The sequence below is a fragment of the Ovis canadensis genome, chromosome 9 (genome assembly GCF_042477335.2).
Source record: "Ovis canadensis isolate MfBH-ARS-UI-01 breed Bighorn chromosome 9, ARS-UI_OviCan_v2, whole genome shotgun sequence".
Taxonomy (NCBI): Eukaryota; Metazoa; Chordata; class Mammalia; order Artiodactyla; family Bovidae; genus Ovis; species Ovis canadensis.
In genome coordinates, this window is record NC_091253.1 from 13,145,735 (window position 1) to 13,700,313 (window position 554,579).

Sequence of the window (554,579 nt, forward strand, 5' to 3'; positions counted from 1 at the left end):
GCTCCAAAACAAGCAAGCTGGCACCAGTGTAGAGGAACCGGATGCCCTTGGGAAGCAGCAAGTGCAGGAAGCTATACCCCTTGTGTGAGAGAGCTGGGGTGGACAGGGGTAGGCTGCTGTTGCCATTATGGTGCCTTTGTGGACACTAACACATCTTTAAAAACTGCTCCCCCGGAAACGGCTTCCCAGGTGGTGTTAGTGGTAAAGAATCCAATCCAATCCAAAAATGCAGGAATGCAAAAGACGTGGGTTCAGTCCCTGGGTCTGAAAGATGCCCTGGAGAAGGAAATGGCAACCCTCTGCAGTATTCTTTCTTAGAAAATTTCATGTACAGAGGAGCTTAGTGAGCTACAGTCCATGGGGCCACAAAGAGTCAGACATGACTGAGCGAATGAGCACACTCCAGGAAAAGTCGATTATTATATTTTGTGATCATTTGGGGTCTGAGGAGTTGGGGGAAAAAAGAATATGTCCATGAAAAGAAAATTTATATGTGTTTCATGTTGCTTCAGGACACAACTCAAAATGTGAAAAAAATGAAAAATCATGATATCATGAGGCATCATATGTACAGATGCATACTTTTTACTGACTTTATTCAATTATTGTTATCATTACTTTAAATGCTGATCTGTTAACATTATCTCCTAAGACACTGCTGAGCTGTAGAAATCCGAATAACATTTTGGATTTGTTTATATAATATCTCTATAATATTAGCAATATTGGGAATAATACCTACACATGAATGAAAGCTATGAACAGAAGTTGCAGAACAAGTTCTAAAAATCATTTGAAGAGTTATTTTGCTGGCTATCTATGCCTACATGTTGTTCATTAATCCTCAAGAAGTAATTAGTGCTCTTGGCAGGAAATTCAATAACCTATATGATGCTGATGATACACATGAAAATTCCTAGACATAGCCCCTCCCTCTTTGTACTGCCAACCTATCTCTGCAAGCACACAAGAGAATACAGAGCCATATACAGAGCATACACACACACAGAAATGGGGGCTTCAGGCAGGTTGGTTGGTTTTTTGGTTGATCAGTTGGTTGGTTGATTGGTTGGTTGGATGGATTTTAAATAGAATCTTTTTTGTCCTTCACAGAAACTTGTCAGTTAAGTATACTAATAGGAAATGTTAATCCTTACACGAAAAAAAAAGTCACCAACACTAGACATCCTCTCTGTGGCCTTAAACAGGCCACCTAACTTCTTAGAGCCTTAGGTGCTTTTGTTTAAAATGAGGACTTTATAACCTGTAAGCTTCCCTCCAGTTCTGTGGTTCTAATTCTAGATCTATTTCATCTTTAGCACAGTCCTAAAAGGTCTGAATCCTCTCCTAACTCAGATTTCTCATTTGACACTGAGCTGGGCTGCTGACCTGGGGACTAGGTAGCACCCGCTCGTGAGTGTCATAAGGAGCCATTTGAGTCCTGGAAGTTACAACTGAGCTCTGCTTTCTAGATGAGCACAGGGGCCGACAAAGGACTCCCTTTAATTATCTGAGGCTGTGATCATTTCCAAAACCTGCATTCATCAGTGCACATATTGGGAAGCAGGGCTTCGTACATTCCAGCTGGCACAGAGGGTGGTGGGGGATAATTCCAGAGAATAATGCAAGTTACACTCAAATGAGGCCCTTCCAAAGGAGGGGGCAAAGTAATATTTTCCCTCAATTATAGCTCTCTCTGCCAGTCCCCTTATTTTACACACCACAAGTATGCAAATGAGCCTTTTGGGAGCGATGTTGTCAAGCATATTGGAAGGAACGGATGAAAAAGCTGGGATGTGGATTAGCTATTTTAATAATACAGGGGGCCAATCACTTATTCTTTGGAGAGTGACTACAGCAAGTAATTAAATTTCTAAAGTGTCAATAAAATGAATGTTGATTACACCCAATGTAAGAATCTATAATAAAACAGAAACAACTTTTTTTCCTAGTATCTATTTTCAAGCTTGTGACATAGGTATTTTGGTTGTTGTTGTTCAGACACTAACTTGTGTCCAGCTCTTTCAACCCCATGCACTGCAGCATACCAGGCTCCTTCGTGCTCCACTACCTCCTGGAATTTGCTCAAATTTATATATGTTGAGTCAGTGATACTGTCTAACCATCTCATCCTCTGCCACACCCTTTTGTTTTTGCCTTCAAACTTTCCCACCTCAGAGTCTTTTCCAATGAGTTAGCTCTTCCTCTGAGGTGGTAAAATTATTGGAGTTTCAACTTCAGCATCAGTCCTTCCAATGAATATTCAGGGTTGATTTGCTTTAGGATTGACTGGTTTGATCTCCTTGCTGTCCAAGGGACTCTCGAGAGTCTTCTTCAGTGCCACAATTCAAAAGCATCAGTTCTTTGGCACTCAGCCTTCTTCATGGTCCAACTCTTACCTCCATACATGGCTACTGGAAAAACTAACTTTGACTATACAGACTTTGTTGGTAAAGTGATGTCTCTGCTTCTTAAGACACTGTCTAATTTGTCAGAGCTTTCTTTCCAAGGAACAAGCATCTTTTAATTTCATGACTGCAGTCACTATCCACAGTGATTTTGGAGCCCAAGAAAATGAAATCTGTCAGTGTTTTTCCCCTCTATTTGCCATGAAGTAATGGGACTGGAGGACATGATCCTAGTTTTTTGAATGTTGAGTTTTAAGCCAGCATTTTCACTCTTTCTTTCACACTCATCAAAAGACTTTTAAGTTCCTCTTCACTTCCTGCTATTAGAGTGGTTTCATCTGCATATCTGAGGTTACTGATATTTCTCCGGGCAGTCTTGATTCCAGCTTGTGATTCATCCAGTCCAGCATTTCACTTGATGTACACTGCATATAAGTTAAATAAGTAGGGTGACAACATACAGCCTTGACATACTCCTTTCCCAATTTTGAACCAGTTCTTGTTTCATGTCCAGTTCTAACTGTTGTTTCTTGACCTGTATATAAGTTTCTCAGGAGGCAGGTAAGGTGGTCTGGTATTTCCATCTCCAAGAATTTTCCAATTTGTTGTCATCCATACCTTCAAAGCTTTTAGCATAGTCAAAGAAGCAAAAGTAGATGTTTTTCTGGAATTCTCTTGCTTTCTCCATGAGCCAACAAATGCTGAAATTTGATCTCTGATTCCTCTGCCTCTTCAAAACCCAGCTTGTACATCTGGAAGTTCTCAGTTCATATACTGCTGAAGCCTAGCTTGAAGGATTTTGAGCATAACCTCTTTATCCTGTGAAATGACCACAATTGTATGGTAGTTTGAACATTCTTTGACATTGCCCTTCTTTGGAATTGGAATGAAAACTGACATTTTCCAGTACTGTGATCACTGCTGAGCTTTCCAAATTTGTTGGCATATTGAGTGCAACACTTTCACAGCATGATCTTTTAGGATTTTAAATGGTTCAGCTGGAATTCGATCACCTTCTCTAGCTTTGTTTGTAGTAATGATTCCTAAGGCCCAGTTGATTTCACACTCCAAAATATCTGGCTCTAGGTGAGTGACCACCTTTTTTGTATAGTTCTGTGTATTCTTGCCACCTCTTCTTAATCTCTTTTTTTTTTCTGTTAAGTCCTTACAATTTCTATCCTATGTCATGCCCATCCTTGCATGAAATGTTCCCTTGATATTTTCAATTTTCTTGAAGAGATCTCTAGTCTTTCCCACTCTTTGTTTTTCTCTATTTCTTTGCATTGTTCACTTAAGAAGGCCTTCTTATCTCTCCCTGCTCTTCTCTGGAACTCTGCATTCATTTGGATATATCTTTCCCTTTTTTTTTTTTTTTTTTTTTGCCTTTCACTTCTCGTCTTTACTCAGCTGTTTGTAAGGCCTCCTCAGACAACCACTTTGCCTTCTTGCATGTCTTTTTCTTGGGGGATGGTTTTGGTCAGCACTTCCTGTACAATGTTATGAACCTCCATCCCTGGTTCACACTCTATCAGATTTAATCCCTTGAATTTATTTGTCACCCACTGTATAACCATAAGGGCTTTGACTTAGGTCATACATGAATGGCCCAGTGGTTTTCCCTACTTTCTTCAATGTAAGCCTGAATTTTGCAATAAGGAACTCAAGATCTGAGCTACAGTGAGTTTCAGGTCTTGTTTTTGCTGACAGTATAGAGCTTCTCCATCTTCAGCTGCAAAGAATATAATCAATCTGATTTTAGTATTGACTGTCTGGTGATGTCTATTGTAGAATCATCTCTTGGATTGTAAAATGGTGTTTGTTAAGATCAGCATGTTCTCTTAACAAAACTGTTAGCCTTCATTCTGCTTCATTTTGTACTCCAAGGCCAAACTTGCCTGTTAATCCAGTTATCTCTTGACTTTCTACTTTCGCATTCCATACGCTGTGATGAAAAAGACATCTTTTTTGGTATTAGTTCTAAAAGGTGTTGTAGGTCATCATAGAAGCAGTCAACTTCAGCTTCTCTGGCGTCACAGTTAGGGCATAGATTTGGATTACTGTGATAATGAGTAGTTTGCCTTGGAAACAAACAGATCATTCTGTCATTCTTGAGACTGCACCCAATCTCAAAACCCAGATTCTTTTGTTGCCTATGAGAGCTACTCCATTTCTTCTAAGGAATTCTTGCCCACAGTACTAGATATAATGGTCTTCTGAATTAAATTCACCCATTCACATCCATTTTAGTTCATCGATTCCTAAGATGTCGATATTCAGTCTTTCCATCTCCTGCCTGACGGCATCCAATTTACCTTGATTCGTGGACCTAGATTCCAGGTTTCTATGCAATATTGTTCTTTACAGTGTCAGACTCTACTTTCACCACCAGATGCATCCACCACGAGGCATTGTTTCTTCTTGGCCCAGCAGCTTTGTTCTTACTGGAGCCATTAGTAACTGCCCTCTGCTCTTCTGCTGTGGCATATTGGATGCCACACCCAAGCTGTGGGTGTCCAAGCTGAGCATGCTCATCTTCCAGTTTCATATATTTCTTTCCTTTCATACTGTCCATGGGGTTCTCGTGGCAAGAATACTGGAGTGGTTTGCCATTCCCTAGGGGAACTCTTCACTATGACTCATCCATCTTGGGTGGCCCTGCATGGCAAGGCTCATGGCTTCACTGAGTTACACAAGCCCCTTTGCCACAACTAGGCTGTGATCCATGAGGGAGGCATAGGTATGGTACGTGCTTATTTCCTATTCTTAAATAATAAGACCTGCATTCCATTATTAGCAAGAAAAAATAAAATTCCGGTTTCAAGAGAATTATCTTAAAAAGATGGTAAATTTCCTTCCTCTGAAATGGTTGTAGTTTTGTTTTCTATCATCCAAATCTTAATCTTCTCAAAATATGGCCAGGACTTTTATTTTATCCAATGTTCCAAGTCATAATTTCCACACTTAGTAGCTAAAACAGGAGCATAGGAAATTTTACTTAGGTTGCAGAGATCTAAGCATGTTGCAAAGGTTCCCTGGCTCAAGAGTGTATTAAAATAAAATGCATCATATTTTAGGCTGCTGCTTCCAAAAATATATTTTTTGTATAATGTTCCAAATTAGACCTTGGAAATATGTAATTTGGAAAATGAAAACAAGATTTGTGAGACCAGATATTATAGATAAAGAACAATTATTAGGATCCTGAGAAATCCTAAGAAGCCAGAAACAATTTTCTACTAACTTATTAACCCGGATTGAAGAGAACATTTGCCTGCTAAATCTCCAAACTCAGTGCCCAAAATCTGGACACATGAAAGAGAAGCTTGAATGTGCCCTGAGTAGCACTGAATGTAGAGAATGTCCCACAAGGAGACTCAGTCACCTGGAAGTTTGGAATAAGGCAAGGAAAAGTTTTGGTTCAATCTGAGCATTTATTAATGTCAACACAGTATCTCTGAGTGCTGATTTCAGCATCTGGATATGATCTTTTAAGAATCTTTTGCTGAGCAATACAAAAATGTGATCATGCACAAATGACTTTACGGTATTAATAGTATCACTATTTGTCTTGTTACTCTTTAGGGTTGCAGGGAAGGGTGTTCAAAGACTTTTATACATATGTATGATCTTTTCAATTTTTAAAACTCTATGAGATGGATTAGAAGGATCCTCTCACTTTTGTTTTACAGGTAAGGATGCTGAGATGCACAAAGGTTAAGAAACCAGTAAGAGACAGCGTTGGTGATGAGTTGAACAAAAGACCCATCCAAGTCTCCTGTTCCCGTTCCCCAAATGCCTTCACCCCCTTTCTCCACGGCAGAGTTTCTCAAGAGGATCATTCTCATCTCCCTCCCTCAGCAAACAAAAAGCTCCCAGATCATCCATGTATCCAGTGGGCAAAGATCGGAGACTGGAACATTCAAGGTTCTGAGTCCCTTTCACACTCAGACCATTTGCCTGAGCAGTAACTTGGGCTGTCTCCTCAGTGACCTGATTCCACATAACATGAGGATGACAGTTCTGTTTCACTGCATCATGGTTTATAATTTTGCACTTGGAAAGCTTTTTCCACAGTCAGGTACAAGCCACAGTGGTTAAAAAAAGATTATGTATTTGTCAATGTCTTCTTTAAGGTGGACCGTTTCAATGCATTTCCCAGTAGCTCATTACCCAAGAGAAACTGGAGGGCTGGTGGCTCACATGACCTCATTTTCTGGATGCACTGCAGTCCGGCTCACCCATTAGCTATCTAAGCTCTTTGTGTGACTAACTTGGAGCCTGAGGTTTGGGGAAAACTGGCTATATTAGGAGCTGCATCCTACCCAGACCTGTGTGGGTCAGGAAGCCAAGAGATCAGTGCTGGGTCTCTCTGAGCAGATGGCGTCTTCAGCAGAGTCAATGGCAGAAATCTGTCAGAGGCCTGGTAATTTGTTCCAGTAGCATTTTCTGGGGTAAGTGGCTAAGGATTGAAATAGCCAAGGCTTTCATTTCTCTCTGCTGGTTCCAGCAAGAGCCAGCACTGTTGGAATCAAAGCTTGCTCTGTATCAAAAGGTGCTCTATCTTTTAGGAGCTCATTTTTATCACTTGACATTAGTTTTCAAAGAGTGATTCCTTTCAATGTCACCCTTCACATTCTTCCTTTGCTCTTGAAACCTGTTATGCTTGATACCTGAGGACAAAGCAGACATAAAACAGGGGGGAAGTAGCGGTGGGGGGAAGGCTCTATGAGTGAATTGTTGCTGCAGGAATTTGATGGAGATGATTCCCTTGATCATAATTATAACAACACAAATGTGGATGTGATGGCAGGCAAGCATGCACAAACACATTCTCCTACAAATGCCTGTGACCTCCAAGGAATGTCCTCTGAAGCCATGAAATCAGTGACCAGTAGATCACAGGTCACTTTTTCAAGGAGAAGAAAAGAGCCTTTTTTTAAAAAATAGAGCATTTTTCAAAGCTCTTTGGCACCTCTGAGGCAGATGTTGTCAAAAATACAAGGGTCAACCTGAAAGCCCCACTCTACATACACACACACTCCACAAGCCCTACTTGTTGTATGGTGTTTATTTTCTTGCATAATCAAGAAAGGTACGGTTGTCCTACTTTGGGGAATTTTCCTAGCTTCATTAATCCCTGCATGTCAGAGCTGGAGGGGAACAGGTCTGCCATCTTGTTTTTCAAGACCCCTGGCCAGGAAACCACAGCCTGGGTGCCATGACTTTGCCAAGACCCCATGAAGTTGGCCACTGGACTTTGCATCTCAGTCCACCCTCCTCTTTGGGCAACAAAGTCTGAAATATTTCATTCTTTCCACAGACACTTAGTAGTCAGTACTGTGTGGCCCTAGTGAAGGACATGGGCAAGATAAGAAAAGAATAGGATAAGAACTAGTCTTTGAGGGTTGATCAATTCTTCATGGTTTTGTTTTTAAGGAGAGACACTAAGTAATAAAGATTTTGTGGAAGATGAAAATGTTCCACAAAAACGTTATATTTTTTCCTGTTTGGTGATGTTAGAGAAAACTAATATTTAATATTCATATAGATACCACCAACAGTGTAGGCAGTCTTGAAACAAGATGAATGTCTGAAAGCTAGAAAAGAATAAGTTGACAGCATCTTAGAGAGTTTTTGGAAATTAGAAAAAAAATAACATTGTACATTTGCAGCAATATGGGTGGACCTAGAGATGATCATTGGAGAAGGCAATGGCACCCCACTCCAGTACTCTTGCCTGAAAAATCCCATGGGCAGAGGAGCCTGGTGGGCTGCAGTCCATGAGGTCACTAAAAGTCGGGCACGACTGAGCAACTTCACTTTCACTTTTCACGTTCATGCATTGGAGAAGGCAATGGCAACCCACTCCAGTGTTCTTGCCTGGAGAATCCCAGGGATGGGGGAGCCTGGTGGGCTGCCGTCTATGGGGTCACACAGAGCCGGACACGACTGAAGCGACTTAGCAGCAGCAGCAGCAGAGATGATCATACTGATGAAGTAGTCAGACAGAGAAAGACAAGGACCGTATGATGCCACTCAGATGTGGAATCTAAAATATGACACAAATGAACTTGTTTACAAAACAGAAACGCACCCACAGACATAGGAAGCAAACTTATCATTACCAAAGGGGAAAAGAGGGAGGGATAAACTAGAAATTTGCGATTAACGTATGCATACTGTGCTGTGCAGTGCTTAGCTGCTCAGTCACGTCCGACTCTTTGCGACCCGGTGGGCTGTAGCCCTCTAGGCTCCTCTGTTCATGAGATTCTCCAGGCAAGGATACTGGAGTGGGTTGCCATGCCTTCCTTCAGGGGATCTTCCCGACCCAGGGGTCAAACCCGGGTCTCCCACATGGCAGGCAAATTCTTTACCATCTGAGCTACCAGAAAAGCCCCGTATGCATACTCCTATATATAAAATAGATAAATAACAGAGACCCTTTGTATCACATAGGGAACTATACTCAATATGTTGTAATAGCCTAGAATGGAAAAGGATCTGAAAAGGTACATATATATATATATATATATATATATATATATATAGAGAGAGAGAGAGAGAGAGAGAGAGAGAGATAACTGAACCACATTACCATACATCTGAAAGTAACACAACATTGTCAGTCAACTATACTTCAATTAAAAAAATAAAAGTTGCCCACATTCTGTTTGTACACATTTTATATGCTAATGATTTCATGTTAAATTCATATATCATATATGCTTATGAATTTAGTGCTAGAATTAACACTAAATTCATAAACATTCAAGTATCTTCCATTTTATAACCAATTCTATGAGAAATACATGGCCATCAAATATTAATGTGTTTGACTTCACCCTGTTGTTCCCTGTCCCAGTGTTTGGAAAGCAGAGTATACTGGGCTTATTAAATTTGGGGGGAAAAATATTTCTAGGTACCAAGTCTTTGCTTCCTCTTCTCCTCTTGCATTTCTGAACTCCTGTATGAATAGAGAGACAGGCTCTCATTGTTAGGTGATGCCCAGAGCCACTGAAACAAAGCTCTTCCCCCTCCTCCACCAGGGGGGTCAGGTTGGAAAGCCACGTCTTGTGACTCGCATCCCTGTCCTTCCGTGCCCTGCATTTCTTCATCACTGGTAGTTTCAGCTTCACTTTTGAGTGGCCTGGGGTTTAGCCAGATAGACAGAACATTAAATTCAAAACAGGAACAGAATCTGAATAGACCTCGGGCAGCTGACACGTAACCCGGGGATGCAATCTATTTTCACTCGCTCTATCTCCAGGCTCTTTGAAGGTTTTCCCATGAATAAAATCTGGTTGCTGAGTACCTGTGAGAGCTGGTGACCCACAGCGAAGGCTGGCAGATAGATGCATTTTGCCCTGAATGTGCTTTGCTTTTTTTCGTCCTTTTTGCTGGCACAGTCCTTTAACAATCCCCACCACTTTCCCTTCTCAATTAGAACAATAATATTAGCGACCAGTACTAAATATTTACTATGTGCTGGTGCTGTGCTAAACACTGCATTGCTCTAAAACTACAAGTGTACAAGGTAAATATTTGTATCCCGACTTAGACCAGGGCTTTAGTAACTTAACCAGCGTCCCACAGATAAATAGCAGAATGGGGGAGTCCAGACTCCAACGTCCTTGAGCATGATCACTATGTTTATTCTATGCTGTGTGTTTAGTCGCCCAGTCGTGTCCGACAGTAGCGACCCCATGACAGTAGCCCTCTTTGCGACCCCGTGGCAGGCCCCTCTGTCCATAAGGATTCTCCAGGCAAGAATACTGGAGTGGGTGTTCATGCCCTCTTCCACGGGATCTTGCCAACCGAGAGATGGAACCCAGGTGTCCCGCACTACAGGCAGAGTCTTTACTATCTGAGCCGCCAGGGAAGACAGCTAAAGGTTTTCTAGGTTTTTCACACCAATTTTCAGTGGCCCATTGGCTTCTCACCGTTGATGAGCCCTGCTTTGAGGCTGCCCCATCCATCTAGTGGTCTCAGAGTACTGTTAAATGGACCTCAGGAAAGCCTAATTGAGTTCAGAGAATGCCTGGAGCACAGTTGCATTCCTTTTCTATTGCTGTGTAGTAAGTTACCACAAATTCAGCTGCTTGCAACAACACAGGCACATTATCTCGCCATTCCCAGGGGTCAGTAGTCTGGAACCATTTAGTTGGGTCCCCTGCTTAGGGTCTCCTAAGGCTGAAATCAAGATTTCAGCTAGGCATATAATCTAGAACCTACACTTGGAAAATTTTCTGCCACTTTCCCTCAGATTAGTGGCAGGACTGAAGTCCTAGTGGTTGTGGGACTGAGGTGCCCTTGTCTTGTTGACTGTCGAGCCAGGAGTGCCTTCAGCTCCAGGAGGATGCCCTCAGCTCCTTGCCATATGCCTCCTCCTTCCCCACAACAGAGCTTACCCCTTGCAGGAATTCCACTTGCCATGGAAATCACAGCTTATTTCTTTAAACACACACACACACATTTGCTTACTTATTTGGCTGCTCTGTGTCTTAGTTGAGGCACTCAAGATTTTTGAACTTAACTGAAGCATGAGGGATCTTTAGTTGCAGTATGCAGGTTGTAGTTCCCCAACCAGGGATCAAACCAGGGACCCTTGCATTAGCAGCATAGAGTCTTTGCCACTGGACTGCTTGGGAACTTCCAACACAGCTTGTTTCATAACCTAATCCACTGTTGTCTTCCTTTATTTGAAGAACAGATAAATATTAATGAATGAAATTCCATGATAATGGAACTTTTTATCCATAGATGAAAACAAGGGATGGATTTGAGCCTACGTGTGGGTGGGAAGACGCTCTTCTCCCATTCTGCAGTCACCACCTAACCATGTACAACATCCGACAGGATCTGACCTTCCTGAACCTATCTCCAGACCCTCTACAAGGAGCAGCCTCAGATGAACCTGAGGCTCCTCCTGTGAGAGGCAGCAAGGAAACACCTGTGCTGGGATCTCTGTCAGCCCCCATCACTCGTCACTGGTCCACGTTTTATATCAGTCCCAGAACACATCTGCTGACGGAGTCATTCTCACTCCCACTTGCTGATGAAAGTGTTCTGCGGATGACTGTCTTGCCAAAAGTGCATGGTTTCAGAATAAAATTACAAATTATTATGTCTGTATTTACTTGGGTTTTTTATTTCAAGCTGAATTTCAAAGAATGGGTTCCAAGGGGCTATCCTAATAATGTACTTTGTAAGTTCAAATATTGGTACCATTGTCCCCATCTAGTCAAGATGCCAGTGATGCCAAAATCTATACCAACACACCGTCTTTACTATTCTCCACAATCTTTGAATATCGCCGTTTGCTCTTTCTACATAGCATGAGATAAATTGGTAAGGTGTCCCTAAATAAATTCCCTTAAATAAGAAAGAATTGGAAAATCCTTTGAAGACCCAAAGTTCTAAATGCTTATAGTGTGTTTGATTGACATATATTCAATTAAAGAACACATTAGCAAAATTTAACTAAAAAATAGCAAGTGTATAGACTAGAAGGGGGGAATCTGGGTTTTAGTTTTAGTTCCTATTGCTTACTTCAACTGTAAACTAAAAGATTTAATTACCCAGGCTCCAGGGGGAAAGTAGAAATTATTGATTTGGGGTGATGAAGTGTTGCTACTGGACACCAAATGTCAGCTCCCAAAACTCTCTGCTCTTGTCTTCTCTGTCAATGGGAGTTATCCTTTGCTAATAAGATAGGACATTGTTAATGGGAGTTGGGGTCCTGACAAAGGCATGGAGACTATTAGACAGCTCCTAGCTTCTCTCAGTGGGCTTAAATCTTGAGTCTTGATGAACTATGTCCCAAACATGGAAAGACCCACAGAGGTCCCTGCCCCCCTGCTTGAGCTCAATCCCTGAAGATGGGCAAAAACTGTTCTTATTGTTGTCAAAACTAGAAATTCTATAAACCATAGACATGCATCTGATAAACTGCAACTAGATTCTCAGATTAATAATTCTCAAAAGGATGGTTTGGGAAGGTTGAGGAAAAGACGCCAGGATCCTGAGAACCAGTATAGATTCTCAGTAAGAACGAGTATTGATGGGCTAATCATATTCCTGTGCAGAGTGGGTCACTAGACGAAGGAGGAAAGAAGACAGGGGACAGATCTTGTGTGTGAGTAAGGAGTTCCCAGAGGGAGGGTGGATGAATCTAGATGGCAGGCAAGGGGGCAGGTAATGGGCAGAAAGACAAAAAAAGAAGAAACAGGCTTAGCAACCCAGGAATGTGCCCTTTACACATTTATGTCCAGTCCCCTGCCCCAGGAGCTCCCTTGAGCACAAACTGCTCTCTTTCCAACATCCCACATGCCTGTGCTCAGAACACAGGTGGCATTTTCTTTGCTCCAGCCTCTCCCCAATACCACGATTCTTCTCTCTTGAATACAGTTCTTCAGAGCTTCCTCTGAGGGGCCTGCCTTTCTGCTCTACCACCCAGAACTCTCTGCATTCTCCCACCCTGACCTGCTACCTCCCTTCACTGCTTCTTGATTCCCCTGAGGACTTTGGAGCCCGATACTGTCTTCCACCTTCTTCACACCCTGCCATTACCCTGAGTTACTGCAGGGAGCGTGAGCCCCCAGTTAGAACCTGGACTCACTTCCTCCACCTTCTCCCATGCATCTCAGAGCATCTTCCGCTAACAGGACAGCAGGGACTGCCACCACGAGGCTGCAGGGCTCCCTCTCTGAAATGTAGATGCTTCTTGACCACAACCATCTCTCTGCCCAGATTTCTCTCTCACCCCCTCACCCTGGGGCCCACTAAGACCTCCATCTTCTCCACTACAGCACGTCTCCTTGTCTGTACCATCCCCTCTCTCTCACCAGGCTTCATTCTCCCTACTTTAACCACTGTCTCACAGTATCAGATTCCTGTTGCCGCTGTAACAAAGTACCACAGGATGAACACTAAGGACAGAAACTTATTCTCTCATGGGTCTGGAAGCAACAGTCTGAGTCAAAGCACCCCAGGGCCACACCCTCCTGAGGGACCTGAGACAGAATGACCCAGGGCCCCTTGCTGATGGTCAGGATGCGCCAGGCCTCCTTGGCTTGTGGTCACATCACTCCAGTCTCAGCCTCCATCTCCACACTGCCTTCTCCCTCTGTGTGTTTCAGGTCTTCTCAACCCCTCTCTTAAAAGGATATGCATGAAGGCACTCAGGGCCCACCTGGATAAGCCAGGATAAGCATCTCCTTTCAAAACCATTCATGTAACCACACCTTTTAACATATACAGTAATATTCATGAGTTTCAGGGGTCGGGAAGTGAGTAGGCCTTTACAGAGCTGGTTTTTTTCAGACCACTACCTTTGCTTTGGGCTTCCTGAGTAGCTCAGCTGGTAAGGAATCCACCTGCAATGCAAGAGACCCTGGTTCAATTCCTAGGTCAGGAATTTCACCTGGAGAAGGGATAGGCTACCCGCTCCAGTATTCTTGGGCTTCCCTAGTGGCTTAGATGGTAAAGAATCCACCTGCAATGTGGGAGACCTGGGTTCAATCTCTGGGTTAGGAAGATCCCCTGGAGGAGAGTAAGGCAACCCACTCTAGTATTCCTGCCTGGAGAATCCCCATGGACAGAGGAGCCTGGTGGGCTACAGTCCATGAGCTGCAGAGTCAAACACGACTGATTGAGCACATACATTTGCCAATATTCTCTACTCCTTTGCTCCCCTGATCCTTCTCTGCCATCCAGAAACCCTCGACATTCTTCCCACCTACACCTGGGCCATTGCTTGCTGCTGGACAATAACACACTCTCCTGGAGAGACGCCACTGCCAATTCCCAGCCTCCAGCCCAGGAAATTCAGATGTCACCTCCCTTCTGCATGAAGCTACACTAGAGAGTCAAGTCAGACCTGTAAACAGGCAAGGATGAGGACTTGGATTCAGGTCGAAATTACTTACATCTCCTTTGATTTATTTCAACAAGCAAGGCAAACAGTACAGACGATGTCCCTTGAAAGTGGGTGGACACAGTCTCTACCACTTGCCTTTTATCTGGTGGAGGCAGACCAGAAGTATCGCATCTTAGCAGCTCTTGTAAGGAGAAAACCACAGGACTCCAGGATCACAGAGCTGTGGGCCATGTCCTTCATTTTTTTTATTGGAGTTTAGTTGCTTTACAATGTTAGTTAGTTTCTGTTGTACGGCAAAGTGAATCAGCTACACATGTACGTATACCCTTCTTTGTCACCAGGAGCACTGAGCAGAGTTCCCTGTGCTGTACAGTACGTTCTCACTGGTTATCTGTTTCATACCAAGCACTGTATATATATGTCAATCCCGACCTCCCAGTCCTTCCTGGGAGTCCACCTCCACTTCCCCCTTAGCATCCATATATTTGTTCTCTACATCTGTGTCTCTATTTCTGCCTTGCAAATAGGTTCATCTGTACCATTTTTCTAAACTCCACATATATGCATTCAGGTACAATATTTGTTTTTCTCTTTCTGGCTTCACTCTGTGTGACATTCTGTAGGTCCAGCCTAAGTGTCCATCAACAGATGAATGAATGAAGACAATATGGTACACATATACAATGGAATGTCGTTGTTGTTGTTGAGTAGCGAAAACATGTTCATCTCTTTGTGACCCCATGGACTGTAGCCCACCAGGCTCCTCTGTCCATGGGATTTCCCAGGCAAGAATACTGGAATGGGCTGCTATTTCCTTCCCTGAGGGGATCTTCCTGACCCCAGGGATCAATCCAGGTGTTGATCCAGCATCTCCTGCAGTGGCAGGTGGGTTCTTTACTGCTGAGCCATCAGGGAAGCCCTGGAATACAACTGTGACCAAAAAAAAGGAATGAAATTGTACCATTTGCAGACACCATGGATGGACCTAGAGACAGTCACACCCTTTCACGTGCCCGGAGGACTCAGTGCCCAAAGCAACCTGTATATATAGAGCTGTGTAGAGGTTTCCCAGGAGCCGCTCACTCGGGCCCAGGTCTGCCTTTGGCATCCTGTGGTCCCCACCATGCCAGTGCTGGGGTCTGACAGGTCTCCGTCCCCGCTCCCTGGGAGGTTCCCACACCTGCTCAGCAGAGTGCCCAGATCTTTCCCTTTGCGTTCAGAGTAAAACCCAAAGCCCCTGACAAGGATGGCATCAGAGTCCCCTCAGCCCCCTCCTTCCACCTCCATCACCAGACTCCCGATACCCGACACCCAGGTGCTTGGAGGTGTTCACTTTTCTCTCCTGCCTGCTAGTCCCCCGCCTCCCACCACCCACCAGCAGCCAGACTCGCTCTGTCCTCCCTGAAGCCGCCCCGCCGTCCTCCTCCAGCCCATCACCCCCATCACCACGGCCACCGCAGGGGGAGGCGCCGCTCCTCTGTCTGAATCCAGCCCTGGATTCCCTCTGCCACACGAGTGCTCGTGCCAGTTCCCAACGAGCCACGTTTAGTGTCATCTGCTCTCTCATGCCGCAGAATCCCGCCAGGCAGATGCGTGCGTGCCCAGCACTGCGCCTGACACACATGAAACCTCAATAAATGCTGAGAAAACCAGGGCCGTGTCCTCAGTCATCACCTGTAGGCTTTGCTTTTTAATTTTTATTGAAATACAGTTATTGTCTTATTTTTTATTTGAAAAAATATCTTTCAAAAGGTAATTTTAAATTACCCTTTTCACTTTTAAAGGGAAATTTTGCTCACTATGTAAATCTAGGTTAGCAAGATTTTTTTTTCTTTTAACATTTAAAGATCCCACTCCAAGTTTTTCTTGCTTCCTTGTTTTTGACAAGAATTCCATTGTAATTCTTTTTCTTAATTTCTTTCTTTATTGAAGTATAATTGATTTGCAATGCTGTGTTAACTTCTACTGTATAGAAAAGTGACTCCGTTATACACATATATACCTTCTTTTTATATTGTTTTCATTACAGTTTATCCCAGGATATTTAATATGGTTCCCTGTGCTGTACAGTAGGACCAAAATATAGTTGCTTTGCAATGATGTGTTAATTGCGGCTGTACAGCAAAGTGAGATAGACAAATATCTTCTTTTTCAGATTCATTTCTATTGCAGGTTATTATACGATAGCTTGAGACCCTGAAGTTGTTCATTATCCACACAAAATGAAATACCAGGAATGAGAAAGGTGCTAGTCCCACGGCACTCTGTACAAGTCAGGCTGACGACAATATTTCACACATGGCTGCCAGCCTTCCGGGGCGGGGGCGGGGGGGGGATTGAAACCGTGAAAGCTTACAAACAGCTGGAGAACCTAAGGACACTCACCTCAAAGAAGACGACCTTCAAATTCTTGAGACTCTGACACACGGTTGCAATGGGGCTCAACCACAAGCCAGAAGTTCCTACCGGTCAGACAGGGAAGGGAGAGAAGGACTCGGGGGCCTGAGGGTGGGGGTGTCCCTGGGAGAGGCAGGAGGGCTGTGGACACTCATCATGAGGACGCTCAGACTGGAGGTTTCCTACAGACTCTGCAACCCTGCCACCCCCAGAGCCAAGTTAATGAGCACAGCAGGCACTTGCTCTGCAGCAGCTCTGGCCCAGCCTGCCCTCTGTCAAGCTGCCGGGGTGCCCTCAGCGTTGAGTAAGCCTCCCCAGCCAGACCCATCTCTGCTACCCGAGTGGAGACAATTCCAGCCAAACCTTTCAGCATGACTGGATTTCTTCTCGTTTCCAACTGTCTGTCAGTGATTACAGAATTGCATATTTTGTTAGACTGTGACAAACTGCTTCAAAAGTAATGCAAAAAAAAAGCAAACAGCAACTACTTTATTAATATTTTCCTAAGAAACCTTAGAATGAGAACCTCGCCACTTCCTCATCTGATATTGCGCTTTCTCGTTTGCACAGAACACAATCATTATTTTCTAGCTGACATGTTTGATTTATGGTTCCTAATATCTTTCAAGTAATGTACTTGGTAATTGTAGTCACTCTATTGATTTTCATAAAACTTCTTTGTTCTCTGTGAAGCCACATCCGAAGCTGGTGATTTACATGCCCTCCATCCCCAGCTGTTGTTGAGGGCGTGGGTAAAGTAAATATTCGAACAGGACTTCCCCCCAGCTCTGGACATCATTTGCCCTGGGAATGAATCTTTCAAATCCCTTATGAATCTACCCATTCACAACTGTGTGTTCCTAACCAATTCACACAGCCTTTGTGTGTTCAAACAAAGAGGTGCACCAATAAAAATAATCAAGTGGAGGCAAGAAGGAATTAACTTACCTTCAGAGCACCACAGGTAGTTAATAACTGTTATTTTGGGAAAGGAAGGTCAAAACTGCTAAGGAAGAGAATGTTAGGAACAGACCCTGATGTTTCATCTCTCTCTGCTAGAAGCCCTAGTCCTTCTCGAGATGAGTTTTCTTGGTGGACTTCAAAGGTGTTCAGCTGCCAGGCTGGGTAACTTTTAATACATGCATGTGTTTCCCTGTGAGGCCCATCCCATAGACAAATTTAAAGATGCTCATTTCCTCAAGTCTAAATGGGCTTGGCAAACCTGCTGCTCTCACCTTACAATCCGCTCAGCTTGCCACCATCCATATTCAAAACATAGCTCTGGGGACTGGGCAGAGTGGTTATCCACTGGTACCACTACAGAAAGGAGACAGAAGCTGCACACTGATGGTGTGGAGCCAGTTCAGGTCCAGCAGGCTCTAGTCTCTGCAACTTTGCTGGGTGCTCCCTGGTCTGTTTTGGAACCAATGTCCCCAGAATAGCCCTGCTTCAGGAGCCAGAGGGAAAGGCCTCCGATTCCTGCTCCTCCATGGACTGGCTGGGTAATAGCAGTCAAGCTTCCCTCAGCCCCTGCCTCCTCTCTATAAACAAATGACTAATCGTTCTCTCCACTTCACCAGATCGATCTGAGAATCCAGTGATACAGATAAGCAAAAGCATTTGATAAGAAATAAGTCACGGACTGAACATACGGTCATGGCATTCGTCACCCAAGATGCTGTGGGGAGATATTCCCCGCTGTGCCTGGGAACAAAGGATGGTGCTGTGCAGGGCAAGTGTCACAAGTGAGCACATTTGGGCCTGTTTTAAGTCCACAGGATTTTGATGCAATTTAAACATTGGGTCAGTTGAACACGGGGGCTTACCTGGTGGCTCAGACAGTAAATAACCTGCCTGCAATGCAGGAGACCCAGGTTCAATCCCTGGGTCAGGAAGATCCCCTGGAGAAGGGAACAGCAATCCACTCCAGTATTCTTGCCTGGAGAATCCCATGGATAGAGGAGCCTGGTGGGCCACAGTCTATGGCGTTGCAAAGAGTCAGACACGACCAAGCAACCGACACAGAGATGTCCACAGTTGAACACGGAACTTTCCTAAGCACAAAATCAGATGTCTCCCCAGACTGTGCTGATGATAAATAAGGGGTTATGTACAAGCTGCATGCAAGCAAAACCACAGAAGGGGCAGGATGGGGGTGGCACACACTCTGCTCCAGATGAATGTGCCAGCCTGGTGATGCTGCAGCAGGGGATTGTCCCCCAAGGGCACTGACTGTGACTGTCTTACCCACCCCATCTTAAAGGAGTGGTAGCCAAATGTAATTCAGTTCAGATGGGGCCTGGAAGATGCTGATGGATCCCTCACTCTAAGAGGCTGACAAGCTCTCAGGCCCCTTCCTGACCTCAGACCTCCAGCTATGGGTCTAGGAATCCACATGTTGAAGGTCTTCTTGGTCATTCTTACAGAGCCTGAGATTTGAGGAGCTTGCTGGAAATTCTGTTTTAGAGACTTTTGTGGCCAATCTCCAGATATCTCCATGGCCAAGACTTGGGTCTGAGTATGGCTCCTGCATCTCTGCAGGGGTATAACAGCAGGTGAGTCATTTAGCTGAGGTCTCACTCGTGAAGTGGGAATGACAACCTATCCTCACAGGGTTGTTAAAGGGGCAAAGAGGAAAGCGCACATCAAAGTGCTGCATAAACTACGGGAGTCATGCCAGCGGCGGTGCAGCTGCATTTTTCATTGCTGGGGTGGCAGCTGCCTGAGCCCCCAGACACTGGCCAGCATAGAGAGGTGAGCCCTGACCACGGCCAGGGACATGATCTGCAGCTGCGGGGCCTGCCCCTGAAAGTCCTCTCACCCGCAGTCAGCTCTGAGGTCTCAGTACCAAGAATTGGACCCTTCTGGGGACTTCCCTGGTGGTCCAGTGGCTAAGAATCTGCCATACAATTCAGGGGATGTGGGTTGGATCTCTGGTCGGGAAGCTGGGATCCCACATGCCATGAGGCAACTAAGCCCACGTGCTTCAGCTACTGAACCCACGCAGCACAACTAGAGAGCCCGTGTGCCACAAGCAAGACCTGACCTGCCGGGGTCCAGCCCCAGGGGATCCAGGGTAATTCGAAGCAGGGACAGAGTCGGCGAGAAGAGACTTATTAGAAATTTAAAGGGAGATTAGAGAAGAATAATGTAGTGAAAAAATAGAAGAGAAAGAGGCTGATATTCCTTGGTTTACACGGAAAGCTAATAAAGTCTCAAGACAAGAATCTTGTACCATATACGTTAGGCCACAGGCACCCGCTTGAATAGCAGAAGGTGCCCGTCCTTGGGCTCCCTCTTGCATGGGTCTTAGAAGCCCAGGCAAATAAGTAGACATGGAGAGCCTCTGCATTTCAAGGGATCAGCCTGAAAAAGAGAGGGCGGGAGAGGGAGAAAAGAGAGAGAGAGTTGACACAGGGGAGCCAGATTTCTAAGAAACTAGTTCAATAAACTGGTCTGAGAAACTGGTCCGTCCTTTATTTTTCAGGAAAGCTTTTTATGCTTTTGGTTGTACATCGAGATCAAATGGATAATACAAAGTTATGCAGGGTCAGCAGCCCTGACCCTTATCAAGACCAGGCTTTCTTTTCTGCAAATCTTTCTGTATACAAAAGGTCTCAGGTGATTTACATTATCTTCTGGCCAAAAGGGCCTCTTAACATTTTATGGCTCTCTTCCTTAATGAATGTTAATCTCATTTTTCCTGAGGTGTTTTTCTTTAATCTGCATCACCTTCAAAGTACTAAATAAAGTTACATTAAAAGATATGAAAACTTGGCAGCAAGTATTGGCTCAACAATGAAACCCTTAGTCAGTTTTATTCTAGTGATTTTTCCTAGAATTTCTTAAGCTTTCAGTGCCTCTCGCGGTTGGGAGGCTGTAAACAATTCACATGCGCAGTTGTAAAACTACAGACCGTCAGGTAAGTTAGAAAGCTATCAGACAGGTTTAAGCCGAGACATTCTTTTTACTCCCAGGAGATTTATTGACTAGAGCTCTAAGTTAATTCCTTTTAGAAGAAGGTGGTGGGGGACAGTCCCTGTTAATGTCAGAAGCGTAAGCAAAAAGCATAATGCAGTAAGGCAGGCAGACTCTGGTTTTGGGGCAGATGCACGAGCAGATCCAGCGAGGCTCCCTTAAGGCCTGACTCGCCTTTGCCTGTCTAGCCCGTTAACCTCATGACCTTTGCCACGGGCGGGACTCCTCGTGCTGGCTCCCGGCACTGACCCTTCTCACTGGGGTTTCATTGAAAAGCTAACATCCTGCTCCGTAATAGATTAACACTGTGTATGCACTACATATTACTTGACAGACACTTTTTGTACATTACCTACTTTACTCCTAACACCTGATGAGGTAGTATTATTACCATCTTTATTCCCCTTTTTGCAGAAGAAGAAAGCAAGGTACAGAAGAGTTAAGAGTGTGTGCGTGCTCAGTCACTCAGTCGTGGTCCAACTCTTTGCAATCCCATGGACAGTAGCCCACCAGGCTCCTCCACCCATGGAATTTTCCAGGCAAGAATATTGGAGTGGGTTGCCATTTCTACTCCACAGAAGAATTAAGAACTTGCTCCCAAATCACACTTTTATTGCTGCCTGTGTCAGGGCTAGAAGCCAGGCATCCTGACCCCAGCGCCTAAGATCGCTGCATTGTGCCCTCTCCATGTGCAAGAGGCACCCTGGCTCCTGCCTGTCCTGTCTCCTCTGACACATGCAGACCACCAAGGCACGAAGAAACAGGGACTACAGTCCTATCAGCCTGGCAACATCCCTCCCACAGCACTGAGCTGACAGCACCCCTGTGCAACACTCCTTTTCTTTCTTTTTTTCACTTAGACTTTGGTTATATACAGAAAGAGTAAAACTATAATCTTGATTGTATTAGTCTCAGTTTAGGAAACCACTGCTATGCATTCACATAAGAAAATTACTGAAGAACCATTATGAGTCTTGCAGCCAGAATGTCATACCTGAGAGCAGGAAATGCCTGAAGAGCTTCTAGATGAAGTGAGCCTAGAACTGAACATCGATTTGCCGTTTCTCAAGGAGAAAGTGGCAAACTCTTCTGTTGTTAATATAAAAATACAGAGCTTTCAGATCCCATAGGACTAGTTCAAGATCTAATTAGATTTCTCAAGAGTGACTAAAAGTACCAATACATTTTCTTTTCTTTTAAAGGGCAAAGTCCGCCCATCATTAGTGATTAATACTCACAGGCATTCTTCAGAGCCTCATTCAGCAAGCAGTATCAGGTACCCAGGTGGCAAGGGGTTGAGCATATGTCTTTCCTGAACCACAACAATGGAGGCCAGCCTGGAAGGTGGGGTGGAGTGGGAGACAGGCCCAGGATGAGACCATCCAGTAGCAAAATAGCAAAATAAGAAGCCTATAAAACAGTTTTAAGCAGCCAAGTCAAGGTAGCAGTTCTTCTCTAAAATATCATGAAGAAGCAATGAGGATAAGAGACAGAAACACACATTCTTTTTTAAACTTTTTATTTTGTGTTGGAGTATAAGATTTGCCTCATAACTCAGTCAGTAAAAGTCTGCTTGCAGTGCAGAAGACCCGAGTTCAATTCCTAGGTCAGGAAGATCCCCGGAGAAGGAAATGGCAACCCACTCCAGTATTCCCACCTGGAGAATCCCATGAACAGTGGAGCCTGGCAGGCTACAGTCTATGGGTCGAAAGAGTCGGACACCACTGAGCGACTAAGCACACACACACACACTGGGGTATAGCCGGTTAACAATGCTGTGATAATTTCAGATGGATAGCAGAGGGACTCAGCCATACATGTACACGTACCTGTTCTCCCCCAAACTCCCCTCCCATCCAGGCTGCCACACAATATTGGCCAGAGTTCCCTATGTTGCATAATAAGACCTAGTTGGTTATCCATTTTAAATATAACATTTTAAATACACACAGATCTCAAACTCCTGAACTCTCCTTTCTCTCCACCCTTCCCCACCCCCGGCAATCATAAGTTTGTTCTCTAAGTCAGAAATGTAAATTCAATCTTCATGGAAACTCTAATATTGAAGAGCAGTCAGATGCATTAGAGTCAGGATGGGTTCTGGAGGATGCTGAGAGAGGAGAGCCATGGCCACAGAGATCAAAGCCAAGCAGAAAGCATGGTTCTGTCAAGTGGTACCATCTGATGGGCAGTGTCAGCAGGAAGGGTGTGTGTGTGAGTGGCGGGAGCTTCCCTGGACCTGATTCGGCACAAAGGAAAATTAGAGAAGGCAGGAATGAGTAAACGCTCATATAAATGGTCTGCAAATGTAAGACATTGCAAGTCAGTGAGACAGGACAGGGGTGTGACACCCCAGCAGAGGAGATTGCAGCTGCCAGTATCAATCAGGAAGAGAGAAATCCAAATCAAAATAATTCACACTTATAAAGCTGTAACATAAGGAGAACTCCCAAGACATGGCACCATGAAAATGTTGCCATGAGACAGATGAGGTTGTGAGCCAATATATCAACATGAATTCATAAACGTATTGAGAAGCAGCTGCCAGGATAAAAGTAAAGCTCAGAGTAGAGGCAGGACTCCAATGAAGCCTGGAAACACAGCACCAGGAGTAGCAGCATCTGGGAAAGAAGAGAAAAAAAAAATCATTACCAAAGTGAAGGCCACACTAAGAGCAGTCCCAAAGATAACAGACACCAGGAAAATCAGCAAAAGGGACACAGAAGACAGGACTGAGAAATACAACAAATAAAATGATAGTAAAGAGCCAAAAATAATCATAGCTAAAATAATAAACATGAAGTGACAGTTGCTCAGTCATGTCCGACTCTTTGCAACCCCATGGACTATACAGTCCATGGAATTCTCCAGGCCAGGATACTGGAGTGGGTAGCCTTTCCCTTCTCCAGCGAATCTTCCCAACCCAAGGACCGAACCCAGGTCCCCTGCATTGCAGGGGGATTCTTTACCAGCTGAGCCACCCAGGGAATCCCAAGAATACTGGAATGGGTAGCCTATCCCTTCTCTAGGGGATCTTCCCAACCCAGGAATCAAACCAGGGTCTCCTGCATTGCAGGTAGATTCTTTACCAGCTGAGCTACCAGGGAAGGCCATAATTTATTTAGTCACCTTATAAGGAAACTACTTGCTATTAGTATCACCATTTGATGAAAAGTAAAACCTGGGTCCCCCGCATTGCAGGTGTATTCTTTACTGTCTGAGCTACCAGGGATAAAGATTTTAAAAGGAGATCTAACATAGTTATCTCTTGCCCACCACCATCAAAACAAAAATTTAACTGAAATAATAGAACAGGGGGCTTAGGTGTTGCAAGTGGTAAACAACCCACCTGCCAATGCAGGAGAGGTAAAAGACGCATGTTCCATCCCTGGGTGGGGAAGATCCCCTGGAGAATCCCATGGACAGAGAAGCCTGGTGGGCTACAGTCCATGGGATTGAAAAGGGTCAGACACAAGTGAAGCAACTTAGCATGCCTACACACAATAGAACAGGAAAGATATAATTCAAGACATTTTTTCAAAAACAAAAGCTGGATTTGAACCTGCACCTGAAACTATGTGCCATATTCCTTGAATTAAAAAAATGAAACAAACCCATTAACACTGAGACATTTCCTGAAAATGTGATTGGACTTCAGAAATAATGAAAGAGTTATGTGGACCTCGAGGTAAAACATTCATCTACTAAAGGAAAAACAATCCTTTGACCTGGGACCCTAAAAAAATAGTACAATAGTCCCAAGTCCAAAAAGAAAGAATATATGGACCTAAGAAAGGGATGTATGACCTAAGGAAAGAATATATGCCTAAGAATTTATACCCAGCAAATTTTATTCAAGTATAAACTGAAAAATATCCCAGAGAATATTGCTGCCGTGAACATCTCTTGAAGAAATTTTTAGAGGATCTTTTAGCCAAGCAAAAGAGGACAGACGAGCAGTGAATCCTGACTCTAACTCTAGGAATCAAACGACAACAAACATAGGAATTATAGTTGAAGAACAGAATCTAAGTGCTATAGACGATATGACAATGATGTAATTGATAACATTTAGGAAGAAAAGAACTGAACAGTGAGAGATAAAGTGGTACATTGAACTCCTCATCTTTTACAGAATTGGATAAAAATAGCAATTGATGATATAAGTCCTATAGGAAAATGCATGTGTGTTTTATATAAAGGCAGACATATCATCACATAAAGGGTGGTGGAGCAAAAGAAAAAAAAAAGAATGGCGAAGATGGAAATACAGTTATTTCATTTTTCACAAGATAAAAGTGAAAGATGAAAAATAAACTCCTTTTCCAAACTAGGAATAGAAAGGAACTTCTCTCATTAAAAGTGTATATAGAGAAAGAAACATAGAAAGTATACTTTATCCTGAAATGCTGAAAATGTTATTTTGGGAATTAAGAACAAGAGATGCTGGGACTTCCATAGAGGTTCAGTGGTTAAGTCCCCATGGACTGCAGCATGCCAGGCCTCCCTGTCCATCACCTTCTGGAGGTTACTCAAACTCATGTCCATTGAGTCAGTGATGCCATCCAACCATCTCATCCTCTGTCATCCCCTTCTCCTCCTGTCTTCAATCTTTCCCAGCATCAGGGTCTTTTCAAATGAGTCAGCTCTTCACATCAGGTGGCCAAAGTAGTGGAGTTTCAGCTTCAACACAGTCCTTCCAATGAACACTCAGGACTGATCTGCTTTAGGATGGACTGGTTGAATCTCCTTGCAGTCCAAGAGACTCTGCCCCCTAAAACCCTAACTCCGGGACACTCTGAGAGTCGCTTTTTCAGCAAAGCATTTTCAAGGGTCAGGTGAGGGAGGAGTCTGGCTGGTTGTTGCAAACTTCTTGGCCCAGGAATCCTTTGTTCTTACAACTGGCCACATAGATTGGCTCAGGATGTTTCTGTAAACTTCCAAGACAAATGTTATTCTTTGTTCTGCAAATTTGTATCTCTATATGAATGAGAAAGTGTTATACTTTTAAGGGTCAGAGCCTTCAGAATAGGCCACCCTGAATATTTCAGACTGTAGGCAATATTCTTAACTTGTAGCTAAAGCAATAAAAGGCAAAAGTTAAAGAGAAAGAAACAGATTCAATATGGAGTCAGATTCGTTCTTTGTGATTAGACTTTCATATGTTTCCAGTGCCACAGTGCATGTCTCCACCTGTAGAGAGCCAGGGACCAGCTAGTGGAGAAAGGTAGAAATGGCCAGCTGGACAGGAAACTGGCCATTTTCCGAAAGCTGCAGAGACAGCTCATTCAGGCAGGGCCCAGTGCAAAATGAAAATGAGGGTCCCTTGTTCAAAAAGCATGGATAATGTGTCATGAAATGTACTAAAATGTAAAGCTTTTCCCTCTTGCATGTTCTCTTGATTTTTCATGGTGTTTTATATAAGCTGTGTAATGTCATTGTAAGTAAAGAAAATTAAGTTTTTTTAAATTACTGGCATATGTTTTGCTATTTATCTTTATATCATGTGATGCCCTTTCAAATGCAAATAGAAAAGCATTTAACTCAAATGCTGAATCACTAAAAGTACACAACTCATATTTTGTAGCTCATGCATGCATATGTATTTTGTTCTTACCAAAATGGTGGAAATGCCACACAAAATTTAACTTAACTGTGTTGTTTCACTTCTTAATATGCATATATTCTGCCAACACTCTCTACCTTTAGCTGGCTGTTGAGTAAGGACACCAAAAGGGAAGGAACTGCGGGTTGCCCAGTCTTTCCCTTTCCGTTATGTCCCTGATATCACCGTGAGTGGTTGGCTAACATAAGGAAGTGACATGAGGGAAAAAGGGTGTGCTTGGGTTTATTGGTCATCCGTGCACTTATGAGACGGGCCTGGGCCTTGGGATCTCCTGCTCAGTGCTTGCACCTGGACACACCTCTTCCTGAGAAACAAAATGCAAAAGAAATTGTATGGGACCAAAAGCAACTGCATGCGTGTGCAGTTAGGGCAAATTCTGGACAATAGCTACAAAGAAACCAAAAAAGCCACCTGCCACTTTCAAGGAGCCTGGAGCAAATGTAGGGTGTCAGGAACAAAAGCAGCATACTGAGCATGCCCCCTGGACACAACACCACCTACGGGATGGGCAAAACACGTAAGCCACCACTCCGGCTCAACCTCTGGACACCTCCATACCCTCACCCCATGCAAGGAACAAGCTTGCCCCACCTAAGGGAGCAAGGAAGCAATGGAACCTGTTGCTTGTTCTTGCTCCTCCCTGCTGTAGCAGAGGTCCCAAAAGAACCTTGCCTGAATTTCTTGTCTGGCCTCTAATCATTTTCTGTTGGTTGAGGAAGGCCAAGAACCCTGGACGGTAACATTTAGAATGCTAGCACCTCCTTTCTGGGCTTGAAGCAAGTTCTGGTTCACATGGAAATGCAGCCTCTCTATCTCCATATGGGCAGCGTCTCCATGTGCTCAGCCTTGTGCAATCCAGGTACTCCTCCAACTCCCAACGCCCCAGGTACTTGAATTCCATGCTCCCTGGAATCCCATGTTCCTGGGCATCATCACACTGCATGTGGGTGGGCCCAGACCCACCTGACAAAAAACAAGCTCAGGGATAAAAGTATTAAGAGTTTCCTGATGATGACAGCAGAACATTAAAGTTTGGGGACCATTGAAGTTTGAGGCCTGATGCGATCGCTGGCACTGTGAAGCCAGCCCTCCATTCTGGAGTCTGCTGTTAAATGAGAAACTGAAATACAAAGACAGGCTCTTCCTCACCAGCATCTTTCTTGTCTATTTAATATCATAATAAATGTTTAGGAGATACATCATTAGAGTCATCATATCAAAAATGTTTGAATGACATGATTTATGCTGCAAATTTTATTTTCCAAGGTCCTATTTTTCAGTTCATTATCGACCTGTCTCTATATGAGAGAACAGAATAATCTTCTGAGGGTTCTTATTGACACTGCTACTGAATTTCTATGATTGCTAATGCAGGATATGGAAATTTTCCCTCCAGAATAAGAATGAATTCTTAAGCCTGAAGTTACTCTTCAGGGAATAAATTCAAACTGATGGACTCTGAGATTAGCATGCAGCGAGTTTGGAGATATGCCTGCTCTTTATCCATCAATTGGCAGCTGGTGGGGAAAACCCTGGGTTACTCTGCATCCTGTATTTTGCAATGCAACGGGGGCCACACAAGCTGAAGAAGATTCTTCAATCATCATGATGCTTATTCCATTGAATATTCTATATTTTCAAAATATTTTGAGTTCCAATTGCCCCAGAACCAATGTTGGCTGTATTACAGAAAGTGACCAGATGCCCAGGAAGGGGAGGAAAGTCTCTTCCTTTTAATGAACTGTATTGGATGCAAATTATGTATGCTATGGTCTTTCCAGTAGTCAGGTACAGATGTGAGAGCTGGACCATAAGGAAGACTGAGTGCCAAAGAATTGATGCTTTTGAACTGTGGTGCTGGAGAAGACTCTTGAGAGTCCCTTGAACTGCAGGGAGATCCAACCAGTCCATCCTAAAGGAAATCAGTCCTGAATATTCATTGGAAGGACTCATGCGGAAGCTGAAGCTGAAGCTCCAATACTGTGGCTACCCAATGAGAAGAGCCAGCTCATTAGAAAAGACCCTGATGCTGGGAAAGATTGAAGGTAGAAGGAGAAGGGGATGACAGAGGATGAGATGGTCGGATGGCATCACCAATTCAATGAACAAGAACTTGGACAAACTCTGGGAGATGGTGAGGGACAGTGAGGCACGGCATACTCCAGTCCATGGTATCGCAAAGAGTTGAACACAACTTGGCAACTGAACAGACAAACAAATTGGATGCAAACATATCTGCAATGTTTAAGTGTAAGTGCATGCTCAGTCTCTCAGCCATGTCCACCCCTTTGTGAACCCGTGGACTGTAGCCCACCAGGTTCCTCTGTCCATGGGATTATCCCAGCACATGGAAAGCCCCATGTCTGTTGAAACGGTCCTTATAAGTGACCTGAGGCAAGTCACTAAATTTCTGTGTAAAGAGACTGATAACAACAGTATTTAGTTATGGGCTATGTGTGATTTAACTAAGATACAGAAGACTTAGCCCAGCCCCTGTGCATAGAAAGTGCTTGTGACTGCTAGCTCTCATTCCTGGCTGTAGTTGGTAGCCTCTTGTGTCATTCATGCAGAGGAAGAGACGGTGACAGAGACCCAAAGGCGCCTCTCCAGCTGCCCGCCGCTCCTACCCTGTTGAAATTCTCACAAGTGTTTATAGCAGAACCCTCCAGCAAGTCTACCACCCTCAGAGAACTGTTTCCTGGACTTCTCAGAAGGCGCAGATGACACAGAGGCTGAGCATCCTGCCCTCTGGCCCCTGGGTCCACAGCCGGACCCAGAAGCTCACTCTCCCCCTGGTGGTCCCAGGGGGCCCTGGAGACTCTGCTTTGCCTTTGACTCGGATCAGAACTTCTGACCCTTGAGGAAACGAAGGTAAAGACTTGGGCCCTCAACATATTAGAACATGTCTCACCACACAGTAAAAATAACACCAGAGACCAACAGTGTGCCAACAATATGGACCACAGAAATAGCTTCTCAGAGAAAGATGCGGGTGTCTTCAGCCCTAGAAACCAGAAACATTTACAGTCGAGGCTCCAAGAACATACTCTCTACCTCTAACTGGGAGGCTAGCCGCAGAAGTTTATGGTAAGGAAGATCACAGAGCAACATCCAGCCAACAACACTTCACTTGGATTGACTACTCAGTTTACTAATTATCCTCAAAGCAACAGCCTTCCCTCATCTTCTTTTATTTTTAGGGTTCAATAGAGTTCTTTTCGTACTTGATATTTGTGTATATTGCAAAATTATCACCATAATAAATCCAATTAACAGCTGTCACTATATGTAGTTACAAAATTCTTTTTCTTCTGATGAGCACTTTCAAGATTCACTCTCCTAGCCACTTTCACATATGAAATACAATATCATTAACTAGTCATCATGCTGTGAACTACATCCCAGGACTTGATCATTTCATAACTGGAAGGTTGCATTTTTTCACCACCTACATCCATTTCCCCCACTCATCCCTACTCATCTTATATAAGCAGAAGTAACTGCGAGTACAATAAGCAGGAAGACTGCCCAAAAAGGAAAGGTAGGAGCCCCCAAGAAACACAAGAATCAGAAAACAGTCTATTAAATGACCCACAGATCCAAGAAATCACAATAGATATTAGGAAATGTTTTGAACTGAACAAAAACTAAAACAAAACGTATGAAAATGTGTGAAATGCAGCTAAAACAGTTCTGAGAGGGAAATTTATAGCGTAATTTGCTTATACTTGAAACACAAAGTGCCTAAAAGTCAATGATTTCAACTTGCAACTTAAACACCTAGGAAAAGAAAGGCACCGTAAGCCCAAAGCAAATAAAAGGAAGGAAATTAGTAAAGATAAAATAGACATTACTACACCAATGAAGCAGACAAGTAATAGGGAAAATCAACAAAGGGGAACTTGGTTCTCTTTCTAATTTTTGTTGGAGTATATTTGCTTTGCACCGTTGTGTTGGTTTCTGCTCTACAGCAAGCTGAATGAGCTACATATACACATATATCCACCGGTTTTCAGATTCCCTTTCAACTTGTGTGTGCTCAGTCACTCAGTCATGTCCCGCTCTCCGTGACCACATGGACTGGAGTCCGCCAGGCTCCTCTGCCCACGGAATTTCCCAGGCAAGAATACTGCAGTGGGGGCTATCATTTCCTCCTCCAGAGGATCTTCCTGATCCAGGGAACAAATCTGCATCTCTTGCTTCTCCTGCATTGACAGGCAGACTCTACCACTAGCACTACTTGGGAAGCCCAGAGTTCCTTGTTTTGTTGTTTTTGTTTGTTTGTTTGTTTGATTGATTTTAAGATAGTGAGATTTGTAAATTCCTAGTGAGGTCAGTCAAGAAGAAGAAAACACAAAACACAAATTACCAATACTCAGAATGGAGCTTAACTGCTATTTAGAAAAAAAAAAATCGTAATACAAGCCTCAAATAGAGTCCCAGGTGGCACTGAAGTGAAGTGAAGTGAAATGAAGTCACTCAGTCATGTCCGACTTTTTGAGACCCCATGGACTGTAACCCACCAGGCTCCTTGGTCCATGGGATTTTCCAGGCATGAATACTGGAGTGGGTTGCCCCTGCTATTGCTAAGTCACTTCACTGGTGTCCGACTCTGTGTGACCCCATAGACGGCAGCCCACCAGGCTCCCCCCTCCCTGGGATCCTCCAGGCAAGAACACTGGAGTGGGTTACCATTTCCTTCTCCAATGCATGAAGGTGAAAAGAGAAAGTGAAGTCGCTCAGTAGTGTCCGACTTAGCGACCCCATGGACTGCAGTCTTCCAGGCTCCTCCATCCATGGGATTTTCCAGGAAAGAGTACTGGAGTGGGGTGCTGTATTAGTTTACGGTAAAGAGCTTGCCTGCCAATGCAGGTGACATGAGAGACACATATTCGATCCCTGGGTCGGGAAGATTCCCTGGAGAAAGAAATGGCAACCACTCCAATATTCTTGCCTGGAAAATTCCGTGGACAGAGGAACCTGACGGACTATTGTCCACGGGGTCATAGAGTGGGACTGAGCACATACAAACAGAGCTGGGAAACCAGCAGGGGGAGCTCTTGTTCCAAGTCGGGAAAGCATCGTCACCCTGCTTAACTTCTATGCAGAGTACATCATGAGAAACGCTGGGCTGGATGGAGCACAAGCTGGAATCAAGACTGCTGGGAGAAATAACAATAACCTCAGATAAGCAGATGACACTACCCTGATGACAGAAAGCAAAGAACTAAAGAGCCTCTTCATGAAAGTGAAAGAGGAGAGTGAAAAAGTTGGCTTAAAGCTCAACATTCAGAAAACAAAGATCATGGCATCCAGTCCCATCACTTCATGGCAAATAGATGGGGAAACAATGACAGACATTATTTTCAGGGGCTCCAAAATCACTGAGGATGGTGACTGCAGTCATGAAATTCAAAGATGTTTGTTCCTTGAGAGAAAAATTATGACCAACCTAGACAGCATATTAAAAAGCAGAGTCATTACTTTGTCAACAAAGGTCCGTCTAGTCAAGGCTATGGTTTTTCCAGTAGTCATGTATGGATGTGAGAGTTGAAAGAAAGCTGAGCGGAGCTGGTGATGGACAAGGAGGCCTGGCGTGCTGCAGTTCATGGGGTCGCAAAGAGTCGGACACAACTGATCGACTGAATTGAACTGAGCACCGCAGAATTGATGCTTTTGAATTGTGTGTTGGAGAAGACTCTTGAGAGACCCTTAGACTGCAAGGAGATCCAACCAGTCTATCCTAAAGGAGACGAGTCCTGGGTGTTCACTGGAAGGACTGATGCTGACGCTGAGACTGTAATACTTTGGCCACCTGATGCAAAGAACTGACTCATTTGAAAAGACCCTGATGCTGGGAAAGATTGAAGTTGGGAGGAGAAGGGGAAGACAGAGGATGAGATGGTTGGATGGCATCACCTACTCAATGGACATGAGTTTGAGTAAACTCCGGGAGTTGGCGATGGACAGGGAGGCTTGGCGTGCTGCAGTCCGTGGGGTCACAAAGAGTCGGACACGACTGAGCGACTGAACTGAACTGAACTGATGATGGTGCCAGAACCCAGCAGGAAGGAGAAAGACTCTTGTCTTTCCTGGCAAGAACTTGGCTGTGAAAAACCAGGGGACTTTTGGTTTTCAGCCCCCCCAGCTTCATTTCCCCTCTGTGAAGATCTCCTTCCCTTACTGGGAGTGGGGGTGGAGGGAGTGAGGGGCGACTTGCAGGCTGCTCACATGGTTGCAGACCCCAAATTGCAATTCTCTGCTGGATAAATGCACCTTCACTGGAGACCCATCTGGCAGTCTATTTCAGGTCAACACTACAAAAACTATGTTTTTCAAAAGGATGTTGAGAATTGTTATAAAAAGTTTTATGACAATAAATGTGACAACCCATATTAAGTGGAAAAATTATTAGAAAGACTCAAATTACCAAAACTGACCCAATAAGAACATTCTTAAAAAACATAAATAGCCCAATATCTGTTAGAGAAATTGAATTTAAAATCAAAAGCCTTCCTACAATGAAAACATCAGGTGCAGATAGCTTCACTAATGAAGTACAGCCAAAACAGCTTCAAAAAAGGTCACTGGAGAATTCATACAACCTGATTTCAAGACTTAACATAAAGTTACAAAAATCCAGGCAGGATGGTATTGGTCTAAAAATAGATAAATCAATAAAATGAAAAGAGAATTCAAAAAATAGACTCATATTTAAAAGATCAGTCAATTTTTAACATATACTAACAAGTTTACAGTGAAAGTGAAAGTCACTCAGTGGTGTCCAAGAACACTGGAGTGAGTAGCCTTTTCTTTCTCCAGGGGATCTTCCGGACCCAGGGATCTAACCCAGGTCTCCCACACTGCAGGCAGATTCTTTAGTAGCTGAGCCACACGGGAAGCCCAAGAATACTAGGGGCAGCCTATCCCTTCTCCAGGGGATCTTCCCAACCCAGGAATCAAGCTGCAGTCTCCTGCATTGCAGGCGGATTCTTTACCAGCTGAGCTACCAGCGAAACCCATAACTACTTGCTATTGGTATCGCCGTTTGATAACAGACAAAACAGAGAGGTTATATAACCAGCCCAGGGTCACACAGCTAATAAGCAGCAGAGCCAAACTTCAAAGCCAGGCAGTCTGCACCAAGATTTTATAATCATAACTCACTACACTGTTCTGTTACTATGACGTGTTTCACTATTGGGTCAGCCTTATAAGATCCTGGGAAATTTTGTAAGTAACTGTATAAATGGTGATATAAATCAGACCTATGGTATTAATACTCTGAGTGATGTTTAGGGGGAAAGTTACTGAATATCTGATATTTTAATTATTTATAATATTTAATGGCATAGTAATCAATACATAAGCCTAAGGAAATTATATTTATTTTCCATTGAAAAGCAAAAGAGAATTTGTCTAAGATTTTAAGTAGTTTGGGAACACTAGAGAGAAATTAAGATGAGGATAGATATACCAAGAGACACAGATAGTAGGTTTGGTCCAGCCCAGCACAGAGGGGTGTTCCATCACAATTACTGTGAGCATGTCGGTACACAGGGGTAATAAAAAGAAGACTAATAAACATTTTATTGGTTTTATTATTGTTTTTAATTCTGTATGGATAGTGCACCTCTTTGTTGTCTGTACCCAGAGCAGACTACACTTACCAGCCCCCAGAGCTACACTACTGCTTAACACTCTCCATATTTATAAGCTTAATGTTTTAGATTTATGAGATGTATTTAGGCGCTTGATATGGTTTGTTGCATAGATAAATGAATTCCTTAAAGAAAATGTGGAATCCTGGATTTAGAAATGCAATTGAGAGCATATACAGTAAATAAAGCTGTTGTGATGCTGAGGTTTATAATAAGAAGCATATATATTTGATCTGGCCCTCATTTCTAAGTTTGGAATTTCCTAAGTGAAGCATACTATAAACGCATCATCTTTCATGTTAATGAGGTGACTTTTGGAATGTCCATAGGTCTCCTAAGGTTGGGGTTGGTCAACAGAGGAGCCAACCGTGTGATCAGAGGGTTTAAATTTTTAATTCTACCTTTGACCTCCCATGCTGAAGGTCAGGAAGGGCGGCGGGCGGAGATACCCCTCATCCAAGGTAAGGAGCAGCGGCTGTGCTTTGCTGGAGCAGTCGTAAAGAGATACCCCACGCCCAAGGTAAGAGAAACCCAAGTAAAATGGTAGGTGTTTCAACCGGGCATCAAAGGGCAGACACACTGAAACCATACAGAAATCTAGTCAATCTAATCACACTAGGACCACAGCCTTGTCTAACTCAATGAAACTAAGCCATGCCCGCGGGACAACCCAAGACGGGTGGGTCATGGTGGAGAGGTCTGACACAATGTGGTCCACTGGAGAAGGGAATGGCAAACCACTTCAGTATTCTTGCTTGAGAACCCCATGAACAGTATGAAAAGGCAAAATGATAGGACACTGAAAGAGGTACTCCCCAGGTCAGTAGATACCCAATGTGCTACTGGAGGTCAGTGGAGAAATAAATCCAGAAAGAATGAAGGGATGGAGCCAAAGAAAAAACAATACTCAGCTGTGGATGTGACTGGTGATACAGCAAGGTCCGATGCTATAAACAGGAATATTGCATAGGAACCTGGAATGTCAGGTAAATCAAGGCAAATTGGAAGTGGTCAAACAGGAGATGGCAAGAGTGGACGTTGACATTCTAGGAATCAGTGAACTAAAATGGATTGGAATGGGTGAATTTAACTCAGATGACCATTATATCTACTACTGCGGGCAGGAATCCCTCAGAAGAAATGGAGTAGCCATCATGGTCAACAGAAGAGTCTGAAATGCAGTTCTTGGATGCAATCTCAAAAATGACAGAATGATCTCTGTTCGTTTCCAAGGCAAACCATTCAATATCACAGTAATCCAAGTGTATGCCCCAACCAGTAACACTGAAGAAGATGAAGTTGAACGGTTTTATGAAGACCTACAAAACCTTTTAGAACTAACTCTGAAAAAAAGATGTCCTTTTCATCCTAGGGGACTGGAATGCAAACGTAGGAAGTCAAGGAACACCTGGAGTAACAGGCAAATTTGGCCTTGGAAAACGGAATGAAGCAGGGCAAAGACTAATAGAGTTTTGTCAAGAAAATGCACTGGTCATAGCAAACACCCTCTTCCAACAACATAAGAGAAGACTCTACACATGGACATCACCAGATGGTCAACACCGAAATCAGATTGATTATATTCTCTGCAGCAAAAGATGGAGAAGCTCTATGCAGTCAACAAAAACAAGACCAGGAGCTGACTGTGGCTCAGATCATGAACTCCTTATTACCAAATTCAGACTTAAATTGAAGAAAATAGGGAAAACCACTAGACTATTCAGGTATGACCTAAATCAAATCCCTTATGATTATACCATGGAAGTGAGAAATAGATTTAAGGGCCTAGATCTGATAGATAGAGTGCCTGATGAACTATGGAATGAGGTTTGTGCCATTTTACAGGAGACAGGGATCAAGATTATCCCCATGGAAAAGAAAAGCAAACAAGCAAAATGGCTGTCTGGGGAGGCCTTACAAATAGCTGTGATAAGGAGAGAGGCAAAAAGCAAAGGAGAAAAGGAAAGATATAAGCATCTGAATGCAGAGTTCCAAAGAATAGCAAGAAGAGATAAGAAAGCCTTCTTCAGCAATCAATGCAAAGAAATAGAGGAAAACAACAGAATGGGAAACACTAGAGATCTCTTCAAGAAAATTAGAGATACCAAGGGAACATTTCATGCAAACATGGGCTCGATAAAGGACAGAAATGGTATGGACCTAACAGAAGCAGGAGATATTAAGAAGAGATGACAAGAATACACAGAAGAACTGTACAAAAAAGATCTTCACCACCTGGATAATCACGATGGTGTGATCACTCATCTAGAACCAGACATCCTGGAATGTGAAGTCAAGAGGGCCTTAGAAAGCATCACTATGAACAAAGCTAGTGGAGGTGATGGAATTCCAGTGGAGCTATTTCAAATCCTGAAAGATGATGCTGTGAAAGTGCTGCACCCAATGCCAGCAAATTTGGAAAACTCAGCAGTGGCCACAGGACTGGAAAAGGTCAGTTTTCATTCCAATCCCAAAGAAAGGCAATGTCAAAGAATGCTCAAACTACCGCACAACTGCACTCATCTCACATGCTAGTAAAGTAATGCTCAAAATTCTCCAAGCTAGGCTTCAGCAATACGTGAACTGTGAACTTCCTGATGTTCAAGCTGGTTTTAGAAAAGGCAGAGGAACCAGAGATCAAATTGCCAACATCCGCTGGATCATGGAAAAAGCAAGAGAGTCCCAGAAAACATCTATTTCTGCTTTATTGACTATGCCAAAACCTTTGACTGTGTGGATCACAATAAACTGTGGACAATTCTGAAAGAGATGGGAATACCAGACCACCTGACCTGCCTCTTGAGAAATCTGTATGCAGGCCAGGAAGCAACAGTTAGAACTGGACATGGAACAACAGACTGGTTCAAAATAGGAAAAGGAGTACGTCAAGGTTGTATATTGTCACCCTGCTTATTTAACTCCTATGCAGAGTACATCATGAGAAACGCTGGACTGAAAGAAACACAAGCTGGAATCAAGATTGGTGGAAGAAATATCAATAACCTCAGATATGCAGATGACACCACCCTTATGGCAGGAAGTGAAGAGGAACTAAAAAGCCTCTTGATGAAAGTGAAAGGGGAGAGTGAAAAAATTGGCTTAAAGCTCAACATTCAGAAAATGAAGATCATGGCATCTGGTCCCATCACTTCATGGGAAATAGATGGGGAAACAGTGGAAACAGTGTCAGACTTTATTTTGGGGAGCTCCAAAATCACTGCAGATGGTGACTGCAGCCATGAAATTAAAAGATGCTTAATCCTTGAAAGAAAAGTTATGACCAACCTAGATAGCATATTTAAAAGCAGAGACATTACTTTGCCGACTAAGGTCAGTCTAGTCAAGGCTATGGTTTTTCCAGTGGTCATGTATGGATGTGAGAGTTGGACTGTGAAGAAGGCTGAGCACCGAAGAATTGATGCTTTTGAACTGTGGTGTTGGAGAAGAGTCTTGAGAGTCCCTGGACTGCAGGGAGATCCAACCAGTCCATTCTGAAGGAGATCAACCCTGGGATATCTTTGGAGGGAATGATGCTAAAGCTGAAACTCCAATAATTTGGCCACCTCATGCAGAGTTGACTCATTGGAAAAGACTCTGATGCGGGGTGGGATTGGTGGCAGGAGGAGAAGGGGACGACAGAGGATGAGATGGCTGGATGGCATCACTGCCTCAGTGGTCGTGAGTCTGAGTGAACTCCGGGAGTTGGTGATGGACAGGAAGGCCTGGCGTGCTGCGATTCATGGGGTCGCAAAGAGTTGGACACGACTGAGCGACTGAACTAAACTGAACTGAATTGAACTTGACCTCCCAGGAAAGGGGCATACAAGCATCCTAAGTTGCTTCAATCGTGTCTGACTCTTTGTGACCCCATGGACTGTAGCCCTCCTCTAGCCACAGACTTCTCCAGGCAAGAATACTGGAATGGGTTGCCATGCCCTCCTCTGGATCTTCCCAACCCAGGGATTGAACCCGCACCTCTTACATCTCTTGCACTGGCAGTTAGGTTCTTTACCACTAGCGCCAGCTGGGAAGCCACAGGAAAGAGGTGCTTGAATTCAATTAGCACATGGCCTTCCTCCCCACCCCCACCCCAACCCACCCTCACCCCCGCCATCCCATGGCTCAGAGGGTAAATCATCCACCTGCAATGCGGGAGACCCAGGTTCAATCCCTGGTCAGCAAGATCCCCTGGAGAAGGAAATGGCAACCCACTCCAGTACTCTTGTCTGGAAAATTCCAAGGAGGAGCCTGGTGGGCTACAGTCCATGGGATCGCAAAGAGTCACACATGACTGAGCAATTTCCCTACTCATGAATGATTTGATGAATCCTGCCTGTTTAACATTGGCTTTCTAGGTAGCTCAGTGGTAAAGAATCCGCCTGACAATGCAGGAGATATGGGTTCAATCCCTGAGTTGGGAAGATCCCCTGGAGAAGGAAATGGCAACCCACTCCAGTATTCTTGCCTGGGAAAAACCCACGGTAAGAGGAGCCTGGCGGGCTACAGTCCACAGGGTCACAAAGAGTCAGACACGACTAGGCACCCATGCATTACTGTCACAAAGCCTCCATAAAACACAGGAGGATGAGGTTTGGAGAGCTACCAGGTTGGTAAGCATGTGAAGAGTGGCTCTCTTGGAGAGGGCATGGAAACCAGTGCCTCTTCTGTGCTTCTCCTCCATCCAGCTATTCTTGATTAGTCGCTCATTTGTGTCCGATTCTTTGCAACCCCATGGATTGTAGCCCTCCAGGCTCCTCTGTCCATGGGGATTCTCCAGGCAAGAATACCGGAGTGGGTTGCCATGCCCTCCTCCAGGAGATCTTCCTGATCCAGGGAATGAAGCAGAGTCTCCCACACTGCAGGCAGATTCTTTACCATCTGAGCTACCACGGAAGCCCCAGGCTGTTCTTGAGTTGTATCTTTTTACACTACACTGGTGATCTAGGAAGTAAAACATTTCTCTTACTTCTGTGAGCTCCTCTAGCAAATTAATCAAACCCAAGGAGGAGCTCATAGGAATCTCTGATCTATTAGTCAGAAGGTGATAACTCAGACTTCTGACTAGCATCTGAAGGGGCTGAGCAATCCTGTGAAACTGAACCCTTAACCTGTGAGATGTGATGGTACCTCCAGGGAGATAGTGTCAGAACTGAGTAAATCATTGGACACCTGCCGGTGTAGAAGCATGGCTCAGGGGTAAGGGAGAAACTCCTAATCCATGCACAACACCACATTTAGGTATTTGACAAATGCTTGTTAAAATTTCTGGGCTTATAAACAGAAAGCTAAGACTTATGAGTTGAACCCAAGGGCTTAAGGAACAGAGCTCGTACAAGCTTTCTCACGTCAGGAATTTTCTGGGTGCTTTTCACACATGAACTTACAACCACCCCATTAGTATTCCAGTTTAGAGGTGTGGAAACTGAGACCCAGCTGGGGTGATAATATCATCTACACAGGGTTGTGGTAGTAACCAAATAATGAGTTGCTATCTATGACGACAAGTCAGTAGTCCAAGGATGGAGCTACTAAGTGGTATAGCTCAGACTCAAAGCACAGCCTCTGCCTCCTGGGTCCAAGCTCCTAAACTTCTGAACTCACAACTCTAATTAACTTAAATATTAGTTTGTAATACCAAACGGTCCCTGAAAACTCTTACTTGTATATAGAAGCCATCCTCAAAGATGCCAGCAAACACGCGGACAATGGCAACCCTGAAGTAAGATGCTACTGCTACAGAAGAAACCTCAACTGAGGTTAAATAACTTATCCAAGGTCACACATGCGTGCTAAGTTGCTTCAGTCGTGACTTCACGCGACCTCATGGACTGTGGCCCACCAGATTCTCTGTCCATGGGATTCTGCAGGCAAGAATACTGGAATGGATTGCCATGCCCTTCTCTAGGGGATCTTCCCGACCTGGGAATCAAACTCGTGTCTGCCTGTGTCTCCTGCATTGCAGGCAGATTCTTTCCCACTGAGCTATCTGGGAAACCCTGGTGGGGCTGACCATCCAAGATCAACTGCCTAATAACTGACAGGCCCGATATTCCACCTCAAGCCTATCTCAGTCTAAAGCCAGTCATTTACCCCAGCCTGACAGTGCCGTAGCGCTTGCTGGCAGTGTGGTCTACAGACCAGCAGCACTGAAGCATCACGAGAGACGCAGGGTCCTGGCCCTAGGGAGAATCAGAATCTGCATTTTAACAAGATCCCCCGGTGATTCCTGTGCACTTTGAACGGAGAGGCTCTGCTCTCATCAACCTGACCTCCAGCTTCTAGCTGCTTAGAATGTTCTGGGCCTCTAAACACAGTTGAGTTACGTCCCAATGATATTTTCTGCTCAGACACACAAGCCAAAGGACAAGAACCAAGGAGGGTGTAAAATAGCTGACTGTTGAGTGTCAGCGAATAAAGGAGCAGGAGGAGGAGATTTTGCAGTTTCTATGAATATTTCAATTAGAAATCTCGCCTTTATCTAAATCACTCATTGGATATGTAGTTAAAGTCTAACTTTATTATCATTTCAAGAGCGGTCGCCTATTCCCCCCAATCATATTTTAAGCATATTGTAAGTAGTAAGTCTGTGAGTAGTAAGATGAGTCATTTTTTAAAGAAGCCCTGATTACATGAACTTCCGACCTCCACTAGCTCTGTTGAAATAAAAGGGAAAAGGAAAGCAGGACTCCATCTTCTTTGGTTTAATATTAGCTTCTTCTTTTTAATAAGTATAGTTGATTTACAAGGTGGTGTTGATTTCTGCCACACAACAAAGTGATTCAGTTATACATATATACATACATATATATATATATATATATATATATATATGCATTCTTTTTCAAACTCTTTTCCATCATGATTTCTCACAGGATAAATATAGTTTATCCTGTCCCCTGTGCTATACAGCACAGCTTTGTTGTTTATCCATCCTGTTTATAATACCTTGCATCTACTAATCCCAGACTCCCAATCCAGCTCTCATCCACTCCTCTCCCCCTCGGCAACCATAAGTCTGATCTCTATATCATGAGTCTGTTTTTGTTTTATAAGCATGTTCATTTGTGTAGCTTTAGATTCTACATGTAAGTGATGTCATTTGTCTTTCTCTTTCTGAGTTACTTCACTTAGTACGATAATCCCCCCAGGATAGGCTTGCCGGGTCATATGGTAGCTCTGCTTTTAGGTTTGTTTGTTTGTTTGTTTGTTTGTTTTTTAAGGAAGCTCCATATGGTTCTCCATTGTGGCTGCACCAACTTACACTCCCAGGAACAGTGTAGGAGTTACTATTTACTATTTGTAGAATCTTTGATGATGACCATTCTGACTGGTATGAGGTAACACCTCATTGTAGTTCTGTTTTACATTTCTCTAATAATCAGTAATGTTGAGCAACTTCTCATGTGCTTTTTGGCCATCTGCCTGTCTTCTTTGGAGAAATATCTATTTAGTAGGTCTTCTGCCCATTTTTTGATTGGGTTGTTTTTTGTCATTGACTTGTAGAAGCTATTTTTGTATTTTGGAAATTAAGCCCTTGTTGACTGCATGTTAGTAAATATTTTCTCCCAGTCTGTAGTTTGTCTTTTTGTTTTATTTATGGTTTCTTTTGCTGTGCAAAAGCTTGTAAGCCTGATTTTGCCCCATTTGTTCATTTTTGCTTATATTTCTATTGTCTTGGAAGACTGCTCTAAGAAAATATTGGTACAATTTATGGCAGAGAATGCTTTGCCTATGTTCTCTTTTAGGAATGTTATGGTGTCTTGTTTTATATTTAAGTCTTTAAGGCATTTTGACTTTATTTTTATACATTATGTGAGGGTGCATTCTAACTTTATTGATTTATATGCAGTTGTCCAGCTTTCCGAACACTACTTGCTGAGGAGACTATCTTTCTCCACTGCATATTCTTGCCTACTTTATCAAAGATTAATTGACAATGGGTTTGTGATTTATCTCTGGGCTCTCTATTCCATTCCATTGGCCCCTATGTCTGTTTTTGTGCCAATATCATGCTGTTTTCATTAGTGTAGCTTTGTAGTATAGTCTGAAGTTTGGGAGGGTTATGTCAATGGCTTAATATGTAAAGCATGCATATAAATATCAGTCTTGCCACCAAGCATTAGTTTCATTCAGTTGAACACAGGTGCTATGTTAGACTCATTCATTTTTCTTTTCTTTCTTTCTCTTCTATTGGCAGTGCTTTGAGTTTAATCTTTCCAAAATTGGACTAAAACCTTTTCCTTCAAATACTGCTCTTTATCTTACAGCATCTCCACTCACACCAAGCTTTTCCACACCTTGTCCCCAGTGGTGTCTTACAAACCATCCCCAGCTCCTCTTTCTCCACCTCTTAAATGCAGCACTGTTTCTAATCATGATGGGTTCTGTCCCACCCCACAGACCTTTCCCATTTGCTGCTAACTTTTCACCCCAATAGTCATGACCTCAGTGAAGGCCCTTACTGTCCATCTCCTGGACCACTGAAGCACCTTTCTAGTTGCTTCTCCTGCCTCTGGTCCCCTCTTCAAATGGTAGACAATTTCTTTTCTAAGAAACAAGTCTAACTGTGCCACTTTCCTGAAAACCCGATAATGGCTCCACTGCTCAGAGTCCCGGCTTTGTACCCAGCACCCGAGACCCTTCAGAACTGGCCAGCCTGCCTCCTGGGCCTCACTCCTAACCACTCGCCATGTTCCCAGTGCCCTAGAGACCCAGAACTGTTGACCACCCCTCACACCATCTCTGCCTTGGCTGCTCAGAACCGTCCCCATCAACCAAACTTCCCACACCGATCGCACATCCCAGCAGAGATGCCACAATCTGAAGAACTTCCTGCTTCTCCGCCTCTTAAATAGTGGTTTCCCCAGACAGGATTGCATCACCAGGAAATTTGTTGGAAATGCAAATTCTCAGAACCTACCACAGACCTTCTGAGGCAGGACCTCTGGCCACAGAGCAAAACAATCTGTAGTTTAACAAGCTGATTCAGATACATATCCAAGTTCACATTCAAAGCACCACAGTCATGCCACCAGCCTACCTCACATCTCGTTGTAACTACCTGTGGCTCCTCCTCCTCATTGCTTGACAAGGAGAGATTCACATGCAGGGAATCTCATCCTTATTTCCTCAGTGTCCAGAGCACAAAAGTCTATCAACCTCTTCTGCAAATTCAGCAAGAAGTAAGTCATATTCCTGACTTTTTATACATCTATTCATGACATTATTTTTTTTAAGACCACCATAACTTTCCTCCTGACACTGTTCATCCAGCCCTCCCTTAATTGCCAGATACTACATGGATGTCAACCCTGAGAAGGTTGGCTGGACAACTGCTTTTGTATCCAAAGAACAGACTGTGAAATCCTGCTCACCTAGCCAGGCAGCCTGAGGACCAACTTCTTTTCCTTGGCGATGGGCTTAGTGAGCAAGTGTTTAGGGAACTGGCCTTTGTCCAACAGCTTGAGGACTAGATAATCATTTATCTATAATTGGTCCCAGACTGGTTTCAGAGGATAATTGTCACAAGGAAACCTTCAGGCCCAAACATTTCATATTCTCAGTAAGGATAATCTCATGAAAGGTTGACACAGGGGGAAAACGAGACAGCAAAACTGAGCGTGCTTGGCTATTGTTTCTCTTTAGAGACACATATCTCACACCACAATGCTATTTTAATATAACTTTGAAACGTGTTTATACGAAATGAGAGAAACACTGGAAACAGTGGTGGCAGCCTGGTGTCCATATCACCAGACCCAGAGTATTAAATACTAGTCAATAAGAAAGGGCAGGGATGGTATCGTCTGTTCCCTACAGGAGTATCCGGCCCAGGGTAGGCACTCGATAAATGTCTGCTGATGACTGGTTTTCTTACCCTTCATCCGAGTAATTCCATTTTTTGCTAAGAGAACCCACATGCCATAAATATCCAGTTTTCACTTTCCTTTTTTATGTAAAGAGAATGAATAACCAGCCCCTTTTGAACTACAGAATGCAGATTCGTTCTGTGTTTTGTTTAGAATTCCTCAGCCTCCCCCAGTCATCACTCTGGAAACTCCCCCTTAATGATCTGCTGACCGAAGCCTGGGGCACAGAAGCTCTTGGGCAACTTCCCAGCACACTGGCTGTTAATAGGAACAGCGGATGCACTGCTTCCTGGCTGGGAAATCAATAGTTCTTTGTTGATTAATAACTGATTTCTCCACTGATCAAGCTCACAGATCAATGCACCGCCCCACCTCCCGGGCCTTCCAAGGAGCCAAGCTGCAGCTGGGGTTCCTGCCATCCTTCTCAGGTTTCATCCTACTCGGAGGATGGCCGAGAGATTCCAAAAGGAATAGGAAAACTGGGCCACACCCAGAACCCCGCTTTCACACTTTAGAACCTGGTGTCTGGGCGCCACCACCCCCCACTTCCTGTCCACTAGATGGCGCTGGAGACCCGTATTTGTAGCAGTTCTCTGGGCTTGAAGAGTGAAAAGTAACAGGCGGAACGATGTGGAATGCTGAAAATTTATGAAAGTCAATCCTTTCACCATCCTGGCCTTGCATGCGTCTTGGCCGGCCCTTGAACAAAAGGCCCATCCAAATGAATGGAAATATGCAACATGCCCATTTATTTATGACACTGCCAACCTGAGCACCCACGGCTTCCAAACAAGTACCTCCCGGCACTTCTGTGTATAAAATAAAGCAGCTGTTTACACGGTGCATAACAATAAATGTACCCCCTAAAGAGCATAATTTCTGACACTGAATATGGAAGACAGTCTGTGATGTTCCAAGACACTGCTCAGTAACATCAACCCATTGTCAGACCTCACATTCACTCTTAGCATCCTAACATCCAGCAGAAAAATTTAGTAGGAATTTAGTCAGAGGTGAGCCTCTGTGTTCCCAGTGATCACCTTCTCCTTAGGACTGAAGGGCAAATTCATGTCAAAATCCAAGTAATTCAGGGCTATCCTGGCATTTCTTAGACTGTGATGGCACTCCCCCTCTGACTATTGCTTCTCACATTTTGCTGGGGGGAGGTGGGGGAGATTGGCCAGTAAATGCGGCTTATTTGGAGAGCAATCTGCGTCTTCTGTAAAAAGGCGAGTCGTGTGGTTCCGTTGTGTGCTTTCCTTTGGGGGCCTGAGAGCCTATCTCTGCAGCAACATAAATACACTAGGCTTGGCTGGGGGGCAGCCACCACCTTCCTGTCCACAGGATGGACGGGGGGTTAACCTCATTTGAGACGGACCACTCCCTTCTCACCCGTTTTGAACTGTCTGGTTAACTCGCTTTGGAAAGGAGTATCAATAATTCAGCAGCCCGTTGGCATGTCACCCTGACAAACGGAAACAGCTACAGGGCCATTGATTGCGTAGCTGAAGAGAACTCCCCCTTGCACCCCAACTTCCTCTGCGGGATCAGTGAGAGGAGGAAATCCTGTTCAGACTGACACACCTGGGGGGAGGCCAGAGCACCTGAGGGCCGGCCGAAGGCCTTGGTGCAAAGATGCGCGAGGCGAGTGTCGGGTTCATGAGTATGGTTGAAGCAATCCGTTCCTTGCTCTGTGTTTCAGCCGTCTTTGGAGTCATATGAATCAACAACTCCGTAGAAAACTCTGATCACGCCACCTAATGTTTTTATTCCTCCTTCTCCAAAACAGTGCCTCTGAACGTGATTAGAAACAGATTTCTGTATTTCTATAAAGAAAAAAAAAAAAGCTGTCGTTTGACCAAAGTGTTGTCCATCCTGGGCACCTGAAGCCCCTACCTTTGCTCGGCTCCTCTGGGTATTTTTGCTGGGTCTCCCTGAATCCCCCCCGTCCTGGGGCCCGGGCTCCAGAAGCACCTCTGTTTCTGTTTCCACGAGTTCTGTCCGCCAGGATCAGTGGATGAGCAGCACCAATTGTGCAGGACTCTCGGGCCCCTGCACCCCCAGCCACTGCGCACGCACAGTCCCAGGCCACCCACCTCTCCCAGACTCACCCTGCTGAACTTGGTCCCCACCCTCCAGCGTGACTTCACTCCCTGACGCCCTTTGTCTCAGGGAAGGGTCTCTAGAGGCTTTACAGGTGGCACTGATGAAACTGCTGAAGATGTTTAAAAGAACAAGTGCGTCCATGTCTTAAGAGTGAGAACAAGAGGGTAATGAGTGTTAAACCGTGTCTTTTCCTCTCAGCTAGAAGCATCTCCTAGGCTCCCAAAGGACATGATCAATCTTATTAACGATTTGCTCTGACCTACTGAACAGTCTTTTGCCTAATACTAATAATGCACGTTTGTAGAAGGTTTTTAACTTTGCAAAAACTCCTTGGTTCCTGTTACTCATTTAATCATTGCAAACTCAGTTGATAACACATTACTTTTAAAAAATCACAAAAACTGGGATTCTGTGGAATTAGTGACTTAACTCACGATTGGGGCTGATCAGTGGCAGGGCCAGGTCTTTGGAGTCTAAAGCCTGTATTTTTTTTTTCCTGCCTCTGTTTTAAAAAAGAAATTCACTGGCTTACCAGTGCTGAGTTCATTACCTGACTGTGTTGGAATAATACTGGAAATAAATTTCAAAGTTGCTGCAAAAATATTTATAGCTCACAAATCTATGGCGATGCCACAAGAATAAAATGGGATCATAGCAGAGTGGAAATATTAATAACATGAGATTTAGGATCTGACAAACCTGTGCCAAGCCTTACTACTATGTGCAAAGTATTCAACAACCCGAGAATGCTTTCTCTGTTTTAAATAAATGTATTTATTTTGGTTGTGCTGGGTCTTCATTGTGGTGCATGGGCTTTTCTCTGGCTGCTGTGAGTGGGGGCTTCTCTACTTGCCGCATGTGGACAGCATGTGGGGTCTTAATTCCCTGACCAAGGATCGAACTCATGTCCCCTGAATTGCAAGGCAGATTCTCAACCACTGGACCACCAGGGAAATTCCCTGCTTTCTCCTATGTAAAATGGAGGTACTTTCTACTGGATACAAGTGGGAGGATTAGAAATCTAACAGATATAAAAGAATCCCTGTTAGATTTATTGGCACCTAATAAATACTACCTTTTATCAGCTATTTTATTTTTATTAACATGAACATCATTATCATTGAAAACTATGGAATTAATACAATCCTAGAATAATCTTTGAGCTCATGATGATGATTTTAGTAGGTGCAACTGTACAGAATACGAGAAATGCCTTTCATCCTGACGTGTGGTCCAGATTGGCTGATTGGCTCTTACTAACAGCTTAATGTTTTCCCAGCCTCTGGATACTGAAAACTATTTTATTGTCTGTAAAAGTAAGTTTGGCCAGAGAAACAGTTATTCCCAGAACTCTGGAAACTCTGGAAGACAGGGGCAATTTGTTTTGTTAACAATCTGCCAGTGATACACCAAACTCTGCCTCTGTTTTCCCCCCTTGTCCCTGTCATTGTCAATTACTTTGCACGATATCAGGGTCTGGAAAACAGTTAATCAGGTTGGATTGCTAGGCAGCCTTGAGTTGGCTTTGATTTAATCACAAAACATGCTGCTGCGTCCATCAATTTTCCGTTTATGTAAGCTTGTTCACTATTGTGACATTTTACCATTACCCATGGCAAATGTGTTTGCCGACTTCCATGTCACGGAAAAGAAAGGTGGTATAAACAGAAGAACCCACGGGGAAGGGCAGCCAAAACAAAGGTGTGGAGTGAATTTGAAGATGTAACTTAGTGAAAAGCCCAACTAGTCCAAATCCGTGAAGCCCATGTAAGGAAATGCGACCTGTCTCGAGACGGTATCAGCCACGCCTGCGTTCCACCGGAGCAGAAGTATGATGACGACACCAGGAAGCGCCTCAGAGCTGGGCTGGAGGCATTGATCAAAGAGCATTGCGGGCCCTGCACGGAGGAAAATGGACGCCGTGCGCTGCAGATGTGGTGCTCTTACTACAAAAAGGTAGGGAGACAAAAAAAATTTTGGAAGGTGATGGATACGTTTATTACTTGATTATCATCTGTGTGATGGTAATATGAGGTCTACATACATCCAGACTCACCAAATTATATTATGTGCAGCTTTTATATACCAATTATACCTCAGTAAATCTAAGGGAGGGCATTTATTGAGAACACAAAAACAAAGAATTGCACGGAGACCCTGAAGGTAAGAAGATCATGGCAATATTCTTTTTTAAGACTATGGTCTAATTTTTTTTTTATTAAGGGCTATTCTATTTGTTTATAGGGTCTTCCCAGGTGGCATTAGTGATAAAGAACCCACCTGCCAATGCAGGAGACACAAGAGACATGGGTTCAGTCCCTGGGTCAGGAGATCCCCTGGAGGAGGAAATGGCAACCCCCTCCAGTATTCTTACCTGGAGAATCCCATGGACAGAGGCGGCTGGTGGGCTAAAGTCCACAGGGTCGCAAAGAGCTGGACGCAAGTGAAGCAACTTAGCATACATACTATTTGTTTATAAGTAAATTTAGTGACAGCATCTTTGAGAACACCTGTGTATGAGCCAGGGAGACCCACCCTCGCCGACCCTCGCTGGACCATGGCCGCTCCAGCTGGAAAGAGCAAGTGTGAAGGCTGTGTTCCCGTCGTCAGCGTGCCAACTGCCCTGGGTCCCTGACCCTTTTCTGGGGCTCACTCTCTGTTTACAGCAGGGAGCTGAGCCTTCAGAAGCCCTCCTCAGTCCACTCCTCACCAGTCTACAGCGTCGGGGCACTTTCTATGAACTTACTGATTCTCTCTTGGGACTCGCATGTAAGCTTCTGGGGCAGGCCAGCAAGGTGCAAGTGTCCACGTGGCCCACAGAGGAGTCTGTTTCCAGAAGCCACTGCTGTGCTTCCCTGGGTTGCGCTGGTGAACCCTGGCCCTGGGGCCTGCTGACCCTGGGGAGACGGGAGGTGCTGTCGGGGCTCAAACAGTCATGGAAGAGCCTTCGGACAAAATGTGTGAAGACAGGGATCTGTCTCATTGCCGTCAATCGGTGCATACAAAGGAGTGTGGGCTCACATGTGCCCGTGTGTGAGTGTGTGTGAGAGAAAGAAAGTGTGTGTGTGGTGTCATCAAAACACATTGACCCAAGCTTGATCACTGTGTTCACAAGAAGTGACTCTGAGGATTCTGGAAGTATTGAAAACTCAAACCCATACTTTAAAGTATATACACCAATATAAAATAAAAAGTTAAAAAAAAAAAAAAGTAATGTGCGATATTCAAAGAAAACTGTTTTCAGTCGGTGCTGTGTGCTAAGTCACCCAGTCGTGTCCGACTCTTTGCGACCCCATGGACTCTATCCTACCAGGCTCCTCTATCCACTCTATCCTGTTTCAGGCAAGAATGCTGGAGTGCCCTCCGCCAGGGGATCTTCTCCACCCAAGGATTGAACGCTCATCTCATGTCTCCTGCACTGGCAGGCGGGTTCTTGACCACTAGCGCCACCACATGGTCAAGTGAGGTAAATGGGAGACGGTTAACAAGTTCTCTCCTGCTCTCGCTGTCACGCTTTGAGGCATCCCACTTCAGGCAGAAGAGGAGCAGAGAGCTAATGTTTGTGGCCATTGGAGCATAGTCACTGGATCCTTGGTGCCCAAGAATGAGCCTCATCACGGACGCCTGAGGACACTGAGGCCTGGAGGTGGCCTGGGGGCACGTGGGGAGCCAGAATAATGAGCTGCTTGTATGGGCTTAAAGTCACTCTTCTCTGGACCACACTGCCACAGTTCTGAGGGTGGGAAAGTCAACTTTGGAGGTGTAATTTTTTTACACATATATGTATATGCATGAATACATTTATTTTTATACATGTATTCAGAAAAAGAATATATATGAAGACCATTATATCTACTACTGAGGACAGGAATCCCTCTGAAGAAATGCAGTAACCATCATGGTCAACAAAAGAGTCCAAAATGCAGTACTTGGATGCAATCTCAAAAATGACAGAATGATCTCTGTTTGTCTCCAAGGCAAACCATTCAATATCACGGTAATCCAAGTCTATGCCTCAACCAGTAATGCTGAAGAAGCTGAAGTTGAATGGTTCTATGAAGACCTACAAGACCTTTTAGAACTAACACCTAAAAAAGATGTCCTTTTCATTATAGGGAACTGGAATGCAAACGTAGGAAGTCAAGAAACACCTGGAGTAACAGGCAAATTTGGCCTTGGAATGCGGAATGAAGCAGGGCAAAGACTAATAGAGTTTTGCCAAGAGAATGCACTGGTCATAGCAAACACCCGATTCCAACAACACAAGAGAAGACTCTACACATGGACGTCACCAGAAGGTCAACAGTGAAATCAGATTGATTATATTCTTTGCAGACAAAGATAGAGAAGCACTATGCAGTCAACAAAAACAAGACCAGGAGCTGACTGTGGCTCAGATCATGAACTCCTTATTACCAAATTCAGACTGAAATTGAAGAAAGTAGGGAAAACCACTAGACCATTCAGGTATGACCCAAATCAAATCCCTTATGATTATACAGTGGAAGTGAGAAATAGATTTAAAGGCCTAGATCTGATAGATAGAGTACCTGATGAACTATGGAATGAGGTTCGTGACATTGTACAGGAGACAGGGATCAAGACCATCCCCATGGAAAAGAAATTCAAAAAAGCAAAATGGTTGTCTGGGGAGGCCTTACAAATAGCTGTGAAAAGAAGAGAAGTGAAAAGCAAAGGAGAAAAGGAAAGATATAAGCATCTGAATGCAGAGTTCCAAAGAATAGCAAGAAGAGATAAGAAAACCTTCTTCAGCGATCAGTGCAAAGAAATAGAGGAAAACAACAGAATGGGAAACACTAGAGATCTCTTCAAGAAAATTAGAGATACCAAGGGAACATTTCATGCAAAGATGGGCTCGATAAAGGACAGAAATGGTATGGACCTAACAGAAGCAGAAGATATTAAGAAGAGGTGGCAAGAATACACAGAAGAACTGTACAAAAAAGATCTTCACGACTCAGATAATCACGATAGTGTGATCAGTCATCTAGAGCCAGACATCCTGGAATGTGAAGTCAAGTGGGCCTTAGACAGCATCACTACAAACAAAGCTAGTGGAGGTGATGGCATTCCAGTTGAGCTATTTCAAATCCTGAAAGATGATGCTGTGAAAGTGCTGCACTCAATATGCCAGCACATTTGGAAAACTCAGCAGTGGCCACAGGCCTGGAAAAGGTCAATTTTCATTCCAATTCCAAAGAAAGGCAATGCCAAAGAATGCTCAAACTACCGCACAATTGCATTCATCTCACATGCTAGTAAAGTAATGCTCAAAATTCTTCAAGACAGGCTTCAGCAATATGTGAACCGTGAACTTCCTGATGTTCAAGCTGGTTTTAGAAAAGGCAGAGGAACCAGAGATCAAATTGCCAACATCCGCTGGATCATAGAAAAAGCAAGAGAGTCCCAGAAAACATCTATTTCTGCTTTATTGACTATGCTAAAGCCTTTGACTGTGTGGACCACAATAAACTGTGGACAATTCTGAAAGAGATGGGAATACCAGACCACCTGACCTGCCTCTTGAGAAATCTGTATGCAGGTCAGGAAGCAGCAGTTAGAACTGGACATGGAACAGCAGACTGGTTCCAAATAGGAAAAGGAGTACGTCAAGGCTGTATATTGTCACCCTGCTTATTTAACTTCTATGCAGAGTACATCATGAGAAACGCTGGACTGGAAGAAACACAAGCTGGAATCAAGATTGCCAGGAGAAATATCAGTAATCTCAGATATGCAGATGACACCACCCTTATGGCAGAAAGTGAAGAGGAAGTAAAAAGTCTCTTGATGAAAGTGAAAGAGGAGAGTGAAAAAGTTGGCTTAAAGCTCAACATTCAGACAACGAAGATCATGGCATCTGGTCCCATCACTTCATGGGAAATAGATGGGGAAACAGTGGAAACAGTGTCAGACTTTATGTTTTTGGGCTCCAAAATCACTGCAGATGATGACTGCAGCCATGAAATTAAAAGACGCTTACTCCTTGGAAGGAAAGCTATGATCAACCTAGATAGCATATTCAAAAGCAGAGACATTACTTTGTCGACTAAAGTCTGTCTAGTCAAGGCTATGGTTTTTCCAGTGGTCATGTATGGATGTGAGAGTTGGACTGTGAAGAAGGCTGAGTGCCAAAGAATTGATGCTTTTGAACTGTGGTGTTGGAGACGAGTCTTGAGAGTCCCTTGGACTGCAAGGAGATCCAACTGGTCCATTCTGAATGATATCAGCCCTGGGATTTCTTTGGAAGGAATGATGCTAAAGCTGAAACTGCAGTACTTTGGCCACCTCATGTGAAGAGTTGACTCATTGGAAAAGACTCTGATGCTGGGAGGGATTGGGGACAGGAGGAGAAGGGGATGACCGAGGATGAGATGTCTGGATGGCATCACGGACTCGATGGACGTGAGTCTGAGTGAACTCCGGGAGTTGGTGATGGACAGGGAGGCCTGGCGCGCTGCAATTCATGGGGTCGCAAAGAGTCAGACACAACTGAGTGACTGAACTGAACTTATATAGGTTCTGAATACATACATATCTTTTCCCTTATAGGCTATTTTAAAACACTGAGTATAAATCCCTGTGGTGTATAGTATTGCTGGTTATCTGTTTTATATATAGTAATGTGTGTCTGTCTGTTAATTCCAGACTCCTAATTTATGCCTCTTTCCTTTCCTCTTTGGTAACCATATGTTTATTTTCTATGTTTGTGGGTCTATTTCTGTTTTGCATAGATTCAGTGTATCATTTTTTGAGATTCCACATATAAGCATATGCAATGATATCTGTCTTTCTCTATCTGGCTTATATCACTTAGTATTATAATCTCTACTTCATCCATGTTGCTACAAATGGCATTATTTCATTCTTTTTTTATGGCTAATATTGCATGAGTATATGTGTGTGTGTGTGTGTGTGTGTGTGTGTGTGTATCACACCTCCTTCATCCGTTCATCTGTCAATTATTATTTAGGTTATCTCCATGTCTCAACTATTGTGAATATCAGTGCAACGAACATTGGAATGCATGTATCATTTTGAATTATGGTTTTCTCTGGATATATACCTGGGAGTGGTATTGCTGGATCATATGTTGGCTCTATTTGTAGCTTTTTAAGGAACCTCCATACTTCATAGTGGCTTCACCAATCTACGTTCCCTCCAGCAGTGTAGGAGAGTGCCCTTTTCTCCATTCTTTCTCCAGAATTTGTTGTTTGTAGACTTTTTGATGATGAGCATTCTGACAAGTATGAGGTGATACCTCTGTGTAGTTCTGATTTGCATTTCTCTAATAATTAGTGATGTTGAGCATCTTTTCATGTGTCTTCTGGCCATCTGTCTGTCTTGTTTGGATAGAGGTCTAAGTGTTGATACTACACATTTTTTAAACAAATTGAATTCCTTTATAATCATAACATATCTCAGAGACCTCATTTTTTATGAGGACTTTGGTATGTATAGAGTTCAACGTCATTTCTTTTCACAATACTTTCTTTGTTTCCATTTCTTTTGTGTGGCTTACACAGTGTTATTTCTCTCCTTTCATCTGAATTAGCTAACAGGAAGACCCAAAGAGAGTCTTAGCGATCCAAGTGATGTTTGTCATAAAAAATGCAAGCTGTCAAAAACCATCTCCAAATCTGAGCAGAGTCAACTAACTCCACTGTTTCTCTATCTCCTAAGTTGCCATAGTACATTGATCCCATTAGGTTTTCCCAATGGGTGAAGAAAAAGGGAGAACCTGATCCTTTTTTTTGTTAATGTTTCATTACCTAAAACGAAAATGTCAAACAGATTGGATAGAGTAGTTGCTTTTACAAAAGGAAGTAGGGCACACAGCTTATCAGGCAGAAGAAAGAACTTTAACAAAGGCAGAGGATTTGGTGAACAAAGAATGCATTCTGATTAAACACACATTATTCACCAGCTCAGCGCAAGTCTGTCATTAACCCCCACAAAGGCCTTTCAAATGACACACCTGGAAATGAGTGAAAAGACACATTCTCTAAAGATGACATCCATTTTTTATATGGAGGTGAAGGTTTAAAATAAAATATTAGATTGTGCCAGGCATCAGTCAGTGCTTTTCTCAGTGCTCACTTACTCGCGTTACTGTCCAGGCAGGATGTGAACACTGCAGCACCTTTTGGAGGGAAGCTATGAAAAAAAATCTGGCCTAGTTCAATAATTTGCTGCAAACACAGACACAGAGGTAGTCAGGTATAAAATTTACAAAATGTTTAGGCATATTTTCATGCAGATTTTCTTCTTCCTTAAACATTAGAACAGTAATAAACCTTCTTTTCAGAGACCTTACCTCAGGTATAGCAAACCTAATTTTTCCATAAAGGCAGGAAACAATAATACCCTTACAACATATGTACCATTTATCTTGAAAACTATATAAATAATGTGTTTATTATCAGTAGGGATGTTATGTTTGGATAAATAACATTTTATGGAAATGAAGACTATAGCTGAGGTGATGAGACTTAAGGACACACACAGCACAGGCAGGCAAAGTCACCCTAGAAAGAGATCTGCACATCTATCCAGAGGAAGCTCTAAGCTGAAAAGACACACGCTCACCCACGTTTACTGCAGCACTGTTTACAGAAGCCATGATGTGGAAGCGACCTAAGTGTCCATCAACAGATGAATGGATAGAGAAAACGTGCTGCATATACACAGTGGAATATTACTCGGCCTAAAAAAGATGAAATAATTCCCTTTCCAATAACATGGATGGACCTACATCTCGTCATGCTAAGTGAAGTCAGACAGAGAAAGACAAATACCATATGATATCACTTATATGTGGAATCTAAAATATGATAGATTTGAACTTATGTACAAAACAGAAAGAGACTCACAGACATAGAAAACAAACTTATTGTTACCAAAGGGGAAAGTGAGGGAGGGGGTAAATTGGGAATTTGGAATTAAATTATACACACTACTATGTGTTGGAGAAGACTCTTGAGAGTCCCTTGGACTGCAAGGAGATCCAACCAGTCCATTCTGAAGGAGATCAGCCATGGGATTTCTTTGGAAGGAATGATGCTAAAGCTGAAACTGCAGTACTTTGGCCACCTCATGCGAAGAGTTGACTCACTGGAAAAGACTCTGATGCTGGGAGGGATTGGGGGCAGGAGAGGAAAGGGATGACAGAGGATGAGATGTCTGGATGGCATCACTGACTCGATGGATGTGAGTCTGAGTGAACTCCAGGAGTTGGTGATGGACAGGGAGGCCTGGCGTGCTGCGATTCACGGGGTCGCAAAGAGTCGGACACGACTGAGCGACTGAACTGAACTGAACTGAACTATATATAAAACATAATCATCAAGGACCTACTATATTTTGTTCAGTCACTCAGTCATGTCTGACTCTTTGAGACACCATGGACTACAACACAACAGGCTTCCCTGTCCTTCATTTCCCAGAGCTTGCTCAAACTCAAACCCATTGAGTTAATGAAGCCATCCAACCATCTCATCCTCTGTCATCCCCTTCTCCCACCTTCAATCTTTCCCAGCATCAGGGTCTTTTCCAAAGAGTCAGTTCTTCACATCAGGTGGCCAAAGTATTGGAGTTTCAGCATCAGTCCTTCCAATGAGTATTCAGGATTGATTTCCTTTTGGATTGATTGGTTTGACCTATTTGCAGTCCAAGGGACTCTCAAGAGTCTTCTCCAACACCACAGTCCAAAAGCATCAATTCTTTGGTGGTCAGCTTTCTTCACAGTCCAACTCTCACATCCATACATGACCACTGGAAAAACCATAGCCTTGACTAAACGGATCTTTGTGGGCAAAGTAATGTCTCTGCTTTTTAATATGCTGTCTAGGTTTGTCATAGCTTTTCTTCCAAGGAGCAAGTGTCTTTTAATTTCATGGCTACAATCACCATCTGCAGTGATTTTGGAAACCAAGAAAATAATATTTGGTAATAACTTGTAAAAGAAAAGACTCTAAATCACCTTACTATACAGCTGAAATTAACACAACATTGTAAATCAAATATAACCCAACAAAAATTTTTTAAAAGAAAGAAAGCAATTATTACTAAGCCATCAACCTCAACCAAGAGGAATTTTACTTTAAATGTGAATGATACAGTAAAAAGTTATGAAACATTCAAAAATGAATAAATAAGAATGATATCCACCCAACACATGTGCGGGTCTCTGCTTTGGGGAATCTATGCTTGATGTCCTTATAGACTTTGCTCTCCTTATATTGCTGTGTTTCCCAGCAGTGCCAGAGATCAAATCAACAACATCCACTGGATCATAGAAATAACAAGAGAGTTCCAGAAAAACATCTACTTCTGCTTTATTGAATACACCAAAGCCTTTGACTGTGTTGATACAACAAACTGTGGAAAATTCTTTAAGAGATGGGAATACCAGACCACCTTACCTACCTCCTGAAAAATGTGTATGCAGGTCAAGAAGCAACAGTTAGAACTGGACACGGAACGACAGACTGGTTCCAAATCAGGAAAGGAGTACATCAAGGCTGTATATTGTCAACCTGCTTATTTAACTTATATGCCGAGTACATCATGGGAAATGCTGGGTTGGATGAAGCACAGGCTGAAATCAAGATTGCCAGGAGAAATATCAATAACCTCAGATATGCAGATGATACCACCCTTACGGCAGAAAGAGGAGAACTAAAGAGCCTCTTGATGAAGGTGAAAGAGAAGAGTGAGAAAGCTGGCTTGAAACTCAACATTCAGAAAACTAAGGTCATGGCATCTGGTCCCATCACTTCATGGCAAATAGATGGGGAAACAATGGAAAAAGTGACAGAGTTTATTTTATCGGGCTCCAAAATCACTACAGATGGTGACTGCAGCCATGAAATTAAAAGATGCTTGCTCCTTGGAAGAAAAGCTATGACCAACCCAGACAGCATATTAAAAAACAGAGGCATTACTTTGCTGACAAAGGTCCATCTAGTCAAGGCTAGGGTTTTTCCAGTAGTCATGTATGGATGTGAGAGTTGAACCATAAAGAAAGCTGAGTGTGGAAGAATTGATGCTTTTGAACTGTAGTGTTGGAGAAGAGCTCTGAAGACTCTCTTGGACTGCAAGGAGATCCAGCCAATATATTCTAAAGGAAATCAGTCCTGAATATTCATTGGAAGGACTGATGCTGAAGCTGAAACTGCACCTGATGTGAAGAACTGACTCATTGAAAAAGACCCTGATGCTGGGGAAGATTGAAGGTGGGAGGAGAAGGGGATGACAGGATGAGATGGTTCGATGACATCACTGACTCAATGGACATGAGTTTGAGCAAGCTCTGTGAGTTGGTGATAGACAGGGAAGCCTGGCGTGCTACAGTCCATGGGGGCACAAAAAGTCAGACACAACTGAGCAACTGAACTGAACTCCCAGCAGTGACCTACCATGCTGTATAGCATTATTCTTAGCTTTCTGTGTATTAGGATGTCTTTGCATCTTAAAGAACCCCTGTGGCTGGGGAGAGTCTGCCCTCTCAGGGCGGCCAGCATTAAGAGACAGGAAAGGGTACAGCTGGGAGCAGGCCTTTGACAAGCAAAGTAAGCAATCCAAAGCTCATGTCCCTAGGAGCCCCAGGAGGCAATAGTGCTGTGTCTCCATCATCCCAGGGCAGGTACCAAGCAACTAGACACACCCCGATAGCCCAAAGCCACCAAAGTTTGAATAAACTAGCCATTCCTAACCTATTTTTTCTGCGTGCCTTGCCTTTCCTCAGGAAACCTTGGTAAAGGTCCCAGCGTAATGCTCCCCTGACCCCGGACATCCACCTCCTGACCACCCGGTGTCTCTGCCACCTGGCCCGACACGTGTGTGCCTCCTGCCTCAAGACCTCGGTTCTCCTGAGCTGTTCCCCTGCTCCTGTGGCCACACTGACCGACCACCTCACTTTAAAACTACGGACAAGTGCTGATAACAGACGTACGTACAATTCCCTAAGCGAGGGTATTTGTATAATTGGAGATCCCATTTTCCTGTCTGTCACTATGGTGCCCACTCCTCAGGATGCTCAACCCCAGGCGTCGTGCACTCACGAAATCTCACATTCACATGAAAGACGCATCATCTCTGTCTGTCTCTCTCTCCCTCACTCCATCTAATGGTCTGCTCTCTGAACCCTAGAAGCGCTGAAGAAAGGCTGAGATACCAAAACTGCCTCACCAAAAGGCTGAGGAACCAAACACTAAAACTTGCTAAAGCACATCTTAAGATAGTTCAGAGTGCATTCTGAGATGGGTTCCAATCCCCTTGTAGAATGTCCTCAGCTCTCAGAAGACCTTCCTACTTAAACTGCAACGTGTGGAGGAACAGAACATCATTCAAGTGTCAGGTACCCACCACCTGACAGAGATGACTTTTTATCTCCATCCAGGAATTGAGTTGAAATGTCCTTCCTTATTAGAGACCAACTGTCCTCACTGGGATCTAATTATCCTGTTCATTGGCCAACAAGAGTACTTTTACTAAAAAAAAAAAAAAAATTCTCTTTTGCACAAAAATACATGATTTGCTTAATTTAAAAATTCCCAAGCAATATTTTACCGAGTTACCACAGACAAATTGAGTATAAGAGAGCCGTTCCAAGTTTTCCATTCCACTTTAGGAAGGCGTGATCTCATCCCCGATGGTACCGCCAACAGCCCCAAACCAATGAATAATAGTCTCAATCAAAATAACCAATGAATCAAACAAAGTGACCTCAACAAGGATGTCTTTAATTAAGTATCTGTGTTTCCTTGCAACGGAGGGGTGAGGGGATTTGATTTGCTATCAATCACTATGAGGAAAAAGAAATGAGTGGCTAATAACCAAACTGAAAGAAGAAATTTAAGTTTTTTTAATCAACTTATGATGTGTCCTGGGGTCACTAGAAATTCAGCCTCATCTTTTAACATGTAGACAGCTCTGATTGTCAGTCAGTTCAATCGCTCAGTTGTATCCAACTCTTTGTGACCCCATGTACTGTGGCACACCAGGCTTCCCTGTCTATCACCAACCCCCAGAGCTTGCTCAAACTCATGTCCATCGAGCCAGTGATGCCATCCAATGATCTTATCCTCTATCATCCCCTTCTCCTCCACCTTCAATCTTCCCCAGCATCAGGGTCTTTTACAATGAGTCAGTTCTTCACATCAGGTGGCCAAAGTAGTGAAGTTTCAGCTTCAGTCCTTCCAGTGAACATTCAGGACTGATTTCCTTTAGGATGGACTGGTTGGATCTCCTTGCAGTCCAAGGGACTCTCAAGAGCCTTCTCCAACACCAAGGTCCAAAAGCATCAATTCTTTAGCACTCAGCTTTCTTTATGGTCCAACTTTCACATCCACACATGACTACTGGAAAAATCATAGCTTTAACTAGATGTAATGTCTCTGCTTTTTAATATGCTCTCTAGGTTGGTCATAACTTTTCTTCCAAGGAGCAAGCATCTTTTAATTTCAAGGCTACAGTCACCATCTGCAGTTGACTTCTATCATTGTTTCCATTGTTTCCCCATCTATTTACCATGAAGTGATAGGATCGGATGCCATGATACTAGTTCGTTGAATGTTCAGTTTTAAGCCAACTTTTTCACTCTCCTCTGTCACTTTCATCAAGAAGCTCTTTAGTTCTTCTTCACTTTCTACCATAAGGGCAATGTCATCTGCATATCTGAGGTTATAGATGTTTCTCCCACAGTCTTGATTCCAGCTTGTGCTTCATCCAGCCCAGCATTTCCCATGATGTACTCTGCATATAAGTTAAATAAGCAGGGTGACAATATGCAGCCTTGATATACTCCTTTGCTGATTTGGAACCAGTCTGCTGTTCTATGTCCAGTTCTAACTGTTGCTTCTTGACCTGTATACAGATTTCTCAGGAGGCAAGTCAGGTGCTCTGGTATTCCCATCTCTTTGAGAATTTTCCAGAGTTTGTTGTGATGTGATACACACAGTCAAAGGCTTTCCTGTAGTCAATAAAGCAGAAGTAGATGTTTTTCTGGAACTCTTGCTTTTTCTATGATACAACGGATTTTGGCAATTTGAACTCTGGTTTCTCTGCCTTTGCTAAATCCAGCTTGAACATTTGGAAATTCTCGGTTCACATACTATTGAAGCCTGGCTTGGAGAATTTTGAGTATTACTTTGGTAGCATGTGAGATGAGTGCAGTTGTGTGGTAGTTTGATCATTCTTTGGCATTGCCTTTCTTTGGGATTGGAATGCAAACCGACCTTTTCCAGTCCTGTGGGCACTGCTGAGTTTTCCAAATTTGCTGGTACATTGAGTGCAGCACTTTCACAGCATCATCTTTCAGGATCTGAAATAGCTCAACTGCAATTCCATCACCTCCACTAGCTTGTTCTTAGTAATGCTTCCTAAAGCCCACTTGACTTCACATTCCAAGATATCTGGCTCTAGGTGGGTGATTACACCATCATGGTTATCTGGGTCATGAAGATCTTCTTTGTATAGTTCTTCTGTGTATTCTTGCCACCTCTTCTTAATATCTTCTGCTTCTGTTAGGTCCATACCATTTTGGTCCTTTATTGTGCCCATCTCTGCATGAAATATTCCCTTGGTATCTCTAATTTTCTTGAGGAGATCTCTAGTCTTTCCCATTCTATTGTTTTCCTCTATTTCCTTGCATTGATTATTTAGGAAGGCTTTTTATCTCTCCTTGCTATTCTTTAGAACTCTGCATTCAAAATGGTATATCTTTCCTTTTCTCCTTTGCCTTTCACATATTTTCTTTTCTCAGCTATTTGTAAGGCCTTGTCAAACAACCATTTTGCCTTTCTGCATTTCCTTTTCTTGGGGATGGTCTTGATCACTGCCTCCTGTACAATGTCATGAACCTTTGTCCACAGTTCTTGAGGTGCTCTGTCTATCAGATCTAATCCCTTGAATCTATTTCTCACTTCCACTGTGTAATCTTAAGGGATTTGATTTAGGTCATACCTGAATGGTCTCCTTGGAGGAAAAGCTATGACCAACCTAGACAGCATATTGAAAAGCAGAGATGTTACTCTGCCAACAAAGGTCCATCTAGTCAAGGCTATGGTTTTTCCAATGGTCATGTATGGATGTGACAGTTGGACTGTGGAGAAGGCTGAGTGCCGAAGAATTGATGCTTTTGAACTATGATATTGGAGAAGACTCTTGAGAGTCCCTTGGACTGCAAGGAGATCCAACCAGCCCATTCTGAAGGAGATCAGCCCTGGGGTTTCTTTGGAGGGAATGATGCTGAAGCTGAAACTCCAGTACTTAGGTCACCTCATGCGAAGAGTTGACTCATTGGAAAAGACCCTGATGCTGGGAGGGATTGGGGGCAGGAGGAGAAAGGGAAGACAGAGGATGAGATGTCTGGATGGCATCACTGGCTCAATGGACGTGAGTCTGAATGAACTCCGGGAGTTGGTGATGGACAGGGAGGCCTGGCGTGCTACGATTCATGGGGTCACAAAGAGTCAGACATGACTGAGCAACTGAACTGAACTGAATGGTCTAGTGGTTTTCAGTACTTTCTTCAATTGAAGTCTGAATCATATAATAAAGAGTTCATGGTCTGAGCCACAGTCAGCTCCCAGTCTTGTTTGTGCTGACTGTATAGAGCTTCTCCATCTTCAGCTGCAAAGAATATAATCAATCTGATTTCGGTGTTGACCATCTGGTGATGTCCATGTGTACAGTCTTCTCTTGTGTTGTTGGAATCTCTTGGCAAAACTCTGTTAGCCTTTGCCCTGCTTCATTCTGTACTCCAAGCCCAAGTTTGCCTGTTACTCCAGGTATCTCTTGACTTTCTATTTTTGCACTCCAGTCCCCTATGATGAAAAGGACATCTTTTTTGGGTGCTAGTTTTAGAAGGTCTTGTAGGTTGTCATAGAACTATTCAACTTCAGCTTCTTCAGCATTACTGGTTGGGGCACAGACTTGGATTACCATGATATTGAATGGTCTGCCTTGGAAGCGAACAGAGATCATTCTGTCATTTTTGAGATTGCACCCAAGTACAACATTTCACACTCTTTTCTCGACTATGAGGGCTACTTCATTTCTTCTAAGAGATTCCTGTCCTCAGTAGTAGATATAATGGTCATCTGAATTAAATTCACCCATTCCAGTCCATTTTAGTTCACTGATCCCTAGAATGTCGATGTTCACTCTTGCCATCTCCTGTTTGACCACTTCCAATTTGCCTTGATTCATGGACCTAACATTCCAGGTTCCTATCCAGTATTGCTCTTTGCAGCCCCAGACTTTACTTCCATCATCAGTCACATCCAGAACTGGGTGTTGTTTTTGCTTTGGCTCCGTCTTTTCATTCTCTCTGGAGTTATTTCTCCATTGATCTCCAGTGGCATACTGGGCACCTACTGATCTGGGGAGTTCATCTTTCAATGTCATATCATTTTGCCTTTTCTTGCTGTTCATGGGGTTCTCGAGACAAGAATACTAAAGTGGTTTGTCGTTCTCCAGTGGACCATTTTGTCAGAACTCTCCACCATGATCTGTCTGTCTTGGGTGGCCCTGCATGGCATGGCTCATAGTTTCATTGTTAGACAAGGCTGTGGTCCATGTGATCAGTTTGATTAATTTTCTGTGATTGTGGTTTCCATTCTGTTTGCCCTCTGGGGGATAAGGATAAGAGGCTTATGGAAGCTTCCTGATGGGAGAGACTGATGGTGAGGGAACCTGGGTCTTGTTCTGATGGGTGCTCAGTAAATCTTTAATCCAGTTCTCTGTTGCTGGGTGGGGCTGTGTTCCCTCCTGTTTGACCTGAGACCAAACTGTGGAAGGGGTAATGAAGATAATGGCCGCAGTCTCCAATTGTGGCCCGGTTCAAATGGATATTCACAGTGACATCCACTGTGAGAGCCTTAGTCACCTAGGAAAAAATCAATTATGTTCAATACTTTCCACTGACTAGGGTCAAAGAGCAGCATGGTAACTTCAAGAAGTTTCTTAACAATGGTTGAATCACAAGGGTCTTCTGATTTCCTCTGACTTAGTCTTGGGGTACATTTGACCAGAATTACCTCTTTATCAAGTTCGAATCAATCAAGTCTTATCATCAGTTTATTCTCTCTTGAAAATATTTTCATGTGGTTCTTCAAATGTCAAACCTATTATATATGTGCTTTCTGAAATTTGTTTATGATAACCATCTTGTAGCAGAGAAGACTTGACTACTTATAAAATTCAAGTAATACAACCAAGTAAAATACATTCAGATAGGTTTTAAAAAACCAAGGCATAGATATAATAAAAGTAAAAAAAAGTTAAACTGGAGCCAGAAGTGAGGTAGGCACAAAAAGTTAGGCTATAAAACCGTCACATTTGGATGTATAAACTATAATTTTGTCTTCAACCCTTTAGAAACCAAGTATTTTCTCTAGAATTCTTCAGTTTCATAGAAAACCAAATAGAGCTCAACGTAGCAAGCACCCATAAAAACTAGCTAAAAACCAGCCTTTGAGATTCCAACAGGAAAATTAAACAGGACAAAACTTTCCTACAGTCTTTACAGATCAACATGCCCCAGAAGCATAGTGTGAGGGGTGGGGGGTGGGGTCTCACAGAGGGGATTTGTGTCTCCTGAATCCAGTCAGTTCCAACCCACAGAGACACCAGTCTTAGCAAATCAGACAGCCCAGAAAGAGGCACCTGCGCCTGACTGCCCACTGGGCAAACTTTCTCCTTCCTCTGTCACTGTGAAACGCTCTTATTGAGAAGATTCTATTTTGTTGGCTTTCATACAGTCTAAACTGAGCCTCAAAGATAAAAACCTAACAACCAGCAGAAACTCAACCAGTACAAAGTGAAAAATAATAAGACCCACGTATGGAAACTTCAGCAGTTTTTCAAAGAATATTATGAATATTGAGAAAGTAATATTATTAATTCCAAATAATGAATCCCATTCCTATTACTTTGTTGTTGTCGTTCAGCCACCCAGTCGTGTCCAACTCTTTGTGGCCCCATGAAATGCATCAAGCCAGGCTTCCCTGTCCCTCACCATCTCCCGGGGTTTGCCCAAGTTCATGTTCATTGCATCAGTGACGCCATCCAGCCATCTCATCCTCTGACACCCTCTTCTCCTTCTGCCCTCAATCTTTCCCAGCGTCAGGGGAAGGAAAGATTATAATATCCCATTACTTAGAATATCATAAATGTTGAGATTCCCTTCCTGCTAAAGAAGTGTTGAGCTCTGGAGAGTGACGGAGGGAATCCTGGCAGAGTCTGAAGTCCCTTTCAGACCCTAAATGGTGCAAGGCAGGGGAGGGGAGTACCCAGGTACAAGGAGGGGAGGTACAAGGAGGGGAGGGAGGACGCAGAGTCCTGGAAGGCAGGAGAGGACCCTTCACGCTGCAGTCTCTCCACTCAAGGCCACTGATATGGACAAAACAAGAGCAGTTAGAAGGAGCAAGCAAGTATGCGTGTTAAGAGGCTCCACATGCTACCTAATGGTGTCTGTGAGTGTGTCTGTGTGTGTGTGTGTCTCACACACACACGCATGCACGCACGCACATTCAGCCAGATCCAGTGGGCTCACAGACGATGTTACAGAACCAAACTCGGATCCAGTCGCCCGAGCGCAGTAATGCTAATCCAGCCATCATCTCGTGATGGTTTGCTGTTACACGTTTTCCTGTCAACCTGAACGTCGCACAAACCGCCATGGATAATCCAGCCAACAATTTTGACCGCCTTCTTCATGCAGAGCCTCGGCCTCAGTGCTGGGGGTGACGAACATACACAAACACGCCCCCGGTAACTCACGGAAGTTGGGGAGTTCGGCGGAGTTTGCAGGAAAATGGCAAACACATATAAAGTACTGAGCAGAACATGCCAATGTACGCTGTCTCCAAAGAGTGCCCAGGAGGAGAGATTGCCACGCAGGAAGCAGAGACGAGCCCTCGATTGTCCACGCAGGATCCAGCCGCGGAACCCGGGTTAGGACTCCAACAGGAGGGCACAAGGTGACAGAGGAGGGCTTCTCAAGGCGGCAGGGGCAGACTCGACAAGGCAGGAAAGTGAGTGGGAAGTCTGTGGTGAGAACAGTGACTGAATGTGTCCTCCTGGTTATTATAGTCACGTGACTGCTGTCGGGTTTTGCTTGTAAAAGACTTAATTGTCTTGCAACTTACCCCAAAAGGTCAGTAAAACCTTAAGTAGTTAAGTCTAATTCTTATGCTAAGGCCATGAAAGATTCAGTGCTTCACATATAAATTTTCATGGGCTGGTTCGAGGTCACCTTTCCCCCACTCTAGGGGAAGGTAGAGTGGTGTGTTGTTTACAAACCACCTGAGACTCTCATATTGGGCTTCCCTAGTGGCTCAGACAGTAAAGAATCTGCCTGCAATGTGGGAGACTTGGGTTCAGTCTCTGGGTTGGGAAGATCCCCTGGTGGAGGGCATGGCAACCCACTCCAGTATTCTTGCCCGGAAAATCCCACGGAGAGAGGAGCCTGGCGGGCTAGAGTCCACGGGGTCACAAAAAGTTGGACACGACTGAGTGACTAAGCACTGAGAACATTAACTTGCCCATTTTGCAGCATTCTGATGTGGCAAATTTCCAGATACCTTGAAGAATGTCCATGAGAAACAATCACGAAGCTGTTAAATTAATCCCTTTCACAGAAGAGTCTCATGTTAGCTTCCCAGTTTAGGTGTGTCCAAATTGGCAATTGCAGCATCTGTTATGGTACATTTTGCATTTAATAGTTACAGTGGCTACCTCTTTGTTGAAATAATCAATTTATATACAGAGGAGAAAATTGGTTTTGCAGCCCAGAAGTAGTGCAGTAAGCAAATGAAGCAGAATGAAACGTGATTATAACAAAACTGATATGGTAGATGACATATTTAATAAAATTCATGGGTCTTCATAGATAAGGAATTGCTAATATAGATGCATCAAATAAAATGTTAATTGTACCACAGGAGAATTATACAGTATCTCATCATTAGTGGAAAAGATAGGAAGACTACATAATTGCTTCATTGGAAAATTAAATAGTGTTATCTTCTTTGTAAAAAGTAACACCAGGAATCTTAATAAATTCTTAGCTTAACTTTTCAGGAAAAAAATGTTTTATTTTTAAGTGGTGCAATGCAAAGCATTTTAAGTAGATGATATAAGCATCACAGAACCATTTGAGATTCATATTTCCAAATGGCAGAACAATTAGGAAATGAATTCACCTATTTAACATAATTTCCCAGTGTGACAAATCAAAATCATTCCACTGTAGGGTTTAAGAAATTGAAAAAGTTGAATTACTCTCCTGGGCTTCCATCCTAAAACAATATAAGTTAAAGTCAAAGCTTAGATAACAGAGAATATTTGTTGGGATTTGATTCCTGAATTTCATGCTCTTATTTTCTAGTTAATGTGGTACTGAGAAAAAAATTTCCCCCCCTCTGGAGGTCCATTTTGGCTCATTTGTATCTTAGTCTTCCCCCTAAATTATTTGCAGTGATTCAGAAAGATGCATAAAATGTTGCAAGATAAAAGCTGAGGAGGAGGAAAGGAAAACAAGGAGAGGAAAGCAGTGTGAAATAAAAAATTATATTTTATGTCAACACAAGAAATATATAAACATAAAAAATTTTAAAAATTCTTCACTGCCCTGTGGCCTCCTCTCCCCCTAACCATGCATCATATATATGCATTATGCCTCAGTCAAACTTCCTTATCATCAGGAATACCTATGTGCTGTGCTTAGTCACTCAGTTGTGTCCGACTCTTTGCAACTCCATGGACTGTAGCCTACCAGGCTCCTCTGTCCATGGGAATCTCCAGACAAGAACACTGGAGTGGGTTACCATGCCCCGCTCCAGGGGATCTTCCCAACCCAGAGACCAAACCCAGGTCTCCCACATTGCAGGCATATTCTTCACTGTCTGAGCCACCAGGGAAACCCAAGAATACTGAAGTGGGTAGCCTATCCCTTCTCCTGGAGATCTTCCTGACCCAGGAATCAAACTGGTGTCTCCTACGTTGCAGGCAGATTCTTTACCAGCTGAGCTACCAGGGAAGCCCCCAGGAATACCTGATCAACCATGAAAAGCAATGTTCTCCTAACATCAACAAGACAACTCCTTTAACAAATAATGTCCTTTCTTGACCTTGTGAGGGGCCATGATGATGTTTAGCTCTGCATTGGGTAAACTGTCAGTAATATATCATTTAGTCTCACAAACTTGTCTAACCGTGTCTTGACTTCTAATGGGCGCAGCAGTTCTCAGAGCTTTTGACAGGCTCCCCACCCACCCCCCGACCCCAGTTATACTCCTCAATTTGGTGCAAATGAATTTTTCCATTTCTTTTTTAGATCCACTGATGAATTTTTCATGGACAGCAGTGAGGGGCTATGTATGAGGCAGACATGATGTCCTGTCCACAGATTTGCCTCTTTGGCTTCTGAGTAGTTTAATAAAGAGAGTGGACCACACGTCAGAGTCCTTGTGGCCCATCAAACTTTCCCAAAATGGTCACAGCAGCATTTCCTTGCCCCCAGTCAGGAAGCGGGCTCTCTTCCCCTCCCCTTGAGCCTGGGAATGACTCTCTAGCCAGCTCCCCCAGCACGTGTCAGACAGTAGAAGTGATGCTATGTGGTGTCTGTGGCTAGATCATTAAAGCTGATACATCCCCTCCAGCAATCTCTTTCTCTCCCTAGGGATTCTCTCACACTAAGGACCCAGCCACCACGTGTGCAGAATCCCAGGCCACAGGGAGAAGCCACATACAAGGGTTTCAGCTGACAGCACCAACCAAGGTCGCGGCCAAAGCCAGCATCAAAGGGATGAGCTCAGAGGATTCCAACACCCAGCTGAGACCCCAGACATGGTGAGTGGAGACAAGATACCCCGCTGTGCCCTGGCGGATTTCCTGGCCCGCAAACTTCCTGAGCATCATAAATGATCATTTTACACCACTGAGCTTGAGAGTAATGTCTTATGTGGGCATCGCCACTGCCACAGCCCTTTAGAGGAAAATGAATCCGGAGAAGCTCAACCATTCCCAGCTCTGAGACTAGAGACAAATTTCTCTCATGTGTCTTCACTGAGAGAGCACTGGGAGGCAAGGAACTAGGTTCTCAGTGATGTTCGGATGGTGAAAATGGGCAAGGTCTCACCTTATAATAATTCTCTGATTATTAGGCTGATTGCATCAGGGCAAAGGGCAGTGTGGCCAAAGCAAATACAAGAAGGAAGCATCAATGCAATTCACATCTCTAGCTCTCCGATGGCCCAGCCTGCTGTAAAGACAGGTTACAGTGGGGAAAGTATGCACTTAAATGACACTCAAGGATGCTAGTACCAGAGGGGGCCGGACTCAGCACAGAGGGAAGGACAGGCTGGTGGCCAGAGAGGTCATGTGAAAGTGGAACAAGGAGCCTTTGGGACTTCCCTGATGCTCTGGTGGTTAAGCCTTCCGCTTCCAGTGCAGGGCTTTCAGGTTCAATCCCTGCTCTGGGAGCTAAGATCCAACATGCCTTGGGGCCAAAACACAAACACAAATACTAAAAAGTAAACAATATTGTAGCAAATTCAGTGAAGACTTTTTTTTAACGGTCTGCATCAAAAAAAAAAAAAAAAACTGTTAACAAAGAAAATTTATTTCCTACTCTTCATTCTGTTTGAAAATTTGACCCCTAACCATGTCCTAACTTAAAAAAAAGAAAAGACTTAAGAGTTAATGAGGCTTTGCATCTTATATGAAAAATTTCTAGTCTTCTAAATATGTCTCTCTCTCTCTTTTTTTCTTTTGGTTATTTTAACAAGCCTTATATTAATAATATATTTTTTCCTTGTCAAGTTCTTTCCCAAATACAGATATTTGGGGACATATACAATCTTATTTTTGTGTGTTCGTCCTAACCAGAGGCACTTTTTAGTTTAAGTCACATTTTAGTTGACCCATGTTGCTTATCTAGCGCTACATCCATCACCACTGTCCTTTAGTGACTGAATTCTGAGAGCTTCCATCTGTGTGATGACCAAGGCATAATCAGGGCATTGTGGCTTCTGATTGGCCAGATTCCCTGGAGTTCCAATTAGTCAGGACCTCAATCTGTCGTGTATCTTCCCAAACAAGCACTTGCAGTGACACGACGTTGAGTTCATTTTCGATTTTAAATGGCACGTGCAGTGTTTGTTTGTTCTAAGAAGCTGGCAATGGCTAGTTGCACACATCTGAAAGATTAGGTCTCTTCCTACAAGACAGCAAGACTCTGTCCTCGTGTGTAGATTAGAATGTGCGCGCTCATGTGGCTGAGCCAGAAGCGTGCCTGAGTGAGATTCCCACCCAGGCAAAGCTTTGGAGGTGACCTGCTTGCTTCATGGGTTGTGTGAACTCTGCATGCATTTGCCCATCGCCATAAACATCCTTTCTCTCAGCAGAACTGTTGATTCATAGAAAGTCTGAGGTTATACCCCTTGAAAGGTGGTATCTCTATGCTGCCAGTTAAGTTCAGAGACTTAGTGGGGATGGATTTTACCAATACATCTTCTTCCAGAGGTTTGAATGGGATGGGATGGAGTGCCAACTATGGAACCTGCCCCTCCAAATGCTGCCACTCTGGGTGGCACACCACAACCAGACTGGTCTCAGAAGTTGTGTCAATAAAGGATTTATCCTTGTCCGTGGAGATGTTTTGGGCTTCCCCTCGTGGCTCAGAGGGTAAAGAATCGGCAGTGCAGGAGACCCGGATTCAGTCCCTGGGTCAGGAAGATCCCTTGGAGAAGGGAATGGCAACCTACTCCAGTACTCTTGCCTGGAGAATTCCAAGGAAGAGGAGCCTGGTGGGCTACAGTCCATGGAGTCACAAAGAGTCATCACGACTAATTGAATAAGTACACAAGGAGATGTTTGGCCTTTGCCCTTGGACCTTGGAGGTAATCTCTAAACCCTTGGAATGTCCTGCCTCATGAAACTGTGTTTACCAGGGAGCTCTGAGTCACCCCTGCAATGTGATTTAGAGGGCAGGGGCCTTTTGTCAGTGGTATCAGCTCAACCTTCCAGAGGTCTAGAGGTTGAGGTCAGCCTTGTGGGTGAACAGCCAGCTTTACACAACTGAGCCCCTGTAAGGACTCTGGACACAAAGACTTCAGTGAGCTTCCTAGTGGGAAGTTCGCTACGTCTGTGTCCCTCACTAACGCCAGGAAAGTGATGCTGTCCATGAGGAGACACAGTTGGACACTCTGAACTTGGATCTTTCCAAACTCTGCCCCAAGAGCTTCTTCTCTGGCTGATTTTTATCTGTATCCTTTAGATCTAATAAACCAGGACCATGAGTCTTTCAGTGAGTTCTGTGGGTCCTTCTTATGAAGTATCAGATCTAAGGATGGTCTTGGGCTCCCAAGTTTGCAACCGATGTGGGAAGTGGGGGCAGTTTTGTGGACTGAGATCCTTCTAATGTGGCAACCACAGGGAATCCTATAATCTTCTTGAACAGTAACAGCAGATGTTATCAAAGATTGCAGAGAAAATAAAATAGGAGGAGGTAGTGGACGCATGTGAACCGAGGAGCAGTTCCTCAGCCACAGTTGATGAGGTTTTCTGAGCCTGGGTGGGAGGTTTAACAACCAGGTCAAGCAGAATGCAGTCAGACACAGCCCACCATCGTGAGGGTCTTAGGAAAAGATCCACATACCCACCAGGAGAAAATGCCCAAGTTGGAGACTTGGTCCAACCTTCAGGGGCTGTACCCTTCAGCAGGCTGCCAAAAGGTTGGAAAAACCCAGACTCAGAAGCCTCCTGGAACCTGAATACCTTCCCTACCAGTGCCAGAGCCCTGGAATTAGAACTTCCTGTCCTTTTATTTATACCTGGGTCTTCTGAGGTTTGCAGAGGCCCAGAACTAAATCCTAGTTAGTTAAGAAAACCACCCAGCATAGGCAGAACAGAGCTAGTTATTCAGATTTAACATTTGCTTAAGCCAGTTTCCTATGAGGGAGCCATATACCAAGACTATCTATGATGGTTCTGCCATTGGAGAGAGTGGCCAACATAGAACCAGGCCACCGAGAGGCAGGAACACTATCGTAACTCCTGAGCTGACTCCCTGCCATATCTTCTGGGTCCAGAATCAACTGGTCATTGAGGTCAGACCACAGCCTGTGCATGGAAGTTTGACCTCTCCCCTGCCCATGTGACTTTGCATTCGGGCTCATGCCATCATGGGCCCAATTTGTCCAGATACCAAAGAGTTTAGGTACTAGAGATCAGGGGTTCTAAGACACACATCTGAGATGACTTTCAGGAGCCATCATCTAAGAATGAAACCCATGCATTAACACCTCACCCATGTACTGATTCATGTGACTGTAGGCAAAAACCACCACAATACTGTAAAGTAATTAGCCTCCAATTAAAATAAATAAATAAGAAAGAAAAATAAATAAAAATAAAGATTAACACCTGTGGGTCTTGTGAGACTTGCTGGAGGTATTTTAGAGAAATTTCTCTGAGCATGGGGCTTCCCTGATGGCTCAGCAGTAAAGAATCCACCTCCAATACAGAAGACACAAGATACACAGGTTCAACCCCTGACTTAGAAAGATTCGCTGGAGGAGGGCATGGCAACCCGCTCCAATATGCTTGCCTGGAGAATCCTATGGACAGAGAAGCCTGGTGGGCAAACAATCAGACACTACTGAAGCGACAGAGCATGCACTCTCTGAGCATGATGGGAACCCCATGGAGCAATGCTACCTGAACCATGGACCCTGGATCAGTGGCTGTATCACTTAGGAACTACTGAGAAACACAAATCCCCACAGCAGACCTGCTGGATCAGGAGCTCTGGACATGGAGGCTCTGGACACTGTGCTCCAGGGCTGTTTCTGAGGCATGCTAACATCTGGGCACCATCCCCGTGGAGGGAAGGAGAGGCCACTGCTGGAGACTGGGGGGGCGGGGGGGGGGGGTTGGGGTGCACAGCTTCACCTGTGTCACCTCTTCTGTGTTTATCCCACTGACCATTAAAAGCTGCTTCAAACAATCAAGAAAAGCAACAGTGTGGGAGGAAGGAAAAATGTTAAACAAGACAACAAAGAGAAGGTAAATTTAGCAGAGGGATAAACAAAGAATTGAAGACAAAAGGAAGGAAGGAAAACAGAAAAGGAGCAAACTTTTTAAGAAGAACATAAAATTAGACAATGCTTTGGCCACCTGATGCAAAGAACTGACTCACTGAAAAAACCCTGATGCTGGGAAAGATTGAAGGTGGGAGGAGAAGGGGACAACAGAGGATGAGATGGTTGGATGACATCACCGACCCTATGGACTTGAGTTTGAGTAAACTCCAGGAGTTGGTGACAGACAGGGAGGCCTGGCGTGCTGCAGTCCATGGGGTCACAAAGTGTCAGACACAATCTAGCGACTGAACTGAACTGGAAAGACAATGTGGATGCAGGAAGCGTGAACTGGAGAGACACAGGCAGCGCGGCAGGAGTTTCAAATCACGTGCAGGATTCAGGCAGGCTGTGCTCATGCGGCCGCTCCACCATCTGCAGTGACATGGCCTCTCAGGGCCTCAATTTCCCTATCTGTAAAGTGGGTGGGGTCTCTCTGAGAATTAGTGATGTGCACGTGAGTGCTCAGTCTCTCAGCTGTGCCCAGCTCTTTGCAATCCTCTGAACTATGTATGCATCCTCTGTCCATGGACATTTCCAGGTAAGAATACTGGGGTGGGTTGCCGTCTCCTACTCCAGGGGATCCTCCCAACCCAAGGGGTCAAACTACTGTCTCTTGCATCTCTTACAATGGTAGGCAGCTTCTTTAGCACTGCACCATCTGGGCAGCCCCTTCAATGACATAAGACACATTTAAAGTGCTTACCACAGTGACTGATACATAATAACTACTCAATCAAACTGGTTCTCTCTCTCTTTTTTTCTTCCTTTTTTTTTTTTTTTTGGTTGCTAAAGAATAGTTTATTTACAAGAAACCTAAAAATGTTGTCAAAAGATCAATTTTTAAACATTCACAAAGGACCAGAAATTTACGTTCCACTTCTAAAGAAAATATAAATACATCTACCTCTGAATGCCAGAGAAGGCAATGGCACCCCACTCCAGTACTCTTGCCTGGAAAATCCCATGTACGGAGGAGCCTGGTAGGCTGCAGTCCATGGGGCCGCTACGAGTCGGACACAACTGAGCGACTTCACTTTCACTTTTCGCTTTCATGCATTGGAGAAGGAAATGGTAACCCACTCCAGTGTTCTTGTCTGGAGGATCCCAGGGACAGGGGAGCCTCGTGGGCTGCTGTCTGTGCGGTCGCACAGTCGGACACGACTGAAGCGACTTACCCCGGTAGCAGTGGCAGCACCTCTGAATGCATACATAAAAATGTGATTTTCATAGCCCACATGCATACTTTTAAAGGAAAAATAGAATTTTGCAGCCCCATAGGTGCTTAAACTTTAGCTAATCTACTAGTTTATTTTTCAAAAAATAAAACTGAGGCTTAAAGACGTTTTATTTATTAACCTTGTTTTTTTTTAATTAGAAATAAAAATCTATCACTAAAACTATGGCATCACTGCTGCTGCTACTGCTGCTAAGTCGCTTCAGTCATGTCCGACTCTGTGCTACCCCATAGACGGCAGCCACCAAGCTCCCCCGTCCCTGGGATTCTCCAGGCAAGAACACTGGAGTGGGTTGCCATTTCCTCCTCCAATGCATGAAAGTGAAAAGTGAAAGTGAAGTCGCTCAGTCGTGTCTGACTCTTAGCGACCCCATGGACTGCAGCCCACCAGGCTCCTCTGCCCATGGCATCACTAAGCCACAGTAAATTCTAAGGTATAGAAAGGTGTATTTGTAAGGAAACAGGTAAAAAGCAGCAGGGAGAGGGGGAGAGGGAAAGACACACGGAAGAGTGAGGAAACAGTTAAACCCAGTGGAACCGAGTGATCGTGACCCTCATGGAGTCTTGGGAGGAACTGGCTTCTGGTGCCTGCCTCCTGGGGCTGGGCTGGATCCAGGCTCTTTTCCGAGCACCCTGGGGAGGCAACCAACATCCCTTCGGCTGTGTTTTGCCTCCTGACTTGTTCCAGAAGAGAAACTTCATCCACACTTGTGCCAGCCGACCCTGGCTGAGCAGCTCTGATTTGATCGGTCTGAGACCCAAGCCTTGCAGGGCTCCTGTAACCTCAGGGACTCCCTGAGGCACTGCACCCACCTCTCCTCATGCTCTTCCTGCCCCCAGAAAGGATCCAGGTGGCCAGGCAGCCAGGCAGGTCAGGTAAGCCATCAGCTTACCTCTCTGGGCACGCATATAGGATGGAAGTGACCGTGCTTTCTAGGAATACAGACAGCTGGTCTCCTTTCTCCCAGTGTGCACTTTGGCCATGCCTATCCTGAAGGTCCCCAGGTTTACACGGATGAGGCGAAGGCTCCTTTTCAAAACCCCCAACGCAGCTATGAATCAGAGCCCAGCTCTGGAGTACCAGTGGTTGTCCAGACAGCAGTAGACATGTGTTTTCATTCTGTTGCTTCTGTGTGTGGGGTTCCCTTGGTAATCACAGAGGTAGGCAGGGGTCAAGATTTTGGGGGTCCCTTGCCATAACATGGACAAAATTTCACCCATAAGCCTAACATCAGAGATTAGCCCCTTTTTAGGGGAAGACAGGAGGGATACCCGCTATGGAGGAAGCCCCACCACCTTCAGTAAACCTCTGTGAAACCTCGCAGGCCAGGAGTCAAAGCAGCAGGGGCTGGTCAACCGTGCTCCTGGGAACTTGGGTCATTCATGAGTGCTTGGACTTAAGGCTTTCATTGCTAATACTCACAGAATGCATTGATATAGTGGCTGAGTTCATTGTTTCAGGGTTTCCAAATATTCATTCAAGCATTCAACAGACATTTAAGGGCCACCTACAAAAATACATAGCAGGCATGCTAATTGCCATCACAGTGCTGGGTCATGGGGACAGGGGCTTTTTAAAAAAAATTCACTGAAATACAGTTGATTTACAGTGTTGCGCTAGTTCCAGGTGTACAGCCAAGCGAGTCAGCTATCCACGAAAGTGAAAGTCGCCCGGTCGTGTCCGACTCTTGGCAACCCCGTGGACTTTACAGTCCCTGGAATTCTCCAGGCCGGAATACTGGAGTGGATAGCCTCTCCCTTCTCCAGGGGATCTTCCCAACCCAGGGACTAAACCCAGGTCTCCCGCATTGCAGGCAGATTCTTTACCAGCTGAGCCACCAGGGAAGCCAAGAATACTGGAGTGGGTAGCCTATCCATTCTCCAGGGGATCTTCCTGACCCAGGAATCAAAACCCAGGCCTCCTTCATTGCAGGTGGACTCTTTACCAACTATCTGAGCTCTCTGCGAAGCCCCAGTTATACATATATCCACTTTTTCCATTTTTTTTTTAAAGATTCTTTTCCCATATAGGACATTACAGAGTATTGAGTCAAGTGCCCTGTGCTATTAGAGGGCCTTTTCAAAACTATTTTGAGTGGATATAGTATGATTCACAGAGTCCTTGGGCAAGGGGGTGGTTGGAGAGGGGGTGTTAATGAGAGACAAATGTAAGAATTTAATTTTAAATTTCAAGAATTATTCAGCAGTTCTGACTCATGTGCCAGAGCTGATGGCCTGATCTCACTTCATCCAGCTCCAGGCAGGTTGGCAGCAGTCCTCTTGGTGCCTGCACCAGGGGTGCAAGAAGGAAGCACTGTCCTAAGACCTGGGCGCCTGGCCCTGTGTGGATCCCGGGACGCGTGTGTGTCCAGGACTATGACTGTGACTCCGTCCCCTCCCCCGTGTCTGCTCATGCGCCCTTTCCGCATTCCCTTTCCTTTAGCCCAGTGCTGCCCCCACCAGCTCCATAGCAGCGTAATGTGAGCAGTGGATGTTTGTTTTTTATTGAAGTAGAGTTGATTTAGAATGTTGTGTTAGTTTTGGGTGTACAGCAGTGATTGTTATATATAAGTATATATGTATGTATATGTGTGTGTATATATATATACTTTTTCAGGCTCTTTTCTCATAAAGGTTATTACAAAATATTGAGTATCATTCCCTGTGCTATACAGTAGGTCCTTGTTGTTTCTTTTCTCTATATACAGTGTGTATCCAATAATCTCAAATTCCTAGTTTGTTCCTCCTCTCCTTTCCCCTGTGGTAAACATAAGTTTGTTTCCTATATCTGTTGGTCTACTTCTGTTTTGTAAATAAGTTCATTTGTTAAGATTCCACATACAGATGATATATGATATTTGTCTTTTACCGTCTGACTTACTTCACCGAGTATGATCATCTCTGGGATCCTGGATGTATTTCAAATTTCCTAAAAAATTAAAAAAGTAGAAAGGAACAAGTAAAACTGACTTTAAAAATGTATTTTATTTACTCCAGTCCATCCAAAATATGATCACTTCAACCCACCATCAAGATAATTAATGACGTATTTCACATTCTGATTTTGCTCTAAGACTGTGAATCTATGTGTCATTTCACACTGACAGTTTCTCCGACCAAACGAGGGCATTACAGGCGCTCAACAGCCATGTGTGCTGGCCAGTGGCTACCCTGCTGGACGCACAGCCTTGGCCACTCTTTCTCCAGTTTTCTCCTTTCTTCAACACCCAAACTGTCTCTCTACTGTGGCTGCTTCTCTTGTATAACTTATAAACATCCATCCATAGTGTTCAAAACTTCTACAAAGGCATTGTTCTCATTACTTGTGTCCAAAATGAAAAGTTGCTCATTGCCCATCACCGTGTGAGATGGGTCTCGCACATTCACAAGTGTCACCGTCACGAGAGTCCCTGGAACAGGCAGAGCTGGCTGGGACTATTTGCTTCTGTCTTGATCCATTTGAACTGCTTTAACAAAATACTGTAAAACGAGTGGCTTACCAACCACAGACACTTATTTCTCCCGGTCATGGAGATTCAATGTCTAAGATCAAGTGCAGCATGGTCAGGGTTGAGTTCTTTTCAGGTTGTGAACAGCTGGCTTCTCCTTGTATCCTCACACGTTGAAACAAACTCTTAGCTCTTCATCCCCTGGTAAGGGCACCATCCCATCATGAGGGCTCTTCCCCTAATGTGTCATCCAAATTGAATCACTTCCCCAAAGTCCCACCTCCAAATAGTATCATGCTGGAGATTAGCTTCAACATATGTCTTTGAAGGAGGACAAAAACAGTGTAAAGCATCCCTCCTGGTCAGTTTCTCTAAAAGTAGCATGAATAACACTAGCTGGCACACAGCTCTTATCAAGCACAAGCATTATTTAAGAACTCCACCATATCAACAAACAACATGCTAAACGAATTTTTAAATATGAATTACTAGAGGTTGTCCACTAATAGTTAAAGGCCCTTGTTAAAACTGGAAAAAAGGAATTAAATTTTTTAAACCCAAGCCTTGCATGCCACATTACATGAGTTACAGACAGTGTGTAAATACCCCCTTCTTCTGCTGGCAGCAACAAAGAGAAAGCAGTATCAATAAACCCTTAGGCCCCAAAGAGATTACTTTTTCTAAACATTGACCAGCATTGTTAAGTTGCTGTGCCAATTACAAATAGAATCTCACATGTAGTTGAAAATCCTCATGAAGACCCCCAGGTAGTTCTTGTTTTGAGTGACAAAATGCAAGAGGTCACAACTGGGACCCTGATCATCTGACCTCAGATTTATCATCTGACCTCAAACCCAGGTCTCTTTCTCTCTCCAATGTGTGCTTTCGTATAACAATGACCACTTGATTACTGATTTTTAAAAATATGTGTATTCAATTCTATCTAACTGTCCCTGACACTGCATATTCAGAAGCCAGGAGTGCACCTTACATGATTATTATCAGCAATATCATAGCTGCAGCCACACTTACAGAACAGTTACTATGTTATCGTTCTAAGGGCTTGACACCTATCAACTCAATCACAAAAACTTTAAATGTTAAAATAACTTACACTTACAGATTCATTATCCATTCAACACTTTTTATATCTGTGGAGAACAGCTATATAAGAAAGAGCGTTAGCTGTGGAATTAAAAAAAAAAAGGAACTGGATAAAAATTCAGTCTATACTTATTGGCTGTATGACTTTCAAAAAGTTTCTCACTCTCTGTTCTGACCTTGTAGGGTTGTTGTGTGGAGTCTGTTTAGTGCACTAAACAGAACCTGGCTTGTGATAATCCCTACATAGCATCTCTTAGTTTTAGGAGCAATAGAAAGAGGTGAGTGATGGTGTCAAATTCATCATATAGGTAACCAGTGAGTGGGTATCCAGGATGTCAACTCAAGTCTCCTTACTCTGAAGTGAAGTGAAATGAAGTGAAAGGTGCTCAGTTGTGTCTGACTCTTTGCGACTCCATCGACTATATAGTCCATGGAATTCTCCAGGCCAGAATACTCGAGTGGGTAGCCTTTCCCTTCTCCAGGGGATCTTCCCAACCCAGGGATCAAACCCAGGTCTCCTGCATTGCGGGTGGATCCTTTACCAGCTGAGCCACATGGGAAGCCCAGGAATACTGGAGTGGGTAGCCTATCCCTTCTCCAGGGGATCTTCCCGACCCAGGAATCGAACCAGGGTTTCCTGCATTGCAGGCGGATTCTTTCCAACTGAGCTATCAGGGAAGCCCTTGCTCTGAAGTGGTTCTTCATCCTGAGTGCCATGTGCCACCCACTTGGCAACGTTGACCTGGGTTTCAGGTAACTTCTAACCTCTGTAGCCAGCAGGGCTGGCAGACAGCAGCCCCACACTTAGGTTTCTGTGTTTAATTACTGCCACTTTCTGAATAATCAAGTGCTACAGAGTGACAGTACCTTGACTGCGACAGCCCTGACACCTAGGTGATTGAAGATTATATCAGGATGGGGATTTCATTTGGAATTTGAGGTATTTGTTTTTAGTTAGTTAAAGAGAGACTCTAAGCAACTATATGATAGTTTGGGAACAATAATTGCACAGGCTTAATTGGATTCTATTTAAACAGAATTCTAAGCACTTTCCTTGAAAACTAATGGACTCAGCTTTGCAGCCCTTAATTCTATTTCTGCTTCAGAATCAGGAGCTTTTAATGAGCTTCTTTTCTGACTAAATCTGTGTGGGTAAACTCCTAGATTGAGGCTATAAACTTCTGATGAGCAGAGGAATAAAAGCACAAACCCCCTGTTCATTGTGCTTAAGGGATTCATATTTCATTCAGAACCCTGAATGCACATCCAGGGCAAGTCATGTTAGTTTTGGCACGTCAAAAACTGAAACTGATGTGGACATTTCAAGTGTCCAACTGCGGGCTCATAAATTCATTCTTTTATGAAAATAGAGGCAACTAATTCAAGCTAATGGGCCACCATATTTAGAAGAAATTGTACTTGAAACATTGACAATGTTCCATTATTTTAAGTCTTGTATTTTGGAGGCAGCATGCTTATATACCATGTTTTTACCTACAGGAACAAAATTTACTTTTAAAACATACAGGAGTTATTTTCTTATTTAAGAAGATGCTACAAATCCTCTTTAACCTTGTGCAGTATACTAAATGTTTGTGTCCCTCTAAAATTTATATGATGAAATCCAGCCTCCCAATGTGATGGTATTCAGTAGTGAGATCTTTGAGGGGAAATCAGGTCATAAGAGTAGACATCTCAAAAACAGGATTAGTTTAAATCTTAGAAGATCTCCTCACATACACACAAAAAAATGTAACTTATATGGTGATGTTAACTAAACTTATTGTCATTATCATTGCACAATATAGGCATATATTGAATCATTATGTTGTATATCTGAAACATATAATGTATATGTCAATCATACCTCAACTAAAAAAAAAGTGTGGAATTAGTACCATCGTAAAAGGGACCCCAGAGGGCTCTCCCACTCTCTTTCTGCCCTACAAGGATACAATGAGAAGTCAGAAGTCAGCAACACAGAAAAGGGCTCTCACCAAACACCAAATCTACTGTCACCAGCCTTCAGAATCATGACAAATAAATTTTATTATTTAAATCACCCACTATTGGTTACTTTGGTGTAGTAGTCTAAAGGGTGGCAGAATATGCCACCTAAAAATATATCACTTTGACATAAGGATTATTTCAAGCTAAAGGCACTTGAAAGCCGGCAGGTAGAAAGGAGACCCTCTAATCCGCCCCCCTTCTTCCTGAAAGAAGGAGATAAATCTCCCTTGTGAAAGATGTATTCCCTATACTAGTAGAAAGGAGACATTCTTATTACCAGAGATGAGGAGCTGAGGTTGAGGAAATCTGTACAAACAGACCTTGAGAAAATAATGGGGATCTTCCATTATCATCCCCACATATAAGCCTCTCTGTTCAAGCTAGTATAAAACTTCATTTTGCCACTTCTTTGTTATCATCAAGGGCTGCCATGTCACATAAAACTTACGCATTAATTTTGTTTTTTCCCTCTTTTCCTGTTAACTTTGTTTCTTTCCAATCAGTTTTATGCCTATTTAATTCTCAGGGTCAGCCAGAGACCCTACATTTTGCCTTCCCCACAGTTTCTGGACAATGAGGGTGTTACCTTCAGAGCCTGGGATGCCCCTGTTTACTGTCTCAAGGGACTGTGGGGAGGGGTCCTGGGAGAACTGACAAAAAGCTGGCAGAACGTAAAAATTCTTAAAAAGTCAGCTCTCCCGAGTCTCTAGCACTGATCAAGAGGGAATAATTTTCTTCTCGTCCTTTCTGTTCCATGGCCAAATTGGCAGGAGAAAAACATTTGTAAAAATAATTAATTCTCTGTATTGCAACTCTTGTGAGTTTGTTTTGGGTGCCCAGAGATGCCTGATCCTTTCCCTCTCAGGGACGTTTTCCTCTATGTGTGTTTTATGTACTGAAAGCTCGATGGGCTTTGCACTTGCCAATGGTCAGAGTGGAGGCCCCAAGAATGGGCAGGGCAGAATGCGGCTGGACTCCACTGTCCCCTGGCATCCTACTGCAGCTGGGAGTTCTCTGGGAGCTTTGCCGAAGTCTTTGTTTTGGCTGCCAGTGGGAGTAGCTCTGAACCGTGAGAGGGCTGCATTTTTTGCATCATCTTTGGGGTTGGCTCATGGGACCATAGGGTAGCCATTGAAAGTCTTATTGGTTTTAAGCCATAAAAAGGGTTCTTGGCCTGGAGTCACATTGAAATAGATATATCTTGCAAGATTTGGTCTTTTATATCTCAAACAACTTTTTAGAGGTCTGATCCTAAACAAGGGGCTTCTCAGGTGGCGCTAGTGGTAAAGAACCTGAATGCCAATGAAGAAAACAAGAGACACCTGTTCAATCCCTGGGTCCAGAAGATCCCCTAGAGGAGGGCATGGGCAACCCACTCCACTATTCTTGCCTGAAGAATCCCATGGACAGAGGAGGCTGGTGGGCTACAGTCCACAGGGTGGCACAGCACACACATCCTAAACAAATGTCCTATTTTTACTTATGGGAAGATCAGACTGAAAGGGAGAAAAATAAGGCAAAGATGAGGATCAACTCTTATATAAATTAGTAAATGTGTTTCTCTGTTTATACCTAACTCATGAGTTCATGTTCAGCCACTCAGGCTTGTCCAACTCTTTGCAACCCCATAGACTATAGCTTGCCAGGCTTCTCTCTCCAGGGAATTATCCCAGCAAAACTACTGCAGCGGGTTCCCATTTCCTCCTCTGGGAGATCTTCCCAACCCAGGGATAGACCCCACATCTCCTGTAGCTCCTGCCCTGGCAGGTGGATTCTTTAGCACTGAGCCACCTGAGAAGTCCTAAGAAAAATAAGAGCTATAGAAATTAAATATTCATATAAATCTCAGAAACATAGAAATAGGTCCCAATGTTTTTCAGGTTCATGTGGTCTGGGATAATTTTCAATATATAAAGGCTAGTTTATGTTGGGATCAAGATGCCAAAGGAGTAGGAAGCAGAGCTCACCTTCCTCCACAGAAACATTGAAAATACATCTACAAATGGAATGGTTTACATGGAACAGCTACTGAATGCTGACAGAAGACCTCAGATGTATAAAAAGACAAGAAAACCTCTGCCGGGGTCCAGCCCCGGTGGATCCAGGGTAATTCGAAGCGGAGATGGAGTTGGCGTCCTAGGGAAAAGCTATTTAATTAAAAGTATAAGGAGAGACTAGAAAGGAATAGTGTAGTAGGAAAATTAGTGGAGAAAACGAGGCTAAATAACTAGGTTTACATGGGATACCAATAAAGCTTCGAGACAAGAAGCTTGTACCACCTACGTAGGCCATCAGCACCCACTTGAATAGCGGAGGGTGCCCCTCCTTGGGCTCCCTCTTGTGTGGATCTTAAAAGCCAGGGCAAAATTAGCAGGCTTGGCAAGCACCCACGCTCCTGATGGGAATTCAGCCAGAAAAATGGAGAACAAGAAAGAACGACATGGGGGAATCAGTCTTTCCAGAAACTGATCCGTTTTCTTTATTTTCAAGTTTGCTTATATACCTTTTGTTACACATAGAGACAAATGGAAATTTTAAAATCACGTGGGGGTCAGCAGTCCTGACCTTTATCAAAATCAGGTGCTTCATATAAATGTATACAAAAAGGTCTTAGGGATTTTACATCATCTTCTGGCTATGAGGCCTGCTGACATTTTATGATCCTTTCTTTTCAGTCAGCCAGAAACTTATTTTCCAGGGGTGATTTTTCTTAAACCAGGCACCACCCTCCAAAGGTACCAGATAAAGTTGCATTCCTATAGGGTGAGGTTGTACTGGGTTACAATTAAGAAAGGAATTTACTTAGCCTAAGGTTTAACATGACTAATCTTAAAGGTTAATACTTATTTCTCCTATATGCTAGTTATATATTCATTAACATATATAAGGGCAGGGGATTTAGAAGCAAACATTGGCCCAATAAATGAAAAACCCTTCACCAACACGATTTTTATCTTTAGAAAAACCCAGTGCTAACTAAGACTTTCAAAATACTCCAAACTCTCTTGTGCTGTTTATGGTTGAGAGGTTGTAAACAATCATGTATGTAGTAGCAAGAGTGTGGATAATCCTGTCACACAAGCTAGTCTGCCAGCAGAGAGGTTTGACCTGAGACAGCCTAGTCACGCCCAGGAATTTTTATTAACTGGAGCTGTAGGTAAACTCCTTCTCCGAGAGAGGTGGAGGACAGCCCCCCATAAAGTCAGAGGTGTAGGTGAAAGCACAAAGCAGTAAAGTAGGCAGACTCTGGTTTTGGGGGTAGATGCTTGGGAACAGGGGGTTTCCTGAGGCTTGATCCTACCTTTGCGTATGCCGAAGCCTCCTTCCTCATGACCTTTGCCATGAGTGGAGTTCCTCACGCTGGCTCCCGGCACACCTCTATGTAACTAAATAGGACAAAAGGGAAAAGAAAAGGAAGGAGTCAGGATAGGGCCTGTGCCCTGGGGAGGGAGCTATAAAAAAGGAATGATACCCACTCCCTGGGAAGGCCCCTTTCCAGTGTTGAAATTGGACTGGACAGAGGGGGAGCTCAGAGTCTAAGAGGGAGAGCAGCAACTGGTTTGTGAACAGCAAAAGATAGAAGGAATCAATAGCAAAGAAGGAACCAATATCAAAATAATTGAGGCAGAAGAATGGATAAATGACTTGGAAGATAGAATGGTGAAAACTTCTGCATGGAAAAGAATAAAGGAAAACTAATGAAAAGAAATGAGGACATTCTCAGAGACCTCTGGGACAACATGAGATGCACCAACATTTGAATTATAGGGATCCCAGAAGAAGAAGAAGAAAAAGAGAAAGGGCCCGAGAAAATACTTAAGTAGATCATAGTTAGAAACTTCTCAAATATGGGAAAAGAAATGGTCAACCAGGTCCAGGAAGTGTAGATATTTCCATACAGGATAAACCAAGGAAGAGAACGCTGAAACAAATATTAATCAAATTAACAAAAATTAACTACAAAGACAAAATATTAAAAGCAACAAGGTTCATAAAAATAATAAGTAAAATAAATAAATAAATGCAACAAGAGAAAAGCAATAAATAACATACAAGGGAATCTTTATAAGGCTATCGGCTGATTTTTCAACAGGAGTTCTGCAGGCCAGAAGGGGGTGGCAGGATATATTTAAAGTGATGAAAGGGAAAAATCTACAACCAAGAATACCCAGTGAGGCTTCTGCCCAGATTCCACAGAGAAATCAAAAGCTTCAGACAAGCAAAAGCTAAGAGAATTTAGCAACACCAACTCACCTTCACAACAATTGCTAAAGTAACTTCTCCAGGCAAGAAACAAAAGAGAACAAGAGAGGAAGGGAAGAAAACAGACTTCCCCAAACAATTAAGAAAATGGCAATAGGAACATGTATACCGATAATACCTTAAATGTAAATGGATTAAATGCTCCAACCAAAACACATAGGTTGGCCGAGTGGATACAAAAACAAGTCCCTTATAGGTGCTGTCTACAAGAGACCCACTTCAGAACTAGGAACACACACAGACTGAAAGTGAGGGGATGGAGAAAGATATTTCATGTAAATAGAAATCAAAAGGAAGTTGGAGTAGTAATACTCATATCAGACAAAATAGTCTTTAAAATACAGACTGTTACAAGAGACAAGGAAGGACACTACATAATGATTAAGGGATCAATCAATGAAGAAAATATAACAATTGAATTATTTATGCACCCAACATAGAAACACCTCAATACAAAAGATCGGAGAAGGCAATGGCACCCCACTCCGGTACTCTTGCCTGGAAAATCCCAGGGGCGAAGGAGCCTGGTAGGCTGCAGTCCATAGGGTCACCAAGAGTCAGACACAACTGAGCAACTTCATTTTTACTTTTCACCTTTATGAATTTGAGGAGGAAATGGCAACCCACTCCAGTATTCTTGCCTGAAGAATCCCAGGGATCGGGGAGCCTGGTGGGCTGCCATCTATGGAGTCACACAGAGTCGGAAATGACTGAAGTGACTTAGAAGCAGCAGCAACAATACAAAGATAAATGCTAACAGCCATAAAAGGGGAAATCAACAGTAACAAAATAATAGTGGAGCACTTTAACACTCCACTTACACAAATGGACAAATCATCCAAACAGAAACTTAATAAGAAAATACAATCTTTAAATGACACATTAGACCATATAGACTTTAATATTTATAGGACGATCTATCCAAAAGCAGGAGAATAAACTTTCTACTCAAGTGCAACATGGAACATGCTCCAGGATAAATCACGTCTTGGGTCATAGATCAAGTCTCAATAAATTTAAGAAAATTGATATCGTAATCCAGCATCTTTTCTGACCACAACACGATGAGATTAGTAATCAATTACAGGGGGAAAACTGAAAGTAACATAGACACATGGAAGCTAAACAATATACTACTAAGTACCAATGGGTCACAGGAGAAATCAAAGAGGAAATAAAAAAACATCTAAAGACAAATGAGAATGAAGATGCAACGACCCAAAACCTATCAGTTCAGTTCAGTTGCTCAGTCGTGTCCGACTCTTTGTGACCCCATGAATCGCAGAACGCCAGGCCTCCCTGTCCATCACCAACTCCTGGAATTCACCCAGACTCACATCCATCGAGTCAGTGATGCCATCCAGCATCTCATCCTCTGTCGTCCCCTTCTCCTTCTTCCCCCAATCCCTCCAAGCATCAGAGTCCTTTCCAATGAGTCAACTCTTCGCATCAGGTGGCCAAAGTACTGGAGTTTCAGTTTTAGCATCATTCCCTCCAAAGAAATCCCAGGGCTGATCTCCTTCAGAATGGACTGGTTGGATCTCCTTGCAGTCCAAGGGACTCTCAAGAGTCTTCTCCAACACCACAGTTCAAAAGCATCAATTCTTCGGTGCTCAGCTTTCTTCACAGTCCAACTCACATCCATACATGACCACTGGAAAAACCATAGCCTTGACTAAACGGACCTTTGTTGGCAAAGTAATGTCTCTGCTTTTCAATATGCTATCTAGGTTGGTCATAATTCAAAAAATAGTTCTATGAGGAAAGTTTATATCAATATAATCTTACCTCAAGAATTAAGAAAAGTCTCAAACAACCCAACCTTATGCCTAAAGCAACAAGAGAAAGAAGAATAGAGCTGAAATTTAGTAGAAGGAAAGAAATCATAAAGTCAGAGCAGAAATAAATGAAAAAGAAACAAAGAAATGATAACAAAGATCAATGAAACTAAAAGCTCATTCTCTGAGAAGATAAATTTGATAAGCCTTTCACCAGATTCGTTGCGGAAAAAAAGAGGACTCAAATAAATAAAATTAGAAATGAAAAAGGAGAAGTTAAAACTGACACCACAGAAGTGTAAAGGATCATAAGAGAATACTACAGGCAACTGTATCTTAATAAAATGGACAACATGGAAGCAACGGCCAAATTCTTAGAAAGATACAATCTTCTCTAAACTGAACCAGGAAGAAATAGAAAATATTAAAAGACCGATCACAAGTAATGAAATTGAAACTGTGACTGATAATCTTCCAACAAACAAAAGTCCAGGAAAAGATGGCTTCACAGGCAAATTCTATCAAACATTTAGATAAGGATTAACACTCATTCTTGGCAAATTCTTCCAAAAGATTTCAGAAGGAACACTCTCAAGCTTATTGTATGAACCCACCATCACCCTGATACAAAAACCAGACAAAAATATCCACACACACACAAAAAAATTACAGGCCATTATTACTGTTGAACTTAGATGCAAAAATTCTCAACAAAATCGTAGCAAACAGAATCCAGCAGTAAATCAAGAGGATTATACACCATCATCAAGTAGGGTTTATCCCAGGGATGCAAGGATTCTTAAATATATGCCAATAAATCAATGTGATACACAATATTATGAAACTGAGGGAAAAAAAAACATATGATCATCTCAACAGATACAGAAAAACCTTTGACAATATTCAACACACTTTTATGATAAAAGTTCTCCAGAAAGTGGGCATACAGGGAACATACTTCAACATGATAGAGGCCATATATGACAAACCCACAGCAAACATCATTTTCAATGGTGAAAAACTGAAAGCATTCCCTCTAAAATCAGTAATAAGACAAAGATGTACACTCTCACCACTATTATTCAATATAGTTTTGGAAGTCCTAGGCACAGAAATCAGAGAAAAAAATTAAAGTAATACAAACTGTAAAGGAGGAAGTAAAACTATCACTGTTTGCAGATGACATGATACTATACACAGAAAACCCTAAATATGCTACTGAAAACTACTAGAGCTTATCGATGAATTTGGTAAAAAATAGAATACAAAATTAATACACAGAAATCTCTTGCATTCCTATACACTAAAAACAAAAGATCAGAAAGAGAAATTAAAGGAACAATCCCATTTACCATCGCGACAAAAAGAATAGAATACCTAGGAATAAATCTACCTATGGAGGCAAAAGACCTGTACTCAGAAAGCTAAAAGATACTGATGAAAGGAATCAAAGACAACATAAACAGATGGAGAGATGTACCATGTTGATTCACCCTAGTCAAAAATAAACTCAAAATGGAATAAAGCCCTAAAGGTAAGAATGAACACTATGAAACTCTTTCAGGAAAACATAAGCAGAACACTCCTTGACAGAAATCACAGTGAGATCTTTTCTGAACCATATTCTAGAGTAATGAAGATAAAAACAAGAATAAACAAATAGGATCAAATAAAACTTAAAAGCTTTTGCAAGCAAAGGAAACTATAAACAAAATAAAAAGACAGTCCTCAGAATGGAAGAAAATATTTGCAAACAAAACTACTGACAAGATTAATCTCCAAAATATACAAACAACTCATGCAGCTCAACATCAAAAAACAAACAAACTTAAGAAAAAATGTCCAAATAGACATTTCTCCAATGAAGACATGCAGATGGCCAACAAACACATGAAACAATGCTCAACATCACTAATTATTAGAGAAATGCAAGTCAAAATTATAATGAGGTACCAACTCACACCAGTCAAAATGATCATCATCAAAAAATCCATAAACAATACATGCTGGAGAGCGTGTAGAGAAAAGGGTACCCTCCTACACTGTTGGTGGAAATGTAAACTGGTTCATCCACTATGGAGAATAGTGTGGAATTTCTTTCAAAAGCTAAAAATAGAACAATCATGTGACCTAGCAATCCCACTACTGGGCATACATCTTGAGAAAACCATAATTCAAAAAGATACATACACCCCAATGTTCATTGCAGCACTATTTACAATAGCCAAGACATGGAAGCAACCTCAATGTCCATCAAGAGAAGAAAGAATAAACAAGATGTGATACATATGTGTGTGTATGTTTACACAATGGGATATTACTCAGCCATAAAAAAGAACAAATAATGCCATTTGCATATTGAAGTCAGTCAGACAAGGAAAGATAAATATCATATGATATCTCATCTGTTGAATCTTAAAAGAAAAATGGTACAAATGAACTTATTTACAAGACAGAAGTAGAGTCACAGATGTAGAAAACAAACTTATGTTTACCAGGGAATAAGGGAGGTAGGGATAAATTGGGAGCATAGAGAACCTACTTTAAAGCACAGAGAACTCTACTCAATACTTCGTATTAGTCTATATGGGAAAAAATCTTTTTAAAAAAAGAGTAGTATATGTACATATAACTGATTCACTTTACTACACACCTGATACTAACAAAACATCGTAAATCAACTATACCCCAATAAAATTTTTTTAAAAGGCCAGCTTAAGTTTGTTGGCTTAATAAAAATAGGCATGACTTCAAAGCTGTCCTCATTAAACATACTGCAGTCATACAATTTTTTCTACCTAGGTTTACTAGTCAAACAAGCTTATGTTATCTCTATTAGATGTTGAAGATTGTAAAATTATAAAGTCAACGTAAGACTTAAACATAAAATAAAAATAAATTATGAAAGTATTTCAAGCAAGGCAATAAAAGAAGTTTAAAAAGAGCCATATGTTCCAACTTTTAGATTCTTTGCTTCTGTGTGTGGGTTTTTTCATACTTTTCTGATTTGTCTACAAGAAAAGTAACTCAAGATGATGGATAGCTTTCCTTAATGTCTCATGAAATTTTGATGAGCAATTCAAGCACAGTTTGCTAAAAGACAAATGAATTAAATGGGTGTCAATGGGATAAAAGTATATAAATGAACTTTCTCAATAACAATTGTTTTATAAAATATGTTAAAGATAATTTCAAAACCTTTTTTGGTATCTTAAAACCTTAAAGTTATACTAACTTAAGTTAAATGATGGATATTCATAAACTATCAAGGCCCTTTCCAAATATCAGAAAATACTGAAACTCTAATTTCTAAACCTAAGTTTATCTATTCTTGACTTCTTAAGTTTTACAGAGCCAAAGGATATTTGAATCTGCTGATATATATATTTCTTTTGTCACATGGAAAATTTGTATTATGAAAAATATGTACCTACAAATTATGAAATGATATATTCATAAAATGTATTCATTTGCTATAGAATGCTAGTATTATGATAGGCAATAAATAAATATAAAGGAAACTACTAGAAACTAGAAAAGTGAAAGGAAAGTAGCATGTATTTTTAATTAAAAAATGTGGGGTGGGGGAAGGCATGAGATATGAATGACTTGTTTCTGTTAAGAGGAAAAAAGACAAATTTTGTCCTAAAATAAAGTGACTCATTGTTCCAGGCCCAAGAAACAAGAAATAAAAATGATTAGCACAAAATCTAAATAGATATATTTAAGAATTTGTAGAAGATCTATAGGGGAGAAGTTTTTTATGTTGCAAGGTCAAAGATGACTCAGATAAAATGGATTTATTTATGAGTTTTCTAAATAAGCTCAATAATATACTGATAAAAAGCTAGTATCTCATTTGCTCTCAGTTAAAACGAAAAAGTTGCAGCTCTGCTTGGTGGCGGATCAAGACAATGGGGTAGGAAGACCCTGGTAGTTTTCCATGGTAACACCAAAACTGCATCTCCTTACAGAGCAACGGTCCATTCCCTGAACACTGGGAGAAAAGACGCAGAGGAGCCAGAAGACGGGTAGGAGGAATGCAGGTATTGTTTTTTGGTCAGCAACCCACAAGCGGAGGGAAACCACAACAGTCAACATCCTTATCGAGAGTGAGGAGCCTAGGGCTCCCAACATACAGAATGAGCCCCCAGAAAGTCCAGATTTGGGGTTGGGGGAGCAGAAGGACAGTAGGCAACAGGCTGTGCCCTTAAGGGACATGTGCAAAATCTCACATGTGCCAAGTCCCACCACAGACGCAATGGTTTGCCAGGAGCCTGGGTCACTCTCATTTACTGATCTTGGAGACAGTCCTGCAGAGGCCAGAAGCATGTGGGGTCCCCCTTGGAAATGAGATGCTGGCAGCAACCATTTTGGGGATCTCATTCAACCGTGATAGCACCAGCTATTATTTCGTTTTGTTTCTAATTTTGTTTTTTCCTTTTTAATTTTTTTGGCTGTCATGCACAGTATGCAGCTACCTTTGTTCCCCGACCAGAAATTGAACCTACATCCACTGCACCAGAAGCAGGGAGTCTGAACCATTGGACAACTAGAAAATTCCTCATTGTATTTTTAGCTGAAGTATAGTTGATTTATAATATTGTGTTATTTTCAGATATACAGCACAGAGATTTAGATATATATATATATGCAGATGGATAGATATGTTGAAACTAATGTTGAATCAGTTTCAAGTAGACATCACAGTAATTTTGTCATATATATAATATCAAATATTTATAATATAAAATATTTTATATAAAAGAATCTGAAAAGAACATATAGATAGATAGATAGATATAGATTATTTTTAGATTATTTTCCCTTTTACGTTATTCAAAATATTGACTATACTTGGGCTATACAGTAGGTTCTTGTTGTCAATCTATTTTTATAATTTATTTATTTTTTAATTGAAGGATAATTACTTTACAGAATTTTGTTGTCTTCTGTCGAACGCAACATGAATCAGCCATAGGTGTACATATATCCCCTCCCGTTTGAAACTCCCTCCCATCTCCCTCCCCATCCCACCCCTCTAGGTTGATACAGAGCCCCTGTTTGAGTTTCTAGAGACATACAGAAAATTCTCATTGGCGATCTATTTTACATATGGTAATGTAAATTTCCATGTTACTCCTTCCATACATCTCACCCTCTCTTTCCCTCGCCCCATTTCCATATGTCTATTCTCTATGTCTGTTTCTACATTCCATCCAGTTTGGTCACTCAGTCATGTCTGACTCTTTGCGACCCCATGTATTGCACCACGCCAAGCCTCCCCGTCCATCACCAACTCCCAGAGTTCACTCAAACTCATGTCCATCGAGTCAGTAATGCCATCCAACCATCTCATCCTCTGTTGTCCCCTTCTCCTCCTTCCCCCAATCCCTCCCAACATCAGGGTCTTTTCCAGTGAGTCAACTCTTCGCATGAAGTGGCCAAAGTATTAGAGTTCAGCTTCAGCATCAGTCCTCCCAAGGAACTTCCAGGACTGGTCTCCTTTAGGATGGACCAGTGGGATGTGCTTGCAGTCCAAGGGACTCTCAAGAGTCTTTTCCAACACCACAGTTCAAAAGCATCAGTTCTTCAGCGCTCAGATTTCTTCACATTCCAACTCTCACATCCATTCATGACCATTGGAAAACCCAAAGCTTTGACTAAACGGACCTTTGTTGGCAAAGTTATGTCTCTGCTTTTGAATATGCTATCTAGGTTAGTCATAACTTTCCTTCCAAGGAGTAAGCTTCTTTTAAGTTCTTCACTGCAATCATTATCTGCCATGATTTTGGAGCCCCCCACCAAAAAAGTCTGACACTGTTTCCACTGTTTCCCCATCTATTTCCCATGAAGTGATAGGACCAGATGCCATAATCTTTGTTTTCTGAATGTTGAGCTTTAAGCCAACTTTTTCACTCTCCTCTTTCACTTTCATCAAGAGGCTTTTTAGTTCCTCTTCACTTTCTGCCATAAGGGTGGTGTCATCTGAATATCTGAGGTTATTGATATTTCTTCCGGCAAACTTGATTCCAGCTTGTGCTTCTTCCAGCCCGGGGTTTCTCATGATGTACTCAGAATCTAAGTAAAATAAGCAGGGCGACAATATACAGCCTTGACATACTCCTTTTCCTATTTGGAACCAATCTGTTGTTCCATGTCCAGTTCTAACTGTTTCTTCCTGACCTGCATATAGATTTCTCAAGAGGCAGGTCAGGTGGTCTGGTATTCCCATCTCTCTCAGAATTTTTCAGTTTATTGTGATCCACGCAGTCAAAGGCTTTGGCATAATCAATAAAGCAGAAACAGTTGTTCTGGAACTCTCTTGCTTTGTCGATGATCCACCGAATGTTGGCAATTTGATCCCTGGTTCCTCTCCCTTTTCTAAAACCAGCTTGAACATTTGGAAGTTCACAGTTCACATATTGCTGAAGCCTGGCTTGGAGAATTTTGAGCATTACTTTACTAGCCTGTGAGATGAGTGCAATTGTGTGGTAGTTTGAGCATTCTTTGGCATTGCCTCTTGAGAAATCTATATGCAGGTCAGGAAGCAACAGTTAGAACTGGACATGGAACAACAGACTGGTTCCAAATAGGAAAAGGAGTATGTCAAGGCTGTATATTGTCACCCTGCGTATTTAACTTAGATACAGAGTACATCATGAGAAACGCTGGGCTGAAAGAAATACAAGCTGGAATCAAGATTGCCGGGAGAAATATCAATAACCTCAGATATGCAGATGACACTACCCTTATGGCAGAAAGTGAAGAGGAACTCAAAAGCCTCTTGATGAACATGCAAGAGGAGAATGAAAAAGTTGGCTTAAAGCTCAACATTCAGAAAACAAAGATCATGGCATACGGTCCCATCACTTCATGGGAAATAGATGGGGAAACAGTGAAAACAGTGTCAAACTTTATTTGGGGGGGGGGGCTCCAGAATCACTGCAGATAGTGATTGCAGCCACAAAATTAAAAGACGCTTACTCCTTGGAAGGAAAGTTATGGCCAATCTAGATAGCATATTCAAAAGCAGAGACATTACTTTGCCGCCTAAGGTCAGTCTAGTCAAGGCTATGGTTTTTCCTGTGGTCCTGTATGGATGTGAGAGTTGGACTGTGAAGAAGGCTGAGAGCTGAAGAATTGATGCTTTTGAACTGTGGTGTTGGAGAAGACTCTTGAGAGTCCCTTGGACTGCAAGGAGAGCCAACCAGTCCATTCTGAAGGAGATTGGCCCTGGGATTTCTTTGGAGGGAATGATGCTAAAGCTGAAGCTCCAGTACTTTGGCCACCTCATGCGAAGAGTTGACTCATTGGAAAAGACTCTGATGCTGGGAGGGATTGGGGGCAGGAGGAGAAGGGGATGACAGGGGATGAGATGGCTAGATGGCATCACTGACTCGATGGACGTGAGTCTGAGTGACCTCCGGGAGTTAGTGACGGACAGGGAGGCCTGGCGTGCTGCGATTCATGGGGTCGCAAATAGTCGGACACAACTGAGCAACTGAACTGAACTGAACTGATTTTGCCTTGATTCATGCACCTGACATTCCAGGTTCCTATGCTATATTGCTCTTTACAACATCGGACCTTGCTTCTATCACCAGTCACATCTGCAGCTGGGTATCGTTTTTGCTTTGGCTCCATCCCTTCATTGTTTCTGGAGTTATTTCTCCACTGATCTCCAGTAGCATATTGATCACTTACTAACCTGGGGAGTTCCTCTTTCAGTATCCTATCATTATGCCTTTTCATACTGTTCATGGGGTTGTCAAGGTCTATGTCTGACGCAGGATGCAGCATGCTTGGGGCTGGTGCATGGGGATGACCCAGAAAGACGTTATGGGGAGGGAGGTGGGAGGGGGGGTTCATGTTTGGGAATGCATGTAAGAATTAAAGATTTTAAAATTTAAAAAATAAAAAACTAAAAAAAAAAAAAAAGAATACTGAAGTGGTTTGCCATTCCCTTCTCCAGTGGACCACATCCTGTCAGACATCTCCACCATGACCGTCCATCCTGGGTGTCCTCACAAAGCATGGCTTAGTTTCATTGAATTAGACAAGGCTGTGGTCCATGTGATCAGATTGGCTAGTTTTCTGTGATTATGGTTTTAGTGTGTCTTCCGTCTGATGCCCTCTCACAACACCTACCATCTTACTTGAGTTTCTCTTACCTTGGACCTGGGGTATCTCTTCATGGCTGCTCCATTAATGCCCTGTAAATAAATTCTTTGGTACCATTTTTCTAGATTCTATTCATTAGAATACGATATTTATCTTTCTGTTTCTGACTTATTTCACTCTGTATAATAAATTCTAGGTTCATCCACCTCGTTAGAACTTATGCAAATGCTTCCTTTTTATGGCTGAGTAATATTCTGTTATGTATATGTACCATAACTTCTTTATCCATTCATCTGTCGATGCACATCCAGGTTGCTTCCATGTTCTAGCTATTGTAAATAGTGCTGCAATGAACGCTGGGATATGTGTGTATTTTTCAATTTGGTTTCCTCAGGGTATATGCCTAGGAGTGGGGTTGCTGAGTCATATGGAGGTTTTATTCCAAGTTTTTTTAAGGATCTCCATACAGCCTTCCACAATGGCTGGGTCAATTTACACTCCCACCAACAGTGTAAGAGGGTTTCCTTCTCTCCACACCCTCTCCAGCATTTATTGTTTGTAGACTTTTTGATGATGGCCATTCTGACTGGTTTGAGATGATATCTCATTGTAGTTTTGATTTGCATTTCTCTAATAATGAGGGATGTTGAGCATATTTTCATGTGCTTGCTAGGCATCTGTGTGTCTTCTTTGGAGAAATATCTGTTTATCTCTTTTTTCCACTTTTTGACTGGGTTGTTTGTTTTTCTGGTATTGAATTGTATGAGCTGCCTGTATATTTTGGAAACTAATCGTTTGTCAGTTGTTTCAATTGCTATTATTTTCTCCCATTCTGAGGGTTGTCTTTTCACCTTCCTATAGTTTCTTTTGCTGTGCAAAAGCTTTTAAGTTTAATCAGATCCCACTTGTTTACTTTTGTTTTTATTTCCATTACTCTAAGAGACGGGTCATAGAGGATCTGCTTTGATATATGTTATCGAATGTTCTTCCTGTTTTCCTATAACAGTGAGACAATTTCTGGTCTTACATTTAGGTTTTTAATCAATTTCAAGGTTATCTTTGTGTATGGTGTTATGAAGTGTTCTAATTTCAGTCTTTTACATGTGGCTATCCAGTTTTCCAAGCACCACTTACTGAAGAGGCTATCTTTTCCCCATTGTATATTCTTGCCTCCTTTGTCAAAAATAAGGTAACCATAGGTGCATGGGTCTCTTTCTGGGCTTTCTATCTTGTTCCATTGGTCTATATTTCTGTTTTGGTGCCAGTACCATACTGTCTTGATGACTGTAGTTTTGTAGTATAATCTGAAGTCAGGAAGATTGATTCCTACAGCTCCATTCTTCTTTCTCAAGGCTACTTTGGCTATTCAAGGTCTTTTGTGTTTCCATATGAACTGTGAGGCTTTTGGTTCTAGTTCTGTGAAAAATACCATTGGTAATTTGATAGGGATCATATTGAATCTGTAGACTGCGTTTGGTAGTATAGTTATTTTCACAATATTGATTCTTCCTACCCAGGAATATGGAATTTCTCTCCATATGTTTATGCTATCTTTGATTTGTTTCATCAGTGTCTTATAATTTTCTAAATATAGTTCTTTGTCTCCTTAGGTAGGTTTATTGCTAGATATGTAATTATTTTTGTTCCAATGGTGAATAGGATTGATTCCTTAATTTCTCTTTCTGATTTTTCATTGTTAGTATGTAGAAATGCAAGTGATTTCTGTGTAATTATTTTGTATCCTGCAACTTTCCTAAGTTCACTTATTAGCTCTAGTAATTTTCTGATACTATCTTTAGGATTTTATACATGTAGTATCAGTTCAGTTCAGTCACTCAGTCGTGTCCAAGTTTTTGTGACCCCATGAACCACAGCACACCAAGCCCTCCCTGTCCATCACCAACTCCTGGAGTTTACTCAAACTCATGTCCATTGAGTCAGTGATGCCATCCAACCATCTCATCCTCTGTGGTCCCCTTCTCCTCCTGCCTTCAATCCTTCCCAACATCAAGGTCTTTTCAAATGAGTCAACTCTTCACATGAGCTAGCCAAAGTATTGGAGTTTCAGTTTCAGCATCAGTCCTTCCAATGAACACCCAGGACTGGTCTCCTTTAGGTTGGACTGGTGGGATCTCCTTGCAGTCCAAGGGAATCTTAAGAGTCTTCTCAAACACCACGGTTCAAAAGCATCAATTCTTCAGCACTCAGCTTTCTTTATAGTCCAACTCTTACATCCATTCATGACTACTGGAAAAACCATAGGCCTGACTAGATGGACCTTTATTGACAAATGTCTCTGCTTTTTAATATGCTGCCTAGGTTCGCCATAATTTTCCTTCCAAGGAGTAAGCGTCTTTTAATTTCATGGCTGCAATCACCATCTGCAGTGATTTTGGAGCCCAGAAAACCAAAGTAAGCCACTGTTTCCACTGTTTCCCCATCTATTTGTCGTGACGGAATGGGACTGTATGCCATGATCTTAGTTTTCTGAATATTGAGCTTGAAGCCAACTTTTTCACTCTCCTCTTTCACTTTCATCAAGAGGCTTTTGAGTTCCTCTTCACTCTCTGCCATAAGGGTGGCGTCATCTGCATATCAGGTTATTGATATTTCTGCCGGCAATCTTGATTCCAGTTTGTGCTTCATACAGCCCAGCATTTTGCATGATGTTTTCTGCACAGAAGTTAAGTAAGTAGGATGGCAATATATAGCCTTTACATAGCTAATATTTCCCAGTGGTTATGTATGGATGTGAGAGTTGGACTGCGAAGAAAGCTGAGTGCTGAAGAATTGATGCTTTTGAACTGTGGTGTTGGAGAAGACTCTTGAGGGTCCCTTGGACTGCAAGGAGATCCAACCAGTCCATTCTAAAGGAGATCGGTCCTGGGTGTTCTTTGGAAGGAAAGATGCAAAAGCTGAAGCTCCAATACTTTGGCCATCTCATGAGAAGAGTTGACTCATTGGAAAAGACTCGGATGCTGGGAGGGATTGGGGGCAGGAGGAGAAAGGGACAACAGAGGATGAGATGGCTGGATGGCATCACCAACTCAATGGACGTGAGTTTAAGTGAACTCCAGGAGTTGGTCATGGACAGGGAGGCCTGGCATGCTGTAATTCATGGGGTTGCAAAGAGTTGGACATGACTGAGCGACTGAACTGAACTGAATGTACTCCTTTGCCAATTTGGAACCAGTCTGTTGTTCCATATCCAGTTCCAACTGTTGCTTCCTGACCTGCATACAGATTTCTCAAGAGGCAGGTTAGGTGGTCTGGTATTCCCATCTCTTTCAAATTTTTCCACAGTTTATTGTGATCCACACAGTCAAAGACTTCGACATAGTCAATAAAGCAGAAACAGATGTTTTACTGGAACTCTTGCTTTTTCGATGACCCACCAAATGTTGGCAACTTGATCTCTGGTTCCTCTACCTTTTCTAAAACCAGTTTGAACATTTGGAAGTTCACAGTTCAAGCCAGGAAGCCTGGCTTGGAGAATTTTAAGCATTACTTTACTAGCGTGTGAGATGAGTGCAATTGTGCAGTAGTTTTAGCATTCTTTGGCATTGCCTTTCTTTGGAATTGGAATGAAAACTGACCTTTTCCAGGCCTGTGGCCACTGCTGAGTTTTTCAAATTTGCTGACATATTAAATTCAGCATTTTCACAGCATCATCTTTTAGGATTTGAAATAGCTTAACTGACGTTCCATCACCTCCACGAGCATTGTTTGTAGTGATACTTCCTATGGCCTGCTTGACTTCACATTCCAGGATGTCTGGCTCTAGGTGAGTGATCACACCATCATGGTTATCTGGATCGTGAAGATCTTTTTTGTATAGTTCTTCTGTGTATTCTTGCCACCTCTTCTTAATTTCTTCTTCTCTTAGGTCCATGCCATTTCTCTCCTGTATTAAGCCCATCTTTGCATGAAATATTCCCTTGGTATCTCTGATTTTCTTGAAGAGATTTCTAGTCTTTCCTATTCTATTGTTTCCTCTATTCTTTGCATTGATCACGGAGGAAGGCTTTCTTATCTCTCCTTTCTATTCTTTGGAACTCTGCATTCAATTTGGTATATTTCCTTTTCTCCATTGCCTTTCACTTCTCTTCTTTTCACAACTATTTGGAAGGCCTCCACCAACAGCTATTTCATGTCATCTGCAAATAGTGAGACCTTTACTTCTTTTCCAATCTGCATTTCTTCTATTTCTTTTTCTTCTCTGATTGCTATAGCTAGGACTTCCAAAACTATGTTGAATAATAGTGGTGAAAGTGGACACCCTTGTCTTGTTCCTGATCTTATAGGGAATTTATTTTTTTCACCATTGAGAATGTTTGCTGTGGGCTTATCATATATGGCCTTTACTGTGTTGAGGTAGATTCCTTCTATGCCCATTTTTTGAATAATTTTAACCATAAACCAGTGCTTAATTTTGTCAAAGTTTTTCTCTCCATCTGAGATTATCATATGGTTTTATCCTTCAGTTTGTTAATATGGTGTATCATATTGATTGATTTGTCTATATTGAAGAATCCTTGCATCCCTGGAATAAACCCAACTTGATCATGCTGTATGGGCTTTTTGATGTGTTGCTGAATTTTGCTTGCTAAAATTTTGTTGAGGATTTTTGCGTCTATGTTCATCAGTGATATTGGCCTGTAGTTTTCTTTTTTGTGTGTTATCTTTGTCTGGTTTTGATATTAGGGTGATGGTGGCATCATAGAATGAGTTTGGAAATGTGCCTTTCTCTGTAATTTTTTTAAAGCATTTTAAAAGGATAGGCATTAGCTCTTCTCTAAATGTTTGGTAGAATTCACCTGTGAAGCCATCTGGTCCTGGGCTTTTGTTTTTCGGGAGATTTTTGATCACAGCTTCGATTTCAGTGCTTGTAATTGGGTTGTTCATAATTTCTATTTCTTCCTGGTTCAGTCTTGGAAGATTGAACTTTTCTAAGAATCTGTCCATTGCTTCCAGGTTATCCATTTTATTGTCACATAGTTGTTCATGATGGTCTCTTATAATCCTTTGTATTTCTGCATTGTCTGTTGTAACTTCTTTTTCATTTCTAATTTTGTTGATTTGATTCTTCTCTTTTTTACTTGATGAGTCTGGCTAAAGACTTGTTGATTTTGTTTATCTTTTCAAAGAACCGGATTTTAGTTTTATTAATCTTTACTATTGTTTCTTTCATTTCTTTTTCATTTATTTCTGCTCGGATCTTTATGATTTTTTTCCTTCTACTAATTTTGGGGGTTTTTTGTTCTTCTTTTTCCAGTTGTTTTAGGTGTAAAGTTAGGTTGTCTATTCGATGTTTTTCTTGTTTCTTGAGGTAGGATTGTATTGCTATAAACTTCCCTCTTAGAACTGCTTTTGCTGCATCCCATAGGTTTTGAGTTGTCGTGTTTTCATTGTCATTTGTTTCTAGGATTTTTTAAAATTTCCCTTTGGATTTCTTCAGTAACCTGTTCATTATTTAGAAATGTATTGTTTAATCTCCATGTGTTTGTGTTTTTTACAGTCTTTTTTTTCTTGTAATTGATATCTAATCTCATAGCCTTATGGTCAGAAAAGATTAATTTTCTCACTTTCAGTCTATATGTGTCTTTAGGTCTGAAGTGGGTTTCTTGTAGACAGCATATATATGGGTCTTATTTTTATGTCCATTCAGCCAGTCTCTGTCTTTTGGTTGGAGCATTTAATCCATTTACATTTAAAGTAATTGTTGATATATATGTTCCTATTGCCATTTTCTTAATTGTTTGGGGTTTGTTTATGTAGATCTTTATCTTCTCTTGTACTTCCTGACTATATAAGTCCCTTTAACATTTGTTGTAAAGCTGGTTTGGTGGAATTCACTTAACTTTTGCTTGTCTGAAAAGTTTTTTATTTCTCCATCAGTTTTGAATGTGATCCTTGCTGAGTAGAGTAATCTTGGTTGTAGATTTTTCCCTTTCAATACTTAAATATATCCTGCCATTCCCTTCTGGCCTTCAGAGTTTCTGCTGAAAGATCAGCTGTTAAACATAGGGTGTTTCCTTTGTATGTTACTTGTTTCTTTTCCCTTGCTGCTTTTAATATTCTTTTTTTCTGTTTAATCTTTTTTAGTTTTATTAGTAGGTGTCCTGGTGTGTTTCTCCTTGAGTTTATCCTCTATGGGACTCTTCATACCTCTTGGACTTTATTGACTATTTCCTTTTCCATATTAGGGAAAGTTTCAACTATAATCTCTTCAAAATTTTTTTCATAATTAAAAAATTTTATTTTTCTTTTCTTCTTCTAGGACCCCTATGATTCAAATTTTGGTGCATTTGATATTGTCCCAGAGGTCTCTGAAACTATCCTCAGTTTTTTCATTCTTTTTAATTTATTCTGCTCTTCAGCAGTGATATCTACCTTGTACCTTCCAGCTCACCGATCTGTTCTGATTCATATATTCTGCTATTGATTCCTTATAGAGTTTTTTTTTTCACTTTAAGTTAACCTTTAATATGTCTTTCCAAGAAAAAAAAAATCAAGACAAAACGTGGGCACTGAAGCACGGATGGAAACCACGAAATTATTTTACCCGATGACTTAAAACTGCAGGACACCATTTTAACCACAAGCAGCTTAGAGTATTTTTAATTTCACTAATTATGTTGTATTTCTCTGTATGTTTATTCTTTAATTCTTCTAGGTCTTTGTTGAGTCTTGCATTTTCTCCATTCTGTTTTCAAGGTTTTTTATCATCTCTACTATCATTATTCTAAATTCTTTTTCAGGTAGTTTGCCTATTTCCTCTTCATTTATTTACACTTGTGTGTTTCTAGCTTGTTCCTTCATTTGTGCAGTACTTCTCTGCCTTTTCATAGTTTTTTTCTAAACTTATTATGTTTGAGGTCTCCTTTTCCCAGGCTTCAAGGTTGATTCTTTCTTCCTTTTGGTTTCTGCCCTCATAATGTTGGTCCAGGGGTTTGTGTGAGTTTCATATAGGGTGAGATATGTACTGAGTTTTATTTTGCTTTGTTTTTTACCTCTGATGGGCAGGGCTGAGTGAGGTGATAATCCATTCTGCTGGTGATTGGGTTTGTATTTTTGCCTTGTTTGTTGTTCGGATGAGGCATCCTGCACAGGGTGCTACTGGTGATTGGGTGATGCCAGGTCTTGTATTCAAGTGGCTTCCTCTGTGGGAATTCTCAATATTTGATACTCCCTAGGGTTAGGAGTTCTCTGGTGGTCTAAGGTCTTGGAGTGAGTGCTCCCACTCCAAAGGCTCAGGGCTTGATCTCTGTCTGAAGCGAGGTCCTGAAGCAAGTGACACTTCATTGTGCGCAGTGTGTGCAGGAGCAGTCATCTATTTTTATATGTAGTATTCTTTATCTGCTAATCCCAAACTCCTAATTTATCCCTTCCCCCACATCCCTTTCCCCTTTGGTAAAAATAAGTTCTTTTTTCATATCTGTGAGTTTCTGTTCTGTAAATAAGTTCATTTGTATCATTTTTTCAGATTCTACATATGTGTTATCATATGAAATTCATTTTTCTCTATCTTACTTCACTTAGTATGATAATTTCTAGGTCTATGTTGCGGGAAATTGCATTATTTTATTCTTATATAAGGTTGAGAAATATTCCATTGTATGTATGTACCACATCTTTGTCCATTCCTCTATTGATGGACACTTGGGTTTCTCCCATGTATTGGCTATTGTGAACAGTGCTGCAGTGAACATTGGGGTGCATGTATTTTTTTAATTATGGTTTTCTGTGTATATATATGCCAAGGAGTGGGATTGCAAATTCATATGGTAGCTCTATTTTTAGTTTTTAAAGCAAATTCCATACTATTCTCCACAGTGTCTGTACAAATTTGCATTCCCACCATCAGAGTTAGAGGATTTCCTTTTCACCACATGCTGTCCAGCATTTATTATTTGCAGACTGTTTTGATGATGGCCATTCTGACTGGTGTAAGGTGACACTTTATTGTAGTTTTGGTTTGCATTTCTCTCATAATTATCAATGTTGAACATATTTTCATGTGTCTTTTGACCATCTGTATGTCTTCTTTTTGATTAGGTTCTTTGTTTGTTTGTTTGTTTTTTGACAATGAACTGTATGAACCGTTTTATATATTTTGGAGATTAATCCTTTGTCAGTTGCTTCATTTGCAAATATTTTCTCCCATTCTGAAGGTGGTCTTTTCATCCTGTACATGGTTTCCTTTTCAGTGCAAAGCTCTTAAGTTTAATTAGGTCTCAGTCACTTATTTTTGCTTTTATGTCCATTACTATAGGAGAAGGAGCCAAAAATCTATGTCAAAGACAGTCTTATGTTTTCCTGTATGAATTTTAAAGAATTTAGTCTTACATTTTGGTCTTTAATCCATTTTGTGTTTATTTTTATGTACATGTTAGGGAGTGTTCTAATTTCATTCTTTTATAACTAGTTGTCCGGTTTTCCCACCACCACTTATTGAAGAGGCTGTCTTTTCTCCATTGTATATTCTTGCATTCTTTGTCATAGATTAATTGACCCATAGATGCATGGGTTTATTTCTGGGCTTTCTATCCTCTTCCATTGATCTACATTTCTGTTTTTGTGCCAGTAGCATACTGTTATGATTATTCTAGCTCTATAGTGTAGTCTGACGTTAAAGAGCCTGATTCCTCTGGCTCCGTTTTTCTTTCTCAAGATTGCTTTGGCTATTCTGCATCTTTTGTGTTCCCATACAAACTGTAAAATTATCTTTTCTAGCTCTGTGAAAAATAAAATGGGTAAATTGATAGCGACTGCATTGTATCTGTATATTTCTTTGGGGAGTATAGTAACTTTGACAATATTAACTCTTCCCATCCAATGACATAGTACATCTTTACTGAAGACAACACTGACTCTTCCCATCCAATGACATAGCACATCTTTGCATCCATTTGTGTCATCTTCAGCTGCTTTCATCAGTGTCTTATTATTTTCAGAGTACAGGTCTTTTGCCTCCTCAGGTAGGTTTATTCCTAGGTATTTAATTCTTCTTGATGAGATACTAAGTGGGATTTTTTTCTATAATTTCTGTTCTCATTATCAGTGTATAGAAATACAACTGATTTCTATGTATTAATTTTGCAAATTTACTAAATTCATTAACGAGCTCTAATAGTTTTCTGGTTGCAACTTTGTTGTTGTTGTTGTTGTTCAATTGCTCAGTCATGTCTGACTCTTTGCAACCCCATGAGCTGCAGCACATTAGTCTTCCCTGTCCTGCATTATCTCCAGGAGCTTGCTCAAACTCATGTCCATTGAGTCAGTGATGCCATCCAACCATCTCATCCTCTGTCATCCCCTTCTCCTCCAACCCTAAATCTTTCCCAGCATCAGGGTCTTTTCCAATGAGTTGGCTTTTACATCAGGTGGCCAAAGTACTGGAGCTTCAGCATCAGCATCAGTCCTTCAAATGAATATTCAGAGCTGATTTCCTTTAGGATTGACTGGTTTGATCTCCTAGTAGTCCAAGGGACTCTCAAGATCTTCTCCAGCATCACAGTTCAAAAGCATCAATTCTGCAGCATTCAGCCTTCTTTACGGTCTGAGTCTCACATCTATAGATGACTAAACTGGAAAAACCATAGCTATACGGATCTTTGTCAGCAGTGATGTCTCTGCTTTTTAATACTCTCTCTAGGTTTATCATAGCTTTTCTTCCAAGTTTGCCTTTTTAGGATTTTCTATGTATAGTATCACATCATCTGCAAACAGTGATGATTTTACTTCTTTTCCTTCTTTTCCTATGTGACTTTCTTTTCTTTTTTCTTCTCTGATCACTGTGGCTAAGACTGCTGAAACTTCATTGAATAAAACTGGTGAAAGTGTACACTCCTGTCTTGCTCCTGATCTTAGAGCAAATGCTTTCAGCTTTTCACCATCAAGTATGATATTAGCTGCGGGCTTGTCATATATGGCCTTTACTGTGTTGAGGTAGGTTCCCTCTGGGTTTCCCTGTTAGCTCAGCTAACAGGAGACCTGGTTTGATTCCTGGTCAGGAAGATCCCCTAGAGAAGGGATAGACTACCCACTCAAGTATTCTTGGACTTCCTTGGTGGCCCAGTTGGTAAAGAATCTGCCTGCAATGCTGGAGACCTGGGTTTGATCCCTGGGTTGGGAAGATTCCCTGGAGAAGGGCATGGAACCCACTCCAGTATTCTTGCCTGGACAGAGCATCCTGGTGGTGTGCAGTCCATGGGGTCACAAAGAGTTGGACACAATGAGTGACTAGGAACAGCACAGCACAGCCTCCCTCTATGCCCTTTTTCTGGAGAGTTTTCATCATAAATGGATGTTGAGTTTTATCAAAAGCTTTCCTTATATCTATTGAGATGATCGTTGGTTTTTATTCTTCAATTTGTTAATGTGATGTATCACACTAGTTGATTCACAGATACTGAAAACTCCTTGCATCCCTGGGATAAATAACATTTGATCATTGTATATGATCTTTCTAATCTATTTGCTAGTATTTTGTTGAGGATATTTGTGTCTAACTTCAACAGTAATAATGGTGTGTGATTTTCTCTTTTTGACAGTTATTTTCTCTCTTGTTGTTATCAGGGTGATGGTGGCCCTACAGAATGAGTTCTAAAGTGTTCCTTCCTCTGCAATTGTTAGAATAGTTTCCAAAGATAGGTGTTAACTACTCTTATTTAAATGTTTGATAGAATTTGCCAGTGAGGCTATCTTGTTCCGGACTTCTGTTGTTGGGTTTTTTTAAATCACTGATTCACTTTCATTACTTGTGATTGGTCTGTTTGTGTTTTCTGTTTCTTATTGATCCAATCTTCAGAGATTGTACCTTTCTAAAAATTGGTTTATTTTTTCTAGGTTCTTCATTTTATTGAAATATAGTACCCACCCAGACACTATATGTCTTTTGGTTGATATATTTAACCCATTTACATTTAAGGTAATTATCAATATGTACTTTCTAATTGCCATTTTATTAATATTTTTGGACTTTCTTTGCAGGTCTTTCCCCTCCCTTTATTCTTCTTTTGTCCTCTCCCTTTTGTGATTTGATGATTGTCTTTAATGTTATGTTTGTATTCCTTTTACATTTTGTCTATATATCAGTTATAGATTTTTGGTTTGCATTACTATGAGATTTTTATATCACCATCCATCTATCTATCTATACTTGATATTTTAAGTTGCCAATCTGTTCATTTCAAATGCATTTTTTAAAAAAACCTATGTTGTACTCTCATCCCCTCAATATTACTGTTTTGATATCATATTTTACATATTAATTTTGTGGGTATCCCTTAACTGCTTATTGTAGATAAGTTGCTTTTACAACTTTTGTCGTTTAACCTCCCTACTAGTTTTGTATTTGGGGATTTCCTACCTTCTGTGTGTTTGCCTTTACTGTGAGCTTTTCCAGTTTTGTAGATCCTGGTTGTGGCTTTTTCTTTTTGTCTAGAGAAGCTCCTTTAACATGTGGTAGTGCAGGACTCTTAGCTTTTGCTTATCTGTAAACCTTTTGATTTCTCTGATGAATCTGAATGAGATCCTTGCTAGGTAATCTTGTTTGTATTTTTTTCCCCCTTTCACCTTAAACTTATCATGTCAATCCCTTCTGGTCCACAGTGTTTCTGCTAAAAAAACAGCTGATATCTTTGTGGGAGTTCTCTTGTATATTTGTTGTGTTTTCTTGCTGCATTTAATAGTCCTTCTTTATTTTTAATTTTTGTCATTTTGATTACAATGTGTCTTGGTGTGTTCCTCTGCAGGTTAATCTTGTTAATCTTCCTTTCTTAGATTAGTGAAGTTTTCAGCTACTATCTCTTCAATTACTTTTTCAGGCCCTTTCTCTCTCTCTCAACCTCCTCTTGGGATCTCTGTAATAAATATATTAAGTGTGCCTGATCTTGTCCCCAGGCTGGGGGTGGGGGTGGGAGTTGTCTCTTAAACTGTCCTCATTTCTTTTCATTCATTTTTCTGTTAAGCAGCAGTGATTTCCACTATTCTTCTGGGATAATAGAATATTATTAGAATATTCTAGAACACCTATCTAGAAGTAGATAGGAGTAGAAGGACATGAGCTCATCTTCTCCTGTGAGAAATCCAAAACTACAACTCACTGCTGAACAACCATTGACTGCATAATGTTGGATCCTACCAAAAAAGATACCCCACATCCAAGGGCAAAGAAGAAGCCCCAGCAAGATGGTAGGAGGGGTGAAATGGCATTTGGAATCAAACCTCTTACCTTCCAGAGATGCTCAGAGGGCCCAAACAAACCTTGTGCCAACCAGGACCCAGAGACCCCACAGAGACTGAGCCAGAACTGTGTTTGAGTGTCTCCTGTAAAGGTATGGGTCAGCAGTGGCCAGCCGCAGGGGCAGGGACTCTGGATGCAGCAGACCTGGGAATAGCATAAGCCTCTTTGAGGAAGTTGCCATTAACCCCACCATAGAGCTGACAGAACTTACACAGGACTGCAGAAACAGATTCTTGAAGGGCAAAGAGAGAAACTTGTGTGCACCAGGACCCAGAAGAAAGGAGCAGTGACCTAATAAGAGACTGACTCAGACTTGCCTGTGAGTGTCCAGGAGTCTCCAAAGGAGGCGGGGGTCGACGGTGGCCTGCTGCAGGGTCGGGGGCACTCAGTGCTGCAGTGCGTGAAATTTCAGTTTCAGTTCAGTCGCTCAGTCGTGTCCGACTCTTTGTGACCCCATGAATCGCAGCACACCAGGCCTCCCTGTCCATCACCATCGCCCGGTGTTCACTCAGACTCATGTCCATCGAGTCCGTGATGCCATCCAGCCATCTCATCCTCTGTCGTCCCCTTCTCCTCCTGCCCCCTATCCCTCCCAGCATCAGAGTCTTTTCCAATGAGTCAACTCTTCTGGCCAAAGTACTGGAGTTTCAGCTTTAGCATCATTCCTTCCAAAGAAATCCCAGGGTTGATCTCCTTCAGAATGGACTGGTTGGATCTCCTTGCAGTCCAAGGGACTCTCAAGAGTCTTCTCCAACACCACAGTTCAAAAGCATCAATTCTTCGGAGCTCAGCCTTCTTCACAGTCCAACTCTCACATCCATACATGACCACAGGAAAAACCATAGCCTTGACTAGACAGACCTTAGTCGGCAGAGTAATGTCTCTGCTTTTGAATATACTATCTAGGTTGCTCATAACTTTTCTTCCAAGGAGTAAGCATCTTTTAATTTCATGGCTGCAGTCACCATCTGCAGTGATTTTGGAGCCCAGAAAAATAGAGTCTGACACTGTTTCCACTGTTTCCCCATCTACTTCCTATGAAGCGATGGGACCGGATGTCATGATCTTCGTTTTCTGAATGTTGAGCTTTAAGCCAACATTTTCACTCTCCTCTTTCACTTTCATCAAGAGGCTTTTTAGCTCCTCTTCACTTTCTGCCATAAGGGTGGTGCAATCTGCATATCTGTGGTTATTGATATTTCTCCCAGCAATCTTGATTCCAGCTTGTGTTTCTTCCAGTCCAGCGTTAAGCAGGGTGACAATATACAACCTTGACGTACTCCTTTTCCTATTTGGAAACAGTCTGTTGTTCCATGTCCAGTTCTAACTGTTGCTTCCTGACCTGCATACAGATTTCTCAAGAGGCAGGTCAGGTGGTCTGGTATTCCCATCTCTTTCAGAATTTTCCACAGTTTATTGTGATCCACACAGTCAAAGATTTTGGCATAGTCAATAAAGCAGAAATAGATGTTTTTCTGGAACTCTCTTGCTTTTCCATGATCCAGCAGATGTTGGCAATTTGATCTCTGGTTCCTCTGCCTTTTCTAAAACCAGCTGGCACATCAGGGAGTTCACGGTTCACGTATTGCTAAAGCCTGGCTTGGAGAATTTTGAGCATTACTTTACTAGTGTGTGAGATGAGTGCAATTGTGCGGTACTTTGAGCATTCTTTGGCATTGCCTTTCTTTGGAATTGGAATGAAAACTGACTTTTTCCAGTCCTGTGGCCACTGCTGAGTTTTCCAAATTTGCTGGCATATTGAGTGCAGCACTTTCACAGCATCATTTTTCAGGATTTGAAACAGCTCAACTGGAATTCCGTCACCTCCACTAGCTTTGCTCGTGGTGATGCTTTCTAAGGCCCACTTGACTTCATTTTCCAAGATGTCTGGCTCTAGATTAGTGATCACATCCTCATGATAATCTGGGTTGTGAAGATCTTTTTTGTACAGTTCTTCTGTGTATTCTTGCCACCTCTTCTTAATATCTTCTGCTTCTGTTAGGTCCATACCATTTCTGTCCTTTATCGAGTGTGTGCATGGGACCTTTTGAAGGAGGCCCCCATTATCTTCACTACCTTCACCATAGTTTTGCCTCAGGTCAAACAACAGGGAGGGAACACAGCCCCACCCATCAATAGAAAATTGGATTAAAGATTTACTGAGCATGGCCCCGCCCATCAGAACAAGACCCAGTTTCCCCCTCAGGCAGTCTCTCCCATCAGGAAGCTTCCATACGCCTCTTATCTATCCATCAGAGGGCAGAGAGAATGAAAACCACAATCACAGAAAACTAACCAATCTGATCACATGGACCACAGCCTTGTCTAACTCAATGAAACTATGAGCCATTCCATATTGGGCCACCCAAGATGGACGGGTCATGGTGGAGAATTCTGACAAAATATGGTCCACTGGAGAAGGGAATGGCAAACCACTTCAGTATTCTTGCGTTAAGAACCCCATGAACAGTATGAAAGGGCAAAAAGATATGACACTGAAAGATGAACTCCCCAGGCCAGAAGGTGCCCAATATACTATGGGAGATCAGTGGAGAAATAACTCCTGAAAGAATGAAGAGATGGAGCAAAAGCAAAAACAACACCCAGTTGTGGATGTGGCTGGTGATGAAAGTAAAGTCCAATGCTGTAAAGAGTAATATTACATAGGAACCTGGAATGTTAGGTTCATGAATCAAGGTTAATTGGGAGTAGTCAAACAGGAGTTGGCAAGAGTGAACGTCAACATTTTAGGAATCAGTGAACTAAAATGGACTAGAATGGGTGAATTTCACTCAGATGACCATTATATCTACTACTGTGGAGACAGAATAGCCATCATAGTAAACAAGAGTCTGAAATGCAGTACTTGGATGCAACCTCAAAAATGACAAAATGATCTCTGTTCGTTTCCAAGGCAAATCATTCAATATCATAGTAATCCAAATCTATGCCCTGACCAGTAATGCTGAAGAAGATAAAGTTGAACAACTCTATGAAGACCTACAAGACCTTCTAGAACTAGTACCCCCCAAAAAATATCCTTTTCACAATAGGGGATTGGAATGCAAAAGTAGGAAGTTAAGAGATACCTGGAATAACAGGCAAATTTGGCCTTGGAGTACAAAATGAAGCAGGGCAAAGGCTAACAGGGCTTTTCCAAGAGAACACACTGGTCATAGCAAACACCCTCTTCCAACAACAAAAGAGAACACTTTACACGTGGACGTCACCAGATGGTCAATACCAAAATCAGATGGATTATATTCTTTGCAGCCGAAGATGGAGAAGCTCTATACAGGCAGCAAAAACAAGACCTGGAGTTGACTGTGGCTCAGATCATGAACTCCTTATTACAAAATTCAGACTTAAATTGAAGAAAGTAGGGAAAACCACTAGACCATTCGGGTCATACAGTGGAAGTGAGAAATAGATTTAAAGGATTAGATCTGATAGACAGAGTGCCTGATGAACTATGGGCAGAGGTTCGTCCATTGTACAGGAGACAGTGATCACGACCGTCCCCCAAAAAAAGAAATGTGAAAAGGCAAAATGGTTGTCTGAGGAGGCCTTACAAAAACCTGAGAAAAGCCGAGAAGCTTAAGGCAAAGGAGAAAAGGAAAGATATATCCATTTGAATACAGAGTTTCAAAGAATAGCAAGGAGAGATAATAAAGCCTTCTTCAGCAATCAATGCAAAGGAATAGAGGAAAACGATAGAATAGGAAAGACTAGAGATCTTTTCAGGAAAATTATAGATACCAAGAGAACATTTCACGCAAAGATGGGCTCAATAATGAACAGAAATGGTATGGATCTAACAGAAGCAGAAGATATTAAGGAAAGGTGGCAAGAATACACAGAAGAACTATACAAAAAAGATCTTCACAATCCAGATAATCATGATGGCGTGATCACTCACCTAGAGCCAGACATCCTGGAATGTGAAGTGAGACTTAGGAAGCATCACTATGAAAAAAGCTAGTGGAGTGATGGAATTCCAATTGAACTATTTCAAACCCTAAAAGATGATGCTATGCAAGTGCTATGCTCAATATGCCAGCAAATTTGAAAAACTCAGCAGTCCCACAGGCCTGGAAAAGGTCAGTTTTCATTCCAATCCCAAAGAAAGGCAATGCCAAAGAATATTCAAACTACCACACTCATTGAAGAATCTAAGCTACTCCATTTTGTTAACAGCAAATCTCCATTTTGTAAGGTTCTGGGAAAAGAGCCTTTGGAAATCCCCTGACCTTACCCCACCACCCACGAGCCAATCGGGCCCCAGACCAGAATCTCCTGACTTAACGATCAGGAACTTGTGGTCTACCTAGGTAACAGGGACCAATCAAAAATCAACACACAACCCTTCAAAAGAAAGTGACCAAAGTCAAATAAACAACCTAACTCTACAACTAAAGCAACTAGAAAAGGAAGAGTTGGAGAACCCCAGAGTGAGTAGAAGGAAAGAAATCTTAAAAATTAGGGCAGAAATAAATGCAAAAGAAACAAAAGAGACAATAGCAAAAATCAACAAAGCCAAAAGCTGGTTCTTTGAAAGGATAAATAAAATTGATAAACCATTAGCCAGACTCATCAAGAAGCAAAGAGAGAAAAATCAAATCAATAAAATTAGAAATGAAAATGGAGAGATCACAACAGACAACACAGAAATACAAAGGATCATAAGAGACTACTATCAGCAGTTGTATGCCAGTAAAATGGACAACGTGGAAGAAATGGACAAATTCTTAGAAAAGTACAATTTTCCAAAACTGAACCAGGAAGAAATAGAAAATCTTAACAGACCCATCACAAGCACGGAAATTGAAACTGTAATCAGAAATCTTCCAGCAAACAAAAGCCCAGGTCCAGACGGCTTCACAGCTGAATTCTACCAAAAATTTCGAGAAGAGCTAACACCTATCCTCCTCAAACTCTTCCAGAAAATTGCAGAGGAAGGTAAACTTCCAAACTCATTCTATGAGGCCACCATCACCCTAATACCAAAACCTGACAAAGATGTCACAAAAAAAGAAAACTACAGGCCAATATCACTGATGAACATAGATGCAAAAATCCTCAACAAAATTCTAGCAATCAGAATCCAACAACACATTAAAAAGATCATACACCATGACCAAGTGGGCTTTATCCCAGGGATGCAAGGATTCTTCAATATCCGCAAATCAATCAATGTAATTCACCACATTAACAAATTGAAAAATAAAAACCATATGATTATCTCAATAGATGCAGAGAAGGCCTTTGACAAAATTCAACATCCATTTATGATAAAAACTCTCCAGAAAGCAGGAATAGAAGGAACATACCTCAACATAATAAAAGCTATCTATGACAAACCCACAGCAAACATTATCCTCAATGGTGAAAAATTGAAAGCATTTCCCCTAAAGTCAGGAACAAGACAAGGGTGTGCACTTTCACTGCTACTATTCAACATAGTTCTGGAAGTTTTGGCCACAGCAATCAGAGCAGAAAAAGAAATAAAAGGAATCCAAATTGGAAAAGAAGAAGTAAAACTATCACTGTTTGCAGATGACATGATCCTCTACATGGAAAACCCTAAAGACTCCACCAGAAAATTACTAGAGATCATCAATGAATATAGTAAAGTTGCAGGATATAAAATCAACACACAGAAATCCCTTGCATTCCTATACACGAATAATGAGAAAGTAGAAAAAGAAATTAAGGAAACAATTCCATTTACCATTGCAACGAAAAGAATAAAATACTTAGGAATATATCTACCTAAAGAAACTAAAGACCTATATATAGAAAACTATAAAACACTGATGAAAGAAATCAAAGAGGACACTAATAGATGGAGAAATATACCATGTTCATGGATCGGAAGAATCAATATAGTGAAAATGAGTATACTACCCAAAGCAATTTACAAATTCAATGCAATCCCTGTCAAGCTACCAGCCACATTTTTCACAGAACTAGAACAAATAATTTCAAGCTTTGTATGGAAATACAAAAAACCTCGAATAGCCAAAGCAATCTTGAGAAAGAAGAATGGAACGGGAGGAATCAACTTGCCTGACTTCAGGCTCTACTACAAAGCCAGAGTCATCAAGACAGTATGGTACTGGCACAAAGACAGACATATAGATCAATGGAACAAAATAGAAAGCCCAGAAATAAATCCACACACATATGGACACCTTATCTTTGACAAAGGAGGCAAGAATATACAATGGAGTAAAGACAATCTCTTTAACAAGTGGTGCTGGGAAAACTGGTCAACCACTTGTAAAAGAATGAAACTAGATCACTTTCTAACACCGCACACAAAAATAAACTCAAAATGGATTAAAGATCTAAATGTAAGATCAGAAACTATAAAACTTCTAGAGGAGAATATAGGCAAAACACTCTCAGAAATAAATCACAGCAGGATCCTCTATGATCCACCTCCCAGAATTCTGGAAATAAAAGCAAAAATAAACAAATGGGATCTAATTAAAATTAAAAGCTTCTGCACAACAAAGGAAACTATAAGCAAGGTGAAAAGACAGCCTTCTGAATGGGAGAAAATCATAGCAAATGAAGCAACTGACAAACAACTAATCTCAAAAATATACAAGCAACTTATGCAGCTCAACTCCAGAAAAATAAATGACCCAATCAAAAAATGGGCCAAAGAACTAAATAGACATTTCTCCAAAGAAGACATACGGATGGCTAACAAACACATGAAAAGATGCTCAACATCACTCATTATTAGAGAAATGCAAATCAAAACCACAATGAGGTACCACTTCACACCAGTCAGAATGGCTGCAATCCAAAAATCTGCAAGCAATAAATGCTGGAGAGGGTGTGGAGAAAAGGGAACCCTCCTACACTGTTGGTGGGAATGCAAACTAGTACAGCCACTATGGAGAACAGTGTGGAGATTCCTTAAAAAAGTGCAAATAGAACTCCCTTATGACCCAGCAATCCCACTTCTGGGCATACACACCGAGGAAACCAGAATTGAAAGAGACACATGTACCCCAATGTTCATCGCAGCACTGTTTATAATAGCCAGGACATGGAAACAACCTAGATGTCCATCAGCAGATGAATGGATAAGAAAGCTGTGGTACATATACACAATGGAGTATTACTCAGCCGTTAAAAAGAATTCATTTGAATCAGTTCTGATGAGATGGATGAAAATGGAGCCAATTATACAGAGTGAAGTAAGCCAGAAAGAAAAACACCAATACAGTATACTAACACATATATATGGAATTTAGGAAGATGGCAATGACGACCCTGTATGCAGGACAGCAAAGGAGACACAGATGTGTATAACGGACTTTTGGACTCAGAGGGAGAGGGAGAGGGTGGGAAGATTTGGGAGAATGGGAATTCTAACATGTATACTATCATGTAAGAATTGAATCGCCAGTCCATGTCTGACGTAGGGCACAGCATGCTTGGGGCTGGTGCATGGGGATGACCCAGAGAGATGTTGTGGGGAGAGAGGTGGGAGGGGGGGTCATGTTTGGGAACGCATGTAAGAATTAAAGATTTAAAAAAAATAAAATAAAATAAAATAAAAAGAAAGGAAAGAAAAAAAAAAAAACAAAACAAAAGAAAGTGACCAATCAGACGTCCCCTTTTTCTTTTTTTCTTTCATGAACACTCCCTATATAAGCAATGTAATTCAAAACCCGGGGCTCTTCCCTATAGCCGCTGCGTTGGTAATGGTGGGAGCCCCAGCTCGAGCGTGGTAATAAAGACTCTCTTGCTTTTGCATCGGATGTCGGCTCCCTGGTGGTCATTGGGAGATTTCGCAACTTGGGCACAACATTTGAGGGCTCATCCGGGATCTCCCACCGGCTCCACAAGAAGACCGACCCGGAGAGCCAACTACAGCCGGTAAGCTTCTTTTCTTTCTTTCTTTTCGTTTCTGACAGGGCCTATTTTCTGAGACCGGTATATGACTCAGGCAGACGCGCTGACTAGTGTGGGTCGTTGGGAGACATTCCCGACCCCCTCGGAGGGGACACAGTGCCTCTGTTCTCTGTAGACGATAGCGGGTTGCTCCTGCTGAACGGCCGGAGGCTGTCGTCTTACTTTTCAGTTTTGCCTCCGGACTCCCGGAGGTCTATGTCTCCTGTTTCTCTGTCTGTCTGTGTGGCTGTCTGTATTGTCGTATTGTCTGTGTTAGTTTACCAACATCTGACTGATCCAGGAACGATGGGGCAACGTCAATCTAACCCTACTCCTCTATCTCTGATCACCGACCATTTTAAGGAGGTCAAGATGCATGCTCACGACCTCAATGTAGAAATTAAAAGGAATATATTAATCACTTTTTGCAGCACAGAATGGCTGACCTTCCATGTAGGCTGGCCCTCAGAAGGCCCCTTTGACTTGGGAACTGTACACCAAGTCCAGAATATCATCTTCCAACCACGGATCGGACACCCTGGCCAAGTTCCCTATATCGTAGTATGGGAAAATATCATATTGCACCCCCCTCCTTGGGTAAAACCTTTTTTGCCTCAACAGGGATTTTCTACCGCTCAGGTGTTGGTGACACATGTAGGAAAGAACCTGAAGAATCCCAAGGAGCCTGAACCAATGGCGCCGCTATACTCCATCTTGCAGGGGGAACAGAAGAACTCCTCTTCCCTCTCCTTTACCAAGCCCCTGAACCACCGCGGGCCCTCGCCATCCCTCCACCCAGGGCCAAAACACAGAAAGGGGGGCCCGCACAAAGTACTCACCATAGGCGAGCCATGTCACCAGAGGGGCCAGCAGACTCAACCGTTGCCCTCCCCTTACAAGTGGCCAGCCCCGCCCCTCCATGAGGAAGGAAACCAACCTCATTAATATTGGCCCTTCTCTACCAGTGACCTATATAACTGGAGATCCCAGAATGCTAAGTTCTCAGACAACCCTAGAGACCTAACTAAACTTCTAGAGACCACGCTTTTTACTCATCAGCCCACCTGAGACGACTGCCAACAGCTGCTCCAGATTCTCTTCACCACAGAAGAGAGAGAGAATACAGAATGAGGCCTGTAAAAGGGTCCCAGGGGCAAATGGAGAGCCCACCACTAATATAGATGAAATTAACACCTCTTTTCCTTTATCATGACCTGACAGGGATTACAATATGGCACAAGGTAAGGAGAGGCTCCGGGTCTACTGCCAGACTCTTTTGGGAGGGCTTAAGGCAGATGCACGGAAACCTACTAACCTAGCTAGAGTGGGAGATGTTCAGCAGGGCCCCACCAAGAGTCCAGCTGCCTTCCTGGAAAGGTTGATGGAGGCCTTTAGACAATACACCCCCATGGATCCAGAAGCAGAAGGCACTCAGACTGCTTTGATAATGCATTTTGTCAACCAAGTGGCCCCCAACATTAGGGAGAAGTTACAAAAACTAGAACGCCTGGGTGAAAAGAGTATCCAGGATTTAATAACGGTAGCAGAAAGAGTCTACGACACTCGAGAAACCCCCGAGGAAAAGCAAGCCAAAGCGGCAGATCGCCAGACCCGTAACATGGCATGCATCGTGCTGGCTGCAACAGTTCCTGACTCGGGAGAGAAGGAGCACCAGTTATGCCGCCTGGCTGCTGAAGGTAAGAGCCGTCCCCATACGCGACCAGCATTAGGGAAGAACCAATGTGCATATTGTAAAGAGGAAGGACATTGGGCCAAGGAAAGCCCTAAGAAAAAGAAGCGACCACGAAAGACCCCCATCCTGGCCGTCGAAGAACTGAGCGATTAGGGAGGACGGGGTTCAGCGCCCCTCCCCGAACCCAGGGTAACCCTAAGCGTGGAGGGGACCCCAACTGACTTCCTTGTCGATACGGGGGCTCAATATGCGGTTTTGCTAGAGCCCCAGGGAAAACTCGCCGGAAAGACCTCTTGGGTGCAGGGGGCTACTGGAATGAAACAATACCAATGGACTACCCAAAGACCAGTGGACTTGGGTGCGGGCCGGGTATCCCACTCTTTCATGGTCATTCCGGAATGCCCCTTCCCTTTGTTGGGAAGAGACCTGTTGACCAAAATGGGGGCCCAGATTCACTTCCTCCCGGGGGATACTAAAATACCTGACCAGTTGGGCAGACCAATTCAAGTACTGACAATTCAATTAGAAGATGAATATCGGCTGCACCAGAAACTGACGCTCCCCCAAGCGGACATTCAAAAATGGCTAAAAATTCCCTGATGCATGGGCCAAGACAGGGGGAACCGGTTTGGCTGGACACCACCCTCCTATATATATAGATCTCAAGCCAGGGGCCAACCCCGTCCAGGTCCGACAATACCCCATGACCCTGGGATCACCCCCCATATCCACAAGCTCCTAGCCCAGAAAATCTTGAGACCCTGCCAGTAGGCCTGGAACGCCCCCCTGCTCCCTGTCAAAAAACCAAATTCTCATGACTATCAGCCAGTACAGGATTTACGAGAAGTCAACCGCCGAGTTTTAGATATTCATCCTACTGTGCCAAACCCATACAACCTCCTGAGCTCACTCCCACCAGACCATCACCGGTATATGGTCCTAGATTTTAAAGATGCTTTCTTTAGCCTTCCCCTGGTGCCCAGAAGCCCGGAGCTTTTTGCCTTTGAATGGTCTGACCCTGAAGAAGGAATCAATGGCCAGCTGACCTGGACCCGGCTGCCACAGGGATTTAAGAATTCTCCCATCTTCAGTGAGGCCCTCCATGAGGACCTGGGTGAGTTCAGACAACAACACCCCCAACTAACCTTGTTACAATATGTAGATGACCTCTTAATTGCAGCAAAGGACCAACAGACTTGCCTTATGGGCACCCGAGAACTATTGCGGACCCTTGGAAAATTAGGGTACCGAGCCTCAGCCTAAAAGGCTCAGATATGCCAATCAGAGGTCACCTACTTAGGGTATGTATTAAAGGAAGGACAGAGATGGTTGTCAGAGGCACAAAAGGAGACGGTACTCAAAATTCCTACCCCAGATTCACCTCGAAGGGTGAGAGAATTTCTGGGGTCCACTGGTTTCTGCCTTCTTTGGATCCTAAATTATGCAGAACTGGCTAAAACCTTATACGAAGCCACAAAAAGTACCACCCCTTTCAGTTGGACAGAGCAGATGGAGACCCCTTTCAAGACTATTAAAACAGCCCTGCTGTCAGCCCCTGCCCTAGGGTTGCCTGGTGTTACAAAACCCTTTCTCCTGTATGTAGATGAAAAACAAGGAGTGGCCAAAGGGGTACTGATGCAGCATCTGGGACCCTGGAAGCGGCCGATGGATTACTTGTCTAAACGCCTAGACGCCGCGGCGTCAGGCTGGCCCCCATGCCTCCTCATGATTGCGGCAGTGGCCATAACGGGCAAGGATGCAGATAAACTGACACTGGGGCAAGAGTTGCAGATCACCGCCCCCCACACCATTGAGGGCGTCCTAAAACAACCCCCAGATAGGTGGATCAGCAACGCTCAGCTGACCCACTGCCAGGGACTACTGCTAAACCCCTCCAGAATCATCTTTCTGCAGCCTACTGCTCTCAATCCGGCTACACTGCTTCCTAACCCGGATTTGGAAGCCCCAATCCATGACTGCAGCGACATACTGGCCCAGGTACATGGGACGCGAGAGGACTTGCAAGATCGCCCTCTAGCGGATGCTGAAGTTACCTGGTATACGGGTGGAAGCAGTTTCATCAGAGAAGGGCTCAGGTATGCAGGGGCAGCCGTAACCACGGAAACCCAAATCGTGTGGGCAGAAGCACTACCTCCCGGCACTTCGGCTCAAAGGGCTGAACTAATTGCCCTAATGAAAGCCCTCCAGTTGAGGAAGGACAAAAAACTTAACATCGTTACCAATAGCCGATATGCCTTTGCTACTGCCCATATACACGGAGCCATCTACAGAGAGAGAGGCCTCCTCACAGCCAAGGGTAAAACAATCTAAAATAAAGAAGAAATAAAAGCCTCCTCTCGGCATTATGGCTTCCTAAAATACTAGCCATAATACACTGCCCGGGACACCAAAAGTCAGACACCCTGACCTCAAAGGGAGACAATTTGGCAGATAGGGCAGCCCGCGATGCAGCCCAGGGCACCGTGATAGAAGCCACCCTTCAATTGGCTGACCCCGGGAGCCCTGTTCTGCCAGCTGTACCCAACTGCTCACCAAGAGACTTAGACTGGATAAAAAGTTTACCTATGACCCAACAACTGGCCAGGTGGTGGAAGGCAGTGGACAGCTCCCTGATACTCCTGGAGGAACTAGGAAAGCAGGTATTACTGAGGATGCATCACGCCACTCACCTGGGAACCCGCAAGATGCAGGACCTGATTAGACATGCCAAGATTACCATGAGAGACGTCAGATCGACGATAGAAAATATCGTATCAACCTGCAAGGCCTGCCAGCTCACCAACGCTGCCCATCACCCAGCCAACCACAGGTCTAGAGAACACGGGAGTCGGCCAGGAGCATACTGGGAGGTGGTCTTCACTGAGGTAAAACCGGCTAAATATGGATACAAATATCTACTGGTATTCATAGATACCTTCTCAGGGTGGGTAGAAGCTTTCCCCACCAAGAGAGAAACAGCACAGGTGGTGGCCAAAAAGCTGATTGAAGACATCTTGCTATGGTTTGGGTTTCCTGCACAGGTGGGGTCGGAGAATGGGCCAGCCTTCGTATCTCAGGTAAGCCAGGGGATAGCCCCGGAAAAGAGCCTTTGGAAATCCCCTGACCTCACCCCACCACCCATGAGCCAATCGGACCCCAGACCAGAATCTTCTGACTTAACATTCAGGAACTTGTGGTCTACCTAGGTAATAGGGACCAATCAAAAACCAACACACAACCCTTTGAAAGGAAGTGACCAATCAGACGTCCCCCTACCTAGAAATTCTTTTTTTTTTCTCATGAACACTCCCTATATAAGCAATGTAATCCAAAACCCGGGGCTCCTCCCTATAGCCGCTGTGTTGGTAACGGTGGGAGCCCCAGCTCGAGCGTGGTAATAAAGACTCTCTTGCTTTTGCATCAGATGTCAGCTCCCTGGTGGTCACTGGGAGATTTCGCGACCTGGGCGTAACATCATCTCACATGTTAGTAAAGTAAGGCTCAAAATTCTCCAAGTCAGGCTTCAACAGCACATGAACAATGAATCCAGATGTGCAAGCTGGTTTTAGAAAAGGCAGACAAATTGGAGGTCAAATTGCCAATCTCTGTTGGATCGTCAATAAAGCAAGAGAGTTCCACAAAAACATCTACTTCTGCTTTATTGACTATGCCAAAGCCTTTGACTGTGTGGATCACAAGAAACTGTGGAAAATTCTTCAAGAAATGGGAATACCAGACCACCTGACCTGCCTCTTGAAAATCCATATGCAGGTCAAGAAGCAACAGTTAGAACCAGACATGGAACAACAGACTGGTTCCAAATTGGCAAAGGAGTATGTCAAGGCTGTATATTGTCACCCTGCTTATTTAACTTCCATGCAGAGTACATCATGCACAATGCTGGGCTGGGTGAAAGCACAAGCTGGAATCAAGATTGCTGTGAAAAATATCAATAACCTCCGATATGCAGATGACATCACCCTTATGGTAGAAGTGAAGAAGAACTAAAGAGCCTCTTGATTAAAATGAAAGAGGAGATTGAAAAAGTTGCTTAAAACTCAACATTCAGAAAACGAAGATCATGGCATCTGGTCCCATCCTGTCATGGCAAATAGCTGGGGAAACAATGGAAACAGTGACAGACTCTATTTTTTTGGACTCCAGAGTAACTGCAGATGGTGACTGCAGCCATGAAAGAGGCTTGCTCCTCAGAAGAAAAGCTATGACAAACCCAGACAGCATATTAAAAAGCAGAGACATCACTTTGCCAACAAATATCTGTATAGTCAAAGCTATGGTTTTTCCAGTAGTCATGTATAGATGTGAGAGTTGGACCACAAAGAAGACTGAGTGCTGAAGAACTGATGCATTTAACTGTGGTGCTGGCGAAGACTCTTGAGAGTCCCCTGGACAGCAAGGAGATCCAACCAGTCCATCCTACAGGAAATCAGTCCTGAATGTTCAGTGGAAGGACTGACCCTGAAACTGAAACTCTCAATACTTTGGCCACCTAATGCGAAGAACTGACTCATTGGAAAAGACCCTGATGCTGGGAAAGACTGAAGGCAGGAGGAGAAGGGGACGACAGAGGATGAGATGGTTGGATGGCATCACCGACTCAATGGACAGGAGTTTGAGAAGCTCTGGGAGATAGTGAAGGACAGGGAAGACTGACATGCTATAATTCATAGGATGGCAGAGTCAGACATGACTTAACAACTGAACAACAGATTTGGTGGATGCAACTGTTCTAGAAATTATGCAGGCTTCCTGGTAGCAGGGGCTGGTGCCTGCCCTCTGGTGTTTAGAGCTGAGTGCTAGCTCTCTGGTGGGCAGAGCCATGTCTCGGGGCTGTGAGCTCAAGAAGTCTTTAAGCAGCCTGTCTGCTAATCGGTGGAGCTGTGTCCCCGCCCAGAGAGTTGTTTCCCTGAAGCCTCCCAGCACTGGAGCTAACAGGCTTTTGATCAGGACTTGGCCTTGACGATAATGGGCCAAGATGGCAGCCACCAGCAGCAGTGTTCTTGCAATAGTATGCCTATTTCCAGTTTGTCTGCCACCAATGTCTTTGTCCCTAGGGTGAGCCACAGCTGCCCCACAACCACCACCCGACCTCTTCAGGATACTCTGCAGAACCGTCAGGTAGGTATGGCCCAGGCTCTCATTGAATAATTACTTCTTTTATCCTGGGTTCTGGTGTCAGTGAGATGCTGTGTGTGGCATTTAAGAGTGAAGTCTAATTCCTCCAGTCCTGTGGGTCTTCCAAAACTAAGCTCTACTGGTCTTCAAAGCCAAATGCTCTGTGGACCCCCCTTTCTGCTGAACCTCTGGTTGGAGAGCCCCACCTGGGGCTCAGAACTCTCATTCCTGAGGGAGAGCCTCTGCAATGTAATTATTCTCCAGTTTGTGGGTTACCCACCTGGGGGTGTGGGACTTGATTGTACTGAGAGTCTGCCCCTCCTGCCTATCTCACCGTACTTCCTTCTTTCTGTCTTTAGTTGTAGAACGTCTTTTCTGGGTCTCAGTGCTTTTCACTGACAGTTGTTCTGTAGACAGCTGTAATTCTGTTGAGCTCCTCAGAGGAGCTCAGGGTCTTTTTCTTCAGCCCTCTTGGCCACTTTTTTGAGATTCCTTTTTAAAAGTTACAGCAAAACAGACTTTAAAAGAGCCTATATGATAAATCACTATTCTTTTTGGCACGTGATGAAGCCAAGATTCACTAGAGTAGACTTGTTCATCTTCCTTCAATTATCTTTGGTAAAAAACGGGGGCAATTTCCTGGGGAAAATTATGTTTCAATAAAAGCTGTAACACACTTTCTTGGTTGAACAGTGCCATTTTCACTAACTGGGCCTTCTCTCCTCTTTGTTTCTGGCTCCTGTCATTTTGTGCATTTTGTCATCAATATTTCTAAGTTTTCTCCCACCTTCTCAACTTGACATCACTGTAAACTAAAATTGCCCTTTATCAGCCTGCAAGCTGAAGCTGAACGATTTGATATAAATTTCAAAGAAATCACCCAAACTGATCATGTATTGAATACAGCTTTCATGCCTGCTGTAGGCGACTCAGAAATTTCACCATGATATCACCTGATGCCATCACCAGAGATGCTGCTGCTGCTGCTAAGTCACTTCAGTCGTGTCCGACTCTGTGCGACCCCATAGACGGCAGCCTACCAGGCTCCCCAGTCCCTGGGATTCTCCAGGCAAGAACACTGGAGTGGGTTGCCATTTCCTTCTCCAATGCATGAAAGTGAAAAGTGAAAGTGAAGTCGCTCAGTCATGTCCTACCCTCAGCAATCTCATGGACTGCAGCCGTCCAGGCTCCCCCATCCATGGGATTTTCCAGGCAAGAGTACTGGAATGGGGTGCCATTGCCTTCTCTGTCACCAGAGATGGTCAACCTACAAAAAAAAATTTTTCAGATTGCCCTTCCCTATTCTCATTCTACCATCTAAAGATACTTCAGGGGCTTCCCTGGTGATCCAGTGGCTAAGAATCCGTCTTGCAATGCAAGGGAGGTCAGTTCAATCCCTGGTCCCACACGTCACAGAACAACTAAGCACATGCACCACAGCTCCTGAGCCCATGCGCTGGAGCCTGGAAGCCACCACGACTGAAGCCTGTGAGTCTGGAGCCTCTGCTCCCCAACAAGAGAAACCACCACAGTGAAGGCCCGCATGCTGCGACCAAGAGTAGCCCTGCTAGAGACAACTAGAGACAGCCCTACTCATCTGTGAAGACCCACCAGAGCCTAAATACATAAATACATCTCTTTTTTTAAGTAAAATAAAGGTGCTTCAAGCCCAACATCTCCAGAGTACTCAATTGACTGCCCTGAGTCCTTTGATATACTCAAACATTGAGTTTATTCTAATCATTAACCTTTGTTTGTTTCCATAGAAATGTCCATTATTAGATGACTGTTACCCACATTATGTAAAGGCCTAATTTAGATGTCCCCACCCCACAACTTCCACCCACACCATTGCCTCCTGAAATAGGACATAACTGTTTAACTGACTGACCAATCTCAGGACTAAGAGGCTGATTCATGTGATATAGAATAAACTACCCACCCAGCTTCTGGTCCAACAGTCCCATCTTGGTAAACAAATGGTAGTATACAGTCACTAATCCAGTTTAACCTTTAATTATGGAAAATCTGGAACATGTATAAGTAGGTCCAATAATATTAGTAGCTCCCATGTGTAATATACCAGTTTCACCATCAACTCATGGCCAATCTTGTTTCACATTTCTCTTCCATTTTACACCTAAAAATGACTTTACAGTGTTTAAAACACTTTTATCAACATTATTTCCTTTGATTCTCATGAAAACTATGAAATGTACATTACATAGTTTTACAGGAAAATCCTTTCTCTAACAAGTTAATATTTTAATGCAAATGCCAATGCTTAAGATAGTGAGGGGAAAAGATATAAAGGATGATAATATGCCTTTATGCATTTGTGTGTGTGTGTGCATCCTAATTCACTAATAAAGAAAGAAGAAGGAACACTGGCATGTTTTATCATCAGTTATTATTCAAACTAAATGAAATTACTTTCAATAAAATTGTTAGGCTCAATTGCCAATTTCTAATTTTCAAGAAAACTTTTACTGAATAACCTTGATCCCAAACCATCCTATAAAAATAGAGTTTTACTGTCAAACTCCTCTAATGTCACATTTTGTATATAATAGCTGCAAATATCTAAAATTTTGAGGAGGCATTAAAATTTAGAACAATTCTAGGACAAAACTGATGGTTGGAAAAGATCCAGATACATGAAAATAAAACAAATGAGCCATTTAATTTGTGGTTTGGATGTCATTTTTCTGACAGTTATCAATGAAATTGTCATGCATCCCTGGAATTTAGGACTATCTAAATTATTTATTTTGACATTGTTCTTCCACATAATTGTATCTGATATCATAACAGAAAATATTTATGTTCACATGAGGTGGGTATTGATTATCAATACATTCCCATTGCATTATTCCTCCCACATGAGTGAGTTGATTCCTTTTACAATCTGCTTTGCACACCTATATTATCATACAGATACTGACAAATATTTAATTGTGCATAGATTTTTTTTCTTGATCTCCTTCCCACTTATGAATATCAAGGATGTACCCAAATACTCTTCTGGAGGTTAATTTTTCACAGTAGCAGTACCGCAGGCTCAAAAGCCAAATGGGATCAGCTCCATACAGAGCTCTAATCGGGTTGCAGTCTTTCTGCTGCCAAAGTAACCGTTGCATATTACTCATCAAAGCAAAATGTAAACGTTTAGTGATTCTGCAATATGCTTTTTGTTAACTCCCCAGATGAGGTGTTTTTTTTTTCAACCTTTGTTTGTTTACTTGAGAACAACAGCTGAATATGCTGAAACACAGTAGCTGATGCCAACAATCCAAGGCTTCATTAGTACAGATGAAGCAATGCTCACTTTGTTACACAAATAATTAGAGAGATTAGATGAAAATAAACACCAAGAGGTTGTACAGAAGCTCTGGAGTTGGGTAATTATTTTCATTACTCTAGTGACTTTACCAGCCTTCATTAGCAGCCACAGATCACGTTTAAACTGTTTTATGTAAGAGTGTCATGAACATTATGGGAACGTACTATAGCTCTCAGTGATTATGCTTCAGAAAAATATTTTGTTCATGCTTCCATTTAAAGAAGCTGTTTCCATTCTGGTGCCCTGATAAACTCTCTCAATATTTTTAAAGCATAATACATTTTTGCACTTACTAGCACTTTATCCTGGTTTTTGGCTTCAAATGGACATTCTTAATTTTTATATCTTTGTATCTTTGCCACCATTTGATCGTGAAAGATATAGGTCCACATTTTAGAGTCACTGAATGGCATATTCAGTCACTTGAAATAAATGTCACTTGGAGTCATGTCATCCTTATTGTGTGACAGGTCCACCGTGTACTGGGAGTTGACTTCCTCTTTCTTCCTCTCTCTACCCCAACTGAAGAAGGCTCTACCACACACACTAATATATCCTTAGGAGGGGCCCAATTTTGAGGCATTATTAGGATGATCACGTAGATCCCCTGGTGTAAGACATTCCTTTGAGAAAGTGTTAACCTGTATTTAAACACCATTTACTTATATGTTGCCAGCTGCTCTGCAAAATACTTTACCTAACATATCCTATTTAATCCTTAGAAGATATTGATGGAGTGTGTTCTGTTAAGTCCATTTTTTCCAGATGAGGACACAGACTCTGGAAAGCTCATTGACTTTCTAAAGTTGCCCAACCAACCCAGCTGGGGACAAAACCCAGGTCTACCCCAAGAACCATCATGTTCCCAGCAGATGAGTGGGTGATGTACACCTGGGGGGAATGCTGACTAAGGATAACAGAAAAGAGCCACAGACCTCCTGTGTGCTGGTTAAAGGTTGTGTTGTACGACATCTGTGAATCCTGGACCCCAGTCAAAATCTCAAAATAAATTCCAAAAGTTGATGATTTTGCAAGTGTTTCCTCTCTGAGCAGTCCTGGTTGCTGCAAAAGAAGCAGTCAGGAAATAGGTTTCAAGGTTCAGAGGGTCCCTACGCATGAAGTTTGGTGATGCTTTTAAGTTCAATTCTGTGACCACTTCAGTTTTACTCAGGTAACACACGAGGCATTTCTCATCAACTACATGTAAAGATTCCAACAGGATGAAACAGACTTCAGTCATCTTTGTAGGGTGTGTGTGCTACTTTGAGAAACGCCTCCACCGAATTCCCTCCCCAACCGTCCTCCCTTGCCTCCCGCAAAATGCTGAGCCTAACTTCCCCAGGCGCACCCAGAGGCCTGACTTTTCTGAAGGCTGTGTTATTTTTAGAGGCCCGCTAAGCTATCAGAGACCATGAGAAGGAGTCTGATGGATTCATTGTTTCCTGTGCTTGGAGGCACTGATCTAAAGTGCAATTTAAACTATGAGCTAGTAGCTGATACTGGAAGGTGGAAGAGGCGATCCCTAGTGAGGGCGGCGCGTGGGGTTATTATTATACATTTCACTCTCGGGCTTCAGACTCTGGGCTGTAAATTAGGGAAATTCAGGACGCGCCAAGACCGGAAGACAGGGGGAAGCAGCCAGGACAGAGCTGAGAAACCAGGAGCCTCGGAGCCGCTGGACATGCGAGCCTCAGTCCCGGAGTATTCATTCCCCGTGCGCACACTCAGAGCGCGATCGCCAGGGTTTCTCTGTGAAGACGACTGAGGAAGACAGCGAGGGAAGATGGGCTCAGAAATTATTTATCACAGGCTGGGGAAAATCTTTGCTGCCGCTCTGCGAGCACCTCCCTTGCACGTGCCCAGGGAGCGCGATCCTGCTTTCATCTGTCCCATTGCAAGCAGCCAGAGGCTCAGCCAGCGGGTCCGCTAGATAGCAAACATCCAAACCAAGAGCCTCGTGTCTTCCAGGCACTATCATGGTTCCACATATCACCGAGCGCTCCGTTTGGTTCCGAATGCACCATGTTTACCGCCAGGACGGCCGCCCGCCCGGGGGGCTGTGCCGGGAGTGGCTTTTGCAGGCCGAAGCCACCGGCTAGACTCCGGGCACCTACGTCTCGTTTCCGCTGGGCCATCGCCACTGACCTCGGCGAGATCATTGCCAACTCTGAGTCCCAGCTTCCTCATCCAAAAAATGAAGGTGATTCTACTTCCCAGGCCTCATCGCAAGGATCGCTGAGAGGGTCAAACGAAATCATTCCGGTGGCAGCCGACTGTGAAGAACTGTGACCCAGAGTACAGATGGAAAATAAGTTAAACCTGCTAACTCAGCTGGAGTTTTAGGAATTTTCCCGCAATGATCTAACTGCAGCCACGCAGCAAAGGTTCGGATAGATCCTTTCTTCTGGGCCATCTCTCTAGTCAAACACCCATAGGGGCACCCCTCCGTTTCTCGGGGGTGTCCATGATCTCTGCCTTTCGGGGAAAGCGCTTCTTGTCTGCGCGGTGCGGTCCACCCCCAGCACACAAACCCCGCGCCGGGCTCCAGAGGAGGTATCCTACGCCCTCTCCCGCCGCCCCTCTCCTCTCACTCCCGACACGAAGTCTCCCGCGTTTTCGGCACGTGCCTGTGTTTTCCTGGCTGGTCTCCAAAGACCTTGCCGCATTTCAGAAAGCTAAGAGCGCGGAGGTCGGGGGAGCGAGCGAACGAGCGAGCAAGCATCCAGCCCCTCCCCGCGGCCGCGGCGCCCGACGGGGACCCTCCTCCCGCTCCCATTCGGCGGTGCCCGGCCGCCTTCCCGCCTCCCCGCGCAGCCCCACGCCGCCAGTAGCAGCGCTGCTGTCTCCCCGCAGGAGGACTGGGGGCTGGGGGGGCCGCTGGAGTCTGCAGCGCCCCCGCCCCCTCGTTTTTCTTTCTTTCCAGGCTTTGGGATCTTGCTGCCGGAGCCCGGAGAGGTTCTATCGCGAGCGGCGCTGAGCGAAGAGACCCGGGCACAGGCTTCCGCGGCGGCGCGTGAACCGAGCTGGGCGCAAGACATCCCAAGCTTCGCTTCCGGTCCTCTCCACCTCGGCTGGGATGTAACGAAGGAGAGCGCTCGTCACCTGTCTCCCACGCCTGTCTCCTCACCCCGAGAGCGCACCAAGGACCCACGGCTGGAGTCCCTTTGCTTGCGGAGCCGCGGGACGGCTCCCGGTTCCCAAGCTTCGGAAAGAGCGCGGTTGGATCACCGCCTTCCTGGCGCCCCGCACAACTCCGGCGCCGGCGGCGCGCGCGGCTGGACCAAGTCGCGCTTCCCGTAGACTACCCGGAGTAGGGACCTCCCGGCCAGCCCGCCTGCCTGCACGCCCTGTAAGCAGGAGCTCCCCGCCACCTGCGCGGACCCCGCACGCCCGGCTCCGCGCCCCCGCAGCGCCCCGCCGCCCCATGGAGTGCGCGCGGGCCGCGGCTTCCTGAGCGCGGACGCCCTCGCTGTCCAAACTGCGCGCTGGGGGGCCCCGGCTCAGCCCCGCTCGGGGCGTTGGTGAGGTCGGGGGAGAGCGCACCATGAAGTCTGTGCTGTTCAGCCGCTTCTTCATCCTCCTGCCCTGGATCCTGATCGTCATCATCATGCTCGACGTGGACACGCGCAGGCCCGCGCCCCCGCTCACCTCGCGCCCCTACTTCGCGCCCTATTCCGGGGGCCGCGGGGGCGCCCGGCTCCCGCTCCGCCGGGGCGGCCCGGGCCGCGGCCGCGAGCCGCGCAACGAGTCGTGGCCGCGGCCGCGGCCGCCGCCGCCCGAGCCGCCGCTGCCCACCATCTATGCCATCACGCCCACTTACAGCCGCCCGGTGCAGAAGGCCGAGCTGACCCGCCTGGCCAACACGTTCCGCCAGGTGGCGCAGCTGCACTGGATCCTGGTGGAGGACGCGGCTGCGCGCAGCGAGCTGGTGAGCCGCTTCCTGGCGCGCGCGGGGCTGCCCAGCACTCACCTGCACGTCCCCACGCCCCGGCGCTACAAGCGGCCCGGGCTGCCGCGCGCTACCGAGCAGCGCAACGCCGGCCTCGCCTGGCTGCGCCAGAGGCACGGGCACCAGCGCGCGCAGCCCGGCGTGCTCTTCTTCGCCGACGACGACAACACCTACAGTCTGGAGCTCTTTCAGGAGGTAGCGGCAAGCCAGGGCGGGCGGGAGGACACCCCATTGGGCTGGTCCCGCCACGGCTGCCCTTCCCCGCGCGCCCACTCGGGACTCCCGGCGCAGCGCCGCGGCTTGCGCTGATCCCCGGGGTTGGAGGAGGGTGGGAGGACCTCCGGGACTTCTGAAGAGAGTCTGGCGGGGGCTTTGCTTCCCCCCTTCCCCCCCACCCCAACACACACACACACACACACACACACACACACACACACACACACTCACCGACCCCGCGATTGGGCTGAAGCGGTGGTGCAGCTGTGAGGCTCCTGTAGGATTTCTAGAAACTGAGCTCTGGCCGGCCTGAGGATGGAGCCCCGAGAGGCTAGGCTGCAAGGAGAGGGGTTCTGCGCCCTGGGGGCAGGCTAGGTGGTCTCTGACGGCCTTTTCAGTGCACGCAGATGTGATTCTGAGTCTAGAGCCATATCAGGAGGACGCTGAAGATGGTGACTAAGAATCAGCCAGACACCCATTTCCCTGTGACAGTTTGCTGGGCTGGAAATGGTTACTAGTGAAAACACTGACTTGTAGGGAGTTCTTCCCCACCATCTCTCCCTGCACCCCACAAAGGCCCTTCTCGACTCTAAAGATGACCTCCTTTTCGAGGAATCCCTCTGGCAACTGAGTTTGGGACTGCCCTTCCTGCCCTGTGGTTCTGTTTTTTCACAGCCCGAGGTTATCAGCAGGACTGCCGGGTTCCTTCTCCTGACCCTTTTCAGGCCCCTCTTTGGCCACTTTTCCTCCGGCCATTGCTGCTTGGTCCTCGCCGTGAGGCCCCCGGCACAGCCTGGCCCGCTGGTGCTGGGATGGCAGTGTCCCTTGGAGCTCACAGTTGCACAAAGCCAGCAGGCACCGGGTTGGAACAGGTGTTTGTCCCTGAGGCTGGTGCTTTGCAGCCTGAGTGTGTGCGCATGCGTGTGCGTTCTGCGAATGAGGCTGGGTTGCCTGGTTTTGACAGTTTTCTTGTTAGTTAGTTAGTTCAGTCACTCAGTGGTGTCCGACTTTTTGCGACCCCATGAATCGCAGCACGCCAAGCCTCCCTGTCCATCACCATCTCCCGGAGTTCACTCAGACTCACGTCCATCGAGTCCGTGATGCCATCCAGCCATCTCATCCTAGGTCGTCCCCGTCTCCTCCTGCCCCCAATCCCTCCCAGCATCAGAGTCTTTTCCAATGAGTCAACTCTTCGCATGAGGTGGCCAAAGTACTGGAGCTTCAGCTTTAGCATCATTCCTTCCAAAGAAATCCCAGGGTTGATCTCCTTCAGAATGGACTGGTTGGATCTCCTTGCAGTCCAAGGGACTCTCAAGGGTCTTCTCCAACACCACAGTTCAAACGCATCAATTGATGCGTTTGAACTGTGGTGGTGTTTTCTTGTTCCTCGTCCACAAATATAGCGGGAAAAGACCTTGGACTTTTTGACATGCCTTGGGACTGTTGCCTTCCTCTTCCCCAAATCCCAGACATTCTGACTCTGAGACTCCATCATCCCTTCCCTTCCCCTAAGTAACCTGGGCGACCTGTATGCCTAGACATTCCCCCCTCCTCCGCCCCTGTGGTGCTAGTGATAAAAAGCCCGCCTGCCAATGATGGAGGCATAAGAGAGGCAGGTTTGATCTCTGGGTCAGGAATATCCCCTGGAGGAGGGCATGGCAACCCACTCCAGTATTTTTGCCTGGAGCATCACATGGACAGAGGAACCTGGAGGGTTACAGTCCACAGGATCACACAGAGTCGGAGAGGACTGAAGCAACTTAGCACCCTCTTCACAGAAATCACGAACGTCCCATGCTTTCATCCTAATATCTCCATTTGGCTTTCATAACCTCAGGATAGAGCTATTCTGTGTCTCTCCAGCTTCATTTTTCTGCCTGTGTAGCTTTAAAAATCCATTTCTTGGGGTCAATTGTTGCCTTCATTTCTGTTCATCCTCTCTTGCTTCTTGACTAAAAGGACCAGTAATTGCTCTCCTCTCCTCTCTTCCATGCTTTCATGATGGAGGGCTTTCTTCCTGTATTTCTTCTGAAGAAATCAATTAGCTTGTGATTGTATGGTATGGTCTTCATTATAACCAAGATTCAAAATATCAGCTGATTTTTTAAGTTGGGTTTTATTGTGATTCTGCCTGCATATTCTTGCCCCCAAAAGACATGGTTTGTATTCTGAAGCCAAGACCCTTATATTTCAGAACACCATCATTTCAACCCCCAAAGTCTTTTTTCTTCTTATACAACTTGGAAGTTGTTCTGCTTGTGAAAATGTGTAGTCTTGGGTAAGCAAAAAAGTGCACATTTTTATTAATTAACCTTTTAGGGGAATGGGCTGTGAAGGGCAGTGAGTCTCAGTTGCTCCCCCCTTCCAGCCCACTGGTGTGAGGCATTGGACTGAAGGGAGGAGTTGGCACAGAGCGCCAGAGAAACCGCCCAGAACACAGTCTTTCTTTGATGCTTCCCAAGCTGAAAGACGTCTTGTTCGTGGTGGATATGAAGCAGCAAGAGGTTTTTTCATTGCTCCGTAGAGGAAAAGAAAGAGAGAAGATAAAGAGAAGAGGATGGGGGCCAAAAAAAAAAAGTGTCAGCCGAGAGGAAACTATATGGGGGAAAAAAAGCTAAACTTTTAAGATACTAATGTTTTGTATGGTTGGAAGTAATGAAATATTCAAAATAAACTTACAAACATGTGTGTCTCTTATTTATGGAGAGGTGCCAAGTATGCCAAATACACAACAGAAGGGATTTTTTTTTTTTAAGCATAATATGCATGATACACTTAGAATTTAAGTCCTGTAGCTTCTCGGGGTTCCTCCCAGGCAGGGATTTTAGTACTAATCCCTTTCTTGCCCACCACCCCTCCCCCAACATAGTGTTTTGAACCAAAAAAGGCATCTCTCTGTTCCCCAGGCATGTATGTTGAGACATTAAGTTTTCTTTATTACAGCATATTCTTTTATTTGCATGGCAAGCAAGATTGACCTCTCTGAGAAGCCAGATTAGGGGAAATTATGCATCCTTAGTCTTGTATATTAATGGGATGTCCTACCCTCCACCACTAGATTAATGATTCCACATGGATTGCAGTCTAGACACTGCTCTCTTGGTGAAAAGGTATGACCAGCTAAGACATCTAAACACTATAGCTCCCTGGGGGAAGGGAAGATGCTGATCAGGGATGCTGGAGGGCCCGGCATATATCTCAGCCCTTTCTATGGTGCACACACAGATTAGTTTTTAAGTAATTCACAGTACCTCAGGAAAGAATGTCCCGAGGCAAGCTTCATCTTTTATTCATGGTGCTTCTCATTTCCATGGTTGATGTTAACGTAGATAAGATAAAAGGAGGAAAATGAACCAGGTACAAATTAGCTCTCTAAGCATTGGCTGCCAATGAAGGAAAGTAAAAGATGAAAGTTTTCCAAATTAAATTTAAGGCACAACAGGCACTCTGGTGCAATTAATCCTCCGTGGTAGCTTAGCTGGAATTGAGCTTTCTTCTCCCATCCAGCTAGCCAGCCAGCCAATTTTCAGGTTCCCCTTTCAACTGAGCTGTGTGGCCAGAAAATAAATATTTGCATCAAACAACCCTACATTTAACAGCCAAATCCATTTGCAAAGGAAGCTGTGTGAATTGTGGCGGAAGCTGAGCTGCCTATCAGAGATGGAGGTGCTTGGAGTTATCAGGTTCCCAGCGGCCTCTTCTTGTGGCCTTGATAGGAGTTTGCACTGTGGCTCTCAGGTAATCTTGGCTGCCTGCGGCCTGCACACTCCATCCATCTAGCTCTCCGGAAAAGCTTATTTGCAAAGGATTTGCCTGGCTTTCACAGAAGCAACAGCCACAGGCAAGTGGGTCTGTAGCTGGTCACATTTTTTCAATAACACTATTGATCAGATTTCTGTCCTCTGCTAGAAAACCTTCCAGGGTTTCTTGAGTTTAAAGAGGCCGCTTTTCAGGTGAACTTGCTTTCACCTTGGGGAAACCGGTAGAACCAAAAGGTTAAAAAATATCACTTTCCAAGCAAGGAAAGAACTTTTAAAAGTTTAACTGTAAAGTTAAACTTTTAAAAGTTTAACTCACCTCAGTTTAACGAGGTGAGGCTGGAAGACAAGCTGACTTCGAAAACGGTTACAGGCTCAGGAAAGGTCTCAGTTAATGAGATTGCATTTGGAAGATGTTTCTGGCAAGTAGTGAACTAGAGAGGCCCTTTGGATGTTGTGCTGGGTGCAGTCAAGCTGTTTGTGTGCTGGGCAGGGGCTGGGAGTGGGGGAGATGAGGGGCGAGTTCACCCTGCCCTTTTCTGATAATTTAGTTACATGTTCAACCCTTTACGTGCAGCTCATTGGAGCCATAAATTGAGATTTACAGTGTTTGGCACTTTCCCCCCTAAATAATAGATTATGAATGTATTTCCCCGAAGGAGACAGGAGAGCTCCCTTTCCATATCCCCTTGACACAGTTACTTAGTGTAGAGTGATTATCTTTTCGAAGTGAAGAAGCCTCAAAGATGCTTTTAGCGAGCACCATCCAAAGATGATTTTACCTGAAACACGCCCCTCACGTGTTATTTCTTCCCTCCTAAGAGCATGTTAGTCACGCTGTGAGTCTGATCAAATGTGAGAATTTTTCGAAATGGATGTCTAGAAGGATGGACAGCTTTCCTAGTCTATCAGTGTTAAATCTGTACATTTTTTTACTTTCCCTGGATGTATGGTACTTGAGCTGTGGCTCATTTTTGACAGCGTTTTCTCTGGACACCAGCAGTTTTCATCTGGATCTTGATATTTTAGTGGATCAGGAATAACTCCTCGGGTTTCAAAGGCCTTCTCCCTTCTGCCTCTTCCTGTTGTCTTTTTTTCCATCTTCCTTCTCCCTCCAGCCTGCTTTCCACTGATTATTCTTTCTCATGAATAGACATGAAGACAAGTCCGGGTTATTGTGTGTGGCGATGAATGTGTATCTTTTAAGCATTTAGACTGTTGTCTGCAGCTTCTTGGATCCTGGTGGGTGACTCCATTTTCTTCTGTCTACCCCACTTACCTCTAAATTGCAGGCTAGTAAATTTTCTCTTGTGTGAACAGTAATGGAATAGTAATTGCTTTGAAGGCATGCTGCAAAAGCAGAATAGGAGAACCAAAGTCAACAGCCTTATTTACTAACTATTCCAGGTGCTACTCTAATAGTGGGTTTTTTCAGGACAGAATTTAATAATATTCAGATATGTTTACTCAGACCTTCTGGACTCTGATGAACTATTTGCTTGGTCAGCGTAAATTGAGATAACATTATTTATATTTGATTTGTAGTGCTGTTGAAGCATGCAATTTAGGTTTTATGTCGTTCTCAAGTTTTCCCCCTGAAACACAAAATTGTCATACCAATCCATGGGTAAGTAGGTAGGATGGTAAGTAGGTAGGTTTACAATAGATTTCCAATTCACAGAAATACACTGAAATACTCCATTGTTCCTACCAGGTAATTTTTGTGTAACTTGGAAATAAACATGTAAAATACTCCTTATCATGGATACAAGCAAAATGAGTACTTACTGTGACCCAGGGGCCACATTTAGGGTGTTACGTGATTCTCTCATTTGATCAGCATGACTGATAGCTGCTGGGTAGATTCTAGTATGGCCCCCAGTTGCCCCCATTATAATGCTGATATTTAAGTGTGAACACAGTTCTTTGATGAATACAGGGATTTTAAAAAATGCAACCTGAATCTAATGTGGTCATAACCCTGATCAGTGTAATCAGTATCTCCGTTTTATAGGTGAGCTGCCATAGCAGGAAGTCACTTAAAGGGTCAGGCAGCTGTCTGAGACAAGATCTCCTGACCAGGTCTGGAGCGTGACCTCTGGGTCCCGTGCAGCCCATCTCACTAAACTGTACCATCCGATGGGCGCATGTCATCCACTGCTGTGAGTAAAGCATCTGACCGGCAGAAGTCTCTCATACTGTTCTAGCGGCTGCTGTGCTTGAGCTCGGGCAGATCTGTCCTCCTTTCATTAAATGGATTCTTTATTGAGGCACAGCTGGTTTGCAGTGTTATGCTCCTGGCAGGTGTGCAGGAGAGTGGCTCAGTTGTACATACAGGTCTGTCTTCCTGGCTGCATCAACTTGTGATCTTCTCTCTTGCCCTTTTCTTCCTGATGTAACTTGGATTTATGATAACGTCATCTCCTCACTATCTCACTAAGGGACCATTTGACTTTTAGACTCTTTTTTCAAGTCAGCTGAAAACTGCTAAATAAGCAGAATAACCTGAAGCCTTTTATGTTTTTGAACTGTCTATTCCTGGGAACAAGTAAGAATTAACTTCTGGGAAACTTCCCTCGTGGTCCAGTGAGTAAGACTCTGTGCTTCCAATGCAGGGGGCGTGGGTTTGATTCTTGGTCAGGGAACTAAGATCCCACAAGCTGTGGGGAACAACCAAGAATGAAATAATAATAAAATTTTTTTAATAATTAATTTCTGCAAGAAAATACAGCATTAACTTTTTTCCTCAATTGATGTACAAACGTCAGCAATGGTAATCTGCTGAGCATGTCAGAGTGGACAGAGTGAAGGGAAGAATACATTTCAGGATGGAATGGAAATGGGGGTGACACTGGATTGCTTCCGGTGGGCTGGGTGCCTTACCATCGGGGTGGAGGAGAGGGGCTGGGGACCTCAGCGAATCTGAGCTGATGCTGACATGGGCGGCAGGCAGAGGGGCGCTGGGGCAGCTGCCCCTGGAGCACAGGACGAGCAAGTCAGAGCCGTTGGTCTGCTTATGCTGGCCACTGCTGGCCACACCACCCGGCTCGCCTGCCTCCTCCCTTGTGGGTGGGAGGTTTGTTGATTGGCCTGTTTGGTTTTTTTGGGCCTAGAAATTTCTCTGGATTAAATGCAAAATTAGTAAATCTTGAGTTTCTGCATGCTAGGAAAATCTTGAGGATGGCTGAGCTAAGGGAAGGGTAAACATGCTCCTTACCCCAAGTCAGATTATATGGTCTTTTCCCCCAAATAACTGAAAACTCAGTAGTTTTTTTTTCTCCCTCTATCCATCTCCTCTGTCAGTGGACAGAGAATGTTAAACAGTACCTGGTGGCTCAGTGGTAAAGAATCTGCCTGCTAATGCAGGAGATGTGGGTTTGATCCCTGAGTTGGAAAGATCCCCTGGAGAAGGAAATGGCAACCCACTCCAGTATTCTTGCCTGGGGAATCCCATGGACAGAGGAGCCTGGTGGGCTACAGTCCATGGGGTTGCAAAAAAAATCGGACCCAGCTTGGTGACTAAACAACAAACAGCAACACGTTACATTCAGTATCTAAGACTGTCCTTTCTGCAATCTGCATGGAAGGTATTTGTCAATTGATCTTTATCTGACCAGTGAAAGCTGCGCATGCTAGACACTGAACATTCTCCACTGAGATCTCCCTGATCTAAATTATCCTCAGTAGTGTATCACTCCACCAGTTTCCTTGTGCCCAGCTGAGCTTAAACATGACCATATTTAGAAGATGTTTGAAAGGAACAAATCAGTATCCTTCTCCCCTACTTAACAAGTATTAGTTGCATACCTCCCATGTGCCAGACTCTGTGTTACTTACAGCAGGATAGAGCCCTTCTGTGAACACAGAGTATCTCTGCCCTCTTCTTTTAAGCCTCTGGACCTAAGCTGTATGCTAAGATCAGAGCCTGCTGAGAAAAACGCAGGTGCCTGGGCGTGTACAGCAGAAGCCCCTGATGCAGTCGTGAGTTGTAGTTGTGGTTGTGGAGGAAGCGACATTTGAGCTGACATCTAAAGGATGGAGGGGGTCTGGCGGGGGAGGGGGCAGAAGGAGCCGCGTTTGAACCAGTCTGTGAATTTGGAAAGTGTTACACAGCAGTGTGAAGGGCATGCCTTAACTTATTCACGTGTGCTTTTTAGATCCCCCTGCAGGCAAATCTTTAATCTCTAATTTTTTAAGAAGAACTTGGATAAGGTAGATACTAGATCAACAGAAAAATTGTAGATATATAATGCACATCCGGTTGTACCAAGGATTCATTCATGTAGACGGTCGTGATGCGTCTTAGCAGCTAACATCAGTATTGAAGTTTACTGCTCTCCTACTAGAATTTAAACTCCATCAAGGTAGGTAGTTTCTTCTGTTCACTGCTGTGTCTCTAGTGTCCAGCATATTCTAAGTGCTCATTCAATACCTACTGAATGAAGGAGTGGATTGTAGGAAACGTTGGAGCTAAGGGGGTCCATCCCCAAAGGAAGCTATTTCAGAGATTGTCGGACCGCCGCCTTGCAGTTTGTTCGTGTGACTAGGGTTATGCTGAGCCCTCTAAGTAGTAACTGGAAGAAAAATTGGCTCCTGCTCTGACTCTGAGAGCTTTCAGTGCTAAGGAGAGATGGGGAGAGAGACCACGAACCGTAGTCTGTAGCCAGGCATCCCTGTGGTTGCTTGAGAGCAAGGAGAGGGTGTGGGAGTGACTGCGAGCCCACAGGGTGTTTGACCCACTTCCCACATGTGAGAGGTGGAAGGCTGGTGGGGGGCTCAGGTGGGAGCCTGGGGCTTAAACAGCCCCAGGTTCAAGTCCAGTCTCATCACCTGGTGGTCATGGGACATCCGAGAGGGTTGCCTGCCTCCTCCAATGGCTCCAAGAAATACTGAACAGAGGACGGTTATAAATGTTCTTTTCCCTGCTTCTCTACTGGTGACTGCCCAGGTGATGGGTCCCCCAGGGAGCCACTCTGTCTCACTTGGGGAGATGCCTCTGAGTCCTCTGCTCCTGAAACCTAGACTGTGCTTCCGGAAGCCTGGAGAGGAGGATGGGCCAAGGTACAGGACTTTCCCAAATTAGTCCGTGCCAGGAGGAACTGGTAGATCAGCGATTTCAATTACGCCACTGGGTTAGGACAATGATGAGAAAGACATGCATTAAACAGGGCTTATCTATAAAGAGTCCTGGAGGAAGCAAGATGTGAGCGAGTAAAAACCATCTTAAGGAGGTTTTAGGCTAGAAGGAGGTACCACAGTGTTCTTCGTGGGTGTGGAGCTGGTTAGGGACTGGGTGAGAGCTTGCAGGTTGGGTGCACGGGTCTCAGAGGAGGACTTACATGCAACTTCCTGCCGCTCTTGGGTGTGCCTGTCAGTACCCTTCGCAGCTGTTGCCCCTGGCGTGGACCTGAGATGCATCGCATAATAGATTCTTTCTGGCATCAATAAATGAATCAAGGAGACAGTCTGTTACAAAGGAGAGGGCAGCTTAGTAGGAATGAAATGAATCTATTTTTAAAAAATGTTTTACCGGGATATAGCTGCTTTACCGTGTTGTGTAAATTTCTGCTGTACAGCAAAGGGAATCAGTTATACAAATACCGCACCCCCACCCTTTACTGATTTCCTCCCCATTTAGGTCACCACAGAGCACTGAGCAGGTCCTTGTTAGCTATCTGTTTTACAAATAGTAGTGTATATATACCTAGCCCAGTCTCCCAGTTCATCCCACCCCCTCCCCCCTTTATTGTCCGTATGTTGGTTCTGTATGTCTGTGTCTCAATTTCTGCTTTGCACGTGGGCTCTTCTGAACCATTTCCCTAGATTCCACATATACGAATTAATATATGATATATTTTTCTCTTTCTGGTCTACTTCACTCTGTATGACAGTCTCGAGGTCTGTCCACAGATCTTCAAATGGCACCATTTTGTCCCTTTTTGTGGCTGAGTAATACCCTACTGTGTATCTGGACCATAGCTTTGCTTTCCATTCCTCTGTCTATGGACATCCTGGTTGTTTCCATGTCTTGGCTGTTGTAAATAGTGCTGTTGTGAACACGGGTGTGTGTATCTTTTGGAATTATGGTTTTCTCTGTTAAAGCACATGATTAGAAGCAATCGCTTGATTTTTAAGGTCGCTTGTTGGATGGGAAGGTTCAGCGTATGGGTCTCTCCCACACCAGTTGACTGAGGTGGCAGGGAGGCTCCAGTCTGACAGACTCTCCCGTGCCTGGCTCTCCAGTCTAGACTGGATCACTGGGGCGTCTGCTGCCTGGCACCGACTGGGAGGTCCACCCTGAGCCGCCTTCTTGTTTTAAAAATACTGCTTGCTGCTGCTAAGTCACTTCAGTCATGTCCGATTCTTTGCGACCCCGTGGACTGCAGCTTACCAGGCTCCTCCATCCATGGGATTTTCCAGGCAAGAGTACTGGAGTGGGTTGCCATTGCATTTTCATAAATAAAAGGATTTTAAAGCCCATTTCCTGCCATCCTGAGGAAGATGTAGTAGCTGGGGAGAGAGAGCACGTGTGTGTGTGCCCTTCCATCCGCAGGCCCCCGGGCTGTGAGGATGCACAGAGTTCCTTCCTCTCTCTGTTCTTTTTCCGCAGACCCTGAACTGCCCCGCCAGTCTCTGGTCGGAAATGTGGCCACTCCTAGGGGCCCTTGGCATTTTCTGTTCATATAACACCCAAAAGAATTTGATAAAATTGCATAACTTCTAGGATATTTTCAAGTTGATGACATTTTAAAAATCATGTAAAATTGTTGCAAAGCATGTGATTTCCACATTGAATCAATTTTCATATTGAATCACTATGCACCTGAAACTAGTATAATATTGCAAATCAACTATACTTCAATTAAAAAACACTTTTATGATTGAATGAACAGTATGCTTCCCTGATGGTTCAGACGGTAAAGAATCTGCCTGTAATGTGGGAGACCCGGGTTTGATCCCTGGGTTGGGAAGAGCCCCTGGAGAAGTGACTGGCTACCCACTCCAGTATTCTTGCCTGGAGAATCCCATGGACAGAGGAGCCTGGCGGGCTACACTCCATGGGGTCACAAAGAGTTGGACATGACTGAGCAACTATCACTTTCACTTTCAACGGTATATTTAGTAGCAGTAATCAAGTTATCAAAATAATATAAATGTTGCAAAGTTGGATAATTAACTATTAAGTATCAAAGCTACATTTCTTGGAACTTGATTTCTTACAGACATAGATGAAGCATTTTGTTGCTAATGATGCATACTCTGTGTCATCGAGAGTATTACTTTTTGCTGGAAAGAGATGGGGTTTAGCATAAGTTTGTTTCCCTTTAGGTCACAATTGTTTCCATAATATAACTATGATGGAAAGCATTTTCTTCCCTCAGTGTTCTCCAGTTTTTTGAACCCACGAGCTCTAAGCCAAAGACACTATGTTGATCTCTTCAGTTCAGTTCAGTCGCTCAGTCGTGTCCAACTCTTTGCGACCCCATGAATCGCAGCACGCCAGGCCTCCCTGTCCATCACCATCTCCTGGATTTCACCCAGACTCACGTCCATCGAGTCCGTGATGCCATCCAGCCATCTCATCCTCTGTCGTCCCCTTCTCCTCCTGCCCCCAATCCCTCCCAGCATCAGAGTCTTTTCCAATGAGTCAACAACATGAGGTGTCCAAAGTACTGGAGTTTCAGCTTTAGCATCATTCCTTCCAAAGAACACCCAGGACTGATCTCCTTTAGGATGGACTGGTTGGATCTCCTTGCAGTCCAAGGGAGTCTCAAGAGTCTTCTCCAACACCACAGTCCAAAAGCATCAATTCTTCAGCTCTCAGCCTTCTTCACATTCCAACTCTCACATCCATACATGACCACAGTAAAAACCACAGCCTTGACTAGACGGACCTTAGTCGGCAAAGTAATGTCTCTGCTTTTGAATATACTATCTAGGTTGGTCATAACTTTTCTTCCAAGGAGTAAGCTTCTTTTAATTTCATGGCTGTAATCACCATCTGCAGTGATTTTGGAGCCCCCAAAAATAAAGTCTGACACTATTTCCACTGTTTCCCCATCTATTTCCCATGAAGTAATGGGACCAGATGCCATGATCTTCATTTTCTGAATGTTGAGCTTTAAGCCAACTTTTTCACTCTCCTCTTTCACTTTCATCAAGAGGCTTTTGAGTTCCTCTTCACTTTCTGCCATAAGGGTGGTGTCATCTGCATATCTGAGGTTATTGATGTTTCTCCCGGCAGTCTTTTTTTTTTTTTTCTTTTTTTTTTTTTTAATTTTAGTTTTTTATTTTTTAAATTTTAAAATCTTTAATTCTTACATGCATTTCCAAACATGAACCCCCCTCCCACCTCCCTCCCCATAACATCTTTCTGGGTCATCCCCATGCACCAGCCCCAAGCATGCTGCATCCCGCGTCAGACACAGACTGGCGATTCAATTCACATGATAGTATACATGTTAGAATGTCATTCTCCCAAATCATCCCACCCTCTCCCTCTCCCTCTGAGTCCAAAAGTCCGTTATACACATCTGTGTCTCTTTCCCTGTCTTGCATACAGGGTCGTCATTGCCATCTTCCTAAATTCCATATATATGTGTTAGTATACTGTATTGGTGTTTTTCTTTCTGGCTTACTTCACTCTGTATAATCGGCTCCAGTTTCATCCATCTCATCAGAACTGATTCAAATGAATTCTTTTTAACGGCTGAGTAATACTCCATTGTGTATATGTACCACAGCTTTCTTATCCATTCATCTGCTGATGGACATCTAGGTTGTTTCCATGTCCTGGCTATTATAAACAGTGCTGCGATGAACATTGGGGTACATGTGTCTCTTTCAATTCTGGTTTCCTCGGTGTGTATGCCCAGCAGTGGGATTGCTGGGTCATAAGGTAGTTCTATTTGCAATTTTTTAAGGAATCTCCACACTGTTCTCCATAGTGGCTGTACTAGTTTGCATTCCCACCAACAGTGTAGGAGGGTTCCCTTTTCTCCACACCCTCTCCAGCATTTATTGCTTGCAGATTTTTGGATCACAGCCATTCTGACTGGTGTGAAGTGGTACCTCATTGTGGTTTTGATTTGCATTTCTCTAATAATGAGTGATGTTGAGCATCTTTTCATGTGTTTGTTAGCCATCCGTATGTCTTCTTTTCTCCCGGCAGTCTTGATTCCAGCTTGTGTTTCTTCCAGTCCAGTGTTTCTCATGATGTACTCTGCATAGAAGTTAAATAAGCAGGGTGACAATATACAGCCTTGACATACTCCTTTTCCTATTTGGAACCAGTTTGTTGTTCCATGTCCAGTTCTAACTGTTGCTTCCTGACCTGCACACAGATTTCTCAAGAGGCAGGTCAGGTGGTATGGTATTCCCATTTCTTGAAGAATTTTCCACAGTTTCTTGTGATCCACACAGTCAAAGGCTTTGGCATAGTCAATAAAGCAGAAATAGATGTTTTTCTGGAACTCTCTTGCTTTTCCATGATCCAGAGGATGTTGGCAATTTGATCTCTGGTTCCTCTGCCTTTTCTAAAACCAGCTTGAACATCAGGGAGTTCACAGTTCATGTATTGCTGAAGCCTGGCTTGGAGAATTTTGAGCTTAGCAGAAATGATTTTAATAATCTATTGATAACATTAGTTCTTCAATTTTGTTGGAAAAGCTAATTAGAAATGTTCTGTCTTCTAAGAACATTTAGGATGTTCAACAAAAGGATGAGGTTACCCATTCATTAGAGAGAGGAACTTTCTTAATAAAGACAGCAGTATTTCTGATTGTCTGTGTTTGGTCTTGGAGGTTTGATCACAGTGAGACAATATATTTAATATGATCTGGGATGGATATGGAGTTTCCCAGGTGGCACTGGTGGTAAAGAACCCGCCTGCCAATGCAGATGTAAGAGAAGTGGGTTCAATCCCTAGGTCAGAAAGATCCCCTGGAGGAGGGCATGGAAACCCACTCCAGTATCTTGCCTGGAGAATCCCATGGACAGAGGAGCCTAGCGGGCTACAGTCTAAGGGGTCGCAAAGAGTCCTACACTACTGAAGCTACTGAAGCTGGAGCAGGGCAGTTGGGACAAAGGAAGATGAAAGGCAAGACTGACCACTGCATCCAAGAGGTCAGCTTCGGGGGAGCTTATAGAGAGCTGCCCAGCGGCTGGGATATGTCCCCTTAAAGCTGTCTGTGCTCACCTTGTCCATGAGAATCTTTATAGACATCCGGGGCCCAGGCACCCCCAGTCCGAAAACGGCTGTTTTGGTGAGAGGAGCATGAGGTTAGGAACTGGAAACTGTGGGCTCCAGACCCAGCCGAGCCCAAGCCCTCCAGCCATAACCTCGCAGGGGTCTTCATCCTTCGCTGTGTTCTAGGCGCCCCCTCTCGGTGTTGAGATGGTTCCTTCTCATCACGTGTCTGAAGTTAGGAACCACAACGCCCTTTTTACAAACGAGGGTCAGCTGTATGGTGGGCCTGGGGGTGATGTGTCCAAGTGTGAGGATTCGGTGAGGGAGATGCCTGTGGGTCAGAAGGGCAGCTTGCCTGCGCGGCTGGACACCTGCTCTCCCGGGCGTCTGGCCGCAGGAGCGGGGAGAGGGGGCAGAAGACAAGATCCACCGGGCCCCTGGCTGCCCCCGCTGCGTGGTCCCAGCGGTCAGCCTCCAGGGTCCACGTGTGGACAAGCGATAATCTGGATAAACTCGGCATTGCAAGACTAAAATGCCAGTGTCGTTTTTAAAGGTCGGGCGGCAGTTTGAGGATATTTTTGTAACACTGGAAAGTTCTTCCACGACATCTGTTCTCACTGGTGACCGTGCTCCGGGCGTCCTTGGGACGTCTCTCTTGCGGGGAGCTTCAGCCTTGCTTTGCTGGGATGCTCAGGCACCCCCCACCCCCACCCCCACGCCCGCCCCAGTCCTCAGAGCTGGGGCTGGGCCTCATCCCCTGACCCTTGGCTTCATGCCCGTGACCCCTGCTGTACATACTGAAAAGACAGGGTTTGTGATTTTTTAAAAACCTGTTCCCGCCTTGCCTTTCCGCCTCTGTTTGGGGGTTTAAAAAAAAAGATTTTAAAACAAAAACATAATGAGAACCTACTGTATAGCACAGGGAACTCTATTCAGTGCTCAGTAATGCCTATACGGGAATAGAATCTAAACAGTGGGTATACGTACAACTGTATAACTGATCCCCTTTGTTGTACAGCACTAACTAACGCAGCATGTAAATCAACTATACTCCAACAAAAACTAATTTTAAAAACATCCACAAAAAAGATAAAGTCAGATTGACAACGTTTGTGATTTCTGCAGGTGATGATTTGGGGTTTTATAGCAGTCCAGTTTTCCTCTGAAAACCTGTTGTCTTTGGGTTAAATTCCAGTGAGATTTAAAAATAAATGCCTCTTCTCTGCTTCTTGTTAGGTCTTTCTCCCCTCTTTGTGAAGGGCTTTGGGAGAGAAACAAAAATTGAGTATTCTTATTGTAATTTGTATTCTGGTAAAATATATATTCCATGAAATTTACCATTTTAACCATTTTTAAGTGTACAGTTCAGGGGCATTTAAGTGTATCACTCTGCTGTGCAACAATCTCCCTCTCCATCTCCAGAACTTTGTCTTCATCTGAGCTGAAACTCTGTACCCTTTAAACAGTGGCTTCCCGTGTTCCCTCCTCCAGTCCCTCATAACTATAATCTACTCTCTGTCCCTATGAGTTACACTATTTCAGGTGCCTAGTATAAGGCAGAATTATACACTATTTGTTCTTTCCTATCTCACTTCCTTCACTTAATATCTCCAAAGCTGATCTGCTGCTGCTGCTGCTAAGTCACTTCAGTCGTGTCCGACCCTGTGTGACCCCATAGACAGCAGCCCACCAGGCTCCCCCGTCCCTGGGATTCTCAGGCAAGAACACTGGAGTGGGTTGCCATTTCCCTCTCCAGTGCATGAAAGTGAAAAGTGAAAGGGAAGTCGCTCAGTTGTGTCTGACTCTTAGCGACGCCATGGACTGCAGCCTGCCAGGCTCCTACATTGTATCAAAATTCCATTCTTCTTTAAGATTGAAAACTCTTCCGTTGTATGCATAGACAGTATCTTGTTTGTCCATTCCGCCACCAGTGGATCCTGGGCTGTCTCCTCCTTTTGGCTGCTGTGAATCTGCTTTGAGTGTTGGTATGCAAAGGTATGCGTGAGTGTCTGCTTTCAGCTCTTTGATGCATACATATACAGAAGTGGAATTGCTGGATCACATGGTATTTCTGTGTTTAAAATTCTGAGAAGCTGCCAGACTGTTTTTCCAGCTATTGTTGTTTATTTTTTATAATAACCATCTAAGGGTTGTGAGGCGGTATCTCTTTGTGGTTTTGGTTTGCATTTCCAACTGGAAAAGGAAATGGCAACCCACTCCAGTATTCTTGCCTGGAGCATCCCAGGGATGGGGGAGCCTGGTGGGCTGCCATCCATGGGGTCACACAGAGTTGGACACGACTGAAGCGACTTAGCAGCAGCAGCAGCAGCAGTAATTAGTGATGCTGACCATTTTTTCTTATGCTTATACTATTTGTATACTTTTTTTGAAGAACTGTCTGTTCATGTCCTTTGCCCATTTTTCAGTTAGGTTGTTTGGTTCTGTTTTGTTTGTTTTCATTGAGTTTTAGAAGCTCTTTATATATTCTGGATAGTAGTCTGTATCAGATATGTGATTTGCAAATACGTTCTCCCATTTTGACAGGTGCTTTTTTATTTTTAATAAATTTATTTTAATTGGAGGCTAATTACTTTACAATATTGTAGTGGTTTTTGCCATACATTGACATGAATCAGCCATGGGTGTACATGTGTACCCCATCCTGAAGCCCCCTCCCACCTACCTCCCCATCCCATCCCTCAGGGTCATCCCAGTGCACCAGCCCTGAGCATGAAGAGTGCTTTTTAAAATTTCATTGATAGTGTCCTTTGATGCTCTAAAGTTTTAAATTTTGATTAAGTTCAGTTTATCTATTTTTTCTTTTGTTGCCTGTAATTTTGGTGTCATGTTCAAGAGATTGTTGCCAGATTCAATGTCATGAAGATTTTCTCCTATGTTTTCTCCTAACAGTAGCATAATTTTAGCTGATTTGTTTAGGTAATTAATGTTGATTTTGCTGTTGTTGTTCAGTTGCCCAGTCGTGTCCCAACTCTTTGCGACTCCATGGACTGCAGCATGCCTGGCCAATCTGTCCCTCACCACCTCCTGAAGTTTGCCCAAGTTCATGTCCATTGCCTTGTTGATGCCATCTAGCCATCTCATCCTCTCATGCCCTCTTTTCCTTCTGCCCTCGGTCTTTCCCAGCATCAAGGACTTTTCAGTGAGTCAGCTGTTTGCATCAGATGATCAAATACTGGAGTTTCAACCTCAGCATCAGTCCTTCCAATGAGTATTCAGGATTGATTTCCCTCAAGATTGACTCATTTGATCTCCTTGCTGTCCAAGGGACTCTCAGGAGTCTTCTCCAACACCACAGCTCAAAGGCATCAATTCTTCAGCACTCAGCTTTCTTTATAGTCCAGCTCTCACATCCATACATGACTACTGGGAAGACCATAGCGTTGACTATATGGACCTTTCTTAGCAGAGTGATGCCTCTGCTTTTCAACATGCTGTCTAGGCTTGTCATAGCTTTCCTGCCAAGAAACAAACATCCTTAATTTTTGTACACAGTATTATATACTATCTTTTGCATGTGGATATCTAGCTTTCCCCAGCACCATTGCTGAAAGGACTGTTGTTTCCTCGCTGATGGTCCTGACACCCTTGTTTAAGGTCATTTGACCATATATATGTAGCCATTTATTTCTAGGCTCTTTGTTCTACTCAGCTAGTCGGTATGTTTGTCTTTTGCCAGTTCTATTCTGTTTCAGTTATTGTTGATTTCTAGCAAGTTTTAAAATCAGGAAGTGTGGGTCCTTCAACTTTCTTTTTCAAGGTTTTTTTGGACTGTTTGAGTTCCCTTAAGATTCCATGTGAATTTTAGGATGGATCTTTCTATTTCTACAAAAACCATTGAAGTTTTGATAGGGATGTTGTTGAATTTGCATATTCTTTGGGTAGTATTGGTATCTTGACAATATTGTCTTTGAACCCATGAACACAGAATATCATTTCATTTTCTAATGTCTTCTCTAATTTCTTTCAGCATAGTTTTATGGTTTTCAGTGTATAAATATTTTGCTTCCTTGGTTAGGTTATTCTTAATAATTTTATTCTTTTTGATGTTACCTGTTAGGGGTTTTAATAAGTTAGTTTGGGTTTCTGTCCCATCTCTGAAAAATATTATCATATGCTACTAGCAGAACTAAAAAATCCAGGACTGAGAGACGCTTCAGGTGCGCAGAACAGCATAACTAGATCTTAAAAATATGGTACAGCATAGAGAAAATGATGGAAAAAATCTATTCCGTAACACCATTCACGTATGTTTAAAAACAGCACACAAAGTATTACACATTTCATGAGGATACACACAGATAAAATAATTCAGTGTCTTCTGAGTTGTGTTCCATGGAAGAGTGCTTTCTGGTGAGGCCTGTCTGGTATGTGGGTGCTGTCTCTAAGTGGTGTCTGACTCTCTATGACTCCATGGATTGTTGCCTGCCAGGCTCCTCTATCCATGGGATTTTCCAGGCAAGAATACTGGACGGGGATGCCAGTCCAGTATTGGACTGGTTGCTTCTCCAGGTCCGTCTAGGTGGGATTTTAAATGCCTTGATTCTTGTTCATGTTCAAGAACATGACCTCAAACATCTGACCTCAAACCTCATCAGAGATGAAACTTGTCCTGAAACACAGAAGGAAGGGCACCCCTTATTCCAGGCCTGGATTTGTGAAAATTACTTGGTACAGTTTTTCCTAGAAACTAAATATCTTTTGCTTCTTAAACATGTAAGCAAAGGATATCTTTGTTGACAGGTCCCAGTGTCCAGGCTAAGGCTGGCGACTCTGTCCCTGAGCAGCATGGTGATAGCTGACCCCCATACTGTGCTTACCTGTGCTCCAGAGTCAGAGCCCTATGAGATGCCACTAAAATGTTACCATATCCATTTACATGGGTGGAGAGAAGCATGAGAGCCTTACCTAGGGCCTGAGGCCACAGAGCTAACTCGTGCTGAATCTGAGATTTGATGAGAGGAGGTTTCACGGATTCACTTTTTCACTCTGCTTTTTCTCTTTTGCCTATCTCTCTAGTTCAGATTTTTGTTGGTTTTATTTCATTTTGCTCTCTTATTTCCTTCCTTCCTTTGGTTTTGATTTTATTTTTCTTCTTTTAAAAAATGTATTGAAATGAAAACGTAGATCTTTAATTTTTCTATCTTCTTTTCTAATGTCTGCATAAAGTTATACATGTCACTCTAAGCACTGCATCCCAGAAATTTTGATGCTATGCTTTCATATTGTTCATTTCAAATATTTTCTAGTTTCCACTGATTTATTTTTTCATATATCTTCTATAATTTTACAAATAATTCAAAGCATGTTACTTAATTTCTGAATACTTAGGTTTGTTATAATCTTTGGTTCTGATTTCTGGTTCAATTCTTTGTGGTCTGAAAGCGTAGTCTCGTTTTACTCAACTGAGATTTATTGAGATTTGCTTTGTTTTTGAGCATATAGCTGTTTTCAGTGCTTGTTCCATGTGTGCCTTAAAAGAATGTTTACTCTGATGTTGCTGGGCATAGAGTTTTAACACGTCAACTTGTCAAGCGCTGTTTAAATTCTCTGTATCCCTACTCATTGGAGAAGGCAATGGCACCCCACTCCAGTACTCTTGCCTGGCAAATCCCATGGATGGAGGAGCCTGGTGGGCTGCAATCCATAGGGTCACTAGGAATCGGACATGACTGAGCAACTTCACTTTCACTTTTCACTTTCATGCACTGGAGAAGGAAATGGCAACCCACTCCAGTGTTCTTGCCTGAGTTAATGTGCTTGTTAACATTTCTGATTTTCATAGTGAATTTTCCTTTCTCCTTTTAAATTTATTTTTCTTTCATCTATTTTGAAGCTATGTTATTTGATGCCCACAGCTTCAGATTTATTTTTTTCTTGATGAACTGACCCTTTCATCATTATGAAATGGTCCCTCATTATTGCTGGTAATCTCTTTGTCTTGAAAGCTATTTTATCTGATACTAGTATAGCCACAATAGCTATCATATGCAGACAGACTGTTTGCATGATATTCCTTTTTCCATCCTTCAATTTCATCCTGGCTCTCTTCTTATGTTTAAAGTGTTATCAGTAAATAGCATAATGTTGCTTCTTGTTTCTCTATCCATTTTGCTTTTCTGATACTCTTCTCTCAAGTTAAAGGCTTAACAGTCAGTAAACAAAGCCCTATTTAAATAACCCCTGCTGTGAATCTTGTGTGAGTTAACAGCCTCTGTATTTTGTTGTGTTTTAGACTTTCTGAATTAGGTTACCTTTCAAGACTCACCTATATTTTTACTTTCCACCAAAGTAAAGATTGGTCATGATAACTTTGTAAAATAACCTTTTACTGAGGCTACAAAGAGTCTACTTACTATTCTGCTAAGTCACTTCAGTCGTGTCTGACTCTGTGCAACCCCATAGACAGCAGCCCACCAGGCTCCCCCGTCCCTGGGATTCTCCAGGCAAGAACACTGGAGTGGGTTGCCATTTCCTTCTCCAATGCATGAAAGTGAAAAGTGAAAGTGAAGTCGCTCAGTCGTGTCCAACCCTCAGTGATCCCATGGACTGCAGCCTTCCAGACTCCTCCATCCATGAGATTTTCAAGGCAAGAGTATTGGAGTGGGGTGCCATTGCCTTCTCCGACTTACTATTCTAGGGAAGGTCTTATCATAATCTTCCTTTTTAATATTTTCTGGGGGCCTTCTCTGGTGGTCCAGTGGCTAAGACTCTGTGTTCCCAGTTCAGGGGGCTCAGGTTCAATCCCTGGTCCAGGAACTTACTCCTACATGCTGCAACTGAGTTCACGTGCTTCAGCTAGAAATCCCACATAGCCAAATAAATAAAGTAAATATTTTCTGGGAGTCCTTAATTGCTTCTGTAACCTTATAGACTTCCCTCCTTGTTTCTCTTTTATTTATTTGTCACATATTCTGAATATGCTTTCTACCAAGAGAATCAGTAGTTGTTTTTTTTTTTCTTTTCCTTAGATTCCAGGCACAGAGGTAGAGCTGATCTCACTTCTCAGCTCTAACCTGCTGTCAGCATCGTCCTACATGTCTCCCTGCTCTGTTGTGTATTTCCTTTTATTCTTATCTCCAGGCATCTATTCGAGGATACATACTGTGGATCATCTCCTCTGTATGTGTCTTTATATATAGTGCTTTGTGTGCAGCATTTTAAATGTATATAAATGGCATTATGGAATGTATTTTTTCTATTTTTCTGTGTTGTAACACAGAAAAAGATGTACTTTTAATTGCTATCAGTTCAGTTCAGTTGCTCAGTCATGTCCGACTCTTTGTGACCCCATGAATTGCAGCATGCCAGGCCTCCCTGTCCATCACTAACCCCCAGAGTTCGCTCAAACTCATGTCCATTGAGTCAGTGATGCCATCCAGCCATCTCATCCTCGGTCGTCCCCTTCTCCTCCTGCCCTCAATCCCTCCCAGCATCAGAGTCTTTTCCAATGAGTCAACTTTTCGCATGAGGTGGCCAAAGTACTAGAGTTTCAGCTTTAGCATCATTCCTTCCAAAGAACACCCAGGACTGATCTCCTTTAGGATGGACTGGTTGGATCTCCTTGCAGTCCAAGGGACTCTCAAGAGTCTTCTCCAACACCACAGTTCAAAAGCATCAATTCTTCGGCACTCAGCTTTCTTCACAGTCCAACTCTCACATCCATATATGACCACTGGAAAAACCATAGCTTTGACTAGATGGACCTTTGTTAGCAAAGTAATGTCTCTGCTTTTCAATATGCTATCAAGGTTGGTCATAACTTTTCTTCCAAGGAGTAAGCTTCTTTTAATTTCATGGCTGCAATCACCATCTGAAGTGATTTGGGAGCCCCCCAAAATAAAGTCTGACACTGTTTCCACTGTTTCCCCATCTATTTCCCACGAAATGATGGGACCAGATGCCATGATCTTCGTTTTCTGAATGTTGAGCTTTAAGCCAACTTTTTCACTCTCCAAGAGGCTTTTGAGTTCCTCTTCACTTTCTGCCATAAGGGTGGTGTCATCTGCATATCTGAGGTTATTGATATTTCTCCCGGCAGTCTTGATTCCAGATTGTGCTTCTTCCAGCTCAGCATTTCATGATGTATTCTGCATAAAAGTTAAATAAGCAGGGTGACAATATACAGCCTTGACATACTCTTTTTCCTATTTGGAACCAGCCTGTTGTTCCATGTCCAGTTCTAACTGTTGCTTCCTGACCTGCACACAGATTTCTCAAAAGGCAGATCAGGTGGTCTGGTATTCCCATCTCTTTCAGAATTTTCCACAGTTTCTTGTGATCCACACAGTTAAAGGCTTTGGCATAGTCAATAAAGCAGAAATAGATGTTTCTCTGGAACTCTCTTGCTTTTTCCATGATCCAGCGGATGTTGGCAATTTGATCTCTGGTTCCTCTGCCTTTTCTAAAACCAGCTTGAACATCTGGAAGTTCACAGTTCACATATTGCTGAAGCCTGGCTTGGAGATTTTTGAGCATTACTTTACTAGTGGGTGCTGCTGCTGCTGCTCAGTCGCTTCAGTCATGTCCGACTGTGTGCGACCCCATAGACAGCAGCCCACCAGGCTCCCCTGTCCCTGGGATTCTCCAGGCAAGAATACTGGAGTGGGTTGCCATTTCCTTATCCAATGCATGAAAGTGAAAAGCGAAAGTGAAGTCGCTCAGTTGTGTCCGACTGTTAGCAACCTCATGGACTGCAGTCTACCAGGCTCCTCCATCCATGGGATTTTCCAGGCAAGAGTACTAGCGGGTGAGATGAGTGCAATTGTGCAGTAGTTTGAACATTCTTTGGTATTGCCTTTCTTTGGGATTGGAATGAAAACTGACCTTTTCCAGTCCTGTGGCCACTGCTGAGTTTTCCTAATTTGCTGACATATTGAGTGCAACACTTTCACAGCATCATCTTTCAGGATTTGAAATAGCTCAACTGGAATTCCTATATGCATCTCTAATCCACTGCTTCTAACTGTGAAGTTTTTTTTTAATTGAAATTCTCATAAATACTCTATTTATTTGGGAAATTAGAATTTGTCATGTGGTGCTTTGCTATATTGATCATCGTAGCACTCTAGAGCCTTATTAATTGGTGAAAAAAATATAATCCCAAACCTGCTGCTCAGAAACCATTTTGTCAAAGACTTTGCCAAAAGCATGGTAAAGTTCCCACTTCCTGGTGAATTATGTCCCAGTGAATATGAATCTTGCACAGTGATGACCAGCACCTGCAGCTCCTGGGACTAACTCCCCAGGGAGGATGTCCCCGACACTGCGGCCCTCCCCCGCTCAAAGTCACGCATGGTGGATTTCCCCGGTTGTTTGTAACGACCAGAGAAGGAACTGATTTACACAGCCAATGTGTAAGTCCATATCAGGAAGTCCAGATGGAGGGCAGGGTTCGGGCTGACTTAGAAATTCAGTGGTGTCATCAAGGGCCCAGGGTCCATCTCTCTGCATGCTCAGAATGTCAGCTTTGTGTTCCAGCTTTTTTCCTACCAGTTATGAAATGGCTGCTACAGTTCCAGCCATCACATCCAGACATGGCTATGTGCTGAATTCCGTAGGAGTGGAAAAACCTTGCCCACAAGCCGCCCAGTGCCCAGTGCCCTTCCTCTGATGACTGGAACTGCCAACATTCAGAGTAATCACTGATAAGTTAGGATTTATTCTTGCTCTTGGAAGAGGGTCACCCTCTCCTCAGTCTTATTTGGCAAGTGGGTGGAGAAGACTAGTCACTGCTGAGCTAAACTGAAGCTCAGCCAGTAAGGAAGAAGAGAGAGCAGGCACTGAGCAGGCAGCCAGCAGTGTCTGCCGCAGCCTCTGGTGTCTTTCATATCATTTCTGACCCTTGGTAAAGGTTTTGATTTTCTTCATTTGGTTCCTGCTCTTTGCTCAGTGAGTTTATGCCTAGCATTAGTTACTTGATCTTACTACAGCAATGTTATTTTCCATGGTATTTGCTGGTATATAGGGAAGCTATTAGTTACCTCTGTTCAGTGTTCTGGTATCTGTGTATCTCTGCAAGTTTCCATGTTCCCTTTCTGGAATAACATTAGATGTTAATTAAATCCTGGGAAAGAAACCCAGAGGACTTTGAATGGAACAGGGGACAGGATTGAAGAGTAAGAAGACAGACAGTATTTTATTATATTCCATTTCTGTGAAAAGAGATTTTACATCTCATTGTCTAGGGGGAAAGGAGGATTGTGTGTCTTTCTTAGAACTCACTTTAAGACACTGCTGTGTATGACAGAGGAGTTTTTAATGTCCCAGAATATTAAACCTGATGCTGAAACTCCTGCTGCTGCTGCTAAGTCGCTTCAGTCGTGTCCGACTCTGTGTGGCCCCATAGACAGCAGCTCACCAGGCTCCTCCAATCCTGGGATTCTCCAGGCAAGAACACTGGAGTGGGTTGCCATTTCCTTCTCCAATGCATGCATGCGTGCTAAGTCACTTCATTCATGTCCGACTTTGTGCTACCCTATGGACAGCAGCCCTCCGGCTCCTCTGTCCACAGGATTCTCCAGGCAAGAATACTGGAGTGGGTTGCCATTAACACCTTTTAAGAATATCTGAGTGTTTGGGGGACCTCTTTTCCCCACTATTCTCTCTGAGAAGAATAGGAGATGGGTAGTTGGTTTTTATATAGAAAAATTAAGAAACAAATGAAAGAATTTTAACTTCCTCACATACTCATAGTACTGAGGAAACCAGAATAGAGGTCTTTAGGGTCAGTGCTCATTCAGGAAAATAGGTTCAGCACAGCCATAGGGAACTCTGCGACGCCCATGCAGTGACTGATGGAAGGGATTTAAAAATCCAGTATGTGGCCCCCAGAATCCCCACCCTACACACACACAGAACCATAAGATGTATTCTGAGTCTGTATTCATCTCTTTAATGCTTTCAGTTCAGCAGTATTAGTTAATAACTTTTTCCTGAGTGTGGGTTAGCTTCTTTGTATCAAAGTCTGTCTGTTACAGGCAAAGGCTGGTGGACTGCTGAGAGTAGCCACCAGGTGTGAGTTGGAGCTCCAGGTGCCCGAACTAAGTGAGCTGTGCAGCTGGACAAACACTATATAGACTGGACATACAGTGAAGAGGCAAGTGAGGTGCTGTCTGCATTAAAGACCTCAGGACTCTTGAAATGCAAACAGAAAGAGCAGATTTTAAAGGGAGAAACCACTTCGTACATTGACATATGTTAGCATGCTGATTTGTGAAAGTTTTCTGTAAACCTAATGATATATTTGAGTTTTTCATTTTTCAGTTACTATTGCCTTTAAAAAAAACTTGTATTACAATTTTTAAAGTGCATTTACAAAACTGTAAATGTACTCCATTTACAGGTATGACAAAACAGCTGTCTTCCCCATGCTGTACACGCGTGCTTGTAGCAGTCTTAGACCCTCCCACCCCCTCACCTCTATCCTGCCCCCCTCCTCCGCCCCACTGGGAGCCACTAGATTGTTCTCTGTATCTGTGGGTCTGCGTCTGTTTCTGTTAGTTTGTTGTATTTCTTAGATTCCACGTTTCAGTGATGTCATACAGTATTTGTCTTCCTCCATCTGGCTTCTTTCACTTAGTACAATATCCTCCAAGGCCATCCATGTTGCTGCAAATGGCGAGTTTTCCCTCTTTTTCTGGTTGAGTAGTATTCCGTTGTGTTTCTGTGCCACATCTTTATCCAGTCATCTGTTGGTGGGCACTTAGGTTGCTTCCACATCTTATACATTTGATTTTATATAAACTTTTCTTTTTTGATATCCAAATAAGGATTAGCAGGGTTATTGGCAATTAATTAACTATATTTATATTTTCAGTAAGCATCCAATTTTACTGAAGTATGTAGGTCTATACAAGGAGTACTGGAATAGATGAGGTTTATTTTGAGTTTTAGAAGGAACAAATCTTAGCCTTGCTGGCGGAAGAGGGGATGGCTCAGGTTGTGGGGGCATGCGCCTCCAGAGGAGAGCCCTGTGCTCTTGTCCACTGCTGTCACAGTAGCATTCTACCCTGTGGCTGGATTTCTCTTCTGCACCAGTGCCTCCGTTCCTAGAAGCCTGGCATGCATATGTGCTAAGTAGCTTCAGTTGAGACTGAGTCTTTGTGGCCCTGTGGACTGCAGCGCACCAGGCTCTTCTGTCCATGGGATTCTCCAGGCAAAAATACTGGAGTGGGTTGCCATTTCCTTCCCCAGGGGGTCTTCCACACCCAGGGATTTAACCCTTACATAAGAGACGTGAGGGTACTCTCTTACACCTACCTGCATTGACAGGCAGGTTCTTTACCTCTGGCACCACCTGTGAAGGTTTCCAGAAACCCGGAGGAAAACGGACATTTAAACAGTCGTAGATTTGGCTATGATAAGTCCACATGGACAAAAAAAACTTCCCTGTGACTGGTTGGTCCCCTGTGCTGGTTGGTCTCGCTGACACTCATGTTTCCTCATAAGTACATTCAGGCTAAACCTGTTTAGCAAGAGTACCACAGATACGGCATTCCCTCCTCTCCTGTGTCCAGTGATATGGCACCAGCGGTCAGGTCGTCTTATGGATGCTGGGGCCAAACTGGACCACTGGGTCAAGGGGGTGACCACCAAGTCTCTCCGTGGTAGAGGCACATTTTTCTTTTGTAATTTGTAAGTACCCCATAGATGGACACTCTGAAGTGGTGCGAGTATCTTCTTTCCAGAAAACTTTTACCCGAGAGTGTGAGCACCCAGTGATGATTCTTGCTTGAATTAGTTATTGCCACGCTTTGGGGGCACCCAGTAGAGCTTTTCTCTTTGTGTCCTTCTGTACTTGTTCACTGGTATCCTTCTTAAAGGACAGCTTGTCTCTAACCAGCCCCCCAACCTACAACCATTCCACCCCCCACCCAGTGTGTTTTAATCTGTCAGTGTCATTCATTCTGATGCTCAAATTGTTTACAGCTTGGCCAGCAGCCTGTCTTTATCATCTGTTGTTGAGCAGTTCCTTTGCCTCTTTGATGCAAAACATCCTAAAATCACGCTTTATCCCTGTGCTGGACCTGGAATCAGCCACTTCTCCAAGGAGCCCTAGTCCCCTTTAGTGTAGAATGGTATTTACAAACCAAGATCTTGGTGTTAGGTGTGTTTATTGCTACTGGGGTGTTAATAGTTATAGGACTTTTAATCATGAGTTTGTATTAAAACCTCCAAATGGATTTTGTTTTTAAAACCCCAGCTTCATTGACGTGCAGTTTACCGACAATAAAATGCACTCATTTTAAGAGTAAAGTTTGGTACATTTTAACCCCCCTCCACAGGCTGGTGCACACTACCAGACATACCTGTTTGCAGGCAGCTGTGTGTGGTGGTCTAATCTGCTTTCCGTCTCTACAGATCAGTCCGCCTATTTTAAAGCTTCATAGACAAGGAAGGATACAGTATGCAGCCTTCGTCTGCTTTCTTTCGCTCACCATTGTATTTTCGTGATTCATTCATGTTGTTATGAATATCACTAGCTCATTGCCTTTCATTGCTGAGTAGTAATCCATTGTATGGATACATCATGATCTGTTTTTCTGTTTAAAAGCTGTATTCGGGCCATTTCCAGCTTATGGCTGTTACGAGTAAAACTGCTGTGGATATTAATGTACAAGTTTTGTGTGGACAGGTGCTTTCATTTCCCTTGGGTAACTACATAGAAATAGAATAAGTAGATCAAGATATTTGTTAACTCGGTAAGAAAATGCCCAGGGGTCTCCCAAACCGTTTTTACATTCCTGTAATGATGCTAGAAGACTCTTGAGAGTCCCTTGGACTGCAAGGAGATCCAACCAATCCATTCTGAAGGAGATCAGCCCTGGGATTTCTTTGGAAGGAATGATGCTAAAGCAGAAACTCCAGTACTTTGGACACCTCATGCGAAGAGTTAACTCATTGGAAAAGACTCTGATGCTGGGAGGGATTGGGGGCAGGAGGAGAAGGGGACGACAGAGGATGAGATGGCTAGATGGCATCACTGACTCGATGGACGTCAGTGTGAGTGAACTCTGGGAGTTGGTGATGGACAGGGAGGCCTGGCGTGCTGGGACTCATGGGGTCGCAAAGAGTCGGACACGACTGAGCGACTGAACTGAACTGAACATACTATTGCACCTCACTAGCATGGCAAAAATTAAAAGATTGCCAAAACCAAGTATCAGTGCAAATATGGGGAATCATTCAGTCAGTTCAGTTCAGTTCAGTCGCTCAGTCGTGTCCGACTCTTTGCGACCCCGTGAATCTCAGCACGCCAGGCCTCCCTGTCCATCACCAACTCCCGGAGTTCACTCAGACTCACATCCATCGAGTCAGTGATGCCATCCAGCCATCTCATCCTCGGTCGTCCCCTTCTCCTCCTGCCACCTATCCCTCCCAGCATCAGAGTCTTTTCCAATGAGTCAACTCTTCGCATGAGGTGGCCAAAGTACTGGAGCTTCAGCTTTAGCATTTCCTTCCAAAGAAATCCCAGGGTTGATCTCCTTCAGAATGGACTGGTTGGAACTCCTTGCAGTCCAAGGGACTCTCAAGCGTCTTCTCCAACACCACAGTTCAAAAGCATCAATTCTTCAGCACTCAAACTTCTTCACAGTCCAACTCTCGCATCCATACATGACCACAGGAAAAACCATAGTCTTGACCTTAGTCGACAAAGTAATGTCTCTGCTTTTCAATGTGCTCTCTAGGTTGGTCATAACTTTCCTTCCAAGGAGTAAGTGTCTTTTAATTTCATGGCCACAGTCACCATCTGCAGTGATTTTGGAGCCCAGAAAAATAAAATTTGACACTGTTTCCACTGTTTCCCCATTTATTTCCCATGAAGTGATGGGACCAGATGCCATGATCTTCGTTTTCTGAATGTTGAGCTTTAAGCCAACTTTTTCACTCTCCACTTCCACTTTCATCAGCTTTTTAGTTCCTCTTCCCTTTCTGCCATAAGAGTGGTGTCATCAGCACATCTGAGGTTACTGATGATATTTCTCCCAACAATCCTGATTCCAGCCTGTCCTTCTTCCAGCCCAGTGTTTCTCATGATGTACTCTGCATAGAAGTTAAATAAGCACGGTGACAATATACAGCCTTCACATACTCCTTTTCCTATTTGGAACCAGTCTGTTGTTCCATGCCCAGCTCTAACTGTTGCTTCCTGACCTGCATACATATTTCTCAAAAGGCAGGTCAGGTGGTCTGGTATTGCCATCTCTTTCAGAATCGTCCACAGTTTATTGTGATCCACACAGTCAAAGGCTTTAGCATAGTCAATAAAGCAGAAATAGATGTTTTCTGGAACTCTCTTGCTTTTTCCATGATCCAGCAGATGTTGGCAATTTGATCTCTGGTTCCTCTGCCTTTTCTAAAACCAGCTTGAACATCAGGAAGTTCATGGTTCACATAATGCTGAAGCCTGGCTTGGAGAATTTTGAGCATCTCACTAGCATGTGAGATGAGTGCAATTGTGCAGTAGTTTGAGCTTTCTTTGGCATTGCCTTTCTTTGTAATTGGAATGAAAACTGACCTTTTCCAGTCCTGTGGCCACTGCTGAGTTTTCTAGATTTGCTGGCATATTGAGTGCAGCACTTTCACAGCATCATCTTTCAGGATTTGAAATAGCTCTACTGGAATTTCATCACCTCCACTAGCTTTGTTTGCAGTGATGCTTTCTAAGGCCCACTTGACTTCACATTCCAGGATGTCTGGCTCTAGATGAGTGATCAGACCATCGTGATTATCTGGGTCATGAAGATCTTTTTTGTATAGTTCTTCTGTGTATTCTTGCCACCTCTTAATATCTTCTGCTTCTGTTAGGTCCATACCATTTCTGTCCTTTGTCGAGCCCATCTTTGCATGAAATGTTCCCTTGGTACATTTTCTTGTACAAGAAAACATCAAGTTGTCTTGAAGAGATCTCTAATCTTTCCCATTCTGTTCTTTTCCTCTATTTCTTTGCATGGATCACTGAGGAAGGCTTTCTTATCTCTTGTTGCTATTCTTTGGAACTCTGCATTCAGATGCTTATATCTTTCCTTTTCTCTTTTGCTTTTCACCTCTCTTCTTTTCACAGCTATCTGTAAGGCCTCCCGAGACAGCCATTAGCTTGTTTGCATTTCTTTTCCATGGGGATGGTCTTGATCCTTGTCTCCTGTACAATGTCACGAACCTCACTCCACAGGTCATCAGGCACTTTATCTATCAGATCTAGGCCCTTAAATCTATTTCTCACTTCCACTGTATAATCATAAGGGATTTGATTTAGGTCATACCTAAATGGTCTAGCTGTTTTCCCTACTTTCTTCAATTTAAGTCTGAATTTGGTAATAAGTTGTTCATGATCTGAGCCGCAGTCAGCTCCTGGTCTTGTTTTTGTTGACTGTATAGAGCTTCTCCATCTTTGGCTGCAAAGAATATAATCAATCTGATTTCAGTGTTGACCATCTGGTGATGTCCATGTGTAGTCTTCTCTTGTGTTGTTGGAAGAGGGTGTTTGCTCTGACCAGTGCATTTTCTTGGCAAAACTCTATTAGTCTTTGCCCTCCTTCATTCCGCAATCCAAGGCCAAATTTGCCTGTTTCTCCAGGTGTTTCTTGACTTCCTACTTTTGCATTCCAGTCCCCTAGAATGAAAAGGACATCTTTTTTGGATGTTAGTTCTAAAAGGTCTTGTAGGTGTTCATAGAACCATTCAACTTCAGCTTCTTCAGCGTTACTGGTTGGGGCATAGACTTGGATTACCATGATATTGAATGGTTTGCCTTGAAAACGAACAGAGATCATTCTGTCGTTTTTGAGATTGCATCCAAGTACTGCATTTTGGACTCTTTTGTTGACCATGATGGCTACTCCATTTCTTCTAGGGATTACTGCCTGCAGTAGTAGGTATAACGGTCATCTGAGTTAAATTCACCCATTCCAGTCCATTTTAGTTCGCTGATTCCTAGAATGTTGATGTTCACTCTTGCCATCTCTTGTTTGACCACTTCCAATTTGCCTTGATTCATGGACCTGACATTCCAGGTTCCTATGCAATATTGCTTTTTATAGCATTGGACCTTGCTTCTATCACCAGTCACATCCACAGCTGGGTATTGTTTTTGCTTTGGCTCCATCCCTTCATTCTTTCTGGAGTTATTTCTCCACTGATCTCCAGTAGCATATTGGACACTTACTGTCCTGGGGAGTTCCTCTTTCAGTATCCTATCATTTTGCCTTTTCATACTGTTCATGGGGTTCTCAAGCAAGAATACTGAAGTGGTTTGCCATTCCCTTCTCCAGTGGACCACATCCTGTCTGACCTCTCCACCATGACCTGCCCGTCTTGGGTTGCCCTGCGGGCATGGCTTAGTTTCATTGAGTTAGACAGGGCTGTGGTCCTAGTGTGATTAGATTGACTAGTTTTCTGTGAGTATGGTTTCAGTGTGTCTGCCCTCTGATGCCCTCTTGCAACACCTACCATCTTACTTGGGTTTCTCTTACCTTGGGCATGGGGTATCTCTTCACAGCTGCTCCAGCAAAGCACCACCGCTGCTCCTTACCTTGGAGGAGGAGTATCTCCTCACCACCACCCTTCCTGACCTTCAACATTGGATGGCTCCTCTAGGCCCTCCTGTGCCCGGGCAGGAACCACACCTTGGACATGAGGTTGCTCCTCCTGGCTGTCGCCCCTGGCCTCGGGTGCAGGGTGGTTCCTCTCGGTCGCTGCCCCTGACCTCGGACCCGGGGTGGCTCCTTCCGGCCGCCGTCCCTGGCCTCCGATGCGGGGTAAGTCCTCTCAGTTGTTGCTGCGCCGTCACACCCTGGCACTCTCGGTCACTGCCCCTGACCTCTGACGTTGGGTAGCTCCTCTCGGCCATGCTCAGTGCGCCGGTCGCAGCCGCCCGCACTTAGTGACTGCAGCTTTTATTTCTGTAATGACTAGGGTGTATGCTAACTGATCATTCATGTTTTTTGGATGAAATGTCTGTTCAAATCTTTGGCCAGTTTTTAAACTGTCTGTAGTGGCTATACTTTAGGCTTTTTTATTGATCTGTGAGAATTTTGTGTGTTTTCAACACAAGTCTTCTGTCACACATATGTATTGGGATATTTTCTCCAAGTTGGTGACTTACTTTAAAATTTGGTTAACAATATCTTTTGGAGAGTTAAAATTTTTAATTTTGATTAAGTCCAATTTGTGAATTGTTTAGGGTTCATATTTGTAAGACCTTTCTGAGGAATCTTCGCCTATATATATAATAGTTTGCATCTGGCAATCCCAAATTCCCAATCCATCCTTCCCCCACCCCTCCACAAAGAGTTTCTTTTTTAAAAAAAATAGTATTATTGAAGTATAATTGATTTGCTATGTTATATTACTTTCTGCTGTTCAGCAAAGGGATTCCGTAATGCATATATATATATATATATATGTATATATACATACATGTTATTTTCCATTATGGCTTATCACAGGATATGGAATACAGTTCCCTGTGCTAGGCAGTAGGATCTTGTTGTATAAACATTAATTTGTATCTGCTAATCCCAAACTCCAAATCCATCCTTACTCCGCCCTTCCACAAAGGGTTTCTTTTCTATTTTCTCTACAAGTTCTATAGCTTAAGTTTTCGTGCTTATGTCCATGACTCCATTGAGTTAATCCTTATGAATATTGTGAGATACAGGGGTGGAGATGATTCCCTCCCTTCCCTCACCCGTGAAGGTCCTTTTGTTCCAGCACAGTGTGTTAAAGACTATCCTTTTCCCCACTGAGTTGTCTTGGCATCTTAGGGGAAAAAAGTCAGCCAGGCATATGTGGGAAGAGCTATTTCTGAATTCTGTCATCTCTTCCATTTATGTCCGTGTCTGTCTTTACACTGACTCCACAGTGTCTTCATATGTGATAAGCAGAGCTCAGCCAGCTCCTCCCAGGACTCACAGTTAAGTGCCCTCAAGCAAGTGACATAATTAAGTGTAGCTGGCTGTGCATAGAGCAGTATTCTTTTCTTTTTTTTTTATTAAAACTAAAGGACTAAAACTTCAGCCTGATTTATATTCATTTACTAATGCTTTTAATTACATCCCTTACCTATATATTTCTCATAGTTGTTATTGTTTCTAATGGGGATATATATATATATATGAAAGCCTTCCTGAGTGATCAATGCAAAGAAATAGAGGAAAACAATAGAATGGGAAACTATAGAGATCTCTTCAAGAAAATGAGAGATACCAAGGGAACATTTCATGCAAAGATGGGTACAATAAAGGACAGAAATGGTCTGGACCTAACAGAAGCCAGAAGATATTAAGAAGAAGTGGCAAGAATACACAGAAGAACTACACAAAAAAGATCTTCATGACCCAGATAACCACGATGGTGTGATCACTCACCTAGAGCCAGACATCTTGGAATGCGAAGTCAAGTGAGTCTTACAAAGCATCATTATGAAAAAAGCTAGTGGAGGTGATGGAATTGCATTTGAGCTATTTCAAATCCTAAAAGATGATGCTGTGAAAGTGCTACACTCAATATGTCAGCAAATTTGGAAAACTCAGCAGTAGCCACAGGACTGGCAAATGTCAGTTTTCATTCCAATCCCAAAGAAAGGCAATGCCAGAGAATGTTCAAACTACTGCACAATTGCACTAATCTCACATGCTAGCAAAGTATTGCTCAAAATTCTCCAAGTGAAGTTTCAACAGTACATGAACCACAAATTTCCAGATGTTAAAGCTGGATTTAGAAAAGGCAGAGGAACCAGAGATCAAATTGCCAACATCTGTTGGATCATAGAAAAAGCAAGGGAATTCCAGAAAAACATCTACTTCTGCTTTATTGACTTCACCAAAGCCTTTGTCTGTGTGGATCACAACAAACTCTGGAAAATTCTCAAAGAGATGAGAATACCAGAACACCTCATCTGCCTCCTGAGAAATCTGTATGCAAGTCAAGATGGAACAGTTAGAGCTGGACATGGAGCAATGGACTCGTTCCAAATCAGGAAAGGAGTACATCAAGGCTGTATATTGTTATTTAACTGCTTATTTAATTTCTATGCAGAGTACATCATGAGAAATGCTTGGTTGGATGAAGCACAAGCTGGAATCAAGATTGCTGGGAGAAATATCAATAATCTCAGATATGCAGATGACATCACCCTCATGGCAGAAAGTGAAGAAGAACTAAAGAGCCTCTTGATGAAAGTGACAGAGGAGAGTGAAAAAGTTGGCTTAAAGGTCAACATTCAAAAAATGAAAATCATGGCATCAGGTCCCATCATTTCATGGGAAGTAGATGGGGAAACAATGGAAACAATGACAGACTTTATTTTCTGGGCTCCAAAATCACTGCAGACAGTGCTTGCAGCCATGAACTTAAAAGACGCTTGCTCCTTGGAAGAAAAGTTATGACCAACCTATACAGCATGTTAAAAAGCAGAGACATTACTTGGCCAACAAAAGTCCATCTAGTCAAAGCTATGGTTTTTCCAGTAGTCACATGTGGATATGAGAGTTGGTCCATAAAGAAAGCTGAACGCTGAACAATTGATGCTTTTGAACTGTGATGTTGGAGAAGACCCTTGTGAATCCCTTGGACAGCAAGAAGATCCAACCAGTCCATCCTAAAGGAAATCAGTCCTGAATATTCATTAGAAGGACTGATGCGGCAGCTGAAACTCCAATACTTTGGCCACCTGATGCGAAGAACTAATTCTTTGGAAAAGACCCTGATGCTGGGAAGGATTGAAGGTGGGAGGAGAAGGGAATGACTACCGGGGTCCAGCCCCAGTTGGATCCAGGGATTCCCTCAAGAGGAACGGCATTGGCAACTGAGATTTATTTAGAGATATAGAGAGAGATAAGAAAGAATATTGCAGTTAAGAAAATAGAGGAGAGAAAGAGGCTGATATTTCTTGGTTTACACAGAAAGCCAATAAAGCCCCAAGACAAGGGACTTGAACCGTTCACGTAGGCCGCAGGCACCTTCCCAGTCTCCTGAGGGAGTGAAGATGCAGAACGCCTTCCAGTTCAGGTCTTAGAAGCCCAGGCAAATAAGTGAACACGGAGGACCCCTGTGCTCCAAGGGATCAGCCTGAAAAAGAGAGTAAGAGAGAGAAAGAAAGAATGACACGGGGGAACCAGGCTTTCATGGAACAGGTCCGTTACTTTATTTTTCAGGGAAGCTTTTATACTTTGGGTGGTACATAGAGATAAATGTAAAAAACAGAGTCATGCAGGGTCAGCAGCTCTGACCCTTATCAAGACCAGGCTTTCTCTCTGCATACCTATCTGTATACACAGGTCTTAGGTAATTTACATCATCTTCCAGCCAGGAAGCCTTGTTAACATTTTATGGCCCCATTTTTCTTGATACAGAAAACTTGTTTTCCCTTAAGATGTTTTTCTGAAATCTGCTTTTTCCTTGGAAAATGATAAAGTTACATTTCTACATAAAGAGAGAATTCATTAAGTCTAGTATTGCTAATATCAAAACTACTATATTCCTTTTTCTACATCCCAATTACATTTAATATCCTCCCAGGTGCCTAAAAGATAAAGGATATGGAGGCCTGGCGGCAATCATTAACTCAACAATGAAACCCTTCACCAATATAATTCTTAGCTCTTTAAAAGGCCCTATATCTTTAAGATGTTTTAAGCTTCCCATGCCTCCTGCGGTAGGGAGGCTGTGAACAATCACATGCATAGTTGTAAAAGTCCGGGTAAACCTGTCAGGCAAGTTAGAGAGCCATCAGAGGGGTTTGAGCTGAGACACTCCTTTTATATGCATTAACTGGAGCTCTAGGTTAATTTTCCAAAGAAAGGTGGTTGGGGATAGGCCCCCGTTAATGTCAGAAGAGTATAGTATAGCAAACAGTAAACAGACAGATTTTGGTTTTGGGGTAGATGCTCGAGCAGATCTAGGGGATCCCTTTGAGTCCTGATCCTGCCTTGCCTGCCAGGCTCTTCCTCATGACCTTGTCTTGGGTGGGATCTCCGGTGTTGGTTCCTGAAGACGACAGAGGATGAGATGGTTGGATGACATCACTGATTCAATGGACATGAGTTTGAGCAGGCTCTGGGAGTTGGTGATGGACAGAGAGGCCTGGTGTGCTGCAGTCCATGGGGTCTCAGAGTCAGACACAACTGAGCGACTGAACTAATGGACTGATAACACTGTTTTGCATATTAAATATACAGGAACAGCCCTCATTCTTGTCTGTGCAACAGTGTTGCCTCCCTGTGTACAGTAAATCCCCTACATACAAACCTTCCAGTTGTGAATTTCAGTTACGTGAAACTGCATTTGCATGTCCAATCACACAAGTAAGTTCATGTGTCTGGTGCACATTGTCATGTGTGTGCATCCTCTACAAGTGGATGTACTTGTAGAGTACTAATAGAAGTACTAATAGTACTAGCAGTACTCTAGTACTTCTAGAGTGCTACTGTAGCCTACGTAGTACTGTACAGTAAAGCACACAAAAGCAAACCACTTGTAGAAGATGCACACACATGACAAAGTAGATGTACTTGTAGAGTACTAGTAGAAGTACTACTAGTAGTACTTATACTGCTAGAAGTACTCTAGTACTTCTAGAGTACTACTGTACTCTAGATAGTACTGTACTCTAGATAGTACTGTACAGGAAAGCACACAAAAGCAAAACCACTTCTACAGGATGCACATACATGACAACGTACACCTGACACATGAACTTAGTTGTGTGATGTGACATGCAAATGCAGGTTCACATCACTGAAATTGTACAGTATCTTTATTTCAAGCTCAGGATGTCACCTATGAAGAGAAGAAAAGGAGCTACTACCCAGATGTAACTGGACCATTTTTTCAAGAGGGTAGATAGAATTGAATCCAGTAAGGAACTTGTGCTATCAGTGTCAGGCATGAGTGAAATCGCAGCTTGCCCTCCATCTCCTATCGCTGACGATGCTTCAGCTCTACTATCCCCCACCTCCTCTCTCTCCTCCAGTCAGTCACTCTTCTTACCTGTCCACTTGATGCCAGCACCTGTATGCCCTATACTTTTCAAGGCACTGTACTGTAAAGGTGTTTTATTTTTTGCATCTGTTTGTGTAAGAAGTATTATAGGTTTCCTAAAGTACAGTATTATATACACGATTATTAGTCGAATAACAGGGCTAACTTTGTTGGACTTAGGAACTCATCTCACACACTAGTAGTGTAATGCTCAAAATTCTCTGAGCCAGGCTTCAGCAATACATGAACCGTGAACTTCCAGGTGTTCAAGCTGGTTTTAGAAAAGGCAAAGGAACCAGAGATCAAATTGCCAACATCCGCTGGATCATGGAAAAAGCAAGAGAGTTCCAGAAAAACATCTATTTCTGCTTTATTGACTATGCCAAAGCCTTTGACTGTGTGGATCACAGGAAACTGTGGAAAATTCTTCAAGAGATGGGAATGCCAGACCATCTGACCTGCCTCTTGAGAAACCTATATGCTGGTCAGGAAGAAACAGTCAGAACTGGACATGGAACAACAGACTGGTTCCAAATAGGAAAAGAAGTACATTAGGCTGTATATTGCCACCCTGCCTATTTAACTTATATGCAGAGTACATCATGAGAAATGCTGGACTGGAAGAAACACAAGCTGGAATCAAGATTGCTGGAAGAAATATCAATAACCTCAGATATGCAGATGACACAGCCCTTATGGTAGAAAGTGAAGAGGAACTCAAAAGCCTCTTGATGAAAGTGAAAGAGGAGAGTGAAAAAGTTGGCTTAAATCTCAACATTCAGAAAATGAAGATCATGGCATCTGGTCCCATCATTTCATGGGAAATAAATGGGGAAACAGTGGAAACAGTGTCAGACTTTATTTTTGGGGGCTCCAAACTCACTGCAGATGGTGATTGCAGCCATGAAATTAAATGATGCTTACTCCTTGGAAGGAAAGTTATGACCAACCTAGATAGCACATTGAAAAACAGAGACATTACTTTGCCGACTAAGGTCCATCTAGCCAAGGCTATGGTTCTTCCTGTGGTCATGTATGGATGTGAGAGTTGGACCTGAAGAAAGCTGCTGCCACTGCTAAGTCACTTTAGTCGTGTCTGACTCTGTGCGACCCCATAGATGGCAGCCCATCAGCCTCCCCTATCCCTGGGATTCTCCAGGCAAGAACACTGGAGTGGGTTGCCGTTTCCTTCTCCAATGCATGAAAGTGAAAAGTGAAAGAGAAGTCGCTCAGTCGTGTCCGACTTCGTGACCCCATGGACTGCAGCCTACCAGGCTCCTCCACCCATGGGATTTTCCAGGAAAGATTACTGGAGTGGGTTGCCATTGAATTGATGCTTTTGAACTGTAGCATTGGAGAAGACTCTTGAGACTCCCTTGGACTGCAAGGAGATCCAACCAATCCATCCTAAAGATCAGTCCTGGGTGTTCATTGGAAGGACTGATGCTGAAGCTGAAACTCCGATACTTTGGCCACCTCATGTGAAGAATTGACTCATTGGAAAAGACCTTGATGTTGGGAGGGATTGGGAGCAAGAGGAGAGGGGGACTACAGAGGATGAGATGGCTGGATGGCATCACTGACTTGATGGACGTGAGTCGGAGTGAACTCCAGGAGTTGGTGAAGGACAGGGAGGCCTGGCGTGCTGTGGTTCATGGGGTCACAAAAAGTTGGACACGACTGAGCAACTGAACTGAACTGAACTGAGGAGCAAATTGGACTTATGAACATGCTCTCAGAATGGAACTCATTCTTATGTAGGGACTTACTGTACTTGTGGTTCATCTGGTCTGTTTTCCAGGTGCCAACTTTGCAGGGAGGACTGTCCCCCATGAGAGCACAGACTGGTAAAGAATCACACGTAGGCTCAGCTTTGGAGGCTGTGGTGGGGGGTGGAGGGGGACTGGGGGGAGCAGGGAGGGCTGGCCTGGTGCTGCTGCAATCCGGCTGCTGTCACCATAAAGGACTCCAGCCCAGTGCACCAGACCGGCAAGGAGGCCGGATAGCTTGGGGTTTTAAACACAAAACCACTCTACAGGCCAGTCCAGACTCCACTCTCAGGCCATGTATGGCCAAATGCTCTGCTGTGATCTCTGTCTACATGGTAACTGAAGGCAGAGAAAGTGACTGAGAACTTGACCCTAGGCTACAGAATAAGTCTGCATCATACCCTACCCATCAGGGCTGGACAGAGAAGGAGTAGTCACTCCAGGTGCTATGGAAATAAAAATTTTTTTAATTTAAATTTATTTTAATTGGAGGCTAATGCTTTACAATATTGTATTGGTTTTGCCATACATCAACATGAATCCACCATGTGTGTACACGTGTTCCCCCTCCTGAACCTCCCTCCCTCTTCCTTCCCCGTACCATCCCTCTGAGTCATACAAGTGCACCAGCCCCAAGCATCCTGTATCATGCATCGAACCTGGACTGGCAATTCATTTCATATATGATATTATACATGTTTCAATGCCATTCTCCCAAATCATCCCACCGTCTCCCTCTCCCACAGAGTCCAAAAGACTGTTCTATACATCTGTGTCTCTTTTGCAGTATGTTACGTGTGTTGTAATGAATGGATCAAATTCACTACAGTCTGTTCTTTATTCAGATATCCTTAGTATTTACCAGGTATCCTTTTTCTGTTCCAGGAGACTTTTCTGGGCACATTACATTGCAGCCTGCCCCAAAGGAGTTGGGAGTTGGGAGTCTCTGTAGGTTCCTCTTTGGCTGTGATAGTTTCTCTCATTTTCCTTGGTTTTGATGACCTTGGCAGTTTGGAGGAGTGTAACTGAAAGTGTTAGTCGCTCAGTCCTGTCCAACTTTGTCCAACCAGACCGAATGTAGCCCGCTAGGCTGCTCTGTCCCTGCAGTTCTCCAGGCAGGAATACTGGAGTGGGTAGCCATTCATTTCTCCAGGAGTTCGTCCCAACCCAAGGACTGAACCTGTGTCTGCACTGCACATTGAACCTACACCGCAGGCAGGTTCTTTACCACCTCAGCCACCAGGGAAGCCGTGTTTTTAATGAGTTTGACACTTTAGAGGAGTACTGGTCAGGTATATTGTAGCATGCCACTCCATTGAAGTTTTTCTGAGGTTTTCCTCATGATTAGAATATGCTTATGGATGAGGGAAGAAAAGTGCCCTTTTCATCATATCAGGTTAAGGGTACATACTATCTACACTTTTGTATAGCTCATTATTTTGCATTGTTTCTTCTCTAGTCACTGGGAGCTCTTTCAGCTGGCTATGTTCTTCAGAGAGACCCTCGCTGATGTGGGTCCGTGTGGGATCTTTGCCTTTTAAACCCATCCTTACTTTCTGGCACTGCAGGATGACTTAGGCTCATCTTGTGTATCTCCCATCTCTGTGCTGGAATTGGCCATTTCTCCAAGGAGCCCTGGTTTCTCTTATTAGAAAGATCCCCAGAGGTTAGAAAAGCCCATGGAGGGACAGTGTCATTTGCAGCATATCAAGGGCACATGACTGAAAACTGTGGACGGTATCCTTGGGGTTTCTCCATTGTGAACTTCCTTCCACACTGATCTCTCTAAAAGGAAGTTACTATGCAGCCTGCCCCAAAGGAGTTGGGAGTCAGCTCTACCTCCTTGGCTGGGAGGAGGGCCACCTACATACAGAATTTGCAATTCTTCTGAGTGGGAAGTGGTATATTCCTCATGCGCTGATTTATTCAAACATTTGTTTATATACTTCGGTTATATTTGTGTTTAGTGTTTGTTTTGTAGTTTGTAATCTTATTTTGTTGATCACATTGTTCCACCTTTGGCCATTTGGTAGACTCCTGTGGGCCTTTTTATATGCCCCCATCAATGTGTACTTTGTTTGTTTTTGTCTTTTTGAATGCTCCCTTGCTTCCTGGCTCTGAAGATGCCCAGGATCATCTTGTATATTTCTGCCCCAGCCCTGGAGTCAGCTGCTTCTCTGAGTAGCTCTGGTTCCCTTTATTAGAGCATGGTGTTAGGAACCGTGATCTGGAGCCAGGTGAGCTTGGTGCTGCTGAGGAGGTCACTGCTCCCAGGCCCCTCAGCTGACAGAGCAAGGAACTGTGTGTGTACTAACCAGCGTACACACGTGTCTATCTATTGCTGTTGTTTAGTCTCTAAACTGGATCTGACGCCTTTGCAATTCCATGGACAGTAGCCCCCCCAGGCTCCTCTGTCCGTAGGATTTCCCAGCCAAGAATACTGGAGTGGCTTGCCATTTCCTTCTCCAGATCTTCCAGAGCCATGGATCCTGCTTGGCAGGTGGACTCTTCACCACTGAGCCACCTGGGAAGCCCTGTCTATAGCCGTCTCTATAGTAAGCTCTAACCATCTATAATCCTCTCTATAGGAAGCTAAACGTGAGCACACACTGCCGTCTCCAGCTCTTATCCACAGCCACCCGGGTCATGCTGCTCTTCTCTTTCCCCATCTGTAAGTTCTCACTCCAGCAGTGAGAAACCCGGCTCCCAGCAGCCACTGTCCAAAATGAATCTATTTTATTAAGGAAGGCAGGGGAATGTTGCTGTCTGCGGCCTGAAGCACTTGAGTGGCCTTCTTCCTGGAAAGTCTTGGGTCTTCGTGTCCACGGTGGCCAGTCTTCTCGTGCTATGGGCTTAGCTCAAGCCTCAGCAGGTCCCAGACCAGATCAGAGTCTCAGAAATGTACCTCACAGCACCATCTGCTCCCCTTAGAGCCATTATCAGCATCAGATTTAAGTAGCTTGTTTTGCAGTTGATTGTGTTACTGATTCTTCTTTCCCGGAACATTGGCTTCATAGGCACGGACCTCATCCACCTTGCTCAGGGGCTGGCACTGGATGCATATTAGGTATGTGACTGACATTTAGTGGAAAGATACAGGAGATGTGAAGAGATGTGAGGTGTGGTCTTCTAGACCTTCTACCCAGTGACACAAGAGAAGGGTTGAGTATATAACATTAGAAGCATTTCTGCTTCTAGAATTCTTAGCTCCTTTAAGTAACTAGCTTCTGCCTCTCAGAAGTTCATGCTCTGTAAATGGTTGTGTATGGAAATCAAAATTATCTGGGAAAAAAGAGAAAAGATCCCGGGCAATATCCAGTTATGTGAAGGACACAGTGTGGAGTGAATAGCGCTGAGCCAAGGAACTGTTAGTTGAAGGAAATGGATGGTGAATCAGATGCAACAGAGAAAACAGACATGATGCTAATTTTTCAGACTTGTTCCAAAGAAAATTTATGGATGTGTTGGATCATATAAATGTAGCTTCTCTGTTGGAAAATACCGGGTGTTTATGCTCAATATTGGAAAGGACCCTGGGCTCCAGGTGCACACTCACTGCGTCTTCATCATATTTGCAGCTCTCTTTCCTGTCTGTCTTTAGTTCTAAACATGGATTCTGGCACACTGAAGGTGCTTTTTTTTATTGTGGATTTGGGGTGGCATTTTTGCCACTGAAATTATTAGTTTAAAAAGAAGGATATGGGATGTAAAATTCTTTATTGTAATTCTACTCTTTGAGGTTGCCTATAGCATTTCATGCTTCATAAGATCAAGGATTCTGCTCCTTTCCCTTTGGAAAAAATAAATACAACTTTCACTTGCCAGTAGGTCTTTAAGGAAGCTAAAGACACTTGTTTAACTTTCTGTTTCACTATAAGGGCATTCTGATGATGACGGACGTGTGATCTGAAGTGCTCCAGTCCTGCACTGGCCACTAGCTGTCTCCCAGACCGGGACCAAAGCCTTGTAGCTTAAAGCTGCAGGAACAAAGTTGGCTTAAAGAAACAGGGTCTGGTTGCTGGTAAGAGTCGCCAGACATGGAGTGCAGGGCAGTTCCTTGCCTCCCTGCTGGAGGAGGTGCAGACAAACCGGCACCCCCTGCCCTGGGGAGTTTGAAGGAGTTTAGACTGGAGGAGGGTGGAGATGTACCTAACACATCTTGTGGTCCTTCAGCCATTGGGTGTGCTCGTGATTTGGGCTGATTGCTTGGGAGTCCTGTCCATTTAACTGGGAGTCACAGCGGGAGGAGTCAGTGATAGAGTATGGCTCTGGTGTTGAATACAGAGGACGAAAATGCCTTTGGGGGCCAGACCTGGTCTTAAAGTTGTGAATCTTATTAATAGGCAAAGTGCTTCCTGACTGTCTTAACATCCAGCACTTCACTCCTCGATTTCAAACTGGAGCTCACACCAGGTACCTGGAATTGTGCCATGACATAGCTGCTGCTTTGTGCTAAGAAAGTGGGAAAGCTTTTAAATATTGGGAATTATTTTAGTTATAGGAAAATTTTACTTATAATACGAACAGTCATCATTACATCCCCCTCTCCTCAGAAAAGAATGTAGCTGCCAAGGACTCCTTAAGGAGCAGTGATGGAATGAAAAGGACGCTGAACAAGACGGGTCCCTGGGGTGACATGCAGATGCTCTGTAAATAGCTCTGCTATTTTCCTGTAAAATGCCTGGCATACTCTGTAATGCAAGGCTGTACTGTACTGCCAGGTCCTGTACTGCCAGGCTGTGTGGTGCAGGATTCCACACTGAATCTCAGAGGCATGCATACATGGCAAAAGCATCTGGATCTTTCTGAAGTTGTAGACTACAGGCATCCCTAGGTACCCATGGGAGATTGGCTCCAGGACCCACTGCAGGTACCAAAATCTGAGGATGCTCAAGTGCCAACCTGGACCTTCCGTATCCACAGGTTCAGCATCTGTGGGCTCAACCAACTGTGAATATGATGTGCTGCCTGTATTTAAATGACTGACATTTTAAAATTTAGCATGCTTGGAAATATAATCCTGCCACATCACCTGTGTTCAATAGTCATTGCTTCTCCTTTAGCATCTGATCCTCTGAAAAAATAAAACATGAACAGATGTTTGGTCTGAGCTACTCTCAGGAATTTGGAATTTGGAGCATGCAAACAAACCCTGCATGTTCTAGCATGAAACTGGCACAGAAGTGTGAAGAATCACTTCTGTTTCATCTCGTTACCCAGAACCCTAGGCCATTCTGGAATCTGTCGGCAAAATCCTTCACATTTTTCATGGCCCTGTTTAAAGTGAAAAGCCAGGCATTGAACCCATCTGGCCGTGTTTGCTAGCCCCTGTAGGAGTGTTCCCAGTTACGTGTGTTCTACTCTTTAAGGAAATTTCTCTTTTCCTGTTTCCTGTCTCCTTCCATTCTTTTCCTGTCTATCTGCCTCTTTGCCCGTGAGGTACCTCTTCACAGCACAGCTCATCCTGATCTCTTGCTACCCATGACTCACATATCAGGTATCACGTGGTGCTTACATCCTTATCAAGAATGTTTCGGCCTTTGCTGTATCCAGACACAGCCTATGCGTTGTCAGGAGGACACCCACCCAAGTATGAGATGGGGTCTGCCTACCAGCTTTCCACATTTCAACATTTAGTGCTCCAGGAAAAAGCAGTTTAGGAGCTGAAAAATCACAGGCATTTTAAGGAAATATCAAAAAAAGGACACAGCACTATTTTAGTGCCTTGTTAGCAACAAGGCCATATTGTCACTGTAAGAAAAATATGTATTAGATTTAATTTGGTTTTTCAGTATGCTTGGCATGTTTGAGATAGCAAACAAAAAAATGGAAATGTTTCCATTTTCTGCAGTGTGCAAGGAGACAGGTGTGAAGGTGGAGTGAACTGAGAAGAGGACTGTATTTTTGTGAACTTTGCGTCTTTCCCTTTAAGGAAATCTAGGAGATAACTTCTGGTTGAGGGCTGTCTTTGACCAGAGCTCCACCAAGCACAAGAGTGTGTACCTGGAGAGGACCAGAGATTCCAGTCACTGGCATGGGGCATTCCTCTCTAATTTGGCCAAACTGCCTTTGAAAGGCAGGCGAATTTAGGGTACATTTTTCTTTCTGTCAGTCCGGAGGGTGCCTGGTGTCCATTCTGGATCTGGATCCCATTATGCGTGTTCCCAGACAAGATGTCTCTGTGTCTGTCACAATCCAAAATCAGAGCCAGCCAAGCCGTGTGACTTCTCTGAGCAGAACTCCTGCTGTTAACTGGACGTGCGGTTCCCTGGGGGTCAGCCAGCCTCCTCACTTCTGGAGGTACCGAGTACTGTTGCAGATTCAGCTTTGAGACAAGTGGACAGTATCTGATGGCCACAACTTAGCTTCCAAGGAGGTGAGCAATGTTCAGACACTGACACACTTTATCTCTCAGCCCTGAGCCCCTGACTGAGTTCACGGCGGCGCAAGACAGTTGTCCCCAGCGGGGAATCGGGGAGCCGTCTACCAGCAGGAGGGCTCTGTTCAGAAACCCGCGCCTTTTGAACATCTCCACTCTCCCTTGCCCCTGTTTCTTCTGTGGCTCACATTCCTTTCCTCCTTTCAAGGTCTTTCCCCTAAGGAGCCCTCAACCACATCTCTTTCCGCTTTTGTAGATGCGAACGACACGCAAGGTCTCAGTCTGGCCGGTGGGCCTGGTCGGTGGGCGGCGCTATGAACGTCCGCTGGTGGAGAACGGCAAAGTCGTGGGCTGGTACACCGGCTGGAGAGCAGACAGGCCTTTCGCCATCGACATGGCAGGTGAGGCGCATGGATGGTGGGGTTTGCTCCTGCAGGACTGTTCCCGCCACCTCTCTATGGTGCAACTGCACTGGAGGAAGGATGCTTTGAACGACTGCTTCGGTTCTACTCTAGGCTGTATTACGTTCAGCAGATGAACTATTTAACTAAACCCTCAAAGCATGCTTTGGGGGTAATTCAAGGAGAAATCAATTTTTGGAGTGATTAGAAAATGCTCATTCCACTTTTTCATCTGTCCATACAGCCATCCCTTTTCCAGGGGGGTGGGTTGGCGGGAGGGAGCTGGTGGGGACCAGACATGGCCCAGGCTTCAGGGGCTCTGCAGCCCGTAGCTCTCTGTGCTTTGTCTACAAGTCCAGCTGGTTGTAACATATCACATGTGTTATAATATATCCCATGTATAATACATCCTGTGTACTGGTAAATGGAACAGGCATATGGTATAGGCAAGCTCATCATTTTAATGATTATTGATGCATTTAGGGCTTGTTGATACATTTAGTAACTAAAATATAAAGTTGGATGACTGATTGTTCAAACATGGATTAACATTAAATATAACTGTCTTCTGAAGTTTTTGAAATGAAACTGTTTTTGACGTTGGTTGAAAACCAACCAACTAAATTGAATAAAACCTACAGTAGCCCACAAATTCTAAAATGCTGCTTCATCACAAAGTGACTCATTTTCTAGGGGTTATATAAAATGATGCCTGTGATTACTCTAGAAGGATGTAGTTTGAAACATGAGGCTTGGAGGCCAAAAAATTCACTGACATCTATAACCTAGAAGATGAAGGCAGAGTTGCTTCAAAATTGATCTCATCCATCTTCAGGTCTGAAACAGAGCTCTGTCTGTCAGCCTGGGCTTGGTCAATATTGTGTGTGTTATTTCCCAGCTGTAGTCAGAATCACTACGTTCAGAATTCTGATGGGATGAAAGCTATGTTCTGACTGGCTTCATCACTTTAATTATGACAGTACTATAAATTTGAGGGAGTGAGGCCATGAAGAGGGCTAGGGATAAAACTGCTGGGGAAAGCCTTGTGGATGGCTGCTCCACTGCCCTGCATCATGGGAGAAGACAAGCTAGGACATCCTAACTCCACATTTCCTGAGTGCACACATTTGGGGGCCATGTGTCATGATCTGTGACCCTCCCCTGATCCTCCTCTCCCAAACCCTTTCCCTGCATCCTGACCTCTCCGTTGCTCTTCCAATCCAAGCCTTACTCCTCATCCCTCAGTTCTTACAGCCCCAGAGCTGAGCTGACGTCTCAACCAAAGCATCTTCCTGAAGGCAGACAGAGAGGCAGGTCAGCCATATTTGGAAGGTCTCAAGGATTCTCAAAAGAGTTATCTCCTCAATCCAGTCTGAGTTTGTGGCCCTGAAAGTATGACTGACTATAACCTATAACGTGTCTTTTGAGAATCAAGGTTATTGGTTTTTTTTTTTTTTCTGTTCAGAAGTGTCCCTTTGAGCAGAAGACTTGGGTTCTATTAGGAAAAATCTTGTGCTTCTCTGGGACTTGGCCTCCTCATGCAGAATGAGGGAGTGAGTGGCCAGTCAGGTCTTCCCTAATGAATTCCTCCTTTCCCTGGCTTCCTACCTTGGAAGTCCAAAGAAAAGTCTAGGTCCCTGGATTCTAAGTGAGGGTGTGACTGCTAACACAGCCAGCTGGCAGATAGCTGGTCCTAATTGTCCCCAGAGCCTTGCCTGAACTTCCCAGGAGCATCTCTGCCAATCACCCTGCAAGGTAACTTCAAGGTGAAAATAACATGGATACATCTTTCTGGATTTTGCTGTAAGAACTTTATGCAGATGATCGAGTATACAGTAAACAGTAAACCCATTGAGTGTTTTGCATTGCTTCCTCCAGAATTTGGATACAAATAGATATATCCAAAATTCAAGAAAGGCACATGGGTTTTGTGATTTAGGCTGGCTACTGATAAGATATTTGATGCTCTTTCACTGCCAAAATCTCTGGGAAACTTTTCTCCATGACATGACTTATAGTTGGATTTTTCTAAGCCCCTTATTATATTTTAAAGCATAAGAGCTATCAGAAAAAAATGAATGATTTGCTTATTTTTTATTAATTACCCTTATTTTAACATAGGAATAAAATTTCTGTCTCAAAGAAAACAACTTTTGAAACACTAAATTATTTTATTCACACGTGAATTTTCTTTGGAAATTAGTTTTCAGCAAATTATTGATATTTTTGGACATCTTTACATGACAGTGATTTGGTTGATAAGATAAAGATCTGACTTTGAGGCAGTTTGTTCTCATTCTAAAACTTGGAATTCCACAGCTTTGTTTAGATTGCATATAATCCATTTATTCTTAGTGGGGCAAGAGGAAGATCTTTTAGATGTTCTTGTACAAATGATACTTCCCACCTCATTGTCAAGGGACAGACACACACAGTCACTATCTCTAGAGAGAAGGAAGCAGAAAACCCACTTCCCTGCTATACCCAGGAAAGCCTGAGAAGCACTGCTTTGAAAAAGGTTGTGATCGTTGCCTTGGGGGGCTGCATTGGAGCCTGGGCCTCGCTTGGATTGCCACAAACTGATGAAAATGCAACTGACAGCTGCATGGGGTCCTGGCTCCTTGGACCAGCACCAGCCTGAAGGCCCACGTGGATTGTGGAGCCAGCCATGTGAGATTGGTACCCCACCCACCTTCAGCCCCACAGCCCCATGAGAGGAACATCCCTGTAGCCAGCCAGGCCAGGGTCCAGGCTCCCACCATCACACTCATAGTAGCCAGCCCAGCCACAGAAGAAGAAGGCACACAGCCCACAGAGGGGGCACCCCTAGAGCATATAGCTCTAGAGACCAGGGAAGAGTAGGTTGCAGGGCCCCATAGGACGTCTCCTAAATGAGGCTACTTCTCCAAGATCAAGAAACGTAACCAGCCCACCTAACACAGAGGAATAAACAAAATTGGGCAAAATAAGGAGATGGAAGAATATGTTCTAAATGAAAGAACAGGACAACCTCAGAAAGAGAACTAAACGAAGTGAAGAAAATGAATTTACCTGATAAAGAGTTCAAGGTGATAATTATAAACAAGCTCATCAAACTCAGAAGAATGAATGAACATGGTGAGAATTTCAACAAAGAGCTAGAAAATATAAAGAAGAATGAAGCACAATTTAGGAATACAATAAATGAAATAAAAAATACACTAGAAGGATTCGACAGTAGATCAGATAATATAGAGGAACAGGTCAGTGACCTGGAAGACAGAGTAGTGGAAATCAAGCTGAACAGGAAAAAAAATTTTTAATGATGGTAGTTTAAGAGACTCCTGGGACAATATCAAATAAACTAACATCCACATTAGAGGGGTCCCAGAAGGAGAAGAGAGAGAGAAAGAGGTAGATAACTTATTTGGAGAAAAAAGTAGCTGAAAACTTTCTTAACCTGGGAAAGGATACCGACATCCAGGTCCAAGAAGCACAGAGTGTCCCGAAAAAGATGAACTCAATGACGTCTACACCAAGACCTTATAATTAAAGTGGCAATTATTAAAGAGAGACTCTTAAAAGCACCAAAAGAAAAGCAACTAGTCACATATAAGGGAACTTCCATGTGACAATCAGCTTTCTTTTTGGCAGGAATTTTGCCAGCCAGAAGAGAGTAGCATGATATATTCAAAGTGATGAAAGGGAAAAAAAGAAAAGGAATACTCTACCTAGCAAGGTTAGCATTCAGATTTGAGGAGAAAGGATTTTAAAGGTAAGCAAAAGTTAAAGGAATTCAGTACCACTGGGCTTCCCTGGTGGCTCAGCTGGTACCTGCAATGCAAGAGACCTGGCTTTGATCCCTGGGTTGGGAAGGGGTCACAAAGAGTCAGACACGACTGAGCCACTTTCACTTTCTTTCACTTTCAACCAGCTTTGCAAAATATGTTAAAGAGGCTAGTTTAAAGAGAAAATACCACAACTAAAAATATGAAAATTAGAGAAGGAAAAAAATCTCACTGGTAAAAACAAATATATAGTAAAAGCAATAGATCAGCTGCTTTAAAAGCTAGTAGGAAGGTTAAAAGTATAAAATCATCTGTATCCACAATAAGAAGTAGTTAAGAAATACACAAACAAACAGATGCAAAATAATTACACTAAATAGACTAAATATTCCAATCAAAGGACATAGAGAAGCTGAATGAATAAAAAACAAAATCCATGTATATGCTACCTACAAGAAATTAACCTCATCTCTAAAGACACATGAAGACTGAATGTGATGTCATGAAAAAAGGTATTCCACATAAATGGAGTTGAAAAGCAGGGAATAGCAATACTTACATCAGATGAAAGACTTTAAAACAAAGAAGAAATAGACAAAGAAGAATATTATGTAATGATAAAAGGATTTATCAAGAAGATATAACAATTGTTAATGTATATGCACTCATTATGCTGCTAAGTCGCTTCAGTCATGTCCGACTCTGTGCAACCCCATAGACGGCAGCCCACCAGGCTCCCCTGTCCCTGGGATTCTCCAGGCAAGAACACTGGAGTGGGTTGCCATTTCCTTCTCCAATGCATGAAAGTGAAAAGTGAAAGTGAAGTCGCTCAGTTGTGTCCGACTGTTAGCAACCCCATGGACTGCAGCCTACCAGGCTCCTCCATCCATGGGATTTTCCAGGCAAGAGTACTGGAGTTGGGTGCCATCGCCTTCTCCGATGCACCCATTATAGGAGTACCTAAATGCATAAAGCAAATATTAACAAACACAAAGGGAGAAAATAATACAATACATTACAATATTAATAATAGGGGCTTTGGTGCCCTACTTATATCAGTGGACAGATCATCTAGATAGAAAATCAATAAGGAAAGTTGGCTTTAAATGACACATTAGAGCAGATGAAATTAATAGATTCAGAACCTTTCATTAAAAAACACCAAAATATATACTCTTTTCAAGTGCACATAGAACATTTTCCAGGATAGATCACACAAAAAAAGTTTCAACAAATGTAAGAAAGTTGAAATTATATCAAATGTATTTTCTGATCATAACAGTATGGAAACAGAAATCAAATACAGGAAAAATACTGCAAAAAACCCAAATATTTGGAGACTAAACAACATACTACTAAACAACCGATGAGTCTTGAAGAAGTCACAGAGGAAATTTTAAAAAATACCCAGAGACAAATGAAAATGGAAGCATAAAGTAACAAAATCTATGGGACACAGCAAAAGCAGTTCTTAGAGGGAAATTAGAGGCATAAAGGACCACCTCAGGAAACATGAGAAAAATCTACATAAACAATCTAACATTACACCTAAAAGAACTAGAAAAAGAAAAACAAAACCAGAAGGTAGTCAAAGGAATGAATCACAAGGATTAGGACACTAATAAATGAAACAGAAAGTAAGGAAAAACAAAAGACAAGATTAGTGAAACTAAGGATGGTACTTTGAAAAGATGTATTGATAAAGCTTTAGCCAGACTCAGCAAGAGGAAAAGAAGGGATCCAAATAAATAAAATCAGAACTGAAAGAGGAGACATTGCAACCAACACCACAGAAATACAAAGGATTATAAGACATTACTATAAAAGTTTCCAATAAAATGGACAATATATTATAGAAGAAATGAATAAATTCCTACAAATATATAATCTCTCAAGACTGAATCAGGAAGAAATAGAAAATACGAGCAGACCCCACTACCACTAATAAACTGGAATCAGTAAGTTAAAAACTCTTAACAACTAAAAGTCCAGGACCAAACAGCATCATAGGTGATTTTTATCAAAATGTAAACAGGAGTTAATGCCTATTCTTCTCAAACTATTCCAAAATTACAAAGAGAAAGGAATGCTTCCAAACTCATTTTATGAGGTCAGCATCATTTTGATACCAGACACATCACAGACACAACAGAAAAAAGAAAGGGAAAGAAAGCAAAAATAAATTTATAGGACATTATTACTAACGGACATAGATACAAAAGTCCTCAACAAAATATTAGCAAACTGAATTCAATAAAACATTAAAATACACCATGATCAGATGGGATTTATTCAAAGGATGCAAGGATGGCTCACTATCCACAAATCAAGCAATGTAATACACCACATTAACAAGCTGAAGAATAAAAATCATATCATCTCAATAGATGCAGAAAAAGCTTTTGACAAGTTCAACATTCATTTATGATAACTCATAAAAAGTTGGTATAGAGGGAACATACCTCAATATAATGAAGCCCATAAACAACAAAAATACAGCCAACAGTGAAAAGTTTAAAGAATTTTCTCTAAGATCAGGAGTAAGACAAGATAGCCACACTTATCAATGTAGGAGCCAACTCCTAGCCACAGCACTTACACAAGAAAAAAAAATCCAAATTGGAAAGGAAGATGTAGAACTATCACTATTTGATGATGACATGATACTATATTTTAAAAATCCTAAAGATGCCATCAAAAAACTATTAGAAATAATCGTTGAATTTAGTAAAGTTTCAGTATACAAAATTAACATCTGTTACCTTCCTACCTGTTTACAATAAACTACCAGAAAGAGAAATTAGGAAAATAATACCATTTACAAGTGCATCAAAAAGAATAAAATGCATAGGAATAAATCTAACTCGAGGTAAAAAGCTTGTACTCTGGAAACTATAAGACACTGATGATAGAAGTTGAAGACAACACAAACAAATAGAAAGGTATATTGTGTTCATGGATCAGAGGAATTAATGTTAAAATGACTAAACTACCCAAGACAATCTACAGATTTAGTGTAATCCCTATGAAAAAAACCAACAGCATTTTTCACAGGAGAATAATTCTAAACTTTATTTGGAACCATAAAAGATTCCAAATAGCCAAAGCAATCTTGAGAAAGAAGAACAAAGCTGGAGGTATCATGCTCCCTGATTTCTTACTAAACTACAAAGCCATAGACATCAAACTAGTATGGTACTAGCACAAAAACAGATGTGTAGATCGATAAAACATAATGGAAAGCCCAGAAATAAACCCATACTGATATAGTTAATTAATGCATAACAAAGGAGGCAAGAATGTACAATGGGGAGAAGACAACCTTTTCAATACAAGATATTGGGAAAACCAGACAGCTACATGGTGAAAGACGCTGGACTGCTTTCTCACACCATTTACAAAAATAAGCTCAAAGTGGATTAGATGTAAACGTAAGGCCTGAAACCATAAACTAGAAGAAAACAGAGGCAGTGTGCTCTTTGACATCAGCTTTAACAATATGTTTTTGGATCTTGTCATCTCTGGCAAGGGAAACAAAAGAAAAAATAAGCAAATGGGACTGCATCAAACTAAAGAGCTTTTGCACAGTGAAGAGAAACATCAAGAAAATGAAAAGGCAGCCTACTGAAAGGGTGAAGATATTTGCCAAAGATAAGGAGGTAATATCCAGAATATACAATGAACTCTTAAACTCAACATCACAAAACAAACACACTGACTGAAAATTAGGCAGAGGACCTAAATAGACATTTTCCCAAAGAAGACATACCAATGGCCATTAAGTATGTGAAAAAGTGCTCAACATCACTAACCATCAGGGAAATGAAAGCCAAACGGCAAAGAGATGTCCCGTTACACCCGTCAGGGTGGCTGACAGTGACAAGGCAAGTAACAACCACTGGTGATGATGTGGAAAAAAGGAGATCCTGTACACTCTTGGTGGGTATGCAAATTAGTATAGCCGCTATGGAAAACACTATGGAGATTTCACAGAAAATTAAAAATAGAGCTACCATGTAATCCAAAAATGTTACTTCTGGATATTTATCTGAAGGAAACACTAATTTGAAACAATACATGCCCTCAATGTTCATTGCAGCATTATTTACAATTGCCCAACTATGGAAGCAACCAAAGTGTCCATCAACAGATGAATGGATAAAGAAAATGTGGTGTGTGTGTGTGTGTGTGTGTGTGTGTGTGTATTTATATAAGTATATGTAGATATACATGTATATATATATATATATATATACACACACACATATAGGTGTATACACACACAAATATATTAAAACAATGGAATATTACTCATCCATAAAAACAAAAATGAAATCTTGCCTTTGTGACAACATGAATAAATATAGAGGGTCTCATGCTGAGTGAAATACTTAAGAGAAAGATAAACACCGTATGATCTCACTTTTATGTAGAATCTCACTTATGTGCAGAATCTAAACAAAACAAAACAGAACAAAATATAACAGCCTGATAGATACAGAGAACATAGAGGTAGTTACCAAAAGGGAGAGGGTAAGAGGTGGGCAAAATAGGTGAAGGGAATTAAGAGGTACTATTGTCTAGGTCTATGCCCCAACCAGTAACACTGAAGAAGCTGAAGTTGAACGGTTCTATGAAGACCTACAAGACCTTTTAGAACTAACACCCAAAAAAGATGTCCTTTTCATTAGAATGCAAAAGTAGGAAGTCAAGAAACACCTGGAGAAACAGGCAAATTTGGCCTTGGAATACGGAATCAAGCAGGGCAAAGTCTAATAGAGTTTTGCCAAGAGAATGCACTGGTCATAGCAAACACCCTCTTCCAACAACACAAGAGAAGACCCTACATGTGGACATCACCAGATGGTCAACACTGAAATCGGACTGATTATATTCTTTGCAGCCAAAAATGGAGAAGCCCTATACAGTCAGCAAAAACAAGACTGGGAGATGACTGTGGCTCAGATCATGACCTCCTTATTGCAAAATTCAGACTTAAATTGAAGAAAGCAGAGAAAACCACTAGACCATTCAGGTATGACCTAAATCAAATCCCTTATGCTTACTCCTTAGAAGAAAAGTTATGACCAACCTAGACAGCATATTGAAAAGCAGAGACATTAGTATGCCAACAAAGGTCCATCTAGTCAGGGCTATGGTTTTTCAAGTGGTCATGTATGGATGTGAGAGTTGGACTATGAAGAAAGCTGAGCACCAAAGAATTGATGCTTTTGAACTGTGGTGTTGGAGAAGACTCTTGAGAGTCCCTTAGACTGCAAGGAGATCCAACCAATCCATTCTGAAGGAGATCAGCCCTGGGATTTCTTTGGAAGGAATGATGCTAAAGCTAAAACTCCAGTACTTTGGCCACCTCATGCAAAGAGTTGACTCATTGGAAAAGACTCTGATGCTGGGAGGGATTGGGGGCAGGAGGAGAAGGGGACGACCGAGGATGAGATGTCTGGATGGCATCACTGACTCAATGGACGTGAATCTGAGTGAACTCCTGGAGTTGGTGATGGACAGGGAGGCCTGGCATGCTGCAATTCATGGGGTTGCAAAGAGTCAGACATGACTGAGCGACTGAACTGAACTGATGATTATACCGTGGAAGTGAGAAATAGATTTAAGGGGCTAGATCTGAGAGGGTGCCTGATGAACTATGGATGGAGGTTCATGACATTGTACAGGAGACAGAAATCAAGACCATCCCCATGGAAAAGAAATGCAAACAAGCAAAATGGCTGTCTGGGGAGGCCTTACGAATAGCTGTGAAAAGAAGAGAAGCAAAAAGCAAAGGAGAAAAGGAAAGATATAAGCATCTGAATTCAGAGTTCCAAAGAATAGCAAGAAGAGATAAGAAAGCCTTCTTCAGCGATCCATGCAAAGAAAAAGAGGAAAACAACAGAATGGGAAAGACTAGAGATCTCTGCCGGGGTCCTGCCCCAGTGGATCCAGGGTAATTCAAAGTGAGGATGGCATGGCGAGGAAAAACTTATTTATTTAGAAATATAAAGAGAGATTAGGAAGAAATAGTGTAGTAGGAAATTTAGTGGAGAAAAGAGGCTGAATAACTTGGTTTACATGGAAAACCAATAAAGTTCCAAGACAAGGAACTTGCACCATCTACATTAGGCCACTGGCATCCTCTTGAATAGCAGGGGGTGCCCCACCTTGGGCTCCCTCTCTCGTAGATCTTAGAAGCCAGGGCAAGTAAGTAGACCCGGCGAGCCTCCATGCCCCAGATGGGAATTCAGCCAGAAAATAGAGTAAGAAAAGACACGGGGGAAACCAGTCCAGTTTCTGGCCCAACAATAGATTGTTGTAAAGGCTTTTTATACCTTTTTTTGTACATAGAGATGAATGGATAATATAAAATTATGCAGCGTCCGAAGCACTGACTCTCATCGAGACCAGGCTTTCTCTCTGCATACTTAGTTGTATACACAAGTCTTAGGTGATTTACATCATCTTCTGGCCAGAAGGCTAATTAACATTTTACGGCCCTTTTCTGATAAGGGTTTGTCAACCAGAAGACTTTTTTGTCTTTAAAGTGTTATTCTTCCCAAAGTCTGGTGCCACTCTCAGAAAGCGCTAAATAAAGTTACATTCTTACATAGCAAAGACACAACAATTTATAACAATGAAAGAAGTACAGTGATTTATAACAAAGAGAAAAGTAGTTAACTCAAAAGTCTAGTGTTCCTAACATCAAAACTACTATGTTCCCTTTTCTATATCCCAATTACACTGATTAATATCTTTCAGGTGCCTAAAAGATAAAGAATATGGAGGCCTGGCAGCAGTCATTGACTCAACAGTGAAACCCATATATAATTTCACCAATATAATTTTTAACTCTTTAGAAAAGGCTCTGTATATTTAAGATGCTTTAAGCTTTGTGCCTCTCACAGTTGGGGGGCAGTAAGCAATTCACAAATTGTAAAAGTCTGGCAGAACCTGTCAGGCAAGTTAGAGAGCCATCAAAGGGGGTTGAGATGAAACATTCCTTTCATATTCAGGAGACTGAAGCCCTGAGTTAACTTTTTTCCAGAGAATGTCAGAAGAGTGGATAGCACAGTACAATAAAGCAGGCAGACTCTGGTTTTGGGGGGTAGATGTTTAAGAAAACCCAGGGGGAACCCCTGAAGCCAGATCACACCTTTGCATTTTGTTGGGCTTCCTTCCTCATGACCTTTGCTACAGGCGGGATTCCTCACACTGGCTCCTGACAGATCTCTTCAAGAAAATTAGAGATACCAAGGGAACATTCATGCAAAGATGGGCTCGATAAAGGACAGAAATGGTATGGACCTAACAGAAGCAGAAGGTATGAAGAAGAGGTAGCAAGAATACACAGAAGAACTGTACAAAAAAGATCTTCACGACCTGGATAATCACGATGGTATGATCACTCAACTAGAGCCAGATATCCTGGAATGTGAAGTCAAGTGGGCCTTAGAAAGCATCACTACGAACAAAGCTAGTGGAGGTGATGGAATTCCAGTGGAGCTATTTCAAATCCTGAAAGATGCCAGCAAATTTGGAAAACTCAGCAGTGGCCACAGGACTGGAAAAGGTCAGTTTTCATTCCAGTCCCAAAGAAAGGCAATGCCAAAGAATGCTCAAACTACTGCACAGTTGCACTCATCTCACATGCTAGTAAAGTAATGCTCAAAATTCTCCAAGCTAGGCTTCAGCAGTACATGAACCATGAACTTCCTGATGTTCAAGCTGGTTTTAGAAAAGGCAGAGGAACCAGAGATTAAATTGCCAACATCTGCCGGATCATCAAAAAAGCAAGAGAGTTCCAGAAAAACATCTATTTCTGCTTTATTGACTGTTCCAAAGCCTTTGACTGTGTGGATCACAATAAACTGTGGACAATTCTGAAAGAGAAGGGAATACCAGGCCACCTGACCTGCCTCTTGAGAAATCTGTATGCAGGTCAGGAAGCAACAGTTAGAACTGGACATGGAATAACAGATTGGTTCCCAATAGGAAAAGGAGTACGTCAAGGCTGTATATTGTCACCCTGCTTATTTAACTTCTATGCAGAGTACATCATGAGAAACGCTGGGCTGGAAGAAGCACAAGCTGGAATCAAGGTTGCCGGGAGAGATATCAATAACCTCAGATATGCAGATGACACCACCCTTATGGCAGAAAGTGAAGAGGAGCTAAAAAGCCTCTTGATAAAAGTGAAAGAGGAGAGTGAAAAAGTTGGCTTAAAGCTCCACATTCAGAAAATGAAGATCATGGCATCTGGTCCCATCACTTCATGGGAAATAGATGGGGAAACAGTGGAAACAGCGTCAGACTTTATCTTGGGGGGCTCCAAACTCACTGCAGATGGTGATTGCAGCCATGAAATTAAAAGACGCTTACTCCTTGGAAGGAAAGTTATGACCAACCTAGATAGCATATTCAAAAGCAGAGACATTACTTTGCCAACAAAGGTCCATCTAATCAAGGTGATGGTTGGGGGAGTGTGTAATTTTCTCAGTTCTGTCTTATTGCAGCAAAGATTTGAAACAGTGGACCAGTGATAGCTCAATCACAGCTCAGAGTTTTATTCAGCAGGCAAAGGAAAGTACACCTTCGAGGCATCAGCGGGCAGCCGCCAAAGGAGAGGCCTCAATCATCTTGGCTTCCTCCTTTTATTCATTTGTCTCCTCCCCGCTGAGTCTGCCCTATGCAAATTGGAACTAGCCAAGAAAGGGCGTGTGTTTGTTTCACCTGAAGTTCTCACTCCCATCCACAGGTTTTCTTTTGTTCCATTTTGTGGGCTTTTCCCTTTCTGTCTTTTAGCCAGCACCATTTTGGACTTCTTTTTCCTATTTTAACTACCTAACATTCCTCACTCAAGAGATGGGAGGCCCAATTCTTTGGGAATAGGGGTGTCGAGGTCTCTCTGGCTAGTTCCTGCTGAGCTGGGACAGTGAGGGCCATTAAGCCTCCCCCTCTTGCTAGTCTCAAGCCTCAGGGTCCTTATAGCGGAGTCCATCTAAGGGCGTGTGATATTTTCCATGGTCAGGTGTAGTTTTATACATCCTTGCTGAACTAGCACTGCATTTTGTAGCTTGTTGACCTGGGCAGAGACAAAATGGGTTAAACAATTGATAATACATGAAGCAATCATAAGCAGCATCAATATAGTGATAACAGGGATTAGTAGAGGCATTAGCCAACTCCAAATTCCCCCCTGCCAGGAGAAGGATCCCCCAAAGAGAGACGGTAGCCACCTCAAGAATTCTCCATCTCATTCTTTGAGATCCTGTAGGATCTGCATGTTTTTCTTGAGGACTGTGAGACTTTCTTTAACTTGGCTGGAGGTATTTACCCAGAAACAACACATCTCATTCAAGATGGCTCAAGTCCCTCCTTGTTCAGGGATCAGGAGATCTATCTCCTGTCTACTTTGGAGTACTACCTCTGCCAAGCTGTGCTGGCTCTTTAGAGCTGTCCTGAGAAATCTTATCCCCAGAAACTTAATTTTGGGGGTGTTCAGTGAAATGGCACATCTGTAGTCCTGAATAGATATCTGAGATCTCCCAGGGCTCACAGTGTATCGAGTGTCCTCTTCTGTTTTCTTCCATGGCTTGACTCAGGAATCCAGGAGGCCTGTCCCAGTACCTTGACTGCTGTGGGGGTAGAAAGTATTACAGGGTAGGGGCCCTTCCATGTGGGCTGGAGTTGAGCCTCTGGGGACCCATCTTTCCAGACTTCTGGCAATTAGTCTGTGGAACTAAGGTGGCCACCCCTATTAGTCATTGTTCTGTGATGCTGCTCTCTTAGCTGCCTGATCAGCTGCAAAGAAGCAAAATGATTGTCTGATGAGAGGTCTTACAAATAGTTGTGAAAAGAAGAGAAGTGAAAATCAAAGGAGAAAAGGCGCAATATAAGCATCTGAATGCAGAGTTCCAAAGAATAGCAAGAAGAGATAAGAAAGCCTTATTCAGTGATCCATGCAAAGAAATAGAGGAAAACAACAGAATGGGAAAGACTAGAGATCTCTTCAAGAAAATTCGAGATACCAAGGGAATATTCATGCAAAGATGGGCTCGATAAAGGACAGAAATGGTCTGGACCTAACAGAAGCAGAAGATATTAAGAAGAGGTGGCAAGAATACACAGAAGAACTGTACAAAAAAGATCTTCACGACCCAGATAGTCACGATGGTGCGATCACTCATCTAGAGCCAGACATCCTGGAATGTGAAGTCAAGTGGGCCTTAGAAAGCATCACTACGAACAAAGCTAGTGGAGGTAACGGAATTCCAGTGGAGCTATTTCAAATCCTAAAAGATGATGCTGTGAAAGTGCTACATTCAATATGCCAGCAAATTTGGAAAACTCAGCAGTGGCCACAGGACTGGAAAAGGTCAGTTTTCATTCCAGTCCCAAAGAAAGGCAATGCCAAAGAATGCTCAAACTACTGCACAATTGCATTCATCTCACATGCTAGTAAAGTAATGCTCAGCAATACATGCCAGGCTTCAGCAGTACATGAACCGTGAACTTCCAGATGTTCAAGCTGGTTTTAGAAAAGGCAGAGGAACCAGAGATCAAATTGCCAACATCCGCCGGATCATCAAAAAAGCAAGAGAGTTCCAGAAAAACATCTATTTCTGCTTTATTGACTGTTCCAAAGCGTTTGACTGTTGGATCACAATAAACTGTGGACAATTCTGAAAGAGAAGGGAATACCAGACCACCTGACCTGCCTCTTGAGAAATCTGTATGCAGGTCAGGAAGCAACAGTTAGAACTGGACATGGAACAACAGATTGGTTCCCAATAGGAAAAGGAGTACGTCAAGGCTGTATATTGTCACCCTGCTTACTTAACTTCTATGCAGAGTACATCATGAGAAACGCTGGACTGGAAGAAACACAAGCTGGAATCAAGATTGCCGGGAGAAATATCAATCACCTCAGATATGCAGATGACACCACCCTATGGCAGAAAGTGAAGAGGAGCTAAAAAGCCTCTTGATAAAAGTGAAAGAGGAGAGTGAAAAAGTTGGCTTAAAGCTCAACATTCAGAAAACAAAGATCATGGCATCTGGTCCCATCACTTCATGGGAAATAGATGGGGAAACAGTGGAAACAGCGTCAGACTTTATTTTTCTGGGCTCCAAAATCACTGCAGATGGTGACTGCAGCCATGAAATTAAAAGAAGCTTACTCCTTGGAAGAAAAGTTATGAGCAACCTAGATAGTATATTCAAAAGCAGAGACATTACTTTGCCGACTAAGGTCCGTCTAGTCAAGGCTATGGTTTTTCCTGTGGTCATGTATGGATGTGAGAGTTGGACTGTGAAGAAAGCTGAGTGCCGAAGAACTGATGCTTTTGAACTGTGGTGTTGGAGAAGACTCTTGAGAGTCCCTTGGACTGCAAGGAGATCCAACCAATCCATTCTGAAGGAGATCAGCCCTGGGATTTCTTTGGAAAGAATGATGCTAAAGCTGAAACTCCAATACTTTGGCCACCTCATGTGAAGAGTTGACTCATTGGAAAAGACTCTGATGCTGTGAGGGACTGGGGGCAGGAGGAGAAAGGGATGACAGAGAATGAGATGGCTGGATGGCATCACGGACTCGATGGAAGTGAGTCTGAGTGAACTCCGGGAGTTGGTGATGGACAGGGAGGCCTGGCGTGCTGCAATTCATGGGGTTGCAAAGAGTCAGACATGAATGTGTGACTGAACTGAACTTAACTGAAGATGAAAGACAAGTCTAATTCAACTAAACCTTGATCCTCAATCTGCAAGTTAAAAGACACACCCAGCGGCACCATGACAGTTCCAAGGCACTATCACAAGACCAAGGAGTGGGTGGTTCCCCAACTGTTAGAATGACCCTCCTACTCATTAGCATATGGAATCACCCAGCTCACAAAAACTAACCACACTTTTCATGGCTGCCACATTCACCCTCTATGATGGCACACACTCTGGACTGTGCTTCTCTCTGAGTCCTCACAGATCTACCTCTTACCTATTGCTGTGTCTCTCACTGAATTTTTTTGCAATGAGACATCAAGAACCTGAGCTTTATTAGGTCCTGAAACCAGGCATCGTGTGTTTTGGCCGGGCTCAAGTTCCAGTCGGACATGACAGAGTGACTAAGCATAACACAGAGTCCCTGCCATGTGGGTTTGAGTCCCAATCTTGGGTAAATTGTTTCAAACACAACTTTCAGAAATGGAAAGATGACAACCTGCCCAATCAAACAGTGGCACAGATGGAGAGAGGAGCTGAAGGATGGGAGGAAAAAGCAGTGGGAAGAATGTGCCAAGGAACCCCTTTCATAACTTGCCAGAAAAACTGCTAAAGGCCTGACCTGCGCCTACAGTTTTCATTGGCTCTTTAGCACAAAAGAGGTTAAAGACAGAAGAACTGTCTCCCACTTGGGCAACAGCTACTGGGGTGCAGCAGGTAGTGGAGCCTTTGGGACACTCTGGGGAGTGGCCCCTGCCAGAGTCCCTCAGTTGCACACACAGCTGTTTGCCTGTTCACAGGGGGTTCGAGGAAACAAGAAATAAGAGATCATAATGGAATTAAGATTTTGTTAGCCGTATGTCCTTCCAGCCAAAGTGGCGAGGACCTCCTACCTTAACCAGAGGTTTTCTGGAACCTGAGACTAGCTGTGTGAGCTTTCTGCTGAGTTTGTTTTTGCTGTCTTGGTTTCCCAGAGGGTTTCTGGAACCTGAGACTGAGCTGTGTGAGCTTTCTGCTGAGTTTGTTTTTGCTGTCTTGGTTTCCAGCACGATGGACTTCTTGTCACTTCCACTGCACTGGGTTTCCTTTGCACTCAGCTTCCACCACATGACAAGATCCTCCTGGTGGCTCAGACAGTAAAGCATCTGCCTGCAATGTGGGAGACCTGGGTTCTATTCCTGGGCCGGGAAGATCCCCTGGAGAAGGAAATGGCAATCCACTCTAGCACTCTTGCCTGGAAAATCCCATGGACGGAGGAGCCTGATAGGCTACAGTCCATGGGGTTCCAAAGACTGAGCGACTTCACTTTCACTTTCCACCACATGAGCTTTCACCAAGTTGGGCTTCTGCTGTGCTTGACCTCCGCCTCGCAGGGGGCCAAGCCAAGGTTGTTTTGGCCAGGTTGCATCTGAGTCATGGCCTCAGATATGTTGAGGGAGTGGTTCTGTCTTGCTGCAGCAAAGATGTGAAACGGTGGACCAGTGTTACAGCTTGGTTACAGCTCAGAGTTTTATTCAGCAAGCAAAGGAAAGTACACCTTCGAGGTGGGAGAGCAGGCCAACCCCAAAGGAGAAGCCTCAATCTTCTTGGCTTCCTTCTTTTATTCATTTGTCTCCTCCATGCTGAGCCTGCCCTATGCAAATTAGGCTAGCCAAGAAGAGAGAGTGTTTGTTTCCCCTGAAGTTCTCACTTCAGTCAGCAAGTTTTGTTTTGTTCCATTTTTGCGGGCTTTTCCTTTTCTTTGTCTTTAAGCCACCACCACTTTGGACTCCTTTTTCCTCTTCTAACTACCTAACAATTACTACTGACACAAGAACCAAGATACTCACCCATAGGATGGCATGGGAGGCTGGTAGTGGGCTTTAGCAGCTGGCCAGTGGCCACCCTGCTCTGCCAAGCCAGCAAGACCTGGGATTACTTCTACTGGTTTGTGCCTCAGGCTTTCATTCGCACCCCTCAGGCATTTGGCCACTGGCTAGTTCTTAGTACCTAAAAGCAGGGATATCCTCACAATGTTTTTAGCTCTGTTTTGAAGTCAAGGAGTTACTTTCAACTGAATGACTCACTTTGGCTACTTCCAGTGAGGTGTCGTAAGAACCACTGTTCCCCTCCAGAGTCTCTGCTCCATGGCCAGCTCAGCAGGCAGACTTTTTTTAAAAAGTGATTATAAATGATGACTGTTCACTTGACAATGAATGAGGAATGACAGGTGGACCCATCGAAGCTCTTTCAGGGGGCTCAGTGGAGGCAACTGTTGAACAGCGCCTTCTTTTCTTGACACCTGTTGACAAAGACTCTGGTCTGGGTTAATTTACTTGGCAGACCCTTTTTTAGTAGATAAGGCAGTAATATCAGGGCTTCCCAGGTGGTTCTGGTGGTAACCCGCCTGCCAGTGCAGGTAGATGTAAGAGACACAGGTTCAGTCCCAGGGTCAGGAAGATCCCTGGGAGGAGGGCATAGCAACCCAGTCCAGTATTCTTGCCTGGAGAATCCCACTGGCAAATGAGCCTAGGAGGCTGTGGTCCATAGGGTTGCAAAGAGTCAGACATGACTGAAGAATCTTAGCACACATACATGCAGTAGTATCAGCCCAGATCAGATGATCATCAAAGCCAAAGGAGCTGAGCCACAGTGGATGAAGGTTTTCTTTGCTCCGTGAATAAAAACTCTGCAAGAAAATGGGGAGAGTGACCTTCTTGTCACTTTGGAGCCATATGTAATATGTGTTTGGTTTTCAGTCTGAGTGATTTTTATGAGACAGATAAAGTTATTGAATGAATGTTCTCCATAGAATATCTTGATGTGTTCCATAGTACCTTTCAGTACAGGATCTGGGGACTGACGTGGGACTCTGCCCCGAGTCAGTGCAGCGTGGCTGACCCGGCAGTGGCCAGTCCTGACCTCAGGCAGAACCACAGGGATGGTGGCTGGAGATTTCCAGAATTAGGTGTATATTCCAGAAACCCTCAGACATTTGCTGACTCTGGGGGCTTGTTCAGCACTTTTCACATGCAGCCTGACAACTCTGGGTGAGGTGGGCAAGCAAGGTGAGGAGCAGCTGTGTGCCATAACCAGGGTCCCTTCCTGGGTGTAGCTGGGGATGGGATATCCACGTTGCGGCTGGGCAGTGGGGAGGGGTGGGCAAGAGGGAGGAGTGAGGTAGGGGGCTGCAGGAAAGAGGGCAGAGTGTTTTCAAGGCCCATCCCCCTTCAAATAGAGCAGTTCTGCATTTATAGATTATAGCTTCCCTCAAGAGTTCAGTTGATGATTTCAGATTTCAATTGAAGATTTCCCTCAAGCTTTCATTTAGGACTAAGACTTTTGAAAACCATGTTTTCTCTGATAACAGGGAAGTCCTCAGACTTAGTAATTAGTTTGCTGAGCATTTATGGGCAGCAGGTGTCCTCAGGAGCTCTGTGTGCTTTCTCATTGAATCTTTGCCCCACAAGGCTTGTATTATTATCCTCATTTAAATATTATGATGGAGAAGGAACTGGCAACCAACTCCAGTACTCTTGCCTGGGAAATCCTGTGGATGGAGAAGCCTGGTAGGCTACAGTCCATGGGTTCGCAAAGAGTAGGACACGACTGAGTGACTTCATTTTCACTTTTCACTTTCACTTTTCACTTTCATGCACTGGAGAAGGAAATAGTAATGCACTCCAGTGTTCTTGCCTGGAGAATCCCAGGGACGGGGGAGCCGAGTGGGCTGCCGTCTGTGGGGTCACATAGAGAAGAAATATTAGGAAGTGGAGGCCCAGACAGGCTGAGTAACTTGTCAAAAGCTGCAGTGATTAGATGGTGGAACCAGGGTTCAAACTCAGGTCCAGAGATGGTCCTGATGCTGGGCTTTGAATCCCTTCCCACTAACCTACAGCCAAGGGATCTGAGCCTGTCTTCCTCATCCACAAATCAGAGGCTGTGGGGTTCTTCCCAGAGTCAGACCTCACACACAGAGCATGGGATAGAGAACTTTAGACACCCACTTACTCAGATGACTGGTAACCAGGAAGAGGATGCACTCAACGGGTGGGTGTGGGACCATCCACGGTGGGGGTCACATCCCTGTGAGTAACCGTAGGGGTGAGGCGCTGACTCCAGCCCCTCCTTGAGCATAGCAGGCTGTGTTTCTTGGTTTCCTCACCTGTGGATTAGGGATCAGACCACCTGCCTTGGGAGCAATGCTGAGGCTGAAAGGAGAAGAGACACTTGCAGAGTGCCTGCTGTTCTGTGAACATTTGAGTCTGTACCCCTGTCTGCTTCAGGTCCATCCACCTGAAAGGTCAATACTGAAGTCCATGCAAAGCCCTTGCTGGGGGGTCTTGATGGACGTTTTTCCTCCCCCTGACTGGTGGACCTCCCTCCTCTTCATTAAGTGAATTGGCTCAGCGGGCAGGATGGCATGTGGAGATAAACATTGGCCCCAACTTTAGAGAAAATACCCGCCAGAGAGAATGGTCAATGGGAGAAAAACAAACCAAAAAAAGATCAGTTAAGAATTCAGGAGCAGATACACCCTCACTTTTGCGGTTTCCCCGCTGGAAAAACTAAACAAACAAAAATGCAGTTGCGCTTTCAAAAGCAAATGCAAGTTGTAACGATTTGCAGGGTGTTCTGTGTGGCTGCCCCTCCTCCCCCACCGCTGCAAAGAGGGAGCGTCTGTTTTCTGTACAAATACCATGGCTCCTGGGGAAGGTTAAGATATTCTAACCAGGCTACAGGAGGTGGGGCAGAAATGTCCATTTTACTACTTTGACTTTCCCTGGAGCACCCCAGGGAGACATCCGTAGAAGTAATTTTCGTATGGAATCTATTAAAGAGGAAAACAGTTCGTTGGGGGGAATGATGAGAATTAAGGGCTGGCGCTCTGCCCAGCTAACCCGGGGCTACTCGCTGAATCTGGCTTCAAGCGGTAAGGTCAGCTGGGTTTTCCCTCCACCCTAGACTGTCTGCACTAATCTCACATTGTGCAAATTCGCCCGGCATTGCCTAAGCTAGTAACACCATGCAGAGCAGAATACAGGATGTCACCGTCTTCTCATGTCTTCTCCCCACATTACTTTCTCCCAGAGAAGTTTGTCCATATTTTCCTTCCTTAGCAGGTGCACGTCCCACACGCTCCCCAGAACCCTGCCCTTCCATGCTTGTCCTCACGGTGGCGCTCCAGTGAGACTCCCGCTGTCCCGGCCCCTCTGCCTGGCGCTGGTCCCCACGGTGGCGCTCCAGTGGGACTCCCGTCGCCCTGCCCCCTTTGCCAGGGGAGAGGGCCCCAGGGACACAGGTTTGCCCCTGCCTCTCCAGGGGCTGTTGCTGACAGTCATAGCTGCAATGTCTGCTGAAGTCATGAATATTAACTTGTCTTTCTTTTCTAGTTTAAGGATTATCAAAATCATAAGTTTTATAGCTTCTTATTCCTTCTGAGACCATATCACCATTATCTCTTGTGAGATTTTTTTTAAAGAGGGGATACTGAGCTGCACCCACAGAGAGGTCCTTAAGGAAAGTCTTGCTTAGTGGTTCTCAGCCTGGCTACACATCAAAAATGACCTACAGAGCTTTGGAAAAATACCCAGAAATGGGTTCCATCATTGATCAATTAAACCCCTGGATAAGGGCCTGGTGTTTGGGTGTGTATATATTTATTTTAGGTCTTGAGGTGATTATAAACTACAGCCAGAGACCAGAACAGCTGGCGTCGGCGGTCAGAAGCTTCCAGTTCCCTCCTCTGGTTCGTTCTAGCCCAGTCTGTAGGCTGGGCCCCTCCGGTGCTGCCTGTTGAGTCACTCTAGGAGCTTCAGGCAAGACAACCCCATGCTTTGGTTATCTTCACTACCACTGCTTTCTTGTGCAGAAGGGGCTTGCATAACTCAATGAAGCTATGAGCCATGCTGTGTAGGGCCAACCCAGACGGATGAGTCATAGCGGAGAGTTCTGACAAAACGTGATCCGCTGGAGGAGGGAATGGCAAACCACCCCAGTGTACTTGCTGTGAGACCCTCATAAACTGGATAAAAGAACAAAAAGATATGACTCCCAAGTCTTAAGCTGTCCAACATGCTAGTGGGGAAGAGCAGAGAACTACTAATAGCCCCAGAAAATGAAGCATCTGTGCCAAAGATGGAAACAACGCTCAGTTGTGGATGTGCCCGGTGATGAAAGTAAAATCCAGTACTGCAAAAAACAATACTGCATAGGCACCTGGAATGTTAGCTCCATGAATCAAGGTAAATTGGACATGGTCAAGCAGGACACGGTAAGAGAAAACATCAAAATCTTAGTAATCAGTGAACTAAAATGGATGGGAATGGGTGAATTTAATTCAGATGAATATTATATGTATAATGTTCATCTGAATTTTATATATATATATATATATACACTACATTATATTATATATCTACTACTGTGGGCAAGAATCCCTTAGAAGTGGGTAGCCCTCATAGTCAACAAGAGTCCAAAATGAAGTACTTGAGTGCAGTCTCAAAAATGACAGCATGATCTTGGTTTGTTTCCAAGGCAAGCCATTCAACATCACAGTAATTCAAGTCTGTGCCCCTACCACCAATGCTGAAGAAGCTGACCAGTTCTATGAAGATCAAGAAGACCTCCTAGAACTAATATCAAAAAAAGATGTCCTTTTTAACTGCTGAGTAATACTCCATTGTGTATATGTACCACAGCTTTCTTATCCATTCATCTGCTGATGGACATCTAGGTTGTTTCCATGTCCTGGCTATTATAAACAGTGCTGTGATGAACATTGGGGTACATGTGTCTCTTTCAATTCTGGTTTCCTCGGTGTGTATGCCCAGAAGTGGGATTGCTGGGTCATAAGGGAGTTCTATTTGCAATTTTTTAAGGAATCTCCACACTGTTCTCCATAGTGGCTGTACTAGTTTGCATTCCCACCAACAGTGTAGGAGGGTTCCCTTTTCTCCACACCCTCTCCAGCATTTATTGCTTGCAGATTTTTGGATCGCAGCCATTCTGACTGGTGTGAAGTGGTACCTCATTGTGGTTTTGATTTTCATTTCTCTAATAATGAGTGATGTTGAGCATCTTTTCATGTGTTTGTTAGCCATCCGTATGTCTTCTTTGGAGAAATGTCTATTTAGTTCTTTGGCCCATTTTTTGATTGGGTCGATTATTTTTCTGGAATTGAGCTGCGTAAGTTGCTTGTATATTTTTGAGATTAGTTGTTTGTCAGTTGCTTCATTTGCTATTATTTTCTCCCATTCAGAAGGCTATCTTTTCACCTTGCTTATATTTTCCTTTGTTGTGCAGAAGCTTTTAATTTTAATTAGATCCCATTTGTTTATTTTTGCTTTTATTTCCAGAATTCTGGGAGGTGGATCATAGAGGATCCTGCTGTGATTTATGTCTGAGAGTGTTTTGCCTATGTTCTCCTCTAGGAGTTTTATAGTTTCTGATCTTACATTTAGATCTTTAATCCATTTTGAGTTTATTTTTGTGTGCGGTGTTAGAAAGTGATCTAGTTTCATTCTTTTACAAGTGGTTGACCAGTTTTCCCAGCACCACTTGTTAAAGAGATTGTCTTTACTCCATTGTATATTCTTGCCTCCTTTGTCAAAGATAAGGTGTCCATATGTGTGTGGATTTATCTCTGGGCTTTCTATTTTGTTCCATTGATCTATATGTCTGTCTTTGTGCCAGTACCATACTGTCTTGATGACTGTGGCTTTGTAGTAGAGCCTGAAGTCAGGCAAGTTGATTCCTCCAGTTCCATTCTTCTTTCTCAAGATTGCTTTGGCTATTCGAGGTTTTTTGTATTTCCATACAAATCTTGAAATTATTTGTTCTAGTTCTGTGAAAAATGTGGCTGGTAGCTTGATAGGGATTGCATTGAATTTGTAAATTGCTTTGGGTAGTATACTCATTTTCACTATATTGATTCTTCCAATCCATGAACATGGTATATTTCTCCATCTATTAGTGTCCTCTTTGATTTCTTTCATCAGTGTTTTATAGTTTTCTATATATAGGTCTTTAGTTTCTTTAGGTAGATATATTCCTAAGTATTTTATTCTTTTCGTTGCAATGGTGAATGGAATTGTTTCCTTAATTTCTTTTTCTACTTTCTCATTATTCATGTATAGGAATGCAAGGGATTTCTGTGTGTTGATTTTATATCCTGCAACTTTACTATATTCATTGATGATCTCTAGTAATTTTCTGGTGGAGTCTTTAGGGTTTTCCATGTAGAGGATCATGTCATCTGCAAACAGTGATAGTTTTACTTCTTCTTTTCCAATTTGGATTCCTTTTATTTCTTTTTCTGCTCTGATTGCTGTGGCCAAAACTTCCAGAACTATGTTGAATAGTAGCGGTGAAAGTGGACACCCTTGTCTTGTTCCTGACTTTAGGGGAAATGCTTTCAATTTTTCACCATTGAGGATAATGTTTGCTGTGGGTTTGTCATAGATAGCTTTTATTATGTTGAGGTATGTTCCTTCTATTCCTGCTTTCTGGAGAGTTTTTATCATAAATGGATGTTGAATTTTGTCAAAGGCCTTCTCTGCATCTATTGAGATAATCATATGGTTTTTATTTTTCAATTTGTTCTGATGAGATGGATGAAACTGGAGCCGATTATACAGAGTGAAGTAAGCCAGAAAGAAAAACACCAATACAGTATACTAACACATATATATGGAATTTAGGAAGATGGCAATGACGACCCTGTATGCAAGACAGGGAAAGAGACACAGATGTGTATAACGGACTTTTGGACTCAGAGGGAGAGGGAGAGGGTGGGATGATTTGGGAGAATGACATTCTAACATGTATACTATCATGTGAATTGAATCGCCAGTCTATGTCTGACGCAGGATGCAGCATGCTTGGGGCTGGTGCATGGGGATGACCCAGAAAGATGTTATGGGGAGGGAGGTGGGAGGGGGGTTCATGTTTGGGAATGCATGTAAGAATTAAAGATTTTAAAATTTAAAAAATAAAAAACTAAAATTAAAAAAAAAAAGATGTCCTATTCATCATAGGGGATTAGAATGCAAAAGTAGGAAGTCAAGAGATACCTGGAGTAACAGGCAAGTTTGGCCTTGGAGAACAAAATTCTCCAAGCAACAAAATGCCCTCCAAACAGGGCAAAGGCCAACTGAATTCTGCCAAGAGAATGCACTGGTCATAGCAAATACCCTTTTCAACAACACAAGAAACAACTTTACACATGGACATCACCAAATGGTCAATAACGAAATCAAATTGAATGCATTCTTTGTAGCCAAAGATGAAGAATCTCTATACAGTCAGCATAAACAAGACCTGGAGCTGATTGTGGCTCAGATCATGAGCACCTTATTGCAAAATTCAGACTTAAATTGAGGAAAGTGGGAAAACCACTAGACCATTCAGGTATGACCTAAATCAAATCACTTATGCTTATACAGTAGAAGTGACAAGTAGATTCAAGGGATTAGATCTAAGATCAAGGCATCCAGTCCAGTCAAGTGAGCCTTAGGAAGCATTACTACCAGTAAAGCTAGTGGAGATGATGCAATTCCAGCTGAGCTATTTCAGATCCTAAAAGATGATGCTTTTAAAGTGTTGCACTCAATATGTCAGCAAATCTGGAAGGCCCAGCAGTGACCACAGGACTGGAAAAGGTTAATCCTCATCCCAATTCCCAAGGGTAGTACTAAAGAATGTGCTAACCATCAGACAATTGCACCCATCTCCCATGCTAGTAAGCTCGTGCTTAAAATTTTGCATGCTAGGGTTCAGCATTACATGAACCAGGAACTTCCAGATGTCCAAGCTGCGTTTAGAAAAGGAAGAGAAACCAGAGATCAAATTGCCAACATTTGCTGGATCAAAGAAAAAGCAAGGGAATTCCAGAAAAACATCTACCTCTGTTTCAGCAACTACGTCAATGCCTCTGACTGTGTGGATCATCATAAACTGTGGAAAGCATTTAAAGAGATGGGAATACAAGACTGTCTTACCTGTCTCCTGAGAAACCTGTGTGAGGGTGAAGAAACAGCAGTTAGAACCCTGCAGGAACAACTGATTGAGTCAAGACTGAGAAAGGAATGTGACAGGACTGTCTGCTGTCACCCTATTTTATTTAACCTCTACACTGAGCACATCATGAGAAATACCAGGCTGGATGAGTTACAGGAGGAGCATGAAAGAGCTGGTTTAAAACTAAATATTAAACTAAGATCATGGCATTTGGCCCCATTACTTCATGGCAAATAGAAGGGGGAAAAGTGGAAGTAGCAACAGATTTCTTGTTGGGCTCTAAAATCACTGTGGATGTTGACTGCAGCCATGAAATCAGAAGACAATTACTTCACGGCGGGAAAGCTATGACAAGTCTAGACAGTGTGTTGAAAAGCAGAGACATTACTCTGCCCACAAGGGTCCATATAGTCAAGGCTATGGTCTTGCCGGTGGTCATGTACGTTTGTGAAAGCTGGATCATAAAGAAGGTGGAGTGCTGAAGAATTGATGTTTTAAAACTGTGATACTGGAGCAGACTCCTTAGAGTCCCTTGGACAGCAAGGAGATCCAACCAGTCAATATTGAGGGTAATCAACCCTGAATACTCATTGGAAGGACTGATGCCGACGTTGAAACTCCAGTATTTTGGGTTTCTGATGCGAAAGGCTGACTCATTGGAAAAGCTCCTGATGCTGGGAAAGAGGGCAGAAGAGGGCCTCAGAGGATGAGATGGCTGGAAGACATCACCAATGCAATGGACATGAACTTCGGCAAACTTCAGGAGATGGTGAGGGACAGGGAGGCCTGGTGTGCTGTAGTCCATGAGGTTGCAGAAAATCAGACACAACTGGGCAACTCAACAACAATCCCATGCTACAAAAGGTTTGTTGCTGCGTGCTCAGTTTGTCTGACTCTGCGACCCCATGGACTGTAGCCCACCAGGCTCCTCTGTCCATGGAATTTTCCAGGCAAGAATTCTGGAGTAGGTCCCAATTTTCTACTCCAGAGGATCTTCCCGACCCAGGTATTGAACCTGTATTTCTTGCACTTCCTGCATTGGCATGCGGATTCTTTATCACTGGGCTGACTTAAATGACCATACTAAGGTTTGAGAACACTTAATAAAATGGAAAACACTTCCAATGGCCAAGCAAGAAGAGACTTTGAGCACAGGAGCATCATTCTTAAAATTATGACAACTGAAAAGCATCACTAACAATATAAAGACTGCCTATATTCGCTGGAAATGCAAGTTTAAGCTGCTTTTCCAATTGTGGTATAATACATATATAATTTACCATTTTAACTATGTTTAAGTGTACAGAGGGGTCAAGTACATTCACACTGTTGTACAGTGTCCACCATTGTGCATCTCCAGAACTTCTTATTCTCACAAGCTGAAACTCTGGACCCATTTGATGACTAGAAAAAAAGAAACCCTAAAAGTTGAGAATTATGGTTTATTTGAAGATATTGCCAAGGATTTTGGCCCAGAGCCTCTCAGACAGCTCTGAGGGACTGTCCCAGAGAGGTTAGAGAGGAGCTAGGATACATTGGCGTTTTTGAAAATGCCTGAAACAAACAAAAAAACCCATAGTCAAACATCAAATATGCAGATAACCTCAGATATGCCGATGACACTACCCTTATGGCAAACAGCCTCTTGATGAAAGTAAAAAAGAAGAGTGAACAAGCTAGCTTAAAACTCAACATTCAAAAAACAAAGACCATGCATCTGGTGCCATCACTTCATGGCAAATAGATGGCGAAACAATGGAAATAGTGACAGACTTTATTTTCTTGGGCTCCAAAATCACTGTCGACGATGATTGCAGCCATAAAACTAAAAGATGTGTGCTCCTTGGAAGAATTGCAATGATGAAACTAGGCAGCATATTAAGAAGCAGAGACATTACTTTACCTGCAAAGGTCCATGTAGTCAAAACTGTGGTTTTTCCAGCACTCATGTATGGATGTGAGAGCAGAACAATAAAAAAGGCTGAGTGCCAAAGAATTGATGCCTTCAAGCTGTGGTGCTGGAGAAGCCTCTTGAGAGTCCTTTGGACTGCAAGGAGGTCAAACCAGCCAATCCTAAAGGAAATCAGTCCTGAATATTCATTGGAAGGACTGATGCTGAAGCTGAAGCTCTAATACTTTGGCCACCTGATGCGAGGTGGACTCACTGGAAAAGATTCTGATGCTGGGAAAGACTGAAGGCAGGAGGAGAAGGGTACAGCAGAGGATGAGATGGTTGGATGGCATCACCAACTCAATGGACATGGGTTTGAGCAAGCTCTGGGAGTTGGTGATGGACAGGGAAGCCTGGTGTGCTGCAGGCCATGGTATTGCAGAGTCAGACACGACTGAATGACTGAACAACAACAAGCATCAAAAGATGACTGCTAGGAATTTCCTGGTGGTCCAGTGGTTAGGACTCCATGCTTCTACTGTAGGAGACATGGGTTCAGTCCCTGGGTAAGGAACAAAGATCCCATATGCCATGCAGCACTACCAAAATAAATAAAAGACCTTAGTTTAAAAAAAAAAAAGATTACTGCTAGTCACAATACAACTTGATGAATTTAATGCTTTTCTATACAGGAAGGTGCAGAAGTCTGTCTCAATGAAATCATTCCTTTGATATGCACCTTAACTGTCTAGGGCCCCTGTTTGAGTCAGTATCCTATTTTTCTCCCTCAGGGTGCATGTCATCAGGGCAGCTGTAGTAGCTGATGGCTTGAAGGCTGAAGCAATTGTTGTTTACTGAAATGGCATGTGACGTTTTTTTGGTCCACACGTTAAATAACTCCTCCCACTCACTCCCCTCCCCAGTCCCTGATAATCACCCCTCTCCTTTCTTATCTCTAGGTTTCTCATATAAGTTGTCTTATACATTGCTTGTCCTTTGTTGAATGAATAGAACCACTTTCTCCTCTACACATATTTGATGTTCAGCTCAGTTCAGTCGCTCAGTCGTGTCCGACTCTTTGTGACACCATGAATCGCAGCACGCCAGGCCTCCCTGTCCATCACCAACTCCCGGAGTTCACTCAGACTCACGCCCATCGTGTCAGCGATGCCATCCAGCCATCTCATCCTCTGTCGTCCCCTTCTCCTCCTGCCCTCAATCCCTCCCAGCGTCAGAGTCTTTTCCAATGAGTCAACTCTTCACATGAGGTGGCCAAAGTACTGGAGTTTCAGCTTTAGCATCATTGCTTCCAAAGAAATCCCAGGGCTGATCTCCTTCAGAATGGACTGGTTGGATCTCCTTGCAGTCCAAGGGACTCTCAAGAGTCTTCTCCAACACCACAATTCAAAAGTATCAATTCTTCAGCGCTCAGCCTTCTTCACAGTCCAACTCTCTCATCCATACATGACTACTGGAAAAACCATAGCCTTGACTAGACAGCCCTTAGTTGGCAAAGTAATGTCTCTGCTTTTGAATATGCTATCTAGGTTGGTCATAAGTTTTCTTCCAAGGAGTAAGCTTCTTTTAATTTCATGGCTGCAGTCACCATCTGCAGTGAGTTTGGAGCCCCCCAAGATAAAGTCTGACGCTGTTTCCACTGTTTCCCCATCTATTTCCCATGAAGTGATGGGACCAGATGCCATGATCTTCATTTTCTGAATGTTGAGCTTTAAGCCAACTTTTTCACTCTCCTCTTTCACTTTCATCAAGAGGCTTTTTAGTTCCTCTTCACTGTCTGCCATAAGGGTGGTGTCATCTGCATGTCTGAGGTTATTGATATTTCTCACAGCAATCTTGATTCCAGCTTGTGCTTCTTCCAGCTCAGTGTTTCATGATGTACTCTGCATATAAGTTAAATAGGCAGGGTGACAATATACAACCTTGACCTACTCCTTTTCCTATTTGGAACCAGTCTGTTGTTCCATGTCCAGTTCTAACTGTTGCTTCCTGACCTGCACACAGATTTCTCAAAAGGCATGGTATTCCCATCTCTTTAAGAATTTTCCAGTTTATTGTGATCCACACAGTCAAAGGCTTTGGCATAGTCAATAAAGCAGAAATAGATGTTTTTCTGGAACTCTCTTGCTTTTTCCATGATCCAGTGGATGTTGGCAATTTGATCTCTGGTTCCTCTGCCTTTTCTAAAACCAGCTTGAACATCAGGAAGTTCATGGTTCACGTATTGCTGAAGCCTGGCTTGAAGAATTTTGAGCATTATTTTACTATTTGATGTTATTTGCCTTACTTTAATATTTGATATTAGTATGCCTTAATTCCTTGCCACCAACTTACTGGAAAATCATTCATGGATATTTTTAGCATTCAGTTCATTAAACCTCCTGAATTTATCTTTTACTCTGAGGATCAAGGTTTCCATCCTTATTCCATATCCTGATTGCCTCCTCAGAAGATTTAGTTTTCTATGACGGTTTACTGTTTTCAGAGTAGAGATTTAAATTAATTGTTTATAGATTAAATAAAGAATACTTCTTAGAAATATAGCATGTTTGATTTTTTTTTTTGCAAAGAACAATGGCTACTAAAAGGCTTTTGAGGAGTTTCTAAAAACTACACAGTAATAATAATAAAAAAAGATTTACCCTGAAGCAATCTTAAATTTCAGTCAGTATTCTGGAGCAGATTAACAGACCTATTTAACAGGCAGGCCATGCTTTTTCATTCCTGTTCTGTGCTAGAAGAAAATCATCCTAAAGTGTAATTGGAAGTAAATGTGGAAATCATAGTTCTGTCTGCCTGTTAAGAAGCAGGAATCTTTATATGGTCATTAAAGAGCACAGCCATGCATGCATTCAGTCTTAGAACCATGAAAATCTGTAGTTGAACATTTGCATGAAACAGTGGCAATTTAGAGATGATAGTAAATAGATAAAGGACACATTCCTGTTAGTCCTTTTTGCTTTCTGAATCTGATTTAAATCCAGTGAAAATGATTCTTGAAACACTATTGTTAACATATTTGCTTTTCAGTTGAATGTTTGAAGATGCCAAGACTAGAAGGAATAAGATTATGAAAGAAAGTACTTAAGTAAGAGTTTTCCATTTTTAATAGAGATGTGATTGACATATAACATTATATTACCATCAGGTGTACAACATAATGATTCAATATTTGTATATATTGCAAAATGACCACAAGAAAAAGTCTAGTTAACATCTATCACCACATATAGTTACAGGTTTTTTTTTTTCTTCTGTGATGAGGACTTTTAAGATTAAGCTGCTACTTTGTTAGCAGTTTTCAAATATATGATACAGTATTAACTATAGTCATCACACTGTACATTACATCCTCAAGACTTATTTTGTAACTGGAATTTTATACCTTTTGACCACCTTTACCCATCAAGCCCACCCTCCACCCTCCACCTCTGAACCAACAATCTGTTCCCATTTCTATGAGTTTGATTTTGGGTTTTATTTTTTATAATTCACAAATATGAGAATCACAGGATCATATGTTTTCTTTCCCAGACTTATTACATTAAGCATGATGTCCTTAAAGTCCATCCATGTTGTTGCAAAAAAAAAGGTTTCCTCCTTTTTAATGGTTGGATGATATTCCATTATATGTATGTACTTATACCACATCTTGTTTTTCCACTCATCTGTCAGCGAACACTTAGGTGTCTTCCATGTCTTCAATGCTGTAAATAGTGCTGCTATGAACATTGGGATGCATGAATCTTTTTGAATTAATGCTTATATTTTCTTGTGATAAATACCAAGAAGTGGAGCTGCTATTTTAAAAATTTTAAGGAACCTTCATAACATTTTCCATACTGGTTGCAGCAGCATTCACATTCCCAGCAGCAGTGCACAATAACTCCCTTTTCTCCACATCCTTATCAATCACTTGTTATTTCTTTTCTTTCTGATAATAGAAATTCTAACAGGTGTAAGATGGTATCTCATTGTGGTTTTGATCTTCATTTCCCTGATGGTGAGTGATCTGAGCGCCTTTTCATGTACCTGTTCTTTATTGTATATCTTCTTTGGAAAAAAAGTCTACTCAGATCCTCTGCATATTTTTAAAATGAGATTGTTTGTTTTTTGCTTTCAGTTATATGATTCTTTATATATTTTGCATATTAACCCTGTATAGGATATATGCTTTGCATTTTCATTTTGCTGATTATTTCTTTTGCTGTGTAGAAGGTTCTTGGTTTGATGTCATCCCACTTGTTTAATTTTTGTTTCTGTTGCCTTGGCTTTTGGTATCAGATGCAAACTATCACTGCCAAGACTGATGTCAGATAGCTTTCCACCTATGTGGAAAGTTTCATTGAGGGGTTTTATGGCTTCAGGCCTCATTTTAAAATCTTTAATCCATTTTGACTTAAGTTTTTGTGTATAAGAGAATGATCCAGTTTCATTCTTTTGCATGTGGCTGTCCATTTTTCCAGCAAAATTAATTTAAGAAACTGTCCTTTTCTCCTTGTATATTCTTGGCTCCTTGTCATAAATTAATTGAATTCATATATATATGAAATTTATATATATTATATATAATGTATACTATATTATATACATATACATATATATATCATATATACATATATACATATACATATATATCATATATATATATAATGTATACTATATTATATATAATATATATACTATATATGTATATGATTCATATATATATATGAATTTATTTGAGGGCTCTCTTTTCTATTTCAACAATTTGTATGTCTGTGCTTATGCCAATATCACACTGTTTTGATTACTATAGCTTTATAATATAGTTTGAAGTCAGGGATTGTAATGCCTCCTGCTTTGTTCTTCTTTCTCAAGATTGTCTTGGCTACTTGGGGTCTTGTGTGGTCTTGTACAAATTTTAGGGTTGTTTTCCTGTTTTTGAGGAAAATGCCTTTAGGATTTTGATAGGGATTGTATTGACTGTAGATTGCTTTGAGTAGAATGGAAATTTAACAGTGTTAGTGCTTCTGATTCACAAGCATGGAATATCTTTCCACTTGCGTTCTCATTTCTTTCATCAGTGTCTCATAGTTTTCAGTATACAGGTATTTAACCTTCTTGGCTAAGTTTCTTTTTTAATTTAAATACAGTGTTGTGTTACAATTTACAGCGTTGTGTTAGTTTCAGGTGTACAGCAGAGTGATTCAGTTATACTTGCATATACATCTATTTTTCAGATTCTTTTCTTTTATAGGTTATTATAAAATATTGAGTATTGCTCCTTATGCTGTACAATTGGTCTTTGTTGGTTATTTTACACATAGCAGTGTGTATGTTAACCCCAAACTCCTAATCTATTCCTCTCCCTCTACCTCCTTGGTTAAATTTCTCCCTAGATACTTTATTCTTTTTGATGCAATTGTAACTGGTATTGTCTTCTTAATTTCTATTTATGATAGTTTGTTGTTAACATATAGAAATGCAACAGATTTATGCGTATTGATTTTGTATCCATTGATTTATTGAATTTGTTTATTCTAACAATTTTTGGTGGTGTCTTTAGGGATTCAATGCATAATATCATATCATCTGCAAATAGTGACTGTTTTACTTCTTCCTTTGCCATTTGCACGACTTTTCTTTCTTTTCCTTGCCTGATTTATCTGACTAGGACTTCTAATACTGTACTGAATAAAAGTGGTATCCTTCTTATTCCTGATCTTAGAGGAAAACTTTCAGCTTTTTACCATTGAGTATGATATTAGCTGTGAGCCTGTCATCAGTTCAGTTCAGTTCAATCGCTCAGTCGTGTCTGACTCTGTGACCCCATGAACCACAGCACGCCAGGCCTCCCTGTCCATCACCAACTTCCAGAGTCCACCCAAACCCATGTCCATTGAGTCGGTGATGACCTCCAACTATCTCATCCTCTGTCGTCCCCTTCTCCTCCTGCCCTCAATCTTTCCCAGCATCAGGGTCTTTTCAAATGAGTCAGCTCTTCCCATCAGGCGGCCAAAGTATTGGAGTTTCAGCTTCAAAACCAGTCCTACCAATGAACACCCAGGACTGATCTCCTTTAGGATGGACTGGTTTGACCTCCTTGCAGTCCAAGGGACTCTCAAGAGTCTTCTCCAACACCACAGTTCAAAAGCATCAATTCTTGAGTGCTCAGCTTTCTTTATAGTCCAATTCTCACATCCATACATGACCACTGGAAAAACCATAGCCTTGACTAGACAGACCTTTGTTGGCAAAGTAATGTCTCTGCTTTTTAATATGCTGTCTGGGTTGGTCATATATACCCTTTATTATGCTGAGGTACATTCTCTCTATGTATACTTTGTTGAGAGTTTTTTTTTTTATCATGAATGGATGTTGAATTTTTGTTTAAAAAGCTTTCCCCTGCATTTATTGAGGTGATCATGATTTTTATCTTTCATTTTATGTTTATATTTTAAAAATATAGTCATTTGAAAGTTGTTTATTCTCTTTAGTTTTCCACTTAAGTATCAAATTAAAATTTTTTAATTATTTATTTTAATTGGAGGCTAATTGTTTTATAATATTGTAGTGATTTTTGCTATACATGGACATGAATCAGCCATGGGTGTACATGTGTTCCCCATCCTGAAACCATCCTCCCACCTCCCTTCCCATCCCGTCCCTCAGGGTCATCCCAGTACACCTGTTCTGAGCACCCTGTCTCATGCATCAACCTTGGACTGGTGATCTGTTTCACATATGGTAATATACATGTTTCAATGCTATTCTCTCAAATCATCCCACCCTCACCTTCTCCCACAGAGTCCAGAAGTCTCTTCTTTACATCTGTGTCTCTTTTGCCGTCTTGCATATAGGTTCATCATTACCATTTTTCTAAATATATGCATTAATATACTGTATTGGTGTTTTTCTTTCTGACTCACCTCATTTTGTATAATAGGCTCCAGTTTCATCCACCTCATTACAACTGATTTAAATGCATTTTTTAATAGCTGAGTAATATTCCTTTGTGTATATGTGCCACAGCTTTCTTATCCATTCATCTGCCGATGGACATCTAGGTTGCTTCCATGTTCTGGCTATTGTAAACAGTGCTGCGATGAACATTGGGGTACACGTGTCTCTTTCAATTCTGGTTTCCTCAGTGTGTACGCCCAGCAGTGGGATTGCTGGGTCATATGGAGAAGGCACTGGCAACCCACTCCAGTACTCTTGCCTGGAAAATATCATGGACAGAGGAACTTGGTAGGCTGCAGTCCGTGGGGTCGCTAAGAGTCGGACATGACTGAGCGACTTCACTTTCACTTTTCACTTTCATGCATTGGAGAAGGAAATGGCAACCCACTCCAGTGTTCTTGTCTGGAGAATCCCAGGGACGTGGGAGCCTGGTGGGCTGCTATCTATGGGGTCACACAGAGTCAGGCAGCAGCAGCAGGAGCAGATGGCAGTTCTATTTCCAGTTTTTTAAGGAATCTCCACACTGTTCTCCATAGCGGCTGTACTAGTTTGCATTCCCACTAACAGTGTAAGACAGTTCCCTTTTCTCTGCACCCTCTCCAGCATTTATTGTTTGTAGACTTTTTGATAGCAGCCATTCTGATCAGTATGAGATGGTACCTCATTGTGGTTTTGATTTGCATTTCTCTGATAATGAGTGATGTTGAGCATCTTTTCATGTGTTTGTTAGCCATCTCTATGTCCTCTTTGGAGAAATGTCTGTTAGTTCTTTGGCCCATTTTTTGATTGGGTCGTTTATTTTTCTGGAATTGAGCTGCAGGAGCTGCTTGTGTATTTTTGAGATTAATTCTTTGTCAGTTGCTTCATTTACTATTATTTTCTCCCATTCCAAAGGCTTTCTTTTCACCTTGCTTATAGTTTCCTTCGTTGTGCAACGGCTTTTAAGTTTAATTAGGTCCCGTTTGTTTATTTTTGCTTTTATTTCCATTACCCTGGTAAGGGGGTCATAGAGGATACTGCTGTGATTTATGTCAGAGAGTGTTTTGCCTATGTTTTCCTCTAGGAGTTTTATAGTTTCATTTCATTTTATTTCATTTTATTTTTGTGTATGGTGTTAGAAAGTGTTCTAGTTTCATTCTTTTACAAGTGGTTGACCAGTTTTCACAGTTCAGTTCATTCGTTCAGTCGTGTCTGTACCACTTGTTAAATAAATTGTCTCTTTTAAAGTTTGTGTTTCCTTGCTAATTTTCTGTTTGGTTGATCTATCCATAGGTGTGAGTGGGGTATTAAAGTATCCCATTATTATTGTTACTGTTAATTTCCCCTTTCATACTTGTTAGCATTTGCCTTACATATTGCAGTGCCCCTATGTTGGGTGCATATATATTTATAATTGTTATATCTTCTTCTTGGATTGATCCTTTGATCATTATGTAGTGGCCTTCTTTGTCTCTTTTCACAGCCTTTATTTCAAGGTCTATTTTATCTGATATGAGTACTGCTACTCCTGCTTTCTTTTGGCCTCCATTTGTATGAAATATCTTTTTCCAGCCCTTCACTTTGAGTCTGTATGTGTTCCTTGGTTTGAAGGGGGTCTCTTGTAGACAATATATATAGGGGTCTTGTTTTTGTACCCATTCAGCCAGTCTTTGTCTTTTGGTTGGGGCATTTAACCCATTTACATTTAAAGTAACTATTGATAAGTATGATCCCGTTGCCATTTACTTTGTTGTTTTGGGTTCAAGTTTATAAACCTTTTCTTTTCTGTGTTTCCTGTCTAGAGAAGATCTGTTAGCATTTGTTGAAGAGCTGGTTTGGTGGTGCTGAATTCTCTCAGCTTTTGCTTGTCTGTAATGTTTAGATTTCTCCTTCACATTTGAATGAGATCCTTGCTGGGTATAGTAATGTGGGTTGTGCATTTTTCTCTTTCATCACTTTAAGTATGTCCTGCCATTCCCTCCTGGCCTGAAGAGTTTCTATTGAAAGATCAGCTGTTACCCTTATGGGGATCCCCTTGTGTGTTATTTGCTTTTCCCTGGCTGCTTTTTATATTTGCTCTTTGTGTTTGATCTTCATTAATTTGATTAATATGTGTCTTGGGGTGTTTCACATTGGGTTTATCCTGTTTGGGACCCTCTGGGTTTCTTGGACTTGGATGGCTATTTCCTTCCCCGTTTTAAGGAGGTTTTCAACTATTATCTCCTCAAGTATTTTCTCATGCTCTTTTTGTCTTCTTCTTCTTCTGGGTCTCCTATGATTTGAAGATTGGGGCATTTGACATTGTCCCAGAGGTCTCTGAGGTTGTCCTCATTTCTTTTAATTCTTCTTTTTTCCCTCGCTGCTTCATTTATTTCCACCATTCTATCTTCCACCTCACTTATCCTATCTTCTGCCTCAGTTATTCTACCGTTGGTTTCCTCCAGAGTATTTTTGATCTCAGTTATTGCATTGTTCATTATTGATGGACTCTTTTATTTCTTCTAGGTCCTTGTTAACCATTTCTTGCATCTTCTCAATCCTTGTCTCTAGTCTATTTATCTGTAACTCCATTTTGTTTTCAAGATTTTGGACCATCTTTACTATCATTATTCTGAATTCCTTTTCAGGTAGATTCCCTATCTCCTCCTCTTTTGTTTGGTTTGGTGGGCATTTATCATATTCTTTTACCTGCTGAATATTTCTCTGCCTTTTCATTTTGTTTAGATTGCTGTGTTTGGGGTGCCCTTTCTGTAGGCTGGAAGTTTGTTGTTCTTCTTTATTGTGGAGCCTGCTCCCTGTGGGTGGGGTTGGACTAGTGGCTTGTCAAGGTTTCCTGGTTAGGGGAGCTTGTGTCTGTGTTCTGGTGGGTGGAGCTGGATCTCTTCTCTCTGGAGAGCAATGAAGTGTCCAGTAGTGAGTTTTGGGGTGTCTGTGGGTTTGGCATGGCTTTGGGCAGCCTATATTTTAATGCTCAGGGTTGTGTTTCTGCTTTGCTGAAGAATTAGCATGGTACGTCTTGCACTGGAACTTATTGGCTCTTTGGTGGAGCTTTGTTTCAGTGTAGGTATGGAGGCTTTTGGATGAGCTCTTTTCTATTAATGTTCCCTGGAGTCAGGAGTTTCTGGGGTTCTCAAGTTTTGGATTTAAGCCTCCTGCCTCTGGTTTTCAATCTCATTCTAACAATAGCCTCAAGACTTCTCCATACATATAGTACAGATGATAAAACATCTAGGTTAATGGTGAAAACATTCTTCACAGCGAGGGACACCCAGAGAGGTTCACAGAGCTACAGGGAGAAGAGAAGAGGGAGGAGGGAGACAGAGATGGCTAGGAGAAGAGGGGGAGTCCGAAGGGGAGAGACCAATTACGTCAGTAATCATACCCCTAAGTGAAAATTGGTATTGAAGATTAAATTATTAAAGGTACAAAATTGATAACAAATACCAAAAAACAAAGATTAAAATCTAGAGGTTAGACTCTCAAAAATACAATATTAAAAACGCAAAACAAAATCAATCACAAAAATTATAAACATACACATGAAATTTGCATTAAAAATAGGGTCTTTTTTTGCAAGGTAATTTAGCGTATTCAAAAGCAGAGACATTACTTTGCCAACAAAGATCAGTCTAGTCAAGGCTATGGTTTTTCCAGTAGTCATGTATGGATGTTAGAGTCAGACTGTGAAGAAAGCTGAGTGCTGAAGAATTGATGCTTTTGAACTGTGGTGTTGGAGAAGACTCTTGAGAGTCCCTTGGACTGCAAGGGGATCCAACCAGTCCATTCTAAAGGAGATCAGTCCTGGGTGTTCTTTGGAAAGACTGATGCTAAAGCTGAAACCCCAATACTTTGGCCACCTCATGTGAAGAGTTGACTCATTGAAAAAGACTGATGCTGGGCGGGATTGGGGGCAGGAGGAGAAGGGGACAACAGAGGATGAGATGGCTGGATGGCATCACTGACTCGATGGACGTGAGTTTGAGTGAACTCTGGGAGTTGGTGATGGACAGGGAGGCCTGGTGTGCTGCAATTCATAGGGTTGCAAAGAGTCGGACACGACTGAGCGACTGAACTGAACTGAACTTGCAAGGGAATAGTAGGTTATAAAAATGAAAATTAAAGGAGTAATAAAGAACTTAAAAAATTAAAAATGGTAATAGTAAGAATATATGTAGGAATTTCTCTCGAGCTGTTGAGGGCAGTATGGGGTTGGTTCAGTTTCCGATAGTTCCTTGTTCTGGCTTGTACTTGTTCCCAAGGTCTATAGGCCCCTCCAATGCTTAGTCAATGTTAACTGCAGGGTTTTAATCTGTTGCATCCATCACTTCCAGAGTGGTTTCCTCTTCTTTATTTATTTTGGCTTCCTCTGTTTGCAAGTCTCCTCAGTGTCTAATTTCTGCCCTGACACAAGGGGACGAAAGTGTTCACTTATTTAGTCTTACTTGTTCACTTGTGCTGTGGGGAGGGAGGAACACTGCAAACAAATGTGTGACATGTGTGGGGAGTGCTTGCAGTGTATGGACCACACTGGGTTTGCCCCAGCTCACAGCACGTGTGCTTTCCCAGCCTACACACTTAGGCTCCAGGTTGCTCTGTAGGGGTACTTTCCGAGGCGGGCCCTACCTTTCGTGCATTTCCCAGGACTAAGCCACTCAGGTTCAAGTTCTCAGGTACTCCACAAAGGCACAGACTCGGTTGGGTGTGCACTTTGTGCCCTTCCCAAGTCCGAGCAGCTCAGGCTACCAGGTGCTTGGCAAGCGCACTCTTCCAGGTGGGCCATGTATCTTAATCACCTCCCCAGTCTCAGCCACTGAGTTTCCCAGGTGTGCCATGAGAGCGCCGTCTCAGCCTGTGACACTCCTCACAGATGTCAACCGTCCAGGATCCCAGGAAGACATGGTTAGGAACTGGGAGCCTGCTCACAGTTTGGTGGAGGATGCTGTCTCTGGGGCTGAGATTGCCCCTTACCTTCTGGCTCTGGCTGTCACCCACCAGCCTCCCTGCCTCTGGTGTGGGGATGGGCTGGTCTGCCACCAGCTAGCTCTCCTTTGGTATTTGCTTAGTCCTTTGTTCTGTGAGCAGGCCAGGCTGCGCGTTAGTGCCTTTGCCAGGAAAGTGCTTTTATTTTCTTTCTCTCTGGCTATCCCACAACTTGGGTTACTATCTCATGTTAGCGCCCTCAGCTTGCCCTCAGGGCATTCAGGCCTGGTACCTGAATACCTGGTACCTTCTTACCCTAAGGACCAATGATGCAGCCCACGCTTCCCTGTCCAGTCCTTGCTCGCTGGTGGTGGATGCGAGTGTCTGGGCTACTTATCCGCTGGGAGTTGTGGTTAGGCGTGTATTCTGTGGGTTTTTTCCTTTTTCCTCCCAGTTATGTTGCCCTCTGAGACTCTAAAACTCCCCACAGACCCACCAGTGGGAAGGTTTCCTGGTGTCTGGAAACGTCTCTTCCTTCACGACTCCCTCCCCAGGATGGGTCTCCATCCCTAACTCTTTTGTCTCTCTTTTTGTCTTTTATATTTTGTCCTACCTCATTTTGAAGAGAATGGCCTGCCTTTCTGGGTCCCTGGTGTCCTCTGCCAGAGTTCCAAAGTTGTTTTGTGGAAGTTTCTCAGCATTCAAATGATCTTTTGATGAGCTTGTGGGGGGAAAAGTGGTCTCCCAGTCCTATTCCTCCACCATTTTGGGACCGCCCCTCTATCTTTCACTTTATTAATGCGGTGGATCCAGTTGATTTTCAGATGTTGAAACATCCTTGCATCCTTGGAATAAATCCCACTTGATATGGTGTATAAACTTTTTTAATGTATTGTTGAATTCAATTTGCTAATATTTTGTTGAGGATTTTTGCATCTACATTCATCAGGAATATTTATATATAATTTTCTTGCCTTGTGGTATCCTTGTCTGGTTATAGTATCAGGGTAATGTATGTGTGTGTGTGTGTGTGTGTGTGCATGCACACGTGCTCAATCATGTCTCTCTGTGAACCTATGGACTATAGCCCTCCAGGCTCCTCTGTCCATGGAATTTTCCAGGCACGAATACTGGAGCAGGTTGCCATATCTTACTCCAGGGATCTTCCCAACCCAGGGAACCCGAATCTCTTGTATTTCCTGTATTGGCAGGCAGATTCTTTACCACTGCGCCACCTGGGAAGCCCATCAGGGTAATCCTGGCCTCATACCCTCATAAAATAAGTTTGGAAGTGGTCCCTCTTCTATTTTTTGAAAGAGTTTGAGAAGGATTGGTATTAATCCTCAAAGATGTTTGCTCGAAGTCACCAGTGAAATTGGTCCTGGACTTTTGTTTGTTGGGAGGTTTGTTTACTATTCAGTCTTCTACTGGCAACTGGTCTGTTCAGGTTTTCTATTTATTCATAATTCAGTTGTAGTAGATTGTATGTTTTTAGGAATTTACCCATTTCTTCTAGGTTGTCCAATTTGTTGTTGTATATTTATTTGTGGTAGTCTCTTATGATCCTTTGTTTTTCTGTGGTATCACTTACAGTATCTCCTCTTTCATTTCTGATTTTATTTATTGAGTCCTTTCTCTTTTTTTTCCCTTAATGAGTCTAACTGTAAAGGTTTGTCAATTTTTTATCTTTTCAAAAAACCAGATCTTAGTTTGTCTCTTCTGGGGTTTCTTTAAAGTCTCTATTTCATTGATTTTGCTTTGATCTTTGTTATTTCCATTTATCTACTAACGTTTGGCATTATATGTTCTTTTTTAATTCTCTTGAGGTATGAAGTTAGATTGAGATCTTTTTATTTCTTGAGGTAGGCATTTATATCTGTGAACTTTCTTCTTAGAACTTTTTTGCTGCATCTCATAAGTTTTGGTATGTTGTATTTTCATTTGTCTAAGGTATTTATTTATTTCTCAGCAGTTGTTCATTTTTAGCCTTCATGTTCCATGTTACTGTAGCTTCTTCTTCCATGCTTATTCACATCAAAGGATTATAATGGGACTTGGGGTTTGAAAAAAGAAAGGCAGTGACATATTTGGTATTGGTAGAGTAAAGATCTTTGTATAGCCTGTCCTATATAGAAGCAATGAGAATACTGCAACAATTGTCAAGATAAACTTTTTTAGTAATATGGAAATTAACCAAAGGTGTGCATTAATCTGGAAAGTATTTATTCAAGAAAAGTGGCTATTATCTTTGTAAGAACACTGAGTATGGCATTGTTTCAATTTTCCCTGTTCCTACCCATTCTCCCCAGTGCCACGATAGCCTTGAAAAGTCAAGAGCTCCACAGTAAAGGCAAAAATCAATAGTGACTGATCCCACCATTCACTAGGAGGAATAAACAAGAACACATTCAAAGCTCTGCTCTAAGAGAACTGCCATTATTTGACATGCTGCTGCTGCTGCTGCTGCTAAGTCACTTCAGTCACGTCCAACTCTGTATGACCCCGTAGATGGCAGCTCACCAGGCTCCTCCATCCCTGGGATTCTCCAGGCAAGAACATTGGAGTGGGTTGCCATTTCCTTCTCCAATGCATGAAAGTGAAAAGTGAAAGTGAAGTCGCTCAGTAGTGTCCGACTCCTAGCGACCTCATGGACTGCAGCCCACTAGGCTCCTCTGTCCATGGGGTTTTCCAGGCAAGAGCACTGGAGTGGGGTGCCATCGCCTTCTCCTATTATAGTTCTCTAAAAAATTCCTCTCATAAAATTTGTCTTCCTCTGACCTCACTCAGAGCTCACCCACGGCAAATGGGCTTTTCTTCAGGGGCATTTTTTTCAAAATCAAAATAAATTTATATTAAAAAAAATAAAGTAAAATCAAAACAAAAAAAATCAAAAAACAAATGCAAAAATTCCCAATAACAAAACCAAAACCAAAGCAAAATAAACTCAAACAGAAATTAAAATATTGATTGTTAACAATCACAGCTCCCTGGGGCAAGCACTAACCTATGCAAAACATTTAAAATAATATGTTAGAGAATATTTTATTCCATAAGAGCCTTTAAAAATCTCTTCCATAGTACTGGAATTCTAGAAGGCCATGTGTATGCATAAATCTGTATGCATTTCCAGAGCTGTGCATCTGCTTAAGAAAAACATTTCAAGGCCTTGAGTTCTCCTCTCCAGCTGATCAGACCTCTGAGCAAGCAGGAAGCGGTGAAGGGTAAGGTAGAGTTGTAAACTGCTTGGCTAAGTGTTGAACACAGGCCCAATCTGCACACAGAGCCCCTTGGCAGACTAAGAGACTCTATGTCCAATATTTAACTGGCCTCTAAGTTGATTGAGCAGAGATTTCAGTGGCCACATACAGCAAAGAACACAAACTTTATGGAGTTAGTTGAAGAAAGTCACAAACAGTAACATCAACAAAGAGTAACAACAACATATTTTAGAGAGGTGAGGATATCTGATGTCCAGAGTTGTCACATTCTATTGTTTAAGATGTTCAATTTTCAACTAGCAATTACAAGACATGCAAAGAAACAAGCATAGCCAATATGCAAGTTAAAAAAAAACAAAAAACAAAACTATCCTTGACAAAGTCCAGACACTGAACTTACTAGACAGGGACTTTCTCACAGCTGTTTTAAATATATCCAAGGGAAATCATGTCTGAATAACCAAAGGAAAATATGAAAATGCTGCCTCATAAAACATGGGATATAAAGAGGTAAAATAAAGTTAATTAAATTTTAAAAAATGGAAAGGAACCAAGTAGAAATGCTAAGTTGAAAATTTCAAAAACAGCAATGAAAAATTCCTTAGGAAGGTCAAAGAAGATTTGAACAGACCAAAGAATCAGTGTACTCTAAAGATATGTCAATTGATATGATTGAGGAACAGAAAAGATGAACACAGATGAACAGAGGGCCTAGGAGACTTATGGATCAAAAGTAAAACTGTACACATACTGTGAGTCCCAGAAAAAGAGAAGGAAAGGACTACATGGAACATTTGAAGAAAAATGGTCTCCTCAAATTTGTATGAAAAGCATTAATATACATATCTGAGAAGCCTTAATGCACTCCTAGTAGGACAAACTCAAAGAGATCCACACCTAGATACAATAATCATAGTAGGACAAACTCAAAGAGATCCACACCTAGATACAATAATCGAGCAACTGAAAGACAGTGATGAAGAGAATCTTGAGAGTAACAGAAGAGAAGTAACCTATCACATGTAAGTGATCTTCAGTAAGACTAACAGTTGTTTTCTCACAGGAACCATGGAAGCTGGAAGGCAGTAGTTTGACATATTCAAAATATTGGTGTAAAAAAACTGTTAAACAAGAATCTATACCTGCCAAAATTACCCCTCAAAAATGAAAGGGAGATAAAAATATTCCCAACACACAAATACCAAAAAAGAGAAAAAATACTGCTAGCAAATATGTCCTGCAAGAAATACTAAAAAGAAGTCTTTAGGCCAAAATGAAAGGACACTCAGCTGAACTCTAATCCATGTGAACAAGTAAAAGCACCAGTATAAGTTACTCTAACTTTTAACTGTAACTCTTCTTTTCCTTCTCTGACTTAAAATACTGTATAAAATGATAATTAGAAATCTGAGTTGAGAGGCACACAATGTTCATGGATATAATTTGTGTGACAATAACAGTACAAAGAAGGAGGAAAAAGAATGCAGTTGGAGGAGGAAAAAGAATGGAAATATGTAGGAGTAAAATTTTTGTATACTAATGAAATTAAGTTTATATTAATCTGAACTAAATTGTTAGAGGTTAAGATGCTAATTGCAATCCCCAGGCCAATTCCTAAGTTAACATCTCCAAAAACTATTGTAAAAGAATGACAGCAAAATAATACACTGGAAAGTACCAGTTTAATGCAAAAGAAGATGGTAATGGAAAAATTGAGGTATAAAAATACATTAGACATATAGAAGACAAACTGCAAACTTGAAGATATAAATCTTAATTTATCAGTCATAATATTACATGTGAATGGATTAAACAATCCGATCAAAAAACAAGTGGGCAGAATAAATAGAAAAGTATGATATATTTATATCTAAAAATATGATAACTAAATGCTATATACAAGGCAAGCATTTTAGATTCAAAGGTACAAATAGGTTGAAAGCAAAGATATATCTAAATAGGAACCAAAAGAGAGAGAGAGAGAGAGAGAGAGAGAGAGCGCGCGCTGGAGTGGCTACCAGACAAGATAGACTTTAAGAAAGAAGTTGCTACCAGACACAAAAAGGTTGTTTTATAGTGATAAAAGTGTCAAGCTATCAAGAAGATAAAGTAGTTATAAATGTGTACACATCTTAAAATGGAGATCCAAAATACATAAAGCAAAAACAACAGAAATGAAGGGAGAAATAGACTTAAAGGTAATAGTTGTAAACATCAATATCCCACTTTCAGTAATAAAACAACTAGGTAGAAGGTCAATTGGACAGAATGCTTGACAAGCACTATAATCCAGTGAGACCTACGACATCTAGAGAACACTTCACCCAACTGTAGGATTCTTCTCAAATGTGCAATTGGACATTCTCTAGGATAGACCCTAAAATAAGTATTAGTTTAGGCCATAAAATAAGTCTTAATAAATTTAAAATAATTGAAAGTATACAAAGTATTTTCTTGGGCCACACTGGAATGAAATTAGAAATTGATACTAGGAAGGAGTCTATATAATTCACAAGTATGTAGAAATTAAACAGCACACTTGTAAATAACCAAGAAATCACAAGGGAATTTGGAAAGTACTGTGAGATGAATGAAAATGAAAACATACTGAAATCTATGGAGTACAGCCCAAGCAGTGCTTAGAAGAAACTTATAGATGCAAATGCCTCTATTAAAAAGATCTCACATCAACTGCTTAATCATTTACCATAGAAACTATAAACAGAAGTGCAAAGAAAAACCCAAATAAGCAACAGGAAGGAAATAGAATTAGAGAAAAAAATAACATATAGAGACTAGAAAAGCAATTGAGCATATCAACAAAATCAAAAGTTTGTTCTTTAAAAGCATCAACAGAATTGACAAATATTTAGTTAGACTACCCCAGAAAATAGGAGAGAAATGTTGTATTACAAGAATCAGGGATGAAAACAGGGACATGACTACCAACCTTACAGATTTTATTTTTATTATAAGAGAAAACTATGAAAAGTTGTATGTCAACAAATTAGATAACCTCAATGATATGAGCAAATTCACCAAAAGACTATTAAATCTAACTCGAAATAGAAAATCTGAATAAGCCTGTAAGACATAAATTAGCAATAAGAACTTCTCACAGAAAAAAAACCCTCAGTTCTAGATAGCTTTACTGGTAAATTCTACCAAACATTTAAAGAATAGTTAAGAAAAACCCTACACAAACACTTCAAAAAAAACAAAAAACAAAAAAAACAGTGTAGGAACACATTTGAAGTCATTCTATCAGGCCAGTGTTACCCTGATTCAAAAATCACGCAGCACAAAGGAAAAAACTTGTAGACTAATATCCTTTATGAATATGGATGCAAAATCCCTAAACAAAGTACTAGTAGAGTTAATTCAACAACATATAAAAAGAATTGTACACCATGACCAGGTGGAATTTATCCTTGGAGTGTAAGATTAGTTCATGTGCAAAAGCCAATAAATGTAATATACTATGTCAACAGAATAAGGCACAAAAGCCACATAAATCAATAAATGCAGGAAAATCATCTGACAAAGTTCAACATTTTCTCATTATCAAAACACTAGAAGAAGGTCAATAACTGAGGAATGGAAAGGAACTTTCTCAAGTTGATAAATAGTGTTTATTAAAAAAAATTCAACTCAAGAATTGAAAAATGAATGTTTTTCATCTCAGTTCAAGAACAGGACAGGGATGACCCCTCTTGATACCATTCAACTATAAATTACAGGAAAATTAGGTGAGAGAAATTAATAAAAGGCATCCAAGTTAAAAAGGAAGATCTTTTACATAATAAAACAATCTCTTACACAGTAAATCCTCAGAAATACATACATGTGCATGCATACACACATATGCACACACACAACCAATAGTCTAAAATGAATTTATCAGGTTTGCAGGATGTAAGATCAATATATGTGTATCAGTTGTATTTCTGTACAACTGTACAATCTGAAAATGAAATTTAAAGCCAACTTCATTCCCAAAAGTGTCAGAAGTAATAAAATACTTAGTAATAATTTAACAAATGAAGTATTAGATTTGTATACTGGAAACTGTAAAACATCAAGGAGAGAAATTAATGAAAAACTAAATGGAGAGACATGTTACATTCATGGATTTAGAAGACAATGTTATGGGGAAGATTTATTAATATTACCAAAACGGCATTATTCCCAAAGTTCATACAGTCAATGCAGTTCCTCTCAAAATATTGGCTGCCAGTTTTTTGCAGAAACTTACATGGTGATCTTAAAATTTATGTGTGAAAGCAAGGGACTCAAGAACCAAAGCAATCTTAAAAAAGAACAAAGTTGGAAGATTTATACTTCCTGATTTAAAAACACTATGAAAAGTCTTAACCAAAAAAAAAAGTGCCCAGAGTTATAAATATACCAAAGCCACTGAATTTGTATCCTTTAAAAAGGTCACTTTCAGTATATGAATGGTATCTCAATAAAGGGAGCGTAGGGAAGATTTTCTCACATACACAGACACAGACACACACAGACACACACACAGACACACACACACACACACAGAGCACTGTGGAAGGCAGTGTGAGATTTGCTGGGAAGATCTATGATAAGAGTGAGCCACCTCAGATAGAAGAGTTGACAGATGTATCTGTGTTTCTCGGGCAATTTTTCTGAGACTCTTGTGTGTGTTCAGTCTAAGTGAGAACTTAGAATCTTTTCTTCTTACCATTGTTTAAAGCAGGAGAGAGAGACATTTGAAAGTACCTGACACCTACTGGCAACAGCAGAAGGGTACCAAAAGCCCAGTGTTCTAGGACAACTGACCACTGCAACTGTTCAAGGAAAAAAAAAAATTTGTAGTATCTACCTTGTGACCAGACAATACAGAAATTGTTGTCAAAAACAATCTTTCGGGAACTGAAAACAGTTTTATTTTGTAGGAACCCTGCTGAAATTAGATTATGTTTAGTTAGAAAAGAGAGAATGTGCTGGTGAGACAAGTATATGCTGGGGAGACTAAGTCCATACACAATAGAAGGAGCTGATAAACACAACTGATGCTATTAACGATGGCTGAGTGGGGAAGAAGATGTTTGCTGGAATTTGCTTTTTCCTGTCCGGTTTGTCTGCCCTTTCCTTCCTCTCTTCTTTCCTACCTTCTTTGTTTCTTTCCTTTATTGCAAAGACTAGAACCTTCAGGATACTGTTGAATAAAGGCCAAGAACAGACATCTTGCTTCATTCAGCCTTCAGTGGTTTAATTAACACCCAATCTTTCACCACTGGGTATAATGTTGGTGGTAGGTTTTTTTTGTAGATGCCCTTTATCAAGTTGAGGAAGTTCATTTCTATTTTTATTTTGCTGAGAGACTTTTCTAAAATCATGATTAGAGGTTAGAGTTTGTCAAGTGCATTTTTTTCACCTATCGAGATAATCAGATGTCTTTTTTTTTCTTTTTTAGTCTCTTAATTTGATGAGTTATATTGATTGATTCTATGTAAGGTTAAACTAACATTGCAGTTTTGAAATAAGCCTCACTTGGTCATGATTTGCTGTTGTTCAATTGCTAAGTCATGTTGGATTCTGTGATTTCATGGACTGTAGCACTCCAGGCTCCACTGTCCTCCATTATCTCCTAGAAATTGTTCAAATTCATGTCCACTGATTTGGTGATACTATCTAACTATCTCATCCTCTGCCACTCCTTTCTCCTTTGATCTTTGATCTTTCTTTGCATCAGAGTCTTTTCCGGTAATTTGGCTCTTTGTATCAAGTGGTCAAAGTATTGGAGCTTCAGCTTCAGTGACAGTCCTTCTGATGAGTATCTAGGGCTGATTTCCTTTAAGATTAACTGGTTTGATCTCCTTGCAGTCCAGGGGTCTCTCAAGAGTCTTCTCCAGCACCATGATTAGAAAGCATAAAATTCTTTGGCACTCAGCCTTCTTTATGGTCCAACTCTCATATCCATACATGACTACCAGAAAAACCATAGCTTTGGCTACACAGTCCTTCATTGGCAAAGTGAGGTCTCTGCTTTTTAATATGCTGTCTAGGCTTTTCTTTCAAGAAGTGTCTTTTAATTTCATGCCTATAGTCACCATCCACAGTAATTTTGGGGCCCAAGAAAATATGTCACTACTTCTGCTTTGTCCTCTATTTGCCATGAAGTGACGGGACTGTATGCCATGATCTTAGTTTTTTTAATATTAGGCTTCAAGCAAGCTCTTTCACTCTCCTTTTTTACCCTCATCAAAAAGCTTTTTAGTTCCTCTTCACTTTCTGCCATTATAGTGGTATCACCTGCATATCTGAGCCTGTTGATATTTCTCCTGGCAATCTTGATTCCAGCTTGTGAGTCAACCAGTCCAGCATTTCACATGATGTACTCTGAATTTAAGTTAAATAAGCAGGATGACAATATACAGTCATACTCCTTGTCATACCGTCTTGCTCCTTTCCCAATTTTGAACTAGTCTGTTGTTTCATGTCCAGTTCTGTTAAATTTTGACCTGCATACAAGTTTCTCAGGAGACAGGTAAAAAATTTCCGATTTGTTGTGATCCACAAAGTCAAAGGCTTTTGCATAGTCAATGAAGCAGAAGTAGATGTTTTTCCAGAACTCCCCTGCTTTCTCCATGATCCAGCGAATATTGGCAACTTGATCTCTGGTTCCTCTGCCTTTTCTAAATCCAGCTTGTACATCTGGAAATTCTTGGTTCATGTACTGTTGAAGTCTAGCTTGAAAGATTTTGAGCATTTACTGGCATGTGAAATGAGCGCATTTGTATGATAGTTTGAACATTCTTTGGCATTGCCTTTCTTTGGGATTGGAATGTAAACTGACTGTTTATCTTTTAAATTTTTGGATTCAATTTGTTAGAACTTTTAAGAATTTTTCTGTCTGTGTTCATGAGGGTTGCTAGTCTGTAGTTTTCTTATAATGTTTCTGTTTGACTCTGGCATCAGGAATTTGCAAAGTATTGTCACCTTTCCATTCTCTGGGAAACTTATATTACTTCTTACTTAAACATCACCAATGAAGTTGTCTGGGCCTGGAAGGTCTTTTTTACTTTTTTTGTTTTGGCGAGAAGATTTTAACTATAAACTTAACTTCTTTCATTGATTCAGGACTATTCAGATTATTTTCCATGACTGAGCTTGATGGCTTGTGCCTTTCAAGGAATTTGTCCATTTTTATCTAAGCTGTGAAATTTACTTCCATAAAGTTGTTCATAATACCCTCAGTATCATTTTAATGTTTGTAGAATCTGTATTGATACTCCTCTCTCATTCTTGGCATTAATAATTTGTGTCTTATTTTTTCTTGATAAGTAAAAATAGATATTAATCAGTTTTACTGAGTTCCCCCCTCAAAGGACATGGTTCTGATTTCACTGATTTTCTTTGTTGTTTTATACTTGTATTTTAGTAATTTCAGATCATGTTTATTAGTACCTTTTTCCTATTCACTTTGGATTTTACTTCCTCTTCTCTTTCTAGTGCATAAAGACCAGTGGTCAGGTCACTGAGTTGAGACTTTCTTGTCTAATAAAAATCTTTAGTGCCTGGTGTCAGCATCATGGCAGTGTGAGACACTCCCTATCTCTCCCTCAGTCTACAACCAATAAAACATCCATAACTCAACAAGGTTTCCTCTGCCCAACATACCAGGATGCCAAAGAGTCCCATACACCTGTGTATCCAAAGGTAGGTGGATTGGAACACACAGCAGAGGCAGAGCCTACAATCCTGACCCTTTGGCCATTGCAGGTGAGCCTTCATCCCCAGAGAACCAGTAGCAGCAGGGACGTCAGAGCACACGAATCTGGAGTCCTGGTACTGCAGGGCCCTTGGCTGCAGGAAACCAGGCAGGAGTGGCAGCAGAGGCTGCGACCCCACCCCTCCACAGCATCTGCGACTCTAGTCTCCTGCCTGCAGCCGCACCTCCCTAACCACCCGTACATGGCAAAGGCATTCACAGCCCCAACTCCCCCGACCCGCTGCTGTAGAGCCTGCGGCCCAGGCAACCCGGATGCAGTGGGGGCAGCAGCATGTTGCTGGTTTATCAGTGCCCCAAGCTGTGATACAAGGGACAGCAGTGACGAAGGAAACAGCATGAAACCAGCAACCCCAGAGACACCACAGCAGTAAGGGTCTGGGGACAGCTCTGGCAGAGGCAACGGGGGTGCGAAGTGCTGACTCTCAAATACAGAGGAATCCAAGGTGAGAGAGGCCAGAAACTTGGGCTACAGTAGTGTCACCTACTGAAAACCAAAGAAAGGCCTCTCGTTTCTAACCTGTCAGATTGTTAGAATCAAGTTTTGAAAAGCTTTAACTAAATAAGAAAGGTGTTCACTAGTTTAAATGCGCCAACAAATGAACGACTTATCAGGTACCATTAAGAAGCATGGTAACAACCTCACAAAAAGAAAACAACAGATCTTCAGAAACCAAAATTAAAATCATGAAATACTGCAGTCTAATGGATTGAGAATTCGAGATAGTTTTCATGAAGAGATTCAGCAAGCTGCCAGAAACACTCAGAAAGGCAGTTTACTGAGCTAAGGAATAAAGTTAACACACAGAAGAACACTTCACCAGAGAGACTGAAACTAAAAAAAAAGAACTAAATGGAAATTCTGGAGTTGAAGAACTCAATAAAGGAGATGAAGAGCACATTAGAAGGAACTGGAAGTACAGCAGACTGCATGGAAGAGAGAATTAGTGAGCCCGGAGACACGAAAGCAGAAACGATGCAAGGAGAAGAGGAGAGAGAAACAAGATCTGAAAAGAAAAAACTGGAGAGATTCCCTGAGACCTGTCCTACACTTTTAGGAAGGGCAATGTTATGGTGATGGGTATCCCAGAGGGAGAACGGAGCAGAGAGATATTTAAGGGAAAAATAGCTGAGAATGTCCCAAACCTCAGAAGGAACGGGGTATACAAGTCTATGAAGCTAAGAGAACACTTAGTTACTTCAATGCAAAAAGACTGTCTCCGAGACACATTATATTAAAACTGTGCAAAGTCAGTGACAAAAAGAAATTTTAAAGGCAGCCAGGGGAAAAAGGATGGTCACCTACAAAGGAACCCTCAGTAGGCTACCAGCAGATTTCTCAGGAGAAGCCACAAGGCAGACAGAGTGGAACGGCATACTCAAAATATTGAAAGATAGTAAAACTGGCAGCCAATTCTATCCAGCAAAGGAGAAGTAAAGACATTCCTGGAGAAAGAAAAAGCTGAGAGACTTCATGCTAACTAGATATGCCTTATAAGAAATGCTGAAAAGGAGCTTTTTGACTATGGCAATAGACAGAATCAGAAAATTGCAACTTCTGTATCAGGATAGGTTGTTAAACAAATATAGCATAAAGATTAAAGAGGAGAAACTGTAAAATAACTGTAACTATCTCAGTGGAAAGGGACTCATGATATTAAGAGGGATAATTTGGGACATCCGTTCATGGATCACAGCCTTGTCCTGGCGAAGGGGCTTGCATAACTCAATGAAGCTATGAGCCATGCCATGGGGCCACCCAAGATGGACAGGTCATAGCAGAGAGTTCTGGAAAAACATGGTCCACTGGAGGAGGAAATGGAAAATCATTCCATTATTCTTGCCAGGAGAACCCCATGAACAGTATGAAAAGGCAAAAAGATATGACACTGGAAGACGTGTCCCCCAGGTTGACAGGTATCCAGTATGCTACTGGAGAAGAGTGGAGGGCAATTACTAATAGCCCCAGAAAGAATGAAGCTGGTGGACCAAAGCACAAATGATGCTCAGTTGTGGATGTGTCTGGTGGTGAAAGTAAAGTCTGATGCTGTAAAGAACATTATTGCATAAAAACCTGGAATGTTAGATCCATAAATCAAGATAAATTGGACGTGGTCAAGCAGGAGATGGCAAGAGTGAACATCAACATCTTAGGTATCAGTGAACTACAATGGATGAGAATGGGTAAATTAAATTCGGATAACTGCTATATATACTACTGTGGGCAAGAATCCCTTAAAAGAAGTGGAGTAGCCCACATAGTCAACAAGGGTTTGAAATGCAGTACTTGGGTGCTGTCTCAAAACGACAGAATGATCTCATTTCATTTCCAAGGCAAACCATTTAGCAACATAGTAATCCAAGTCTGTGCCCCAACCACTGATACCAAAGAATCTGAAGTTGAACGGTTCTATGAAGACATACAAGACCTTCGAGAACTAACACCAAAAAAAGACGTCCTTTACATCATAGGGTGTTGGGGTGCAAAAGTAGGAAGTCAGGAGATACCTGGAGTAACAGGCAAGTTTGGCCTTGGAGTACAAAATGAAGCAGGGCAAAGGCTAACAAAGTTTTGCCAAGAGAACACACTGGTCATAAGAAACAGCCCCCCTCCAACACCACAAGAGATGACTCCACACATGCACATCACCAAATGGTCAATACCAAATTCAGATTGATTATATTCTTTGCAGCTGAAAATGGAGAAGCTCTATACAGTAAGCAAAAACAAGACCTAGAACTGACTGTGGCTCAGAGCTTAAGCTCCTTATTGCAAAATTCAGACTTAAATTGAAGAGAGTAGGAAAAACCACTAGACCATTCAGGTATGGCCTAAATAAAATCTCTTATTATTATACAGCAGAAGTGAGAAACAGGCAAGTTTTGCCTTGGCATTCTTCATAGAACCGTTCAACTTCAGATTCTTTGGCCTTTGGGATTAGATCTGATAGACTGCCTGAAGAACTATGGATAGAGGTTCATAACATTGTATAGGAGACGGTGACCAAAACCATACCAAAGAAAAAGAAATGCAAGGCAAAGTGGTTTTATGAAGAGCCTTTACAAATAGATGAGGAAAGAACAAAAGAAAAAAGCAAGGGAGAAAGGGAAAGATACACCTAACTGAACGCAAAGTTCCAGAGAATAGCAAGAAGAATTGAAGACCTTCTTCAATGAACAATGCAAAGAACCAGAGCAAAACAATAGAATGGCAAAGACTAGAGATCTTTTTAAGAAAATTGGAGATACCAAGGGAACATTTCATGCAAAGAGGGGCGCAATGAAGGACAGAAACAGCAAGGACCTAACAGAGGCAGAAGAGATTAAGAAGAGGCAGCAAGAAAACACAGAACTGTACAAAAAAAGTCTTAATGACCCAGATAACGACAACGGTGTGGTCACTCACCTAGAGCCAGACATCCTAGAGTGTGAAGTCAAGGGGGCCTTAAGAAGCATTACTACCAGTAAAGCTAGGGTTGGTGATGGAATTCCAGCTCAGCTATTTCAAATCCTAAAAGATGATGCTTTTAAAGTGTTGGACTCAATATGTCAGCAAATTTGGAAAACTCAGCAGTGGCCGCAGGATTGGAAAAGGTCAGTTTCATCCTGATTCCAAAGAAGGGCAATGCCAATGAATGTTCAAACTACCGTACAATTGCACTCATTTTGCATGATTATAAGTTTATACTCAAATTCCTTCAAGCCAGGTTTCAGCAGTACTTAAGTCGAGAACTTCCAGATGTACCAGCTGGATTTAGAAAGGCAGAGGAGCCAGAGATCAAATTGCCAATAACAATTGGATCAGAGAAAGCAAGGGAATTCCAGAAAAACATCTACTTCTGCTTCATTGACTATGTTAAAGCCTTTCACTGTGTGGACCACAACAAACTGTTAAAATTCTTAAGGAGGTGGGAATACCACAGCTCATTAGCTGCTTCCTGAGAAACCTGTACACAAGTCAAGAAGCAACAGTTAGAACCTTATGTGGAACAACTGACTGGTTCTGAATAGGGAAAGGAATATGACAAGGCTGTATACTGTCACCCTGTTTATTTAACTTGTATGCAGAGTACATCATATGAAATGCCAGGATGAATCACAAGCTGGAATCAAGATTGCCAGGAATATCAAGAACCTTAGATATGCAGATGACTCCACTCTAATGGCATAAAGTGAAGAGTAACTAAAGAGCCTCTTGATGAAAGTGAAGAGGAGAGTGAAAGAGTTCCCTTGAAACTCAACATTCAAAAAACTAAGATCATGGCATTTGTTCCCACCACTTCATGGTAATTAAAGGGGAAAAGGTGGAAACAGTGACAGAGTTTCTTTTCGGGGGCTCCAAAATCACTGTGGAAGGTGACTGCAGCCTTGAAATTTAAAAAGATGCTCCTTGCAAGCAAAGTTATGACCAACCTAGACAGCATATTAAAAAGCAGAGACATCACTTTGCTGACAAAGGTCTCTATAGTCAAAGCTATGGTTTTCCTAGTAGTCATGTACGGATGTGACAGTTGAACCATCAAGAAGGCTGAGCACCAAATAATTGATACTTTCAAACTATGATGGACAAGACTCTTGAGAGTCCCTTGGAAAGCAAGGAGATCAAACCAGTCAATCCTAATGGAAATCAACCCTAAATATTCATTGGAAGGACTGCTGTTAATGCTGAAGTTCTAATACTTTGGCCACCTGATGTGAAGTGCCAACTCACTGGAAAAGATCCTGATATTGGGAAAGACTGAAGGCCAAAGAAGGGGGCAAGTAGAAGATGAGATGGTTAAATAACATCACGGATTCAATGGACATGAATTTGAGCAAACCCTGGGAGATAGGGAAGGACAGGGAAGTCTGGTATGCTGCAGTCCCTGGGGTTGCAAAGAGTCAGACATGACTTAGCAAGTGGACACACACACAGTTTAAGACAACAAAAACATATAAGAGGAAGAGAAAAAGGACAGAACGGTACAGGCGAATGAAGGCAGGACGCAAACAGAGAAAAAGCATGGAATGGTACAGGCAAATGAAGACAGGACACAGATAGAGGAAAAGGATGGAATGGTACAGGCAAATGAAGACAGGACGCAGATAGAGGAAAAGGATGGAACAGTACAGGCAAATGAAGACAGGACGCAGATAGAGAAAAAGGATGGAACGGCACAGGCAAATGAAGACAGGACGCAGATAGAGAAAAAGGATGGAATGGTATGGTAGAGGCAAATGAAGACAGGATGCAGATAGAGAAAAAGGATGGACTAGTATAGGCAAATGAAGACAGGACGCAGATAGACAAAAAGGATGGAATGGTACAGGCAAATGAAGACAGGACGCAGATAGAGAAAAAGGATGGAATGGTATGGTACAGGCAAATGAAGACAGGACGCAGATAGAGAAAAAGAATGGAATGGTACAGGCAAATGAAGATAGGACGCAGATAGAGGAAAAGGATGGAACAATACAGGCAAATGAAGACAGGACGCAGATAGACAAAAAGGATGGAACGGTATAGGCAAATGAAGACAGGACGCAGATAGACAAAAAGGATGGAACGGTACAGGCAAATGAAGACAGGACGCAGATAGAGAAAGAGAATGGAACGGTACAGGCAAATGAAGACAGGACACAAATAGAAGAAAAGGGACTACTTTACATTTGAGACATTTCATACAATTTTCATTGTAACCACAAAACATAAATGTAGAGCAGAAACAAACACAAAAAAGGAGGAACTCAGAAAAACATCCTAGATAACCACCGAACTAAAATGGCAGACAAATATAAAGAGAAAGCAACATGGAGATATAGAGCAATTAGAAACAAAAGATTAAAATGGCAGTACTAAGTCCTCATTTATTAATTACCCTATATGTAAATGAAGTGAATTCACCAGTCAAAAGACACAGTGGTTGGATGGATTAAAAATAAGACCCAAGTATATACTGCCTCCAAAAGACTCACCTCAGCTCTAAAGACAAACACAGGCTCAAAGTGAAGGAATGAAAGATAATACTCAAAGCAAAATCAGTCAAAAGAAACCAGGTGTAGCCATACTCCCATCAGCTAAACTAGTCTTCAAGCCAAAAGTGGCAAGAAGAGACAAAGATGGACAGTGTATAATGATAAAAGAAACAATTCATCAAGAAAACATAATGGGTGTGTGTGTGTATCCTAACATAAAAGCACCAGAAAATATAATTAACAAACCTAAAAATTTAACAGTAGGAGGCTTTAACTCTCCACTTACATCAGTGGGTAGATCATCCAGACAAAAAGTCAACAAGGAAAGAGCAGCCTTAAGTGAACTATTAGACCAGATGAACTTTATAAACTTATACACACTATTCCGTCCAAATGTAGCAGAATGCACATTCTTCTTGAGTGCACATGGAACATTCTCAAGGAGAGATCATATGTTGGGACATGAAACAAGTCTCAATTAAGAATACTGAAATCATAACAAGCATCTTTTCTGATCAGAAGGGTATGAAACTAGACGTCAACTATAAGCAGAAAGGTGGAAAAATGACAAATATGTGGAGATTTCAGAACATGCTACTGAATGACTCTTGGGTCAATGAGGAAAGCAAGGGAGAAATTTTAAAATACCTGAAGACAAATGAAGACGAAAGTACCAAAGTCTATGGGACGCAGTAAGATAGTACCAGGAGGGAATTTTATAGCAATATAAACCTGGCTCAAGAAACAAGAAAAATTCAAACAATTTACCTTATACCTAAGTGAACAAGAAAAAGAACAGATAAAGTCCAGAGTGAGCAGAAATAAGGAGACAGTGAAGATCATAGCGTAAATAAATGAAATACAGACTTTAAAGACAATAGACGAGATCAAGGAAACTAAGAGCTGATTCTTTGAAAATGTAAAAAAAAAAAAGCAAACCTTCAGCTAGACTCACTAAGAAAAAAGAGAAAAGGCTCAGATAAATAAACTCAAGAATGAAAGAGAAGAAACTGCAAAGACCACAACAGAAATATAAAGTATTATAAGCAAATACTATGAATAGCTGTATGTCAACACATTGGATAACCTAGGAGAGACGGATGAATTCTTGGAACCATATAACCTTCCAAGACTGGATCATGAAGAAGCAGAAACTATGAGTCGGCCAATCACTAGGAAGGAGACTGAACCAGTCATTAAGAAAACAGAACTCCAGAACCAAATGGCTTCACGGGAGAATTCTACCAAAAATTCAAAGAAGATTTAATACCTGTGCTTCTCAAATTTTTCCCAAGAAACTTGAAGAGGAAGGAATGCTGCATAGCTTAATATTAATAATAATGAAGTCAACATTATCCTGTTCCCAAAACCAAAAAGAGAAACAAACAAAAATGAAAATTATAGACCAGTATCTTATTAGCATAGATGCAAAAAATCTCAACAAAATATTAGCAAACTAACTATATCAAAAGGATCATAAATCATGATCAAGTGGGATTTATTCCAAGGATACAAGAATGGTTCAGAATCTGCAAATCAATCAGCATGATACACCACCTTAACAAAATGAAAGATATATATATATATATATATATATAATCAAAAGATGCAAAAAAAGCATTTGACAAAATTCAACACCCATAGAAAAACTCTCAATGAAATGGGTATAGAAGGAACATAAGTAACATAATATAGTATTAGAAGTCCTAGCCAGAGCTGTCAAGAAAAAGATATAGAAAAAGTAAAACGGTCACTACTTACAGATGATATGATAGCTATATATACAAAACCCTAAAGTCTCCATAAAAAAAAAAAACTATTAGAAGTAATAAATGAATAAAGTTTCAGGGTACAAAATTAGTATACAGAAATCGGTTGTGTTTCTATACACTAACAATGAATTATCAGAAGGAGAAATTAAGAAATGCCATTTATAATTTTAAAGAATACCTTGGAATAAATTTAACCAAGAAGGTAAAAGACCTGCATACTGAAAGCTATAAGACACTGATGAAAGAAACTGAAGAAGATGCAAAGAAGTGGAGTTAATGTATGCTTATGGGTTGGAAAAATTAACATTGTTAAAATCATCTGGAACAATCTACAGATTCAATGCAATCCCTATCAAAATCTCAATGACATTTTCCACAGAAAATGGATAGAACAAAAAATTCTAAAATTTATATGGATCCACAAGAGACCACCAAATAGCCAAAATAAATATATAAATAATGACAAAGAATGAAGCTGGAGGTATCATGCTCCCTGATTTCAAATTATACTATAAATCTACAGTAATCAAAATAACACAGTATTGGCAGAAAAATAGACACATAGATAAATGGAATGGAACTGAGGCCCCAGGAATAAATCCACATGTATATGGACAATCAACACATAACAAAGAAACAAGGAACAGAAAATGGAGAAAGGGCAGTTTCTTTAATAAATGATTTTGGGAAAACTAAACAGTGACATGCAAAAGAGTGAAACTTGACCATTATCTTACACCATATACAAAATTAACCTGGAATGGATTAAAGACATGAATGTAGGTCTGAAACTACAAGGCTCTTAGGTGAAACCTTAGCAGTACATTTTCTATATAGATCTTGGCAATATCTTACTGGATGTGTTTCCTCTGGTAAGGAAAACAAAGGCAAAAATAAACAACTGGGACTACATCCAACTAGAAAGCTTCTGCACAGCAAAAGAAGTCATCAACAAAATGAAAAGACAACCTACCAAATGGGAGATGAGATCTGTAAATCATATATCTGATAAGGCACTAATATCCAAAATATGTGAAGAACTCATACAGCTCAAGAACAACAACAACAAAATCCTGTTTAAAAATTGGGCAGAAGATCTGAATACTTTTCCAAAGTAGACACACAGGTGACCACAGGTACACAAAAAGACGTTAAACATCACTAATTATTAGGGAAATGCAAATCAAAAGCACAATGAGATACCATCTCACGCCCGTTAGAATGGCTATCACCAAAAGGGCAAGAAAAACAAGTGTTGGAAAGGATATGGAGAAAAGGGTGCACACCCACACTATTGGTGGGAATGTAAATTGGCACAGCTACCAAAGCAACTATGGTATGCAAAATAGAATGGAAATTTCTAAAAAAAAAATTAAGAATAATTAACTTCTACCTATTCTACTTCTGGATATTTATCCAAGGAACACAAAAACACCAAAGAAACATACACAACCCTGTGTTCACGGCAGTATTATTTACAATAGCCAAGATATAGAAATAGCCCAAGTGCCCCTCAGTGAATGAATGGATAAAGAAGACGTGGTAAACACACACAATAGACTCCGCTATTTAAAAACTTTTTAAAAAGGTGAAATCCTGCCATTTGTGACAACATGGGATGGACTTTGAGGGTTATTAAGTGAAATAAGTCAGGTAAAGACATTTAATATGGTATGATTTCACTCATGTGTGTGGAATCTAAAAATACACAAATGAACCAAATGAAAGAAACACACAGATATAGAGAACAGAGTAGTGGTTCCAGAGAGGAAGGTAGACAGAAGGCCAAATGGGTAAAGAGGGTCAGCTTTTTGTAATGGTTACACTGTAGTGTATACAGAAGTTGAAATATAATGTTGTACACATGAAACACGTTTTTAGTGATTCCATTATATACATATATATTTTCATTCTACATTCTCTTCCAGATGTTATTATAAAATATTGAGTACAGTTCCCTGCACCATACAGTAGATCCTTGTTAGTTATGTATTATATATATAGGAGTGAAGAAAGTGAAAGTGAAGTCGCTCAGTCGTGTCTGACTCTTCGAGACCCCATGGACTATATTCTACCAGGCTCCTCTGTCCATGGAATTTTCCAGGCAAGAGTACTGGAGTGGGTTGTCATTTCCTTCTCCAGAGGATCTTCCCGATGCAGGGATTGAACCTGGGTCTCCTGCACTGCAGGCAGACGCTTTACCCTCTGAGCCACCAGGGAAGAGTACATATACATTAATCCCAAACTCCTAATTTATCTTCCCTCTTTCCCCTTTGGTAACCATAAGTTGGTTTTCTATGCCCATGAGTCAGATTCTCATTTTGTAAATAAGTTCATTTATATCATATTTTGATTCCACATAGAGGTGATATCATGCTATTTGTCTGCTCTGTCTGGCTTGACTGACTTAGTCTGATAATCTCTAGGTCCATCCATGTGCAGAAAAAGTCATTATCTCCTCCTCTTTATGACTAATACGCCATTGTATATATGTACCACGTCTTCTTTATCCATTCCTCTGTTGATGGACATCGAGGTTGCTTCCATGCCTTGGCTATTATAAATAGTGCTGCTCTGAACACTGGGGTCACAGAATCGGATGCAACTGAGCAACTAAGCAAGAACAGCAACAATGGGGTCGGGGGGAGGCATATATATTCTCAAATTATAGTTTTCTCCAGGTATATGCTCACGAGTGGGATTGCTGGATCTTATGGTAATATAACATCATAAACCAATGTTACCTCAATACAAAGATTTTACAAATGTTTAGTGCTTTAAAAAAACTACTTATTTGGCTGTTCGAGTCGTGGCTGCAGCATGCAGAATCTTCATCTTGGCTTGTGAAACCTTTGTTGCATCATGCAGGGTCTTTTGTCGAGGTGCACGATTCTTTAGTTGTAGTGCACGGGCTTAGGTGCTTCTTAGCATGTGGGATCTTAGTTCCCCTACCAAGGACTGAACCTGCTGCATCCTCTACATCGCAAGGCAGATTCTTAGCCACTAGACCACTAGGGGAGTCTCTAGTGCTTTTAAAACAATTTTTTATCTACATACTGCTTTAGATGCATCTCACAAATTTTGATGTTTTTGTTTTCAGTTTACTTTTCATTCTTTTTTCTTTTGATTTGTACTTAGAATTATGTGGTTTAGTTTCCAGATATTTAGATTTTCCAGATATCTGTATATATTGATTTCTATTTGATTTCACTGTGGCTAGGGAAATATTTGGGGCAATTTGCATTCTTTTAAATTAAGACTTGACTTATGGCCCAGACTAAGTACGCCAAGGCTGTATATTGTCACCCTGCTTAACTTATATGCAGGGTACATCATGAGAAATGCTGGACTGGAAGAAACACAAGCTGAAACCAAGATTGCTGGGAGAAATATTAATAACCTCAGATATGCAGATGACACCACCCTTATGGCAGAAAGTGAAGAGGAACTCAAAAGCCTCTTGATGAAAGTGAAAGTGGAGAGTGAAAAAGTTGGCTTAAAGCTCAACATTCAGAAAACGAAGATAATGGCATCCGGTCCCATTACTTCATGGGAAATAGATGGGGAAACAGTGGAAACAGTGTCAGACTTTATTTTTGGGGCTCCAAAATCACTGCAGATGGTGACTGCAGCCATGAAATTAAAAGACACTTACTCCTTGCAAGAAAAGTTATGACCAACCTAAATGGCATATTCAAAAGCAGAGACATTACTTTGCTGACTAAGGTCCGTCTAGTCAAGGCTATGGTTTTTCCTGTGATCATGTATGAATGTGAGAGTTGGACTGTGATGAAGGCTGAGCGCCGAAGAATTGATGCTTTTCAACTGTGGTGTTGGAGAAGACTCTTGAGAGTCCCCTTGGACTGCAAGGAGATCCAACCAGTCCATTCTGGAGGAGATCAGCCCTGGGATTTCTTTGGAAGGAATGATGCTAAAGCTGAAACTCCAGTACTTTGGACACCTCATGCGAAGAGTTGACTCATTGGAAAAGACTTTGATGCTGGGAGGGATTGGGGGCAGGAGAAGGGGACGACAGAGGATGAGATGGCTGGGTGGTATCACTGACTCGATGGACGCTGAGTCTGGGTGAACCCCAGGAGTTGATGATGGACAGGGAGGCCTGGCGTGCTGCGATTCATGGGGTCGCAAAGAGTCGGACACGGCTGAGCGACTGAACTGAAGGCCTATTTTAATAATATCCCATGTGCACTTGAAAACAAAGTGTATTCTGCTATGTTGGGTGGGTGGCTCAGCTGGTAAAGAATCCGCCTGCAATGAAGGAGACCTTGGTTTGATTCCTGGGTGGGGAAGTCCCCCTGAAGAAGGGATAGGCTGCCCACTCCAGTATTCTTGAGCTTCCCTGGTGGCTCAGCTGGCAAAAAATCCACCTGAAACGCGGGAGACCTGGGTTTGATCCCTGGGTTGGGAAGATCCCCTGGGGTCACAAAGAGTCAGACACGACTAAGCAGAATTTACTAACTGACAAATTTAAGGTCAAGTTGGTTGACAGTGTTAAGTCTTAAATATTCTTTCCTTTTTCAAATTTAGAAACATTTCAGTTGCTATTTCTTCAAATCTCTTTTCTTCTATCCCCTGCTCCCACCTTTCATTCTGTTTCCATGACTTGTGTGTGTGTGTGTGTGTGTGCACGCGCATTGGTGTTTTTCCTTTTGTTTCCTTTGGGAGGTTTCTATTATTATTTATCTTTTATTCTGCAGTGTCTTATGTTAATCTCACCTAGTGTATTTTTCATCACAGACATTGTATTTCATCAGAGTGAGCTCACTTTGTTCTATTTGGCATGTTTAACCTTTCCCCTACCTTTTTGAACATCTTACCTGTCTTTATGTTTTAGTATCCTTGTTCTATACTTCTATCATCTGTGCCATTTCTGCTGACTGAGTATGGGATTATGATTTCCTGCTTCTTTGCTCATCTGGTCATTTTTGTATCTGAGGCATTTAAAAGTTGGTTGCTAGGTACTAGAAAAAAATATGTTATTTATAATAGATTGTATTTATATATACTTTTACATACATACACACACGTATGTAAAATAAATGTATATATAAATATTTTACAGACATCTATACACACACACGGGCTTCCCTGGTGGCTCAGGCAATAAAGCATCTGCCTGCAATGCCTGAGACTTGGGTTCAATCCCTGGGTCAGGAAGATCCCCTGGGTCAAGAAATGACACCTCACTCCAGTATTCTCACCTGGAAAATTCGATGGACGGAGAAGTCTGGTAGGATACAGTCCACATGATGGCAAAGAGTCAGACATGACCGAGCAACTTCACACACAAAAAAACAAAAGATACACCCATATGTAACTATACACACATGGATGTGTATATAATTATGTGTTTGTAGGTTATATAAGTAATTCACTATTAGCTTATTCTCTGGGATACAATTAAGTTACTTAGAAACTGTCTCTTTTCCAGGCTTACCTTGAGGTATGTACACAAAACCAGCCCAGGCTTCCTTTTAGCACTTGTTTGGCCTCACGGTGGACCAGCAGCTGTGCAAGCACTCTCCTGGGTGCCCCGCTGTCGCCCGCTGCACCCTGGCTGTGGGGCATGTGGCCAGGCCAGCCCCGGAGGCTTCCAGGGACTGACCCGCCTCTTTCCAGTGGTTGCTGTCCTGGCCTCAGGGCATCTCAGTAGCATCTGCTGAGCAGACCCAGTGGGATTGGCAGCAAGCACTCTGCAGACAGCCACACTCCTGCTCCCCAGGGTGATGCCCCATGACTTCCAAGTGTCTTGTCCTCCCCGAATTCTCAGCTCTATTCCTCACTTCAGAGGCAGCAGAGCTGTGTGCATTCCCCTCCCCGGCTTGTAGCCTTGAAACACGCTTCAAGCAGGAATCTGGGGCTCACAATTGTCTCTCTTCTTGGAGATCTGTCCTGTGCACCTCTTTTCCAATGTCTGGAAACTACTTTTTCAAACATTTTGTCTGGTTTTTATGGCAACAGAGAAAACCCAGCCCTCGTGGCTTTAGCTGTATGTCTGTAGGTGGTGAACACACGCTGGGCCAGCCAGTGCTTCTGACTGGGAGGGCTAGACCCCCTGCCCTATTCCATCTGTGGAAACCAGAAGATCCTGCTCTGTGAAAGGGTACAACCAGCCTTCATTTGCACTTCATTTTTTACCCAACTGACCAGAATAGAGAGTTCTACTCCCATGATTTTTGTAAGGCTCCCAGAGCCTCAGAAGCTTCTGAAAAACATTTTTAAAGCTAACTTATTTCAATTTCACTGACAAAAAGGAAGGGTACATACTTGAGGCATAAACACTTGGAAATGAAGAAAACTGTTGGAAGCAATGTTTAGGATGCTTGCTCTACTTTCAGAGGGTGGGTCCTCACTCTGACGTTCACAGCAGGTTGAGACAATGCCCAGGGCTTGGCCTGATCACCGAGTTGTTCCTGGTGCTGCTGTGATCACTTCCTTTGGAGAGCCCACCAAGCAAGGCCTGGCAAAGGGGGGAGGGGCCTGAACTGCCCCCCAACCCACATCCCACACTCCAGTGGGGTCAGGACAGGGCCTTGCAGCAAAGCAGTGTGTAGTTTTCCTCTGGCCGACCTCTGCCTGAGTGGTGGACTCTGCCTCATAACTGCTGTTAAGAGCCTGCAGGATATTCCCAAGCTAAGGAAATCGAGAAAACACTGAATCCTCCAGTGGTCACGATGATGAATGTGTTAGTAAGCGAAAATGAAGGGGAACAGATCAAAGTGGCATCATATAATGACTTCAGTACAATTGGGATCCTGTTTTTTTTTTTGTTTTTTTTTTTTAATGAGAATGAGGAAATAAAATCAGTACCTTGAAGCCATGTGAGAAATACACCAGGAGCTTCAGCCTGCTTGGGAAGAGCAGATGCTGAATTAGGAAAAGAGGATGAAGCTTATTGAAAAGACATTTAGAAAACCAGAAACCTTTTAACTCTTACTCTTGAGTTGACCGAGTAGAAATCACTCTATTGTGTTAATTTGAACCTTTGGCTTTTGGGGGACCCATGGCTGTTGGAGTTACATCTAAGGAAGGCTTCAGACTTGTTAGCAAAGTGGGGTGAAACGCAGGTGGCCTATGCCATCTCCTCTCATCATATTAATAATATTTAAAATGGAATTTACATTTACCTGCTCTAGGGTCCTTTGAACGGACTGTGAAGTTAGTGGGGTCTTTCTGTTCCCTAATTTCACATCAGACATGAGGGGAGAGGGTGTCACGCCTCTCGTGGATGAGGAAATGGGCGAGTTTCAGAATCAAGAAAGGCTGAGTGGCTGGGCCAGTTCTCAGCCACAAGGACCCACAGGAAATGGAGGCTGCTGACTGCATTCTCCCAGGACACGCTGTCCCTGCGGGACTGGTGGATACACTGGGCCGGTCCTGGGATGACTATAGTTTGCAATCAACTCCTTGTTCTGCCCCACTCAGGCCCTCTGTACCCGCCTGAGTCTGTAGGTGGCACAGTGGTGTCTCCCCAAAAGGCAGCGGGGCTAGAAGCACGGGTCGGGCCAGGCCGGCACCTGCAGAGGTTGAGAGGATGCTGCTGGGTGTTCTCACAGCTCCCCCACAGCTGACTGCAGTCATCCCATACTTGGCTAACTATCCTTTTGCAAAAGGCAGCATAAATGAATTCAGTTCGTGTAAGGAAGGGCAAAAACTTGCTAAGAAAACGTTCCTGGGGATTGGTCCTCCGAACTGTAGAAGGTGCCTGGCTTTACAGACAGCTTAGGAATGAGGAGCAGAGGTCGGGCGTCAGACATCTAACAATCATGATGTCTGTGACAGCTGCTTGCAGACATGCCTTGTGGCACACTTAATGGCTGAGCTTTTAATACTGAGTTTGTTAAACTACAGATTAGATAGTAATGACTTTTCATTAAAGCCAAACCACTTAAGGAAACTGACACCACTTTGTTTCCCTGAAAAATGAAATACAGAAACCACATTTATCAATGGCCTGATATCTCCTGAACTGACTTACAGCCCTGACCCCCTTCAGATGGAAATGACTAATATAGAGCATTTATTTCCCAGCTAACTGACTTGATTATGTTGCTCAGTCTTCTGACCGCAAGGGCCATCAGAGCAGTGCTGGCTTTGGTAGGGACATAGGGAGGTATCAGAGGTCACACAGGATAGGGACCCCCCCAGGGACAGGCAGTCTGTGTGGTTTTCAGCTGCGTTCAGGCCTCAGTCATTCCCACAGGGTAAAAGCGGAGGTATGCCAACCTCTATGAACTGTACCCTCTATCTTATCAACAGACCAGACTTCATACTTTATAGCTGGCCCTCCCCAACCCCGGCACAGACCCTGATAGGGGCAGGAGACTCTGGCGCAATGGCAGGCTGTCCTTCTGAGACTGTCACACAGGTAATGCTCTGGTTCAACTCTGTGAACCAAGACCTGGCTCAAAACAGGTACTGAAAACACAAGCTCTGACGTGACCAGAATCTTATATATATAATATATATATATTTTTTAAGTACACCAAGATCTTAAACTTTTTTTTTAACTTTTCTTACAAAGGATTTGCTGTAAGCCTTCAGGTCATCTTGTCCAACCCCAAAGCTGTATTCAAGCGCCGTGGGTCCCAGCCCGGGATGCAGGAATCTGACTTTTTGAGGCAGATCACGACCGTTGAAGAACTGGAACCAAAAGCAAATAACTGCACCAAGGTACTCCCTTCACCTGTGCACCATCCCCCGCCCCTGCCCTTGCTGCGTGCCCGCCTGAGTATGCCTACCCACCAGGTCTCCTCCCCAGGTCCTCGTGTGGCACACTCGAACAGAGAAGGTGAACCTCGCCAACGAGCCCAAGTACCACCTGGACACCGTGACGATCGAGGTGTGACGGGGCTGCCCTGCGCCTCGGGCGTGGGAGGTGGCGGGCGCAGACTCGGCTCCTGTCCCCCTTTGTTCTGCATGCTCCCCTATGTTCTGGACAGTCTCTGCACGGTACAGCTGAGGGCACGCAGGGTACCACTCTGAGAGTCTTACTTTTGTTCCCCCTGTTTGGCCTTATAATTCGTTAGAACTGAACAGGTTTTTGAAACAGATGACAAGTATTTTGTCAACAATGTTCCCGATTCGTGGCTTTGCAACGTGAAGTAATTTTTGTCAGGTTGGCGGCAGTGTACGTCACAGGAAATAAAACCCACAGAAAAAGGTCTATGGATTCATCTGTTTAATACAGGGATATGACATCTGTCAGTACTAGGCACCATAAAATGTAAACACAATTACTGTCATGAACCTGGATACGCCTTCGAGGACTGAGTGGCTTGTGTAGTTACCCTGTCTGCGTCTAGTGCGGAGAAATGTCTCTTGCTAGCACTATGTATACATAGGAAAAGATCCCAATTCCAAGGAAGGCAGGTAAAATCTGACTCTTCAAACATGTGTTAACCTAAGTTGTGTCATAAATCCAGGTTTATCTTCCTTTCACTAACCACGTTCCCTGGTAAGCACATCATAACAACAGCACAGTGAGGTGAATGGGACATAAAAGAGTCTGGATACACTAGAAAACAGTGCTTGGTGATACACTGACATTCTATTTATATGATTAAACATTTGATCATACAGTACCTTCCTACAGGATTACTGGCTAATCTGGGGGTGGGGCTCATACTGTTAGAGGTATTACTAACATGATAACTACTTCCCTTATATGCAAACATGAGAGCTATAATTTCATCGAGAGGGAAACTGATTATGCACGTTGACTGAGCAGCTTCCCAGAGACTGTGTCTGCGAAATCCTGGGAATTGTGAGCAAAGCTGCCCTCGACATGGAACGGTTTCTCAACCTGCTTTTCACCACAGCAAATTCAATCAGTAAAGACCAACACGGTCAATCAGGTAACTCTTAATATGAACAAATGGGGGAAAAGAAAAAAACATGTATGTACATGAATGGACAGGGGAACTGGGTGTGTCTGAGCAGGAATGCCAGCGGGGGGGGTCACTTCCACAGCTGCGTGCTGAGCGTCTGCCCCGACGAGCCCCCGGACCAGCCCGCGGCCCCCGCTGAGGTGCTGGGCGGCTGCCCGAAGCCCGCCGCTGAGGCTGCGCCACCCAGGCTCAGGCCAGCCATCTGCTGGTTCACCTGCAAACACAGAAAAGCGCCTTCACTTCAGTCCTCGTTTCTTCAGCCGCCGCTGCACACTGCTCACGGCCAGCCTGTTTCACCAGAGGCAGCCTTGACCTGAAGCTGACACAGTTAGAATCGGAAGTATAATAACCGTTCTCAGTACTTTTCATCCATGTGAAAAGCAAGCCGAGCCCTGGGGTGAAAGCAGACGGCCACACAATGCTTTCTCTTGGCCTCATTTCCTTCCACGTGTTAGCCCTGGCCATCAAGTAATCTCAAATCAGTTTATATTTATTCAGTTTCTGGACTCAATTTCTCATCCCCCAAAGTGAAAAAAGTGAAAAAACCACAAGCGAAAAAAGTACCAAGGCAATCTTTGAATTCATATCTGGATAAACAACTCCAACTTTCAACTATACTAGAATAGAGTGCTTTAACTACTAAAGACTAAGAGAAGGTTTAAAAGTAAAATACTCCAAAATTATGAATTGTATATGATGGCAACTGTTCTCCTGTTACTCAAGTCTTAAATACCTCAATATACTTTCCAAATATTAGGAAGTCATAAAACGTTTTTTTCTGCTTAGCCAACTACATAAATATCTAAAATTAATTTACACGACAAACGGTGTAGGACTACATGTACTTTTCTTCCAGACTGGAGCTGCATGTGTACATAATGAGCCTCCTGTGCTCAGTCGTGCCTGACTCTCTGCGGCCCCATGGACGGTAGCCCGCCAGACTCCTCTCTCCATAGGATTCTCCAGGCAAGAATACTGGAGTGGGTTGCCATGCCCTCCTCCTAAGGATCTTCCCATCCCAGGAACTGAACCTCCGTCTCCTGCACTGGCAGGTGGATTCTTTACCACTAGGACCACCAGGGCAGCTCAAGCCTCCTGAGCCTTCCCCTTCTCACTTCTAAGACTGAGGCGGAGTGAAAGAAAGGCAAGGAAATTTACCAGAAAGTGAGATGGCTGGATGGCATCACCGACTTTATGGACGTGAGTCTGAGTGAACTCCGGGAGTTGGTAATGGACAGGGAGGCCTGGAGTGCTGCAATTCATGGGGTCGCAAAGAGTCGGACACGACTGAGTGACTGAACTGAACTGAATTCAACTGAACTGGATTCAACTGAACTAGATTCAAAACCTGTGCTCAGGGTTGAAATGTATTAATAAATAAAGTTCATTTGTCTACAGTTCCTCAAAGACAGTAACATTAACCATGTCACCAACGAGGCATCGTGGAGGGGCAGGTCACTTCCTGGCAGGTGCTAAATGATGTGTTAACCCCCCGTCATGGCCCACAGACCCCATCAGGGAGCGCTGGAGCAGAGCATCCCCTTTGGCACACCCAGAAATAAGGCAGGTAAGCCTCCCACGCTCGCCGCCTGGGTACAGCGGCCACCCTAACCTGAACAAGGTCTGTGCCAACATTCTGGCCACACAAAGGCTCTTACTGACATTTGGTACTTACAGTTTTGAAATGCCCAGACAGCAGAGATCAATGTCATATAAACACTCCTTTAAACAGTGATAGTAAAAATTACTTGGAACATTCATGGGTATACAGTGATTCTGCTAATGTTAATTAAAAATCACTATATACAGTCCTATTCTCTGAATGCTGCCGAGAACAGAAATCAACGGCAGCCAAATACCAGAGGAATATCAAACAGGAAGCATACAAAGAAGGGTGGGAGATGAACCTACATCTGAGGTCTCTGTCTATGGAGCCAGAGAGAAGTCAGAATGGATTTGAAAGAGGAAACACTAAAATGCCACCTCCTGGCTCTGAACTAACAGGCAGAAATGGGATCTCGTAATGTGAGACGTAGGACACAGATAAGGACTTGCTCGTATCTTACAGGAATTCCTAAACTAGTAGGTATTCTTTTTAAACATAAACGTGATTATAATGTAAGAAATACAACTCTACAAATATATTTGAAGAAAAAGATTCCTTATACATCCATGTGCAGTAGCCACGGAGAACAGCCTAGATCTCTCAGAAATAGTGCTGTGAGAATGCAAGGCTGGGTTTTTGGGTTTTTTTTCCCCTCTAATTTGTGAGAGTTACTAAGAACCCTTGAAATTATTAGTGAAAATAGATTGGTCTAAGTTGTTGACATAAACCCCCTCTCAGGGAGCTGGGTTAAGGCTCGGCACACTAATTTCAAAAAATGCCCAAGATAACGTCTAGCTGTTACACAAATAAATAGGGACACTCAACAGTTACAGCTGCACTGGAATCGGAAATGAAAAACTACGCACCATTCTCCACAGAATGTTCTAAATACAGGAGCAATGGCAGCTCATTTGTCTATCTGATGAGATAGTTTTGACCTTTTATAACATTAGAAGTAAAGTAGCTCAGTCATGTCCGACTCTTTGCAACCCCATGGACTGTAGCCTACCAGGCTCCTCCCTCAATGGGATTCTCCAGGCAAGAATATTGGAGTGGGTTGCCATTTCCTTCTCCAGGGGATCTTTCCAACCCAGGGATCGAACCCAGGTCTCCCGCATTGCAGGCAGACACTTTAACCTCTGATCCACCAGGGAAGCCCAACATTATCCCTACTCAATTCTTTCTGCCAGATTGTTACGAGTTAAAAACAAACACACCCATTGAGCAGACAGACCTGGTCTGACACTGGAGAGGCTGAGGGGTAGGTGCCTACCTGGGGGAGGTTCCATGGGCTCTGCGGAGCTGGCTGCAGGCCAAATTTCCCCTGGGCTGCGCCCAAGTGAGCGACCATCCCTGGGGGGCCGACCACACCCTGCGCCAGCGGCATCACAGCAGTCTGTGCGCTGCCCATGAAGCCATTGGGCACTGGCATGCCCACCATCATGCCCGCGCTCGGCCCCAGCGAGCTGCCCACCAGGCCGGGAGCCGCGGGCACAGGCACGCCCATGGACGGGAAGCCTGGAAATGCAGCCGGTGCTTGTGAGGTAAATGGTAGATTCGTGGGTCCCATAAACACACCTGCAGCAGAAGAACCAAGCAAAGAAAATGCATGAGACAACAGAGATATTGCACACTGCTGCCCTCACTGAGCACAGACAAAGGATAACCACCTCTAAACTGCCCATGGCAAAAACTTTAATTCCAGTCTGGCTGCTCCTACAGCTCAGGCCAGCTCACACCTACACCCTCAGAACCGGTTACTTCCAGAAAGCAGACAAATCAGCTATGAGCCTGAGTAAATTAGAGTGGATGAATTTTGTGCAGCAGCCACATAACATGCCCACAGTGAAGACCAGACGACACAGCAGGGGCTGCTGCTGCTCTGCACGCTCATCTCTCATGACCACATAAACAGTTAAGAGCTGCAGCGTCTGGTTTTAATGGAAGCAGCTGGGACGTCATATAATTTCAGTTCACATGTGAAATGCAGCCCGTTATTCTAGAGGAAATGACAGATTAAAACGGCAAACAGTAAATCTTACCATGCTAGTATTTCTTTATAATTATATTAAAAACAAATCTCAGAGTTCTTTTGTGTTATCTCAGACTTACTGCTTAACTTACAGAAAAAATACCACACCGTACAGTTATAAGCTTCATGCAAATCAAGCTTAAACAATTCTTCAAAGATAATCCATTTCTGTAAGGCTTGTGAGACAATACTAAGTAATATGACACCAAGCTGTTAACCCCAAATGAATCAAGTTTGTGCATCCTGTATACGCTTTCTATTTCCTAATGCTTCTTTCGTGTCAGTTTTGTAGCTGTGCAAACCGCAACAACAGAAGCACTCATCACACAGGAAACCAGGGAAGAAATATCATTGACATTCTAAAACCGCAAGGGCTGCACTGAAGGCGGGTTTCTGATGAATTACCAGGAGCACCCTGCTGCTGGATGGCCCCGGTGCCATACAGAGACAAGATGGAGTCTTTGGAGAGCTGCTTCTTGGCCACCTCTTCTGACTTTGCAGCTTGCTCAGTGAACAGATCCAGGTCCCCAGACGTCACTGCAGACAGAGTGGCAGCTGCTGGTGCAGAGGACGGCCCCTGAGACAGATACCAAAACAGGCTGTCGAATTCCACATCACAAATCAGAGCTCACCCATTCCTTGGAATCCAAATGAAGCTGTGAAATTAGAAACTAAACCACCGTAGAAGGTAAAATGGTGACACTGAAGAGAATCACTTCCAAGCCCTCACCAGACCAACAAGCAGGGTAAAGGGATGACATTTCCAGTTTTGACTCGGTAAATGTAAATGAAGTAGACAGAACCTCTGATGCAGAACTTTGCCCACCACATCCTGACCACAGTGGCTTCAACAATAGGCACATGGTGTGGCCCGAGGACCAGGATTCCTGGGAGACGTTTGGGCATCTCCTGCAGCAATTACTGCTTCAAAGGAATGGCTATCGCTTAGAATAAAGAACATTTCTATAGCTATAGCAGACTGCATTTTTATGAACCTAATCTAACCCATTTTAACCACAACATTAGAGTGTTTTCAGACTACCCAGAAATGAGGAACAGCAAATGTGCAACCACCTACACTCTCCCTGACACTTTGCATTCTGCTATGGACAGAAGTGAAGTGAAGTCGCTCAGTTGTGTCCGACTCTTTGTGACCCCATGGACTGTAGCTCCTCTGTCCATGGCAAGAGTACTGGAGTGGGTTGCCACTTCCTTCTCCAGAAGATCTTCCCAACCCAGGGATCAAATCCAGGTCTCCCGCATTGTAGGCAGACGCTTTACCGTCTGAGCCGTCAGGGAAGTCTTGCTATGGACAGGGGTAAGTACAAATAAATACAAATAAACATGTGGACATTTAACACAAAACAAAAATTTTCACTTAATCTCCTATAGCTTGCGCACACACGGTATTACACAGCCACAACTGATACCTCATTTTAATGATCTATACGGTCATTAAATACTTAATCACATTTGTATATAAGGAACTGACTTAGACACGAAGAGTTTCAAAGAAATCTATGAAGGCTAGTAAAAACTGGATACGTCTTCTCAAATTATAAAATAATGTGAGCAGCAAATAGAAGTTAAATCATATCTATGATTTGGCTTGAATTTTTTAAAAAATCAAACATTTAATGTCTTCGATAAAAAACCTTCCAATAAACTACCATCCATGCTCACAAGCTAACTTAAGGAGAACAGTATTTTCAATATATTATTAACAAATTAAGCAAGAATTTTAAGATAGGAAAAAAAGCCATATATCTTTACAAAAGATCTGAAATGTGTAAGAAATCAGACATGATGGGATTCAAGTGTAACAGTGGGCTTGAATCAAATACATCTGCAGCACCAATGCAGCAGCAGAAGGCAGGGTTGAGAGGGGCCTCACGGCTCCCGCAGGCCCTAGACTATCACTCCACCTGCCCACGCTTTCCCTGGGGCCTGGGGAGGGGAACGGCCTCACAGCTGAATCTGGGGAGCACAAGGCGTGCTCTGCACCATGGTGGCGTCCACTGTTCACACTGCTAGACAACAGAGCAGCCACCTCCCTGAGTGATCTTCCATCCTCGTTTCTCTAAGTTTCTGTTTCTGCTTCAAAGGAAGGGGCGTCCCTTAGAGTAAAGAGCATTTCTGCAGCTGCAGCCGACTGCAGGACGGCCCCACAATGACCGGTTTTCTTGTCTTTGGGCCGGGGGGGAGTTTTGTTTTTCAAAAGCAACATCATGATATTTTTATGAATCTAATCCAAACCACTAGATCTTCCATCTTAGTTTCTGTTCAATCTGAGGACCTGCCCCAAACCCTGACGTCTATTCCCCAAGGAGGGTACACAGGTATGAGAACATCCAAAGTGCTGGGGAGGCCACAACTGCGTCTCACATTAGAGCAGCCGCCTGCTCCAGGCACAGATATTTCTTCTGATGAACGCCTGCTTCTGTGCAGACACAGGCTAAGCATAGCCGCACCAAGCAGCCTGGCTAGTAAGTGTTCCCACTGCTGTTTGCTTGAGGGGCTCCACGAGCTGGCATGACCACACCAAGGTAAAGGAGGACAAGGCTGACCATCAGCATGCACTTCTGGAGGCTGCAGGACCTGGAGGCTCTTTGGATCTGAGGCCAAGCCAAACCACGGTGCCTGGGTCTAGATGCTGTGGGGACGTGTATATTACAGACAGGACAGCTGACTGTCCTGAGGGGCAGCTTCCCCATGTCTCCTCTAGGGACACTGGAATGACTCCCCTCAACCTGCAATACACGTGGACTCTCGGGTCAGCTGAGGGCTCCCAGCTCCTCGGGGAAGACCCCACAGCCAGATGGAGAGCTGACGGGAATCCAGCCCAGTGCATACTCACAGAAGGGAAACTGACTAGAATTCGTACCACACTCGGAAAATCGGGACTGAAAAAAGATGGGGTTCAGAACCCGCCAAATTAGGAGTCTATGTATAGTGTATGCATAAAACATGTGCTTGACTCACCCTTCCCTCCCCAGATTTTTAAAGACATCATTTTAAAACCATGTCTGGATTAGTCTGCACATGTAGTTTGGACGGAAGATGATCCTGTGTATCAAATTATTTTAGATGGCTCAATAAAACGGACATAACTTTGGTCCAAAAACAGTATTCCAGAAAAAGAATTAGGTGTGACTTTAACAACCCACCCGTTTCCTCCAGCTACAGAGGCAAACAGCCTGAGCCTGAAGGCCAGGGCTCATGCCGCCCACCCTGGGCACAGAGGAGCCGCATCACAGCCGGGCTCACACGGCCCACCCCGGGCAGAGGGGAGCGGCGCCCGCAGCCGGGCTCACACCACCCACCCCGGGCAGAGGGGAGCGGCGCCTGCAGCTGGGCTCACACCACCCACCCCGGGCAGAGGGGAGCGGCGCCTGCAGCTGGGCTCACACCGCGGAGGGAGCCTGCTCCGGCCCGCACCTGCTCTGACTCTGGACAGGGCCTCGGCTGGGAAGGGCAAGGCAGCTCTCACCCGCCGAGCACGCTAGACCAAAAGAAACTACTTTTCACGCTTGCACTGTCACATATCCCAAGTATGTCTTTCCACAGCTACGGTATTAGCGTTAGACGATTTTTCACTGCCACACACATACCCCGGCCTGCACACATGCACAAGGTCATTAACGTTAACTGAAACAATACTAGCAACACTCAGTTCCTCTGCTAGAGGAGGGAGGGAGGAGACGGGACAAAGCCATAAAATAAAGCCATTGTTTCTGAAAATAAACAGTAATGCTGCACTTAAACTAATGATTCCTAAGAAATCTATTTGCTCAATTCTAGTCTTAATTATACAATGACTATCACAATGATAATATGTGTAACAAAAACATATGTCTTTAGTCTTAATAAGACATGAGTTCTTCCTTGGTAAAACTTTCCGTCTAATTCCCATTTGGTCAGGTTTTCTAGAGAAAGGGAAATATTTTACCTCAAAAATTCTGCTGTACAAAAACAAGCTAGTTGCTTATTTGTAACTTTTAAATCTCAAGTTGTACGCTTAAAAGTAACCCATGTTCCTGAAAGTTTACATATTTCACCTTAAAGACAACACTGCATGTTATCACTTATATGTGGAGTCTTTAAAATAAAAAAGAAAGGCAAACCCATAGGAACAGAGAAGAATGGTGGTTGCCGGGGGCGCGGGAGGAAAGGAAATACAAGGGAACAAATTAATAGTTGTAAGGTCAATGAGACCTGAGGATCTAATGCATAACATAGCTACAGCTGATTATGCTGTATTGAATAAATGAAATTTGATGAGAGTAGATTTTAGGGATTTTCAACAAAATTAAATTTGTAAGATGATGGATGAGTTAAGTTGGTGGTAGGAATCTTTTCAATTACATTTCAATAAAGATGAAAAAAACATTTAAAGTATTTAACAATTTATAATTCTAAAAAAAGATGTGACTGACGAATTAAATCTTCAAAATATACAAACATCTCAATATATTAAAAAAAAACCCAATTTAAAAAAATGGGTAGAAGATCTAAATAGGCGTTTCTACAAAGAAGACATACAGATGGCTAAAAAGCACATGAAAAAAATGCTCAACTAATTAAGAGAAATGCAAATCAAAACTACAATGAAGTATCACCTCACTCCAGTCAAAATGGTCATCATCAAAAAGCCTACAAACAATATGTGCTGGAGAGGGTGCAAAGAAAAGGGAGCCTCCTACACTGCTGGGGTTTCCCAGGTGGCTCAAGGGTAAAGAATCTGCCTGACGAGCAGGAGAGGCGGGTTCAGCCTCTAGGCTGGGAAGACCCCCTGCAGAAGGAAATGGCAACTCACTCCAGTTTCTAGCCTGAGAAATCCTATGGACAGAGGAGCCTGGCGAGCTACAGTCCACAGGGTCGCAAAGAGTTGGACACGACTTAGTGACTAAACCACCACCACCATCTGCACAGTTAATAGCAATGTAAACTGCAGCCACTATGGAGAACAGTATGGAGGCTTCTTTAAAAACTAAAAATAGAACTACCACATGATCCAGCAATCCTGCTCCTGGGCATATATCCAGAGAAAACCATAATTAGAAAACATCCATGCACCCCTATGTTCCATGCAGCACTATTTACAATAGCCAGGACATGGAAGCAACTTACATATCCATCAACAGATGAATGGATAAAGATGTGGTACGTATACACAATGGAGTATTTGTTGTTGTTTAGTTGCTAAGTGCTGTTCAGCTCTTCGGCAACCCCATGGGCTATGGCTTGCCAGGTTCCTCTGTCCATGGGATTTCTCAGGCAAGAATACTGGAGTGGGTTGCCATTTCCTTCTCCAGGGGAGCTTCCTGACCCAGGGATCAAACCCGTGTCTCATTCATTGGCAGGTGGATTCTTTACCATCAAGCCACCAGGGAGGCCCAGTGGAATATTACTCAGCCTTTAAAAAGAATGAAATAATGCCACTGGTGAAGCAAGTCAGACAGAGAAAGACAAGTACCATATGATACCACTTATATGTGGAATAAGTTCATTCCACATGAACTTATAAGAAAGAAGTTCATTTACAAAACAGAAACTTATTTACAAAACAGAAATATAGGCTCACAGACATAGAAAACAAAGTTACGGTCACCAAAAGGGAAAGAGAGGGTGAAGAATAAATTAGGAGTTTGGGATTAACATACACACACTGCTATGTATAAAACAGACAAACACCTAGGACCTACTGTATAGCATGGGGAACTATACTCAATATTTCATAATAACCTGTAAGGAAAAGGGATCTGAAAAAGAACATAAATGTGTAACTGAATCACTCTGCCATAAACCTGAAACGAACACGGCATTGTAAATCAACTATAATTTTTTTAAAAAAAGAATAAAGGCAAAAAAAAAAAAGAAGAAAACATGAAATTCCATGTAATGTTAAGAAGGTTAAGTCAAAATTTCTTAATCATTGATACTTCTAAAAAACGTTGATCACTAATATTGTCTTCTAAATAATTTTTTAAAAATCATCAAAATTAAAAAGTAAGGAATGCTTGCTAAAAAATCATGTATTTGTCTTCATTAAAAAAAGAATATGAGTATTGAGTTTGCTAGAATTTCTTGTTCTGGATTTTCGTGCACCAATGAACACAAATGAACTTATTTACAAAACAGAAGGAAACACTGTCCAGGGCTGGACCGACAGGAGCACAAGAAAAAAGCAACTGGCTTCTAGTACATGCTCACATGCCCACAGTTCGAAAACCTCTTATGGAAGTACGCTGTGGATCACAGGCAAGGCTGAAACAGTTCGACTTTCCCCACTTACTCATTCTAAACTCTGTCTGTCTAAAAAATAAGCGTCAACAAACTTCAGACAGTGACTACTTAGGCTTTGTGGGTCACAGAGTATCTACTACTACCTAGCTGCAAATTCTCAACTTGGCTTCTGCTGTGGAAAGCAGCCACAAACAACGCGTAGGTAAAAGCACTGGCTGTGCTCCAATCACACTTTGTCTGCAAAACAAGCTGCAGGCTTAGCTTGTCAACTCCTGGCCTAAAGATCAGGAGGCTTTCAAATCAGAGACAATTTAAAATGGAAACTTTCCAAAAAGGAAATACACAGTGATCCTGTAAAAGCACACTCTCACACAATACCTGAGCCGGGGGCATGACAGTTGCAGGTAATGGGTTAGAGATCATCGGTCCAAAGATGTCCAGGTCATCGTTCAGGGCTGGCCCCACAACTGCGCTCCCATTGGTCACCGGCACCTCGGCAGGCCCATCTGAAAAGAGCATAGAGTCTCGTCCTAAAGGTTCTAGAACCTCTTAAAAGTACCTGAAACACAGCATTATTCTAAAACTTGACATATGGTTAAAAGTTCAGAATGTTAACAACAAAATATATATGCCCTCCTTTAAAAAATAAACAACAACAAAAAAATATATATGCCCACCTCTTACCCTCTTTCCCAAAGAAACCACTTTTGGTTTTGTTTGTTCTCAAAGAAACAGTCTTTACCCACTGGTTTCTAGGTATGTATGCAAACCCCTTTTCACCAGTGGTACTATACTATTCACACTATTCTGTGTCCTGATGCTTCCTTACATGTAAGGTGCTGTTCTGAGTACTTTATATATATTAATTCATCTAATCCCCATAACCGTATGGGGACAGGATGAGACAGACCCACTTTTGAGGGAACCAGCTAAGCTGGGATTTGACACCATGTTCCTACAAACGCTGCCTCTTCATAAAGGCACACGTGTGTGTTTCCAATAGTACTTCATATCATGTTTACTTAACTTTGGAAGTAAATATTAATGACCTTAAATTCCTGAAATGTTAAAAGTTATATAAGGGATAGAAAGAAAACAAATGTACCCTACATACTAATTCTGTAGGAAGTATCACAAAACACTGAAATAAATCCTTTCTTTATTTGGACATGGCGACCTTCAGCAATGGCCCCAGATCAGCCCCCTGCTCACCCTCACAGCTCTCATATCCGCTCCTCATGGCGGCCCAGAACTCACATGGTATGAAGTGGGGGCTCGGGTGGGATGCAGGGCAAAGAGCTGTGAGACTGAGGTTTCAGGGAACAGGGCCCGGCCACAGCTCAGTCCTCTGTGGGCACAACCTCGAGGAACAGTGAGAACATCACAACTCCATCTCTGGGGACTTACACCGCAATAAGCTTCTACTTTAACAGCTTCCAGTCTCATTTTGGAAAAGAAGTCCTTTCCATCAGAGGGGATTGGAATGCAAAAGTAGAAAGTCAAGAGACACCTGGGAGTAACAGGCAAGTTTGGCCTTGGAGTACAAGATGAAGCAGGGCAAAAGCTAACAGAGTTTTGCCAAGAGAACGCAGTGGTCATAGCAAACACCCTCTTCCAACAACACAAGAGACGTATCTACACATGGACATCACCAGATGGTCAGCACCAAAATCAGGGTGATTATATTCTTTGAGGTCAAAGGTGGAAAAGCTCTATAGTCAGCAAAAACAAGACCGGGAGCTGACTGTGGCTCAGATCATGAGCTCCTTATTGCCAAATTCAGACTGAAATTGAAGAAATTAGGGGACAACACCAGGCCATTAACATATGACCTAAATGAAATCCCTTATGATCATACAGTGGTCAAGGGATTAGATCTGATAGAGTGCCTGAAAAATTATGGATGGAGTTTCATGATATATACAGGAGGTGGTGATCAAAACAATGGCCAGGAAAAAGAAATGAAAAAAGGCAAAATGGCTGGCTGAGAAGGCCTTACAAATAGCTAAGAAAAGAAGAGAAGTGAAAGGCAAAGGAGAAAAAGAAAGATATACCCATCTGAATGCAGAGATCCACTGAACAGCAAGGAGAGATAAGAAAGGCTTCTTAAGTGAACAATGCAGAGATAGAGGAACAACAGAATGGGAAAGACTAGAGATCTATTCAAGAAAATGAGAGATTATCAAGGGAACATTTCAAGCAAAGATGAGTACAATAAAGGATAGAAATGATATGGGCCTAACAGAAACAAAAGAAGAGGTGCCAAGAAATCATAGAACTATACAAAAAAGATCTTAATGACCCAGATAACCATGATGGTGTGATCACTAACCTAGAGCCAGACATCCTACAGTGCAAAGTCAAGTGGGCCTTTGGAAACATCACTACAAACAAAGCTAGTGGAGGTGATGGAACTCCACCTAAGCTATTTCAGATCCTAAGAGATGCTGCTGCTGAAGTGCTGCACTCAATATGCCAGCAAACGTGGAAAACTCAGTAATGGCCACAGGACTAGAAAAGGTCAGTTTTCATTTTAATCGCAAAGAAAGGCAATGCCAAAGAATGTTCAAACTACTGCGCAATTGCACTCATCTCACATGCAAGTAAAGTAATGCTCAAAATTCTCCAAGCCAGGCTTCAACAGTACATGAATCAAGAACTTCCAGATGTTCAAGCTCGATTTAGAAAAGGCAGAGAAACCAGAGATCAAATTGCCAACATCTACTGGATCATAGAAAAAGCAACAGAGTTCCAGAAAAACATCTACTTCTGCTTCACTGACTACGCTAAAGCCTTTGTGCAGATCACAACAAGCTGTGGAAAATTCTTAAAGAGATGGGAATACCAGACCACCTTACCTGCCTCCTGTGAAATCTGTATGCAGGTCAAGAAGCAGCAGTTAGAATTGGACATGGAACAGCGGACTGCTTCCAAATTGAGAAAGGAGTACATCAAGGCTGTATACTGCCTTGATGGTCAGTATGCCTGCTTATTTAACTTCTATGCAGGGTACATAATGAGAAAATGGTGGGCTGGATGAAGCACAAGCTGGAATCAAGACTGCCAGGAGAAATATCAATAACCTCAAATACAGAGATGACACCACCCTTATGGCAGAAAATAAAGAGGAGCTAAAGAGCCTCTTGATGAAGGTGAAAGAGGAGAGCGGAAAAATTGGCTTAAAACTCAACATTCAAAAAACTAAGATCATGGCATCTGGTCCCATCACTTCATGGCAATAGATGGGGAGATAACACAAACAGTGATGGACTTTATTTTCTTGGGCTTTAAAATCACTGCAGATGGTGACTGCAGCCACAAAATTAAAAGATGCTTGCTCCTTGGAAGGAAAGTTATGACCAACCTAGACAGGATATTAAAAAGCAGAGACATTAGTTTGCCAACAAAGGTAGGTCTAGTCAAAGCTATGGTTTTTCCAGTATTCATGTACAGATGTGAGAGTTGGACTCTAAAGAAAGCTGAGTGCAGCAGAATTGATGCTTTTGAACTGTGGTGCTGGAGAAGACTGTGGAGAGGCCCTTGGACAGCAAGGAGATACATCCAGTCAATCCTAATGGAAATCAGTCCTGAATATTCACTGGAAGGACTGATGCTGAAGCTGAAACTCCAATACTTTGGCCACCTGATGCAAAGAACTGACCCCTTGGAAAAGACCCTGATGCTGGGAAAGATTGAAGGCAGGAGGAGAAGGGGATGACGGAGGATGAGACAGTTGGATGGCATCACCGACTCGATGGACCTGAATTTGAGTAAGCTCCAGGAGATGGTGAAGGCCAGGGAAGCCTTGTGTACTTCAGTCAATGGGGCCACAATCAGTTGGACACAACTGAGCATCAGAACAGCAACAGCAACAATCTCATTTGATCTCTCTGATGAACCATACATGTCTGAAAGGCACACAGGTATCTTCTAAAACCTCTTCAAAATAAGGTGGATGGACATCTTGCATAGAGTAGGACTTTAAATATCTGGCAAATTTAATGGAAGATCTACCACATACCGGGTATTTCTATCACAACCCACAGGAACTCATAGATTTCTTCTCTTTCTTGAAGTGTAACTATGGAAATTAGTATCTTTTATTTCCCCGTTTAAGCTTCAGGGAAACAACTCATCATTAATTTCAAGGAATAAAGGGTCACAATAATCTTTACTACTTAATTTGTAAAACTGTGTGTGAAAACCATGAAAGGTGAGTTTGGAAGAGACCAACTGCAAATATTTTCTCAATCATTAACACAGTACCAGAACAATAAGAAAGAAATATTCAGCGCATACATTTTACACATGTTAGATCTCCATCAAGCACTATGGACGATTTAAAGGTCAAGCAATAAAACAATGCACAGACTACTACTAATTTATAACCTAGAGGACTTTAGGCTAACACACAACCATGACATGGAATTCAAACATGATTTACACATGAAAGTGTATTTCCCATTTCTAGCTCATTCAAAACAGCAACATTCACTTTGAAATTAGACCTCTTTAAAGAGCTACCGTATGTTTTTCAGTCCATTACCAGCGCAGCACATCAGACAGTACACATCAGACAGAGCAGTAAATGAACCAGAAGTAACGTATTTTAGAAGGACAGGGTTTCCTAGGTTAAAAACACAAACAAAAGAATATGTTCTCTGCGGTGGCATCCACAACTCAGTAACGGAACTCAGATGGCAACACCGGCACGTGTCAGTGGTGCTTGCACTCCTAAGCTGCAAAGCGGGGGACAGGGAAACCACCTCATCAGACTTGCTCCCTCTGTCACAAGAACAAGGGAGCACTGCCATAGCAGGAGACACGACCACATCCCACGCAACGGACCCTCACCAACAGAAGCACATGCCCTCCAAAACAAACCATGACCAAGAGGAAGAAAAGGAAAAGGAAAAAAAGAAAAACCCGACAAGCTGAGCCTAAGTAACTACTCTCAGTTTTTCAGTTAAAATTTGTTGCTGTTTTATGTTAACAGCAAACACTATCAGGACAAATTTATATTTCAATCTTAAGTGTAAGAAAATACTATTAACATTATTATTACTATTATTATTTTCAGTGAATCAGGAGAAATGCTGTCAACTGATTTTTTTTGCCACAGAACATGTCAGTTGACTTACATAGCACCAGTAAGCTCAGGATGCGATATGTGAAAACAAAGACATTCATCTACTACAGGCAAATAATCGATTTTCATTCTTTTATGAACTGTATATCCTTCAGAAATTTTAAATCTGTTTGAAGCAGTACATTATATGCCACTAAGGATACTAACTTATTTATACTTTGAAGTCTAAACCCTGATCAGTACTCAGTAATACATTACCTAATCTGTAAAATGACATGGGGCACTTTATTTGGTTTTCAAAGTCTTATTTCACCTTTTACAGCCTTAGGGTCACATAAGTGACTAATAAAAGAGCCAGCACTCGGTATAGTGTGCTTTGTGCCAAGCCTGAAAACATACAAATACACACACATACACTTGTTTGGTCTTTATTATAATACTGTGATGTGAAAGAAGGAAAGAAAGTGAAGTCGCTCAGTCGTGTCCGACTCTTTGCAACCCCATGGACTGTAGCTTACCAGGCTTCTCCGTCCATGGGATTCTCCAGGCAAAAATACTGGAGTGGGGTGCCATTGCCTTCACCCGGGGATCTTTCTGAACCAGGGATCAAACCCAGGTCTCCCGCATTGGAGGCAGACACTTTAACCTCTGAGCCACCAGGGAAACCCATAAAAGAGGTACTGCAACTACCCTCATTTACAGATGGCAAAAGAAGTTAAACTTGTCCAGTATCACAGAGATACAACAAAGTCTCAGATTGTAATCTTAAATTCAGTTTTTACTATAAAAGTGACACATTCCTGCCAAAGATGCAAACCACACAAAAATAAAAGTTCCCTGCCACATGTGATAGTGATGGCTACACAAAAATGTGAAAGAACTTAACGCCATGAAAACTTAAAACTGATTAAAGGGGTAAATTTTAATGTGCATTTTACTCAATAAAAAAATCCCTATCATTCATTTTGTGTGCTTATAAGCATGAGTAAGGAGAAGGCAATGGCACCCCACTCCAGTTCTCTTGCCTGGAAAATCCCATGGACAGAGGAGCCTGGCAGGCTGCAGTCCATGGGGGTCACTAAGAGTCGGACACGACTGAGCGACTTCACTCTGACTTTTCACTTTCATGCATTGGAGAAGGAAATGGCAACCCACTCCAGTGTTCTTGCTTGGAGAATCCCAGGGATGGGGGAGCCTGGTGGGCTGCCATATATGGGGTTGGGACACAACTGAAGCGACTTAGCAGCAGCAGCAAGCATGAGTAACAATATGCTTAAAATAATGTATATACGATGAGAGTTCTCTTAAATGAAATTGTGCTATGTATGCGTGGGTGGGGCAGACAGACTGCATCTGATGACACTGCATGGACCTACGGGGACTGGCAGCTTCAATCCTCCACCACTGGCATGGAGGTGGCTTCCAGACCAGAGCCCTTACAGACCCAGAGCAGCACCACACATGGGCCTGACCCTAATGCGGGCAGGGCCCGCTCCCTCTACAGTCATCAACAGGCCTGCTGCTCCCACCACTGCACTGGAGAACAGCTGTATCCTCTCCTTCCATTAAGTACGTGTGTGTGCTCAGTCCTCAGGCACGCCCGACTCTTTTGTGGCCCTCTGTCCAGAGGACTTCCCAGGCCAGAATACAGAATGGGCTGCCATTTCCTCCTCCGGGGATCTTCCCGACCCAGGAATGGAGCCTGTGTCTCCTGTACTGCACGCAGCTTCTTTACCACTGAGCCACCAGGGAAGCCTTTTACATACAAACTGGCCTTTGGAAATCTCAGAAAGGCACTCCAGACAAAAACCAAAGTGGGGCTTTCTTGGTAATCACCTCCGGCAGCGAGTGAAGCTGCCATGAAAGTCAACTTACACGAGCCCAAGGGACTCTGGGATCCTTTAGAATGAGGCGGTGGAAGCGTCTGCTTAGGGACCGTGGTCTCTATGCCAACACTGATATCTGCGTTAAGTGACTGGGGAAGATCTTCTCTGGGCTCCACAAGCCTAAGGTGAAGAACTCTCCCAGGCCCATGTCCCACCTCACAGACAGCATGGAACACACTTGTCCTCTCCTTTCTCCCCTGAAGTCTCCTCTCCACAGGATCCTCTAACATGATGGAGTAAAACCCCCCTCGATTCTCCTTGTCACTAAAAAGACAGGCATTCACAGAACTGTTGGAAAACAAAGCCTTTTAACTTAAATGAAAACTTTTCAACCTTGGAAAATCAGTAAAAAAAATCCCAGCATATCTCCCCACTGGATTTCAATGATGGTTAATTTGACTTACCATGTTTGGCTTGCTAAACACATTCTCTACAAAGAACTCTCAAATCACCTCAGAACTTTTATTTTTTACTATAGGATAAGATCTTGTTTTTTACCTGTTTTTTCTCCATATTTTTAGTTATGTGATTGAAGTACCTCTGTTAACAGTTTCCTGATATATAAAGCTGGTTAAAATTTCATCTGTTAATAGATCACTTAGATAATATAATGTATGGGTTTTCTGATGGTTTCTCAGCCACAGCAGATGGAGATTTTGTAACAAAAGGTTGTTATATGGCAAGAGGGTAATGATAAAATTGAAGTTTATCATTCCTTTTCATGTTAAGAATTTGAAGACTGGAGAAAATGTTCAAGATTAAAACTTCATGCTCAACCTTTTAAAAACACTTCTATTTTTTATTTTCAGGATTTAAATAGGAAAACTGAAGACTATATTACCATCATTATAAACATGACCTGTTCCCTAAACTTTTTAAAAGAATATTCACATGCTATCACTTCTGTCTGTATAAAGCATGGGAAGGGCTCCCCTTCATTACCTCCAGTTTCAGAAACGCAGGGCCCAGAGATTAATGACTTGGAGTCAATTCTCTACTAAAGTAGCAAAACTTGGACTAGACCAAGTCTTCAACCCTAAGACTAGTGAGGCTCTTTTCTTTAAGCTGAATTTCACAAAAGTCATGTAGTTACAACTGTATATAACTACAAATAAACCATTTAAAACTCTGAAAACTAGGAACCAGGTTTTAGTTGGTAATTATTTGCGCTGTTAAGAGAAGCAGAGAGGTGACCAGCTTGGAAACCGCTGCACATCACAGCCTCAGAGCCATCTCTCCCTGTGGCGTCCTCTGCCGAGCCCGGCGCCTCCCCGGCGCGCAGCGCAGGAACAGACAGCGTGGCCACAGCGGGCGCTGGGCTGTGGGCGGACACGGGCGGCTCCGCCATCGGCCCTGCTGCCCAGCGCAGCCTCTCTCCCAAGTGCCCACCAGCAGCACAGGCTCTGCTGGTTAAGGGAAAGCTCAGAGACCACAAAAGCCACAGAACATCAAGGTGTTAAAAAAGCTTTTCAGATAAATATTTTAAAATTTAGAAAGAACGAGTCTTATTCAAATTAAATGGTTTAAATAGTCTTTATCGGTATAATTTAAGAAAAATAATTAAATTCACATCGGTTACATCTGGTCTGTACAAATATGTGCACACACACCCGGATAAATGAAAAACTCCCCTTCCAGGGAGAAGGGGGCCAAACACAGTGTATGTGTGTATATAGAAGCCATGTGTGTGTAGAAGCCGTGTGTGTATGTGAGTAGAAGCCGTGTGTGTATGTGTGTAGAAGCCGTGTATGTGCGTAGAAGCCGTGTATGTGTGTAGAAGCCGTGTGTGTGTAGAAGCTGTGTGTGTATGTGTGTAGAAGCCGTCTGTGTGTGTGCACATGTGTATAGAAACCGTGTGTGTGTGCACGGGTGTGTGTAGAAGCTGTCTGTGCAAACAGCGTGTCAGGACTGGGGTCCCTGCTGGGGGAGGAGCAATGCTGCTCCATCAACAGGCAGAAACAGCAGCTGGTGGACAAGACGTGTAATGGGAGCGCGGAGTACAAGGAAAGCCCAAGGCAAATGGAAGAAACTTAGCTGGGACAACATCATAAAGAATGATAATGAAGCACGAAGGACCCCTTGAAGAGGCAATGAGCAAACAGAAGAAATCAGGACAACGTGCTAAAGAGAAGAAATTGCAGTCTCAATGGCACAGCATCAAGTCTACAACCCGCTGCTTGCGGGTAACTGTTCTTTCTCCTTTACCTTAAGATTTCAGACTAATGTTGGTAGATGACAGTTTATACTGCACACATTCCAGAAATTCAAAAGAAAGGTTAAATGTTTTGAGCTAAAGAAAGCAAGCTATTAAACATCAGTGCTGCAGCTCACATGAACAGAAGGTCTACCCAGCACGCAAATATGACAGCCTTGTGAAGGCCATTTCTACGGATGAGAAACCCTCAGGGCAGCTGTCTATTATTAGCCTTGGGTATATCAGAACTCATCTATCTGACACCGAAAATCCAAGTGAGTAACAGTAAACAAAGCACTTAAAACAGTCTTTAGTGCCTTCTTCTTGGTCTATTCCAAGTGCCTTTGAATGATATTGTGTATAACCTAAAAGGAAATAAGAATGTAACACTTTGGATTTTAATGACATTTTAAACACTAACATTTTTAAGTTCTATTGCCAGGTACTCTGATCACACTTTATATGAAGTGTCTGAGTTAGATCCTCACATCACCTCCAGTGAGTTTTACACAGTAAGACTGGGATTTCGACACACCTCTGCTGGTACAGCTGGAAAACTCCACTATTCTCACCCTTCCGAGCAGCTTCTGCTGGTGCCCCCAAACAGAAGCAGTGCCCCTCGCTTGTCCCAGATTAAACCAGCTCTCGGGGCAGCTGTCCCGCCTCCCAAGAAGAGGGCACCAAGGGTGAGGCTGGCCTCGCTGCCCAGCTGGGCACAGTCCCAGCTTCCTGCTGAGCCCACAAGATCAAGGCCCTCTCCCCACCCCACCCCCGCAGCCACTCCACCCCGGCTGGCGGGCCAGACAGACCCCGGACTCCTCCCCAGTGCAGGCACCTTCCTGACGCGGCGTTCAGTCTGTGCCGGCATCTGAACATGCTGAGCACGCTCTCCCGGCACCGTGCCCACCGTCGAGCACCCCCGTCCACCCTCTGCCCTCTCAGAGAGAAGGGGGCTGCCTCCTCAACAGATGCCCGGCACAAAGCAGATGCTCAACAAATGGCTGACGAAATGCTTTCCAAACACACGTCAGGAGAACGCTTCTTGGTGACAGTGGCGCCATGGGGTAAAACTCTTAGGGGAAGCACACAGACTGAAACCGCCCACCACGGCCAGGCACCATAGTAACCATTCGCATGAGCTGTTTTATGACAGGAAGTCCCGGCAAGGAACACGGAACTAATAAGCCTCCACCAACAGGAAGTTCGGGAAAGGTCAAAAGGAGACACCACCTGTCCGACCACCTCCCAGAATCCTCCTCTCTGGTGTCCATCTTGGCTGAACAAGACCTGCACCACCAGGAAGGACTGAGTCAGAATGATCAGCTAAAGACAACCCGGAGACTAATCCCCGCACCATAAAACCCAATACTGCAAGCCATGTGACAGAGCAGTTCTCCTGGGTTCCCTTACTCTCCTGCTCTCCACCTGGGTGCCCTTTTCCAATAAAATCTCTTGCTTTTTCAGCACATATCTCCTCAGACAATTCATTTCCGAGTGTTAGACAAGAGCCCAGTTTCGGGGCCCTGGACGGGGTCCCCCTTCCTGCAACAAAACGACAGGCAGGCAGGTGATCCTACTTCTGTTGGGAGAAAAAGGAAACAATGACTCGGAGTGCGAAAAGTCCCGGCAGTATGGTTACAAACCCCTCTCGGTCCCCATCCTACTCAACCATGCCATGTTTGACCCTGGCTCGTCCTTCCTCCCTGGAAACCTCCTCTGAGTCCACATCTTCCCGGAAGACCCTGCAGCCCCTGTGATGGAGACCCTTGCCGCAGCCCCACACCCTACGGGCTTCCACGCAGTGTCTGCACCCTGCTGAAATCCCTCCCTGGCTTCCTCTCTCCAAGCCCCGTGGCAGTGAGGTCGCAGTTGTCCCTCTAAATCAGAACTGCGTCCTCGAGTGACACTCTGCCCATGGCCCAGAGCACTGCTGCAGTCACAGTTCTGAGCACGCACGCACGCACACACACCCACACGCCTGCTCACATCTCAGGCAGCCTCCTCACCGACTCCACTCCCCTCTCCCACAGCTCTGCTCCGAGCACCTCCTTGAGGGGGCCTCTGAGAAGGATGCAGATGGGGTTTAAATCACAGGACACTTTATAAAGGGGAGGCCCAAGGACCCGGTTGTCTGGGAGTTGCTGGTCTTCCCCAGCTGCCACTCACTCTAAACACAACCCCAGAACACAGGAGCTTTTGCCTGACATCACTTTGCACAGCAAGAAAAACTCATCTGCCTCTGACCAGCAAAAGAAGTAAGGCCTGAATTGAGGCAAATAACATGGAAACTGCGCACTACAGCATTATGCCAGGTTGCACACTGCACTCTCACAGCCAGCCTCTTCCACAGCCCCACATTTCTCTAAGCAGCAGTTCCGTCTTCTCATGTCTAGACTGCACGCGTATGCACACACACCCCCACCGTGCACTACTAGACACACACAGAGCCACTTTCTCTGGGATTTACCAGAGTTCCATGAACTCGCCTGTGCTCAATAAATATTAACTGAATTCATCCTCTACCTGAATGTCAGTGGCATTAGCCGATCATAATCTATTTGTACAAATAATGAAAAAAAGCCACAGAGTTACATGCTGCTGCTGCTAAGTCGCTTCAGTCGGGTCCAACTCTGTGCGACCCCATAGACGGCAGCCCACCAGGCTCCTCTGTCCCTGGGATTCTCCAGGCAAGAATATTGGAGTGAGTTGTCATTTTCGTCTCCAACGCATGCATGCATGCTAAGTCGCTTCAGTCAGGTCCGACTCTGTGAGACCCCATAGACAGCAGCCCACCAGGCTCCTCTGTCCACAGGATTCTCCAGGCAAGAACACTGGAGTGAGTTGACATTTCCTTCTCCAATGCATGAAAGTGAATAGTGAAAGTGAAGTCGCTCAGTCGTGTCCGACTCTTAGTGACCCCATGGACTGCAGCCCACCAGGCTCCTCTGTCCATGGGATTTTCCAGGAAAGAGTACTGGAGTGGGGTGCCATTGCCTTCTCCAACAGAGTTATGTGAGATTTCTTACATTACTAATCTAGCATAGGCAGATAAAAACATGATAAGTAAGCGATGCTATGTTTTTCATTACTGTTCCTGACTGAGTGTGAACACTTAGCCTTGAGCACACCCTTGGACACCGAAAACTGCCAACTCTAATTCTTCACTGGTAACTACTGAGGTATCACCCTAGGGAGAAGTAAGTCTAAGTGGAAACGGATTAAAGAAGGCTGCTTCCACGAGGTATAGTGAAACACTCTCCTTAGTGACAAAACTCCTTAAAGCTTTATAAATCTCCATATTACTCAAAGAACCCTTTTTATTTTCTATGCAAGAAACCATTTAAAGCTTTTTCCTTTATAGAAAATGTTACTTGGAATTCCTCTGGATTTAAACACACTTGGCTTTAGAAAATGAAATAAACTCCCATGTGTGTTACTTTGTAAACTCAAGTCATAAATGTTCATTTGAAGCATATTAATTTTCAGGCTTCAAATTGTTCTCAAAAGCTTAAGGAAAGATGACTGAGAGTTAAGTGAAGCTGTTTATTTTTAATCTTCAGTTAACTTTTTACTGCTAAGTAGGGTTTCCCAGGTGGCACTGGGGGTAAGAACCCATCTGCCAATGCAGGAGACATAAAAGATGCAGGCTCAATCCCTGGATCGAGAAGATCCCCTGGAGGAGGGCACAGCAACCCACTCCAGTCTTCTTGCCTGGAGAATCCCATGGACAGAGGAGCCTGGCGGGCTGCAGTCCATGGGGTCGCTAAGAGTCAGACACGACTGAGCTGACAGCGTGCACACACTGCTAGCGAGGTGGCCTCTGGGCTAACCCACTCAACTGACTGAGAGGCCTCACAGCTGGTGGGAACCCTCCTGCTCTGTCTACCCCTCCCGTTCCGAGCTCCGCTTCCTGCAAATCAGGTCAGCTCGCCCTGCGGCCAGCGCGCTGCCCAGCATCCGCCTGGTGCGGTGGCATCCCCCGAGGCCCCAGACACGCTCGTCCTGCCCCAGGCACATCACTGTGGTGCGTGCCACACTGCCCACTCAGTCATGCTCTGGACGACGACCACGCAGTGGTGCTTGTGTTCCCTTTCCGGCTGTAGGCCCCAGAGCCTACACACAGTCCCGGCACCGCCTCTAACTCCAGGGGCCCCTGTGACACGTTGCATCTGTCTCCTGGACAAGTGGGTCTCACGTCTGCCTTGCATCACACGGTCCCCTGGCAGTCTCAGAATCTCACTTCCTATCAGAGCTCCACACACTGTAACTGTTAAGAACACCGGTCTGGCTTTGTAATCTACCAACTGCTTGCCTTTGAGCAACTTACTTAACCTCTGTGCCTCAGTTTCTTCACTGGTAAAGTTAAGCCAATAGTAGCTCACCAACCTCAGAGCTTCTGTGAAGATACAAGGATTCACCATCTGTAAATACTCAAAGCAGTGCCTGGCACACAGCAGGTACCATCTCCATGTTTCTTAAAGTAATGAGATGGCAATCTAACCACTGGAGTAAAAGCATCTAGCTTCAGTTCATCTATAAGCTGAGACCGGACTCTGAAGTCAGGGAGACCTGGGTTTGAACCTAGTTGTCATCCAGAAGCTGGGCCTTGGAAGCCAACTTCAGTCAGCTCTGGTGTCCTTGTATGTTTTAAAACAAAAAGAAAAGGGCAAGGTGTGTGTCTGTGTGTGACATACTCCCCACTCTGAAGGGCTGTCAGAGGTGTGTGTGTGTGCGTGCGTATGTGTGAGAAACGTCCCCCCTCTGAAGGGCTGCAGAGGCTGACACGCTAACGAACTGGCCTGCACTGTTGCCCAGCCTCACCTGCACCGAGAGAGGCCCCAGGACCCAACTTGCCCAGGGGACCCCGAGAACTCTGCCGGGGGCATTTTCTGGGAGCAGCTTTCACTCCTGAGAAGCCACCGTCTGGATGTGGCCTTGAGGCCAGGGGCTGGGGTCTTCACTGTCCACCTGCTGACCACCAGGCAGAGCCCAAGGGTGACAGCTCAGGAAGCAGGAGGGGGTGCCAACTCCTGACCTCAAACTGCTCGCTCACACGACACTCATCAAAAGTCTCCCTGCAGCCACGTTCAGGCCCTCGATGCCCAACAACTGGAAGGTGCCTTGCCTACAGGCAGCGTTCGCACCATCAACACCTGGACATCACCCCCGCCATCACGTGCCTCACAGTCCCTGGGGCCCGGGTCTGGAGGATGTGACACCCTCCCCCCGGGCTCTGCTGCTGGATCTCCCACGGGCCCACTCGCCACCCTCTGTGGCCTCCCCTCAGACTCAGGACCGCGGGTGGCAACTGCCCCCAGCTGGTCTCTCCCAGCAAACAGGCACACACCTGTCTGCTCCTCCTCCACAGGTGTAATCACACACAGTCAAGGCCCCCTTTTTGAAAGGCTGAAATAGTCTTTAATCATTCACTGAACATACTCTTCTGAGCAGAAACAACACAAGATTTTATTAATTTCTAACTATATCTGACAACCACTGTTGTTGTTGTTCAGCCGCTCAGTCGTGTCCAACTCTTTGCGATCCCATGGACTGCAGCACGCCAGGCCTCCCTGTCCCTCACCATCTCCTGGAGTTTACCCAAGTTCACGTGCACTGCGTCGGTGATGCCATCCAGCCATCTCATCCTCTTCTCCTTCTGCCCTCAATCTTTCCCAGCGTCAGGGACTTTTCCAATGAGTCGTCTGTGTGCATCATTTGACCAAAATAATGGAGCTTCAGCATCAGTTTCTCCAGTGAATATTTGGCGTTGATCTCCCTTAAGGCTGACTAGCTTGATCTCCTTGCTGTCTAAGGGACTTTCAGGAGTCTTCTCCAGCACCACGGTTCAAAGGCACCAATTCTCTGGTGTTCTGCCTTCTTTACAGTCCAGCTCTCACAACCAACCGTACGTGACCGTCAGGAAGACCACAGCCTTGACTATACAGACCTTTGTTGGCAGAGCGATGTCTCTGCTTTTCAACACAGTGCTTAGGTTTGTCATCGCTTTTCTGCCAAGAAGCAATCGTCGTCAGATTTCACGGCTGCAGTCACCACCTGCAGTGATTTTGGAGTCCAAGAAGAGGAAACCCATCACTGTGTCCAGCTTTTCCCTTCTGTTTGCCAGGCAGTTGGAGAAGGCAATGGCACCCCACTGCAGTACTCTTGCCTGGAAAATCCCATGGACGGAGAAGCCTGGTGGGCTGCCGTCTCTGGGGTCGCACAGCTCATGATGTGCTCAACGTATGGATTAAACAAACGGGGTGACAGCAGACAGCCCTGTCATACTCCTTCCTCGATCTTGAGCCAGTCAGTTGTGCCATACAGGGTTCTAACTGTTGCTTCCTGACCCACATAACAGGTTTCTCAGGAGATAGGTAAGATGGTCTGATATTCCCATCTCTCTAAGAGCTTTCCACAGAACTGTAACAGACTATAAAATTACTTCATGGCACGTGCACTAGACAGAGCCTCCTCTCTTCCTCCCTGCCCGGACAGCAGCAGTACGCACACAACTAATCCCCAACCCGCAATTCCTCAGGCCAGGGCTCAGCTGTGGCCCAGTCCGCCCAGTCACAAACTTGTGGTACTTTTCAGTGTATGGCCTTTGAAAAACAGAAACCTCTCTGTAGGAATTTACTGCTTTAAAGGTAATTAGAGTGCTTTCTGAAAGTATTTTATCCTTTAGTTTCTGTCCAGAAATCTTACAAACACAAAAAAATTTACAGAAAAAAAGGTAGTGTATTCACCTCCCTCATTATATAAAACTGGGACATACATTACTAGATAATTAAGCAGGTTATATATAATAGTAAAAACTATGTTTAACTAGCATTGTCAACCCATCTGATCTTGGCTATTGTGACAAGTAAATGCTTTTATTTCTTGAAACAGGCATGAAGGAGAAGACCTTAAAACTTGCCTAAAGCTGTATGTTCCTCTGAGCTTTTCAATTAAGAAAAAACTGAGGAACCCATTATCTAAATACATCTCTGTGCAGTTCAGTATTTAAAATAACTCAAAGCTGATGAAACGTTCAGGCAGAAATGTCCCTAGATGAATGTGAACAAGCAGAAGGGGACACACCCATGTAAGCAGTACAGACACGCTGAGCCACGCTCTCATCACGGAGCTGCAGCCCGCCTCTCTGTGAGCTCTCCCCAGGCGTCTGTCCCCGACAGTCCCACGCACCCACGTGCCCAACGGCCTGCGGTGAAGCCTCCGGCCCCGGAGCGGGGTCTGCGGGAAGGCCAAGCTGAAGCCAGCAGGCCACGCTTCACCCCCACAGCCACAGGTCTGCCACGCCTCATGGCTGGAGCAGGTACTCACCCTGAAGACTGCTCTCAGATTCTAGAAAAAGAAGTCTGAGGCCATACTAACCAGGTGCTAAGCAGTCTGTCCGCTTTTGTCTCACAGAGGCCAGGTCGTCACCAGCAGAGGCCGGCCATGAAGCCGTGCACCGCGCGGCTCCCATCCTGGGAGAGGCTCGCCTGCAGGGCACAGGCAAGTGGCACCCCGGTGGCGGCGGGAGCTGGGGTCAGCTCTGCTCTCAGACAGCAGGGGCGCGGTCTAGTCCAGCGGCCAGGCTGGCCCTCACCAAGAGGGGCCCGAAGACCTGGCAACAACCAAGTATGGACTGCACTTCTAATACCAGACAGTAAGGCAGAGTAAACTGTGCTTCCACAAGCTTCCAGTGCAAATTAACACCTGAACATGCAGTCGTTCTTGCGGCACAGCCAGGAGCATAAAGGCCCCTCCCAACTGTCTTTAACGCCCAGCAGAGCCCAGCCCCCCTCACCACCTATGCTTTTGCCAATGGCGACGTGCCCGCCACAGGGGCGAGCGCAGCAGCTGCCACGGAGGCTGTAAGGCCTGCAAAGCCAAAAACAGTTATTCCCTTTCAGAAAAGCATTGCTGACTCTTGCTAAAAGGCACACAGAGTATTTTATGACTTTGGGATGGGAGTAGATCAGGAAAGGAGAGCTGAGGAAAACAGGTTTATCTCAAGCCACTGGGCTGAAACAAAAAGGTTCGCTAAAGGGCCAGTTAAATGGGAAGTTCACATTTCCAAAAAATTGCCTTGACTATCATCCTGTGTGAGACTACTAAAATGTGACCCCGAATACACACAGAACCCAGGGATTCCTGGCCCTCTGGGGCTGGGTAACTGCACTAACCCTGTGGGGCCCTCTGTCTTTCCTGCAAACATGTACTGTGAAGTCCGTCTCTGCTCTCACCCACATGGGCCTGCCTTTCCACGCGGCCATAAAGCAGACGGCACACGCCTACTGCCGCTGCCCCAGCACACCACCACCTGCAGGGAACCAGAGCGCCACGCTTACCCACGAGAGGCTGCTAGTCTGTCTTCATTCAGGAGCACTGCTCTCTCAAAGCCAGACAGTCTCTTCTGGAACTTAGGTGACTGGTAACCGGCAGGAGCAGAGCTGTGCATGCTCTGGGTGAGGCGCCAGCCTTCCCACTGCTGACTTCATCGGCAAGACCCCTAAGCCCTCCTTCTGACCCTGTCACCTGCCCAGCCACTGCCAGAACTCTTCTAGCACACAGCTAGAATCGTCAGGCAGCAGCAAACCCCCCAGATATGTCCTTACCCTCTCCTTTGAGCACTCTCACACCCTCCTACCGACAGCAAAGCTTGGCTCTCCCCTCAGGACATAGTTTCCTGAAACTCTCCCAACACTGAAATAGGCTCACAGAGCCCCGATGAGACCCAGCCATGGCTGACATCACAGAGCCTGACACCAGAAGAGGGGAGCCGCAGTCTGAAAGCCCCACGACCCAGGGACTGTGAGACCAGGCGGTAGAGGCCAGGGACACACTGAGAGGAGACACGCTCTGCGACTGGGACCAGCTGGAAAGCAGGAAGCACAGCAAGTGATGCTCCACAGACAGCTCAGTGTTTCTGAGGTCAGAGGTCAAGTGCCAGGAGACAGGACCATGCAGCATCACCGTGGCAACAGCTGGGCACCTGGGGCCAGTCCCACCACCTGTCTCCCAGATCACCTCCGCACCACCATGCTTGGCCACTGGAGACCTCATGAGAGCAACTCTGCTTGTCCCAAGGGAGCAGGCTACCTGTTCTACAGTCATTCCCAAAGGGAAACATCCTACACTGCTCACTGGTCAGTGTACACTATTGGCTCCTCTTTAAAAGAGGTCCAGAGCCAGCTACTTCTTACAACTCCCCACACCACCGCCCCCCTCAGCCACCGCCCCCTAGCTGTGTTACTGGTCCCCCTGCCCCTATGCAGCCTCGCCTCACCACACCCGACTCTTAACACAGCAGCTATAAGAAGTCCTGAAAAACTCAAGTCAGAGGAGGTGCTTCTTTGCTCGAATCCCTGCAATGCATTTCCAGGACACTCCAAGCAGATGCCAAAGTCCTGTCGCAGTGGACCTCCCTGCCGCCCCACACCCTCCGGGTCTCATGCACCCTGGCCCCATTCATGTGGTGGCAAGGCTGCCACGGGGCCACCACACCCACCCGTCTCACCCCCACGGCCAGGGAGCCCCGACTTCCTGAGGTCCTCACTCCAGCGGGATCTCAGGGAGCCCCCAGCACCCCCAGCCCCATTTAAAATCACCACCACTCCTTTTTGTTTTAGCTACAGCACTTACCAAACACGACCCATACCATAGTTCACTTCACTATTTTATCACTGCTTCCTCAGAGAGAATGAAAGCTCCCAGAGGCCAGTCATTTTCATCTGCTCTCCTTCAAAGCTCTCTGCTTAGTGTCTAGGTGCCTGGATACCAGCAGACACTTTGTGAAGAGCTGTGGGTCACTGAGTCTGTAAGGGTAAGAGTCAGGCCTGGGTTTGATCTAACATTTCTAAGGTATGAACTGGTAAACAAGGCACTAGACTGGAGAGGAGATGCTGCCGTGAAGACAAAGATGCATGCAGTCTTAGTAGGATCTATTCTTACTTTGGTAATGAGTCTTTTTTTCCCCTCTCTCTCATTTAGAGGAAAGGAAGTAAAATACGTAAATTAAGAGAACTTGTATTCAACATAATTCTATTTAGCGTGCCTGGACTGAGCCCTATTTTCAGGGCTCATAAAATCATAGTTATTTTGTTATACTTCTAATATATACCTCCTAATTTCACCACTGCAGAAGATTTTTATCGATAGGGAGTATATTTGCCTGATACACCAACTTCGAAGAAATGACTAAAACATTCAATTGTAATTCTGAAAACAGAAAACAATCTTAATAAGAAGATCAATTTTTAGAAAATTTTATGAAATTCAACTCCATCCTTCAACTATCTTTTACTGTTTTCCTTTAGCCATTAATCTTTCTCTAAACTAGACAGATTTTTTTCTAAATTAATTACTGCAGAAGGCTCAGATAAAAATAACTACTTATCAAGCTACTTTAGAACAAAGAGGAGAAGCACTTAAGAAGAGCTGGCATTTGCAGATAAGGACAATACAAGCACTCTTTGAACGGAAGCTTGTTTACCTGCCAGGCAGACAACATCCATCTGTCAGCCCCGAGAACAAAAATGACGTTAAACTGAGCACTTCTTACTGTCATCACACACATAACGTGGACCTAGCTACTGGATCGAAGTATAGGGCGTGTTGCTTCAGTTAACCAAAATAAAAGCTTTCTTTAAGACAGCACCTTACAATAAGGCCATGCCAGAATTATTGTGCTAAGGGATCCCCTCCAACCCCGCAAAAAGCTAAATAAAGAGAAGAGGGGTGGGAGTAAACGCAATCTACCCCTCGCTTCAGTGCTGAGGCAGCATGGCCCCCCAAGCCTTGGAGATTGCTCTGGCAGCTCCCCTCTCTCTAGGAACTCAGCAGCCGCATTTCTGCGAAAGCACTGCTGACAGACGCCAGCTCCCTTATGAAGATTTCCTTTTTTGTGGCAACACAGCAAACTAACCACACTGTGTCCAAGTTCAGTTAACAGGTCCCTTTGGCAAACTGACGATAAAGCCATTCTAGTCAATGCAAGTCAGGGTTTCAACTGTTTTGTAGCTCTAAAGGTGACGTGTTTTTTTTTTTACTTACCAAGTCCTAAAAGATCAACAGTGGGCTCTGCAGCTTTTTTAGGGCTGGTACTTTTTTTAGGTTCCAATTGCTGATCTTCTTTCTTCTGCAGCTTTAAAGTAAATAATCAGATTTATTATTTTTTTTCAAATAAATTGAACAAGACTGTTAGGCCTCAATTAGGCATACTTTTGATAAAGTTGATACAATGTAGCATATGAAGCATAGTATGATAAACCTAGAGTGTTTATTATCATACACTGGCTAACACAATCACTCACCCTGAAACGATAAACTGGACATATTAGGACCCCAAGATGGTGGATACAGAACTTCAATCTTAACGTGCTTGTCCTTCAGCATCTAAGCCCTTCAGGCGAACGCTGCACACTTCGCAGCAGCGCCTGCTCCCTGTGCCGCCGGGCGGGCCCCAGAGCCTGAGCGCAAAGCACATCTCTCTTCCCCAGGCTGCCAGCACAGGCGGGCACCCCTGGTCCTACCAGAACCCAGCTGACGCGCGGGCAGCGCTCGCTCTACTGAGCCCCGCAGACATGCCGCTGCTCACAAACCGAAAGTCTACAGCAGCCAGCGTGGAGCACTTTTCCTGCATCTGTTCACTCTGTGTCTCTGGGTTGCAAACATTTCATCACTATTATATCTGTTATGGTGCTCCGTGATCAGCGACCTTTGATGCTACCCTGGAACTGTTTTGGGGTGCTGCGAACCACACCCACATAAGGCACCAATCAATAAACGTGTGTCCTGACTGCTCCACAAATCGACGGCTCCCCATTCCCTCCCTTGCCTCGGGCCGCCCTGTTCCCTGAAACACAGCAAGACTGAAACCAGGCCAATTAGTAACCCTATGGGGTATCCAAGTGCTCAAGGAAAGGAACAGTCCCATGTCCCTCACTTTAAATTAAAAGCTAGAAATGATTAAGCTCAGTGAGGAAGGAACATTAAAAGCCAAGACAGGTCAAGAGCAGGGCGTCTGTACCCAACAGCCAAGTCGTGAATGTAAAACAAAAAGTGTTACTCCAGTGAACACGTACATGCTAAGAAAACAGACACAGTCTTCGTGCTGACACAGAGAAAGCTTTAGTGGCCTGGGCAGAGGATCAAACCAGCTACACCATTCCTTTAACCCAAAGTCTAATCAGAGCAGAGCTTAACCTCCCTTCAACCTTAGAAAGCTGACAAAGGTAGGGAAGCCGCAGAAGAAACCTCTGAAGCCAGCAGAGGCTGGTCCGTGAGGTGTTGAGGACAGAGGTTGCCTCCATAATGTAGAAGTGTGAGGTGAAGCAGCAAGTGCTGACGTGGCAGCTACCGCAAGTTACCCAAGAGCTAGCAGAGACAACGCATGAAGGTGGCTACCCTGAACAACAGGCTTTAATGCAGATCAGACGATCTTCAATCAGAAGACGCATCTAGGACTTCATAGCTAGAGACGAGAAGTCACTGCCTGGCTGGAAAGCTTCAAACGACAGGCTGACGCTCCTGTTAGGAGCTAAGATAGCTGTTGGCTTAAAAGCTGAATGCCTGTGTACCATTCAAAACTCCTGGAGCCCTTAAATTATGCTCAATCTATGCTGCCTGAGCCCTGTAAGTGGAACAACTGAGCTGCATGACAGAATATCTCATAGATGGTGATCCCTCTGTTGAATCTGAAAGCCACTTGAAAAGGATTTGCCATTCTAGATGCCATTAAGAACATTCGTGATTCATAAGAAGAGGCCCAAATAGCAACATTAACCGGAGTCTGGAAGAAGCTGGTTCCAATCCCCATGGATGAGTCTGGAGGGCTCAAGACCTTGTAAAGGGAGGAACTGCAGATGCGACAGGACCTGCACGAGAACTGAAGCCAGAAGCGGTGCCTGAAGAGGGAACCGCATCGCTGCAACCCCGGGTGAGCCGTCACAGCGGAGGAGCTGCTTCTTACGGAGGAGCAAAGAAAGCCGTTCCTTGGGACGGGATTTGCTTCCGGTGAGGATGCTGTGAACATCAGTGAACGACAACAGAGGATGTAGAATGTGACATAAACCTAGTTGACAAACTGTGCTGACGAAACTTGAGCATGTCGTCATCTTACTGCAGGCGGAGGGTCTCGCCTCCACGCCGCTGACTGCTGACTGTCCCGAGTGGCGGCTGCTGAAAGCTGGAGTGGCTGTGGCAATTTCTTAAAATAAGACAGTGATGAAGTCTGCCACACCTACTGACTCTTCCTTTCACAAACAATTTCTCTGTGGCATATGATGGCTGTTTCATGGTATTTTACCCGCAGTAGAATTTTTAAAACTTGGAGTCATACTTCTAACTGCAAGCTGATACTTTGTAAGCCCCCTGCCCCAGCACACTTCATCCACTCTCACCCCCGTCCTTGCCTCTGGCAACCTCCAATCTGTCCTGTGTCCACGGGCTTCCTTGTTTAGTTTCCACACACAAGTGAGGCTATATGTACCTTCTCTGACTTAACGTTACTGAACATAATACCCTCACAGTCCGTCCATATCGTTATAAACGGCGAGACTTCCTTCCTTTTTATGGCTGAATAATATTCCATTGAATATAGCACCTACCTCTCTTAAGCCAAGAAAAGACAACATTCATTCTATCACTCATTCATTTCTCAAACCCCTCCTACAAGATCATTTCTTCAACTACCTAAAGAATTCACAGCTTAGTTGTTACATGAGTTCGTTTTTTGATAGCTATACAAATATATAACTTCCTAAGAACATATACCTCCCCTTATTTGTTTTTGGTCACTACCGTCTGTTTCAGAATACTTTTTTTTACTAACTAGCCTACCATAATAGATATTGATTCTTTAATAACCTTCTCAAACACATAATTATCAGCCTGTAACTGTATTTAATTCTCAGAAATTTAACATAATCCATTTCACATTCTCTTTTTCAACATTCAACACAGGTTTGACACATACCCTGCTTATTAGCAAAATAATTTCAAAGAAAGCACAGTCTACAATAACAAAATAAGCAATTCTTTTCAACTGAATACTTAAACTGCTACACCTTCCTTTTCTTTAACTGGACAACCTGTGTTCCCTTCAGTCCGTAAGGGAACTGGGGACTGAGCAGCCACAAGCACACAGACGTCTAGTCCTCCTGGGACAGGTCTTCCCTGGTTACAGCCCTGGCTGTGATGCTCTGGGTATTACACCTACAAGTATCACGTTTGCTCTTAGTGTTTAGTCACCAAGTCGTGTCTGTCTTTGCAACCCCATGGACGGAAGCCTGCCAGGCTCCTCTGCCCAACACTTTTCAGGGAAGAACACTGGAGTGGGTTGCCATTTCCTCCTCCAGGGGATCTGTCCCCCAGGGACTGAACCCATGTCTCCTTTGTTTCCTGCACTAGAGGCAGATTCTTTACCTGCTAAACCATCAGGGACATAAAACTGAGATATGTGAAATACAGCTACCATACAAAGTATAGTTTCTTCAAGCCAAATTTTCGAAGACCTAAGAGGGAAAATGCTATTGTCTTGTTAGAATTTGGGGCTGGCAAAGAACACAGTATGAGAATAGTAAGTCAAGAGCTTGACAAACACATGCTTCCTCGTGAACTTTCTCCCTGTTGATATTCCACACGCAGCTTAAACGTGTCAAGCAGTATGTACAGAAGCGCTCCACTTCGAATTCTCCTGCATATCACGTATGGAATTTGCCTTTTAATAAATGAAGAATGAAGCTGGCTGTCAAAGAATAAAATTAGGCCATCTATAATTCATTAAACAAACGTTCCTAATAAACAAGAACACAGGTTTACTTAGACAAAGCCATTTTATAAAATGTAATTTCCTTAGATTCATACTGAGCAAATGTCTCATTCAAATGATTAAAATCTGTATTAGCAGAGGAATCTGTATTCGCAAAGCCCTCACCAGGCTGATCTGTAGCTCATAAAGCCACCCCTCAGAAGGGAACTGAGCCAAAGCCATGTGGCCTCCAGCGCCTACATTCACCACCATTCCTACTTCAGGACCGACAGAAGCAAGAGCTCAGCCTCTGGAAGGCGACTCACTCTGCTTAGCTGACCAACTAACGTAAATAACAGTGTTAATACATAAGAATAGGGAAGCTATACGACTTTTAAACGTCTAGACGTAATTATTAGAATTTTTCTTTAAAAACTATTATCTCCAATCAGCCTTAGCTAGTCTGTCTATAATCAGTGTCCTTTCACATCCACAGATCACACAGGTAGATGAGACAACACACACTGTTTAACGCTCTCATTTTCAAGTGATACTCAGGCAGCGGTGTTTACCTTGCGGTCTGCAGGGAAGACAGGAAGGCGTATGACAAGCAGGAACTGAGAGGCACCCGAGGAAGAAAAGCAAGTGTGGGAAAGACAGCGGGCCTACCCGCCTAACCCAGAGGCCAAGTGTACGGAGGCGACAAAAGGCAAAACTGAAAAAGCGGGGCCACACTGTGCAAGGACCTGAACAGCCCACAAGAGCTAGGAACTAGATGAATTTTCAAGGTGAGTTGCAAAAGCAAAGCTACTCCTGGGGTGGTGCGCCAGGCACAGGAACGGCCCTGCTAAAGGAGAAGGCGACCACCACCACCTTGGCCAAGGGCTGTGTGGCTAAGACACAGACAGACCAATGCCCGGGAAGACAGCCCCGAACCTGCCACCTCCCCACAGCCCGAAACTGGAACACTCCCAAACAAGCTGCTCAACAACACACCGTTCCCAGAATACTCTCTCATCTTGGAGCCCTACAAAATCCCAACAGCAGGATTTAAGCTTTACTTCAATTTTTAGTAAAAACTTATGAACAATAAGCTACTCCAAGCTGTCGGATTGTATGACATCATATACTCCAAAGCAGAAACAGAATTCAGACTGGGTCATCCATGTTGTTCACACATTAAAGCGCCCCAGTGGCATGGTATCAGTAATTAATACAAGTCGCTCTTTGACATTCCCACTATACTCTGACAGATATAATAACCGTAAGTTTGTATGTGTGTGCTTTCACAAGCAAATTACATGCAACCTGAGAATTAATCTTGCACACGACTCCTGCTTATTATTATTACCCCAATCTTACTGTTTTATTATTTGGAATCTTATTAAAGTTTCTTTTTTCTTTATCATTCTTTACAGATTTTTTTCACATTAAGGCTGTCATTACTTAGTGTACTCCGCTTCTGAATTTTATATTCTTTCTTAAACCTTATTTTTAGATTCAATTTAGAACTGTAATCTATATTTGATTGTGTGTCCCCACTCATATGGACATCTTTTAGTAAATGGCTCTCATGGCCTAGGGACACTACAATACAATCTCAAAAAATATTTCCCTGGGCTGGATAAGTAGCAAAAATTTATATAAATTTCAAAACAAGACAGAGCTCTAGACAACATTTACTCCAGTCACTAGGTGACACAGGAAGCATCGCTGGGACATCTCACCTATGGGGCGGCTCTTGGTAAAAATCCCGGCACTGCGGATTCAGTGGACACAATGGTACAGCATATTTTACATGCAGAAAATCTAAACATTAGAAAGGTTCTCTTCAGACAGCCTGTCCCATCTACTCACTTATTCCTGTTCTCAACACTGCCACTCAGCAGAGGAACGAAGAGTGAACACCCCTCAGCAGCACCGGCAGACCACTTTTTCCCACCCAGCTCTCTGCCACCTAAAATCCTCTGAGGTTGTCTTTTGTGCCAATATATTCAGGGCACTTTCGGATCCAGCTCATTTACTTCAGAACTGTATTGTTCTCCAAGTCTGGGTCAGTCACCTGTGGGGTCACTGCTCCTTTCTCCTGGGTCCTAGGTGTGCACCAGGTTCTGTCTGTGCCCTCCAAGACTGTTTCCCAGTCCTGTAAGCTCTGGCGGCTCTACGGTAGGGTTAATGGCGACCTCCTCCAGGCGGGCTTATGCCATACCCAGGTCTGCTGCACCCAGAGCCCCTGCTGCAGGCCACTGCTGACCCGTACCTCCACAGGAGACACTCCCAACACTCAAAGGCAGGTCTGGCTCAGTCTCTGAGCGTTCTCCTGGTGCACACAAGGTTTTGCTTGAGCTCTCTGAGCATCTCTGGCCAGTACGGGGTTGGATTCTAAATGCGATTTTGCCCCTCCTACTGTCTTGCTGGGGCTTCTCCTTTGCCCCTGGATGTGGGGTATCTTTTTTTGGTGGGATCCAACATTCTCCCGTCGACGGCTGCTCAGCAACGAGCTGTAACTCTGGAGTTTTCGCCGGAGAGGAGCACATGTCCTTCTGCTCCGCCATCAAGCAAGAATACTGGCGTGGCTCACCACTGCCCGGTTCACCACTGCCCTCTCCGGAGGACAACGCTTTGTCAGAACTCACCAGCATGCCTGGTTGTGGACTTTCTCTCTGCCAACGTTCTTCTACCCAAGAAGTCCTGAAACGCTGCCGCTCCTTTAAACCCAAGACTACAGACAGTTCCACTTTTGTAAGGACTGGTATTGTGGACAGTGTATGGTTTTCAGTAACACAGCAACATTTGCTATGTGTATAATAACAGCATCTCAATTAGTTTCAATGATGCGGAAAAGTTCTGTCTGGAGAAATCAAACTAAACATAAAATTGCTGAAGCTCTGCTGGTGGTGTCATAGGCGCTGATACAGCATTAGTCAGCAATACTGACCGCAGTATACTCTTGATGGAAGTCAAAAAGAGTGGAAAAGCTGGCTTAAAACTCAACATTCAAAACACCAAGATCATGGCGTCTGGTTCCATCACTTCATGGGAAATAGATGGGGAAACAGTGACAGACTTTATTTTGGGGGGCTCCAAAATCACTGCAGATGGTGACTGCAGCCATGAAATTAAAAGATGCTTACTCCTTGAAAGAAAAGCTATGACCAACCTAGACAGAATATTAAAAAGCAGAGACATTATTTTGCCAACAAAGGTCCATCTAGTCAAAGCTATGGTTTTTCCAGTAGTCACATATGGATGTGAGAGTGACCATAAAGAAAGCTGAGTGCTAAAGAGCTGATGCTTTTGAACTGTGGTGTTGGAGAAGACTCTTGAGAGTCCCTTGGACTACAAGGAGATCCAACCAGTCCATCCTAAAGAAAATCAGTCCTGAATATTTACTGGAAGGACTGACGCTGAAGCTTAAACTCCAATACTTTGGCCACCTAATGCGAAGAACTGATTCACTGGAAAAGACCCTGATGCTGGGAAAGATTGAAGGTGGGAGCAGAAAGGGACAACAGAGGATGAGACGTTTGGATGGCATCACCAACTTGATGGGCATGGGTTTGAGCAAGGTCTGGGTGTTGGTGATGGACAGGGAACCCTGGCGTGCTGCAGTCCATGGGGTCGCAAAGAGATGGACACGACTGAGTGACTGAACTGAACTGATTATTACCTAATCTGCTGGTATTCTGTGTTTAAGATTTCCAGAGGAATTGATTCTGTCACATAATAGTTTAACTAACTAATCTTTGTTGCCCTGTCATTTGAAAATGTGAACAATAAGACAGTGATAAATGCAGTTAATAAAAACGGTGACTAGAATGAAGCTCAAGACTGAGATTGCAGAATCAAGCACGCTCCGTCGACACTGACTTCACTTCTCTCTCTGGACTCCTCTGGGCACAGCTGTCCCCCCAGCGCACAGTCCACCCAGGACCTGTGTACCAGGCCCCACTGCCTACATTTGGACCAGGAGACCTGAAAATTGCGACCACTAAGCTTAGGCTGACACAGACTGTTCTCAGGTAACCTGAGGTAGCTAGTGAGTGCACCTAACACTCTGAAGAAAGGATCAAATTAAAAAGAAAACTCCATCTACATTCTGCACAGAATTCACGCCAAGCTCAATGGTACACGCACTCATGACCCACTTACATTTTCCTTCTAAAGTTCTGGGCGTCTGCCTCTCTCTAAACTCCTGTCTCCTGTCTTGGGTCTCAGTTTGGATAGCATCTCAGAGAGCGGCCTACATGCTTCACACATCAGGCCCGCCAAGGCTCTCACTGCCCTGCACAAACACCCAGTACCTGCGCAAATAAGTTCCCTTAAAATACTGGGCAGAAGTATTTGTGAGGATTAAAATAACATATAGTCTTTTTCATAGAGCTGGTACATAATAGGTGCTTCAAAACTGGCAGCTGGTGGTGGCTGTGGGGCTACCTTTTAGAAATCCCTGCCAGAATCGTAAGTATTAGGGACACAAAAATGAGTAAAATGTGATTCCTACTATGGGATCACAGAGTCGGACACGACTGAAGCGACTTAGCAGCAGCAGCAGCAGCAACCTTAAAAAGAATTCATTCTAGTGGAGCAAACAGCTGCAGACCTAACTGTAGTTCGGTGTGGCCCAGCACGGTGATGGAGAAGAGCTTGGTGGGGGGCGCACAGCACAGGGCTCAGCCGTGAGTGAGCACCACCCTGCGACGGGCGGCCCCATGGCCCGGCTGCCTGGGAAACCCTCACTCAGTGCCTGGGAGTCCAAGGTCAGCTTCCACCCATAAAAGGACCCAGTTTGGAATACCCACACCAATTTCTTATCCCTGTATGCACAGCAGTTTGGAGGTTTGAAGGGACGGGAAAAGAGGGTAGGTTTTTTTTCGTAATTCACCACTTACTGATTACAGCAAAAGTAGTAAAGAAAGGACAATTAAATGGGGCCCCGCTGAAAGGGGTCAGCCCTCAGCCATCACGTCTGTGCACAGAATGCCTGGGGGGCCTGCTGCCAAAGCCTCCAGCTCCCTGCTTCTGGACTGGGTTACCCTCACCGTGACCTGCTGAATGTCAGCCCTCGACACCAGGGTTTGGAAGGAAAGGAGGGACGGAAAGGAAAGCATTAGCCAACACCCACATCTCAAACCCAGTCTGGACACTTTCCAGCTGTGTGGGAACAGTCAATGGGTCACTAACATCTCTGAGCAGCTACAGCCTGCACAGCCCCCCAAGAGCCCAAACGAGGCTTAACACTCAGATGCTGTGTCTGGAAATTCCCCATGTTCTCTTTGAATGTGATTCTGCAAACACAAGGGGACAAGAGAATGCAGCCGATCTCGAGAGAGGCCGTGTGAAGCCCCTCGGGTGGCTCCTCGCGGCCCTGTCTCACCTGGGCACAGAATGCCACCCCAGGCCCCCTCGTGGGATGAGTACAAGGCACACAGAGAGGCAGGCCTGACACCCCGGGGCCGTGATGTCTCCTCTCAAAGCACACGGTGGCAAGGGCGTGATTCTAGACACAAAAGAGGTCCAGAACTCCTTTCTCACCTCTGCCAAGGACCTCCCATGGTTCCCTCCCCTCTCAGTCTCCTCACAGAGTATGCGCGTATCAGAAGGGAAGCAAGAACCTCACAACCGCTTCTGTGCACTGTTCCCAACAGGCTGCGACTCGGGACCCTGTGCCACAGTTCCGGCCCCTGAACGTGGGTCTACTCCAACAACACATGGGACTACAAGAACTAAAAGCAAGTCACAGGGCAGACCACAGGGTCTCCCCAACCCTCACCCAAACTGGAGAGATAGGAGAATACAGAGAATAGTAACTCACGAGAGTTGAAACCAGCACCAGGGTAGAGCTGGGGCCCAGGACAGGCTACCCCAAAATATGCCTCAATGACATACTGATTATTCTAAATCAACGCTGCGTGAGAAATAGCAGTGGGGGGGTGAGGGGGGAAAGAATAAAAAATCCTGACCCCTCTGATCCTCCACTGTGCACCGGAAAGCAGGAAATGAGTCTCCCGTGTGCAGGTCTCCTCCCTAACTGAGGGAGAGAAAGCTGCATGAACACACTTTGATACCCGGGGATGGGAAACACCCCACTTCAGTGCCCTTGGCCATCCCGTCCCACCTACAACGGGGAACCCGAGGCACTTGCACAGCACACAGACCAGGGATGCAGCCTCGCCCAAAGACGAGACCTAACCGCAGTCTCCAGAACGCTGCCCCGCCCCACAGCCCCCCGCCCTGTTACCACAGGCCTGCTGACTGGGGTTCCTTGGCCAGTACATCACACTGCACTCACCCTCAGAAAAAATGAGGCCTATGAAGAGGCAAAAAACACAGTCTGAAAAGATACACTAAGCATCAGACCCAGACTCAGATACAGCAGGGATGCAGGAATTATCAGACTGAATTTAAAACAACTATATTTACTATGCTAAGGGCTCTAACGGAAAAAGTAGATGGCATGCCAAGAACAGACAGGTAATGTAAGCAGACAAATGGAAATTTTAAGAACTCAAAAATAGCACAGATTGAAAACATGTAACAGAAATAAAGAATGCCTTTAATGGGCTTAGCAGCAGCAGGCTGAACACGGCTGAAGAAAGGACCTCTGAGCTTAAGCGTACATCAACAGAAACTTCCAACGTGAAAAAGACTGGGGTGGGGAGGGGACTATATCTAAGTGGGACGACTATAAAAGATGCAGTCTGCACAAACTGGGGACCACCAGAAGGAAAAGAAAGAGGGAAACAGGAGCAGGAGAGGCACCTGAAGCCACACTGACAGAATTTCCCCAGATTAATGCTGGATTTCCAACTGCAGATCCAGGAAGGCCAGGGAACACCGAGCAAGATACACGCTAAAAACAACTACGCCGAGGCACGTCCTTTTCAAAACACATAAAATCAAACACAAAGAAATACTCCTCAAAGAAGCCAGAGGGGGGAAACAAAACCTAGTATAAAAGAACAAAGAGAAGAATTACATCTAACTGCTCCCTAGGAACCCTGCAAGCAAGAAAGACACCCAACTCAAATATCAAATATTTAAACTGTGGGAAGAAAAAACCCCATAAACTTATAACTCTTTATCCTGTGAAATTATCCTTGAAAAGTAAAGACTTTCTGAGACAAACAAGGATAGAGGGAATGTGTTGCCAGCAGACTTGCCATGCAAGAAATGATAGAAAAAATTCTCTAGAATGAATGAAAATGATGTAGATCAGAAACTCAGAACTACATAAAGAAAGAGAGAAGATCAGGATGAACAAGAGGGGATAAACTAGGATAATTATTACAGCACTGCCTTGTGAACTTTAAAATAAAAATACACTAGAAACATTTGAGATTTAAATGGTACAATCGTAACTTGATTCTTCTGACTCTTTCCTTGCTGGCTTATGCATCTTCATGTCACCAGGTACTAGGCAGGAACACAGGATCACCACACACACTCCAGTGGAACAAGACTAACATTAGCCTCTTTTATCAGATACCATGTATTATCTCAAGATTTCCTTCACAGGCAGATTGTGAGCTCTCTAGAAATTACAGCAACTTATTACTAACTCACAGGAAGCCTAGAGGTTTGCATCCTTTCACTCTTTGCATTAAGATGATACATTCAGTCTACAGCAGAAACAGAAATTCAGCCTCAGAAACCATTCACTCAGTTCTCACACACACATGTGGTGTTTCTCCATTGAAGGTTCTTGGTTTCAGTAAACTAAAACACCCCTTAATAAAATGAAATCACTGTTAGCAAAGAACAGAATGGATATTCTGTAAGATACTTTCGGAATGATACTTTATATATTATTAGCAAGATAATACTATCTGATAGTTAATATGTCAAATTTTTGTTAAAGTATTCTAGTAATCTGGTAAGAAATCCAACCAAAGACACAGTTTTACGTTACTACAGCCAACACAACCACAACTAACAACTGGTAATTATTAAGTTCACATGCAGTAAACACATGTTCTAATTTTTTTATTTTATTAGTTAGTGATAAGATCTTAGAGTCTCCTTTGCACCTAAGGGTTCAGAGACTTCTCTTTGGGACAAAACATAGTGAGCCTGGCTACTATCTTGCCACTATGTTACTAACGTCATTCTGCCCCCACTACACACTGCTACAATGACTAAGGTTATCCAGTCCTACTACAAACACTGCTACAATGACTAAGGTCATCCCTCACCCCTACACACTGCTACAATGACTAAGGTTATCCAGTCCTACTACAAACACTGCTACAATGACTAAGGTCATCCCTCACCCCTACACACTGCTACAATGACTAAGGGCATCCCGGCCCTACTAAAATATTGCTACAACACTGCTACAATGACCAACCTCATCCAGCCCTATTACCAACTGCTACAGTGATTAAGGTCATCCCGCCCTACTACAATACTGCTACAATTAATAACGTTATCCCTGTCGGCACTACACACTGCTACAATGACTAACACCATCCCACCCTACTACACACTGCTACAATGAGTATCCTCATCCAGCCCTACTACACACTGCCACGATGACTAACATCATCCCCCCTACTACACACTGCCACAATGACTAAGGTCATCCCGCCCTATTACCACACTGCCACAATGACTAACATCATCCCCCCTACTACACACTGCTACAATGAGTATCCTCATCCAGCCCTACTACACACTGCCACGATGACTAACATCATCCCCCTACTACACACTGCCACAATGACTAACATCATCCCCCCTACTACACACTGCCACAATGACTAAGGTCATCCCGCCCTATTACCACACTGCTACTAACTGGCAACTCACTCCAGTACTCTTGCCTAGAGAATCTCATGTAGGGAGGAGCCTGGTAGGCTACATTCCATGGGGTCGGACATGACTGAGCAACTTCACTTTCACTTTCACCTTACAAATAGCTGTGAAAAGAAGAGAGGTGAAAAGCAAAGGAGAAAAGGAAAGATATAAGCATCTGAATGCAGAGTTCCAGAGAAGAGCAAGAAGAGATAAGAAAGCCTTTTTCAGCAATCAATGCAAAGAAATAGAGGAAAAGAACAGAATGGGAAAGACTAAAGATCTCTTCAAGAAAATTAAGAGATACCAAGGGAACATTTCATGCAAAGATGGGCTTGATAAAGGACAGAAATGGTATGGCCCTAACAGAAGCAGAAGATATTAAGAAGAGGTGGCAAGAATACACAGAAGAACTGTACAAAAAAGATCTTCACGACCCACATAATCACAATGGTTTGATAACTCATCTAGAGCCAGACATCCTGGAATGTGAAGTCAAGTGGGCCTTAGAAAGCAACACTACAAACAAAGCTAGTGGAGGTGATGGCATTCCAGTTGAGCTGTTTCAAATCCTGAAAGATGAAGCTGTGAAAGTGCAGCATTCAATATGCCAGTAAATTTGGAAAACTCAGCAGTGGCCACAGGACAGGAAAAGGTCAGTTTTCATTCCAATTCCAAGGAAAGGCAATGCCAAAGAATGCTCAAACTACTGCACAATTGCACTCATCTCACATGCTAGTAAAGTAATGCTCAAAATTCTCCAAGACAGGCTTCAGCAATACGTGAACCGTGAACTTCCTATTGTTCAAGCTGGTTTTAGAAAAGGCAGAGGAACCAGAGATTAAATAGCCAACATCCACTGGATCATGGAAAAAGCAAGAGAGTTCCAGAAAAACATCTGTTTCTGCTTTATTGACTATGCCAAAGCCTTTGACTGTGTGGATCACAAGAAACTGTGGAAAATTCTGAAAGAGATGGGAATACCAGACCACCTGACCTGCCTCTTGAGAATCTGTATGCAGGTCAGGAAGCAGCAGTTAGAACTGGACATGGAACAACAGACTGGTTCCAAGTAGGAAAAGGAGTACGACAAGGCTGTATATTGTCACCCTGATTACTTAACTTATATGCAGAGTACATGATGAGAAACGCTGGACTGGAATAAGCACAAGCTGGGATCAAGATTGCTGGGAGAAATATCAGTAACCTCAGATATGCAGATGACACCACCCTTATGGCAGAAAGTGAAGAGAAACTCAAAAGCCTCTTGATGAAAGTGAAAGTGGAGAGAGAAAAAGTTGGCCTAAAGCTCAACATTCAGAAAACGAAGATCATGGTACCCGGTCCCATCACTTCATGGGAAATAGATGGGGAAACAGTGGAAACAGTGTCAGGCTTTATTTTTTGGGGTTCCAAAATCACTGCAGATGGTGACTGCAGCCATGCAATTAAAAGATGCTTACTCCTTGGAAGAAAAGTTATGACCAACCTAGATAGCATATTCAAAAGCAGAGACATTACTTTGCCGACTAAGGTCCATCTAGTCAAGGCTATGGTTTTCCCAGTGGTCATGTATGGATGTGAGAGTTGGACTGTGTTCAAGAAGGCTGAGCCCCAAAGAATTGATGCTTTTAAACTGTGGTGTTGGAGAAGACTCTTGAGAGTGGCTTGAACTGCAAGGAGATCCAACCAGTCCATTCTGAAGGAGATCAAACCTGGGATTTCTTTGGAAGGAATGATGCTGAAGCTGAAACTCCAGTACTTTGGCCACCTCGTGCGAAGAGTTGACTCATTGGAAAAGACTCTGATGCTGGGAGGGATTGGGGGCAGGAGGAGAAGGAGACAACAAAGGATGAGATGGCTGGATGGCATCACTGACTCGATGCGCCTGAGTCTGAGTGAACTCCAGGGGTTGGTGATGGACAGGGAGGCCTGGTGTGCTGCGACTCATGGGGTCGCAAAGAGTTGGACGCGACTGAACTGACAATGACTAAGGTCATCCTGCCCTACTACAACACTGCTACAATTAATAACTTTATCCCCGCCCCTACTACAGCACTGCTAAAATGACTAAGGTCATCCTGCCCTACTACAAACACTGCTGTAATTAGTTTTCCCCTCTGGTCCCCACACCCACCTGCCAACCCAAGCTGGCCTGTCTCCTTTTCTCCTGCTGCTGCTGCTGCTGCTAAGTCACTTCAGTCGTGTCTGACTCTGTGCAACCTTATAGACAGCAGCCCACCAGGCTCCCCCGTCCCTCGGATTCTCCAGGCAAGAACACTGAGATGACGGAAATCCTCTCTCTTTGGCACCTGGCTGTGGGTACTTCAGAATAACACAATGCTTGTCTTTGAACACTTCACTTCCAGCTTACTAAACCAGAGCAAAGATAGATAACCCCAATCTCCTATCTCATGGTTCTGCCAGAGAAATGTGGGCCCTCGGTTTAGTGCCACTACACCGGGAGGGATGCGAGGAAAAACTTTCAAAGCAACTAAACACACCATATAATTTATCAGGTATTTTACCAACAAATGATGAAAGATTATTAGGTACAAAAAATTACTGCTCCAGTTCCAAAGGGAGAGACCAAAACGAAAGCTGCAAAGGATCCCCAGCAGGCCTGGGTAACCGACAGAAACGACTGCCTACACCGCGGCACGTGCACGGCCCCCGTGCATTCCAGGCCCCCGTGACCAACAGCACCTCACCGCCGGCAGAACATCCGGCCAGGAGCCCTGGCATCGCTTCCCGACTGTCTCGTGACACTAGGTCCCCCAGTGCTTATGTCCTTACCAGCCTCAGGGAAATAAAATAGAACATGGCTCCTAAATTTCTCGTCTCTATAGAAGGCCTGGATGGGTGTATGTACAGCTGGGTGTCCCTAAGGCCTCGTGAAACATTTCCATACAGCTTACCCGTAGTGCACCAGCATCTCAGTGCAGAAAAACTTCTTTTAAAGTGACAAAGCCCCTGTACATATTCTACGATTATTAAAGACAAATTAGTTTAGCTATTAGCACCATATTAACTAACCCTCTTAGCACTGCAAATTTATTAACAATTCATTCACTAGCAACTCTTCAATATAATAGCTACAGATACTACTTTTTAAAAATATCTTCTATAGTCTGGCTAAATACTTTCCAGTATTACAAAGGTGGTTTTACCTTTTTCCCTTATTTTTAAAAAGACTGCCCCACGGTGGGTAATTAAAAGTATCAGTTCACTTCAGTCACTCAATCATGTGTGACTCTTTGCGACCCCAAGGAGTGCCCCATGGTGGGTAATTAAAAGTTATCAGTTGGAGGAAAAAGCATCCTGAACATGACAGTGTTTACATGCTCCCCACAGGCCCACTGGTCAGTTATGTGTTTAACCACCTCTGAGGCCTTGGTCCATCCAACACTCACTGGGCAGTCAAGTGATGTGACAAGGAGCTGTCTGCACCACAAGCAAGGTCGACAGTGGAGAGTACAACTCGGCTCTCGTCTGAAGGCCCAATGCCCTTCTTCTCTCAGCTCCCCCTACTCTCCTGAACCACCATGTCCACTTCCCACACAGCCTCCCTGCCAGCCCATCATTAAGAGGGCCATTTCTACATCATCATTTTCCACAACAAATGCTGGCTCTACCAACAGTCATCTACTCAATAATTAAGCCTCAACATAGGTGCTCAGCAACGTCTGAGGCAATGACATTCTACAGTCTGCATTGTGGGGATGTGTGGAACAGGTACAGAGGAGAGAAACAAATAAACACCCACAAATGAAGCAGCAGACAGTGTTCAGGGCCACTGCTGTTGCTCAGTCACTAAGCTGTGTCCGACTCTTTGTGACCCCAAGGACCACAGCACGCCAGACCTCCCAGTCCATCACCAACTCCCAGAGCTCGCTCAAACTCATGTTCATTGATTTGGTGATGCCATCCAACCATCTCATCCTCTGTCGTCCCCTTCTCCTCCCGCCTTCACTCCCTCCCAGCATCAGGGTCTTTTCCAATTAGTCAGCCCTTCCCATCAGGTGGCCAAAGTACTGGAGCTTCAGCTTCAGCATCAGTCCTTCCAATGAATATTCAGGACTGATTTCCTTTAGGATGGACTGGTTGGATCTCCTTGCAGTCCAAGGGACTCTCAAGCATCTTCTCCAACACCACAGTTCAAAGCATCAATTCTTTGGCACTCAGCTTTCTTTATAGTCCAACTCTCACATCAGTACATGACTACTGGAAAAATTATAGCTCTGACTAGATGGACCTTTGCTGGCAAAGGGATTTTTCTGCATTTTAACATGCTTTCTAGATTGGTCACAGTTTTTCTTCCAAGGAGCAAGAGTCTCTTAATTTCGAGGCTGCAGTCACCAGCCACAGTGATTTTGGAGCCCAGCAAATAAAATCTTCTATTTTTCTCACTTTTCCCCATCTATCTGCCATGAAGTGATGGGACCAGATACCACGATCCTCATTTTAGAATGTTGAGTTTTAAGCCAGCTTTTTCACTCTCCTTTTTCACTCTCATCAAGACACTCTTTAGTTCCTCTTTGCTTTCTGCCATTACAGTGGTATCATGTGCATGTCTGAGGTTGTTGACATTTCTCCCAGCAATCTTGATTCCAGCTTGTGCTTCATCCAGCCCAGCATTTCACATGATGTATTCTGCATAGAAGTTAAATAAGCAGGGTGACAATAAGCCTTGATGTACTCCTTTCACAATTTGCAACCAGTCTATTGTTCCACATCCAGTTCTAACTGTTGCTTCTTGACCTGCATACAAGTTCCTTAAGAAACAGGTAAGGTAGTCTGTTATTCCCATCTCTTTAAAAATTTTCCACAGTTTGTTGTGATCCACACAGTCAAAAGCTTCAGCGTAGTCAATGAAGCAGAAGTAGATGTTCCTATGGAATTCTCTTGCATAGGTGTCAGGGGGTAAGTTAAAATAGGGCATCACAGTCAAGAATGACTAGAGACCTCTGAATACTTTGAATTAGGTGCTCAGGGTAGGCCTGTGTCTAAGGTGCTGTTTAAAGCAAACTGAACAACCAGAAGGCAGCACCCAGGAGAAGATGTGGGAAAGCATCCCAGGCAGGGGAAGGTGGACACAGGCCATTCTGGGGACACAGCACAGGGGTGGCTGAGGCAGAGTGAGGACAGGAGGGGAGATCGGATGTGAGACATGCGTGGGGACCTCAGAGGACAAGGCCCAAGGAGCTGATTGCCCAACAGGAAGACAAGGGACATGATCCCACATATCTTCAAAAAGACAGCTCAGAGGAAAAGGGAGGGCACTCGGAGGGAAAGGGGGCACACTCTGAGGAAAAGGGGGCACATTTAGAGGCTACTTCAGAGCCCTGGGGACAGAAAGCGGCCGCCAACATGGGAGGGAAAAGCAAGGATGGACAGAGGCAGCCGCTGGGATTGACTGGTGGAAGGGAGAGTCAAAGGTGCAGGGACTCTGGGTCAACTCTGACTTTTGCCTTAAGCAACTCAGTGAGCCTACCAGTAAGGTGGCATCTTGACATGGGGGAAGCAGCAGGCAGGGAGGAGCCACACCTCTTGCACCCAGCCGTGACAAGGGGAACAGAGAACAGAGAGCCCTGGTCAAGCCCAGATACGGCCCGAGGAGCCTGTCTGTGCACACGGCACGGGGAAAGCTGCAGGGCTGGCAGAGAGAACAGAGGAGGGGAGCCAGGAGGTACCTGGGGACTCACTTCTCGGGATCTGGGAGATGAGCTGGGGCCAACAGAGGATACTGAGAAAGAACAGGAAAGAAGTGAGACTACAACCAGGAGAAAGGGGCTCGTGGACACCAAGACAAGAGCATGTGGTCAGGAAGAGCGAGTGGTCATCTGTACAGAAAACTGATGCAAACTCAGCAAGCAGAAAACTCCACAGGACCCAGCAACAAGGAGGTAACTGGCAACCTGGATCCGGGGAGACTGTCAGGACAGAGGTGCAGACGGAAATGTGAGTCGAGTGCAGTGAGGGGGAAACCTCAAAAGAGAAATTAGTAAAAAGGATCAGATGAACCTTTCAAAAAAAGTGGTAGCTGGAGGTGATCATAGTTGGAGATAATAAGATACAGTAGAGAGGGAAAAACCGGGGAAGCCAGGTGCGGGATGAGGCAGCAGGACCCCAAGAAGGAAAGCGTCCCTGCAGCAGCCACGGGTCCCGGTCCACGGAGTGGCCTTCCCCTCAGGAGAGGAGGGCGGGCCGGGCGTTCTGGGCCAAGGGGGAATGCGAAGACCACCCGCTCCTCAGTCCACGGGAAACAGAGACACCACTGAAGTGGGGCACGGAGTCCATTTACAGGGGAGAGAAAACGTGAAATAACTCTGGAAAACCAGAACACGAACAGGCCAGGAAGGGGGGAAGAGCAGCTGGACGGTAGGCGACATCAAGGCCCACTGAGACCGGCAGTCACGACCCGGACGCGAGAGCAGGCGGCAGGCAGAGGCTGCTCAGCGGAGGGTGCGGGTCAGGGCGGCCGGCCGGGGTCGGGCCCCGCGGGCCAGGCTGAGCGGGGCGCGGGGCACGCGGATAGTCCAGGACCGAGCAGCTGAGTTGGGGCATGCCATGCAGCTTTCCATCCTGGGGCCCATCTTCAGGAATGGTCTCCCCTTTGACTGTATCTGGCTTTCCCTGATCAAATCCTTGTACGACCGTGACCTGCATATGATATGAGCCGTTTTCCAACTACATTATCTGCATGGAATCCTTTCATATTATGGGTGCTCAACTGCAGTGACCAGAGAGTGAAGATTTTTCCCTAAGAACCTCCTATATACAATGGCTAGTATGCAAGGCAAAAAATAAAATAAAATAAAACCTACCGGAACAGCGAGATGACGGGGAAGCAGCTTGAAAAGATCAAGTGAATCTAAAGCAGATGAGCCAGACACATACACATACATCTTCCCCCTACCCTCCCTCTTAGGAAGACTTGAGGATCAGCATGGGTCAGGAAGAGGGAAGGACAGAAGTTAAGGACCTGCACAGGGAGCCTCACGCCCCTGCTTGTAGGGTCTGACTAGCTTCCAGGGAAGCAGAGAGCAGAGGGCAGGCTCGGGGAGACACCCCCAGCAGGGACCGAAGGTTCCCTCCTCTCTTCTCCCTCTGCTCCTCATCCTTCTCCAGACTACAAGCTCCCAGTGGGTACTTGCTTTTTTCTGATGTCATCTTTACACCCCCAGTGCTAGAACAGGGTTCATCACATACCAGATGCTCAATAAATATATAATGCGCTAGCACACCTGTGCAAAGACAGACATGGATTGACGGTTCTGGAGAAAGCCAGCACAAACGGAACCTAATGCCTTGTCCCTGGAAGCTGATGGAAACGACCTCTCTCGGGTAGACTGGCCCCTGACCTACGGGGCTGCCAGAACAAGAACAAGAAGACCGTATCAAGACGATCAGTTTCCCAAGAGCAAATCATGACTAAACACACCTGACTAGACTGTAAGCTCTAAAGGACAGGGATTTCTGTCTGAGTTGTTCACTGCCAACCCCAAGACCCTACACCCATGTCTGTTACAGAGCAGGCATTCCTTACGCATCTGCTGAATAATTTGAGTCTCTCCTCATGACTGGGCAGGTAAGTGGCCCATCCAAATACGCTTATAAACTTTTTTAGCTACTATTTTAAAATTAAATTTTAATCATAAACACTGAGGTCTTTCTGACACCAAAGACCATGTTCTTTTCAGGGTAGGTATCATGTTGCTATTACTTAGCAGAGATGGAATGCTGACTCATGCCAGAAACACTTGTATTAGAAACTGTGGACTTAAGACACAAACAACTTGCTATCTTCTGATGGGTATTAGCAGTTGTTTCAGTTAATTCATAGCACACGTTCAGTAGAAGGCAGTAACCCCCTATCAGTGACCTCCTTTTTAGAAAGACCTGCTTGACTACTGTGGGACTCTAGGTGAATTTCACTCTCTGAATCATTTGTTTCTCCTAGTGTAACGACCGTATGATGACAATGCAGGGTTTCTGTGACAATTATCCAGCACCCATAAAATGCTGCACTTAGCAGACACTCAGTGAATCCCCTGACCTTTCTCCCCCTTCTTCCTCCACTTTCCGCTGTAAAAGTAACACACTGAGAGGCCCCAGTTAAGAGCAAACACTCTGAAGCCAGGAAGTTCAGACTCAGAGATCAGCTTGACTACTCAACAGCTGTGTGACCAGGAATAAGTCACCAGAGGTGTGTCTCCAGGCTCTCAGCAGTATATGAGGACAAGCAGGGTGTTGAGCTCACAGAGCTGCTGTGAGGACTATGAGATAAAATAATGCATGCTGAAGGCTCAGAGCAATGCCCTGCAGAGTTAAGCACCAGAAACCATGGACCGTTTCTATTACCCGCAATTACCCATCAAATCTAACTGTCGATCCTTCCATTTGGCTGCAACGCTCTTAAGCACAGGCTTTAACCCAGGAAGACTACCTTTCATCAAAGCATTTATTGAGGAAATATTTCTCCTATTTCCTATTTAAGGAAATTTTAATTTACTGTGAGGGACTGTAACGCATACATGCTCTTACTGACCAGGGTTTTCCTTTCTTTCATTAACTAGGAAATGAAAGCTCTGCACACAAAGTAATTGGATTTCTTCCCTTTTTATTGCCTCACTTGTAATAAAGGTTTAAACGATTGCAAAAACATTTTAGAAATTTCATGAAGAAAAAAAAAGTTTCCAATTTACTGTAAGCCAATAACTGAACCTGAAATCTGGTTTTATGCCTCAACTTACACACTCTAGATCATCCCAGTTACTTTAACAATAAGTAAGAATTAAGAAGCCATTACAGCTTTGGCTGGTTCCTTTTTCTTCTAGGACTGAGGGTCTTTTAGCATATAGTTATTTAACTAACAAAATAAGGTTACTATCATCTTGCTATTGCTTTCTGTAAGACAATAATTCTTATTGCAGTTGCTCAATTCTTTCTTTTTTAAACTAGGTAAAACAGTAAGACAAGCACAAACCACCTTGGCTGAAAGAACTTTCATGCAGTACTCAAAACTGTTTCAAGCTGATTAAATTATTTACTCTTTTAATGGTAACCTCTCAACTGCCAGGACATTCTAGACAGTTAATTAGCACCAACCAACAAAAATACTAGTTTCCATACACATACCAGACTCTTCTTTTTAAGTGATACTACTAAGTTTTGGTGAAAAACATAGAGCAACCGTAACTATCATGCAATATGAAGAGATCATAAACTGGTACAATCACTTTGGAAAACTCTTTGGCACAAAGACTAAAGCTGAACATACACACAGCCTCGGACCCAGCATTTCCCCTTTGGTATTCACCCAATCAGCTGTGTCTGTGTTTATGAAAAGGAATGCACAAGAATGTTCACAACAGCTTCATTCATCCAAGTCCTAAATTAAACACTACTCATGTCACCCCCACCATCAGCAGAGTGGAAAACCTAAGTCTGGCACATGGACAACAGAATAATTCCTAGAAATGAGAACACTCAACAACACGGACCACTCTCACAGACACAACGACAAGCAATAAACTGTAGCAAAGCAGGACCTTATGAGGCCTTCCTGAGACAGACCCCTTCCCCTATGTCCCCTGCCTGCTCCTTGTGCATGGAAAAGCTGAGGTCTCCCAGGCCTTCCCTGAGTCACAAAAGCCCGGCTCAGGAACTGATAATTGACAGATATATTAACTTGATGACCATGAGCACGTAGCCCGCAGACTTACTAGAGTCTGAAGCGTGATGACGTTAACCCCTGTGACACCACCCTGTTACCTCACCATCAAGCAACCAGAGAACTGTGCATGAGCTGAACACAGATCACAGACCTGCAACCACCTCCCTCACCCGGCCTTTAGAAGTGCGTCCCTGAAACCCATCAGGAGTCCAGGGCTTGGGAGCAACAGTTGCCCCGGACTCCTTCCTTGGGGCTTGCAATAAATGCCGCACTTTCCTTCACCACACCCTGATTGGTCTGAACTGCGTGTGGGCAAGTGGACCCAAGTTTGCTTTGGCAACAAAACCAGATCTGGAAAGAGTATCTGATGTCATTCACATGAAATTCAAAAGCAAGCAAAACTTATCTGAAATGACAGAAATCTGTACAGTGATTACCTTCAGAAGGGGCTGGGTGAGAGGGCCGGGAGAGTGCAGAGATGCCACAGGGGTCTGTCTGCGATCTGCACAGTGGACAAACTTGCACTCACTCACTAAGCTATAAACTTAAGATCTCTAGGTGATACTTCAATAAAAGGATTCAGAAATTAAAGACCTAACTTTTAAAATGAAAACTTGAAGAAATTACAAAGTATTGCTTTCAGATAGATATATACTCAATATAACTTCAAAAGCTTTTTCTCAAATTCTGTTAAACTGTCCCTTTAAGAAACTGTACATCGTGAAAAAGATGGGGAGAGAGTGCCGACAGCCATTCTAGGGTTGCCTGGAGTGATGCTCTGTGACAGCAGGCTGTACTGAGGACAGGATGGACAAGTCGAACTGAGCTTCTCTGAGAATTCAATTCAGCATCTGGTAGTCACATCCTTACAACATGCATGCGTGCTCACTCATGTCCAACTCAGACCCCACGGACTAGAGCCTGCCAGTCTCCTCTGTCCATGGGATTCTCCAGGCAAGAACACTGCAGTGGGTTACCACTTCCTCCTCCAGGGATCTTCCTGACCTAGGGATCAACCCCATCTTCTGCTCTGACAGGTGGATTCTTTACAAGTACTACTTTAGCCACCTGATGCAAAGAGCTAACTCACTGAGAAAGATCCTGATGCTGGGCAGGAAGAAAAGGGGGCAACAGAGGATGAGATGGTTGGATGGCATCACTGACTCAGTGGACATGAATTTAAGGAAGTTCCAGGCATTGGTGATGGACAGGGAAGCCTGGAGTACTGCAGTCCATGGGGTCGCAAAGAGTCAGCCACAACTGAGGGACTGAACACCACCACCACCACCTGAGAACTGAACCACTCCCTTAAACTACAGTAACTGGCTGTATTGATTAGCTCACCTGTGTGTGACTGTTCAGCCCATTTAAAATGAAGAGGAATCTGGAGATTCCTTAAATACTATTTAAGGAATAGTATTTAATCCTTAAATACTATTTAAGGATTCTTCCATAGTGGTGAAGAGCAGGCTTCTAAATAATGCTTATTTATAAGAAAGTAAACTAACTCACTCTGTATAATTAAGTTGAAACACACACACACACACACACAAATATCTGCTAGATTGTCCTAGGTGGAAATTCTCTCACTGGCTCAAAATTATCTTAAAAAATATAAAACTTTTCCCAATTTTTCTCTGGTCTCTGGCCCAAGACATATCATACTTTTCACCATTAAATCCGCAGTTTTTCCTCCTTTCCTCCTCTTTACAAAGCCTCAGACCAACCATGACTATTTCTATACATTTTACTATATAGAAACATGATATGAAAATCTATAAATATGTCGATAAATCCAATAGATATTGCTTATTTTTGATAAATTACTATTTGGTGTGTATTTTAGCTCAAATTCCCTTAGTGACAGTAAGATATTCCTAAAATCAGTTTTTATGTTTCTACTCATATCATAACATTCAGTCCCCCATCACATCCTATCAGCTTCAAATATATGATAAAACATTAAATCTGAAAACCTAAAGATTAGTCAGGCCCAGTACTGAACTAAACTTCTTTGTGGAGAGAAGCCAAACAGAAAGGTAAAGCAGAGAGAGAAGGTGATGCCACTGCTCCGCAGAGCCCGGTGGGAGGAACACAGATCCATGAGGCTTCTGACTCCAGTCCACTGCCTGAACGGGGCCAAGCCTTCCCAAACCACCTCTCACAGAGGCATGCGACGGCCAGCTCAGCAGGGCACACCTTTCTGAGAATTTAGTCTTAAGGAACAGTGTACGCTGTTTGAAAGATCGAAGGCAGAAGGAGAAGAGGGTGACAGATGGCTGGATGGCATCACCGATGCAGTGGACCATGGACTTGGGAAACCCGGGAGATGGGGAGGGACAGGGAGGCCTGCCGTGCTGTGGTCCACAGGGCAGCAAAGAGTCACACACGACTTGGCAACTGAACAACAACAACAATGCATATGGTCCCCTGGTTCAAAACCTTGGAAATATTAATATTGTTCTGATGCAGCTTCAACACATTGTTACAATAAAAACTGCACCACAAACACTCCCATCAGCAGTCAATTTAACCCTCAGTTTATCAGGATACTAACACTTTCACTTAACACTTTATCAGGATAAACAGTTCTCACTACCACCTGGGTCTAAGCAACTCTTTTAAATTTTTTTATATTTTCACGTCATTTTATGCTCACAGTCAAGAAGAATAAAGGGAGAGTAAGAAACTACATTAAAATTTTCAAAATGCATTGAAATAAAAAACTCAAAATTATATTCCGTATGTTTCTGGTTTTGATAGTACACAGACCTGAACTAGACAACATTCTCTGAATGAAATATGTGTGAACAGAGAACATATTTAGTTTGTATATACGACTCCCGATTTAAAATACCTCCCTAGTTAATGGCTGCTTCTGGTTCTTCTTACTCTTGCATCATTAAAACATGAAACTTAAAAAAAATTCTGACAAACCATGATTTTGTTAATGACAGAATGACTATTTCCTTGCTCTATAACTGCAACAACAACAAAAACATACTGCAAGGAAAGAATAAGGTATATAATATGGGTGAATCTCAGAGCCCTTATGCTAAGTGAAAGCAGCCATCCACGAAACAGTGCACTGTAAGCTACCATCGATAATACGCGTCAAGAGCAGGCAAATTCATAGACAGAAAGACCAGAGGTTGCCATGGGGGACTCCTAATGCCTATGGGGTTTCTTTTGAGCGAGATGAAAATGTTCTAAAATGACACTGGTGATGATTGTACAACTCTAAACATACACTAAAAACCTCTGGACCGTACATGTTAATGGGTGAACTTTACAATATGTGAACTGTAACTCAATAAAGCTGTTATTTTAAAAATTTAACAACTGGAAAATATTGGCATGGTTTTCCCACAAACTAGAATAAAAAGACTACCATGATTATACATATTGGTAAACATTCCACTGCAGTCTGAGGATGCCAACACCTCCGGAACAGTTCTCTATGACTACAGATCCATGTCCTCCAGCCCACCTCCTCCTCCTCCTCTGAAAGGAGGTTAGGAAAACAGGAAAGAGGAAAGATGACTGAGGAAAGCAGGTCTGAGACTCCCCCTCAGAATACTACCCCCACTGCCAAGACCATGCCCTGGACACCAAGTCCTAGAAGGAACCCCTGTTATAACCTCCCCATTGCTTTGTTCACAAATCAAAAGTGATACTGAGAAAGCCACAGCAACAGACTTTCACTGTAAATGTGATCTGCGTGAACCCTCTCCATTTTTTATGTACTAGCATATGTAAAAATGGGCTTCCCAGGTGGCTCAGTGGTAACGAATCCACCTGCCAATGCAGGAGACACAGGTTCAATCCCTGTGTTGGGAAGAATCCTTGGCAAAGGAAATGGCAACCCACTCCAGTACTCTTACCTGGGAAATCCCAGGGACAGAGGAGCCTGGCAGGCTACAGTGCATGTGGTCGCAAGAGTCAGACATGACTTGGCAACTAAACAACAACAATACTTAAAAACAGGATTTAGCAAGGGGGGCGGGGCGGTGGTGAAAACCATGGGGAAATGGGATGTGGAGAATAGAGAAGCGCCTGCGGCACTGCTCTTGAGCAGCAGGGACACGGCCCAGCCAGATCACCACTGGCCATTCAGTTGAGGGAGGACAGAGATACATTTTTTCCAACTAAGAAAAACAGTAAACGGAAGAGTTCTAAATTCAAACCCACAATACATTCTTGATTTGCTATCACTAGCAACAACTTTTTCTATAAAATGACAGGTACAGAGAGTAGACAGTTCAAATCTGAGAAACTATATGTAACATATGGAATGACACCGAATACCCCTGTGACCTATAACTGTAGTAAAATACCCTTTTCCATTAAAAGGCACCAGGGCTCCCTAGTAAAATGGACACAGGTCTGGGGCAGGCAATGTATAAGAGGAGCTTAAAACAACTACCAGCCCAGGTCTCAAGAAAGTTACATACGACTAGAGCTGTATCACAGAAAAGATACAGGGACCAACTGGAAGAGTTTTTCCATCAAAAGCTAACAACTGCAATGACAGAAACATACTACTTAGCCTGGCTAAAAAGTTCATTCAGATTTGTCCATAAGATGTTACCAAAAAACCCAAATGGCCTTTCGCGGTAACCCAATAAAAATTCATGAATATACTGTGAGGACCACCTCCCTAACCCCCACAACCCTGACTGGACACAACCAGAGGATGCTAATGAGTCAACTCACTGTCCTGAAAATTGGTAAACTAAAGGGAAAAATTAAGTCACCTCTCCTTCATGAATTACCAGCTAATCAGAACTACCCACATATATAAGAAATGCCAAAGACAAAGGGCTGGCAGAGGATGGAGGCTGATCAGCAAACGCACCAAGGGGGAGAAAAGACCCCATTTCTCCCACATGTAAATCACAAGAAAAACAGAGGTGAAAGAGGACTTGCCAGACTAGGAACCTAGATACACCAATCTGATCTGCAGTGTGAGGCGGGGGAAACAATAGCGCATGATGTGTAACTGCAGAGATGAATCCTTTATAGGATATTTGATAAGAATAAGGGACCACTGGGTTTCAAGGAAGTGACACGATGATGGTTAATCCCAGCCTCCCTGTTCCGCCCCCTTTACAAACACCTCCGACTAAAAAGCCAAGCAGGAGAGGCCCTGAGGCTTGCCCCCCACTCCCCAGCTTGGCACCTGAACAAACCCCTACTCTGCTGTCAGTGGGGCTTTCTGCGCCTTGGGCCCCTGATATGACTCCAGAGATCAGAAGACCAGCAGAAACCACTCTGGGGAAAAAGTGGATTTTCCCCTAGATGCTTTCAAATCAGTTATGAAGAAAGAACAGCTTCCCCTTCTATCCATCAGCGAGAAAAAGTAGGGACCCTCGACTAGTCTCCACTCGGCAGAGTCACAGCAGTTTGTCTTCGGCAGAACGCCACACCCTGCTGCTGCAGTCCACCTCCGTCATGGTCTGCATGCTAACACACAGCACGTGGGGCCGCCCTGGGTCTCCTGGGTCTCAGCGACTACGGTGGAGGGCGTCTCACACACCACGCTAGAACCCCTGCTTCTGGGATTGTTACCAACACCCATCTATTCACTGGAGGCAGAGATGGAACTGGGAGGATCTGTTATAGCCAATGTAATCTCTGTAAAGGATCAGACAAATATCTGAATGCGATATTTGTTAAAATTCCTTGAAAAATAAACAGATGCATGTTCATCATTAAAATCAAATAACTAAGATGCTAAACTCTTTACCAGTGCAATAAGTTTAAAGTCTAATGGTCAGTTTAAATATCTTTTAGGAGACAAAACAGATTTGGCATCATAATGTCACTTTAAGCTTTCAGCTAACATAAACCTCAAACAGCACACCAAGACATTTTATTAGAAAAATTCTATATACGAAATAATTCTCACAGGAAGGCAGGAGTTTCTGTTTTACTACTGTATCCCTGGTACTGTGTATACAGTGATTGCCTAATAAATACTTGCTTAGTGAATAAATGAGTGAATCGTCTTGAGACAAGAGCCCCTTGGAGTCTGACAAGGCTAACTGTTAAAAAGCAAAGCAAAATGTATTAAAACTAAAACGTCTTTAAATAGTCTTTCCTCAAGAAGCAGGTAACAATACTCTCCAGCCAGCAGGCTACATCAGGGCTCCACTGTCCGGGGCTGGTCCACGGGTTACAGCCGCCCCTTCCCTCCTCCTCCTGCACCCGGGGCTCATCTTACTAAACCAGTGCTCACAACAGTGTACTTCCTGGACTGAAACTAGCTATCCAGGGCTTATCAGGAAACTTCAGGTTCTCTCCATACAGTTTCTGCTGTAGGAGCCCTTCCCTGTGTTACACTCCAGGTAAACTGCACTGGGCGCTACTGCCAAACCATGCCCCCCAGTGTCTTCCTGCATCCAGGGCTCCCTGACATCTTCAAAGCTCCTGCCAAAGGTAAGCACCTCCATGAATTCTCTCTTCATAACCCCCACGTGCTCTCCCACTTCCCTAAGTCTCCGTCCTCTGCACCTCTCCAGCTGTCTTGTATCAGCCTATGCTAACGTGATTTTTTTTCATATATCCCCTTTTTAATCCCCGTTTTGCTCTGTCTGAATTTTAAGATTCTGGAAGGTACGCTCTGTCTCCGTCATTTTTATGTTCCTTCCAATCCTTCAGGAGCATCCTAAAAGTTGCTACATTCAATCCAAATATTTCCTCCCAAAAATCTTTTGATGCATCTCTCCCTTAGATACGGAACAGCTGTAGCATTTAATCTACTCAAAGGCAACCAAACTATCAGGCCAAATTTCTCTTAAGGTCATTGTTACCGGCCTTACACTTAAATCACACAGAATATCACAGTAACTGACACAGCAACGCCCACTGGTTCTACAGCGCAATTTACGCAGTCGAGAGAGGAGGGCTGCGTGTTGCTGGGGGTTCAGAAGTCAGGTCATATACTCAGAGCTGCATTCAGGGGAGCTGAGGCCACAGATGTTAAGATACAGGGGGAAGACTGTAACAACATCCAAGCAAAGCTGTGCAGTCCCTGAAGCTCAGAGGAAAAGCGTCCAGAATGAAAGGCCTGGGGAGTCCTAGCATGGAGGCTGCACAGCGGTCTCACTGACGCTCTTCATTCTCGGCTTCGCGTGTCTGCAGCGCACAAAGGGATGTAATGCTTTAGTTAAAGACATTTTAGTTCAGCACATGAACTCCAGGGATGTCCACACCCACTGGTCAGTGACGAAACTTGCTGTCACGATCCACACACAAACTCTTCTGGACACTTCTGCAGCAATGCCTCAAGACTGCTTACACGGCTATCAGAAAAGACAGTGCCTGTGTATTTCTAAAATTCACAGCTAAGAGTGTGAAATGCAGCAGTAGCTAATAAGACAGCCAGGATGGCAGCAGGAAGCTGCAAGCCCAGGCAAGAGGCCTTGGAAACACAGCGGGCAGCCCGCTGCAGGAGGCGGCAAAGCAGAGAGAACCACGCAATTCACCGGGCCAGAGCCGCATCTGCAGCACATAGCCGGGAACTCAACAGAAACAGCACGGATGCCACCTCTTGACAGGCGGGAGGCCGCTGCCCAGCGGACAGACGGACTTCCCTGGATCCTCTGGGGGCTGAGTCAGCCTCCACACATGCACGTGAGTGAGGGGCACCCTGTCCTCGCAGCACTGTGCATTTTTAATTTTCTGCTCATGAAACTTTTCTTGGAGTTTCTGTGTATTCAGAAAAAAATTCTTAGAAAGCAAGTTATTACTAGGGAAAGCATGTGTTCACATACCCAGGGCACTATAAGTTTAGGACAAGAGTGAGTCCTTCCCCACCAGTTTATTCTGTGGGGGCGGGGGTGGCGGTGGAAGGTGGGTAGGAGACGTAATAGGAAAATTAAAGGTAAAAAATGATCTATCAAATTTTTATGTTTAGAAATTTGATGAAGGAAACATAACATGAAGCTTTAGTCCTTCTGAGCGATCTGTTACAGCATTACGAACAGTTGCTGGGGCGAAGCCACTGAGAGCACGAGAGTATTCATTTCAACAAAACAGGCTATACAGTACACCTGTGCAGCCTAAGCCTGGCTTACTTTCAGTCTACCATTACTCTAACTGGTACAGATGACGGGCCACGGGACGGAGACGTGCCCTTGTTCGTGTCTAGCGGCAGGCGGGTGGTCGCTGCTTGGTGGACCTGTCCCTGGATGCTCTGGGTGCCTTGCCACCCTCTGCACACACACAGGGAGGCGCAATGCCACACAGGGACAGCAGCTGAGCCTTGCTGTCACAGTGGAAAGACCACATTTGAAAACAATTTTTGGAACACCGTGATTACAAAGGGAAACGTTGTAACTCTACATATGTTGTTGCTCAGTCGCTCACTCATATCCAACTCTTTGTGACCCCATGGACTGCAGCACGCCAGGCCTCCCTGTCCATCACCACCTCCCAGAGCTTGCTCAAACTTATGTCCCTTGAGTCGGTGATGCCATCCAACCATCTCATCCTCTGTCATCCCCTTCTCCTCCTGCCTTCAATCTTTCTCAGCATCAGACTCTTTTCTAAAAAAGAGTCAGCTCTTTGTATAAGGAGGGCAAAGTATTGGAGTTTCAGCTTCAGCATCAGTCCTTCCAATGAATATTCAGAACTGATCTCCTTTAGGATGGACTGGTTGGATCTCCTTGCAGTCCAAGAGACTTTTAAGAGTCTTCTCCAACAACACAGTGCAAAAGCATCAGTTCTTCTGTGCTCAGCTTTCTTTATAGTCCAACTCTCACATCCATACATGACTACTGGGAAAACCATAGCTCTGACTACATGGACCTTTGTGGGCAAAGTAATGTCTCTGCTTTTTTAATATGCTGTCTAGGTTGGCCATAGCTTTTCTTCCAAAGAGCAAGCATCTTTTAATTTTATGGCAGCACTCACCATCTGCAGTGATTTTGGAGCCTAAGAAAATATAGTCTGTCACTCTTTCCATTGTTTCTCCATCTATTTGCCATAAGCGATGGGACCAGATCCCATGATCTTATTTTTTTGGATGTTGAGTTTTAAGCCAGCTTCTTCACTCTCCTCTTTCACTTTCACCAAGAGGCTTTTTGGTTCCTCTTCACTTTTGGAATAAGAGTGGTATCATCTGCATATCTGAGGTTATTGATATTTCTCCTGGCAATCTTGATTCCACCTTATGCTTCATCCAGCCCAGCATTTTGCATGATATACTCTGCATTAAGTTTAATAAGACAATATACAGCCTTGACATACTTCTTTTCCAATTTGGAACCAGTCCGTTGCTTCATGACCTGAATACAAGTTTCTCAGGAGGCAGGTCAGGTGGTCTGGCATTCCCATCTCTAAGTATTTCCCACAGTTTGTTGTGATCCACACAGTTAAAGACTTTAGCATAGGCAATGAAGCAGAAGTCGATGTTTTCTGGAATTCTCTATGATCCAACAGATTTTGGCAATTTGATCTCTAGTTCCTCTGAATTTTCTAAATCTAGCTTGAACATCTGGAAGTGCTCGGTTCACGTACTAGTTATCTAAAAGGTATATGAGTCTAAAAGGTAGCCAAAATAAACACCACAACTGATGAATCTGATTATGTATTCAAAAGAAAAATATGACAATATAAAATTCACTACAGAATCATTAAAATTGGGTTATAAAGGTAAAGCTGTATATATTCACAAAGTCCCTTTGGAGTTTCGCTTGTGAGCTCTTAAGCTGCGGTAATGACCCTTTCTAAGCACAGGGTTCAGTGGCATTAAGTGCATTCGTGCTGCTCTGTAACCGCCACAGCCATCCTCCTCCAGAGCTCTTTTCATGCTGCACAACTGACACTCTGCGCGCGAAACCACCACTGCCCTCACGCGCCCTCCGACCCCGGCAACCAGCACTCCACCTTCCGTCTCTGTGAGCGACTCGCGGGAGGCAGCTACGAGCAGCATGGCGCGGTATCCGTCCTTCCGTCCTCACTTACTTCGACTAATGTCCTCGAGGAGCACCCATGCCGCAGCCGGGATCAGAACTTTGTTCCTTTATAGGCTGAATGACATTCCATCGCACATACATATCGCATTTTGTTTATCCACTCATCCACTAATGGACATTTAAGTGGTTTCTACTTTTGGCTATTATGAATAACATTGCTATGAACATGGATGTATGAATTCTGTTTGAGTCCTTGTTTTCAATTCTTTGGGGTATATACCCAGAAGTAGAACTGCTGGATCAAATGGTAATTCCATGTTTCTTTGAAGAATTACCACACGGCTCTTCACGATGGCCACACTATTTTACATTCCCACCAACAGTGCACAGGTTTCCAATTTCTCCACAACCACTTGCTATTTTCTGGCAATTTTTTTGACAGCAGTTATCCTAATGAGTGTGAGATATAAAGTATTTAAAGGACCCTCTTAAAATCCTATAAAAATTTTCAAAAGAACTGAAAGTAAAAACTAAAATGTTAAAAGTGGTGAGACTCTGTAGAGTGAGACAACAGGTTTTCCTTTGTCTTATTTTTCCTTGTATTTTCCATGGTTTTTATAATAGGGGGGAAATGGCTATTTTAAAAATGAGGCTGATATTCTTATCACAATGATAAAAGACTTAAGAGGAGGCGTGGACCTGGTCACAGCACAGGTGCAGAAGAAGTCAGGGCTGAGAGGAGAACAAGCCCGGCATGCTCAGAGGCCAGCACCTGCCGGGCTCCCCTGGAACGTGTGTGTGGGTTGGGGAGGGGCTGCCTGAGATGGAACGTGGGCACAGACGGCAGCACACCTCGGTACCAGGCACACAGGTACCTGGGCTGAGGTACCTGTCCTGTGGTCTGCAAGCAGCAATGCCTGGTTCTCTCTCAACTTTTCCCAATGGTCAGGCCTCCACGAAACTCTGAAGAAGTTGGAATCTTTGTTCTTGGCACCCAGTCTTTCTGGCACAGCAATGCTCAGAAATAAATGCAGTAATCTAGACAAATAATTATAAATACCACAAAAGTGATACTCCAGAAGGGGAGTAACAACAAGGCTTATGGCTAAAGGACTAAATGCTGTCAGGGGCCCAAGACCATGTATCTAATCCAATTTTTATCCTAACAACCTGTTCTGTTTTTAACCTCCAAAATGAAGGTGATTCTTTTTTCAATTTAAAAAAATTTTTAAGGTTACTTTCCATTTACAATATTTATTACAAAATGTGTTGTAACTATACATGTTTCTTTATAACTTTGTTTGTAATATATTTTGTGTTGTACAATAAGCACCCTTGTGCCTGTCTTAACACCAACAATCTGCACCTCCCACTCCCCACCCCCATACTGCCCCTCATCCACTAATTTGTCCACTCTACCCAAAATGCAAATGATTCAAATCATATGCGAATTACATGGAAAGATGCGTGATTTTAAAAGATAAACTCGACTCTGGGAAACTTCGAGTTAAGAAAATGCTGATTTGGGTTTCAAATTATCTTATGTCTACCTCCCACTCAATGGCATTATTATAAACTTTTTCTTTCATATATATAACCGTATTACTTCCTTCCAGCATCTGAGTAAAACTGCTAAGAAAATGATTTGTGTCTATATCCAAAAGCCGCCTTGATCTCACTCACACTCTCCCTCCAAGTGTGCACCAGACTGCTTTCTTTCTTCCACTGAGACCAGTTTCATGGACCTGGAATCTGAATCAGTGATCCTCTAGTGATGAGCAGTCTTGTCCTCCAGGACATTCAGCAACACCGGAAGACATTTCTGATTGCCAGGACTGGCAGGATGCTGCCAGACATCCTGCAAGACACAGACGTGCCTCTACCACATGATTCCCAGCGTTTAAGGTGATGCTTGCCACACGGTAGGTAGAAAAAATGCCCACTAAACTAACAGATTTACATATGAGGGAACTGAGGTTCAGAGTGATCAGGTATTTAGTAAACAGCAGAGAATGGAAGTCAAGTCTTCTCAAGCCCAGTCTCTACCTTCTTTACCTTCTAGTAGTTTAATGTTTTTCGAAAGACTTTTTAAAAGTCTGTATCCTTTGACTTGGCAAATCCAGTTTTACAAACGCACCCTAATAAACTATCACACAGTTGTGCACCGATTATGTGCGCATATTTTCATTATTCAAGAGATACATTTTAAAACAAATTTTCTATAGTCAGAGTGCTCCATTTCCACTCACGGGAATATTACTAAAGATAGAAAAGCATACACATATTTATCAACAAGAAAGGGTACTCAAGACATATTGTTATAGGACAGAGGAGCAGGCAGTCCGATCCCACGTGGATACACACATTTCCGTGGGAAACAATATGGAAGGATGAACATCAAAATGCTAGTGATAATTTTTCTAAGTGGTTAAATCTGTGACAATATTACTTTTTCTTTTTGCTTATGCATATTTTCTAACTTCTTAAAAGCAGACATGGTTTGGCGACTATGTGGAGGTAGAAGGGAGATGCTACTAAAATCCATAAAGTTTCTATCTATCCTGTCTCTTGGTTAAAGAATGAAAAACGCTATAAATTTACTGGACAGGAATATGATTTCTTTTGACTTAGGAGTAGCAGTAGTGATCTTTTCTTTTTCAGAGAGAAAAAATTTACTAAAAAAAGAGAAACCTAATAGCTAAAGAAAGAAAGTTGTCAACAGCAACTAACAATATAGACTCGAGTAAAACCTGGACCACAGAAAAGCAGGACCAAAATGCTTTCTAAGCCCAATGCACAGTTATGCTGAATCTATTTTTTTAAATCTACAAACAAAAGATTGCTATCAAACTAATCTCCAATATCAGATTTTAGGCTGGCAATGAATGATTTGAGGAAAATACAAAGAACCTTCCAATTCCACTTAAAAAAATGCACTGTTAAGACATCTGCCATGCTTACTTATTACTACCTAGACCATATGTCTCCACTTCCACAAAAGCATTAACGATTGGAAATATCTGACTCTCAAATGCACACACACACATTATGTGCAATGTTTATCTAGCTTAAATGACACTGAGAACCTGGTGGCTGTGAAAGCGTCTCTGTCAGACTGTTAACCAGCAGAGCCTATTAACACAGCATCTGGCAATGAGCCACTGAATTTCACTTTAATGGTTTACTAAGAGCAATCTGACTGACATACAACTCATTGCTCACTTTCACATGGCTGTACTGAAATCTCAAGTGCAGGAGCTTTGCAATTTTACTTTCTACTTATATTGAAAGGTCAGAGCACTTACTGTATTTTTTAAGTTTTATTAACACAAAAGTTTCTTCATAAAGACAACACTGCTGGTTGTTTCTGTTTTTTCCCCAACTACATAAAAAAATCACTATTCACCCCACTTCCGAGGCCAGGGACAGCAGCTAGGAGGAGCCACCCCGCACTGGAAGCCAGAGGCGGCAGCTGGAAGGAGCCACCCCACGTCCAAGGAGCAGTGGCTACGCGGGCGCAGGAGGGCCTAGAGGAGCTATCCCACATTGAAGGTCAGGAAGGGTGGCGGTGAGGAGATACCTCTCATCCAAGGTAAGGAGCAGTGGCTGCGCTTTGCTGGAGCAGCCGTGAAGAGATATCCCATGCCCAAGGCAAGAGAAACCCAAGTAAGATGGCAGGTGTTACAAGAGGGCATCAGAGGGCAGACACACTGAAACCATACTGACAGAAAACTAGTCAATCTAATCACACTAGGACCACAGGCTTATCTAACTCAATGAAACTAAACCATGCCCACGGGGCAACCCAAGACAGGCGGGTCATGGTGGAGAGGTCTGACACAATGTGGTCCACTGGAGAAGGGAATGGCAAACCACTTCAGTATTCTTGCTTGAGAACCCCATGAACAGTATGAAAGGGCTAAATGATAGGATACCAAAAGAGGAACTCCTTAGGTCAGTAGGTGCCCAATATGCTACTGGAGATCAGTGGAGAAATAACTCCAGAAAGAATGAAGGGTTGGAGCCAAAGCAAAAACACTACCCAGGTGTGGATGTGATTGGTGATAGAAGTAAGGTCCAATGCTGTAAAGAGCAATATTGCATAGGAACCTGGAATGTCAGGTCCATGAATCAAGGCAAATTGGAAGTGGTCAAACAAGAGATGGCAAGGGTAAACGTCGACATTCTAGGAATCAAAGAACTAAAATGGACTGGAATGGGTGAATTTAACTCAGATGACCATTACATCTACTACTGCAGGCAGGAATCCCTCAGAAGAAATGGAGTAGCCATCATGGTCAACAAAAGCGTCCGAAATGCAGTACTTGGATGCAATCTCAAAAACGACAGAATGATCTCTGTTCATTTCCAAGGCAAACCATTCAATATCACGGTAATCCAAGTCTATCCTCCAACCAGTAATGCTGAAGAAGCTGAAGTTGAACGGTTTTATGAAGACCTACAAGACTTTTTAGAACTAACACCCCAAAAAGATGTCCTTTTCATTATAGGGGACTGGAATGCAAAAGTAGGAAGTCAAGAAACACCTGGAGTAACAGGCAGATTTGGCCTTGGAATGCAGAATGAAGCAGGGCAAAGACTAATAGAGTTTTGCCAAGAAAATGCACTGGTCATAGCAAATACCCTCTTCCAACAACACAAGAGAAGACTCTACACATGGACATCACCAGACGGTCAACACCAAAATCAGACTGATTATATTCTTGCAGCCAAAGATGGAGAAGCTCTATACAGTCAACAAAAACAAGATCGGGACCTGACTGTGGCTCAGATCATGAACTCTTTATTACCAAATTCAGACTGAAATTGAAGAAAGTAGGGAAAACCGCTAGACCATTCAGGTATGACTTAAATCAAATCCCTTATGATAATACAGTGAAAGTGAGAAATAGATTTAAGGGCCTAGATATGATAGATAGAGTGCCTGATGAACTATGGAATGAGGTTTGTGACACTGTACAGGAGACAGGGATCAAGACCATCACCATGGAAAGAAATGCAAAAAAGCAAAATGGCTATCTGGGGAGGCCTTACAAATGGCTGTGAAGAGAAGTGAAAAGCAAAGGAGAAAAGGAAAGATATAAGCATCTGAATACAGAGTTCCAAAGAATAGTAAGAAGAGATAAGAAAGCCTTCTTCAGTGATCAATGCAAAGAAATAGAGGAAAACAACAGAATGGGAAAGACTAGAGATCTCTTCAAGAAAATTAGAGATACCAAGGGAACATCTCATGCAAAGATGGGCTCAATAAAGGACAGAAATGGTCTGGACCTAACAGAAGCAGAAGATATTAAGAAGAGGTGGCAAGAATACACAGAAGAACTGTACAAAAAAGATCTTCACGACCCGGATAATCACGATGGTGTGATCACTCATCTAGAGCCAGACATCCTGGAATGTGAAGTCAAGTGGGCCTTAGGAAGCAGCACTATGAACAAAGCTAGTGGAAGTGATGGAATTCCAGTTGAGCTATATCAAATCCTGAAAGATGATGCTGTGAAAGTGTTGCACTCAATATGCCAGCAAATTTGGAAAACTCAGCAGTGGTCACAGGACTAGAAAAGGTCAGTTTTCATTCCAATCCCAAAGAAAGGCAATGCCACAGAATGCTCAAACTACCGGAAAATTGCACTTCATCTCAGAGGCTAGTAAAATAATGCTCAAAATTCTCCAAGACAGGCTTCAGCAATACATGAACTGTGAACTTCCTGATGTTCAAGCTGGTTTTAGAAAAGGCAAAGGAACCAGAGATCAAATTGCCAACATCCGCTGGATCATGGAAAAAGCAAGAGAGTTCCAGAAAAACATCTGTTTCTGCTTTATTGACTATGCCAAAGCCTTTGACTGTGTGGATCATTAGAAACTGGAAAATTCTGAGAGAGATGGGAATACCAGACCACCTGACCTGCCTCTTGAGAAATCTGTATGCAGGTCAGGAAGCAACAGTTAGAACTAGACATGGAACAACAGACTGGTTTCAAATAGGAAAAGGAGTACGTCAAGGCTGTATATTGTCACCTGCTTATTTAACTTATATGCAGAGTACATCATGAGAAACACTGGACTGGAAGAAACACAAGCTGGAATCAAGATTGCCAGGAGAAATATCAATCACCTCAGATATGCAGATGACACCACCTTTATGGCAGAAAGTGAAGAAGAAGTAAAAAGCCTCTTGATGAAAGTGAAAGACAAGAGTGAAAATGTTGGCTTAAAGCTCTACATTCAGACAATGAAGATCATGGCATCTGGTCCCATCACTTCATGGCAAATAGATGGGGAAACAGTGGAAACAGTGTCAGACTTTATTTTGGGGGGCTCCAAAATCACTGCAGATGGTGACTGTAGCCATGAAATTAAAAGACGCTTACTCCTTGGAAGAAAAGTTATGACCAACCTACACAGCATATTCAAAAGCAGAGATATTACTTTGCAGACTACGGTCTGTCTAGTCAAGGCTACTGTTTTTCCTGTGGTCATGTGTGGATGTGAGAGTTGGACTGTGAAGAAGGCTGAACGCCGAAGAACTGATGCTCTTGAACTGTGGTGTAGGAGAAGACTCTTGAAAGTCCCTTGGACTTCAAGGAGATCCAACCAGTGCATTCTGAAGGAGATCAGCCCTGGGATTTCTTTGGAGGGAATGATGCTGAAGCTGAAACTGCAGTACTTTGGCCACCTCATGCGAAGAGTTGACTCACTGGAAAAGACTCTGATGCTGGGAGGGATTGGGGGCAGGAGGAGAAGGGGACAACAGAGGATGAGATGGCTGGATGGCATCACTGACTTGATGGACGTGAGTCTGAGTGAACTCCAGGGGTTGGTGATGGAGAGGGAAGCCTGGCGTGCTGCGATCACGGGGTCGCAAAGAGTCGGACACAACTGAGCGACTGAACTGAACTGATTCATCTACATCATCTTCTTAAAAGATTCAAATACTAATTAACATTAATATATGTGGTAAGTTGATTTTCTCTCATCAACTTCAAGAAGTTAGTGGCAAAAATCTGCACACATGCAAAAAAAAAAAAACTTTTTAAATTTTTCATTAAAAATTACAACACATGCTTGGGGGACCACAGGCCAGTCACAGCAATCGCTTTAAAGTATTTCACCAAGACACATACAAGAGATTGGTAACAGTACACACACATTAGATTGACATATATACCCTATTATATATAATACAGACAACTAATGAGCATCTACTGTGCAGCACAGGGAATTCTACTCAATGTTCTGTGCTGACCTAAATGGGAAGAAGGAAATCCAAGGAAGAGGGCATATATGTATACACATAGCTGATTCACTTTGCTGTTCAGCAGAAACTAACACAACACTGTAAAGCAACTATACTCCAAAAAAATTAAATTTTAAAATGCTTAAGATGCACACAAGCAGAGAAAGCTATGCTACAAAAGGTTTAAGACACTTGTCACTATGTAGAGGGATTATGAGAAGTTATGTACCTTTTTAATGTTTTGCTTCTTTATATATTTTATTTTTTCTACACAGAATATATAATATTTAATACATAATTTTTGAATATTAAAATTTTTAATTCATAAAACATAAAAATATTCCAAGATAGGTGAATAATTATGTACTAAACTCACTGTATTTATCTCAGAAAGACCTTAAGTCTACAAAAATATAAAATTCTTTACTTTGATTTCATCATCTAAAGTTATCTGTTAAGATACTCATTGCATACAAAATCAATGATGCATTTACACTTGTAGAACAGGCATCTAAACAGAAATACCTAACACTTTAAAGTAAGGCATGTTTTCTGAAATATATTCAGACACACACAGATATACACACACATACATACACACACAAATACATGCTCTACACAAACACAGAAGTAGCGAGCATTAGGAAGAACTGAATACTTTTTTCCTAAATTAGACTTTGTCATTTAACAGGAAGAATAGCTCATTGAAACAGAATAGCAACTAATGTGGATGAGAAATCAGTTTGAAATAATAAAGAGAATTCACTGACTAAAAACCAACTCTGGAGCTGTGAAAGCCATCTTTAAGGATATAGTCAAGATGATTTTAGGAACCTGTCCCTATGTTCAACAGATTTAATAAGTAATTCTAAATTTAGAACTGTTAATTACCAAAGGGATCACTAGAGATCATCAAGGCAAAGTTTATTAATAAATGAGGAAAAAGCAGATCCAGGCAGTTAACTGACTCTGCCCAGTTAACTGACTGAACCCAGACCACGGGCTTGAACCTGGCTCTCCTCCTGACCCTGCTTCTCCTCCTGACCCTGCTTCTCCTGTGGCAATCAAGTCTCAACAAACATGGCCAACTGCTTCTATAAATAACATTTCCTGGAACACATTCACATATACTGCCTGTGTGCTACAAAGGAAGAGTTGAATATTTGTGAAAGATACCTTATGGCCTAAAAGATTTAGTACCTGATTCTCTACAGGAAAACATTTGCTGATCCCTAGAGTTTTCTTAACATACAATGTAAAAGCTTCAGAACTTAACACATAAATTCTATCAATAATAAACTACATTATAATAAACAGCAATGAAACCAGAACCACCTAACTACCTTAGGAGGATTTAATTCCCCCATCCCAAGAATTGACTGTCTGTCCATTTTCCATGTTTTGATATGTACATCTTTAAGAAAAACTATAAAACTTAGAACCTCCCAAAGGAGAAATCAAGATCTGCTTATTTAAGCTGAAAGAGAATTCATGTACATTCCTTTAATAGAGTACTTCTCATCTACATAAACATATTTATAGATCACCAGCTACTTGGGAGCCAGTCTAGCAGATAAATCTAAACAAACTGAATTAGAAATGTCAAACATAGGACAGAATATTTTAGAAAAAGTCAAATATATACACTATTTTCCAGCAGAATATCTAAAGCACAACAGACAGACATCTATTTAAATGTCAAAAACATCTGCCCTATTAATCACTTGATTTGGTAAATGTTTAGGTTTTACCTTCCTCTTCCCAGAAAAGAAAGTGAGCTGGCTCCAGCTAACCCATTAGTAATAGATGCTTATACAACACAGTAACATAAACCTCAGGGAGACCTAAGTACAAAATACGATTTAAACAAAAGTAGTAGGCTGCTCAGGGAAAACAAATGTATTTATGGAAGGAAGAAGTCCCTAAGGTAGGAAATCAATAAAAATTATGAATCCACTAGTTAAAGACAATATGGGATGGGGTTATATATAAACACGATTCTTTTTTAGAGAACCCTGGACTGTTCATTATAAAATGATGTAGAATGTACAACAGAACAAAAATTGCAGTGCCTGAGGGTGAGGGCATATATGTCAAATCCAAGTGTGCACACAAACACACACGACCTGGGACTTAAATCAAAAGAAAACCTGGGCTCAAACCCCTTAACTGCCAACAACTGTTAGCACTGAGCAAGTCACTTTTCAGTGACTCGATGTCCTTCTAGGTTTTAGTCTACTCCTTTATAAAATAAGAGATTTGGACTAGGTAGCAAAGTTCCTTCTAATCCCCCAATTAGCATACTTCCAAATAACTGTTTATTAACTCATGGCTGCATGTCAAGTCCAAGTTAATGGCTTTAATTATGTGTAGAAATAAGTGGACTTAGAAGAGGTATTCTGGAAAAATTAACCCTATCAAGCATCAATCTTTCAAATGCTTGAAGATGTACAAGATGGAGCTTAGTCTGCTCTGCCTTATAAAAGAAATGAAATCCTATTTTTCCAAGCTCCATAAATTATAACTAAACTAGATTACATTAGCCAATTCATATATTCTCTCTGATTCTTGATTTCTCTACCTCCAACAATAACTGGTCTTTGTAAGGAGTAAAGAGAACACACACAGGTGAAGAGCTGAAACCTTCCCTCTGAGGTTAGGAATAAGATAAGGATGCCTTCTATCACTGATTCACAAACCAGAAATAAAAAGAGCAATAAAACCACAGAAATAAGACATTCATGTAACTGGAAAAGGACCAGTTTCTTCGACATATGTGTGTGTGTGTGTGTGTGTGCGCGCGCGCGCGTGTGTGTTGACTGTTAAAACCACAATATTGTAATTAGCCTCCAATTAAAATAAATTAAAAAAGAGAAAAAATAGGCAATTAAAAAAAAATAAAGAGAAACTGTATTTAGAAAAAGAAAAAGTCAACGAGGGAAAAGTAAGCAATCCAATTTAAAAAGAGGTGAAAGATCTGAATCAGAGCTCCAAAGGGGGGCTCCAAATGGGCAATGAACATGTGAAAAGGCCCTGAGCTTTGTTCGTAATATACAAAATGAACATTTAAAATGCAATGAGATATCACTATACACTCATCAGACTTTAAACAATAATATTTCTGATAATACCACATGTTGAAAGAACACAGAGTCACCAGAATACACTTGGCATTTGGTATACACGATGTAGGGTTGTGTGACACAACTCATCAACTGAGTATGCACAACAGTGTTCATACTTTATGACCAAACAAGTCCACTCCTAAACACATCCTGAAGAAATACACACTTAGAGGCATGAACAAAAGCGCTCACAGCAGCACTACTTATTAAGGGCTAAAGCCTGGATAGAATCCCAGTGTTTACCAATTTAACGAATAGAGTAAGAAACAGAAACGTGATGACATACGCTACACAACAACTAAGGAAGCAGACAACTACATACCAAAAAAATGCTGGCCGGAAAACAAAAGGAAAACAAAAGAATATTCGTGGTATCATTTCATTTGTATGCTCAAAAAATACAGAAAAACAGTATTTTCTAAATATGATTTCTATTATTTACATACACACTCAGAGAAGATAAATCTAGTCCTAAAATGCAAGGAAATTATCCCTGGGGAGAAGAGAAGTGATTCAACTGGGAGGTGTTACGGCGGCAGCCTCTGGGGAGCTGGCCACGTTCTGTCTCCTGACCAGGCGCTGAATACAAGGCTGGTCACTTCACACTTGTAAGTGCACGTGCACAAGTGTACACGCAAACTGTACACGAGCCCTGCTGCCGCTGCTGCTAAGTCGCTTCAGTCGTGTCCGACTCTGTGCGACCCCAGAGACTGCAGCCCACCAGGCTCCCCCGTCCCTGGGATTCTCCAGGCAAGAACACTGGAGTGGGTTGCCATTGCCTTCTCCAATGCATGAAAGTGAAAAGTGAAAGTGAAGTCACTGAGCCGTGTCCAACTCTCAGCGACCCCATGGACTGCAGCCTACCAGGCTCCTCTGCCCATGGGATTTTCCAGGCAAGAGTGCTGGAGTGGGGTGCCATTAGTTCCTGGCAGATAACAGATAGATAGCCAATAAAGCCAATCCCTTCTTATTAATGAGGATGATATTCTGACTACTACTGATATAATTTTCACTGCTATTACTACTAATTTCTCCTCTGTATATTATACATGGGGGCTCCCACAGGGGCTCAGTGGTAAAGAATCCACCTGCCAATGCAGGAGACGTGGGTTCGATCCCTAGGTTGGGAAGGTCACCCAGAGAAGAAAATGGCAACCCACTCTAGTATTCTTGGCCTGGGAAATCCCATGGGCAGAGGAGCCTGGTGAGCTACAGTCCATGGCGTCGCAGAGTCGGACATGACTTAGTGACTGAACAACAAGATTATAAAGCTCCCTGATGATCTCCGCTCAGAGAGAAGGCACAGAGAAACAGCTAGTGTGAACGGAGGAGAGCTCACTGGCGCCACTGCTGTCTCCCCACTGTGCAGACTGTTAAATGCACTGGTCTCTCCCTTCTCATGCAGCTTGTACTATCCTGACCATGAAAGCTTGACAGGAGCTGAGGTTTCCCCCTGCGGGTGATTGATTATTCCATCAGCAAGGTTCCCACCAGCAGCAGCAGGAGTCCTGAACTCTGCAAGGTGAGCAAGAGGAACAGACAGGTGTGAACTGGGTTTAGTAAAACCAAACACTGAAGGGAAATGGTAACAGAAAAGTGCCCACTCCTCCCCGTGCCCACCCCTGAAGTGCTCTGCACACACGCACAATCCAGAGACTGCTCACAGGTCACTGGAGGCCCCTCAGAAGGCAACGGAAGGCAAGCACTTATACACAAGGCAGCGAAATACACGAGGTCATAACATCAAATGCTCACTGTATTCTCAGGGCAAAGTTTTTTTAAAGAGGAAAAAAATATATGTTTTAAAAGAGGTTAAATTTTAAATCTTGCCAAGTACAACAATAAGGCATTATATAAACTCTTTGATATTTCCAACTTTTGAAAACAAAAGATAAAACCTTCTAGTGATTTTTAAATTCCTTTATAATCAAAAAGAAAACTGTTAGAGATTTCACTTAAAGTTTCTTACTGATGCACGCTGAAGAGAAAAGTTTCCAGAGGAGAACTAAAGCAATTTAAGTAACTGGGGTTATAATCACTAACTTAATCACTCCTTATAAAAAGTTTTATAATATTTAACATCTGACTAAAACAAAACCTAGATGCATCCTGTGTTGGGCAAACAAACTGATCTAACAATATAATTAAAGAATCATATGAGGGAGGAAATAATACAATCAAATGTATGACAATGTCCCCGGAATTCTGAGGAAGGGAGAATGTGTATCTACTTGGGGCAGTTAGAGGGCCTTCATGGACAAGGAGGAGGCCTAGGTAAGTTGGGGGTGAGCAAAGGACAGCCTTGGCCAGGCAGTTCAGGGAAGAGAGATGGGAAGTGTGTTCAGGGGGCAACAGACAAGTCGGCCTGGTACTGGTGGGGCCAGGGGTTAAGAGGACACACACCAGGAGGGAGGTGAAGGTGCAGATGGTGGGCAGGTGTGGGCGCCACATAAAGTTCTGACCAGCCTTGGGACTCTTAGCAGCACGTCTTAAAGCTGAAGGCAAGCTTATAACTTTCTGAAAGTATAGGCTATTCTAATAAACGTGATGGAAACAGAGCCAGTGAATACTGACTTGTACACTTCAAACGGAAGCAGTCTATACTGTGTAATTTATGCCTTCATGAAGTCGATTATTCACACTGCAACAATTAGAATTAAGGACACGCTCTCTTTACTAATAATTCTCTTTCCGTGCTTCCATTATTGTGTGAGGAAATGCACTGAGAGCCGAGCCGCCATGACTATTTAACCAAGTCCTACAGACATCCATCGTTATCTTGCTACAGTAGGGTAGCAAGATAGTAGGCCTGATCACATCTCTCCTGCTCATCACTGCAAAAGAACCTTTCAAAAGAATCCACAGCTTTTCCTTCAAAAAGAATCAATGTGGACCTTAAAGTCCTCTACAATTTGAGCTCAATCTGCCATTCTGGTCTCTTTCCCACGACTTTCTATACACAGACACAGATCTTTCTTCACTCTACTGCTCACTCTTTTTCTAACTAAACCCTGTCTTTACTTTCGGTTCTGTCCTCAAGGTGTTCTCTGCACAGGACACACTCCTAGCTCACAACCTCCGTCCTACCTACATGTCAGTCCACTCAAGTGCTACACTCAGTGTGGAGTGTCTTCTGAAGGCCTCTGCAGGGCCCTCTGCACTCTCTCAACTTTGCTGATTGTGAAGCCAGACTGTGCAAGAAAGCCAAAACCACCACTCTTTACATCAGGAATAATACTTGCCCTCGAGGAACTCACAGGAATCTACACCCACACATATGTACCTGATTACAAGTCATACAGGACAAGACAGATATAGGACACACTCCGCAAATACTGGTTGAAGGAATGATTACTGCGTATCATGAATATCTCCAAATCATCCATATGTAACTATACAGATAAGGTCGTAACCTGCGCGGATTAAAACACAGGAAGAGATTTTTACCTTTTCAGTTGTAAGAGGTTTTGTAGGCTTTTCTGGTTCCTTTTCTTTCTTTTTCTCTTCCTTTTTTTTTTCCTTTTCTTTCTAAAACACAGCCGAAAGTTTTGATAAGTTCACTTTTTAAAAAATGTCAGCTCTTCATACATTTTTATTTTATTAGTTGGAGTCATCATTTGAAGAGAGCACAAATTTCAATGATGACAATATTCAGTGGTACTGATATATGAAAGAAAACACAGCAAATTCATACTGTCATCAAGTAGGTTAATAACACAATAAAGAATAACTTTCCTTAAAAAATTAAGACAGAAGTGAGACAATTTAGAACTTCTTTGATATTTCAAAATTTGTTTAAAACAAATGCAATTTCTATTCAATAAATTCTCATTGCATCTTTACATAAAGTTAGGTTTCCTAACAGCAACCATAAAGTTGAAATTTGAATACAAAGAAAACAAAAACTAACTCATAGAAGAGAATTCTTTATCAACCAGATGAAGGCAGATTACAACATGTAAACATGAGAAGAAAAGTATAAAATCACTTTAATTTTTTTTTCAATCACCATAGTGTTGTGATATTTTTAAAGGGCAAATACGATTATCTTCTCATGAAAATAACGTTGAAGATAGTGTTTGGGGACCAGAATGAGCTGACTGGTTTGCATATATGATACAACCCAGTCAAAGTAAGCTATTATGATACTATAAAGTTCACAATTTGAATTTTCAAGAAGGATGAAATAAGATATAATAATAAGTACTTACGGGCTATAAACAGGTGGGAAAAGGAAAATGAAGTAGATTAAACAACAAGCATTTGTAAGGCATATGGAGGGAAGAGATGCCTAGAAATTTACAATCTGGTGATAATGCAACTGAGTGCTGATATAGACCTTAGTTCCCTGGCAGCAAAGATGAGAGGATAAACTGCTAACCTCGAAAAGGCAGGATAATAAACACATGAAACTTGGTGAAAATGCCTAAATGTTGTATCTGCACCTATGCCTTTAAAAATAGTACTTGACACCACCTCTCAAGAGAAGAATCTTTACTATGTGTAAATTGGGAAAGTCAACACCAGCAATTCCTAAGCCAAAATGGTAGAGATAAAATTAAAGCTCCTACTGGCCAGGCACTGTGATAAGCACCTTACTGTCTAAGTCAATGTTTATAATGATGTCGGAAGAAAGTCATCATTGTCATTTTACAAATGCAGAAACAAACTCTCAGGAAAGACACACAAAGCCGATCGCAGCAGGGCTGAGGGCTGCAAAGCCTCCGTGCTCGCTGCTGTCCAGTGGGCTCTGCGTCCCACACTGTCCTCCCCACGGGGACAGTGGGCACCTCCCAAGCCCTTCTCAAGGGCTACACACCGTGTGACTCACTGAGACCCGCACAAGAGCCTTCTGAGATAAGGAATATCACTGCCACTGTGTAAGTGAAAAATAAACAGGATGTGCAAAAGTCCTTCAGGTGTCATGAAACGTTTTCCAGACCCCAGTCAAGTTTAGGGAAGAAAGCAACATAACTGGACATCCTCACTAATATGCTGGAGGTGGATGGTCCTGCAGCCTCTCAAAGCTCTTAGTTATTTCTCAAGGATGTCACTGTCATGAGATGGGGAAGAAGCCTGGCTTTCTAATCACTAATCACCAAAAATAAATTAAACCAGTTCAGTTCAGTCGCTCAGTCATGTTCGACTCTTTACGACCCCATGGACTATAGCACGCCAGGCCTCCCTGTTCATCACCAACTCCTGGAGCTTACTCAAACCCATGTCCATTGAGTCAGTGATGCCATCCAACCATCTCTTCCTCTGTCGTCCCCTTCTCCTCCTGCCTTCCAACTTTCCCAGCATCAGGGTCTTTTCAAATGAGTCAGTTCTTCACATCTGGTGGCCAAAGTATTGGAGTTTCAGCTTCAGCATCAGCCCTTCTAATGAATATTCAGGACTGGTTACCTGTAAGGTTTTGTCTTTTCACACTGTTCATGGGCTTCTCAAGGCAAGACCACCAGAGTGGTCTGCCATCCCCTCTCCAATGGACCACGTTCTGTCAGAACACAGCGTGGCTCATGTGGCTGTGGCCCATGCGATCAGTTTCATTAGTTTCCTGTGACTGGTTTTCATCTGGTCTGCCCTCAGAGAGGTTAAGGATAAAAGGCTTGTGGAAGCTTCTTGATGGGAGAGACTGACTGTGGGGGAAATTGGGTCTTGTTCTGATGAGCAGGGCCATGCTCAGTAAATCTTTCCCTAGCCTTTCCCTTCTCCAGGGTATCTCCAACCCAGGGACTGAACCAAGATCTCTAGCATTGCAGGTGGATTCTTTATCAGCTGAGCCACAAGGAAGGCCCAAATTAAACCAGCTGGCTGTGTTTAACCAAGGGAGAGCACAATTTGATGTCTTGAACACTGGAATTTCAGTTGTCAAACTATGGCTATAAGCAACAATTTTATGACACGAGCCTTGAAGTCACATTAAAAACATGGGTTCTAGCCAAAATGGCCATCATCAAAATACCCACAAATAATAAAAGCTGGAGAGGGTGTGGAGAGAAGGGAATCCTATACTGTTGATGAGGATGGAAATTGGTACAGTCACTATAGAGAACAGTGTGGAGAGTCCTTAAAAAACTAATACTAGAGTGACCATATGACCCTGCAATCCCGCTTCTCAGCATATATGCAGAGAAAAACATGATCCGAAAAGATACACGTGCCCCAATGTTCATCGCAGCACTGTTTAAAACAGCCAAGACATGGAGGCAACCTTAACGTCCACCCACAGAGGAATGGATACAGACGACGTGGGATGTACATACAGTGGAATGTTACTCAGCCATTAAAAAGAATGAAACAGCCATTTGCAGCAACATGGACAGACCCAGAGAGTGTCATCCTGAGTGAAGGAAGTCAGAGAAGGAAAAACATTATATGACGTCCTTTACATGGGGCATCTAAAAAGAAACGACACAAATGAGCTTACAAAACAGAAACAGACTTACAGCCTCGAGAACAAACTCATGGTTGCTAGCAGAGGGAGGATGGGGAAGGGACAGTTAGGGAATCTGGGATGGATGTGTACTCACTGCTGTATCTAAAATGGACAACCAACAGGGCCCCACATATAGCGCAGGGAGCTCTGCCGCATGCTATGCTGCAGCCTGGATGAGAAGCGGGCATGGGGGAGAATGGATACACGTCGTGTATGTACAGCTGAGGCCCTTCTCTGTTCACCTAGAACTATCACAACACTGTTTGTTAACAGGGTATACCTCAATACAAAATAAAAAGTATAAATACAAAAAAAAATTTTAATAATAAAGAAGGAGATAAAAATAAGAAACTTAAAGCTAGGCAACTCATCAGATGACTGATCTATTTAAGATACAAGTTTCCTAAGGGAATGGTGAAATATATATATATTTTTAGGTTGGAGGAAATATGTCTTTAGTATCAACGCTTCTGATTTCTTCTTTGGCTCTTAGTAGGATGAACAGAAATCTCAAAAATTTCTGTAAGTTCTTTCTGGGAGACAAATCTCTCTCTCCCCCCTTCTCTATCTCCAGGGAATGCCTCAAAACCAGAGCTGCTAGAAAATGTAGACAAATTCAGTCTGAAGAGATTAGTTTCAACCACTCTATGAAACAAGCAATATTCAAAATCTTATAAATAAGCTAAGATGCACCAGTGGCAGACCTTTCTAGGACCCTAACTTTTAGTGAGCATTATTAAACTTTCATCTTCTATGTTTTCTCAAAAAAAAAGGGGGGGGGGGTTTCTAAACGCAGATCATATAGTTTGACCTACAGATAATACCCATCTTTAGAAAAGCTGCTGAAAGACCAAAGAGTACTATGAGAACCTAAGTTGTTTTAAACTATTTTCTCAGCAAGAATAAAACACAGCAGTGTTTAATATTTCAAAACAGTAATTCCTGAAATTTGGTTATTACATAGCCAAATGATATAGTGAAATACAAGACCTTCTGCAAAAGAGAACAGGAAAAAATGTTTAAGTCCTAAAGTCAAAGAAAAGTAGATCTTGGGTTCATTAAAGATATGGTCTCTAAAACTTTTTATTATGCACTTCTGTCTCAAAATGTTGTGAGCATACATCCTCAATATATGTACGCATTTATTAGTAAAGCACATATAGAACTCTATTATACACATTATAAAACATACGTAAAACTAGAAATTTTAAAAGGGTAAGAAAAAAAAAAGCATGAATAAACCTTCTGACAGACTGCCCTAAAGGACTCCCTGGTGTCCAAATGCTGTCAGGCAAGATGATGCCACTCGGGCAGATAAGACCCCGCTTTCCAGGACCGGGCGGCCAGCCCCGCACAGCAGACACATGACCTGCGGTTTCCACCCTCTGAACAGGCACCACAGCCACTCTTCCACGCCCTCAAGGCCATCTCTGCCTCCTGCAGGGCTTTGTCCCTAACTCCTAACCCCTGACCCCTACAATTCTCTGACCACCCAAGTCTCTCCAGCTCCAACCACGCCCTTCATGCTCCACACCACCCTTCACTGTCTCCGTGGGACCCCTGCTGTGCTGAGGTCCAAGGGTGCCCAGCTCTCTGCTCTCGTGCCACTACTCAACACAGTGTACACGGGCTGCCTCCGCACTCCTCCACCTGGGAGCTCTCCTCGGCCTCCAGACCTGTGTCTCCAACCTTCCACCAGACGCCTCACAGTTGTTCAGTCACCTCACACTCAACACACCCAACTCTTAAGTCCGCCCCCTCCCTACACTCACCTCAAAGCTGCTGCTCCTCCTCAACCTGGGTCCCTTCTCCCTGGAGAGCGCATCATCTGCTGAGATGCTCAGGCCTGCAGCCAGGAGTCACCAAGGCCCCAGAGCGCCTCCACGGCTCACTCATCACACACTGCACGGGCCTGACCTTCTCTGGGTCTCTGACGACCACTCTCCCTTCCACTCCCTCTGCCTCCAGCCCAGCACACGCGCCCATCATTTCATGCCTGAGCTGGGGCAACAGGTCCTCAAGCCTCTTCTACACCCAGCAGCACGGAGCTCACCCTCCGGAGGCGGTGGCACTGACATCCGGAGGGGAGAATCGGCTCCGGGAGCTCGCGCTGCCCGCAGAAGGCACTGCGGAGCCAGGGCCTCGGCTCAGAGCCCAGGCGCGCCAGCAGCCTCCCAGGAAGACGCCCCTCCGCTTCCCCCCGGCCACACCCCCGCCTTCTGCCACAAGCCCCACTCATCCTGCTCTGCCCGCAGGCTTTCTTCACAGGACACTTTCTCTGTCTGGACTGCACCCCAGTCTTCACAGGGCACGTCCAGGAAGAGTGTAAGCCGGGTCAGAGCGAGGGCCCTGGGCCGGAGCGGCGCTGTGAGGGCACAGCAATCATGGCCCCCACTCGGCTGCGTGAGAAGTCCCCCTAAGGTTCCCCATCTTCCTCTGTTAGATGGAAGCGTCTCCAGGGCAGAGGATACACCTTATCTGTCTTTGTGCCCCACATGTCAAGCACACCCTTTAGCAATGAGGAGACACAGAAAAAGTGTGAGATAAAGGACGTCTCAAATTCACTATGGTCATTATAACAAAAAAGATAAAAGAGTCAAAAAAATTAAAGCCTTCAACTATTTATAGGGATGACTTTAAAAGTCCATAATGGTATAGCACCATCCTCCCTAATCACTCCTACCCCACACACATCTCAACAATTATCACTCTCTACAACAATGATGACTCTACGCATACAATGTATCTATATGATGATTACTACAGCTTAAAAATCAAAATGACATCAACGTTCAAGAGTTTATAACAACAGAATCATAGAAAGAAAACTTTTAACCAAAGACTCTTCCTAGTAAATCAAAGAATTCAAGAGCAATTACAGCAAAGTTCCCTTAAGCCTAAGGTGGTAATGGAAACAACAGCCAAAAACTAATTACTTATTAGCTGCTGAGACATATCTATGGTACCGATGAATTAGTCATTCTGAAACAAAATACAGATTAAAGCTCTTTAATCCTACCTCCAGCATAGGAAAAGTGGTCTTAAAATTGTTGTATTTAATGTATTTAATACTGGAGACAATTCAAAGCATAAACAACTATTACAGCATCCCAAATGATGGCACGTTCACACCGAGCGTATGGACACAGCTGGCTAGAACACCACCATACCTCCAATTTGTTTTTCTCAACAGCAGCTTGTAGAGAAGGAGAGGATACCAAAGGCTGAAGAGGAGCATCAGAGGAGGCAACCTGTGGAATGCAGGTGGGAAGTCAGGAGGAAAAAACAAAAAGAAAGTAATCAGAATTATAGGCACAGGAAAGAAACAAACACTCATGCATTTCTGAGCTACAGAAGCACTTAGAAATATGTTAAAGGAAAATAATGCACCAAGAAAGAGTGTTGTTTTTCAAGTACTTCCATGTGAAATTTCTGTAGGTAAAAGCATTTATTACAGAAAAGTGTACAATTTAAAATGCATTTCACTCTAACATAAAATTTAAAATGCACTCAGACAAAATCATGCCCAAAGTATCTGAGAAACAAATGACCGTGTCTGGCGGCTCTCTCTCCATCAGTGTTACTGCTGGAGTGCTCACGCTCTGACACACTGTTCCAAATGGCTGGACAGCACAAATTGAAATCTTGCTCCCACTGACCATAACTGCTTTAAGAATGGAAAATAACACAGAGCTGAAACAGTAAAAGTTAACAAAAGTTTTAATCAACTCTGTAAGAAAACAGAAAGAAGGCTGGGAGCGAAAAGAGTGAATTAACGCAGTGTAACAGCTAAGCAGCAGGCTTAGTGAAAAGCCATGCGCACACTTCCTTCTTGGAGCTCCATGTCCACAAACACCACCCCCAGGGCTGCACCGGCTGAACTGCCCCAAAGCTCTGGGAGACAGTTACATATGCAAAGGCAGTTACATATGCAAAAGCAATTTATACAGAGATAATTTCATCTAAAAGCCTTTTCACTCATCTTACCCAATTCCTACAAGAATAGTTGATCACTTTAATGGAAGCATTATCTTCCTGCTCTCTTTACTGCCAAAATATAACTGAATACGTTTACCAAATGTGTAGTAGATCTTTGTAGCTGTTAAACTGACATCTCTATATTGCTCTATCATATCAATAGTGCCTATGAGGAATCTTTAAAAATGAAAGGTGCTATTACAGAAAGGTCATTATGCAATGTCAAAATAACAATGTGAGATGCTAAGTTCTCATTCAATCTGCTTGTTACTGAGTTAGTTATGGCTGCAATTCTGAGTCACAACCCAAGCCCATAATCTTTAGCAGGTCTTCACTGGCACACTGTTAGCTCTGTTAAAAGTATACAAACTAGCCATTCAATGACAACTAACTGAAATCACACATAGAAGAAAATATTTAACAAGACAAACTGTGCCTTAAAGACCAGCTGCAAAACTAATTTATTCCACTGGACATTTCCCTGTTAGATACATGGAGAAAACAAGAGATTAGAAAAAGCACATAAAATCACTTAAGATGGTAACCTGTATCATAAAGACCTTTTGGCCCAAATTTATGTAAAAGCTGAACATAAAAATATAACAAAGAAATAAGGGCATTTAATATGTTGAGTGTTACTAATTCAAGGTAATTCACTGTAGAAGTATTTTTCCTCCTCCTAAGAGGATGATAAACTGATTTCACCACTTTTAAAATTCAGATGCTCACGGTTCACAGAATCTTGATTCAAACTGGAATCAAGATTGCCAGAAGAAATAGAGATGACACCACCCTTATGACAGAAAGCAAAGAGGAACTAAACGCTATGATCAACTTAGACAGCATATTAAAAAGCAGAGCTATCGCTTTGCCGACAAAGGTCCGTCTAGTCAAAGCTATGGTTTTTCCAGTAGTCTCGTATGGATGTGCGAATTGGACCATAAAGAAAGCGGAGAGCCAAAGAATTGATGCTTTTGAACTGTAGTGTTGGAGAAGACTCCTGAGAGTCCCTTGGACTGCAAGGAGGTCAAACCAGTCGATCCTAAAGGAAATCAACCCCGAATATTCATTGGAAGGACTGATGCTAAAGCTGAAACTCCAATACTTTGGCCACCTGATGCGAAGAACTGACTCATTGGAAAAGACCCTGATGTTGGGAAAGATTGAAGGCAAGAGGTGAAGGGGACAACAGAAGATGAGATGGTTGGATGGCATCACCAACTCGATGGCTGTGAGTTTCAGCAAGCTCCGAGAACTGGTGGTGGACAGGGAGGCCTGGCGTGCTGCAGTCCATGGGGTCGCAAGGAGTCGGACACGACTGAGCGACTGACACTGAACTGAACTGAAAAGTCAGAGGGAGCAATATATAACTATTTAGTAAACATCAGTCTTTTAACAAAGCATGTTAATACCAAAGTAAAGCATTAATACTATGTTCCAGCTAGGAGAAAACACGGAGATCCTCGTTCAACAGGAAAGACATCTGAAAAGTCAATAGGAAAATTCACAGGTGAATGTGAACAGTTGTGTACCCATAAATCAAACTACCATCTGCCAATAAGAAAGGGACAGTCTAACAGGACACACGAAAACAGGGATAAGTCTCAAAAACATGCTGAAAAAGGCCAGACACCCAAGAACAAACAATGTATGATACCATTTACACAAAACTTCAGCAGCGACGAATATAGTCTACAGTGACAAAGAGCAGACCAAGGGCTACCTGGGACAAGCGTGGGAGGCAAGGGGGCACAAGGCACCTCATGCAGGGAGGGGAAGGGTCTACATGCCAACGGTGGCTGTGGCCACACAGGAGCAATGAGTGATGAGCAGGGTAAGCTCCATTATGCAAGCAAGGAATGAAGACCTAGAGTCTACAGCTAGAAGCAAGAGACACAAAAGACAAAGAGATGGATGGGGGAGAATCCAAAGGGCAGGCAGGAGGAAGAAAGAAAAAAATACAGAGGCAAGAAAATCTAAGTGCTCTCATGTTCTTTCCCAAACTCTCAGGACCACTGCCCACCCCCTCCACTAAGCACCCGAGCAGAATACCACCACCTGCCATCCGGATTAGTCCTCCAGTCCCGCTCATCCATAAACCATGCATTCACACATGTCCTACAAGGCCAGAGTCCAAACCCCTTAACTAGACCGCAAGGTCCCCTGCCCACTCCCTCTCCCGACCCGGGCACCGCCTGTCTAGGTGCACTTGACTCCCTGGGAGCCGGCTCTCCAGTCTGCTGCTTGGGCCGCAGGGATCACTGCTGCACTGCTTCCTCTGCTGGAAACCCCCGCCCTGCCCCCTTCCTGGACGCACCCCGGTCCTCCTGTTTGCACACGCCAGGACGCTGCGCTCCTGCAAACACTGGCGCGTGTGTCCAGCGCAGATGCTGTTACTTATGGGTATTCTTTGTGCAACTGAAGCTCTCTGAGACGGACGTGGTTCCTACTTTGTTCACCGTCTTCAACATCTGGCATTCCACAGGTCTCAATAAATCTTTTAGTTGAGGGAAACAGGACAAGAGCGTCTCAGAGACAGACACAAAAGGAGGCTTACATCAGAGGCTGCCACTGTCTTCAGAAAGGGCTCTGACTTACTCACTATCTTCTCTGAACGCTCATGCAAGTTATCTACACTCACTGTGAAATTCAGAATTCATTTTGTAACTAGATGATAATTTCATTTCACTACATTCCAGTACTTTTACAGAGAGAAGACAAGACTCTGACCTAGAAAATGGCACTGGGAATCGGCGTTGGGAAATGCGGCTGTCGTGTTTGACTGTCCCACTATTTCCCACCCTTCTCTCTACCCCATCCATGGCCTCCTTCAGGAATAAATAAGCTATCACCCTTCCTTCAACTATTCTTAAGCCCAGAAGGTATTCTCAAGGCCACCACCAAAGTCAACTGTATGCAAAGAAACTCCCGGAGCAATCCATGTGTACAAACCTACCTACTACAAAAGGAAAATCGATGGGGCAGTTGGAAAATAGGTTTCCAATTGCCATGTTCCAGCATAACGTGAACAAACACACACTGAAAAGATACTGAGTATTATAAAAATACCAGCATGATTATTTGAAGGTCGTCAGGCAAATTGCTCATTTTATGTTTCCAAGAAAAGATCATGTTATTTTCTTGATGATTTTGTTGTCGCTGCTGTCACCGTTGCTCAGTCCGAAGTCACGTCTGGCTCTCTGTGATCTCGTGGACGGCAGCATGCCAATCTCCTCTGTCCTCCACCATCTCCCACAGTTGCTCAAATTCAAGTCCACTGACTCAGTGATGCTATCTATTTCATCCTCTGTCATCCCCTGCCTCCTCCTGCCTTCAATCTAAATGAAAATCTGCTGCTCCAAAACAACTGACAAGGACCTTATGGATTAACTGTAATACTTGCCTTAAACCAGGTTTAGAGATTTTTGACTATATATTTTAAGTGGAGATTTTAATCACAGCAGTTCTCAAATGACTGTCTCGTGATCTTTCAGTATCCTGTGAGGCTTAGGTTCTTTAGGAGTTGAGAAGTCATCTAAAAAATATAGCTTCCAAAGTAAATTACCTTCCATGGCATGTGTCAGATATAAAATACATTTACTGAACTAATAAATAAGTCATACAAAAGAAATCACCAATTACCTCGTCAGTAGGGGAGTTAACAGACTGACAAACGTAAGCCCCCGAGTCACCAAATACACAGAAGAAGCCTCAACTTTTACTAGCTTTAAAATCACTGGATAAGGCACTAAGAAATGCAGAATTCTGGAGAAATTTCAAACAGAAATCCATTAATAGCTACATCAGTCACCTGGAAGCCCATAACTTCAAAGGGCTGACTTAAATGTGGCGATATTACCCCGAAAGACCTCAAACACTGTGCCCGCGTGCTGAAGCCGCTGCGCCTGGACTCTCTGCTCCTGCAGGTCTCCTCCTCCCCACAACAGCAGCCTCGCGGCGGCTCCTACATATAAAGCAGTCAGTAATACAGACCTCTACGGAAACCACCACAGGAACACCTTGTTTAGCTCTCCTAAGAATACCATAAAAAGCAGGCACTACGCACAGAAGAGACCAAAACTGTAACAAGAAGCAGCAGCAACAACTCCAACTTGAACCTGTGTACCTAACATTAACCTTAAGTCACCACTAGATACTTTATCATCTAAGTTTTTCATTCCTATCTGAAAGGGTATCTAAAATGGTTTACAATTCATACAGTTTTAAAATTATTGTTCATTTACCTTAATAAACTGTATAATCATCAGTTAATTGTAAACAGTGGTTGCTGCTCAGTGGCTAAGTCAGGTCTAAGTGCGACCCCATGGACTGCAGCACACCAGGCTTCCCCGTCCTTCACCATCTCCTGGAGCTTGCTCAAACTCAAGTCCATTGAGTCAGTGATGCCATCCAACCATCTCATCCTCTGTCGTCCCCTTCTCCTCCTGCCCTCAATCTTTCCCAGCAATAGTCTTTTCCAATGAGTTAGAGTTTAATAAAATTAAAAGCGCTAACTCGTTTTTATTATAGCACAATTCAGAAACATCATTTCCACAACAATTTCTAAGCTGAAATAATGGATTAATTTCACTTTCATTGCACTAAATTCTAGTCTTCATACATACATGCGTGTAAACACATATACATACATATAACAAAGTAAGTTAGAATTTTGCTGTTTTTAAGCTTTTAGATAATACTCAGTTTCAATACTTCAAACTCAAGAAGGCAAAGCGGTTGTCTGAGGAGGTTTTACAAATAACTGAGGAAAGAAGAGAAGCAAAAAGCAAGGGAGAAAGGGTAAGATACACCCAACTGAATGCAGAGTTCCAGAGAACAGCAAGGAGAGATAACCCTTCTTCAATGAGCAATACAAAGAAATAGAGAAAAACAATTGAATGGGAAAGACTAGAGATCTCTTCAAGAAAATTGGAGATATGAAAGGAACATTTCATGTAAGGATGGGCCATGATAAAGGAAAGAAATGGAAAGACCTAACAGAGGCAAAAGAGATAAAGAAGAGGTAGCAAGAATACATTGAGAACTGTACAAAAAAAGTCTCCATGACCCGGACAACCAGAGTGGTGTGGTCACTCACCTGGAGCCAGACATCCCGAGTGTGAAGTCAAAGGGGCCTTAGGAAGCGTTACTACCAACAAAGCTAGCGAAGGTGATGGAACTGCAGCTGAGCTATTTCACATCCTAAAAGATGATGTTGTTGAAGTACTGCAGTCAATATGTCGATACATTTGAAAAACCCAGCAGTGACCATGGGACTGGGAAAGTCAGTCTGCATGCCCAAAGAGGGGCCGTGCTAAACAAGTTTCAAACTACCAGACAACTGCGCTCGCTTCCCATTCCAGTAAGGTTATGCTCAAGATCCTTCAAGCTAGGCTTCAGCAGTACTTGAATCCAAAACTTCTAGATATACAGGCTGGGTTTAGAAAAGGCAGAGGAACCAGAGATCAAATTGCCAATATCTGGTGGATCATAGAGAAAGCAAGGGAATGCCAGAAAAACATTTACTTCTGTTTCATTGACTGCATTAAAGCCTTTGACTGTATGGACCATAACAAACTGTAGAAAATTCTTAAAGAGATGGGAATACCAGATCATCTTATCTGTCTCCTGAGAAACCTGTATGTGGGTCAAGAAGCAATAGTTAGAACCTTATATGAACAACTGACTGGTTCAAAATTGAGAAAGGAGTATGACAAGGCTGTATGTTATCACCCTGCTTATTTAACTGATATGCAGAATACATCATGTAAAATGCCAAGCTGGATGAGTTACAACCTGGAATCAAGATTGCCGGGAGAAATAACCACCTCAGATATGCAGATAACACCACTCTAATGACAGAAAGTGAAGAGGAACTAAAGAGCCTCTTGATGAAGGTGAAAGAGGAGTGTGAAAAAGCTGGCTTACAACTCAACATTTAAAAAACAAAGCTTATGGCATCACTTCATGGCAAAGAGAAGGAGAAAAGTGGAAACAGTGACAGATTTTAATTTCTAGGGCTCCGAAATCACTGCAGCCACAAAATTAAAAGAGCCGCTGCTGGAAAAGAGCAAACAATATGGAAAAACTCAACCTCATCTACTCAAGACCTATTAAAGGGATTTCGCTGCTGATCCAGAGATTAAGACTTTGCTTTCCAATGCAGAGGGTTCAAGTTTGATCCTCGGTCAGGGAGTTAAGATCCCGAACACCTCAGGGCCAAAAAAAAAACAACAATAAACAAACAAACAGAATATAAAACAGAAGCAGTACTGTAATAAATTCAACAAAGATTTAAAAAATGGCCTACGTAACAAATGGTCTAAAAAAAATCTTTAAAAAACCTGTTACTAAAAAAAAAAAAACAAAAAACCTAAATTGCATAAGAACTCATCAATATTGCCAGCTGTGACACACCACTGGTTACGGGGAGTGAAGGGCAGACGACAGGACAGGTTTCTTTTTTTTCAACTGTTATCTTTATTATGTATGGCTTCAGCCAGGCCATGTGAATCTCAGGTCACCAACTTGGGATCAAATCTGTGCCCACTACACTGGGAACAAAGAATCTCAACAACTGGACCGCCAGGGAAGTGCCCAAGATAACTGTCTGTACTCAAGAGTTCTTTCAATGTCCCCTATCACTCACCCATGAAAGAGCACCAGGGAGGGCAGGCTTACTCTGCATACCTGTGGGAGAACTCTAAGACAGCCACCAAAACCCCTACATACCCTGGATTCTGAAATGAGTTCTTAAAACTTCAAATGAAAATATATTACTTACATTTCCGAGTTTGTCCTTTGTTTCCCCCACAATGCTACAGGTAAAGTTAATTTCATGGACATCATCAACATCTCTATTTTGTCCATTTTTACTTATCTTTCAAAAGATTCCTTCTCTACATCCAAAAGAAATGCAGCCCAAACTCTATCAAGAGTACCTCTGCTCCAAAATACACATATTTGATTGAATTTTTTAGTATACTGCTTCTCCACATGTACCAAAAAGGAAAACCAGCTTATTTGCAAAATGAGATGAAATTACTCTCTCTAAATTGCCTGACAGATGACTTACCCACAAAATTAATGGCTTATAACTTTATTATTAATCTAGGAATCAAAGACCCCCTCCCCCCAAAAAAGGACTGCAACAATAGAGAAAACTAGCCTTAAATCGTATTTAACTGAGATAAGAAAATTTATCAGAAAAAGAAACTTATAAAGAAACAGTAATAAAACGTATTTGATCACTACAGCAAGGTCTCAACTATTAGGCAACAAATGCTTGATAATAACCAATCAAAAGGTTACGTTTTCAGACTCATTTTGTGCAGGAACAAGGTCAACAAAAGCTTGTCTAATACTGAACACCTCATGTTAAAGAGGCATTTATCTATTAGCGCCTGCTTCTCAGGCACTGAAGCTTCAAAGCACTTTCCCAGGAAGACCATCTGGCGCTGCAATTCACACATGCTAAGTCACTTCAGTACTGTCCGACTATTTGCATCTACGGACTGTGGCCCACCAGGCTATTCTGTCCACGGGGACTCTCCAGGCAAGAACACTAGAATGCATGGCCATGCCCCTCTCCAGGGGATCTTCCCCACCCAGAGATCCTGCATCACTTATGCCTCCAGCACGGCAGGCAGCTTCCTGACCACTAGCACCACCTGGGAAGGTGCTGTGATAAATACAGATAAATAGGAGCAGCACCATGATTTCATTAAAATAATTAATGCAAGACTTCCTTGCTGACTGTTTGCAAATACACTGCAAACAACTGTGTTTTCTATTATGGACCAAAGTAAGATAAAGCAGTTCAGGAAAAAAAAAAATGCTGTTTTAATAAACATATCTGGTCAGATCCACCAACACCCTTAGAAGAAGACAGATCTGCCTTTTCCATTCATTTCCACAAACCAATAAAATAATTTTCTCTCCTCAATTTTTCAGTTAGTATCTTTACGCAGACTTCATAAATTAACTTAAATGCCATTTAAGTAGTTATTAGATGCTTACTTAAAAACATGCTTTCTGAGTCAAGAGTTCTGCTTTGTGAAAGCTCACTATGTGACAAAAACTCCCAATATTCAAAGTTTTAAACATTTTTACAATAAATAAATCAAGCCATATCACATGTTAAAATTTCAAAATATTCATCAAACATCAACTGGTGATAGAGATGAAGATTTTACTTACATTTGTAATAGCTATAGCATTTTTATCGTAGTATTTCTTCTTTTCGTATTTATCTCTGATGAAAAATTCCACTGCTCTGAAAACAGATAACTTAAGGAAAAGCATGAGTTCAGTGACATGTACACTCCCCTTTATTCACTTCACAAAGTGAATTTAATACTCCTACTCCCCAGTCTGTACTTTCCTCACACACTATTTCCGCAACTAAATGCTGTAACCTACTTTTCTTTCTGCCAAAGAATCTATCTCGTTCAGGAAATCTTCCCCATTCAACAAAACCACTCAGCCGAATTCTAAACAGAAAAGGCATCGTATTTCTCAGTTCCACCACAATCCACAGCCTTTTATCCACCCCCCCAACACTAAATTAAGGCTCGTTTTGGATTTTCAGTTTAAATGAAGACACTAACGCTCATGTGGTAGCCACAGCATGCCAGATGCCATACTGGTGCGCCATCCACAGTTCTCCTTTACTCTTTCCTCCATGCAGTCGTGTGCACATTATAATTTCCACACCACAGAGGAAGAACCAGCAACTCGGAAAGAGCAGACAACTGTGATTTCAGTACTTATGTCCTTCCCCGCCACACATGGCTGCCTCTGACTGGATCAGTGAGGATCCACTGTATATTTGAAGAAGGGTGACCAATTTTTTCCTGCAAAGCTTTCTAGAAATGGAAAAGTCAGGAAGCTAAAACCAATGTCAGTACTATTTAATTTTCTGAAGTTGACTGGACCAGCCTTATCTGTTGATGGGTGAATCACTTCTAGTGGGATTCAGGAGCTTTGGATCAGCTGATACAGATGACTTCTCTTACCAGTCAACCGACCACTGTTTTACCATATTCCACTAAAATGGGACTTCTTCCATCAAGGATTCTGAACTTTTTTATTTTTTAGTACCATGAACCCCTTTGATAGTCAAATAAAGCCTGTGGACTCCTTTCTGAGACAGCGCTTTTAAATGCATAAAATAAAATACACAGAACTACAAAGGAAACGAATTACACTGAAATACAGTCTCTCAGTGGATCCCCAGGTTAACACAGCCTTCTATTAAAAGAAAAGCAACCTGAAGCAGTAAAACAGTACATTTTCAGTTAATTGTTCCTTATTGGAAGTTAATAAGAGCTCTTTAACCTAACAGCTGAGGCCACAGGTAGTAGCAAGAACTGACAGACCACTATACAGTGGGCGTTGAGAGAGAGCTCTCAAAGGGGCCAGGGAAGGCAAGTAAGACAGGAAAATTAAATGCTCAATTTATCAAGCAAGCTGAATAACTGAAAGCTATTTTTAAAGACAGCTCTCTATACATTGTGTATATGAGAGGCATTTCACATTACCTCTTTTTCTCCTCTTAACCTATACAGAGGTCTTTTACATTTGCAACTAAAGCTAGGCACGAAGAGTTTAAGGAGTTCTCTGGTATTCTACAGTACAAGGGAGGGAGTATTGTGATGACTGGAAACCAGGCACGTCTAGCATCCACCTTTTCAGATGCTACTGGTCACCACAAATTCATTTGTGAATTAGTCATTTAATTTCTGCTAATGATAATAAATGCCATTTTATCTAGAGAAGGTCAAATGTGGAGGGCACTTTTATTCTCAAGGTAGCCTTGAAAACCCTTTCAAGTCAAAGGCCCCAGAGCTGTCAGAAGGCTCATTAGTTAGATATGTGAACATTTTGGCAGTCAATACCAAAAAATTACCATAACACCCCAAGATTTTCATAAAACACAATAACGCTGCTTTATTCCAACTATTTCACATGTAAATAAACTAAATGCTAAGTTCGCACATGATTTTAAGTCCATGTTCAATATTACATTTTTCTGTTTTTCTAAGAGGATAAAATGAAAACAATCAAAAAAGCCAGCCCTCTGGATGAATGTGGATATATGACCAACTTTTACTGTCGAAACAACTATTTACTGCCACAACAGGAGAGAGAAGAAGAATTTACTTAGATTGATGTCATTTTCACAGTGGATGAAATGAAATACGTTTGGGCCGAGTGCATGCTAAGTCACTTCAGTTGTTTCCAACTCTTTGCGACCCCATGGACCATAGCCCGCCAGGCTGCAAAACAGGCAAGTTAACGTTCTTAAGGCTTAGTCGCTCAGTCGTGTCCAACCTTTTGTGACCCCATGGACTGTAGCCCACCAGGCTCTTCTGTCCATGAGGCTCTCCAGGCAAGAGTAGTGGAGTGGGTTGTCATACCTGCCTCCAAGGGATCTTCCCGACCCAGAGATGGAAGCTGTGTCATCTCTTACACCTCCTGCACTGACAAGTGGGTTCTTTACCACTCACACCACCTGGGAAGCCAGGTGAAATATGTTTATTGTTTTTAAAAATTCTATAATATTTTTAAAACAGCAATTATAGTTACTTCCAGATATAAATATTACATAGTATGTCTACAGCTTTTCTTAACTAAAATCTAAATTCTTAAAGTATAATTTTTATGTTTAAAGGGAGAGTAACACTGATGTTTTTCCCCCTTAATGACAGAAATAGCAGTCTATTTTGGATATTATTTAAAATATACTACATATTAAAGCTTGAAAAGATTATAATACTCTCATTGATGAAATGTTTATGACAAAGGAAAGATCACTGTTTGTGACCAAAGAAAACCCTAATATTAGAGAGAAAATTCATTACGAACAGTATCGAAAATAATTTAACCACCATTGTAAAACTAAAATTAATGAAAACTATAATAGTTTTAGAAATGTTGAATTTGAAACAGTCAAACTTTTAAGTATATAATCTTTTAGAGTAAAAAACAATACTAATATCTGATGAAATATATGAATTTTCAGAAATAACAGATATACATGAAATCTTAATTTATACTTGGTGTATTTTAAGTAAGTAATTCAAATATAGCTGAGTTTCACTTCTGTTTATGATTAAAAAAAACCTCTCTGAAATTTTCTAAGCAGTAAGCGATTTTAAAAAACTACATCAGATGTAGTTTTGATCTGTTTGTCAAGGACATAAAAAAATAAAAATTAAATCATTAAGGCAGGACAAAGCACTAGGCTAGTCCTCACAATTAAACAGAAAACACTACTTCATAAAAAGCAAACAAAGCACACCACCAAGTGAACTTTCAAAACTCCACGGGAGTCACCTGAGTAAGCACTGCGGTTTAGGGAACACGCCACATCCTCGGGGGCTCTCAGGTCCTACATGCCTCTTAGACCAAGAATGTAACACGCGGCTCTCGCGTATTTTTGTACAAGGTCTCAAAAGCAACCCAACCCTTAACTGTTCATTCACCTAAAGTAGCAGTGATTCACTCCAGGTATCAGCAAACTTCTTCTTAAAGGGCCAAATAGCACATACTTTAGGTTTCGTGGGACAGCTGTTCTATGCTGTGATTACTCACTTCTGCGTTTTTAGTTCCAATGTAGCCACAGAAAACTGATAAATGAATAGGTAAGACTCTGTTCCAATAAAACTTTATTTACAGAGTTAGGAATTGGCTCTTGGGCCTGCAGTCACGGATTCTCAAATTCTTTTCCAATGCTAGTGGGCCAAGGACACCTTAACTGGATTTATACAAGGTCTCCGGGTCTGCAAACTGGCACTGTAGCAAATGTGAGGGATTTTCAAGAGAAATCTGAGAATAATTTTGCATTATATGCTGACTATAGTACTAATTCTCAAAGAGGATGGTCTCCAACATACTTGCTCATTTCTTGTACCAGTAGTACTTGCTACTTAACTGGCAGTTATTGTGACCTTGAAGCTTGATCTCTTCATACCTAGCTAAGTGAAAACGGCAAGAATTTTCCATCTCACAATGTTGTTGACAGTATTGAGGATAATATATATAAAGCACCCAGCAGAGTGCCTAACAAACAGTAAGCATGCAATAAGTGAAGTTAGCCTGTATTCTTGTGTAACTTGTCTCAGCTTCCTCACCTTTAAAATAGAGATGATACCAAGACTCACCTCCCAAGATCACGGTAAGAATTAAACATGCTCAGGTGTGGAAAGACCTCAGGACAGGGGGTGGCACAGAGTGACTGCTGTCCGACGCGCAGCTCTTATTATCCATCACCGTGCTCTGACAGGTCTTTAAACACAAGGCCCAGGGCGAGGAGGAAACAGACAACTGTTGCGTCATCAATACTAGGAGGGCTTGCCTATCATCAGCTTTAAAGAGACGAGCAAATGAGAAGTAGCAACTAAAGAACCAATAAATCTGGAGACTGGGGAGTACTGATCTTCATTTTCCAGCCTCCAGGTGCCATCTGAGACAAAAGGACTTACTTAACCTGACAGAGACCAAGAGGACAACACCTCTTTCCCCCACAACAAGAAACCAAACACTAGTACTTTCAGTAGGTCAAGGTAAGCAGTATTATTATCGACAATGTTAAGTCTAGGGGGCTGATCTGGGATTTAGTAAACAAACAACAAAACACCCCAGAAGATGCTCCTTGCCACAGTCACAAACTATTTAGCATAGCAGACTTCACTGTCAAAATCCTCAACACTGACAGACAGCACCAGTCAAGTCCAGAAAAATGGTCACATCACTATGTGCTTTATCTTTTCACATGTATTTATTTGTATCTTAAGATTTCTTCCTTTCTTTAAAGATGCTATTTAAAAGACAATTAAATTAATATCTATTCCCAAGAACAAAATCTTCCAGTTTCAGACACACACCACTGACAGCAGCAAAATTTTCAAAAGCTCCAAGGAAACGCACTGCTGATTAGCTCTGGTGCAAACTGGATCTCACGGAACTGAGGTAATTAAAGTTTTTAGGTAAGACAAAATATCCTAATAACGAAAAGCTTAATGTAAAATTTTATCGCTTGTCATGCACCTGCACACGCCACCTAGAACTGACCACATGCCACATGAGAAACTATACTTTCACAGCAGCTCCTGCCTAACTTTTGTAAACTGTAAAGCTTACAGTGACAAATCTTGTTATGAACACAGTGAGGTCCCCTACTATGCCAGTTTAACTCAGTTTGGTTCTACTTGCCTCTAGGGATGAGACAACTATATTTTTCTTAATTCTAAATTTTATTTTTTTAATTAATTTCTGCCAGGAGCCAGCACGGGAGAGCCCACCCATGACAAGGTCATGTGGAAGAGAACTGTTAAGCAAGGCTTCAGGCCTCGAGGGGCTCCCTAGACCTGCTCGAGCATCTACCCCCAAATCAGAATCTGTCTGTTTTACTATTTCATGACTCACCAACTCCTCTGACATTAACAGGGGGCTATCCCCGACCACCTTTCTCTGGAGAAAATCAACTTAGGGCTCTAGCTAATAAGTCTCCTGGACATGAGAGGAATATTTCAAATCAAACTCCCTCTGTTAGCATTCTAGCTTGCTTGGCAGGTTTATCCAGACTCTTGCAGCTGCACATGTGATTATTCACAGCCTCCCAACTGTGAGAGGCACGGGAAGCCTAAAACATAGAGCCTTTTAAAGAGTTAAAAGTTATTAGAGTAGTGCTGGTGTAGGATTTCATTACTGGGCCAATGCTTGTTGCTACGGTCCCATATCTCTTATCCACTGTGCACCTGGGAGTGCATTAGTTAACATAGTCGGAATGTAAGAAAAACAAACAGTAGCCTTGAATTTAACCACATCAGACTTTTGAGCTAATTGGTTCTTTCTTATAACTCACTGCACCTTTACTCTGTGAAATGTAACTCTGTTTGGCATTTTCTGAGGCTGACATAGATTAGAAATATAAAGAAAAAACATTTTGAGGGAAAATAAGTTTTCTGGTTGAGCAGCCTTTATCAAAAGAGGATCATAAAATGTTCACAGACCACCAAGGCCAGAAGATAATGTACACAATATTGTTTATGGGAAAGGTTTGCAGAAAAAATCCTGGTTTCGATAAGGGCAAAACTGCTGAAATGTTTTGGCTGACTCTGTATGACCTTGCATCTTTCATTTCCCTCTATGTATAAGTTGAGGTATAAAAGTCCTTTTTGAAAATAAAAAAAAATGGGCCTTGCTCAAAGAAGCTTGGTCACCCCTTGTCTGTTTTTCTCTCTCTTACTTTCTTTTTCAGGCTGATCCCTTGGAGCATGGAGGCTCCCTACGTTCACTTATCTGCCTGGGTTTCTAAGACCTGAACGGGAAGACGTTCTGCGTCTTCACTCCCTCGGGAGACCGGGAGGGCACCTGTGGCCTCCGTGAACAGGGCAAACTCCTTGTCTTGGAGTTTTATTGGCTTTCTATGTAAACCAAGGAATATCAGCCTCTTTCTCTCCTCTATTTTCTTATCTACAACATTCTTTCCTTTCCTCTCTCTAAATCACTGTCACACTTCGGATACCCTGGATCCAAGCCAGGGCAGGAGCCCAGCAAATTTCAATTAATTGGAGGCTAATTACACTATTGTGGTGGTTTTTTGCCATCCAATGACATGAATCAGCCACGGGTGTACACGTGTCTCCCATCCCAAACCCCCCTCCCCACCCCCATCCCATCCCTCCAGGTCGTCCCAGTGCACCGGTTTCTTGCATCAAAACTGCTCTGGCGATCTGTTTCACATATGATAATATACATGTTTCAATGCTATTCTCTCAAATCATCCCACCCTCACCTTCTCCCACAGAGTCCAAAAGTCTGTTCTTTACATCTGTGTCTCTTTTGCTGTCTGGTGTATAGGGTCATTGTCACTATCTTTCTAAATTCCATATACATGTGTTAATATACTGTATTGGTGTTTTTCTTTCTGACTCACCTCACTTTGTATAATAGGCTCCAGTTTCAACCACCTCACTAGAACTGACTCAAATGCATTCTTTTTAATGGCTGAGTAATACTCCATTGTGTATATGTACCACAGCTTTCTAATCCATTCATCTGCTGATGGACATGACTGCTTCCATGTCCTGGCTATTATAAACAGTGCTGCAATGAACATTCGGGTACATGTTTCTCTTTCAATTCTGGTTTCCTTGGTGTGTATGCCCAGAAGTGGGATTTCTGGGTTGTATGGCAGTTCTATTTCTAGTTTTTTAAGGAATCTCCATACTGTTCTTCATAGTGGCTGTACTAGTTTGCATTCCCACCAACATTGTAAGAGGGTTCCCTTTTCTCCACACCCTCTCCAGCATTTATTGTTTGTAGAATTTTTGATAGCAGCCATTCTGACCAGCATGAGATGGTACCTCATTGTGGTTTTGATTTGCATTTCTCTGATAATAAGCGATATTGAGCATCTTTTCATGTGTTTGTTAGCCATCTGTATGTCTTCTTTGGAGAAATGTTTAGTTCTTTGGCCCATTTTTTGATTGGGTCATTTATTTTTCTGGTATTGAGCTGCATGAGCTGCTTGTATATTTTTGAGATTAATTCCTTGAGACAGCTATATTTAAATCAGTAAAAGTGCAAAGATGTTAGGCTTTTCAAATAGCAATGAGCTTTAGAATGATCCACGAAATAGAGAAAAGGGGACTTGTTTTCTTTAACTAGTTTCCATATTACAAGCTCCAAATCACAGTGTTTCATAGTTAAAAGAAGGAATAAAAGCAATGTAGTTGTAGTAAGTGTAGAAAAAAAAAATTTTTAAGACTACAGTATTACATTAGATACAAAAGCTGGTCTCATGATCCAAGAGATGCCATCTTATGGTGTCATCGTTTGGAATCATCTATCTCAAGCTTGTCTATACAAAATCCCTCTTTAAGCTTCTGACAACCTTAGATCATCTTTTGGTAAACAGCAAGATTTTGCCAACAACAAAGGTCCATCTAGTTAAGGCTATGGTTTTTCCAGTAGTCATGTCTGGATGTGAGAGTTGGACCTTAAAGAAAGCTGAGTGCCAAAGAATTGATGTTTCTCAACTGTGGTGTTGGAGAAGACTCTTGAGAGTCCCTTGGACTGAAAGGAGATCCAACCAGTTCATCCTAAAGGAAATCAACCCTGAATATTCATTGGAAGGACTGATGCTGGAGCTCCAATACTTTGGTCACCTGATGTGAAGAACTGACTCACTGGAAAAGACCCTGATGCTGGGAAAGATTGAAGGTGGGAGGAGAAGGAGATGACAAGAGGATGAGGTGGTTGGATGGCATCACCGACTCAATGGACATGAGTTTGAGTAGACTCTGGGAGTTGGTGATGGACAGGGACGCCTGGTGTGCTGCCTTCCATGGGGCTGCAAAGAGTCGGACACAACTGAGCGACTGAACTGAACTGAAACAGCAAGAGGTAATCACCTCATATGAATACGACCATAATCTCCAAACATTTTACAAGTAATATTTAGCTTGAAAAATCAAATACACATGCTTGAACTAACAGCAGCAAAGAAACACATAACCCAAGAGCCTGATCTGAATCATACCAGGTACTCAAAAGTTGCAATCTTCACCTAGACCTTATGATCTTAGTTGCAAAGAATCCCAAACTACAAGCCTATTTTTAAAAGCCAGCTCAAATGTGACAACAGTGTTTTTACTCAGACCAGCATCATTAAGTAACATTCAAGTGTCCTTACACAGGAGGGAAAGTCTAGAGGCTTTGCAAGGTTTTTTAAACAGCCTCTTTGAGCATCCCATCTGCTCACTTATCAAGAATAAAAATATGTTCTGAGTTGTTTCCAAAATTAAAAAAGCTACCGTATATAAAGTGCCAAACTCAGGGCTTGGCCCACAGCAAACCCTCCCTGAGCAGGAAAGCTACTGCAGTTGTTGTTTCTGACACTGTACCTTCACTGTGTTGAAGGTCAAGGACTTACTAGTATCAGATACTGATCAATCCATGATAAAACTCTCTCCTGAAATGTTTAGATAAGGATCAAATATCTACGGGCATATCAACAAAAAATACCAGAAAAAAAATTCACCATCTCACTGTGGTGGTAGTGTAGCTGCTAAGTCATGTCCGACTCTTGAGACTGGGGACTGTAGCCCGCCAGGCTCCTGTCTGTGGGATTCTTCAGGCAAGAAAACTGGAGAGGGTTGCCATTCCCTTCTCCAGGGGAGCTTCTCGATCCAGGGATCTAGCGCAGGTCTCCTGCACTGCAGGCAGACTCTTTACTGACTGAGCCACCGGGGAAGCACCATCCCATTGATTCTTTCCTTCTATTAGGCTCACCATAAAATGGATAGTAATTACTTGAGAAACAGTATCCCTACCAACATGTACCACATGGTGCCCAGAAGGGGGCAGTGTAAGCAGATGCCAGAGTCCTGTCCTTGCCTGCACACCTTCAGGCCTTTGTCAATTATGGTGATCAGTGAGATACCTTGACGCTACATTCATCCACCAAATACCACATAAAGGGTACTACTCCAAATTTCAAGACTGTCAAGTAATTATCACCTGGAATTCAAGAGAAGTCCAAAAAAACAACACACACACACACACACACACACTCTCTCTCTCTCTCTCTCTCTCTCTCTCAAACTTCCATCCAGAAAAGGGAGTTTCTTCAATTTGAGGGATTTTATATGTCAACTTAGACTCGGGGGTGAACAGCAGAAAAAGGAATAAATTAATACGACTAACAAGCAGTGGTAACCACCACATGGAACACAGACTGTCTGCTCTGTGGGATTCTCCTTCCACCATACTCTCTTCCTCAGGGTTCAGTCCCATGCCCTCACTTCCAGAGGAGAAGGAAAAAGCATTTCCAGGATTCTGAATAAAATCCTCAGAAAGAGCAGAGGCACTGCCCCAGGTAACATAGCTTACCCAAGCATTCGTCCATCACCTACACACCAAGGGGCTCTCCAATCTACACTGCACCCTCTGCTCTTCCAGGGTCCAGACTCCCGTCTTAGCTTCTAGACGGGCATCTCCACGCGTGTCCCACAGACACCTCATCCTGCCCAAGCAGTGTCTCACTGCCTTCCACCTGTAACCTTTGAACCTTCATCTGGTACTGAATTCCTTCCCCCGATGAGTAAGTCTCCTCACTCACAGAACCTTAGCCAAGCTAGAAAACGTGGGGTCATCTCAGTGTCTTCCACAGAAGGCAAGCCGGTGTTAACCCACTCCAAACGTCCCTGCCTCCCCAGTTCCTTTCCAGTCTCCCCAGCTCCCTCCTGCCCACTCTGAGTCCCACTACATAAGTGGTACCTTCATCACTGCTCATCTCAGGGCCGCACTAGGATTCTGCATGACGTCTCTGACTCCACAACCCCTCTTCCACATGATGGAAGGTGACGTTTCTAATGTTTCTCCTGCCTCACAGCATTACAAGCCCTGGTCAATTAAATGCCTTTGGATCATTACAAGCCTTTGGGTCAATTAAATGGGGCACTACTCTATATTCCATCTACAGGCGGTTCTAGATGTCATTGAAAACCTTTCACAATCTGGAATAATAATGAGCTGCTTTTGCCACTTGCCCAACACTTAGATGTTATCACATCAAAACTTTAAAATGTCATGTGTCCTCACACCTTCATACTTCTGCTCACACAATTTTTATGCCTGAAATACACCACCCACTCTTACCCTAGGATCTTGTTATAACAAAAATAGCCTGGGATATCAGACTGCTCAATGTGTGGGAAGGAGGTGGGAGAAGCAGAAACAGAAAAGGCCAAACACTAACTTCTGGAATATACCTCAACAGGTTTCTACACAAATATGAAAAAAAAAAAAAAATATATATATATATATATATATAATGGCCTGTATCCCTGTGAGAAAAGAACTTTTTTCATTGTACAATCACACAAACTGTTCTAGTACACACATGGGGAGCACACAGCTGTCCTTAAGAAACTACATTATATTGCCAAAATCACAAAAATCATCTTTGGATAAAATTACGTGTGTTTATGTGTGGGCTCAGTTGTGTCCAACTCTGAGATCTCATGGACTGTAGCCTGCCAGGCTCCTCTGTTCACGGAACTCTCCAGGCAAGGATACTGGAGTGGGTAGCCATTCCCTTCTCCAGGGGATCTTCCCAACCCAGGGATCAAATCCAGGTCTTCTGCATCACAGGCGGATAGTCTTATTAGATAGTCTTACTCTGATGAGCTCTTTCTCAGACTTCAATATGAGTCTGAGAAATCTGACAAATCCTATAAAAGCAAATGATTTCTCTTTAGCATGTGAAAATACCCTGACTAAAATGCCGTGAGGAAATAACCCCTCGTCTGCGAGGGAAGATGTCGATGCAGACAGAGCTGTGCATGCAGCCTGTGACCCAGAGAAGGTCGTCAGGGACCCGAACCCACACCCTTGTCACCACCCACTTCTCCTCAGTATGAGACTCGTCTCGTCCACTCCTTCACATGAAGGTGATCTCAGGAAACCCCTCTGGAAATGATTTGCTTCAACAAAAATACTCCAGATGTTCATGAATCAAATCTCTAATACCAGTCTAAAGTGATAACCTATTTCTGGAGAAGGCAATGGCACCCCACTCCAGTACTCTTGCCTGGAAAATCCATGGATGGAAGAGCCTGGTAGGCTGCGGTCCATGGGGTCTCGAAGAGTCGGACACGACTGAGCGACTTCACTTTCAATTTTTACTTTCATGCATTGGAGAAGGAAATGGCAACCCACTCCAGTGTTCTTGCCTGGAGAATCCCAGGGACGGGGGAGCCTGATGGGCTGCTGTCTCTGGGGTCGCACAGAGTCGGTCACGACTGAAGTGACTTAGCAGCTTAGCAGTGATAACCTATATGTTCCAATCAAGAGCTGGAGATCAACCAAGAATTGGATATAATATTTTATACTTAATTATATAAAAATACTATGTAAATCATATTACCAGATTCCTATTAAAAACCAGGTGGCAAGGTGGTAAAGAACCCACCTGGTAATGTAGAAGACATCAGAGACACAGGTTCAACCCCTGAGTCAGGAAGATCCCCTGGAGGAGAGCATGGCAACCCACTCCATTACTCTTGCCTGGAGACTCCCACGGACAGAGGAGCCTGGCGTGCTACAGTCCATGGGGTCACAAAGTGTCGGACATGACTGAGCACAGCACAGCAGCAACAGCGTTAAAAGCTTACCACGTATAAAGCACAGGTCAGGGCAAATCAATCTCTATTTTTTATGAACAACAGTATGATAAAATTCACATGTTCCTAAATACAAAGTTAAAATATAAACTATAAAAATGAAAAAAAAAAAATGAGCTGATTCTTTTAAAACCCAAAATAAAGAAATGTTAAAGGATACTGATCTGTCTGTGGTCTTCGAAAGTTCTCTGGAAGATTGGCTTCATATAGTAGTCTTGCTTTAGTATTTCCCATATCTTGCATGCACTGTAATAAAAAAAATCAAATATTTTCATTACTCATATCAACATTAAAAAGTAATTCCTATTAACATACACATATATACAAACACCAGATATTTATCATTTCTGACATATATTCTTTTCTTTAGAAAAATAATTTAAATCATAACCATGAAATTACTCAAGTTCAAAACAGAAGCATAGTTTTGTCCTTTCATATTTCTTTAATCTATGTAGATCCACAGTTCTCTAACGCCTTTTTCCATGACTACAATACCACCTTTTTTATACTTACACTTCCTTTAAGTGGGTTCCCTGGCAGTTTATGGTATGATTGATGTTTTAAATGTTATCACTTGAACGACGCTGCCATTTCTAAGGCCAAAAATTCAACGTCAAATTTTCTTTGTCTTGAGCTTCAAAATACTCTAAAGTTTTCATAATTTACATTCCAGACCACATGGAGAGCAGCAAGAGAAATGCTGGTGTCCTGGAACTCTACAGAAGTGGATTCACTTCTTTTAAGATTAGTAACTTCTTTAAGGGTTATTAGCTTCTCGAAGATTCTGCTAAAAGCTTTGGATTCTCCTCTCCCTACCAAAAAACTGCCTAATGGCTAACTTTCACATACAAGTTCATGAGCTCATAGGACTCTTCCCTAAAAAATCTATCAATCCCAAGAGCAAGAACCACTGCTAAGGAGACATATGATAGTTAAACTGGTTGAAATTATTATTTTCTTTCTTATTTTGCAATGTACTTTTTAAATGTATTTATTTTTAATTGGAGGATAATTACTTTGCAATATTGTGATGATGTCTGCCATACAGCAACATGAATCAGCCATAGGTATACATATGTCCCCTCCCTTCTGAACCTCCCTCCCTCCTCCCACCCCATCCCACTCCCCTAGGTTATAACAGAGCACCAGCTTGAGCTCCCTGCAGTCATACAGCAAATTCCCACTGGCTACCTATTTTACATATGGCGATGTAAAACATTTGGAAAGAAGTAGACCAAGAAAAGGTTGCATAATATCTGCAATGAAACAAAAAGACACAGCTCACAGAAACCACAAAAATAAGAAAACAAAGTTTTTAACATGGGAACAAGAGTACATAAAAATTTTAACACAAGATTTAGTAAGACTAAAAACAGTATCTGCTATACATGTCATATCTCATTGATCCAAAGTTACATTTTTCTTCATATTATAGTACTCATGGAGTAAAAATGTATCTTACAATTGACCTAGTCTTGTTAACCTATTTTTCCTAATTAGTCTATAAAACGTAGGTGCTTACAACCAGTGATATAATCTTACCTTCAATAAATATGACTATACATTTTACACAAACATTATAAATATTCTCTTTATCTAATATAAGTCATTAACATTTTATTTTGGTAAAATAAAAAAATAATTAGGAATAGGTGTAAGTGTGGGGCTTCCCAGGTGGTGCTAGTGGTAAAGAACCCGCCTGCCAATGCAGGAGACACAAAAGAGCCAGGTTCCATCCCTAGGTCAGGAAGACGCCCTGGAGAAGAGCATGGCAACCCACTCTAGTATTCCTGTCTGGAGAATCCTATGGACAGAAGAGCCTGGCAGGTTATAGTCCATGGGGTCACAAAGAGTCGGACACGACCAAAGTGATGTAGCACAAGACATAAGTTTACATTGGGCTTCCCAGGTACCTCAGCTGGCAAAGAATCCACCTTCTGGGTTCAACTCCTGGGTCAGTAAGATTCGCTGGAGAAGGGATAGAATATCCACTCCAGTACTCTTGGGCTTCTCTGGTGGCTCAGATGGTAAACAGTTCTCCAGCACTGAGGGAGACCTGGGTTTAATCCCCAGGTTGGTAAGATCCCCTGGAGGAGGGCATGGCAACCCACTGCAGTATTCCTGCCTGGAGAATCCCGTGGACAGAGGAGTCTGGCAGGCTACAATCCATGTGGCCGCAAAGAGTCGGACACAACTGAGCAACTAAGCACACAGCACACAGCATGAGTGTATGTTATACCAAATTATTTAATTTTGTTCTAGGGATGCTATCCATCACAATTAGACAGGAAGGAAAAAAAGAGTTATAAAAATCTGAAAGGGAGAGTGATATGAATATAAAGGGCCATTTCTAGAGGAGACCACTGCTGAAAAGTGACTTGATGCTGGTGTCCATGCGTGTGGGCATGGCATGTGTGTGTGTATTAGCTGGGCTTGGGGGAAATAAGGATTCAATAACATCACAGATATAGAGAGATCACTGTGGAAGACGAAGGAAGGCACTAGCAAGCTCAGATAATTTCTAAGTTTCTGAAAAGTAGAACAGAGTAGGGTGGGAGTAAAGTCTGCAATGAAAGGATTAGTGGAGATGAAACTGGTTTAGTCACTGGAGATGGTTAAGGACAGGAGGCAATCTGGGGAGGTGATGAGAAGGCAGTACAAACTAGCTGTCCTCAAAGTTTCAAGACACTATGGGTTAGGGCCTTACTGTACACATTAAAATTTATTCCACTGGCCTTAAAGAATAAACTCTGGTAATCAGAAGAAAATAATGAAACAGCGTAACAGCTACAGTAACAAGCATTAGCTTCAATACCTTATTAACATATATATGTATTATTATAAATTATACATACTATGTAATATATAAATTGAATATATATTACAATATATAAATTGCTTATATATATGCCATTCAAAATTTTTAAAAATCCTGATCTAGATATTACTCCCCTAATTTGGCAGGAAAGGAAACTGAAACTGCAAAATGTTAAGTGACAGGTGTAAGACTTTCCAGGAGCATTTAACTTCTGACAGAACCCACATCAGCCATCAGCCATGTAGGCACCCCAGGCTGCAGCCAGTGGAACAGGGAACTACATCAGGCAAGGCTGAAGAATACCAGGCTCTCTGCTTTAGAGGCTCAGTTTTCATTTTACAGATGAAGAACAAGCCCAAAGAGGTTTCCTACTGTGTAATTCAAGGAATCAGTTACAGAGTTTTAAAAACATTTTAAAATAGATATTTAAAGAGCAAACGACAGCTCATCTCAAAATCAGATTTTAAAAAAACAAGTCAAGCATCCAGTAACCAGAAATGTATTGATACTCTTGACAAAGAAATCGTTGTAAGACTATATGAAATACAAAGTCAACATTCATTTTTACTGTAAGAAGACATATTGTCCTGAAGGGTAAGTGAAATGGATGCTCTGTAGTTACGATAAACACCATTGAGGCAGGGGCATATTTGAAGATTAATGTTATTTACTATGCCAGTTAGACTCAATCTGTCCTCCTTTTACATAGCACATGGTCCTAGAAAGACAAACTTTATACTGTACTTTTCGATAAACCACCTTCATCCAAAATGATTATAATTACTACCATTATAATTGCAGAGGAAGGCTTCACCTGGAAATGATATAACAAAACTCACTTAAGAATAGCAAAACCCACTATTAAAAGTATTTTTCATCAATCTATAATCTGTGTGATTTTAGCTTCTCCACACAATCCAATACATACTACAACATCTGACCAAAGGCTCACATATCATTTGAGATTCAATTTTTTAAAATACTATTTGAATCAAAATGCCGAAAAGCATCCTCTCTATAGGCTAACATACCATCAAGATAATCTAACAAAGATGATGTATTTCTACTCCTGAAACTTTCTAAGTGGACCATATTATATCACCCAGGCTTAGTTTCTGCAGTATAAAAAACAATAAAACTTATATTCTAAAAGATATTTTCAACATTTTACAGAGACTAAAGAAAACTTAGGTTGTCAAGTTTTAATTGGCATTTTATTGGATTTGTGTAATTTAGTAAGCATACACAAAAAACAACAAAAAAAGTGGGAATAGATTTCTTAAAAGACAGTATCAATAAGTAAGCACACCAACGTAGTAGGAAATTTTTATTTTTGTGTAACACTACTGTATATGTTCTTCTTAAAAAGGCACTTCAGTGCCTTTTACATCAATGGAGCATCTCCAGTGGAAAAATATGGTAATGAAGTAGCACACAAAAACAGTTTTACTGAAAATGGGGCTGTGAAATAAATGCTAAGGTAAAAGGCAACAGGAGCAAAGTGTGCCCAACTTTACATTGTCATGGTCAATACCAGGAAATAAACATAAAAGGCAAGATAAATAACAGGCCACCTAAAGTTCCAACTCAATGACACATTCTCCTGAGAATAAAACTTGTCAAATTTTTTCTTTCCTTTAGTCTTTCAAAATCCTGGAAAGCAGAGCTCTTTGTGGAATTCAACTGAGGGATGTGACTACTCCAGGACATGGCTCCTATTTGTCCAAGCCCTAAAGCTAGGGGCTTCCCTGATAGCTCAGCTGGTCAAGAATATGCTTGCAATGCAGCAGACCCCGGTTTGATTCCGGGGTGGGGAAGACCCGCCCTGTCCAGTCCAGGACCAGGGTCTGTGTTTAAGAGCTACAGCTTGTCGGCCTCCCCTCTCCTTCATCCTGTGTGTGCTCCCTTTTCCTTATCTGCCCCTGGAATGTTCCCTGCATTTTCTCCCTCAGATACTGAGAAGGACCCAGGCAATAACCATTTATAGTCAAAGTCCACTCAGGAAGCTTTCTGTGCAGTTTTCGTAAGTTTTAAGTGCGTACTGACTTGCCCTTTGGGGTTTCCTGGCTATTTTTTTTAAAATGGAGTAAGTGGAAAAAAGAATAACAGCAACAAAATAAAGGACTGAAATTACTAATAGCTTTGTTGCAAATGATTAGTTTACAACGTGGCAATTAGATCTTCCAAATTCCCAATGGCACAAATGCAAAACATTAAAATAATCAACAGAATCTTAAACATTACTGTGTAATGGAAGGATGCTACACATCTATGTTAAATCCGGAAGTAAAAAGGTTAAAAAAAAAGATATAAAATATTTCAGGAAGAATATACAAGAAACTGAAAAATAAGGTTCTTCCTATAGAGGGAAAGAGCCCGGCGTTCGGCAGTCCATTGGGTCGCAGAGTCGGACACGGCTGAGCGACTGAGCTGAACTGAACTGACAGAGGGAAAGCAGAGGACGGGGGGTGGGGGGGGCAGTGAGGAGGGAACGCTCGCTCACGCGTGTGCGCCTCAGACCTTCGGGCGCATCTGCTCGCCGCTCCCCAACACAGCAAACCACGAGGGCCACAGCAGTCCTGCACTGCCCCTAGATAAGGTCCTATCCGGAGGGCGCTCAGCCAGGGCACCCGCAGGGCAAGGCGCTCGCCCTCACCGGGGCGTTCCACCTCCTCCAAGAGAACAGGCCATCACAGACGTTCAGACCGAGTACAATTAACACGGTTTAAAAACCCCACCCAAGAACATCTGACACTCGAAGTTCAATCAGAACATAAATACAGCATTTATTTACCACATGTTTTCCCAGGATCAATACTTTCATGACTGTTGCTTTCACTGATGGTAATAGTGAAATTTCAAATTACTTGTTTTTGCTTAGGATTTCAACGTGTTTGGTTCTGTGTGGGAGAGGGAACATTACTTGCTCTATTATTTTCTATTCATATTTAGAACACAAAGAATAAAAATTTCAAATTTCCCTAGCTGAACATATATATATATATTATTATTATTATTATTTTTAATCTCATAATTAAACAAAGAAAGTGAGCCCTTGTAGTCCCTGGTTATTCTTCATGTCAGTGACTCACCTCTACTACCACTTGCAATTTTCCAGAATAGTTTTCTATCTTCCTCTCAAAAGCCACCAGGATTTCCTGCATAGAAGCAAGCTTTTCAGGACTGGTTTCAAGATCTTTGGGGTTCCAGCTGCTGGAAAAGAAGGGCCACCAGTTTTGGTCTCAGGAACTCTTTGGAAATATTTAATACAGAGTCCATTCCTTCAGTTTTCATGAAACTGTATTTATGGAGAGCTGACCTCTTTCTGTCTCTTTGTTTTTAAGAACAAAGTAAGTAAACCACACATATTTAAAACTTAAAATTGTTAGATGATGATGTGGAATCAGAGGTGCCAGTTGTCTTGTTTTTCACAATTTCTAGATATTCTCAGATCACAATTCATATGTTGCAGCACTGGCTGGCTACTAACAAATTCAGAGAATGGACTCCTTTTCTTTTAAGCAAGAAAATTAAACACTGTTGTGACAAAACTGGAAAAGTTTCATGTGGCAGCCTTTTATGATCGCAGCTGACTCTGCAATTCGCACGGTCTGAAGCCTAGGAGTAACACTGCTCCTGTCCTAGGTGTTCAGGCCCAGCAGGCGGCATCTGGACTCTTGCCTCTTCTATCAGAAGACTCAGGGACTCTCACTTTCATATCTGTGCAGGTTCACCCGGAATCAACCTTGTCACCACTGCTTTAGCTCAAGATTCAGTCACCACTGCCGAGGCCACTGCAGGAACAGGGCCGTTGGACTTATGCTCTTAGAAGAACATGATATTAGACACTGCTCTTCAACTTAGACCTCATTACAAGCTCCCGAGGCTGTCCCTCCATAAGCCACCCCTCACAGGACCAAGGCCAAACCAGCCCCAGCCTGCAACTCTCACCTCTGCCCCTATAACCGCACCAGTCTCTTCTACTTCACTTTCTCAAACACTACATACTTTTTCTGTCTTCCTGCCTAGAAGTCCCTCTGCACACTGCTGTATGCTTTTAGAAACTGATAAACAAAGGTCAATGTCAAAAATAGTAATGAGACATTTAAAAGACATGTTTAGAACTTGCAATGTCACTGGATACTGGTAATATTTTTTTAAGAGGGAAAAAAGGAGCCACTCCTAAGGAACATGCTGAAGATGCTCTGTGCGCTGAAGATCTCCGAGCCATCAAGCCTATCCCCGAGCCCAAGCCTACAGAGTACCAGGCCAGGACTTCCACCACAAATGCTGTTCTCAGTCACTCTCCAGTCACACCAAGCAGGACTCAAACTGCTGTGCGTGACGCAACAAACAAAATAATCATGTTCCCAGATGATGCACTCCACAGGAAGTCATTCACTGCCACCCAACAAATTCCTGCCCTACGTAAGCAACCACTCCGGGATATACGTCCTTATCTTCAAGAGGCTTGTGATTCCTTTGGCTATCCTCTCAGTCCACCTAGACTAGCCAAAATGGAATTAACGGGATTAAGGAGTGACTTCCACTAAGTAACATCTCACCACTTTGTTCACTGCTTTGATCCAAGAACTACAGCCAGTCACTAGGAAAAGGAAATTCTATTACTGATATTGTTGAAAGTTTAACCTCAAAAACAATTAAGAAAATCAACAGAAAAATCACAATCTTGCACATTCAAATTCAAAAAAAGGATTTTTTTTTAAATTTCCTCCAATGGATTGTTTAAAATGCAAACCCTCCACTGAATCTCACAGATTACATGTTGTTATAGACAGTGCCATATTTATTCCCCTCTGCACCTGCAGGTAAAAGACACCCCAGCAATGTGCTGCCACCTCGCTCTGCTTCTGAGGACACAGACACATATCATGACCCCGGCAAGGAATCAGTATAAGTTGAATCTCAGTCAACTTAAAAAGTTCAGTATATACATGAAGCCACAGTTTGAGAAATTTCATCAGCTTGATGGAACTATAACGAGCACTCCTCCCATTAAATAAGAAAAAAAGTTGCTTGACCTGGGGTCTCTTGACCCCAGGAATTGTGTACCAAGAATTGTGTACTGAAAGCTTCTTATGTGTCTGATTCTATATGACACTATGGAAATTTATCTAAGGGTCAAAACCTTGAGGGGCTTCCCTGGTAGCTCAGCTGGTAAAGAATCTGCCTGCAATGCAGGAGACCCTGGTTCAATTCCTCGGTCAGAAAGATCTCCTGGAGAAGGGATAGGTACTTACTCCAATGTTCTTGGGATTCTCTACAGCTCAGATGGTAAAGAATCTGCCTGAAATACAGGAGACTTGGGTTCAATCCCTGGTTGGGAAGATCCCCTAGAAGAGGGCATAGCAACCCACTCTAGTATTCTTGACTGGAGAATCCCATGGACAAAGGAGCCTGGCAGGCTACTATCTACAGGGTCGCAAAGAGTCAAGACACAACTGAGCAACTAAGCACAGCAAAACACAAAATTTTGAGAGGTTAAACAATGTTCTAACACACACAGGTGAAATGTGGTTAAATCATGGAGTGCTTCAAATTAACTGTTTTAATGGCAATTTTGCTCTATTAAATATTACTTGTCATGCGAATGTTGTAACAGCACTGATGGTTTTTGAAGTTCAGAGAAGCTCCTTACCAAAAAACACAGAAAGAAGAACTAGATTAAAGAAACCAAAACCCATACACAATATTTACAGTGAAATGTAGTAATGGAGTTCAGTTTAGTTCAGTAGCTCAGTCGTGCCCGACTCTTTGCGACCCTGTGAACCGCAGCACGCCAGGCCTCCCTGTCCGTCACCAACTCCCAGAGTCCACTGAAACCCATGTCCACCGAGTCAGTGATGCCATACAACCATCTCATTCTCTGTCGTCCCCTTCTCCTCCTGCCCTCAATCTTTCCCAGCATCAGGGTCTTTTCAAATGAGTCAGCTCTTCGCATGAGGTGGCTGAAGTATTGGAGCTTCAGCTTCAACATCAGTCCTTCCAATGAACACGCAAGACTGATCTCCTTTAGAATGGACTGGTTGGATCTCCTTGCAGTCCAAGGGACTCTCAAGAGTCTTCTCCAACACCACAGGTCAAAAGCATCAATTCTTTGGTGCTCAGCTTTCTTCACAGTCCAACTCTCACATCCATACATGACCACAGGAAAAACCACAGCCTTGACTAGATGGACCTTTGTTGGCAAAGTAATGTCTCTGCTTTTTAATATGCTGCCTAGTGTCTAGGTGGACTTCCCTGGTGGCTCAGACAGTAAAGCGTCTGTCTACAATGCAGGAGACCTAGGTTCGATCCCTGGGTCGGGAAGATTCCCTGGAGAAGGAAATGGCAACCCACTTCAGCACTCTTGCCTAGAAAATCCCACAGACGGAGGAGCCTGGTGTCCATGGGGTTACAAAGAGTCGGACACGACTGAGCGACTTCACTTCTTCTTCTTCACTTCAGTGTCTAGGTTGGTCATAACTTGCCTTCCAAGGAGTAAGCATTTTTTTAATTTCATGGCTGCATTCACCATCTGCAGTGATTTTGGAGCCCCAAAAAATAAAGTCAGCCAGTTTCCACTGTTTCCCCATCTATTTCCCATGAAGTGATGGGACCGGATGCCATGAGCTTCGTTTTCTGAATGTTGAGCTTTAAGCCAACTTTTTCACTCTCCTCTTTCACTTTCATCAAGAGGCTTTTTAGCTCCTCTTCACTTTCTGTCATAAGGGTGGTATCACCTGCATATCTGAGGTTACTGATATTTCTCCTGGCAATCTTGATTCTAGCTTGTGCTTCTTCCAGCTCAGTGTTTCTCATGATGTACTCTGCATATGAGTTAAATAAGCAGAGTGACAATACACAGCCTTGACGTACTCCTTTTTCTGTTTGGAACCAGCCTGTTGTTCCATGTCCAGTTCTAACTGTTGCTTCCTGACCCGCATATAGGTTTCTCAAGGGACAGGTGAGGTGGTCTGGTATGCCCATCTCTTTCAGAATTTTCCACAGTTTATTGTGATCCACACAGTCAAAGGCTTTGGCATAGTCAATAAAGCAGAAATAGATGTTTTTCTGGAACTCTCTTGCTTTTTCCATGATCCAGCAGATGTTGGCAATTTGATCTCTGGTTCCTCTGCCTTTTATAAAACCAGCTTGAACATCAAGAGTTCACGGTTCACGTATTGCTGAAGCCTGGCTTGGAGAATTTTGAGCATTACTTTACTAGCATGTGAGATGAGTGCAATTGTGTGGTAGTCTGAGCATTCTTTGGCATTCTTTGGCATGGCAGTAATGGAAGAAACCCACAAATCCCTAGATGCCATTAGGTAGGGGTGAGGCATAATGACCAGCAGATGTGCCAGCAACACCTAAGGAGGTGTTGAGTGGGTCTGAGAACAGAAGACTAAGACAGTGGAAATTACTGTGAACCGAGAGGAAGATGGCACAGGAAGCTGAGAGGGATATCACCCACCCCAGCAGCAAGGAAGTGCAAGAAGCTGCGAACTGGGAGAGACCCCACAAGAACCACCAAATCTCCCTGTCAGGAAAGGGCCCTACACTGAACAGAAACTCCTGGGAAATGATTCAAAATGGAGCAGGACAGGAATCATGGAGATAAAGGAGGAGAAGGTTCCGATAAAAGTGGGAGAAAACAAGTGGCTTTATGTTTTAAACACATGAAAACAACTGAAGAGACAGGTCTGTGTGGTTAGAAAAGCTATTTTGAATATTAATTCCTTTTAAAGGTAATGAAAAACCAATGTCACATAAAAATGATCAACAGAAAATAGTCAAGGTCAAATGTCATACAAAGTTGTCAGAAGAGGAGAATAAGATGTGGAACAATGTCTCTAACAGTGAAGCCACATAAGAACAAACATACCCTGAAAACAGATCAAAACCACAGACTACTAATCAGAACAAACTGAAAGCCATAAATACAAGTTAACAAAGAATATATAAATGAGTCCAACGACACATGATGTTATTAAAGAGCAACTAAATCAGAAATCAGAAATACACAGAATTAAAAGAAAAACTCAGGAAAGAATTAGAAGTTTTTTAAAAATTCAAAAGTGGATACAAAATTAAATAGATCAGAACAAATAAACACGGCAAATGGTAAAACTCTGGACAGGCAAAAGAAGAAGAAAAGAAACTTAATGGAAATAAAAAGTAATGAAAAGTATCTAAGAGAAAGTGACAAAGATTAGCGTCAGGCAATGAAGACCCAAATCCAGGTAAGAGGGTCAATGAAACAGGAAACTCAAACAAGGAAACAGGATACTAAAAACTTCATTTTTAAAAAGTCACTGGAATAAAAAAAATTTTTTGAATGTCACTGAAATAAAAATTTTGAAACTACATGTTAAAAGAACATACCACATACAGGCATTTCCTGTCTAAAAAAACCTATGTTTCAAGAAAGAGATAGGTCAAACATAAAAGTACTAAAAAAGACAGATCACGCAACCATCTAGCAAAAGAGAGCTGCAGTGGCTCCAGGCAAACAACACATCTAATCACCACTGTGAAACAGAAAATGAGGCAGTTACAGGGCAGGGTTTTACATTTTCTGATAGCCTTACTAAAAAAAAAAAAAAAAAGAAACACAGGTACAATTAGTGTTAATAATGTCTTATTTAATGCATCTTTCTCCCCTGCAGAGCTCTCAGGAAAACGTAATAACTGATTTCACCTGCATCTAAAGACTTAAAATGGTGTCATAATGTCATTTTTTTTTTTTTGCAATGCATTGACAATTTAATTACTCACTAACAGCTAAGACCAGGCCCAGAGAAAGGATCGATCTGATACATTCTTGGATTCTGTCCCAGTAAAACCAACCTGTACAACCTCATGATTCAAGTAAAACTTAAGGTTCAGCTGTCCACAATACTCTAGTTTCAGGTTTCCATTTTATTAAAGAATGAAGAGGGAGCTCAGAGCAGACTGGTTTCATCAACTGCAAGTCATTTTATTTCACAAAATCAATACACTTTCAGGAATAAAATTTATTATAACTTCATCCAAAACATACTATGTCAGAAAGTCAAGGAAGAGAAAACCTCTTCAGTGTGTTTAGCCACTTTGACCCCTGGCCACTATCACCTCCCACCTCTGAAGTCTTTTACACACCTATTTTACCACTGCAGATGCACACAACATGACCACAGCATGAGAAGTGCCTGTCATTTCAGTTGCTTTTCCAGCTACAAAGAAGTAGGGAAAGTAACTATCAAGTCCCTTTTGCCTACTCTCTCTGATTGGGCCAGATCAGGAATTCAAGCTGAGCTGACAGAACTCAGTAAGGCTTACTGATGAAGATCAACAGAAACCCATGATTTTCGCTTCCTTAGAGAAAATACTTTTCTAAGAGAAACTAAAAATTTAAATGAAGACAAACTGGTTAATGTTATGACATAAATTAAACTAAAGGCTGCACCAAGTTACCTTACTGTAGGTTTCTTTGGGAATGACAAGGTTATCAGAGAAATCTCTATGCATTTAGCTGGTGATTTTCTCCTTATGAAAGAAAATAAGAAGAGCAAAAAAGTTTATCCAAAACACTTTTAGAACCTGTCTTTCTGATTTAACCCAAGAATCTTGTCACATTCTTTTGAATCATTGGAGATTTCAGAGAAGTCTTATCCTTTGGGGTAGAATTTGACTCTTGGAAAAATTTGAATCTCTTGGAAAAATCTGAATCACATCTGTAATTGTGGTATGTTGTTTTTATTCTAATGCATATAATGAAAATGATTTTTGAACTTCTGTGGCAACCAAATAAGATTTGAGCATACCACCCAAGAATCTCAAAAATGGAAGAGAATTTAGTCACTGAGCCTGCTCCTCACCTGCCATCCAAGGCTTGAACCCCACCTGCATCTCCAGGTGCATGTCCAGCCTCTGCACACACCATCCCAGTGATGGCAAACTCCAAAGGCAATTCATTTCAGTTTGGAACAGTCTCAACACTGAAAAATACTGCTTTCTAGTTTCAGCACATATTAGCTTGGAACATCCATACACACTAGCTTAAGTCAGACTTCCTATGGCGGCTATACTTTTGGAACTTTACAAGTATAAAGGAACACAGGGAGAAAAGGACAAAAAATGGAAAGCAACAGAAGCAATGAAAAAATTAAGAACTGATGGGAAAAAAACGCACAGGAAAGCAAGCCAGTCGAGACAACCAGATGACTGTTTAAATTTTAGATGCATCACCCAACAGGTAAACAGACACCTACCAATCCCAACATTTCTGAGTCCACACATCAATTCCTATGACTGCGGCCAAAGCTTCCCAGACTGAAACACTGAAACAGTTTAATGAGCCCTTTTTGCCTGTTTCTGTATAAAACAGCTAGGCGTCACTGATGCTGGTAAAGAACAACAGTTAACGATATTCTGCTCTTTATTCTACTCAAATGTATCATGTTATCTAGCAAAAAAAAAACCGCGTACCTAGTTGTATCTATTCCTTTCTCTTAAAGTCTATCACAGTATTAGCAGTTGGCTTTCTTTTTTTTATGAAAAGCATTTTTCACAAAGCAACAAGATTTTTTATTATTTCACAAGAGTTCTTGAAACACAAATATGAATAGATAATGTACGCCCATGCTGAAATTCCAGTGTCATGGAATCAACTGACAGGGCTAACTCCAGCCTCACCGAACATACTTGGGAAAATTACCAAATACCATGCTAAGGATATTCACATTGGAAAAGATTCTGATGCTGGGATAGACTGAAGGCAGGAGAAGGGGATGACAGAGGCAGAGACAGCTGGATGGCATCATTGACTCGATGGACATGAGTTTGAGCAGGCTCTGGGAGTTGGTGATGGACAGGGAGGCCTGGTGTGCTGCAGTCAATGGGGTCGCAAAGAGTGGGACACGACTGAGCGACTGAACTGAAGCTAAACTGAAGGATATCCAAGGTTTGTTCAGTTCAGTTCAGTCGCTCAGTCGTGTCTGACTCTTTGCAACCCCATGAACCGCAGCACGCCAGGCCTCCCTGTCCATCACCAACTCCCGGAGTTCACTCAGACTCACGTCCATCAAGTCAGTGATGCCATCCAGACATCTCATCCTCAGTCGTCCCCCTCTCCTCTGCCCCCAATCCCTCCCAATATTAGAGTCTTTTCCAATGAGTCAACTCTTCACATGAGGTGGCCAAAGTACTGGAGTTTCAGCTTTAGCATCATTCCTTCCAAAGAAATCCCAGGGTTGATCTCCTTCAGAATGGTTGGATCTCCTTGCAGTCCAAGGGACTCTCAAGAGTCTTCTCCAACACCACAATTCAAAAGCATCAATTCTTCGGCACTCAGCTTTCTTCATAGTCCAACTCTCACATCCACACATGACCACAGGAAAAACCGCAGCCTTGACTAGATGGACCTTTGTTGGCAAAGTAATGTCTCTGCTTTTCAATATGCTATCTAGGTTGGCATAACTTCCAAGGAGCAAGCGTCTTTTAATTTCATGGCTGCAATCACCATCTGCAGTGATTTTGGAGCCCCAAAAATAAAGTCTGACACTGTTTCCACTGTTTCCCCATCTATTTCCCATGAAGTGATGGGACCAGATGCCATGATCTTCGTTTTCTGAATGTTGAGCTTTAAGCCAACTTTTTCACTCTCCTCTTTCATTTTTATCAAGAGGCTTTTTTTTTAGTTCCTCTTCACTTTCTGCCATAAGGGTGGTGTCATCTGTGTATCTGAGGTTATTGATATTTCTCCCGGCAATCTTGATTCCAGTTTGTGCTTCTTCCAGTTTAGCGTTTCTCGTGATGTACTCTGCATATAAGTTAAAGAAGCAGGGTGACAATATACAGCCTTGACATACTCCTTTCCTATTTGGAACCAGTCTGTTGTTCCATGTCTAGTTCTAACTGTTGCTTCCTGACCTGTATATAGGTTTCTCAAGAGGCACGTTTCTTAAGGTATGATAAATTCATGAATGCCAAAGGTTTCAAATAGAAAATTTAAAAGAACTGATACTTTAAAGAGGTCACTACTAGAAAGAGGGGGAAATCATCCGCACAGAAAAATAACAACTGAATCCATGAGAGTAACTGAGTTTTCCCTTGGAGCAAGACAAATGAGCAAAAAGGCTAAAGGCAAAACTGCATAGGGAAAAGCAGAAAAAAAAAGTTTAAAAAAAAGAAAAACACAGCAACTAAATAATGAAACAAAACAGAGGATAAAGGTTAGTAATTTTAGATTCTCTTACACAGAAAAAGCTTCAAGAAGGCAGTGAGGCGTGTCAGGGAAGCAGGGACCACTTGGGTGGCATGGACATGGCCACAAGCGTTAACTGCGCCCTTTGTGAGCACAGACCCAGCAGAGCGGCGGAGTAAAGGTGAGTCAGCAGAGGCCAGTCGGGTAGAGGAGTGAGACAGCAGGGAGAGACCCTGCTCAAGAAATCCAGCTCCTGCAAGAAGGTCAGGGCGAGCCCCTGGAGGACAGTGGCTGGCACTGTGAACAGTCGGTGAACGCTCGCTGGTGAACAAGTGAGTGAACCGGCATCGCGGGGTTGAGGGCTGTCTGTCGAGGGTCAAAGGCTACAAGGCAAACTTTTGTGGAGGCAGGGGGCAAGACAGCAGGTTTCAAAGAGGAAGAAAGCATTTAAAGATGCCTCCAAATGAATATAACTTCTTTAATTAGGTAGAAAAGCAGAAAGGAAGCTGAGAATGGAAACAAAGGCCGAGAAACCAGCACCACCACCTTCTCCCACTCTGTCCCTAGAACAAGAGAGCCAGCTCCTGAAGTTAGAGCAGAGATGCTCGGAGGAGGGTGGACAGAAAGCGAGAGTAAGGAAAGCCTCTGTTCTTCTGATGCAAGAGCAAACAATGATGTGAGGAGAGCTCAGTTCAAAGACTTCTCCCTCTGGGCCAAAGTGTGGTCAAAGCCACAGTACAAAGGGGCAAGGTATAAAGACATGGAAGGAAAGTGCCTACAGAGCGCTGAAGGCAGGCGTACCGTGCCTAAGGAGACTGGAATGAATGCACTGCAGTCGTGTGTGCTTGGTGCTCCACCCTGCAAAATGCCACGTACTGACACCTTATCAACAAATGTCACCAGGAAGTCCTAAACAAAGATCATGTGAGAGAATATTACTAAAACATTTACAGATTATAAAGTATGAAAAATGTTACCAAAAGTTACCACAAAAAGTAGTCCCAAAGTGACCATGGAAAGTGGTCTAAAGTTACCAATAAAAACACCAAATGCATGAAGTATACTTTCCAATGTGGACAAAGTCTCACTAGGATGTTTTATTAGGCAGCACAATTTACACAATTCTCTACAAAGTGAGCCAAGAAACTTTATTCTTTTCTAACCCTCATTTCTTTTTTTTAATTGTATTTTTTAATGAAAGTACAGTTGATTTACAATGTTATTTTCTGGTACACAGCAAGGTGAGTGATTGTTATACACATACACACACATATATACTATTTTTCATATTCTTTTCCACTGTGGTTTCTTATAGGAGATTGAGTATAGTGTTACACTAGGGCCTTGCTGTTTAGTGTATTCTTCATTTTAATTCCTTCAATACAGACAATGAAAAATGAATGAAGAATTTTTAAACAGTGAGGGGAAAAGGTAATCAAGACTTAGGATTAATGAACCAGTACAAAACTAAAAATAATACTTTTATAAATATGATGGCTTTTATTTTATAACACATTGATCCTTTCCAAAAATTTGAGAAGTACCCAACAATAAACCCAAGATCAAAGACATTTCATCTATGAACCACCATTCAAAACAAATTTTTATTATAATTTAAGGTGAATAACTCTATTTCCATACTAATAAGCTTTGGTAGATATATTATTTTCTTTTAAAAGGAAGCAGACAGCAATTCTAACACAGCTCTGACAGATGCCCTAAAAACTGACTCCCAGACACTATATATGTGGTGCGTATACAATATCATAGCCTCAAATTCCACCATTTTAGGTGAAGGGCTCGAGAATCCACAGATTTCAGCATGTGAAGGGGTCCTGGACCAGTTCCCCAAGGACACGGGTAAACAACTGTATAGACCTTTCCCAAGGTACATAAAACTCACTTTTACCTGTATTTGCTCTGTAATTATACCTCATTTTTAATACACTTTACTTTTTTTAAGTAAAATATAAAAGCCAAAGTTGGATTAAGATCCCATAGGCCACAGGGCAGCGGCCAAAGGAAAAAAAGAGACTGGGAAGATCCTCAAAGCAGCAATCCTGAGGCTCCTGCACAGCGAACAAAACAGACCAATCCCCTAGGAACTGACAAGCCAGCGTGACGGAGTGTTCAAGATGTGCTGGTCTGAAAAGAGCACCATACCGTAAATCAACTGTACTTCAACACCCAGTGAGCCCACTAGCGTTAGAACGCTGTGCCCGTATCACCCGTATTACCGCACAGCCGCGCCGGAGGGCACTGGGACTGCTGCCCCTCAGACACGGGCACCGCGGCACCCGAGGCAAGGTGCCCTGCCAGGACCGCCCGCGCTACCCCGGAGTCCGACTCCACAGACAGCTTTCTCAGCCACCCTGTTCTACTGCCTCTTGGGAACCAGCTGCCCAAACAAAGCTTGTGCTCCTCAGTATGGAGTCTTGGGGTCTTTATCAACCACTGTCTCTTTTTCAGTACACAGCAGTCCAGAACTGATTTTAAAGAACAACTCTGGCTCTGCCTGCAAGCACTGACATGGCCCACACAAGAATACCGGCGGGCTCACCTGTCCTTGTGACTAGGCTGACCCACCCTTCTTTTCTTTAAAGTGAGCCTCACTGTCTTCTCAACTTGATTTCGCAGGCACGCACTCTAACCTCACTCTCCTCAACTGCAGGAGGCGCCCTGAGGCTTATGAAGACACACAGCACATCCCTATGAGAAGTACTCGTCAAAAGTCTGGCATTCAAAAATAGTAATTCTTATTTGAAGAAGCTGACATACAAATAAGCGTTCAAACAGAACTTCAAAGACTGTACACTACTTAGTAATTGCTTTCAAGATCCTTACATATTTAATAAACAGTATCTTGCTTTATAACCTATCCCCCAGAAAACCAGTAAACTATAGTGCTCTGATTGGGAAGTTATGCCCTAAACTACTAGAAAAGAACAGCTGTCCACCTCAAAGAACCTGCTACTCAGCTCCTTTCAACAGCCTAGTTGAGAAAAATAATATTTCTGGAGAATTTAATTGTCTGGGGATTCCATGTTTTCTCCTTGATTTGAAATGAACCATTAAAAAGGCAACACATTTGGTCTTGAGTGTTCTGTATCTTCACAACCATTACAAACTCAAGTGACATTTTCAAGCTACACTTCATGTTCTCTTGATGACAACTTAAGAAACAATCTCATGAAAATCTGTTACCATAGTTACTACAGAGATGTTACTAAGAACACTGCCTTAAAACAAAATGTTCAAAAAGCTCTGCTTCCTTAAGTAAATTTTCTCAAGGATCTCGAAAAGACAGTTGCATATTTCCTTTTCAATTCTAGCCAACAAAAAGTTAAAAAACTAACCCAAGACTAAACTAATTAATTACGCTTGACTTTATGTCCTGAAGATCTCTATCCTATTTTTTTTCCTTTGAGTATTTTTGAGGTTTAGTTTTTTAATATCAAAATTTTTGCTACGTCTAGTATTTACTTTGGTATAAATGTCTTCAGTATAGAAGCTGTACTTTCTTTAACCAAGTCTATGTACCTTTTTTAATGATCACTCTCTCCCAGCACTCTATTCTGTAATTTCTACGCTTACTTCACATATCCATGTCAATTTGTGTCTTATATTTGTTTTATGATTGTGAGCTATATGTGTATATCACTGAGGTTCAACTACATACACTTGTAAAGTTAGATTTCATGCTGACTATAAGTAATTTGAAAAGGGTATAAGAAAAAGACATGAAATTTCACTGTGAACTATAAATATAACCAGTAGAAATAATCATTTTTACATTAGCAATTAACCTTAAGGATTAGAAAGTATGATTTTGAAAATTTAATACTGTCACTAGAAAAATGGCAAGCCCTTAAAAGTGTAAATTTATCTCTAAAAAACTAAACCGCTCCAAACAAGTCCAGTCACAAGAAGAGCACTGGCTAAATGGGCTGTCTTCCAGCTCCTATGACTTGTCTGAGAGTGGAGAACGCCCACTCCTGCACGGAAGGAAGCCCTTCCTTCCCGACAGAGGCGGTTTGCTCTTCGTCTTTACTCAGGCGCCCTCTACTGACTGCAAAGCAAAACAGACTACGGAATTATACCCGCAAATCTCATCAGCACAGGAAAAGAATTTATTTTTTAAATACTTCAAAAGCAACATTTTAGATAAAACTACATTAAAAATTGACTTACTACAGAACCAAGAAAAAATAAACATCTGTGAACTGACAGTTCAAGGTAACGCTCAAATTTTCTATGTGGCATATACCATGTTTCATTACACTACTTTACGGTGTTAATCCTTAGATGCAAAAAGGATTAAAGCTCTTAAATCCATTTTAAATAATTTCTCTGTAGGGGAATGTTTACCTGGATCTGTTCTGGTGTCCACTGGTCTAGGTTGACTGACTTGACCCTGGATATATGAACCCCAAGATTCCTATGGATGCCAGCACATCTGATGCAAATAAACACACCAATATTCCAGGAAGCCCATCGAGGACCTGATTGCAGAGAAGAAACAAAGAAAAGCTAGCATTAAAAACTAAAAAAATATCATAACAGCATATAAGAAGCATTCTGGTTTTTATACAATCATAATGTAGGGTTACAGAATTCACAGGCTCAAATTTTCAAATGGCACAGCAGCAGCTTGCTAAGAAGACTTGTCTTGGTTGTGCTAAAAGGCTATAAATCAACCTTCAAGAACTTTAATCAGTTTGCTAATTTTGCCTTCCTAGGAACTTCCCCTAAAATCTAAGAATTTAAAACTACTTTATGTGAACAGTTATTTCACTAGCATATTTGATTCAGGTGTAGTAACAGCCCACAGTAAAGTTAAGACCTTTATTAAATGTGTTGGGTATTGTTTAAAAAGACTACCAACAAGTAAAAATCAAAGAGGTTTTCTAAAATGAAACAGAAATTACTAAAAAAACAGACAATGAACCTAAATAGAAAAATGGACAAAAAAGATACAAATGGGTAATCTACAGAATAAGAAATGTATGGCCAACAAACGCATAAAAATATGTACTCTCTCACTGGTAACTGAGGGAAAATGCCCTTTAAAACTATATAATACTTCTACTTTGCAATCAACACCTTGAGGAGGGGAACATTTTTATCAATTAATATGATTAATAATTATAAGACTAAAAAAGGACTGCCTCAAGAAGCCTTTTATCAACATGAATAAATCTCAGATATAACCCTGAGATTAAGAAGTTACAGATGAACTGAGGTGTGTTACAAAATGTTAAGTCTTTGGGTCAAAAAACTGATTCAAACACCATAGAGAAACTCACCTAACTATGTAAGATACAAGCCTTAGCTTTACTATTCTTCATACCTTTGACTGTACTACTTCTTGATAATTTTAATTCCTATGATTATCTTCACATACTGCTCGTACAATTAAAGTAAAATGGAAAATAAAAGTAATATCTGGAAATTATATCAAATATTCAGAAGCTCATATATAAGATTTCTCTAAATGACTTGATTATGAAAAATACAGTAAGAGATTAATAAAAATCAAGTTTTTTTTTTTAAATTTAGGTTTTCTTCTGTTTAAGTACATACTTTTTATCTAAAGATGAGAATCTACAAAATAACATCGAGGCTAAAAATTTCAATGTAGTTAACACTAAACACATTCTCCAAAAATTCCTTAGGAGAGAGGTTATGTAAAACAGACAAACATCTGGGACATGCTCTATTTAAGACTCTATTTGACTACCAACCGTGTCAAAATGAGTTAGCGGTCAAAAGACCACTGCTGTTCATGTACTGAGCCACTTCTGAGCTGCATAAATTACACTGGACCTAGTAACAGAGCTTAAGTTTCTCATCTGTTCAAAGGAGTTAGAATGGCTGTCCTCAATAATTAGGTGAGATGTTTACGGAAAATATTTTTAAAGTTTTAAAGCACTACTTAACGCAAGTTACTGCCATGTTAAGAAATTCTGATCATCAAAATATAACACTTTTTCCTCTAGAGAAGTTTCTATATTGGTCTGTAAAACAACTGTATCTTAACTTTCCTCAAAGTAACTCCTATAAAGGCAGTGGGTCCAGAGCATGATGAGCAAACAGAAATAAATCTTCAACACACTCCAAGAAGGGCTTCATTTTTGTGAAAATAGAATGATTTCCCTGGAAATAATCTGCCAGAACTTCAGCCAAATACAAATGGAAACCTTTACACGATTTCCTAATGTGGATGCTATGACTGAAAGAACTTGCATAATACGATGCAACTCTCCATGCGGGCACAAAACTGCAGTACCCAATACAGTGGTGCATTTTTATAACAACGAAAGATACGAAAGGGACTGAAAGGCATAAAGCCTTATGCAAGGATAATGCTAGCAGCAATATGAAAAAAAAGGCTATATTACTACTGAGCAAAAGCTAGATATAATTAAATGTTAAATGGTATTTAAATCTTATTAAGGCTATAAAAGTCATTTTATTGATTCCTACAAGGAAGAAAAAAAAACCTTGGTTATCATTTATGGGAAACTTTAGCCCCAATCATTTTTTATATATTGAAATAATAATGTAATTCTCTTAATGTATCTTTCTTTAGAACATAAACTATCATAACTGAACAATATAATCAAGAACTCCTAAAAATACTTTAAAAGTCTAACCAAAGTTACACATGGAACACGCACTCTATAAAATTAGCCCTGTAAATCTACCTGAAATTGCCTTGATAAAATAGTGGTTGCTTGACATGGCAGTCATTCAATTATCAATATGAAACTCTTCTTTTCATTCACCAAACAGGCTTCCCTGGTGGCTTAGTGGTGAAGAATCCACCTGCCAATGTAGGAGGTGAAGGTTCAATCCCTGGGTTGGGAAGATGCCCCCAGAGAAGGAAATGTCAACCCACTCCAGTATTTTTGCCTGGAAATCCTCATGGACAGAGGTGCCTGGAGGGCTACAGTCCATTGGGTCACAGAGTCGGACACAACTTATCGACTGAACAACAATAAATTCACTGAGTACTTACCAATTCTGTGCCAACTAAATGCTTTATAAGACCACTGACACAATGATAAAAGGCTAAGTTCTCACACTCAAGAGACAATACCAATTTAAATAGATGCAACCATTTTTTTAAAAATTGGTGAAATCTAGTCCAGTTCTAGAGAATAAACCCTTCCACCAACAATCTACTCTACTCGTACACACACAATACACATACACATGTGCTTACACGTTTCTCAATTTATGCGTATGTTTATCTTAAACAATATGACATGTCTATGCACACACATTCACACATACACAACACACCCGTCAGCAACAGTTTAAACAGTAGGGCACAACTCATTAATTTAATCTCAACCAGAATTTATTTGTAGAAGGAAAATGGTATAAGTGCATCAGACGAAGAGTAAATATAACTTTGTTAAAACTTTTAAAAAATCAGTAAGATACATATATATGTACAGACACACATACACACAAAAATCAGGTCATATTATAAAATGCTGTTTCTCTGGGTCAGAGTCAAGCAAGGCTGAAAAACACTACAAAGAAACTCATAAATATACTCAAGAAGCTGTGTAACCAGAATATTTACAGTAGCATGATTTGTAAAAAGATTGACAACTTAAATGTTCACAGTACGATTATCTCTATACCACAGAAAATTATACAACAATGAAAATGAACAGACTGCACGTATCAACCTGGTTAAATGGGACATTTTAGCACAAGGTGATATATATAAAGGCTTCCCTGGTGGCTCAAATGGTAAAGAATCTGCCGGCAACGCAGGAAACCCAGGTTCGATCCCTGGGTCGGGAAGATCCCCTGGAGAAGGGGCTACACGCTCCGGCATTCTTCAGGGGCAAGGAGACAAAGCCATGGGAAGGCAAGCAGGTCTCACAGAGGGCGCCAATCTTGAAACGAAGCTTACACGCTGGCCGGAGCCACTGACACAGAGTACACCAGGACACATCTCAGCAAAGGCTGAATAAGGTGAGGGTGGTCAGGGGAGTCTGGCAGAGCAGAGGGCAGGGCGTCAGAGAACTGGGGACCTTTCAGGAGCTGACAGAGGAGCCATATAATAAAGGCCTCATGCGGCAACAGAGGGGCCGACCCTGGCCCCCACGGAGAAGACCTCAGTCCTCGTCCAAGCGGACCTGGCCTTCCCTGCTTTTGCACGTTGCCCCCTCTGCCCCAATGCTTCCTGCAGGCTGTGAGGTGCCAGGCTCGCTCCGTCACATGCCACCTGCTCTGGGCAACTTTGCTGACCCCTCCAGCCACAGCTGCCTCCCCCGGCTACACTCCATCACTCATAACAGGACAGTCTCCCCTGAAGTCTACGTAAAAATCTAAAGTAAACAAAAAGACAGATACAGGCAAACACAAATAGATGAACAGCTGGAGGGTCTAATTATTTCAGCAGCTAAGTTTCAAAACAAGAAAAGTTAAAGAACTGCATCAGTTTCAGATCAGTGTCTCTCAAACTCTAAGGCGCATGCATGTAGTGGGGGACACGATGAAATCTGGCGGCCCCAGACAGTGCCTGAGACTCTGCAACCTGACAAGCTAGCCCAGACACCAGTGCTGCCATTCACAGGCCACAGGGGCAACAGCAAGACCCAGACTACTTTGTATATAAAATGTCTCACAGATAAAACAGTCCTTTTTCTTGCTGAGAGCATCTATCTGCATTTGCTCATATGTGTTCTGTCCTTTTCTTCTTCCCATTTTATGCTTTTTCTTGTTTCTTTTCATGTTGTGATTCTGTTACCAAACTGAAGTAGCTACAGTTATTTTTACCGCTTTCTTTTCCTTTAACCTTTATGCTATAGTCAGAGAAGGCAGTGGCACCCCACTCCAGTACTCTTGCCTGGAAAATCCCATGGACGGAGGAGCCTGGTGGGCTGCAGACCATGGGGTCGCTAAGAGTCGACACGACTGAGTGACTTCACTTTCACTTTTCACTTTCATGCATTGGAGAAGGAAATGGCAACCCACTCCAGTGTTCTTGCCTGGAGAATCCCAGGGACGGGGGAGCCTGGTGGGCTGCCGTCTCTGGGGTCGCACAGAGTTGGACACGACTGAAGCGACTTAGCAGTAGCAGCATGCTATAATGGTTTGACAAACTATTCTGATATAGTCACAATTTTATATCTGCCACCTTTACTCAAAGTTTTGTGTACATCTGCATTTCCATTTCAGGTAGAAGAGTCCCCTCCAACATCTCTTATAAGGCAGGTCTGCTGGTCATAAACTCCCTCAGCTTCTCCCTGTCTGGGAAAGCATTTATTTCTCCTTCATATTTGAAGGGTAACTTTCCTGGGTAGAGTAGTCCTGAGTGACAGTTTTTCTCTTTCAGTGTTCTGAGAATGTCATTCCACTCTCCTGGTCTACAGAGTTGGTTTGGTCAAACTCCAGGAGATGGTGAAGGAAAGGGAAGCCCGGCATGCTGCAATCCAGGGGATCGCAGAGTCAGACACGACTGAGCAACTGAACAAGTGAGGGTTCCTCTGCAGGCAACCATCCTTTTCTCCTTGGCTGCTTTAAAAGTCTTTTTTTGAGATATACAGATGGCTAACAAACACATGAAAAGATGCTCAACATTGCTCATTATTAGAGAAATACTAATCAAAACTACAATGAGATACCACTTCACACCAGTCAGAATGGTTATCATCAGAAAGTCTACAAAGAATAAATGCTGCAGAGGGTGTGGAGAAAAGAGCACCCTCCTACATTGCTGGTGGGAATGTAAAATTGGTACAACCACTATAAAGAGCAGTATGGAGGTTCCTTAAGAAACTAAAAATTGATAAAAATAGAACTACCGTATGACCCAGCAATCCCACTCCTGGGCATATCCAAAGAAAACAATAATTCAAAGAGATACCCCAGTGTTCACTGCAGCACTGCTTACAACAACTGGGAGAAGGAAGCCACCTAAATATCCATCAACAGAGGAATGGATAAAAAAGATGTGTTACATTTACACAGAGGAATATTACTTAGCCATAAAAAGAATCAAATCATGTCATTTGCAGCAACATGGATGGACCTATAGGAGTCAGAGAAAGACAAATATCTGATACCACTTTTGCAGAATGTAGAAAAATAATTAAATGAACTTATTTACGAAACAAAGTAGAGTCACGAATGTAGAAAACAAACTTATGGGGCGGGGGGTGGCAACTTGACATATACACGCTACCATACATAACACAGATAAACAAGGACCTACTACATAGCATAGGGAACACTGATCACTACTCCGTGATGACCTACACAGGAAAATAATCTAAAAAAAAGTGGATATATGTATTGGTTGGATGGCATCACCAAATCAACGGACATGAGCAAATCCCGGGAGACAGTGAAGGACAGGGAAGCCTGGCGTGCTACAGCGCAAGGGGTCACAAGGAGCCAGACACAACTTAGTGACTGTAATGGACTCATTTTACTCTACCTGAAACTAACACAACACGGCAAATTAACTATACTCCAATAAGAATTTTAAAAAAAGAAAAGCAGTGAAAACCCAGAGAAGGACTGCGTTTAAAAAAAAAAAAGATAGTCAATGTGTCAAAACTTTCCGAGAAGTCAAGAAGAACAGGGCTAGGGCAGATGTGTTAACTGAGAAGGCACAGGTAACCTCCTGGCTGGAAGGCAGGGAAAGAGGAAGAATTCCTTTCTCCTGAATTCCACTACCAGGCAGGGGTGGGGTGGGGGGGGGGGGGCGGCATTGACCCATTTTTCATTCTATTGCCCTGTTAAACCCTTTCTCCCTTTCAGTCCCCAACTCCACATCTTTAACACCTCTGTAATCTTGATGCAACTTTATTTTGCACTACTGCAACTTACTTACATTCAGGAAGCCAATCGGTTAGCCAGAAAGCAGAAGAGACTCACTGCTTTCCCTGGAATACAACTCAGTTACCCAGTCTTGAAACTTTCCTGCACACCACCTCTCTTGCCTAGAACGTTCTGCTTGTGACCACACAAGTCCTACCTCATCTTCAAGGATTAACCAGAGTCCTGTTTATTTAACTTATAGGCAGAGTACATCATGAGAAACACTGGGCTGGAAGAAGCACAAGCTGGAATCAAGACTGCTGGGAGAAATATCAATAACCTCAGATATGCAGATGACACCACCCTTATGGCAGAAAGTGAAGAGGAACTAAAGAGCCTCTTGATGAAAGTGAAAGAGGAGAGTGAAAAAGCTGGCTTAAAGCTCAACATTCAGAAAATGAAGACCATGGCATCCAGTCCCATCACTTCGTGGGAAATAGATGGAGAAACAGTGGAAACAGTGTCAGACTTTATTCTGGGGGGCTCCAAAATCACTGCAAATGGTGACTGCAGCCATGAAATTAAAAGACGCTTACTCCTTGGAAGGAAAGTTATGACCAACCTGCATAGCATACTGAAAAGCAGAGATATTACTTTGCCAAAAAAGGTCAGTCTAGTCAAGGCTATGGTTTTTCCAGTGGTCATGTATGGATGTGAGAGTTGGATGTGAAGAAAGCTGAGCACCAAAGAACAGATGCTTTTGAACTGTGGTGTTGGAGAAGACTCTTGAGAGTCCCTTGGACTGCAAGGAGATCCAACCAGTCCATCCTAAAGGAGATCAGTCCTGGGTGTTCACTGGAAGGACTGATGCTGAAGCTGAAACTCCAATACTTTGGGCACCTCATGTGAAGAGTTGACTCATTGGAAAAGACCCTGATGCTGGGAGGAATCGGGGGCAGGAGGAGAAGGGGACGCCAGAGGATGAGATGGCTGGATGGCATCACCGACTCGATAGACATGAGTCTGGGTGAACTCCGGGAGTTGGTGATGGACAGGGAGGCCTGGCATGCTGCAATTCACGGGGTTGCAAAGAATCAGACACGACTGAGCACTGAACTGAACTGAACTGAACCAGAGACCCATATTCTCCATGAAGCCTTTCCTTACGACACCACACCTCCATTCTCCATAAATGTCTATAGCCCACGACACCCTGTCTCAGACAAGACACCACAATGGATACCTGCTGTTTCTCCATTTGTAACTAGTGACATCTACAGAAGTGACTGGCACAGTTCTCACCAGGAAGGCAGCGTGTGGCCTGCATCACCTGGAGTAAGGGAGCAGCAGAGTAAGCAAGCAGGCAACGCATGAACGACCTGCTAAGTCTGGTGACTTGGGCAAACACAAGCCCTTTAATACCTGAAGCGACCCGTGACTTATTTAAAAGTAGGAACAAAAGCAAAACCTCTGAGGCAGAGACTGTTCTTTTTAATATCCTTTTGCCATTCTTCCTTTAAAAAAAAAAAAAGAAAAAGCCCCTAAGTTTTAGCTACAAACAAGGCTACACTGATAGAGAACAGTTTCCTCTGCAGCAAGTACGGCCAATGTAATGTGAAGTGAGACAATGTGTTTTGCCATTAACCATGGGAAAACTGGCCCAACCTGGGCCTGTGTGTCTCTGGCCTCTTCCCCTTTCCCATGAGCTGAGAAAACGATGAGAAGGGAAGCTGCTGCCTTGGATCCAGGTACTCAAACTTCATGGTGAAGAGGACAAAACCATCAATAATAGTTCATCTCCATACTAACGTGAGGAAACAAACTTCTATCCTGCTGAAGTCAGAGTGCCTGAGGGTCTTTCAGTTACAGCCTCTTCAAGGCTGTTCACAATAGAGGATGAGGTGACTGGGTGGCATCACTGACTCTATGGACGTGAGTTTGGGTGAACTCCGGGAGTTGGTGATGGACAGGGAGGCCTGGCGTGCTGCCGTCCATGGGGTCGCAAAGAGTCGGACACAACTGAGCGACTGAACTGACTGTTACAGCAGCTAAGCCTGCAATCTATCTACTCCAATGTGCACATTATATGAGCACGTTGGCAGCAGGAATCGGAACATACTAAGGGGCGGTCCTAAGATGGCGAAGGAATAGGATGGGAAGACCACTTTCTCCCTCACAAATTCCTCAAAAGAACATTTCAACGCTGAGCAAACTCCACAAAACAACTTCTGTAGGCTGGCAGAGGACATCAGGCAACCAGAAAAGCAGACCATTGTCTTCAAAAACAGGTAGGAAAAAATATAAAAGACGAAAAAGGAGACAAAGGAGGTGGGGAGGGAGCCCCGTCCCGGGAAGGGAAGCCCATCCCGGGAAGGGAATTTTAAGAAGAGAGGTTTCCAAACACCAGGAAACACTCTCCCTGCCGAGTCTGTGGCAAGCCTTGGAAGCACAGAGGGCAACATAACAGGAAGGGGAAAATAAATAAATAATTAAAACCAAGAGATTACAAGCCCACCAGTAACTCCCCCAGCGGAAAAGCAGCACAGACGCCTGCATCCACCATTGGGAAGTGGGGGCAGGGCAGGGACGCGCAGGAGGCGCGGGCTGCAGAGCTTTGTAAGAATCGGGCAGGAACGCCCCACGCGCAACCAGAACGATCTAACTTGGGCTAGCAAACCAGACTGTGGGATAGCTACCACGCGAAAAGCTCGAACATAAGACACCGCCAGGACCGCGCACAGAACAAAGGATGGAACGGAAAAAGCCGGCTGCAGACCATCCCCAGCCAGGGACAGGCAGCCAGAGCTGTAAGGACTGGAAAGGGGCAATTGCAGACCCGGAGAGACTTTACGTACCTAACTGCAAGCAGGCTCCTTTGCTAAGACTTCTGGGGGTGCTGGACAGTCACCATCTGCCTCACAAGGGGCGCCAGCGGTCCACCCAGAAAACTGAGCAGCAGAGGCAGAAAAGGCGACAAGTCGCAGCGATTGCGCTCGCCAAACTCCTGAGCTACTCGGACCCAGAAAGGGCACAAAACGCAGTCCCAACCGAATCTGTGCCTCTGAGGGCTACCTGAGCGCCAAACCTGAGCGGCTTAGACCGGGGAAGTGCACGCAGCCTAGGGCCGGCCCCAGACGGTTCCCGGCTGAGCATCGTAGAGCCGGAGCTGATTGTACGCCACGAGAAGGGACAGGTCCAGCGGGGCTGAGACACTGTGTGCACACGACAGCGCTATTTGTTTGCAGCATCCCCCCTCCCCACAGCGCGACTGAACTAGTGAGCCTAAAAAACCAGCAAACAGAAGAAGTTAAACAGAGGGAACCTCCTTGGAAGTGACCCCACACTGTCCACAACATCAGAGAAGGGCCAGATATATTTTTACTATTTTTAAAATCATTCCTTTTTCTTTCTTTCTTTTTTTTCTAACTTTTTTTTAATAGTTAAGTCTTCTATTTCTCCTCTAATTTTTATTTCTATAACCTATTATTACTATTCTAAAAAAAACAGTCTTTTTTTTTTTTTAAGGCAAACACCATATATAGTCCTTGGGTGGTTATTGGTGTTTTTTGTTTGTTTGTTTGTTTATAATAATTCTTGTGGCTTTTTTTTTTTCTTTTTCTTTCTTTTTTCCTTTTTCCTTCTGCTTCTTTTCTTTAATACTGTATTTTTGAAAATCCAACCTCTACTCTAGATTTTTAATCTTTGCTCTTTGGTTTTTGTTGTCAATTTTGTACATTTAAAAACCCAGACTTCACTACCCAATTTTACCTGAGAGCGAGATTACTGGCTTGACCACTCTCTCCTCCTCTGGACTCTCCTTTTTCTCCACCAGGTGGCCTCTGTCTCTTTTCTCCCCCATCTCTTCTCTATCCAACTCTGTGAATCTCTGTGTGTTCCAGACGCGGGAGAACACCTAAGGAACTGGTTACTGGCAGGATTTGTCTCTCTCCTACTCATTCCTCTCTCTTATCCTCCTGGTCACCTCTGTCTACTTCCTCCCTCTCCTCTTCCCTGTATAACTCCGTAAATACCTCTGAGCGGTCCAGACTATGGAGCGCACATAAGGAAGTGACTACTGGCTAGCCTGCTCTCTCCTCTTTTCATCTCACCGAATCTCATTCCAGTCACGTCTAACTACTCCCTCCGGCTTCTCTTCTCCTTGTAACTCAGTGAACCTCTCTGAGTGTCCCTCAATGTGGAGAAACTTTTCATCTTTAACCTAGATGTTTTATCATCGGTGCTGTATAGATGGAGAAGTCTAGAGGGTACTGTAAAAATAAAACTGAAAACCAGAAGCAGGAGGCTTAAGTCCAAAGCCTGAAAACATCAGAGAACTCCTGAACTCAGGGAACATTAAGCAATAGGAGCTCATCAAATGACTCTATACCTACACTGAATCCAAGCTCCACCCAAGGACCAACAAGTTCCAGAACAAGACATACACGCAAATTCTCCAGCAACACAGGAACACACCCCTGAGCTTCAATATACAGGCAGCTCAAAGCTACTCCAAAACCTTTGATGTCTCATAACCCATTACTGGTCACTCCACTGCACTTGAGAGAGAAGAAACCCAGCTCCACCCACCAGAACTCCAACACAAGCCTCCCTAACCAGGAAACCTTGACAAGCCACTGATACAACCCCACCCACAGTGAGGAAACTCCATAATAAAGAGAACTCCACAAATTACCAGAATATTAAAAGGCCACCCCAAACGCAGCAATATAACCAAGATGAAGAGACAGAGGAATACTCAGCAGGTAAAGGAACAGGAGAGCTGCCCACCAAACCAAACAAAAGAGGAAGAGGTAGGGAATCTACCTGAGAAAGAATTCCGAATATTGATAGCGAAAATGATCCAAAATCCTGAAATCAAAATGGAATCACAGATAAATAACCTAGAGACAAGGATTGAGAAGATGCAAGAAAGGTTTAACAAGGACCTAGAAGAAATAAAAGAGAGTCAATATACAACGAATAATGCAATAAATGAGATCAAAAACACTCTGGAGGCAACAAATAGTAGAATAACGGAGGCAGAAGATAGGATTAGTGAAATAGAAGATAGAATGGTAGAAATAAATGAATCAGAGAGGAAACAAGAAAAATGAATTAAAAGAAATGAGGACAATCTCAGAGACCTCCAGGACGATATGAAACGCTCCAACATTCGAATTATAGGAGTCCCAGAAGAAGAAGACAAAAAGAAAGACCTTGAGAAAATCCTTGAGGAGATAATAGTTGAAAACTTCCCTAAAATGGGGAAGGAAATAACCACCCAAGTCCAAGAAACACAGAGACTCCCAAATAGGATAAACCCAAGGCGAAACACCCCAAGACACATATTAATCAAATTAACAAAGATCAAACACAAAGAACAAATATTAAAAGCAGCAAGGGAAAAACAACAAATAACACACAAGGTGATTCCCATAAGGATAACAGCTGATCTTTCAATAGAAACCCTTCAGGGCAGGAGGGAATGGCAAGACATACTTGAAATGATGAAAGAAAATAACCTACAGCCCAGATTACTGTACCCAGCAAGGATCTCATTCAAATACGAAGGAGAAATCAAAAGCTTTACAGACAAGCAAAAGCTGAGAGAATTCAGCACCACCAAACCAGCTCTCCAGCAAATTCTGAAGGATATTCTCTAGACAGGAAACACAAAAAGAGTGTATAAACCCGAACCCAAAACAATAAAGTAAATGGTAACAGGATCATACTTATCAATACTTACCTTAAACGTAAATGGGTTGAATGCCCCAACCAAAAGACAAAGACTGGCCGAATGGATACAAAAACAAGACCCCTCTATATGCTGCTTACAAGAGACCCACCTCAAAACAAGGGACACATACAGACTGAAAGAGAAGGGCTGGAAAAAGATATTCCATGCAAATAGAGACCAAAAGAAAGCAGGAGTGGCAATACTCATATCCGATAAAATAGACTTTAAAACAAAGGCTGTGAAAAGAGACAAAGAAGGCCACTACATAATGATCAAAGGATCAATCCAAGAAGAAGATATAACAATTATAAATATATATGCACCCAATATAGGAGCACCACAATATGTAAGAGAAATGCTAACAAGTATGAAAGGGGAAATTAACAGTAACACAATAATAGCGGGAGACTTTAATACCCCACTCACACCTACGGACAGATCAACTAAACAGAAAATCAACAAAGAAACGCAAACTTTAAATGATACATTAGACCAGTTAGACCTAATTGATATCTATGGGACATTTCACCCCAAAACAATGAATTTCACCTTTTTCTCAAGTGCTCATGGAACATTCTCCAGGATAGATCACTTCCTGGGCCATAAATCTAAACTTGATAAAGTCAAAAAATCAAAATCATTCCAAGCATCTTTTCGGACCATAATGCATTAAGATTAGATCTCAATTACAGGAGAAAAACTACTAAAAATTCCAACATATGGAGGTTGAACAACACACTTCTGAATAACCAACAAATCACAGAAGAAATCAAAAAAGAAATCAAAATATGCATAGAAACTAATGAAAATGAAAACACAACAACCCAAAACCTGTGGGACACTATAAAAGCAGTGCTAAGAGGAAAGTTCATAGCAATACAGGCATACCTCAAGAAACAAGAAAAAAGTCACATAAATAACCTAACTCTACAACTAAAGCAACTAGAAAAGGAAGAGTTGGAGAACCCCAGAGTTAGTAGAAGGAAAGAAATCTTAAAAACTAGGGCAGAAATAAATGCAAAAGAAACAAAAGAGACCATAGCAAAAATCAACAAAGCCAAAAGCTGGTTCTTTGAAAGGATAAATAAAATTGACAAACCATTAGCCAGACTCATCAAGAAGCAAAGAGAGAAAAATCAAATCAATACAATTAGAAATGAAAATGGAGAGATCACTACAGACAACACAGAAATACAGAGGATCATAAGAGACTACTATCAGCAGTTATATGCCAATAAAATGGACAACGTGGAAGAAATGGACAAATTCTTAGAAAAGTACAACTTTCCAAAACTGAACCAGGAAGAAACAGAAAATCTTAACAGACCCATCACAAGCACGGAAATTGAAACTGTAATCAATCTTCCAGCAAACAAAAGCCCAGGTCCAGACGGCTTCACAGCTGAATTCTACCAGAAATTTTGAGAAGAGCTATCACCTATCCTCCTCAAACTCTTCCAGAAAACTGCAGAGGAAGGTAAACGTCCAAACTCATTCTATGAGGCCACCATCACCCTAATACCAAAACCTGACAAAGATGTCACAAAAAAAGAAAACTACAGAACAATATCACTGATGAACATAGATGCAAAAATCCTCAACAAAATTCTAGCAATCAGAATCCAACAACACATTAAAAAGATCATACACCATGACCAAGTGGGCTTTATCCCAGGGATGCAAGGATTCTTCAATATCTGCAAATCAATCAACGTAATTCACCACATTAACAAATTGAAAAATAAAAACCATATGATTATCTCAATGGATGCAGAGAAGGCCTTTGACAAAATTCAACATCCATTTATGATAAAAAACTCTCCAGAAAGCAGGAATAGAAGGAACATACCTCAACATAATAAAAGCTATCTATGACAAACCCACAGCAAACAGTATCCTCAATGGTGAAAAATTGAAAGCATTTCCCCTAAAGTCAGGAACAAGACAAGGGTGCCCACTTTCACCACTACTATTCAACATAGTTCTGGAAGTTTTGGCCACAGCAATCAGAGCAGAAAAAGAAATAAAAGGAATCCAAATTGGAAAAGAAGTAAAACTCTCACTGTTTGCAGATGACATGATCCTCTACATAGAAAACCCTGAAGACGCCACCAGAAAATTACTAGAGCTCATCAATGAATATAGTAAAGTTGCAGGATATAAAATCAACACACAGAAATCCCTTGCATTCCTATACACTAATAATGAGAAAGTAGAAAAAGAAATTAAGGAAACAATTCCATTCACCATTGCAACGAAAAGAATAAAATACTTAGGACTATATCTACCTAAAGAAACTAAAGACCTATATATAGAAAACTAGAAAACACTGATGAAAGAAATCAAAGAGGACACTAATAGATGGAGAAATATACCATGTTCATGGATCAGAAGAATCAATATAGTGAAAATGAGTATACTACCCAAAGCAATCTACAAACTCAATGCAATCCCTATCAAGCTACCAGCCATATTTTTCACAGAACTAGAACAAATAATTTCAAGATTTGTATGGAAATACAAAAAACCTCGAATTGCCAAAGCAATCTTGAGAAAGAAGAATGGAACTGGAGGAATCAACTTGCCTGACTTCAGGCTCTACTACAAAGCCACAGTCATCAAGACAGTATGGTACTGGCACAAAGACAGACATATAGATCAATGGAACAAAATAGAAAGCCCAGAGATAAATCCACACACATATGGTCACCTTATCTTTGACAAAGGAGGCAAGAATATACAACGGAGTGAAGACAATCTCTTTAACAAGTGGTGCTGGGAAAACTGGTCAACCACTTGTAAAAGCATGAAACTAGATCACTTTCTAACACCGCACACAAAAATAAACTCAAAATGGATGAAAGATCTAAATGTAAGATCAGAAACTATAAAATTCCTAGAGGAGAACATAGGCAAAACACTCTCCGACATAAATCACAGCAGGATCCTCTATGATCCACCTCCCAGAATTCTGGAAATAAAAGCAAAATAAACAAATGGGATCTAATTAAAATTAAAAGCTTCTGCACAACAAAGGAAAATACAAGCAAAGTGAAAAGACAGCCTTCTGAATGGGAGAAAATAATAGCAAATGAAGCAACTGACAAACAACTAATCTCAAAAATATACAAGCAACTTATGCAGCTCAATTCCAGAAAAATAAACGACCCAATCAAAAAATGGGCCAAAGAACTAAATAGACATTTCTCCAAAGAAGACATACGGATGGCTAACAAACACATGAAAAGATGCGCAACATCACTCATTATCAGAGAAATGCAAATCAAAACCACAATGAGGTACTTCTTCACACCAGTCAGAATGGCTGCGATCCAAACATCTGCAAGCAATAAATGCTGGAGAGGGTGTGGAGAAAAGGGAACCCTCCTACACTGTTGGTGGGAATGCAAACCAGTACAGCCACTTTGGAGAACAGTGTGGAGATTCCTTAAAAAATTGCAAATAGAACTACTGTATGACCCAGCAATCCCACTGCTGGGCATACACACCGAGGAAACCAGAACTGAAAGAGACACATGTACCCCAATGTTCATCGCAGCACTGTTTATACCAGCCAGGACATGGAAACAACCTAGATGTCCATCAGCAGATGATGGATAAGAAAGCTGTGGTATATATACGCAATGGAGTATTACTCAGCCGTTAAAAAGAATACATTTGAATCAGTTCTGATGAGATGGATGAAACTGGAGCCGATTATACAGAGTGAAGTAAGCCATTAAGAAAAACACCAATATAGTATACTAACACATATATATGGAATTTATAAAGATGGCAATGACGACCCTGTATGCAAGACAGCAGAAAAGACACAGATGTGTATAACAGACTTTTGGACTCAGAGGGAGAGGGAGAGGGTGGGATGATTTGGGAGAATGGCATTCTAACATGTATACTATCATGTAAGAATCGAATCACCAGTCTATGTCTGACGCAGGGTACAGCATGCTTGGGGCTGGTGCATGGGGATGACCCAGAGAGATGTTATGGGGAGGGAGGTGGGAGGGGGGTTCATGTTTGGGAACGCATGTACACCCGTGGTGGATTCATGTCAATGTATGGCAAAACCAATACAGTATTGTAAAGTAAAATAAAGTAAAAATAAAAATTAAAAAAAAGAGAACATACTAAAGATTTATTCCTTATTTCAGAGCCAATACTGTAAAACAGGTGTTTAATAAATTACATTTTGATGGAATCTTAGTTTTCTAGATTCAATTTAAATCACCAAATATGTACTAAGTGTCTACTTTTACCAAGGTATTGAATGAAGGAAACAAAACAGATTCTTCCATCAAAGAGCTTGCACTTTAGTAAGTCATTCAACAGTTACAGTGTACGGGCAAATGATGTAGGAAAAGGAAAAAAGAAAAGATGAACAAAGGCCAGGTATATCAGCAAAAGCTTTGCAGAGACAGCGGCATCTGAGGTGGTCACTGAAACAGAAGTCCAATTATAGCAGGTATGGTCTGGACAAGGTATAAAGACATGGTACATTCTGGTAAAATGCACTGTGCCTCATCCACCTTCAAGAGTTTCACCTGCGCTGTAAAGCTACAGCCAACAAATACAATACCGCAGCACCTGATTACTGCTAAGTGTCTTTATTTAACTATGGATTTAATTTTTTTCAGGTGTAATACATATGCACCTAACATTTGTATGACAGAAGTGACTACTAGCTTTCAAACAGATATTAAATACAGTTTTAAGAAAGAAACTCTGTAGAAACTGGAAAAAATGAGGTTTGTTGAATGATAAATCATTAGGTATTCAAATAATGTAAAAACATATATTTTTAAAAAGAATAGGAATTTTACTGAAAATTCATTAAACTTGCCTTGTAGATCTCATAGTATTTGAGAAATAAAATGAAATCATACGCTCTTCTGAAAAGAAACTTCTCACGTTTCTGCTTACCATGACAGACTATCAAACAGAAAAATCTCTTTGAATCTTTTTATAAATAAAAAATTTCTTTCAAGACTTAATCCTTCCATAAAGCCTCCTCCAACTCCCCCAACACTTTTTTAATAACATTTATCACAGTGATTTGCAGTTAATTGCTTCAGCCATCTCTTCTGTGACACAGTGATCTCTTTGAGCATAGGGACTTCATTTTATTGATCTTCGCGTGCTATAAAACTGCAGTCTCCAGCTTACAAATGACACCTAAGAACTTGAGTCACCTAAGTTACTGCCACCAAACACACAAGAAGTATTTAACAGGAAACTAGCATGTTACTGAATATGCGAAACATTATTCATCGTATTCCAGAAACACTGCCTGATTTAATCCTAATAAATGTTGCTGTCGTTCAGTCTCTCAGTCGTGTTCAACTCTTTGCAACCCCACACTTCCTTCGTGCCCACCAGGCTTCCCTGTCCTTCACTATCTCCCAGAGCTCGCTCAAACTCATGTCCATCAAGTCAGCGATGCCATCCAGCCGTCTCATCTCAACCCTTTTCCCGTTGCCTTCAATATTTCCCAGCATCAAGGTCTTCTCCAATGAGTCAACTCTGCATCAGGTGGCCAAAGTACTGGAGTTTCAGCTTCAGCAACAGTCCTTTCAATGAATATTCAAGGTTGATTTCCTTTAGGACTGACTGGTTGGATCTCCTTGCTGCCCAAGGGACTTTCAAGAGTTTTCTTCAGCACCACAGTTAGAAAGCATCAATTCTTCGGTGCTCAGCCTTCTTTATGGTCCAACTTCCACATCCATACATGACTACTGGAAAAACCATAGTTTTGTCTAGATGGACCTTTGTCAGTAAAGCAATTTCTCTGTTAATACACTGTCTAGGTTTTCTTGCAAGAAGCAAGCATCTTCTAATTTCATGGCTGCAGTGATGGTCCACAGTGATTCTGGAGCCCAAGAAAATAAAGTCTGTCACTGTTTCGTTTTTTCCCCATCTATTTGCCTTGAAGTGATGGGACCAGATGCCATAGGAAGTAGATAATATTCCCACACTGTATTTTGAGGACTGAGAAATGTCGAATTTAAAAAAAAAAAAAAAAAAACTAGCAATCAGAGAAGACAGAGAGCTAAGACTATTCCATGAACAGATTCCAGAACACACTTGTGAATACTCTGCATCTCCTACCACGATAATTCCATCCTTCGAAACAAAATTCCTTTCCACTGGATGACTGGTTTTACTCTTCACTGTCACCGTTTGAAATGCTAAGTCATTTACTGTTGAAGCTAGTAATACAGATTTAAAGATGAAAATAATCTCGTCACCTCTCCAGAAGTATCAATCCTTCCCACATTATTATAAGTTCATTTCTTTCCTCATTATACCTAAGCTTACAGGCAGTAAGAACTGGATTTGGTTTATTTGCTGAAGAAGGAAACCGCAATGGACAGAGAATTTTGATCAAGGGGGAGCAGAGGCGAGGGGGAGGGTGGCTCACAGGGCAGCACCACTGCAGTGGGCTCCTGGGGAAGGGGGACACGGCCAGCAGTAAAGGGGCCCCGAGAGGAGGCACTCACACCAAACACAGCCCGGACCAAACCGAAACAAGCACAGAGCTACTTCTCCTGCACCACCGTGAAGCAAAGCAGCAACTACCTTTCCCTGCTTGCAGCAGACTAGGTTACGGGCGAGGTCTGCTTGACGGCAACCAAGAACACAGGCAACAGTCCACGAAGACACGTTTTCCACAGTAAAAACCAAACTACTAACTTGCAAAACAACGAGTAAGGGGCCAGGGGGACTGCAAATAGGCATGAGGGGTCTTTCTGGAATGATAGAAGTGTCCTGAAATGTTATAGCAGTGACAGCTGCAAAACTCTGCCAACACATTAAAAATCCCTGAATTACATACTTAAAATAAGTGAACTTTACAGCATGTAAATTATATCTCACCAAAGCAGCTTGAAAATTTTTTATACATTTCTTTAAATATGACAATGAAATATCATGTGTTCCTTTTACTGCTTTTTCTTTACCAGAAAAGAAAGCATGACAGCCAGTAGTAGAACTAGTGAGCTGAAACTGCGAAGTGCTAGAGGATGATCTCAGTGGCTGTGGAGTGGATGATGTGGAGTCGTGTCAGAGGCACAGAAACGCTGGCCGAGAAGACATGGGCACAGCTCTCGTTTACACGGTTTCATAATTAAGCCCAGAAGTGTACACAGATGCTCCATTATCACTATTTCAACAGCAGTTATTTCAAAGTGCCAGTTTCTTCCAGCAAACGCATTCAACAAAACATTTAGTTCACTTTTTGAAAAATTATCGTTATATAATTTTCAAAGGCTACACTCCATTTACAGTTATTACAAAATGCTGGCTATATCCCCCATGCTGTACAATACATACTTGAAGCTCTTTTGTTTGTCTTTCAGTCGCTAAGTCGTGCCTGACTCTTTGTGACCCCATGGACTGCAGCTCGCCAGCCTCCTCTGTCCTCCACTATCTCCTTGTAGTGCATTTCATACCTAATAGTTTTGACTCCGATTCCCCTTCCCCTATTGTGCCTCTCCCCATTTCCACCAGGAAACACCAGCTCGTTCTAAGTATGCTTCTTTATTATTATATTCACTAGTTTGGTATATTTCTTAGATTCTACATGTAAGTGACATCATACAGTATTTGTCTTTGTCAGACCTGTTTCACTTAGCACGCTGCTGCTGCTGCTGCGAAGTCACTTCAGTCGTGTCCAACTCTGTGCGACCCTACAGACAGCAGCCCACCAGGCTCCCCTGTCCCTGGGATTCTCCAGGCAAGAACACTGGAGTGGGTTGCCCCTCCTCCAATTCATGAAAGTGAAAAGTGAAAGGGAAGTCGCTCAGTCGTGTCCAACTCTTAGCGACCCCATGGACTGCAACCCACCAGGCTCTGCCGTCCATGGGATTTTCCAGGCAAGAGTACTGGAGTGTCACTTAGCATAACACCCCTCAAATCATCCATCCTGCTGCAAGTGGCGTTATTCTTTTTTATGTCTGAGTAATGTTCCTTTGTATAAATATACCACATCATCTTAATCCAATCAACTGTTATGGGCACTCAGGTTGCTTCCACAGCTTTGCAAATGTAAATAAGGTTGCTATGACATCAGGGTTCCGAATTAGTGGTTTTGTCTTTTCAGATATATATAACCCAAGAGTCCCTGGAGAATCTCATGGACGGAGGGGCCTGGCAGGCCACGGTCCACAGGGTCGCAGAGAGTTGGGCACGACTAAACTGACTAAGCACGCACAGCCCAAGAGGAGGACTGCTGGGCCACGCGGCAGCCATGCTTCCATTCTGTAGTGTTCCACAGTGGCTGCACCAATTCACACCCCACCAACAGCGTGCAAGGGTTTCCTTTTCTCAACATCCTTGGCAACGTTTGTTATTTGTGTTCTTTTTGATGATGACCACTCTGACAGGTGTGAGGTGATATCTCACTGCGGTTCTGATATGTGCTTCTCTGAGGATTAGCAGTGTTGAGCATTTTTTCACGTGCCTGTTGGCCATCTGCATTTCTTCTTTAGAAAAATGTCTATTCAGTTTAATTGGGTTGTTTTTCTGATGTTGAGTTGTATGAACTGTTTACATATGTTGGATATTAATATTTTATCGGCTGTATCATTTGCAAATATCTTTTGCCATTCTGTAGGTTGTCTTTTCATTTTGTTGATGGTTTCCTCTGCTGTGCAAAAGCTTTTAAGTTTAATTAGGTCTCATTTGTTTTTGCTTTTATTTCCTCTACTTTAGGAGAGAGATCTAAAAACTACTGCTGTGATTTATGTCAAAGAACATTCTGCTCTAGGTTTTCCTTTGTAGTTTATTTTTTAAAATACAAAATAACAATGTCTTACTAGTAAGGAAATAAAATGTTTTTTTAAATATCCTTTTTTTTTTAATATGAAAGTAACATTCTTTGGTATGACCTACTTGTCTACAGCTGATCTACCTCACATTTACATTTCTCTGCAAAGTGGCATCAGGAATGTTACAACATGACAGGCAGTGATAACATCTGACAGAATTTCTGCACAACTTTCCAAAATTCAAAGAGTCATTACAATGCTGATTAGAAGAAAGGTTCTGTGTGGTATTTTAATCAATCATTTCCAGGAGACTAGAATATAAAGCATTAATACATGCCAAGAAATTGCGGTCACTTAAAAATGAATGCACAGCAATATTCTATCTTAGGTAATTTATTTTTTCTCCTAAAATTTGTCTGAAATAAGACTGACAGTAAATAGTAAAAAAAAAAAAAAAAAAGTGGGGGTGCATAGTTTTATTTTTCAAAAAAATAACTGATCTTTAACACACCGCAGTCATCATTGTTCAGAATGTTAATTTGGTAAGACTCTTATATAGACCCAAACCAATAACATAACAGAAAACAAAGCTTTTGAAAGAAAATCTCTAGAATAAAGAAATTTTAAAACTTTTCTACTCAGAAAGATGGACCTTAAGTTGTAATATTTAAATAACTCCCTCAGAATTTGTTTTAAGTCTCTTACACTCAGAACAGCAGCACATGCATTTATCCAGCAAGCATTTGTGGAGTGCTGCCCATCTCAAGGCACTGCTGTGCAAGGCTCTGAGGAGTCAGTGGTGAACAGAACAGGCGAACCCCTGCCTCTCGGAGTCGACACGCCAGTGGAAAGCAGTACACAGCAAACTAACATGTGAGAGGACAGTGGCAGCGGCAGCAGACATCAGAGAGAAAAACAGAGCAGAGCGGACAGGGAGGACGGGCGGAAATGCCGGGCACGTCGCTCTCACCTGGGCAGGAGGTATGTGTGATCAGAGACCGGAAGGAGGCGGGGGAGCAAACCCTGCAGACACCTGGGCCTGTGATGGTGGCGAGGGGGCCGCGGGCCCCAGGACTGAGGAGGGGGCATGCTCCCCCAGGTGAAGGCCCACCCTGACGCTCATTTTAAAAGTGCTGAAGGCATGCCTAAGAAACGCCAAGGAGGCTTTTCTGTTTGTTTTTAACACTGTCTATGAAGGGCCACTTTTACATCCCTACATCAAATACAGTAATAAAACATGTACTATGAAATATTTGTAAATGGTTACAAGCAGAGACATCACTTTGCCAACAAAGGTCCACGTAATGAAGGCTATGGTTTTTCCAGTAGGCAGGTAGGTATGAGAGAGCTGGACCATAAAGAAGGCTGAGCATTGAAGAATTTATGTGTTTGAACTGTGGTGTTGGAGAAGACTCTTGAGAGTCCCTTGGACTGCAAGGAGATGAAACCAGTCCATCCCAAAGGAGACCAGTCCTGAATATTCATTGGAAGGACTGATGCTGAAGCTCCAATGCTTTGGCCACCTGATACAAAGAGCCAATTCATTGGAAAACTCTGATGCTGGGAAAGACTGAAGGTGGGAGAACGGGATGACAGAGGATGAGATGGTTGGATGGCCTCAGGGAGTCAATGGACATGTTTGAACAAAGTCTGGGAGATGGTGAAGGGCAGGGAAACCTGGCATGCTGCAGTCCATGGGGTCACAAAGAGTCGGACCCAACTGAGCAACTGAACAACAACATAGTCTCTAAGAATGAATCAAGCACAATCAGTGTGTGTGAGTGTGTGTGTGTGTGTGTATTTATAGCTAGCATTTTATTGCAGTGCCCAGCACATGCCTAGTAAGTATGAAAGACAAGACAGAAAAAGATAAAGCTAGGTAACAAAATTAACGAAAGGATTCCACCAAAGAATGTTTTGGAAATGCACTGTTTTTCCATCAGGCACTGGGAGGGGTAGTTACAAGGCAAAAAAAAAAATGGTAATCTACCCCCCACTCTTTCCAAAATTTCAAGTCTAACTGCAGGATACAAACATACTCAGAGAGGCTCATTATCTTAAGAAAGCTGGCTGTGTTTGCAAACACTCCGATTTCAACCCAAAGGTTTCCTTAATTATGTGACATTTTCCTGTATTTGTATCTGTCAATCCTGACAAATGGAAAATTTATCCCTGATATTAGTGGGACAATTGATGAGATCTGAGTAAGGTCTATGCGATAAGTAATAGAATTATATCAATAGTAATTTCCTGATTTGGGTAATTTATGACTTTAAAAAATTCCTTATTTTTAGAAAGTAAACACTGAAGCTAGGGGTATAGGAGCACTTTGTTTATAACTTATTCTCACATAGTTCATAAAAGAAAATAACGTGTCTGTTCATGTAGGAAACAAAGGAGCAAATGTGGTAAAATGTTAACATACGGAGACTAGATAAAAGATGACGGAGAGTACTACATCAACAGTTGCCTTTGTTTCATTACATGCTTTCACTTGTAGAAATGAATAAATGAAACAGAAATTATGCATGACCACTCAATAGACAACTGTAGTAAAAAAAATTTTAGAAAAAAATTATCCCTGTATTTAAATGACTTCTCTGAACATAAGTTTCTTCTCTGAAAATAAAAACACCACCATCGCCCATATTCAAATGATCACTACAAACACCCTTCCTGGGTCATTTTATTTGCTACTGATACAGGCCATGGTTTTGGCTTCACAGTCTTCAATTTCCTTAAATCATGCTATTTCCATGACTATATGATACAAAATAATCTATTTAAGGAGAAATAGCACATTAAAGGTACATATTAATTATTAGACACTTCTCAAGACGAGAAACACAAGAAAGTCCTTATTATAAAGGAAGAAATGTGGTGTATCTCTAATACCAATCTCTTCTCTAAGCATCAGATTCTTAATAACCAACCTGGCTACCAGAGTGCCATGTCCAAGACGGAGTTCATCTCTCCACCGAGCCCCCTTCTCCCACGTCTGGCCCCTGTCCCTCAGCTCCTCCTGACTCCCCCAGTTCAGCTGGCGGCAACACTATCCACCTGATGACTTCAGAAACAGGTCATTCTTACTCCTCGCTTTCAGCCTCCATAACCATTCAATCAAACAAAAGTTTTAATCATTTTAGTTTTTCTGTCGCTGCGGTTTTTTTTTTTTTTGGCTGCGCTGCACAACTTGCAGGATTTTTCCCGACCAGGACTAAACTCAGGCCACAGCAGTGAAAGCCCAGAATCCTAGCCACTAAGGCACCAGGGAACTCCCCACAGTTATTTTTCAAATCCGTGACTTTAACCTCATCTCAGCCAGACCTCTGCCCCTGTTCAGGAGCTCACCAAGCACCACCCAGAGGGCTCCATTGTATAACGTCCTCAGAAACAGCTTCCTAACCCCAAACATTGCCTCTCAGATTTATGAGCCCAGCAGACAAAGTTTAATTCCCCTAAACATTACCTAGCAAGGCACTTCAGCTTCACCTATTTCCCTAGCCCCATCTTTTGCTAGATTCATTTCCATTAACAACAAAATATTTTTAAGATTTCTCCTAACCACTTAATTATTACATTTTGGGTTTTAGCTTCTGGTTAAGTTACCAGCATAAACTCTCTGAAAACCTCAAAAAGATTTAGATACATATTCTACAGCAGAGACAAAATTAAAAAATTCTCTAACTCAAAAGCCTTGTGAAAAAACACATCATTAAGAAAAATGGATCAGACTTATCAGAAATACAAGGTTAATCTAGGACTATGGGCAACTTCCCTACAAGTTTAAAAGTGAAGTAAGGCTGAGAGTGTTAGTCTTTCAGTCGTGTCTGACTCTCTGTGACCCCAAGGACTATTGCCCACCAGGCTCCTCTGTCCATGGAATTCTCCAGGCAAGAATACTGGAGTGGGTTGCCACTCTCTTCTCCAGGGGATCTTCCAACCCAGGGATTTAAGCGGGGTCTTCTGCATTGCAGGCAAATTCTTTACCATCTGAGCCACACTAACCCCAGCTTATCACTAAACAAAGAAATTTAAACTGAAATAGGAGAAGACTGTATATATTGATTTTCCCTAGTAGCACTGACCAAGAAAAAAGCAGAAATACTAGAAAGAGAGTTTGTGGAGAGGAGGGAGCAATAATAAAATACTCTGCTTTAGTCATTTCTCCTACAAAATTTGCTCTCTGAAAATCAGCAAGTGGCAAGTCAAATAGCTTCTTTTTCCCAATAAACAACACAAACAGATGAAGGTGGTCAAAAGGCTGAAGCGTTTAGCTGTAAGACGGAAAGCACTACGGACGTAATGCACAGCATGATGACGGTGCTTAACAGTGCTGTACGACGGGAACGCTGCGGAAGAATAGACTCAGAGTTCTCACCACAAGGTAAAACAAGCACACCTCCATGCACGTTTACTTTTTCTGTATGAGATGACGGATGTTAACAAAACTCACTGCGGTAATCACGCCTCAGTGTCTGTAAGGCAAATCACCATGCTGCACAACTTACACTCACGCAGCAGTGTATGCCAACTGTTTCACAATAAAACCAGGAAAAAACTCACTATCATTCCTTACCTTAAACAATGTTTAATGTAAATTTTTATTTGGTATTACTAATTTAAGTTCAACACCCTTTTCTTATCAAAATAATAAGTCATATGCTCTGCCATAGATAATTTCAAAAAATTCTAGAGAATGGCTAAAAATGGACACATTCAGAGATGAAGTTTACTCATTTTGTCAAATTTAAATCAAGCTCAAAATGTTGCACGTTTATGTGATAAAAACATAACAAAATCTAATAAATCTAAATTCCAGTACAACTAAATTTACTGTTATCAAAACTTAATAACAAAAGAAATTATTAATGTCAAAAGCAGCTGATAAAAGCCAACTACTGCTAAGATCACAGGAAAACCCAGAACAAGGAAAGACAAATATATCTGGTAAAATACAGTTAGATTCCTAATCATCGGTTTTATTCTAATATTATTCTAATTCCCAATGATTAAACTCTAGAAACTATACTGACCATTCACTTCACTCAGTTGCTCAGTTGTGTCCAACTCTTTGTGACCCCATGAACTGCAGGCTGCTCTGTCCGTGGAATTCTCCAAGCAACAACACTGGAGAGGGTTGCCATTCCCTTCTTCTCCAGGGGATCTTCGCAACCCAGGGACCAAACTCGGGTCTCCCACATTGCAGGCAGATTCTCTTTTTTTTTGCAGGTAGATTCTTTACTGTCTGAGCCACCAGGGAAGCCCATATTGAACCCTGATCTGCTGAATACAGCCTACACCTATACATTAGCAACTCAACTATTCCACTTCTTCTCTCATTCCTGAAATCTACAGTCCATTATTATTATTCATTCATGCCAAAATTCTAACAATACTCCCAACATAAAATAATTCAGAGGGCGGTGTGGGCATCTTAATCTTAACTAACAGTGGGCGCCATCTGGCAGTATAGCAAACTTTTCTCCTTTGTCTATTAATACAAAAGTATTAAATAAAACAGGGTTATACAATTTTTAAATTTTAATTATGGAAATACTTAAGTGTACAGAAAGCAAACAAAGTAGCAGTACACTGCTTTGGCTACCCTATCAGTGACAAGGTGCTGAAAATAGATGGTAAGCAGTCATAGGCAGGAAACATCAAGTGAGATCATCTGCGTGAAACACAGTATCTGACACACAGTCCTATCCTGGTAGTATTAATTCTTCATTAACTTGTAACCCAATTAAATATGCTAGGTATTGAAGACTGGCCTAAAGGTTAAGATTTTTCATTTTAATTTTAAAGTAAGATCACCTGAATCATATTAAGACAAAAACTAAAGCAACAAATCCCAACAATAAACGTTTCTTAAAAGAAATCAAAAGAAGATCCACCAACGCTGTTGCCAAAATCTTGACCTAACACCAGGCCAAGATCTGAACAGAATCAGAATCTCGGTGCCTCTGTTTCCCTTCGGGTGTTTCTAACTGCACCATTATCCAAAACTTCTTACGTTTTCTCTCGCCCTAACCGAGCACTGCCGCTCCTTGCCATCCCGGCCTTCATTCCTTGGTAAACAGGCCAAACTGCCACACCGCATGCCACTGCAGTGGGCCAGGGTCATGGAACAGTCACTGAGGCAGTCTCACGGCTCTGCTGCATAAAGAGCTGCGTCTGAACCACCAGGACAGTAAGGTACAGAGCTACAGGCAAGTAAGACGGCCCCTGCAAGCGCCAGTTTCCAAAACTACTGCACAGGGCAATTTCACCCACACCCTTTAGGGTCCCCTGAAATTACAGCACCTGGCACATGTCAACTTCAGCCCCCTTTACCGACAAGGCCGTCTTGTCACTCCTTAAACATTTCAAGTGATCAAATCTTACCATCCTAGAGCCTACACCAATCACAAGCATTTATATCTATTACAAAATTCTCTCTTATACTAATATGAAAATGCCACAAGTTCAAAGGAGTAAAAGATCAGATGAGCAAAAACAGTTGGAGGCAGCTTCATGAATGTGCCATGAGTGTAACCTGGGGTGGGCCTGGGAAGATGGATGAGACTCAGACGGTTAATTGTTCAGTCACTCACTCATTAACTCACTGTCATCAAGAATGTGCGGAATGCTTATTACGTGCCAAAAGCTTTCTAGATGGTGGGAATCCAGTAGGAAAACAGAGCAGATGAAAGTCCCTCCCTTCGTACGCATGTTCCAGTGGAGCGTGAGAGAGACAGAGACAAGTCAGAACACGTTTAGGACGCCAGCTTACGATAAAGGCTGCTGCTGCTGCCGCTGCTGCTGAGGCGCTCCAGTCGTGGCCGACTCTGTGTGACCCCACAGACGGCAGCCCGCCAGGCTCCCCCGTCCCTGGGATTCTCCAGGCAAGAACACTGGAGTGGGTTGCCATTTCCTTCTCCATGATAAAGGTTATGAAGAAATAAAAAATTAAGCAAGTACGGAGAACACCAAGCGCTTAGAAAAAAGACAGGATGCTATTTTCAATACAAGCACTAGGGAACACAACACTGGTGAGGTGGCATTTCAGCAGAGCCCCAAGACAAGGAGACAAGCAGATACCTGGCAAAAAGCGTTCTGGATGGAGAAAATAAAAAGCACAAAGGCCCTGGCACAATCCCAACAGGATTAAAAACCACACGCAAGTAGAGTGAAGGCACACAGGAGCTTTGGTCAACAGCATCTAACAAAACACAAAGGGTGAGAGCAACAGCGAAAACACAGGCTGAAGGCACTGCAGAGTCTGGGCTCCTACATGTGATGCCATGCTGTTAGCAACAAGGACTCACGGAACAGTTATGAACAGGCCAGTGAAATGAATGAAATCACATCTTAAGAAGAGGCATAATGAATACTCAATTATTCAGTTTGCTATTATTATCTGTTAACTACACAGGGACAAAAAATAACTTCCTTTTTCTTCACCTTCTTCTGATACCAGCTCAATTAACACAAACTTTCAACATTAAGTGAAAAAATGAATTTTAATAGTGTCTTTATATTTTTCACATATATATTTTACATATTAAACAAAAAGCCTTGATATGGGGAAAGCAGAAACTGTTGGCTAACATGATGTTCAGAGTTAGCTATGAAGTTCACCTACTTTCTTATCTTTCAAGTTCACAAATAATGCAGATGGCTGATTAAGCCCGCTTAATGTCTTTGGTATCAGTAATAAACCAATGAAACACTGATGTATCAAGGTTTCAACAAATATCACTGTGGAACATATTAGTCTTATCTGCATTTTTAGCATGAAGAATCAATGCAAAGACTAAGCCAAAGTCTGTACCCGTCTGAGAACTGCATGCTCTAATTACATACACAGATGTTTTCAATAGTACAAAATAGAATGAGATGATCTCTGAAATATGAAATATTTAATAATATGCTGTAGAGTATAATCATGTTTTAATTTGATTTGACAAAAATCTGTGATATCAGCAGTCAGCAATGTAACACCAAATTTATATCTGAGAGCTCATCATGGGGGACTTCCTCTACACATTCAGTCAGCCTGCAGGGGACAAGGACTGGCTGGGCGGATGGCTCTGTGGCATCGCCAGTCAGCAAGGCCGGCCTGCAACGGGCCCTGGGCTGCAGGGCAGCTGCGACAGCAGCTCTGCCATCTCCTCCTGTGCTGTGCCAGTGGCTCTAAGCCCTACATGAAAACAAACTCAGTACAACTATTCTCTCCAAGAAGCCTAGGGAAAGTTAAAGTTTAAGTAAAAAGAAACTAAAGTTTTAAAAGTAATTTTCTTTCCCTGCCCCTTTTCTAATAAAGTACTATACTGGGTTCTGTTTCTAGCCAACATGAAGGAATGGCCGCTGAATTTACCCTGATTTTTAAAAAGCCTTAAAAAACCAGACAAACTACGTAAGACAACATTCCTGAAGAGACTGGGAACCGAGAGACTGAAGACCATGAGTCCCGCCTGGGGAGAGTCCCCGCCACGCCATGGCGGACGGAAAGCAAACCCAGGAGCCGCCCGGGGGGGTCTCCCTATGGAGATGATGGAGCTAGGAAGCCGGAGACCATGGTTACTAGACTTTCCATGGCAGAGAACAGAAGAGGAGGGATGCAGAGAGGACACCCTAGGTCTGTAAAGGCCACCTTCAAGTAGGCAGGAAAGCACTATTAACGTACAAACGTGAGGAAACCAGAGGGCAAAGAAAGAACACCCCAGAAGCAACAAGGCAGAGGGAATAACCGTAAAGCTCAAAACAGGAATCAGGTCTGTGCCCAGCCACCCGACCAAAGACCTCAACACTCATGGAGCATCAGACGTGGATTTCAGAAGAATCTTGCCTTATCCATTGGAAAAACTAACTCTAGAGTAAATGTTACTCTAGCTTCTCCTAAAAAACCAATAAAAGCAAGATCTGAAAGGATTGACTATTTCCAGATAACTGAATCCAGAATCAAGAAGCAAAATTCACAGAATCTAACATCCAATAAAAAATTATTAGGCAGGCTAAGAAGCAGGAAAATACTATCTACAGACAGGAGAAAAGTCAATCCGTTGAAACTGACCCCCAAATTACATAATGATAGGATTAGTAGGCAAAGACATTAAAAACATTATTATTACCCATGATTTCCATACATCCAAGAAGTTACAGAAAACAGTGAACAAATTAAGTACAGGCATGGAATTGGACAGGGAGAGAAATATATACTCACGTACATACACGCACACAGCTACAGTTGCAAACTTTAATCCCTGAGATTAAAAAATACACTGGAATTAAGAGATTAGACAGCAAAGAAAAATAAAAACTAAAAAATCTGAAGATAAAGCAATAGTAACTATCCAAAATGAAACAAAAAGATGAAAAAAAAGAAACCCACATTATGGACTATGCAACAATTTCAACAGCCTAATTAACTTCTTTTTAAATATTTATTTATTTGGCTGCCTCACATCTTAATTGTGGCACAATGGACCTTCACTGCGTCATGGGGGAATCTTCTCTTGCAGCACCCAGACTCACCAGCTGTGGCGCGCATGCTCAGTAACTGTGGCGCAGGCTTAGCTGCTCTGGGGCACATGGGATCTTAGTTCCCCAACCAGGGATCAAACCTGTGTCCCCTGCACCGCAAGGCAGATTGTTAACAACTGGACCACCAGGGCAATGCCACTAATTAAATCAGAATTCCTGAATTAAGAAAGGAAGCTAACGGGGAAAATAAAAAAAGGTTAAAGAAATGACTGAAGAAATACGCTCAAATTTTGTGAAAACTATAAATGTGCAGAACCAAGAACCTCGAAGAACCCCAAACACAAGAAACTTAAAGTCACTCAAAGGTACATCATAGTATAATTGCTTAAAACTGGGAATGAAAAGAAAAATCTTAAAACCAGAGGAGGGGAAAAAAAATACATTATGTACAAAGAAACAAATACAATGAGGACAGATTTCTAACCTGAGGCAATGCAAACTAGAAGACAGTGAAACCTCTTAAAAGTACTGCAAGTAAAATACTTCCCACAACTGTTTACCCGGCTAAATATCTTTCAAAAACAAAAGTGACATAAAGATTAGGACAGAAAACAGTGAAATAGAAAATAGAAAACAACAAAGAAAAGCAATGAAAGCAAAGATGATTATTTGAGGATATTAGTAAAATTAATAAACCTCTAGAGAAACTGATTAGAAATAAGAGAAAACACTAATGACCAATATCAGGAATGAGGGAGGTGATGTTATTACAGATCTTACAGATATTAGAAACAAAGGTCTATTATGAGCAACTTTATGCTATTAAGCTCACCAATTCCTTGAAAGACATAAATGAGCTCTTTCTCTAGGAAAAGATAATTCGAATAGCTCTACTTATCAAGGAAACTGATCAACAGTTGAAAATCTTCCAACAGCAACCACAACCGCAAAAAGTTTCAGAACCAGAGAGCTTCACTGGGGAAATCTACCAAATAGTTAAAGAATGATACAAATCCTATGTAAACTCTTCAAGAAACTGGGGAAAAGGGGGTGAAGGGGTACTATTTCCCAACTGATTCTATGAAGCCAACATAACCCTGACAGCAACACCGGAGGGCACCAGAATAAATGAAACTTGCAGATAAACACTCTGCATCAATATTTGCAAAAGTTCTCAACAAAACTTTATCAATTAAAATTGTGGAATATATGAAAAAGATAATAGATCAAGACCAAAAGGGATGGGGCCTAGAAATATAAGGTTAGGTTAACATGTAAAATCAATGATTTATAATTTACTAGTTTATAGTTTGCTATAATTATAGTAAAAATCAATATAATTCTGTTAAATAAATATAAAAGAAAAAATTATTATGATCTCAGTAAGTGCAGAAAAAGCACATGATAAAATCTAACATCCATTTCTGATTTTTTTTAAAACTTCAGCAAACTAGGCAAGAAGGAAATTTCCTCAACTTGATTAAAAACATCTATGAAAAATGAAAAGCTAATATCATACTTAGGGGTGAAAGTCTGAACACTCTCACATTTAATGTAACATCATGAACAAGACAAGCAAGTCCATTCTCTCCATTTCTATTATACTGAAGGTTCCAGCTAGTGAAATAAGAAAAGGAAAATTAAGGCAACAAAATTATAGAGGAAGTAAAAACTGTCTTTACTTGAGGATGACAATCATCTAGATAGGATATCTAACAGAACCTATAAAAAGCTACTAAAACAAGTATGTGAGGTTTAGCAAGGATGTGGGATATAAGATAAATATGGGGGGAAAAACTATTTTATTTCTACATTCCAACAACAATCAGAAATTGAAATTTTAGAAATATTTATTAGGTTGTGCAAAAGTAACTGAGGTTTTTCACTGCTGAACTTTGTCACTTGATACTGGAATATGTTCTTAAATAAATGTAGGTATGTTGTATACATTTTCATGCACATTTATCCCTTTATGTTTTTTGCTAATGACTTATTACTTGCTGTGTATTTTATATTAATTTTAGACTTAGGGAAATAATGTTAGTCAATAAATAAATTCAAGTGATTTTCTTCTTCGAGTTCAAAACGGGTTGTAAATCATCAGAGACAGCTAGCAACTTCGACAACGCATCTGGCGCAGGAACTGCTAAAGGACGTACAGAGCAGTAACGGCTCAAGTTTTGTAAAGGAGACGAGAGCCTTGAGGATGGGCGCAGGGGCCGCTCATCGAAAGCTGACAACAACCGACCGACAAGCTCACCGAAGCCGATTCTCTTACAACCACACAAGAAGCTGCCGAAGAACTCGATCCTGCCATTCTACGGTCATTCAGCTTTTGAAGCAAATCGTAAGGGTGAAAAACCTCATTAAGCGGGTGCCTCAACACGCTGACCACAAACCCAAAAAAGCATTGTTCTGAAGTGCCCTCTTCTCTTATTATGCAACAACAATGAACCATTTCTCGATCAGACTGACGGGCAACAAAAAGTGGATTTTATACAACAACTGACGACAACGAGCTCAGTGGTTGGACTGAGATGAAGCCCCAGAGCACTTCTCGAAGCCAAACTTGCACCAAAGAAAGGTCATGGCCACTGTCTGGGGGATTGGTGCCCGTCTGAGACACCATAGCTTTCTGAATCCCAGAGAAATCATTACCTCTCAGAAGCATGCTCAGCAAACCAATGAGATACACTGAAAACTGCGAAGTCTGCAGCCAGCATTGGTCAACAGAATGGGCCCAATTCTCCTCCATGATGACGTTCAAAACAACCGACACTTCAAAAGTTGAACAAGTTGGGCTACGAAGTTGTGCCTCATCTGCACATTCACCTGACCTCTTGGCAACCACTTCTTCAAGCACATGGAAAAATCTTCATCTCCTACTCAGTTTTGCTGTGAACCTAAAACTATTCTAAAAAGTCTGTTTTTCAAAGTCAACAGTAAAAAAAAAAAGTTAAATCAGAAAATGAAAGACATGAACAGATAATTCACTGAAGAGGATACACAAGTGGCAAATAAGCATGTGAAAAGCTGTTCAACATCATTAGCCATGAGGGAAACGCAAACCAGGACCGCTGTCACCATCGCTACACCCCGAACAGAATGGCTAAGACTGAAAAAGCAAAAAGCAGCAACGCCATATGCTGGCGAAGAGGTGGAGATGCAGAGCACTCACACACTGCTGGTGCGAGTGTTACACAACACAGGCATTTTGGAAAAGTCTGCCAGTTCCGCAATGAGTCAAACATGCAATAACCATACAACTCACCAACTACACTACTGAGCACTCGCCAGGGAAATGAAAACTTAACACAAATGTACAGCATGATCTGTAAGAGTCAAAACTAGAAACAGCCTAAAGGTCCTTTCAAAGTGTGACTGATTATACAAACTATGGGACACACAAACCATGAAACTCCATTCCTTAATAAAACATATATTAAGCATGATTCACACTGCCACAAAGTCTTAGTTTCTCTACATATGCTCTGATTTACAGCTTTCTATGGGAAAAGAAGCTATCATCTGAATTAAATGGCACAGAGAAAATATGACCAGTATTTTTAACCTAATTTTAATCTTTAAAACAGACAAAACACTAGAAATGCTCAATGTTCTACACTGAGGAAACTGCACAGTAATCATTTGGTAATAAAAGTGCAGTAACTACAGGGTACAACAACAACAAAAAAACTTAATAAACTAAAATCCTACTAAACATATTCCCTCAGTTAACTGGGATTCTTCCCTGATAAACTGTTTTCATGTGAAAAGGGTACATCCCAAGGAAAGAAATTCATTGTAAATGTAAGAACAAAGACTTCATGAAAATGATAATCCTTGTTATTTAAAATTTAAGAATCAGAACAGCACTGTCAATTGAACTTTCTGCGATACAAAACCATTCTTCAATCTTCACTGTCCAACACAGTAGCTATCAGCATTACGCGTGGCTTTAGGGCCCTGACATGCAACCAGCAAGACTAAGGAGCTGAATATTCAAGTTCAGTTAAATAGCATATGGCTAGTGGCCACCACACTGGACAAAGCAGATCTGGAGCTTGCAGAAAAGTTCAGAAAAGAATACAAACACAAGCACTATAAAAACAATCATCAGAGCTTCCCTGTCGGCTCAGCAGGAAAGAATCTGCCTGCCAGCGCAGGAGACACCAGTTCAGTCCCTGGTCTGAGAAGATCCCACACGCCATGGACCACTGAGCCTGCGCCGCACGACCCCTGAGCCCGCGCCCCACGGACCACTGAGCCCACACCCCACAACCACGGAGCTGGGCCAGGTCCCTGCGCTCTGCACTGAGAGGCCCGCACCACACCTAGAGCAGCCCCCGCTCGCCACAACAGGGGAAAGCCCGAACAGCAGTGAAGACCCAGCACAGCCAAAAGAAAGCAATTAAATGATAAAAAAAAACATAATCATCAGTACTGTGGATAGAGGAGGTCTATTTCTCACCCACGGCACTACAGGCCTTTGAGGCAGAATAATTCATTGTACCCCACTTCCATAAGGAGAACAGGGTCCCTCCAAACAATAACGATGTTTGTCCCCAAATGTGAGTTTTTTCTGGCCACTTTTGATATAGGGTATTATTTCATTCAAAGAAATAAATAATAATGTGACTGAGGCCATAGAGTTCAGCGCAATAGTACATTTTCACCAGCAGAGGGCAGAGAGATGCCACAAATACCACACAATGCCAATTTCAATGTCCACATGTATTGAACTCAAAGACACTTGGTATATTCACTTCCACAGAAGGAATAGTATTCCTTGGAGTAAGAGTGAAGTGAAGTGAAGTTGCTCAGTCGTGTCCAACTCTTTGCGACCCTGTAGACTGTAGCCCGCCAGGCTCCTCTGTCCATGGGATTCTCCAGGCAAGAATACTGAAGTGGGTTACCATTTCCTTCTCCAGGGGATCTTCCCCAACCCAGGGATCAAAACCAGGTCTCCCGCATTAGAAGCAGATGTTTTAACCTCTGAGCCACGAGGGAAGCCCAGGCATAAGTAAAAATGCATTAAAAGAAATGTATATTTTTCAAAAATAAACAGGTCTCTCCAGAAAAGTTTCTGTCAATGTCATCAGCTTATCAGTTAACTAAAACTCCTCAAACGTAACGAAATAACCCTGGCAAATAAAATGGCAACCAAGCCTTAGCTTCAAGGCCATTTACACGTGTATTAACACTATCCCACGGGTTGCAAAATAAGTTGCAAATAACTCTCCTCCTAAAGTTGTCAGAATCCCTGTGAAAACAAAGCATTTGATTCAAAAGTAAACCTGACACAAAAAACGAAACCAGCAACGGACTCAGCAAAGGCGCTGAGAATGGCCCAAGCATCCCCTGACGGCGAGGCCCACAGGGCAGCGGGGTGGGCTTCAGACGCTCTCCCAGAGCTGGAGGAACAGCCTTCCCGCCCCAGGTCCAAACGCCCTGTGCAGCCCCGGGCAGCCCCAGTGCCTAGACCACTGCCCTCCTGAAGCCCCTCTGGGGCTCCCCGCCCCAACTCCTCCCTGAGTCCCCACCTCAACCCTGAGCCCGCTGGCCAGTGCCACGGCCTCAGGCACCCCCACAGGGCAGGCCTCCTGGGGCAGATGAGGCCCAGAGCATCAGCACCCCTGCGACCCCGACCCCAACCCCTCCCTAGACGCCCCTCCCTCCCCAGACTGACAGCGCTCCCCTCCCTGCTCTGCTCTGCTCTCCCTTCCTGGCTCCCTGAGGCAGGCCCTCCACCCTGTGCTGCTTCTTGCTACTGGTCAGTTGCTAAGCTGTGTCCAAATGTCTGTGCCCCATGGACCGCAGCACGCCAGGATTCCCTGTTCACCAACTCCCGGAATTTACCCAAACTCATGTCCATTGAGTTGGTGATGCCATCCAACCATCTCAACTTCTGTCGTCCCCCTTCCTCCCACCTTCAATCTTTCCCAGCATCAGGGTCTTTTCCAGTGAGTCAGCTCTTCGCATCAGGTGGCCAAAGTACTGGAGCTTCAGTTTCAACATCAGTCCTTCCAATGAACACTCGGTGTTGGTTTCCTTTAGGATGGACTGGCTGGATCTCCTTACAGTCCAAGGGACTGTCTGTGCTCAGGGTCTGCCAATCCCCTTAGAGTGGAGGCTCCTGCAAGACAGGGCAGGGAGAGCTCCTGACCTACGCCTGCTCTAGGAGACCAGCAGACAAAGGGTAACAGCTAGAAAGAAACATCACTACCTTCTTTTCCTGAGTCTTCCAAAAAGTATTCTTGAGTGGTTGTAGTCCCAGGCTCTGCTCAGTTTCACTGTTTACCAGACAAAACACAGTTCACAAAGGCTTCCTTCAAGGTCATAAAAATGACTGGGTGCTAAAGAACGAAAAGACCTGACATAACTCTCAAGTCCTTACTCTGTGCAGGAGACTTCACAAGCTCACTTAATCCTCACAACTCCCTGACTCAGGCATCACCATTCGACATGTGGTGACACTGAGGCTTAAAAGTTTAAACACTCCCACCACAAGGAAGAAACGGGGGAGCGGGGAGGGAATGGAGGGAGAGAGGGAAGAAGGAAGGAAAAGAAAAGAAACCCCAGAGACAACAACGAGAGAGCTGATTTCAATAGAGAGCCCAAAAGTTAGGCAGACCAAAAGTTAGGAAATACACAACTACATTATTTTTATTATATTTATATTACACTTAGGAAAAGGGAATAAATATGTTCAGTTCAGTTGCTCAGTCATATCCAACCATCTATGACCCCATGGAATACAGCACGCCAGGCTTCCCTGTCCATCACTAAATCCAGAGCTTACTCAAACTCATGTCCACTGAGTTGATGATGTCATTCAATCATCTCGTCTTCTGTTGGCCCCTTCTCCTCGCGCCTTCAATCTTTCCCAAATCAGGGTCTTTTCCAATGAGTCAGTTCTTCACATCAGGTGGCCAAAGTAGTGGAATTTCAGCTTCAACATCAGTCCTTCCAATGAATATTCAGGACTGATCTCCTTTAGGATGGACTGGCTGGATCTCCTTACAGGCCAAGGGACTCTCAAGAATCTTTTCTAACACCACAGTTCAAAAGCATCAATTCTTCAGCACTCAGCTTTCTTTATAGTCCAACTCTCACATCCATACATGCGTACTGGAAAAATCACAGCTTTGACTAGACATATCTTTGTCAGCAAAGTAATGTCTCTGCTTTTTAATATGCCGTCATAGCTTTTCTTCCAAGGAGCAAGTGTCTTAATTTCATGGCTACAGTCACCATCTGCAGTGATTTTGGAGTCCAAGAAATGAAAGTCTGTCACTGTTTCCATTGTTTCCCCATCTATTTGCCATGAGTAATGGGCCCAGATGCCATGATCTTAGTTTTCTGAATGCTGAGCTTTAAGTCAACTTTTTCATTCTCCTCTTTCACTTTCATCAAGAGGCTCTTTAGTTCCTTTTCACTTTCTGCCATAAGGGTGGTAATTTCTACATATCTGAGGTTATTAATATTTCTCCTGGCAATCCTGATTCCAGCTTGCACTTCATCCAGCCCAGAATTTTGCATGATGTACTCTGCATATAAGTTAAATAAGCAGGGTGACAATATACAGCCTTGACATACTCCTTTTCCTATTTGGAACCAGTCTGTTGTTCCATGCCCGGGTTCTGACCGTTGCTTCTTGACCTGCATACAGATTTCTCAGGAAGCAGGTCAGGTGGTCTGGTATTCCCATCTCTTGAATTTTCCACAGTTTGTTGTGATCTACACAGTTAAAAGCTTTAGCATAATCAATAAAGCAGTAGCAGATGTTTTTCTGGAACTCTCTTGCCTTTTTGATGATCCAGATGTTGGCAATGTGATCTCTGGTTCCTCTGCCTTATCTAAATCCAACTTGAACATCTGGAAGTTCACGGTTCACATACTGTTAAAGCCTGGCTTGGACAATTTTGAGTATTACTTTGCTAGCATGTGAGATTAGTGTAATTGTGTGGTAGTTTGAACATTCTTTGGCATTGCCTTTCTTTGGGATTGGAATGAAAACTGACCTTTTCCAGTCCTGTGGCCACTGCTGAGTTTCCCAAATTTGCTGGCATACTGAGTGCAGCACTTTCACAGCATCATCTTTTAGGATGTGAAATAACTCAACTGGAATTCCATCACATGCACTAGCTTTGTTTGTAGTGATGCTTCCTAAATCCCAATGGACTTTGCATTCCTGGATGTCTGGCTCTAGGTGAGTGATCACACCATCATGGTAATCTAGGTCATTAAGATATTTTTAAAATAATTCTGTGTATTCTTGTCACCTCTTCTTACTCCCTTCTGCTTCTGTTAGGTCCATCCCATTTCTGTCCTTTATTATGCCCATCTTTGCATGGAATGTTCCCTTGGTATCTCTAACTTTCTTGAAGAGATTTCTAGTCTTTCCTATCCTATTGTTTTCCTCTATTTCTTTGCCCTGATCTCTGAGGAAGGCTTTCTTATCTCTCCTTGGTATTCTTTAGAACTCTGCATTCAAATGGATATATCTTTCCTTTTCTCCTTCGCTTTTAGCTTCTCTACTTTTCTCAGCTATTTGTAAGGCCTCCTCAGACAACCATTTTGCCTTCTTACATCTCTCTTCCTTGGTGGTCTTGATCATCGTCTTCTGTGCAGTGTCACGAACCTCTGACCACAGTTCTCCAGGCGCTCTGTCTATCAGATCTAATCCCTTGAATCTATTTCTCACTTCCACTGTATAATCATTAGATCACTGTATAATCATTAGGTCATACTTGAATGGTCTAGCGGTTTTTCCTACTTCAATTTCAGTCTGATTTTGGCAATAAGGAGATCATAACCTGAGCCACAGTCCGCTCCCAGCCTTGTTTTTGCTGACTGTATAGAGCTTCTCCATCTTTGGCTGCAAAGAATATAATCAGTCTGATTTCGGTGTTGACCATCTGGTGATGTCCATGTGCAGAGTCTTCTCTTGTGTTGTTGGAAGAGGGTGTTTGCTATGACCAGTGCGTTCTCTTGGCAAAACTCTGTTAGCCTTTCTCCTGCTTCATTTTGTACTCCAAGGCCAAACTTGCCTGTTACTTCAAGTATCTGTTAACTTCCTACTTTTGCATTCCAGTCCCCTATGATGAAAAGGACATCTTTTGGGGGTATTAGTTCTAGAAAGTCTTAAATGTCTTCATGCTGCTGCTACTGATAAGTCACTTCAGTCGTGTCCGACTCTGCGCAACCCCAGAGACAGCAGCCCACCAGGCTCCCCCGTCCCTGGGATTCTCTAGGCAAGAACACTGGAGTGGGTTGCCATTTCCTTCTCCAATGCATGAAAGTAAAAAGTGAAAGTGAAGTCGCTCAGTCATGTCCGACTCAGCGACCCCATGGACTACAGCCCACCAGGCTCCCCTGTCCATGGGATTTTCAAGGCAAGAGTAGCATTCAATTTCAGCTTCTTCAGAATTACTAGTTGAAGCATAAACTTGGATTACTGTGATACTGAATGGTTTGCCTTGGAAACCAACAGAGATCTTTCTGTCATTTTTGATACTGCATCCAACTACTGCATTTCACACTGTGGAGGTATGGGTCAGCAGTGGCCTGCCGCAGGGCCAGGGGCTCCGGGTGCAGCAGACCTAGGTCACACAGCTTGTGGCTAAGCCCTCTTGGAGTAGGTCACCAATAACCCACCATAGAGCTGCCGAGCAGACGCCCCACAAACGCCCCAGAACAATTATACCAAAGCAATTCTCGCACTGTTAAGAAATTTCTAGGACCCACAACAGATTTCCCAACCTGGGGATCTGGCAAAGGGACTGAGAAGCCCCAGGGAATTTGACTTTGGAGGCCAGTGGGATCTGATTACAGAACTTACACGGGACTAGGGAAACGGATTCTTGGAGGGCACAAACAAAACCTTGTGTGCACACCAGGAGCCAGGAGGAAGGAGCAGTGACCCCTCAAGAGCTGAGCCAGGCTTGCCTGTCAGTGTCCAGGAGTCTCTGGCAGAGGTGTGGGTTGGCGGTGGCCTGCTGCAGGGTTGGGGGCACTGAGTGCCCCAGTGCGTGCGTGGGACCTTGTGAAGAAGATCACCATTATTGTCATTACTTCCACCACAGTTTGGTCTCAGGTCAAACAGCAGGGAGGGAACACAGCCCCACCCATCAACCGAAAACTGGACTAAAGATTTACCAAGCCTGGCCCAAGACCAGTTTCCCCTTCAGTCAGTGTCTCCCTTTAGGAAGCTTCCATAAGCCTCTTATCCTTCTCCAAGGGGAGACAGACTGAAAACCACTATCACAGAAACTAACCAATCTGATCACAGGGACCACAGCCTTGTCTAACTCAATTAAACTATGAGCCATGCTGTGTAGGGCCACCTAAGACGGGCGGGTCATGGTGGAAAATTCTGACAAAACTTGGTCCACTGGAGAGGGAATGGCAAACCACCTCAGTATTCTTGCCTAGAGAACTCCATAAGCAGTATGAAAAGGCAAAAAGATAGGACACTGAAAGATGAATTCCCCAGGTCGGTAGGTGCCCAATATGCTACTAGAGATCAGTGAAGAAATAACTCCAGAAAGAATGAAGGGATGGAGCAAAAGCAAAAACAACACCCAGCTGTGGATGTGACTGGTGATGGAAGCAAAGTCTGGGGCTGCAAAGAGCAATATTGCATAGGAACCTGGAATGTTAGGTGCATGAATCAAGGCAAATTGGAAGTGGTCAAACAGGAGATGGCAAGAGTGAACGTCGACATTCTAGGAATCAGTGAACAAAAATGGACTGGAATGGGTGAATTTAACTCAGATGACCATTATATCTACTACTGTAGGCAAGAATCCCTTAGAAGAATAAATATGTAAATAAACTCAAATATCATAGACACTAAAAAACTAAAAAGATTCTTAGAGAACTAAAAAATCTACCAATACGGCATTCCCACGATGTTTTTCAAATGCTAATGTACTCTGGCAAAGAAGTTACACTGTGATAGTCATTTAAGGCTCCACTGGCCATCAGGACAGTGTAAGATAAAAGGAGAAAATGAAATGAAGCTTAAGTTCAGATCCTTGCTTCATCAGACTGTCCTAAAGCTTAAGCCTTGTCAACCCTATTTCTCACTTTGTTCAGGTGGTTGAGCATCATTCAGAAACTCAGCTTAGAAGTTCAGAAGTTTGAGCAAGCGTGGTACCGCTTCCCTTGATTTTTTTTATCTATTGTTGGCTGGGCTAGGTCTTCGTCGCTGAGTGCAGGCGTCCTCTGGTAGTGCAGGCGTCCTCTGGTGGTGCAGAGCGGGGGCCTCTCCTGTTGTGAGCACAGGTCCCAGGCCCCGGGCTTCAGCAGCTGCGGCACGTGGGCTCCTCGAGTGCGGCTCAAGGGCTCTAGACCGTGGGCTCAGGAGCTGTGGCCTAACGGCTCAGCTGCTCTGCGGCCTGTGGAATCTTCCCGGACCAGGGATCAAACTGTGTCCCCTGCATTCGCAGGGGGATTCTTATCCACTGTTCCACCAGGGAAGTCCTCTTTTGTTTATGTTTTTATAAATATTCTAGTAGTTTCTCTATGCAGAATTTCTCTCAAGCAGAAAGAGATTCAATATTTACAACTACCTCCCTTTTAAACTATTCTTGACAGATTCCATGAGATAACATGTGCCTTTAATACAACAAGCAGCACTCCAAGTTTTAAAGCAAGCCTGCATTAGTGCTATTGCCAAATCTATGTTCAAATAAACTGGTTGGGTAAATATATAATATGCAATCATTCCTCATTTTTATTATTTTTTTCTCAATATTCTGCCATTACACGGATATAGTTTGTCTAAGCACAAAAACCCAGAATTCATTTCCCTTCTCATTATGTACAACAGCTGAATTTAAAGAGAATGAAAAGCTGAAAATCTGCGCGATACCTTAAGTAAACGTCAAGGGTAAGTAACACATTCCAGTTGTCCAAAAGACCCATCTGCTACTCCGGCCTCACAAAGTAGAAACTGTGGTTCACTGTCATATCCTTTCCCTGTTAAGAGCTTGATGCAAAGCATTTAATCTATTAATTAATTAATTAATCTCTAATAGATTAGACCAGATATCTGAAAGGACTCTTCTATCTCTAAACTTTCTATAATTTTGGTTGCAAAAAAAATGTAGATGAGAGACTGAAAATCTGTGCAAAGTGCTTAACTATCACTTACCCATGGACTTAGCGCACCTAGGGGTGAACAGTGTGGCTTGCACCGAACTCTGAGGAACGAAGACTGCCTGGAACGACTCAACAACTGGTCATCAGAAACACGTGACAGTGACCGACAATCCCGCCCCCAAAGGAAGGAGCAACTCGAAAAAGCCTAGTAACAACCAACAGCATATTTAACATGTTCAATTTAGTGAGTATGGAAAAACGCAGGAGGAAAGTGTGATACATTTGCACCACTTGCATTTAATGAAACTTTTCATGAACAGGCTCCTCAGGGACAGGCTGGGTGCCCACGGGGGGAGGCAAGCCGGCCTCGCCCGCCCACCCGCCTAGCGGCACTCAAGGACGCCTTCCACTGAGATCCACCCTCAGCAAGTAAGAGTGCCCGCACAGAGCTCTGACAGCGAGACTGAAACCAGGAGAGTTAGAAAGCAAACACTCATCAGTGAGGAGCCAGATCAGTTTAACACACGTTTTAAATTACTATAAAGTACCATTAGCCAGTAGGCTGTGCAGAGAACAGTCTTCAACCTCCCTCAATACCTCGCTGTCCTCACTCTCGGCCACAGACTTCACCTGTTGTCGCTCCCACTTCAGACCCCTTCAGTCTCCCTCCTCATCAACTGCTCCACAGTCTTCCTGACTCTTCTCCTGTCCACAGCGAACCACCTCCTCTGTCGGCTATCTAATGCTCCCCTCGGTCGTGCGTTAAAAAATATCATCCACACACACCATACTTCCCTCCTGGTGAGCCTGCCCCCTCCTGGCCGTGGAGAAGAGCCCACTGCTGGCCCCACAGCCTGCTGCCTCCAGGACTAAACCCCCACAGAGGGACACGGCCCCGGACTCCTGGATGATGATGCAGAGACTCCACCTTCAGGAAGCCAGACAGCAGGTCCCACAGCCCGCGAGCTGCCGAGGCGCAGGCCGATGGATCAGTGAGCAGAGTGGGGAGGAGGGGAGAGCGTGTGAGGAGAGCCAGGCCCCAGGCCCAGGGACACAGAGAGCAAAGGCAAGGCGCTAAGCTGTCTGCCAGGCTGGGCTCGTTTTCCCAGGTCAGGCTGTGGGTGCGCTGCTCACTCTGAGACCAGCTGAGACAGAAGCCATGGAGACAGTATTGATTTGCTTACACCACGGCCACTCGACCCAACTTCTGGTGTGCCAGAGGACAGAGAGCTAAAAAAGCTTTATTTCTCATATTCCTTTGCAGTCAGACTTTTGAATGAGAATGAGTTCCTTTCTACCAATTAGATGCACTCATGCAATCAACAGCTGACTTGGTAAAGACTCCACCTGCATTGCAGGAGACCCTCGTTCGATTCCTGGGTCAGGAAGATCCGCTGGAGAAGGAATAGGCTACGCACTCCAGTGTTCTTGGGCTTCCTTGGTGGCTCAGATGGTAAAGAATCCACCTGCAATGCAGGAGACCTGGGTTTGATCCCTTGGTTGGGAAGATCCCATGGAGAAGGGAAAGGTTACCCACTCCAGTATTCTGGCCTGGAGAATTCCATGGACTGTATAGTCCATAGGGTCACAAAGAGTCAGACAACTGACCAACTTTCACTTATGCAATCAATACCTGAAAGCCAAAGTGAGGTGGAGACTATCTTCCTGCCTTTCTCACTGTTTTTCTGCAAGAAAACCAGATGGTAGAATGTCTGATATCCAATCAAGTCCTGGGTGAGAAGGACCAGTTTTCATGGATGGCGGGAAGACCCCACACTTCAGTACCAGCTGCTATGTGTAGGAGGGCAGCTGCAGCTTTCTAATCCCAGGATCACAGCTAGCTTGTTGTTTTCTGACACTCAACAGCCCAAGGACAGCCTTTGGGCGTGAAGCTCCCTGATGCATCAGTTCTGCTGTGATCTGGGACTGACTTTCCCGCCCCTCCCAGGCTTTTCACAAGGACCTAATTTCCTGTATGAAAGCACTTCTGCCAACACACCTAGAGCATTCTATTTGCAGTGCTGAAGCTCTACTAAAACAACCTCAAACATACAAAAATAATATGTGATTCCAGTATTCAATGCCAGTGGCTTTTACAAACCTAACTAAACAAAGTTTTACATAAGCTAAAAAAAGAAAAAGAAAGACAAATATTGGGTGAGGCCTTATTTTCCATAAAAAGAACCACCAAAATCACAGTGATCTTCATCAAACACTTAAGATACTGCATGAAATACTTCCAAGACCACTGAGACAAATTAGCTTTGCAGATGCTGCTTGTATCATTTCATAAATAATGTCTTAAACTAGCAGCATACAGCATTCTCAAGCCGAGCACGCGCCTCCTCTTGCTCGGTTCCTTACTCACTCAACAAATATTTACCAAGTACTTATGCGCCAGGAAGTATACTAGGCAGTGAATAAGAAAGACAAAAAATGCCTGACATCTACATTCTAGAAAGGAAGACAACTATTAAACAAAATAAGTACATACTGAATGAAGACCTAATCTAACCAAGGTGTGGAGGCCAGGCCCACATGCACAGCTGGAGGAAGAACATTCCAAAGAGAGAGAAAAAGGCACCAGGGAAGAAGCTGGTTAGTATATTCAGAGGCTGAGTGGGTGGCGTGGACTGCCGTAAGTGCTTTGGTTTTTACTCTGACAGGCAAAAATAATGGAGGGTTTCAAGTATAGCAATGACAGGATCTAACTACGTAACTTGACTTTTTAAATAGATCATTCTGGCAGCTGGGTTAGAACAGACCACAGAGGCAAGAATAAAGCTGGAAGATTATTTTAGCTATTGCAGGGGACAACTCCAAAGTTCTGGGACTGAGCACAAGGGCACAGCAAGATGGGGAAGACTGTTCGAAGAGCAGGCCTGGGGAGGAGAAAGATGAATCAAATCAAGACGTGTCAACTTGGAGCCACTGAATGAACAGCACATGCAGGGGGACAGACCCGTGTGGAGTTCTGGGCTGGGGGCTTTCTGTCTGAAGGGATGTGCCAGGGGGAGTCATCCACTTACAGTCAATAACTGAAGCAGGGGACTGGATGAGATTGGCAAAGGAGTAAACACAAACAGAAGTGAAGAGGTTCAAGAACTGAGTCCCGTGGCAGATTCAAGAACTGGCTGTGCAAGCCTCCCACCTCTTCTGATTAAAAAAAAAAAAAAAAAATGCTATTTTGCTTAAATTAACGCTAGTTCTTTTTCTATCCCCTACTATGGAAAGTCTTAAATACAGAAAGCCCTGAGTCAGGATTCATTAGTGCCATACACAACTTCAATCTGTATGACAACCAGCAACTGTACCTAACACACAACAGGTGCTAGAACACATGTGGCATGAATACTTCTTCAGGTGCCCTGGGTAAAACACAACTTAGGAGGCAGCATCAGAGGCTCTGGTGCACTTTCAGGGTTTGCCACGGTTCTTTCCACCATGTTCTTAAGAAAAAAATAGGATGAGGAAGAAGTGAAATTAGTACCACACTCATTACTACTGTTTCAGATGCTTTATTAACAACAGCTAGTCAGTACTTAAACAGCTGCATGATAAATCCTTTTTCTGATCCAGCATCCAAAAATGACTAGGGTCTACCATAAAGAGCCAACAGCTAATTTACTTATTCCTTAATCACTCTGTAATAATAATTTATTTGAAGTTTTTTTTTTTAACTTTTGTTCTCCTGGTATGTTTACATATCCTCTGAGTATGTTCAGAACAGATGATATATGTTGAAAAATATGCATTCAGTACGCGATTACATAAATGTCCAGATACATACTGTCAGTCAAGACTAGTTAACAATATAGTCTTCTAACTGAAGGGGGGGGAATGCAGATCAAAGTGAACTAAACATTTTTTAAGTCCAGAACAATCCTCCTTATTTGCTGATAGCTTATTTACTTCTTAGATACAAAAACTAGAATTTTTTTTCCTAACTTTCATTATCAAAATTTTCTAAATACAGACAGTAGCACAATGAATACCCACATACGCAATGCCCAGATTCAACAATTGGTAGTTTTTTGCTATATTTTTATCTTTTGTGTGCTGAAGTGTCTTAAGAGTAATTTCAGGCAAAGACATCACTCCTAAAAACTTCAGAATGAAGCTTTAAAATATATGAATTTTCCCTCCATAATCACAATTACCAACACCTACCAAATTAACAGTAAGTTCTCAGCGTCATCTAATGCTACCTATTTTACTTCCCACAACCATGCTTCCAAAAAACAAAATTTTTTTAAGGACTTTTTCAAAAAAAGCATCCTCTCAAGGACCATTCACTGTGTTCAGTTATGTCTCTGACGTGCCTTTTAACTTAGAAGAGCCCTCCTCCCAAATTTTTCCTCATTAAACTTAGTAAAGAGGTACTAAACCCAGGCTTAACATAGAATAATTACACTCTCCACTTTAAATGTTTTCAGGGGACACATATAAATATGAAATGTCTCTCATCAGCATAATGCTCCTCACTCCATGTGAATTCTAAAAGTAACTTGAACATGAATGCTCAAGGTCGACCATGAAGATTAGGCTTCCCAGGCGGCTCCGCTGGTAAAGAAGCCGCCTGCCAATGCAGGAGACAGGAGATGCAGCTTCAATCCCTGGGTGAGGAAGATCCCCCGCAGCAGGAAATGGCAACCACTCCAGTATTCTTGCCTGGAAAACCCCATGGACGAGGAGCCTGGCAGACTACAGACCATGGGGTCACAGTAGTCGGACACGACTGAGGGACTTTCACCAAAGATGAAAGCTCAGCTGAGTGGCACTAGCCGGAAGATCTGTTTCTTAGCTGTGACGTAACAGTAAGCACTGTCTGGGACTGATACCCTCCCTCTACACTCAAACTGAAACAATCTGATGTGATTTGCTTTATTCAATTTGAACATATAGTAACTTCAGCTGTTATATGAAAGTGAAAGTGAAGTCGCTCAGTCGTGTCCCACTTTTTGTGACCCCATGGACTGTAGCCCACCAGGCTCCTCCCTCCATGGGATTCTCCAGGCAAGAGTATTGGAGTGGGTTGCCTTTCCTTCTCAGCTGTTATATACTCACTAACATATACACATATGTTTCACACAGTCATTTAAACGTATGATGCTATTTTTACATATTTTTCCAATTACATTTATCTCTCACAGGCTATGGGCTGCAGACTATCACCGTGCCTCAAATACCTGGTAACAGTTTCACTATGAAAATTAAGAACTTCAGTGATGTTTTTTGCCTGTTGATGTGCCTTGCAATTTTTTCTTGATGCTGTGCTGGGTAAAAGAAACGGCTGGGGAAGGGGGCATTCCATAGCTCTGTGATTAGGTTTCAGTTCTCCAAAGAGTCTCTCCCTCTGTATTGGGAACTTCACCAATACTTTCAGTCTCTGCCACCCTTCCTTCAGGGGGACAGGACGGCTAGCTAGACTAGGCAGGCACTGGGATTTCCAGAAATGTCTAGAGTTAGGAATTTCTGTCACCCAGGTCTGTGCTTAGTCACTCAGTTGTGTCAGACTCTGTGACCCCATGGATTGTAGCCCACCAGGCATCTCTGTCCATGGGACTTCCCAGGCAAGAAAACTGCAGTGGGTTGCCATGCTCTCCTCCAGGGGATCATCCCAACCCGGAGATGGAACCCAGGTTCCATCTTTACTGTCTGAGCCACGAGGGAAGCCCCTTGGAGCCCTACTTTAGCCCCAAATCTCTCATCTCCTCCCAGTCCTGTCATCGCGCGGTCTGGGGCCTGGCTCTGAGAGGCGCCTCTTTTCCCCCAGGTCAGTTAAGCTGTATTTAAATAGTTTTTCCCCAGGGTCTACCTTGCAGTAAAAAACAGAGCACTCTGGTGTATTTCTAAATAGTCCCTCCTCTTCTTCTTCAGCCAGAAGCACTAGGAGCTTTTCTCCCATATTTACTGTGTTGAGCTTCTAGAGGTAAAACTCACAAACATATGTGACCCTCCCTATTTATTGAGTCCCCCTGGAGTCCTCCAGCAATTCATCAATTACAGTTTGGATTTTCGGAGAAGGCAATGGCACCCCACTTCAGTACTCTTGCCTGGAAAATCCCATGGATGGAGGAGCCTGGTAGGCTGCAGTCCATGGGGTCGCTAAGAGTCAGACATGACTGAGCGACTTCACTTTGACTTTTCACTTTCATGCACTAGAGAAGGAAATGGCAACCCACTCTAGTATTCTTGCCTGGAGAATCCCAGGGACGGAGGAGCCTGGTGGGCTGCCGTCTATGGGGTCGCACAGAGTCGGACACGACTGAAGCGACTTAGCAGCGGCAGCAGCAGTACAGTTCTGATTCCCAGAATTGTGATGGAAGTTGTGATTCTCTATATTCATCTATCTCTGCAATTTGGGGGACTGCAGTTTGCCCTATGACCTCACTTCTCTGACAGATCTAATAAAAACTGTTGATTATTCAGCTTGCTCAGCTTTTTCTTCTTGTTTAGATGGAGTGGAGACCTGAAGCTCCTTTCAGTCTTGCAGCCAGACCATAATCTGGAAGTCCTCTCAACTATTTTTTGAAAACTAGCAAAACATTTATTTTAGGTAAAAACCAGATTCCTGTTGCTTTCAGGCATATTTTAACAAATCAGTTAAGAACAGTCAAAATCAGGGAGATAAGAGATAAAAGCCCAAAGAAAGGCAAACACCTGATAGCCTTGTCTTATCTACGGAAGTGAAATCACTGTCTCCACTAAAAAACAAATTCCAAATAACAACTAATTTTCATTAATTAATGAGGGAAAACTGCTTCTGTACAAGAGTTGAGCACCATTTCACAGGGATAAAAATATTTTAAACTGATAATATTGGGTAAAGAATAACAGCAATAGATTAGTGACCTTTGCATATAAAAATAGTAATTTAATTAAAACAGAAAAGAAATCCATGTCACCATCAACTAAAAAAATTAATGACAACCTGAAAGTGGAGATTTATTTTATTTGGTGGCAACGTCAAGGACTCTGAGCCCAGGAGACAACATCTCAGTAGCCCTAAGAAACTGTTCCGAGGAAGCTACAGCCTGACTCCCTCTCCTGCCTCCTGGAAACAGTTTCTGTATACACTCGCTATCCAGGAGTGTATATAGTTTCTGTGTACACAAGGCTATAGTATACACAAGTTTGAAACAAAGGGGGCAGGCAGTCTGAATATCAAAGATAACTGATAAGTAAGGAAAACCAGATATCAAGCTAAGGAATGTAGCATTCTTCTGTGCATGGAAGACACAAACCTCTGGGCTCACTGAATTCATTCCTTTCATATGCACCTCAGCTACCTGGGGCCAAATTCTGTTTCTTGATTGTTTATATTCTTAATTTCTTGCTCAACATTGCTGTTCAGTTGCTAAGACTTGTCCAACTCTGCAACTCCATGAACTGCAGCACACCAGGTTCCCCTGTCTTTTACTATCTCCCAGAGTTTGCTCCAACTCATGTCCATTGAGTCAGTGATGCCACCCAATAATCCTATCCTCAAGCCTTCTGCTTCCTCAGATGGTAAAGCGTCTGCCTACAATGCAGGAGACCCAGGTTCGATCCCTGGGTTGGGAAGATCCTCTGGAGAAGTAAATGGCAACCCACTCCAGTACTCTTGCCTGGAAAATCCCATGGATGGAGGAGTGTGGTAGGCTACGGTCCATGGGGTCACAAAGAGTCGGACACGACCTTGACTTCAGTCTCCTGCTTCTCCTCCTGCCCTCAATCTTTCCCAGCATCAGGCTCTTTTCTAAGAAGTCAGCTCTTTGCATCAGGTGGCAGAAGTGTTGGAGCTTCAGCAATAGTCCTTCCAATGAATATTCATGGTTGATTTGCTTTAAGATTGACTGGTTTGATCTCCCTGCAATCCAACGGACTCTGAAGAGCATTTGCCAGCATCACAATTGGAATGCATCAATTCTTTGACACGGTCCAGCTCTCACATCCCTACACGACTCCTGGAAAAACCATAGCTTTGACTACACAGATCTCTGTCAGCAAAGTGATACCTCCGCTTCTTAATATGCTGTCTAGGTTTGTCATAGCTTTTTTCCAAAGGAGCAAGTGTCTTTGAATTTCATGGCTGCAGTCACCATCCACAGTGATTTTGGAGCCCAAGAAAATAAAATCTGTTAATGTTTCCATCGTTTCCCAATCTATTTGCTATGAAGTGATGCCATGATCTTAGTTTTTTGAATGTTGAGTTTTAAGCCAGCTTTTTCACTCTCCTCTTTCACTTTCATCAAGAGGCACTTTAGTTCTTCGCTTTCTGCCATAAGGATGGTGTCATCTGTGTATCTGAGATTACTGATACTTCTCCCGGCAATCTTGGTTCCAGCTTGTGCTTCATCTAGCCCAGCATTTACCATGATGTACTCTGCATAGAAGTTAAATAAGCAGGGTGACAATATACAGCCTTGACGTACTCCTTTTCCTATTTGGAACCAGTCTGTTGTTCCATGTCCAGTTCTAACTGTTGCTTCCTGACCTCCATATAGGTTTCTCAAGAGGCAGGTCAGGTGGTCTGGTATTCCCATCTCTTTCAGACTTTTCCACAGTTTATTGTGATCCACACAGTCAAAGGCTTTGGCATAGTCAAGAAAGCACAAATAGATGTTTTTCTGGAACTCTCTTGCTTTTTCCATGATGCAGCAGATGTTGGCAATTTGATCTCTGGTTCCTCCGCCTTTTCAAAAACCAGCTTGAACATCTGGAAGTTCACGCTTCACGGATTGCTGAAGCTTGGCTTTGAGAATTTTGACCAGTGGTCAGAGGACTGGAAAAGATCAGTTTTTTATAGTTTTAGCTGGTTTAATTTTATTATTCTTTTCAAGTACATTTTCATGCCTAGTGTGAGTTAAATATAAAGTTCGAGGTACATTCTGTTGTTGTTTAAAAGACTACCCTTTCCCTACTGAACTACCTTGGCACTTCTGTTAAAAACAGCTGACCTGTATATGTAAGTCTATTTATTTAAATTATGTGTTCCATCAATCTATGTCTGTCCTTAGATCAATACCACACTGTCTTGATTACAGTAGCTTTATATTAACTGTTGAAGTCAGTTTATATAAAAAACTGAATGTTCTTCAAAATTATTCAGATTTGGGGGTCTCATCTGCATTTCTTTATAAATTTTAGAGTCAACTTGTCAATTTCCACCAAAAAAAGCCTTCTGAGATTTTGACTGCAATCATTTTGAATCTACAGGTTAATCTGGAGAGAGCTGACATCTTAAAAAGACTGTGTCTTCTAATCCATGAACATGGTGTATCTCTCCATTTCTTTAGGTATTCTTTAATTTCTCCCAGTCTTTGGCAGTTTTCAGGATACAAGTCTTGCATTTATTTTGTTACATTTATCACTACGTTTTCAGATTTTATAAACTGCAAATGGTAATTTTAATTTCTATTTCCCAACTGTTTGTTGATGGTATACAGGGATAATTTTTCTATAATCATCTTGATAAACTCAATTACTGGTTCTAATACTTTTTAAAAATAAATTCCTAAGGATGTTCTACTTAAATGGTCATGTTGCAACTGTTAAACTACTCAAGTGCTTCAGAGATTTTAAAAATAATTTCTGCAAGAATGTCTAACTTAAACTGTATTCACTTCACCTTCCTATGGGCTTCCCTTGTAGCTCTGCTGGTAAAGAATCCACCTGCAGTGTGGGAGACCTGGGTTCGATCCCTGGGTTGGGACAATCCCATGAAGAAGGGAAAGGCTACCCACTCCAGTATTCTGGCCAAGAGAATTCCATGGGGTCCCAAAGAGTTGGACACGACTGAGCAACTTTCACTTTCACCATCTTATGCCCCCTTAAGTGTATCCCAAGCAGTACCTATTATAAAAATCTAGGTTCAATGTATAACTTTTTATCACAAATCCACTTGTATGTAGTAAGCAGAACAATGACCCCAAAGACATCCAGTATCTAGATCTGTAAATATGTTACCTTCCATGGCAAAAGAAACTTTGCAGATATAATTAAGGCATTGAGATGGTGTTCTTTTGAATTATCTAGGTAAACTCAACATAATCATGGCAGTGACGTAAGCAGAGAGTGAGAGATCTGAAGACAGCACCATGAAGATGGAGGAAGTGGCCAAGAAGCAAGGATCCCAGGTGACCTCTATAAGCTGGAAAAGTTTCTCCCTAGAGTCTCCAAAAGGAACACATTTGATTTTAGCTCAGTAAGACTCATTTTGGACACCAACCTCCAACATAAGATGATACATTTGTGTTGTTTTAAGTCACTAAGTTTGTGATGATTTGTAGTATCAGCAATAGGAAATTAATATACTAGTGATGATCATTCCACTTCAGTAAATATACTTCTGCACGTTTTTAATCACTATGCTGCATACCTGAAACACATTATAAACCAACTATACTTCAAGTTTTTTAAAGTCCAGAATAAGTCATAATTTTTTGTAAATTTTCTTACATTGGAAGATAAAGCTGTCCTAAATATGATTTGTTACAAAATTTTAAAAATTCCTTTTTCTTTTTAAGTTTGCATTCAAGCTGATCACTTGAAATGCACGCTTTAAAAAAAGATCAGTGGGAAACATCTGAGGATCTGTCATCAATCACTCTTAGAAGCAATCACTTGGATCTCATAAAATGAAGAACAAAAGTTGTGGATCAGGGAGTGAAAAGAATGGAGGATTACTGGCCAGATTATAATTATCTCCCCTTTGTACCCTCAAAGTCCTTACATTTACCACTCGAAATGCATGTGAACACGAAATCAGCACATATTTCCAACAGCATCTCATGTAAGCTCCTATTTTGTTTTAAGCAAAATACTTTCAAAAAGTCATTTCTATATGATATTATGGGTAAATGCCATTCACAGTTAACAAAACTCCATGTAACATCTTAGGCAAAAAATACTGACACTGACAAATGTACATGACTAACTGAAAACGCACCTACAGGTCTCTTTTAAAATGATGACTGAAAGCATATCTTGGCTTTAGTAGTTGACTGGAAGAGGTGGGAATTGCTTTGATTTTACTCTACTCCAAAAAAGCAGTAAAATGAAAAGGTTTCACATAAAAGGACTTCTCAACCAGTAAAGAATATTCCTGTTAGCTACATGATACGCCTTGAAGCTAATTAAAAATAGTAACACGTAAATTTGCTCAGCAAGACCTAAGTCATCAGTGAAAAGTCTTTAAAAAGTATAAAAGTCTGATCATGATTCAAAGTTCAGTAAGTCCCCCAAATATCTTATACCCTCAGTAATAATTATAGACCCTCAATAACAAGTTTTTAATTAACAATAATAGTAAATACTAGCATAGAAGTAACAAGAGGCAGGGAATTTAGGAACCAGCACAGACCATGAGGGAGATGAAATAAATCTTTGCAGTAAGGCTCAACAAGGACAGGGACAACTGGTCACCAAGCAGTTGTCCCTGCTTGTCCCTTCTAGCAGAGTCTAGAAGCAAAGCTTAGACTCACACCTGGCTTTACTAACTTACCCAAGGACACTGCTTTCCAATTCTACCATGCTAATTCTATGGTACAGGGAGATAATCAGTACCTGACCTAAGGATGTAACTGCAGAAACAGAAAACAAAGAAGTTATGTGGAAGACCCCCCTTCCAAACAAAAACACTAAAGGACTTCTCTATCGATTCGATCAATTCATAGAATAAAGTTTAGTGATCAGAAAAAAAAATTCTATTTTGTTGAAATTGGTATTTTGAAGTCAGGCTGGTTATGCTATTAAATGCAAAGAGATAAAGTAAAATAAAGACTGTCCACATTTGAATACATTTAGCAATAACCTCTCTGACGAAGACCTTACGTTTGGTGGTGGTGCTTTAGTTGCTAAGTTGTGTTCATAGGCTGTTTGCAAACCTATGGACTGTAGCCCGCTCCTCTGTCCATGGAACTTCCCAGGCTAATGGAGTGGGTTGCCATTTCCTTCTCCAGAGGATCTTCCCAAACTAGGGATTGAACCAGAGTCTCCTGCACTGCAACTGAGCCACCAGGGAAGCCCCTAAATCAGCTTGAAGGTGATAATCTCTTCCCGCAAAATAATCTCTTCTATCACAAATTTCAACTACAAAAGCATATGTTTTCTTTCAAGCATGTAACATGCAGCTAGCAACACACACTCTGGAGCTAAATCTCCCGGGTTCAAAATCTTGACTCTATGGTCCAGGTTCCCAACTCCATCTCATCCAGTAAAGCTGGGAATTTCCTCTAATGCTTATACCTGCTCCTCTGGCCGATACCCCTAGGCTGGGTTCTAGAGATAGCTGAGATATGCTGAAACACTGAGGTGGTCTGCTGATACTGTCTGCTGATACTGTCATTGTTTAGTTGCTGTGTCTGACTCTCTGCAACCCCATGGACTATAGCCCCCCAGGTTCCTCTGTCCACGGGATTTCGCAGGCACGAATACTAGCGTGGGTTGCCTTATCCTCCTTCAGAGGAATCTTCCTGACTGGGGAGTGAACCTGACTCTCCTGCTTGTCAGGGGGATTCTTAACCACTGAGCCACCTGGGAAGTGGGGTCTGCCAACATACTGGAGGAAAATACACACTCTCAATAATGTTGTAAGGCCCCCAAGTCTACCCGCAAGTGTGCTACTTCACTAAGAGGACTCACAGGACTCAACGCACACGTGTACTCATGGCTACGATTTCTTACAGCACAAGGACACCAGGCACACTGGCAAAAGGAAAGGGAACAAAAAGCGAAATGCGAGCGAATCAGGCACAGGGGTGCAGAAGTCCTCTTCCGGCGGGGCTGCACTCAATACTTCTCAGCAGTGAGTTCTGACAGTGGGTGTGAAAGGCTGCAAGCCAGGGAAGCTCATCAGAGATTCCGTGCCTAGGGCTTTTACCTGGGAGCTTGCCTCGCCCATGTGCAATCTCCAGACTCCCAGAAGAAAAGCAGGTGTCCAGCAGAAACCATACTATTTGCATAATGCGTTTAGGCGCAGTGACCGACATCACTTAGGGTGATGAGCCCCTTCCACATCCAAGCTCCTGGATGCCAGTCAGGGGCCAACTCTGGAATCAATCCTGCTTCCAACAGACCAGCAAATCCTTTAATGCGGACCTCACCTACCTGTTCCTCGATTCATTCCCAGCTCCCAGAAAAGTGCCTGAAATATATGGTAGCCATCAAAAAATTTTTTCATGAAAAAATTCCTGGCTCTACCATGTCCTAGCTGGGTATCATTGGGAAAGTTACTTAAGTTCTGTGTGCCTCAGTTTCCTCACTTGTATTACCAACTTCAAAAGATTATATTGAGGACTAATTATATGTCAATTAATATGTGTAAAATATTTGATAAGTATCTAATTACACCAGTGGCTGGCAAGAATGAAGCACTATATAATTTGTGTATCTATAACCTTATTTTTTTGTTTGTTTGAACTTTCAACTTTACAGTTTTACCTTCTCCAAGTCACAATGAATTCTCCCAATACTAAATTTCTAATGAATCTATAATCTACACATAGATTAGAATTACCTGATCATTGTTTCATATCTACTGAGCTCCCTAACCACTTTATGGACCACATCCAGAACTTTTTTAGTACATTTGACAGTACCTGACATGATACTTGACCTTTGCAGTGCCCAGAAAATACTGACTTACCAACAAAAATTATATGTTTGTTAAATCAACTTTTTACAGTGGTCCGAATGTAACACAGTCAACACTTTTGATAATAACTGCAACTTAAACAAAATGGCTTCCAAGATTCTTTGATCTTCCTCTATTGAGAAGAGAAAAATGAATTGATTCTATCCAGGGAAAAGACTGGTAATAGCAGCAGCAGCAAGGAAAAGGCTTGAGTTTATAATGTATAGAATTACAATGTCAACTATTTGACTTTGCCTTACAGAGAGAATGGGTTGGAGTCCATAAAGGTCAGTAAGGGCTATATACACATCTTGTACAGCAAGAATTAAGATACAAATTCACTTAGGTACTGAAATCAAGTCATGAAAGCCTATACTTTATAGTAACTACTTTTTAATCATTGATTTATTTTTGAGGCTACAAAATGCTGATGTTTAGATACTCATTCACCATAAATGATGTATTGTTCCTAACATATTTCACTTGTTTATAAGCGAATCAGTTCTTTTTAATTGGATAATTGCTTTATAAAGCTGCATTTGTTTCCACCACACAGCAACGTGAATCAGCCCTAAGATTACATATATCCCCTCCCTCCTGAGCCTCCTTCCCGGCTCCCCACCCCTGAGCTCCCTGCGTCACACAGCAGCTCCTCACTGGCGATCTCCTTCACAAGTGGTAGCACACATACGTCAATGCTGCTCTCTCGGCCCACCCCACCCTCTCCTTCTCCCCCATGTTGACAGGCCAGTTCTCTACATCTGTGTCTCTATTCTTGCCCTGGATATAGGTTGATCAGTACCATTTTTCTAGATTCCATGTATGTGCATTAATATACGATATTTGTTTTTCTCTTTCTGACTTACTTTATACTGTATAACAGGCTCTAGGTTCATCCACCTCAATTCAACAGACTCAAATTTGTTTCTTTTTATGCCCGAGTAATATTCCATTGTGTATATGTACCCCAATTTCTTTATCCATTCATCTGTTGATGGATAGGTTGCCTTCATGTCCTGGCTGTAAACAGTGCTACAATGAACACTGGGATATATGCATCTTTTTGAATTATGGTTTTATGGCACCCCACTCCAGTACTCTTGCCTGGAAAATCCCATGGACAGAGGGGCCTGATGGGCTGCAGCCCATGGGGTCGCTAAGAGTCAGACACGACTGAGCGACTTCACTTTCACTTTTCACTTTCATGCATTGGAGAAGGAAATGGCAACCCACTCCAGTGTTCTTGCCTGGAGAATCCCAGGGACAGGGGAGCCTGGTGGGCTGCCATCTATAGAGTCGCACAGAGTTGGACACGACGGAACTGACTTAGCAGCAGCAGCAGGGTGAACATTTCAATATTTAAAAAAAGGAAGACAAAGACGATGAACTGGGAGAAAAGCAGCCAAAGTTATAAACTGATGAGTCAGAGAGACCCATGGTTTCCATACCAGCTCCAATATCAGAACTTACACATAATCAAAAAGGGAAACCTGAGAATCCACAGAATTCTGAGAACAGAGCATCAGACTGAAGTTTACCATTCTGAGAGAAAGTTTAGATTGATAGGTCTCTTCTCTGGGTGCAGAGACCTGGGTATGGCACAACCCCGCCTGGAGGAGGCCGCCATTAACCCCACCACAGAGCCGCCAGAGCTTACACAGACCTGGGAAACAGACTCTCGGAAGAAACAAACAGAACCTTGTGCACCAGGACCCAGGAGAAAGGAGCAGTGACCCCACAGGAGACTGGCAGACGCATGGGTGGGCAGTGGCCTGCTGCAGGGTCGGGGGCACTGAGTGCAGCCGACCCCCTTCTGAAAGAGGTCCCCATTATCCTCATTCAGTTCAGTTCAGTTAGGTCGCTCAGTGGTGTCCGACTCTTTGCGACCCCATGAATCGCAGCACACCAGGCTTCCCTGTCCATCACCAACTCCCAGAGTTCACTCAAACTCACATCCATCGACTCGGTGATGCCATCCAGCCATCTCATCCTCTGTCATCCCCCTGTCCTCCTGCCCCCAATCCCTCCCAGCATCAAAGTCTTTTCCAATGAGTCAACTCTTCGCATGAGGTGGCCAAAGTACTGGAGTTTCAGCTTTAGCATCATTCCTTCCAAAGAACACCCAGGAATGATCTCCTTTAGAATGGACTGGTTGGATCTCCTTGCAGTCCAAGGGACTCTCAAGAGTCTTCTCCAACACCACAGTTCAAAAGCATCAATTCTTCGGTGCTCAGCTTTCTTCACAGTCCAACTTTCACATCCATACATGACCACTGGAAAAACTATAGCCTTGACTAGACGGACCTTTGTTGGCAGAGTCATCTCTTTGCTTTTCAATATGCTATGCAGGTTGGTCATAACTTTTCTTCCAAGGAGTAAGCATCTTTTAATTTCATGGCTGCAGTCGCCATCTGCAGTGATTTTGGAGCCCCCAAAAATAAAGTCTGACACTGTTTCCACTGTCATCCACATTACCTGCACCATTACTGGCCTCAGGTCAAATATCAGGGAGGGAACACAGCCCCACCCATCAACAGAAAATGGGATTAAAGATTTACTGAGCATGGCCCCGCCCATCAGACCCAGACTCCCCCTCAGTCAGTCTCTCCCATCAGGAAGCTTCCATAAGCCTCTTATCCTTCTCCATCAGAGGGCAGACAGACTGAAAACCACAATCACAGAAAACTACTCAAATCTGATCACATGGACCAGAGCCTCATCTAACTCAATGAAACTATAAGCCATGCCATGTAGGGCCCCCCAAGACGGACCGGTCATGGTGGAGAGTTCTGACAAAACGTGGTCCACTGGAGAAGGGAATGGCAAACCACTTCAGTATTCTTGCATTAAGAACCCCATAAACAGTATGAAAAGGCAGAAAGATAGGAGACTGAGAGATGCACTCCCCAGGTCGGTAGGAGCCCAATGTGCTACTTCTCCAACATGGAGAAGAGTGGAGAAGTAACTCCAGAAAGACGTAAGGGATGGAGCAAAAGCAAAAACAACACCCAGCTGTGGATGTGACTGGTGATGGAAGCAAAGCCTGATGCTATAAAGAGCAATACTGCATAGGAACATGCAATGTTAGGTCCATGAATCAAGGCAAATCGGAAGTGGTCAAACAGGAGATGGCAAGAGTGAACGTCAACATTTTAGGAATCAGCGAACTAAAATGGACTGGAATGGGTGAATTTAACTCAGATGACCATTATATCTACTACTGTGGGCAGGAATCCCTTAGAAGAAATGGAGTAGCCATCATAGTCAAGAGTCCAAAATGCAGTAGTTGGATGCAATCTCAAAAATGACAGAATGATCTCTGTTCTTCTCTAAGGCAAACCATTCAATATCATGGTAATCCAAGTCTATGCCCCGACCAGTAATTGCACTCATCCCACACACTAGCAAAGTAATGCTCAAAATTCTCCAAGCCAGTATGTGAACCATGATGTTCAAGCTAGATTTATAAAAGGCAGAGGAACCAGAGATCAAATTGCCAGCATCCATGGATCATCAAAAAAGCAAGAGAGTTCCAGAAAAACATCTATTTCTGCTTTACTGACTATGCAAGACTTTGACTGTGTGGATCACAACGAACTGTGGAAAATTCTTCAAGAGATGGGAATAACAGATCAGCTGATCTGCCTCCTGAGAAATCTGTATGCAGGTCAGGAAGCAACAGTTAGAACTGGACATCGAACAACCGACTGGTTCCAAATAGGAAAAGGAGTGTGTCAAGGCTGTATACCATCACCCTGCTTATTTAACTTCTATGCAGAGTACATCATGAGAAATGCTGGGCTGGATGAAGCACAAGCTACAATCAAGATCACTGGGAGAAATATCAATCACCTCAGATATGCAGATGACACCACCTTTATGGTAGAAAATGAAGAGGAACTAAAAAGCCTCTTGATGAAAGTGAAAGAGGAGAGTGAAAAAGTTGGCTTAAAACTCAACATTCAGAAAACGAAGATCATGGCATCTGGTCCCATCACTTCATGGCAAATAGATGGGGAAACAATAAAAACTGTGACAGACTTTATTTTGGGGGCTCCAAAATCACTGCAGATGGTGACTGCAGCCAAGAAATTAAGACGGCTTGCTTCTTGGAAGAAAAGCTATGACCAACCTAGATAGCAGGTTAAAAAGCAGAGATATTACTTTGTCAACAAAGGTCCGTCTAGTCAAAGCTTTGGTTTTTCCAGTAGTCATGTATGGATGTGAGAGTTGGACTATAAAGAAAGCTGAGCACAGAAGAATTGCTGCTTTTGAACTATGGTGTTGGAGAAGACTCTTGAGGGTCCCTTGGACTGCAAGGAGATCCAACCAGCCAATCCTAAAGGAAATCAACCCTGAATATTCATTGGAAGGACTGATGCTGAAGCTGAAATTCCAATACTTTAGCCACCTGATGCAAAGAACTGACTCACTGGAAAAGACCCTGATGCTGGGAAAGAGTGAAGGCGGGAAGAGAAGGGGACGGCAGAGCATGAGATGGCTGGATGGCATCACCAACTCTTTTAAGCATATTCAAAAGCAGAGATATTACTCTGCCAACAAAGTTTACCCGGAGGCTGAAAGGGGTGCACTCATCCCCATATCTGCCGCCTGTCCTCAGCTCTGTGCTTTCACATCCGCCCTTTCAAAGGTATCTGCTGAGCTGCATCTCACCTGCTGTGCCCAGGACTGGGGCTACAGGGCAAAACAAGACAGACAAGGTCCCTTCTGTCCCAGAGCTACAATCCAATCCCCGATTTCCCAATAATTACCCAAATAATGTTTAATTACAACTGTGGTGAATGTAATAAAAAACTCAAGGTGCCTCTCACATGTATAAATGGAAGCCTAATCTAACCTGGGAAGATCAGAGAGAATCAATTCCCTTGAAGAGACACTTAAGCAGAACCTGGAAGACAGGTAAACTGACCAGATAAAAAATTGTCAGCTTCCTGGGCAAAAGAAAAGAGCATATGCAAAGGCCCTGGACAGCACTCTAGGAGCTGTGAAGACAATCAAGGGACAAAAGCTAGGTGCACGGAGAGCAGCAGCCGGCCATAAGTGGCCAGGGCGGCGCTGCTCACAGCACTGCTCCAGTGCACTGAGCACACTGTTCTGAAATAATGCATGTGCTGAAAGGACTCCTGTGCAAAAATGCAGCGCCCACCAAACAAGCTCCTTCAGGGTCTTACAGCAAGTTTAGTGCTCTAATCTGATACAGCGCTTAGCAGTGTGTCCTCGAGTCAAGACTATGAAGAAATGAGTGTTTGATCTGGGCCAAGAGTTTAACCTCTCCATACCAGGCAGTCTCTAGGGTTCAAGCATCTTCTGCTTCCAACCACCCCAAAACTTACAAGGCAAGAGATGCATTTTTCATACCGACCTATACATGCTCAGACTGACAGCTAGTATTTAGCGCAGATGATAAATACTTCAAACAGTGAAGAGTACACTTTAAGTCAGCAAGGGGCTCTAAATCCTCCCTGCTCCATGAAGTGTCACCAACTAGTCACTGACAGAACTGCTTTCAAAGTCCCGTGGAGAGCTCACTGAGGCCTCAGGGAGGAAGGGCGGCACCATCTGCTTGCTCTTACTCTCCGGTCACTCAACAGACTCGCTCAGAGTAGGACCAAGAGCAGGAAACTGGCACCTATGCCATCCTTTGCTCCTTCCTCCCTTCCCAAATACTATCAAATGAGGAAGCACACACTGGTGACCCAGTAAGAAAATGTCAAAATCCAAGGGACAAACTTCTGCCAGTTGGTATAAGGCAACAGAACAGGGAAATCTCTAGCCCTAAAGTCTAGTTCTGGTACAAAGACCCATGGGGGGAGCATACTTTTTAAGAATGAAAATTAAGTTAACTAGGAAATAGCTTCAAAATACATGAAAAGTTTGATGCAGTTTGTTAGGCGGTGAAGAAAAAAAAAACATCAATACACATATACAGTATGGAGCCACTTACAATAACTGAGCTGTAAAAATAAGACCTTTAGCATGTCTTTTAAAAGCACATTTAACTGTAAAGCAATTATCCTCCAGGGGCTTCCCTGGCGGCTCAGTGGTAAAGAATCTGCCTGCCATTGCAGGAGACATGGGTTCCATCCCACGGTTGGGAAGATGCCCTGCAGAAGGAAATGGCAACCCACTCCAGTATTCTTGCCTGGGAAACCTCATGGAGAGAGGAGCCTGGCGGACTACAGTCCATGGGATCACAAAAGAAGTGGACACAACTTAGCAACAATAGCAGTTAAATAAAACAATTTTATCCTCGAATTTTTTTAAAAAGTACAATCAGAATTTCACTACCTACATTTACTACGTCAACTGGCACGCGCGTGTCCGTGCCAGGTCGTTTCAGTCGTGTCTGACTCTTTGCAACCCTATGGACTGTAGCCCGCCAAGCATCTCTGTCCATGGGCTTCTCCAGACAAGAATACTGGAATGGGCTGCCAAGCCCTCCTCCAAGGGGATCCTTCTGACCCAGGAGTCGAACCCAGGTCTCTTATGTCTCCCTACACTGGCAGAATAGTTCTTTACCACTAGCGCCACGTGAGAAGCCCTGTCATCTGGTATACATAATAAATCCAATATCAAGAAAGAAACCAAGATTTCTACTAAGAGAGCCCCTTAGATCATACCAAAGACTCAAAAACTTTACAAAATATATTTAATCATAGCAACTGCCTCACCATCTCAATTTTTTTCAATTATTACAACTATGAAATCAAGTTTCATTCAACCAATAAGTGCTTTGAACTATTTGCTTTTTTTTCCCCTTGAAGGACCAAGATGAAACAATGAAATAATTTAGAAGATCATCTTAACACGATCCTAGATTCAGCAGCATCAGGAAAAAGAGCTGACCTTTCTAAATCCTGACTGCGGCTCATGCCCTTCACACCAACCACATCCTTGAGCTCTCGGTACTCTCTTCTGTCCCACTTCCTCCACTTCTCAAAAACAAAACCACACACACAGGACCAAACAAAACCAAAATAAAAAAGACATCTATTCAATACATATCTACTGACCTCAGTGGCAATCCAACATGTGACGAATACTAATACTCCCTATTTCTCACGTCAGAAAAAGTAAAAGTTTTGTCCTAATGTGCGAAGTACCTGATTATATCCTTCTCCCACCTCAAAAGCCATAAACACAAATGTCAACGTGTGGTAAACAATGGCTTTCTCTAAACCTATAAATTATTTTAAGAAGCATTAGTGAAAATCTGACTTTACAAAGTACCTTTTGGCAGAAAGAAATCTGAACAAAAATTATTTTTGAATGGTTTCTATAAAGAAAGAAAGGGAACTGCTAAAACTGTTATTCAATCTTTAATGAATAGATCTAATACTTACTAGCATCTCTAACTATATGATTAATTACTCAAAATGCATACAATCAAACTCATATACTGGCCTTTTAAAGGCCCATTTTCCAGTATTTCACTAGTGCAGTGATGAGTAATAGAGCCTCAATACAGAAAGGAATTCATTCTCCAAAAACCACACACGTAACCCGTATCAGGTAAACAAATACTAGTGCAATAATCGGGCGTGTGCGACTCTGCCTGAAAGGTTGGCCCCAAGTGACTTTACTATGATATTGAAAAGTGCTTCATCAACGGTCCGGTTCCAGTCCAGTCACATGACCTCCCAGTAGCCGGGGACCGTCACGGTAGTAAAGGAACCTGCCAATGGCGTGTGGCTGAGTCTTGTCAAGTATCACCTGCCCACTGAGACTTGACTCAACAGCGTTAAAGAAGAACAGGAAAGCTTCAGGAAAAGTCGAGGTCAAACAATGCAGAACTCTTCAATCACCTTCCCAGAGACTGACTGCGGCTCCGGAGAACCATTGGTCTCTCACCAATTCACAAATAAGCCGGGTTTCATTTCCTACCCGTATGAGGGTTTAAAAAAAAAAAAAAACTCTTGAAACGTGTTTCCCGTGAGATTACTTATAAGACATTAAATATACATCAGTTCTCCAAAGCCGAAACATATAGGCTAAAAATAGAGTGTCTATTTCAAAGGCTGAGGCAGAAGCCCTCCAACTGAACAAACTAAAATTAGGTTCCTCTCATGTCTGGATCTGAAGAACACCCCTTCGACGTTCAAGAGACACACAGACCAGGGTCCACATATAGACTCCCGTGGACTAGCCGGTCGGAGAGAATCGAATTAAAACCTTCAGCAACACAGAAGCCCCGCGTCCAAGAAGACTCACGTTAACGAAACCCCTTCTCATTCGGGCCAAAATCCAGGCTGGAGCACAGCACGAACGCCCAGCTTCAAGCCCTTCCCCAGCTGCCTCGCTGAGCGCGCCCCCGGCGAGGACCGCCGGGAGGACCGCCGGGAGGACCACCCGAGGACTGCCCGGAGGACCGCCCCGAGGACCGGCCGCCGGCCAGGGGCTGCCGCGGCCGCCCAGCCCCGCAGCGCCCGGGCGGAGGACGCGGCCCGCCCGGCCGCCCCACCCGCCGCGGCACCTGCCGGGCGGCCCGCGCCGGCCCGGCGGGAGCAGGGGACCCCGGAGCCCCGGCCCGAGGGTCGCGCCGCGCTACCTTTGGCCTCGCAGTCGGCGCAGTACTTGTTGTCCTCTTCCCTCAGCAGCTTGGACAGGATGAGCTGGTGCTGCTCGTTCAGCTTCTGCGCCTTCTCCCGGCACGAGCGCGTCGCCATCGCGGCGGGGTGGACGCGGGCAGCAGCCGGGCGGGACGGGCGGGGGGCCGCGCAGCTGGACGCGCCGGGGGCCGCCGGGGCCGCTCGTACTCGGCCGGGAAGCGGCGGCCGCGCCGGCTGGAGAAGGAGGGGCGGCGGCGGCGGCGGCGGAGGCGGCAGCGCCGACGTGTCCCGCCTCCTCGCCGGGCCGGCCCCGCACGCACCGCCGAGCCGGCGAGGGGGAGGGGCCGGGGCCAAGGCTTCCGGGCGGCGCCGCCGGAAGGAACAGGGGCTACGCGCCGCGCATGCGCTGGGTCTCCCGCGAGCCCAGCCCGCGGGGCGCTTCCGCTCCGGCCTGGCGCACAGGTGGTTCCGGAAAGGTGCCGCGCCTTACGCGCGTGTGGACTTCCGCGCTCTCTGCAGACGCTATCGTCGCTGGGGACCTCAAGTCTGACCCCGTAAAGGACGACCTTTCCGTGTGCTTCTTTGCCTTTGCACCTGCGGCACGACATTGGAAAGGAAGAAGTAATCGTAACTGGGCGGATTTTGTCATTCATTCAACGTTTCTTCACCGGCACGTTGGAAACACACTGAGCTTGAAGCTGGAGGCCCGTATGGGACCAAATAGGCAAAACTGCCTCTTCTATTGTAGGGGATGTGACATGTGTTATTGAAGGCCGACGTCGGTTTGTGGCCACTGTGCGCCTTGAGCTATTAAGTCATCCAGTCCTTAACACAGCCGTGAATAGTGTTGTCCGCATCCTACACATGGGGACATCCTAGTTTCCCAGGTGGCTAAGACGGTAAAGAATCTTCTTGCAATGCAAGAGACACAGGTGTGGTCCCTGGGCTGGGAAGATCCCTTGGAGAAGGGAAAGGCTACCCACTCCAGTCTTCTTGCCAGGAGAATTCCGTGGACAGAGGAGCCTGGCGGGCTATAGTCCATGCGGTGGCAAGGAGTCAGACACGACTGAGCAGCTGACACACATATCCTACAGAAGAGGGCCATGTGGACTGTAGGAGTGAGAGGACTTGGCCCCACTGCTCCATGCAGGAGCTGAGATTCAGTCCCAGAGCTGTAAGGCCTCCCTCCCGTAAGGGTGAGAAGGACTGGGGCCCAGGAACAAAGGGCCCTAGGCCAGCTCGCTTTAAGGAGAAGCTGTATCACAATCACTTTTAATGCAAGAAGAATAGGGAAAGAAGACATTTTCTTAGAGCCCAGAGCTTCCCAATCCAGACCCGTGGATTTTGAACCCTGGGTGAAGGAGTCTGAATGTTTTGGTGTGGTGTGGCATACTAGCAATTTCTAACATGGGACTTAAGGAATCAGAACAAATATGGTCCAGGCCTGTGGTGGACGAATGCTGAGAAAGGCACTGGGCAGGAATCTGTGCATTTTGGGGCCAGTTCCTAGCCTAAGCCCTGCAGAGAGGTGACCCCCAACCCCAGGCTCACCTAGCCCCATTATTGCCACAGAAGAAAATGTTTTCGGAATTAAATTGAGTGGTGATGGCAGTGCAGATGTTGAGTAAATGAACTAATTACAGCTTAAACTGCATGACTCTTACTAATAACTAGGAGGACATTAAAGTAAGTGCTAATAAGCCGGGAAAAAAAAGTCATGTGGGAGACAGAGCTAGGTGCCATTACCTTAAAGGCCGGCTTGATTTAGAGGGGCCAGGGAGGGGGATTCTAAGCAAGAGCAGCAGGCATAGAAACAGACTTCAAGTAGCTTGGAAAACAGACAGCAGGACAGGAGTGCTACTTAGGACAAGTGAGAGATGAGGCTGGATAAGTCAAGTGTAACAGGACTGAAGAAGGCTGGTGACACCAGACAAAGCAATCTGGCCTCGATGTAGTAGCTGATGATAGAAAACCTGTAGATTCTTCACTAGGAGAGTAGCACGGGGAACAGGTGTAAGGGGATGCTTTGGGAAAGTTGGTCCAGCAGTAATCAGTTAGCAAATATCATCTTTTAGTGTCTCCCTATCCCTGCCAGAAAAGATTCTTCCACTGCAAGGATTCAGAAAGAAAAAAACAAAAACACAGGCTCACCACCAAGAGACCATCTACGTAATGAGTTGAAGGGTCAAAGCAACGTCTATATTTAATATAATGTATGCCACATGTGTACTTTTAAATATTATAGTAGCCACATTTAAAAAGAACAGGTGAAATTAATTTTAATAGTACATTTGATTTAATCCAGTGTATCCAAAACGTTATTTCGACATGTGAATAATTGTAAAAGTTATTAGTGAGATATTTTTACGTTCTCTCTTTCATATTGTCTTTAAAAGCCAGTGTATATTCTACGCTTACAGCTTCTTTCACCTTGTACTAGCAGAACTTCGAGGGTTCAGTGGCCACTACACGACTGAATAGCCTGGGTCCACCTGGTCAGCTCAGAGGCATTAAGAACCTAAGTTCAAGTTGATTGTCTGTTACAGATGTAGTAAGAAGAACAGAAGAGACTGGTACCAAAAACAACATTTTGTGTTCACTCATCAACGTGTATTCAACAACTTTCTATTCAGTTCTCCAATAATGTGAAACTTACGGTCTATCCAGCGTGAGAGACAAACATATTAATAGAAAGATGAACAGACACATTGTAAAGTCTGCAGCAAATACAAAGTGCTCTGGGAGCCGAAGGAACAGAACAGCAATATAAGAATTGGAGAACTGGGGAAGGCTTCACCAAGTACGTGATGCTTAAACTTGGTTATAACAGATGTCGGAAGCTTTCAAGTGAATAGGGTAAGAGAGGAGCAGACAGAACAGTTTGAAACAAAATATGTACATACTTCTCAAAATGCATGGACTGTGCTGGAAGCAGTGGGCCTGGGAGGGACAGGAACCAGCATGTGCATGAAGAAGATGAACAGAGGAGAGGAAACAAGATGAAGAAGAAGGACCAGGAGGCTAAAAGCTTTGTAGCCAAACTACATAGTTGGAATTTTTCCCTTTGGGCATAGAGAGCCGCCAGAAACGTTTACATGGAGAAAAGACCTGATTAGCTTTGTTTTCTGTAACTACAGCAGCAAGCTGGAGAAGGGGATGGGGGAAAATTTATCGTGAGAACAGACTACAGACAGCTTGTAAAAACAGTCCAGAGAAGATATGTTGAGAGCCTATTTTAAGCCAGTAGCATAGGGTTTGGGAGAGACAGAATCAAATGATGTTTTAAAATTAGAAGCAGCAAGATTTAGCAGCTGACTGTATGCAGGGGTTGAGAGGAAGGAGGTGAGAACAACAGGGAGGTTTCCAAATTGGGAGACAGGTAAACGGTGATGCCATTAAGCCAGATCAAAATAGAAGGGACAGCACAGATTTGGGGTCGGAGGAGAAACGGTGTTTGTTTGAGGGCGTGTTCAGTATAAGGTGTCCCCAGGTCTAATGGGACATCACATAGCTACTCCTAGAGCTCTTGTCTAGAGAGAATCTGGTGCTGGTCACTGGGAGTCCTCTGCATTTAAATGGTCATAGGAGCCATAGAGTGGGTGAGATTCCCTGGAGGAAAACATGTAGACAATCCCGAAGACAAAACTCTGGGGGTTGCCAGCCAAATGAGTGGACAGAGAAAGGTGACATGTGACCAGGAAGAGAACAGAGACCTTTCAAGGAGGGGTTTCTGAGAAGTAAGCGTGCGTAATCAGCTGCTCAGTTGTATCCAACTCTTTGCAACTCCATGGACTAGAAGAGTGAACAGCAATGCTAGCTGTTCTGGAAAAGTCATTTAGTTTTAGGCAACACACACAGCATGTAGTCACGGGTCCGTACTGTGCACTATTTTCCTGCATGACTGGCCCCTAGCCAGGAACAAGGGAAGAGGAATCATCTGCTGAGGTGCCCCAGGGCCTGTGATTGCGATTTAGATAAAATGTTGAGGGAGAGGTGGAGGTGGTTAGAAGAAAAAGATGATGTAGGTTCATGGGTAGGAAGCAGAGCTTGTGGGCAGGAGAGGGGAGGACAGGGAGGGAGGTGTCTGAGCTGCTTGGGAGAGGCCAGGTAGAGCAGCCCAGTGACCAAAGGCTCCCCAGGAACAGAGGCAATCAGGAGTCCTTAGGAAATGGATGCTGACAGCTAAAGAAGACAGGTCTGATGGCAGCTCCCAAGGAGGAGCAGGAACTGGTACTGATGAGTCTAGGATGTCATGGTGTCTATAGATGCTCGTGGCTGGGAGTGAGGTTGAAGGTTTGTTTCTGGAGATTCTTAGAGAAGGGAGGTCCCTTTAGGCTCTGAAATTCTGTTTCCAGTTGGGGAGAAAAAGATGAGAAACAGTTTAGAGAATTTGAACACAATGGAGCGAGTGTTCCACAGAGGACACCGTAAAAGAGAGACTGGGAGGGTGGGGAAGTGAGTCTGGGAGGAGCGACGTGGACAAGAGGGAGCTTGGGGGTGGAGGTGGCATGTCTGCTGAGAGCTGTGAAAACAAGGGTAAGAGCAGATGGAACCACTGGGTGTTGACAGTCCCTAAACAAGATCAGAGGCAAATTCTACTGAACTCACTATTCATGTCAGAAAATGGCAGCCAGGATGGGCTAATTCATGCTGAGTAACAAACAACCCCTAAATCGTAATGATGTCAACCAGCATGGTGATGCTCTAGCATGTGCGTTGGCTTGGTAGGGACTCTGCTCCACACTCAAGGACCAGATAACTCTGTCATCCTTCAGGGAAAGGCAAGATGACAGCTGCCACAGGGCTTCCCTGGTGGCTCAGCAGTAAAGAATCTGCCTGCCAATGCAGGAGATTCGAGTTTGATCCCTGGGCTGGGAAGATCTCCTGGAGAAGGAAATGGCAACCCATTCTTGCCTGGAAAATCCCATGGATAGAGGAGCCTGCTGGGCTACAGTCCACGGGGTTGCAAAAAGTCAGATGCAACTGAGCGACTAAACAACGACAACAACAGCTGTCTTAAGGCTTCTCCCTAGGGATGCACACCTGCTCCCAGTCTCAACCCACTGGCTAGAGCAAGTGCATGACCCCTCCTAATACCAGGCGGACCAGCAGTGCAAGTAGACTGTGTACCTAGAAGGACAATTGAAATTCTTGCTGCCCATTCCAGAAACTGGGGCTCAGAGATGTGGAGTACTTTGTTGAAAGTTGTCTAGATATTTAGTAGCATAACTGACATTTGTGGTACATTTTTTGGCATCCAGGCCCTGCTCTTTTCATAAGCTGTGCTACCCGCTCAGGATGGAAAACCGTATAGAACAAGTTAGATCCAGCAATAACAAAAAATAAAGAGAAGCCAGGAGCGCTGAAGCCAGAGGCGCACACACACATACTCAGCAATACGTAAACATTCACAAGACAAACCACCACAAAGAGCAGAAACCCAGATTTTATTTTTGTTTTGTTTTCAGCCTTACACGCGTTCCATCAGCGTCTGTGTGCTTCCTGTAAACAGCCAACCTGGTGTGGGGCACTCTGCACTGACGATTAGGGACACGTGGACTCAACGGTGAGCAGGATGTTCTCTGTGTTGCAGGCGTGTGAACTCCAGATGCTTGCCCCCAACCTGCCTCCTGAATGTGTGGGTTTGAGTAAGTTTCTCAAGAGCCCACAACATCGCACTCTTCAATGTAGGGAAACATAAATTTCCAAAGTCTTTCTTTAAAATTGAAGTATAGTTGATTTTCAATGTTGCGTTACTTTCAGGTGTATAGCAAAGTGATTCAGTCATATGCATATTCTTCTTCAAATTCTTTTCCCTTGTAGGTTATTATAGGATACTGAGTATAGTTCCCTGTGCTATACAGTAGATCCTTGTTGGTTATCTATTTTATATATGATAGTTTGTATATGTTAACCCCAAACTCCTAATTTATCCCTTCTAATTTTCTCCTTTGGTAACCAGAAGGTGGAGAAACATAACGTTTTAAGTAACTTTGAAAGATAAGAATCTGGGGTAGGGCTAGCTAGAGAGCTTCAGAATGGCAGTACACAGTTCCATACTTTGAATGGGTAACTAATGAGGACCTACTACATAGCGCAGGGAACACTGCTCAATACTATGTAACAACCTAAATGGGAAAAGAATTTGAAAAAGAATAGATGCGTGTATAACTGAATCACTTTGCTGAACACCTGAAACTGAAACAACATTGTTGATCAGTTACACTCTAATATATTAATAAAATAAAAAATTTAAATATAAATTTCAAAAAATAAAGTAAAAACGGGGAATCTAATATACAAAATATGTCTGTATTTGCCATAATTCACTTCTGGTCTGGATCATGTTAGATTCTATTGAGTCTTTTACCCTTTTCCCACTTAACATTACGTTTTACAGAGTTTCTGCTTGTCAACTTAGAACTGGACGTGAAACAATGGACTGATTCAAAACTGGGAAAGGAGTATGTCAAGGCTGTATCTTGTCACCCTGCTTATTTAACTTCTAGCAGAGTACATTATGTGAAATGCCACAAGCTGGAATCAAGATTGCTGAGAGAATTATCAATAACCTCAGATATGCAGATGACACCACCCTTATGGCAGAAAGTGAAGAAGAACTAAAGAGCCTCTTGATCAAAGTGAAAGAGGAGAGTCAAAAAGCTGGCTTAAAAACTCAACATTCAAAAAACTAAGATCATGGCATCTGGTCCCATCACTTCACGGCAAATAGATGGGGAAACGATGGAAACAGTGACAGACTTTATTTTTTTGGACTCCAGAATCGCTGCAGATAGTGACTGCAGCCATAAAATTAAAAGATACTTGCTCCTTGGAAGAAAAACTATGACCAACCTAGACAGCATATTAAAAAGCAGAGACATTATTTTATCAACAAAGGTCTGTATAGTCAAAGCTATGGTTTTTCCAGTGGCCATGTATGGATGTGAGAGTTGGACCATAAAGAAGGCTGAGCGCTGAAGAATTGATGCTTTCAAATTGTGGTGCTGGAGAAGACTCTTCATTGAGAGTCCCTTGGACTGCAAGGAGATCAAACCAGTCCATCCTACAGGAAATTAACCCTGAATATTCATTGGAAGGATTGATGCTGAAGCCGAAGCTCCAATACTTTGGCCACCTAATGTGTAGAGCTGGTACATTGGAAAAGACCCTGATGCTGGGAAAGATTGAAGACAGCAGGAAAAGAGGATGAGATGGTTGGATGGCATCATCGACTCAGTGGACATAATTTTAAGCAAACTCTGGGAGATGAGGAAGGATAAGGAAGCCTGATGTGCTGCAGTCCATGGGGCCGCAAAGAGTTGGACATGACTGAGCGACTGAACAACAACTTACAAAAATCTTGAGTAATCAGAAATGCATGGTCAATTTCAAGCCTTGAAACAATCACAACAGTGAAGCTCATCTGTAGTCAGATTTTCTGCTTTCACACAGGTAGCCTGGGCAGTGATGTGATACAACTCAGTCAGGCCAGTTATTTGAGGGAAGACTCAAAGATAATTGACTAAAGGCTATGTCACCATAAGTAGGAGGCACAGACACAAGCCAAAGGCTGTTTGTTCTGCCATTTTTCAAGTATACTGGGCATTTATTGACTTTGTCCTCCCAGAATCCAGCCCTGCCTCTGCCAGGAGAAACACCCCAGATTATCCTTGGGCCAATCACCCCCTTCATCTGTTGAATCCAGTTATGAAGGAGAGGCTGTCACCCAAGGTCCCTGTACCTCCGGGGGCATGTGACTGAATTAGGTCATTCAGACACTGTCCTCTTGGAAGTTGAGTGTGAGAGGAGCAACCCCAAAACAGAGACAGCTGGAGATGGCTCATCCCTGGAGATTTCTGTGCACCTATTTGATCCTGCTCCCTGCATCCTCACAGCTGAACACCTGTCCTTTCTGGAGACTGACTCTGTAACCTTCCTGTGGGTTCCTTGCCTGCCCCAATACGACTGTGAATTGCTTCCTGTTCTGTTTTTATTGTTGTTGTTCAGTTGCTCAGCTGTGTCTGACTCTTTGTGACCCCATGGACTGCAGCATGCCAGGCTTCTTCGTCCTTCACTCTCTCCTGGACTTTGCACAGATCCACGTCCATTGAGTTGGTGATGCTATCTAACTGCCTCATCCTCTGCCGCCCCCTTCTCCTCCTGCCTTCAATCTTTCCCAGCATCAGGGTATTTTCCAAGGAGTCAGTTCTTCCCATCAGGTGGCCAAAGTATTAGAGATTCAGCTTCAGCATCAGTCCTTCCAGTGAATATTCAGGGTTGATTTCCTTTAGGATTGACTGGTTTCATCTTAGATATAAAAATCAAACTAGAACTGATTTATATGGAGCACCAAAATTATTGATAATGAGCTGTGTACCATTTGGTGGAAATGGAGGGGGTGTGTCCTTGAAGAACTCAGCCTCTTCAGAGGAGCCTATTCCTTTTCTTCCAGTCCTCTGAGCTGGGTAACCTTGGTGGGATGAAACATTTTATACATGAAATTTTCTGTTGTTCTCATTCTTGACCTTTTTACCAAAATGGCTCGTATTATCTCAGTAATTTTAAACAAGAAGTAGCATCATTTTTTAGGACAAAGGGAAAGGAAATAGCCATAGGTTTATTTTTAATTGTCTTTAAAATATTATTTATCCTTTAGCACCTTAGGATAGGCAGAGATTTCTTAGGACATGAGATGCGCTGGCCATAAAAGAAAAAAGATCGAAAATTTGAGTTTATTAAAATTTAGAAGTTCTGCTCTTCAAAAGATACCATTAAGAAAGTGAAAAGGCACTGTACATGTTAAATTTACACGATGTTTAAGGGAAACATTGTGTGTCAAGTTATATTTCAAAAAAGTTGGCTAGGGGAAATGTAAAATTTGAAAAATATATACTAATGTATATGAATATATACATATACATATGTTTTTGGTTGTGTTGAAGGGCTTGCAGGATCTTAGGTCCCTGATTAGGGATTTAAGCCAGGGCCTCAGCAGTGAGAGTGCAAAGTCCTAACTACTGGACCTCCAGAAAATTCCCTAGAAAATATATTTTTTAAAAGAAGATAAAGAGGCAAGCAGTAGATTTGGAGAAAATATTTGTAAGGCACCATAAATAGAACTTTTTGAGAGAATATATAAGGAACTCCTGCAATCAATAATAAAAAGACAAACGACCCACTGAAAATGGCAAAAGACTTGAGACACGTCAAAAAGATACACGAACGACCAATAAGCACATGAAAAAGTCTTCAACATCACTAGTCATTATGGGAGTGTACGTGAAAACCACAGTGAGGTTGCCACTCACCCGCCAGAATGAATAAAATAAAATGACTTGACAATACCAAGTATTAAGTAGGTTGTGAAGCAAGTAATACTCTATAGCTGGGCAGAATATGAGATATTATAGCCATTTTTTAAAGAATATTTTATTTTTATTTATTTATCTGGCTGTGCTAGGTCTTCCTTACTGTACCAAGGGAAGCCTGGCTGTGACGAGTTGGGGTTCCTCTCTTGTGGGGTGCAGGCTTCTCATTGTGGAGGCTTCTCTTGCTGTGGAGCTTGGGCTGTAAGACATGCAGGCTTCAGTAGTTGTGAGATGTGGGCTCCGAAGTCGTGGCACCTGAGCTCCGGGGCACAGGCTCAATAGTTGTGGCACACAGACTTAGCGGCTCCACGGCAGGTGGGATCTTCTTGGCTCAAGGATCAAACCATGTCTCCTGCATTAGCAGACAGATTACTCATCACTGGCCCTCTCAGGAGGGTCTCGAACTTACACAACCTTTCCAGCCACAACTGTTACTATGATCTCTATCCCAAGAGTTACAGGAAGTTAGTGGAGTGCTTCAAACTCAGGACTGACATGATCAGATTTATGTCTGAGAAACAGCCATTCCTGGCAGCAGGGCAGGGAACAGACTGGATGCAGGGAGGGCAGTCAGGCATCCTTAGTGGGGGTCTGAATGAGATAAAGAAGACTGGACTGGAGTGGTGGCTGTGGAGATGGTCACAAGTGGGTGGGCTTGAGACGTGCTGAGAACGTGAAAGCAACAAGACCTAGTAATGGACAACAGGGGCAAGGGGGAAGAAGGAGGGGTCAGGGATGACCCTGAAGTTATGTTCTGGGGATGTAACATGCAACAGTGAAATTCCAGCTAACAATATTGTGTTGTCTATTTGGAATTTGCTAAGAGGATAAATCTTAAATGCTATCAGCACAAAAAGAAAGAAAGGAGGAAAGAAATTGGGACTTTGTGAGGTGATGGATATGGTAGTTAGCTAGATTATGGTACACATTTCACAATGTATGCATGCACATATATACATAGCAAATCATGTAGTTGGACCCGTAAATATATACAGCTTTAAATTATCAGTTCTATCTCAAAGCTGGGGCGAGGGGGAACCATGAGTGAGATTTCGGCCTTGTGCAGCTGCACTCATGGTATTCATTGAGTGAACACCAAAGCAGGAGTATGTTTAGGTAATCCTGAGCCTGAGAGCCTGTGAAATATCTAATTGGAGGTGCCAGGCAGGAGGTGGACATCTGAGCCAGGAGCTTGGTGGAGGAGGGCTGAGCTGAAGGTACAGAGTCATGGCTCAATACTGCATTTAAAAAGCTGTGGACCTGGATGAAATCAATGATGAGGGAGAGCTGACTGAAAACAAAGAGGACCTGGGACTGAGACTTAAAGATCATCAATAGTTATTGACCATCAAGCTAAGCTCGATTCCTTGGTGGCTCAGAGGTCAAGCAGCCTCCTACCGGTGCAGCAGACGTAGGATCCATCCCTGGATGGGGAAGATCCCCTGGAGGGAGAAATGGCAGCCCACTCCAGGATACTTGCCTGGAGAATCCTATGGACAGAGAGGCCTGGTGGGCTACAGTGCATGGGGTCGTAGAGAGTCAGACACGACTTAGGAACTAAGACAACAGCAACAAGCATGATTATGGGGACTTCCCTGGCAGCCCAGTGGCTAAGACTCCACACTAGCAGTGCAGGAGGCCTGGGTTCTGTCCCTGGAAACTAGATCCCACACACTGCAGCTACGGGTTCAAATGCAGTAACTAAACAGTCCCCATGCCTCAACTGAAAGAACCTGTGGCAAAGACTGCAGATTCCACATGCCTCAGTTAAGGCTTGGCACAGCCAAATAAACAGATAAATATATATTTTTTTAAAAAGCTAAGCATGGAGAAGGGAATGGCAACCCACTCCAGTATTCTTGCCTGGAGAATCCCCATGGACAGAGGAGCCTGGCAGGCTATAGTCCATGGGGTTGCAAGAGTCAGACACGACTTAGTGACTAAAACCAACCAACCAACCAAGCATGATGAACCCACACAGGTGACTAAGAAAGAGCAGCCAGAGACATAATCTTTCACCTTATTCACCTAACATTTTGTATAAGAAGTTACCCCCAGATTTAGTACCTTAGAACAGCCGCCACCTGACTGCTCACAAGCCTGTGGGCCAGCACCCACCTGCTCTTGGCTGGCTGGTTCTGTGGTGTCACGTCCGGTCCCCCATTCCCCTGTGGCCATCCAGAATGCCCCAGCTTGGGTGGCTGGTGCAGGCTGGCCTCGCTGACCCATCTGGTGGCTCAGCTGGGGTTGTAGCCACGTGTTCCAGGAAACAAACTCACTCAGAAGGACAATGCAGATAGTGGAGTGCAGTTTATTACACCGGCAGGCCCAAGGCAGTCTCCTCTTAGCCAAGGACCCTGACCAGTTTTTGTGAAAACCTCATATACCCTAAGTGTACGTGCCCAAACCCACCTCCCCAAATTCCCTGAAACTAGTCTGAACAAAGGAAAAGAACCCGTGATTCATATGCCTTAAGCCTAGGCAGTTGACAGTGGGCAATTATCAATAGGCCTGTGGTCATACCCCGATAAGCAGAATGTATGATTCTATTCGGTTACACAGATAATTAGGATAATCTTTACCAGGGGCCTGGTTTTCCAGTTGGTACGTCCTTTCCATAGATACTGGGCATAGAGCTCAAGGTCCACAGTCCAGCCCAAGATGGAGTCCTGCTTTTAAGATGGAGTCTGTTCTGTCTGTTTCCTCCTTCAGGGTGGCTGGGATGACTGGGCCAGTCAGGTCTCTTTCCTCACCGGTTTTCTCTGTCACATGGCAAAGGCAGAATTCCGAAGAACAAATCCCAATACACTAAGGTCACGTTGGCTGATATCGTATTGACCACATCAAATTCCATGTGCAAACTCGAGTCAAGGTAGGAGAAGAGATGGGAGGAAATCACTGTCTACCTGAAAGCACGGGTGCTGGGGAGGGTCCCATGGGGATCAACAGGGGTCACAACCTACCAGTGATTCTCTGCTGAGGAGCGTGCCTACAAGGATGACGACCTTCCCACCACGGCTCCAGGAGTTCTCACCCAAGGATACTACTTACTCTCCTCTCTAGTCAGGCTGGTTCTCCACCGGTGAAGTGAAGACTCTTGCTGCAGCCTCTGCTGGAGGCTCCTTCTCCACATCCCAGGCTTCTCGTCTGGCTGACTCCACCCATCTTTCAGGCTCATCCCAATTGTCACAGGTTTGTTCATTTTATTCCTTCCCATCCCCACAACAGTCCTACAACAATAGCCACATCTAATTCTAATCTCAGTTTCCCCATGAAGCCTCCTTAGATGACTTTGGCCTTCATGGTGTTCACCCCTCAAAGGAAAGGCCTTGTGAATGGGTTTTAGTCCTAGCCTCTAACTTGAGAAAGTAATAAAGACACATGTGTGAGAACAAGAGGTCAGGGTTGCTACCAAGCAGGGCCCTCGGCACAAGGCCCTTCTGAGGCCCCGGTCCTGTAATCACAGGAAACAGCCTTCCTTCAGCCTCCAGGACCTTCACTGACTTCCAGTGGGCAGATTCAATCAGTTGTTAATCAGTGAAGGGAGGGGATAAGGAGACAAGGGAGAAACAGTAGGAAACAACAGTGCAGCCTAGGGCAGGGTCCCGGGTCTCTATCAAAGGCCACACACAGCAACATCTTTGAGATGTTTTGCAGATACTGAAAACCCCTCCGGGTGGGAGAAGTCCACAATTAACGAGGTATGCTGCCCAAAGCTTGCAGACCCCCAGGCTAGTTGGAACCAAAAGGCTGCTGATGCTGACTCCCATCTACCTCACCACCAGCCATCAGAAGAACATCCACGAGCTGATCGCGCCCTCTCTGAACTCCTTAATAACCCCCTCCAGCTGGGGGACACACAGTTTTGAGAGCATTAGCTCAATGTGTTCCCCTTTGCCTGGCAAAGCAATAAAGCTTTTCTTTTCTACTTCACCCAAAACTCTGTCTTGGAGATTTACACCAGTGGCAGGGTACAGAGGTCAGCTGTGGCAGTTTCAGGTTCAGGGGTCCTGTCCTCTCTTGCCCTAACTTGTAAAGTTGTGTCGGGTTATATACTTGAGTGATGCTGGTTACAATGGACCCATCTCCAGCAGTGATAAAGAATCACATTCCCACAGAGCACCGTGGTGGGGAGAAGTCATTTGACAAGCAAGCCACCAAACAAGTGCTTCTCGGTATCTGCCTTTTAAAATAAAAATAGATACTATTCCAATCAACCTACAATACCAATTAGTCCTGTAAATGGTTAGTCAGCCTCATTTTAGAAAAGGCCAGCTGTTGTGGAAAACTCATGGTAACAAAAAGACAAACATAATATTACTCCACAAGCTATTTTCACATGGCCTCCTAGAGAGGCAACAGGCATCTCAGTGATGCATGTAACATAGAATTTTCTTCAGACATATCTGAGGCTCTAATCAGCCAGATCCTGTTCTGGGAGTAAATGAATCCCAAATACAAGCAAGGCATCTGCAAAGGGCTTAACTCTTACAAGACTCCTGACCTCAGAAACATATTCTGGAACAACCAATATGGTTAGATTGAATTGAATAGAGAGGGAGCAAAACATTCTGAGTTACAGTGGTCACTTGGGAAAATCTAAATGTGCTTTCAGATGACCTATTTACACTTAAATAATTTGGAGGTGACAGAGAGTCAGGGATCCTCAACCCATTTCCAGCTTGTGTTCTCTCCTGCAGTGATTAATTCATCCCTCATGCAATACCTGAATCTTCACCTTTCTTCCCTGCTAAGAAATTCTCAGGCATTTCTATTGTGAGGCTGTTTAACAGAAAATAAGTTCATAAAGGTAATTTCCTGTGAGGCTGGTCTTTGTATTTTTTCACCTTCTAATAATATATATATTTTTTATGCACAGTGGTCTTAGTAACAAAGATTCAAATAGGTCAGTGACTCACTTTTGGTTCATTTGTTAGAAAGTGGGGGGAATGGAGGGAAAAGCAGAGAAATGGAAAATGATTATATTTAGATAATTTTAGAAACATTTTAACTGGAATGAAATTCAGTGAGGAATCTTCAGATTCAGTTCAGTTCAGTCGCTCAGTCGTGTCTGACTCTTTGTGACCCCATGGACTGCAGCACACCAGGCTTCCCTGTCCATCACCAACTCCTGGAGCTTGCTCAAACTCATGTCCATCTTGTTGGTGATGTCATCCAACCATCTCATCCTGTGTCGTCCCCTTCTCCTCCTGCCCTCAATCTCTGCCAGCATCAGAGTCTTTTCAAATGAGTCAGCTCTTGACATCAGGTGGCCAGAGTACTGGAGTTTCAACTTCAGCATCAGTCCTTCCAATGAATATTCAGGACTGATTTCCTTTAGGATGGACTGGTTGGATCTCCTTGCAGTCCAAGGGACTCTCAAGAGTCTTCTCCAACAACTCAGCTCAAAAGCATCAATTCTTCACCGCTCAGCCTTGTTTATAGCCCAACTCTCACATCCACACAGAACTACTGGAAAAACGATAACTTTGTCTAGACGGACCTGTGTTGGCAAAATGATGTCTCTGCTTTTTAATATGCTGTTTAGTTTGGTCATAGCTTTTCTTCCAAGGAGCAAGTGTCTTTTAATTTCATGGCCACAGTCACCATCTGCAGTGATTTTGGAGCCCAGAAAATAAAGTCTGTCACTGTTTCCATTGTTTCCCCATCTATTTGCCATGAAGAGAGGGGACTGGATGCCATGATCTTCATGTTTTGAATGTTGACATTTTTTAAAAAATTATTTATTTTTTAATTGAAGGATAATTGCTTTACAGAATTTTGCTGCTTCCTGTCAAACCTCAACATGATTCAGCCAGAGGTATACATATATCTCCTCCCTCTTAAACCTCCCTCCCATCTCCTACCCCATCTCACCCCTCTAGGTTGATACAGAGCCCCTGTTTAGTTTCCTGAGCCATACAGCAAATTCCTATTGGCTATCTATTTTAAATATGGTAGTGTAAGTTACCATGGTACTCTTTCCATACATCTCACCCTCTCCTCCCCTCTCCCCATGTCCGTAAGTCTATTCTCTATGTCTATTTCTCCATTGCTGCCCTATAAATAAATTCTTCAGTACCATTTTTCTAGATTCCCTATATATGCATTAGAATATGATATTTATCTCTCTATTTCTGACTCACTTCACACTGTATAATAGGCTCTAGCTTCATCCATTTCATTAGAACTGACTCAAAGGCATTTCATTTTGTGACTGAGTAATATTCCACTGTGTATATGTACCAAAACTTCTTTAACCATCCATCTTCAATGGACATCTAGGTTGCTTCCATGCTCTAGGTATTGTAAATAGTGCTGCAATGAACAATGGGATACATGTGTCTCTTTCAATTTTGGTTTCCTCAAGATATATGCCTAGGAGTGGGATTGCTGGGTCATATGGTGGTTTTATTCCTAGTTTTTTAATGATTCTACATACCGTCTTCCATAGTGGCTGTATCAGTTTACACTCCCACCAAGAGTGTAAGAGAATTCCCTTCTCTCCACACCCTCTCCAGCAATTATTTTTTATAGACTATTTGATGATGGCCATTCTGCCTGGTTTGAGATGATATCTTATTGTAGTTTTGATTTGCTTTCTCTAATAATGAGCGGTGTTGAGCATCTTTTCATGTGCTTGTTAGCCATCTGCATGACTTCTTTGGAGAGATGTCTGTTTTGGTCTTTTCTCCACTTTTTGATTGGGTTGTTTGTTTTTGTGGTACTGAGTTGTATGAGCTGCTTGTATATTTTGGAAATTAACTCTTATTCAGTTGTTTCATTTGCTATTATTTTCTCTCATTCCAAGGGTTGTCTTTTCACCTTGCTTATAGTTTCCTTTCCTGTGCAAAATCTCTTAAGTTTAATCAGGTCCAATTGTTTGCTTTTGTTTTTATTTCTGTTACACTAGGAGAAATATCAATAACCTCAGATATGCAGATGACACCACTCTTATGGCAGAAAGTGAAGAGGAACTAAAGAGCTTCTTGATGAAAGTTAAATAAGAGAGTGAAAAAGTTGGCTTAAAGCTCAACATTTAGAAAATGAAGATCATGGCATCTGGTCCCATCACTTCATGGGAAATAGATGGGGAACCAGTGGAAACAGTGTCAGACTTTATTTTCTGGGGCTCCAAAATCACTGCAGATAGTAACTGCAGCCATGAAATTAAAAGACGCTTACTCCTTGGAAGGAAAGTTATGACCAACATAGATAGCATATTGAAAAGCAGAAACATTACTTTGCCAACAAAGGTCCATCTAGTCAAGGCTATGGTTTTTCCAGTGGTCATGTATGGATGTGAGAGTTGGACTGTGAAGAAAGCTGAGCACCGAAGAATTGATGCTTTTGAACTGTGGTGTTGGAGAAAACTCTTGAGAGTCCCTTGGCCTGCAAGGAGATCCAACCAGTCCATTCGAAAGGAGATTAGCCCTGGGATTTCTTTGGAAGGAATGATGCTAAAGCTGAAACTCCAATACTTTGGCCACCTCATGGGAAGAGTTGACTCATTGGAAAAGACTCTGATGCTGGGAGGGGTTGGGGGCAGGAGGAGAAGGGGACGACAGAGGATGCAATGGCTGGATGGCATCACGGACTCGATGGACGTGAGTCTGAGTGAACTCCGGGAGTTGGTGATGGACACGGAGGCCTGGTGTGCTGCAATTCATGGGGTCTCAAAGAGTTGGACATGACTGAGCAACTGAACTGAACTGAACTGAACTGATAAGTCAAAGCAAGATCCTCTATGATACATCTCCTCAGTTCAGTTCAGTTCAGTCGCTCAGTCGTGTCCAACTCTTTGCGATCCCATGAATCGCAGCTCGCCAGGCCTCCCTGTCCATCACCATCTCCCGGAGTTCACTCAGACTCACGTCCATCGAGTCGGTGATGCCATCCAGCCATCGCATCCTCTGTCGTCCCCTTCTCCTCCTGCCCCCAATCCCTCCCAGCATCCGAGTCTTTTCCAATAAGTCAACTCTTCACATGAGGTGGTCAAAGTACTAGAGTTTCAGCTTCAGCATTTTGTCTATGTTTTCCTCTAGCATTTTACAGTTTCTGGTCTTACATTTAAGTCTTTAATCCATTTTGAGTTTATCTTTGTGTATGGTGTTAGGAAGTGTTCTAATTTCATTCTTTTACATGTAACTGTCCAGTTTTCCAGCACCATTTATTGAAAAGTCTGTCTTTTCCCTATTGTATATTCTTGCCTCCTTTGTCAAAAATAAGGTACCCATAGGTGCATGGGTTTACTTCTGGGCTTTCTATCTTGTTCCATTGGTCCATATTTCTGTTTTTGAACCAGTACCACACTGTCTTGATGACTGTACCTTTGTAGTATAATCTGAAGTCAGGAAGGTGGAGTCCCCCAGCTCCATTCTTCTTTCTCAAGACTGCTTTGGCTATTTGGAGTCTTTTGTGTTTCCATATGAATTGTGAAATTTTTTGTTCTAGTTCTGTGAAAAATGTCATTGGTAATTTGATAGGGATCACATTGAATCTGGAGATTGCGTTTGGTAGTATAGTCATTTTCACAATATTGATTCTTCCTACCCAGGAACATGGAATATCTCTCCATCTGTTTATGTCATCTTTGATTTCTTTCATCAGTGTCTTATAATTTTCTGTGTACAGTTCTTTTGTTTCCTTAGGTAAGTTTATTCCTAGATATTTTATTCTTTTTGTTGCAATGGTGAATCGGATTGATTCCTTAATTTCTCTTTCTGATTTTCCATTGTTAGTATATATAAATGCAAGTGATTTCTGTGTATTGATATTGTATCCTGAGACTTTGCTAAATTCACTGATTAGCTCTAGTAATTTTCTGATACTATCTTTTGGGTTTCCTATGTACAGTATCATGTCATCTGCAAACAGGGAGAGCTCTGCTTCTTCTTTCCAATCTGGATTCCATTTATTTCCTTTTCTTCTCTGATTGCTGTAGCTAACGCTTCCAGAACTATGCTGAATAATAGTGGGGAAAGTAGACACCCTTGTCTTGTTCCTGATCTTGGGGGTAATGCTTTTGGTTTTTTACCATTGAGAATAATGTAAACGCAGGCAGCAGCGGCGGTGGGCTGGTGCATTAAGTGCAGCTGAGAGCTACCCCACATCCGAGGTCAGGGGCAGCAGCCTAGACTGGCCGAGAGGAGCTACAATGTGTCCGAGGGCAGGGGCAGCGGCCAAGCGGAGCTAACCCGTGTCCAAGGTCGGGGGTGATGGCCGGGAGGAGATACCCCGTGTTGGCTGAGAGGAGCCATCCCGTGTCTGAGGCCAAGGGCAGCAGCAGGAAGGAGCAACCCCACGCCCAAGGCTAGGAGCGGCGGCTGGGAGGGGCAACCCCACATCCAAGGAGTGGTGGCTGTGCAGGCACACGAGGGCCTAGAGGAGCCATCCCACCCTGAAGGTCAGGAAGGGCGGCGGGAGGCAATACCCCTCATCCAAGGTAAGGAGCAGCGCTGTGTTTTGCTGGAGCAGCCATGAAGAGATACCCCACGCCCAAGGTAAGAGAAACCCAAGTAAGATGATAGATGTTGTAAGAGGGCATCAGAGGGCAGACACACTGAAACCATACTCACAGAAATCTAGTCAATCTAATCCCACTAGGACCACAGCCTTGTCTAACTCAATGAAACTATAGCCATGCCCGCGGGGCAACCCAAGACGGGTGGGTCATGGTGGAGAGGTCTGACAGAATGTGGTCCACTGGAGAAGGGAATGGCAAACCACTTCAGTATTCTTGCCTTGAGAACCCCATGAACAGTATGAAAAGGCAAAATGATAGGATACTGAAAGAGGTACTCCCCAGGTCAGTAGGTGCCCAATATGCTACTGGAGGTCAGTGGACGAATAACTCCAGAAAGAATGAAGGGTTGGAGCCAAAGCAAAAACAATACCCAGCTGTGGATGTGATTGGTGATAGAAGCAAGGTCCAATGCTGTAAAGAGCAATATTGCATAGGAACCTGAAATGTCAGGTCCATGAATCAAGGCAAATTGGAAGTGGTCAAACAAGAGATGGCAAGAGTGAACGTCGACATTCTAGGAATCAGCGAACTAAAATGGACTGGAATGGGTGAGGAGTTTAACTCAGATGACCATTATATCTACTACTGTGGGCAGGAATCTCTCAGAAGAAATGGAGTAGCCATTATGGCCCACAAAAGCGTCCGGAATGCAGTACTTGGATACAATCTCAAAAACGACAAAATGATCTCTCTTCGTTTCCAAGGCAAACCATTCAATATCACGGTAATCCAAGTCTATGTGCCAACCAGCAACACTGAAGAAGCCGAAGTTGAACGGTTCTGTGAAGACCTACAAGACCTTTTAGAAGTAACACCCCAAAAAGATGTCGTTTTCATTATAGACGACTGGAATGCAAAAGTAGGAAGTCAAGAAACAACTGGAGTAACAGGCAAATTTGGCCTTGGAATGCAGAATGAAGCAGGGCAAAGACTAATAGAGTTTTGCCAAGAAATTGCAAACACCCTCTTCCAACAACACAAGAGAAGACTCTACACATGGACATCACCAGATGGTCAACACCGAAATCAGATTGATTATATTCTTTGCAGCCAAAGATGGAGAAGCTCTATACAGTCAGCAAAAACAAGAGCAGGAGCTGACTGTGGCTCAGATCATGAACTCCTTATTACCAAATTCAGACTTAAATTTTCTGCATCTATTGAGATTATCATGATTTTTAATCTTTCAACTTGTTAATATGGTGTATCCTATTGATTGTTTTGCGTATACTGGAGAATCCTTGCATCCCTGAAATAAACCCAAATTGATCATGGTGTATGAGCCTTTTGATGTGTTGCTGAATTCTGTTTGCTAAAATTTTGTTGAGCATTTTGCATGTATGTTCATCAGTGATATTGGCCTGTAGTTTTCTTTCTATGTGTTGTCTTTGTCTGGTTTTGGTATCAGGGTGTGGTGGCCTTGTAGAATGGGTTCAGAAGTGTTCCTTCCTCTGCAATTTTTGGAAATAGTTTTAGAAGGATAGGCATTAGCACTTCTCTAAACGTTTGATAGAATTCTCCTGTGAAGCGATCTGGTCCTGGGCTTTTGTTTTTTGAGAGATATTTGATCACAGGTTCAATTTCAGTGCTTTTATTTGGGTTGTTCATAGAATGTTGAATTTTAAGCCAGGTTTTTCACTCTCCTCTTTCACTTTCATGAAGAGGCTCTTTAGTTCTTATTCACTTTCTGCCACAAGAAGGTGTCATCTGCATATCTGAGGTTATCAATATTTCTCCCAGCAATCTTGACTCCAGTTTGTGCTTCACCCACCCCAGCATTTCACATATGTACTCTGCATATACGTTAAGTAAGCAGGGTGACAATATACAGCCTTGATGTACTCCGTTCCCGATTTGGAACCAGTATGTTGTTCCACGTCTGGTTCTGTTGCTTCTTGACCTGCATACAGATTTCTCAGGAGGCAGGTAAGGTGTCGTGGTATTCCCATCTCTTGAAGAATTTTCCAAAATTTGTTGTGATTCACACAGTCAAAGGCTTTCGAGTAGTCAATAAAGCAGAAAGTAGATGTTTTTTCTAGAACTCCATTGCTTTCTCTATGATTGAGTGGATGTTGGCAATTTGATATCTGGTTCCTCTTCCTTTTCTAAATCCAGCTTGAACACTTGGAAGTTCTCAGTTCACATACTGTTGAAGCCTCACTTGGAGAATTTTGAGCATTACTTTGCTAAGAGTGTTAGATGAATGCAATTGTGCAGTAATTTGAACAATCTTTAGTATTGCCCTTCCTTAGGATTGGAATGAAAACTGACCTTTTCCAGTCCTGTGACCACTGCTGAGTTTTCCAAATTTGTTAGCATATTGAATGCAACACTCTCAGTCTCATTCTTTTAGGATTTGAAATAGCTCAACTGGAGTTCTATCACCTCCACTAACGTTGTTCATAGTGATGCTTCCTAAGGCCCACTTGACTTCACATTCCAGGATGTCTGGCTCTAGGTAAGTGATCCCACCATTGTGGTTATCTGGGTCATGAAGGTGTTTTTTGTATAGTCTTCTGTGTATTCTTGCCAACTCTCCATAATCTATTCTGCTTCTGTTAAGTCCATACCATTTCTGTCCTTTATTGTGCCCATCTTTGCATGAAATGTTCCCTTGGTATCTCTCATTTTCTTGAAGAAATCTCTAGTCTTTCCCATTCTGTTGTTTTCCTCCTTTTCTTTGCATCGATCAATGAGGAAGGCTTTCTTATCTCTCCTTGCTATTCTTTGGAACTCTGCATTCAGATGGGTATATCTTTTCTTTTCTCCTTTGCCTTTCCCTTCTCTTCTTTTCTCAGCTATTTGTATAGCCTCCACAGAGAACCATTTTCCCTTTTTGCATTTCTTTTTCTTGGGGATGGTTTTGATCACCTCCTCCTGTACAATGTCATGAGCCTCCGTCCATAGTTTCTCAGGGACTCTGTATATCAGATCTAATCCTTTGAATCTACTTCTCACTTCTACTGTATAATCGTAAGGGATTTGACTTAGGTCATACTTGAATGGTCTAGTGGTTTTCCCCGCTTTCTTCAATTTCAGTATGTATTTGGCAATAAGGAGTTCATGATCTGAGCCACAGTCAGCTCTCAGTCTTGTTTTTGCTGACTGTATAGAGCTTCTCAATCTTTGGCTGCAAAGAATATAATCAATCTGATTTCAATCTAAATGCCCAACATTGGGTAAATGGGTGTATTTGTATGACAAAGCAACAAAGTGGGCCATCATATAAATATTAAAATATTTTTATGAAGAATTTATATAATGTGTAACTATAGGATCAGAATTACATTTGATTCATTTGTAACAAAATATCTGTAAAAAAATTTCAAAATGATAACAGTAGTTGACTGTGAAAGAAGGACTTCTGGGTAATCTGTTTATGTGACAATATTTTTGAATTTTCAACAAAGAGCATATGCCAAGCTTATGTTTTGGAATGTTCTACTTTTTTTTATACAAAAACGCATTTTACAATTCACATTTCATAGATTGTTTGCTCAAGAGGAGCAACCCCACGTCCAAGGAGCAACAGCTGCACAGGCGCAGGAGGGCCAGGAGGAGATACGCCTCGTCCAAGGTAAGAGAAACCTCTTCCAACAACACGAGAAGACTCTACACATGGACATCACCAGATGGTCAACACTGAAATCAGACTGATTATATTCTTTGCAGCCAAAGATGGAGAAGCCCTATACAGTCACCAAAAACAAGACCAGGAGCTGACTGTGGCTTGGATCATGAACTCCTTATTGCCAAATTCAGACTTAAATTGAAGAAAGTAGGGAAAACCACTAGACCATTCAGTTATGACCTAAATCAAATCCCTTATGATTATACAGTGGAAGTGAGAAATAGATTTAAAGGACTAGATCTGATAGAAAGAGTGCCTGATGAACTATGGACGGAGGTTCGTGACATTGTATAGGAGACAAGGATCGAGACCATCCCCAAGAAAAAGAAATACCAAAAAGCAAAATGGCTGTCTGGGGTGGCATTACAAATAGCCATGAAAAGAAGAGAAGCAAAAAGCAAAGGAGAAAAGGAAAGATATAAGCATCTGAATGCAGAGTTCCAAAGAATAGCAAGGAGAAATAAGAAAGCCTTTCTCAGCAATCAATGCAAAGACATAGAGGACAAAAACAGAATGGGAAAAACTAAAGATCTCTTCAAGAAAATTAGAGATACCAAAGGAACATTTATTTCATGCAAAGATGCTCGATAAAGGACAGAAATGGTATAGACCTAACAGAAGCAGAAGATAAGAAGAGGTGGCAAAAATACACAGAAGAACTGTACAAAAAAAGCTTCATGACCCAGATAATCACGATGGTGTGATCACTCACCTAGAGCCAGACATCCTGGAATATGAAGTCAAGTGGGCCTTAGAAAGCATCACTACGAACAAAGCTAGTGGAGGTGATGGCATTCCAGTTGAGCTATTTCAAATCCTGAAAGATGATGCTGTGAAAGTGCTGCACTCAATATGCCAGCAAGTTTGGAAAACTCAGCAGTGGCTACAGGACTGGAAAAGGTCAGTTTTCATTCCAATCCCAAAGAAAGGTAATGCCAAGGAATGCTCAAACTACCACACAATTGCACTCATTTCACACGCTAGTAAAGTAATGCTCAAAATTCTCCAAGCCAGGCTTCAGCAATACATGAACCGTGAACTTCCAGATATTCAAGCTGGTTTTAGAAAAGGCAGAAGAACCAGAGATCAAATTGCCAACATCCGCTGGATCTTCAAAAAGCAAGAGAGTTCCAGAGAAACATCTATTTCTGCTTTATTGACTATGCCAAAGCCTTTGACTGTGTGGATCACAAGAAACTGTGGAAAATTCTGAAAGAGGTGGGAATACCAGACCACCTGACCTGCCTCTCGAGAAACCTATATGCAGGTCAGGAAGCAACAGTTAGAACTGGACATGGAACAACAGACTGGTTCCAAATAGGAAAAGGAGTACGTCAAGGCTGTATATTGTCACCCTGATTACTTAACTTATATGCAGAGTACATCACGAGAAACGCTGGGCTGGAAGAAGCACAAGCTGGAATCAAGATTTCTGGGAGAAATATCAATAACTCAGATATGCAGATGACACCACCGTTGTGGCAGAAAGTGAAGAGGAGCTAAAAAGCCTCTTGATGAAAGTGAAAGAGGAGAGTGAAAATATTGGCTTAAAGGTTAACATTCAGAAAACTAATATCATGGCATCTGGTCCCATCACTTCATGGGAAATAGATGGGGTACCAGTGGAAACAGTGTCAGACTTTATTTTCTGGGGCTCCAAAATCACGGCAGATGTTGATTGCAGCCATGAAATTAAAAGACGCTTACTCCTTGGAAGGAAAGTTATGACCAAACTAGACAGCATATTCAAAAGCAGAGACATTACTTTGCCAACAAAGGTCCATCTAGTCAAGGCTATGGTTTTTCCAGTGGTCATGTATGGATGTGAGAGTTGGACTGTGAAGAAAGCTGAGCACTGAAAAATTGATGCTTTTGAACAGTGGTGTTGGAGAAAACTCTTGAGAGTCCCTTGGACTGCAAGGAGATCCAACCAGTCCATTCAAAAGGAGATCAGTCTTGGGTGTTCACTGGAAGGACTGATGCTAAAGCTGAAACTCCAATACTTTGGCCACCTCATGGGAAGAGTTGACTCATTGGAAAAGACCCTGATGCTGGGAGGGATTGGGGACAAGAGGAGAAGGGGACGACAGAGGATGAGATGGCTGGATGACATTACCGACTCAATGGACACGAGTTTGAGTAATCTCTGGGGGTTGGTGATGGACAGGGAGGCCTGGCATGCTGCAATTCATGAGGTCACAAAGAGTTGGACAGGACTGAGCGACTGAACTGAGATTGTTTAGTAAAATTAAATGTAATGACTGTAGCACCTGGAAGGCTTTACAGTTTACACCAGTCTTTCACGTTGACTCTTTCATCCACAGCACCTGAGACTTCAGCACACCACTGATTTTCATATTCAGTCAAGCTAATTGTATTCCACTTTGATAGCGTAGTATTAAGCCTAGCAAATATTTTGGCAGAAATAGATAATTCCCAAATGTAATTTTCTTTATGGCTGGTCATAAAATAAATATTATAGTTTAGTAATAAAAAGAGAAAGAAAGCCTATAGAAGTCACCACATTGAAAGTATTTTCAAGCCCCTGGACAAAGTGCTCCATTCCCTTACTGATCCCACATATGACAATTTAAACCTTTAAAACTCTTCTGGGGTAACACACACAGATGCCACCTTGCATCCACCCCCTATAACCCCCATTTTCCTTGCCTCCAACTTTTCAGGAAGAAGAGGAGAAGCTGAGTGTATGAGGCCTGGACACCTCATCATCCCATCTTTATAGCTAGGTTCAGGTTCACATGTTTTGCAGGGTTCAATGCAAAATGAAGATGCAGGGACCCTCATTTTAGAATTAAAAAAAGAAATGCAGCTACAGGGACTAAAACATAAAGCTTTTTCCTTCAAAAAGATTGTAATAATTATATATTAACAAGTATATATTAAAATAAAAATACTGTATATTAACAACATATATGAGGAGCAATAGTGACAGGTGAATAAAACTTCCCATGGCTTCCCAGGTGGCACAGTGGTAATGAATCCACCTGCCAATGCAGGAGCCGTGAGTTCAATTCCCTGGTAGACAAGATCCCCTGGAGTTGGAAATGGCAAACTACTCCAGTATTCTTGCCTGGACCTTAGCTGGCAAAGTAATGTCTCTGCTTTTGAATATACTATCTAGGATGGTCATAACTTTTCTTCCAAGGAGTAAGCATCTTTTAGTTTCATGGCTGCAGTCACAATCTGCAGTGATTTTGGAGCCCCAAAAATAAAGTCTGACACTGTTTCCACTGGTTCCTCATCTATTTCCCATGAAGTGATGGGACCAGATGCCGTGATCTTTGTTTTCTGAATGTTGAGCTTTAAGCCAACTTTTTCACTCTCCTCTTTCACTTTCATCAAGAGGCTCTTTAGTTCCTCTTCACTTTCTGCCATAAGGGTGGTGTCATCTGCATATCTGAGGTTATTGATATTTCTCCCGGGAATCTTGATTCCCTCTTGTGCTTCTTCCAGTCCAGCGTTTCTCATGATGTACTCTGCATATAAGTTAAGTAATCAGGGTGACAATATACAGCCTTGACGTACTCCTTTTCCTATTTGGAACCAGTCTGTTGTTCCATGTCCAGTTCTAAGTGTTGCTTCCTGACCTGCATACAGATTTCTCAAGAGGCAGGTTAGGTGGTCTGGTATTCCCATCTCTCTCAGAATTTTCCACAGTTTCTTGTGATCCACACAGTCAAAGGCTTTGGCATAGTCAATGAAGCAGAAATAGATGTTTTTCTGGAACTCTCTTGCTTTTTCCATGATCCAGTGGATGTTGGCAATTTGATCTCTGGTTCCTCTACCTTTTCTAAAACCAGCTTGAACATCAGGGAGTTCAAGGTTCACATATTGCTGAAGCCTGGCTTGGAGAATTTTGAGCATTACTTTACCAGCGTGTGAGATGAGTGCAATTGTGCAGTAGTTTGAACATTCTTTGGCATTGCCTTTCTTTGGGATTGGAATGAAAACTGACCTTTTCCAGTCCTGTGGCCACTGCTGAGTTTTCCAAATTTGCTGGCATATTGAGTGCAGCACTTTCACAGCATCATCTTTCAGGATTTGAAACAGCTCAACTGGAATGCCGTCACCTCCACTAGCTTTGTTCATAGTGATGCTTTCTAAAGCCCACTTGACTTCACAATCCAAGATGTCTGGCTCTAGATTAGTGATCACATCATCATCATTATCTGCGTCGTGAAGATCTTTTTTGTACAGTTCTTCTGTGTATTCTTGCCACCTCTTCTTAATATCTTCTGCTTCTGTTAGGTCCAGACCATTTCTGTCCTTTATCGAGCCCATCTTTGCATGAAATGTTCCCTTGGTATCTCTAATTTTCTTGAAGAGATCTCTAGTCTTTCCCATTCTGTTCAAAAGCAGAGACGTTACTTTGCCAACTAAGGTCCATCTAGTCAAGGCTATGTTTTTTCGTGTGGTCATGTATGGATGTGAGGGTTGGACTGTGAAGAAGGCTGAGTGCCAAAGAACTGATGCGTTGAACTGTGGTGTTGGAGAAGACTCTTGAGGGTCTCTTGGACTGCAAGGAGATCCAACCAGTCCATTCTGAAGGAGATCAACCCTGGGATTTCTTTGGAAGGAATGGTGCTAAAGCTGAAGCTCCAGTACCTTGGACACCTCATGTGAAGAGTTGACTCATTGGAAAAGACTCTGATGCTGGGAGAGATTGGGGGCAGGAGGAGAAAGGCACAACCCAGGATGAGACGGCTGGATGGCATCACAGACTCAATGGATGTGAGTCTGAGTGAACTCCGGGAGATGGTGATGGACAGGGAGGCCTGGCGTGCTGTGATTCATGGGGTCGCCAAGAGTCGGACATGACTGAGCGACTGAACTGAACTGAACTGATTCTTGCCTGGGAAATCCCATGGACAGAGGGGTCTGCTGGGCTATAGCCGTGGGGTTGCAAAGAGTTGAACATAAATGAGCGACTGAGCAAGCACGAATAGAACATAAACTTAAAAATTGCAAAAAATAATATCTTTGGTATCATAATTGTATATAATACAATATTACAGTATTTTGCTAATGTGACATTCTAATCACAAGATTATTTTGGCTCACTTATCTACAAGTTCTTTAATTAGGCTGACACAATATTTACTTTCAACAACTTTATTTTCAATTATATTAATTGAAAGTAACATCTGTTGCTCTTTTTGAAAGCAAAATTGCAAATAGTTTTTGGTATTTTTTCACTTTGAGAAGAATCTTTCTGCTGATTCAACTATTAGCTCTTAAGAGCATTTTACAGACTATGACAACATTGAGATAAATGTCTGACAAATTATTTTGAAATATAAATTTTACTACATCTAGAGCTGGTGATTTTTGTGGAACAATTTTTCTAAAAAGTTTTAACTCTTGTTACAAATCAGTTCTGTACTGTCTGAGTTTAATTTTAAATGTAAATATAAACCATGGAAATTTAATAGACATTTGCCTGGTAGGGTCACAGTGCTTTTCAAACCCAGAAATTCTGAACTCTTTGAAATATTCTCACAGCTCCCTGATATGTTTCCATGCATAGCTGTGGGCTCCCCATTGCCTGTTGTGTCTGTAGGCTTGAAATTGAGTGTGAGCACATGACCGTCAGGTATATGTTTCCTGTTCATGGGCATGCCTCTTGGTTCTGTTGGACTCCACATACGAGATAAAACAGATAAACAGAAAAGTTCATACAGAACGTTATCAAGAATGTGGAAGTCGGCAAGCCTAGACCCCTGGTGAGGCTGAGCGTGGCTCGGGCACAGTCACACACCCAGAGCTGGCCCTACTCAGATCTAGGGGTTTAGCATCCCTTGCCTCACCTTCTTCCCGCCCTCTAACTCTAGCAGAGGCAACCTTGCTTTTTGCCCAGCTAGGTCTTCTTCCTCTGTCTGGGTGCACCCTCTCCTGCTACCCAAAGGACCTTGCTCCACTAGTCTCCTTTTTCTCCAGAACTTGTAAGTGACCACATTATTCTTTACTGACACCTTTTAGATGCCTGTGAGCAGCTCAGACCTGTCCATCTAGAGAAAAGCATGCCCATCTTTTTCCTTCTCTCGCAGCAGATTCTGGAGCGCTGGACTGAGATTGTGGTCTTGCACTTTCCAATGTTTCCCTTGCTCTGCCATCAGATTTCTACACTCACAATTTCACCAAAGTTTGTTCCGACCAAGGCCACCAACGCGTCCCAACTTCTGAAAACCCCTTTAACTCTTCTGAGGGACTGAATGTTGTCTCCCCCAAATTCATATGTTTGAATTGGAACCTCCAGTGGAACAATGTTCAGAGGTGGGCCCTGTGGGAGGTAATTGGGTTGTGATGATGGGATTAGTGGAAGCAGAAGACAGGACTTCCCTGGTGGTCCAGTGGTTAAGAATCTGCCTGCCAGGGCAGGGGACACAGGTTTGATCCCTGGTCTGGGAAGATCCCACATGCCGCAGGGCGACTAAGCCTGAGAGCCACAGCTACTGAAACCCGTGCTCTGGAGCTTATGCTCTGCAAGAAGAGAAGCCCCCACAGTGAGGAGGCCACACACCACAGCTGGAGAACAGTCCCTACATGTCGCGACCAGAGCAATGCAGCAATGAAGGCCCAGTGCAGCCAAAAATCAGCCTGTGAGTGAATAAATCGATAAATAGAAGAGCAGAGCAGGGAGACAGGATTCCCCGGTGGTCTAGTGGTCAGGAAACTGGACTCCACATGTGAAGTCCCAGACCAGGGCCGCAGGTGCCAGGTTTCACATCCATGGCCTTGGAACAAGGCCCTCAAGTCAGCCTGCTGCTCTCCCAGCGCACCATCAACTCTCCCTGGTCCCCAGGAGGTCAGCCACTGTGTGTGCAGCACTCACACTACCTCTGCTCTTTGTTCTTAATAAATTCACTCCTTTCTGAAATACTCTGTCTGGAAATTCTCTTCCAGCTCCCACACAGACCGCACCATCACATGCTGCAACCAAGAGCCAGTGCAGCCAAAAAAAATTTTGTTTTTTAAAGAAAAAAGAAGCTGAAGAGAGACCAGATCTCACCTGGGCTCCCTTTGTGTTTCTGTCTCCATCTCTGCCATGTGAGGATGGATCAAGAAGGTCTGGAAGTAAGAGGTCTTACTTACAGGAGAGTGAGAGGTCTGTCCCTGGGAACTGAGTCTGCCAGCACCTTGATCTTGGCCTTTGCAGCCTCCAGCACTGTGGGAACCGACTGTCTGCTGTTAAAGTCCCAAGTCCGTGGTGTTTGTTACGCAGCTGGTCTGGTGGAGACAACTCTTGCCTTGCTTGATGACCACTCCCCTTCTGGAGAGCCCTTCCCCAGTTTCCGGGGTACCAGCCTCCCTTTGTTCTCATCTTCCCCCCAGCCCTTCTAAGCCCCTCAGGGCTCCTTTCATCCACAAGTGCCCCACCCACCCCCACCGTCCCCTGGGGAGTGATGTTTCTTCTTCTCCCTCAGGAACTACTGCTGAGCAGTTCCAGGACAAAAGGGTGTGTGTCCAAATGACTCCTCAGCTCACATCTCAGCCCAGGTCTGTGCTGACTCCAGATGCCCAGCATCCTGGCTGTCTTCACCCGGGAGTCCCTGGACCTGGAGCAGTCTGCCCAGCAGAAACTCCATGTTCCTCCTCTGCACTTTCTGCTCCTGCCCTGTCCACCATCCAAACACCCCCATGGCAGGAGCCAAACTGTTCTCGCCTTCCCTTCTCCAGGGTCCGTGCTGCCCCAGATGGAAGAGATGCTGCGCTTTCCCGATTCCTTGCCTTGGTCTTCCCTGTCTCTGCTCCGCAGGTCCCGTCTTCTTCCCATCCAGCTCTTCCTGCTCCTCAGCTTGGCAATGGTTCTCCTTTGCACCCACCCCTGTCTTCCAGGGCTGTGTCCTTATCTCCCATCGTGCCTTCAGAGCAGTCTTTCCATCACACATCTGCTTCTGTTTCCCCTACTGATGACTTTTCGAGGGCCCTGGTTGCCAGCAAGATGCAGTTCACGCTGCCTTGTTAGTAGGGAAAGCCTCCGGGGATCTGGCCCCTGGGCATTTCTCCAGCCTCCTCCTGGGCTACAGCCAGGCCAAGCTCCTAGCAATCCTCCACAGAGGTCGCTTTCCTCTTTCCCACTTTTATTTCCTGTTGTTCAGAAAGCTTCTCCGTGTTCTCTTACACTCCTGTTCTCCCCCACACGCTCAGGGCTTATCACAGACCAGCAGGGCATGAGGTATGAAAGAGCATGTGGTCTAGAGCGGTCAGGGAAGACCTGGGGCTGGCCCGCAGCGGGAGAGATGGGCAGGTCTCACGCTGGATGCGAGGCATGAGGCTGCCAGCGCTCAAGGATGACTTCCAGGTTGTTCCGGCTTCTGGCTTGAACAACTGGGAAGACGGAGTTGCCGACGTCCCAGAAGACTGGGACACGCCAGGTCTGAGATGAAATTAGACACCTCAGGTGGGATGTGGAATGGGAAGTTATACAGAAGCGTGCTTTCGGGAGACAGACCGGGGTCAAAGACAAAGTCTGGGAGTCAGAAGCATTTAATGCCACGAGGCTGAATCCTGTCACTGAGGGAGTGAGTAGAAGTTAAAAAGGGAAGTTCAAGGTTTGAAGTCTTTGATGTTCAGAAGGAGCAGCCAGTGAGAGAAGAGAAGCAGAAATCCCGAATGTCTTGGAAGTCAGGGAAAGAAAAGGATGAAATGAGATGAAACCCCTGGTAGAGTGAAGAATAAATCATTAGAGGATGCAGTGTGGAGTTAGAGTGGGTGGTGAGGGAAGGCTGAGTAGAGAAGTGTCCAGAGAAAAATGGGACCAAATGACTTGGCCACAGTGAACACAGGCAGTTCTTTTAAGTTTGTTTTGTTTTGTTTTCCTGCACAGGGAAAGAGAGAAAATGTTGTAGTAGAAGGATAAAAGTGATGTTTATCAATATGGGAGAAATTGCATCTTGTATTGTATAATGAAAGAAAAGGAGAAATTAAGTGAAAGGTGGGGCCTGACACAGGAGTGGGGTGGGGCCAGTGAGAGGGCTGTGGGGCCAGGGTGGTGGCGGCTGGGCTGGGGCCAAAGGAGTTAATAAGCTGAAGTTGGAAGGTGGCTGCTGAAAAGCAAGGGGCTTCAGACGGAAACTGTGGCAGTGCAGTCCTCATTTACATAGTGATCCAGAGTCTCTAGGGTCTGGGGTATCATGGGGTAGGTGGAGGAAAAGACCACTGGAGAGAGGAGAGCAAGGACCCCAGTGGCCAGGGTCTTGGGAGGGTGCTGGGACCTCTGCACTTTGTGGAGGGACTAGTTCTGGACAGGGTGACAGTGATCGGGAGCTGGAACCTCAGACTACCTCTCTCCCGCTCTGAGGTGACTGCTTCTCATGCTTTCAGTGCCATCTCCCAGGTTAGCTCTCAGCAGATGGCTTGCTTCCCATTTCACAGACAACATGAAATCCGTCTGGAGGGAACTTGCAGATGCCCGCACCCCACCAGCTCCCTGCACACCTACAACACGCAGTGACCTTTGCCCGCCCCGCTGCCAGCAGAAGGGCCAGGCATCTAAGCAGCCTCCCAACGGGGCTCCAGATCCCAGCCTCTCAGTTTCCCCACTCCCACAGCTGCCTCGGACTTCTCTGCTGAGAGCTCAAGGGCATCCTTTCATCACTGCGCCCTCCTCCTCACCTCTCAGCCTTTCTTTGCACTCACTCCAGCCCAGACTCATACCCTCCAGGACCTGACAACAGTCTGATCAAACCTGCGCCTGCTCCAACAGTCCCTCACTGGGTAAACGGCACCTCCGGGCACCCAGATGCTCCAGGTCAAACATTGGAATCATCCTTGATTCCTTTCTTTCAGATCCATCAGCAAACAATGCCAACACTACCTTGGGAATACATCACCTGTCAGACCTTCACCCACCATCACCTCAGCATCTCCACCCACTCACTCTAGACCAATGCTGTCCAACAGAAAGATAATGCAAGCCACAGGCATATTTCTCAATTTTCTAGCAGTCAGATTAAAAGAAGCAAGTGATCAACAATGCAGACAAATAGTCTTATGGTTTTGGGGTGGGGAGAAAGGGGAGAGGGATAAATTGGGATATTGGGATTGATATACAGGTGCTGCTATACATAAAATAAACAACAAGGACTTACTGTATAGCACAGGGAACTCTACCCAATACTCTGTAATGATCTATATGGGAAAGAATCTTAAAATGAGTGGATATATGTGTATGTATTATATAATGTTTCTCTTTGCTGTACAGCAGACTAACACAACATTGCAAATCAACCATACTCCAATAAAAATTTAAAAGATAAAAAATAAAAACACAAAACAGGAAACTTTTTGTAATTTTGTAATACATATTAACACAATAAAAAGTGAAACCAATTACAATGATGTATTTTAACCACATATATGCAAATTTTTATCATTTCGGTGTGTAATAACTATGAAAATTACAAAACATGTAAAACATAATTTTACATGTTTCAGCTGTCTTCTAGATCCCATGTGTATTTTACTCTTAAAGCCCACCTGAGCCACAGTTCAGGTGCTCAGCTGCTACATGTAACACGTGCCTCTTGGTATGGGTGTGTCACCACCCACCCAGACCTGGCGGTTGTATTTTATTGGCTAAGGGTCTCCTAGCTGACATCATGCCCCACCCTCACTACCCATCCATGGATAGTCTTCCTTATCAGCAACAAGAATGACCCTTTAAACATGTGAGCAAGGTCACATCCATGGCCTGTTCAGAGCTTTCCAGTGAGTCATCACACTTAGAATATCATCCAAGAGCTGGTCCTTGCTTACAAAGGCCCACATGATCTGATCTCCTTCTCGGCCCCTCACTGGGACCTTCTTCCCATGACAGACTCATCCCTCTGCCATCCCACGGGTCCCCTGGCTGTTCTTCAAATGTACCAAGCCTACTCTCCCCAGTGGGGACATTCTCTTGCTGTTTGAATGCTTGGAATTCTCTTGGCTCAGACCTTTCAGGGTTTGCTCCCTCACTTCATTCAGATTTCTGCTCGGAGCTGCTCAAAAGCAGGCTTCCTTGCCAACAGAACCTCTGCCACAGGGCCTTCTTCCTGGGCTGCAGGTTTCTTCCTAACATTTGACCCTAAAGGTCAGCACGACCTGCCTTGCTTTGACATTTGTTTATTTGCTTAGTTAAATCCCCTGTTAGAATATAAACCCCAGGAGAACATCCACCAGCCTCTATTCTCTATGTGCTGACTTGTTTGCCTGGGTTATAGCCAAGTGTTCAGTCAGTATTTATGAATGAAGAACTGAATTGAGAAAGAAAGACAAGAAGCAGGCTCTGACATTCAGAGCTTGCCTGACTATGGCTCTTGTTGCTGTTCAGTCGCTAAGTCGTGTCCGAGCTCTTTGTGACCCCAAGGACTGCAGCACACCAGGCCTCCTGTCCTTCACCATCTCCTGGATTCTGCTCAAACTCATGTCCATTGAGTCAGTGATGTCATCCAACCATCTCATCCTCTGTTGCCTCCTTCTCCTCCTGCCTTCAATCTTTCCCAGCATCACGATCTTTTCCAATGGGTTAGCACTTCGCATCAGGTAGACACAAAATTTGGAGCTTCAATTTCAGCATCAATCCTTCAGTGAATATTCAGGGTTGATTTCCTTTAGGACTGACTGGTTTGATTTTCTTGCAGTCCATGGGAATCTCAAGAATCTTCTCCAGCACCACAATTTGAAAACAACAATTCTTTGGCACTCAGCCTTCTTTATAGCCCAACTCTCACATCCATACATAACTGGCTGAAAAACTTTAGCTTTGATTATATGAACCTATGTCGGCAAAGTGATATCTTTACTGTCTAGGTTTGTCATAGCTTTTCTTCCAAGGAGCAAGTGTCTTTCTTTTTCTTTATTTTTTTTGCTCTTTATTTATTTATTTTTTTTGACTTTACAATACTGTATTGGTTTTGCCATACATTGACATGAATCCGCCATGGGTGTACATGAGTTCCCAATCCTAATCCTGAACCCCCCTCCCACCACCTTCCCCATATCATCTCTCTGGGTCATCCCAGTGCACCAGCCCCAAGCATCCTGTATCCTGTATTGAACCTAGACTGGCGATTTGTTTCTTACATGATAGTATGCATGTTTCAATGCCATTCTCCCAAATCATCCCACCCTCTCCCTCTCCCACAGAGTCCAAAAGTCTGTTCTATACATCTGTGTCTCTTTTGCTGTCTCGCATACAGGGTTATCATTACCATCATTCTAAATTCCATATATATGTGTTAGTATACTGTATTGGTGTTTTTCTTTCTGGCTTACTTCACTCTGCATAATCAGCTCCAGTTTCATCCACCTCATTAGAACTGATTCAAATGTATTCTTTTTAATGGCTGAGTAATACTCCATTGTGTATATATGTACCACAGCTTTCTTACCCATTCGTCTGCTGATGGACATCTAGGTTGTTTCCATGTCCTGGCTATTATAAACAGTGCTGCGATGAACATTGGGGTACATGTGTCTCTTTCAGTTCTGGTTTCCTCGGTGTGTATGCCCAGAAGTGGGATTTCTGGGTCACAAGGCAGTTATATTTCCAGTTTTTTTAAGGAATCTCCACACTGTTCTCCATAGTGGCTGTACTAGTTTGCATTCCCACCAACAGTGTAAGAGGGTGCCCTTTTCTCCACACCCTCTCCAGCATTTATTGCTTGTAGACTTTTGGATCACAGCCATTCTGACTGACTGGCGTGAAACAGTACCTCATTGTGGTTTTGATTTGCATTTCTCTGATAATGAATGATGTTGAGCATCTTTTCATGTGTTTGTTAGCCATCTCTATGTCTTCTTTGGAGAAACGTCTATTTAGTTCTTTGGCCCATTTTTTGATTGGGTCATTTATTTTTCTGGAATTGAGCTGCATAAGTTGCTTGTATATTTTTGAGATTAGTTGTTTGTCAGTTGCTTCATTTGCTATTATTTTCTCACATTCAGAAGGCTGTCATTTCAGCTTGCTTATAGTTTCCTTTGTTGTGCAGAAGCTTTTAATTTTAATTAGATCCCATTTGTTTATTTTTGCTTTTATTTCCAGTATTCTGGGAGGTGGGTCATAGAGGATCCTGCTGTGATTTATGTTGGAGAGTGTTTTGCCTATGTTCTCCACTAGGAGTTTTATAGTTTCTGGTCTTACATTTAGATCTTTCATCCATTTTGAGTTTATTTTTGTGTGTGGTGTTAGAAAGTGTTCTAGTTTCATTCTTTTACAAGTGGTTGACCAGTTTTCCCAGCACCACTTGTTAAAGAGTTTGTCTTTAATCCATTGTATATTCTTGCCTCCTTTGTTGAAGATAAGGTGTCCATAGGTGTGTGGATTTATCTCTGGGCTTTCTTTTCTGTTCCATTGATCTATATGTCTGTCTTTGTGCCAGTACCATACTGTCTTGATGACTGTGGCTTTGTAGTAGAGCCTGAAGTCAGGCAAGTTGATTCGTCCAGTTCCATTCTTCTTTCTCAAGACTGCTTTGGCTATTCGAGGTTTTTTGTATTTCCGTATAAATCATGAAATTATTTGTTCTAGCTCTGTGAAAAATATGGCTGGTAGCTTGATAGGGATTGCATTGAATCTGTAGATTGCTTTGGGTAGTATACTCCTTTTCACTATATTGATTCTTCTGATCCATGAACATGGTATATTTCTCCATCTATTAGTGTCCTCTTTGATTTCTTTCATCAGTGTTTTATAGTTTTCTATATACAGGTCTTTAGTTTCTTTAGGTAGGTATATTCCTAAGTATTTTATTCTTTTCATTGCAATGGTGAATGGAATTGTTTCCTTAATTTCTTTTTCTACTTTCTCATTATTCGTGTATAGGAATGCAAGGGATTTCTGTGTGTTGATTTTATATCCCACATCTTTTCTACATTCATTGATTAGCTCTAGTAATTTTCTGGTGGTGTCTCTAGGGTTTTCCATGTAGAGGATCATGTCATCTGCAAACGGTGAGAGTTTTACTTCTTCTTTTCCAATTTGGATTCCTTTTATTTCTTTTTCTGCTCCGATTGCTGTGGCCAAAACTTCCAGAACTATGTTGAATAGTAGCGGTGAAAGTGGGCACCCTTGTCTTGTTCCTGACTTTAGGGGAAATGCTTTCAATTTTTCACCATTGAGGATACTGTTTGCTGTGAGTTTGTCATATATAGCTTTTATTATGTTGAGGTATGTTCCTTCTATCCCTGCTTTCTGGAGAGTTTTTATCATAAATGGATGTTGAATTTTGTCAAAGGCCTTTTCTGCATCTATTGAGATAATCATATGGCTTTTATTTTTCAATTTGTTAATGTGGTGAATTACATTGATTGATTTATGGATATTAAAGAATCCTTGCATCCCTGGGATAAAGCCAACTTGGTCATGGTGTATGATCTTTTTAATGTGTTGTTGGATTCTGATTGCTAGAATTTTGTTAAGAATTTTTGCATCTATGTTCATCAGTGATATTGGCCTGTAGTTTTCTTTTTTTGTGTGGCATCTTTGTCAGATTTTGGTATTAGGGTGATGGTGGCCTCATAGAATGAGTTTGGAAGTTTACCTTCCTCTGCAATATTCTGGAAGAGGTTGAGTAGGATAGGTGATAGCTCTTCTCAAAATTTCTGGTAGAATTCAGCTGTGAAGCCATCTGGACCTGGGCTTTTGTTTGCTGGAAGATTTCTGATTACAGTTTCAATTTCTGTGCTTGTGATGGGTCTGTTAAGAGTTTCTATTTCTTCCTGGTTCAGTTTTGGAAAGTTGTACTTTTCTAAGAATTTGTTCATTTCTTCCACATTGTCCATTTTATTGGCATATAATTGCTGATAGTAGTCTCTTTTGATCCTTTGTATTTCTGTGTTGTCTGTAGTGATCTCTCCATTTTCATTTCTAATTGTATTGATTTGTTTTTTCTCCCTGTGTTTCTTGATAGTCTGGCTAATGGTTTGTCAATTTTATTTATCCTTTCAAAGAACCAGCTTTTGGCTTTGTTGATTTTTGCTGTGTCTCTTTTGTTTCTTTTGCATTTATTTCTGCCCTAATTTTTAAGATTTCTTTCCTTCTACTAACCGTGGGGTTCTCCATTTCTTCCTTTTCTAGTTGCTTTAGGTGTAGAGTTAGGTTATTTATTTGACTTTTTTCTTGTTTCTTGAGGTATGCCTGTATTTCTACGAACTTTCCCCTTAGCACTGCTTTTATAGTGTCCCACAGGTTTTGGGTTGTTGTGTTTTCATTTTCATTCATTTCTATGCATATTTTGATTTCTTCTGTGATTTGTTGGTTATTCAGAAGCGTGTTGTTCAGCCTCCATATGTTGGAATTTTTAGTAGTTTTTCTCCTGTAATTGAGATCTAATCTTACTGCATTATGGTCAGAAAAGATGCTTGGAATGATTTCGATTTTTTTGAATTTACCAAGGCTAGATTTATGACCCAGGATGTGATCTATCCTGGGGAAGATTCCATGAGCACTTGAGAAAAACGTGAAATTCATTGTTTCGGGGTGAAATGTCCTATAGATATCAATTAGGTCTAACTGGTCTATTGTATCATTTAACATTTGCGTTTCTTTGTTAATTTTCTGTTTAGTTGATCTGTCCACAGGTGTGAGTGGGGTATTAAAGTCTCCCACTATTATTGCATTATTGTTAACATCCCCTTTCATACTTGTTAGCATTTGTCTTACATATTGTGGTGTTCCTATGTTGGATGCATATATATTTATAATTGTTATATCTTCTTCTTGGATTGATCATTTGATCATTATGTAGTGGCCTTCTTTGTCTCTTTTCACAGCCTTTGTTTTAAAGTCTATTTTATCGGATATGAGTATTGCCACTCCTGCTTTCTTTTGGTCTCTATTTGCATGGAATATCTTTTTCCAGCCCTTCACTTTCAGTCTGTATGTGTCCCTTGTTTTGAGGTGGGTCTCTTGTAGACAACATATATAGGGGTCTTGTTTTTGTATCCATTCAGCCAATCTTTGTCTTTTGGTTGGGGCATTCAACCTATTTATATTTAAGGTAATTATTGATAAGTATGATCTCGTTGCCATTTACTTTATTGTTTTGGGTTCGGGTTTATACACCCTTTTTGTGTTTCCTGTCTAGAGAATATCCTTTAGCATCTGTTGGAGAGCTGGCTTGGTGGTGCTGAATTCTCTCAGCTTTTGCTTGTCTGTAAGGCTTTTGATTTTTCCTTCATATTTGAATGAGATCCTTGCTGGGTACAGTAATCTTGGCTGTAGGTTATTTTCTTTCATCACTTTAAGTATGTCTTGCCATTCCCTCCTGGCCTGAAGAGTTTCTATTGAAAGATCAGCTGTTATCCTTATGGGAATCCCCTTGTGTGTTATTTGTTGTTTTTCCCTTGCTGCTTTTAATATTTGTTCTTTGTGTTTGCTCTTTGTTAATTTCATTAATATGTGTCTTGGGGTGTTTTGCCTTGGGTTTATCCTGTTTGGGACTCTCTGGGTTTCTTGGACTTGGGTGATTATTTCCTTCCCCCTTTTAGGGAAGTTTTCAACTATTATCTCCTCAAGTATTTTCTCATGGTCTTTTCTTTTTGTCTTCTTCTTCTGGGACTCCTATAATTCGAATGTTGGAGTGTTTAATATTGTCCTGGAGATCTCTGAGATTGTCCTCATTTCTTTTAATTCGTTTTTCTTTTTTCCTCTCTGATTCATTTATTTCTACCATTCTATCTTCTACTTCACTAATCCTATCTTCTTCCTCCGTTATTCTACTATTTGTTGCCTCCAGAGTGTTTTTTTATCTCATTTATTCCATTATTAATTATATATTGACTCTTTTTTTATTTATTCTAGGTCCTTGTTAAACCTTTCTTGCATCTTCTCAGTCCTTGTCTCCAGGCTATTTATCTGTGATTCCATTTTGTTTTCAAGATTTTGGATCATTTTCACTATCATTATTTGGAATTCTTTCCCAGGTAGATTCCCTATCTCTTCCTCTTTTGTTTGGTTTGGTGGGCATTTATCCTGTTCCTTTACCTGCTGTGTATTCGTCTGTCTCTTCATGTTGGTTATATTGCTGCATTTGGGGTGGCCTTTCTGTATTCTGGCAGTTTGTGGAGTTCTCTTTATCATGGAGATTCCTCACTGTGGGTGGGGTTGTATCAGTGTCTTGTCAAGGTTTCTTGGTTAGGGAAGCTTGTGTTGGAGTTCTGGTGCGTGGAGCTGGATTTCTTCTCTCTGGAGTGCAGTGAAGTGTCCAGTAATGAGTTATGAGATGTCTATGGTTTTGGAGTAACGTTGAGCTGCCTGTATATTGAAGCTCAGGTGTGTGTTCCTGTGTTGCTGGAAAATTTGTATGGTATGTCTTGCTCTGGAACTTGTTGGCCCTTGGGTGGTGCTTGGTTTCAGTGTAGGTATTGGAGGCATTTGATGAGCTCCTATCGATTAATGTTCCCTGGAGTCAGGAGGTCTCTGATGTTCTCAGGATTTGGACTTAAGCCTCCTGCTTCTGGTTTTCAGTTTTATTTTTACAGTAGCCTCAAGACTTCTCCATCTATACAGCACCAATGATAAAACATCTAGGTTAAAGATGAAAAGTTTCTCCACATGGAGGGACACCCAGAGAGGTACACTGAGTTATATGGAGAAGAGAAGAGGGAGGGGGGAGTTAGAGGTGACTGGAATGAGATGAGGTTGGATCAAAAAGAGGAGAGATCAAGTTAGCCAGTAATCACTTCCTTATGTGCGCTCCACTGTCTGGATCACTCAGAGATGTTCACGGAGTTATACAGAGAAGAGGAGAGGGAGGAAGGAGACAGAGGTGGCCAGGAGGATAAAAGAGAGAAATGAAAAGGAGAGAGACAGATCCAGCCAGTAACCGGTTCCCTAAGTGTTCTCCACCGTCTGGAACACACACAGATTCACAGAGTTGGGTAGAGAAGAGAACGGGGAGAGTGGAGATAGAGGCAATCTGGTGGAGACAAAGGAGAGTCCAAAGGAGCAGAGAGTGGTCAAGCCAGTAATCTTGCTCTCAAGTAAAAATGGGTACTGAAGATTGGGATTTTAAAGGTACAAAATCGATAACAAATACCAAAAAGCAAAGATTAAAAATCTAGAGTAGAGGTTGGATTTTCAGAAATACAATGTTAAAGAAAAGAAGAAGAATAAAGAAAAGAAGAAAAAAAGTCACAAGAATTATTAAAAAACAACAACAACCACAACAAAAAATATATATGGCATTTGCTTTAAAAATAGGGTCTTTTATTTTTTGAAAATTAATAGTAGGTTATAAAAATAAAAATTAAAAGAGAAATAGAGGACTTAAAAATTTAAAAAATGTTAAAAAAAAAGAAGAAAAAGAAGAAAAAACAAAAAAATGATCATAAAAATTGTAAAGGTATATCTGGGACTTTCTCTGGTGTTTTTGTGGGCAGTGTGGGGTCAGTTCATTTTTGGATAGTTCCTTGGTCCGGCTTATATTTCTCAAGGTCTATAGGCCCCTTCCTATGTAGTCGGTACTAACTACAGGGTTTTAATCTATTGCACCTGTCACTTCCAAGGTGGTTCCCTCCGTTTTAGCTTCTTCAGTTTGCTGGTCTCTTCATTGTCTGTCTTCTGCCCTGACACAGGGGGATGGTGGTGGACACTTTTCTCTTTTTTTAGGCTCACTTGTTCAGTCTCACTGTGGGGAGGGAGGGATGCTGCAAACAAATAACACTGGCGTGTGCTCGCAGTGTCTCAGCCACACTTGGCCTGCCCCTGCTTAGCGCACACACTGCTCAGGCTCTAGGTTGCTCCACCGGGAACCGGCTGAGGCTGGCCCTGGGCTGCATGCACCTCCCCAGTCTAAGCCGCTCAGGCTCAGGCCCTCAGGTAGTCCTCAGAGGTGCAGGCTTGGTTTGGCTTGAGTTTTGTGCCCTTCCCAGGTCCGAGTAGCTCGTGTGTTTGGTGAGCGCGGTCGCTGTACTTATTGCCTTTCCTGTCCCTGCTGCTCAGTTTTCTGGGTGTACAACTGGAACCCCTTCTTAGGCAGATGGTGACTGTCCAGAACCCCAAGAAGTCTTAGTTAGCAAAGAAGCCTGCTTGCAGTTTGGTAGTTAATGTCTCTCTGGGGCTGCGATTGCCCCCTTCCGGCTCTTCTGGCTCTGGCTGCCTGTCACCGGAAGGGGATGGTCTGCAGCCGGCTAATTCTGTTCCATCCTTTGTTCTGTGCATGGTCCTGGTGGTGTCTTATGTTAGAGCTTTTCATGTGGTAACTATCCCACAGTCTGGTTTGCTAGCCCAATTTAGTTTGCTCTGGTTACACTCGGGGCATTCCGGCCCAATTCTTAAAAAGCACTGCAGCCCACGCCTCCCTGCCCAGCCTCCTCTTGCTAGTGGCGGATGCAGTTGTCTGCGCTGCTTCTCCACTGGGGGAGTTACCGTTGGGCTCATAATCTGTGAGTTTTAATTATTTATTTTTCTCCCTGTTATGTTGCCCTCTGTGCTTCCAAGGCTTGCCACAGACTCAGCAGCAAGAGTGTTTCCTGGTGTTTGGAAAGTTCTCTCTTTTTAAGACTCCCTTCCCGGGACGGAGCTCTGTTCCTACCTCCTTTGTCTCTTTTTTCGTCTTTTATATTTTTTCCTACCTGTTTTTGAGGACAATGATCTGCTTTTCTGGGTGCCTGATGTTCTCTGCCAGCATTCAGAAGTTGTTTTGTGAAATTTACTCAGCGTTGAAATGTTCTTTTGATGAATTTGTGAGGGAGAAAGTGGTCTCCCCATCCTATTCCTCTGCCATCCTAGGACTGCCTCTGCAAGTGTCTTTTAATTTTGTGGCTGCAGTCACCATCTATAGTGATTTTGGACTCCAAGAAAATAAAGTCTGTCACTGTTTCAACTTTTCCCCCAGCTATTTGCCATGAAGTGATGGGACTGGACGCCATGATCCTCGTTTTTTGAATGCCTGACACAGCTGGGCCATGTTATATTCTAATGAAACACAAAACATCTCAGAGAACACTGGCCTCAGGCAAGGTAAGTCTGAGACCACGATAAAATGGGATAAGGCCAATTTATAGTTTTGTCTAGGGACAGACAAAAGCAAGGCCAGTGGGTTACCCCAAAGCACCTTCTGTCTTGGACAAAATGAGTGACTGCTTCTTTATAAGAGACAGCTTCATCCTCCTTGTCTGCCCTCCTTAAAGATAAGACTTGAGATTCCCAGTCACAGAACTGTTTTGTTTTCTGACAGGAACCAATCTAGAGAAAAACTTCTTCTCCTCTTCCTTAAACCTTCCCTCCATCACTCAACCAAGGCACAAACTCGACAATAATTCTAACACTCTCTTATTGAGAGACCCTGTGAGTCTCCCTGGTGTTCGTCCCTCCTCACTGCAATGAGAGATAAGTTCAATTTATTTCAGCTTCAACTGTGTTCCCGGGGTCTTTGCTAGCGGGCATTGATGGAATGGATGGATAATTGAACGTTTGCATTTGGAAATTATGGATGATCATCATTCTCTTTTCTATTTTTTCTGTATTTTCCAATGTTCCTATAAAAAACACATATTATTTTGGAATCAGGAAAATGTGAACACATTTAATTTTTAAATAACAGCTAACATTGATACATCAGAGACATGCATTCTTTCCTTTAAATTTTTTATTTTTTAAATTTATTTGGCTGCACTGTGTCCCAGTTGCTGCATATGGGATCTAGTTCCCTGATCAGGGATTGGAACGCAGGGCTTCTGCATTAGAAGCTCAGAGTCTTAGCCACTGGGCCACCAGGGAAGTCCCAAGACATGCATTTTTAATAAATAGGAGATCTGGTTATAAGGCCAACTATGACACTTCATAGTTGAATAAACTTGAGAAATGTATTTAGCCTTTTTGGGTCTCACTGCTAAAAGGCAGGAACTGTCTTGAGATCCCCTGTGGCTCTGAGAACTTTAATTAAAATTCTTTCAAAGCAACTGTATTTAGTCTGACATAGTGAGGTTCAGGAATGAGGCAGTGAGATGAGCGCTAAAACATGGTCATGAGGACACATGCACACCTGCGATTAATTCATGCCAATGTGTGACGGAAATCAAACCAACACTGTAAAGCAATCACCAATCAATTTAAATAGATACATATTTGAAAAAAGATCAAGTGCCAATTTTTTTGCATGATATTGGACAAATTATTTTATCAGTATTTTTTGAAGTGTAGTTGATTTACAATGTTGTGTTAATTTCTGCTATACAGCAAAGTGATTTGGTTATATATATATGTGTGTGTATATATATATATATATATACACATTTGGAGAAGGAAATGGCAACCCACTCTAGTATTCTTGCCTGGAGAATTCAGTGGACAGAGGAGGAGCGTGGGGTCCCAAATACAGTCCATGGGGTCACAAATAGTCAGACACGACTGGGTGACTATCACTCACTCACATATATACATATACATGTATATAGATACACATATATATTCTTTTAAAAATATTCTTTTCCGCTGTGGTTTATTACAGGATGTTGACTACGCCTCCCTGAGCTACACAACAGGAAGGTGTCATGCATCCACTCTACACACAGTAGTTTGCAGCCGCTAATCCCAACTTCCCACTCCATCCCTCTTCCAATTCCCTCCCCTTGGCAATCACCAGTCTGTTCTTTATTGGACAAATTATTTCAAAACCTTGACTTTTTTCATCCTAACCTGTAATTGATAAGTTGCAACATCCTCCCTTATATGGAGATTTCTGGGCGTCATTTTATACATACGTGCTTAGGTAGATTATCAGACACATTCACGCAGCATCTCTGCTCAGTGGCCCCACTATGGCAGCCCAAGGTGCTACCCTTCGCTTAAGTGTCTCTAGCAAGGGGGCCAGCGGAGGTGGCAACAACCAGCTGGAATACAGAATGAGGCTGTCGCTGAGAGACACATGTCCCAGACACAAAAGACATGGTGTTGGAGGTATGGGGGGAAAGTTTTCCGGAAGAAGAATCATTGAGAATGTGAGAGAGGGTGAGGAAAATGAAACTCGCTGGACGAGGGCATCCTGCAGGGAAAACCTTCAAATGTGACCTAGCACCATGGGGTCAAGGACACACTGGCAGCTTAGTGTTAGTGGAGGGCAGGGGTGAGGGAGGGGCGTCAGGAGGTGAGGACAGAGCTGTTACGGGTGGTTTAGCTCACACTCTGGCTCGGTGCAGGGACTTCTGGGCTTTCTGTCTGCATTTTCCAGTATGGCCGCCTCTACCCTTACAGGACTGTTCATATTAAAATCACTTAAAATAACTCGGTTTCTCAGTCACACCAGTGTGGTTTCAAGAGCTCTCTTCCCACTTGGCAGTGGCACCAGTCACAGCAGGATGGATCGAGGACATTTCCGAGAAATGGAGCATTTCCCACCAGATCAGTAAACAAGGATGTCACGGTTGTCAGTGATCCCAGCCCCCCAGTGTGAGCTGACGAGTCCTACAGACACTCAGGAAGGAGAACACATGTGATCTGACTGCCATCAGATGACAGCCACACTCACGGGGAGCCCAAGGAAGCTCTGGATGTGAAAAACACAGGATACTGGCCTAGGATGGCTGAGATGCACTTGAAAGCAATGATTGCAGTAAGCCCAGACTCTTACCTGTTCCGATATGTAGGAAAGTGTTGAATTTCTTATCTTGAGACACCTGGCTTTCTTAAATTAACCTTAATCTTTCGGTGTTCAGACTACCTGCCCTTTGTTGCAAAACTTCTATGTAACCTGGCTCCTCCCTTTGCCTCCTAGGAGCAGTTCTCTAAGGGTTACTTGAGATGCTGTTTCCCGGGCTTGAAGTCCTACACAGTCCTGCATTCCCACGAGATGAAACGTTAACTCTCAGCTTTCAGGCTGTGACTGGTATTTAAGCCGACATCGCCATACTGCAGGAGGTTCCACCAGACAGTGTTGCTCCAAGCCCCTATCAATGCCATTCATCCTGGATCTCCGGGTTCAGAGAGTTCTGTTTGCTGGAACCTAGTTTTAGATAATTCACTCCATCACATGCCTCTCTCCGATTTCTGGAAAGGGACCCTAGTTCTGTGGATAGACGTAACCCGCGTTCACACCTCCCTCACCTGGTGCTCTTTGCCCAGTGTCCTGCATCCTCTTGTTTCTCTGCCCCAGACCAGTCAGCCCAGTGCCTCCAGCGCTTCCTCCCAAGGCTGTTCACAGACTCCTGTTCTGGGGTCAGGGGTCCACTCTCGTATCCCTCACTGTTTGTGTTTCCCAAGATTGAATTCTATCTCAGTTGTGGTTTGATCCACAGAAAATAGAATTACTGCTTTCCTGTGTGCCGAGTGCTTTATTTCCATAAATGGAGGCTTTATTTTTCCTTTTGGTTTTTTAAGCATGTATCATCCTGTAGTGAATATTAAGCTCATCGGCCAATAATATCCTGGCCCCACTTTCTCCTTAACACAAGTTTCTTTTCTAATAAGTCTTCCTGAGCCTGCATCACACAAGTAACATTTCTTTTTAAACCCCTAATTTCTTGTTGCTGAGGAAAATCTATTATGGGAACAGCAGAGTAATGAGAAAAGTCACAGAGGTAAGAAATAATTAAGAAATGTCTTATGATTTATGATGCAAGTTGCCTCATAAAAATATTAAACTGGATATAAAAGAAAATATTAAAAAGACAAATGATAACCTTTGGCTATCATTTATTAAATGTAATAAATTTACATTCATTTACATTTAATGAGATCAGTTCTGGGTGTCCTTTGGAAGGACTGATGCTAAAGCTGAAACTCCAAAACTTTGGCCACCTGATGCGAAGAGTTGATTCATTGGAAAAGACTCTGATGCTGGGAGGGATTGGAGGCAGGAGGAGAAGGGGACAACAAAGGATAAGATGGCTGGATGGCATCACCAACTCGATGGACATGAGTTTGAGTGAACTCCGGGAGTTGGTGATGGACAGGGAGGCCTGGTGTGCTGCGATTCATGGGGTTGCAAAGAGTCGGACACGACTGAGCGACTGAACTGAACTGAACTGAACTGAATGTTTGAAGTCCTGAAAATTTACAAAATAATTATTCATTTATTTATTAAAATGTAATAGAATTGCTGATAGAAAGTGGATTGACTATAAATTTTTCTTTCCAATAAATGACTTTTAAACCCTTCTTAATGCATGTGCTGAATTATTAAGCAATACGTTTTGCCATACTAACACCTCTATAATGCATAATAGCTTTGGCTCATGTTTGGAGGCTCAAGTGTGTGTGAGTGCACCTGCACACTGCCCAGAAGGTACACGTGTCCCTTCCTACCTCTGAGCGAGGCCCCTGTCCACCTGCATTCTTTACCTGATGGAGGAAAAATTCCCTTCATTCTTTTCCTTTGGGCTCAAATGTGGAAAGGGCCTTCCCAACTGTTAATCTGGGTTCTGAGTTATTAAAACTGTCTTTTCTTCAGTATTCATCTTTACCCACCTTTGAGATGACAGTTTCCCCAAAGCAAGATGCTGTGGGAAGTTTGCTGCCAGGACTGAGTCTCTGGGGTTTTGGTTCTGAGTATTTTGTTTCCCCAGTCTTAGTGTTTCTGCCCCACCATACTGAAGTCAGCTTCCCTGGAGGCTCAGACAGTTAACGAACCTGCCTGCAATGTGGGAGACCCAGGTTCCATCTCTGGGTTGGGAAGATCCCCTGGAGAAGGGAATGGAACACCACCCCCACCCCCACCCCCACCCCCTGCTTCATAGTCTTGCCTGGAGAGTCCCATGGATGCAGGAGCCTGGGGGGGCTACAGTCCATGGGGTTGCAAACAGCTGGGCACAACTGAGTGACTAACACTTTCACTTTCATTCACTTTCACTTCCCTTTCATTCTGAAGTCACCACATGTCAGGGAGGTTTCAGTTTACACATATTAGTGAGCAGAGCTGTCCCTGTGTGCTCTGAGCCAGTGGGTCCACGGTGGCTGTCTTCTCAGAAAACTCCAGAAAGCTGATGGCTGAGTGTCAGGCTACTCTTGTGGGGGATGTTTTCAATGTGACTTGTACATGCTGAGTAGTGAAATGATAAACAGTCCCTTAGATGTGGTCAGCCTCTCTATTTCCATCCCTCACTGGCTCCCTGCGACCCACCTGGAAACCAGTGTGGCAGAAGTAACTCCCCCTTACGGAGGAAGAAAGTTAGATTGCAGGAGGCCTGATTTGCTCAAGGTAACAGGGAAAGGAAGCTGAAAGCCTGGCGCAAACAGCAAGGGACTTTCTACTCCACCCCGACTGCATTGGAGAGGGGCGTGCCTCTAAAACTTACCCACAGGCTTCAAGGAGTCAGCCTTTGTAGATTATTCACTTCATCCTGGAAAGAAATAAGCAGACCTACTCTGTGGCACATGCTGATGCAAACCTCTGGTGACAAAATTAAAATACGCAGCAGTACCTAAGTCTCCAAACACATGAACAATCATTTTCTGATGTTCATACCTCGATTCATAGTGGATTCTTGAAGTTTCTCTACTGAACAGTGTAATGCATAATAATTATATAATACAATTTTGGTTCCGGAAGGGATTTTCATCATTTGAGCCTTTTAAAATGAGCTCTTTTTAATTGAAAAGGTAATACATGCATATAGGGAAAATTGAAATAGGGTAAGAAGGTCTATGCCTTCTTATATATGGGTATACCTATATACCTTCTTCGCCTATTTTAATTTTCTTACCCTATTTCAACACTTGAAAAAAAAGATTTTTAACATGTCATCCCTTTGAGCAGAATGACAGACCGCCCCTCCCCAAACAGGTACAGACAGGGGGGAGGGAGCTGCCTGTGCTGTCCTGTGTCCTGCGTTTTTCACTGAACAACATACCCTGAAGGCTGTCACTCCGCAGGGCCTCGTCTTCCAGGGCCACAGTGTTCTGCACTACAGCCAACTCATCAGTCCTGATGATGACTGGGGGTGGGGGATTACAAGACTAAAGTCTTGCTATTATAACAATACTGTAATCCTAATCTTAAGTACAGCTTAAATAAAGGTGGAATTGCTGGACCAATGTGTATACATTTTTAGGGGGCTCTTTTATGATTGTAGGACTTCCCTGGTGACTCAGCTGGTAAAGAATCTGCCTGCAATGCGGGAGACCTGGGTTCGATCCCTGGGTTGGGAAGATCCCCTGGAGAAGGGAAAGGCTACCCACCCTAGTATTCTGGCCTGGAGAATTCCATGGGCTGTATAGTCCATGGGGTCACAAAGAGTCGGACATGACTGAACGACTTTCACACACACACTTTATGATTGTAAGGGGCTTCCCCAGTGGCTCATGGTAAAGAATCTGTCTGCCGTGCAGGAGGCCTGGGTTTGATCCCTTGGGTCAGGAAGATCCCCTGGAGAAGGGAATGGCCACCCACTCCAGTATTCTTGCCTGGAGAATCCCATGGACAGAGGAGCCTGGCCGGCTACAGTCCATGGAGTCGGACACAACTGAGCAACTAATACTTTCATTTTTTTCCCCCCAAGAAGTTAAGAAAGCAAACAGGCTTCCTGAGAATCTTGACGTGGAGGCAGCAACTCGCTTCTAAGTTAAGAAGAGGTCTATGGGCTCGACTATCAGTTTCGTCTACAGCCTATGTTAGTCTCTGAAAAGTCTGAGTGTGGAGGAAAGTATTACGTGAACATTTACCACAGACTCCTCCAGTAAAGCAAATTCAGACTGGAAACCTGCCTTTCTAAGCTAGGCACAGCTGACAGTTTGAAGAGCGGCCATGGGGCGGGGTGGGAGGAGGTTCTGAGCGGCAGGTCAGCCTGGTCCTCCCTGGGCTCTGCCCCTCTGTGACGCGGCTACACCTGGAGATCATCAAGCTCTTTGCAGATCTACAGCCTGCGGTCAGGACCTCAGCCACGACTCCAAGGCAAGCACTTGCATTCACCTGCATCCTTCCCCAAACCCGCAGTCCCATTCCTCAGAGGCGCCATCTGCCCCATCCTGGCTCTCCCTGTGACGCTGGACACAAGGCACTGCTCTCAGCTCTGCAAGAACACGATCCGGGCGCTGGCCTGCTCTCGCTTGCCTCTTTCCATCTTTACGTCACTTTTTTCAATCCACGAATGTTTATTGGTTTTGACATTCTGGACAAAGCATTGTTTCAGGTACTATGAAGAGAGGCACGGAAACACAGTCAGGGTCCCTGCCCTTGAGAAGCTTACAATCCAAAGACAAAGACATCCTCTCACTTTAGGATAACCGGCAATTGTAAGCAGCTTGTGAAGCTGTGATGAACACCCTACAAGAGCAGATCATTCTGGGGGCAGGATAGGGAGGACGCAGATGGGCCGAGAGAGAGTGACAGGCTGCTGCACGGAAGTCCCAGGGTCAGGGATGCAGGTAGCAGAAGCACAGACTGTTACAAGTCAGTAGAAGTGAGGCTGAGAGGTTGAGTGGAGCTTCATGGTTGAGGCAAGTGAGTGTGGCCTTTATCCTTTGGCAACAGAGAAACGATACCAAGTGAGTGGCCTCACAAAAGCGGATTTTGGAAGGTTAATGGGCAGCGCCGTGTAGAAGACAGTGGAGAAGAATTTTTAAGTATTGAGCGGAGCAAGGAAGAGAGATTTTAAGCAGGGAGTCTGTGACTCTAAAACGAAAGACAATGAAAGATGGATAAAGAAATAAAGAAAAATAAAATAAAGAAAATGACTGCAATAATCCATGGGAAGGGACAGGAAGAGATGAGAGGGTTTCATTTGTTTGATGACTAATTGGATACGATACAATTCTTTACTGACTAAAGAGAAAGAATTCTTTACTAAGGGAGGGAGGTGACCAAGTCTGCTGCTGCCTCTGCTGCTGCTGCTGCTAAGTCGCTTCAGTCGTGTCAGACTCTGCGACCCCATAGATGGCAGCCCACTAGGCTCCTCTGTCCCTGGGATTCTCCAGGCAAGAATACTGGAGTGGGTTGCCATTTCCTTCTCCACTGCATGAAAGCGAAAAGTGAAAGTGAAGTCGCTCAGTCATGCCTGACTCTTAGTGACCCCATGGACTGCAGCCCACCAGGCTCCTCCATCTGTGGGATTTTCCAGGCAAGAGTACTGGAGTGGGGTGCCATCGCCTTCTCCGACCGAGTCTGCAACACCCTCTGTGTTACTGCCCTCTTTTGGTGGCGGGCCTCAGCCCTGTAACTTACTCCCCAAGCAGCAGCAGTTGTTGATTAGTCGCTCAATCGTGTCAGACTCTGTGCGACCCCATAGACTCCAGCCCACCAGGCTCCTCTCCAGGCAAGGATACTGGAGTGGGTTGCCATTTCCTTCTCCACATCCTTACATTTTCTATAGGTTGTGGCTGATAAAGCTTCAGGGGGATGAGTCACTTTATTTATATAAAATTTTATAATATAAAATAAATTGACTTCCTCTTTGTAACATGATCCTGCATTCAGATGGCTAAAACCACCTTAATGATTTTCTACTAAGGGAGGGTACAGGACAGTTTCCTGCAGACCTACCTTCTCATTGTCTTAAAGGAGAATTTTTGAAAGTTATCCAATAAATCAAGGGTTTAGCAATTTTAATCGATAATTAGTCGTATCATCAAATTTAACAAATGCTTTTACATAATTTTTATGATTTTATAAATATAGTTTGCCTTTTGTACTTTATTTCTTCTATATCCCCCCTCTGTGTGACTGGGTGAAGGTGCTCTGATTACAGAAGAGTGTGCAGAGGTTTCCATTTTCTCTCTGAGTGGGAGGTTGCTATTTACATGATTGTTAAAAACTGCAGATGGATTTTAGTTTTTAAACTAAGGAGAAATCAGGGTGGTGATATCTCAAATGAATTTGAGCAGAAAGGGAGCATTTCTTTGTTTATATAACTGGAAGAAAAAAATTCAGGCTCCCATATTCTTGGCCCTTGGGGACTGACTCTGAGGAGATGCATGTTTTTCCATCCCTTCCCTGCTGCCTATAGGGTCTGGTAGGGGAATGGGTTATTCCTACACATTTTATATAGGATGTAGTAAAGAAAAATTGTCACTGCAACATTTTGTTACTAACTAAGCCTGTTGACCAGGAGGAGGTGGCAGTTTTGACTTTTTTTTTTGCCCATGTGTGTAGAAGCCACAAAAGTTTTGAATGGCAGAATGAAAGGAGAGTATCCTAAAGTAAAACACCAGCATCTGTGGAGGGTGAGTGAAAAAAATGAGGCACCTGGAGAGAAAAGGCAGGAGGCGGGAGGAGGGGACAGCCAAGGGAGTGCTGAGAACACAGAGGGCAGGAGTGGTCCTCCGACCCGGCCCCGCACTCAGGGGCTGAGTCCCTGTGTCTGCCTTCCGCCCAGGGAAATGAAAGCGCAGTCCTGCTGCTTGGGGGTGGGTGCAGCGGGCAGGGCAGGCTCCTTCCCCTGCCGGAGGTAGTGTAAGTGTCTGTAAGTGCTTAGAGTCGAGAGACGAGAGACGGGGAGAGCCTCTGGCTGCTGGTTGGCCGATGCTGAGAGCCCTTAGCATTCCAAAAGCTCCCTGGGCCTATTCAAAGGCTGGTGGTGACCTCCTTCACACCAGGCTCAGTAAAGGTCTCTTGTACCCTGTTACAGGGTGAGATGTGTTTCCCCGGAAACGATATGTTGAGGCTCTAACCCCTGGAACCTCAGAATGTGACCTTATTTGGAAAAAGCATAATTTGTTAAGATGAGGAGGGTGGGCCCCTAATCCAGCGTGACTGGTGTCATAAGAAGATGGCCATGTGAACCCTGAGACACACAGTGAGAAAGCTCTGTGACTATGGCGGGAGACACTGGAGTGGTGAACCTGCAGAGGACGGGCCACCAAGGATGGCCAGTGTCCCTTCAAAAGCCAGGGAGAGACAAAGCTGGCGTGTCCCCTGTGGGTCTCGGAGGGACTCCTGGACTTTAGGCTTCCAGCACCCAGAGCTATGAGAGCACACACTCCTATTGCTTAAGCTGGTTTGTGCCGCTTCGTTGTGGTGGCCCCAGGAAACAAGTGCAGCTTTGGAGGCTGTGGACTTGGCCTTTAGCCCCAAGTATCCTCACTCCATTCCCCCCACCCCCCAACCAGGGGTGTTTCCACTGGCTGCTGTTTGGAGTAGGGGATAGCTGAAGCCGTAGCCTGACCCTCCTCCCATCTCCTTCAGAGGCAGTCTGGGTTAGTGCCCCTCTGAGAGCCTGCATTGTAACAGCTACTTACTTCCCTGGGAGCGTACAATATTTGCCTCTCCTTACTAGACTGGTGAGGCCATCATAATTAAAGGAAACTGCCGGGAGCCAGTGTGAGGAATCTCGCCCGTGACAAGGTCATGAGGAAGGAAGCTGACATACGCAAGGCATGCTCAGACTTCAGGGACCCCTCTGGAAATTCCTAAGCATGTACCCCAACAAAAATCTGCCGGCTTTTGTGCTCTGCTTTTCCACTCTTCTGACATTTTCTGGAAAAAGTCAATTCAGGGCTTTAGTCTTCTGCATTTGAAAGAGTGTTTCAATCCAAAAAACCCTCTGATGGCTTTCTAGCCTGCCTGCAGGACTCCTACAGCTGCGCATGTGATTGTTTGAGGCCTCCTGACCGCAGGAGGCACAGGAAGCTTAAAACATCCTAGGAATGTAGGAGCTTCCGAGGAGTCAAAATCTTTTTAGGACTGATTAAAGGTTTCATTTGTTGAGTCAATATTTGCTGCCAAATTTTCACATCCTTTAGTTGTAGATATAGTTAGAAAAACAAGTAGTAGACCTTGTGTTAGCAACATTAGATCTTTGAGTTAAGTACCTTCTTTGTTATATCCCACTGCACCTTTGTTCTATAGAGATGTAACTTTAATGTTAATGCTTTAAGGAGATGTAGATTAAAGAAAAACACTTCAGGGGAAACAAGATTAACATTCATTAAGGAAGAGAGCCAAAAAGTGTTAACAAGCCTCTTGGCCAGAAGATAATGTAAATCACCTGAGACCTTTTGTATACCAAATGATGTATAGAAACAGCCTGAGCTGCGAACGCTACATAATCTTGTGTTACCCATTGATCTCTGTGTTTTATCAAAAGTATAAAAGGCCTTCTGAACAATAAAGGATGGGGCCAGCTTCTTGGACCAGCTACTCTAACTAGTCTCCCAGCCTGGTTTCTTGGGGCTCTGGCTCCCCCCGTGTCTCTCTCTCTCTTTTTTCCTCTCTCTCTTTCCCTCTCTCTGCTCTTTACTTTAACTTCAGGCTGAATCTCCACCTGGAGCGCGGAGGCTCGCCAGGTCTACTTACTTGCCCCGGCTGTTAAGACCCGCGCGAAAGGGAGCTGAAGGCGAGGCACCCTTAGATATTCAAGCGGGCGCCGGTGGCCCAACGTAGATGGTGCAAATTCCTTGTCTGGAATTTTATTGGTCTTCCGCGTAAACCAAGCTATTCAGCCCTCTTCCTCCACTTAATCTTCCTACTAGCTATAGTTTCTTAATCTAATCTTACATTAACAAACAAGTCTTTCCACGCCGACGCCGTCCACCCTTCGAATTCCCTGGACCCACCGGGGCTGGACCCCGGCAGGAAACCACTAACCTAAGGACTGATGCTGAAGTTGAAACTCTAATACTTTGGCCACCTGATGTGAAAAATTGACTTATTGGAAAAGACCCTGATGCTGGGAAAGATTGAGGGCTGGAGGAGAAGGGGACGACAGAGGATGAGACAGTTGGACAGCATCACCGACTTGATGGACATGAGTTTGAGCAAGCTCTGGGAGTTGGTGACGGACAGGGAGGCCTGGCATGCTGCAGTGCATGGGGTCGCAAAGAGTCGGACACGACTGAGCAACTGAACTGAACTGAACCTAAGAACAAAGTGCAGTGGCTTTTTCCTGAACAACTATCATGTTAGTGTGCAGCTGCTACCTGCCATGTGCTGCCCCCAAACGCCGGCTGCCCTGCACCCTCAGGAGGGGATGCTTGAGCCCCAGAAGGAAGGGACTCCGCCCTGTAGGAATCACGGTCTTTCCAGCCGCCCTCCTCGAGCCTGGCTGAGTCTTCAGCAACCCACCAGAGGCGGTGGGGAGGGAGGCATAGAAGGGCTGTGAGCCACAGCAGGGAGGACCCCGCTGCACTGAGGACTATCACACAGGACAAAGGGACACACCCCCTTTCCCAAACACACCAGGGCAAGAAGGAGGCCTTCACCTGGGTTACATTTACATGGAAAGGTACACAGGGGGCTGTCTGAGGTATTGAATATTTGGAAATAGGGATTCACTTAAGGAATAAAACAGCTGCCATGAGTCTAAGTGCCACTTTCTCAAAGGAAAAGAAATGGAAACATACTGTGTAATCAAAGAGAACTGAATCAATAATAATTTTCCTTAATGTGAAAGATGATTAAACTTTTCAATGTATTTTCTAAAATTTGTGAAATCCCCATTCCTGGTCTCTAAGAGCAAGCGATAGAACTGAAGAACAGAGACCCAATAGGCTGTCATCATACTTGCAACAGGATGTTTAACCCAATGTCATTATGAGTATTTTACATCTAAAATAAATACCTTGAAGTGAATATAGGCACAATTTTCTTATACTTAAGGTGAAACCTTTTTGGTTTGCAGTCCAGATCAGTTCTTTCTCAGAAAAGATGTATTTTACAAATCCCTTGACTTCAACATCCTAGCTCTGGGCTAGGGCCTCCTTCATGCGGACACCCCCAGGTGTCACACCCCCACCAGACTGGCCGCTCGGCCGGGGGCCATTCTCTGAAATCCTCTGAAACTTGCTCATCTCCTCTATCTGAAAATGAGACATTCAGTCTGAAGTTGTTGGCTGTAGAGTATCTTAGAGGAGAGGAAACGTGTTAGGGGGTAATGAAACAAAATTAATAACTCAGATGAATACCAACAACTGTTAAACTTGGGTGATTGCTACACGGGGGACACATTGTGTTACTCTTTCTACTTTTTGTGAATTTTGCAACTTTCCGTAATAAGAGTGTAAACAGCAGTGAGAAAGATGATAAGTCTGGTCTCTTTCCATAGGGCACTGCTTAATGCCCAGCGGCAAAGGATGTGTCAAAGGTCATTAATGCCTTCTAATGAGTAACACCTGTAACTTAAAACAAGTGAGGATCTGGAGGGCCTTTGGGAGGTGACTGATGTGAGGAGTGTCAGAGAGCATAGTGGGGAAAGTGTGGGGAAAGTGTGGGGAAAAGAAAGTTTTTGCAGAGGACTTAAACCATGATATGGAGGTCTTGAAACAGTTCTGAGTGTGTCCTGCAAGATTTATCTGCAACTCTAATTTTGAAGAAAAATGGGAACTGTCTTATATCTCACTGACTGAAACAGATATGACATTTCACACCTCAGCATCTTCTTAGTGACCCAACCTGAGAGGGGTGACAAAGCCTGCCTGCCGGCCTGTGGTTGGGCAGCGGGTGGGTGGAGGGCCTGGCAGCCCATCTGGGGCACCTCAGCCCTGCAGTGGCCCTCAGCTGAGCTGGGCTGCTTGCGGCCAGAGGCGGAGCTTTGCTTCAGCACAGCATCTGAGAAGTCAGCAGGATTCTTTTCTGAAACCATCCTTGCCTCTCACATTTCAGGTACTCTAAATTTTGGAGAGCATCTGAATATGGTAAAGAGCTCTGTAATTTGGCTGGAGCTGACTCCTGTTTCAGAGAAGGCAATGGCACCCCACTCCAGTATTCTTGCCTGGAAAATCCCATGGATGGAGGAGCCTGGTAGGCTGCAGTCCATGGAGTTGCTAAGAGTCGGATACGACTGAGCGACTTCACTTTCACTTTTTGCTTTCATGCATTGGAGAAGGAAATGGCAACCCACTCCAGTGTTCTTGCCTGGAGAGTCCCAGGGACGGGGGAGCCTGGTGGGCTGACATCTATGGGGTCCCACAGAGTCGGACACGACTGATGTGACTTAGCAGACTCCCATTTCTAGTCATTCTTTTTAGGTTTCCTCAATAAAGGTTAAACGCAAATAACACTGGTAGTTTAAGTGAATGTAATTGTTCTAAAAATTGGGGTGAGTTTAATGGTTTTTAACAGTGGGCCTATGTAAGGGCCTGAGGCCTTACACAGCCTGAGGGTCGTGGTTCATTTGCTGAGAACGTGGGCAGTGCTGAGGCGCAGTGTGCATCCTTAGAGCAACTGCCCTCAGGCCAGGATGGGCCTCAGAGGCGCTGAGACCAAGCTTGTCTCTGGGCCAAACCCTCCCAGGCCTCCCTCTCTCCTCGAGCTGTACACAGGCCCTGCCTGCCCCCTTCGCCTTCCTTAACCGCCACGCACCTGTTCTCATCCCACGCCTTGTGACTCAAGCGGAACCTTTTGCTAACCTGTCTCGTTAGAAACCTGAGAAAATTCCCAGCCTTTTAGTATTTTTTGATGTTTTCAAGAAAAAAATGCATTACTCTTTAATAAATAAATTCCTAAAAGAATTTGGGGGGTATCTTTATAGCAATTTAAATTTGATTTAGGATTAACTATTGTATCTCGCCTGAGGGAGGCAACTGGCCCAATTCTAGAAAACCATCCCGGGCTAGGAAACCTATTACAGGGAACACTGTGAGAAGGAACAGTCTTATCTTCCGGGCAGTCAGTGAGACCAGGCTGCAGGCTGCTGCAGGAAGCTCAGTGCAGCAGGACAACACCGCACACAAAAATGTCACAATAAAGAGGAGGTAGAGCTCACTCACAGGATCCGTCCTGGGGAGCAGGCCCACTGTGAGGTCACCAGAGCGGCCTCACAGGCTGACGGAACACAGCAGGAAGGAGCCTCAGAGCAGGAACTAAGCTTCGCTGTCGGTCCCTGGGGAAGCATGCCAAGGAAGAAGGCCTGCAGGTAGCAGGGCTGCGTTTCTTCTGAGACGGAGCAACAACGTGGCAGAGTAGGTCTGAGAGCAATTCTGTTGTACAACTAATGAAAACAAGGATCCAGTTACCCAAAATACAATGTCTTAAAACCAGCCGAGTCCTTGGTGCTGAGGTTCGGGGCCGATGCCCTAGTAATACCAGCTTGAACACTGTAACCAGCTTCCTGTTGCTGCTAAACAGCAAACAAAATCTACAGCTTCCCTGGGTCCAGAGTCTGGGTTCTGGGGAGTTGGGTCCTCTGCTCGGGGTCTCACCATGCTAAAATCTGTCAGCTGGAGCTGGGATTTCATCTGAGGCTCAGAACCTGCTTCCAACTTCATTCAGGTGGTCTGTGGGATTCAGAGCCTTGTGGTTGTAGGACTGGGGACCATGCTCACCTCTTGAAAGCTGCCTTCGGGGCCCAGCCAATGGCACTGTCACAACAGAGGGTCTTACTTCAAAGCCAGCAGGAGACTCCTCCCCTGGCTGGCTGCAGCGGATTCTTACAAAGGTAACTTGACCACTAGAAGGACTATTCCATCATCACTGCCATATAATATAGCCTAATCAAAGGAATGGCTTTCTTATCTTACTTATGGACACCCAGGAGAAGGAGTCTTGGGGGCCACTGGAGTTCTGCCCACTACGAATAATGAAGGGGTCAACACTGAGCCAACATTTGCTGAGTGTTTACTAAATGACCAGCACCATGCTGCAAATGGGGGTACAACAAAATAAACCAGGGTACGAGACAGAGAGGGAGTCCACAGACGAATGGAAGACAAAGAATTAAAATTAACTCTAAACCAATTTAGTATGTTTGTAGTAGTTGACTGTGGAAATAACACAGGAAAGAGTCTAGGACGTAAGGCATAGCTCACTGGGTGCTCTCTGGGCAGACAGTGAAGAAGAGGGCACTTCGGGTGGAAGATTGTTGATCCACTTTCTTATAGAGGTGCTGAAAAGCCTGTGTGTGGGGCTTGACTGGGAAGGAAGGGCCTCAACAGATGTCAATGGCCAGAGCAGGAAGGACGCAGAACTTAAGACTTCATCATGGGCAGGAACCACCAAGGAACTTGTGAAGGGATCCAGTAATTAAGGTCACAGAGGCCAAGTTATACAAAGAGAAAAAAAAAAAACTAACCCCACAAAAATAAGAAAAACTTCAACACAAAGACCACAAGGGAAAAGCAAAAGTTTCGTACAAATTGATAACAAAAGACCAATAACCAACAGGGAATGAGCAAGAGACAAGAAAGAGCAATTAACAGAAGACTACAAAAGCTGATTAGAGAAGAGTGTTTAATATCACTTGTGACTAAAAAAGTGAAGATTAAAACAGTGAAACATCATTTTCACTATGAAATTGTTAGGATAACAGATATAAAAAGCATGTATACATACTTACATTATTGAAAAACATCAAAGGTTGAGTGAGTACAGAGGTTTTATGGATGATTTTTATTTTCTTCTTTATACTGTGTTTTCTAAATTTCCACAATGAACCTGTGTAAATTATTTTTTTTTAATTGCAGTGCAACTGCTGTACAATGTTGTGTTGGCTTCTGCTGCACAACAATGTGAATCAGCTCTATGTTTACACATATCCCCTCCCTGTGGAGCCTCCTTCTCACCACCCCAGTCCCACCCCTCCAGGTCATCACAGAGCACCCAGCTGAGTTCCCTGTGTTATACAGCAGCTTTCCATCAGCTAGCTATTTTACACATGGATGTGTATATATTGGAGAAGGCAATGGCAACCCACTCCAGTACTCATGGCCGGGAAATCCCATGGATGGAGGAGCCTGATAGGCTACAATCCAAGGGGTCACAAAGAGTTGGACACAACTGAGTGACTTCACTTTCACTTTCCACTTTTATGCATTGGAGAAGGAAACGGCAACTCACTCCAGTGTTCTTGCCTGGAGAATCCCAGGGACAGAGGAGCTTGGTCAGGGCTGCTGTCTATGAGTTCCACAGAGTCAGACACAACTGATGCAACTTAGCAGCAGCAGCAGTGTATATATTTCAAATGTTACTCTAATTCATTCCACCCTCTCCTTATCCTGCTGTGTCCGCAAATCCTTCTCTCTGTCTGTACCTCTGTTCCTGCCCTGCAAATAGGTACATCAGTACCATTTTCCAAGATTCCATATATATGTGTTAATATGTATGAATTCTTAAAATAGTACCTAATATTTTCATTTAAGAAATGAATGAAACTACTTTTAGTTCTTCTGTTTGATTCTCTGGGTATCTACTGCCAGATTTCTAAATAATATGCATACACTGTCATCCTCAGATTCATCAGTTTCATCAAATATCTCTTGACTTCCTATAATACGGTCAATGTATCATCCTCTGCCCACTTCCTCCCCCTCCGCTCCATACAAGTAAGGATTTGTTAGGATTGTGTGATAATCACATACCTCTGAGCCAAATAGTGTACTGAAGCTACATATCCTTTCTTGTACAAAAAGTTTTGTTGTTTCTGGAGTTAATAATTTAATAACTATCTCATTTTTTAATTCAATAGTTTTCTTTGTACCTGTTAATGTTTCCTAATTCTCCAATATTTGTCAGATGTTTCAAATACGTTTTCTAATGTTCAAGCCAACAAAGCCAACAAATGTCTGTCTAGTCAAAGCTATGGTTTTTCCAGTAGTCATGTGTGGATGTAAGTTTAGTTCAGTTGCTCAGTCGTGTCTGACTCTTTGAGACCCCATGAATCGCAGCACGCCAGGCCTCCCTGTCCATCACCAACTCCCGGAGTTTACTCAAACTCATGTCCATCGAGTCGGTGATGCCATCCAACCATCTCATCCTCTGTCGTCCCCTTCTTCTCCTGCCCCCAATCCTTCCCAGCATCAGAGTCTTTTCCAATATGTCAACTCTGCGCATCAGGTGGCCAAAGTATTGGAGTTTCAGCTTTAGCATCAGTCCTTCCAATGAACACCCAGGACTGATCTCCTTTAGAAGGGACTGGTTGGATCTCTTTGCAATCCAAGGGACTCTCAAGAGTCTTCTCGAATACCACAGTGCAAAAGCATTGATTCTTCAGAACTCAGCTTTCTTCACAGTCCAACTCTCACATCCATACATGACCACTGGAAAAACCATAGCCTCGACTAGACAGACCTTTGTTGGCAAAGTAATGTCTCTGCTTTTTAATATGCTATGGATGTGAGAGTTGGACTATAAAGAAAGCTGAGTTCTGAAGAATCAATGCTTTTGCACTGTGGTTTTGGAGAAGACTCTTGAGAGTCCCTTGAATTGCAAGGAGTTCCAACCAGTCCATCCTAAAGCAGATCAGTCCTGACTATTCATTGGAAGCACTGATGCTGAAGTTGAAACTCCATTACTTTGGCCACCTGATGTGAAGAACTGACTCATTTGAAAAGACCCTGATGCTGGGAAAGATTGAAGGCGGGAGTAGAAGGGGACAACAGAGGATGAGGCGGTTGGATGGCATCACCGACTCAGTGGACATGAGTTTGACTAAACTCTGGGAGTTGGTGATGGACAGGGAGGCCTGGCATGGTGCAGTCCATGGGGTCACAGAGAGTCAGACACACTGAGCTGAACTGACTGAATGCTCAAGCATGTTAAACGACAGACTACCACTTTCACCTCCCTGTCTTGTGTCCCCTTCCACATGCTTCCCACTTCACTTTCCTCTGGAACAAGTCCTGGAACTTCCCTTGTGTTGAAGCTCTTGCTTCCTGGATCCATGTTTTCTTGCTGTTGTTTTGTTTGTTTCGGTTACACCCTTTTTCTGCTAAGGCACAGGTATCAGTAGTTTTCTAAGATGAAGTACATGGGACTAAAGTTGTTTCTTTTTCCCTAAGATTTACTCTGTGAAAATATTGTTATTCTATTCCTCTACTTGACTTTGTATATATTCTATGCTTACACTCAATTGGCAAGCTATATTGGCTGCATTTAATTCTAAATTAAAGAAAAAATTTACCCTCAAAATTTGTATCAGATTGCTTTACTATTTTCCTGTGTTCTGTTGAAAAGCTCGGTACCCGTTTGTCTTTTTTCTATGTGACATTTAAAAATGTCTCTGTTTTGGAAGCTTTCTGATGTTCTCTTTATTCTTGATTGTCTGTAATTTCATGGAATCACTACTGGTGGGCTTCTTTAGTCTGGCAATGTATCCTCTGATTCTGCTAAATAGTCTTATATTGATTCTTTAATAATTTCCTCTCCTCTGTTTCTCTCTTCCTCTTCTCTGTTTCTCTTTCTGTCTTTCTGGAAATCTTGTTAGTCAGCTGTGGAAGGACTGCCATGTGAGTGGTCAAGTATCTGGAGAGAGCTGCAGACTACATAGAGAAAAGGGGCAGGGAGTCTAGGAACAAAGCTGACACGACGGTCTCCATGTAGATAAATACTGGACACTCAAGGTCCATCACGGAAAACTGACCTCTCCAGCTATTCTAAACAGAAAGGTATTCAAGTGCTGACTGCATTTCTGGAAGGGCTGGATGGGCAGTGACTAGACTAAGCTTCTAGGAATAACTTCAAGGAAAAGTTCTCTAGAGTGGCTTCTGGCAGGGGCGACACTCACCCCACTGCAGCGAGGGAAGTGGAACTCACTTCTCTATCTGAACTGGTCAGGACCACAGCCGCAGCCCAGCCCTCGGGAGTCACAGGTGTCACCATGGCAGTGCCTCTGGGCCCCGCAGGGCTGGTGACTGGATGCTGACCTGCGCCATGGGCAGAGCCAGTCTCTGCCTGTGCCAGGGGCCACAACAGTCAAGCAGGACCACAGCCTCCACATGCCCCCTTTCAAATCCCACTAAGAGCACCTAAATGGCAGAACTTAACCTGCACTCAGAACCCTCACTAAAAACACAGTTTGGGGAATTCTAACCCCTACAGAGTTTTCCAGTAGTCATGTACGGACGTGACAGCTGGATCATAAAGAAGGCTGAGCACAGAAGAACTGGTGCTTTCAAACTCTGGTGTTGGAGAAGATGTGAGAATCCCTTGGACAGTAAGGAGATTAAACCAGTCCATCCTAAAGGCAATCAACCCTGAATATTCTTTGGAAGGACTGATACCGAAGCTGAAGCTCCAATATTTTGGCCACCTGATGCAAAGAGCTGATTCACTGGAAAAGACCCTGAGGCTGGGAAAGGCTGAGGAAAGGAGGAGAAGGAGGTGACAGAGGATGAGATGGTTGGATGGCATAATCGACTCAATGTATACAAGTTTGAGCAAACTCCAGGATAGTGAAGGACAAGGAAGCCTGGCGTCCATGGGGTAGCAGAGTCAGACAGAATTGAGCAACTGAACAACAACAACCCCTACAGAACAGAAAAACTCCCCAGAACCCTGGCCTGGCAGACCAGGGCCAAGTCACCAGAAGCAGCACAGCACGTGTGTGTGAGGGCAGGGCTCTGCGGCCAGGAGCTGCTGGCAGAGTCACAGGCTGTCAGGGCTAATGAGCTGGGGAAGCATTAGGGTCTGACAGGTTTTCGTAGTAGAGACGGGCATTTCACAATTCATTTATGCCTAGCCTCATTCTACAAAGGACGAGAGGAGGATAAGACACGATGGTAGAGGAAGATAGGGGGCGTTCTAGTCAGCATAAGCTTATCAACACAAACTGTGAAATAACAAGATTCGGATGTTTTGCCCTGCTGGAGCATTCAGAAAATAGCTATGGACAATGGCAGGGCCGTGACTCATATAATCAAGGGCACAGACTTGATATGAAGCCACCCACTGAAAAGTTCTGAGACTTCTGACCAGCAGAATGCAAATTAGAAAATGTCAAAAATAAAATCTTATGTAAGCTTTTTTAAAAATCAAAGGATTTACCTGAGTCATTGACTTAGGAATGAAACAAAATATAAACCTCTTCTGGTAAACCACAGAATCCAAATGTTATATAACTTTGAAGTTGTAGATGCCAGTTTGAACACAGAGACCCCCTGTGCTAGGGAACACACAGTGGTTTAAGACAGTGGTTACAGTCTACAGTCTTTAACATGTCAGTTTATAAATTCAGGTTTTTCCAAAGGGGCTACTTACAGGGAAGCCTGCAAAGACACTTTCCTGGTTTTCCCCTGTGCCTATTTTCAGTCTCCAATATTCCCTTGTAATTTGCTTCTAAAATGCTCCTTTGATGTCCATGTTCTTCCCACACCTGCACCAATAGCAAACTGCTTCTCAATATGTCCTTGACTCCTTCCACCAGCAACTGCTAACAGGACTGCAGACTCAAGCCTTCAGACAAGATTTTACTTCCTACAACTAGGTTCGAAGCACAGGGCCTAAAAATACCTAAGTGGTGTTTTAAAAGAATATAGGCTGCTAAATTTTAACCAGTTATCATGTAACTAATTTTTCATATTCATTATAACTAAGGCTGTGTAAAAGGCATACAAATAAATCATAGGCTCCAATGTCCAATCTTTATGGAAGGACTCTTCAAATTAGCAGGAACAGACATTTAACACGTTTTAGGGATTATTTTGCCTAGAGAATCCCAGGAATGGGGGAGCCTGGTGGGCTGCCGTCTATGGGGTTACACAGAGTCGGACACGACTGAAGCGACTTAGCAGCAGGGATTATTTAAACTTTATTTTTACACTGCTCTTATGGAAACATTTCTCAATTGAGCAGGAATTGAGCAGTAACATGTTTGTATGTGTGCTAAGTGGCTTCAGGCGTGTCCTTTGCGACCCTATGGGCTGTAGGCTCCTCTGTCCGTGGGATTCTCCAGGCAAGTACTGCAGTGGGTTGCCATTTCCTCCTCCAGGGGATCTTCCCCACCCAGGGATCAAACCCACATCTCTTAGGTCTCCTGCACTACCAAGCAGGTTCTTTACTGCTAGCGCCACCTGGGAAGCCATGTTTCAGGGACTGCTAAACCTTCTACATGCCTATATATTTCATATATGTTACACTTACACGTCGTATGCCCCAGTGAAACTGCTTTTCAGATAGCTTTCTCTGATGCCAGTAGTGGACAGGTAGCATTTGTGTTTGTCAAAATCCTCTGGAGCACCATCTCCACAGATGGCTCCCCAGAGTGCAGCCTGCCTTACTCACCCTGGATTGTACAGGGCCCGCCCCCCGCCCCAGGGTGCAGACCTCCGCCTTCAGGAGAGAGGAGAGGAGGAGAAAGAATGGCCCTGGACTTCATTTTGCTGGCGTGATGGGTGGCAGCCTCAGGGTCGTGGGGCCGGTGGTGGTGATGGGCGGCAGTGTTTCAGGCTGCAGCTCCCTGCATGTCAGCGCTCTCTGGAGCTCTGAGATTTGGTCTTGGAGGCTCCACCTGTTCTGCTCGCCTTTCTAAGGAGCCTGTATTTGGTACTTCCCCTGTGACTTAAGTCTGGCTTCCCTGGTGAGTGGCTCGGACAGTAAAGAATTTGCCTGCAATGCAGGAGACCCGGGTTTGATCCCTGGGTCGGGAAGGACCCCTGGAGAAGGGAATGGCTACCCACTCCAGTATCCTTGCCTGGAGAATTCCATGGACAGAGCAACCAGGCGGGCTACAGTCCATGGGGTGGCAAAGAATCAGACATGACTAAGCAACTAACACACTTTTAATGTACGTCAGCTCAGCAGTTCTTGGAAGTCTGTGGTCCAAGGACCCTGGGGGACCCTGAGACCCTTTCAGGGGGTCTGTAAGACACTCTCTTTTCTATTTACATGTCTGTATAAAGGCATATTTTCTTCCTTACACCACAATTAAAACATTATCCCAACAGATGTTATGAGATGATACAGCTGCCTTTTATTAGACATTGAAGAGAACAATAAACATAGAACACAATATCACTTAATTTTTTTTTTCAGGAAGTTATTTTACTTTAGTTGCTTTTCAAAAAGATGTTATTTTATGTTTACTTGTGATGGGCTTATTATTAGGTTATTTTTAAATGAATTAAATATTTTAAAGCTTACTCATCTTTCATTCCTAATATAGCACATATTGACAGATATAACACACATAAACAAAAGTTCATCGGTGTCCTACACCATTTACAGACTGTAAAAGATTTTAGAGTATAAAAGGGCCTTAAAACTGAAATGGTAGCTTGATAGGGATTGCATTGAATTTGTAAATTGCTTTGGGTAGTATACTCATTTTCACTATATTGATTCTTCCGATCCATGAACATGGTATATTTCTCCATCTATTAGTGTCCTCTTTGATTTCTTTCGTCAGTGTTTTATAGTTTTCTATATAAAGGTCTTTAGTTTCTTTAGGTAGATATATTCCTAAGTATTTTATTCTTTTCGTTGCAATGGTGAATGGAATTGTTTCCTTAATTTCTTTTTCTACTTTCTCATTATTCGTGTATAGGAATGCAAGGGATTTCTGTGTGTCGATTTTATATCCTGCAACTTTACTATATTCATTGATGAGCTCTAGTAATTTTCTGGTGGAGTCTTTAGGGTTTTCCATGTAGAGGATCATGTCATCTGCAAACAGTGAGAGTTTTACTTCTTCTTTTCCAATTTGGATTCCTTTTATTTCTTTTTCTGCTCTGATTGCTGTGGCCAAAACTTCCAGAACTATGTTGAATAGTAGCGGTGAAAGTGGACACCCTTGTCTTGTTCCTGACTTTAGGGGAAATGCTTTCAATTTTTCACCATTGAGGATAATGTTTGCTGTGGGTTTGTCATAGATAGCTTTTATTATGTTGAGGTATGTTCCTTCTATTCCTGCTTTCTGGAGAGTTTTTATCATAAATGGATGTTGAATTTTGTCAAAGGCCTTCTCTGCATCTACTGAGATAATCATATGGTTTTTATTTTTCAATTTGTTAATGTGGTGAATTACATTGATTGATTTGCGGATATTGAAGAATCCTTGCATCCCTGGGATAAAGCCCACTTGGTCATGGTGTATGATCTTTTTAATGTGTTGTTGGATTCTGATTGCTAGAATTTTGTTAAGGATTTTTGCATCTATGTTCATCAGAGATATTGGCCTGTAGTTTTCTTTTTTTGTGACATCTTTGTCAGGTTTTGGTATTAGGGTGATGGTGGCCTCATAGAATGAGTTTGGACGTTTACCTTCCTCTGCAATTTTCTGGAAGAGTTTGAGGAGGATAGGTGTTAGCTCTTCTCTAAATTTTTGGTAGAATTCAGCTGTGAAGCCGTCTGGACCTGGGCTTTTGTTTGCTGGAAGATTTCTGATTACAGTATCAATTTCCGTGCTTGTGATGGGTCTGTTAAGATTTTCTATTTCTTCCTGGTTCAGTTTTGGAAAATTGTACTTTTCTAAGAATTTGTCCATTTCTTCCACGTTGTCCATTTTATTGGCATACAACTGCTGATAGTAGTCTCTTATGATCCTTTGTATTTCTGTGTTGTCTGTTGTGATCTCTCCATTTTCATTTCTAATTGTATTGATTTGATTTTTCTCTCTTTGCTTCTTGATGAGTCTGGCTAATGGTTTGTCAATTTTATTTATCCTTTCAAAGAACCAGCTTTTGGCTTTGTTGATTTTTGCTATGGTCTCTTTTGTTTCTTTTGCATTTATTTCTGCCCTAATTTTTAAGATTTCTTTCCTTCTACTAACTCTGGGGTTCTCCAACTCTTCCTTTTCTAGTTGCTTTAGTTGTAGAGTTAGGTTGTTTATTTGACTTTTTTCTTGTTTCTTGAGGTATGCCTGTATTGCTATGAACTTTCCTCTTAGCACTGCTTTTATAGTGTCCCACAGGTTTTGGGTTGTTGTGTTTTCATTTTCATTAGTTTCTATGCATATTTTGATTTCTTTTTTGATTTCTTCTGTGATTTGTTGGTTATTCAGAAGTGTGTTGTTCAACCTCCATATGTTGGGATTTTTAATAGTTTTTCTCCTGTAATTGAGATCTAATCTTAATGCATTATGGTCAGAAAAGATGCTTGGAATGATTTCGATTTTTTTGAATTTATCAAGTTTAGATTTATGGCCCAGGATGTGATCTATCCTGGAGAAGGTTCCATGAGCACTTGAAAAAAAGGTGAAATTCATTGTTTTGGGGTGAAATGTCCTATAGATATCAATTAGATCTAACTGATCTAATGTATCATTTAAAGTTTGTGTTTCTTTGTTAATTTTCTGTTTAGTTGATCTGTCCATAGGTGTGAGTGGGGTATTAAAGTCTCCCACTATTATTGTGTTATTGTTGATTTCCCCTTTCATACTTGTTAGCATTTGTCTTACATATTGTGGTGCTCCTATATTGGGTGCATATATATTTATAATTGTTATATCTTCTTCTTGGATTGTTCCTTTGATCATTATGTAGTGGCCTTCTTTGTCTCTTTTCACAGCCTTTGTTTTAAAGTCTATTTTATCGGATATGAGTATTGCCACTCCCGCTTTCTTTTGGTCTCTATTCGCGTGGTATATCTTTTTCCAGCCCTTCACTTTCAGTCTGTATGTGTCCCTTGTTTTGAGGTGGGTCTCTTGTAAGCAGCATATAGAGGGGTCTTGTTTTTGTATCCATTCGGCCAGTCTTTGTCTTTTGGTTGGGGCTATCAAGCTACCAGCCATATTTTTCACAGAACTAGAACAAATAATTTCAAGATTTGTATGGAAATACAAAAAACCTCGAATAGCCAAAGCAATCTTGAGAAAGAAGAATGGAACGGGAGGAATCAACTTGCCTGACTTCAGGCTCTACTACAAAGCCACAGTCATCAAGACAGTATGGTACTGGCACAAAGATAGACATATAGATCAATGGAACAAAATAGAAAGCCCAGAGATAAATCCACACACATATGGACACCTTATCTTTGACAAAGGAGGCAAGAATATACAATGGAGTAAAGACAATCTCTTTAACAAGTGGTGCTGGGAAAACTGGTCAACCACTTGTAAAAGAATGAAACTAGATCACTTTCTTACACCGCACACAAAAATAAACTCAAAATGGATTAAAGATCTAAATGTAAGATCAGAAACTATAAAACTCCTAGAGGAGAACATAGGCAAAACACTCTCAGACATAAATCACAGCAGGATCCTCTATGATCCACCTCCCAGAATTCTGGAAATAAAAGCAAAAATAAACAAATGGGATCTAATTAAAATTAAAAGCTTCTGCACAACAAAGGAAAATATAAGCAAGGTGAATATAAGCAAGACAGCCTTCTGAATGGGAGAAAATAATAGCAAATGAAGCAACTGACAAACAACTAATCTCAAAAATATACAAGCAACTTATGCAGCTCAATTCCAGAAAAATAAACGACCCAATCAAAAAATGGTCCAAAGAACTAAATAGACATTTCTCCAAAGAAGACATACGGATGGCTAACAAACACATGAAAAGATGCTCAACATCACTCATTATCAGAGAAATGCAAATCAAAACCACAATGAGGTACCACCTCACACCAGTCAGAATGGCTGCGATCCAAAAATCTGCAAGCAATAAATGCTGGAGAGGGTGTGGAGAAAAGGGAACCCTCCTACACTGTTGGTGGGAATGCAAACTAGTACAGCCACTATGGAGAACAGTGTGGAGATTCCTTAAAAAATTGCAAATAGAACTACCTTATGACCCAGCAATCCCACTGCTGGGCATACACACCGAGGAAACCAGAACTGAAAGAGACACATGTACCCCAATGTTCATCGCAGCACTGTTTATAATAGCCAGGACATGGAAACAACCTAGATGTCCATCAGCAGATGAATGGATAAGAAAGCTGTGGTACATATACACAATGGAGTATTACTCAGCCATTAAAAAGAATTCATTTGAATCAGTTCTGATGAGATGGATGAAACTGGAGCCGATTATACAGAGTGAAGTAAGCCAGAAAGAAAAACACCAATACAGTATACTAACACATATATATGGAATTTAGGAAGATGGCAATGACAACCCTGTATGCAAGACAGGGAAAGAGACACAGATGTGTACAACGGACTTTTGGACCCAGAGGGAGAGGGAGAGGGTGGGATGATTTGGGAGAATGACATTCTAACATGTATACTATCATATGAATTGAATCGCCAGTCTATGTCTGACGCAGGATGCAGCATGCTTGGGGCTGGTGCATGGGGATGACCCAGAAGGATGTTATGGGGAGGGAGGTGGGAGGGGGGTTCATGTTTGGGAATGCATGTAAGAATTAAAGATTTTAAAATTTAAAAAATAAAAAACTAAAAAATAAAAATAAAAATAAAAATATTTTATTACTATGAAAAACAAAACTGAAATGGTTAATAACCACTGACACAGAGTAGATTCTATCATCTTTATCTAAAACCCCTCAATAGTAGAGACCCAGGGATTGAACCCAGGTCTCCCGCATTGCAGGTGGATTCTTTACCAGCTGAGCCACAAGGGAAGCCCAAGAATACTGGAGTGGGTAGCCTATTCCTTCTCCAGATGATCTTCCCCACCCAGGAATCGAATCAGGATCTCCTGCATTGCAGGTGGATTCTTTACCAACTGAGCTATGAGGGAAGCTCCAAGAGTAGAGAAGCCTACATTTTAAATTCTTTCCCCAGATTCCGGGTGATCACAGAGAGACGTTAGCTTCAGTTTAGTTCAGTTCAGTTGCTCAGTCGTGTCCGACTCTTTGCGACCCCATGAATCGCAGCACGCCAGGCCTCCCTGTCCATCACCCAACCCCCAGAGTTCACTCAGACTCACGTCCATCAACTCAGTGATGCCATCCAGCCATCTCATCCTCCGTCGTCCCCTTCTCCTCCTGCCCCCAATCCCTCCCAGCATCAGAGTCTTTTCCAATGAGTCAACTCTTCGCATGAGGTGGCCAAAGTACTGGAGTTTCAGCTTCAGCATCATTCCTTCCAAAGAAATCCCAGGGCTGATCTCCTTCAGAATGGACTGGTTGGATCTCCTTGCAAGAGGTTAGCGTAGAGAGAATCTATGGTATTGCTCTCCCAGCAGGGAGAAGGAGCAGGACGGGGAGAGGCACAAACAGCATCTGTGAGAACCAAGCCCCAGAGGCAGATGGAGTGTCAGAAAGAGATCTTACAACTGAAGCATCCGAGGAGGGACATGCAGAACAAAGTGCCCAGAGGACCAGAACTGATATCAAACACAAATCACAAATACTAATATTCACAGGTCATTGAATAATTCTTATAGTTCACTCAGCAGCCAGCCCTGGCAGCTTTGGGTCCAGTGGCTCTAAGAGGGATGCCCACCAAGAAAGCTCTTCTTGGGCCAGGGATGGCTTGAGGACACTATACATGTCTTTTTGCTGTTGTTCAGTCGCTCAGTAGTGTCTGACTCTTTGCAGCCCCATGGACTGCAGCACTCCAGGCTTCCCTGTCCATCACCAACTCCCTGAGTTTACTCAAACTCATGTCCATTGAGTGGGTGATGCCATCTAACCATCTCATCCTCTGTCATTGTCTTCTTCTCCCTCCTTCAGTCTTTCCCAGCATCAGGGTCTTTTCCAATGGGTCAGTTCTTTGCATCAGTAGCCAAAGTATTGGAGCTTCAGCATCAGTCTTTCCAATGAATATTCAGGGTGGATTTCCTTTAGGATTGACTGGTTTGATCTCCCTCCTGTCCAAGGGACTCTCAAGAGTCTTCCCAGCCACAGTTCAAAAGGATATATTCTTCACCACTCAGATTCTTTATGGTCCAACTCTCACATCCATACATGATTACTAGGAAAACCACAGGTTTGACTATACAGACCTTTGTTGGCAAAGTGACGTCCCTGCTTTTTAATACACTGTCTAGGCTTGTCACAGCTTTTCTTCCAAAGAGTAAGCATCTTTTAATTTTGTGGCTGCAGTCACTGTCCTTAAGTGATTTTGCAGCCAAAGAAAATAAAATCTGCTGTTTCCAATTTTTCCTCATCTATTTGCAATGAAGTGGTGGAACTGGATGCTATGATCTTAGTTTTTTGAATGCTGAATTTTAAGCCAGCCTTTTCACTCTCCTCTTTCACTCTCATCAAGAGGCACTTTAGTTCTTCTTCACTTTCTGCCATTAGAGTGATATCATCTGCATATCTGAGGTTGTTGATATTTCTCCCAGCGATCTTGATTCCAGCTTGTGATTCATCCAGCCCGGCATTTCACATGATGTACTCTGCATATAAGTTGAATAAGCAGGGTGACAATATACAGCCTTGACGTACTCCTTTCCCAATGTGGAGCCAGTCCGTTGTTCCATGTCTGGTTCTGTTGCTTCTTGACCTGCATACAACTTTCTCAGGAGACAGGTAAGGTGGTCTGGTATTCCTATTTTCCAGGTTGTTGCGATCCACACAGTCAAAGGCTTTAGTGTAGTCAATGAAGCAGATGGTTTTTGGAATTCCCTTGCTTCTTCTATGATCCATCAGATACTGGCAAATTTGATATCTGGCTCCTCTGCTTTTTCTAGCTCCAGCTTGTACATCTGGAAGTTCTCAGTTCAGATACTGTTGAATCTTAGCTTGAAGGATTTTGAGCATTATCTTGCTAGCATGTCAAATACACGTAACTGTACAATAAGTACAATTGCAGTAGTTTGAACATTCTTTGGCATTGCCCTTCTTTAGGATTGGAATGAAAACTGATCTTTTCCAGTCCTGTGGCCACTGCTGAGTTTTCCAAATTTGCTGGAATATTGAGTGCAGCACTTTCACAGCATCATCTTTTAGGATTTTAAATAGCTCAGCTGGAATTCTATCACCTCACTAGCTTTATTTGTAGTAATGCTTCCTGAAGCCCACTTGACTTCACACTCCAGGGATGTCTGGCTCTAGGTGAGTGATCACACCATCATGGTTATCTGGGTCATTACGACCATTTTTTTTTTTTTTTTTTACAGTTCTTCTGTGTATTCTTTCTACCTCTTAATTTCTTCCACTTCTGTTAGGTCCATACCATTTCTGTCCTTTATCGAGACCATCTTTGCCTAAAATGTTCCCTTGGTATCTCTCATTTCCTTGAAGATATCTCTATAGTCTTTCCTATTCTATTATTTCCTTCATCTGTACATTGTTCACTTAAGAAGGCTTTCGTACCTCTCCTTGCTATTTTCTAGAACTCTGCATTCAGTTGGGTGTATCTTTCCCTTTCTTCTTTGCCTTCCACTTCTTTTCTCAGCTATTTCATAAGGCCTCCTCAGACAAGCACTTTGCCTTCTTGCATTTCTTTTCTTGGGGATGATTTTAGTCTCCTCCTCCTGTACAATGTTACAAAACTTTGTCCTTCTTTAGACACTCTGTCTACCAGATCTAATCCCTTGAATTTATTCATCACCTCCACTGTGTAATAAAGGATTTGATTTAGGTCATATGTGAATGGTCTGGTGGTTTTCCCTACTTTTTTCAATTTAGGTCTGAATTTGGCAATAAGGGGCTCATGATCTGAGCCATAGTCAGCACCAGGTCTTGTTTTTGCTGACTGTATAGAGCTTCTCCATCTTCAGCTGCAAAGAATATAATGGATTTGATTTTGGTACTGGCCATTTGGTGATTTCCATGTGTAGAGTCATCTTTTGTATTACTGGAAGAGGTAATAGTAGGTTTAATAGTTTAATAGCTGATAATATTGTATTTTGGCTTATGGTGGGTTATAACATCTGACATTGAAGAAAAAAATGCTGGACATGATTACATTCCAGCAAAACACCTACTAGGTACGACTTAAACAAGGAGCTTTGTACACCAATGCTCAACCTATAATTTCCCTGAAATCTCCAATGTAAAATTAGTGTTCAAATTATACTAGAAAAAGCCATAAACTTTACATGACATTTTCTGAAACCTGTCTGTAAGTTGTTCTTTTATAATTATCCATGTTTAGTTTGGGTTCTCTGAGAAACAGATGCTAAGATGGGCTTAAACATGAAAGAGATTTCCTGGGGTGACATTAGTGAGCTATAAATGGAAGGAGGAGGCTGAGTCTGACACCTGTGAAGGGGAGAGACGGGGAAAGAAGGGTTGGGAGGGAAGAGTCTCATGCAGCAGCACAGCCGTAAGAAAAATCTGCAAGGCTTGTGGGGAGTCTTTGGGGGCCAGGCTGACACACTCATTCACCGCAGCCCCACCTCACTCACTCACTGGTGGGGGACATGTGGCTTCATCAGGAACACATTGGTGGGTCCAGGGGGTAGCACGTGGGGTCCTCCATCAACTCTGCTTCCCGCAGGAGACCTGAGTAACACTCTTCCATTGCCACCACATCATCTTCTGTGAATCTTCAGGTTCTTTCATGAATGTTTGATGAACATAAAGACTATAAATGTTTTTATGCCACCAGATTTTACCTCTAATATATGATAACTATCCTGGAACATGCTACTGTTAATGGAGGTTAAGTGAAAGTGAAAGTGAAGTTGCTCAGTCATGTCCGAATCTTTGCGATCCCATGGACTGTAGTCTACCAGGTTTCTCTGTCCATGGGATTTTCCAGGCAAGAGTACTGGAGTGGGTTGCCATTTCCTTCTCCAAGGGGATCTTCCTGACCCAGGGATCAAACCCAGGTCTCCTGCATTGCAGGCAGACGCTTTACACTCTGAGCCACCAGGGAAGCCCATAATGGACGTTAAGGATTCTATTATTTTAATACACTTCATTGCAACATATTTTACATTTGTTTTTGAAGTATATGAATTGTCTTTTGTGTATCACATATGATGATTAGTGTGGAACACAAGCAAAATTATATGGTACAAAGTAACAGTTAATATTAATGAACTAATTGAATATGATATTTCTGTAATGTTAAAATTAGCAAAAATTCACTGGAGGTTGACTAAATTACAGAATACTTTTAAAGAAACGTGGTCACTACTTTTCAGCAGACACAGTAACTGTAATAAGAACAAATGCTGACTGAGAGAGATAACTGATATAAAGACTGAATAACTACTCCCAGTTACCACACTGGTTGGTTTGAAATAGGATACCCTTTTTAAAAAGTTTATTCCCCCCCCCAAAAAAAGTTTATTCTCTTAACTAAGCCTTCCTACAATCTTCTCAGGTGATAATGCACTTATAACTCATATCACATAATCACCAGCCTACTGCATTCTACATGCTCTGCAAACCTTCCTCCCCAACTTATTTAAATGTAGACTTGGGGCTGAAGGTCCAGTCTGGTGGCTGAGTGAGGCCAGAGGAGAGCAGAGGACACCTTACAGGGGCTCAGCAGTTCCCATTCTTCCTTCAGCCCAGGTCGGGACTTGAGTTTTCCCAACCTAGTTATCCAAAGGCCACAGGGTAGGAGCATTTGAATGCTCACAACTGATTAACTAAGCTGGCCTGTTTCATCCCTGGCTTTTCTCATATTAACCTGAACTTTATGTTTAACATAAACTACATTTCAGCTCAGTTCATCCATGCAAATAATCACTAATATATAACTAATGGTTTTTTATGTTATATTCATAAAAAACAATTTCAACTCAAGTATTTCAAATGTCATTTTTTAAATTTAAATTTATTTAATTGGAGGCTAAATACTTTACAATATTGTGTTGATTTTGCCATACATCAACATGAATCCACCACAGGTGTACATGTGTTCCCAATCCTGAACCCCCTCCCACCTCCCTCCCTGTAACCATCCCTCTGGGTCATCCCAGTGCACCAACCCCAAGTATCCTGTATCCTGCATCAAACCTAGACTGGTGATTCGTTTCTTATATGATATTATACATGTTTCAGTGCCATTCTCCCAAATCATCCCATCCTCTCCCTCTTCCACAGAGTCCAAAAGACTGTTCTACACATCTGTGTCTCTTTTGCTGTCTCACATACAGGGTTATCATTACCATCTTTCTAAATTCCATATATATGCGTTAGTATACTGTATTGGTGTTTTTCTTTCTGGCTTACTTCACTCTGTATAATAGGCTACAGTTTCATCCACCTCATTAGAACTGATTCAAATGTATTCTTTTAAATGGCTGAGAAATACTCCATTGTGTATTAAAACACTGGTGAAAGAAATCAAGGAGGACACTAATAGATGGTAAAATATACCATGTTCATGGATTGGAAGAATCAATATAGTGAAAATGAGGATGCTACCCAAAGCAATCTATAGATTCAATGCAATCCCTATCAAGCTGTGTACCACAGCTTTCTTATCCATTCATCTGCTGACGGACATCTAGATTCCTTCTATGTCCTGGCTATTATAAACAGTGCTGTGATGAACACTGGGGTACACGTGTCTCTTTCAATTCTGGTTTCCTCAGTGTGTATGCCCAGCAGTGGGATTACTGGGTCACAAGGCAGTTTTTTATATCCAGTTTTTTAAGGAATCTCCACTCTCTTCTCCATAGTGGCTGTACTAGTTTGCATTCCCACCAACAGTGTAGGAGGGTTCCCTTTTCTCCACACCCTCTCCGGCATTTATTGCTTGTAGACTTTTGGATCGCAGCCATTCTGACTGACTGGTGTGAAACGGTACCTCATTGTGGTTTTGATTTGCATTTCTCTGATAATGAGTGATGTTGAGCATTTTTTCATGTGTTTGTTAGCCATCTGTATGTCTTCTTTGGAGAAACGTCCCTTTAGTTCTTTGGCCCATTTTTTGATCGGGTTTTTTTTTTCTGGAATTGAGCTGCAGGAGTTGCTTGTATATTTTTGAGATTAGTTGTCAGTTGCTTCATTTGCTATTATTTTCTCACATTCAGAAGGCAGTCTTTTCAGCTTGCTTATAGTTTCCTTTGTTGTGCAGAATCTTTTAATTTTAATTAGGTCCCATTTGTTTATTTTTGCTTTTATTTCCAGTATTCTGGGAGGTGGGTCATAGAGGATCCTGCTGTGATTTATGTCAGAGAGTGTTTTGCCTATGTTCTCCACTAAGAGTTTTAGTTTCTGGTCTTATGTTTAGATCTTTAATCCATTTTGAGTTTATTTTTGTGTATGGTGTTAGAAAGTGTTCTAGTTGCATTCTTTTACACACGGTTGTCCAGTTTTCCCAGCACCACTTGTTAAAGAGATTGTCTTTACTCCATTGTATATTCTTGCCTCCTTTGTCAAAGATAAGGTGTCCATAGGTGTGTGGACTTATCTCTGGGCTTTCTATTTTGTTCCATTAACCTATATTTCTGTCTTTGTGCCAGTACCATACTCTCTTGATGACTGTGGCTTTGTAGTAGAGCCTGAAGTCAGGAAGGTTGATTCCTCCAGTTCCATTCTTCTTTCTCAAGATTTCATTGGCTATTCGAGGTTTTTTGTATTTCCATACAAATTGTGAAATTGTTTCTTCTAGCTCTGTGAAAAATACCGCTGGTAGCTTGATAGGGATTGCATTGAATCTATAGATTGCTTTGGGTAGTATATTCATTTTCACTATATTGATTCTTCCGATCCATGAACATGGTATATTTCTCCATCTATTAGTGTCCTCTTTGATTTCTTTCACCAGTGTTTTTCCATATACAGGTCTTAGTTTCTTTAGGTAGGTATATTCCTAAGTATTTTATTCTTTTTGTTGCAATGGTGAATGGAATTGTTTCCTTAATTTCTCTTTATATTTCCTCATTATTAGTGTATAGGAATGCAAGGGATTTCTGTGTGTTGATTTTATATCCTGCAACTTTACTATGTTCATTGATTAGCTCTAGTAATTTTCTGGTGGAGTCTTTAGGGTTTTCTATGTAGAGGATTACATCATCTGCAAACAGTGGGAGTTTTACTTCTTCTTTTCCAATTTGGATTCCTTTTATTTCTTTTTCTGCTCTGATTGCTGTGGCCAAAACTTCCAGAACTATGTTGAATAGTAGTGGTGAAAGTGGGCACCCTTGTCTTGTTCCTGACTTTAGGGGAAATGCTTTCAATTTTTCACCATTGAGGATAATGTTTGCTGTGGGTCTGTCATATATAGCTTTTATTATGTTGAGGTATGTTCCTTCTATTCCTGCTTTCTGGAGAGTTTTTATCATAAATTGATGTTGAATTTTGTCAAAGGCTTTTTCTGCATCTCTTGAGATAATCATATGGCTTTTATTTTTCAATTTGTTAATGTGGTGTATTACATTGACTGATTTGCAGATATTGAAGAATCCTTGCATCCCTGGGATGCTTGAAGAATCCTTGCATCCCTGGGATGCCCACTTGGTCATGGTGTATGATCTTTTTAATGTGTTGCTGGATTCTGATTGCTAGACTTTTGTTAAGGATTTTTGCATTTATGTTTATCAGTGATATTGGCCTGTAGTTTTCTTTTTTTGTGGCATCTTTGTCAGGTTTTGGTATTAGGGTGATGGTGGCCTCATAGAATGAGTTTGGAAGTTTACCTTCCTCTGCAATTTTCTGGAAGAGTTTGAGTAGGATAGATGTTAGCTCTTCTCGAAATTTTTGGTAGAATTCAGCTGTGAAGCCATCTGGACCTGGGCTTTTGTTTGCTGGAAGATTTCTGATTACAGGTTCAATTTCCATGCTTGTGAAGGGTCTGTTAAGATTTTCTGTTCCTTCCTGGTTCAGTTTTGGAAAGTTGTACTTTTCTAAGAATTTGTTCATTTCTTCCACATTGTCCATTTTATTGGCATATAATTGCTGATAGTAGTCTCTTTTGATCCTTTGTATTTCTGTTGTCTGTTGTGATCTCTCCATTTTCATTTCTAATTTTATTGATTTGATTTTCCTCCCTTTGTTTCTTGATGAGTCTGGCTAATGGTTTGTCAATTTTATTTATCCTTTCAAAGAACCAGCTTTTGGCTTTGTTGATTTTTGCTATGGTCTCTTTTGTTTCTTTTGCATTATTTCTGCCCTAGTTTTAAAGATTTCTTTCCTTCTACTAACCCTACGGTTCTCCATTTCTTCCTTTTCTAGTTGCTTTCAGTGTAGAGTTAGGTTATTTATTTGACTTTTTTCTTTTTTCTTGAGGTATGCCTGTACTGCTATGAACTTTCCCCTTAGCACTGCTTTTACAGTGTCCCACAGGTTTTGGGTTGTTGTGTTTTCATTTTCATTAGTTTCTATGCATATTTTGATTTCTTCTGTGATTTGTTGGTTATTCAGAAGCGTGTTGTTCAGCCTCCATATGTTGGAATTTTAATAGTTTTTCTCCTGTAACTGAGATCTAATCTTATTGCATTATGGTCAGAAAAGATGCTTGGAATGATTTCGATTTTTTTGAATTTACCAAGGCTAGATTTTTGTGGCCCAGGAAGTGATCTGTCCTGGAGAAGGTTCTGTGTGCAGTTGAGAAAAAGGTGAAATTCACTGTTTTGGGGCGAAATGTCCTATAGATATCAATTAGGTCTAACTAGTCTATTGTATCATTTAACATTTGCGTTTCTTTAAAAATTAATTAATTTTCTGTTTAGTTGATCTATCCATAGATAGGTGTGAGTGGGGTATTAAAGTCTCCCACTATTATTGTGTTATTATTTCCCCTTTCATACTTGTTAGCATTTGTCTTACATATCGCGGTGTTCCTATGTTGGGTGCATATATATTTATAATTGTTATATCTTCTTCTTGGATTGATCCTTTGATCATTATGTAGTGGCCTTCTTTGTCTCTTTTCACAGCCTTTGTTTTAAAGTCTATTTTATCTGATATGAGTATTGCTACTCCTGCTTTCTTTTGGTCTCTATTTGCATGAAATATCTTTTTCCAGCCCTTCACTTTCAGTCTGTATGTGTCCCTTGTTTTGAGGTGGGTCTCTTGTAGACAACATATATAGGGGTCGTTTTTGTATCCATTCAGTCTTTGTCTTTTGGTTGGGGCATTCAACCTATTTATATTTAAGGTAATTATTGATAAGTATGATCTCGTTGCCATTTACTTTATTGCTTGGGGTTCGGGTTTATACACCCTTTTTGTGTTTCCTGTCTAGAGAATATCCTTTAGCATCTGTTGGACAGCTGGTTTGGTGGTGCTGAGTTCTCTCGGCTTTTGCTTTGCTTGTCTGTAAAGCTTTTGATTTGTCCTTCATATTTGAATGAGATCCTTGCTGGGTACAGTAATCTGGGCTGTAGGTTATTTTCTTTCATCACTTTAAGTATGTTTTGCCATTCCTTCCTGACCTGCAGAGTTTCTCTTGAAAGGTCAGCTGTTTTTCTTAAGGGAATCCCCTTGTGTGTTATTTGTTGTTTTTCCCTTGCTGCTTTTAATATTTGTTCTTTGTGTTTGGTCTTTGTTAATTTGATTAATATATGTCTTGGGGTGTTTTGCCTTGGGTTTATCCTGTTTGGGACTCTCTGGGATTCTTGGACTTGGGTGATTATTTCCTTCCCCATTTTAGGGAAGTTTTCAACTATTATCTCCTCAAGTATTTTCTCATAGTCTTTCTTTTTGTCTTCTTCTTCTGGGACTCCTATGATTCGAATGTTGGAGTGTTTAATATTGTCCTGGAGGTCTCTGAGATTGCCCTCATTCTTTTAATTCGTTTTTCTTTTTTCCTCTCTGATTCATTTGTTTCTACCATTCTATCTTCTACTTCACTAATCCTATCTTCTTCCTCCATTATTCTATTTGTTGCCTCCAGAGTGTTTTTGTTATCATTTATTGCATTATTCACTATATATTGACTCTTTATTTCTTCTAGGTCCTTAAACCTTTCTTGCAACTTCTCAATCCTTGTCTCTGGGCTATTTATCTGTGATTCCATTTTGTTTTCAAGATTTTGGATCATTTTCACTATTATTATTTGGAATTCTTTATCAGATAGATTTCCTTCTCTTCCTCTTTTGTTTGGTTTGGTGGGCATTTATCCTGCCCCTTTATGTGCTGGGTATTCGTCTATCTCTTCATCTTGGTCATATTGCTGCATTTGGGGTGGCCTTTCTGTATTCTGGCAGTTTGTGGAGTTCTCTTTATTGTGGAGTTTCCTCACTGTGGGTGGGGTTGTATCAGCGTCTTGTCAAGGTTTCTTGGTTACGGAAGCTTGTGTCAGTGTTCTGGTGGGTGGAGCTGGATTTCTTCTCTCTAGAGTGCAATGAAGTGTCCAATAATGAGTTATGTCAATGGTTTTGGAGTAACTTTGGGCAGCCTGTATATTGAAGCTCAGGGCTGTGTTCTTGTGTTGCTGGAGAATTTGCGTGGTATGCCTTGCTTTGGAACTTGTTGGCCCTTGGGTGGTGCTTGGTTTCAGTGTAGGTATTGGAGGCGTTTGATGAGCTCCTATCGATTAATGTTCCCTAGAGTCAGGAGGTCTCTGATGTTCTCAGGATTTGGATTTAAGCCTCCTGCTTCTGGTTTTTAGTCTTATTTTTACAGTAGTCTCAAGACTTCTCCTTCTATACAGTACCATTGATAAAACATGTAGGTTAAAGATGAAAGGTTTCTCCGCACTGAGGGACACCCAGAGAGGTTCACAGAGTTACATGGAGAAGAGAAGAGGGAGGAGGGAGTTAGAGGTGACCCGAATGAGATGAGGTGGAATCAAAAGAGGAGAGAGCAAGCTAGCCAGTAATCACTCCACAGTCTGGACCGCTCAGAGATGTTCACAGAGTTATACAGAGAAAAGGGAGGAAGGAGACAGAGGTGCCCAGGAGGATAAAAGGGGGGAATGAAAAGGAGACAGATCCAGCCAGTAATCAGTTCCCTAAGTGTTGTCCACCATCTGGAACACACTGAGATTCACAGAGTTGGGTAGAGAAGAGAATGGGGAGGGGGGAGACAGAGGCGACCTGGTGGAGAAAAAGGAGAGTCCAAAGCAGGAGAGAGCAGTCAAGCCAGTAATCTTGGTCCCAAGTAAAAATGGCTACTGAAGATTGGGGTTTTAAAGGTACAAAAGTGATAACAAATACCAAAAAGCAAAGATTAAAAATCTAGAGTAGAGATTGGATTTTCAAAAATACAATATTTTAAAGAAAAGAAGAATAAAGAAAAGAAGAAAAAAACCAAAAATAAAAGTCACAAAATTATTAAAATATATATATATATGAAGTTTGCCTTAAAAAATAGGGTCTTTTTTTTTTTGAAAAGTAATAGCAGGTTATAAAAATGAAAATCAAAGGAGTAACAGAGACCACCTGACCTGCCTCTTGAGAAATCTGTATGGAGGTCAGGAAGCAACAGTTAGAACTGGACATGGAACAATAGACTGGTTCCAAATAGGAAAAGGAGTACGTCAAGGCTGTATATTGTCACCCTGCTTATTTAACTTCTATGCAGAGTACATCATGAGAAACGCTGGACTGGAAGAAACACAAGCTGGAATCAAGATTGCCATGAGAAGTATCAATAACCTCAGATATGCAGATGATACCATCCTTATGGCAGAAAGTGAAGAGGAACTAAAGTGCCTCTTGATGAAAGTGAAAGAGGAGAGTGAAAAAGTTGGCTTAAAGCTCAACATTCAGAAAACGAAGATCATGGCATCTGGTCCCATCACTTCATGGGAAATAGATGGGGAAATAGTGGAAACAGTGTCCGATTTTATTTTGGGGGGCTCCAAAATCACTGCAGATGGTGACTGCAGCCACGAAATTAAAAGACGCTTACTCCTTGGAAGAAAAGTTATGACCAACCTAGATAGTATATTCGAAAGCAGAGACATTACTTTGCCGACTAAGGTCTGTCTAGTCAAGGCTATGGTTTTTCCAGTGGTCATGTATGAATGTGAGAGTTGGACTGTGAAGAAGGCTGAGTGCCAAAAAATTGATGCTTTTGAACTGTGGTGTTGGAGAAGACTCTTGAGAGTCCCTTGGACTGCAAGGAGATCCAACCAGTCCATTCTGAAGATCAGCCCTGGGATTTCTTTGGAAGCAATGATGCTAAAGCTGAAACTCCAGTACTTTGGCCACCTCATGCGAAGAGCTGACTCATTGGAAAAGACTCTGATGCTGGGAGGGATTGGGGGCAGGAGGAGAAGGGGATGACAGAGGATGTGATGGCTGGATGGCATCACTGAGTTGATGGACGTGAGTCTGAGTGAACTCCGGGAGTTGATAATGGACAGGGAGGCCTGGCGTGCTGCAATTCATGGAGTCACAAACAGTGGGACATGACTGAGCGACTGAACTGAACTGAACTTAGAGGACTTAAAAATTTTTTTAAAGTTAAAAAAACGAATGATGATCATAAAAATATATCTAGTACTTTCTCTGGTGTTGTGGGCAGTGTGGGGTCAGTTCATTTTTGGATAGTTCCTTGGTCCAGCTTATGTTTCTCAAGATCTATAGGCCCCTTCCTATGTAGTCGGTACTAACTACAGGGTTTTAATCTATTGCACCTGTTACTTCCAAGGCGGTTCCCTCTGTTTTAGCTTCTTCAGTTTGCTGGTCTCTTCAGTGTCTGACTTCTGCCCTGACACAAAGGGGGCGGTGGTGGACACTTTTTTTAGGCTCACTTGTTCAGTCGTGCTGTGGGGAGGGAGGGACGCTGCAAACAAATAACACTCGTGTGTGCTCACAGTGTCTCAGCCACACTGGGCCTACCCTTGCTCTGTGCGTGTGTGCCCTCCCTGTCCACATTGCTCAGGCTCTAGGTTGCTCTGCCAGGAACCATCCAAGGCTGGCCCTGGGCTGCATGCACCTCCCAGGTCTAAGCTGCTCAGGTTCAGACACTCGAGTAGTCCTCAGAGGTGCAGACTCTGTTGGGCCTGCATTTTGTGCCCTTCCCAGATCTGAGCAGCTCAGGTGATGAGGTGTTTGGAGAGTGTTTTCACTGCAACGTATTGCCTCTCCCATCCCTGCTGCTAAGTTTTCTGGGTATACAACCAGCGCACCTTCTCAGGTGGATGTTGACTGTCCAGAACCCCAAGAAGTTTTAGTTAGCAAAGAAGCCTGCTTGCAATTTGGTAGATAATGTCTCTCTGGGGCTGCGATTGCCCCCTTCCAGCTCTGGCTGCCTGTCACTGGAGGGGGATGGTCTGCAGCCAGCTAATTCTGTTCAGTCCTTTGTTCTGTGCGCAGGCCTGGCGGTGTCTTAGGTTAAAGCTTTTCACGTGGTAGCTATCGCACAGTTTGGTTTGCTAGCCCAAGTTAGTTTGTTCTGATTACCCCTTGGGGAATTCAGGCCTGATCCTACTCTAAGCAACGCAGTCCACGCCTCCCTGCCCAGCCCCTGCTTGCTAGTGGTGGATGCAGGCACCTGCGCTGCTTCTCCGCTGGGGGAGTTACCGTTGGGCTCAGAATCTGTGGGTTTTAATTATTTATCTTTCCTTTCTGTTATGTTGCCTCCTGTGATTCCAAGGCTCGCCACAGACTTGGCAGTGAGAGTGTTTCCTGGTGTTTGGAAACTTCTTTTTAAGACTCCCTTCCCAGGACGGAGCTCCATCCCTACCTCTTTTGTCTCTTATTTTGTCTTTTATATTTTTTCCTACTGCTTTTCGAAGACAATGGGCTGCTTTTCTGGGTGGCTGATGTCCCCTGCCAGCGTTCAGAAGTTTTTCTGTGGAATTTACTCAGCGTTTAAATGTTCTTTTGATGAATTTGTGGGGGAAAGTGGTCTCCCCGTCCTATTACTCCGCCATCTTCTATATGGTGATCCAAATGTGAGTTTTTAAATCTTTCCCCTCAAAAAGCCTAGAGACCTGAGAAAATACATTTATGATGTAAGGATCACTCACTCACTGAGTGGTATGTGCTGTGCACTGCTCCAGGTGGTTCACACGTACTCACTCATTTAAGCTCAACTGTCCTACTAGGTGGAACTAGTATTATCTCCAATTGACACATAAGGATTCTGAAGCACATTAAAGTTAAAGCACAGAAAAGTTAAATAACTTACCCAAAGTTACATAAGCTAGTAAGCATTAGAGCTGGGATTTGAGCCCAAGTAACTGGCTCCAGAGTTAAAGAGTTTCTATTGTTACTGTGACCTTACCAAACTGTAATGCACTACTTAACTCACATTGAAAGAGTCACAATTATTTAGAACATGGCAACAAAATCATTTCTTTTAAAGTTTTATTTACACTTGTATCTTATAAACAACTTAAATTGAAACATGATGAAATGAAAGTTTGCAGCTCTAATCATCCCTTAAATACCCCAAAAGATTTAAATTAAAATTAATGTGCTAATATAAAAATATTTCCTCTTTCCTAATATATAGCAGCATGTTTTCTTCCAAAGCTATCACATATATTTTAAAACACATTATAGAAATTAGGAAACATAAATGATGTACAGAAAAACAATAATAAAAAAAAAGTTAATTCAGATGTACACTATCAGAAAAAGATACTACAATAAAACATGTGGCTTAAAAATCAATACAGCGTCCTTTTCGTTCCCAATCTCCGTATCGGGTAGGTTCTGGGCCTCTGGGTCCACCTTTCTCTTTTGTAACAGGATTAATATCATCTGGAAATTCTGAAGAAATAATAAGTTTAAAAAAAAGCAGTCAATGGAGGTGGGAAAAGCATTATCATCAATTCTGCAGATGAGGGTGCTGAGCTGACAGTTAACGAGGATGGATGCTACTGATGAAGCTACTGCTATGCAGTCCTTAAACACACTCTAAACGTAGTTCTTCCCAGCATGAGAGATCACTTTAGGATACAATCTTCATATTCAGTCAACTTTATTACTTGCATTAATGACTTAGAATTCTCAGACCCCTCTCAGGCTCTCATCTGCGGACTGGCTGGATTAGAACAGGAGGAAAGGGGTACAGAGAATACAGACTTCAAATCCATAGGGTTTGAAAGGCTGTGAAACAAGATTACTTTGAATATTACTTAAGACTCAATGTCTTATTTTTTCTTATGAGTGAACTGGGGACAATCATACCTGTCCTGAGAAATAAAAAAAGAAATGCATGTAAAGGGTCTGGCACAGTGCCAGGTACATAAGATTGCTCAATTAATTCTAGCTATGAGTATTAATTTTCCTCATCACACGGTTTCGGCTTCAGCAACTGACTATCTGAAACTGCCATTTATGTGCATGTGCTTAGTCACTCAGTCATCTCTGACTCTTTGTGACCCCATGGACCACAGCCTAACAGGCTCCTCTGTCCATGGGATTCTCCAGTCAAGAATTCTTGAGTGGGTTGCCATGCCCTCCTTCAGGGGATCTTCCCAACCCAGGGATCAAACCCAGGTCTCTTGCATGCGCCTAACAGCTGCTATTACTGTTAATACTAGGTGTTCATAATAGGAATGTTCATTTTGAGTTCATGCTCAATTCTGAAGACTCTATACATATTAATTAATGCTTGTAATAATCCTTTGGGACAGGAACAATTATCATCTCCATTCTACAGATGAGGAGCTCAAGGTTACACAGCTACTAAGTGGTGAAAGTGAGTTTGAATTCACACATTCTGGTTGCAGTCTTGCTCTTGGCACACACACTGTACTGACTGTACATGGGGAGAACAGGAGAGGAACCAGCCACTAGAACCACCCAGTTCTTTTTCCAAAGGTATTTATATAATGAATATTTATTTATTTGACTGCATTGGGTCTTAGCTGGGGCACACAGGATCTTCCCTGTGTCACAGGGGATCTTTCGTTGAGGTGCATGGACTCTCTAGTTGTGGCACATGGGCTCCAGAGTGTGAGGGCTTTGAGAGTTGCAGCTTGTGGGCTCAGGAAATGAGTCTGACTCTGGAACATGTAGGCTTCAGTAGTTGTGGAATGCAGGTGCAGTAATCATGTCCTTGCACTGGCTTAAGTTGCCCTGTGGTATCTGGAATCTTCCCAGACTAGGGATGAAACTCCTGTCCCCTGCATTGGCAGGAAAATTCTTAACCACTGTACAACCAGGAAGTCCTAAAGACAGTAGTCTATATCTCTTAATCCCATACCCCTATATTGGCTTCCCCACTTCCCTCTCCCCAGTAGTAACCACTAGTTTAGTTTCCTATACCTGTTAGTCTGTTACTGTTTTGCTATATACCCTGTTCTTATTTTTTAGGCTCCATATATAAGAGATGAAAAGCAAATATTTCTCTTTCTCTTTTTTCACTAAGCAGAATATTCTTGAGGTCCATTTCCATTGTTGCAAATGGCAGATTTCATTCTTTTTAATGGCTGGATAATATTCCTATGTGTGTGTGTGTGTGTGTACACACCACATCTTCTTTACCCACTAATCTGTTCATCATTTAGGTTGTTTCCGTATCTTGGCTATTGTAAGCAATGCTATGAACACTGGGGTGCAATCTGTGCCTTCAAATTAGTGTTTTCATTTTCTTTGGATATATACATGCCAGTGGAATCACTGGGTCATATGGCAATTCTATTTCCAGTTTTTTTTGAGGAAACTCTATAATGTTTTCCATACTGTATGAACCAATTTACATTCCCACCAACAGTGTATGAAAGTTTCCTTTTCTCCACATCTTCTCAAGTATTTTTTATTTGTTGACTTTTTGATGATGGTCATTCTGACCATTGTGAGCTGATATCTGATTGTAGTTTTGATTTGCCTTTCTCTAATAATTAGTGATGTTGAGCATTTTTTTCCATGTGCCTACTGGCCACCTCTATATCTTCTTTGGAAAAATGTCTATTCCCATCTTCTGCCCATTTTTTGATTGGGTTATTTTTTTTTTAATATGGAGTTGTATGAGCTGTTTATGTATTTGGATATTAACCCTGTGTGGTCAAATTGTTTGCAAGTATTTTCTCTTATTTCACGGTTGTCTTTTCGTTTATCCATGGTTTCCTTCGCTATCCAGAAGTTTTTAAGTTGAATTAGGTCCCATCTGTTTATGTTTGCTTTTATCTCTTCTGGTTAGGAGACAGATTCAAAAAAATATTGCTACAATTTATGTCACAGAGTGTTATGTCTATGTTCTCTTTATGGTTTCAGGTCTTACATGTATATACTTAATCCACTGAGTATTTCTGTATGTAGTGTGAGGAAATGTTCCAATCTTTCTTATGAAGCTGTCCAGTTTTCCCAACACAACTTTCTTTTTCCAGTGCCTCTTTTGTTGTAGACTAATTGACCACAGGTGCATGAGTTCATTTCTGGGATCTCTATTCTGTTTCATTAATCTATGTGTCTGTTTTTGTGCCAGTACTAGGCTGTTTTCATTACTGCGGTTTTGTAGCACAGTCTGAAGTCTGGGAGCTTGATCTCTCCAGATCTGTTCTTCCTCTGGATTATTTTGGCAATTTGGGGGCCATTTGTGGTTCTATATGAACGTCTGGATTATTTATTCTAGTTCTGTGAAAAATGGCATGGTTATTTTGATAGGGATTGCCTTTAATCTGCAGATTGCTCTGGGTAGTATGACCATTTAACAGTATTCTTTCAATTCAAGAGCACAGGATAACCTCTCACTTCTTCCATCATCTTCAATTTCCTTCATCACTCTCTCAGTTTTCAGAGCAGACGTTTTTCACCTTTAAGTTTATTCCTAGGTGTTTTATTCTTTTTGATGTGATTTTAAAGAATTTTTTTTAACTTTATGATAGTTTATTATGTGTATATTTATTATGTGAGTTTATTCTGTGTATCTTTATGATAGTTCTTTATGTATGTAAAAGAAACATATTTTTGTATATTAATCATATTCTGTAACTTTACAGAATTTATTAGTTCTAGTAGTCTTTGGATTGAGACTTTAGGGTTTCTTATATACAGCATCATGCATCTGCAGTGACACTTTTACTTCTTTCTTTCACATTTGCATACATATTTATCTTCCTTGTTCTACTGCTGTGGCTAGAACTTTCAATATGATGCTAAATAGGTGGCAAGAGTGGGCATCCCTGTCTTGTTCCTGAATTAGAAGAAAGGCTTTCAGCTTTTACTGCTGAATATGATGTTAGCTTTGGATTTGTCATAAGTGGCTTTTATAATGTTGAGATATGTTCCCTCTATATATCCACTTAGATGAAGAGTTTTATAATGAGTAATAAATTTTTTCAAAGATTTTTCTGAATCTATTGAGATAATCAGGTGGTTTTTATTCTTCCTTTTGTTAATGTACTCTATCACATTAATTGATTTGTAAATACTGAACAAACCTTGTGTCTCTGAAATAAATTCAAATTGATCATTGTATATAATCCTTTTACTTTTGGATTCAGTTTGCTAATATTTTGTTGAGGATTTTAGAATCTATATCAAAGATTCTGACCTGTAATTTTCTTTTGTTGTAGTGTCTCTGCGTGGTTTTGATACCAGGGTCATTACTGGTGGTCTTGTAGAATGAATTTGAGAGTGTTCTGACAACTTCACTTTTCTGGACTACTTTGAGAAGGTTAGGTGTTAGCTGTTATTTACACGTTCGGTAGAATTTCCCTTTGAAACTGGCCAGTCCTGGATTTTTGTTAGCGGGGAGTTTTAGAATTACAGATTCAATTTCACTACTACTGATTGGTCTGTCCAAGTTGTGTAGGTCTTCTTGTTTCAGACTTGACAGGTTGTATGTTTCTAGAAATTTATTTCTTCTAGGTTGTCCAATTCATTGGCATATAACTATTTCTGATTCTTTTGTGTTTCTGTTATTTTCATTGTTATTTTTTCTTTCATTTATTTGGGTTTTCTTTTTTTCTTGGTGATCCTGACTAAACTTTACCAGTTTTGTTCATTTTGCCAAAGAGCCAGCTCTTGGTTTCACTGATCTTTTCTATTGTTATTGTTGCTCTCTATTTATTTCCCTCTAATCCTTATTGGCAAATTTAGACTTAAATTGAAGAAAGTAGGGAAACCACTAGACCATTCAGGTATGACCTAAATCAAATCCCTTATGATTATACAGTGGAAGTGAGAAATAGATTTAAGGGCCTAGATCTGATAGAGTGCCTGATGAACTATGGACAGAGGTTTGTGAGATTGTACAGGAGACAAGGATCAAGACCATCCCCATGGAAAAGAAATGCAAAAAAGCAAAATGGCTGTTTGAGGAGGCCTTACAAATAGCTGTGAAAAGAAGAGAAGCGAAAAGTCAAGGAAAAAAGGAAAGCTATAAGAATCTGAATGCAGAGTTCCAAAGAATAGCAAGAAGGATATGAAAGCCTTCCTCAGTGATCAATGCAAAGAAACAGAGGAAAACAATAGAATGGGAAAGACTAGAGATCTCTTCAAGAAAATTAGAGATACCAAGGGAACATTTCAGGCAAAGATCAGCTCGATAAAGGACAGAAATGGTATGGATCTAACGGAAGCAGAAGATATTAAGAAGAGGTGGCAAGAATACACAGAAGAACTGTACAAAATAGATCTTCACGACCAAGATAATTTCGATGGTATGATCACTCACCTAGAGCCAGACATCCTGGAATGTGAAGTCAAGTGGGCCTTAGAAAGCATCACTATGAACAAAGCTAGTGGGGGTGATGGAATTCCAGTAGAGCTATTTCAAATCCTGAAAGATGATGCTGTGAAAGTGCTGCACTCAATATGCCAGCACATTTGGAAAACTCAGCAGTGGCCACAGGACTGGAAAAGGTCAGTTTTCATTCCAATCCCAAAGAAAGGAAATGCCAAAGAATGCTCAAACTACTGCACAATTGCACTCATCTCACACGCTAGTAAAGTAATGCTTAAAATTCTCCAAGCCAGGCTTCAGCAATATGTGAACTGTGAACTTCCAGGTGTTCAAGCTGGTTTTAGAAAAGGCAGAGGAACCAGAGATCAAATTGCCGACATCTGCTGGATCATGGAAAAAGCAAGAGAGTTCCCGAAAAACATCTATTTCTGCTTTATTGACTATGCCAAAGCCTTTGACTGTGTGGATCACAATAAACTGTGGAAAATCCTGAAAGAGATGGGAATGCCAGACCACCTGACCTGCCTCTTGAGAAACCTATGTGCAGGTCAGGAAGCAACAGTTAGAACTGGACATAGAACAGACTGGTTCCAAATAGGAAAAGGAGTATGTCAAAGCTGTATATTGTCACCCTGCTTATTTAACTTATATGCAGAGTACATCATGAGAAACACTGGGCTGGAAGAAGCACAAGCTGGAATCAAAATTGCTGGTAGAAATATCAATAACCTCAGGTATGCAGATGACACCACCCTTGTGGCAGAAAGTGAAGAGGAACTAAAAAGCCTCTTGATGAAAGTGGAAGTGGAGAGTGAAAAAGTTGGCTTAAAGCTCAACATTCAGAAAACGAAGATCATGGCATCCGGTCCCATCACTTCATGGGAAATAAATGGGGAAACAGTGGAAACAGTGTCAGACTTTATTTATTTGGGCTCCAAAATCACTGCAGATGGTGACTGCGGCCATGAAATTAAAAGAAGCTTACTCCTTGGAAGAAAAGTTATGAGCAACCTAGATAGCATATTCAAAAGCAGAGACATTACTTTGTCGACTAAGGTCTGTCTAGTCAAGGCTATGGTTTTTCCTGTGGTCATGTATGGATGTGAGAGTTGGACTGTGAAGAAGGCTGAGTTATGAAGAATTGATGCTTTTGAACTGTGGTGTTGGAGAAGATTCTTGAGAGTCCATTAGACTTCAAGGAGATCCAACCAATCCATTCTGAAGGAGACCAACCCTGGGATTTCTTTGGAAGGAATGATGCTAAAGCTGAAACTCCAGTACTTTGGCCACATCATGAGAAAAGTTGACTCACTGGAAAAGACTCTGATGCTGGGAGCAATTGGGGGCAGGAGGAGGAGGGGACAACAGAGGATAAGATGGCTGGATGGCATCACTGACTCGATGGACGTGAGTCTGAGTGAACTCCGGGAGTTGGTGATGGACAGGGAGGCCTGGCGTGCTGCGATTCATGGGGTCGCAAAGAGGCGGATACGACTGAGCAACTGAACTGAACTGAATCTTTACTTTCTCCCTGTTGCTGACTTTGGGCTTTGTTTGTTCTTCTTTTACTAATTCTTTTAGGTGGTAGGTTAGGTTGTTTTCTTCTTTCTTGAGGAAAGCCTGTATTGCCATAAACTTCCTTCTTAGAACTGCTTTTTCTGTACCTCATAGATTTTGAGTGTTGTATTTTCATTTTCTTTCGTTTTGAGGTGTTTTCTCATTTCCTCTTGGATTTCTTCATTGACCCATTGGTTTTTTAATAGCATGCTGTTTAGTGTCTAAGTATTTGCTCTTTACCCATTTTTTTTTTCTGTAATGAATTTTTAGTTTTGTACTGCTATGGTCAGAAAAAAATGTTTGATATAATTCCTATACTCTCATATTTGCTGGGACTTCTTTTGTGGTGTAGCATGTGTTCTATCCTGGAGAATGTTTCATGTGCACTTAAAAAGAATGTGTATTCTTTTGTTTTTGTGTAATGTCCTATACATATTCATTAAGTCCAAGAGGTCTATTGTATTATTTAAGACCAATGTTTCCCTACTAATTTTGTCTGGATAATTTGCCCATTAATATAAGTACGGTGTTAAAGTACCCTACTATTATTGTGTTATCAATTTCTCCCTTTTTGTCTGTTAATATTTGCTTTATATGTTTAGGCGTTCCTGTATCGGCAGTAAATATGTTAATGATAATATTCTCTTATTAAACTGACCCCTTTATCATTATTATAATGCCCTCATCTGCTGTTACAGTCTTTGTTTAAAGTCTACTTTATCTGAGTATTGCTACTCCTGCTTTCTTATCATTTTTATTTGCATGAAATAACTGTTTCTATTCCTTCACTTTAAGTCTCTGTCTTTAGTTGTGAAGTGAGTCTCTTGTAGGCAGCATATAGAAGGACCTTGTTTTTAATCAAATTAGCCACCTATGTCTTTATTTAGTCCTTTGACATTTAAAGTAATTATTCATAGGTATGAGGCTTCCCCAGTGGTTCAGTGGTAAAGAATCCATCCACCTGCTAAGGCAGGAGATGAAGGTTTGATCCCTGGGTCAGGAAGATCCCTTGGAGAAAGAAATCGCAATCCACTTCAGTATTCTTACCTGAAAAAAAAAAATCCCATGAACAGAGGATCTTGGTGGGCTACAGTTATGGGTTCACAAAGAATTGGAGAAGATTTAGTGTGTGCACATGTACTTAAGTGATGATCCTTAGTCCTGACTTTTATAATTTGCCTCTTATAGCAGGATTTCCCCTGCCCTATAATTTACTGCTTTTCCATTCAGAGAAGTCCCTTCAACATTTCTTTTAGGGTAAATTTAGTAATGATGAATTCTGTTTTTGTTTATCTGAGATGCTCTTCATTACTCCTATTTTAATGATAATCTTGCTGGGAAGAGTATCATGGGTTATGGGTTTTCCCTTTTGGGATTTTGAATGTATCTGCTGCTCCCTTCTGGTCTGTAAAGTTTCTGCAGAGAAATCAGGTGTAGATTTATAGGGATTTCCTTGTATATGATAATTTTTCCTTTGCATCCTTCAGAATTCCCTCTTCAACATTTGCCATTTTAATTATGGTATGTCTTAGAGAACATTTGTTTGGATTCGTCTTCTTGGGACTCTCTTCCAGTAGCTGTTTTCTTCTTCAGACTGTGAAATTTTTCAGTCATAATTTTCTCAAATACATTTTCCATTTCCTCGTTCTCTCTTCTTCTACTAACCATCCCCCCTGCCCCGATATGTTATCGCAAATATTTCCTGGATTGTTTTCATTTTTTAAAATTTGCCTTTTTGCTGTTCTGATTGGGTGATGTCCATTATTCTATCTTCCAGATCACAGATGCATTCTTCTGTGTCACTTAGCCAGCTACTCACTCCTTTCAGTGTTTTTTTACTTCAGCTAAAGAATTCTTCATTTCTGATTGGAGTTTTTTTTAAAATATTCTCTAGTTCCTTATTAAAAATATTGCTATCCAGATATATTCTTTCCCCTAATACAGTTAACATTTTTGTAACAAATGCTTTGAATTTTTTATCTAGTCATTTATTTCACTAGTTGTTTTTTCAGGGGCTTCCTAATGCTCTACTGAGAGAAATTCCTCTGCCTTTTCATTTTGCTTAACTTTCTCCATCTTGAGGAATTCAGATCAAACATTTTGTCCAAAGTGGTGCTCTTATGCAGGAGTGTCCCTATACAGACTGTGTCTGTTGAATGCCTTTGGTGGGAGAGCTGAATCTGACATGGATTCGGGTCATGTCTTTCCTCTGGCTGTGCGGATAGCAATCTCCTTGGCAGAAGGTGGGCCTGGTGGTGGAGGGGCTAGAGCTGGAGCCAGGTGTGGGATGGGACTCCCCTTGCCACAGCTAGGTGGCTGTCACTGCCCTATTGGGGGTGACGTATGACCCCAGGTTGCTGGAGCTGAAGCTCAGAGGTCAGGCATGAGTTGGTTCTGTTCCCTTTAAATATGTCTTCTTCTCTCTCCTTGCCCCAGAATGGGAAGTGTCAAAGCAAATGGGGTCTGCCCAGGTTCTCATGCAGCCACATTGGGACTGGATCACCTCTGCATCCTATGGCTGAATCTTCTTTCTGGTTGTGGCTGCCATATTCAGGGCCACACCATGGCATGGTTCGAATGGGGCCAGAGAGTTGGCTTGTCTTGGGTTGAGGTGCACACTGAGGTAGTCACAGGAAAGCTAGCAGCTGCTGGAGCAGGCTTCTCTCTGTCCTGCCTCTGGGTTAAGCCTGTATATGTCCTCCTCATAAGCCATCCTGTTAGTCCCAGTAACCATCGAACCAGCCAAGGGGGCTTGCCTCCACTGTGTAAGATGCCAGGACAGGAGCACCCAATCTGTGGTTCTCACAGCTCAGTCTCTTGAGTATGTCTCTGTCATGTACTCTCCCATTTCCTCTGAGTCCTCTCCCAAGGGCATGGGTCCTGAGCTGATCACTGTTCTTTCCTTTCAACCTAATTATATGTGGCTCTTTCTTACAGCCTTGATTATACCAGTCTTTCTGCCAGTTTCCAGTGAAAACTATGCCATATGTAGTTGTATTTTTGATGTGTTCGTGAGGGAAGTTGAGCTCTATGTTCTTTTATGCCATCATCTCACTCAACCTCCCCAAACTACGTCTCTTTAGAAAACTGAATCATTACCCAAATCCTGTAGTCCCTCTCTAAGCAAAAGAAAGGAGATACAGAATTTACCTTGAAAATTTTCAAATATTCATTCATTTTAAAATTCTATCTCCACTGTGAATAAACTGTCCTTCCCCGTCATTATTCTGTTTTCTAAAAGAACTCCTTGCTTTGACTTCCTTTGAAAGCCTCTCGAGTGGAAGCTTTTCCTCTCCCGTATCTCTGTGACTCACTGGTGCCTTAGTGTAGCCTGGGCTGCCGTAACAAAATATCAGAAACTGGGTGGTTAAAAAAAACAGAAATTAATTTTCTTACAGTTCTGGAGGCTGGGTGTCCGAAATCAACTCCAAATCATGTTCTGAGTCTCATTCTAGATGAATGCAATAGATTTTTAACTCATCTCTGTTACTAACTCTCATGGCTCCAGCCTAATCTGCACAGAAAGCTGAATTAGTATTTCAAAAACAGAATACCACCCCCAATCATATTAAATGAAACAAGGCAGTCACAAAAGACTATCTACTGTATGATTTGGCTAAAATTCTAAAAAAAAAGGAGGCAAAACTATAGTGACAGAGATCAAAGGTTGCCAGGGGGATGTGAGAATGAGACTGAGTATAAACAGGCATAGGAGTCTTTGAAGGGTGGAACTGTGTTATTCTTTGTGTTGGTTACACAACTGTAATCATGTTAAAATTTAATGAACTGTTTCACTTAAAATGGGTAAATATTATTATATGCAGATTATACTTTAAGAAGATGATTAAAACAATCTCCATCCAGTAACATTCAGTGTATTCCTCATTGTCAACTGCAAAAAGCCCATGTACTTCAAGTCCTCTCTGATTTGAACCGAATCTACTTTTCTAGCTTTATTTTCTATTAATCCACTACACACAGTTTATGCACTGGCTACCTCTTTCAAGTGTCATGTTCCCAGTCCTTTCTTTCTGATCATTCCTTTTTCTCTTTATTGGAAACACTCCCCCACAATTCCCATATACTTATCGCAGTTTCACTGTTCCTTTAAACCGCAGCTCAAATGTTCTCTCTTTTGTCTACTTCTCTCTGACCTTTTTCTGTGTATCTCTCATGTCGGTTACCACACAGTGTCCTGTTCATAGTAATCTACGTATTTCATTTTCCTTTCCTTATTCACTTTTGCATCGGACAGGGTGGCTAGCCATAAAGTATGTACTAGAGGCTGTGAGACTAGATTAGAAAGAAGACAACAAGGAAGAAGACAGACTGTTAGGAGACCAAAAGTAGATACAGCCAGAATTTAGGCTTTATTAACAGGATGGAATCCTTGGACTCCAAGGAGATAAAACCAGTCAATCCTAAAAGAAACCAACCCTGAATATTCATTGGAAGGACTGATACTGAAGCCACCCGATGAGAAAAGCTGATTCACTGGAAAAGACCCTGATGGTGGGAAAGACTGACAGCACAAGGAGAAGGGTGGCAGAGGACGAGATGTTCAGATAGCATCACGGACTCGATGGACATGAAACTGAGCAAACTCTGGGAGATAGTGAAGGACAGGGATGTGTGGCATGCTTCAGTCCATGGCGTTGCAAAAACTTGGACATGACTTGGGAATGAATGAAAAAGAGAATGGAAAAGAGGTGAATTTAAGAGATGTTAAGAAAGTAGAACCAAAAAGACTTGGTTAGTGATTGGATCCAGGCCACAGGAAGAGGCAGGAGTGAAGGATTATCCCCAGGTTTCAGGGCTGGGTGACTGGGTTAATGGGGTATACTGGGAATCCAGAAGGAAGAGGACTGGAGCAGGACTGGTGGAAGGGAACACTGAGAAGAGTATGAGTTCAGTTTTAGATGTATTAATTTGAAATATATCTGGAATATGCAAACAAAGCAGCTCAGGAGAGAGGTGTGACTAAAGGTATAAATGTGTAATCATCAACACACAGGATACTTCAGATAATCTCAGGAAGATATGAGCTCTTCTAGGAATGTTTAGAGGGCTCAGGACCAGGATCTGGCAAATACATACATTTGGGAGTTGAGCAGATACATAGGAGTTTAAAAAAGAGACCAGGAAGAAATGTTTAAAGAAGTAGAATAAGAAACTAAAGACAGCATAACTGAAACCAAAACAGAAGATTTCCATAAGTAGTAGTTGCTATTGTCAAAAGTTGTAAACAGTTCAGATAAAATGAAGACTGCAAGCATCTACTGGATTTGGTAATGTATTTTCAACATAAACTTCAGTAACTCAAAAATTAAGATGAATGTCTAGCAATGTCAGACAGATGATTAACTGTTGAAATATGCTTTCTTCTTTGTATCTATTATATATTTAACCATTTATAAGGATACAATTTAGTGATATTAAATATTCACAATGCTGTATAACTATAACACTATGGTCCAAACTTTTCATCATCCCCAGTATAAACTATGTACCCACTAAATAAACTTTCCCTTCCCCCTTCTCTCTAGACCTTGATGACTTCTAATCTACCTTCTGAATTTATGAATTTGCACACTCTGGGTACCTAGTATAGGTGAAATCATATAATATTTGTCCTTCCATGTCTGTCTTGTTTCACTAAGCATAATGTTTCAAGGTCCACCCATGTTGTGGCTTATATCAAAATGCCGTTCCTTTTTAGGACTGAACAGTACTTCACTACGTGTACAGAACACACTTTGTTCATCTATTCATTGATGGACGTCGAAGCTGTTTCTATCTTTTGGCTATTGTGAATACAGCATGGATGCAGATATCTGTTTAAGTCTCTGTTTTAAATTATTTTGGATTTATATCTAGGAGTAAAACTGCAAGGTCACATGGTAGTTCTGTATTAAATACTTTTCGGGAAGTTGCAAAACTGTTTTCCATAGCAGTTGTATCACTTTAAATTCCTACCAGAAATGTGTGGTTCCAATTTCTCCACACTATCACCATCAGTTACTATTTCCCAGTTTTTCTTAAACTACAGAGATGGTGTGAAATGGTGTGTCGCTGTGGTTTTGATTTGTATTTCCTTAACGTTTAGTGACATTGAGCATCTTTTCAAACCTATGTCGGTCATTTGTATATCTTCTTTGAAGAAATGTCTATTCGATTGAAAGAGACACATGTACCCCAATGTTCATCGCAGCACTGTTTATAATAGCCAGGACATGGAAGCAACCTAGATGTCCATCAGCAGATGAATGGATAAGAAAGCTGTGGTACATATACACAATGGAGTATTACTCAGCCGTTAAAAAGAATACATTTGAATCAGTTCTGATGAGATGGATGAAACTGGAGCCGATTATACAGAGTGAAGTAAGCCAGAAAGAAAAACACCAATATAGTATACTAACACATATATATGGAATTTAGAAAGATGGCAATGATGACCCTGTATGCAAGACACCAAAAAAGACACAGATGTGTATAGTGGACTTTTGGACTCAAGAGGGAGAGGGAGAGGGAGAGGGTGGGATGATTTGGGAGAATGGCATTGAAACATGTATACTATCATGTAAGAAACGAATCGCCAGTCTATGTCCGATGCAGGATACAGCATGCTTGGGGCTGGTGCATGGGGATGACCCAGAGGGATGTTATGGGGAGGGAGGTGGGAGGGGGGTTCATATTTTGGGAACGCATGTATACCCGTGGTGGATTCATGTCAACGTATGGCAAAACCAATACAGTATTGTAAAGTAAAATAAAGTAAAAATAAAAATTAAAAAAAAAAAGGAAAAGAAATGTCTATTCAAGTTGTTTGCCCATTTTTGAATTGGGTTGTTTCTGTTGTTGAGTTGTAATTTTTTTGTATTCTGGATATTAATTAATTCTTTTCAGATATATGATTTACAAATATTTTCCCCCATTCCATAGGTTATTTTTTTCACTTTCTTGATGATGTTCTTGGATAAACAAAATTTCTTAATTTTGATGATGTCTTATTCATGTATTTTTATGTTTGTTGGTTGTGCTTTTGTTATCACATGCACGAAATCATTGCCAAATCCAAGGACATAAAGATTTTCTCCAATTTTCTTCTAAGAGTTTTATAGTTTTGCCTCTTAAGTTTAGGTCTTTAATGTACTTACAGTTATTTTGAATATGGTATAAGGTAAGGGGTCCAATTTCATTCTTTTGCATGTGGATATTCAGTTTTCAAAGTACTGCTTGTTGAAAAGACTGTTCTTTTCCCCACTGAATGGTCTCAGCACACTTGTCAAGAAATTACTTAAGCATATATGTGAGGGTCTATTTCTGAGACTGCTGCTTTTGTGTGAGACACTGTAAGGAAATCTTTCCTCTCAGATTTTTGTGCTTAGCTAAAACCTTCAAAGGAATATTTTACCTCGATTATAACAACTTTTAGAAGTCTCCATCACCTTGGCTGGTTGATCTGCTTATTAGACTGGGCTTGATACAGTGACATAACTGAAATATTTCATGAGTGAGCAAAACCCCAAAGTTTTATATTCTAGAAAGAATTCCAGACACAGGTCCCTGTATCCTCTATTGGTATATTCTCACCTAGGATGCTTCACTGTATAGATGGGTTACCACTCATGAAACTGGAAAAATCACACAAGGAGGGCAACCTTGCCAAAGTTAAAAAGTGGCATGTTTACATTTATGCTGTATGAAATACTACTTTTTGAATAGCTAATATTTGCACATTTCCCACAATTCAAAGATACAAAAGGGTACAGCATGAAAACAAAGCAGTACTTTAAAAAAACCAGAGCTTTAAGACATGAGCCAAAATTTGTACATATTGAATACAAAATAATGTTTGGTCTATCATCCTTCCTCTCCAGAAAACCTCTTTATTCTCCAAACTTCCCCTTCTTTCCCCAAATCACACGGTTACAGTAAGAACAACCTCTTTCACCTGTGACTTAGGCCCCTTGGCCACTGGCTGACTTAGCTGTGGACACCAGATGCAAGCTGGGCCAGTGAGCTTTCTTCTTAAGAAATCTGAAACTAAGAAACTGTATTCTCAGTTTGGTTATTCTTTTGAACTGAGTAGCTGCTGGGAGCAATTACCTTCTGCCCAGTGGACTCAGAAGGGAGTATGGAGACAGAAAACAGCTCAGTACCGACCAGAGACAAGAGAAGGAGGGAGACTATCTGGTTTCCACAGTGCTTAGTCCTGAGGTCCCAGTCTTCCTCCAATGGCCAGCAGCACTACTGCCCTTAAGCCTAACGTGTTCCCTGCACCTTACTAACAACACACCCTATCTTCTGTTAAGGCTGTTTAAGTAGGTTTCTGTTATTTGCATCAAAGTAGGTCTTAACTTACATAGTTTTTCATGTGAATAATTCAATTGAATACATGAGCAAACATAATCACTGCCAAGGGCCTGTAAAACTGTTTTTAAAGCCAATACATATTGATGGTCAATATAGCAACTTTATTCATTGTTGAAATATTCTTCATTACTGTTAATGAAGAAAATTATAAACAATAACATGCATCTTCTTTTTCTCAGTAACAGAAACACTTTCTTTGAGACCTCAAAAATTAAGAGAGGAGTTTAACTATACTCACTTGTCAGTGGTTCCTTCTCTAAACTGGAATCTTCTGGTGCATCAAAACGACCTTCTGGTAACTTTGGCTTCTTAAGAGGTTGTTTGCTAGGTTCAGGTTTTCCTCCTTGAGAACTTATTTTCCTCAAAGAATTATACAGAAGGGGTGATCCTGGCAGAGTGAAGACAGTGAAAAAACAGAAGCTGTTCATTTATTCTACTCCAAAATTTAATACTTTTAATTACTTGTTTTAACCTTATACATTCACATTTATCAAAATTTAAAAGTATAAAAGGAAATATAGTGACAATTCTTCCTTTTGCCCCTATCTTTCAGACAGCCAGTTCCCTTCTTTGGAGGCAACCAATGCTATCAATTTGAAAAGAAGAGCTATGAAATAAACTAATCATTATTAAAATTGTAAAAACATATATAAAATAATGATTCCTATTTGAACCAATGCCCCAAATACCAAGATTCAGGTCACTAAGAGTAACTAAGTAGTAGGAACTTTTAAATGATAATACTTAGTATTTAAATTTCAAGACATCACAAGGGATTGTATTTAGGACTCTTAAATTCTAATACCGGTCCTCTTTTTCTGTCAATTAAACATTTTTAAATGTATCAGAGACCTGCTGTTGCGGTTGCTTTAGTCATTAAGTCATGTCTGACTCTTTTGGGACCCATAGAGTGCAGCCTGCTAGGTTCCTATGTCCATGGGATTCTCCAGGCAAGAATACTGGAATGGGTTGCCATTCCCTTCTCCAGAGGATCTTCCCAGCTCAGGGATCAAACCCATGTCTCCTGTATTGGCAGGTAGATTGTTTACCACTAAGCAACCAGGAAAGCCCACTGGGCACCTGCAATGTATAAGTGTGATCACTTTCTATGTTACAATGAGAAAGGTACGTTTTCAGAATATTCATTGGAAGGACTGATGCTGAAGCTGAAGGTCCAATAGTTTGGTCACCTGATGCGAGGAACTGAAGCATTGGAAAAGACCCTGATGCTGGGAAAGACTGAAGGCGGGAGAATAAGGGACGACAGAGGATGAGATGGTTGGATGGCATCACCAACTCAATGGACATGAGTTTGAGTAAACTCCGGGAGTTGGTAATGGACAGGGAGGGCTGGCATGCTGTAGTCCATAGATTGTAAAGAGATAGACATGACTGAGCGACTGACCCACAGCAACAAAAGTTTTCAGTATTATGAAAGTTATCCAACCCTTATTGAGATAATGATCAATAGGCAAAACCACTCTGGAAAACAACCTCTGGGAATGGGGGGGAGCGGTTCAAGTATGTGAAGGAATGGGTTTAGAGACAGAGGTGGGTACTAGTTCCAGTCACACCACTGTGGCAGCATTTTAATGGCCCTGAAATAGGGTGAGAATCTAATAATCAGAATCTTTGTGTGGGTTAGGTCAGATGGTGGAAGAGAATTAAGTAGCAGATGGAATTGAGGTTGCTAATCAGATGACCCTGACCTAGGGAGACTGTCCTGAATGATCTGAGTGGGTCTATTTTAATCACAAGGGTCCTTAAAAGGGGAAGAGAGAATTAGAAAAGAGAACCAGAGAGGGGGCAGTGGGAGACAGACCTGATGATGTTGCTGACTCCAATGATGGGAGAAAAGGGCCACCAAGACAAGGCAATTGGGCAGCCTCTGGGAGTTGCAAGAGGGAGGAAACGGATTTTCCCCAGGAGCCTCCAGAAGAAACACAACACTATCACCTTGGTTTCCACACAGAGAGGCTCATTTCAGATTCCTTGCCTCCAGAACTGTAAGGGTTTTTAAGCCACTGAGTGTATGGTATTTCATTATACCAGTAATATGAAACTAAAATAACTGCTTACTAGTTGTTTGATCCTTGTCAAGTTATTTTCCCTTTTTAAATCCATTTCTTCCCTATCTAAATTGAAGATAATAGTACCTATCTCATGAGATGACTAAATAGGGCAATTCATTCAAAGCACCTAGCATAGTGACAAATTGTATTTATTATTATTACAGAATTATCTAGAAGCTCCTGGTAGTATTACATATAATTAGAATTTTCTTTCATTACACATATTTTATTCACTTTCTAAAAAACACTACATCATCCTACCCCTGCTTTAAAAAATTATATACATATATATACACACACACACACAAATATACATATATACAAGTACCTGTATGTATGTATGTGTGTGTGTGTGTGTGTGTGTGTATACATATATACCTTCCACAGCCAATTTGGAATTTACATGACTTGTTTGCAAGATTACAAAAAGTTAACATCACAAACTACGTTAACAATTTCAAAATAATACACTCTGCATATCCACTGCATGGATCTCAGTGACTGACAACATTGCTGACTCTTTGAATGACCAACTGTACTGCAAATTAAAATTAAAATGAAAGGGCCCATAAAATTCAATAAGAAAATAAATATAGTGAGAATAAGATGGTGGAGGGGTAGGTGGACATGGAATATATCTCTGTCTGTGGAAACATCAGGAATACACCTTCAGACACAGAAGTCCTTCCAATGAGTATTCAGGGTTGATTTCTTTTAGGATGGACTGGTTTGATCTTCTTGCAGGGCAAGGAACTCTCAAGAGTCCTCCAGCACCACAATTTGCAAGCACTAATTCTTTGGAGCTCAGCCTTCTTTATGGTCCAACTCTCATATCCATACATGATTAATGGAAAACTGTAACTCTGACTATACATGCCTTTGTTGGCAAAGTGATGTCCCCACTTTTTAATACGCTGTCCAGGTTTGTCATAGCTTTTCTTCCAAGGAGCAAGTGTCTTTAATTTTCTGTGTGCAGTGATCCTGGAAGCCAAGAAACTAAAATCTGTCACTGTTTCCACTTTTTCTTCATTTATTTGCTATGAAATGATGGGACTGGATGCTATGATCTTATTTTTTTCAATGTTGAGTTTTAAGCCAGCTTTTTCACTCTCCTCTTTCACCCTCATCAAGAGGCTCTTTAGTTTCTCTTCGTTTTCTACCATTAGAATGGCATTATCTGCATATCTGAGGTTGTTTACATTTCTCCTGGCAACCTTGATTCCAGCTTATGACTTATTATTCAATCCAGCATTTCACATGATGTAATCGGCATGTAAGTTAAATAAGCAGAGTGACAATATACATAGCCTTGACGTACTTCATTCCTGATTTTGAACTAGTCCATTGTTGCATGTCTGGTTCTAACTATTGCTTCTTTACCTGCATATTGCTCTCTGAGGAGACAGTTATGATGGACTGGAAGTACTCAGTTGAGTTCAGTTGCTCAGTCTTGTCTGACTCTTTACAACCCCACAGACTGCAGAAGGCCAGGCCTCGCTGTCCATCACCAACTCCCGGTATTTACTCAAACTCACGTCCATTGAGTTGGTGACGCTATCCAACCACCTCATCCTCTGTTGTACCCTTCTCCTCCTGCCTTCAGTCTTTCCCAGCATCATGGTCTTTTCAAATGAATCAGCTCTTCACATCAGGTGGACAAAATACTGGAGTTTCAGCTTCAGCATCAGTCCTTCCAATGAATATTAAGAACTGATTTCCTCTAGAATGGACTGATTTCCTCCGTGCAGTCCAAGGGGCTCTCAAGAGTCTTCTCCAACACCACAGTTCAAAAGCATCAATTCTTCAGCACTCAGTTTTCTTTATAGTCCAACTCTTACATCCATACTGGAAAAACCATAGCCTTGGCTAGATGGACATTTGTTGGCAAAGTAATGTCTCTACTTTTTAATATGCTGTCTAGATTGGTCATAACTTTTCTTTAAAGGAGTAAGTGTCTTTTAATTTCATGGCTGCAGTCACCATATGCAGTGATATTGGAGCTCCCCAAAATAAAGTCTGCTGCTGTTTCCCCATCTATTTCCCATGAATGATAGACTAGATGCTGTGATCTTAGTTTTCTGAATGTTGAGCTTTAAGCCAACTTTTCCCTTCTCCTCTTTCACTTTCATCAAGAGGATCTTTAGTTCTTCACTTTCTGCCGTAAGGGTGATGTCATCTGCATATCTGAAGTTATTGATATTTCTCCCAGCAGTCTTGATTCCAGCTTCTGTTTCATCCAGCCCAGCGTTTCTCATGATGTACTCTGCAGAGAAGTTAAATAAGCAGGTTGACAATATACAGCTCCGAGGTACTCCTTTTCCTATTTGGAACCAGTCTGCTTTCTAGCTCCAGTTCTAACTGTTGCTGCCTGACCTGCATACAGATTTCTCAAGAGGCAGGTCAGGTGGTCTGGCATTCCCATCTCTTTCAGAATTTTCCACAGTTTATTGTGACCCACACAGTCAAAGGCACTGGCACAGTCAATAAAGCAGAAGTGTTCTGGAACTCTCTTTTTTGATGATCCAGCGGATGTTGGCAATTTGATCTCTGGTTCCTCTGCCTTTTCTAAAACCAGCTTGAACATCTGGAAGTTCACAGTTCACGTATTGCTGAAGCCTGGCTTGGAGAATTTTGAGCATTACTTTACTCGCATGTGAGATGAGTGAAATTGTACAGTAGTTTGAGCATTCTTTGGCATTTCCTTTATTTGGGATTGGAATGAAAACTGACCTTTTCCAGTCCTGTGGCCACTGCTGAGTTTTCCAAATTTGCTGGCATATTGAGTGTAGCACTTCCACAGCATCATCTTTTAGGATTTGAATTAGCTCAACTGGAATTCCTTCACCTCCACCAGCTTTGTTCATAGTGATGCTTCCTAAGGCCCACTTGACTTCGTGTTCCAGGATGTCTGGCGCTAGGTGAGTGATCACACCATCGTGATTAACTGAGTCATGAAGATCTTTTTTGTATAGTTCTTCTGTGTATTCTTGCAACTTCTTCTTACTTCTTCTTAATATCTTCTGCTTCTGTTAGGTCCATACCATTTCTGTCCTTTATTGAGCCCATCTTTGCATGAAATGTTCCCTTGGTATCTCTAATTTTCTTGAAGAGATCTCTAGTCTTTCCTAATCTGTTGTTTTCCACTATTTCTTTGCATTGATCACTGAGGAAGGCTTTCTTATCCTTCTTGCTATTCTTTGGAACTCTGCATTCAGATGGGCATGTCTTTCCTTTTCTCCTTGGCTTTTGGCTTCTCTTCTTTTCACAGCTATTTGTAATGCCTCCTCAGACAGCCATTTTGTTTTTTGCATTTTTTTTTCTTGGTGATGGTCTTGATCCCTGTCTCCTGTACAATGTCATGAACCTCCATCCACAGTTCATCAGGCACTGTGTCTGTCAGATCTAGTCCCTTAAATCTATTTCTTACTTCCACTGTATAATCGTAAGGGATTTGATTTAGGTCATACTTGAATGGTCTAGTGGTTTCCCCCACTTTCTTCAATTTCAGTCTGATGTTGGCAATAAGGAGTTCATGATCTGAGCCACAGTCAGCTCCCGGTCGTGTTTTTGCTGACTGTATAGAGCTTCTCAACCTTTGGCTGCAAAAAATATAATCAATCTGATTTTGGTGTTGACCATCTGGTGATGTCCATGTGTAGAGTCTTCTCTTGTGTTGTTGGAAGAGGGTGTTTGCTATGACCAGTGGATTTTTTTTGGCAAAACTCTATTAGCCTTTGCCCTGCTTCACTCTGTACTCCAAGGCCAAAGTTGCCTATTACTCCAGGTGTTTCTTGACTTCCTACTTTTGCATTCCAGTCCCCTATAATGAAAAGGTCATCTTTTATGGGTGTTAGTTCTAGTAGGTCTTGTAGGTCCTTATAGAACTGTTCAACTTCAGCTTCTTCAGTGTTAATGGTTGGGGCATAGACTTGGATTACTGTGATATTGAATGGTTTGCCTTGGAAAAGAACCAAGGTCATTCTGTCGTTTTTGAGACTGTGTCCAAGTACTGCATTTTGGACTCTTTTGTTGACTATGATGGCTACTCCATTTCTTCTAAGGGATTCTTGCCCACAGTAGTAGATATAATTTAACTCAGGTCATCTGAGTTAAATTCACCCATTCCAGCCCATTTTAGTCCACTGATTCCTAAAATGTTAATGTTCACTCTTGCCATCTCCTGTTTGACCAGTTCCAATTTGCCTTGATTCATGGACCTAACATTCCAGGTTCCTATGCAATATTAATCTTTACAGCATCAGACCTTGTTTCCATCACCAGTGACATCCACAACTGGGTATTGTCTTTGCTTTGGCTCCATCTCTTCATTCTTTCTGGAGTTACCTCTCCACTGATCTCCCATAGCATATTGGGCACCTACCAACCTGGGGAGTTCATCTTTCAGTGTCCTATCTTTTTTCCTTTTCATTCTGTTCATGGATGGGATTCTCAAGGCAAGAATACTGAAGTGGTCTGCCATTCTCTTGTCCAGTGGACCACATTTTGTCAGAACTCTCCACCATGACCCATCTGTCCTGGGTGGCCCTACACGGCATGGCCATAGTTTCACTGAGTTAGACAAGGCTGTGGTCCACATGATTAGATTGGTTAGTTTTCTGTGATTGTGGTTTTCAGTCTGGTATTACTAGGAATTCTTTAAGAATTCCTCACAGTTTGTTGTGATCCACAGTCACAGGCTTTAGTGTAGTCAATGAAGCATAAGTAGATGTTTTTCTGGAACTCCCTTGCTTTTTCCATGATTTAACGAATGTTGGCAATTTGATCTGTGGTTCCTCTGCTTCTTCACAACTCAGCTTTTACATCTGGAGTTTCTTGGTTTATGTACTGTTGAAGCTTACCTTGAAGGATTTTGAGCATTACCTTGCTAGCATGTAAAATCAGTGCAATCATATGGTAGTTTGAGCATTCTTTGGCTTTGCCCTTCTTTGGGATTGGAATGAAAACTGACCTTTTCCAGTCCTGTGGCCACTGCTGAGTTTTCCAAATTTGCTGGGATATTGAGTGCAGCACATTTACAGCATCATCTTCTAGGATTTTAAACAGCTCAGCTGGAATTGTGTCACCTCCATTAGCTTGTTTGTAGTGATGCTTCCTAAGGGCCACTTGATTTCACACTCCAGAATGCCTGGCTCTAGCTGAGTGACTCTACCCTATTGTTATCTGGGTCATTAATACCTTTCTTATATAGCTCTTCTGTGTATTCTTTCCATCACTTCTTAATCTCTTCTGCTTCTGTTATTAATAGTTCTTTACCATTTCTTTTATCACTTCCATCTATGTAAGAAATGTTCCCTTGGTATCTCTTAATTTTCCTGAATAGATCTCTAGTCTTTCCTATTCTATGGTTTTCCTCTATTTGTATTATCCTTGCTATCCTCTGGAACTGTGCATTCAATTGGATGTATCTTTCCCTTGCCTTTCACTTCTCCTTTCTGCAGCTATTTGTAAAGCCTCCTCAGACAACCACTTTGCATTCCTGCATTTCTTTTTCTTGGGATGGTTTTGTTCACTGCCTCTTGTACAGTGTTACAAACCTCTGTCCACAGTTCTGAAGGCAATGGGTCTACCTCAGGATCTAATCTCTTGAGCCTAATTGTCACCTCCACTGTATAAGCATAAGGGATTTTATTTAGGTCATCTGAATGGTCTAGTGGTTTTCCCTATTTTCTTCAATTAAAGCCTAAATTTTGCATTAAGGTAGGGAAGGAAATGGCAACCCACGCCACTATTCTTGTCTGGAGAACTCCATGGACAGAAGAGCCTGGTGTACTACAGTCCATGGGGTCACAAAGATTTGGACACAACTGAGTGACTTAACACACTCTGCAATAAGGAGCTCATGAACTGAACCACAGTCAGCTCCAGGTCTTGTTTTTGGTAAGTGTATGGTATGTTTCAAATTTTCTAGAAATTCATAAGCATTTATGCAAAATAAAAATGGCACAAAATCCCTGGCTATCAGGTATAATATAGACAAAATCTGAAGCTAAAATTTTGCTTCTTAAATGATGCAGATACATGACAGTAAATAATAAAAGTAATATTATGCATTAGGTGCCAATGTGCCAGGCACTGTGTTAGGAGCTGGAAAAAATGTCAATTTATTTGTATGAGTATAATTGTGAATTATAATAATTCTGTTTAGCATGAACATGATCATTTTCTGGAAAAGGGACACTGGGCAGATGTGGTAGAGACTGCGCAGTGTGTCCAGCAGCTGAGCTGCTTTCCCCTCTTCCAATGAGTTCCAGAACGCCCACTCCCACTGTCTGTGATCAAGCTGAGCAACAGGCCACTCACTTAGGGATCAGATATCCTAGTCTTCCCTGAAGCCAAGCAGCCACATGTCCAAGTTGTGGCCAGTGGGCTGGGTTAGGAAAAACATATGCAAATTTTAGGTCACCTCAATTTTCCCACAAATCAATTGCCCTGGATTTCTTTTTCCATTCCCTGAGATTGTAATGTGGACAGTGCAGTGACCCGCCTGTAAGGGTTACAAGGAAAAGCCAAAAGATCAGATTTCTCAAGGTGCTCTGAGACCATAGAACCATAAATAGAACTATTTTTGTATCAGGTAGACGTGTGACAAAATGTGGAGGAAAAGAATTTTTCTCATTTTTGCACAATACATGATTAGAAAAGACACTGGGCTCCTTTACAGAAATGAGGAAATTCACCATAAAGCTCACATCTTTTTCAAGGGATGCTTTGGCCTTTTCCAAAGGCTATTTACAATTGTGTCTATAAGAACATTACAGGCAAGAAGAATGACTTTCTAAGAGAACTAATAAAAGCAAAGGAAAAAGAGTAAACTGTCACTAAAAAAATAAAAATAACTTTTCAAAATTTCTGTTTGATAGAGATGCCCAAACTCTACAGCCAAACTCACCCAAAAAGGTTAAAAAAATATATATATATATATGTATATATATATATATACACACACACACACACACACACACACACATACACAAAACATTTCTAAATCAGAGAAAGAAATGTTAAGAAAGGAAATAATGATAAGAGTATCAAAGCATTCCTGTAAGATAAACAGTTAAGCTGGTATATAACCTGGGTCTTTCTCACCTAGAGTTTAGTGTACAGAGGTCTCAGGACAGCAGGGAGAGCAGTCTTTTGAACCCAAGGAAAACAAATAGCCTACTAGAGGCCAGAACCCAGGAAGGGTCATGCACTGAGTAAAGAGAGTGATTTGGAAGATTTTTAAATGTGCATATAACTACTTGGGGAAGATCTTATTAAAATGCAGATTCTTAATAGGTTTGGTATGACCCAAGATTCTGCATTTTAACAAGTTCCAAGGTGAAGCTCCCATTGCTAGTCCAAAGAGCAAGGGACTGGAAGACAAACTCTAGTTAATGAACACCTTTGTTCTGTGTAACGATGTTAAAAAGGAAGCCCTTCTTGATATTTTGAAGCCATTGGTTGACCATATCTGTGTTTACGTCAGATTACACACTATGTGCAGGGTTCAAAGACCCTCAGGGGAGCATCTTTCTATAAAGTGGATTAAAGTCTGAAGCTGAAATGCTTTCAGACACATGGCAGAGGCAAATCCTCTGAGGACAAATAGTTTTTGAACTCACGTCTTATGGAAGCCTCAAAGAGGGAATACCAATAAAACATTCAAGGAAACAAGCTATCATATGCAAGATCAACAAACAACAGAGCTAGGACCATAAAGATCTATATACTGAATCAAAATTAAAATAACTAATATGTTTTAAGGAAATAAAAACGAAGCCAAAGAGACAAATGAGTAAGAGACTGAAAATTCACTAGGCCAATAATTAAAAAAAACCCAAAATCCCAAAAAAACCCAACCCCCAACAACCACAAATTTAAATTTAAAGCTCAATAAAAGCCCTAAATAGCAGAATAGATATAACTGAAAAGAGTTAGTGGCCCAAATAAAGTTCTGAAGAAATTATACAGAAAAAAGCGTAGCAAAAAGGAGATAAAAATAATAAAAGCAATGTTAAAATATTTGGAGGATAAAATGAGGGCTAACAAATGTTTGTTTCATCACAGTTCCAGAAGGAAATAATGAAAAGACCAGGAGACGTCCAACAGACAGGAATGTTCAGATGTAGGAAAGAGCCACAAGTAAAAAAAAAAAAAAAAATTAAATAAGAAAAACACATCTAGACACAAAGTACAATGAAGAAGCCAACATCAAAGGAAGAGATAAAAAGTAGCTAGGTAAAGGAGAGATTACTAATGAAGGAACAAACATTAGACAGAAGACCTCCCAACAGCTATAAAGAAAGCCAGAAGAGATAGACCTGTGAGACAATGATACGTTTATTGAAACTACCTTGCAAGAATAAGAGAAATAAACCATATTTTCAGATTAAAAATAAAATACATGTTAAAAAAAAAAAAAGCACTGAGAAACTTTATCACAAGACTATCACCAAAGGGAACATCTAAACAATGTACTGTAAGAAACTGATTCAAGAAGTAAAAGTGTGAAATAAAAAGAGAAAAATAGAAGTTTTAAACATTGACTATATAAAAATGTAATATGTTCATTTGTGTTACTACACAATTCCACCCTAACATATACACAAGAAAACATACACACACACACACACAACCCTAAAAGGCTGAACAACAGAGTAGGAGGGTGAATGAATTCAAAGCATTTTTAAGGTTTGTACTGTTTAGGAGGAACATGAAGATATTAATTTTGGGGGACTCAAAAATCACTGCAGATGGTGACTGCAGCCATGAAATTGAAAGACGCTTACTCCTTGGAAGAAAAGTTATGACCAACCTACATAGCACATTCAAAAGCAGAGACATTACTTTGCCAACAAAGGTCCATCTAACCAAGGCTATGGTTTTTCCTTTGGTTATGTATGGATGTGAGAGTTGGTCTGTGAAGAAGGCTGAGTGCTGAAGAATTGATGTTTTTGAACTGTGGTGTTGGAGAAGAGTCTTGAGAGTCCCTTGGACTGCAAGGAGATCCAACCAGTCCATTCTGAAGGAGATCAGCCCTGGGATTTCTTTGGAAGGAATGATGCTAAAGCTGAAACTGCAGTACTTTGGCCATCTCATGCGAAGAGTTGACTCATTGGAAAAGACTCTGATGCTGGGAGGGATTGAAGGCAGGAGGAGAAGGGGATGACAGAGGATGAGATGACTGGATGACATCACTGACTCGATGGACGTGAGTCTGAGTGAACTCTGGGAGTTGGTGATGGACAGGGAGTCCTGGCGTGCTGTGATTCATGGGGTCTCAAAGAGTCAAACACGACTGAGCGACTGAACTGAACTGAAGATATTAATTAACTTCAACTTCCTCAAGCATGCAATCAGATTTCAAGAGTAACCAATAAAAAGCAATGTGTACCTTTGAAATCACAGAGGAAAAAAATGGAAGAAGAAAACATTTAATTGAAAGTATGACAAATAGAAGGTAACAAAAAATGAGATGGCAGAAATAAGGTCAATTTTATCAGCTAATATACAGTAAGTCCCCTATATACAAAAGAGTTCCAGTTTGAGAGTGTTTGTAAGTCCTACTTGTTCGTAAGTCCAACAGAGATCAGCTGGTAAAGAATCCACCTGCAATGCAACAGATGATTCCTGGAGAAGGGATAGGCTACCCACTCTAGTATTCTTGGGCCTCCCAGGCGGCTCAGATGGTAAAGAATCCACTCACAGTGTGGGAGACCTGGGTTCAATCCCTGGGTTGGGAAGATCTCCTGGAGGAGGGCATGGCAACCTACTCCAGTATTCTTGTCTGAGGAACCACCATGGACAGAGGAACCTGGTGGGCTAGTCCATGAAGTTGCAAAGAGTTGGACACAACTGACCATGACTGACTGACTAAGCAAAACACACAGTAAGTCCCCTACTTACCAAAGTTCCAGTCCGAGAGCGTTTGTTAAGTCCTACTTGTTTGTAAGTCCAACAGAATTAGTCTTCCCTTGTTAAAGGTAGCTCAGTTGGTAAAGAATCCACCTATAATGCAGGAGACTCCGGTTTGATTCCTGGGTTGGGAACATCCCTTGAAGAAGGGATAGGCTACCCACTCCAGTATTCTTGGGCCTCCCCTGTGGCCAAGCTGGTAAAGAATCTGCCTGCAATGTGGGAGACCTGGGTTCAATCGCTGGGTTGGGAAGATCCCCTGGAGAAGAGAAAGGCTACCCACTGGAGAATTTCATGGGACTGTATAGTCCCTGGGGTTGCAAAGAGTTGGACACAACCGAGCAACTTTCACTTTCAGTTTTCACCCAACTATCACAGTGGGCTATTAAGTTTTTAAAACTTCTCACAAAAATAATACATAAAAAACAAAAACAAAAATAAAACATTTTTAATCTTATGGTACAGTACCTTGAAAAGTGCAGTATGACAGCTCAACAACTGTCATACAAGGGCTGGCATCAAGTGAACAGGCAAGAGTTACTGACTGGAGGAAGGAGAGGAGGTGGAAGATGGTAGAGCTGAAGAATCATCAGCAATAGATGTAGTGCAAGCTGCAATTTCAATCTCACCTGACGTTGATGGAACACATGTTTACATCTTTGAAAGTTCACAACCTGAAGATTTAGATGTAGGTGACTTACAGTGATTGCAAATGGATTGACCTCTCCAGTTAAAAGGTATATACTATCAGACTTCAAAATAAAAACTCACCAAAATCTAGTCTTATGCTGTTTATATATAAGAGAATTATCATGGTTCCAGTGTTACCTGTTGGATATTCCAGGCAAGAATACCAGTGTGAGTTGCCATGCCCTTCTCCAAGAGATCTTCCCAACCCAGGAATCAAACTTAAGTCTCTGAAGTCTCCTGCACTGCAGGCGACTTTATTCCTGGTAGAATAAATACTTAAATACAAAAAAGCCTATCGACTTTAAGGAGAAAATATAGGAGAGTATCTTTATGACCTTAGGGTTGGGAAGGCTTTCTTACAGAAGACTACAAAGCACTGATAATAAACAGAAGGATCAAGACAAGAAGATAACATTACAAATTTGTTTACCAAAAGCGCCACCTGGGAAGCCCACATAGCTATATAGAGAGCAAAAATTAGAACTTTATGCCTATATATTTAAAGTATATAAAATGAACAATTTTCCAGAAAAATTCATCAAAACTTAATTAAGAAGAGAAAATCTGATAAATACCACAATAATCATTACAGAAATTAAACTAATAATTTAAAATCTTCAGTTCAGTCGCTCAGTCGTAACCAACTCTTTGCGACCCCATGAATTGCAGCACACCAGGCCTCCCTGTCCATCATCAACTCCTGGAGTTCACCCAAACTCATGTCCATGGAGTCGGTGATGCCATCCAGCCATCTCATCCTCTGTTGTCCCCTTCTCCTCCTGTCCCCAATCCCTCCCAGCATCAGAGTTCTTTCCAGATTTAAAATCTTACCTCACATCAAAGGGCAGGTCTAGATAGTTTTGCATGTAAATTGTAACAAATACTCAAGGAATGGCTTATTTCAATCTTAAAGAAAAGGACTAAAAGACTCTTAAATTCATTGTAAGAGGCTAGAATAACTTTAATTTCAAAACCAGAAAAGGAAATTGCAAGAGCGGAAAACTACAAGGCAGTTTTTAAACAAAGTATCAGCATACCACAACCAATATTATAACAACATAATCATCCCGATACATCTGAATATTTTCTAGGAATCTGAGTTAATTAGCACAGAAAAATCTGTAATCACCAACCCACTGTATTAAAGAAGAAAAATGAATTAAAAACAAGATGAAGAAAAATGAATTTTTCAAGATTTCTTTTTGTCTTAAAAAACAGATAACTACATAAACAAATAAAACCCCATCCTTCTAGAAATGGCAAGGAACTTCATTAACAAAATAAAGGGCATATCTACAGCTAATATTGCATGTTGAAATATGAACATATTCCCTTTATAATTATGAACAAAATAAGTATGCCTATCACCATTTTTAGTCAGCACTGTATGTACTGAAAAACCTGACCAAGAACAGAGAAACAAGAGAAAATAAAAAGATATAAAGATTGGAAAGGGAGAAAAAGATTTTCATTATTTGCAGGCAATATCTGTGTCCACCCAGCACCACCCCCACCAAAATCTACAAATAAATTATTGAAATTAATTAATTAATTTACCCAGGTTACCAGATACAAAATCAATAAACAAGTCAACTGTGTTTCCATACATAAGCAGCAACTAGAAAATAATAATCTTAGAAAATACTGAGCAGTTGTAACCAAATTCCAGCAGAAACTTTTTTAAAAGAATTTTATATGGAAGCAGATATCCAAGAATAGCCAAGACACTTCTGAAAAACAACATGAAAGGACTTACCCTACTAAATATTAAGAGTTGTTACAAAAGTATGGTTGTTAAGATAGGTATTACATCACAGGAACAGACAAACAGATCAATGAAATGGAAAAGAGAGCCAAGAAATAAACCGAGGTGTCCATGCATATGTAAGATAGCTACATTTCATTGGGGGGTGGGGGGAAGTCCAACATATGGACATGGGACAACTGGTTACTGGCATGGGAAAAAAGTGAAATCAGTTTCCTGCCTCACGCCATGCATGGAAAAAAGTTCTTGGAATAAAGACTTAAATACAAAAAAGCCAAACTATAGACCTTTAAGGAGAAAATATAGGAGAGAGAATATTTTTATGACCTTAGGGTTGGGAAGGCTTTCTTACAGAAGACTAAAAAGCACTGATAATAAACAAAAGTATCAAGACAAGAAGATAACATTACAAATTTGTTTGCCAAAAGATACCTTTCCTTTGAAGCTCTGTAATTGTATAGTTGGATTCATAATTTTATTGTGTCTGCTGCTGAAGATAATTTTATTTTAGGCTGCGCTGGGTCTTCTTGCTATTTGGGCTTTTCTCTAGTTGCATCAAGTAGGGGCTACTTTCTAGTTGTGGTCCAGAGGCATGTCACTGCAGAGTCTTCTCCTGTTGCCGAGCACAGCGTGCATGGGCTTCAACAATTGTGGCACACAGGCTCAGTGGTTGAGTTCACCGGCTCTTGGGCACAGGCTCAAAAGCTGTGGTGCACAGGCTTAGCTGCTCTACAGCATTTGGGATCTTCCTGGATCAGGGATTGAACCCGTGTCTCCTGCACTTGCAGGCGAATTCTTTACCACTGAGCCACCAGGGAAGCTCTGAAGATAATTTTTTCAGAAAGACACCATAAGAGTGACAAAAACAGCTCACAACCTAGCTTGTACGGCTGATATCTTAAGTGACATCATCTTGGGCCTACATAGTTCCTCCAGTCTTTCTGCCGACCCTACCCAGGACTGTATGGGGTAAATCGCTCTCTGTTGTCAAGGGCTCAGCAGTTAATAGGTACTGTTTAATCATCAGTAGGATCAGATGACTCCTAAACTGTCAGTCCCCTTAAACAAGGATGAAAACCTTAGCTGACATAGTCCCAGCCACCACAAGACCAATTGGCCATTCATAAATCCTGACTTAGGAAGATGCATTTCCTGCTTTCACACACATACCTTCTACCTCCATATGCTGCTGTGCTGTGCTTAATTGCTCAGTCGTGTCCTCCTCTTGGTGACCCCATGGACTGAAGCCCACCAGGCTCCTCTGTCCATAGGGATTCTCCTGGCAAGACTACTGGAGTGGGTAGCCATCCCCTTCTTCAGGAGATCTTCCCAATCCAGGGATCAAACCCAGGTCTCCAGCATTGTGGGCAGATTCTTTACTGTCTGAGCCACCAGGGAGGCCCAAGAATACTCGGGTGGGTAGCCTATCCCTTTTCCAGGGAAATTTCCCATCCCACAAATTGAACCAGGGTCCCCTACATTGCAGGCGGGTTCTTTACCAGCTGAGCTACCAGGGAAGCCCACATACCTTCACACTCTAGGTTAACTATAAAACTGTCCCAGTGGCCCCTTGGCAGCATGACGCACAGCTGCTAATGCTTCCTGATGGCTGTCTGTCTGATCCCAGCCTGTAAGTCACCCTATGATAAACTGACCCACTGATTATACGAACCTCCCTGCCTCGCTTTTTCAGTCTCAAGATGCCTTCTCAGTTCAGTAAGCACTTGTCATTCCTGCCATCCTCAAACAGAGCTATTGCCACACTTATGCAACTTAAAAAAGGCATAGTGGTCAAATATATGTAAAGAATGTAGATAAGCAAGACAAACAATCCAATAAGAAAATGAAGATATATTTCACCAGAAAGATTAAAAAACTTTTGAAAAGATGTTTCATTTCTCTAACCGGAGAAGTGCAAAATCATAATGAAACACTATTTCAACATGCTACACACAAAATTTAAATTTTCTGATGTGATCAGATGTTGGCAAGTATTTGGAGCAATAGGAACTCTGATATACTGCTGGCAGAAGTATAAACTGCCAGTAGGAATGAAAAATGCCTTTACAATTTGGCATCACATTGTAAAACTGAACAGGTCTTTAGCATATATTCCAGGAATTCAACCTCTTGTGCAAGTGCACCCACATATACACCAGATGTGTAGCAGCCAAATCTGATGCTTCCCGAATTACACAATGTCCGCTGAGAGGCGGAAAGGAAAAAAGTATAATGTGTGTATGTTTAATTGCTAAGTTGTGTCCGATTCTCTTGTGACCCCAGGGACTGCCAGGCGCCTCTGTCTATGGGATCTCCCAGGCAAGAATACTAGAATGGGTTGCCATTTACTTCTCCTGGGGATTTCCCCCACCCAAGGATGAAACCCACATCTGCTTGGCAGGCAGATTCTTTACCACTGAGCCACCTGGGAAACCCCCTAGAGGTATGATACATTCTAACCATTTACTAATTACAACATCACATAACAATATGGATGGATTTCAAAACAATGCTGGTTGAAAAAATCAGGTAAAACAAATACAAAAGGCATGAAGTAATTTCTATACAGTTACACAACTGCATCAGGAAGTAGCACACAGCTTGGCAATGGAAACACTCTATTTCTTAAACTGGAGAATGGGTTCATAAATGTTGGCTTTGCTTAACTCATATATGTTGTATAAGTTTTTGGTAGGAAACATTTCATTGTTGAGCATTTAACCTCAGTAAAAAAGGGATGTTGAATAAACACCGAGCAAAACTGTATACAGTTATTACTTTGAGGTTTGGATAGCAAGGGGGATTTTACTTTACATATTATTCATTTCCGGACCATTTACAATTTTTACAATCAACAAGTGGTCTGTCTGGGTCATGTACACGTTGTTATATTAAAAATGGATAACCAAAGACCCACTGTATAGCCCATCGAACTGTACTTAATGTTATGTGCTAGCCTGGATGAGGCAGGAGGGGGTGGCTGGAGAGAATGGATACATGTACATGTATGGCTGGCTCCCTTTCCTGCTCACCTGACACTACCACAGCATTGTTAATCCGCTACACACCAATACAGAGTAAAAAGTTTAAATTCTGAAAAAAATACAAAACAAAAAGCAGTATGTCTGGAGGAGAAATGATAGAAATGAAAACAAGCTATATATATATATAAAAATACATAAATGAAAACAAACTATTTATGTATATGTATGAAAACAAACATCTTGGGCCCATTAGGATGCCGGCTGGAACTGTTATCAACTTTCAATTTCTCCAGGATGTCCTAAACTAAAACTATGCTTAGAACAGTCTGTGAGTTAAGGCTGTAACATATATCGAGATAAATGTCCAACAAAAAGGGGTTAAAAAAAAAAGTCTGTTTTTTACTGAGAGCATGCATACTTTAATACTCTCCTGGCTTCATCTAATTTTTATTATACTTATTTGCCTTGGCCTACTTTGCCAAAATTCAGTGCTTTTCCATATTTTGTACTGCAAACTGCCATAAATCCTTTCCGATGTAAATACCCTAAGTACAAGACGCCTGCACTGCCTCAGGGCCCATTTTTCCGCACTGTGCACGCGCACTAGCGCGCCGCGCGCCCTCCAGGACCCGGAACTTCCGCTCCCCCTTGGTGGCCAGTGCCGCGGCCGGCGGAAAGCAGGCGTAAGGCCGGGCGGGCCCTGTGACCGTGCCGCTCGGGTTCCACCTGAGCCCGGGCGGGAAGGACCTGTCCGTGCACGAGTCCGATGGACAGGGAGGCTCCGCGGCCCCGGGGGCCCCCGAGACGGCAGCACACTGCCGCCCGGCCGGACGCGTTTCTCTCGGCGCTTGGGCCTTCGCGACCCTGCCCGCGACCTCGGCCCCAGGCCCGGGTGCCTTACTTGCCGCTCTCCACGCTGTAGCCGGGACGCGGCCCAGCAACGAAGCGAGGCCTAACGCAGCCATGGCTTCCGCTCCCGCGGCGTCCGCAACAGCCTTCCTTGAGGTGTTAGCGGGTCGCATCGTCCCGGCACGCCCCGCGCCTGGGGCGGGGCTGCGTGCGACCGGGGGCGGGGCCTGTGGGGGCGGAGCTCTCTCCGGCGCGGAGCTAGTCTCTGAGGTCCGGACTGTTAGTCACTCAGTTGTGACCGACTCTTTGCGACCGCTTGAACTGTAGAAGGCCAGGCTTCTCCGTCCGTGGAATTCTCCAGGCAAGAATACTGGAGTGGATTGCCATTCCCTTCTCCAAAAGCTAACGTGGGGCTAGGCGCGCCCGCCCGGATGCCACCCCAGAAATCCGCTCTCCGTCCCTGGGCCGTCTGCAAGAAGAAGTGGAACAGCTCAGCCTTCTCTTGAAGAACAACGCAAACTATCCTGAACCCCATGTTGATGAAAACCTCAAATCGTGGGTGAAGGTGGATCCCCCCAAACGGAGGGCATGCCTTCGTTTGTTCATCTTAATCCGTCTGCTGCGCCTCAACTTGAAGGTGAAGGCCTCTTGGGAGCTCGCTGCTCCAGGCCACAAAGATTGGGCAACTGCTACTCTTTTGCTCGTGCAATAGGTTTCTTTCCCCTCAGTTCTCTCTATTTTTTACATGTCTGCTTGTTCAGTGAACTCGCACCCACTTACCGCGTGGACTAGAAGATGCAGTTTGAGTGCAGCACCGAGCAGAAGGCTCTCATCTGGTCCAGCTGCAGGGAGGTAGAACTGTGCATCTCCGTTCCTGGTCCAGCAGCTCTAGTGATGTTCGCAGAACATATGGCAGGGTAGGAGGCTTCATGGGACCTGTGGAAGTCTACACAGAATCACAGTGGAGTCCCTTTGATTTTTTTTTTTTTTTTTAGCAAAGTTTTTGGCTTGCTCTTGGGCCCATTACTTTGCCAACAAAGGTCCGTCTAGTCAAGGCTATGTTTTTTCCGGTAGTCATGTATGGATGTGAGAGTTGCACTATAAACAAAGCTAAGCGCCAGAGAATTGATGCTTTTGAACTTTGGTGTTCTTGAGAGTCCTTTGGACTGCAAGACGATCCAACCAGTCCATCCTAAAGGAAATCAGTCCTGAATATTCACTGGAAGGACTGATGCTGGAGCTGAAACTCCAACACTTTGGCCACCTGATGTGAGGAACGACTCATTTGAAAAGACCCTGATGCTGGGAAAGATTGAAGGCAGGAAGAAAAGGGGACGACAGAGGATGAGATGGTTGGATGGCATCACGGATTCAATGGACCTAAGTTTGAGTAAGCTCCGGGAGTTGGTGATGGACAGGGAGGCCTGGCATGCTGCAGTCCATGGGGTCGCAAAGAGTTGGACACGACTGAGTGACTGAACTGAACCGAACTGGGCCCTGGTAATGTCTGACCAAGTAACATCACATGGCTTCAGAATCTGAGTTCTCTGAACCGGAGATATGTTTCTCCTAGGTAAGGACTCTTTTCACCAGGAGGAAGTGGTATTTTTAGAAAGGCCCAAAGCCAAAACCGCAGCAGTTTTAACAAGTAGCTTGGTAGGTTGCACACACACCTTTTCACCCTTAGTTCATATTTACAGCTTGATGATGAGTTGCGTGTGACCAACTTGATCAAGGAAAAAAACTCGAAGCTAGATTACAGAGGCCTTTGCTCAATATACTGACCAGCTGGCAAACGACTGCTTTGTTATTTCGAGCATTTTACAGGTGCCTTGAGGAATAGCACAGACAAAACAAATAAAAATAAATCCTCCCAGAGGGAAGGATTTTATCTTATACTCTGCCTGGAAGGAGATAGAACTTGAGATAAAGATATACATCATTTCAAGGGCACTGAAATCAAGTGGTGAGGGACTGGGAAAATGTAAAGGTTTTGTGATACTTTTTTGGAATTAGGACATCTCCAAATGACGTCAAAGCATAACATTTGGGTCCCACTGAATGCTCAAAAGAAAGGTACTGTCGCAAAAGGGCTTTTAATTAGAACAAGATTCAGTTCAGTTGCTCAGTCATGTCCAATTCTTTGCCAGGTTTCCGTGTCCATCACCAACCCTGGAGCTTCCTCAAACTCAGGTCCATACAGTCTGTGATGCCATCCTACCATCTCATCTTCTGTCGTCCCCTTCTTCCACCTTCAATCTTTCCCAGCATCAGAGTCTTTTTCAAGGAGTCGGTTCTTCACATCAGGTAGTCAAAGTATTGGAGCTTCAGCATCAGTCCTTCCAATGAACACTCAGGACTGATCTCCTTTAGAGTTGACTGGTTTAATCTCCTTGCAGTCCAAGGGACTCTCAAGAGTCTTCTCTGACACCACAGTTCAAAAGCATCAATTCTTCAGTGCTGGGCTTTCTTTATGGTCCAACTCTCACATCCATACATGACTGCTGGAAAAACCAAAGCTTTGACTACAGAACAAGATTACTGTAGGTTATCTATTGCTGCCTAACATACCAACATTTTGTGGCTTAAAACAATAAACATCTATTCCCGCATCCCTTTTGTGCCTCCTAAATCCAGGATCCAGGGTGCCTCTGGCTCTAGGTATTAAATGAGACTGCAGTCAAGCTGTGAGCTGGGTTCGTGTATCATATGGAGGCTTGACTAGGGGAGGATCAGCTCCCAAGCTCACCCACCTGATTGTTGGCAGGTATTAGTTCTTTGTGGCTTTTGGACTGAAGACCTTTCTCAGTTCTGTGCTATATGGGCTTCCCCAGAAGTCATCTTACAACATGGCAGCTGAGGGTCCACGGACAAGCAGGAGAACAGCGGAGACTGCTGGAGATGGAAGGCACAGTCCCTTTGTAATCTCACCTCAGAAGTGACAACTTATCACTTTTGCTGAATTCTTGATTAGCAGTGAACCAGCAAACCCAGCCTATGTCAGAGAGCGGGGATTACCCAAGGGGAGAATGCCAGCAGGTGGAGATCACTGAAGGGCTTTTTAGAGGCTGGTTACCACCACAACTCTGTAGGCATCAGTCAGTCTCTGCCCCTTACCACAGGGGCATCCCTGACAAGGCAGCCACAGCAGCATGGAGACATGCCTGTAGTGTTAACATAGTTTCACCCTGGCCAAGTCTGACGGGCTGCAGAGACCAAACCAATCCTGATATAGTATGGAACAGCCTAAGTGGTGGCTCTGATTACAAGTGACTCTACTATAATGAGTGAAGTGAAAGTTACTCAGTTGTGTCAGACTTTTGCGACTCCATGGACTTCTCCAGGCCAGAATACTGGTGTAGGTAGCCTTTCCCTTCTCCAGGGAATCTTCCCAACCCAGGGACTGAACCCAGGTCTCCTACATCTATAATGGAGGAGGTAGCAATTTGCTGTATAGGAATAAACAGTTATTCTGGGTTTGGATTGTTATGCCTGACTTGTGCTTCTTTTATGCACTTCACCTCACCTATGGACTTACTGAATATCTTACATTCCATACACTTTATGTAGCCTCCCTTACAACATTGTTTCTCACCGAAGAACTCACTGATGACTGTGGGTACAGAGGCCTGTGGGATAAACCAGGTTCATCACATATCCCATCAGCCCAGAAGCAACTGGTCTTGTAGGGCAGCCCCATGTGAGAAAAATACACTTTGGGATCCTGTGCTAAAGGATCTGGCATATCCTTCAAATGAATTAACAGTGTTCAGTGACAGCTCTCATGTTGACAGAGTAACAGTGTCCATGGAGTAGCAGAGAGATTGTTAACCTTGCTGTGACACCTGACAATTGTGGGAAGACAGACTTCCATGGGTCAAACATTCCTGTGTATTACTGCTGAGTATGCCAACTGCAGCTTCATTGCCTGGCAGGGCACTTTCTGTAGATGGTCACATGGGCATCTAAGTAGGTCAAGGCAACCACAGCATTACTACCATTTAACTGCTCCTCTCCTGGGGCAAAGAAATGGATTGTGTGCTGCTAGGTAAAAAATAGCCCTGGGTTGCTTTAGTGATGTTCAACATCTTTTCACGTGCTGTTTTGGTCCATCTATGTGTCTTCTTTGGAGAAGTGTCTATTTAGATTTTGTGCCTATGTTTTGGTTGGGTTGTGTTTTTTTTGTTTGTTTGGTTTTTCGATATTGAGCTGCATGAGGGAGGTGTTTGTATTTTTGGATATTAATCTGTCAGTTCCTTGATTTGCAAATATTTTCTTCAATTCTGAGGGTTGTATTTTTGTTTATGGTTTCCTCTGCTGTGCAGAAGTTTTTAATTAGATCCCATTGTTTTTATTTTCATTACTCAAGTAGGTGGGTCCAAGAAGATCCTCCTGCGATTTATGTCAGAGTGTTCCGCCTGTGTTTTTTTCTAAGAGTTTTGTATTGTATGGCCTTACATTCAGGTTTTTAATGCATTTAAATTTGTTTTTGTATATGGTGTGGTTCTAATTTTATTATTTTATATGTAACTGTCCAGTTTTCCTAGCACCACTAATTGAAGAGACTGCCTTTTCTTCATTGCATATTCTTGCCTCCTTTGTAATAGATAAGGTACCATAGGTACATGGGTTTATCTTTGGACTTTTGAATCTATTTCATTGATCTCTGTGTTTGTTTTTGTGTCAGTACCATACTGTGTTGATTACTGTAGCTTTGTAGTATAGTCTGAAATCAGGGAGTCTGAGTCCTCCAGCTCCATTTTTCTTTCTCAAGATTGGTTTGGCTATTCAGGGTCTTCTGTTTCCAGAAAAATCGTAAGTGAAAATCAAAACTACAATGAGATATCACCTCACACTGATCAGAATGGCCATCATAAAACAATTGACAATACTGGAGAGGATGTGGAGAAAAGGGAATAATCCTACAGTGATAGTGGGAATATAAATTGGTACATCCACTATGAAGAACAGTATGGAGATTCCTTAAAAAACAGAATTACCATGTGACCCAGCAATCCCACTCCTGGACATATATCCAGAGAAAACCATAATTGGAAATGATAGGTGCACTCCCAATGTTCACTGCAGCACTATTTACAGTAGACAGGATGTGGAAGCAGCCTAAATGTCCATCAACAGAAGAATGCATAAAGGAGAAATGGTGTGCATACAATGGAATATTGCTCAAACATGAAAAGAACAATATAATGCACAGTGACATCTACTCAATATAATGGCCTATATGGGAATAGAATCTAAAAAAAAAAAAACGAGTATATAACTGATTAACTTTGCTATACACATAAAACTAATACAACATTGTGTATCAACTCCAATAAAAAGGTTTTTTTTTTGTTGTTTTTTAAATGGCTTGGGTCTCAGCCCTGGATTCTTCTCCCTTAATGCAACCCAAAATGCTTGGTCCTGGACCTGCACTGGGTGTACATGTGCCACCTGGCCCTCCACACCGCTGTGGGAACTGAGGTTCTAGGAACTGCTGTGAATGTGCTGACACTTTGGCCATAACTTTGCTGTAATCAAATTTGTCTCTGACTCAGGAGTCTCCTGCCTTCAAGCATCCATGGAACTGCAGCAAGCAAGATGGCTAAACAAGACAAGCACAGTCTCAGACCTTCACTGCTCATCATCCATCTCCATGATTCCAGGTTCTGCTGGTGTGCCAGTTTTTGTGCCCAGTGTGGAGTATAAGGGGATACAGTGTTTTCTCTGAGCTGGAAGTTGGGATTGCCAACTGGTCATTCTTAGCTCATCATGGCAAATAGATGGGAAAAAATGGAAACAGTGGCATATTTTATTTTCTTGGCTCCAAAATCACTGCAGATGGTGACTGCAGCCATGAAATTAAAAGACACTTGCTCCTTGGAAGGAAAGCTATGACAAACCTAGACAGCATATTAAAAAGCAGAGACATCCCTTTGCCCACAAAGGTCCATATAGTCAAAACTATGGTTTTCCAGTAGTCATGTAGGGATGTGAGAACTGGATCATAAAGAAGGCTGAGTGCTGAAAAATTTGATGCTTTCAAACGATGATGCTGGAGAAGATTCTTGAGAGCTCCTTGGACTGCAAGGATATCAAACCAGTCAGTCCTAAAGGAAATCAACCCTGAATATTCATTGGAAGGACTGATGCTGAAGTTGAAGCTCCAGCATTTCAGCCATCTGATGCAAAGAGCTGACTCACTGGAAAAGACCCTGATGCTGGGGAAAGATTGAGGGCAGGAAGAGAAGGGGATGACAGAGGATGAGATGGTTGGATGGCATCACTGACTCAAAGGAAATGAGTTTGAGCAAACTTCTGGGAGATAGTGGACAGGGAAGCCTGGCATGCTGCAGTCCATGGGGACACAAAGTCTGACATGACTCAGTGACTGATCAACTGGGTAAGGGGTTAGAAGAAGTGGTTAAGGTGCTAGCTGTAGTGATAGCCCCTATGACCACAGGAGAGAAGGGAGTAGGGACTGTCTAGAACTTGGAGGACCTCATCTCCTGGAGTACCTGTTCACAATATCATGTTGAACTGTAAACATTAAGTAGACTATTGCAAGCATGTAGAGGCAAGATCACCCAAGTCTCAGATCTTTGGGTAAAGAAATCTTACCAGTTGAGGTGCTGGCTGAACAGAAAGCAAACAGGGAATAAGAGGCAGTAGTGACAGCTCATAACCATCTAGCCTCATGACCAGTGGCAGAAATGAGGGCTGTATTTACCATGGTTTTGCTTTGAAATTGGAGAGCTTTGGGACATAAAACATGCTGCTCCTCAAATCCTGCCCTGGAGATTATGCTTCAGCTGGTCTGTTGTGGAGCCCCCATGGAATTCACCAAGGAAACTTCCAAAGCACTGCTCTAGTTGAAATTTTTTCCTCACTGACTCATGCATGTGCTTATACTGTAAATAACTTCTTTTCTCTCATTGTACGTTGGGGGGTGGTGATGAAGTCATAGCTTTCTCTGTGGCTGCACATTACTGAGGCAAGATTATTACAGAACCAGTAGAGAAATGGACAGAACACCAAGATCCTGGATCTGAAACTGGATGGGGGTGTTAACAGTATTAGGTTAGGAGGAAGTATTTGTAAAAATCTGTGAGTACAATATTTGTGATGCTGGAAAGGCAAAGAGGTGGACGGACTATAGTGGACGTGGTGTTTTTCTATTTGGGCTCAGTCATCACACCCATTCCTGAATTCTGGCAGAAGAAATGGTCCCATCTTCTGCGGGGGAAGCTGAGAAAGCCCGATGTACTCACCTGGGTGGGTGCCTGGCAGCTTGAGTGCTGGTACAGGACAGCCTGTCAATCACACGTTTATGAGACTTTGAATTTGGAATGAGTGATGCAAAGAAGCAGATGTAATCCAGTTTTCAGAGGAATCCCTGCCAGCAGAAATATACACAAACCTCTAGCTCCTCTGGAGTGGGAACTTGGCTATAATTTTGGTCACCTCACTTCCTTGGTTTCTACCTGTTATCTAAGAGTGGTTTTCCAGTCTTTCTGTCAATTCTGTGAACTACCTACATTTTTCAATAAATTCTTTTTCTGAAGTTAAAAACAATGGTTTTTGTTGATTACAACCCAGAATTCTAACTGATATACACTTTAATGACATTCATTCTCTAAGAGTCAACTACATTGTTTCAGATGATCATTGCCCCACACCTGCACTCTGAATCTGAAGGTGAATAGTGTATAACAGTTTCTCTGGTAAATCATAAGTTAACTCTATTGGACTGGAAACCATGATCACTGATATGTTTTTAAAACTATTTAAACAACAAACATCTAATCAATGAACCATGATCATAAGAGCAATTTTCCCTT

The 554,579-nt window shown here is 42.8% G+C and overlaps 3 protein-coding genes and 2 long non-coding RNA genes across 9 annotated transcripts; 1 reads left to right on the forward strand and 4 right to left on the reverse strand.

Annotated features, from left to right (window-relative positions):
* The first annotated feature begins 127,903 nt into the window (after window positions 1–127,903).
* On the forward strand, window positions 127,904–241,206 carry B3GAT2 (beta-1,3-glucuronyltransferase 2). Its single transcript, XM_069599497.1, has 4 exons — window positions 127,904–128,545; window positions 173,919–174,063; window positions 240,565–240,713; window positions 240,802–241,206. The coding sequence occupies exons 1-4, from the start codon at window positions 127,946–127,948 to the stop codon at window positions 240,886–240,888; spliced, it is 981 nt and encodes a 326-aa protein (XP_069455598.1). The 5' UTR covers window positions 127,904–127,945; the 3' UTR covers window positions 240,889–241,206.
* SMAP1 (small ArfGAP 1) lies at window positions 241,207–429,735 on the reverse strand. 5 transcript variants are annotated; one of them, XM_069599492.1, is made up of 11 exons: window positions 429,214–429,735; window positions 364,496–364,629; window positions 345,280–345,365; window positions 333,121–333,196; window positions 324,114–324,194; window positions 317,952–318,032; window positions 272,027–272,117; window positions 252,193–252,320; window positions 245,974–246,145; window positions 244,810–245,114; window positions 241,207–242,144 (listed from the first exon to the last, which is right to left on the reverse strand). In XM_069599492.1, exons 1-11 carry the CDS (start codon window positions 429,329–429,331, stop codon window positions 242,001–242,003), a joined length of 1,416 nt encoding a protein of 471 aa, XP_069455593.1. In that variant the 5' UTR covers window positions 429,332–429,735; the 3' UTR covers window positions 241,207–242,000. The 5 variants fall into 5 exon arrangements, with proteins under 5 accessions (XP_069455593.1, XP_069455595.1, XP_069455594.1 ...); XM_069599494.1 differs by lacking the exon at window positions 317,952–318,032; XM_069599493.1 differs by lacking the exon at window positions 324,114–324,194 and having other exon boundaries at window positions 429,214–429,579.
* Window positions 429,736–438,614: 8,879 nt separating this feature from the next.
* On the reverse strand, window positions 438,615–442,234 carry LOC138446043 (uncharacterized). The gene is made up of 2 exons (XR_011259115.1): window positions 441,637–442,234; window positions 438,615–438,937 (listed from the first exon to the last, which is right to left on the reverse strand). It is a non-coding gene; the product is annotated as an uncharacterized lncRNA (long non-coding RNA).
* Window positions 442,235–471,148: 28,914 nt separating this feature from the next.
* Window positions 471,149–487,987, reverse strand: LOC138931592 (uncharacterized). Its single transcript, XR_011446633.1, has 4 exons — window positions 487,890–487,987; window positions 486,325–486,545; window positions 476,982–477,026; window positions 471,149–472,229 (listed from the first exon to the last, which is right to left on the reverse strand). It is a non-coding gene; the product is annotated as an uncharacterized lncRNA (long non-coding RNA).
* A 25,251-nt stretch (window positions 487,988–513,238) lies between these two features.
* On the reverse strand, window positions 513,239–546,987 carry SDHAF4 (succinate dehydrogenase complex assembly factor 4). The gene is made up of 3 exons (XM_069599498.1): window positions 546,791–546,987; window positions 528,699–528,848; window positions 513,239–513,660 (listed from the first exon to the last, which is right to left on the reverse strand). The coding sequence occupies exons 1-3, from the start codon at window positions 546,909–546,911 to the stop codon at window positions 513,551–513,553; spliced, it is 381 nt and encodes a 126-aa protein (XP_069455599.1). The 5' UTR covers window positions 546,912–546,987; the 3' UTR covers window positions 513,239–513,550.
* Between the last annotated feature and the right edge of the window lie 7,592 nt (window positions 546,988–554,579).

Excerpts from the sequence above, each read along its gene's own strand:
- B3GAT2 (XM_069599497.1), top strand. The coding sequence starts at position 127,946 with ATGAAGTCTGTGCTGTTCAGCCGCTTCTTCATCCTCCTGCCCTGGATC. Across the intron at positions 174,064-240,564 it reads TTTCGCCATCGACATGGCAG|GATTTGCTGTAAGCCTTCAG; the intron begins GTGAGGCGCATG and ends TTTCTTACAAAG. Across the intron at positions 240,714-240,801 it reads AAGCAAATAACTGCACCAAG|GTCCTCGTGTGGCACACTCG; the intron begins GTACTCCCTTCA and ends TCTCCTCCCCAG.
- SDHAF4 (XM_069599498.1), bottom strand. The coding sequence starts at position 546,911 with ATGCGACCCGCTAACACCTCAAGGAAGGCTGTTGCGGACGCCGCGGGA. Across the intron at positions 528,849-546,790 it reads TACAGCGTGGAGAGCGGCAA|GATCACCCCTTCTGTATAAT; the intron begins GTAAGGCACCCG and ends TCACTCTGCCAG. Across the intron at positions 513,661-528,698 it reads AGAGAAGGAACCACTGACAA|AATTTCCAGATGATATTAAT; the intron begins GTGAGTATAGTT and ends TTATTTCTTCAG.
- SMAP1 (XM_069599492.1), bottom strand. The coding sequence starts at position 429,331 with ATGGCGACGCGCTCGTGCCGGGAGAAGGCGCAGAAGCTGAACGAGCAG. Across the intron at positions 364,630-429,213 it reads CGCCGACTGCGAGGCCAAAG|GTCCTCGATGGGCTTCCTGG; the intron begins GTAGCGCGGCGC and ends CTCTGCAATCAG. Across the intron at positions 272,118-317,951 it reads AACCTCTTACAACTGAAAAG|CTGCAGAAGAAAGAAGATCA; the intron begins GTAAAAATCTCT and ends TTTACTTTAAAG.